The following is a 485,995-nucleotide window of genomic DNA, read 5'->3' on the forward strand; positions in this document are numbered from 1 at the left end:
CTTCTATTCATGTATGTTTAAATCTTTCCATCCACCAATGGGAAATTCTGGATTAAAGAAGGAAGAAAGGAAGAACGTGAAACTGTAAGTGCTGGTAAGCATGGAAGATTGGTTTACTTGTTATAAAGCTGCAATGAGGAAATTCTTCAGAAGGAAAATTAGTGCAAAGTTAATTAATGCAATGGAGTTGTAACCAAAGTATTAGTTACACATCATAAAAATACTGAATTATATAATAAGAACCCAATAACTTTCTAGGTCAATATCCTTGGAATTTAGCCAGCACAAAAGAAGTAGGAGGCCTGTTTTGCTGTTACCGGAATCTTTTAAAACTCTCTTTAAAATTTATTTCTACTTAAATATAGAATATGTTGCAGCAGTTTTCTCAGGAAGTCCCGCTCATCTTGTTACACTTCCAAGAGCCAAAGAAACAAGTCTATTTTGAATAATGGTTTGCATAAGTAGACACATACCAAGGCTTTTTAAACTACCACGTTCAGTTGGAATGAAAGGAACTTGACTTCACTTGGAGCTGTCACACTGTGATTTATTTCCCAATTTCCCTTCCCATCAGTGAACTGTAACAATGGGAGCACACTGTACACCTGTCCTGCGTGGCCCATGGGTCCTCTGATTCTAAGAAACACAGCGTCTTGTGATGCTGGGTGGAGAAAGGACACCGCATAACCACCCCAACCTGGCCCATAACAAATTATGAAGTAAATATTCCTGGTTTCCCTGTTTTATCAGCCACATCTCTTCTCTAGTCCACCAGAATGTCAAAAAGTCTAAGACCTTCCTCTTATCAGAAGGATCGCTTACCCTAGATTTCCATAAAAACGTACCAAGATGAAGAAGTTGTCTCAGAGTATGGGGCACCTTACCTTACCTGAGTAGCCTGCTCGATCCCCTAAATACTGAGTCGGCTGTTGTTTGTTTTTTTTTTTTTTTAATTTTAAGTCTCTTTCATTCACTTAAATTATTTCATTAAAGCTTCACAATGGTCCTTGGAGGTTACTATCAGTCCTCATCTAACAGGTGGAAATTAAGGTTAACAAATTTTAAGGTCACACCTCTGGGAAACTGGAGTGTGGGCCGATTCCAGGGTGGAAGGCCTTAAATCAAATACAAAGAGAAAATAGCAAAGGGCAGGCCAAGGGGACTCAGAAGGCAGCTCCCCTCAGGAAACAGAGCGTCCTGTGATTCTGTGTTTAGTTTGGCCAGCTGATCTGGGGTCAGGGAAGCAGTCTGCCGAGGTGGAGGGTGGGGCCGTGGAGGAGGACTAGGTCTGGGTTGCGGGGCACCTCGGTCTTCTCGGGTAGACCCTCCTCCCAGCCCCTCCAGAGTCGGGAAACGCGGCCCCGCCTGGCCCCGCGCGGCCTCCGTAGAGTCCCCGTTGCCATGGCTCCCAGGTTCGGACGCGCGGAGGAGAGATTGCAAGGAGGCCGGGGAGTCCTGGCGGGTCCTGGTGGAGTTTCCCGGGCCCGCGACCCTCGAAGGGCGACATGGGACGGAGTAAGCGCCCCCTCCCACCTTCTGCCCTCGATCGTACCCATTCTGGGCTTCGTTCCGGGCCTCTCGGGACCCTCGGCACCCCTTTTGCCCGCGGACCCCAGCCCTTCGGCCCTTGGCCCTCAGCAGACCGGGCTGGGGCAGGCCCAGCGCCGACTGGCTGGGCTGCTTGGCCCCGGCGAGGCCCAGGTTCCCGATCTGTAAAGTGGGGCAGGAGTGGGCCTGGGGGAGAAAGGCATGGGACTTGATGGAAGGGCTCGTGGAAAGTCTAAGCGTCTTGGCGTCAGACACGCCCGGTTCGAGCCCGCGCGTCCCCTTGCCTGCAGTCTCTGAGCCACATTGGGAGCAAAGTGTGGCCTCGTGGCTGAGGGACCCGGCCCCAGAGCCTTACCTCCTCCACCTTCCTGCCACCAGCTGTGAGACTTCTTCACCTCCAAAATGAAGGCAATAATAGTATCTGTTTACGGTCAGTCTTGTAAATATGATTATTAATATACCAAGAGACTGTGAAGTGTCAGGATTAGCAGTTAATTATATTTTAGATTGTACCAATTATTTCAGATTGAACTATTCCAATACACTATCTTTGACCTTTCCAAATTGCACTTTTATACAGTTACCCTGAATTTATCACTTACTGTAGGAGTGTCATAGTGAATACTTTTAAATCAAGAGACTGGGGTAGATGGTGGGTTATTTTCCCTGGAAGAGCTGACAGTCTGGTGGTGGAAAGGGGATGGTGATTTTAAATGTTCACACCGTCCCAAATCTTGAGAGTGTTATTTCCTCTCCCCTTATCCCCATCCCATGGTTTTCTTTTTTGCTTATCAACATTTTTTACTTTTCCATGGATTATCCTTTGCCTTCTGCCTTTGAATCCTGTCCACTTTCATTTGTTAAATTATTAACATATCAAACTCATATTGGAGTTCCTACCCTGTGGCTCAGATGGTAAAAAAATCTGCCTGCAATGTGGGAGACCTGAGTTTGATCCCTGGGTCAGGAAGATCCCCTGGAGTAAGGAAATGGCAACCCACTCCAGTATTCTTGCCAGGAGAATTCTATGGACAGAGGAGCCTGGCGGGCTGCAGTTCATGGGGTCGCAAAGAGTGGGACACGACTGAGCGACTAACACACACACACACTGTGTCAGATGTTAAGGTGCAGTGGTGAACAAACAGAGGCGGGCCAGCCCTCCTGGAGCTCCTCCCTTTGAGGAAGAAAGCCAACACTTATTTTATTTTATTTTTTCCATTTATTTTTATTAGTTGGAGGCTAATTACAATATTGTAGTGGTTTTTTCCATACATTGACGTGAATCAGCCATGGATTTACATGTGTTCCCCATCCTGAACCCCCCTCCCCCCTCCCTCCCCATCCCATCCCTCTGGGTCTTCCCAGTGCACCAGCCCCGAGCACTGGTCTCATGCACCAACCTGGGCTGGCGATCTGTTTCACACTTGATAATATACATGTTTTGATGCTATTCTCTCAGATCATCCCACCCTCACCTTCTCCCACAGAGTCCAAAAGTCTGTTCTATACATCTGTGTCTCTTTTTCTGTCTTGCATATAGGGTTATCGTTACCATGTTTCTAAATTCCATATATATGCGTTAGTATACTGTATTGGTGTTTATCTTTCTGGCTTACTTCACTCTGTATAATGGGCTCCAGTTTTATCCATCTCATTAGAATTAATTCAAATGTATTCTTTTTAATGGCTGAGTAATATTCCATGGTGTATATGTACCACAGCTTCCTTATCCATTCATCTGCTGATGGGCATCTAGGTTACTTCCATGTCCTGGCTATTATAAACAGTGCTGTGATGAACGTTGGGGTGCACGTGTCTCTTTCAGATCTGGTTTCCTCAGTGTGTATGCCCAGGAGTGGGATTGCTGGGTCATATGGCAGTTCTGTTTCCAGTTTTTTAAGGAATCTCCACACTGTTCTCCACAGTGGCTATACTAGTTTGCATTCTTACCAACAGCCAACACTTATTTTAAAATATCGGTCACAGTGGAATAAAAAACTAAGATACAAGATCCTTGGCTTTTACTGCTCTTTTCACAGTTCTGAACTCACTACATCAGAAGAAAAAACTTGAGCTTCCAAGAGAAGATGGTAATAAGGGCTTAGGATTGTCATGTTCTTGCTGCCTTCTAGGCACTGTTCTGAGCGGTATCTCAGTGTTAACTCCTTGAGTTCTCACAAAAATCTTGTGAGACAGACAACCTCCATTTTGCAGTTGAGGAATCTGAAGAACAGAGAGTTTAAGCAACCTGCCGATTGTCACACAGTCAGCAGTGTATCTGGGATGTGAACTTGAACAGAGCTGCCTTTCTTTAATCTGTTGCTACACTGTCTCCTAAGAGTAAGGGAAGGTCTGGTGAGGAAAAGAGAGGCCGTGGTGTAAGCTCTCATGTTGAAAGTCAAAGAAACTACTTTTAGTGTTGATGTCTGCCCAGAGAGAGCAAGGTCAAGCCTGGGAGCAGTGGGTAGGGGAAAATGAAAGAATTAGTGCCTCTCTGCACTTTTAATCTAGTACAGATTATGACTTAGAGGAAAAAAAGAGCTCCTTTCTTAAAATTAATATTGAATTCATTTTGTCCTGATACTACTGTGAGTATCAAATTAGGGTGGCTAGTCTCTAAGATGTGATCTGTGTATGCATTTGCCAGGGGAAGTTTAGTTCAGTTCAGTCGCTCAGTCATGTCTGACTCCTTGCGACCCCATGAATCACAGCACGCCGGGCCTCCCTGTCCATCACCAACTCCCGGAGCTTACTCAAACTCATGCCCATCGAGTCGGTGATGCCATCCAGCCATCTCATCCTCTGTCGTCCCCTTCTCCTCCTGCCCCCAAACCCTCCCAGCATCAGGGTCTTTTCCAATGAGTCAGCTCTTCACATGAGGTGGCTAAAGTACCAGGGGAAGTTAAGTACCCTCAAAGCCATAGGATGTTATTGCTGGAAGGATGCTCAGTGGTCTCTAGTTCACACCATCTTTAAAACTATATGGATGGACTCTGTTATGCAGAAGGTTTAAGCATCTGGTCTCAAATTTTATACTTCTTATGTGATAGGTTAGCATTCAATTTGAAGTCCAGCTCAGTGGCCTTTCATAGTGTCTGCATTTTCTTAAAGGCACATAGAGGAAAAAATCAGTTTTATATTAATTCCTCTGAGTTCACCTTGAATAGGAAACTCCAATTAGAATCATCCTCCTAATGCATTGCCTGTTATATTGTAGACTTCATCAGCTGCTTATAACAAATCCTTTAAATCGTGTTTCCTACTTTTAGTCCTACTTCATTTGGTGGACAGTATAGTTTACCATTAATTTCGAGCTCTATTTTTTCTTTCTTTTTTTTTTTTTTTGACCACACCTAGCAGCGTGTAGGATCTTATTTTCCCAAGCAGGGATTGAACCCAAGCCCCCAGCATTGGAAGCTCAGAGTCTTAAGCACTGGACTACCAGGGTAATCCCAGTTTGAAGCTGAGATACGTTGTTGATGTCATATGGATTGTTCATCACACACCTATGAATAATTGAGAAATACTTCTTGTAAACATTTTAGCTACACCAGAAGAAGTTTTTTCATGAAAGATGGGCTTCCAAGAAAAGCATCCTTTAAAGAAATTGTATAGATTTACATCAGTCAGTTCAGTTTAGTTGCTCAGACATGTCCAACTCTTTGTGAACCCATGGACTGCAGCATACCAAGCATCCCTTGTCCATCACAAACTCCTGGAGTTCACTCAAACTCATGTCCACTGAGTCGGTGATGCCATCCAACCATCTCATCCTCTGTCGTCCCCTTCTCTCGCCTTCAATCTTTCCCAGCATCAGGGTCTTTTCAAATGAGTCAATTCTTTGCATCAGGTGGCCAAAGTATTGGAGCTTCAACATCAGTCCTTCCAATGAATATTCAGGACTAATTTTCTGTAGAATGGACTGGTTGAATCTCCTTGCAGTCCAAGGGACTCTCAAGAGTCTTCTCCAACACCACAGTTCAAAAGCATCAATTCTTCGGCTTTACATACTAAGCACATAAACAAAGTTTCAGAAATAAGAAAAAAACAATTATGGATAAATGCAGGGTTTTTAGTTTGTTTTATTTTTTATGGAGTGAGTGAAAATCACTTACTCAAGTCTGACTCTTTGTGACCTCATGGACTATATAGTCCATGGAATTATCCAGGCCAGAATTCTGGAATGGGTAGCCTTTCCCTTCAGGAAATCTTACCAATGCAGGGATCAAACCCAGGTCTCCCACATTGCAGGCGGATTCTTTACCAGCTAAGCCACAAGGGAAGCCCAAGAATACTGGAGTGGGTAGCCTATCCCTTCTCCAGCAGATCTTCCCGCCCCAGGAATCAAATTGTGGTCTCGTGCATTGCAGGCAGGTTCTTTACCAATTGAGCTATCAGTATCAGTATCAGTTCAGTGGCTCAGTCGTGTCCAACTCTTTGTGAGCCCATGAACTGCAGCACGCCAGGCCTCCCTGTCCATCACCAACTGCCGGAGTCTAACCAAACCCATGTCCATTGAGTTGGTGATGCCATCCAACCATCTCATCCTCTGTCATCCCCTTTTCTTCCTGCCCTCAATCTTTCCCAGCATCAGGGTCTTTTCAGCTCTTCGCATCAGGTGGCCAAAGTATTGGAGTTTCAGCTTCAACATCAGTCCTTCCAGTGAACACCCAGGTCTGATGTCCTTTAGGATGGACTGGTTGGATCTCTCAATTCTCAAGAGTCTTCTCCAACACCACAATTCAAAAGCATCAATTCTTCTGCACTTAGTTTTCTTTATAGTCCAACTCTAAGTTGGTCATAACTTTCCTTCCAAGGAGTAAGCGTCTTTCAGTTTCATGGCTGCAGTCATCATCTGCAGTGATTTTGGAGCCCCAAAAAATAAAGTCAGCCACTGTTTCCACTGTTTCCCCATCTATTTCCCATGAAGTCATGGGACTAGATGCCATGATCTTAGTTTTCTGAATGTTGAGCTTTAAGCCAACTTTTTCACTCTCCTCTTTCACTTTCATCAAGAGGCTCTTTAGTTCTTCACTTTCTGCCTTAAGGGTGGTGTCATCGCATATTTGAGATTATTGATATTTCTCCCGGCAATCTTGATTCCAGCTTGTGCTTCCTCCAGCCCAGCATTTCTCATGATGTACTCTGCATATAAGTTAAATAAGCAGGGTGACAATATACAGCCTTGACGTACTCCTTTTCCTATTTGGAACCAGTCTGTTGTTCCATGTCCAGTTCTAACTGTTGCTTCCTGACCTGCATACAGGTTTCTCAAGAGGCAGGTCAGATGGTCTGGTATTCCCATCTCTTTCAGAATTTTCCACAGTTTATTGTGATCCACACAGTCAAAGGCTTTGGCATAGTCACTAAAGCAGAAACAGATGTTTTTCTGGAACTCTCTTGCTTTTTTGATGATCCAGCAGATGTTGGCAATTTGATCTCTGGTTCCTCTGCCTTTTCTAAAACCAGCTTGAACATCTGGAAGTTCACTGAAGCCTGGCTTGGAGAATTTTGAGCATTACTTTACTAGTGTGTGAGATGAGTGCAATTGTGCGGTAGTTTGAGCATTCTTTGGCATTGCCTTTCTTTGGGATTGTAATGAAAACTGACCTTTTCCAGTCCTGTGGCCACTGCTGAGTTTTCTAAATTTGCTGGCATATTGCGTGCAGCACTTTCACAGCATCATCTTTTAGGATTTGAAAAATTTCAACTGGAATTCCATCACCTCGATTAGCTTTGTTCATAGTGATGCTTCCTAAGGCCCACTTGACTTCATATTCCAGGATGTCTGGCTCTAGGTGAGTGTGAGTGATCACACCATCGTGATTATGTGGGTCGTGAAGATCTTTTTTGTACAGTTCTTCTGTGTATTCTTGCTATCAGGGAAGTCCTTATTTTTTATGGAAGGCCTAATTTAATTTTCAGACTGAACTTTGTACTAAAGACTGTGCTGATTTGCTTAACTTTGTTTTTAACTTAATTTATTTGACAATATATTGCTTTACAGCTGGAACAGCTATTTCCTTTCTGTAATTATTCATTAATGTAACTGAAAGAAGAATGGTTTGGCATGTGTTTTCTGCCTTAGAAAATTAAAATACTTTGACTATTATATTCATTTAAGTTTATATGAGTGGTCACAGTGAAATTGCTCAGACATCAGACAGCGCACTTGAACATTGAAGATTTAAATTTGTGCATAATTCATCTTTATCCAGTCCTCCTTGGAGAGTGTTCCATAACCCTGCTGAATGCTTTACATGCATAGGACACTTAATCCTCCCTGTAACAGTCTGAAATAAGTACTACAGAAGCTCTCTTGAGACAGGCCATTGGAAAAACTTGGTTGAAGTGCTTAGTCATAAAAATGAGGCGTTTTCGGGCTTCCTTCTGCAGCGCTGATAGAGTAACTGGTGTGGGAGTTAACCTTCCTCCGTAAACAACTGTGAAAGTGGGCCACATGAATAAGGTAGCTGTTCTCAGGAACAATCGGTGGGATATACTTGTGCTCCTTGTGAGAAGGGAAATGCAAAAGTTGTGCCTCACTGTTACCCCACTTTTCTGTCTAGAAAACTAGAAAACTAGTTTTTTTTCTAGAGGCACTTTCCTGCTACAGTAAAGGGAGATAGAATTCAAGCGAACTTCTTGAGCTGGGGAGGCAGAAACTTCTGAGCTGCTGAAGTTGCTGTAATCTGGGGGGCTTTCAGCTGAGAATCAGCAATAAAATGAGGAACTGAGTCCTGTTACTGTAAGGAACCAAATTCTGCCAACAACTCAAATAAGCAAGAAAACAGGTCCTCCCCTGAAACCTCCAGAAAGGAATGTAATCCCCCTGACACCCTGATATCAGGTAGGCGAGACCCATATCTGACTTCTGACCTGCGGAACTGTCAACAGCTAAGTTGGTGATAATTTGTTCCTGCAGCTGTAGGAAACCAGCAGAGCTGCCTGAAGGTTCTCGTGTGCTCATTCCAGCATCTCTGTCATCTTGGGATCTGTTTCTCAAAGAGGAGGTGGATATTTGGGACCTCTTTTCTTTCTTGCTATAGGCATTTAGTGCTCTAAATCTCTTCCAAGCTAGGTTTTAGCTGTACCCCACAGATTTTGATATACTGGTTATCTTTTTCACATTATATTCTGTTCAAAATACTTTTTTCCTTTTGACTTCTCAGTGACAAGTTTGAAAAAACAACATTATTTTCCTATATTTTGTCTTGGTTTTTAGTTATCATAGGCTGGAGGCTAAATCCTGTGCCTGTGACCCCAGCGTGTCTGGAACCTGAAGGCTCTGCTTCTGTAATGATTCAGTCCCCATCCTGGTTCTCAGCTCTCTCTGTTCTTCATTTTCAGGGAGAAAACCTCTTTATTTGCTACCAATATAGTAGTTTGGTGTTCACAATTAACTTTTAATGTTCCATTCACTCTCAGCCGTACCTCGTCAATTATGTTTTTAGTGGTAGCCACCTCAATACAATCTTCCTTTAAGTTACAATTTCCCCTGTATTTCTCTAATGCCTGATTGCACCAATCTTATCAGTACGTTCCCTTCCTCTAGTATCCATTTGCAGTAGACCAAATGTTTGTTTCCCACCGAAATTCGTAAGTTGAAACCTTGACCCTCACGGTGATGTTATTAGGAGATGAGGCCTTTGGGAAGTGTTTAGGTCACGAGCGCAGAACCCTCCTATTGGGCTGATGGTCCTTAGGAAAGGGACTGGCTCACACCTTCCACCGCGTGCGGTTACTGTCAGTGGGGAACAGGCGCTGAGTGCTCTGTGTAAGGAAGCGGCTGCTCCTGTGTACCACCTGGGGTGTCTGCTCTTCCCGATTGGGGTCCCCAGGAGACAGACTTCTCAATGGAGGCTAGTGTGCAGGAAGCGTTTGAGGAAGTGTCATTGGAGAAAATAACCAGGTCAGGCACAGAGGGAAATTGGGTTGGGGTGCATTTTAACAAAGGCCTTAGCTAACCAGCCTGGAGCTTATGAAAGGAGCTCTGAATTTGGACGGACCTCTGTTTTTCCCCAAGTTGGGGTGAGAGGGCTGGGCCTTTATAGCCCACACCAATCAGATCCTGGATGTGGGCCCTCCTGGGAAGGGGAGCATGATTTCGGTTGAGATGTCTCTGCAGCTGGGGTGACTTCAAAGAAGGTGGGCAGCTGAGGGCTGCCCTCCCAGCAGCAGGAAGTCATCTTCAGGCCGGAAGCGGGGAGCTGGCCTTCATAGCATCTGTCCCGGCCTGTGGTATGCTTTCCTTACTGGTACTTGTGTTTCAGGATTCAGCCCAGGCTTCTCCTCCATAATGCCCCATTTGACCTTCTTCTGTCACTCAGTCGCGTGGGTCACTCCCTCCTTGGAACTCACGGTACTTTCTGGATCCTTCTGTCCTTGCCCCGTACACTCTGTCCATGTTTGTAATTGAACACTCTGTGTCAGTGCCCCTAAAGGTATGGAGGGGGGTCACTGTGACCACCAGCACTCAGATAACCCGAGTCAGTAAGAAGAGGCAGGGCCAGTGACTGAGAAATCCTGTTTCTAAAAATTTCCATGGAAAACAAGGAAAGAGAAAAAGTTTAGATGCTGCAAGATGAAATCTTTACCTATTTGTAACCCCTTCTTCTGGGTTTCCCTGGTGGCCCAGTGGTAAAGAATCCGCCTGCTAATGCAGGAGACCTGGGTTTGGTCTTTAGGTCAGGAAGATCCCCTGGAGGAGGAAATGGCAACCCACTCCAGTATGCTTGCCTGGGAAATCCCATGGACAGAGGAGCCTGGTGGGCTACGTCCGTGGAGCTGCAAAGAGACGGGCACGACTGAGCGACTAAACAACAGCAACAACCGCTTTCTGTGTATTTATGTTAAGTCTCTGTTTCATGTTTGTATCCGCTGGTTTTTCAAGATGTTTAAAAATTCTGCAGAATCTGCCTTAAGCATACATTACCGATTTTACTCTACCCTGGCAAGAGAGGGTGAGTTGTTTACAAAACATGATACAAAGCCTGAAGGACAAACACTGCATTGTTGGCTTTGTGAGTTTCTGGAACCTTGTTCAATACACTGAAAAGCTCTGTCATAGCAAACACAGCCTGACAACCTCTGATATTCCTGAAAACCTCTCCTCCTGCCCTCTGCCCTGCCCCCACCCTGTAGGCTCTTTTCATGGATGCTCTCTCGAGATATCGAGAACCCAGTCATATTAAGGAATTGAAAAGAAGCCTCTGCATCAGTTTCCATTAAACCTTTTTCTTTTAGGGAAATGAGTATGAATCTGTGGTTATAACTGTCAGTATCCTTCATCAACCGCCCATTCAGATATTGGTTATGGCCTTCTCTAGGTGAGATACTTCTCCATGTCTATCTGAGTCCTGTATTTTACTGTTTGAATTTTCTCCAAAAAGGAAGTGAAAGCAATATGTTTTATATAGGAAGTGCCTTGGCATGTTCTCCTATACCATATGATCATTGTTGTTCAGGCACCAAGTCGTATCCGACTCTTTGTGACCCCATGGCCTTCCTGTCCATGGTGCAGGCTTCCCTGTCCTTCACTGTCTACTAGAGACAGGCATTGTATTACTATCTGTCTTGAGATAGTCTTATGGGGACACATTAATGCTTCCAAAGCCTTTTAAAGAGCCTCAAGTGATTTATCATAAATGCAGGGCTGTGTTATTTGGAGTAGGGCTTTCTAAAGGTGCACAGTACTGCTTGGGAGTAAAGAATGTTTGGTTTAAACTATACATAAAACTGCAAAATGTTTTCTCCTTTAAAAGTCTGAGGCACTATAATCTCCATGCACCAGGTGGATACTCTGACTCATTGCTTCTCAGGGACCCTGGTTTTTTCCCTGATGTTTACCATTGCAGGCGAGGCAGTATTGTGGGACAATTTCCTGAGGGCTATGAAACCATGTGCTGCCCGGCGGCTTGCTTAATACAGAGGAGTTCAAACAAGGGCCACTGGGAAACTCCTGACCTTCACAGTTCCACCTTCCTCTGTGATTCTCCATTTTCTTTTAATCTATCCTGCTGCTGCTGCTGCTGCTAAGTCGCTTCAGTCGTGTCCGACTCTGTGCGACCCCATAGACGGAAGCCCACCAGGCTCCCCCGTCCCTGGGATTCTCCAGGCAAGAACACTGGAGTGGGTTGCCACTGCTTTCTCCAATGCATGAAAGTGAAAAGTGAAAGGGAAGTCACTCAGTCGTGTCTGACTCTTAGCGACCCCATGGACTGCAGCCCACCAGGCTCCTCCGTCCATGGGATTTTCCAGGCAAGAGTACTGGAGTGGGGTGCCGTTGCCTTCTCCATTAATCTGTCCTAGTTGTGTATAATTGTTGCCGTTGGGCAAAACTACCCAGTTATGCTGAATGAACCTTAGCCCCTCCTCTCCCGTGTGTGTGTGTGTGTGTGTGTGTGTGTACAAATTTGTATTTATGCCAGCTCCTCCACCCCTCCACACCACTTTCAACTAGGAGTGATTTTTATCATCTTAATTCTCATGATTAGAAGATACGGATCAACATAATTCCTTACTAATGTCTACATGCCTCTGAAAGGGAAGATTTGATAATTGCATGCAAATGATCCCATTCACACACATAATAGCATAATAAAAAGGATCTCTTAGATTTTTAAGACACGGGCAGCAAGAGAACACAGGAAGAACATTTGACACCAGTGGGAACTCAGTCAGCAGCAGTTGGAGGGGCTGGCAAGTCTCCAGAGTTGGACAGATCAGAAAAGCCTGCACGACTGTACAGCATGAGGAACCTGTGACACCTTTTGTATCCCCAGGAGGCCCCACGTGGCCTGGGCAGATGCTGGTGTAGCTGCCTCAGGCCAGAGACCAGGTGAGGCTTCACAAGATGCAATCAGAATGCCCTGCACACGTTCACCTTAACCATATCCTCGGATGACAGCTCTTGCAGGGTTCGAGTTAGGCTGTGTCTTCAAGCTGGGCACCCAACCAAGCCTTCAGCCAGGGCAACTGGGGAACTGGGGCAGGAATATAAGTGGAGGCCCATGTATCAAGTTATACATCAAACTGCTAAATAAAATGCATCTCCTTTCCTTGATGAGTATATCTTCATAACAACCCAGAAGGCTACATTCAGTATAAGTTTCCCAAGCTCATTGGGTTCTGTGCCAGCTCCCTTGCCCACACCTCCCTCCTCTTCCCATCTCTGGCTCTAGCCTGGTCCTTCCTGCCGATGTATGAAGGCAGACACTTCAGCCAACACTTCCAAGCCATCCATGTCCCCAGAAAGCAGCCACTCCTTGGACACCTCTGGGTGAAGGAGTGCGTGCCCGATGGTGTGGCCTGCAGAAGCAGCCAGTGTAGGACTTGGAGGCAGAGGGTTTCCTCGCTTTGCCTGGGGGCAATGGTCTGCAGGGGAGGGCATGGGCTCTGGAAGGGCTTATCCTCCTGGCCCATTGACTCCAGGTCTAATAGCCGCAAAGCTTCTTCCCACCCCATGGATTTGTGTCATTTAAGTCACGTACACACTGTTAGTCATCGAGGGTCTGTCTGCATCATCACAGTACATCACGTCCGCATCTCATCAAGTTAGCTGACATAACATCGGTAGTGTCATCCCAACCCCTGAACCCATGTTGCATCCTTGGGAAGAGCATTCTGGGAGATCAACTGCAGAGGCAGGTGATACGGTTGACTTCACACAGCAGCTTTGATGTGTCCTCAACTTGGCTGTCCCCATTTGTGCCCAGTTGATTCAAGCTGTTAGAACCAGCTTTGGTAGTGGGAGGTGGGGAGAGTAGTTTTAACTCCCTTCTCTTAAAAATTTGGTTTTCAGAACATGTATTGTCTTTCTTTTCCTTGACTAGAGCGGTCTTTTTAAGCCAGTTTAATGACAGCAGTGGTGGCCAGAGACGGCAGAGTGCAGCCCGCAGTAGGGATCCCAGAGAGCGGGGCTGCAGAGGCTGCCCCATTAGCCTCCTACCTACCTCTCTGGCCTGCCCCCCACCAGCACCTAGCTCGCAGCCAGCTCTGCTGTCGCATGCTCAGTCGCTCAGTCGTGTCTGGACTGTAGCCCACCAGGCTCCTCTGTCCATGGGATTTCCCAGGCAAGAATACTGGAGTGGGTTGCCATTTCCTTCTCCAGGGGATCTTCCCAACCCAGGGATCGGACCTATGTCTCCTGCTTGGCAGACGAGTTCTTTACCACGGCACCACCTGGGAAACCCATCTCTGCTGTTAGTTGAGCCAAAAAGCTTAGAGCAGCAGGCACATCTCCCGGGTATGGTGTTTGAATCTCTCAGCCTCTGCATTGCCCTGGTCTTTCTTCCAAAGAACCGTTATTACATGCAACCCCGCCTCCCACCACTGGATGTAGCAGGGGGTTCAGCTAACTTCACGCAAATGAAGAAGTTCGTACACGTTTTCACATTGTTTAAAAAAGGCAGACTTCACTGGTAAGAATGTGGCGCAGTAGAGGGGCAGCTGGAGAGCTCTGTCTCCACTGGAGAAGCTTGTGTATTCAGGAAGCCTGAGACTTTTTGAGAGGCTCTTTTTTGCTCACACTTGGGGCAGTGGAGTGTGGTGGTTCAGAGCACACAGTCAGTTGGCTCAAGCACTTATTATAATAGCTGGACCCTGGGCAAGTTACCTAAACTCTCTGAGCCTCAAGTCATCATCTAACAAATGTAAATGACAATGGTCCCTACTCACATGTTCACACACGCGAAGCATTTAGGACAACTCTTAGCACCCTGTAAATGGCAAGAAGAGAATCTTTATTATTTTGTGGGATGAATGTGATAATTTCCACATTCCACCTAAAATGTGAGGATTCAAATGGATTCATAGTTTTTTAATTGCACTGGAAAATACAAGTATTCTCCATTGTGATTGCCTCCTTGTTTTTATTACCTAGTGGGTTGGCCAGGAAGTTCGTTTGGGTTTTCCATGTTTCAGAAAAAGCTGAACAAACTTTTTGGCCAACCCAAATACTTTAAAGAGGATTCGTATCCTGTTCTTGGCTCCCACTGTGGGCCCAAGTGTTGTCTGCAGTCCCTTGGTACCCCCATCATCATATGTTCCTGGCCTGTGGCATCAGGCCAGCCCAGTACAATGCATCACTCTTGTCAGGGGGGAGTGGGCCTCTTGTAACCCCTCCCTCTGCGATCAGCGTCTTTCATTCCTCCTGGAAACAGATCAAGTGGTGGTTGCTTTATAAGATTGCCGTGTAAAATCTGGGGTTATTCCTCTTCTGTCTCTTCCACTCTAGTTAAATAAATGCCAGGTGAACGAATGAATGAGTGGGTGACCCTTTCCTTACGGGATGGTTGCGGCTACTGAGTGGAGATGCTTTCCTGTTTTTGCCCTCTGTCAGCCACGCCATGCCTCTGTCTTGGCAGAGACATAACTTAGTGGGTCTTACCCAGTTTGATGTGATACCACCTCAGGATCCCAATCCTCATGGTCGTTACCAATCAACTTGATCTCCATCCATCCAGTGAAATGTAAGTAGACTCCAGCATAAGACAAAACGTATCATTGCCTCTCTGCCGAGTCATGCTAGTGTCATAAAAACTCCCAACAGGAGGCAGCACTTCTCTGATCTCTTTCCTTTAGAAAAATGACTTGGGCCTGGAGAATTCACATCTCACTGGGAGGAAAAACCAGTGCGTTAACAGCTTAATATTAATGGGGATGGAGATGTAATACATAATGCATTTTCTTTCAGTCACAGAAGATCTCATTAGACGGAATGCCGAGCACAATGACTGTGTAATTTTTTCCCTGGAGGAACTCTCCTTGCACCAGCAAGAAATAGAAAGACTGGAGCATATTGACAAGTGGTGCCGGGATTTAAAAATCCTCTATCTTCAAAATAACCTCATTGGAAAAATCGGTAAGTCTTCAGGACTCTGTTCTCATGGTTTCTTTAACATTTTGAATGGCAGAATGTTGGCAAATGCAGTGTTATTTCTTAGAGGAAGAAAGAGAGTTGCATGGAGGGATAGCTGCAACCATCTCTCAGTGGTTGTTTATGGAACTGTTTCCCTGAACCTTTCTGGGCCCGGTCCATCTCCTTTGCCCCGGAGATCTCCATCAAGGAGTCAGGAGGACCTGTTGATGGCTAGGAACACATTAGTTGACCTGTACCTTTAAAACCTGATTTTTTAAAAAGTGTCATAGAGAGGAATCCAGGCATTTGTCATGGACCTGAAAGGATTATGTGAGAGCTGACTAAGTCCTTGTCAGATCCCAGCCTGGGATAGCCAGGTCTATGTATCGAGAATGCACGTGTGCCAGACATCATGCTCAGGATTGGGTACTGAGAGGGGTTCACAATGACAGCTCTGTTTACTGTTCCAGCTTGGAATGAAATGAGAGGTAAAAATAAACCGGTAGGTGAAGAACCAAAAATCAGCAATATAACTAGTAAAAACTCTGGAGAGTATGGCTTACGCTTGCAGTGCCCCCAGAATTAAACGTACGCACCACCCAGCTGCATGCAGAACTCAACCACCGCAGGCTTCCCTACCGTGACTTGTGGCAGGAAGGGGTGGAGACCCCAGACCCAGGAGAGAGTGGGATGGGCATGCCCAGTTCCTTCTCCTAGTTCACTCGTCGGGTGAGTCGAGTGACTCAGCTCCCCATCCAATTGCCACCCCCACCCCTGGGAAGAATGAGTTAAGGGAACAGAGAGAAGCGAAGCCCGTGGAGTTACAATAACGGGGGGGTCCTGCCACATGGAAACAGCAGGAGCACCCCACCCCCAACTCTCAGAAAAGCCACAGAGAAGCTTAGTGGTGTGAGCATGTAGATCCAGGTTTGAACTCTGCCTCCGCCGCTAAAAAACCGTGCCATTAGGCAAGTCAGTTAACTGTTGATCTGTGTCTTAGTCTTGAATCTGTAAAACAAGTCAACAGCCTCTGACACACGGACGTGTGCGGTATCAGAGCTGCACGGAACAATGTGCTTAGCTCTCTGCCCGGACCCCCTCGCCACCTACAAGGAAGAAGTGTCTGGCCCCCAGTGGTAGCATCGCTGTGGTTAGAAGCTCTGGTGATGTAGTCAGTCGCCTGAAGCTTAGTAGATAACCAAAAATGGGCTCTAGGGAAACAAAAAGTCTAGAATTTGCATACTTTTTGAAGGTTTATTAAAATTCATTATATTCCTTCAGATACTTATTTTTGGCATCTTGTACTTTACCAGAAATTAGAAACTCTGGCATTGTCCCATTGAAAAGGCTGTTACAGAAAACCACCCGCTTTTATCACGAGGGCATTAGAGAGTTGTCCTCATTGTGCCTCTCCAAAAGAGTTCCCGAAATCTTCATCTCCACAGCTGGGTCCGTCACAATTACTAATTAGCAGCATAGTATTTCAGTCCTTTTCAGAGCTGTGAGAAAGCTTGAATTTTTGCTTCCAAAGTATTCTTAAATTAAACACGCTTTTAAATCCTAATAATGGGATTTTTCAGCACAACTCCACCCATAGGCGTTTAGGTGCTTATTTAGCAAGTAAAACTGTTTCTGGAGGATTCAGACATGCTCTTGGGCCCTAGAGGGAGCAGTTTGCAAAACACTTGCCTTTGCTGAAGCGCTGTTCTTCCCGGGGAGCTCCAGGCGGGCTGGCGGTGGGGTGGGGGGTAGGTTCTGCTTGATGTGGCTCCAGGGGTCACCTGAGGACTGTCCAGGGTCTGTTAAAATGGGGCCAGGGCCTCACCCCAGACTTACTGACTCAGAGCCTGAGAGGATGCGCTCCCAGAATCTCCATTGGTCACAGGTTCCCCATGAGCCTCAGCCCTGGCCAGAAGTTGACCTCAGGGCGGCCTGAAATGTGGGGTGGGTTTGTTCAGTTTAGTCGCTCAGTCGTGTCTGACTCTTTGTGACCCCATAGACCGCAGCACACCAGGCTTCCCTGTCCATCACCAACTCCTGGAGTTTGCTCAGACTCATGTCCATCGAGTAAGTGATGCCGTCCAACCATCTCATCCTCTGTCATCCCCTACTCCCCCTGCCTTCAGACTTTCCCAGAGTTAGGGTCTTTTCCAGTGAGTCAGTTCTTCGCATCTGGTGGCCAGAGTACTGGAGTTTCAGCTTCAGCATCAGTCCTTCCAATGAATATTCAGAACTGATTTCTTTTAGAATTGACTGTCTTGATCTCCTTGAAGTTCAAGGGACTCTTGAGAGTCTTCTCCAACACCACAGTTCAAAAGCATCAGTTCTTTGGCACTCAGCTTTCTTTATGGTCCAACTCTCACATCCATACATGACTACTGGAAAAACCATAGTTTTGACTACATGGATCTTTGTTGGTAAAGTATGTCCCTGCTTTTTACTATGCTATCTAGGTTTGTCATAACTTTACTTCCAAGGAGCAAGCTTCTTTTAATTTCATGGGTGCAGTCACCATTTGCAGTGATTTTGGACTCCAAGAAAATAAAATCTGCCACTGTTTCCATTGGTTCCCCATCTATTTGCCATGAAGTGATGGGACCAGATGCCATGATCTTAGTTTTTTGAATGTTGAGTTTTAAGTCAGCTTTTTCACTCTCGTCTTTCACTTTCATCACTTTCATCCTCCTTGCTTTCTTCCATAAGGGTGGCATCATCTGCTTATCTGAGGTTATTGATATTTCTCCTGGCAATCTTGATTCCAGCTTGTGCTTCATCCAGCCCGGCATTTCACATGATGTACTCTGCATATAAGTTAAATAAGCATTACTTTGCCAACAAAGGTCAGTCTAGTCAAGGCTATGGTTTTTCCAATAGTCGTGTATAGATGTGAGAGTTGGACTATAAAGAAAGCTGAGCACCAAAGAATTGATGCTTTTGAACTGTGGTGTTGGAGAAGACTCTTGAGAGTCCCTCGGACTACAAGGAGATCCAACCAGTCCATTCTAAAGGAGATCAATCCTGGGTGTTCATTGGAAGGACTGATGTTGAAGCTGAAACTCCCAATACTTTGGCCACCAGACATGAAGAGCTGACTCATTTGAAAAGACCCTGATGCTGGGAAAGATTAAAGATGGGAGAAAAGGGGACGACAAAGGATGAGATGGTTGGATGGCATCACTGACTCAATTGACTTGAGTTTGGATAAACTCCAGGAGTTGGTGATGGACAGGGAGGCCTAGCGTGCTGCAGCCCATGGGGTCACAAAGAGTCAGACATGACTGAGCAACTGAACTGAACTGAAATCTGCATGTAAGTTAAGTAAGCAAGGTGACAATATACAGCCTTGACATACTCCTTTCTCAATTTGGAACCAGTCTGTTGTTCCATGTCCAGTTCTAACTGTTACTTCTTGACCTGCATACATATTTCTCAGGAGGCAGATCAGGTGGTCTGGTATTCCCATCTCTTGAAGAATTTTACACAGTTTGTTGTGATCCACACACTCAAAGACTTTAGCATAGTCAATGAAACAGAAGTAGATCTTTTTCTGGAATTTTCTTGCCTTTTCTATGATCCAGTGGATGTTGGCAATTTGATCTCTGGTTCCTCTGACTTTTCTAAATCCAGCTTGAACATCTGGAAATTCTCAGTTCACGTACTGTTGAAGCCTCACTTGGAGAATTTTGAGCATTATTTTGCTAGCATGTGAGATGAGTGCAATTGTGCAGTATTTTGAACATTCTTTGGCATTGCATTTCTTTGGGACTGGAATAGGAAGTAACCTTTTGTAGTCCTGTAGCTACTGCTGAGTTTTCTGAATCTGCTGGCATATTGAGTGTAGCACTTTCACAGCATCATTTTTTAGGACTTGGAATGGCTCAGCTGGAATTCCATCACTCTACTAGCTTTGTTTGTAGTGATGCTTCTTAAGACCCACTTGATTTTGGATTCCAGGATGTCTAACTCTAGGTGAGTGATCACACCATCATGGTTATCTGGGTCGTGAAGATCTTTTTTGTATAATTCTTCTGTGTATTCTTGCCACCTCTTCTTAATATCTTCTGCTTCTGTTAAGTCCATTCTGTTTCTGTCCTTTATTGTGCCCATCTTTGCATGAAATGTTCCCTTGGTATCTCTGATTTATTTGAAGAGATGTCTAGTCTTTCCCATTCTATTGTTTTCCTCTATTTCTTTGCATTGATCACTGAGGAAGGCTTTCTTATCTCTCCTTGCTATTCTTTGGAACTCTTCATTCAAATGGGTATATCTTTCCTTTCCTCCTTTGCCTTTCACTTCTCTTCTTTTCTCAGCTATTTGTAAGGCTTCCTCAGACAACCATTTTGCCTTTTTGCATTTCTTCTTCTTGGGGATGGTTTTAATCACTACCTCCTGTGCATTCTTATGAACCTCTGTTCATAGTTCCTCAGGCTCTCTGTCAGATCTAATCCTTCGAATCTGTCACTTCCACTGTATGGTCATAAGGGATTTGATTTAGATTTTACATGAATGGTCTAGTGGTGGTTGTCCATACTTTCTTCAATTTAAATCTGAATTTTGCAATAAGGAGTTCATGATCTGAGCCACAGTCAGCTCCTGGGGATGGGTTTGTAGGTCTGGTTTTATATAGCCTTTGCGTGGGAACTGATCCCAGTGTGGTTTGGTCTAGAACACTAACCCCCTGTTCCAGGTACCCAGGAAGCTCTGTATATTTTTCGTTATAGAGATTTGTTTTGTTTTTTTTTTTCTGACCAATTTGGCCCATTGTCCTTGATTTAATTAGGAAACCCTTACAAAACAAATCTTAACTTTTCTTCTACCAGTTAGCATTTAGAGGTTATATAGTTTAGCATTTAGAGGGTTATACATATAACAAAAATGGAGAAGGAAAGGTATTTTATTGTGCAGTTTTAACAATGATAACTATATGTATTTCTGTTTGGGGTATGGACTAGACACTCTATTATAACCTTTGGCACCTAGAGCTCTACAAATCTCTGATGATCAAATACTCGGATATTGGTTTGGAACTCTTGTCAGCATCAGTATCGCTTAGAATGGTATAATTGCTGAGAGAAGCTTATTGTTCAAAAATCCTCATTTAAAAAGATGAGTAAACTGAGGCTCAGAGAGGTAAATTTTTATTCTCAGGTCTATGGAAGCAAATATATGACATTTATAAATTTTAGATGAATATTGATGATGATAAAGGTGCTGGTTATAAATCATCATATTTGACTGTCACAATATCCCTGGAAAATGGTGCAGAGGAAGTGTTAAGTGAGCCTGCCCTGATGCATGTTTCTTAGCAGGGTTTTCTGTATTCATGTTGTCTTAGAAAGGACTCTCCTTTAAAAGTGCAATGTAATGATTTAGTGCCAGACTCTGCAGTCAGATTTCCTGGCTTTGCCACTTAACCTTGAATAACTGGATTAATTTTCTGCACCTTGATGTTCTCATTTGTATAAGGGAGACAGCAGTAGTTTTTACTTCATAGGGTTATTAGGAAGATTAAATGAGATAATATGCAGAATGCTTAGAAAATTGTATGGCTTGTAATAAGCACTCAGCAATGTAAGCTATGGTATTATTTAAGCTGTTTTTAAAGGGCCCCATCCTAGAATGATCCCTTGACTTATTTATGCTTTTGCTTTGCCTATCTGGGCTTGCATATTTATTTAAAACCATAATCCTGTATCAGAATGATTTTGACTTCAAGCAAAGGGAAACACAACTCAAGATGACTTAGCAGTGAGGAAATCTGTCTTGTAACCCAACTATTAACTCTAGAGACAGGCCAGTCTCCAGGGTTGGTTGGTCGGTTCCTTCTCTCTGCTGCACCAGGCACTGTGGGCTTCATCCTACAGCTGATTCCTTCAGCTTTGCAAGATGACTGGGAGTCAGTAAAGATAGTGTTTCCATTCTCGCCTGGAAAATCCCATGGACAGAGGAGCCTGGCAGGCTGCAGTCCAAAGGGTTGCAAAGAGTCAGACAAGACTGAGCAACTGAGCACACACACAGGAAAAAGAGAAAGGAAATTCACAAGCATGAAACACAGGCCGTCGCCTCTCATCTGATCAGGAGCACAGGCTACGCACGCCCTGCCTTGTACCACAGTTGCCAGGAGACTGCCCTGGGCAGGACGACTCGGCCTGGGCTCCCGAGCTGTCACTACCAAGGAACATGGGATTGCCATGCACTGGGCCTGCGTGGTTAAGCCTAACCCCAGAGTTAGGGCTGAGCAGAGACATGAGCAGAACTGGGTTCCCTCGGGAAGAAGCAAGGGAGAAACGGACGCTGAGTAGACAACCAGCCATGTCTGATGTACAGGTACAGGTTTGGAAAAGCAACATGATTTTGGATAACCATAACGATTCTTAGACTCTTGTTGTCATTTTCATAACAGATTATGTAAAAATGTCTTTTATCTTGAAAGTTAACTAATTCCATTATTTGTATGTTTCAGAAAATGTTAGCAAACTCAAGAAACTTGAATATTTGAATTTGGCTTTAAACAACATTGAAAAAATTGAAAATCTAGAAGGTAAGAACTTTCTTCTAATAATTTATTTATTAATTAAAATTGATATTTAAGATTAGACTTAAACAGTATTGCTTAAACAATAGGTAGACTTTTCAAATTAACATTTTACCTCAGTCTTATATTTGTCATTCTCGTTGGAAAAAGTCAGATGATAGTAAGATACATAAATTCAATAGTGGAAGTCCCCTAGGCCCCTTCCTAACCCAGCTTCCTTCCCTGAGTCAGTGGTATTAACCCTCTGGTGTATAGAAGGTGGTATTACTACATTTTGCTTTGTATCAATGGGATCATACTATGAATATTGTTTTCAAAATGAATTTCTTCCATGAAATTGCCTTGTTTTTCTGATATCCAGGAAAGGTGGGGAGCCCTGGATGATGGGATGATTGTAGACTGTTATCCAACCATTGATCTGCAGATGGACACTTGGATGGTTCCAGCGTTTTGCTCTAACAGATTGGCTGCAATTAGCATCTTTCTATATTGCACTCTGTGTACATGTGTAAATTTTTTTCTAGGGTAGATTCTTAGAATTCCTTGGTTTTAACATACATAGTTTTGGAAAAAATTGTTCTCCAAGAAGGTTGCATTGATTTCCACTTGTATTGGTGGTCAATGTGAATACCCATTTTCCCCCCAGCTTCACTAATGCTTTTTATAAGCTATCTTTTCTTAGTGATCAGAAGACATTGTTTTCTAGCAAATTTTAAAATTTGTACTTCACATTATTATTGGTCTTCCATATAAGCTTTCAGATGTTTATTGAATATTTGTATTTTTTCTTATGTGAATAACTGTTTCATAACTTTTGGCTTTTTTTCCTACTGATTTTTCTTCATGTGCTCTTATACATTCCAGATATTAATACCTCGTTATATATGTTATAAATCTTTTCTCTTGAGCCTGCTATTTTGTTTCAATCAAGATGCTGGTATTGTTCAGAAGTCTTATTTTTGAAATGGGTATAGTCCAATTTATCAGTCTTTTTCTTCTTTATGATTTCTGAATACAGATATATTCCATCAAAGTTCTAAGTATAGTCATTTCATTCTTAACATTTAATCTCTCTAATGTACTTCAGATTTATCATGTAAATGTTTCCAAATGGAAATATTTGGACCATTTAGTACTTTGAAATTTGAGATATAATTTACGTAACAGTCTTTGGGGTCACAGAGGCAGACATGACTTAGCGGCTGAACAACAACATAAAATTCACTGTCTGAAAATACGTGATTCAGTGATTTTTAGTATATTTGCAAGGTTGTGGACCCATCATCACTATCTAATTCTGGAACATTTTCATCACCCCCAAAGAAATCCCCATATTCATTAGCATTCACTCCCCATTCACCTCCTATCCCAGCCTCTAACAACCCCTAATCTGCTTTCTGTCTCCATAGATTTTCCCATCCTGAACATGTCATGTAAGTGGAATCAAAGAATATATGGACAATATTTGGTCTTCTGACTTCTTAGCCTAATGTGTCCAAGGTCCATCCATATTGTAGGATGCATCAGTACTTAATCCTTTTAAGGGCTAAATAATATTCCAATAATGATAATAGTATTCCAAATAATAATAATAATGACATTCAATAATATTCCAATATGGATACACCTCATTTTGTTTACCTGTTCATTAGCCGATGCATGTTTGAGTTGTATCCACTTTTTGGTTATTGTGAGTATAGCCTCTGTGAACATTCATGTACAAGTTTTTGCATAAACTTATATTTTCTGTTAGTTTAGTATACCGAGGAATGTAATTCCTGGGTCACATGATGACTCTGTGCTTAATTCTATTTTCAGGAACTGCCAAATGTTTTCCAAAGCAGTCACACCATTTGCCACTCCCACTAGCAATTTATGAGGGCTCCATCCTGACAAACACTTGTCATTTTCTGTTTTTATTTATTTATTTTTGTAGTAGTCATCCTAGTGGGTGTGGAGTGGTATCTCATTGTTGTTCTGATTTGCATTCGCCTAATGGCTAATGAGTTTGGGCATTTTTAAAAATGTGCTTAGTGGCCATTTGTGTATCTTCTTTGGAGAAATCTTCTTTATTCAAAATCTTTGCCCATTTTCTAACCAGCTTATTTGTTGTTTGACTGTTGAATTGTAAGACTTATTTTTATGTTTTGAATGCTGGAGTCCAATCAAATAAATGATTTGTTGATATCTTCTCCCATTTTGTGGGTTTTCTTGTCAACTTCCTCATTGGTGTTCTTTGGAATCCAATGGGTTCTTTCTTCTTCAATAACTTTATTGAGGTTTAATCAATGTACAGAAACCTGCACATGTTTAATGTATACAGTTTGTTGAGTTTGGACCTATGCACACACACGTGAAACCATCACCACAACCGAGGTAACAGGCATGTCCATCCCCTGTTTTCTCTGATCTCCCCTAGAACTTCCTTTAATCTAATAGAACGTCCTACTAGGTTGATCTTCCATGTCGCTTCCCCTGTGTTCCTTATTTAAACCACGTTGTCGTATTGTTCTACGTTCTGGGAGGTTTCCTGTTTTACACTTTGCAGGCTTCTCTTTTGTGCTGTTATTTTTCCCCCTCAGCATCCAGTTCCACTCAGTGTCTGCTGAAGCCGCAAAGGCTTTGGTTGATTTAGGTGCCTGTGTGGGCTCACTCTGCAGTTGTGAGGCTGTGTTTACACATCCAGCCTCTTGCCTAGCTGGCAGCACCACGTGGACTCCGTGAGCGGGCAGGGGCGTGGAGCAGGCAAGCCGCTCTGCCCACCCCACTCCCACCTGCCAAGGGCTAAAATTAGGAGGACATTACTTAGGTTGTGCTGGACTTTAGCCTATTTGTCTCACAGTGTCGACATTGGTATTTCAGTGGCCATCGAGGTTGTATATCAATAAAGACATAAATATTTGTCATACATTTTTAATGTTCATCCTCAAAACCTGCAGCGTCATCACTAAGAAAGCCCCCAAACCATCATCAGTGCTGGAGCTGAGATGGTTCTTTCCATCACTGGCATCTTTCTGCCTTAGCTCCCTCTCAGATACCACTCTCCAGCCTGGTTACCGTAGTCTCATGTGAACGCATGAAATAACAAAATCTGCCTTATATCTATGTTCTGTAGTAGTGAAGTGTCAGTCTATGATGTCAGAGAAAGAATTTAAACTCTCCCTCTCAGTTGGCTTGTCCAGGGCTTATTCTTTTTTCCTTAGCAAGGAATCCAAAAGGTGTGGAGTTCTGGGTTTTGCGGTGTGTGTTGGCCACAGACCACTAGAGGGCAGCATTGTCACTGTTGTCTTTGAGCTTTGGGAGCTTGGTCTTCAGTGGACACGTCCTCATTTGGTGCTCTGCCTTCCAGCTCTAATGCAGATGCACTGGGCTCAGGATTGCCTGGGGAGCTGGGCAGTAGGGAGGGGTGGGTGCCTTGTCATTTGGCAAATGTGTACTTTTTGTTTGATTTAAATGTTTGATGTAGAGAGGAGGGTGTATATACTCAGCTCACCTACTTGAGTCAATCTCAGTGTAATCTTAAACGTAAGCTGGATTTTTGTTTGTTCGTTTTGCTGGATGGCAAACCATAACTGTATCCCTCTTTCTTTTTTTTCTTGTTGTGGATTCACCAGGATAGAATCAAGTAGGTATTTTTTTCCATCGCTCCTCCTTACCTACCCTAACCTGGGAAGACGGGAGGGGCTTCTGTGAGTGCCAGCTCTCCCCCTTCGGAAATCACCGTGTTGGTTTCAGTGACATTCAGACCCCTATGGGCCGCTAAACTGGATCTTCTCAGCACAGAGGATAAAGGGTGGGACACAGTTGAAGGCAGGGGTACCCTAACTCCAAAGAGGAGGTTTTCTCTGGCTGGCTAGTTCAGCAGGAATTGTTCTTTCAAATGGCAGATGTGGCTTAATTGCTTATGTGTAAGCCTAGCAGAAGAAAAATTAAGATTCATCACTTTGAAAAACATAATGAACATTTGGAGGGTTCTGCATCTACAAAATTACAGCAAAATCCAAAAATTATCTGAATCTTTTAGTTTGTTGGAGTCTTCCAAATGTCAGTCTTTTCTTATATGGAAGAAAATATAGTTAAAATATCTCTCAAGTGTCCCAAAGTAAACTTAAGAAATACCAGGCAACCTGTATCTTAAGTCAGACTCCCCCAGATATATCCTTTACACTTCACAAAATCCATCTAACATTTTTTTTTTGCTAATATAAAGAAACATACAGGCACAGAGATATAAACTTAATTATATTTATTTGTTTAGTTTCATATTTATTCTTCATATAGTGACTGAGTTCACATTATTATGATTTAATGACTGAATTATCAAGTATATTGATGTGTTTTAAATAACTGTTTATTGTTTGGCACTGGAGGTGTTTTTAATTATGTTTGCTCTTGTGAATAGAACTGTTCTGAACAGTTTTGTACAAATTACCTGTTCCCAGTTGATGTATTTGACCAGGACCTTTTCCTCCCCAATGAAATTCTGGATCAAGCGGAAAAAGAAACATTTAAGGGCCTGTTTTATGTATTGATAGGTAGAATGCTGAAAAAAAAAATTTTATATGATAACCTTGCCAATATATTAAAAATTCAGTTTTGAAGATAAGAAGTTACTGAGTTTCCTTCACCTATGTAGCTGAATCTCAAATATATAAAAGTGTTGAGTTGTTCTTGTGTATTTTAGGTATTCGTCTTTTTAATAATTCATATTTTACCTTAGTAATACAACACACAGTTTCAAAAGTCAAAGTGATACAGTCAGATACAAACGGAAACAAATCATGTCTGATACAAAATGTTGATGACATCAATAACGTCTAGACATAAAGAAGGCAGAAAAGCTGTTTTGAGGAGTTGAAAGTGAGAGAAAATGTGGAGAATTCAGTCTGGACGTGTTGAATGTGGAATGTTTTGCAGACATGTAGAAACAGGAGTGTGGTGTTCAGTTGGATGGTCAGATATGGGTTTCTTGTTTGGGAGTCATTGGAATCTGGGGTTAGTAAAACCAGTGAACATGACTATTGTCGTAAGGACCATAAGGAGAGGGGAGTATTGGGTCATTGATGGAAATCTGGGTTATATCACCACTGATGGGGTGGAAAAGCCTGTGAAAGATCAAGAGGAATAGATGGCATTATAAAGGAAAACACGGAGAGAGTAGTATCCCTGTTTCAAGACAGTTGGGGGATTTAAGGGACAGTCCATGGTCAATCCCACCACATGCAGCAGACTCTTCGAGTGACATAGTGTGTTGAAGACGGTCTATTAGATCTGTCAGCAGGACGGTCTCTGGTCACCTTTAGAGGAGCAAGTCTACTAGAAGAGTAGAGTGTTGGGGGTAGAGGCCAGCTACTATGGGTGGAGCCCATGGGGATTGAGATAGAAGAACAGTGAATGTAGAGTCAAGGTGACTTGTGATGTCTCAGTGGGCATTGCCTACCTCTGAGTTCTGCCTACCTCTCTAGATTCACTTCTTGGTGCCTTTGCATATTAAATTTTCTTTTCCTGCAATTCTCTTCTTTTTTTCCACACTGCACATAAGCTTAAAGTGAAATACCATGGGTATTTTTTATCACTTTATCCTGAAGACCTGGGTCAGCAACTTATACATAGGTACCCAGTAACTCCTGAATAGATGGATGGATGAATAGAGGGTAAGAACCTATATCTGGAAGCGCTAAGTTAGAACTAACTTATTTGGAAGAGACTGGCTTTGGGTATGACTAGAGAGGAGGGACACGTGGGATTCTAGACAGGGTGGAGACAGGTGCTAGGATCAGTAAGGGGGCGAGAACACTGTTATTCAGCGAGATTGGCTCCATCATCTAGCCTTTAGAAATGAGAAGCACCTTGCCATCGGCGACACGATTGCAGAGCTATGAACCAATCTGAATTCTGGTTGAGTTCAGAACCAATCTGGTTCATATTGGTGAAGTTAACATAAGATATCAGGAACCAAAGTTTGCCCTAAGTTATATAGCTGCAAAACAATGACAGAAAAGCAGTGTATAATCAGGAAGCCTATAGGAAAAGTGGAGCATGTAGAAGTTTGAAGAAATGAGCACAGAACAAGGTAGAACTGGGTTGTCAGCTGGCGATGGTTCTCTAGATACTGATGCCTACCACATCTGCCATATTAATCCAGCACCCGTGAGCCGGTCACGGGGGAGACAGCCTTATGTGAACCTCTCCCACAGGGCTGCCGTAGAAACAAGGTCAGCTCTTCTTTGGCTGGTAGTGAGAAATGGTAAACTCACTGCCCATGGAAACTAAGTGTCCCCGTTTCCCTGTAGGCACATGTGCTAAGAAGCCACGTGAGAACCAGACAGGTGCTCACTGGGCTGGTTCTCATCCTAGCTCATGGTTATCAAAGCTTCCTAAATGGCAGGCACTGTGCTAAGTACTTCACACGAATCATCTTTTATTGTCTTCACAAGCACCTCTGAGCCAGGTGCCAATACTATTATAACTGCAGATGAGAAGACTGAGGCTTGTGACTTTTGCAAAATCACACAGCAAGGACATGTCAGAGTTAGGACTTGAACTCAGGTCTGTCAAATTCCAAGGTCTACACTCCTAACTACCAAGTGCTCATGGAATTCAGGTGAGGGGAGTCAATTCAAACTTGGAATTGATTCAGATTTCTATATCATCTGGCTATCTCTGTAATAAAGTTGGGTGGGTCACATTTACTACAGAGTCTGCTCAGTGACTTGTCCTTTTTTCTGTCATCCCTCTGAGGACCGCACTCCTTTTTGTTGCATTTGTTGACATCTTCGGTTCAGTGCGTGGTGATCTTGGAGCCATTGTGTCTCTTTGGTGATTTTATAAAGATGAATTCTGAGGCTTGATTTTATGGAATGCCTTCTCTTTGGGGGAATTCCTGCCATCACCCTTTGCATTGAGATGAGTCCTAACCACTGTACCTGGTAAAATTCTCAGGACCACAGATTCCAGTGCCTTCCCTAAAGGGACCTTTGTTCTGATGCAGCATCCCCCACAGCAGCAGCTTATACCTGACCTTCTTCACCCCAGTTAGTAACTGAATCCAAATGTCAACAGCCCAGAGTTTGCAGATATGGGCACGAAGAGGATTTCCTTTGACCTGAGGGACTCAGGGATTGAAAGTAAAGGGAGACCCAGAAAAGTGAATCAAGACTAAGCCATTTTTTTTTTAACATTAAAAATTATTATTTGTTTTAATTGGAGGATAATTACAACTTTGTGATAGTTTTTGCCGTGCATCAACATGAATCGGCCACAGTCATGCATATGTCCCCTCCCTCCTGAACGCCCCCTGCCCTGCCTCCCCACCCCATCCTTGGTCGCAGTGCAGTTAGTGAACAGACTTCCAGGACCTGCAGATGTTTCTTCTGTGATGTTTCTTCTGTGCACGTTTTACTACCGGGGTGACTTTCTGGGCTTTGTTTTCTTTTCCTTTCTCCCACCAGGCTGTGAAGGGCTGACAAAGCTTGACCTGACGGTGAATTTCATCGGGGAGCTGAGCAGTGTTAAAACCCTTCAAGGCAACATCCACCTGAAGGAGCTGTTCCTCATGGGAAACCCCTGTGCTGACTTTGACGGCTACAGACAGTTCGTGGTGGCAACTCTTCAGCAGCTAAAGGTACGCTTTATCTCCATGATATGAAATTCTTGGAAAAAATGAAAAGAAGCAACTACACAGTGATTCCTGATATATTCCCAGCATTTCCAGAGAATGTGTTGTTTTAGAGAATGGAATAGTCCAGAAAAATCAAAACGAATTCCTTGGCTCACTGAACTTTCAAAATTTTTTAATAACTCTAATAAAGTTTGGAAAAATAAATGGGCATATTTTTCTCCTTTCTCATTCAGAACACACAGAGCTGAATTGAACTTTCTTGATGGGTTCAAGTCATTGTTATAGAGGGCGTCCTTTATTACTAAGAGCTCACCAAAAGCTTAGGGCTTTTGAGGTGGATACGTGGGCTCCATCCCTGGGTCAGGAAGATCCCCTGGAGGAGGAAATAGCAACCCACTCCATTATTCTTGCCTGGAGAATCCCATGGACAGAGGAGCCTGGGTGGGCCACGGTCCATGTGGTTGCACAGAACTGGACACATCTGAGTGAGTTCATACTCTTGAACTCCTGTGCCTTTTTTTTTTTAGACTATTGCTTTTTATTAACTCACTTGCTATGTTAATTCTCAGGCTCTCATATGCTTTGGAATGCTTAGAGAGGGTTCATGTTCACTGCCCCCTCTCCGCCGCCATCCCCCTGCCTGAGTACCCCACTCAGTAGGTCTGATGGGCATCCAAGAGTTTGCATTCGGAACAGGCTCTCGAGTGACTCTGATGCCACCTGTCCAGGGACCTCATTTGAGAACTGCAACTCTACGTTTTATTTTCTTCTGCCGCATCTCCCCATATCTGATATTTTTGCAAACCAGGAAACAACACACGGTTTCTAGAGAAATCCTACACCCGAGAATATTTAAATAGCACTATTAATGCTCATGTGTTAATAACTCCAAGAGCTCCTGACCTGCATGTGTTGGTCTGAAACCTCGAGACTTCTCTGGTGAAGTGTGGAACAGGCCTCCATACACAGAGGGCAAGGAGAGGCCAGAGAAAGGGGCGGCCTCTCTGGAGACAGACTGGCAGGCGGCGGGTCTCATAAGCAAGGAAGCTTCCTTACCGAGCTTGTTCTGGGCAATAAGATGAGTAGGGGTCTGCACCTGCCAGCTAGAATCTCACAGGTTTGTAGAGAGGCCTTAACTGGGTTCAGTCCAGAGGGTCTCAACAGAACCTTCCACTCTCAAGGCTGCACCCCGGAACAGCTCCTAGTGTGGGAACAATGGGCAGAGCGCACCTGCCAGGACAGGGGCGGGGTGAGGAGCCTGTGATCGCCCGGGTCCAGCTCTCAGTTGCATCCTCTCGGTGACCCGCGCCCCCAGCAGCGGGAGCAGCATTTTGCCTCTGCACAGAGAATGTGTGGAGGCCCTGGCTTTCTCCCAGGCCTTGTCCTCCATCCTCAGAGGGCATTTGTGTTTAGACTGCTGTCTTCTGTGTAGGCAAAATTGCTGGATTAATATAATACATTTTTTTCTAATGTAAAATGTCTTTGATTAAAAGAATGAACAACTCAGATAATTGAATATAGAACATATATTTAGAATGAGTGATATAGTAGCTCAGACATCGTCCAGGCCAGTCATCATTGTACGAGCACTTTCTGAAAAATGAACTGATAAGAAGCAGAATTTTAGAGACAGGGATGCTATGTGCCATGTCCCTGGAAGGGTGTGGGGTCGTCATCCCAGCTGGGCCTGGTCAGCCCGGCATTGCCGGGCTAGGGGCGTGTGGGCCCTCAGGCAGGAGCCTGAGTCACGGGTCAGGGCTGTTCCCGGGGTTTGGGACACAGCATCGCTGATGCTCCTGCACCCTTGAGGGAGGTGATTAGAGGCATCCTGAGATGAGGATGCTGGCCTTGGAAAGCTGGGGCTCCTTGTTTAAGGTGACACACCTGGCAAGTGGCCCCAGAGGGATTTGAACCTAAAAGCCCACCATTCTCACAATAACCACACTCCCTGCTTCCCTCTGGGGTAATGTCCAGGTCTCAGGTCAAGTCTTTCCTTTCAGAAAGACTGTTGTGATTCAGCTGCTACAACAGGCAACAGCCTCTCTGAAGAATGGTACTCATAAATGTGTTTACTAGTATTTAAAAACAGGCTGATAAACTTCAGAATCATTTTTTCTTTTAATTGGGGGGAAATTCCTTTACAACGTTGTGTTCCTTTCTGCCATACAAGCCCGTGAATCAGTCATATCCCCACCTTCGTGGGCCTCCCTGCCCCGGCCCTTCCCGCCCTCCTAGGTCATCACAGAGCTCTGAGCTGAGCTCCTGGTGCCCTTCAGCAGCTGCCCACTAGCTGCCTGTTTCACACGTGGTGTGTGTATACACACGGAAGTGTATAAGTGTCAATGCTACTCTCTCAGTCCATCCCACCCTTGCCTTCCCCCAGCGTGTCCGCAAGTACATTCTGTACATCTTTGCTGCAAATAGATTCTTCAGTACATACCATTTCACTGAAAGCTTGTTATCTACTTTGACCAGACTTGTCCTAACAGACGTCTTATTTCCTAGGGCTATGATAACAAAGTTCTGCAGACAGGGTAGCTTGAACATCAGGAATTTATCTCACTGTTCTGAAGGTGGCAAGTGGTAGATCAAGGTGTGGGTTGGTTCTGGGCCCATTTGCATTAGAGCTCAGTTTTGGGTAATACACAAGGCCCTTTCTCATAGAGAACATTTGGGACTTCACCTGAGATATTAAAATTCTTAACACAGTGAGCAGTTATAGAATTAATATACTTTGAGAGCTTGTCATCAATAATCAGTTTCCACAGAAGACCTATTTATTGTTATTACCAGTAAAGATGCTTTGTAAACTGTATTAATTGTGTGAAGTAAAACACTGATTTAGATCAAAGTTCATGATATTTCCCATTAATTACTTTGCTTTCAACTCCGTATCACTAAGGTGCATTATTTATTATTTTTAGTCTTGCAAGTAAAGTCCTCTTGGGGCTGATTCAAATTGCAACTTTGGGATAAATGCATTGGCTGGTTTTTTTTTGTTGTTGTTGTTCCAGTGGTTGGATGGTAAAGAAATCGAGCGTTCAGAAAGGATTCAGGCGTTGCAGAACTTCACAGCAGTTGAACAACGAATCAGAGAGCAGGAGAAAGCTTACTGTCTTAAGCGAGCCGAGGACAAGGACGAGGCTCGGAGGAAACTCCAGGAGGAGGAAAACAAAGGCGAGATGGAGAGAAGTCACACCGGCTCTGATGGACACTGGGACACGGACATCAGTGCTCCCCTGTAGGTAAACGGAGGGTACTCCCTGGTTAACTTATGTTAAAAGCAAAACTTTTAACATAAAAGTTAAAAAGTTTTCTTCCCAAGGTGTTTACAGTGCCACTTAGAGTCCAGATGATTGATTTGAAAAATAAATTACGATGTGAATTTTGGGGAAGACCATGTATGATCATCTCATTGTTTGTGACCATTCTGTGAGGCTTTCTTCCCTTTTGCGGGGGCGGGGGGGGGAACCTTTCTAAACTAGCAGCTTTAATTCTCATCTAAAATTATCCTCAGACAAATCTCCCTTGAAAGATGCACAGGAAAGCTGAATTAGCAGGTGTACTTTGATTTATAAAGTAGGAATATTTTAGAAAAGTTAAATGCAAATCACGTTATTATAAATTGAGCAATTTTGATTGCATAAGATGTTCTGTTTTGTGAATTATGTAATGAATGCATTTTTAATGTGATTAATACGCCCCTAATTGGTCGTTTTTACAAACATGAATTTTTCATGCTTGCTTATTTTAAGGGAATTGCAACTGTAGTCAGTTGATTTGATTCCATACAATGAAATCTTTCAATATTTTGATAACAGAATCTCTTAAACTTGGGAAAATAATAATTATGATGTATTTCAGATATACATAAGTGTTAAAAAAAATAAATAGGCAACTATAGCTATTGTGTGTGCCACCACCCACACATATTAAATGTCAATAGTTGGCATATGTTTACCTTTTTTTTTTTTAATAGAGTATCGGTAGAGAAGCTCCTTCAGTGTTTCTCCCCCATCCCTCTCCTCCTTTCATCCTGTGGTGTCCACCATTCTAAAGTCAGTACTTTAGTAGTGTTTGGTATCATGTCGATCCCACTGTATTGTCATATATTTACCACATAATTATGTAGTACTTAATACTGCTTAACCAGGAGTAGTTTTATGTTTTTTTCTTTTTTTTTTTTAGCATGAATGATATCTTTCTACAGCTTTGTTTTTCACTCAGTATTATGTTCTTGTGATTTACGCATATGAAGACATGTAAGACAAGTTCATTCATTTTAGCTGTGGAATAATATTCCATCGACTGAGTAAGTCACAGTTTATCCCAGAGCGGGCATTCAAAATATTTGTCAGTGAGTAATTCTTTGGCCCCGACAGATCAGAGTAAGCACCAGCTTCAGCGATCTGTGTGGCCCTAGTTTGAGAACATAGGAAGGAAGGAGGGAGGAAGTGGAGGAGAGGAGGGAGGCAGGAGGAGGGTCAGCTGGAGATCAGCCCTGATGCAGCTATTCCTCTCTGGGTGGCTGTGTAAGTGGTTTTCCATTTCTCGTTTTTTCACACAATGGTGCACACGTCTCCTTGTGCAAGTACGGAAGTTTCTGTAGTATATATTCAGCAGTGACATTGCTGCATATTAATTATAAACATCTTTTCAACTTTGTATGCATTGCCCAATTGTTTTTTAAAGTGTACTAACTTAAACTCCTATATCAGCAGTGTTGGAGTGTTCCTGATCTTTTGTCAACAGTAGATAATGTGGTTTTTAAAACATTGGCCAATCACGTTGGTTGTTAAATAGCATCTCATATTTTAATTTGCATTTCTAGAGTTAAAAGTAAGTTTCAGTATCTTAAATGTCTTCTTATGTTTATTAGCTATTTAGATTTCTTCTGTTCAAGACTTCCACCTATCTTAAATAAGTTGTAAGGTTTTTTCTTACTAATTTATAGCTCTTTTATATTCTAGATGCAGATTCTTTAGTGGTTATGAGGTTTGCAAATACCTTCTTGCAGTCTGTCTGTGACTTGTCTTTAATTTTGATAAGTGCTTTTGTTTTCTAGAATTTAGACATATTAATGTAGCTAAATTTATTTTATACATTTTGATCTTATTTATGAAAATTTTCAATACCCCAGTATCATATCTATCTATCCTGGGGTTAACTTTTGACAACAGTGTGGGGTAGGGTGCTAGTCATTCCCCCCACAGGATTGTCTGCTTCAGCCCCATTAATTAAAGTGCCATTCTTCTCCCATATTATATTCCCTCCTTTCGTGATTCATGGGCCCATTTCTGGGCTCCCTAGATTCTTCCATGGGAATACTACCACATGGTTTTAATTTCTATAAATCTTGATTTTTGCTGGGAGATACTTTCCTGTTTCAAAATCATCTCGATTCTTCTTGTCTCTTTTTACTCTTCTGTGAGAATTTGAGAGTCAGGCATTCAAACTTCCCCCATATTCCTAGTATAGTTTTGATTGAAATTGCATTGAATTTATATGTTCATAAGGGGAAAGTTGACATCTTCAGGACATTGATTCTTTCCTTGCTGAATTTTGGAATAGCTCTCTTTATTTAGACCTTCGGAGTCCTTCAGTAAGTTCTTATAATTTTCTCTATAAAGGTTTTACGCTATTTCTTATTAGATTTATTTATAAGTATCTTGTAGAATGGGATTTTAAAGATAGATTTGTTATTGGGTCTTTCTGATGGATATAGGGACAAATAGTATTAAGAAATCTTGGTGGCACTAGGGGTAAAGAATCCGCCTGCTAACACAGGAGGCATAAGAGGTGCAAATTCGGTCCCTGGGTCAGAAGATCCCCTGGAGAAGGGAACAGCTACCAACTCCAGTATTCTTGCCTGGAGAATCCCATGGACAGAGGAGCCTGAAAGGCTACAGTCTGCAGGGTCACACAGAGTTGGACACAACTGAATCAACTTAGCATGCATGCAATCTTGCTGAACTTTTTAAGAAGATGCAGTAGTTAGTCTGTAGATCATCCTGTATTTTCTATGTAGAAAAACACATTTTTAAAAAATAAATAGTAACTTGAAAAAAATTTCCAATCGTTCTACCTCTGCTTTTTTTTATTTATTTTTTTTATGGTACCTGCTAAGCCTCCAGTATGGAGTGGAATAGCAGCAGTAAGAATGGTTATCTGTATCTTGTTCCTGACTTTTAGAAGAATGTTCCCCATTCGTCATCATTAAGTATAGTGAGTCCTGTGAGGCTTTTGAAGAGTTGAGTTAGTTTCCTTTTATTCCAAGTTGATGAAAAGCTTTTATCATCATGGATACTAGATTTTTGTTAAATGCTTTTTCTGTGTCTATTGAGATAAGCATATTTTTCTGTTGATGTGTTGAATTAACATTGAGAGATTTTTTTAAAATTAAACCATCCTTGTATTTCTAGAATAAACTCACCTTGTCCATATTTTATTTTTGATTTTTTAATTGAAGTATAGCAGATTTACAATGTTGTGTTAGTTTTAGGTATACAGCAGAGTGATTCAATTTTATATATATATATATGTATATATATTCCTTTTCAGATTCTTTTCCATTAGAGGTTATTACCACATATTGAATATGGTTCCCTGTGCTACACAGTAGGTCCTTGTTGATCTGTGTTATATATAATAGTGTGTATATGTTAATCATGAACTCCTAATTTATCCCCTGCCCCACCTTTCCACTCTGGTTACCATAAGTTTGTTTTCTGTGTCTGTGAGTCTGTTTGCCAAACAAAATTTTTTAATGAGAATGAAAGTAATGATTTCAGTGATGGTTAACTAAAATCTTGTAGAATATTATAGATGCCCTTTTTTCTCAGTACCATAAAGAACCATGGCTATATGGCAAGCATTTATTTTCAGTAATTTGCACTATTTCGCTTATTAAACTGTCTGGCTGCATTTTATAATACATAGGGTGTTTCAGCAGAATTTTACTGTATATTCTGTTTGTACTCTTTAAATTTCATATTTTTGGTCTGTCCTTTTAAAAAGCATCTTATTTGAAGGTCAACTAAATGAGCGTTTTGTGTTATCTCATTTCAGTAACAAGAACAACAACAAAATCTAACAATTAATGAGTACTCACTATTTGCCATCCTGGTACTAAAGGCTTCCTGTCGATGTTTTCATTTGATATCATTTTGTAACAGTGCAAATTCTAGGGCGAGGTGAGGGGCGAGAGCCTATACCCGTTGTGTACTGCTCGAATGTCCTTTCTCTCTGCTAGAACAGTCTCCTGTCTCTTCTCTCTGCTGGAACGGTCTCCTATCTGGTGCCTGACACACAGAAAGACATTCAGTAAATATTAGCTGAATCCTTGCTGAATGAATGTTGACCGTCATAGAATAATTTATTTGATGCCCTATGGAGACTCATTTAATTCTCTGATAGTCCATAAAACATGAATGAAAAAAAGAGCATTCCCATATTGATGTTGTTTAGTCACTCAATTGCATCTGACTCTTTGAACCCCATGAACTGTAGCCCACCAGGCTCTTCTGTCCATGGGATTTCCCAGGCAAGAATACTGGAGTGAGTTGCCATTTCTTTCTCCAGGGGATCTTCCCAACCCAGGGATCAAACCTGTGTCTCCTGCATTGGCAGGCGGATTCTTTACCACTAAGACACCAAGGAAGCCCATACCATATAAAGCTACAAAACCCAAAGTCAGCCATGAAAAATGGAGTAAATAGAGTCCATACCATGGGCCCACTGAAGAATTTTAGAGATAGAGAATCATTAAAGAATCTGGAACATGCTTAGTCACTCAGTCATGTCTGACTCTTTGAGCCAGGCTCCTCTGTCCACGGGAATTCTCCAGGCAAGAATACTGGAGTGGGTTGCCATGCCCTCCTCCAGGGGATCTTCCCAACCCAGGGATCGAACCCAGGTCTCCCACATTGCAGGCAGATTCTATACTGTCTGAGCCACCAGGGAAACCCCTAAAGAACCCGGAAGACATGATCAAATTTTTTAGAAAGACTCCTCTGGCAGCAGTGTGAAGGATGGAATTGAAGGGTGCAGGACTGAGAGTGGGTTGGTTACCAAGGCCCACCGGTCTCTGACCATCAGAACCTCCCATGACATTGTAAAGCAATGGTCCTAGGCACCCCTCCAAACTGACTGGATAGACTGGTGGGAGCCTAGAGATCCGTACTGTGTGTGAAGCTCCCCAGATGACTCATATCATCCCAGTCTCTGAGCCGTTGAATCTGATCACTGCAGCATTCCTGGTGGTGGGTAAGGTGGGCCTATTCCAGTGCCGTGGCACTAATTTCTCCAACTTGGCTCAGATAGGCTTTCTCTCAGACACATTTTTTTATTCAAAGCTAAGAAAATAATATATTGAAAAAAAAAAAACACACAAGGTATTTCAGGGGCAGAGTTCAGGATGAGACTCAGATGTCCATTATTGGTCTTTATGTGTCCTGTGTTTGTCCCTAGCCCATCTTCTGAAGAGAGTAAAGACTATATCCAGGCACCAGAAATACAAGAAGGGCAATGTAAGGAAAAGAAATTAGATGACAGAGAAGATGACCTGGAATTCTGGAATAAGCCCTCTTTGTACACTCCTGAATCTAGATTGGAAACTCTGAGACATATGGAAAAACAACGGAGAGACCAAGAAAGATTAAGGTATTCCATTTTTTCCTATCATCAAGAGTGATAGAATATATTTTCGATTGCACATTGTTTTATCCATCATCTGTGTTAAATCTGTGCTAGCTGTCACACACAGACTTTGCTTTTCTTAATTTCAGCTTTTTGTTGACATGTATCTACTAACATTTATTAATAGTAGACTACCTAAAGAAGGTTGTTGTGAATCATGGCATTTTAGGTAGAGTTTTTTTTTTTTTTTTTCTGCTCAAACTTACTTTATTTATTTTTTTTTTATTAGTTGGAGGCTAATTACTTCACAACATTTCAGTGGGTTTTGTCATACATTGATATGAATCAGCCATAGATTTACATGTATTCCCCATCCCGATACCCCCTCCCACCTCCCTCTCCACCCGATTCCTCTGGGTCTTCCCAGTGCACCAGGCCCGAGCACTTGTCTCATGCATCCCACCTGGGCTGGTGATCTGTTTCACCATAGATAGTATACATGCTGTTCTTTTGAAATATCCCACCCTCACATTCTCCCACAGAGTTCAAAAGTCTGTTCTGTATTTCTGTGTCTCTTTTTCTGTTTTGCATATAGGGTTATCGTTACCATCTTTCTAAATTCCATATATATGTGTTAGTATGCTGTAATGTTCTTTATCTTTCTGGCTTACTTCACTCTGTATAAGGGGCTCCAGTTTCATCCATCTCATTAGGACTGATTCAAATGAATTCTTTTTAATGGCTGAGTAATATTCCATGGTGTATATGTACCACAGCTTCCTTATCCATTCATCTGCTGATGGGCATCTAGGTTACTTCCATGTCCTGGCTATTATAAACAGTGCTGTGATGAACATTGGGGTGCACATGTCTCTTTCAGATCTGGTTTCCTCAGTGTGTATGCCCAGAAGTGGGATTGCTGGGTCATATGGCAGTTCTGTTTGTATGTCCCTTGCTTTTTAACAACTTTAAACGTGTCAAATAGTATGGTCTGGTTTAGAGATACCAGTCCTCCAAGTCATTCAGTTCAGGTGCTGTGTCTACCCCATCTAATGACTTTCTGAGATGTTTGCCCTTAATAGTCGGAGAAGGCAATGGCACCCCACTCCAGTACTCTTGCCTGGAAAATCCCATGGACGGAGGAGCCTGGTGGGCTGCAGTCCATGGGGTCGCTAAGAGTCGGAGACGACGGAGCGACTTCCCTTTCACTTTTCACTTTCATGCATTGGAGAAAGAAATGGCAACCCACTCCAGTGTTCTTGCCTGGAGAATCCCAGGGACGGGGCAGCCTGGTGGGCTGCCGTCTATGGGGTCGCACAGAGTCGGACACGACTGAGGCAACTTAGCAGCAGCAGCAGCAGCAGCCCTTAATTGTCCCGGGTCATGGAGAACAAGGGCTTCCCTGATAGCTCAGTTGGTAAAGAATCCGCCTGCAATGCAGGAGACCTGGGTTCGATCCCTAGGTTGGGAAGATCTCCTGGAGAAGGGAAGGGCTACCCACTCCAGTATTCTGGCCTGGAGAATTCAATGGACTACATACAGTCCATGGGGTCACAAGGATTCACAGACATGACATGGGGTCACAGACACGACTGAGCAACTTTCACTTCACTATGGAGAACAATGTAGTTCATGTAAACATGAACTTAATTGGACCTGGCAACCCAGTTACAGATGCAGAAAAATGTGAATAAATTTCTATTACAAAATAAAGTTAACTGACACAAAATCTATATTAAAAGAACAATAGAAGTATAAGACAAAGAATTGCCTGTAGTTCTGTCATTTTAACACATCTGTCCATCTGATCTTCTAGAACTTGTCCATATATGCCTTTTTAAAGTTTTTATGTATTTTTTGCAAGTGTTTTAAATAAATATAATTTGCATCCTACATTTTCTTTCATGTTATTCCATGAGTTTTTCCTCTTTACTCCATTCACCTTCCTCCTGTCTCTACCCTTCATGGTAATGAGAGTTAGTTAGCAGGCTTGGGTCCAGCCCACCTCTACAATCATATGAATGATTTCTGCAAATGTGGGATTGGGGATCTTTTTTAAGAACAAAAATGGACTTATATTTTATATGTTTGTTCTCACTAAATCATCATCAACACTTTTCTGTAACTTTTTAGACTGGTAGTAAAGAGTGAACACATTTTTTTTTTTAATAGATGCAAAATGTCTCATAATGTGAATGTACCACAGTCAGTCCAATTATTCCTCCATTGATGGACATTCACAATGGTTCCAGCGTCTTGCCATTGCAGATGATGCTGTGATAGGCATCCTTTCACATAGATCTTTATGTACTGGTATTTTTATTTCTATAAAATAGATTCTGTTTGGCATTTTAAAAACTGTAATTTTAGCTAAAGTAGAAGCTGTATATACAAATGGAGAATTGATAGTTAGCTGAGTAAATCATGCATAAAATAGACTCATTTAAACATTCATGGCTATTTCATGAAAAGGAGTTTTCTCCCCCATTCGAATGATCTGGCAAATTGTCTTGGTCACATTTTCGCTTTACAGATATGGGTATAATCACACAGAAATCTGGCTCAATTGTCAGCTCCCAGCCATGGACCTCATCACAGTGAATTGATGTATTCACAAATACGCCATTAATTTTTCTGAAACTGTCTCACACATTAATTGCTTGTATATTATCTTTGTGTATTTTTTTTCCTCTCCTCTGCCCCTTGTTCCCACCCACCCCCAATACTAAGTGAAAAGAAGAAGAAAGTGAAGCCGCCAAGGATGTTGGTCACTGAGGACGGGAGAGCCCTGAACGTGAATGAACCCAAGTAAGTGGGATCAGGTGGAGACTTGAAGACTCAAAACGTGTGGCGTTGGTCATACCATGGCTTCAAGGACACGTTTGCCCAGATATCCGAACACTCTTAGCAAACCAGAAGGGCCTAATGAGAATGTCATTTTGTACGTATTTAAATGCAGAGCGTCGTTATGTTTTCAAGTACATAATGTTACGTTTCATTCTCTTGGCATACAAAAAGTGATCTAGACATAAGGAAATCTTAGTTATTTCTATATCCCCTGAAACTTTGGACCACATACAGTTTTTTTCCCCGAAAATTTCAAGTGCTCCATTGTTGTGTTTCTTAATTTTTTTTTTTTCTTAATTTTTAAAACTCTGCCATGAACAAGCTAGCTGAGAATATTGATCACCTGTATACCTACTTCATACTCTGGAACTCATCTCCAGAACTTTTTAGAGCTAAGACAAGAAATTAAATTGCTCAACAGAGTTGATGAGAGGGAAAAATATTTCAACTAGAAATCTTCATGTATAATAGCATCTTTTGTTGTTGTTTAGTCACTCAGTCATGTCCATGTCTTTGTGACCCCATAGACTATAGCCCGCCAAGCTCCTCTGTCCTCCACTGTCTCCCAGAGTTTGCTGAAATTCACCTCCCTTGCGTAGGTGATGCTGTCTAACCATCTCATCTTCTGCCGCCCCCTTCTCCTTTTGCCTTCAATCTTTCCCGGCATTAGGGTCTTTCCTAATGAGTGGACTCTTCGCGTCAGGTGGCCAAAATATTGGAGAAGCCCATAGCAGTATCTAACTATTTTAAAATTAAAACTAGAAAGCAGGCAGAGAAGGCCTTTTGTAGTCAAAATAGATCAACAAGCCTGTGAACTCAATCTTGCTGGCTTCATTTCATTACTCAAAATGTCTACTTTGACCATTTCATTGTTGTGCCATTACCATGATAGAGGTGGTACGGTCCTGATCACTCTTGGGTGTCGTTAACTCATCTTCACAGCAGTCATATGTGACAGGTGATATTTCTTCTTCATAGGTCCAAAAGCTGAACTGAGAGGTGGATGACTCACACAAGGTCACATAGCTCATTGGTGGTGTGTCTGACTTGCCTGTGCTTGCCTAATTCTAGTGGTGTTTATGATCAACTTTGTAATCTCACCCCAACCCCACCACACACACACACACACACACACACACACACACACACACACACACATCTTCTTTATCCAGCAGGCATGAATACATGATACTAAGCCCTGGGGATGCAGAAGTGAATATGACAGATTTCTGCCTACAAGGAACTTAAAAATCTAGTGGGGAGACGGTCCCTCTTCAACCTACAGCAGGGCTTGAAGGAAACCCTTTGGGCTCAGTGTGCCCCTCGTAAGACCACTGAAACTTCTTCAGTCCCATCATTTTTATATTCTGCATTTACAACATTTCTATATTCAGTCACATCTTTTCAAATCTCAGCCATGTGCTCGATGTAACACATTTGACCCAAGTGATCATTACTTTGCTTCTCGAAGCACCGTCTTCCCCTTGCTCCTGATTCTTTGACCCTCCTACCTTCTCATTGTCCTCTGCTTTGCGGGCTCCTTTCTGTCTTGTCTCCTAAATGCTCTGGGGTCAACTCCTCAGCTGTCTTCTCTTTCCACATCCACCCTCTAGAGATCTCACCAAACTCCATGGCTGGAAAGACTTTTTCCTTCCTCACAAGCAGAGCTGATCTCTTTCCTGAGCTCGGGACTTGTGTATTCAGTTCGATGCTTGAGACCCTGTGTGGACGTGAGCTGGTCCTGACTAGAGCAGACGTCCTCGCTTCCACGCCCACGACCACTTCCCATCAGCCTGCAAGCCCGTCGGCGTCCTCTGACTTAGGAGTGAGCATCCACTGGGTGTCAAGAGCAATACCTCAGGTTCATCCTCCATCCTTTCTCCCTCATGTTATCAGGGAGCCCACGCGCTCTTCCTCCAGAATTGCCAGGATCCCACCCCTTCTCATTCACCCCCTCGCCGCCTGCTTGGAGGACATCAGCCTCCTCTTCCCTGGACAGTTGCAGTATGTCGTTGAGTGCTCTCCATGGTCATCTCTTGGCCACCTCCCACCTCTTCTACTCAGCGGAAGAGAGCGGGGAAAAGCGGGGATAGGGCACTCAGTGCCCCTCTTAAGGAAAGCTCCTAGAAAGATGAACGTTTTCCTTCAGAACTGAAGCACATGCTCTCACCCAGCAGCCAGGGAGGCTGGAGAATGTGGTCTTCACCCTGCAGAGGCGTATTCATCACTCAAATCAGGGGTCCTGTTACCATGAGTAAAGTGGGAGCAGACAGTGGGGAGTGTGTATACAGTTTCTGCCGTAGAAAAAGTGAAAGTCGCTCAGTCGTGTCTGACTCTGTGACTGACCCCATGGGCTATACAGAAAACCTCTCTGAAATTACCTTCCGAGAGATACATGAAGGGAGAGTTTAAGTTGGCGGCTGGAAAATGGAGCAATAAGCAATCAAGGCAGACGGGAAAACACCTATAATAAAAGTCCCAGAGAGAAGTTCAGAAATGCATGGGTCATCTGTGCACCGAAGGAGTCCCGCCCCCGTCAGGGCTGCTGGAAGTAGTGAGAGCGACCGCCAGGAGCAGACCCCTGCCGGCAGCAAGTCTAGGGCTAGTGGTACATCTTCCCAAACAATTTACCTTGCATTCTTTAACATCGGTGAGTTATGTACTTTAGAGAATATTACGATAAGTGGATAAGTGCAGTACTCAGAATGAAATTGACCAGGTAGTTCTGAACAGTGCATTGGCGGTATGGAAATTACACCTAGGACTCAACCTTGTGTCCAGCTAAAAGACTTGGGGCTTTGAGATCCTGCCTCCCAGACTCATGTGACCTCTTTCCCGGTTATGTCAGCCCTCGCTGAGCCTTTGTTTCTTCTTCTATAAAATGGAGGTGATGGGTCACAGGCAGCATTTCTGGGGCAATGGAAGGGTCGCCGATGAAAGAAGAAAAAAGAAGACAAGATTGTTTAAAAACGGAGGAATCATGTGCTGGATAATGGCAAGCAAATGCAACATGTGGTCCTCCAGCAATAATTCTGCATTTCAGTTTGCTTCTAGCAAACCCGAATGAAGAGGGGAAAAGAAAACTTTAACCACCAGATGTCTCTGTCTCTGCACTGATGCTAATTTTTTGTATCTAGTTTAAGATTCTCATATGGAAACCATGTAAACAGAAATAATTTTTAAATATGTTGTAGGTTTCTATTGAAATTGCTAAACTCTCAGATGTTTTATTGACCAGTCACCAAAATAAGTGTGTCATTGAAGATGAGGATATAGTTATTAGTAAATTTCTTTTTAATATTGGGATGGGGTTATCTATCAAGTATTGCTAAAGACATCCTTTTTTTCCCCCTAAATGGATTGTTCCTTAGACTTGACTTCACTTTGAAAGACGATGAAAAGCGTAACCAGATCATCCTGGACTTGGCCGTGTATAGGTAAAGACATTTTATCATGTGTTTATTGGATGGCGTTTCTTTCTGTTTTCCTTCTCAGTCACAGGCTCTTGAATTCTGAAACGTGAACAGCAGCCTCTTTATCGCGTCCTGAGTCCTGGCTGGTTTCACCCACCCCACTCCCTTCCCGCCCCTCGTCCCTGCATCCTGACTGCTGCTGTCCCCCCGCCCACCCCACCCCAGCTCTCCCTGGCTGTGACACTCGCTCCACCAGCGCGGGTCACCTTCCACCCCTCCTTGCTACAGTCACTTAAAGACGTGTGCCTCAGTCCTCGAAGACGCCAGGAGGTTCTGGCTCACTCCCTCTATCCAGCTGCTTATTTCAGGATCCACACGCGTGGTGTTTCTGCTTCTCCAGCCCTTTAGACCCATTGACGCCCCAGGACCTTTGCCCAGACGCCTGCCTCTGTCTTTGTTACTCTCACCCCAGGTCTGACAGCCCAGGACCTTTGCCCACACACCTCTCTCCCACTGCTTATATCACTGTCACCTTAGGTGTCCTCATGCCTTCAGACCTCCTTTCAGATGTCACCTTATCAGAGGCCTTTCTGTGTACGCCGACCATCCAGTCTAGACCAGCATCTGCCCTGTCCCAGCACTTCCTTCCACCTTGTCCTGCTTCTTGATTTCCACCTGACAAGCTCTAAATTTCCTTATATTTTAAAAAATGTGCAGTTGAGGCAGCAACTTGTGTTTGTTCCTCCGTGTTTATATCTCCAGCACCTAAAACAGTGCCTGACACCTGTTAGGAGCTCAGTAATAACAGAACTGAATGAATGAATGATTGCTGATGATGCAGTCAGTGAACGTTTACACTGTAATAAAGGCACTTCCCTTTTTGAGGGATTTTTCTACATGCTCTGTCTTATTTAACCTCTCAGTAATCCAGTGACCTGGGAGGGATTGTTATCCTGGAATTACCCAAGGTGGGTTGGGGGGTGAGTCTTGTCAAAGTGGACACAGTAATTGCAGAAGTCAGAATGTGACCCCTTAGGCCCAGGCCCAACATTGCATTTTTTAACTGTGATAAAATACACGTAGCAATCTTAGGAAACAGGTGCTATTTGTATCCTCATTTTACAGGTGAGACTACAGAGGCTTAGAAAGATTAAGGCATGTGCTCCAAGATAGTCTAGCAGGAGGAGGAAGGGGTGTCAGACCTCACAAGTCTGTGTGGTCAGAGTCTGAGCCTGTCACCCTGTATTTGTCCTACCTGCCTTACTTAACGTTTGTGATTTTTGAGTTATTGCCATGTTATCAAACATTCACAATCAGTATTTTGACTTGTATAAAAGTAATCATTTGGCCAGACTTCTCATTTGAATGAGCGGTGTGGAATCTAAACCTTTCCCCGGCTTGTGGAGTCGAAAACGATGGCCCCTCGATCCTGGGGTCACTGTCATGGTTGGGGGGAGGTGGGGTGCTGGGCTTTCTGGGAAGGACACAGCTCACGGGGGAGAAGGTGAACCGGCCTTCCAGGATGGTTGTACAAGGGCAGCGGCACAACTGCTGGGGAAACAGAACAGAACAGAGCCCCGAGGAACAGGAGCTTAGCGGATTCAGCATCCCTGGCTATTCACATCAGTCTTAGGGGCTTAAAATAAAATATTCATGAAAGAGCATGGCAAGCCATTTTCTGCGAACCTCTGGTATTTCAGGCCACAGATATTTTGGGGTGAGGGCAATCAATGCCAAGTGTACTTGTGGGTCTAAAAATGAAATTGCTGATATATTGGATTTCCCATGAGATTTGGGGATTGATTTAAGATGGATATTCTAAGACCTGTGTATCATGGAAACTGTGAACTTTCTTCAGTTAAAATGGCCCCATAAGTGCAACTTTGTATTTGCTGTTCTTTAAACTTAATGTCTTTGAAAAATTACAAGACTTGGTTGTTGAATTTTGAAGGTATATGGACACCTCTTTAATCGATGTTGACGTACAGCCAACTTACGTGCGAGTGATGGTCAAGGGAAAGGTAAGTGTGACCCTATAGGCTGTTACTATTGCAGAACTCAGCCTGAGACCAAACTAACTTGCCTCAAAAAAAATTTTTAAGCCGTTTTAAAATAGAAAAAGAGAAACTCAGTCAGTGCTATTTTTTTTTTAGACACACGATTTTACAACAGGAGGGTATTTAGCAGAAACGGTTGCTGACCATGGTGTACCTTGATAAAATTAGTATTTTTAACCTGTATCTATTTAGTTAGAGTTTTCCCAGACCTGATAAGATGGTCTATATGGGTAGCCTGTGCTTAAAATTATATTTCAATATTATATGCATTTAAAATTGTTAATGATTTCATTCATGAAAGTGAAAGTCACTCAGTCGTGTCCAGCTCTTTGCAACCCCACGGACTATACAGTTCATGGAATTCTCCAGGCCACAATACTGAAGTGGGTAGCCTTTCCTACTGTAATTTTATCATTTTTGAAATAGTATGTTTTGCTGATTCTAAGTATTCATGTGAGTTAGCCTAAAGACTTTAAAAATGGAAATATGTTGATATTTTATGATAGGAAGTTTTATCTATAAATGCTTTATCAGCCATGTTATCATAATTGGACCAATCATGATTTGTGACTGATAATTGTTCTTTAGACCTCTCATTAAAATTGATAAAATAATTTGTGCCTATGGAGTATAGCCCCATATATTATTTTTTTCCTAATAAGTCTAATCAGATTTTTTTTTAACGATTGGTGAATTTTAAGTCTGTAACAAAAACGCCTCTTAAAGGAACTCCCTGATGTAACATGCACTCACTGCCCACGCCTCCTGTCTACTCCCAGCCGTTTCAGCTCGTCCTCCCTGCAGAAGTCAAACCTGACAGCAGTTTTGCTAAAAGGTCTCAGACCACAGGGCACCTGGTCGTCTGCATGCCCAAGGTAGGCAGCATCATATTGATCCATCTCACGTCTGGAGATGTTTGTCCCTGAAGGAACCTGACCTACTAGGGCTCCTGATGACTTCTGCTCAAGGTCCTTTTGGCTGAGATAGCCAGAAAATCTTCTCACTCCAGGTCAGGTAGGAGAACAAAGGTCTGTGAGAACAAAGAGCTGAAACCGGCTGACTCCTCCTGCCAGCGGTTCTTATCTCTGCAGCCTTCAGTCTAGAATGGGGATAGAGTTGGGGGGTGTAAATCACAGGAGCCACTGACCATGTCTGTCACACGGTACTTTCCTTACAAATAAGTAAGGATCAGTACTTTCCTTACAAATAACTTTGAGAGGATATGTATTGGCCTACCTGACATAGGCCTTGGGTCCCTAAAAATTAAAAAAAAAAAGTGACCGAATTCCAGATATTGAGCTTACTGGTTTTGTGACTTTGGGCCACTTAGTAACCTAACTCTGGGCCTCTATTTCCTAACATTGCTCTTAAGAAAGATAATGATGCTAGGAAAGATTGAAGGCAAAAGGAGAAGGGGGCGTCAGAGAATGAGATGGTTAGAGAGCATCACTAACTCAATGGACATGAATTTGTGCAAACTCTGGGAGACAGTGGAGGACAGAGGAGCCTGGCATGCTGCAGTCATTGTATCACAAAGAGTCAGACATGCCTTAGTGACTGAATAACAACAACAAAGAAAGATAACACACATAAAATTCATAGCACTGTGAGCACTCAGGGAATATTAGTGTCATCATTATTATTTTTTTGTATTATTTTTATGAAACAGACTAGATAGTGTTTTAACTAAAACTCTTTTTTTTGTCTTTTGTTTGAAAGGAGAAGTGTTGTATATGTGTTTTTTCCAATTTTTTTAATTTGAAGTATAGTTGATTTATAATATTGCACTAGTTTCAGGTATAGAGCATTGATTCAGGTTTTTTCTTTTTTTTGAAAATTACTTTCTATTATAGGTTTTACAAAATGCTGAATATGACTCTCTGCTTTATAGTAAATCCCTGTTGCTTGTCTATTTTATGTATAGTAGTTTGTATCTGTTAATGATATCCTCCTAATTTGTCCCTCCTCCTCCCTCTTCTGCTAAATGGCAGTTAGAGAGAAACAAACACTATATGATATCACTTACATATATAGAGTCTTGAAAAAAAACACAAAGGAATCTATATACAAAACAGGAACAGACTCACAGACATAGAGAACAGAAGTATGTGTCCTTTAGATATGGCTGACTTCTGAAGACTGACAGCTTCCCCTCACCTGGCTTTCAGACTCCTTAACCTTGATCTCAGAGCTGAATATCTGAGACAGAAGCTCTTTAGAAGCTAGAACAGGTTCAACAGGGACAGATGACAACCCTGAAAGAACTTAAGGAAATTAAACTTAAAATCATTTGTCTGTACAGAAAATTTTGATTCCTCAATACAGACTCTGTGAATGAGTTAGGATGTTTCATGCTGCAAGCTGCAGGAAACCCCAAACAAAACTGGCTTTCATCATAAAGAAGCATTCCTACATATGGAAGATAGAGAGGGTTCAGGCAAGGGAAGGTTAAGACCGTTTCTGATGTAGCTTTGTCCTCAAGCCAGCTTCCTTCCTGACCTAAGCACTAGCAGTAACTAAGGTGACTTGATTTCTTGTTCTTACCTTGCCTGAAGATAGAGAATCAGAGAAAGACACAGAGAAAGGCCCTCTCCTATCACCATGGAATAAAAACTCCACTGATTTGGTCAACTTAGCTGAAGAGTCCAACAAATCTTGATGAGCTTGACTGTGGACAGTGGAACATCTCTGGTCAAAGAGATGGTCATCCTTTCTTCATTCCTATTATTTTATGTTTGGTTACTATTATCTCATGCCATGGGCTTCCCTGGTGGCTCAGTGGTAAAGAATCCACCTGCCAACGCAGGAGACATGGGTTTGATCCCTGGGTCGGGAAGATCCCCTGGAAAAAAAATGGCAGCCCACTCCAATATTCTTGCTTGGGAAACCCCATGGACAGAGGAGCCTGGCAGGCTACAGTCCATGGGGTCACAAAAGGGTTAGACACTACTTAGCTACTTAACAACAAAGACAGTCTCCTGCCTTGAGCTGAGGGTGGGGACAGCTTTGCTCCAGTCACTCAAGTTTCACAGGGGGAAGAGGAGGTTCTTTTGAGGAAGAAAAGGGACCTGGGGGGCACGGAGATTATAAACTTGATTAATCAATAAGGTTTCTATAATGATTTACTAATCCTTCATTATCCCAAAGCCAGTTTTGTAACAGATTGATCCTGAGTAATCAATTACATATTTTTACTCTGAGGCCATAAAACAGCAAATACAATTTGTTGTCAAGCAATAAGACAACAAACACGACTGTAAGAATCTCATTGTCCTTGTTGACAACAACAAATGAAGGAAACGCTTCTGTGCTGATTAGAATATCCTGTAGGGAAATCTAAGAGATAACTCAATTACTTTGGTGTTTCGACAGAGACATTTGAATGACACTGTGATCAGCACTGTTCTTTCTTTTTTGTTTTTTTTTTTTTTGGAAATTTCCATTGTGAGGAGCCACAGATTAAAAGGTAATCGTTGGTTTCCTAAAAGGAAATCAAGATGTGCAATTTGTGTACCTTTTACAGGGTGCCAGGCCATTGATCAGAAGACCTCTGCTCTCTTTTCCCATCAATCTTTTAAATAAATACAGCATTCTATTTCCATTATCCTTTCTGTTTTTATATCTGTTTAAAATTTTCAGGTTAAATATGTATGCAAAGCATAAAAAATGGCTTATTAGAGAAAAGCATTTTAGAAGTGCTTAGTTGAAGATGGATAATTTACACAGAAAGAATCAGAAGGCTTCTTTTTTTCTCAGTGATAAACTGAGTAGCATTTTTTCCTTTGAGATATATACTTTTTAAGATTTTAGGAACTTCCCCAGTGGTCTAGTTGTTGAGACTTGGCCTTCCAATGCGGGGAGTGTGGGTATGATCCCTGGTTGGGGAGCTAAGATCTCACATGCCTCTTGGCCAAAAATTCAAAACAAAAAAAGAAAAAAGAAAACAAACAAAAAACAGAAGCAGTGTTGTAACAAATTCAGTAAAGACTTTTAAAAAAAAATTTTAGACTACTGTGTTAAAGTAACATTGATGTCAAGCTGTCCCTATCGTTCAGTTCAGTTCAGTCGCTCAGTCGTGTCCGACTCTTTGCGACCCATGAATTGCAGCACACCAGGCCTCCCTGTCCATCGCCAACTCTCGGAGTTTACTCAAACTCATGTCCATCTAGTTGGTGATGCCATCCAGCCGCCTCATCCTCTGTCATCCCGTTCTCCTCCTGCCCCCAATCCCTCCCAGCATCAGGGTCTTCTCCATGAGTCAGCTCTTCACATGAGGTGGCCAAAATATTGGAGTTTCAGCTTCAGCATCAGTCCTTCCAACGAACACCCAGAACTGATCTCCTTTAGAATGGACTGGTTGGATCTCCTTGCAGTCCAAGGGACTCTCAAGAGTCTTCTCCAACACCACAGTTCAAAAACATCAATTTTTCAGCGCTCAGCTTTCTTCACAGTCCAACTCTCACATCCATACATGACCACTGGAAAAACCATAGCCTTGACTAGATGGACCTTTGTTGGCAAAGTAATGTCTCTGCTTTTTAATATACTGTCTGGGTTGGTCATAACTTTCCTTCCAAGGAGCAAGCGTCTTTTAATTTCATGGCTGCAATCACCATCTGCAGTGATTTGGGACCCCAAAAAAATAAAGTCTGACACTGTTTCCCCATCTATTTGCATTGAAGTGATGGGACCAGATGCCATGATCTTAGTTTTCTGAATGTTGAGCTTTAAGCCAACTTTTTCACATTAGTCCTCTGAAATTGTTATTAAATTATTAACTAATAATTATTACCTTTTATAATTTATTTTATATACTTCTGTCATTATTCCTCCTAAAAGGTAGCTAGTCAAAAATCAACCTTTGGAGAATACTTACTTGCCCAGAATTAGTTGTTTTTCATTTATGAGTTCGGCATTTGCAAGGGCTATAAAACTCAAAGAATGAAAGCTTTTTTCTTAAAAAATCATCAAAATTTAAAAATAAAAATTCTAACTTCACTTGTGGTTACTATTGAAAATAAGTATTACTAAAAATTAGCATCTTTATAGTTCCTGTTGATTTAAACAGTTGATGTACTGAAGTTTGTGTGTCTAGGCTTACTGTGGAATTGTCGGTCTGACCCACATTACAATGACTGAGGCATCTTCTTAGAGTTTTAAAGCATAAAACTCAAGTAGACAATTAGGTATACTTTTGATTCATTCATAGGAAACAGTGTTGTCAATATGTTAAGTGATAAGTCAGTGCTTTAGGAAATATCTAAAATTGTCCTTGGTAGTTTATAATACTTGGATACTGTAAATTGATGAAAAGAAGATCAAATTTGCTGTTTAGTCATTCCTTCTTTGTGATAGTATTTGTAAAGATTATTTGTGAAGAGCTAATCTATTTGATGATATCTGTGCTGTGATGACTCCAACTGTGTTTGTGGAAATTCAGCGACAAACTTTGTATACACTTTTTCCAAGATGCAAAATTTTTAATGGAACCCACAAACTGTTCAACTATTTCTTATTAGCCACTTCACTCATCATTTTGTCATAGATGTCAAATGGATCTTTTTCCCTTTCCTGCTCCTGAATGAGGCTGGGTCTGTACAGACTGGGTGCTGATAAGCAGACAAGTTTCACGTCTGTTCTTTGTCACAGGGGTCGTGGCTGAATATTCCCTTGCTAACCTGCTGGTGGGTTGTCCCAGCTCAGCTCCACACCCAAATGTTCTTATCTCACGCTAGCTCCACCATACGAGATGCTTCCCAACATCTGGGAACATCTGTATCTGTGGGTTGGTATAATACCCAGACATCACAATCCCTACCATTCCCTGTCGAATTCCCGTCTCCACTGGCCATCATTGTAACTTAACTTGTGGGTCCTGCGTCTCCCAGAAGGCCATCTCCTCCACTATGATTTCAAGGGTTGATGCCTCAGCTGGAAGAGCTGGGTAGGGTTGTGGATGGAAAAGTACTCTGGCTTTCTCAGAAAGTGACATTAGGTGACTTCCCTGGTGGTCCAATGGTTAGGAATCTGCCTGCCAGGACAAGAGACATGGCTCCGATCCCTGGTCAGGGAAGATTCCACATGCTGCGGGGCCGCTAAACCCGTGGGCCACAGCTGAACCCATACTCTCCAGCCCAAGAGCTACAACTACTGAAGCCTGATTACCTAGAGCCCATGCTCCAAAACAAGAGAAGCCGCCGCGATGAGAAGCGCACGCACCGCAACAAAGAGTAGCCCCCGCTCACCGCAACTAGAGAGAGCCTGGGCCGCAGTGAAGACCCAGCACAGCCAAAGATGAGTAAAATTTAAACAAAAAAAAAGAAGGAAAGTGACTTTAGGGAGTGGTAGGTCAACTGCCCAGGTAATAGGGCGGAGGAAACACTCTGCGCCTCGTGAGGTTTCTCTCAGTCCTGCTCCACACGCCAGTGGCATTTCCCACTCGTTTCCAGAACTGTTTTACTCCTTAGTCTTAGTTTTGGGTTCCATGTAGAGTCTCCATCTCCAGTGCCTGTTGCCGTTTATGCCATTAGGCATATCCATTCAGGAAACGTGGACCCACGGTGTCATCCGTCTACCAGAAATTCACTCTTCTTCTTTGGGGAAGAGTCGTTAATCCTTTTCTCAACACAGCAGCCAAATGATCATTTTACAGTGTGTGTAAATCAGACCAAGTCATGTTTTCTAGTCAGAGTTAAAAGCAAGCTCCCCGCAAGAATCTTCTCCTGCCACGATCCCTCTGACGTTATCTTCTGTCACTTTACCCTCTCATCATTCCAGCCACCTTGGCTTCCTTGCCACTTCACAAATATGACAAGCATCCTCCTGCCCCGGTCCTTAGTACTTGCTGTCCTCTCTGCTAGAATGCCATTCTCCCAGGTATCCTCATGGTCTGCTCTCCCCCTTCTTTTGGGTTTTGTTTTTTTTTTTTCAAGTGTTATTTCACCATGAGTTCTTTCCTGATCCCAAGATTTAGAAAGCTTACCCTTCCCTACTTCTATTTCTGCTGTATTTTTCTTCAGAAGAATGTATCACCACTGGACAGTCATGAATTTAATTGTTTCTTTCTTTGTCTGTCTCCATCAACAAAAATTTAAGCTTCATGAGAATAGGGACTTTGGTCTGCTCTTATTACTACTATGTCACTGGTACCTAGAACTGAGCCAGACAAAGAGTAGGTGGTCAATAAACTTTTGTTGGGCAAGTAAATACATTAAATGCAACTTTAAAATACATTTTAATATTTACAACAAGAATCTCCCGTAATTACTCTTCTCCCTCCACAGTCATTTCCGCATCATTTTTCCATGCATGTTATTCCAGGTTAACTTTCAAATAATTTCATCCAATTCTGCCTCCAGGAATGCCATTTGAATTTTTATTGCTGTTACCATTTAGAGACAGTGAAAAGAGATGGTCTCTGGAGCTACAGAACCTGGGTTAAATCTTGATACTTCTACTCAACAGCTGCATGACCTTGAGCAAATTATTCATCCCTCTGTGCCTTAGACTCCTTGTCCATACAGTGATATTAATGATCAGTCACACCTCAAAAAGTTGTATTGAGGATTATATAAATGAATATGTAAAGCATCTAGGTGACCACTTGGGGCATAATACACTCTTGCGCTCATGTTACTGTTAATTAATATTATCCATTACCATGATAGCTCAGCTGGTGAAGAATCTGCCTGCAACGCAGGAGATCCCATTCGATTCCTGGGTCGGGAAGATCCGCTGGAGAAGGGATAGGCTACCCACTCCAGTATTCTTTGGCTTCCCTGATGGCTCAGCTGGTAAAGAATCTGCCTGCAATGCGGGAGACCTGGGTTCGATCTCTGAGTGGGGAAGATCCCCTGGAAAAGGGAAAGGCTACCCACTCCAGTATTCCGGCCTGGAGAGTTCCATGAACTGTATAGTCCATGGGGTGGCAAAGAGTTGGACATGACTGAGTAACTTTCATTTTCACTGTGTGTATGATTTTAGTCCCTATTCTGAGTAGAATTACTCCCCGTCAGATTTTCTGAGAGCTTATGCTTGTCCTTCAATATATTTTCTTAAATGTGTGGTCAGACTCACTGGTATGTCCATGAACAGTCTTATCATCATCAGCCTGGGAGTATCTGGCACATGATCTCATCACAGTCCAACTTAACAAGATTTAGCTGAGACTTTGCATTCACAGGGAAACTTGCATCGTCATTCAATTAAACTCCCGTCTAGATTCTCGACTGACAAGTTCCAGGAGCACTCCAAGAATATGCTTCCTGATTTCCTTTGGGTGTTCTTTCAGAATAATTAACTGAGATTAAAGAAGGTGCCATTCGAACTGAACAGCAAGATATATTTACAGCTTCACTCAGTGAATATCCTGCTTGATTTTGCTTTATTGAGCACAGGAGACGAAGGTCACATATTAAAGGTCAATATTACAGACCATGATTCTAGAAAACAGTCTCAGATGCCCTTTCCCTTATTATTTTAACACATTTCTCAGTGCTTTATCTCTACTCAAATGTGCTTATGATATGCCCAACATAAACTCAGTTTTACTCTCTGAATGTTAATTTCAAGATGGTCTAGAGTTAGGGCCACCTGGTCATCTTGCTGGGTTTTTCTGTTCCACTCATACTTCTCTTATAGGACATTCTCTCTCTTCCTCAGCTCATTCCTAAAAGCTTGCAGTGCTGAAAAAATAGAAGCATCAAAGGATGATTTCCACATACCCCAAATATCATATCTTTTCCCACTTGGCCTCCCTGGCCATCCTTATCCTATGAATGAACTGTCTGTGATCTCTCTGAACTCTCCAGATATGTGTTAGCTCCTATTTCCACTTGCCTATGAAAGGCTATTTTCCCCCTCTTACAATTCTCTCTTCTACATCTTCACTGAATTTTCTCCACACACAACTTATATTAGGAAAACATGCTAAAACGTCTCCCTTCTCCAAAATAAAACAATACAAAATAAAAACATTCCCCTCTACTTAACTGATCTGACTTGCTTCACAGCAAAACTCTGAATGCAGACATCTATATTTTCTGTTCCAATTCTTTTTTCACAATTTCTAGAACTAACCCCAATGAGGTATTCATCTCTTCTCCAGTGTCCCCACCCATATCCATGAAACATCTCTTTTTGAGGTCTCCAGTCCTCTCAATGTGACTAGATCCAGCAGTCAGCCCCCTTCCTCCTCTTCTCTGACCTTTCAAGAGGTTTTTATGCCACTAATCAACCCCTCCATTTTAAACAGCTGTCACTTGGCCTTAGACACACCACTTTGATTTGCTTCTTTTCTTACATCCTGCTCACTCGATGGTCTGCCACTGGATGCTTCTTTGCTGCTTCTTTCTCCTGCCCAGGCCTCTGAAAGTTGGCATGTCCATCCTTCAATCCTGGAATCTCGTTTCTCTTCTCTACACTCACTCTCTACATAGGCTCATGACTTTCAGTAACATCTCTAGAGCTCCACCATCAGCTAGTTGCCAAGTAGGTCATTAAGAGTGACAGTCACATGAAGAAAATTTAGGAATATGGACTACATATTTTAAAAACATCTTGACAGTGATGAGATGATGAGCAATTACTGCCTGCTGATCAAGGAAAGACTGAGAGAATAAACCATGCTTTCAGTGACCACACAGGGGTGAGAGGAAAAAAGCCAAAGTCCAGAGCCTAGCATGGAAGCCACTCTCAGTGGGCTCTAGGAAGCCATGCCCACTTTGAGATGTGACTCCAAAGGACTGTAACCCAGAGGAACGTGAGTGAGAAGACAGCCAGGCCTGAGAAAGTCTCATCGCCTGTCTAAACGGCTATCAGCATGGCCCCCAAACTGGGCCGTGAACTTGAGTGAAAGTAGTGAATACCATCCACACATGCCTGGCAAAACCCAGGCATCTAGACATTAACATCATCTGTGGACTCAAATTATAGGTAGATAGGTAGTAGGTAGGTAGATTTTTTTTTTCAAGTAAGTATTCAGCCCACAGTGAAAATTACATGAGGTGTCCACAGAGACTTGAGTGGGATCCCAGTAGTAAGTTAGTCGGTGTTTTGGAATCTGACTACACCGGTTTGCTACTCTTCCTCCTTAAGGGAAACCTTAAGAGTTTGGGAGTCCTTTGAGAGTCCCAGAGTTAATTGTTGTTGCTGTTCAGTCGCTCAGTCGTGTCCACTCGTTGCAGCCCCGTGGACTGCAGCACACCAGGCTTCCCTGTCCTTCACCATCTCCCGGAGTTTGCTCAGACCCTTGTCCATTGAGTCGGTGATGCCATCCTACCATCTCATCCTCTGTCATCCCCTTCTCCTCCTGCCTTCAATCTTTCCCAGCATCAGGGTCTTTCCCAATGAGACAGCTGTTCGCATCAGGTGGCCAAAGTATTGGAGCTTCAGTTTCAGCCATCAGTTCTTCCAGTGAATATTCAGGGTTGATATCAGGATTGACTGATTTGATCTCCTTGCTGTCTATTAAATTGAGGGACACAGATTCACATCTGACCTGTAAAACACTTTTTAAATTTGTGGCCTCCCTGGAAGTGGAAGGTGAGAAGGTACAGCGGTTTATTTGAGAAGTTAGAGGGTGCTGATCAGAGAGTAGGGGAGGGAGGCAACCAGGAGAAGTGCCACAACCCCAGCGGGGAAGCTCGGGGAGACTGTGCAGAACACATCGCTCTTGATGAGTCTCTTGAGCTGTGTCCGACTCTTTGCAGCCCTGTGTCCTGTAGCCCACCATGCTCCTCTGTCCTTGGGACTTCCCAGGCAAGAATTCTGGAGTGGGTTGCCGTTTCCTTTTCCAAAAGATCTTCCTAACCCGGGGAGTGAACCCTTGTCTCCTGCGTCTCCTGCATTGGCAGGGGGATTCTTTACCACTGAGCCACCAAGGAAGCCCATCTGCTCTGTGAAAGTGTAAGTGTTAGGTGCTCAGTCATGTCTGACTCTTTATGACCCCATGGACTGTAACCCACCAGGCTCCTCTTTCCGTGAATTTCCCAGGCAAGAAAGCTGGAGTGAGTTGCCATTTCCTTCTCCAGGGGATCTTCCCGACCCAGGGATCGAACCTGAATCTCCTGTGTTGGCAGGTGGGTTCTTTCACCACTGAGCCCCCCGGGAAGACCGAGAAACACATACTTCAGAATAACTCTACCTAAGGGGTGATGGAACTGGGACAGTAGTAACCAACCCCTGAGAATATTTGGTTGATGACTGTTCCCTGTTGTGGGAGGTGGGGAGTGGGATGATGTAAACTTGCCAGCACTTCTGAACTATCACTGGCCCAGAACAAACAAGAATAATCGTGAACTTGTCCAAGTAAATGTAGGATATTTCCCACTGAGACGATGTCTAGTAACATTACAAAAGGATATTTTCTTTTCTTTTAAAACATCGTTATCATTCTTGATGTTTGTCCTAACCTAATAAAATACCATTTTCAATTTTAGGTTGTGTGTGTGGATGATCCTCCATGGGGAACTGTCAGATAAGATTGCACTTTTCAAGTATGAAAGAATTTTGAAGGAACTGTTTGATATTTAGATTTGTTCACCTTTTATTTCAAAGCCATGAAACTGTGTGCAACTGTCAGTATTGATTGTACATATAAATATCAGTAATTACACCTTTAAAATTTTTCCTCAGATAGCTTGGGTATTTTTGGAATCAAAGTCAATATTCTTATTCTTCCTATTTTTCTGATCAGTTTTTCAAAAATCTAAATTTTCTTTGCTGCCAGTTGTTTTTATTTGAGATAGAAGGTACTTCAAAATATCTGACTTATACAGGTATTTTTATCTGTTCAAAGATTTTTAAATAATGTACCAATGGTAATTTATATATTTTCTAATTAGAATTAATGACCTTTTTAAAGAGAAAAAAAAAGTAGCTTGTTTTCTTTAAAGGAATCTTTTTTTAACAGGCTCAGTGAATTATGTGCCTTTCTTAGTGAAGTCAATCAGAACACAGTTAACAAATCATGAAGTTGTTAAAATGTCAACAATAAATCTGGGTACATATATTATCTTCCTCTAATGCCAGAGGAGAATAAAAAAGTCTTATTGATCCTGAAGTATTAAGAATATTCCTTGCTAGGAATTTGAACTTTGCATATTTAAATGTTCAACGCCAATATTATGGATAATTGATTAACATAAATGCCAGAAATATGTAAGAAAATGAACAATATACAAGCATCCATTTCTTCTAAAGTTGAGATAAGCTTTGCTAGATAATAATCTGTTTCAGTTGTGAGGGACCTCACCCAGTAACTGGCTCAACCCCCCAAATCAAACAACTGGCTTATGTCAAGGCAGGTTGGTATCTAATGGGCTTAGACGGTTTGGAAGTTTTATAAAGAAAAAAAAGTAGAGACATTTTTAGAAACTACTTATGTGGCATGGGTGAAGATGTTAAATGTGTGTACTGAAGCAAAATGATAGTGGAGGAAAAACATACTGCACCCATAAATAAATTATATGGAAGTTATTAATATCAGATGAGGGAATTATTTAGCATGTTTGGCTTGCCACAATGTGGAAATAAGGTGCTAGAACTCAGAAATGGAAAACGTTCTGCAAAATTCTGAAAAACTTTAGACAATGAATTTTTAATGAATCAATTAAAATATTTATTCAATGTATCAAAGATTTATTAAGCACTTAGTATGAAGCCAGGCCACCAGGCTCCTCTGTCCGTAGGATTTCCCAGGCAAGGATACTGGAGTGGGTTGCTATTTCTTTCTCCAAGGGATCTTCCCGACCCAAGGATCAAAGTCCATGGGGTCACAAAGAGTCGGACACAACTTAGTGACTAAAAAACAGCAAGATGAATCAAGTACGGTGTAAATTACTGTGGAGCAAAAAATAGATGAGAGGGCCTTCTTCCAGTCTCCTCCTTGTTGAAGCCACTGACCCAGACCGGCCCTTTGCCTCAGTTTCTAAGTCCCAGTTGCAAACAAGCTCAGATACTTGTTAAGTAACTTAGCTTCTCATTCTTCTGCTTAAACTTGAAATGATGTTACTAACTCAGAGACGACTGTCATAGTCATAACTCTTGGGGTCTTCTACGGTTCCATGAATCTCTCCTTCCCTTTTGGACCCAGCGCAACAGGAGCCAGCATGCAAGAAGCTGCAGCCCATGACACCCCTGCCTCTTCCTCATCTGTAGACGGAATAGGCAGGAATAAGCAGCTCCAGGGGTCTTTGCTCTTAGTTCTAACCTGTTGCCATTCGTTCATTCACTTATTCAAATATTCTGTACATGTTAATGAGTACCTACAGGTGGCCCAGTGGTAAAGAATCTGCCTGCCAATGCAGGAGACGCAGGGGACATTGTTTCGATCCCGGTTCGGGAGGATCCCCTGGAGAAGGAAATGGCAACCCACTCCAGTATTCTTGCCTGGAGAGTCCCACGGACAGAGGAGCATGACAGGCTAGAGCCCATGGAGTCGCAAAGAGCTGGACAAAACTGAGTGACCACACATGCACTGTGCGCTAGGCACCTAGGGTAGAGTCTTGGAAATGCAAAGAAGGGAGACGTGTGCTGAGTTAGATATGTCAGGGATATCTGGCGGAGTGAGGACCGGGGCTAGGGTATCTTCCTGCTGCGTCACGCTGAGCTGAGGACGTAGTGAGGGCACAGCGGAACCCGTTCCCCTGTACCCGTTACCTTCCCTCACCCACGGGTCAGTCCTGAGACACAGCCGTCTCTCTAAAGTATTATTCTCAAAGTCCATAATCTTATAGAAATAGCTTTAATTATTTTGAGTAATGTTTCAGAAGGATTCAAAAAGTCATTATTACCTTGAAAGAAGTGGTGTAGGTGATACAAAAAGGACAATTATTTGATTTATAAAGATTAGACTAAAACAAGAAAAGAGGAAAAGTGTGAGTGGGGAGAACCTACTAATAAATACTTTTTATTTCACAACCCCCAAATATATATATATATGTTAGTTTATTCATGTTGATATTTAATATAAAATGTTTTTAGGGAAGTTGAGTAGAATTAAATAAAATTATGTAAGTTACAAAGCATTGCGGAAGTTAAGTGCAAACAAAAGTCAATACAGTTACATGGAATCAGAAAGCATGAGGAAGGAAACATTAAATGCAGAAAATCTGTAGGGAAGTTAATGGTTGTAAAGTTGGTTCTTCTATCTTGTTTATAAGACTCTAAAAGACAGGAAATATAAAGAAAAGATTGAGTAAAGCTGTGTTAGCTGAATGTTAGCAAAATTAGAGTAGTTATGACAAAATTAATATTGGATATGAGAAAATTTAAAGCACAAAAGCATTTAATGGAACAAAGATTATTCTGTAGTAACAAAAAATAGTATAAAATAAAGATTTAACTATATTTATTAGACTATACATTATATAAAATACAAATTCTCCCTGGTGACTCAGTGGTAAAGAATTCACCTGCAATGCAGGAGATACAGTTTTGATCCCTAGGTTGGGAAGATCCCCTAGAGAAGAAAATGGCAACCCACTCCAGTATTCCTGCCTGTGAAATCCCATGGACAGAGGAGCCTGGCGGGCTACAGTCCATGGGGTCACAAAGAGTTGGATATGACTGAAGTGACTTAGCATGCACGCATGAGTTAAAATAGTATAACACTATTGGGACTTCCCTGTCCAGTGGTTAAGACTTTGCCTTCCAATGCAGGGGGTGAAAGTTTGATCCCTGGTTGGGAAGCTACGATGCCACATGCCTGGCAGCCAAAAAACCAAGACATTAAACAGAAGAAGTACTGTAACAAATTCATAAAGACTTTAAAAAATGGTCCATATCAAAAATCATTTTTTAAAAAAATATGTAACACTATTAAAATGTTAATCTGTACCTTTGTGCGTGTCCCACAATTGAATTTTCAAGCTGTTGATTACATTTCCCTCTGTGGATTCAGGAAGCCAGTTGGCCCACATTATGTAATTTATTAGACATATTTTGGTTCTTACAGCTTTTCCATTAGTCATCCCTAAACACACTTTGTACAAATGAGTAAGAAGCTTGAAGTTAATGAGCATCATTTTCTAGAGAAGAAGTAGCACTAGGGCTGCAGATGGAGAAACCACACAGCACTATTTCAGTACCTTGGACCTCTGAACCTATGGTCCTCTGCCGGGAAAAACTAGATCTCTTATCAGAAGAGTTTTTCCTGCATTCATATGAATATTGATGTTAAGATGAATGTTGGTATTAATATGAGTGTTGGTGTTGATATTTTTCTCACTGCTGATTTCTTAATTCCCCCTAATTTTTAAACTTAAAAGAACCTCTGAAACTAAATGAGCTGAAAATATCTTTTAAAAATAAGCAACACATTGAGATTCCTGTACACAGCAAACTCCCGTGAAGAAAAGTTCCAAATTTGTGATGCTATTTGCATTTCCATAAACACAGAGAATCTCTGTCTGAGCTTATTATTATGGGACAAATAACAGTGTTAGAAATGGGGTGCTTTAAGACTCTAATTATGCATATGCTCCCATTTTGATTAGTGCGTTTACAGCACAAAGCAATACAAAACCTGTGCTTTTGGCTCCAAAGCTTTTATTCTTAAAGTTGACATTTTCATGAATTTTAACTAACACTGGTTTCATTTGATGTAATTGAAAAAAAAAAAAGTTTTTTTAAGTGCTCAGATAGCACTGCTCCACAGGAAGCAGACCCTGAGACAGAGATTCTCATGCTAAATGTTTGTTAGGGAGCAGCCTAGGGATCCACACCTGTGGGAAGGGAGGAACCAGGATTGGGAAGAGGGAGAAGCTGAGGGGTGATGCTGGCCTGCCAGAGGCCCCAGCCGATGCCACAGTGAGCTCCGGGGCTCACGTGGTCCTTTGGAGTCGTCCTGAGTCAGGCTAAGGGAGCCACATTATACCCCACGTTGACCAGAGAGACTGAAACACAGGCTCCAGGCTCTCACACCCAGTGCCAGGAATGTCAAGGAAGGAGCAGGGAGTTCCAGAACTGAAAAGGCCATGTGGTCAAGGCCCGCAGATAAATGAGGGGTAACTGGTATGGGTGGATGCCCTTCACTCCTATAGAAGAGTCGAGCAGCCCACAGTTGGGTTTGGGGCTCACTCTGGTCACTTCCCTTCTCTCTGGCTTGGTCAGTAGAAATTAAACTTACTCTAAAGATGAAATAAAGTGAACACTTTAATGTCTCGGTTACACTCATCATATCTCAAGTACTCAAGCACTCCAGGGTCAGCCTGGAACATCCCCATTATTACAGGACGTTCTCCTGGGGAGCACTGCTCCCCCACACGCTTCCACCCTGCCTCTCAGAGGGAGGGTCTGCTGCACCCCCATCCCCAGGAAGAAGGTGCCGGTTCTCGTTACCCCAGCACCTACAGCCTCTCCTGTTCCCCTCAACTGGGAAGCATCTCTATTTAGTCTCCTCAACTCTTTCTTTGCCCTCTTACGTGACATTAATGTGACTCAATAAACCAGTGTATGTATGCTCAGTTGCCTCAGTCGTGTCCGACTCTTTACGACCCCATGGACTGTAGCCCACCAGGCTCCTCTGTCCATGGAGTTTTCCCAGGAGAGAACACTGAAGTGGGTTGCCATTTCCTTCTCCAGGGGCTCTTCCTGACCCAGGGGTTGCACTGCGAGTCTCCTGCATTGGCAGGTGGATTCCTTACCACAGGGCCACCTGGGAAGCCCCTTAATAAACCAGAACTGGCATCAATAGAAACTGAAAAGTATTTCCATTTCTTTAAGGATCGGCCAGGAACACAGGGGAAATGTTTGTATCCATTACACTAATTCAATCAGAGAAAAGGAAAAAAAAGTTTTCACATTAAGATAGTGTAAACATGTCTACTCTGCCACATGAACATCTGAAAATATATCATGGGCCAGCAAGAAATGAATGGAAAACAATGAAATTGGCATGAAATAGACTTTAAAACATAACAAACACACCATTTTAAGATTAGCTTCCTCCAAAACAAATCTCATTTGATGATAATAAAAACCTGCTGCATTGGGCAAACCTTTGCATGAGTCACCTCCTCTAATTATTCAGTGAACATTGCACTGGTGGCTTTTGTTGCTGGTTCTTCCATGGTTTTCTTCTACAGGTTTTTGCTATGCAGAATATACCTTTTTAAAAAAATCTTTCTGAACAAACTCTTCCAGCCTTGTAATTTCCTGTGTTTGGAACATGCAGCTCTTGTTATTGTTGTTCTTTTCCTCTCTTTTGAAGTCTCAGCAAAAGTCTGCCCATCACACAAACCATCGGTGATGCTTGAAGGTATATTTTCCCTAGTGGGATGTGCAATACATGTAATGAAAAGGTGGGGTTTAAGCAGATCTTTTATTTCTGCATTGCACATATGCCCTTCCATGAGGTCTATGGGAAGGGGGCCGAACTAAATCACACATACACAAATTGAGTTTTTATAAAATATGATAGAAAAATATACAACTGCACTATCAAAAAAAGACTGGTCTATATACCACCATGAAATTAAAAGACACTTGATCCTTGGAAGAAAAACTATGACCAACCTAGACAGCATATTAAAAAGCAGAAATACTACTTTGCCAACAAAGGTCCTTCTAGTCAAACCTATGGTTTTTCCAGTTGTTATGTATGGGTGTGAGAGTTGGACCATAAGCTGAGCACCGAAGAATTGATGCTTTTGAACATCAAAAAAAAAAAGAAGTGTTGGATAATACTCTTGAGAGTCCCTTGGACTGCAAGGAGATCAAACCAGTCCATCCTAAAGGAAATAAGTCCTGAATATTCATTGGAAGGACTGATGCTGAAGCTGAAACTCCAATACTTTGGTCACCTGATGCAAAGAGCCAACTCATTGGAAAAGACCCTGATGCTGGGCAAGATTGAAGGCAGGAGGAGAAGGGGACGGCAGAGGATGAGATGGTTGGGCGGCATCACCAACTCAATGGACATGAATTTGAGCAAGCTCTGGGAGTTAGCGATGGACAGGGAGGCCTGGAGTGCTGCAGTTCATGGGGTCGCAAAGAGTCGGACACGACTGAGAGATTGAACTGAACTGAACCGTTATGCCACCACAAGGAGACGGATTGCCATCAAGGACAATAAGAACACTCACCTCCCTGAGCTTGATGCTACAGCCCCCAGACTGGGACGCATTGCTTCATTTGTTCTTTCATCATCCATATATTGAAGCATACATATGATGAACAATGGGCTGGGCTTTCTGGGGTTCTGACCAATGGCTCATGCAGCCAAGAATCACTAGTCAGATGGGAAACACACGACCCTATCTGTCAGTTCGTTTCAGTGCTCAGCACACCAGTGCAAAGGTCTAGTAAGGATTGGATTGGAGAATCTGGTTGAGGGTTGAGGCTAACCCTGGGCTGCTAACTTCCTCCCCAAATACAGATAATTAGTCCAGCATGCCTGCCTGGCCAACAGATGGGGGCGGAGCTGGATCCTCAGAGTCCAAGCCTAGTGTTTTTCCTTCATCATCAGTTGCACGGATCTGATCACTGCTGTGTGGCAGGAAGTCTCAGGCAGGATGGAGAAAGGGTGGCTGGTGGCGCTCATCTTTCAGAGGAGTGACCCTGCCTGCCAGTGAGATGTGGCCAGTAAATGAAGCATCCCGTCATCTGAGAGAAGGAGCTGGTGAGGGTGGAGGAGAGAGGAATGTACACCCACTCCAGATCTCTCTATTCCTTGAAAAGAAAGAGCGGAAGTCCCCCACCTTGGTCAGTGGACCAAGGAGAGGAGTTTTGACTTGTTTCTTTTTTCCCTCTCTGCCTACCAGTAATCCCTGTCTCATAGGAAGATTGGCAGGTGGGGGCTAAATAAAACACATGCACACCCAGCTCAGGTGGGCATGGGCCCAGCAGGTAGCCTCCTCCTCTTCCCACCATCCCCCTACAACACTCTTCTGTCTCTGAGCTTCCTAAGGGAAGGTGCTGGGTCTGAATGCTCTCTGCTGGAAGTTTGTTGAATTAAGTCACTCAGTCATATTTATTGAGACCTTAACATGCTTAGCACTGAGCTTATTCAGTTTAAAAGATAATGGAACTACAGAATTTTTCAGATTGAGAAGAGGCCCTTGCGACTGATTTTAGCTAATCCCCTCACTTTACAGTGGAAGGAGGCGGGGTCCAGTGAGCTGGCAGTTTAGGGGCTTGAGCTTCCAGCTCAGACCATTTCCCCCTGCAGCACATTCACTGGGAACTCCTCAAAGGCAGTGTCTCTGTCACCCCTGTGTCCTCAACACCCCCAAAAGTGTCTGGCAGGTATCAGGTTCACTCTCAGAAAACATTTGTTAAGTGAATGAATTCACTCTGTCCCCCTGCTTGGCCTTGGACAAATGAAGTGTAGCCTGTAGCTTTGCAAGACTAACATGAATAGTTACAATTTGTGGTCTAAGTAATTCCCCCCTTTTCCAAGGTTTCCCTGTCCTTGGTTTCAGTTATGCGCGGTCAACCATCTGAAAATATTAAATGGAAAATTCCATAAATAAACAATTTATAAGTTTAAAATTGTGGGCCATTCTGAGCAGCATGATGAAATCTTGCACCTTCCTGCTCCGTCCCGCCCAGGATGTCAAAAATAATCCCACTCATTCCTGAGTCAGTATATGCCTTGGTTATCAGATCAGCTGTGCTTGGGGTCAGGCCACCCCTATTTTATGTAATAACGGTCTCAGAGTGCAAGACTAGTGAAGCTGGCAGCTCAGATATGCCAAAAGAAGCTTTCAAGTGCTTCCTTTAAGTGAAAAGGTAAAAGTTCCCGACTTAATAAGGAAAGGAAAAAAAGCCATATGCTGAGATTGCTAAGATGTAGGGTAAGAACGAGTCTTCTATCCATGAAATTGTGAAGAAGGAAGAAGAACTCTGTGCTAGTTTTGCTGTTGTACCTCAAACTGCAAAAAGTATGGCCACCATGCATGAGAGGTGCTTAGTTAAGATGGAAAAGGTGTTAAATTTCTACAATTGTGTAACATACAATATATCATTATAATTGTTCGATTTTATTACTGGTTATTGTTTTTAATATCTCACTGTGCCTAATTTATAAATTAAACTTCACCACAAGTATATCCATAAAGAAAGAAAAGAAGCATACTCTATGTAGGGTTCGGTGTGTGAGTATGTACGGGTGCATGCATGCTCTATCGTGTCTGACCCTTTGTGGACTGTAGCCCACCAGGCTCCTCCGTCCGTGGAATTCTCCAGGCAAGAATACTAGAGTGTGCTAGAGAGCGTTGCCATTTCCTCCGGCAGGGGATCTTACTATCTGTGCTCTCCGGCCTGCCCTGGGAGTCTTGTGATGTATCCCCAGGGGTGGGGGCACTAACGTACCTTTCTCATCCGCATGGAGGGGCTTAAAGTCAGACTCTTTCATGGGATCTGTAGTGAAAGTTAAAGTGTTTTAGCATTTGGGAAACATATAGTGTATACTTTTGAAGCTCTATCAGAAAGAATGTATCACGGACTGTGCTGTGCTTCTATTTTCAGGTGGGCGAAGTAATCATAGGCTGTCAACGAACGTCGAAGCCTGTGAAAAGCACGCCGGACAGCAGCAGAGGGCAGACAAGCCAGAGGTAGCATCCCCGCCCGCCCCCACCGCCCATCCTTAGCTTTGTTTAGAGTTCTCTCCATCATCTTTTGGTGGCTGGAATTCACCTGCCCACCTGGTACGGTGACTGAACCTTTAGAAAGGATTCATACCCTGAATATGTATTCCCCAAACTTCAACTCTTGATTTGTAGGGCTCAGACACAGATCTGTGCATGTCTAGGCCCCCATTTCCCAAGATACTAATAGAAGCGGCAACATCTACACCGCTGACAGCTACACTGACCAGGCACTTGCCTCCTATCAGGCCAGTCTGTGTGCTTTACCCATAGCAACACATTTAATCCTCACAAGTTTTATCCTCAGTTAAGCAGACAAGGAATATGAGGGAGGGGGGCAGTGGACTGTCGGGAGGCCATGCAGCTGTGATTTTTCTCGAGGACTCTGCTGAGCTCTGGTCAGCACTCTGCTCATGTCGCCTCTCTTTTATGACCCCCGTGTCCCATCATAGCGTCCAAAACTCTCAGGGCTGCAAAGACTTAGAGACCCCGTGTGTGCCCTCCTGTCAATCATAGACCATCTTCCTGCCTTGGCTTAAGCTTCCTTCCCTACAGGACCCCTCACCCTCTCAGGAGAATTTCTAGTAGTCAGGTGAGAGTTGGACCATAAAGAAGGTTGGGTGGCCAAGAACTGATGCTTTCGAACTGCCGTGTTGGAGAGTCCCTTGGAGAGCCAGGAGATCAAACCAGTCAGTCCTAAAGGAAATCAACCCTGAATATTCATTGGAAGGACTGATGCTGAAGCTGAAACTCCAAGGCTTGGGCCACCTGATGAGAAGAGCCAACTCATTGGAAAAGACCCTGATGCCAGGAACGATTGAGGTCAGGAGGAGAAGGGGATGACAGAGGATGAGATGGTTGGACAGCATTATCAACTCAATGGACATGAGTTTGAGCAAGCTCCAAGAGATGGTGAAGGACAGGGAAGCCTGGCGTGCTACAGTCCATGGGGTCTGTTCTAGCTCTGCCCCTAGAGACCCTCAGAACAATGCCCACCCCCCACAAGCGGTGACAATCCTTAGAGCATTTCGAACAAAGCTCTCATTCCTTCTCAATTCATCCTTGGAATGAACATCTCAGCTCTTTCAACTTTCCTTCTCCTTTTCAAGATTTCCAGACTTGTACCATCCAGATGGCAAAGTCTATTTTGGACCCAGGCAAACTATCTTTGTGATACAAATGTATATGCCAGAATTATCACTATAAAAATACCTGAGCAGGAGCTGTATTTATGCCTTGCATAATACAAGCAGTCAGGCATTCTTATATTCAAAGACAACTGTCAAAGTTTTGTAGAGGTTTTCAAACATGCGGTTTGTTTAAACAACAGGTATGGAGCTGAATTCCTTCTGAAAAGCGGGTTGCTGTTTTTAACCTTGGGAAGCCACTCTCATGTTTCCCGGCTTATTAATTTCTGTTTCAGATCGTTGTTGTTCAGTTGCTAAGTCATGTCTGACTCTTTGTGACCCCATGGACTGCAGCACTCCAGGTTCCACTGTCCTCCACCGTCTCCCGGAGTTTGCTCAAATTCATTTTGAATCAGTGATGCTCTCTAACCATCTCATCACTTAAAGAGATTCAAGGGTATTAGGACTCCTGTGAATCTTCATGGTCATAATTAAGCCCCAGCAGCATCCATACTTGTAAAAAATCTGAATCTAATTTGTGAGGAATCGCAGGGATTGGAAACCAAGTCATTGTCAGCAGTTTGGAGCTGGTTTTCAAGACTCCAGGCTAACTGTCATCACCGTGATTATACTTGATGATTAGAGACATCTTAGCACAATTATTTATAGAGGGAACCCCTGCAGTGTTTTCACAAAGCCTTTCTTTTTCATTGCTGTCACTGAGAAAGGATCACCTCATGTCTGCTCAGGATACATCTATGGGAAGGTTGTTTGTGGTGCTCTTGAATCATTGACAGAATTCATTATTCCCATTATATCAGCTTCTGACTAGGCAATCCATGACCCAAACAGCCGCCTATAAAGGCTGCATGTGGGCATGAGGTCAGACAGCTTGTTGGTTTGGGGGAAAGGCCTACAAAGGGCAGGACACTGGGGGCCGGGGGTCAGAACAGGCCCCTCAATCCCCTCTCAGCCTGGGTGGTCCCTTCCTCATGCGGTGGAGACAGAGTGAGTGGAGGGAGTAGATCAAGGGGAGGAGGGTTTTGTTCATTGGACCGGATAGGATCATGTCTGAGGAGAAGGTCACAGACTCAGTGAACCCTTGTGGTCCTGTGACAACTTCCTCAAAGATGGGTTTATTGAGTACTGAGCGCCTGCCTGTGCTATATGATGCTGAGCGTTATCTTTAATCTCCAAAATATAAATAAATCCTTCTATTCCCAACATACCGAGGTTCATAGAGATGGGGTCATTTGCCCAAGATCGCAAAATTGGTAAGTGACTGGTGGATCTAGGATTATAAAATGTGGCCCATTCTCGGGCTTGCCTTCTTACTCTCCTCATGGTGTCTTTTTTTTTTTTTAATGGACTTTTAGCCCAGTCATAGATTCACAGCAAAATCGAGTAAAAGGCACAGAGATTTCCCAAATACCCCCTTCCCCTACAGGTGCATAGCCTCCTTCATTATCCACACCCTCTGCCAGAGGAGGTTTGTTACAATTGATGAAGCTGCCTTCCTGCATCATTATCACCCACATCCAGAATTTGCATAGGAGCTCAGTCTTGGTGCTGTGTGTTCTTTGGATTTCGACAAATGTGTAACAGCTTTCCAGGTGGCTCAGCAGTAGAGAATCCACCTGCCAGAGCAAGAGACACAGGAGACGTGGGCTCAGCCCGTGGGCTGAGGCGCTCCCCTGGAGAAGGAAGTAGCATCCCACTCCAGTGTTCCTGCCTGGGAAATGCCATGGACAGAGGAGCCTGGAGGGCTGCAGTCTAGAGGGTCACAAAGAGTCAAACACGACTGAGCAACTGAACAACCACAGCAAATAATGACAGGCATCCGCTACTATAGTGTCACGCAGAGGAGTTTCACTGCCCTGAAAATCCTTTGTATTCTTTAATAGAGGAATCAATCTTCGATATATTTTACGCCTACTGATTTTAGACATTTTCTTTTTTTCTTGCATTCTCCCATAATTATAAATTTACTCATGCCGTCTTCCACCTGTTCTTATTAGGTGCCAGAGGTTCTGGTCTGACAGCCAGGTGACGGGTAAAACCTGCAGCGGGCATCTGTCTCTTCAGGCCTCGGATGTGAGGCAGGAAGCAGCAGGGGAAAAAAACTCCCTCTCCTCTTTATTTTGGGGATGAATGTGGTCCTCGAGTGCCCCAGGCCTAGCTGTTCACTGCTTATTACCCTCAGGGATTCGTGACTAATTAAAACCCTGCACACAAACTGTTCCTCAGAACATCTGAAGTTGGGGCGCTGCAGATAACTGAATACTGAGTTCACTGTTTATTACTGAGATCCAGAAACTATAGCCCAAGAGATATGCCCTGAATAGAGATGGGCTGCTTTTCTTCAAAGTCAAGGACACATAATTATCATAGATGAATTTAGATATTTACTTAATTAAGCCATAGATATCACAGCCTGTTAAGTAAGAACAGAATAATTAAGAAGTAGAGCTATAGTTAATAACGACTGTGATGTAAGTTTTTGAAAACTGAAACTCCCTGCATAGTTTATAGTGTATATTCTGGGACTTCAGAAAGTGCCATTTTTAAATCCAAATTTGTGTTTTTCTTCAGCAGGTCCAGGTATATTAGTCAAAATATTTCTGACCCAGGGATTAAACCCAGGTCTCCTGCATTGCAGGCAGATTCTTTACTGTCTGAGCTACCAGGGAAGCCCAGTCAAAATACAAAGGAATCAAAAAGTCAGATCCTTTCAAGGGCTGAGCAGACTATAGACATGAGGGGGAATGGTTGCAAGAGCAAAAGAATTTACACTTTCCAAAGAAAATGGAACCTCCCTTCTCCACCAGATTGTGTCTGCTGCAGGAATTTGGCCGGAGGACATGGGTTTGGAACTCCTGGAGTAGATCGTGATTTTCCTTAACTGAAAGGGTTAGTTGCTCAGTCACGTCTGACTCTTCACAACCTCATGGACTGTAGTTGCCAGGCTCCTCTGTCCATGGAATTTTCTAGGCAAGAATACTGGAATGGGTAGTCATTCCCTTCCTCCAGGGGATCTTCCTGACCCAGGGATCAAACCTGGGTCTCCTGCATTGCAGACAGATTCTTTACAGTCTGAACCACATAGATCAGAGCTAATTGCCTATTTAATTTCAGTATTGCACAGTAGTGAACTTTTTCTATTTATTCAACAGCAATTTATTCAGTGAAGCTGTATGCCAAAGATATAAGGTGAAAGAGACAGAATCTTTGCTTCGAAGATGCCAGTCTGACGGGGGAACAGATGGACAGTGAGACAGTTACATGATGGCGAGATAATTTTTCTATTGAGCACTCCCCTGTGCCCCGAGATGGGCCCAGGAACCTTGTCTGTCTGCACAGACCATGGTATTGCTAGTGTCTAGCACAGCTAGGGTGCAGTAGGCTCTTAATGTGTATCTGTCAAATAACTGAGTGAATGAATGATTGGTACTGTGATTCCAAAATTATTTCAAAATCATCCACATCCTGGGGAAAACTTTACATAACTACAGCTTACTGGGTCCAACTCCAAGTCTATGGAATGGAAATGGCCAGAAAAACAGCCCGGGGACTGTATCATTTAGAGTTTTCTATGTGACTGTGATCACGGGATTCCTTGGCCGGCAGAGGGGCTTCCTGGTTCCGTTTCACCCCAGCTATTGCCGCGAGCACTGGGTGCGGTTTCCCACAGGAGGGAAGGAACCGTGGGCTAAGCTTGGCATGCACCTGAACTTGTAGCATGAGTGTCCCTGCCGAACCACGGGCTTCCCCGACGGCTCAGCAGTAAAGAACCCGCCTGCACCCAAAGCTGCTGCGCTGGGGCAACCCTGAGGGGTGGGGCGGGGAGGAAGGTGGGAGGGCAGTTCAGGACAGGGGACACATGTACTCTCATGGCTGGGTCATGTCAGTGTATAGCAAAAACCACTACAGTATTGTAATTAGCCTTCAATTAAATTGAAAAAAAAAAAAAAAAAAAAGAACCACCTGAAATGCAGGAGATGTGGGAGACATGGGTTCAATCGCTGGATCCGGAAGATCCCCTGGAGGAGGAAATGGCAATCTACTCCAGTATTCTTGCCTGAAAAATCCCATGGACAGAGGAGCCTGGTGGGCTACAGTCCAAAGGGTTGCAAAGAGTCGGACACGACTGAGCACGCCAACCTCAGCAGGCTGGATTATCTCAAGCAGCAGGGTCTTAGGCGCCTGATTAGCTCCATTCAGGAGTGAAACCTGCCGGGTGTGATTCTATTATTGCTCCTGGCTGTGGGACTTGACCTGCTGTATCATTTCAGTTATCAAAAAAAGTCTTAGGTAAGCAGAGTCTGCCGACTGTCCTGTCCTCTGCCTGCCTGTGTGTTAGCATGGCCCTGCAGCACCCTTTAACTCTTTATTTCTCCGAAGGTCGACTCCTGCTTCTACAAGGCTCTAAGCCACTTGAATCCAGGACAGTCTCCTTTTTCTGCCCCCATGCTCCAGGGATGGTACTTGCCAATGTTTGCCAAACAAACGAATGAATGAATGGAATCTGCTTGAAATTTACTTCAAGATGATATCTCCATTTCCTTTGCCTTTTTTGTTGTTCTAGAAGCCAGCAAATGGAAAGACTAGAAGTGGATCCCAGCAAGCGTTCCATCCCTGATGTGGCCAACATAGTTCAGGAGAGAAAACACACGCCCAGAAGAGTGCGCGCTGAGCCCAAAATTATACCAAGTGAGGAAGAGCCCGACTTTGAAGATAATCCTGAAGTGCCTCCTTTGATTTGAAATCTCAGGCCACACTGCCTGTGACCTGCCAGACCCAGATTTGCTCCATACAGAGAGTGTATTATTTACGGGGTAGACACAGTTATTTTCAGTATTACTACTCCAGTGCGTTAGCTTCTACTTTGTACATTAATATTCTCAAACCAGTTTAAAATTAAAGCGTGTACCTTCAAAATGCTGTATCATTTGTTTGTAATAAAGCATTGGTTAGTTAAAATGTTTAGTAAATCGTAGAACGATTACAGAAACACGCTGATTGTAAATCCCAGAACCACCTGCTTGTGCAGATAGATGAAATCATGGATTAAAGCACTCATCATTAAACCACTACCTCTGGTTTATCTAGAACATTATTAACTCAGTATTCCAGATACAGTATAGGAAAACTATCATTACTCTGATCATGACTTACTAGCATTTAAACCAGACTCCTCCCCCAACCCCTCCCCCACATGCACGCACACACAAATCAACAAATACATAAGCAGCTACTGAGTCCCAGACCTGCTCTGTTCCTCATGGAGTCAGTGGTAACAAGGCAGTAAAATATGCACACATGGACCATGTCAGGTGGTGACAGAGCCCGCAGTCAAAAAGCACGTCTGTTTGTTCTCCAGTGGAAGTGCTCTTGCCTCCAGAACCAGTGCCTCTAGTTGCAGAAACAGGAGTAAAACTGGCCTGTTAATCATTAGGGGTGTTAGTGAAAGGAACCTCTCCCATTTCAATCCCTTGATCCCAGATCCATGCTCCTTGGCCCTGGGAGAAACAGCACCACATGTTGGATAGGAATTCAGAGTCTATACTTCATCCTTGGGAACATTATCTCACCCACACAAAGTGTTATCACCCGGTTGGCACTGTAGGGGAGTCTGCAAAAGGCCCCTTCAGTGTTCTAGCAGGCCAGCTGCTCCAGAGTGATGATGAACATGGTGAGTCCAGTCAGTTCCATAGACACGGCTCCGTGGGCATGGTTCATTGGCTGTAATGAGCCCCCTGGTCAGAGGCGGTGCTCCATGAAGTACTGCGGCAGCGAATATGGCTGCCATTACGTAAACCCACAGATGGTGGTTTTGGCAGAAGCACTATAGGGAAGGAAGGCAGATTCATATTCAGAGTAAGTGTATATTCCGGTGAGAACAAGGTACCGCTTCTTCCACGATGGATGGAAATGTTCCAGTGTAATCAACCTGCCAGCCAGCAGGTGATGGACGGTCCCCTGGGGTATAGTGCCATACATGGAGTTCGCTGTTGGTTTCTGCTACTGTCGGATTGGCCGCTGTGGATGTCTGCAAATTATATGACACTCCTCCCATCAAGAGGTGGGTTCTCTGATCTCTCGTCTTGAATATGGGCCAAGCTTAGTGACTTGCTTGCGACCTGTAGCATAATAATAAAATGATGTTACATGGTTGTCAAGGGTCTCCCAGGAGGCTCAGTGATAAAGAATCCACCTGCAAGGCAGGAGACATGGGTTTGATCCCTAGGTTGGGAAGATCCCCTGGAGAAGGAGATGGCAACCCACTCCAGTGTTCTTGCCTGGGAAATCCCATGGACAGAGGATTCTGGTGGGCTACAGTCCATGGGGTCACAAAGAGTTGGACACGACTTAGCGGCTAAACAATAGCAACGTGATTGTCAGGGCTGAATCAGAAAAGGCCATATCACTGCCGTTTGATTCTCGGGACATTCCCTCTGGGGGAATCCAGATGCCATGTAAGAAGTCCAACTTCCCTGAAGCTGCCATGCTGGAGATGCCACAGTAGGCGTTCCTGCCCACAGCCCGAGAAGCACTCTCAGCTGATGGCGTCATCTACGAGACCTGTGAGTGCGCCATCTTTGACGTCCAGTCCTGGCCACCGTCTGGCTGTAACTGTGTGAGTCAAGCCAAAATAAGAACGGCCCAGATGTGCCTTCTTAATCTCTGACCCACAGCACTGTGAGCAAAATAAAATGGTTTTTGTCATCCTATAGACATAGGGAGAGTTTGTCCTGCAGCAATAGCTACCAGAACCAGATTTGGCACCTAGAAGTGTCGCGTTACTAACCAAAACCAAAGACGTGCAGTCATTGCTTGGGGCGGTCAGAAGCTAGAAGGGCCCTGAGGAGGTTTGTGACAGTTGGCTCCCTCCAGGAAGCAGACAGGAGAGAGTTAGAAGTGCGAGAGATTTATTGGGGGTAATGGCTTAGAATGATGAAGAGAGGGAGCTGGAGTAGGAGAGGCATTAGACTTTAGGTTTCAGATACAGGCTTGACATCCATAAAACGAGGAAGGATGAGGATGGAGGAGGATTGGCTAAACGGAGCCTCGGACTGCAGTGCAGCACTGAGAACGTCTCAGCCAACCCAGCTGGCAGCTCCAGGACAAGAGGGCCCGTGGAAGGAAGACAGGCATGTTGGACAGAAATGGCTGTGCCCAGCAGCCCCTGCCAAGTTTGGTGCTTGCAGGGAAGCCAGGGAGAGGGAGAGGGCCAGAGCTGGAGAACTGGAGTGGGTCCCGAAGGTGCTGCAGCTGGAGGCTGCAAGCTCTTCCGCTCCCTGCGTCTGGTTCTCTCTAGGAAGAGCTGAGCAGCGCCCCTCTGTGGCCGATGACAGAAACTCACCTCCAGGTGGCTGTCAGTGGAAACAGGAAAATGCGCTTTAGTGCTGGAACAAAGACCTTCCTTCCGTAGAAAAAGTTTAGCAAAACTGTTGCCTGGGGGTAACATGGAAAAATGTCCCTGATGACTTATTGGGGTTAGTGAAAGATTTCCAAGTAGAATGCCGGAAGTATCATCAACTCGTACCTGTTAGCTGCAAAAGCTAAAGTCATACAAAGTCCGTTTTCAAGCAGAATTTAGAGGAAATATGAAGGAACTATACAGGCTTTGTTCAAAAATAACGAAACCTCGTATAAACCAAAGTGGTGTAAGGCGAAGAAGCAATGGCCTGACGTCGAGATAAAGCACAGATGCTCGCAGACCCGGTTCACAGCCCTGGCGGCTGGATGCAGAGATGCTGAGTGTGGGAAGAAGCTTGGCAGAGCTCCTCTCACTGCCACTCTATACGGCAGATCTCTGGAAAAGAAACGCTGAACAGAGTGGTTGCTCTTCGCCTTTTCTCGTAAAAGCCAAAATCATCCTGATTTCTCTCATTTAGAGAGAACATACTACCATAGGGCTTTCATAAAAGCAAACTGGCGTAAAAGCGAGGGACATCTGTGTACTAGGAGACTGAATGAACACCTCGGCACTCACTCTCACGTTTTACAGTATTTTTAATTAATTAATTTATTTATTTTGGTTGCACTGGATCTTTGTTGCTGTGTGCAGGCTTCCTCTAGTTGCAGAGAGTGGGGGCTACTCCTGGTTGCAGTACGTGGGCTTCTAGGGGGTGACTTCTCACGGGTGGCTTCTCTTGTTGTGGGGCACAGGCTCTCGGGCGCATGGACTTCAGTAGTCATGGCCCATAGAGCTGGGGCTTGGAGTTATGGTGCATCGGCTTCGCTGCTTCCCAGCATGTGGAATCTTCCCAGACCAGGAATCGAACCTGTGTCTCCTGCAATGGCAGGCAGACTCTCACCCACTGCGCCACCAGGGAAGTCCCCATTTTACAGTTTTAACAACTGAGACTCCCAAAGGTCAAGGCCCTAAAACAGTGTAGCAAGTTGTTAAAATATGATTTTTTAAAAATCATTTTTGACCAAATTTCCAATATGAGTTTGTTTTTTTTTTTTCCCTACCAAAGTGAATGAAACAATTCACATGACAATATTTTCCAAGGAAATAGTCACAAACCTACTTTCTCCAGTCTTAAAACTGGTCCCTCCCTTTGGGAATGTTGAAAAGGGATCTCAGACTAGAGGGGGTTTGTGGAGGGTTAAAGCTTTGGGGATAAAGCTGGAAGGTTCTTGGGGTGGTGGTGTGTTCTCACTTCAGTCCTCCTGGGTGGGGGACTTTCAAGGGACTTCGAAGGTGATGGTAGATGAACACATGTCTTTGGAGAGCGCCGTTACCTCTTACATCCACTTTAGGGTCCTTTCTTGTAGTCCAGGCTCAGTGAGAAGTTCTCCAGGGAACCTCACTGGAGAGCTCCCAGGAGGGTTTCCCGAAGTTGGGGGCACACGGTTGCTACCTGACTCATGACTGAGAAACCCGAGGTTGGGGGCGGTGCTGTGGGAGACTTTCCTAAGGACCTGAGGTGGGAGATAACGGCAGCTCAGACTGCTGTCCGTCGGGGCTCCCTGGAGGGGTGAGAAGCCCCACGGCAGAGGCTCAGGCTATGCTGTTGCGTGCCGGGGGCTGAGGAGGAGGACCCCAAGGCCAGGGCTGGGCATGCAGGGGATGGACGAACTGGGAACCTCTCCGGAGTCGATGAAAAGGCCTCCAGGGGTAGAAAAGTCAGTTTCAACCCTCCGCCCGGCCGACAGAGCAGGAAGCCTGATGGAGCTGTAAGGACTTATCTTATCCGCAGCCGTCAAGGTCCTGGCCACTTGGAGTTTGGGGCTCGAGTGGGAAGAGGAGGGAATGGTCACCAGGACCAGAGAGGGTGGCAGACAAGTGACAGGAGCCCCACCTTCTTCCCAGGATGCCCCACCTCCCTTCCCAGGGAGGGAGCAGGGAGTAAACATCTGGACCTTCCTTACTCCCCGGCTACAACTCCCCAGCGGCCAAGCTCAACTGAGGGCCAGGGCTCGGGGAGCCCGCTGGTGGATACACAGCGCGGTGGAGGGGCCGCGCTCCCCTCTGCCTGTCGTCCCTCACCCTGCCCCCCCAACCCCTCCAGGATGGGGCTAGAGCTCCTGGTGTCTGGGGTCGGGTCGGGGCGGGAGCCGGGGAGCAGGATGAGAGCACAGCCTTCCTGCCAGCTGCTGGTCTCCACCCTGATCAGCCTGAGAAGGCGGCAGGGGCGGGGTGGGGTGGGGGGAGAAGAGCTGATGTCATACTAGCATTTGGACCTTGATGGGGACAATCTCATTACTGAATGGAGACTGAAGATAAGATTCAAATGGCTGAAGGGTCACCTAGAAATACAAGGAAATATCACTCAGTTCAGTTCAGTTCAGTTCAGTCGCTCAATCGTGTCTGACTCTCTGCGACCCCATGAATCGCAGCACACCAGGCCTCCCTGTCCATCACAAACTCCTGGAGTCTACTCAAACTCATGCCCATCGAGTCGGTGATGCCATCCAGCCATCTCATCCTCTGTCATCCCCTTCTCCTCCTGCCCCCAATCCCTCCCAGCATCAGGGTCTTTTCTAACGAGTCAACTCTTTGCATGAGATGGCCAAAGTATTGTAGTTTCAGCTTCAGCATCAGTCCTTCCAATGAACACCCAGGACTTATCTCCTTCAGGTTGGACTGGTTGGATCTCCTTGCAGTCCACGGGACTCTCAAGAGTCTTCTCCACACCACAATTCAAAAGCATCAATTTTTCAGCACTCAGCTTTCTTCACAGTCCAACTCTCACATCCATACATGACCACTGGAAAAACCATAGCCTTGACCAGATGGACATTTGTTGGCAAAGTAATGTCTCTGCTTTTTAATATGCTGTCTAGGTTGGTCATAACTTTCCTTCCAAGGAGTAAGCGTCTTTTAATTTCATGGCTGCAGTCACCATCTGCAGTGATTAGTCACTGGGTCCGCTTAAATTTTCATCCAGAGGCAGGGAAAAACCACCCACATTGAGGAAAGGAGAACCTATAGCATGTATTAATCACAGCTGCAAGGTGAGCACTCAGTGTTAAGTGTATACTAATTGGGGACTTCCTTGGTGGTCCAGTGGTCAAGAATCCACCTTCCAATGCATAGGAACTAAGATCCCACATGCCCCAGCGTAGCTAAACCCTCATGCCATAACCAAGACCCAGTATACTCCCAAAAAAAAAGTGTATACTGACAGTAACCCGTAATGCCAGAATCGCTGCCCTGGCCATTTTTCCAAATTCCCTTTTCATCACCCTCCTCGCCCTCTGCCTTGGCTCATCTCTCTCTTCGAGAAGGCTCACTGCTTCAGCCTTGCATCAGCTCCCCCAGGGACAGCAGAGGCTGGCTGTTTTTCCTCCTCAGTCCCCAGGAGAAAGGACACTGCATGGCATGTAATGTCATCTTCTGTCCCCAGGACCCAAACACACCAGTCCCTGCATTTTTTTTCTCCCACTTTTTTTTCTCTTGAGCAGCACAAACCAGCCCTTCTGTATCCCTGGCCGTGACGTCCCACCGGCGCCAGCGCAGCGCAGTGATGTCTCTGCATCCCGCGCCCAGCTACCATGACAAGCGCTGAGGCAGGAGCCCCCTGCATGTGAAAAGCCTGCCAACGTCAAGAGGAGGCCAGCAACCGTGACTCTGATGGGAGGTGTGTGAGCCGTGCAAGGCCCAGGTATGGTGCCCTGGTGCTCGCCCCTTCCCGGAAGCCTGCCCTCTGCCTGGCAGCTGGGGCTCCACACACAGCGAGCACCGGCCACCTTTCACGGTCTGTCGCAGCTTGCCTGACACATCGGAGGGAAAGTGTCACTGCGTCTCCTGTTGACACACATCAGGCTGACGTGTCTACGCTCTCACAGCCGACCTCGGCTCAACGACACGCCTGTTTCCTGTTGTTGCTCCTTCCCTTGGGTCTGGTGCCTTTTTTGAGCCTCAGTTGGATATGCTCATGGGTCTCTTCATGTACGCACGTTTCCTGAGCACCTACTAAGTGCAGGGAACACATCAGGTGCCAGAGAAGGTTCTCCCGGTTCTCGCTCCCCTCCTGCTAGTGACCCCTCGCTCCCCCTGCTTCATCGCGTCAGGCCGGTACCCATGTGACCCCTTGGAAGGTCATCTCCACGAGCACACCCTGCCTCTCCAGGACACGTGGGCACATCCCTGTGGCTTGTGCTGCCAGTGCTCTGCCCCTGGCATCCCCATCTCAGGCCTCAGGTACAGTCCTCAAATTCAGCGACTCGTCTGGGCTAGCCAGAGTCTTCTCTCTCATCGTCTCCTCTCATCTTTCCTGCCACTTTACTCATTCTGCTTCTTGTCTTCTGGCTTTTGTTTCATGGATTTACTCTCCAATCACCCAGCTGAGAAAACACCATCGCTGCTTCCTATGTTCAACCTTCTTGAGAGTCCCTTGGACTGCAAGGAGATCCAACCAGTCCATCCTCAAGGAAATCAGTCCTGATTCTTCATTGGAAGGACTGATGCTGAAGCTGAAACTCCAATACTTTGGCCACGTGATGTGAAGAACTGACTCACTGGAAAGACCCTGATGATGGAAAAGATTGAAGGCAGGAGGAGAAGGGGATGACAGAGGATGAGATAGTTGGATGGCATCACCGACTCAATGGACATGAGTCTGAGCAAGCTCTGGGAGTTGGTGATGGACAGGGAAGCCTGGCGTGCTGCAGTCCATGGGGTCACAAAGAGTTGGACACAACTGAATAACTGAATGGAACTGATGTTCAACCTTCAGTTGGTAACTCAATCCCATCAATTCTCCTTCAAAAAGAGCTCCTCTAGTCTCCAAAACCACTGTCAGCATCTGTATGCCATCTCTCGTCATCTACTGTGTTGGTGTGACCACCACCCACCACCCCCACCCCCACCCCCGCCAACCGCCCGTAACTGTTGCCTAGAGAACAAGTCTGAGCCCATCAGATGCAGGCCCCCACCTGCTACCCACATCTCCCACCACGTCCCCCCAGGCATCCAATCTGCCCTCCACACTGAAGTTGTCACCATTCCTGAGAGTTACATGCATGCTAAATCCCTTCAGTCCTGTCTAACTCTGCAACCTCAGAACTGTAGCCCACCAGGCTCCTCTGTCCATGGGATTCTCCAGGCAAGAATACTGGAGTGGGTTGCCATGACGTCTCCAGGGAATCTTTCCAACCCAAGGATCGAACCTGTATCTCCGGTGACTCCTGCATTGGCAGGCAGGTTCTCTACCACTAGCGCCACCTGGGAAGCCTCCTGAGAGTCACATGGGGCTTATATGCACACTGACCATCTGCCCGTGTCATCCCTGACCTGAGGTGGTGGGTGATGCGCTGGGTCCCAGGGCCCAGGTGAGCCCTCTCAGGGTTGGATGGGAGCAGGGTGGTGTTACCAAGGCCCAGAGACAGAGTGGAGGCCCTCCTGTGAAGGAGGAAGCAGGATCGAGTGCACAAGGCCCCTATTCCTGGCTAAGGCCATCAGGTGTTGGGATCATTATAAGCACATAGAGACTCTTCAGAGGGAAGTTAAATCCAACATGAAGGGCCATCATTTTGCATCATCTGTGCTGGGAAAGTGGATCAGTCCATGGTCCTGCAGGGACCACTGACCGCGGTGAGCGGCTCAGCTCTCTGGGTGGTGGAACACTGTTACTGAGTCTGCTGACTTCCACCATCAAAGGGAAAAAGAATGCCCGCTCTAGTTACCCTACACAATATAACCAATCATGCTTGGTGCCGTGGGACAACCATTTTAGCGTGCTCACAGTTTCTGTAGGTCAGAAATACACACCAACACGTTGGGCACAGCGTGTCTTTACTCCTTTGTGTCTGGAGCCTCAACTTAAACCCCAAAACTGTGGATAACTTGAGATCCAGAGGCTGGATGAACCCGGAGATGACTTCACTCACATCTTTGGCAGCTGAGGCTGGCTCTTGGCCAGGACCTGAGCTGGCTGAAAGCCAGCCCCCCCACCCCCGCGTGGGTCTATGAGGTCTCTGGCTTCCTCAGAGCATGGCTGTGAGGGTCCAAGATTGAGCTTCTAGGGATAAGGGTAACAAAGAGCCTGGTATTTCCATGGCCTAGTTTCAGAAGTGACTCAGCTCTCTTCTGCCACATGCTACTACTGATCAGGGCCATCCCAGAGGCCTGGCTAAGTCCAAGAAGAGAGGATTTGGTCTCACCATCTCATTGGAGGAGTCGCTGGCTTCTACACGAGTGTGTGAAATGACACATCTTGTTAGGAGACCTTGGGAAAATACGGTCTACCAACTGCCCTTCCTCCTCCATGAAACTCAAGTTCTTTTAGGCAACATTTCCTGCCCCTGAAGGAAAGAGGAGGTGATTCTCCTCCTGTTGTATGAATAAAAGATGTGGGCAATGGTGGGGGGCAGAGAGGCATACTTAATTTTACCTCAGGATCATTTTTATAACATATACCACTGCCTGCCTCTTCTCCTCTCCTTTTCTTGGAGGTTTCTATAAATAAAAATATTTACAAATCGATACAAGGCCAAATAAAGATCGTTGGAGGTGATCTAAGAGGCCTGTTCAGAGTTATGAATTGAATTCTACTTAATGTTCCTTAGGTTATGCAGATAAAAATAGAAGAGAATATTTTTTTAATTTCCTTTGGCCGTATTTTTTTGAGACCAGCACTGACATTGTACTTGCCTATCCACGAGTTAATGTTTTTTCTGGTGTTATCTCTGCATTCTATCTCATGTTGCCCAGGTTTCCCTGGGTCTCAGTAGGTGGGTTCACGGGCTGAAATCGCTGGCTATTGCTCCACCTACTGAGGACGGAGCTGCAGCTTTTGTTCCAGGCATTTCTGGGAATCATTCATGGTGCCAGGGCTCCTTTTCCCAGTGAGATAGAACCTTCTGGGGACCTCCTCTCTGCTGAGCTCCCATCTCTGCTGCTTTCCTGGGGTCACCACCCATGCCCCAGGGCCCTGACTCCACCAGCACCCCCAATAGCTGCATGTGACCCTTTACTAGAAGGGGACCCAGAGCCCTTCCTACTGGACTCCAGGACTGTACAGTCTTTTATTTTATTTTTCATTGGAGGATAATTACTTTGCAGTGTTGTGTTAGTTTCTGCCATACATCAACATGAATCAACCATAGGTATACATAGATCCCCTCCCTCTTAAAACTCCCTCCCATCCCCCCCACCCCACCCATCTAGGTTGTCACAGAACACCGGCTTTGGCTGAACCCCAAGACTTTAGATAATAAACTCTAGGCACTTTCTGTCTTATTGTACTTTATTTTATTGTACTTTGCAGATATTGCCTTTCTTTCTTTTTTTATTTTTATTTTTTTTACAAATTCAGGTTGGTGACAACTCTGCATCAAGAACGCTCATTTATCAGCAGCATTTTTCCAACCGCATTTGCTCATTTAGTGTCCCTCTGTCACATTTTAGTGATTCTTGCACTATTTCAAGTGTTTTCATTACTGTCATGTTTGTTACAGTGATCTGTGATCAGTGATCTTTGATGTTGCTATTGTGATTGTTGTGGGATACCATGGACTGTGCCCATATAAACAACCTTAATTGGTAAATAGTGCATGTTCTGATTGTGCCCTTTCCCTCTCTTCAGGCCTCCCTATTCCCTAAGACACATGATATTGAAATTAGGCCAGTTAATAACCCGACAGTGGCCTCTAAGTATTTAAGTGAAAGGGAGCATCTTCTATCTCTTTCTTTAAATCAAAAGCTAAAAGTGATTAAGTTTAGTGAGGAAGGCATGTTGAAAGTCAGGGTGGGTTGAAGACCAGATGTCTTGAGCCAATCAACCAAGTTATGAATGCAAAGGTACAGTTCATGAAGGTCATTCAAAGAGCTGCTCCAGTGAACACAGGAATGACAAGAAAGCAAAACCACCTTATTGCTGGTCCGTGTGTGCTAAGTCGCTTCAGTCATGTCCAACTCTGTGTGACCCTATGGACTGCAGCCCGCCAGACTCCTCTGTCCATGGGATTCTCCAGGCAAGAATGCTGGAGTGGGTTGCCATGTCTTCTTCCAGGGGATCTTCCCTACCCAGGGATCGGACGCAAATCTCTTAAGTCTCCTTAATTGGTGGGCAGGTTCTTTACCTCTAGCGCCACCTGGGAAGCCTTTATTGCTGATAAGAAGATTTGAGTGTCTGTAGATAGAACACCATGGGCTTCCCTGATGCCTCAGAGGTTAAAGTGTCTGCCTGCAGTGCAGGAGACCCAGGTTCGATCCCTGAGTTGGGAAGATCCCCTGGAGAAGGAAATAGCAACCCACTCCAGTATTCTTGCCTGGAGAATCTCATGGAGGGAGGAGACTGGTAGGCTACAGTCCATGGGGTCGCAAAGAGTCGGACACGACCAAAGCAGTCACAACATTCCCCTAAGCCAAAGTCTAAGCCAGAGCAAGCCTTTCACTCGCTTCAGTTCTCTGAGAGAGGTGAGGAAGTGGCTGAAGAAATGTTTGAAATCAGAAGGGACTCGTTCCTGAAGTTGAAAGGAAGAAGCCATTTCTGTAAGGTAAAAGTACAAGGTGAAGCAGCAAGTGCTTTCACAGAAGCTGCAGAAAATTATCCAGGAAGTCTGGTATAAGGTAAATAATGAAGGTGGTTATGCCAAACAACAGAGTTTTCAACGTAGACAAAAGGGCCTTCTATTGGAAGAAAATATCATCTAGGACTTCCATAGCTAGAGAAAAGAAGTCAATGCCTGACTTCAAAGCTTCAAAGGACAAGCTGACTTTCTTGTTATGGGCTAATGCAGCTGGCGACTTTAAGTTGCAGCAAATGCTCACTGACCACTCTGAAATCCTAGGGCCCTTCAGAGTTACGCTACAGCTACTCTGCTTGAGCTCTATAAATGGAACAACACAGCTGGATGGCAGCACATCTGTTTACAACATGGTCCAGTGAATGTATTATGTTGAGACTCACTGCTCAGACAAAGGGCTTTCCAGGTGGCGCTAGTGGTAAAGAACCCACCTGCCAATGCAGGAGACACAAGAGACTCAGTTTCAACCCCTGGGTCAGGAAGATCCCCTGGAGGAGGGCACAACAACCCACTCCAGCATCCTTGCCTGGGAAATCCCATGTGATAGGGCCCACATGGGGTCTCATTGATAAGATGGCTCATTATGTCAACCTCGCAAATAAAGAATAAATCACAGTGATCTGTGAGACTGACCAAATTGCCCAAATGGCATCCTGTTATCTCACTGGTGCCTATCTTCTCAAAGCTGTGAGACCACCAGATTCCAGACCTCCGGCTACATGACCATCCCTTCAGAGAATTTTTCATTGGTGGGGTATAAGAAGGACTCTGTCAGAAAGGGAGGACGCTGGTTCTCCTTAAGAGCATCACCCTCTCTTTTCCCTCTAATAAATTTCCTTTATCTTGCCTGACTGCCCGGCCTGCTCTCTTTTTCTCTGCACTCGCCTCACACCATGTACAGAGGAGCCTGGCGGGCTCCAGTCCACAGGGTCACAAAGAGTCGGACACAGCTGAGGCGACTTAGCACAGCATAGAAAGTCAAATGTTTCTCTGAGTTCTGTAAGCTGCTCTAGCAAATTTATTGAACCTAAGGCGGGGACCATTGGAAATTCCAGTTTATAGCCAGTTGGAAGTGGAGTGGCAGAGTTGAGAAGGTAGGCATTGTTGCAAGACTGAGCCCTTAACTTATGGAATATGACGCTCTCTCCAGGTAGACAGTATCAGAAGTGGGTTGATGTGAAGGCCACCCAGCTGGTGCCAGAGAACTGCTTGGTCATGTGGGGACAAACCTCTCCACATGTTGTCAGTGCTGGCCAGAACCATTTTATCCAGCATGGCCCCAACTGCCCATTTCCTTAGAAGTACCAGACCTCTCTCTATTGAAATGATCAAATTCCAAACCTCTTCTATCTTAATTGTGTTACCTCCACTGACCAGGGAGCCTTGGAGGAAAGGGCAAGCTCCGTATCACTGTAAAATGATTCTGTGAGGCTTGATTGGCGATCCCTAAGAGGAAGCTCCACCTCTTAGGCCAAGGCAGGGGGTCGTCTTCCACTTCCACTTCCACTTGTCCACTCAGACATGCAAAACGAAACTCACCATGAGAAGTCTTCCCCCAAACCCTCATTTGGACTCCTTTCGATGATCATACTCTTTCTGGTAACATAACTCTGGCCTCATTTCTTGTAAACAACTCTGGTCTTCTTTTGTTTAAAGATTATTGACTGAAAAGAAAATGCACAACCTAAATGTTGAGAATCATGCTTTGTTTTATTTAGCTGACTTTCTGAGGACCTCAAGCCTGGAAGATAGCTTCTCATTTAGCTCTGGGAGACTACTCTGAAGAGGTCGGGGTGGAGCCAGGATAGATAAGGTGTTTTGCAACAAAAACCAGGTAGTCGGAACATCAAAAGACTACCATTAAAGAAAAGTAGCAATCTCTAGTTAATGGGAATATGTAAGAGCCTGGGCTCATTGAAACCATTCCTTTGATGTGTGTCTTAGCTGTCTGGGGCCAGTACCCTGTTCTTTTCCATCCTGAGTCCCCTCAGGGTGCCTTGTTGGCATGGCTGCAGTGACTGAGGGTTTTAGCAGTCTCAGGGGCGGCTGTAGTGGCCTGACGGCCATAGCATCCTTGTTTACGGATATGGCAGCAACATTTTTCATTCATAAGACTGTTCACATAATCTTGCCTCTGGTAACCAACAGAGCTGCCCGCCCTCATCAGGCAACACTCTGCCCAAACCTCTTCTGAATTCCCGCTGCTGCTGCTAAGTCGCTTCAGTCATTTCCGATTCTGTGCGACCCCATAGACAGCAGCCCACCAGGCTCCTCTGTCCCTGGGATTCTCCAGGCAAGTACTGGAGTGGGTTGCCATTTCCTTCTCCAATGCATGCATGCATGCTAAATCACTTCAGTTCAGTACAGTTCAGTCACTCAGTCGTGTCCGACTCTTTGTGACCCCATGAATCGCAGCATGCCAGGCCTCCCTGTCCATCACCAACTCCCGGAGTCCACTCAAACTCATGCCCATTGAGTCGGTGATGCCATCGAGCCATCTCACCCTCTGTTGTCCCCTTCTCCTCCTGCCCCCAATCCCTCCCAGCATCAGGGTCTTTTCCAATGAGTCAACTCTTTGCATGAGGTGGCCAAAGGACTGGAGTTTCAACTTCAGCATCAGTCCTTCCAGTGAACACCCAGGACTGATCTCCTTTAGAATGGGCTGGTTGGATCTCCTTGCAGTCCATGGGACTCTCAAGAGTCTTCTCCAACACCACAGTTCAAAAGCATCAATTCTTTGGCTCTCAGCTTTCTTCACAGTCCAACTCTCACACCCATACATGACCACTGGAAAAACCATATCCTTGACTAGATGGACCTTTGTTGGCAAAGTGATGTCTCTGCTTTTTAATATGCTATTAAGTTTGGTCATAACTTTCCTTCCAAGGAGTAAGCGTCTTTTAATTTCATGGCTGCAGTCACCATCTGCAGTGATTTTGGAGCCCCAAAAAATAAAGTCTGACACTGTTTCCACTGTCTCCCCATCTATTTCCCATGAGGTGATGGGACCAGATGCCATGATCTTAGTTCCAGAAATCACTTCAGTTGTGTCGTACTCTGTGAGACCCTGTGGACAGCAACCCACCAGGCTCCTCTGTCCGTGGGATTCTCTAGGCAAGAATCCTGGAGTGGGCTGCCATTTCCTTCTCCCCTGAATTCCTAGGCTTTTTATTTAAGTAGGCTGCCTTGTATAAAGCCCTCTCTCTCCTTAGAACTATTCTGGTTTCCCCAGGCTCTGCTAAAGACAGAATTGGCAATAGTCACCATGCTAGACTCTGAACCCACCCTCCCTCCTCGAAAGGTTAGTCTATTTCTGGGACAGCCCATCAAGCAAATCCCTCCTACTATAAGGCCAAGTTCCCTCCCAAGAGGCTCCTTGTGAGAGAAGAGTTAACACAGCAGACCTGAGACTGCCATCCCTAGATTATAAGATTGGCTGTTGCCTGGCGTCTGGGTCCTTGGATTTTCAGAGGGTTCCCACCATCCCCTAACTGATAAGAGAGCTCCTGGAGCTTAAATGGTTCATGCAGACCATGTGGTGGGTACTGAATACTGCTTTCCTTCAGGGAGTCTGGAATTTTTGTATATGCCAGGCAGAGACAGACGAGAAAACCTTGAGTCCCGTCTCTAATGAACATCCCTGGTGGACAACATTGCATAACCTGTCACAGCTTGCTGCTGGGGAGTTAAGTGTATCCTGTGTGGTCCCACTGGGAGAGGTTCTGGAGCTGCAGCTGATCTCCTCCAGGCTCTGCCCCATGTGCCTTTTCCCTTTGCTAACTTTGTTTTCTATCCTTTGGCTGTAATAAATCACAGCCGTGACTGTGACCATATGCCAAGTCTTGCAAGACTTCCAAAGTGTGTTACTCTTTGCAACCCCATGAACTGTAGCTCCCAGGCTCCTCTGTCCATGGGATTCTCCAGGAAAGAATAGTGAAGAGGGTTGTCATTCCCTTCTCCAGGGGATCTTCCCAACTCAGAGATTGAACCTGGGTCCCCTGCATTGCAGGCAGTTTCTTTATTGATCTGAGCCACAAGCAAGTTGCCAAACTTGGTGGCTTATAGGGATGGCCGACATACTGCTCCATTCTCTTTTCTTCCCCACCCCATGATAAGGCCTTTTTAAACCCCTAACCACATTCCTAAACATGCCCAGATATGTTGGGACCACAGAGACAAATATAGCTGCAGTGCATTCATCTAAATACAAACCTAAATATACACCAAGACCTGTTTTATAATGTGTTTTCCCATAATCTAAGTCTCCATTTACATATTTATATTGTATTATACTTCATATGCCCTTATACTGTTTAATTTTATATAAATATAATAAAATTACATATGTACAATAAAATTCTCTCAAATTCAGCAATGTTGAATTTTACAAATGTTGACCGAGCCCCTGTGAAACTAAACTAGGTCCTTCCACACTGAGCATCTGTTTATTCCTCATAACAGCATTTAATGAGGTAGAAATAATATACAATCTCTGTTCCACAGATGAATGAACTGAGGCTCAGGGCGGGTGGGACGCTCGCACAAAGCCACGTAGCTAACATGAGCTCGGCCAGCCGCGGGATTCAGGTTTGACTCCCAGACAGGGCTTCCCCCGTGGCTCAGTGAGTAGAGAACCTTCTTACAGTGCCAGAGACACAGGAGACGTGAGTTCAATCTCTGGGTCAGGGAGATCCCCTGGAGAAGGAAATAGCAACTCACTCCAGTATTCTTGCCTGAAAAATCCCACAGACAGAGGATCCTGGGGGGCTACAGTCCATGGCGTCGCAGAGTCAGACAAGACTGAGCAAATAAGTGTGCACACACAGTGCCTGATAAGGATTCTGGAGCTCCAGCCATTACATCCATGGTCTAGCTGGACAAAGGAAAAAAGTACGTTGTCATAATTAGCTGTCTTTCAGAAACATTCTTGGAGTTCCTACCTGCACCAACTTCTCATTGGCCAAGACTTAGTTAATGGTGGCTCTGAGATCCAAGGCAGACTGGAAATGGAGTCTTTGTTCTGCATGACAATATGCCAGATAAATCAGAGTCCTGCTATAAAATAAAGACTAGCTGTCTCCACCAAATCTGGGAGATGGCACCAATCCCTAGGAGACCAAGCTGAGCCACAACTGGCTAGCTTTTTCCACAGCCGTAGTCCAGCCGCTTGAACTCAGGTCAGTTATTAGGGACTCTGAACCCTGGTTTCCTTCTTTAAAAAATGCAGATAACTCCATCTTTTTCATTCAGGCGTCCTGAGGGTAAAATGAGTTAATAGCCACAAAGGGTCATCTTTGTTCAGCCACATTCTTGGGCAAGCTGCCCCATCTTGCTGTACAGACGTGGTCTGCCCAGGTCCAGGGGGCACGTCACATGTGGAATTTTCCTCTGCCAGGTTAGCTCTCTTTAAGGAGCCTTGTAGGTTTGTAGGAGTTCCTATATACTTCTACTTACTTCGTGGCCCCATTTTACAGAGAAAGAAATTGAGTCTGGGTTGGTTAAAGAATGCACTCAAGGACATGACAGTAAGTGACATAGCTTGGGTTTGAATCACTACATTCTGTCCTTCACATTCCTCAAAGGATTGAATGTGTTCAAAGGTTTTCATTCTTTCAGATTCCATGAAGTCTCAAATACTCTCTCTTCCAGTCAGGTCATCTGTCCAAACTTGTGTCCCCACCTGTGTTTTGAAAATGGTCATTGCCTCTGAGTCCCTTTTGGAACTCAGATCTAACTTATTTCAAACCCATGCACTTGTCACTACACATGTTCCTTTTATACTATGCCACACTGATTTATAATGAAAATAGATGAAATTCTGTGTGCGTATAATGACAAGCTCATAGCTTTACTTCCATTGACATAAAAACAATCCCAAACCCTCTCCTTGTATCAAAACATTTGCAGTGAGCACTGTTTCATTACCATGTCTCTTTAAATCATCCCCTTATGCTTTTTTTTCCCTGTTAATTAGCCAGGTTGCTAAGCTGGCACAATGAAATGGTGTGAAAGTGTCCCCAAATTAATAGTGCCTCATCAGCGCCCAGGCAGGGCGTGAAATTACCTTCGGAAGTGTTACCTGAATGCAGTTAGCACCCCCTTGGCTCCTGACTTCAGACAAGAATGGGAACTCAGCAGAAATACCAGCAGGGCTGCATTAGGCATCAGCAGAATCCGGGGGTCGGGGAAGGTGAAGTCCCCCTGGCCCCCAGTGCCCTTCCGTCACTCTGCTCCTCTCAGCTCTCAGGGATCCAGGCTTCCGGAGCCAGTTGGTCCTAACTGGAATTGCTCTGTCTCCAGGTCTCCCCTTACACAGAGCACGTGGCATCTCTAGGAACTGAATAGATCAACTGTGAGTTCTGCTAATGGGATAGGATCGAGGTAACTCCCTGGCATCATGGAAACACTGCCCTGTGTAAAATGTTGAGTCTAACCTGCCAGAAACCCACCCCATCCCCCATGTTGGATGGGAGAGGAACAGGGGGTGGGGCAGAAAACAGGGAAGCTCAGTGAGAACCTCTATATGGAGCTTCTATATAGGTCTTCAAGCAGCTCAATCATTGGTTATCCTCACCTGGATTGTGAACTCCTTCCCCAGGCCAATCTGTCTTTGGAAAGGCATGACAAACCTAGACAGTGTATTAAAAATCAAAGACATCACTTGGCCAACAAAGGTTCAAAGAGTCAAAGGTATGGTTTTTCCAGTAGTCATGTACAGATGTGAGAGTTGGACCATAAATAAGGCTGAGCATGGAAAAACAGGTGCTTTTGAATTGTGGTGTTGGAGAAGACTCTTGAGAGTTCCTTGGACAGCAAGGAGATCAAACCAGTCAGTCCTAAAGGAGATCAACCCTCAATATTCATTGGAAGACCTGAGGCTGAAGCTCCAATATTTTGGCCATCTAATGCAAAGAGCCAACTCATTGGAAAAAACACTGGTGGGTGCTGGGAAAGATGGAAGGCAAAAGGAGAAGGGGACGACAGAGGATGAGATGGTTGGATAGTGTCACCAACTCAATGGATATGAATTTGAGCCAGCTCCAGGAGATAATGGAGGACAGAGGAGTCTGGCATTCTGCAGTCCATGGGGTTGCTAAGAGCTGGACATGACTTAGAGGCTGAACAACAAAAATTCTGTAAGAGTTTAAAACCCCATTTGAGATGAAATTGACTTATTCAGCTGTTAATCAATTGGAGCAAACTCAGGTCAGTTCCATCTGTCCCATGACCTGAAACAGCCATCTATAGGCTACAGAGGAGGCATATAATTGCTAGAAAGATTGTATCAATAGCTGAGGGAAGCACTCTGGGGAAATAGAGAGCCCTGGTAGACCAGGGTTCCCATGAAGATGGGACCAATTCTTGCTCAGAGACTTACTAGACCTGAGATGTTGGGAATGGTACCCACCCATTTCAAACCTCCATTTCTTCATCTGTAAAATAAGGTTTATAATCATGCAGATCACATAGAGCTGGTGTGAGGATTAAATGCATGTGAAGCTATGGCACGTAGTAAGCATTCCAGTAACGTTAGTGATCAAGATGATGAAAATGATGATGATGGCAATGGTAATTGTGTTGATGATGTTAATGATGATGGTGATGTTGGTGGTGGGATAATGGAGGTGGTGATTATCTTGATGACAGAGAAGAGCAATGTATGTGAAATATTTAATAATTAAAACAGTGCAGTATTGGAACTGAATAGAGTCCAGGGACAGGGCCACCCCATATGGACACTTGATCTACAACAAAAGAAGAGACTAAGAGAGCAATAGAAAAGGGATGGCTTCTTCAATAAATGGTGCTGGATCAAGCAGACATCTGTATGGAAAAAAGTGAGACGGACTCCCACTTCACACAAAACTCAACACCTAAGGTTATTTTTATATCAAAATGTGAAAAGTAATAGAAAAAGTCTTCTAAAACCGTGTCACCTTGCTTGGAACTTCCTGACTGATTAATCAATCAGGCTGAGCAGGCCATTCACTGAGACACATTTTAATAGTGAACCAGCTAGTTCTTCCCCTTTTATTTCCCTCAATCCATGCAGCAGAAACCTGCTTTTCTGTTGTCACAGACAGGAGTTGGCCTGAGCAAAGTTTGGGATGAGTCTGGACAGGAAAACCTTTCTCTCTGTCCCATCTGTGGCCAGGTCTGCTCGGCAGGCCTGTGATCTGAGTCCTTGCCTCCAGGAGGGTGAAGAGTTTTTAATCTGTCCTTCAGGACCATTCACATCCCTCCAGACACCACCAACATCCCGGTCTCAGAGTCTAGATTCCCAGCACAGTCCTTTTCGAGATGGTCCTGCTTTGAGAGACGAGAAATTTGCAGACAGAGATGGAGCTGATTCTTATCTCCTATATGGTGCCATCCACCCCTCGTAGCACAGAGGATGAATGAGGGACTCTGGTGGTCCAAAAGTCTGTTTGAGTTGTTGTTTAGTTCCTAAGTCGTGTCTGATTCTTTGTGACCCCATGGACGGTAGCCCACCAGGCTACTCTGTCCATGGAATTTCCCAGGCCAGAATATAGGAGTGGGTTTCCATTTCCTTCTCCAGGGGATCTTCCCAGATCAGGGATGGAACCCACGTCTCCTGCTTTGCAGGTGGATTCTTTACTACTGAGACTCTTGGGAAGCCCCCCAAAAGCTTGTGGCTAACAATCTCCCAAGGGCCAGCTACCCACTAGGCATTGGCAAGGAGTATTCAAATCTCGCCTTTAATCTGTGGATCGATTCTATGAGGTCCTTATTCTACAGATAAACAAACTGGGCATAGAGTCACGTTACATAACCAGGATCCCACAGCTAATGGGCAGAAGAGCCAGAATTCAGACTCAGGCCTGGACACCTCCTCAGTACACAGGCTGCGTCATGAACACAGTTAGAGAGAAGGTCAACCATCACAGCACAGACAGGAACACTGCCAGCTCCTGCCTGTTTCGAAAGGGAGAAATGAGACTTTTCAAAGGTCAGTGAGCAGTGCTCTCTCAACTTGTCTTCCTCATTATTCTGTCCCTCCATAAGATTTTGCTGGAACTCCAGAGAGGAGAGAGACAGAGTTATGCTTGTGGACAGGGTTGCCCCTGTTTGTTCATCAGAACTGATGGAGGCCATCTATCAGTTATGGGTGGGTTTTTTTTTAATTTTTTGAAAACTTTTATACTTTGTGTTGGGGTATAGCTGATTAACAAACAAGTGTTAGGATAGTTTCAGGTGAACAAAGGGACTCAACCTGACATATACATGTATCCATAATCTTTTTATTTTGTATTATAATATGGCTGATTAACAAGGTTGTGGTAGTTTCAGGCATGGCAGTGATTCAGTTCTACGTATACATGTGTTTACTCTTTTTCAAATTCTTTTTCCATGTAAGTCACTACAGAATGCGGAGTAGAGTTCCCTGTGCTATACAACAGGTTTTGGTTGGTTACTTATTTTATGCATAGTAGTATGTATATGTTAATCCTCAGCCTCCTAATTTATCCCTTCCCTCCCCCCCAATTTGTCCCCTTTGGTAATGATAAATATATTGTCTATGTCTGTGAGTCTGTTTCTGTTTTGTAAATAAGTTCATCTGTATCACTTTTTTTAGATTCCACATATAAGTGATATCATATATTTGTCTTTGTCTGACTTCATTTAGTCAGACAAATTAGGATGGACCTAATCAGAGATTAGGATGGACCTAATCTCTAGATGCATCCATGTTTCTGCAAATAGCATTGTTTCATTCTTCTCTATGGCAGAGTAAAGCTTTGAGTGTTAAGTAAGCAAGTAAGAGCCATTTTAATCAATCCTTGCTTTTAGGAAAAGATTATTCTTAAAAATGCAATGTAAAATGTACTGTTTCATCAAAAATGACTTAATTCACAATAAACCAGAAAATAAGCTCACCAGCACATCCTTTTCAAGACATATTTGGCTAAGTGAGGCTAACCTGATACGGTAAAGATGAAAATAATAATAAATAACATTTATGAATCATCTTCTATGCCTTTCATTTTATTGTAGCAAATATCAGTTGAGCACTTGCTACATTCCAGGTTGAGGATACAGTAATAAACAAAAGGGACAGAAATTTCCATCCTTATAGAGTTTACATTCTACTGAAGGGAAATAGAAAAAAATTAACAAGCAAACAAATAAGTGAGGAGGCCAAAAATATGGTATAAGAGGCATGGAGAAAAACAAACGAGAGAGAAGGACAGAGAACCGCACGGACTGTGATGTTAAATGATGAGATCATTTAAGCAAATCGCTCACTGAGTTGTCAGACTCAGAATGGACTTCCTGAGTCCATAGGGGAAGAGGATATCAAGCCGATTTAGCAAAAAACATGGAGGCCCCATGGTGGGAATGAGCTGCGCTCCTTGGAAGGATGGCCTGGAGGTGTCTGGAAAGAGTGATGGACACGCAGGCAGGGGTCAGTGGAACCGGATGACAGAGCAGCCCCGGGGCTCCGTCCACTCTGTTTTCGTCCCCGGTGAGACCAGGGTGGGTGGCAAGAACACAGAACGGTGGGTGCTCTGTGTCAGATCTTCCAGAGCCCCACTCTGGCTGCTTGTCAGGGCAACAGGTAAAGCCAGGGACCTGCTGGAAGCGGTGACAAGGCTGAGAGAGACCGTGCCGGCTGGGATTAGGGGCTGGTGTGAAAGCTGGGAGAAGGCAATGGGCGCAGCATCTCTGTCGAGGAGGAACACAGCAGGGCTTGAAGGAGTGTGTGCTTTTTGAAAGAGAGGAGAGTCAAGGGTGGTTCTGAAGCGTTTGAGAAATTGCAAGGACGAGTGGACTTACACAGAGGTCTGGCAGAGTGGGAGGAAGTTGTCCTCATCTGGGGGCGGTGCAGGGCGGGGAGTCAGCCTTGAATGTGCTAAGCTGCAAACGCCTATTGGATACCCAAGGCAGGGGTGTTGCGTAGGCAGATGGGGTCTGGAACTTGGGGAGGGGGGGAAGAATTGGGTAGAAAATATTGTTACTAAAGTTTTGGCAACACCTAGAGGTGGGTGCTATTTACCTCACTGTACAAGGAAGGAAGGGGCTTCCCAGGTGGCCCAGTGGTAAAAATTTGCCTGCCAACACAGGAGACATAAGACACTTGGGTTTGATCCCTGGGTCGGGAAGATCCCCAGAGGAGAGCATGACAACTCTCTCCAGTATTCTTGCCTGGAAAACTCCATGGACAGAGGACCCTGGTGGGCTATAGTCCATGGGATTGCAAACAGTTGGACACGACTGAGTGACTGAACACACACACACACAGACACACGCACACACAGACACACACACACACACAAGGAAGGAAACAATCACAGAAGTGAAATAACATTCTGGATCATCCAGCTAACGAGTCAGGATATGAATTCAGTTCAGAAACCACTCTTAGTGCTATTAATAAATGCATTCCTGGTTTGATTGAAGATTTTAGATGTAAAGAGAAAACCCTCTTGTGTCTCTCTCATTTCTTTTTTTTTAAATTTTTTGTAGCTTTGTAGCTCAGCACAAGCTTTCCTCCATCTAAGCTCAGATCCAGAGCCAGCTGGCCTCCCACTCACTTGAAAAAAATGTAAAATCCCACTTTCGGAGAGCTTTTTGTTGGCTTAGAAAGCAGTCACGATTCACAGTCCATCCAACAGTGGCTTGTTTTTGGCAGAGACCCGGAGGGATGATGTCATTCTCCCAGGACAGGGAAAGCCCGGCACGCCTTTGATTTCCCCTTCAAAACCCATCACTGCACTGCTTCCCTGCTGCCAGCAGCCGTGTAAACATGTTTGGAGGGGACATTTTCAAGATGTGCAAGAATATGAATGTGTTTCTGCCCTATGACCTCAAGGTTCTAATTCTGACCATTTAATCACCCTAGGAAATAATCAGAAGTACATAAAGACATCTCAGACAGCACATAAAGATGTCCATCACAGCCCTATTTATAACACTGGCATTTTTTTTAAGGCATCTCACATCCAAGGGAGAAATGATAATAAATTATAGATGTCAAACTTAGTTTTAGAAAGAATTTGAAAAGTCATGGAAAATATTCTGTTTAAACGTTAGGGTTTAAAGGCAGGATGCAACACTGTACAGTCTTCATCTATATTGAAGTGATTTTTAAAAAGCAATGGATGGGGTCTTCCCTGGTGGTCCAGTGGCTATGACTCCATGCTCCCAATGCCGGGGGTCCAAGTTCGATCCCTGGTTGGGGAAGTAAGTCCCATAGTGCCCAAGTGCTCAGCTGTGTCAGGCTCTTGGCAGCCCCATGGACTCTAGTTCAGCAGGCTCCTCTGTCTATTGGATTTTCCAGGCAAGAATACTAGAGAGGATTGTGATTTCCTGCTCCAGAAGATCCTTCCAACCCAGGGTTTGAACCAGCATCTCCTGGGTCTCCTATATTGGCAAGGGGATTCTTTACACCTAGCGCCACCTGGGAAGCCTGATGAAAGACATTAAACTAGAGATTTAAGAATCCTTACAAACCTCAAGCAGGATAAATAAAAGGAAAATTACACCTAAGCACATCACAGTAAAACTACCAAAAACCAAAGAGAAAAAAACAACCCTCTTAAAAACAAGTAGAGGAGGGATTCTGTGGCTGCCCAGCTGTTAAGACTTTGCCTTCCAGCATAGGGGTGTAAGTTTAATCCCTGTTCAGGGAGCTAAAATCCTACGTACCTGGTGGCCAAAAAATCAAAACATAAAAACAGAAGCGATATTTTTAAAAATTTGATAAAGACGTAAAAATGATCCATATAAAAAAATCTTTTAAAAAAAGTAGAAACAACAGATAGGAAGGGGAGTTACTCTAAGAAGGGCAAAGAGTCAGGGAAGAATTTGATTTCACCTAGGTGATGATCCTGAAGTTGAACCCTGAAAAATGGTATCATTTTAGGGACAGCATCTTCAAGATAGAGGGAATGATCAACAAGGCTCAGGCACTTGAAAGTTTAGGACGTGCTGTTTTGTATAGAGGTAGTGTGTTTGATCCTGTATAGAGGTAGTGCATTTGATCCTGGGATAGTAGCTTGGGAGCAGATCAGAAATCACCGTAAATTCCTCCTCAGAGTTTGAACTCCTCCTGAAGACAGTGGGGGCCATTGACAGTTGAAAATCAGGACACTGACTACAGAAGCCACATCTTTTCCAAAGTAAGAGGTAGACACTGGGGAAAAGAGAGCCAGGTCGCCTTACACAACAAGTATATAGAGAATGTAAAAATATTCCTCATCTTTGACCTAAAAAAATAGCATAGGGTTGCACATGGGAAGAGACACATGGGAACAATCATTTGTCTGCACTTGCTTTGTGCCATCAATAAAAAAATAAGTGCTTCTAATAAGACATCACAGTGCTATCTTTCACCCTCATCTCTTGGGGAGGCCATTTGTTTACTCCATCTCTTTGTCATTTTAAGCTTTTATCCTGCTTCCTAACCTTTCACATGCTCCTCCAAACAGTCTACTCCTATTTTTTAGCCTGGATTATATTTATTCATCCTTCCAGTATCAGTTTAAATGTAACTTTTCCCGTGAACTTTTCAGACAAATGTAGGGTCTTAGTCCCACCTACTTACATTCGTTTTAAAATATTTTCATGATGGAGATGGTTTCATTTTTGTCATAGTAACCTATATCCTAGTCCTACTAATGCGCTAACACCAGCACTAGTAATTTTGCACTAGCCCATTAGTATTGCAGTATTTTCAGAGGGATTCCCAGGTGGCTTTAGTGATTAAACAGCCCACCTGCCAATTCAGGAGACATAAGAGATGCAGATTTGATCCCTCAGTCGGGAAGATCCTCTGGAGGAGAGCATGGCAACCCACTCCAATTTTCTTGTCTGGAGAATCCCATGGACAGAGGAGCCTGGCGGGCTACAGTCCATGGGATTGCAAAGAGTCGGACACGACTGAAGTGACTTAACACACACTAGTATCAGGAAGGCTGAACCAACTCTTACCAGTCTTGTAGCATCAACACCTAGCAGGGAATCCAGGTTTTATGGGACTTCCCTGGTGGTCCAGTGGTTAAGACTCTGTGCTCCGCAGGGGGTAAGAGTTCATTACATCCTGAATGCCACTCAGTGTGGCCAAATAAATAAATAAGTCCTAGGCTGTTAGAGTAGCTACAACTTCAAATATCATCATTTGTTACAGTAAAGAGAAAAAGAGTGTGGCAAGCTGAATCCTGGTTTTTCAAGCTTTAGCTCAGAAATCACGTCTCAGTTTTGCTTTCTTGGCCATAGCAAGTCACATGGTTGCACTGAACGCCACAAGGGCAGGGAAGTCCAGCGATATTATGGCCAAGAGGAGAAGTGGGAGTTTTGAAAGGATAATACTCGTGACTGTCACTGTGAATAAGTCTTGCAACAACTAATAAAATAATGTCATAAGCTGTAAGGATTAAATAATGTGTGTGTAAAGTGCTTACAAAACTGTGAAATCCTGCACAAATATTATTTCTTAGTTACTATAGATGCCTAATGTTATGGATGTCATTTAAAGGAACTACTTAACCCCAACATGGGAGACAGGTGAAGACTTCATGGGGATAACAACAGTCATAATTAGAGTTAGACCTAGGGCTTCCCAGGTGGCACAGTGGTAAAGAATCCACCTGACAATGCAGGAGACGCAAGAGACCTGGTTTCGATCTCTATGTTGGGAAGATCCCCTGGAGAAGGAAATAGCAACCGACTCAAGTATTCTTGATTGGGAAATCCCATGGACAGAGGAACCTGGTGGGCTACAGTCCATGGGGCTGCAAAGAGTCGGACACGACTGAGTACACACATAGAATTTGCATATGTAGAAATGGGCATTCCAGGTGAAGGGAAGAGTTAAAAGTCTAAGGGACAGTGGAGTGAAGGGCACATTTGAGGGATGACAGATCTAGTGGAGCTTAAGACGAAGGCATCTACTCAAATAGCTTACCACAGGGAGGAGCTTCTAATGGCCAGCTGGAAAATAAAATGCCAGTTGTGCCATTTTCAGAAGCAAAGGTGTCCGTATGCAAGAACCCAGATGCTGTGGAGACACAGAAGGTAGCCCAAGCCCAAGACCCCAGTCATGCTAGCAATCTGATGAGCTCATCGTCCTCTTGAGAGCTCATTACACATCCTGGCATGGGCAACATCTCTGCCACTCATACCCACCCAGACAGAACCACCACGATGAGATCATCATCTTTTTTTTTTTTTTTAAATCACCATTTTAACAGCAGACATGCTTGGCCTCATGCTGTCAGGAAAGCTGTCACCATGGAAAAGAAAAAGAGAAAGTCCCCAAATTAGTGTTGAATCTCTTCCAAGAACTGTCAATATTTTTGGAAGCCCCCGGAGAACAAATGCTTTCTGGAGGCTGGCAGAATCTGCAGTGTTGAAAAGAGAGTGACTCCAGGCTGACTGATGGTGGCCGGTCGGTGCCACGTTCAGTGGATGACATCTAAGACAGGCAGTCAGCAGCTTGGAGTGAGAACAAAATGCCCCATCTATGGGCTGATGAAGACATGCAAAAATCCCCCAGAAAACTCCAAGCAGGATCCATATTACGTGTCTGTGTTTGTGTTTGTAATCTGAGTATTACTGGTTTTACACTGACTTGTTAAATAGGGCAGAACCTTCAAATGTGCCTGCTGCCCCCAAATGGTTTGTTTAGGGGTGTCTCCAGGGGTATGGGCTTCCCAGGTGGTGCAGTGGTGAAGAATCTGTCTGCCGATGCAAGAGATGCAAGAGACGCGGGTTCGATCCTTGTATCGGGAAGAACCCCTGGCATAAGAATGGCAACCTGCTCCAGTATTTTTGCCTGGGAGATCCCATGGACAGAGGAGCCTGGCGGGCTACAGTCCATGGGTTCACAAACAGTCTGACACAATTGGGCACACACACATGCCAGGGGTGGTCCCGTGTTGTTGATCACTGGGCAAGTAGAGTCAAGTCTCAGCTTAAGATAATACAAGGAGGTTTTCTTAAGGGGACTGTGAAGGTGTGGGGAAGCTTTAGAGGAATCACAAGGACTGGTAATAGTGGGATTGGTTCCTTCACACTTGGTCACTACCTGCCCCAGGAAAAGTGAGACATCTCAGTCAAATATTGTGTGCTAAGTCATTTCAGTCATGTCCAACTCTTTGCTACCTTATGGACTGTAGCCCGCCAGGCTCTTCTGTCCATGGGATTTCCCAGGCAAGAACACTGGAATGGGTTGCCATGCCTCCTCCAGGGGATCTTCCCGACTCAGATCTCTTATGTCTCCTGCACTGGCAGGTGGGTTCTTTACCACTAGAGCCACCTGTGAATACTACAGGAGCAAATACTGGGGTTGTATGCTAGCCACACTCCCCGTAACTGACAGCAAGTTCCTCCCGGGAAAGGCACCTGGGCACCGTGTCTGCGTGTCTACTGCAGCCCCTCCTTGCCCTGTTCAGATCCACTTCTCCATGTGTGTTTGGGGAAATCGATCCTCCAGGATCCTGGTGGGCTTCTCATCCTTGAGGGCCACCAGAAGGAGGAAGTCAGTAGGACAAACTCCCCATCCTCAGGCACCATGATGGTGGTCACTCATCCTTGATTTCTTCTGCTGGTACCAGCTGAGTATCACCCTCATCCCCTACTCATCTGCTTTGCCTGTAAGGATGCTGTGTTGAATTAAGCATCTCCATAGTTCCCTGTGTGTCAGCCTGACAGCCATAGTACTTGCAACCCCCTGGTTTCTGGCAGTTAAGTTCTTCCCCCTGTTTCCATTGGTGTAGGGTCCTACAACCCCCATTGCTATACCTGCAAGCCAAGCTCTTTCTTTGCCTCTTCTGCATGAGCCCTGGCCCACAGGGGAGATCCAACGCTTTACATGGTGCTGCTGCTGACTCAACAGAGCATCCCTTATGTCTGCAGTAAATGGTTTGTCCTCTGAGCCTTCCTGAGAATCGTTTGATGGCTCTGCTCCTGTGTAGAAATGGTAAATCAGTTGTAGCCCGCCCACTTCCCTGAACCTTTCTCTCCCTCCTTTTACCACCTGTCAAGGCAAGTGTAGTATTTCAACTCCGCTCACATTGGGTGCCTGTGTGCTAAGTCACTTCAGCCACGTTCACCTCTGTGTGACCCCATGGACTGCAGCTTGCTAGGCTCCTCTGTCCATGGGATTCTCTAGGCCAGAATGCTGGAGTGGGTTGCCACGCCCACCTCTGGGGGATCTTCCTGACCCGGAGATGGAATCCATATCTCTTTTGTCTCCTGCATTGGCAGGCAGGTTCTTTACCACTAGCGCCACCTGGGAAGGCCCCTGCTCAGCTTAAGACACTGCTTTTCCTATGCTTCCAGGATCACAAAATCACACCATCTCCTTGAATCTATGGCGGAATGTTAACTTCTGTAGCTCAAGGGAGTGAATCAGAGTCATTCAACCCTATCCGGTTTTATGTATTGTCCCCCTTGAAACACTCTTACATTCAAGCACCCTTAGAATCTGCTTTCATGTGTCCACCTGAGCTTCAGGAGGGAAATAATGGCTCCGTGTACACCCTGTCTTCAAATCGTACGGGAACCCGTCAAGGTCTCTAGTCATATTTTGTTATACTGACTGTTACAAAGCTATTAATATTATTGCTACTAATAAAATAAATGATCTTAGGATAAGACAGGATTTTGTATGATATTAGAGATTTCTCTTTCCTGAGAAGCAGAAAAGGTCCAAGGGACCCTTACCTGTGGGCATGATCACAGGAGGGTAATTCAGGGAGAACCTATAGGACAGAGAGCAGGGTGGGGCTTAAACCAGGGAACACTGAAGAAAGACCAGCTTCCTGCAGAAGGTGACCAATCACTTGAAAGTGACCGCGTAGATGAGAATCAGGAAAGGCTCAGGGGTGGGGCAGGGAGGAGGTTGGTGGTAGCCTGAACAAGAGCTGATGGAACAAGCAGGACAGTGGGGACAGCTTGAGGTCTTCCTACTGGTAAACCTGTGTTTTTCTCCTTCTTGTTCCATTGGAACTGAGCACAGTTGGGGTTAATGTCGGTCAAAGATGATTAGGACAATTGGGTGATGACCTGGAAGCAATCTCTCCCTTTCTCTGAACACCATGTGCCTTTTTTCTATCTCTCTGGATCATTTTCAATATTAGATTGTGGCTGTTTGCCTACAGGTTATAATTTCTCTCCTTTCCTAAAGTGTAAGCTTCATTAAAATGCAATCTTTTATTTAGCCTAAGAGCCCAGCGCAGAGTCTCCCTGTGTTCTATCAGTTCATTTCAGCTCAGTTCAGTCACTCAGTCATGTCCAACTCCTTGCGACCCCATGCAGCATGCCAGGCCTCCCTGTCCATCACCAACTCCTGGAGTTTACCCAAACCCATGCCCATCTAGTCGGTTATGCCATCCAGCCATCTCATCCTCTGTCGTCCCCTTCTCCTCCTGCCCCCAAGCCCTCCCAGCATCAGGGTCTTTTCCAATGAGTCAACTCTTTGCATGAGGTGGCCAAAGGACTGGAGTTTCAGCTTCAGTGTCAGTCCTTCCAATGAACACCCAGGACTGATCTCCTATAGGATGGACTGATTAATCTTCTTGCAGTCCAAGGGACTCTCAAGAGTCTTCTCCAACACCACAGTTCAAAAACATCAATTTTTCTGTGCTCAGCTTTCTTCACAGTCCAACTCTCACATCCATACATGACCACTGGAAAAACCATAGCCTTGACTAGATGGACCTTTGTTGGCAAAGTAATGTCTCTGCTTTTTAATATGCTATCTGGATTAGTCATAATTTTCTTTCTGAGAACTAAGTGTCTTTTAATTTCATGGCTGCAGTCACCATCTGCAATGATTTTGGAGCCCAAAAAAAATAAAGTCTGACACTGTTTCCACTGTTTCCCCATCTATTTCCCATGAGGTGATGGGACCAGATGCCATGATCTTAGTTTTCTGAATGTTAAGCTTTAAGCCAACTTTTTCACTCTCCTCTTTCACTGTCATCAAGAGGCTTTTTAGTTCCTCTTCACTTTCTGCCATAAGGGTGGTGTCATCTGCATATCTGAGGTTATTGATATTTCTCCCAGCAATCTTGATTCCAGCTGTGCTTCTTCCAGCCCAGCGTTTCTCATGATGTACTCTACATATAAGTTAAATAAGCAGGGTGACAATATACAGCCTTGATGTACTCCTTTTTCTATTTGGAACCAGTCTGTTGTTCCATGTCCAGTTCTAACTGTTGCTTCCTGACCTGCATACAGGTTTCTCAAGAGGCAGGTCAGGTGGTCTGGTATTCCCACCTCTTTCAGAATTTTCCACAGCTTATTGTGATCCACACAGTCGAAGGCTTTGGCATAGCCAATAAAGCAGAAATAGATGTTTTTCTGGAACTCTCTTGCTTTTTCGATGATCCAGCAGATGTTGGAAATTTGATCTCTGGTTCCTCTGCCTTTTCTAAAACCAGCTTGAACATCTGGAAGTTCACAGTTCACGTATTGCTGAAGCCTGGCTTGGAGAATTTTGAGCATTACTTTACTAGCGTGTGAGATGAGTGCAATTGTGCGGTAGTTTGAGCATGCTTTGGGATTGCCTTTCTTAGGGACTGGAATGAAAACGGACCTTTTCCAGTCCTGTGGCCACTGCTGAGTTTTCCAAATTTGCTGGCATATTGAGTGCAGCACTTTCACAGCATCATCTTTCAGGATTTGAAATAGCTCAACTGGAATTCCATCACATCCACTAGCTTTGTTCGTAGTGATGCTTTCTAAGGCCCACTTGACTTCACTTTCCAGGATGTCTGGCTCTAGGTGAGTGATCACACCATAGTGATTATCTGGGTCATGAAGATCTTTTTTGTACAGTTCTTCTGTGTATTCTTGCCACCTCTTCTTAAAATCTTCTGCTTCTGTTAGGTCCATACAATTCCTGTCCCTTATCAAACCCATCTTTTCGTGAAATGTTCCCTTGATGTCTCTAATTTTCTTGAAGAGATCTCTAGTCTTTCCCATTCTGTTGTTTTCCTTTATTTATTTGCATTGATTGCTGAGGAAGGCTTTCTTATCTCTCCTGGCTATTCTTTGGAACTCTGCATTCAAATGGGAATATCTTTCCTTTTTTCCTTCGCTTTTTGCTTCTCTTCTTTTCACAGCTATTTGTAAGGCCTCCTCAGACAACCATTTTGCCTTTTTGCTTTTCTTATCCATGGGGATGGTCTTGATCCCTGTCTCCTGTACAATGTCACGAACCTCCGTCCATAGTTCATCAGGTTCTCTGTCTATCAGATCTATTCCCTTAAACCTATTTCTCACTTCCACTGTGTAGTCATAAGGGATTTGATTTAGGTCATACTTGAATGGTCTAGTGGTTTTCCCTACTTTCTTCAGTTTAAGTCTGAATTTGGCAATAAGGAGTTCATGATCTGAGCCACAGTCAGCTCCAGGTCTTGTTTTTGCTGACTGTATAGAGCTTCTCCATCTTTGGCTGCAAAGAATATAATCAATCTGATTTCAGTGTTGACCATCTGGTGATGTCCATCTGTAGAGTCTTCTCTTGTGTTGTTGGAAGAGGGTGTTTGCTATGACCAGTGCATTCTCTTGGCAAAACTCTATTAACCTTTGCCCTGCTTCATTCTGTACTCCAAGGCCAAATGTGCCTGTTACTCCAGATGTTTCTTGACTTCCTACTTTTGCATTCCAGTCCCCTATAATGAAAAGGACATCTTTTTTGGGTGTTAGTTCTAAAAGGTCTTGTAAGTCTTCATAGAACTTTTCAACTTCAGCTTCTTAGCATTTGTTTAATGAATGAATGAACTAGAGTAAATGAATGAATGAAAGGTCAATGATATTTCTTTATCTGATAGGCTTTTGTTTTAAGTATTTTTCTTTATGTGGATCATTTTTAAAATCTTTATTGAGTTTGTCACAATGTTGTTTTGGTTTTATGTTTTTGGTTTTCTGGCTGTGAGACATGTGGGATATTAATCATCTGATCAGGGATCGAACCCATGCTCCCTGCTGTAGAAGGTGTAGTCTTAACCGCGGACTGCCAGGGAAGTCCCTGATAGGCTCTTTACTAAATATGCTTTATTGAATATATATTTACATCAACATGAATGTATGTAGGGAGTTAAAAGGACATTCTTCATATTAAATATCAAGAACAAGCTCTGCAAATGGATTTCTTAAGAAATGGATTTTTTTTATGGTGGTAGCCTGAGAAAGATTGGAAAAGGAAGCCCAGAAAAGGAAAACTTCTTTTCCACCTCTATTTCTCATTTATTCATTAATTACCCCAAATTTCTGTTTAAATGCTATTAATGTGTCTGCCAAAATTATCTAGTGATTGACATAATAAGGTAACATCTCAGACCTCATGCTGCCAAACCAGCAAGTGAGCTTCTTTCACACTTCACAGCTAATTTCAGAGGTGAGACTAAGTACCCAGGCCTGTGAATGTTTGAGGTTTTAAAATTATCCCCGATTCTCAGACAGCATTCACCCAGTAGTTCACACAGAATCCACGTGGATATGGGCTTAGGTGGCGTATCTTGTATCCACGTGGCGTGGTCTTCCCAAGACCTGATGAGCTACTCTTTCTGTTTTTTCTTGGACATCCAAGCCCTTACTATTTCACTTTGTTAAATAAGGAATATTCGTTATATCCGAGAAATTCTGGAGCCACTAGATCAACCAACACAGCTTTTGTCCTGTGACGATACTAGAAGGAAAATGGTGCTCACTTGCAGAATGGTTGTGAATATGGGAAGTACTCAAAAAATATTAGTTATCCTTTTTCTTTAAAACTGGAAATTTTTCTCCAGTGGTATTTTTGGTGCTCCCCTCAGATACCCTGGGAAGCCCCATCCTATTACTAGGAGCGCACCCCTTGATTCCTGCTTGCATTTTGCTTTTGCTTCTGGTGGCCTGCACCCACAGCTCACTGCCCTGGGGCTGCTGGAGCTCTTTGCCTGCAGGTATAGACCTGAGAATTGCATCTCCCTGGGGTGGGTGTTAGCCCAGGACTGACTGATACAAGACATCGAAGCCCGCTCCTTTAGTTGAGTTGGGACAAGCCTTATACTCCAGACTCCTGCAAGATCAGGTTGAAAACTTGGCCTGACTTGCACCCCTCTTGGCTTCTTTCCTGCTGCTCTTCTGTTTCCCTGGTTCCTTTACCAGTTTCTCCTGGGAACGCGTTCTTATAAGTTAATCTGCATGGGAATCCTCCTGTCAGTGTCTGCTTCTGGGGAAACCAATCTAAGTGGATTTCATCAGATGGAAGATGCGTTTAACAAAACAAAAGGGTTGGTCATTAAATAGCCCCTCCCTGGATACGACGAGGCCAGGGATGGTGCTGCCAAGGGCTGACGGAAGCCATGTGGACCTGAGCGAGAAGAGTACCAGAGGAGTAGCGGGGAGGGGCCGGGCCCAGAGAGGGACGCATTGTGGAATCCACAGAATCGGGGGGCTGCAGGCCACGCAGAAGGGAACCGGCAGGTAGGATCCAAGGATCGCCACACAGCCAGAGCTCGAGAAATTGGATGGACGATGAGCTTTGGGAAGCAAGTAGCAGGAGATGGAGAGGCAGGCGAGCTCGGGTGTGAGTTTGTCATGCTTGTGGGACATCCAGGTGGAAATCCTTGTCACGGACACGGAGCAGGGAAGCTCCAGGCAGAGGCAGTGTGTGAAGCTCAGGGTGCTAAGTATATGTATCTGGGCTACGGAACTGTTAAAGCAGCAAATATAAAACTCCAAGGGAAAGGAAACACAAGAACAGCAACATAAGACAAAAACTAGTCGTAACCAAAATAGAACTCTGGATCCCACAAACTAAATGTCCTTCTCAGTAATTTCTGATCCCCTCTACTCCACTCGTTAATTCGAAGTATGTTTCCCTAGTTCATCTGATGGTCTCTTTAACCTTATCATTATTTTCATTGTTCTATTTGCCTGGTGTTGTTGTTCAGTCTATACATAGTGGTGGACTCTTTGTGACCCTATGGGCTGCAGCCCACCCGGCTTCCTTGTCCAACATGATCTCCCAGAGTTTGTTCAGGCTCATGTCCACTGAGTCAGTGATGCCATCCAACCATCTCATCCTCTCGCCCCCTTCTCCTGCTCCTCAAACTTTCCCAGCATCAGGGTCTTTTCCAACGAGTCAGCTGTTCGCAACAGATGGCCAAAGTATTTAAGCTTTGGTTTCAGCATCAGTCCTTCCAGTGAATATTCAGGGTTGATCTCCTTGCAGTCCAAGGGACTCTCAAGAGTCTTTTCCAACACCGCAGATCAAAACTATCAATTCTGGTACGTACATTTTTCTTATTGCCATTTCACCTCTCTGAACCTCATTTCTCACATCTCCAAAATTAGGGAGCTACCTTATAGGGTTACTATGAGGATCCGTGCAATCCATCTTTTGAGTTTACTAGCATATCTGTACACAATACAAGCCCAGAAAATGTCGCTGGCTCATCTTCCCATCCACTGGTGCACTTGCTGTCACGTACTCACATACATACATGCTTTGTAATGAAAAAATATATACAGGACTTTTAGAGAAAAAAAAAACAAGGGTTATAACCATGATTCAAGTCTGAAAATTTAATTTAATCAAGCTGATTTTCACCCCACATGACTTTGCTGATGAAATATGGGATTGGCAAAGGATCAGGTGACTGGAGGAAGTAAAAGGAATTTCAGAAGATAGATCACCCCTCAGAAAGGGACACTGAAACACAATTAGACTATGAGGTTTTGTAAAAAGATGCTGAAAAGAAGGAGGGCCAGGAAGAAGCCACACATCACTTTTTCATAATTTTTAAACAGAAGGTCAAGACATTTTTTTTCACTTTCTATACACGTGAGACCATTTGTGTGGTTATTCTTTTAGGACAAGTTGACAATTACAACAATTTTTTTTTGGGGTTCCACTCTCTCCCTCTCCCCTTCCCTTCCATGTTTGTTGAAAGGAATAGTTCCCTGGCCTACATGTGGAAATCACGTGGTGGGGTTGGGGCGCCCTATTTATCTTTGCATCCTTGGTGCTTAGAAAGTGCCTGGTAAACAGACATTTTGAGTCAATAAATGTCTGTTGAATGGTTGGATGATTGATTGAATGAATGAATGAATAGACAATAGCATTCATTATCCTCCAGAAGATTACAATACATTGCATAGAAAAGAGTGCATCCTGGAGGGAGAGTTAGACAGACCAGGCAGATAGAGGACACAGGTTTTAGAAGAGCAACCTGTACTTCACGTGGGAATGATGCTGAGGTGGATTGTTAGTCTGCCAGGGCTTCACATACTGTGCTAAAAATGACATCTGCATTTCATATTTATTCTGGGGTGTGTTTTGCTTCCTAGACAATGCTGGCAATATCTGGAAAATTCTTAATATTAAAGTTGGACTCCAGCATGTTTGAGCTGGAAAGCACTGCATTTCTTGAAGATGTTGCAAATAGTCTCAGAAAGCACTTTCATCAAAGTGAATAACTTTGCAATTGAAGGGAATTTAGAGAGCTTTTCACTGATCCTCTGTATGAAAGATGAGGAAACTGAATCCCAGAAAGAGGAAATGATTTGTTCAAGGCCTGAGTGTATAGTCCTATACATGCAATCTAGACTTAGTTTTGAAGCCTCAGCTAGAGGCTGGTTAATTCTGCATCCTGAGCAATGAGTGGGTTAAGTCCATACCCCCAACCATCTTCTTTACAGGCATCCCACACTCTCCATCACTATATCCATCCTAATCGCCCCAGGGTCTGTTCCAACAATCAGGGACAGCCCCAATGCCCAAGAACCCACTGAAATGATTCAAATGAGCCAGTCCTAACCACATTCCCCCTGCCTCACCTGTTCTTTCCCAAGGAACTTACAGTCAAGGTTCTTGCCCACAGATCCCTCCATCTCTCTGGTGACTGACTCTACCTACAAGGATAATGCATTTATTATTATTGTGATAATGGAGGTGTTGCGTCTAGATGGGGAAGTCACAGGAAGCAGAGGGGAGCAACAGGGAAAGCTACACAAAGGAGGGTGCATGTCATCCGGAACAAAGGACTGACAAGTGAGAGAAAATGAGACAGAAAAGAAACCCTCCCTGTTGGGGGTAGGTTATGTGCTCCACATTACAAATTCAAGTCAAGCCCCACCAACTTTGCAACTGCAGACGTTTTCTTCCCTTTCTTTCCAGGGAGAAAAATAGCCCTTCTATTTTCATCTTTGGAATCGCCATTTATCATTCTCAAGGTGCCTCGGTGCCTTTGTCTCTGGCGTCAGTTGGCAGCAGTGTTGCTAAAAATAGCTGGCGGAGGGAACCGCTCTACACACTGAACATTAAAAATAGAAAGGGAAGCACTGGTGTGAATAATGCATGAGAGAGAATCCCGCTCGTGCTGGCCTCCAGGGTCTCCAGGGGACTGGTTGCTGGGCAGGGCACCATCCTGCAGGGGGGATCAAGGCATTTGTTTTGCTCCTGCTTCAGAGAACAGGCTGCCTGCAAATTACAGGTCGCCCCTCAGGCTGCCTAGGGGCAGGGAGGGATGAAAAGAGATGAAGGCTTGGACCAGCGTTCTGGAATGCAAATCTGGTGTCTAATTGGTAAGCACAAACTCAAATGCCATCCACAGCCAGGACAAAGGAGGGACGGGGGTCTGTGAGTGGCAGAGAGGGCATGCCCTATCTAAAGCCATGGAGTTCCTTTTAAAAATTCACCTCTAGGGACTTCCCTGGTGGTCCAGTTGTTAAGACTCTGCTCTCCCAGTGAAGGGGGCCTGGGTTTGATCCCTGGCGAGGAAGCTAGATTTCACATGCCACAATTAAGATCCAGTGCAGACAAATAAATTGAAAACATATACTGCTAGCCAACCAGAATTGGTCTGCAAGGGGAGTTTGTTTCTGAAATCCCCAGATTAGAATTTCTGCAAAAATCTAACAGCTGCTCAAAGTCAAGACCCTATTGTATCAGCCAGAAGGGAGCTCTCCCCACCCCCAAGAACATGGTAAATTCCTCATCAATATTGATGAATAACCAAATGCTCTTAGAACCACACGCAAAACCTCCCTTTCCTCCCTTTGCAGTGACTCATTTGCCACCACCAGATACTGGTTTTATTTCTGGCAGTCCCAGGTTGTCGGCGCGGAAATAACTCAGAGACTGGTCAGTCTAGGGCAGGCTGCTGAAGTCCAGAGACGAGAAGAGGGTATCTCAGGTCAGCTCAGGCTGACTTGTCCCCTAACCGCCTCTGATCTGCCATCCCCAGCAGCTTCCTGCAGGGTCTTTGGGGTCTTCAGATCCTTCTGCAATAGGAATTTTGTTCCCAAATGCCAAACAAGCTTTGATGCACGTAGCATTCATTGTGTCTGACCCAGCATATACCATGGGATGGTGAGCAGTCCCTTTGTGGCCCTGAGCTGTTGGGCAAGAGCAACCTGTGGACCCCCAGGGTAAAGGGTCTCTGTTGCATTGGTCCAGGAAGCTGGGTTTTGATTTGATCCAATGGAGTCTTCTTAGCTTTCCTAAAGAAAGGTCACCCTGCTATTAGAGAGATCACCTCTCCTTTCTCAGGACAGGGCCCTCATTCTCAAACCAGCATCCTCACTGAATGGGGAAGAACACAACGTTGGAACCAGCTTGGGCTCAGATCCGGTCTGCCCTTGATTGTCTGGTGTATCTAATATCTCTGGGCTCCTGTTTCCTGCTCCTGAAGTGGAACCAACAACACTGCTTGACCAGGGCTGTTAGAAAGACCAGACCACGAATGAGAAATGTTGACCACAGTGACCACACACAACTGGCGCTGTGCAGAAGTGCCTCCCTTCTCAGAGCTCCGCCTTCCCCTTTGCGAGGTAAGCCTCCCTGCCTCTGAGCTGAGAGCAGGCTTTGAATCCCAAGTCTGTGACGCACTGTCTCAGTGGCCCTGGGTACTGGGCATCCATTCACTCGTAAGTGAAGACGGTCAAAGCTCCCTTGGGAGTGGTGGAGCAGGTCAGTGAGATAACGGGATCAAGGACAGCTGTGGTTTCACTGATCCCTCAGGCCTCCAGGATGGGAAAACTGTTCTCCTTGTAGGGGACAGAGAACTGGCATGCAATATGCTAAATTTGGTGGCAAGTCATCTTTTATTGTCCTGTCCCTTCCCCACTGTTCACTTATTCAGGTGTTCTTTTACTCACTCACTCGTTCATTCTTGGATTTATTTATTAATTCATTTTCAAAGCCCGAAACTGATACCCTAGGCTGGTCCTGTGTAGCGCAGTGTATCACCAGAGTGGAATGGGACACACTCCTGACTTTGATGGGGACCCCTAGGAAGTAATGCCATGCTGGCAAGTGTTCATCAAGAACCTAGAAGATTCCATGGATGTCCCCTGTCCTTTTCCTGTTTAGATTTTCCCCCCACCATCCAGTAAAGTGACTGCAATAGATGGAATACTGCTTGCAAAGATGTGTGTGCATGCTCGCTCAGTTGTGTCCGACTCTTTGGAACACTATGGGCTGTAACCCACCAGGCTCCTCTGTCCATGGGATTCTCCAGGCAAGAATACTGGAGTGGGATGCCATGCCCTTCTCCAGGGGATCTTTCTGACCCAGGGATAGAACCCTGGTCTCCTGCATTGCGGGCAGATTTTTTTTTTACTGCTGAGCCACCAGAGAAATCCACTTGCAAAGATGACTGTGACCTGATCCTTGGAATATGTGGATGTCACCTTCTATAGCAAGAGGGGCTCTGTGGGTGAGATTAAGTTAAGCATCTCGATATAGGGAGATAACCCTGAATAATTGGGGTGGGCCTTCAGTGTAAGGACGAGAATGTTTATAAGAAGTCAGAGAAGGAGAAGGTGACATTGGAAGGCAGAGGTTGGAACAGATTGGAGCCATATGGCCAAGGAACGCTGGCAGCCTTAGAAACATGGAAGCATGTTTGTGTTGACTAAAACATGTAGTCACAACCTGAAAGTAGAGTTATTTTACTTGGTGGGAATATTTAAGACCTTGAGCCGAGGAGACAGCATCTCAGGAGCCCCGAGAAAACTCCTCTAAGGAGGCAGGGGGGGAAGTCAGGCTGTGTACAAGTTTGCAGCAAAGGGAGCGGGCAGTCTGAACATTGAAGAGCAGGTATCAGGGTAAGGAATTTCGCATTCTATGTGTGGGAAGCTGCAAGCCTCTGGGCTCACTGCATTCATTCCTTTCACACGCACTTCAGCTCTCTGGGGCCAATCCTGTTTCCTGTCCACCTTAAGGAGTGGCAGAGGGCGGCTTCTTGCCTTCTTCCTGTGCCTCAGTAATCACCATGGGGTTGGTGGGTGGTAACATCCACTGGATCTCAGTTTTGGGAGTCTTTACATTTGGAGGCCAGAAATTGTGGCTGGCTGTGATTTTTGTTTATTGGTGTGGCAGGAGATATTTTCATTTCACATTTGAAAGCAGAGAGAGGACACCAAACACCCCTTCCTTACTCTCACTGCACCTTAGAAGAAAAATTAACTGGATTCCGATACAGTGAGAAGAAACTCAGTGAGTCAGCCCCATAGGACTGGAGCAAATAGAACAACTGCCTGGAGCTACCTAGGCAGGGACCCGATGGAAATAAATGACACAGGATCTCGGATGGACTTAGCCTGCAACAGGTGGCGGGGCTTCGGTTCCCAGCCACAGACGGGCTGAGTGTAGGCTGTGAGAGCCCCAGATCCTAGCCACTAGACCAGCCGTCAGTGACAAGGGCCCTGGCCCTTTGGCTTTGCAGAAAAGAATTTCCACAAAGACAGAAACTAGTAAAGCAAGTAGAGTATTTATTAAGAGGAAAAAGAGTACAGTGGAAATACACACGGGTGAACTCAGGGAGACAGAGAGTCGCTGAGTCTCGCTAAGTTTGAATTACTTTTATGGGACATTCTTCCCGGTTCCCTTTGGCCAATCCTTTTGAATTGCCTGGTTCACAGTCCATGTTTGGTATATCTCAGGATCCTCCAATGTGTGCACATGCATGCCTCTCTTAGCCAAGATGGATTCTACCGCAAAGGCCTGTGGGTAGGCTGGCATTAGTTCGCATCACTCCCCTTTGACATCCAGGGAGCTTTTCCTGGAGGAAAAGCTTGTGGGGTCAGGGAGGTCTCCTGACTTCAGGAATGAGAGGTCTGTGGTCTGGGCAGGGCCCAGCCCCCTTCCTTAATTGTCCTGCTATTCTCATCTTGGAGTTTTGGTTCATAGGGAATGAATCTCCAGTCATTTTACCCTGATGGGCCTCACCCACCACCTGCCTCACAATGACTAAGCACAGTATAGAAGAGAAAAATACACTCATGAAACGAACACAGCATGCAGAATCAAAGAGCTTGACCTATGAGAAAACATAACTCAGAAAAGGGAAGGGAATGGGTCATCAGTGTTTCATGCTATAGAATTACTTGATAAGAACATGAATTTAAAATGTGAAAGTTCAAACAAAAAATAATAAAACAACAGCAGGAGATGAACAAAGAAAATTTAGACATAGGGTCCCAGTAGGAAACAGAAGCACTCTGATGGGATTTTGAAGAAAATTTAATCTAGGGTTCAATTACAGGGTGAGGGGTGTCACCCAAATGCTGGTGACGGTAGGGAGCTGTCCCCAGCCCCAGGCCCAAGAGGGCAGGGGGAAGAGCCGGTGTCATCAGGAGCATGAAGGAAGGCCCCCCCGGCTGCAGAGGACGCTGAGAAAGATGGATTGTGAGCTGGGTGCTGGTTGCATTGAATGAAACTGAGGTTTCACAGCTGAGAGTGAAGAGGAGGATGTGAATTGGATAAACACAATAATCTCTGCCACAAATAGACAACCTTTCTTCACTCTGCAAGTGCTGGGCACATTGTGAAGGATGAGGGGAAGGAGAAGAAAAGAAAGACAAAAGTGACGTAGATGCCAATATTCAAAGACTTGCAGTGTGACTTGGAGACAAATATGTAATCGATGGGTTTCTTAGGGTCTCTGCTGCCCTCAATTAAAGTGTGTCTAAGGATTGATGTACACACACTACTGAATTTACAGCAGATAACCAACAAAGACCTGCTGTAGAGCACAGGGAACTCTGCTCAATATTCTGTAATAACCTAAAGGGGAAAAGAATGCGAAAAAGAATAGATATATGTATATATAGATATGGATAGATATATGTATATATAGACATATATCTATATATAGATATATGTATGTGTGTATATATATATATATATATATATATAAAGACTGAATCACTTTACTGTACATCTGAAACTAACGCAACATTGTAAATCAACTATGCTCCAATATAAAATAAAAGTTGAGGAAGAAAATTATTTTGAGGTTAGTAAGCATAAAGAAAATGAATGATTGATAACTGGATATATATCAAGTTGTCTTGAAACCAAATATTGAATCCATTTTTAAATCAGGATAGGATACAATTTGGGGGGTATTTTTCACATGTTTTTATAGCCATTCTAGTCAATCATGTTGTATCTTTTTGCCTTTTCATGCTGTTCATGGGGTTCTCAAAGCAAGAATACTGAAGTGGTTTGCCATTCCCTTTGCCAGGGATTTTGATGCTTTTGACTGTGGTGTTGGAGAAGACTCTTGAGAGTCCCTTGGACTGCAAGATCAAACCAGTCAATCCTAAAGGAAATCAGTCCTGAATATTCACTGAAAGGACTGATGCTGAAACGCTAATACTTTGGTCACTGGATGCGAAGAACTGACTCATCTGAAAAGACCCTGATGCTGGGAAAGATTGAAGGCAGGAGGAGAAGGGGACGACAGAGGATGAGATGGTTGGATGGCACCACGGACTTGATGGACATGAGTTTGAGCAAGTTCCAAGAGTTGGTGATGGACAAGGAAGCCTGGCATGCAGCAGTCCATGGGGTCGGAAAAGTTGGACACAGCTGAGCAACTGAACTGAACTGAGTCAATCGCATACAAGTACATCTTATTAAACACAAACTGATTTAAGATTTTTAAAAAAAGCATGTCTAAGAAGACAGGGCTTGACAAAGAGGGCCATTGTCTGCTGAGCCTGGGGTTGGTGGACACACATGTGTTGAGGGGAGTGGCCTTGTAAACACAGATTTTCTCCAGGAAGCCTGGGGTGGTAGAGGGAATAATCAAGAAGGGGAGAGATGGTGTGCCATGTCTGAGCGGTGGCAGGTCTGGAGTTTGGCAGGAATAGAGGAGGGGAGATGGGATAGCAGAGGTGGGCGTGAAATGCCCATGAAGGGCTTGCAGGCTGCACTTTCGTTAAAGTCTCTAATAGATGGAAGGGGCCAGAGGAGCTGAGGCACTGTGGTCAGCCACTGTCACCTCCTGACCAGCAGGCACCCTCCTTCTCTCTAGAAATAGCACCAGGATTCCCCTTTAGGAAACACCTTTTGTTCTGTTTAAGTGGGTTAGGAGCCACGGCCTATCCCGTGGCTCGCCGGCAGTCACAAGGTTCAGGCCTGTTCGGCCAATATAGCCGTCTTTCCCCTGGTCACAGGGATGTGAGCTAAGTCAGCCCAACAGGATTCATTCTTCCAGCTTTATTGGGACTCAGTGTCGAGGGGGTGGGGGGATGACCTCTGCAGGGGTCGCCAGGCTGGGGGGAATAGAAGCCTGGCCAAGCTCAAGTGAAAGTCATCTCGAAAAAAGCTGAGGCGAGAGGAAGGAGGAGCCAGTGCTTGTTAACTCCTTGTGAGCCCTGGGTGCCGCTGGACCGGCACCCCTGAACTTGACAACCTTATGAACCCAGGACTCCTGAACTTGGCAGCCTTATGAACCCATAAAGCATTCTCTGCTTAAGACAGTTGAGGTGCAGTTTCTGTACTTGCCACAAGAGTTTTGATTGATATGGTTGTTGTGTAGAACAAGCCTTGTAGAGGAAAAAAATGAACAAAAGCAATCTATGCATCAGACAGCAGTATTAGGGACTTCCCTGGTGGTCCAGTGGTTGAGAACCCACCCTGCAATGCAGGGGATGCAGGTTCAATCCCTGGTTGGGGAACTAAGATCCTACAACTACTGAGCTCGTGCATTTTGGATCATGTACACCGCATCTAGAGAGCCTGCACGCCGCAAGGAAAGATTCTCTATGTGATGCAGTGAAGACCCTGCATGCCGCAACTAAGACACGACACAGTCAAATAAAGAAAGAAATTTTTTAAAAAAGAGAGAAAGAGCACTTTTAGCAAGCTCTGGGAAGTACGGTGTTCACACCAGTGTACCTGCTTTGCTTCGGTCTTAGCATCAAGAGTCCTATCTCCCAGGAGCCCCTCTGTCCCTGGCAAATCCAGGTGGTTAGTTTCCATGAGGTGGTAAGCTATCCATGTTTACTGTGGAAAAGGGACCTATTTCCAAATATCTGAAGGATTCTCACATGGGAGAGAAGAATAAATGGCTCTGTGTGGCTCCAAAGAGTGGAGACAGAACAACTTGGTAGAGGCGAGAACAGTAAAAGGCAGATTGCAGATTCTTTACCATCTGAGCCACCAGGGAAGCCCATTATAAAGACCACTGTTTCTAAATATCCAGATGGTCCTAGGGTGGAATGAGCTTGCCTTGGAAGGGGAATCCAGCGGAGCAGTCATGAGGTCTGGCCCTTCATGGGTCAAGCTGGGTGTGAACCTTGGCTCTGACCCTCAGCCACGGCGTGGTTTGGGGCAAGTTGGTTAATCTCTAAATCTGCTTCTGCAAATTGGTGGTAACCATAGTTTCTTTCCAGGTGATTCCCCTGGTGGTGCAGTGATAAAGAATCTGCCCGCCAATGCAGGAGACTCAAGAGACGAGGGTTCAATCCCTGGGTCAGGCAGATCCCCTGGAGGAGGAAATGGCAACCTGTTCCAGTATTCTTGCCTGGAAAATTCCATGGACAGAGGAGCCCAGTGGGCTGCAGTCCACCGGGTGGCAAAGAGTGAGACACCACGGAGCACGGCTGATTCTAATAGTGTCTGCTTCACTGGGCTGTTGCGAGGAGTCAGTGGTTTGAAGCCAAATGAGTCCCAGCAAGTTCTAGTTTTAAATACTGAGAAGTTAGGAGGACTCTTACCATTAACAAAGTCTGGACCACCCCTCAGTGGGGTGACCCAGGGCGAGTCAAGGACAACAGATGCCTGCAAATGAGAGGGTCTTTTAGGACTTCCTTGAAATTTTCTTTCTAGGCAGAAATTTTGTTTTGATTTGATTTCGTGTAAAAGATGTTGCTGATACGGCCACTTCAGAGATGGATGCTTGTGATAATTTTTGACAGACTTTCCTTGTAAGGCTCTTGAGGGCTTCCTTAAAATACATTTTGCTGAGATTGAAAATGAGTAGCATCTATCTGCTCCCAGCTGTCTGGACCTGGGGTTGTTTCTGCCTCAGTCTCTTTTATGAAATGACTGTTGGAGGGACAAAGTGTGTCGCTTACTGGCCGTGGCTTTGGAGGGGGAGGCTTGGGTCGGGGAGCCACTCCTCAGCAGGCAGTGGGGGCGTCCGGCTCCTTCACCTCCCACGGGAAGCAGCTCCTGGGTGGGGGTTGGAGGCAGTTCAGTTATCATAGTGTTTCAGGCCAACACCATGGCTGAGAAGATAAAGAACCATCCCTTCGTTTCTTTTCAAAGTTTGGTGTTTTAAAAAATTAGGTGTCAATTTCATACAGAAATGTGAGCACACCATTAATGTCCATCTTGATTTTTATAGATGGATGCCCCTGTGTAACCACTACTAAGATCAAGATGTAGACATTTCCATCACCTCAGAGATCCCCTCATCCTCTTCCCCAGTCCTGACATCCACCCAGCAGTTGTTGTTATTTAGTCGCTAAGTTGTATTCGACTCTTTGTGACCCCAAGGACTGTAGCCTGCTAGGCTCCTCTGTCCATGGGATTTCCCAGGCAAGAATACTGGAATCAGCTTCCGTCTGCTTCTCCAGGGGATATTCCCAACCCAGGGATCAAGCCCACATCTCCTGCATTGGCAGGTGGATTCTTTGCCCGGGGAAGCCCACCCTCCAGAGGTAAACACTATTCTGACCTCTGAAACCATCCATTAATTTTACCCATCGGTGTTCCCTGTATCAATGGATTTGTACCGTGTGTGGTCTTTTGCATTTGATTCTTCTAATGCACCTAAACAAATGGGATTCCCCTGTGTTTAATGTATATCTGTTGTTTGTTCTTTTACATCACTGTGTAATAGCCAACTCTACATCTGGACGATCATTTTCCAAGATTAAAATCTTAACTCTTACACAAATGTAAATTTGCCATTTATTCATTCAACTCATGAATTAATGAGCAAATCAGTACAACATTAAAAACATGTCCCAACGAGGATTTGATTTTCGGACATTTATATTCAATACCAGATAGAATTTGTTGGTATTGCTGTGAACAGGAATCATTTTAATTTCTATCAACAGGAAGCATTTGTATTGTCATCTGTTTTCCATAATCACTATCCTTTCAGAGTTGTCGAGTCACAGAGTTAATAGAAAAAAGTTACTAATATATTCCCTATACACTCAGAAAGCCTCTGGACCACATGCAGCACTGAGCCCGAAGGTTACCCAGGGCTCTCTTTGGCTCTTTTCCAAGTCTAAGAAAATATTTCCTGACAGTATGAACAGACTTTAGTATATTTATCCGTTTGCTCTTTGATGAGCATTTGAGTTATTTGCAGTTTGGCATTGTTATGAATAAAGCCACCATAAGCATTTTTTGAATGTGCTTTTTTTGTGGCCATATGCGTCACTTCTCTTGAGTACACCTAGGGGAGGAATTGCTGGTTCATAGGAAAATTGCACATTTATCTTTTCCAGATACTCTCAGTCTTCCAAACTCATTGTACTGTTTTAAACTCTCGCCTGCCTCCCAGATGTGTCTGATAATTCCTGTTGCTCTGCTTCCTTGACAGCCTTTGGTGGTGTCAGTATTTTTCATTTGAGCCATTCACGGGTTGTACAGACACCATGAGTTTTTACCACTTAAGTCAGGAGTTTTTCTACTTCCATGAGTATGAGAATCATGTGGTTGAAGGGAGAATGGATCCATGTATACGCGTGGCTAAATCCCTTCCCTGCTCACCTGAAATTATCACTCATTGTTAAATGGCTATACTCCAATACAAAGTGAAAAGTTTTTTAAAAAAGAGTTACCTGGGCTGTTCATTTAAAATGTAGATGCAGAGGTCCCAGCCCCTGTACACAAGTTTCAATCTAGTAGTTCTGGGTGTAGCTCGGAAATGTGCATTATTAATAAGTACTTTATTACTAAGGATATATTATGAGAAATACTGACTGTAGTGACGCGTTCCTGTTTAATTTGTGAGCTGCTGTTATTGTTTAGCATCTTTCAGAGTTCATCCTGCTGGGAGAGGGGCTGAGAACACAGGTTAGCTCACGGAGTTTTGAACGTGAAATAACGATAGCCACTACCATTTATCTCACTTTTCAAAACAATCTTCCAAAATGAAGCTCAGTTTTTCCATCTTGCAAATGGGAACACTGACATTTGAGGATGACTAAGGAAAGAGAGGTAAGGAAATTTGCCTAAGAATTCAACATAGAGAATCAAGGATTAGATTCAAGGATTGCCCTATCCCTTATCAGTAAATTTTCTAATTCTAATGATTTTGGCACCTTTTTGTTTATTTTTGCTAGCAGAGGATCTTTTTCTACAAGATAAAGTCTCTTTTTAAATTTTTTAAAATTTATTTAAAATTTTTATTTATATACCTATTGCATTCAAAAATTGTAGTTGATTATAGCATAGTGTTTCAGGTGTATAGAAAAGTGCTTTAGTTTAGTTAGAATTTAGTTAGTGCTTTAGTTAGTAAGAATACACATACATGTATTCTTTTTCAGAGTCTTTTCCATTATAAGCTATTATAAGATGTTGAACATAGGTCCCTGTGTTACACAGTAGGTCCTTGTTGTTTATCTATCTTACATGTAGTAGTGTATATCTGTTAATCTCAAATTCCTAATTTATCCCTCCCTCTCCACTCTTTCCCCTTTGATAGCCTTAAGATTGTTTTCTACGCCTGTGAGTCTATTTCTATTTTGCAAACAGTTTCATTCATATCATTTTTCTATATTCCACATATAAGTGATACAGTATGAGTCAAGAAAATGTCTGAAGCAAAATCCCAAAGTTTGAAACAGATCATAGTTCAGCTCCAAGAGTAGAAGCGAGGGCTAAGAGCTCAGCACTCTGCCTGTGTGTGACCTCTCTGAGCCCTGGTTTCTTATTTCTACCTGCTGTTGGTCTTCAACCTCCCCTGGGTCCCAGGAGAAGGGCTTGTGAACCACAGGCCCCCAGCACTGTCCCAAAGAGGCCTTGAGCACAGACATATCATTTATACAAGATTCCATTTTTATTTGTTTAAGAAAATATCCACCCCTGAAATCTGGATTTGCTTTTCCTTAAATGTAAATATAACCTGAGAGTAAAATGTAACTTGGGGGTGGGGTGAGGGAGGGCAAGTAGATGACCCAGGAGGTAGGAACTGGGAGTCACAGTGATAGTGAACCGAGGGCAGAAAAAGCAGCTGGCAAAGTGCAAAAGTATCCAGCAGGGTGTTACCTCCAAAGCCCAAATAAACCGATTTTGCATGCTGGTGTTGTCTTCCTCAGATGACAAGCTGAGTCAAGTCAGAGAACACTTTTAGCATCCTTCACCAGGCTCATGGCCGTTCACTGTCCAGCCATGAGAGCTTAGGCCCATCACGTCATCTCTCTCACCCTTGGTTTTAACATCTGTGCCACTGAATCAAGAGCGCCGATCCCAGCTGGAAGAACGAGGATCAGGGGTGGTGCACGGCACCCGTGAGTATTCTTGACCATGGGGGATGCCCAGTCCAAAACGTCTCCTGCCCGGGACCCCCACCACCCGCTGGGTCAGGTGAACGCCCTGCAGACCCACCAGCCCTTTCAAAGCTGTTCTGGTGACAGTGACCTTCGTCTCTGCTCTCCCACCGGGAGCGTGATGCGCCATCCCAGGCTCTGCACGGGCAGAGGGAGGGAGGGGGCAGGATGACATCAGTAGGAGGGCCTGGAGAGAAACACATGAGTGCGTGCAGCAAATTCTATAAACACGGGAGGATGAGATCATCGTAGCTTCTATTTCAGGAGCATAAGCGGCACTCCAGCCAGACACAGGGCAGGTACGTGGAAGGCTGCAGTTTCAGCCGACTTGTCACAAGGATGATCACTCAAATGCACTGATCTCTTAGTGAGTGTGAGCCAAGCACTGGGATAAGCAGCGTACACACATGGTCTCATTTATCCCCATGACAACCCTACAGTGTAGGTGTGTGCCCTGGTTATCTTCCAGGTGAGGGAATTGAGGCACCTGGGGCTTATGGACCTTCTCCAAGGTTACTCAGTTACCAAACAACGTGGTCGTACTCACCTGGCTTCACACGGCAATACCAGCTAGGGCGTAGGCTTGGATGTCACAGAGGTTCACAGGCAGTGGCCTAAACCAGTCAGAAGGGAATTTTTCACAGCCCTCTCTAGGGGTGTGGCCCCATGTGTGTGGTCCCTGAAAACTCACCATCACTCTTCCTCCCAGGTAACAGGAAAGGAGCAACGGGAGAGGCACTTTGCCTCCATCTCCTCTACCCTCACATCACTGGCCTATACCGGCCCAAGAGGTCTGATTGAGCACCGAGAGGGGCATGTGAATGTCTGTCTTAAGTTGAAATTGACTGTTGCTATTATTCATCTACCAGTAAAGCAGAATGCATTAACCCATGGCCACTCTGCTCCTCTCATATTCAGAGGTACTGGGCAGAATATGACCAGGACTTTCACATCTGGGACAGAACATAAGCTGCAGCATAAACATTTTGCAGGCAAACTAGAGAATTCCATGGACAGAGGAGCCTGGTAGGCTGCAGTCTATGGGGTTGCAAAGAGTCGGACACGACTGAGTGACTTCACTTTCACTTTTCACTTTCATGCATTGGAGAAGGAAATGGCAACCCAATCCAGCATTCTTGCCTGGAGAATCCCAGGGATAGGGAAGCCTGGTGGGCTGCCGTCTATGGGGTCGCACAGAGTCGGACACGACTGAAGTGACTTAGCGGCAGCAGCAGCAACCATGTACAAGAAAACATATGTCAAGCCCTGAATACAAGACTTAACAGCTGTAACCCTGCAGACAAGAGGACAGTGTTCATCGAGTACCTTCTGAGTACCTGGAACCAGTCTGGTCCAGGATGTCATGTCCTACAATTGTCTCAACGCAGCAGTTGTCAAGTGAGAGTCTTGAGGCTCAAAGAGAGAAAATGACTTGCTGAAGTTCATGAGTCTAGCAAGCAGTCAAGGTTCAAAATTCCACTGTTACCCTGGGCAGGTTACTTAACTTCTCTGTGCTTATGACTTCCTCATCTCTAAAGTGGAAAAAATGGTACCCACCCACAGGATTGCTACAGGTGGTGAATGCTCTAGTGTACTTCAGATGCTGGGTGGGAGGTATGGCTGGTTGCAAACTGTAGGCAAACAGTTAGATGATACTGTTGTTGTTATTAACATTATGGTTAATATTGTGCCTGCTGAGTTGCTTCAGTCCTGTTTGACCCTTTGTGACCATATGGACTGTAGCCAGCCAGGCTCCTCTGTCCATGGGATTCTCCAGGCAAGAATACTGGAGTGGGTTGCCATGTCCTCTTCCAGGGGGATCTTCCTGACCCAGGGATCAAACCCATGTTTCTTTTGTCTCCTGCATTGGCAGGCAGGCTCTTTACCACTAGTGCCACCTGGGAAGCCCATTGTTAATATTAGTACTAGTGTTAACTTTCCATTCTGCCCGGCCTGCATCCAGTCCTAATCCAAGTATGATAAATGCAATACTAGGCTGAGTATATCTACAATGATGGTAGAATTCTTTTGACTCTAAAACATGAAAAAGATTTATAAAGGAAAAAGAATTTGCGGGACTTTGAAAGAAGGGTAGGATTTTAACAAGCAGAGATGAAGAAGGCATTCCAGAGAAGGAGGTGAGCTTGGGGAAAGGCATTTAGAAAGGCATTGGCGAGGATGTCCCGGGATAGTGAAGCGGGATAGGTGAGACAGACGGGTGGGAGACAAGGCAGGATGGGGAGTGATGCTGAGGAATCACGGAGCTAATTTAAGGAGGTTGGCCTTTTACCTGAAGGCAGTGGGGAGCCCCAGAGGGTTTTGATCAGCTCCAGGCCAGAGGAAGATTGTCATGGCAACAGCTCTGGGGGAAGACGAGCGGGTGGAGAGGCCAGCTCAGTAACCAGCGCCATGGTTTAGGTAAGAGGTAATGAGGATCTGAGTTAGATCTACAGCTTTGGGAAAGACTAGGAGGGAACCAAATGAGGACAGTGCGTGGAGGGGGAGTTAAAGGATCACAGTGACTTTGTGTGTAGACGGTGAGGCCAGCGGAGCAGTGAAGCTGGAATGCCTAAGCCCACTATCTGAAGCACAGGGTCCAAATAACTTAAGCCTCATAGCATACGATGTGATCTGCCTTCTGGGACAAATGATAAAATTACTTCTTTTTATTTTTTTCTAGCTGCTTCTGGTTAGACCTGAAACTATTCATTCAACTTGTTCACTTGTTCATTGGTTAAGTCATGTGCTCAGGGTTTCTGTTAAGCAAATTCAATCAGTAAAGAGATCAAATGTGCTTTGGACAATGATTTCTATGAGCAAGGTGCAGGGTAGGCTCCTGTAACAAAAAAGTCCTGTTGGAAACCGGACATTGATGTTCCCCCCAAAGTCATATGTTGAAGTCTCTTCCCCCAATGGGATGGTATTAGGGGTGGGGCCATGATGTGGTTTAGGTCATGAGGGTGGAGCCCTCATGAATGAGATTTTCTGTTCAGTCGTTCAGAAAAAGGGAGGCCTCCTTTTCCCTTAAAGATCACGAGTCAGAGGGTGAACACGTCACTTACATTCACACCCCATAGCTGGAACTGTTCCCGTGACCACATAACTGGAAGGGAGGCCGACAAACGTGCTCTTGAGTTGGGTGTCCATGTACAGAGATACAAAACCTACCAGCATGGAAGAAGGGGAAGCTGGCAAACAGATACAGTCTCTGCTACTCTCCTATATCCTAAACGTAGGGAACTTAGAAGGGCTTAACCATTGGTATTGTAAGTTAATGAAAAGATCATGATAGATTCTGGGAATATCGAGATGAAATAATATACTTTCTGTTTTGAAGGTGTTGTTGGTCTATAGAGGGGGCCAGACAAATAAAGAAATAAAGACACTGAATTGTTGTATTGAGGGAGATTGCCACCTACTTGGGGCCTGGTTTAAAGAGTCACAAAGGAGAAAGACACATTCATTTGGGACAAGAGAGGTCAGAAGAGACTCCACAGAGAAGGTGATGCTCAGCTGAGTCTGGAAAGATGAGTCGATGTTTGTCTAGGGAGCCAGGTGAGAAGAGCTGTTCAAGGACACAAAAGTAGAACCTCAGCAAAGACAAAAGGATTTAGAAACAACCTGGTTTGTTCAGTGATGAGCAAGAAGGATGGGACGGAAATGGCAAGAGAAGAGGCTGGAGGAGGCAGGGAGAGGCCAGCTCTGGGAACCCTAGTCTTTATTCCATGGGAAAAAGTGGCCCATTGAAGAGTTTTAGGCACAGATGTTTAAGGTGTCAGGGTTGTGTGCATGTGTGTGTGTGTGCATGTGCACAATTACATTTACATTTTTGGAAAATTGTTTTGGATACACTTTGTGGGGGACGGACAAACAGTGAGGACAAGACTGGCAGAAGGGAGGAAAATTATTGCAGAAGCTTTGTTTTTCTCGGTAAACCTTAAAGCTTCATGCAAATCCAACCTTCAATAGTCTAATATACCTCATAATACTTTGTAAATAAAGCTATAAATATTTATTTGAAATCAATTAAAGTTGCAATTGACTATTTTAATACCAAGTCTAATTGATATATATATTTTTTCCTGTCATCAGTTTTGTTTCCAGGGCTCAAATTTTCACTTCATTTGTTTGTGTCTTCAGCACCTCCTTGCTGAAGACTGTAAAGATGATGAAGACATTTAGAGAGGAGTTGTATACCCTTGGGGAGGTCTCCTGCCTTCCACACATTAGCTGAACTAGAAGTGGGCTGGAAGAAAGGGATGAACCCCAAGGCTCCTTCTGTGCTCTAGGAAGAGCCTGTAGCATTCCAATCATGGAATCCCTGAGAAGCAAGGGATCCAAGGGATCATCCACCATCTCATTTAACTATGAAGAAGCCGAGCTCAGAGAGGTTCAGTGATATGTCCAACGTCACCCAGCTAATTGGCAGCCACAGAACCAGGGGCCAGGATGTGGGTCCTTCTCAAGTCTTTGCCCATGAGTGAGGATCAAAATACACAGCCTAGACAAGGACCTCCCTGGCACCAGCTGAAATCATGCCACCGCCACCAGCAAGGTTTCTTCCCTTCTAAATTTCCGTGAGTTACGGAGTTTACCGTGAGAGCATTTTGCGGATATTCTTCTACTAGTGCTTATCACACCATGCAGTAAATGCTCACCCGGTTATTCATGTGTTTATTTAACGAGAATTTTCTGGTCTCATTATAATCTTCACAAGGAGCACTTTCAAGGATAACACTAGACACTACGGTGCTCTCCAGTTTTTGACTTACAAATAACGCAGTGAAAAAGTTCACTGAATCTAGGTAGGCATATCTGGTCATTTCCTTAGAATAGATCCTAGATGGAAATTCTATACCTGGATGTCTGATATATGTTTCACAATTAACAGGGTCAAGCTGTAATCTTGACTTACTGCCCTTGCTCTGATGCCACATACACACACACATGTGCGCACACGCACACACTCCTTCTGCTTCTTCCATAATCTTACTCATCAGTAAATGACACCACATTGTACTCAACTACTTAAACCAAAAACCAACTAGTTATCTTCAGTATCTTTCCTCCAGTTAGCCTCTTATTCAGCCCATCACCACATCCTGTCAGTTCTGCCTGCCATGTACATCCTAAATCTATCTCACATCATCCCCCCATCACCACCTTGGTCCAAGACTTCAGCATCACTCCTGACATCTGACAGAGCTCCTAACCCATCTCCTTCCATCTAACCCAGACTTCTTATATTCCATCTTCCATATGGCAGCCAGAGCAATATAAAAATGTAAAGCAGTTCATGTCATACATCATCACAAAATTCTACAATGTTTAGCATAGAGATTTAAGGGAAAAAAATACAAACTCTTAACTGCAGCTCACAAAGCCCCCTGCCCACACTGCTAATCCCATCTCCTTCTATGCCCTCTCCCAAAACATCCATTTATTCCATTACATGAAAGTTATCCTTGCAAGAAGGGCAAAAAACATAACACATGGAGATGTTACAGACAGTGGTAGAGGTGCTAAGTGCAATGAGAAAAAGAAAGATAAAACAGAATAAGAGGGAAAGATAGGGGTTTCAGAAAGATTATAGAACACAAGTTCAAGTAGGAAACAACATTTCAGCAGCTCTTCTAATAGGTGGAGTTAGCCACCTAGATATGAGGGGGAGAACTTTTTAAGCAGAGAGTATCCATTTCCTATACAGTAGCCATAATAAAAAATTGCATCTTACATTCCAGTTTCTTAAGTTCAGACATTAAGCAAGAAAACACACAAGGAAACTGGGGAAAGTTCAGAGAATGAGCTATGGCTTTTATAGACTAAAATAGGATCATATGGAAAGATGTCTGAAGACTACTTTGGGCTACTTACTGCATCTAATGCTTTTATCACCCCTATGAGTTAGGTCCTGGTAGCCTCACTGTACGAAGGAAGAAACTAAGAGCAGAAAGACTTTAAATAACATGACCACACTGACCCAGCTAGTCTTTCCTTCTGTATATCTCCCTAGCACTCTGTAGCTCTCATCACGGAACTTGGTCAAATGGTCTTAATGATGGCTCGTTCAGTCCCCTGACTTTCCTGCAAGGCTGTGAGCCCTCAGAGGGGAAAGCTGAATCTTTCCCACTTAGCCCAGAGCTGGAAGCATCTAGCACGGCAGCTCACACCCCTCAGAATCCAATAACACGTGCTAAATGAATGCATACATGGCTGACTCCAAGTTCAGATCCTGCTCTGATCGGCCCTAAGTCTGAAGTCCTGCACCATGAATTATAGTATGGGCCCCATCGGAGTGAGTTGATTTGAAAAACAGTCATAAATTCTATGACACTCTTTCCATTGGGTCAGTGTCCAAATCTGAGGGGCTTTTAACTCCTCCAGCCAATGGAGTTTGTCGTGACGCTGTGTGACCTTGAGGTTGGGTCACAAAAGGCCATAAAACTTCCACCTCACTCTGGAACACTTGCTGCCTGTTGTCCCAAGGGGACCACATGAAGGCACCCTGGCCAGCAGCCCTACCGGGGTCCCCAGTGAAGAGGCTGTCCTGGAAGTGGATCCTCTCACCCCAGATGACCCAAACCCACTCATCGAGTCTTCCCAGCTGAGGCTCAAACATGGCGCAGTAACGGGTCAGCAGAGTCGTGTTGGTTCCATAGCCATAGATGGAACATGAAGGAAAACCTTACGCTCACGTTGACCTAAGTGCTGTGTTGACAGCTTATCTGCCTTACCGGAATGTAAGCTTTCTGAGTGCAGGAATTTTTGCCTCCTTTGTTCAAAGCTGTATTTCCGGCACCTAGGAGAGGACATGACATGTAGTAGCTGCTCAAATGAAATAGCTGCTCATATGAAATGAATGAAGTTTTAAACACAGAAATAGAGAAGCAGGAGAAAAACAAACAAACAAACAAAAAACAGCTCTTAGCTTCTGGCCAAAGCTAGGAGGGAAGCATGAAGCTTGTAAGATCCCCAACGATAGCATGATAAAACCATACTGATGCTTCAGGAAAGCCTGGATCTTTCTGAAACAGTTGATTGCAATCATTGTCTTACCCTTCTCCATCATCTTCCTAGAGAGTTAGAGATTTTTCCGTGATTTGGTTTATGTCTTACCTTATTCTTTGCCAAGCCTGGAAGATCCTAGAAACTCTTCGTTGCTCCAGAAATATTTAGTGAATGAGATCTCATGCATCCCAAACCACAGAGCCAAGTTTTATATCCGTGAGTGTAATACAAAACTGAGCTCTTAATTTGGAAAGGAAAGAATCAGCTACTTAATATGCAACGTCAGCAGCCTTGCAGATTTTATGGTTCCAAACAGAACTGCGTGTCCCCAAGCCCAGTCGATTTCCTGTTTGTTATCACATTAGACCTATTTCAAGGCAGATGGAAAATTTGAAGGACATCTCCAGCTATTAAGACAGGCATAAATCTTTCAGGACTGCATATAAATACATAATACTTCCCATTAGCATTTTTTTGAAATTAGGGTCCCCGTAATTTCTTGATTAAGCAGGAGCTCTTTTCTCATATAATTCTGCTCCTTTCAGTTGATAATTGGGCTCCCAAAATCTATAGGGCTTGGTAGGAACCCCTGTTGATGTCAATCCTGCTTTTAAGACAGGCTTTATTTAAAATTCCATACAAAGATCTTTGTTGGTCCCCTCTTTGACCTTCACTCTGTGTGCATGTTTTTTTTTTTTAAACATTCTTCTTCTATTTTTTAAGTTTATTTTTCCTTCTGGCTGAGCTTGTAGCATGCAGGATCTTAGTTCCTTGACTGCGTGCGAACTCATGCTCCCCGCATTGAAAATGGGGAATCCTCACCCCTGGGCTCCCAGGGAGGCCCCTGCCTGAATTTTTTTAACGTTTTATTTTGTATTAGGGTGTAACTGATTAACAATGTTGTCATACTTGCAGTATGTCATACATACTTTCAGAATGTATCCACCCTCCCCCAAACTCCCCTCCCATCCTGGCTGCCACATAACATTGAGCAGAGTTCCCTGTGCTATACAGCAGGTCTTTGTTGGTTATCTATTTTAAATATAGCAACGGGTACCTGTCCATCCCAAACTCCCTGACCATCCCTTTCTCCCACTTCCAACCCCCCAACTCGCAACCACTAAGTTTGGAGAACTATTTTGAATTAAAAGAAGATAACAGCTATAGTATAAGTATACAACAAGCCAACAACGAAAGGTATATGACATTCGATGGCCTGTTTCCATATATTTTTTTAAGAAGGAGAGTTAACCACTCTGGTTGTCAGTCACAGAGAAAGCTTGAGGCCAGGGAGGGAAGTACAGAGATCCTCCCACTAGAGTAGGGCTGTGTCCAACTGTGGCCCTGTATGAGGTCTAGGGTGGAAAACAGACTGGGGGAGCACTGATCCCCCAGAAGTGGGAGCCCAAGAGTCTCTTCCCCATTCTCTCAGAGCTTTTTGTCCTTCCTCTCCTTTTATCCATCACCATTATCGCAATCCGACTTGCCACTACCATTATGAACTGCGCCCTCTTGTGATAGGTGCCACGCACTACACCTCACATAAGCTCCACAGCTTTCTGTGACCTGCCTGGTCCCCCCAACACAGGGAACTTTTGCAAACCCGGTCAGGACTTCCACTGACAAAGCCTGTTGGTGTGGTCTCAGAAAATTTACAAATTAGCACCCATTTAAAAGGGAGTCTGAAGTCAAGATTTTTTAAACAGTGGCTGTTCTTCCGTTGAGGAAGAAAGATAAAGTATTCTTTTCATATTTTTTTCCTAAATTGACTTTTCAAAAGAAAAATCAAGACACCACTGAGTTCTCTTAATAAATAATACAATATCTTACTTGTGTTAGATTATTTAGTCTTTCGGTATTCTTCTTAGGGAGCTTTTAGTACGGATATAATATTTCATATAAAATATGGGAATGATAATAAAATTAGGCTCAAAGAAATTAATAATGAGTCAAATAGCAATAAGAATGTGGCCCAAAAACCACCTTCAAGGGAACAATAATTTCTTTGGGTCTCTGTATTTAACCTTGAACTTCATCACAACTACATGAGATAGACGTTATTAACAGCTCCATTTTCCTAAAGAGGCAAATGAACATGCGGGAATGTTCATAGCCTCACCAAGTCCACTTAGGCAGAAAGTGCCGAGGTTGGGATTGAAGCCTACGTCTTCAAACACTGAAACTTCAAACACTGCCCTCCTAGGAAACACCTGAGTTTTAGCAGCCATGTTATAGTCACATCACCTGGGGAACACATTCTCTCATCGTGAAGAAGAAATTTCTGGTTACGGAAACTCCATCTTCTGAGATCTGGAGAAAAATCTGAACCTTTGCTCAGCCATTGTTCTCTGCCTTTGGGCAACCCATCTATATCTGTGTAAAGCTGACCTCAGTGGGCAGTGGTGAGAATTAAATGAGGTGCAGAAGGAACCGTACCTGATTGCAGAGGGCTTCCCAAAGAGTATGCCCTGATTATTCAGCATTCAGATTCCTTAGAAGGCTACGGGCTGGAGATATTCAAGTAGAGACCAAAGGACTTGGCTACTGATTGAACTGGATTCACAATTTATTAGCTAGGTTCATGACCTTTTAGTGGAAGGTAGAATATCTGTAGTGGGCTCATGTTATGAGCTGAATTGTACCCCCAGCCCCGGAATTCGAATGTTGGTACCCTAACCTGTAGGACCTCGTGTGTGACTGCATCAGGAGACAGGGCCTTTAAAGAGGTGATTAAGTTAAATGAAGCTGTTAGGATGGGCCCTAATCCAATATGACCAATGTCCTCATAAAAAGAGGAAATTTGGACACATAAAGAGACACCAGGAGTTGGCACACACAGGCAAGAGAATGTGTGAAGCTACAGAGAGTGGCACCAGAAGAAATCAACCTTTCCAACAAGTTGGTCTTGGACTTCTGGCTCCAGGACTATGAAAAAACAAATTTCTGTCCTTTAAGACAGCCAATCTGTGGCATTTTGTTTTGGCACTGCTGGCAGACAAATACAGCTTGCAATCAGCATTTTTATAAGCTATAGAATAGCAGATATCAGAAGGTATATTCAGTCAGACTAGCACTGTTTCAAGAACTGTTCATTTCAGTGGATTCTGTGTATATTACCTAGTTGTAATGTAATGTTAGTCACTAGGTAGTGTCCAACTCTTTGCAACCCCATAGACTGTAGCCTGCCAGGCTCTCCTCTGACCATGGCATTCTCCAGGCAAGAACACTGGCGTGGGTTGCCATTTCCTCGCTCCAGGGGATCTTCCCGACTCAGGGATCAAACTTGGATCTCCTGCATTGCAGGCAGACTCTTTACTGTCTGAGCCACCAGAGACATAGTATATTACGTGGTCTGGGTGGTAATATAAACGTGGGTCACTATCACAAAGATGGAGTAACACTGAACTTAACACCCAGGAGTTCTCTTCTAATTCAGATATCACGACTCGATGGGCATGAGTTTGAGTAAACTCCGGGAGTTTGTGATGGACAGGGAGGCCTGGCGTGCTGCGATTCATGGGGTCGCAAAGAGTCTGACACGACTGAGCGACTGAACTGAACTGAATAATTAGTATTATCATAATTAACATGTTAATATTCATAGTGTATCAGTTAATATGGATTAATTGCCTCTAAGTACCAAAGGTTTGCAAACGTTAACTCCCTTACTCCTAAAACATCCCTTTAAGATAATCATTATTCCTATTTTACAGATGAAGTTGAGACATTGAATATTTAACCAATCCAGGATCAAACACTTAGCATTTTTCAGAGAAAGGATTCCTGCCCAGAGAAGCCTGTTTCAAAAGCCTGCATTCACTGTAGTCAGCATCACCGGGCAGCTGCCCATAATCTTCTGTCCAGTTACTTAGCACCCAGGCATCAGCTTCCCCTCTGCAAAGTGTTCAGTGATGGAAACTCAGAAGACCTTGGACTTCACAGGCTCCGCGCACGTGACTGAGGGTACGATGGACCTGTTATGACGACAGTAAGAACCGGGAGCGCTCCTCCAGTTGGCATGGAGCTTTTGTCACTGTCAACTAGGTAAACGGAGTCTCGTGATGTCTGTGGGGGCGGATAATGAAGCACAACCGTCTACTCCATCAGGAGCGGGAGGAGGTGAGGAAAGGGCCCCAGAACACCTCCTCTGAAGGCCCTGTGAACAGCGCGCTGCCCTCCTGCGCCAACAGGCTCCAGGCCAGACACTCTTGAACGCAGGTACACGGGCTCATTAGCAGGGAAATGGCAGCGGGTAATTGGAATATGTAAATGGCATGGGCAAACAGGGTGCTTTAACAATCAAGATCCGAAGAGAAAGAGCTTAATTTGATGGAGAGGAAGGAACAGACTGCCCAGGGAGCCAATTACTGGAGCCAGAGGATGGATGCTTAGCTTAGCAGGGGCCCGGCAGTCAGGAGGGAGGGAGGCTGGGACATTGGGTGGGTGTGCTTCTGCCTCTAAAATGCCAAGTGACCTGGTGACGCAGCCCTGCCTTTTTCCAGATGCCAATTCTTGAGAACTCTTTTTGCTAAATACCTCTTGCTGCCATCCCCCCTCCTCTCCGGGGCCTCCACCTCTTTCCTGCTGGACCTCAGCATCTCTCAGATGGGCTCCACCAACAGTCTTCTTACTGCTCCTGGAGAATTAATTCCTCCCACTCCCAACCTTTCTTCCACAGAGTCCTTACAAAGCCTTTTGTGCAATCACCTGGGATCACGTGAGCCTATGCTTAAAGCACCTCTTGGTCCCCAGGTTTATAAGCCTGGTGCACAGGCGAGCCTGCCCTGCAGAGACCCTGCTCCATTTATGCTCACTTCCAGCCATCTGAACCTCTTGCCCTAGAAACTCCACACCATGCCTTGACAGAGCCTTGGCATATACTGGGCCTTCCTTCTGGCACAGAATTCTCAGCGAGTAATACAACTTAGGGGTTGAAAGTATAAACTCTAGATAACCTGAACTTGAATTTTGGGACCAACATTTTTTGCTGTGTAACTTTGAACCGAGTACTTAACTTCTCTGTCATTTCATCCTAGTTAATAGAGAGCAATAACCAGTAAGTCTCTCTCATAACTTTGTTGCTGGGATTAAATAAGATAAACCCAGTGCCAGGCATACAGCAAGCACTCAATAAATGTAAATAATGATGATGATGGCAACGATTGTCTATCGTGAACCAGGTTATTGAAAAGCCATGATGATATAGAGATGAGTGAATTGTTTTGCATAGCTTGTCTTATCTTTTCATCTAAACATGGAATTCATTCCTCAACTTTCTTTTCTTTTTTCCTCCTGTTTCCCACAGGTAGAGAGCAATACATGAAACAGGCAATCAATAAATGTTCACTGGAAAGATAAATGAATGAGTCCATTAGATGGATGAATTGACCATTTTACCCAATATAATTCAGTTCAGTTCAGTCGCTCAGTCGTGTCCAACTCTTTGCGACCCCATGGACTGCAGCATGCCAGGCTTCCCTGTCCATTACCAACTCCCAGAGCTTACTCAAACTCATGTCCATTGAGTCAGTCATGCCATCCAACCATCTCATCCTCTGTTGTCCCCTTCTCCTCCTGCCCTCAATCTTTCCCAGCATCAGGGTCTTTTCCAATGAGTCTGTTCTTCGCATCAGGTGGCCAAAGTATGGGAGTTTCAGCTTCAGCATTAGTTCTTCCAATGAATATTCAGGACTGATCTCCTTTGGGATGGACTGGTTGGATCTCCTTGCAGTCCAAGGGCTCTCAAGAGTCTTCTCCAACACCACAGTTCTAAGCATCAATTCTTAAGCACTCAGCTTTCTTTATAGTCCAACTTTCACATCCATACATGACTAAAGGAAAATTATATACAATTATCTAAAAGAAAAAGTCAAAATGACATGCAGAAACATGCAAGGTAAGTTTAAAGGTTAATGTAAGAATGGCAAAGGCAAGACAGGAAAGAGAAATATGCTTTCTCCCTGAGAACCACCAAAACTAAACCCTTTGGTTCTTGCCATCTGGGTTGAAGCTGAATACCTTTTGGCTCAAAGCTCAAATCATCCCTCCTGATTTGAGTTGCCTTCTACAGACATGTGTCCAAATACCTTTAAGTAATGTGAACAGTTACTCAAACTGGCTTCCCTGATAGCTGAGTTGGTAAAGAATCCATATGCAATGCAGGAGATCCTGGTTTGATTCCTGGCTCAGGATGATTCGCTGGAGAAGAGATAGACTACCCACTCCATATTCTTGGGCTTCCCTTGTTGCTCAGCTGGTAAAGAATTCACCTGCAATGTGGAAGACCTGGGTTCAATCCCTGGAATGGGAAGATCCCCTGGAGAAGGGAAAGGCTACCCACTCCAGTATTCTGGCCTGGAGAATTCCATGGACTACAGTCCGTGGGATCGAAAAGAGTCCGACACGACTGAGCACCTTTCACTTTCACTTTGAACGTGAGCAGTACATCACAGGCTACAAAGTTCTGCCTTATCATGGGTCCCTGAATGGTATTCAGACCATTTTGCAGATGAGGAAACTGAGGCCTGATGAGCTCAGCAGCTAGCCCAAGGTCACTAAGCTCAGAGTCAGAGTTGGGACTGGAATTTGAGTCAAGGTCTAAGCTCCGCACTTTAAGCTGCCCTCAGCCTCTGGGTGAAGGTGCAGTGGTGTCCTGTCGCCACTCTCACCTTATTCATTCCCAGGAAGTCTCCTCACTTGCAAGGAAGCCCTCATGTAGAGTGGCCTGAAGTTTGGGAGAAGGAAAACAAAGGCATGGAGGAAGGGAAGAGGGCAGCACATCTGAGGATTTGCTGTAGCTGGGTTTTCAAGAACAAAAATACATATAGGGAAGGCGTGGGATCCTTCCTTTTCAAACACATTTCCTCTTGGCCTGAGGATGTTACAAGACCTAAAATTGGAGCTTGTCCTGTCTCTTCCAAAAAAAGCAGTGTCTCCTTAGCTGCAAAGACCTGTCTCACTGGCTCCTCCCAGAGGTAGAGTTGTAACAGGCAAGGGGGGCATGCAGGATCTGATTAGAAGCAGCTTTATGAGGGAATCTGTGAGAGTGAATAATATGTGTTCAGTCCATGGAAGGTAATGTCGACAGAAACATAATCGGTATGGGAGGCAATTCCGTATCCAGGAGATGTGTCTGTTCCAGTGAGGTTACATCATCCCACCCACAATTAGAAGGTCCAGTGCAATCGACCTGCCATCAGGTGGCTGGCTGGGGGAGGGGGGAAGGGGAGGGGGAAGGTGCCCTACTGGGGGCTGTTAGGGGCTGAGCGTTGGTCTTCACTGCAGTAGTGTTAGCCACCGCCAGAATATTAACATAGGCTACTTTCGGGTACAAGATGACAAATTATTATCATTGCCTTTTTGTTGACCTATATTTAATAACTTATGTACAACTATATGTACTTCTTGTGCAATAAAGAAAACTAGTAATATAAATAAAAGCAATAAAAATAAAGTAAATTCTAACATGGTCTAAAACACAAGGTGTTTTGGGAGCTGGGTGAGAAGGGAGGCAGGGGCTCCCACTCGCCTGTTCCTGTGACCCTGAGATCCTGCCCTGCTCCTTGGATCACAGTCATGGGCTTCCCTGGTGGCTCAGTCAGTAAAAACAATCTGCCTGCAATGCAGAAGATTGCCTACAATGCAGGAGATCAGGGTTCGATCCCTGGGTCAGCCAGATTCCCTGGAGAAGGAAATGGCAACCCTTGCCTGGGAAATCCCATGGACAGAGGGGCCTGGCAGGTGACAGTCCGTGCGGTCGCAAGAGTCACTCACACAAAACTTAGCAATAAACCACCACCACCACGATGGTAGCCATCGCAGGAAGTGCTGTCATCTCCTGCAAGCACACTTCTGTTCATTTTGTTACTGCATGCCTAGCCCTGGGAAGAAGGATTTACAGAGGCAGAAACTGAGGTTTGGAGAAGGTCTCTCCCCCTCTCTCCTTATTTATTCTCAGCAAGGCTCCCTGTCTGCAAAGGGGAAAGAATTCACTGGCCCTACAGAACAGTGACATGAAGACCAGGAGAGGTGAAAACAAAAGCAAAGCAATGGAGTGGGGATACAGAGAGGAAAACGTAAGAACTAGGAAGTGACTGGGTTTTCAAGGTGACAAATCATGCAAAGCCAGGAGGGGGTGCCCTACTTGCACCACGGACCCCTGTCCAACCCTTGAGGATACTCTATCACTGAACTACCAGCATCCGGTTGATACCTGAGGCTCTTGGGACTTCAGGGTTCAAAAACAATCCCTTCCAGTGGGATGTAGGATGCTTGATTTCCATTAGTTGGAATCTGTGCTATTGAGGGTTGAGATTACACACTTTCCCAAATAGCACTCAGAGCGCACCCAGATTTTTTGTGATATTTCCAAACTCCCGATCTGAACAACACTCTTCATTGAATTAGAAAACCGTTGAAGCAAATCAATTTCCAAACTCCCTTGCAATTTCCCTATCGTTAGATTTAATTGGATCAAAATTATGCATTTAATATTGAGTTTACTTCATCCTTTTGGGGCAGCACGAAGGTAGTCCTTGCCCTTGATCTTAAAGCATTAATATTTGACAGTCTGCAGCTCTTATCAAAATAGGAGTCTTTTCAAGTGCCTGAGGTTCAAGCTGTCATTTTGGAAATCTGAGCTTTTGATTAATTGTACAGTAATGAATTCTGGCATCTTTTTCCTATGTGGTTCTTGACTACCTTTTCATGCTTATCTAGGGAGGCTTTTTAAGTGTTGACAAATTTTTTTTTTTTTGTCACTATGTTACTAAAGTTGCAAGAGAACTAACATTTCCTAAGATTAAAGACTTCCATAATGGTAAAAGACAAAAACAAAAATCTCAGACCCGGACATACAGTTCAGTTCAGTTCAGTCGCTCAGTCGTGTCCAACTCTTTGTGATCCCCTGAACTGCAGCATGCCAGGCCTCCCTGTCCATCACCAACTCTCAGAGTCTACCCAAACCCATGTCCATTGAGTTGGTGATGCCATCCAACCATCTCATCTTTTGTCTTCCCCTTCTTCTCCTGCCCTCAATTTTTCCTAGCATCAGGGTCTCAGACATACAGTGAATGCTTCATTAGGTGTCAGCCATTGTTCTGGGGTCTTTGCATTCTGCATTCATTTATTCATCATTATCTCACGCTGGCAATAATATTGAGAGGTTACTATTATAAATAACAGGCATCCTTCTAGGATGCTGACCACTTGCATTTGTTTAGAGACAGAATAGTAAACAAAATGCAAATGTGACCATTTCAGGCAGTGATAAATGTAAAGAGTAAGTAAAACAGAAAGGGATTGGGAGAGAAGGGTAACTTTATAAAAGGTGCTTAAATACAGAGGGCAGAATTTTTCTAGGTAGTTGGGATTGGGCTGGGGCAGACAGTACAGGTATGTGTTGGTATTTGGGGGGTGGAGGGTAACAGATGTCAGGGAGCCCAGTTCAGGTGTCCCCCCTTCTGTGTGGGACTTTTCTCACCGGAGGCGATTCCCTTTCTCCATACTTCTCCTCCTTCCCAGGGTTTGCACTGACTGGTTACTTACATGTTCCAACTCATTGTTGAGCATCCATCTATTCGTAAACTTTCATGGGGGCTTTGCCACTCATGGAGTCCTGTTTCCATCTACCAGTTCATGCAGTCCTTACAAAGCTCACCCCATAGCCCACTGACCAAGGTACAGTTTTTCTTCACTGGGTTTTCATGACTTATTTTATATAAAATTCTCATATGAGAGACACTTTCTGGACAAACTATTCTGTTGCACCAAGCAGTTTATTTTTGTGCTGGTACAATACCATTTTAAGGACTTCAGCCTTGCTGTATAGTTTAACTCCCCTTTTTCTAAACTCCCTTCTTGAAACTCCAGCCTTCTTGGTTCTGAGAATTCTGAGGCTCTTCCCTCTGACAGTCATTCACACAGGTCCCCCCGGCCCCTTCCTCACCCAACACGTCTACTCCGTTTTCTTGCTGCCCCTCCCCCAACTCTTCTCTCCTCCCCCATCCCTTCACCCTTACCTCATCCTTTCTCCTTTTCCCCATTTTCTCTCTCCCCTAGGCTCCTGCCCTTCTCTCTCTTTCACTCTCCTTTGCTCCAAGTGAATCCAGAGCCACAATCCACCTGCAGGCCTTCTGATCACTCCATTCTTTTTTGTTTGTTTGTTGTTTTTTTAAAAATTCCATTATTTATTTATTTTTTCACCAATTATTTTTATTAGTTGGAGGCTAATTGCTTTACAATATTACAATGGTTTTTGCCATATATTGACACGAATCAGCCATGGATTTACATGTGTTCCCCATCCTGAACCCTCCTCCCCCCTCCCTCCCCATCCCATCCCTCTGGGTCTTCCCAGTGCACCAGTCCAGAGCACTGGTCTCATGCATCCAACCTGGACCAGTGAGCTGTTTCACACTTGATAATATACATGTTTTGATGCTGTTCTCTCAGATCATACCACCCTCGGCTTCTCCCATAGAGTCCAAAAGTCTGTTCTATACATCTGTGTCTCTTTTTCTGTCTTGTATATAGGGTTACCGTTACATCTGATCACTCCATTCTATACCCTAGGGGTAGATCCTAGGCTTGACCTTGCTCACAGCCCCTCCCCTCCACCCAGGCGAGCTTACGAGAGGGAAAGAGTGAAAAGCAAAGGAGGCACCAGGTACTTCCAGGGGGCGCTAGTGGGAAAGAACTCGCCTGCCAATGCAGGAGTCTCAGGAGAGACTGGTTGGATCCCTGGGTCAGGAAGATCCCGTGGAGGAGGGCACGGCAACCCACTCCAGTATTCTTGCCTGGAGAATCCCATGGACAGAGGAGCCTGGTGGGCTCCAGTCCATGGGGTCACAGAGTCGGACACGACTGAAATGGCCTAGCACTCAGCACAAGATAGCAGGACAGCAGGAATGAAGGGTTTTCTTAACGGTGGTGGGCATGGTGGAAGGGAGGGAGGGAGTCAGGTTCAAAGGGCAAGACCCTAGTGAATTAACAAGATCTAGTCCGCCCCCCACCCCTCCCCAACTGAGGCCTCACCTTCCTCTTCTCTCCCTGGAGCTCAAGAAGTTCAAGCCGCCCTTTACCTTTGCACTTACTGTTCTGCTGCCTGGAAGGCGCTTCTGGACATTAACGTAGTTGCTCCAGCTTGCTATTTCATCTCGCCTCCGAAACATCACCTCCACGGTGAGGCCTCCCAGGGACAGACAATTTAAAGAAGCTCCCCGCTTCTAGCCCTGCATGCCTATTTTCTTTCCTCCTTGAATTACCAGCAGAGGAAATTATGCAGTTCCCGTGTGTTTCGCCGTTATTGTTTTCCACCTTTCGAGAAGGCAAGCTCTCTGAGCACAAGGACCTCACGTGGGTTTAGTCACTGAATGAATGAGCAGAAACTCAGACAAGAGAGGGAAGGACCTGCCAAGAGCGCAAGTTAGGAGCGAAACCGATTCCCCGCGTCCTATTTCTTCGCCCTCTGCTCACGCTAGCTGGTGGAGGTGCCACTCAAGGGCCAGGGGCGTGAGGGCGGAACGAACCACGAATGGAGAGCCACGAGCATCGCTGCCCCCAGCAGCGATGGGTCCCTGGTGCGCTCCGCCGTGGCCAACCCAGCAACTTGGATTTTACTTCCCAAGCCAAGAAGCCGGGTTGGGAGGTGACTAGAAAAATCTGAAGATGCCAGAACCGGAAAAAAAAGACCAAGACCCCCTCCCACCCACCCAGTGCCTCCTCCTCTTTTCGTCTTTTCCCCCCCACGCCCAGCTCGGGGAAAGCCCCAACGCCCACGGGAGCGCGGGGAGTCCCGCACCGCGGCCGCAGCCGCGCGCACGGGCGATCCCGGGCCGCGGGGCGCCCAGGGTAGGGGCGCGGGGAGGGGCGGGGCGCCGCCGTGGGCCTCCGGCCGCGACGGGGCGGGACAATGGGGCCCCACCCCGGCGAGGGCGGGAGGGAGGCGGCGTGCGCTCGGCCCACCGCGCGCTCGCTCGCCGCTCTGCCGCCGCCGGAGCGAGGCTGAGGCTGGAGCGGGCGGGGAGGGGCGCGGGGGGGAGCGCGGAGGCGGGAGGAGGCGGCGGCGGCGGCGCGTGTGGCGGGCGGGAGGGAGGGAGGGCGGCTGGCCCCGGGCTTGTAAATAAACTGCGATGCTGTCTCGGGCTCGCCGGCCCGGGTGCCGCCGCCGCCGCCGCCGCCCGGGAGCGCCGGTGCCGGGCCCCCGCCGCCGCGCACCCTAGCGCCTCCGCGCCAGCCTCGCGCGCCCTCGCCCGCTTCCCGCAGCCCCCGACCCGCGCCCCTCGGGGTCCCGCGGCGGAACCGCGCGGGATGTGACCCTTTCCCCCTGCCCCCCGGGGCCCCGCCTTAGCCAGCTTTTGGGAGGGGGGGCGGGTGGGGAGGGGCGCGCGGATCATGGCATTGGAGTTCCCGGGCTTGCAGCCGCCGCCGCCGCCTCTTCCACGCAGCCCGAGCGCCCCTTCTTCCCGGAGCAGCAGCGGAGAAGGCGAAGCGGCCGGCGGGGGCGAGGCAGATGGGGCTCAAGGCGCGCAGGCCGGCGGGGGCGGCTGGCGGCGGCGGCGACGGGGGCGGCGGAGGCGGCGGGGCCGCTAACCCGGCCGGAGGGGACGCGGCGGCGGCCGGCGACGAGGAGCGGAAAGTGGGGCTAGCGCCGGGCGACGTGGAGCAAGTCACCTTGGCGCTGGGAGCCGGAGCTGACAAAGACGGGACCCTGCTGCTGGAGGGCGGCGGCCGCGACGAGGGGCAGCGGAGGACCCCGCAGGGCATCGGGCTCCTGGCCAAGACGCCCCTGAGCCGCCCCGTCAAGAGGAACAACGCCAAGTACAGACGCATCCAAACTTTGATCTACGACGCCCTCGAGAGACCGCGGGGCTGGGCGCTGCTCTACCACGCGCTTGTGTGAGTACCGGCCCTCTCCGGGAGCCCCTCGGAGGCGGTGCGTGAGGTGGGGCGGGCGTTCGGGGTGCGGGCTGGAGCTGAGGATGGCTCTGGGGCTTCCTAGTCCAGGGGCGCCCGTCCGCCCAACTGGAGAGCAGCCTGCCCTCTGCTGTGTGTGCCTGTGTCTGTGGACCACTATCAGGGTGTTGGACACCTGGGAGTTGAACCCCAGGGCTTAAAAAAAATCCAAGCGTGGCTCCTCAGCTGATTTGGAGATCGAATTGGCACCTCTGTGTGCGAGCGCGGGTGCGCGTTTGTGGCACCATCTCCGGATGTTGGTAGCCAAGCTTAAAAGAATTCGGTGGTTTTTCCAATTAACGAGGAGGTTGAACGGGATAAAGCGGATCCTCCCATGCGCGCTGTGTTTCTGCTTGGGGTGGGTCCCTTCTACTTGGGATCGCTGCTGAGTTTAGGTGATAAATCCTGCAGTTGGGAATGGGAGTGGTACACTGCCCACAGTGGGGGGTGTGTGTGTGTGTGTGTGTGTGTGTGTGTGTGTGTGTGTGTGTGTGTGTGTGTGTGTGTGTGTGTGTGTGTGTGTGTGTGTGTGTGTGTGTGCGGCTATCGATTGCTTGCTTGTGCTACCCTTTTTCGGGCTCCATTCTGGTGTGGAAAGGAACGTGGTTTGCTCCATTTGGGGACTGGGGCTAGCAAAAACGCATCTTTTGGGGTTCTCTTTAGGGAAGTGAATGAGAGAGAGGGATGAGGGGAAACTGACTAGGATTCTCCGGTTGTAAGCCTGGAATGAGGGGTGGGGGCTTCACCTTGCCGGTAGATGAGGGCCAGGGATCATTTTGGCTGAAACATCTCCATAATTTGGTCTTATCATCCCCTCCACCTCAGCTCCTTCCCTGTCTCTTGCTGCGGCCGGGCCAGGGCAGAGGGAGAGTGAAGGGGCCTGGGCTGAAGCTTTGCCGCCAGGTCCCCCTCCCCTGGAAAGAGTCTGGGTCTGGCCAGGATGTAAATGCGTGGTGGGCAGGAAGATGGAACTTCTTTTGCGCCCAATGCTCTGGATGGAAAATCCTGCTGTGTTTGGGGAGGGGAGGATGATAGTGGTGGCTTCTTTCCCAGGAGGGGAAGCCAGGGTTGTCAACATGCACCCCCAGCCCGCCCCATCCCCCGCCGGGCTGGCAGGGCACTTCCAGGTACCCCTTGCTTCCTGTCTGTGGCTTAGTCATTCTGATGCCTGCTCCTCAGGAAGCTGTACCATTACCAGGGTTTTGGCGGGGAAATGACCAAGACCTTGACCCTTCTGCCTGTGCTTTTAGCAGTGAATATTCCTCCCTGGTCTTCTCCAATTGACCGACGACTAATGGGTGGAAAGGGAGCCTTGGAGTTAAACACTACCTGCCAATCTTCCTTGGCTGGAAAGGCAGTTCCAGATTTGGCCACCAGGTGGGGGCCTCTGCACAGGACCTCAGGCTTGGCAACAGGTTTCATCTGAGAGGTTCCTGAAGCCTTGCAATGGTGCCTGCCTGAAACTGAGGCCCCAAAGGCATCCAACCAGGAATATGGGTTGTTGTTTTTTTGGGGGAGGGGCGGGGGAATCTAGCCTATGGCATCCAGGTCTGCGTGTATTTGCAGGTGTTAGTGGCTGGAGAGAAGGGTTAGCAATTGCTCTTCTGTTTGTTTTCGTCAGTTGATAAAAAGGGATTAAAATATATTCTTCTCTGTCTCTAGTGCTGTATTTAGTCAAATTGAACTGATGGTAATACTGGAATATGCGATAATAAGGCATACAGATTACTTGAGTGCACACAAGCATACACGGCCTCACACATCCTTTTGACATCAATGGCATCCTGTACATATTGGCCGACTTCTGAACCTGGGGTCCCACTGGAGTTTGTGGGCTCCCTCTTCCTTCAGCTTTCCCAGCCAGCACTCTTACCCCATCTGGGACATTCTGGGGAGGGGATAGCAGAGGCCCGATTTTATCCTTCTCTACAATTATTCCATCACTTGGAAGCAGGTTTGGGAATGCCTGTATGTAACCTCAGTTTCCCAGAGAGGATCTAGGAAAATTTTACATTATGGAAGAAAGAAGAATTGCGTACCTAGCGAGGTACTTTTGCACATGCAAATTATTTATTTCATTTAATTCTTGCTGCAGTTTCATGACGTGGGAATTGTTACCTGTATTTGATGGATGAGAATATGGAAACCAAAACAGAGAGAACCACTTGTCCAGGGTCATGTGGTTGAGTTTCTGGAGCTCACATTTGAATGCTGGGGGTCATCTCTTGTTTCTAAGCTGGGATCCCAGTTATGACCCTCTGCCAACAATTTTGGGACTCTGGGTATTTCACAAGGCATCCCTGGGTGTTCCTTGCCCCCCCGTAACAGAGGACTCTGTCATTTCTCTGCCTCCCCTTCCTAGCTCACGGTTGGCAAATGGCTGGAAATGGATCTGGAATCAAAGCAGGGGCTGCTCAAAACCCAGGGAACCGCAGTGTTGGGGAGACAGAATGTGGCCTGTGTCGTGCCAGGGTTGGGATTCTGATTAATCGGGCATTCCACAGGAAAACCCTGTCAGATTGGGTTTAGGCTTCTGACACTTGAATTTCAGCTCATTAGCGGAGGCACTGTACATCCTTCCTCCTGCTAGGAGCAAGCCCAGTCAAGTGAACAAAACCGAACCTTTCATTGATGATTCAGGATTTTGCAAGGTACTGAAATGCATGCTTTAAAGCAGCCATTATCTTATTCTGGGCTGTGGTTAATGGCTCAAGAGAGCCAGGAAATTGGGCTGATCGTGGTCTCACAGGTTAGTGCATGCTTTAAAAAAAAAAAAAACCAAAAAAAAACACAAAAACCCCAAATGAACCAGACTCATGAGATGTGATTTCTTGCTTCTTTCCTAAAGGCAAAATATAGCAAATGTGAACATCGAAGACCCCCCACCCCCACCCCACTGCCCCTCTTCCCTTGTCTTAAATGCCCATCCCTTGCTCTCTCCTGGCTACTTGCTTTCACCCTGGCTGAGTTCTTGGATCACCTCCTCTGGAAAGTTTCTCCCTGACCCTCCAGCTGGTTAGAATGGCCCATCCTTGGCAGCATCCTCAAGCAGAGGATTCTGCACACTGGACTGATCTGCTTGCTCATCTCCCCACCTTGGACTGAGAGTTCCTTCGAGGAGGAACTGCATTGTTCCTTAGCAACCTCAGGCCCCAGCAGGCTTACTGGGCTCCTGGTGGATACCCAGTAAGCATTTGCTGAATGGATGAGTGAAAGAATACTCTCAGGTTCACCAAGACTTTGTTCTGCATGGTGTGTGTTCCTGTCTTCACAACAGTAATAAGTGGTCAGCGTCGTGGAAGGTTAGTGATGAGAATAGCTCTCAGAAGTTCTAAGATGGACAAGGGGTAAGGGAAAAGGTCAGAGACTACACTCTGAGCTCAGCAAGGCTGATCTCTTTTCTGTATCTTAAGCTGCATGGCTGAAAAGGATTCCAATATTGTAGAAAATGGGCTGGACCTGAAGTTCATCTCTGGACTCTGCCTTGGGTCTCTGACTTTGCATGAGCCAGGTTGGGCAAGACCCGTAAACTGGGGATGATCACGCTGCCCCATCACCAGGTGGGTTTTTAGGCTAAAGAAAGTAGGGTCTGTGAATGAAATGAACCTAATAGTAGGCATGAAGCATTTACTAGTTGATTCTGAAAGAGTCTCCTTACAAGTCATACCCTTCTGCCACTGTGGCTGTCTGGGGACTCCCGCTTCCGGGTCTGTTGGTGGGAAGTTGCTGGCTTCATCTTGGCATATTCCTGGATTGGCACCGTACAGCCATCCTACTGTCCCGACTGCCTCTCCAGGACCAGTGGGGGTGATCAGTCGCTCACCTGGTGACAGACCAAGGGGAAGTGCTCGCAAGAGAGGCACCCTGATTGCATTTTGAGATGGATTGGCGCCAAGGCTGAGAGGTGGGGCTCATGGACCCAGCAGCTGCTCTGGAAGGTAAAGAAGGGCCTGGCCGGTGGACTTAGTGTATTGACTAAAGGGCCTGCAGTCCTCAAGGTGGAGGAGAGATGCTGGCCTCTCACCAAGACCCCTCATTAGTAAGACAGAGTCTTCACAAGTCTGAAGTAAGAGAAACTTAATTTCCCAAACTTGCTTTGCCTCTTATAGCTGGTATGGTCTTGGGAAAGTTGCTGGATCTCTGAGTTTCAGTTTCTTCATCTAAAAAATGTGATCAGTACAGACTCTTATGGAGCTAAGAGCACCTTACATAGAAGAAATGCTCAATAATAGATAGTCATTTGTGTTATTAATGTTACTCAGTCAATAATATAATATATAAATGCCTTCTATATAATATAAATGCCTTCTCTGTGCCTGGCGCTCTTCTAGACATTGGGATTATAACAGTAAACAAAATCCAGTAAAACAAAACAGTCTAGTTTCTGCTCCTATAGAACATACAGTCTAATAATATGTTTGTAATATTTTAATATAATTTGGTAATAATATTAGTATTAGCAGCTGTCTCACAGCTTGGCCATCTGGTCAACCTCCCATCCCAGACAGAAGGAATCCCTTCAACAGCATCTCCACCAATGCTACAACTTATTAATTCATTACTGACGGGACATTGTTTTTCTTTTCTAGATAATGCTGGATTCAGTTCTCTCAACTATTCTGTTTCTCTGGCTCTGTTCATCCCATTCTCCTCTTTTTCTGCCTCCATGTATCTCATTCTTTCTCATTTCCCACAAGGTGTTGGTCTTCTTAACCACCTCAGTTCATCCTCACTTTTTTCCTTACCCTACTAATGTCCTCTCTGCATTTTCTGCTTCAGCTTTGTCAGTTTCCTTCTGACAAAGAACCAAGGATTTTGAGTTCTCATTCTTTCTTAAAAATTTTTTATTTTATTGTGATAAGAACACTTAACACGAAATCTACCTTCTTAACAAATGTGTAAGTGTGCAACACGTTGTTGTTGACTGTAGGTGCAGCGTTGTGCAGCTGATCTCTCCTCTTGCTTAACTGACCCTTAATGCCTGTTGGCTGGTCACCCTCTGTTCCCCGCTCCCTCCGGCTCCTTGTAGCCACCATACCACCCTTTCACTCCATGAATTTGACTATTTTAGATCCTCATATAAGCAGGCTCATGCAGTGCTTGTCTTTCTGTGAATGTCTTATTTCACTTAGCATAATGCCCTCAAGGTCCATCTGTGTTATTACATACTGCAGAATTCCTTAAGACTGAATGGTATTCCATTTTATTTATCCCTTCATCTGTGGATGGACATTTAGGATGTTTCCACATCTTGGCTAATGTGAATAGTATTTCAATAAGCATAGAAGTGCTAACAGCTCTTTGAGATCCTGATAATAATATTTTGAGTAAATATTCAGAACTGGGGTTGCTGAATCACATGGTAGTTCTATTTTTAATTTTTGAGAAACTTCCATATTGCTTTCCAGCTGCACCATTTTGCTTTTCCACCAACAATGTTTGTTGTTGTTCTGTCGCTAAGTCATGTTCAACTCTTTGTGATCCCATGGACCCCATGGACTGTAGCAATCTAGTCTTCCCTGTCCTTCACTATCTCCAGGGGTTTGCTCACACTCATGACCCTGAGTTTGCTCAAGCTCACGCTTCCCTGATGGCTCAGATGGCAAAGAATCTGCCTGCAATGCAGGAGACCCGAGTTTGATCTCCTGGGTCAGGAAGATCCTCAGAGAAGGGAATGGCTACCCACTCCAGTATTCTTTCCTGGAGAATTCTATAGACAGAGGAGCCTGTCACAAAGAGTCAGACACAACTGAGTGACTAACACTTTCACTTTCCAACAATATGTAAGGCTTGCTATTTCTCCACATCCTCACTAACACTTGCTGTGTCTTGTTTTTTGTGATAATAGGTTTGACATGATCTATATTGCATCATTCTTTCTCATTGGTAAGAGCATGGTCTTTGGAGTCAGATGTGGGTTTGCTATTTCCTTGCTTTGTGACCTAGAGCAATTTGCTCATCTTGCTTGGCTGTCAGTTTCTTTATTTCTGATATGTAGATAATAATGCCTGCCCCTCAGGGTTGCTGTGAAATTTAATCAAGGTGTTGATATTGAACCCCTAAACATTGCATTGTGTTGATTTGCAACCTTGGGAGTTCCCCAGGTGAAATCTGAAATTGGTCAACTACATGGAGGGCAAGGGGAGACCCAAGAAAGAAGCAGGCCACTCTGGGTGAGTAGGTGTTGGGCTTAAGAATCGGAGAACTTATATATGAGGCTTGTCATGGGCAGCAAGACAGGTTGACATTTACACAGCCTTCCAGCATCTTAAAGATTTATATTGAGGCCTTCATGGGATACAGTAACATACACCATCCAGATGGTTTCAACAACACATTCTCACTCAAGACTGCACCCTTGAACATGGTTCCCACTGTGGGAACAGTGGGCAGAGGATAGATTCCCAGCACTGGAGGGATAAGGAGCCAGTTCATGGGTCACATCCTCTCCATGACCCCCACCAGCACCATGGTAGATTTCAGTGAATGTTGTTTCTTTCTTGCTTCCCCTCTCAGCCATATTTAATCTGCCTTCTTCTTGCTCCCTCCTCATAAAGTCCATGGCCCCTTTCCCTTTCTAAGAACCTCATTTGATTTTTCATTTTATGAACTCCTTTATTTCTTCCTGACTCTCTTTTTTATGACATTGTCAAACTGTTCAAACAGAATGAAGAAGCCGAGGGGTGGACACAGCAACCCACAGCATCAGATCTCTGGGAATCCATGAGACTGTATGCTGGGAGCAAAAAGGACCACAGGTACACCAGGTTCACTTTCTAGGAAACAGGCTAACATCAAGTGGGCGTTCGTGGTTGAAGAGAAGGTGCCCAGTATCTCCCTTTCATAAATGAATGACAGATGCTGAAAAGTTATGTGACTTACCCAGGATCTTGAAACTACTAAGGTGGAGGAGCTGGGATCACACAGGAGTCCTCCACCCACTAGGTGGTGCTCTCTTCGCCATGTTACGATTCTCCTCTGTGGAAGGAAGGCGGTGCCCCAGAAGAGTAATAGAAAGGGATTGACACTCTCGCTTTCAGAGTGAGGCACTTTAGAGCTGCATTTCTGGAAAGTTCCCAGGGGAAACCGGTGCAGCTGGTCTGTAGCCCACACTTTGAGTAACACAGCATCTCAGACTTTGATGTAAGTGTGCATCAACTAGGCATGAAGGTGGGTGGTGGTGGTTTAGTCTCAAAGTTGTGTCCGATTCTTGTGACCCCATGGACTGTAGCCCATCAGGCTCCTCTGTCCATGGAATTTCCCAGGCAAGATTACTGGAGTGGGTTGCCATTTCCTTCTACAGGGGTCCTTAAGAGAAATCAGGCAGATTCTACCTGAACCAAAACCATCCAACTTGTATGTAATGAGGGCCACTGACCCTACCCTTCTCCTGAATAATTCAGTGGAAATTTACAACATACCTGCATTCATGCCTAAACTGACCTGAAACTAATCATGAAGAAACAACAGACAAAGTCAAATGGTGGGACATCTTGCAAGTTATCTGGCATGGTCTCTTCCAAAGGGTCTGTGTCATGAGAACACACAAAAATGAGGATAACTTTCTGTTTGGGGAGACTGAATGCACATGATAACCAGGTGCAATGCTTGAAAATCAAGTGGACTACATCAAACTTCAGCACCACGAAAGAAGAGATCAACCAAATGAAAAGGCAGCTATGATAAGGGAGAAAATATTTGCAACCATGTATTTGATAAGAGGATAAAATCCAAAATATATAAAGAATTCGTACAACTCTGTAGCAAGAAAGCAAATACTCTGATTTTAAAAATGGGCAGAGAATCTGAATAGATATTTTCCCAAGAAGATATACAGATGGCACATGAAAAGGTGCTCAGCATCACTGATCATCAGGGGAATGCAAATTAAAAATGCAGTGAGATATCACCTCACACCTGTCAGAATGGTTATTATCAAAAAGACAAGAAATAGAAAGTGTTGGTGAGGATGTGTAAAACAGGGATCCCTTGTGCACTGTTGGTGGGAATGTAAACTGGTGCAGCCACTATGGAGAACAGCATGGAGATTCCTCAAAAACTTAAAAATAGAGCTACCATATGGTCCAGCAGTCCCACTTCTGGATATATATATCCAAAGGAGATGAAATCAGTATTTTGAAGAGCTATTTGCAGTCCCATGTTCATTGCAGTATTATTTACAATAGGCAAGATATGGAAACAATTTGAGTGCCCACTGATGGATGAATGGATAAAGAAAATATGATATATACATGAGATGGGATATTTTCCAGCCATAAGAAGAAGGAAATCTTGCTATTTGCAGCAACATAGATGGGCGTTATGCTAAGAGACATATGTTAGAGACAAGTACTGTATTATCTCACTTATAAATACAATCTAAAAAAATTGAACTGAGCACTGGAGATCAGATTGGTGGTTGCCAGTGGCAACCAGTTGGTGGTGGTACAGGAAATGGGTTAAGATGGTTAAGGGGTAAAGACTTTTACTTATAAGATGATAGGTTCCGGGTTCTAATGTACAGGATGGTGACTGTATTTAAAAATAACTCTGTTGTATAGTTGAAAGTTACTTAAGAGAGCAAATCCTAACACTTCTCACCAAAAAATAATGAATAAATAAACTATGTAAGGTGTTGGTTGTGTTTATGTGTTTATTGTAGTTATCATTTCATAAGGTATATGTGTATTTAATCATCATATTGTGTACCTTAAATGTACACAATGTTACATGTCCATTGTATGTGCATAAAGCTGGAAAAAACACAAGCCAATGCAATTCATGATTCTTGATTGGACCCTGAATTTAAAAAATAAATAACAATGAAATATTATAGGGACAATTAAGAAGATTTGAACATGGAGTCCGTATTAGATAACATATCAGTTCAGTTCAGTTGCTCAGTCGTGTCTGACTCTTTGTGACCCCATGGACTGCAGCATGCCAGGCTTCCCTCTCTATCACCAACTTCTGGAGCTTGCTCAAACTCATGTCCATCAAGTTGGTGATGCCATCCAACTATCTCATCCTCTGTCATCCCTTTCTCTTCCTCCCTTCAATCTTTCCCAGCATCAGGGTCTTTTCCAATGAGTCAGTTCTTTGCATCAGGTGGCCAAAGTATTGGAGCTTCAGCTTCAGCATCAGTCCTTCCAGTGAAGAATCAGAGTTGATTTCCTTTAGGATTGCCTGGTTGGATCTTCTTGCAGTCCAAAGGACTCTCAAGAGTCTTCTCCAACACCACAGTTCAGAAGCATCAATTCTTCGGTGCTCAGCTTTCTTTATAGTCCAACTCTCACATCCATACATGACCACTGGAAAAACCATAGCCTTGACTAGATGGACCTTTGTTAGCAAAGTAATGTCTCTGCTTTTTAATATGCTGTCTAGGTTGGTCTTAGCTTTCCTTCCAAGGAGCAAGTGTCTTTTAATTTCATGGCTGCTGTCACCATCTGTAATGATTTTGGAGCTCCAAAAAATAAAGTCTCTCACTATTTCTATTGTTTCTCCATCTGTTTGCGATGAAGTGATGGGACTGGATGCCATGATCTTCATTTTTTGAATGTTGAGTTTTAAGCCAACTTTTCACTCTCCTTTTTCACCCTCATCAAGAGACTCTTTAGTTCTTCTTCCCTTTCTGCCATAAGGGTGGTGTCATCTGCATATCTGAGGTTATTGATATTTCTCCCGGCAATCTTGATTCCAGCTTGTGCCTCATGCAGCTTGGCATTTCGCATGATGTACTCTGCATATAAGTTAAATTAGCAGGGTGACAAAATACAGCCTTGATGTACTCCTTTCCTAATTTGGAACCAGTCTGTTTTTCCATGTCTGGTTCTAACTGTTGCTTCTTGACCTGCATACAGATTTCTCAGGAAGCAGGTCATGTGGTCTAGTATTCCTATCTCTTTAAGAATTTTCCAGTTTGTTGTGATCTGCAGAGTTAAAGGCTTTGGCATAGTCAATAAAGCAGACTTAGATGTTTTTCTGGAGCTCTCTTGCTTTTTCAATGATCCAACAGATGTTGGCAATTTGATCTCTGGTTCCTCTGCCTTTTCTAAATCCAGTTTGGAAGTTCTTGGTTCATGTATTGTTGAAGTCTCACTTGGAGAATTTTGAGCATTACTTTGCTAGCATGTGAGATAAGTGCAATCGTGTGGTGGTTTGAACATTCTTTGGGACTGCCTTTCTTAGGGATTGGAATGAAAACTGACCTTTTCCAGTCCTGTGACCACTGCTGAGTTTTCCAAATTTTCTGGCATATTGAGTGCAGAACTTTCACAGCATCATCTTTTAGGATTTGAAACGGCTCAACTGGCATTCCATCACCTCCACTGGCTTTGTTTGTACTGATGCTTCCTAAGGCCCACTTGATTTTAAATTTCAGGATGTCTGGCTCTAGGTGAGTGATCACACCGTCGTGGTTATCTGGGTCATGAAGATCTTTTTTGTCTAGTTCTTCTGTGTATTCTTGGCACCTGTTTTCGGTATCTTCTGCTTCTGTTAGGTCCATACCATTTCTGTCCTTTAATGTGCCCATCTTTGCTTGAAATGCTCCTTTGGTATCTCTAATTTTCTTGAAGCGATCTCTAGTCTTTCCCATTCTGTTGTTTCCCTCTATTTCTTTGCACTGATCACTGAGAAGGGCTTTCTTGTCTCTCCTTGTGATTCTTTGGAACTCTGCATTAAAATGGGTATATCTTTCCTTTTCTCCTGTGCCTTTAGCTTTTCTTTTCTCAGCTATTTGTAAGGCATCCTCAGACAACCATTTTGCCTTTCTGCAGTTCTTTTTCTTGGGGATGGTCTTGACCCCTGCCTCCTGTACAATGTCACGAACCTCCGTCCATAGTTCTTCAGGTACTGTCTATCAGATCTGATCCCTTGAATGTATTTGTCACTTCCACTGTATAATCATAAGGGATTTGATTTAGGTCATACCTGAATAGTCTAGTGGTTTTCCCTACTTTCTTTAAGTTCAGTCTGAATTTGGCAATAAGGAGTTCATGATCTGAGCCACAGTCAGCTCCTGGTTTTGTTTTTGCCGAATGTGTACAGCTTCTCCATCTTTGGCTGCAAATAATATAATCAGTCTGATTTTGGTAGTGATCATCTGGTGATGTCCATGTGTAGAGTCTTCTCTTGTGTTGGGAGAGGGTGTTTGCTATGACCAGTGCATTCTCTTGTCAAAACTCTGTTAGCCTTTGCCCTGCTTCATTTTGTACTCCAAGGCCACATTTGCTTGTTACTCCAGGTATCTCATGATGTCCTACTTTTGCATTCCAGTCCCCTATGATGAAAAGGACATCTTTTTTGCGTGTTAGTTTTAGAAGATCTTGTAGGTCTTCATAGAACCATTTATTTCAGCTTCTTCAGCATTACTGCATACGGCATAGCCTTGGATCACTGTGATACTGAATAGTTTGCCTTGGAAATGAACTGAGATCATTCTGTCATTTTTGAGATTGCACCCAAGTACTGCATTTTGGACTCTTTTGTTGACTATGAGGGCTACTCCATTTCTTCTAAGGGATTCTTGCCCACAGTAGTGATATAATAGTCATCTGAATTAAATTTGCCCATTCTAGTCCATTTTAGTCCACTGATTCCTAAAACGTCAATGTTCATTCTTGCCATCTCCAGTTTGGCCACTTCCAGTTTACCTTGCTTCATGGATGTTAGATTCCAGGACATCAAATTTGGACATTATATATCCAAATTTAATTTCTTGAGTATGATAATTTCTTTGTGGTTATGCAGATGAATGTTTTTTTAAAGAGGTGCATGCTGTAATATTTAGTGGTGAAGTGTCATGATATCTGCAACTTACTTTCCGCTGGTTCAGCACACATGCAGACTATGCAAATGTGTGTGTATGTGCACGTACTTCATGTGCATACAGGGGAAGAGCGAGAAGGAGGCCAACAGGATGAAGATAATTAACTAGGAAATATGTATATATGTGTGGATTGTATTTCCTTCCTAATTAAAAATTTTTGATAAAAAGTTAAAAATACTTTTTTTTAAATTTTTAAAACAAAAGAAGACCAAGCACCCACAGACTGCACAAAGCACATGCATGAATCCAGATGAAGGTTCCAGCCCAGAAATCGATACCATTGTTCTGAAGGCGTCAGACATCATTGTAAAGTGATTCTATTATGGAGTCAGACCTGAAAACCTTTAACTGAGCTGAGCAGGCTTTCCCAGATTCATAGATTCTGTGTAGACAGTTCCTCAAATTTCCTTTCCACTTTGGGCTTTCTTTTTAATAATAATTTTTTAAATTAAAACAATGTTTATTGGATACAGTTGACTTACAGTGTTGTGTTAGCTTCAGATGTGCAGCTGATTATGCATACATGCTGTGCTGCGCTTAGTCACTCAGTCATGTCCAACTATGCAACCCTGTCAAGTGCCTCTGTCCATGAGGATTCTCCAGGCAAGAATACTGGAATGGGTTGCCATACCCTCCTCCAGGGGATCTTCACCACACAGGGATCGAACCCAGGTCTCCTGCATTGTAGGTAGATTCTTTACCATCTGAGCCACCAGGGAAGCCCAGGAATATTGGAGTGGGTAGTCTATCCCTTCTCCAGTGGATCTTCCTGACCCAGGAATTGAACTGGGATCTCCTGCATTGCAGGCAGATTCTTTACCAACTGAGCTACCAGGGAAGCCCTTATACATACATACTCAGATTCTTCTCCCTTATAGGTTATTACAAAATATTGAGTATAGTTCCATGTCTTTGTCAAGGTTATGGGAAGCATCCAGTAGAAAGGAGCAGATTAGCATGCTATGGTCATTCATTTCAAGGCCACACATAGTGACTGAAGTGCCAAGCTTTGGAAAAGCCAGAACACTGTGGAAGATGAGCAATGTATGATTCTTTCCCTCTGGAGATAGAGACTGGAAACAACTCAGTGTACATAGTCCAGCAAATGCAGGAATGGAATGCAGATGAGGAATCCAGGCATGCAGATTGGGGAAGGCACTGTGGTCTCCTGTGTTAAGGGAGACTTCTCCAAAGGAGGTATAAACAGGAGGGAGAAGATGAAATAACCTACTGAGAGTCCTGTTGACTCATCTCCCCCTCCTGCTTGGAGGACAGAAGGCTACCTTCAGTTAAATCAAATACTGAATTACTATTTTTGCATTATTTGGAGGCTCCCTCTTTCATCTGTATTCAATAAAAATATTCCATTGATGTCTAAAATGTTCATAAATCAAGTGTGACCCTATGGTATTTTGCCGAGAATCAAGGTCCTGCTCTCTTTCTCTTTTTAGCATGGGTTTTGAAGTTTTGACAGAATGAAAGCAAAATTTGTCACATCTTTGGACCACAGAGCAGTGTGAAGGAAAGCAAGGAAAATATCTTCAAAGGTGGATTGAATAAAAACCTATTTTAGACACTGTGACATGCAGTTTTGGTTTGGGGTGGCCGGAGACAACTGTGAGTTTGTTAGAAATGTGTTGGACATGTTGTTTGAAGAGCTGCATTAACTGTGTGATTCAGATACCTCCCTTATCTCGTAATCTGAAGATACTTTCTGTATAGGATTGATGAAGACTCCCATGAGGCAGTGTATGAGGAAGCACTTTGGAAAGTACAGAGGGTATGGCATTCTGAGGTAGCATCCTCCTAAAGCTGCATGTGGAGCAGACAGGTCCTACAGTTGGGTTTTGAGCATTTGCCCCGGGATAGATTTGCCACATTTCTGTCTGTGTTGCATCACCTGAACATTGCTGCATATTTTAATCAGGAACCCATCAGTGGTATGACTTAGCATGTGTTCTGTAGGGATGTTGGCTTCCCTAGGATGACCACCTTTTAGGAGAATGAAGAGGAAGCAGTTTGGAGATGACAAGACTTAGGTTGAAAATGACAAGACAGCAGTCAGTACCAATTTGGCAGGTGTCATAGGATATAAAACAGACCCAATCCAGTTGTACCCTGTTGGGTGGGACTTTTCATTTGGCCACAGGAGGGATTTGTCCACAGGAGAAGTTTGTCTGGAGTGTTTTCTTGAGAGAATAAAATGGGTTGTAACTTGGGAACAAGGTTGCTTCTTGCATATAGTTCATGAAAAATGAGAGTCAGGACCGACGGAGCTGGCTTGCAGGACTTCCTGTACAGAAGCCCACTTGGCTTCCTCCTGACGTGGGCTTCTGTCAGTGCTGATGTCCTCGGGGAGGGGATCTCCTTTTCCTCCTCTCCGCCTTCCTCTCCTTCTAAAGACATAGCATCGTCTGGACCCTGTAAGAGTATAACAGTCCAGTTTGTTATTGTTGTTCAGTCACTCTGTGTGTGTGTGTGTGTGTATGTGTGTGTGTATAAAAGTCACTCAGTTGTGTCCAACTCTTTGCAATCCCATGGACTATACACTTCATGGAATTCTCCAGGCCAGAATACTGCAGTGGGTAGCCTTTCCCTTCTCCAGGGGATCTTCCCAACCCAGGGATCGAACCCAGTTCTCCCGCTGCAGGTAGATTCTTTACCAGCTGAGTCACACTAAGTCATGTCTGACTCTTCACCATCCCATGGACCGCAGCACGCCAGGCTCCCCTGTCCTTCAGTATCTCCCAGAGTTTGCTCAGGTTCATGTCCTTTGAGTTGGTGATGCTGTCTAACCGTCTCATCCTCTGCTGCCCTCTTCTCCTTTTGCCTTCAGTCTTTCGCAGCATCAGAGTCTTTTTCACTGAGCTTTTCACAACAGTTGGCCAAAGTACTGGAGCTTCAGCAACACTCCTTACAATGAACACTCAGGGTTGATTTCCTTGGGGCATATTAAACTAACTTATTGATAATAAGCATCTATGTCATGTAGTTTATCATATTCCCTCTTGGACCATCCTACCAGGACACTTGCTTCAGAAGTGGCTGTTAGCAGGGCCCTTCTTACAAATTTGCCAAATCTGCTTTTCCTAAGTCAGTGTCATATCTGGAGTTTCTTTTTTCTTTGGAAAAAAAAATTTTTTTTTATGTGGACCATCTTTAAAGTTTTTTTAAAAAAATTTGTTGCAATATTGTTTCTGTTTTCTGTTTTGGTTTTTCCGCGGTGAGGCATAAGTGGGATCTTAGCTTCCCAACCGGGACTCGAACCCACATCCTCTGCATTGGAAGGGGAGGTCTTAACCACTGGAGCGCCAGGGAAGACCCCCTGGAGTTTCTTTGCCATTAGATTCTGTGTAAACCTACCATAGCAGTTCAAGTCCAATTCTGTCTTTATGGATGTCTTTTGTGGGGGATGGGGTGAAATATTATCTAACATGACTTGAAAATATTGAGCCATTCCCAGGCCCTCTCTACTAATGGAAAATCACTCAGCGCTATCACTCTATATATCTCCCTACTCCTTCCCGTTCCTAAAACCCCAGCTTCCACTTTATCCCACCCCATGTGTATCAGTTTCAGATGCTTCTCCACCTATAGTGAGGTCAGTCCAGGAAAGGAAACCTTAGAAGTCAGCAAGTCTAATCAAGTTAGTCAGTAGGTAGTTACTTAAGGGAAATTTGTGAGATGTTTGAACCTGGAGACAGGCACTTGGCAGATGACAAAAATCAGAGGCGATCAGAATTGTAGAGAGGAAACTGAGGTGCAGCGCAGTGGGAAACTTGCCTAAGGTCACTTTGACGTCAGAGGGAGAACTTGAACTCAGATCTTCTTTCGAGGCTGGCTTCCACTCAGCCGCATCAGTTTCCTTCGTGGTCCTCCAGTGGCTGTGTAGTGATGGAGAAGTATTACCCACAGTGTGATTTCTTTCAGTTGCACTGTCTTGTCATCTGGATCAAATACAGTAAGTTCCCTACATACCGGTTCCATTCTGAGAGTGTGTTTGTAAGTCCAGTTTCTTTATAAGTCCAACTAAGTTGGTCTAGGTACCTGTATAGTTACCTAATTACCTAATTAGCCTATATGGCCAACTAACACAATTGGCTATATAGTACTGTATTGTAATAGATGTATAATACTTTTCACCCAAGTAATACATAAAAAATAAACACTTTTAATCTTACAGTGCAGTATCTTGAAAAGTACCGTAGTACAACACAATAGCTGGCATACAGGGGCATGTTTGCATCTTTGAAAGATCGCAACTTGAAGGTTTATATGTAGGGGACTTACTGTGAACAGGAGAAAGAATAAAGTCAAGTGCAGACTAATCAGGAGGCTCTCATTCACAGTCCTCTTGCCAAGGGAGGCTTCTCTTCCTGTTGAAATTCCCAATGCCTCCCTCCCCTTTACTCCACCCTGCACCCGCCGCCCCCAAATCCAGCCGTTTCCCAAAAGTCATAGAAAATACCCTCTGATCTCCCTTGAGCCCAGCATTGAATTGGGGCATTCAAAACCCATCATATCAATGGTAACTAATGTTTTTAACCACCTGGGTTGTTATACTGTCACCTGTGGGGCAGCACCATCGTCTGGTTCATTCATAGAAACCTGATCTGTTGTCATTAATAACAGTCACTGACGTTTATAGACTTATTTCCCTGTGTCCTGTCGGGCTAAGCGCTCTTGATGGCTTTTCTGAGGTGTGCCTGAGAGCCCAATCCCCAAGAGACCAAAGCTCTCACCCTGAGCCCTGGGTTAATTTGCTTTGTGGTCTCCAACAAGTCATTGTACTTCTAATAGCCTCAGTGATTCATCTGATGAATGGCCCTCAAGTTCCCAGCTCTACACATGATTTAAAGGATTAAATGAATGAGTTCATGGATGTACTCAGCATGACACTGCTAACACTGCGTCTTACTTTGTATCCTTCCAGAAACTCCCTGAGGCAAGGTGCTCAGTACAAGTGGTTTATTTAACATAAGGTTGTGCTGCCTTGTTTTCATTATCTCCCCTTTGAGGAGTCTTCTTGGACATTTTTTCCCCTGATTGCCCCACCCATGATGTTTTAATTACAGTACACTGTGTATCTCTTTATGTACTGTATGAATTTCTGGGCTCCATCTATTAAAAGTGTATGATTTTCTTCCCCAACCCCACTTTCTAAGAATCAATTTTGTCCCCTTAGAGGCACTACCTCCTCTATTGAGAATGCATGCTTTAGGAGATAATTCCAAGAAAAACTGGAAAAATATTGGGCTGGCCAAGAAGTTTGTTTGGGCTTTTCTGTAAGATGAGACAGAATAAACTTAGAATGAACTTTTTGGGCAGCCCACTAAGTAAAATTGGAGCACATGGGGGAAATAAGACAGGAAAGAGAAAGGAGACTATAAAGATGCATTTATCATCAAGCAGGTTACCATGGGGGTTAATTAAAGCTGGTCCTCCCAGGAAACTTTGGAATGCAGCATAGAACAGTGCAGAATTATCAGCAGACTCCATCCATCATTGACTCAGGGCTTATCCCAGGGGTATTACCTCTCAGAAAAAGCCCTGAAACAAAAATGGGAGTGTTTGCCAAAGGTATTTGTTTGCAGAAGGTCACCTTTGGCAGGTGCTGGGAGTGGGTACAGAGGTAGGGGTGGGAGGGGCATTGACAGTAATTACTGTACACTGTCTAGTTCCCAAGTGAAGAAAATATTGGAACTCGAGGTTCACAAATGTTTCTGTGTTTTTTTGCATTGGTTCTTAAGTAAAGGAAGTCTTGTGGCCTAAGGGTCATGGTAATTCTGTAGTGTTTTTCCCCCTCATTAATTTTTCATTTAAGAAAGTCAGGGGAAAAAAATGGGAATTGAAAGTATTTGTAAATGTGTTGATTCATGTGTGCTCAGTCGTGTCTGACTCTTTGCAACCCCATGGACTGTAGCCCGCCAGGCTCCTCTGTCCTTGGATGTTTCCAGGCAAGAAAACTAGAGAGGGTTACCATTTCCTTTTCCAGGAGACCTTCCCCACCCAGGGATAGAACCTGTGTCTCCTGCATAAAGCAGATTCTTTATTGCGGAATCACCTGGGGAACCCACACTGATTCAGTGCCTGGTATCTAATGATAGCCAAGCTTTTTGACCTCTTACTGTATGTAGGATTGTAGAGTTCTCACCATGAAACCTGATTTCCCAGGTGGCACAATGGTGAAGAGTCCGCCTGCGCATGCAGCAGACACAGGTTCTATCCTTGGGTGGGGAAGATCCCCCGGAGAAGGAAATGGCAACCCAGTCCAGTATTACTGCCTGGAGAACTCCATGGACAGAGGAGCCTGGCAGGCTACAGTCCATGGGGTTGCAAAGAGTCAGACACGACTGAGTGACTAAGCGCACACCATGAAACCAGGTCATTATCCTTTGGGGGTGGGACTGCATCCTTGTTGAAATTCTAGTGTGTTCACATCTTAGTAATTCTCCCCAAATATAGCGGAGAGTTATTTTAAATAAGCACAGAGAACTTTAGTCCTGCTGACACTATCGTTTGGAGTGACTTTTTGATACTTTCAAAGAATTAAGAGTTTTACTAATATATAACGTGAGAAACATTAGCACTTTCAAAATAAGATTAAAATAGGTATTCTGGTTGCTCTTGCAGACACATCTTTTGCTGAGAAAATGGCAGGTCTTGGTTGTGAAGGGCGGTACTGTGACTTCCACCGTTTGCCTCAGTTCTGGTTTCCTGGTAAAGAAATTAGCATCCACCTTCAGGATTCCAGAATGTTAATAGGAATGTTGAGATTTCTTCTTGAATTCCTCTGGGAATTAGGTACCATGGTTTCAATACCTTATTTGATTGGGAAGAAATCTCATTGGCATTTTTTTGTTTGTTTGTTTAACATGTTGTTCCTCAGTTTTGTCTGACTCTTTTGTGACCCCATGAACTGCAGCCCACCAGGCTCCTTTGTCCATGGAATTTCCCAGGCAAGCATATTGGAGTGGGTTGCCATTTTCTTCTCCAGGAGATCTTGCTGACCCAGGGATTGAACCTGAGTCTCCTACATTGCAGGTGGATTTTTTACCATGAGCCACAAGGGAAGCCCTTTTTTGAACATATTTGCCTCCAAATATCCATCTGCTCAGCAAATTCAAGGTATTCTTTTTTATTTAATATGTATTTGGCTTCACCAGGTCTTGGTTGCAGCAGGCAGGATCTTCAGTGGTGGCATGTGAACTCTCAGTTGCAGCATGTGGGATCTAGTTTCCCGATCAGGGATCAAACCCAGGCCTCTGCATTGAGAATGCAGAGTCTTAGCCACTGGACCACTAGGGAAGTCCCTAACTCAAGGTATTCCAACTCATCATTCAGCTGACATTGACTTCAGACCTAGAAGATGCCAGCCCTTGGACTAAGAATAGGGGATACAGGGATGAATAAATTAGTTTCTGTCCTTTCTGTCCATGGTCAAGTAGGTGTAAATAACTGCAGAGTGGTGTAATACTTTAATATATGCATATGCCGAGTCTATGTGAGGCTCAAGTAAAATTGTCAGCCTTGTTTAAATGAGTCAGGGCAAATTTCCGTCAACAAGAAGGAGATTTCATCATACATATAGGGTTGAAGATGGTGTTTTCCTTTTCTGATGTGCAACCCTGATTATAACTGTGTCACATGTTTAGAAATCAGAGGTCTGATTTATTCTCACAATAAAAGAAAGATAGCCTCCTAGGTGGCTCAGTGGTAAAGAATCTGCCTGCCAGTACAGGAGACGTGGGTTTGATTCCTAGGTTGGAAAGATCCCCTAGAGAGGGAAATGGCAACCCACTCCAGTATTCTTATGTGGGAAATCCCGTGGACAGGGGAGCCTGCCGAGCTACAGGCCTTGGGGTTGCAAGAATCGGATGCAGCTGAGCGACTGAGCACCCACTGCAGCCTGTGCTAAAGGAAAGGTGTTGAAATTGATCAAGAGCGAGTGGGATCGTAGGGCCTAGCACTGAATGAACCTTGAGTTGAGCCATTTAAAGAGGCTGGAGACTTGTTTTCTAGCTGTACTTTTCCCATGTACAAATACTGATTCTTTGCAGCCCAGCGCCTCATACAACACCTGGCCCACCAGATACTCAGTTTTGGGTAAATGCACACAGTGCTAATCCTAAGAGGTATACAGGTGAAATAAGTGTACAGGTGAAGTAAGAGAAGCAGAAGTGGATACAAGGAAGACCTGATTTTGAATCCTGGCCATGATGTGCTTTAGCCAAGTAACCTTGAGTGAACCACTTAATCAACCTAAACCTGTTTCCTCAGCTGTAATATAGAACTTGCTTATTCACATGGTTGTTTTAAAGATTCAATAAAACATCTGTAATAGAGTCCAGAGCCTTGGTTTGGGCTTATGGTTGGCATTAGATAAATGGCTGTTCCCTCTTCATTCTTTCAAAATCCTGTTAAGATTAAAATGATGTCAGCCAATGAAAGTGACGTCGAAGTTAATATAATTTCTACCTTAAAGTTAGGCTCTGGACATGGTTAACTTCTGTTACCATGTGTGAGTTCTGCCTGTGATCATGGTGAAAGGAAGGAATTTACATGAAAGCAGAAAAAGAAGTATATGAAGACAAGAGTAACTCTGCCTGGCTCAAGTTTGCTGAGGAAGCAGAGACGTTGAAAAAAACACGGCCTAGCTAAAAAAGGCCTGACCAGTATGCCTCCAAACCTGTCAAGGTCATCTAAAACAAGGAAAGCTTGAGAAACTATCACAGCCAAGAGGAGCTTCTGGAGATGTGACAACTGAATGAGATAAGGTGTCCTGAATGGTGTCCTGGAACAGAAAAGGGGCAGTCAGGTAAAAACTAAGGAAATCTAAATACATTATGTGTGTTAGTGTTAGTCGCTCAGTCGTGTCCCAACTCTTTGCGACTCCATGGACTATAGCTCATCAAGCTCCTCTGTCCATGGGGATTCTCCAGGCAAGAATACTGGAGTGGTTGCCTTCTCCAGGGGATCTTCCTGACCCAGGGATCAAACCTGCATCTCCTGCATTGCAGGCAGATTCTTTGCCGTCCGAACCACCAGGGAAGCCCCCAAATATGTTATCAGTTCAGGTCAGTTGCTCAGTCCTGTCCAACTCTTGCAACTGCATGGGCTGTAGCACGCCAGGCTTCCCTGTCCATCACCAACTCCCAGAGCTTACTCAAACTCATCTTCATCCAGTCGGTGATGCCATCCAACTATTTCATCCTCTGTCATCCCCTTCTCCTCCTGCCTTCAATTTTTCCCAGCACCAGAGTCTTTTCCAGTGAGTCAGTTCTTCGCATCAGGTGGCCAGAGTATTGGAGTTTCAGCTTCAGTATTAGTCCTTCCAAAGAGTATTCAGGACTGATTTCCTCTTGGATTGACTGGTTTGATCTCCTTGCAGTCCAGGGAACTCTCAAGAGTCTTCTCCAACACCACAGTTCAAAAGCTTCAATTCTTCCGCCCTCAGCTTTCTTTATGGTCCAATTCTCAATTTATGGTCCAGTCCATAAATACATTATGGGTTTTAGTTAATAGTAATGTATCAATATCATTTCATTAATTATAATAAATACATCATACTAGTCGAAGATGTTAGGTTACACTGAGTGCAGATTATGTGGAAGTTCCCTGTACTGTCCTCTCAATTTTTCTGTAAATTGAAAACTGTTCTAAAAGGTAAAATCTATTTTTAAAATATCAGTTGCTGGGACTCTGTGCACTGAGATACTGCATTTACAGAAGTCCTCCAACCTGTTACATAGACATGGAAACTCAGCCTCAGGCAGTGAAGTCATGTCCGCCATGTCTCACAGTTAAGAGCTGAGATTTGGACTCAGGGAGCCCAGTTTGGAGTTTAGTCTGGCTTCTCTATTACTCTTTCATCTGCCTTTATTGTAGTAAGTGATGCCCTTGAAATTATGATTTCCTCAACAGGTGATGTTCAGATTACATCAGGTGTTCAGGGCCATCATCTGCATGGGACAACTGAGCCAATTCTGACCACTTCCTGGGTCACAATTCAGGGAGCAGTACATTTTTACCTACGTATCATTGACCTGCTCCGCCTACTTTGGGCCAATGAATTGAAGGCCAGGGGACTGCTGTGAGTGACTTAGACCCATTGTGATCCACTTCCTGGAATCTGGTACCTTTCCTGCCAGACAGATGAGATTCTGTTGGGAGGGGAAAGGTGGAGGACTGACTTCTGGGCAGACGTCCAACCCGCCTGCCACGCCGTGGTCACCAGGAGCCCGTAGCAGAGGCTGGACTGATGGCTGACATCATCCTCATGGTTTTCTCTCCCCATCATGTCAGCCCCCAGGTCCTGCTGGACTATCTGCCGGCCTGGCCTTCTGCAGAGGGGGCTTCTGGGTTGTCCACTCACTTCCTTTCCCACCCTGAGTTGTTGAGGGTATGAAAGGTGGTTCTAGAGACTCGGGACACCCTACCCATCGCAGTATCTCAGGTAGCCTACTGAGCCAGAAAAAAGGACTGGAAGTTTTTATTGTGTCCGATCGAAGTTACTGTGGTTACTGTAGCTGGTTGTTGGGGGCCGGGTGGAAGGCGGGGAATCCCAGGAGCCTTCTCGCTCTGTGGTCTTGCTCCTGACTCGCCACGTAACTCGAGTGAGGTTGTGTTGGGTCAGAGGTGGTTTGAGGGAATGAGAGGGTCCGGGACCAGGAGATGGGATGGGGGCTCTTGTCCTGGGCTCTTTGACATCATTTTGGAGGCTGGGCCATAAGCTAAGAGTGGATGGATTGATGTGGTTCCCACCTTCAAAGACGTTACAGGAGGTGGGCCTGCTCATGACCACACAGGAAGGCTGGGTGACCTCGTAGCCACAACGTGGGCTCTGTGGTGTGGCAGCAGGTCCTCTTTGCCAACTGTGTGACCTCCAGCAAGTTGCTTAATCTTCCTGAGCTTCAAATTCTTCATCGGTAAAAATGGGATAACCAGACCTGCCCTGCCAGACAGCTGTCACCCATAGGGTGGCATAATGGTTGTGAAACAGCTGGTTCTAGCCTGTTGATGGTGAAGAAAGTGTGAAAGTGAAAGTCACTCAGTCTTGTCCAACTCTTTGCAACCCCATGAACTATACAGTCCATGGAATTCTCCAGGCCCAAATACTACAGTGGGTAGCCTTTCCCTTCTCTAGGGATCCTCCCAACCCAGGGCTCAAACTCAGGTCTTTCGCATTGTAGGCGGATTATTTACCAGCTGAGCCACCAGGGAAGCCCAAGAATACTGGAGTGGGCAGCCTGTCCCTTCTCCAGGGAACCTTCCCGACCCGGGAATGGAACCAGGGTCTCCTGCATTGCAGGTGGATTCTTTACCAGCTGAGCTATCAGGAAAGCAACAAACAATTCTTGTAGGAAGGCTGGTGGGCACACAGGCTAAAAGTCAGATTACAGATTGCTGTGAGTTGGTTCTGAGATAGGACTCTGGTAGGCTTCCTGGAGGAGGCAGCCTTTGATCCAGGCATAGGAGGATGCAGTGGTGTCAGGGTCAAGGTTAGGGCTGAAGATAGAAGGAACAATTTAGGCAAAATCCTGGAAATGAAAAATGCTGCTGAGTAAGGTGTGAGTATTTCCTAGTGGTTGTACCTGGGGGCGCTTTTGTGGGGGTGGGGGGAAGGGTTGCATAGCTCAGTGGTGAGAAGATGAAGCAGGAAATGTAATAGGAGGGGTCAGATTATTTCTAATCTGTGAAATTGCTATGCTGTTGAGGATAAGAAACTCCCATGTCTCAGTGCTTTTCTTCTTCCCGGAAAAATTAGGTAGTTGGATACATTTTAGGATTTCTCAATGGAGAAGCTGTTAACCTTATGGGTGACACTGTCTCTCTGGGCAGCGAAGTCCCAATTTTGCAGAATTTTCAGCACTCTGGAACCTGCCCACAAGACTCTAGTAGAGCTCCCAGAGGTGGAATAACCTGGCCGCTCCCAGGCTTTTCCAGACGTGCCCGTGGACGTGCTGCACCCTCGGTTGAGCACTTGCCTCCAAAGGCCACACCTCTGGCTGATGCTTTGGTCTCAGACCCCCAGTGTTTTACACCATCAGTGACAAGTCAAAGCAAAACCACAGAGGTAGGAGGCTGGACTGCTGCTGCCCGTGGCCCTGTCCTCTCAGCAGGCCGTTGCTGACCCGTGCCTCCACAGAAGACCCTCAAACACTCACAGGCAGGTCTGGCTCAGTCTCTCGTGGGGGTCACTGTACCTTTCCCTGGGTCCTGGTGCCCACAGGTTTTGTTTGTGCCCTCCAAGAATCTCTGGTGGGCATGAGGTTTGATTCTAATGTGAGAGCCCCTCTCCTGCTGTCTTGTTTCGGCTTCTCCTTTGTCCTCGGACGTGGGGCATCTTTTTCTGGTGGGTCCCACATCCTCCTGTCGATGGTGGTTCAGCAGCTAGTTGTGCTTTTGGTGTTCTCGCAGGAGACGGTGAGCGCACATCCTTCTACCCCACCATCCTACACGTGTGGGGTTAGTACAGGGTTTTTTATGACTTCAAGAAAGCCTAAATGACTTTTGGGGCTGAAACAGTTTGGCTCAGGTGAAATACCCACGTACATCATTTCAAAAGTTGGGGAAAATGAAAGTTACATAAAGTACACACACACATGCTCACACCCCTCAGTCCCCATGTCCCAGAGTTTGGAACATTAATTAGTGTCACCACATGGAATAAATTAAGCTGGGGACCTTGTGGCTTCCATCTGGGGAAAAATCGTGCTAGGAAATGCTGACTTCGGCAATGGCAGAGCAGTGTGCCTGTTACAGGGATCTCACCAGACACAGACCCTCTCTAGGCCGGGAGCTTGCCCTTCCAGGAGCCCAGGTGCTCTGGCTGGATGGGGAGCTAGGCTGTGGGTGACAGCCTGCCTTGTGTTTCAGATGCGGAAGCTGTGTTGGAGCAGGGGGTCTCAGCCAGCCCACTGGGGTCTGAACCCCAGCTGTGTGACCTCAGGCAGATTACACTTGACTTTTTTGGATCTCAGTTTTCTCATCTGTAAAGTGGGCATATTAATAATACCTACCTCAGAGCATGGTTGGGAGGATCTCATGAGTTAATAAAGGTAAAACATGAGAAGTACCGGGTACAAAACACGAGTGGTATGTGTCTGGTAACGTGATGATGATCTGTTAAGGCCTCTAGAATTCTTGCTGTAGGTGCTCGAAAACTCAAACAGAACAAATGAATCAATCCAAGTAAGAGCGCAGGGAGTCAGAGTGGGCCACTAAAGTGGGAAAAGTGCAGCCTCTTTTTTACATATTATTTTTTTAAATTGTGGTAAAAATATGAAACTTAAAATGTACCATTTTGGCCATAGGCTATAGTTTGATGGTTTGATGTGCAACCATCAGCATCGTCTCTCCACAGAATTTTTTATCTGACACAGCTGAGACTTTGCACCCATTTGTCCAAATCCATTATGGCTGCTGTCACAGAAACACCATAAATTGAAAGGTTTAAACAAAAAGACGTCTGTTTCTCACAGTGGTGGAGGCTGGGATGTGCAGGATGAAGGCTCTGGCAGACTTGGTGTCTGGTGACGGTGCATGACAGCTGGCTGTCGCTGTGTCTTCAGCAAGAGGCAGGGAGCCCTCTGCAGTCTCCTTTTTAAGGGCACTGATTCCTTTCATGAAGGCTGCACCCTTATGACCTCACCACCTCCCAAAGGCCCTACCTCACCTTAGGGTTAGAATTTCAGCATAGGAATTTGGAGGGAGCACATTCAATCTGTAGCACCATTAAACACCAACCCCCATCCACTCCTCCCCCCACCCAGTCCCTAGCAGTTAACCATTTTACTTTCTGTCTCTATGAATCTAATTACTCTAGTACCTCATATGGAGAAGGCAATGGCAACCCACTCCAGTACTCTTGCCTGGAAAATCCCATGGACGGAGGAGCCTCGTAGGCTGCAGTCCATGGGGTCACTGAGAGTCGGACACGACTGAGCGACTTCCCTTTCACTTTTCACTTTCATGCATTGGAGAAAGAAATGGCAACCCACTCCAGTGTTCTTGCCTGGAGAATCCCAGGGACGGGGGAGCCTGGTGGGCTGCCGTCTATGGGGTCGCACAGAGTTAGACACGACTGAAGCGACTTAGCAGCAGCAGCAGCAGTACCTCATATAAGTGGAATCACGTACTATTTGTTATTTGGCTTATTTTATTTAGTAGAATGTCCTCAAGGTTCATCCATGTTGTAGTATATGCGAAAATTTCCCTTTTACTTTTATTTTTTAAATGTAAATGCATACTGTACATGTTTTTAATATATTTATTTTAAATTTTTATTTATTTATTTATTTATAGCTGCCCTGGATCTTAATTACTCTGCACGGGCTTTAGTTGCAGCAAACGGGGGCTTCTCTTCTTTGTGGACTGCAGGCCCAATAGTTTGGTGCATGGGCTTGGTTGCCTTGCAGCAAGTGGCATCTTCCCAGACCAGGAATAGAACCCATGTCCCCTGCATTGGTAGTGGATTCTTAACCACTGGGACTGCCTGGGAAGTCCTGTTTATTTCTGTTTATTTGGCTTTGCTGAGTCTTTGGTGTGGCACACAGAATCTTTAGTTGCGGCATGTGAACTCTTAGTTGTGGCATTCTCTGGTCAGGGATCGAACCCATGCCCCCTGCTTTGGGAGCGCAGAGTCTTAGCCATTGGACCATGAGGGAAGTTCTTCCTTTTTAACGGCTGACTGGTATTCCATTGCGTGTATATTCCACATTCTTTGTGTTCATCTATCAATGTGCCCTTGGGTTCATCTCCTGGCTCTTGTGAATGATGCCGCTGTGAACATGGGTGCACAAAGCCACATTAATGCTCTTAACCATAACCCAGCAATGTCTGAGTGTCTCTGGCACCTCAAGTCAATTTCATCCATTGCTCCTTGGAGTGGAGAGGAAGGACCGTGTGAATACTGGGCACTAAGATGACCACTGGCCAGCTGAATCACGTTGGGCAGTTCCCTCATCCCTTTGGGCCTCCATTTATTCATCTGCAAAATGGGGATGCTCACATTTCCTTCCTTAGTGTTGAGAGACTAAATGAGTCAACATCTATAAAGCACTTGGAGCGGCACTGATATATAGTAAGCCTTGTAAAATGGAAACTCCTATTATTTATACAGCATCCTAGCCACCTTCTCATGATTTTAATTTCACTGTGACCTGGTGTTAGTTGCTCAGTCATGTCTGACTCTTTGTGACCCCATGGACTGTAGCCCACCAGGCTCCTCAATTCAGGGGATTCTCCAGGCAAGAATATTGGAGTGGGTAGCCATTCCCTAACTCCAGGTGATTTCTCAACCTAGGGCTCGAACCTGGGTCTCCTGCACTGCAGGCAGATTCTTTACCGTCTGAGCCACCAGGGAAACCCTTAGGGTGAGAATGAAGGAGACGCAGGAGACTCCGGCTCAATTCCTGGGTCAGGAAGATCCCCTGGAGGAGGACTTGGCAACCCATTCCAGTATTCTTGCTTAGAGAATCCCCTGAACTGAGGAGCCTGGTGGGCTGCAGTCCCCTGGGGTAGCAAAGAGTTGGACATGACTGAGTGGCTAAGCATGCTTGTGTGACCTGGTTTGGATGTTAGGAAGCAGAGTCTCAGAGAGGCTAGGTCACTTGCCCAGTGGCACACAGCTAGTATACCCTAAAGCTGCATGGGAACTTGCATGGGCCTGAGTACAAGCCATGTTTTCCTTACCAGTTTTTCCTTGAGCCTTTCTTCTTGAGCTGTAGAGGACCTGGCACCCGCTCATCCTGCCTTAAGCTCTGCTTTGAAAGGGTTTGCCATGAATACCCCAACCAAACTGGGGCTGCATTGCAGGCAGGAGCCAGGCGTGATATGGTCTCTTTCAACAGGCAGTGCCAGGTTTGCTGCTGGCCACGAGGTCCGTGTTTAACAAACACTGTTGACTAATCCCCTTGGCCTCACAGCGTCCAAGCTGAGTTCCAAACAAAACCCAGATCTAAACACGGGCATGGAATGTGGCTGTTGGAAAGCTGAGCACTGCTGACTTCTGTGGGGAATCCACACGCACGCCAGGAGCTTGGCCTGTGGTGAGGGTTCTGCGGACTTCCCAAATGGCTCAGTGGGTAAAGAATCCACCTGCAGTTCAGGAGACGCAGGGCACCTGGGTTGTCCCTGGGTCAGAAAGATCCCCTGGAGGAGGGCATGACAACCAGCTCCAGTATGTGTGCCTGGAGAATCCCATGGACAGAGGAGCCTGGAGGGCTACAGCCCGTGGGGTTGCAAAGAGTCGGACATGACTGAAGCAATGCATGCACGAAGGTTCTGTGCTCCAGTTCAGTTCAGTTCAGTTCAGTCGCTCTGTCATGTCTGACTCTTTGCAACCCCATGGACCACAGCACGCCCGGCCTCCCTGTCCATCACCAACTCCCAGAGTCTGCTCAGACTCATCTTCATTGAGTCGGTGATCCCATCCAACCATCTCATCCTTTGTCATCCCCTTCTCCTCCTGCCTTCAATCTTTCCCAGCCTCAGGGTCTTTTCCAATGAATCATCTCTTCGCATCAGGTGGCCAAAGTATTGGAGTCCTCTAGTTGGACCAGGTCAACTGACTGCCATTTATTTACAACCCTCCCAGCCTGTTAGCAGAATTTAGCCAGAATCTGTTGTGTGTGGATGCTAGTCCAGGTTTTAAGTCAGTGGTTGTCTCTGCTCAGAGATGGCAATAAACAGATCAATAAGAATTGACCTGTTATGGTCCAGCCTTGAGGAGGGGTTGAATTCCATCCCTTTCGGAGAGAATCTCTATCCTCTGTACCCTCCTGAAACTCTGCTTTTCTTCTTCCACCTCCTTCCCTGTTCCCGTTGCCCGTGGAGGGGCAGAGATAAGAGGAAGGTGAATAGGTGTGGGGTGAAAGTCAGGTTGTGAGATAAGTCCTTTCTCTTGGAGGAGAAAGACCATGCAAGGTCCTTCTGCCTCTTCAGCTTCCAGCCTGTCACCTGTTCTGCACCTGCTTTGCAGGCCTTTCCCTGGGGATATGGAGTGAAGAGCTCACCTCTGAGCCTAGGGTCCTCAGACTTTATATTCACAAACCATTCCTTGCATTGTGTTATGAAGTCTGAGGCTGGCACTGCTAAACATAAGTGGATTGAATAACACCCCCCATTTTCCAGGGGGTCAGGGGAGCTCTGTTATAATTCAGTAGGCAGAGCACTGGGGTGGGATCTGGACACTTGGCAGTAGCCCTGATATGAACTAGGACAGGTCTTGGGCCCATGTGGGACCTTCATTTTCCTGTCTGTGAAACTTTAGGCCTCTACAGGCTCTGACCTTCCATGATGCTAGCTCTGCCTCTCACTTTAATTGAGAATTGGTGTTGATCATTTGCCTCTCATGTGTAGCACTGTTTCTCCCACCATTCCCTGATTTCACTTCGGGAACTTTATTCCACCCTGTTCTTAGCCATGTTGTTTGGTTAAGAGTGACTTCATGCCCCACTCCAGAATCATCCAGTCAATCTGCCTTCTCTGGCCCCTGTGGTAGATATAGGAAAATGCTTGCCACCCACTCAGAGCCAGTGGGAGGAGAAGGTGGATCTGAGGACTTGGGGAAATTCCCAGAAGAGGTGTCTTCTCCTGTGGCATGAAGGTGTGAACTCTGGAGCATCTGCAGTCATTTTGTTAACATGAGTAAGAGGTCTGGAGAAGTTTGGGAGGGGAAGGAAGTGGCCACTTTGCAAAGCCCCAGATTGAAGGCTAAGACATGTGAGGTGGAGTGGGAATCCCTGCTTGCAGGCTGAAAGACAGCTGGTTGGAAGGGCTGGTGTGGTGGGGGTGGGGAATTGGAGGTGGCTATATAGCCCACAGGAAACAGTTTAGATTGTTCTCAAGGCTGCTGGGTTTCCCAGAAGGGTGTGAGATGATCAGATGTGTGTTTTGTAAGGATGACTTTGTTGCCGGCTGGAGAAGGGTTAGCGTTTAGGGATGCAGGTGGCCCTTAGCTGTCCCAGGATGGCAGCTACAATTCAGAATGGGGCCACCGACCTTGGCCTTGGAGGTGCACATGGCATTCTGACTCATCGAATCTCTGCAGCATCTCTGATAGACTGAATTGCATTGTCCCCATTCTGTAGTTTAAAAAAGCACTTGCAGAGAAGTCCAGTATCTTGCTGAGTGTCACACAGCCAGGGGTCAGCTCCAAAGCCAACACTCTCCCCAACTGTCAGTGTCTCACCGCTGGGCCCTTCTTTCTCTCACCCTGTCTCTGAAGCCTTCAGCATCCTCCAGGACCAAGCTTGACATTTGTGTTCAACATGATTTCCTTCCTGCTCACAATAAATGTCAGACTGAATGATGGAAGTGATTCAGCAAGAAATAGAATTTGAGGGGGGAAAAAAGGAGCTGTGTAAAAACATTTGCAAACGGATTAAAAATTGGAGTCCACCAGCTCATGCCAACCGTACTTGGAAGTTGGGGAGATATTTTTAGACCATGGAATCCAAATGGCACAGATCGTGGGCTGGAAGGATGGAAATGCGAAGTATACTTTGCATCTAGCTGTGACCAGAGTTTGCTGCTGACTTTCTTCTTAGCTATAAAATAGCAGCATTCCAAATGCAGAATCCCCTGAATACACAGTATTTCTATTTATTTATTCTTTCCCCCTAAATGTACTGTCTTCCTCTTTTTATTGCCTCTTTCTCCTTTCACATCAGGAGTCCTGGGGCTCAGCCACCTGTTCTTGGAGGCCTCTGGAGAGATCTACATGTTGTTGACTTTTGAATCGTCTTCACATTTTTGGAGGCTAGTGAAAGCAGCCCCTTTTGAGCCAGCTGAGGAGTCCCAGGGAGCTTGTTGGCTCATGGATCCCAAAGGAGGTCAGGAGCAGGACCACATCAGGAGATGGGCTTTACCTGGGCCCAAGAACACCTGGGTCAGGGGCTGGAGGACTGCCCTGATACCAGCTGTCTCTGTGCAGTCTCTGTGCAGACTCTCCCCATTTGGTGGGACCATGGTCACCGCCAGCATCTGAGCTTTATATCTCTCAGTCCCTAGAGACGGACTGCCCTTGCTTCTTTAGTTCTCAAGTTAGGAACACAGGCACCCGCTGCTGGATCCCTCTTCTCAACCTGTGTCCTGGGGGTTGGATCACAGGAGAGCAATGACAAATGCTGCAAAACAGGGACCAGAGACGTTCCCAAGAAAAGGGAGGCGGGCCTGTCAGAAGCCTGACGATAGATTTCACCAGATGTCATCTCCGGCTCAGCAGGCACTTTTCCAGATGCTTTACCTGTGTTAGTCCCTTTTAATCCTCACAACCACCCCATGATGTGGGTGCAGTTACATGGAAAATAAAAGGAGGGTTTGATTGCCCTGCAGGGTTCCTGGGATGCCGAACGAGATAGCATTTTTCAGTTGCCGAGGACAGTGTCCAGCATGTACTTCCTTTCCCTTCCTTTAGAAAGGTCTTCAGTTATTTTTATTTTGATCAGTGGAGTGCATGCATGTAACCCCAGCCCCGAATGGTACTCATAGGTTTAAAATGCAGAGCCACAGCCCAGCCTCGTCCTACCCCATTCCTAGCCCACTTCCAGAGGCAAAGCCCTCTCTTTCTGCCTCTTCTCGGACCTCCTGGTGGTTCTCGCCACATCTTTCAGCCACGGGCTTGGGCTGCCGTCTTTTGATGAATCAACTTTAGACATTTTTATTGATTTCCTGTTCTAGCTCAGATCCCTTCTGGTTTATGCGTTCTTTTCTTCTCTTTTCTCCCCCTGTCCACGCCCTCTGTCCCTCTGGTTTGTTACCTCTCTCCTCCTCTTCCATTGCATTCTCTTCTGCCCTCCAGTCATGCGGTCCTTCCTCCTCCCCCACCTTCTTTCTCCTGTCTTCTTTTCCTGTGTGCCAAGCATGTCTTCTCCATCTCTCTCCCAGAAATCTTTCTTGAAAAGTATCTTTATTATTATCCTTTCCTTCTCATCCTGCCCTGTATGAGGGTTATTAATTATAGTCACATTGTCACTGATTTTAAAAACTGTTCTCTTGGGCTTCCCTGGCGGCTCAGTGGTAAAGAACCCACCTGCCACTGCAGAGGACACAGGTCTGGTCCCTGGTCTGGGAAGATTCCACATGCCACGGAGCAGCTGAGCCTGTGTGCTGCAGTATTGAACCAGTGCTTTAGAGGCTGCAAACTGCAGCTCCGGAAACCCACGTGCCCTAGAGCCTGTGCTCTGCAACAAGAGAAGCCCCCGCAGCAGAAAGCTCATGCACTGCACCCAGAGAATAGACCCTGCTCGCTGCAGCCAGAGGAAAGCCCACACAGCACCGAAGACCCAGCACAGCCAAAAAAAAAAAAATAAATAAAAAATAAAAGCCCTGGGCTTTAACCTCTGCTGTGTTGTACCTCCCTCTTCTTTTTAAAGCTCTTTTTATGTATTTGTTTTTGGCTGTGCTGGGTCTTCTTTGCTCCTCGAGGGCTTTCTCTGGTTTCAGCGAGTAGGGGCTCCTCTTCGTTGCGGCGCAGAGGCTGCTCACCGCGGTGGCTTCTCTTGCTGTAGGGCACAGGCTCCAGGCACACAGGCTTCAGTAGTTGTGGTGCACTGGCTTCGTTGCTCCATCATGTGGAATCTTCTCAGACTTCCAGGGATGGAACCCGTGTCCCCTGGATTGACTGGCAGGTGGATTCTTATCCACTGTGTCCCCAGAGAAGTCCTGTTGTAGCTTCTTACCCACAAAAAAAAAAAAAAAAAATTCTTTTTCTGCTATACATTACCTTACAGAGCCTTCAGGCCACCCCAAAGCATAGTTTTTGCTTCTCATTTTGTGAAGGAGGGCACTGAGCATCCTTGGACTCCAGGATGGACTCATTGTCACAAAAGAGAGTGAGAACCATGTGTGGAAGTTTGTTCAGGACCAGGGCCCATCGGACTCCCTCCCATTTCCCTCCAGAGGGGAGCCTGATCCTAGGAAGGGATCAGAAAATGTGTGTTGAATGGAATTGGACAAAAAGTCACATCCCTGGTGATCAGATACATGGATATTCCTCTCCAACTTTTCTGCTCTGATTCCTTGAGGCCACGTACATACACATGTCGTCCCACATGTACCACTCACATGCTCTGGCTTGAAATTCATCTCCTATGTGTTTTTTATAGCTTTCTATAAATTCCAAATGCTGTTTGGGAGGCAGCCCACTTGTAACAAGCCCTTGGAGGTTTTTGTCCTCCTGATGCCCTGCATGATTCATGGGCTTGGAGAAAGAGAATCTGCCTCTTGTACTGTCAGTATTGAATATATGTGTGTGCGTGCATGCTCAGTCGTGTCCGACCCCACAGACTGTAACCTCCCAGGCTCATCTGTCCATGGGATTTCCCAGGCAAGAATACTGCAGTGGGTTGCCATTTCTTCCTTCCGGGAATCTTCCCGACCCAGAGATCGAACCCACGTCTCTTGTGTCTCCTGCGTTGGCAGGTGGGTTCTTTACCACTGGTGCCACCTGCGAAGCCCAAAATAGCTTCTTTGGAAAGTAGCTTTCAGAGTGGCAGTAAATCCTCTGGAAATTACCTGGAGTTAACTGTGGGCTGGTTAAGTGTCAGTAATTTCATGTTCCCTGGGCGTTTCTGCTGACACGTGAACATATGGCTTTAATGGTGTCCCATAGCTCTGGCAGCTCAGATGGTAAAGAATCTGCCTGTAATGCAGGAGACCCAGGTTTGATCTCTGGGTTTGGAATATCCCCTGGAGAAGGGAATGTCAGCCCATTCCAGTATTCTTGCCTGGAGAATTCCATGGACAGAGGAGCCTGACTGGCTACTGTCCATGCAGTTGCAAAGAGTCAGACAAAACTATGAAACTAACGCACACAGATGTATAGAACTTTGGAGCCGGAAGAGACCTTTGGGATGAAGAATCTGAGCCCAGAGAGGGGAGAGGGTGTGCCTAAGGACACACAGCTTGTTGGTGGCAAAGGACCCCTGGGTCTCTTGAGCTGTCTTTTCAGCCCCGTTGCTCTGCCTGTTTCCAGGCAGGGTCCCTGAGGTCAAGGTAATACATGTGCTGATGCAGCTGCCACGCCGTTTAGAGTGAGTGCCCTTCCTAGTTAGTTACTAATTGGACACCAGTCTCATTCAGTTCAGTTCAGTCGCTCAGTCGTGTCTGACTCTTTGCGACCCCATGGACTGCAGCTCACCAGGCCTCCCTGTCCATCGCGAACTCCCGGAGTTTACACAAACGCATGTCCATTGAGTCGGTGATGCCATCTAACCATCTCATTCTCTGTCGTCCCCTTCTCTTGCCTTCAATCCCTCCCAGCATCAGGGTCTTTTCAAATGAGTCAGCTCTTCGCATCAGGTGGCCAAAGTATTGGAGCTTCAGCTTCAGCATCAGTCCTTCCAATGAATATTCAGGACTGATTTCCTTTAGGATGGACTGGTTGGTTCTCCTTGCAGTCCAAGGGACTTTCAAGAGTCTTCTCCAACACCACAGTTCAAAAACATCAATTCTTTGGCGCTCAGCTTTCTTATAGTTCAACTCTTATATCCATACATGACTACTGGAAAAACCATAGCTTTGACTAGATGGACCTTTGTTGGCAAAGTAATGTCTCTGCTTTTTAATATGCTGTCTAGGTTGGTCATAACTTTCCTTCTAAGGAGCAAGCGACTTTTAATTTCATTGCTACAATCACCATCTGCAGTGATTTTGGAGCCCCCAAAAATAAAATCTGTCACTGTTTCCCCATCTATTTGCCATGAAGTGATGGGACCAGATGCCATGATCTTAGTTTTCTGAATGTTGAGTTTTAAGCCAATCTTTTCACTCTCCTCTTTCACTTTCATCAAGGGGCGCTTTAGTTCTTCCCTTTCTGCCATGAGAGTGGTGTCATCTGCATATCTGAGGTATTGATATTTCTCCTGGAAATCTTGATTCCAGTTTGTGCTTCATCTAGCCCAGCATTTCTCATGATGTACTCTGCATATAAGTTAATTAAGCAGGGTGACAATATACAACCTTGACATACTCCTTTCCCTATTTGGAACCAGTCGGTTGTTCCATGTCCAGTTCTAACTTTTGCTTCCTGACCTGCAAACAGATTTCTCAAGAGGCAGATCAGGTGGTCTGGTATTCATATCTCTTTAAGAATTTTCCAGAATTTGTTGTGATCCACACAAAGGCTTTGGTATAGTCAATAAAGCAGAAGTAGATGTTTTTCTCAAACTCTCTTGCTTTTTCGATGATCCAGTGGATGTTGGCAATTCGATCTCTTGTTCCTCTGCCTTTTCTATATCTAGCTTGAACTTCTGGAAGTTCATGGTTCACGTACTGTTGAAGCCTGGCTTGGAGAATTTTGAGCATTACTTTACTAGCATGTGAGATGAGTGCAATTGTGTGGTAGTTTGAGCATTCTTTGGGATTGCCTTTCTTTGGGATTGGAATGAAAACTGACCTTTTCCAGTCCTGTGGCCACTATTGAGTTTTCCAAATTTGCTGGCATATTGAGTGTAGCACTTTCACAGCATCATCTTTTAGGATTTGAAATAACTCAACTGGAATTCCATCACCTCCACTAACTTTGTTCATAGTGATGCTTCCTAAGACTCACTTGACTTTGTATTCCAGGATGTCTGGCTCTAGGTGAGTGAGCACACCATCATGATTATCTGGGTCATGAAGATCTTTTTTGTATAGTTCTTCTGTGTATTCTTGCCACCTCTTCTTAATATCTTCTGCTTTTGTTAGGTCCATACCATTTCCATCCTTTATTGTGCCCATCTTTGCATGAAATGTTCCCTTGGTATCTCTAGTTTTCTTGATGAGATCTCTAGACTTTTCCATTCGTTGTTTTCCTCTATTTCTTTACATTGACCGCTGAAGAAGGCTTTTTTATCTCTCCTTGTCTCATTGGCCACCACTAAAGCATTGCCTTGACCAACACTTAAGATTGGTAGATCAATGCTGAGACTGGGAATGGGGAAACTGCTCCGGAGCCTTTAGGAATAAACATGTACCAGAAGATCACCTGGTGCTTTCTTTTCTTGCTTTGAGAGTAAAACAGTAACCTGCTTGTCCCTTCCATGCCCTCAGCCTGTAAAGAGCTCGACATTGGCACAGTTGGCTGATTAGGTAGAGTTCAACTCTGTAGATGCTGGTGAAGTGCACTGTTGTGCCCACAACATCATGCAGAGTACCTGGATGACAGACTTCTTCCCTGGAAAACTGTGGAATGTTTTCCAGGCAAATGGAGAGGGCATGGAGAAAAATAGCCAAGTTCTAACCTCTTAAACAGAACCCTGGGATTAAATCAAGCTTTCTGAATGACTCTGGACCAGTTAGGTAACTCTTCTGGGTCTCTGTTTTCTCATCAGTGAAATGGGGTCATTGCAAGGTTTAAATAGGATTCTGTGTGTGAAATGCCAGACACGTGGTCATTAATTCATTTGGTTCGGAGGACTAGGGAAGATGTATTCACGGCTTTACTGCGTATTGGGGAATTTTTCTTATTTCTTCTGATCATGGTCACCGTGCTCCAGTTAACTCATTCAGTCATTTTCACTCAAGAGTATTTATGGTGGGCACTGTGCTTAGCGTGTGGGGTGGGCCTGGAAGGTAATATGTCTCTGCCCACAGTGGACTCGGCATCATGGGGGAGCCAGGTAGGGCAGGCAGTGGGGTGCAGAGAGAAGGATGCCTCCTGGCTAGGGCTCACCCCTGCCATTTCCCATGGTGTCCCCTCCTCCGGGTCTTGCTTCCGGGCTTGATCCTCTGTCTCATGCTCCCGACTACAGCCTGACTCTTCCTTTCTGAAAAGCCAGATCTTCACTTCTCCATGAGGTGACAGTGACGTGAATGTGATGCTGTAATGCCCTGATTCACAACCTTTGGGACTGGGGTCTACTCCCCGTCCTCTCACCTTCCCGAGCCTTGGTTTGCTAGCCTGTACAATGGGCCTGGGGTCATGAGAATTACAGGAGGACGTTAACTGAACACTGAGCCTGTTATCTGAAACCTTCCCAAGGTTTTAGCCCATGTCGTTACTCAGAAGCCCAAGGCCCCTTCTCACCAATTCAGTTGTTCTGAGAGTAAAACTCACTGTTTTTTAGGCTCCTTGGTCATCTCCAAAGTGCTGTCACTCACAGTGTTCCATTGAATGCTCACAGCCGGATGAAAGGGGCAGGAATTGTTATTTCCTCCACTTACATAAAAGAAACAAGCTTGGAGATGCTGAGTGATGTGAACAAGGTGCCCTGTCTGATTGGGTGTGAGCCGGGTGTTACCATTTGCCACGCTCTTCACCGTCTGCCGTCCTAAAGCCCGTGTTTCCCCAACAGTGATTGTGCTCCCAGCACCTGGCATCTGTCTGACGCTCACCGTGGGGGCCGTGGCTTTCTGTGGAGCCTTATTTCTTTTAGCGCTCAGTTTGCACAACCTGACAAAGCGGGTTTTATTCTCTGATTTCTTTATTTTCACAAGTAAGGAAACCAAGGAAGAGAAAAGTGACATGACTTGCCCAAGTTAAACCCACGCTGTTGGCCGGCATGCGGTGCTGTCTTTTTATGAGGAATCTATGCCTCACTGTTTTCAGTAACATGAATGATGCTGTTATATCCGGCATGGAGGCTCTCCACCAGGGACAGGACGCACGACCCAGACTGTAGCATGAAGACATGTATCGGAAGTCCCAGAGTTCATGTACAGAGTCTGAACGCAGAGCTTAATGTAGGAATGAGTCGTGGCCGGATGAGAGTGGGAGAGAAAACACAGGAGACAGATGAGAAAGTTCTGGAAAGAGCCTGGGTTAAACGAAGGGGAGAAACACTGAATCATCTCCATGTTATCATCAGAGCGTGAGCTCTGGAGCCAGACTGCCTGAGTGCAAAGCCCAGCCCTGAAACTCTTCCCAGCGATGTCACTTTGGACAAGTTACTAAGCTTCTCTGCGCCTGTCAGGTGTCTGGTCGGAAGAAAGGGGTCACAAGCGGAGCTTGTCTCCCAGGCTTGCTATGAGCATTAAATGACTTGGTATTTATAAATATCCAGCTGAGAATATTGTCTGGCACCAAGCTATGGATGTCGTGGTTAGGTAAACAAGGAGAACACATAGGTGGGGAGAAGAGTCTTAGGCGATGGGTGACCTCACTAGGGTCCTGACAGGTACAGGAGGAGAACCTGAGTCCAGGACCCCTTGGACCTTCCCAGGTAAGTCCATGCTGCTTCCCTTACAGGGCACTGCAAGGGAACTGCTGCAAAACTGAGGAAGCAAAACAATAAGACACCCATCTTCCTCTTGGTTTTCCTTCCTCTTGGTTCTCTCCTTTGAGACGAGCATCCCAGTGAGGGATGTGTGTCTGTGTCTGGGGTGAGGGGTTTGGGGTGCTCAGTGGGGAAGTGGAGGTAGTGAGGGGTGATGATGGTAGATTTTAGGCCAAGCCCCTTTTCTCCCCGCCTTCCGAGAACCCAGGCTCTCAGTCATCTCTGACCTGTGGGCATCTGTGTCCCGGCCCCTTTTCAGGTCCCTTTGATGCTCACTAATGCTGTTTTTCAATTAAATTATTCTTAGCTCCGGAATCTACCCAATTAAAGAAGCAATTTTCTGTACTTTCCCTGGAAGCGATGGCTTACCTGGTTTGGTGGTGCCTTTAGCAGTGAACAAAGCAGAATGAATACTCCTGGGCCACCTGCTCTAATTGGTAGTGCTGCCGAGGGAGGGCGGGTGTGATTTCTGTCGTGGGGTGGATTGCTACAAAAGCTGACAGTGAAACAGACTAGTCAAATGTCAGGTCTCCCCCCACCTCCTTCCCACCTTTATTTCCAAAGGTTATGCCCAAGCAGGGCTCAGCGATAGCTTTGCGATTTGTGATTCTAATTTCCTTGGAAATAGGGCTAAATAGAGCTTTGTCATTCCTCTCCGTGTGGATTATCAGCCACAGATGAGGATTTATGGCTTGAGCCTCTCCTGCCTCCAGAGACCCGTCTCCGGGGCAGAGATGTGATGTCTGAGCAGATGAGGGAGAGGGTGTTGGGGGTGGGGGTGGGGACTGGGTGTTCTCGGTTAAAAATACCTCAAATATATTTTTCTTTCTAAATCTGGAGGAGAGAGAAACATACGCTGCTAGAGCTTCAGGTTGCCTGGTTATGAATAAAATTCAAAGCAAGATGTTGAAAGGAGCAAAATGCTCTCCGCACCAGGGGAGGGATCTTCTGCCCTGGATATTTATTTGGGGAAGGAAAATGAGAAAGCTTTGCCTTCACGGGATCAGTTGAAGACCAGCACGTGGGGCTCCCCAGGCTGAGAGATAGAGCAGGTTTCCCAGGGAGCTTGTGGGAACAGAGAGAGGACCTGACCCATGGTGGTTGAAGCCAGCATTTGAGTTTAGTGTGGGACATTAGAGCCTGGTCCTCCAGCCTTTTATTCATTCTACAAATAGTTTTAGCTCCTACTGCATGCCAGGCTCTGTGCCGGCATGAGGGGAGCCGACATGGAGTGCCACCTGCAGTTACAATTTATCGTTTATTCCCTGGTGGCTCAGATGGTAGAAATCCACCTGTAGCGTGGGAGACCCAGGCTTGATCTCTGGGTCGGGAAGATCCCCTGGAGGAGGGCATGGCAACCCACTCCCATGGGAGAATCCCACGGACAGAGGAGCCTCATCCATGGGGTTGCAAAGAGTCAGATATGACTGAGCAACTAACACTGTTACCCCTTATGGGCTTCCCAGGTGGCACCCGTGGCAAAGAGCCCAGCTGCCAATGCAGGAGACGTAAGAGACTCGAGTTATATCCCTGGGTCAGGAAGATCTCCTGGGGGAGGACATGGCAACACACTCAGTTTTCTCGCCTGGAGAATCCCATAGACAGAGGAGCCTGGTGGGCTACAGTCCACAGACTCGCAAAGTCAGACACGACCAAAGTGATTTAGCACGCACACACAAAGGTCCTTATAGTGTTTGAATGTGGTGATGTGAAAGTCAGGACTCATTTCCACGTCTAAGTATTACCTTAAGAATTTTGTTGATAATTCCACTTGTTATTGCCTCAGCAGGGCGAAGCTTCTCCAAATTAAAGTTAATTAAAAACTATCTAAGAACTACACGGACTCAAGAAAGTTTGTCTTACTAGACATTTTGTCAATAGAGTGCATATTATTTGAAAATCTTAATTATAGAATATAATGCATTTTCTGGAATGAAGGCAAAGAAATTCTATGGCGTAAATACATAATTATTATGAATTGTTTTTTTTAAAGCCATTTAATAAATTGGCTCTGCTCTTCTTTCACGGGCCAGCTCTTGCAGAGCTGGGGCAGGGGTGTGGAAGCTGGTGGAGGTGGTAGAGACTTGACTCACGCAGAGTGACGAGGAAAAGCTTGGAGGGTACCAAGTTTAAGGAGCCATCTTTCTGCATCTGGGTTCTTGAAAAAATGATCTATGCTTATTTTCCTTGGGCTTCTGTTTGTTACTCAGTTTGGGTTTGGATCCAGTTTGATTTTGGGCAGATTGCTCTCAGTTTCTTTATGTGTAAAGCAGGGATGACAAAGACATACTTCCAAGATGCTGGGAGATGAAATGGAGGTAGCCTGCGGTGGCTAAGTTCAGGTTGCCGTGGGCTGATATCCTGGTTTCTGTACTTGCTCGTGGTTACCTATGTTCTCTGAGCTCTCGTTCCCCAGCTGTAAGGAGAGTCATCACTGCCTCTGCCTTTTTTGTGAGGATCAGAGTCAACTGACATGGGAACGCTGAGCTTCTTTTGTTCCCTTGACTAAATACCGCCACACTCATTTGTTCATTCACTATTTTATCCCACAGAATTGTCTTCTTGACTGAACGGCCTGTGGGATTTTAGTTCCCTGTCCAGGGGTCGAACCTGTGTGCCCTGCAGTGGAAGTGCAGAGTCTTCACCACTGAACCGTCGGTCCAAACCTTTGCCTTTGTGGAATGAGCATTCTAGTTGGGGAGGCCAATGATAAATACACCAAATGTGAAAATTTTACAGTCTGTTACACAGTGATAACTGTAGAAGAAAATAGAGGGTGATGGAAAGATTTGGCAACTTTAAAATACCATGGAAAATAGTATATTTTTCTTCCCTTGTGGCTCAGCTGGTTAAACAATCTGCTTGCAATGCAGGAGACTGGGGTTCAATCCCTGGGTTGGGAAGATCCCCTGAAAAAGGAACTGGCAACCCACTCCAGTATTCTTGCCTGGAGAATTCCATGGATCATATAGCTCAGGGGGTGGCAAAGAGTTGGACATGACTGAGCAACTTTCACTTTCAAGTATATATGTTAAAAAATAAGACAATCAATTCAACATACTCTAATCACAACCTTCTTTCAACTTCCAGAAAGCAATGCCCAGCCTTTACACATGCATTGGTTGAGTTCCCCAGGTGATTTTTGGAAAATTAGAATACTGTGTTGGGGAGCAGAAATGAAACCATCCTTGTTGACTTGAAAAGACAGCTGACCCAAAAGGCAATGTCGAAGCCATAGGCTGTACACATCCCTTCTCTCTTGAGTCAGAACTAGCTCACACATCAATGGGTGGTTTTCCACAAGCAGATGGCCTGTGGGAGCTCTTCATGGAATTGGGGAACGGTAGGGGCTGAGGATCCAGAGAAATGGCAGCCCTGACTTTTACAATATCCTGGTCCCGACTCTTAAGTGAAAGGATGAAATGAACACTTGGAGAGTTCGGGATGCCTGCTTAAATTCTCCTCCTACAGCATAAGACTCTTTGACCCCATGGCCTTTGGGCATTGAAACAGCCAATCATTCTAGTAACCCACATGGGGATTCTTCATCCACCATGGAGAGATAGTACTGTTCTGTTTCACCTAGAATCTGGGGTCTGGCATTGCTATACCTGCTGGTGTATTCTTTCTTTTCAAGTGCTGACAGTCAGCATCAACTGGACCATTAGTTCAGCAAATACTCCGTGAGCACCTTATCTGTACCCGGCACCATGACAGCCACTGGGGATGCAAGCAAAAGAGACAAAAATTCTTACCCACATGGAGATTTCGGTCTAGCGGAGAAAGTGAAGTGAAGTCGCTCAGTTGTGTCCGACTCTTTGTGACCCCATGGACTGTAGCCCACCAGGCTCCTCTGTCCATGGGACTTTCCAGGCAAGAATGCTGGAGTGGGTTGCCATTTCCTTCTCCAGGGGATTTTCCCAGCCCAGGGATTGAACCTGGGTCTCCTGCATTGCAGACAGACGCTTTACCATCTGAGCCACCAGGGAAACCCTTAGCGGAGAAAATAGATGTTTAAATGAGAAAGAGTCACCCTGGCTACACTTTTCTTTGTGGAACAGAGGGGCAAGTCTCTGAAGGAAGGAGACCAACCAGAAGGTTGGTAAGGACGTTGCTGGAATAACGTTACAGTGTAAGAAATTCAGCATGCCGTTTAACCTAGTTGAAGTGTTCAGCTTTAATGTATTTAAATAAATTCTTGATTGATTTAAACCCTGGACTTCAAAACAACCTCCAATATTTTGACAGATTGCAGTTTGGATTGGTCTTGGGTTTTTGCCATGTTCATTCATTTTCTGCCTTAGGCCCTTGGTGTCTCAGCTGGTCACATCTCTACCACCAGGAAGCTGGGTTGCCATGGATTCTTACCCTAACCCTGATTAATTCGATTCTGATTCACTCTCCGAACATGCGCTGAGGGCCTGCCATGCGCCCCATCCCATGCCAGGTGCTGCAATGTAGTGATAAACAGAATGGGGTCCCTTGGGAACATGAATTTCCGTGTTGAGTCAATAGAGAATCAGCGTGCAAATTTGGGCTGTGAATTGAGCTAAGTTAAATGAAATCAGTGAGAGCTTTTACCAGTGGTTCTCAGTGAGCAACTCCATGAAGTAGATTTTATTAAAATCACTTTAGAGAAAGTGAGACTGATGCCTAGCAAGTAAAGTTACTGGTTCAAGGTTGTACAGTTGGTTGTTGTAGTCGCTAAGTCATGTCTGACTCTTTGTGACCCCATGGACTGCAGCACGCCGGGCTCCCCCGTCCTCCAGTCTCCCGGAGTTTGCTCATATTCATGTCCATTGAGTTGGTGATTCTATCTAACCATCTCAAATCCTCTGCCACCTCCTTCTTCTTTTGCCTTCAGTCTTTTCCAACATCAGGGTCTTTTCCAATGAGTCAGCTCTTTGCATGGGGTGGCCAAAGTGTTGGAGCTTCAGCATCAGTCCTTCCAATGAATATTCAGAGTTAATTTCCTTCAGGATTGACTAGTTTGATCTCCTTGCACGCCAAGGGACTCTCAGAAGTTCTTCTCCAGCACTACTGTGGGGAAAATAAATGTGATGTGACTCCAGGGTCCCTGGACCTGCCTAAAGGGCCCCGGCAGGAAGGATGTCTTCAGTAGAGCCGTAGAAATGAGGCCTCCCTAGATGTGCTCTCAGAACGACACTTACTCTTCTTTCCTTCCAGTCTGGGGACTCTGGGTCCACCTGCTAAGGAGGACAACCAGCGTGCCTCAATCTGTATATCCAATTACGTGAGGATACCCAGGAGCCTGGATAATGGAAGGGGTCAGATCCTGGGGAGAACTTCTGGCTTTGTTGGACATGCCCACAGTGAGCTCTGAGGCACTGGGACCAGGAGACACAGGAATGACTGAGGACTCCCTGGAGATCACATCTGGACAGCCAGGGCATTGTGCCCCCTGATAGAGAAGGCAGAACCAGGAGGGGTGCTCAGCCAGAACATAGTAGCAAGAGCACAACCCTGCAAGTAGGTGCCTGACTCCTCCCATCTCCAGTCTCACTGGGCTCTGGGAGAATAGGATTCTGGTGTGAGTACCGGCAGGTGCGGGAGCCTCTCCTGGTCTAGTGATGCCTAAAAATGGTCCATGACCGTGATGAGGACACACTCTCTTAGGGGACATAGGAGGGAAGAACCCCAGAGTGTGGGGTTTCATGGAATATGGGTGGCCCCTGAAGGGAGGCTGGGCTGAACTGGATCTGGTGCTACCTGGAGACAGTGTGAGGAAGGAAGATTCTAGGACCTAATCCCATCAGGTGGAGCATGAGGAGTTATCATCAGGCACACAGGCAGGGCCTCAGCCCTGTATGTACAGTATGCACTGTGTTCGTGGAGTGAGGGGAGAGTGGGCGGGGTGAGGGGGACCCCAAAGTATGCAGCCAGGAGAGTATGTGACTCGTGAGGAGTAGACAGACGGTCCAAGCCACCCCCACTGAGCCGCCATATTGATGCTTGGAGGAGAGTGGCATCGGGCACTTTGGGATGGAAAGGGGCTACAGGGGGGAGGGTAATTGAGCTCTTTTGAGGTGTATTCTTTGATCAGCCTTTGAGAGTGTAAAGGGGAAAATCTTCCCACTGATGCCCTGTGGGGAGAGGCCCACTGCAATGAGTGAATACTTCCTCTCGCCAAAGCCAGCTGTTCTGAACGCACGGGGAGGAGCTTGTGGCAATGGTTGATTTCTCCACCGCTTGCCTGGCTTCTGTAGGTGTCTGTCTTCTGGAATGGGGTGGTTCTCAGTGACTCAGGACTTCTGTCGAAACTGACCGTGACAACTGGAAAGGCTCTGGCAGACCCCCTTGTTCATTCAGCTCCTTGACTGCAGACAGGAGAAAACCAATCAAGCCCAGGGAAGGGAAGGGACTTGCCCGAAGTCACACGGTTGAAGACCCAAGACCGGCGCTTCAGGCCTTTTGGCTCAATTCAGTGACGTTTCCTTGCTGAATTGAGGGGGTGCTTGGAAGCACTCGGTTCAGCAAGTTTCTTATGAGTCTTCCCACTAGAATTGCTGGGGCGCTTTTCGAATTTCTGATGGCTGTGTCTTGCTCCACCTTAGAAATTTTGATTTATTTAGTCTGGAATAGATACTGAGATTATGTTTGTTTTTGAATCTTTTGGGGGTGATTCTGATGTGTAGCCAGGGCTGAGAACCCTTGACTCAGACTAGTTCCAAATGATGCTTATAAGGGAAGGTCTGGGTGGGGATCTAACCAAAGCACACACCGAAGATGACTTCTAAGCAGAAATAGCTCATGAAAGAAGCAGGAAGTCTCTCTGTTTGAAGTAGCCTCTGAATGACAGTCAACTACTGAGGCCAAGGTTAAGTCCCTTACATTTTATGCCCAGTTCTTGGCACAGGGCATGGCAGGGAGTTGGTGTTTGAGTGTTAAGAGCTGCTTGTTGAATGAATGAATGAATGAATGGGAGCACTTGATTCTGGAAGCAGTCTAAGGCAGTGAGCAGAGTGATTGGAAAACTCCCATTCTTTAGATACTTTCTCCTTGGATTTGATGATACAACACTGTGATAAACTTTGAGAGTGGATCTAGACATACTCTTTGGAATAAGAAAAAAAATCAGTGTTTAAGAGGATAGGGCATGTAGTGAGTGGTTGGAATCTTAAAGTCAAGATTACTCTTCTGTTTTCAGTAGTTCTAGTTAGCTGGATGACCATGGCCTTGGGATCACATTTTCTGTGTTAGTTTCATCATCTATCAAATAAGGATATGGTGCCTCTACTTCCTGCCTCCTTCAGCTATTCATTCAGTACACATGGATGGGGCATCTGCTGGGAGCCAGCTGTGGGCTAGGTGCTGAGGCTGCAGATGCCTACTTGCCCAGAGCTCTTCATGCCATCAACTCCTTCATTCCTTGCTGACGAGCACATGTCGAGTGCCCATGGTGTACCTGGCACTGTGCTTGGGGGATCAAAACTGATGGATCTGGGGCAAGTGCTTTCAGATAGTGTTTTGAAAAATACAAAGCATTGATCCAAACAGGGTCACCCCTGTGGAACGGCATGAAATGGCTAACCCATCCTTCAAAAACTAAGCTTGAAAATCCCATGGAGGTCTTCCTGACCTCCCTCGGGGGTACCGCTTTTATCATATCATAGACTGATGTTCCGTTTGGATGTCTGTTCCTTCCATCATTGTGTAAGCATGTCTTCTATTCAGTGTCAGCCCCAGGAACCCAATGGGTGCTTAATATCTGCTTATTTAACTGAGTATTTGAATATACTAGTTTTGTGCCAGTGGTATTCTAAAATACATTTATGTAGTATTGTTGGTGAGGCATGTAGTTTTACAAAAGGTAATTTACATATACAATTTAAGCTGGGTATACCTTGCTGTGTCTTCCACTTTCAAGATGTGATAAAGGAAATCTAGCTTTTTAAGGGTCAATCATTTTTTAGTGATCTTTAGAAAGCTTGTGTGTGTGTGTGTGTGTGTGTGTGTGTGTGTGTGTGTGTTTTCTCTAGGATGGTGGATGAGAAGGGAATGCTGACTAATTTCTGTGTGCTGGTTTCCAGGGACCAGAGGCTGTGGTTGCTATTTCAAAGTGTTTGCGTTAATTATGGTAATAATGTTTTGTAAATAAGTTGCCTTCTGCAAAAGTGGCTTAGGTGTGCTTCCAAGGAATTTTGGACTAGCTGTGGCAGCCATTCCCAGTTGGAAGCGACTTCTCTGGCGGCAGGAAAGAATGAAGAGAGAGAGCACAGCCAGCAGAAGGACTGTGCTTTACAGAAAGGATCAGAGAAAGGAGTGGGAGGTGGAAGGGGAAATGCTACATGGAGAGAGACACAGAGCAAGGCAGATGGAGTGAGGGAGGTGGGAAGCGTTGGGGCGGAGGGGGACCTTGAGAGCCGAGATGCACAGACAGATGGAGGGGGAGACCACGCTGCAGAGGGACAGACAGAGGGGGACACACACATGCTGGGATCAGAGGCATGGAGGCAGACACCCTGGGAGAGACCAGGGAGAAAGAGAAGGAAAGAGAGACACACAGAGAGAACCCAGGGAGCATCCTCAGGCTGAGGCATGATTGCTAGCTAGATCGTAGCCAGGAAGCCTTGCCTAGAATTAGTCCATGGGGGATTTTTAATAAAATCTTTAAAGTGATTAAAAGCCATTTTATTGAAAAGAGATCTGGGCCTGTTTGGTGTAAAGAGACCAGCCTGGGCCACTTTCTCCTTTGTGCTGAGCTGCTGTTTCGGTTGGTCGTGTGTGTGTGTGTGTGTGTGTGTGTGAGAGAGAGAGAGAGAGAGAGGGTGGGGTCGGGGAGTGTTGTGGATTCCTCCTCTCTTTTCCTCCTGTCTGTGACTGGCCAGGGAGCATCCCCTCCCCATGTAATTTGGGAGGGAATGTGTTCAGAGCCCAGCAACAGCCTTTGGTTTCTTCGGCGTTGCTGCTCAGACCCCAAGTCTTGCTGGCATCAGGGACTTATTTTTACACTTTAAATCACTGTTGCTGAGAACAGAGGCAGCTTGAGGCCATTTGTTCGCTCCTGGGACATCTATGGGAATCAGATCGGGTAGGAATTTAAGGCTTAATCAGGAGATCGTACAGTTATCCAAGAGGGTGGTCAGAATGGTGTCTTGCTGTCTTGTCCTGGAGTCAGTGGCCCCAGCCTGGCCCCTCACCATGATGCCATTAGTTAGACTAAAGGAGACAGAGCAAGGAAGACGAGGTGGGGCCTCCAAAGTCACTAGTTCAGTCTTTTCATTTTGCAGATAAAGAGACGAAGGCACTGCGGGGGACAGACGAGAAGCTCAAGGTTCTGTGTGTGAGGCTGGTGTTCTTTTCCAGTTGAGGGAAGAAGGACTTGTTGTTCAGTTGATAAGTCATGTCTGACTCTTAGCAACAGCATGGACTCTAGCACCCCAGGCTCTTCTGTCCTCCACTGTTTCCCAGAGTTTGCTCAGATTCATATCCATTGAGTCAGTGATGCCATCCAACCATCTCATCCTCTGCCGTCTCCTTCTGTTTTTGCCTTCAGTCTTTCCCAGTATTAGGATCTTTTCCAGTGAGTCCGCTGTTCGCATCAGGTGGCCAAAGTATTGGAGCTTCGGCATCAGTCCTTGCAATGATTTTTCAGGGTTGATTTCCTTTCGGATTGACTGGTTTGATTTCCTTGCTGTCCATGGGAGGGATGGCACTTAAGCCATGAACCTGCAGAATGACCCACTGCCTTTCCTGTGGCAGGCATCACTAGTCAGTCTCAGGCATTGCTAGTCAGTCTCAGGCATCACTAATCAATCCTGATCTGCTCCTGCCAGAGCCTTCTCAAGCAGTGTTTGGGGAAACACCTGTCATCATTTAGATTCTGCACGCAGGACAAGTCCTCTTTCCCCTCCTTGTACCACAGAGTGCTCCCCTGCTGACCTGTGTTTGTCTTTCTTATGTGGGTAGTTTTATAGTAATAATCTGTGGCCCACTATCCATTGACTGATAATAACACATGTAATGTCGTTACAGGGAATCTAATCCATCCATTCTAGGAGTCCAAGTGCTGTTTGTGTGTGAGTGTGAGGAAGCAGGAAGGGATGTAGAGTCCTGTCTCAGTGGTTATTGATGTCTTTGCTTTTCTATTTCTTTCCTTGAGGGCAAGAGAGCTTAGGACAGGCAGAGCTAGAATTTGAACCCAGAGCCAATGACTCCAAAGCCTGCGATCTTTCCCAGCCCAGGATGTGGGCTCCTGCCAAAAGCTTGCTGCAGAATCTGATTTTGAGTAAACGGCTCTGCTCATGTGCTCATCTTGCCAGTCACTCTCGGTGCCGCGTCTGTGTTTGCGTTCTAGCACACCTGGGCGTTGTTTAATGAGAGAACTCGTTTCCTTCCCGGTTTCTCTTCGTGTTGTCCCATTGTGGTGGCTGAGAGAACCAAAGCCGTCTAAATGAATTCAGGCATTGTCTGAGAATCGGAGAACAAGGGAAGCAGTCAGTGAGCTGAATACGGCCGAGGATGGAAAACACAGCTTCATCAAGCTGACAGGAGTTGTGGCCCACTTCAATCACAGGAACATGACCACGCATGCAAATGTGCGGGACAGACACCTTCCCAGATTCATATTCATGCCGTGGAGGATATTCAGCCATTACAGAGGAGTCCCCCAGAGGTTCCTCTAGAGAACACACTTCTTAGTGCATTTAAAATAACTCTCCAGGTACACAACTACTGTCTACACAGAGGAGGTTTTTGGGGTCATGGCTGTTAGGAAGGGATACATAACACTGATTATAAAAAAACTATATGTAGATATTGAAGAAAGAGACGAGTAATGAACAGATACCATAGTAACATCTGCTAGTGGGTGTGCCTCTGTGCTATGCATTTCCCTTACAATTTCTCCTTTACCTTCCTAAAGACCTCTCAAAGCAGCTATTATTATTGTCATCATTAATTTTTTTTTTCATTTATTTATTCAGTTTTGATCGTACTGGGTTTCCATTGCTGTGCCCGGGCATTCTCTCATTGCAGTGAGCAAGGACTGCTCTTCGCTGTGGTGCATGGGCTTATTGCAGTGGCTTCTCTTGTGCATCACGGGCTCCAGCCCTTGTGGTGCATGGGTTTAGCTGCTCTGCAGCGTGTGGGATCTTTCTGGATCAGGGATCAAACCCATGTCCCCTGCATTGGCAGGCGGAATCTTAAACACTGGACCACCAGGGAAGTCCTATTATCATTTCTAAGGTGAGGAAGTTAAGGCCCAGTACATTTTTTTGTCTGAAGTCACCCAGCTAGCAAGTGATGGAGTTTACATCTTACTTCTCTTATCGGGTGGTTACAGGAGAAAAGAGAATATGTATGATGATTTAGAATGGAGCCTGGTATGCAGTAAGCCTTCTGTGCAGTAAGCTGATCTCTTTATCCTGGGATGGTGTATTACATGTCTGTCTTATGAGTGCATGGCATGTGGCTGTTATCTAGTGGAGGGCAGGTCTCTGCTGAAGACCCACATGCTGCTCTGATTTGTGGGCAGATGAAACATGGATTGGAGGGTCCTTCTTCACCCACAGCTGTGCTCACAATTTCTGATCTCCAAAGGTGTCTGGAATCCCTAAAGTAGTAGGATCTCGAGATGAGATCATCCTGTATTACCTGCATCTTGCATGCATGCTCAGTCGCATCCGACTCTGCAACCCCATGAACTGTAACCTGCCAGCCTCCTCTGTCCATGGGATTCTGTCCATGGGATTCTCCTCTGTCCATGGGATCCAGGACAGATTCTGTCCTGGGATTCTACAGGCAAGAATACTGGAGTGGGTTGTGATTTCCTCCTCCAGGGGATCTTTCCAACCCAGGAATCAAACCCATGTCTCCCTCATTGGCAGGTGGATTCTTTACCACTGAGCCACTTGGGAAGCCCAGGGTGGGCTCTAAATCCAGTGACAAGTGTCCTCGTAAGAGATACTCAGAGGAGAGACACATGGAGGGTAGAGGAGAAAGCCTTGTGAGAGTCAAGGCAGAGACTGGAGTGATGTTGCCACAACTTGAGAAACGCCTGGAGTCACCAGAAGCTAGAAGAAGCAAAGATTCTCTCAGAAGTCCAAAATCAAGGTGTGGGTAGGGCCGCCTCTCCTGAAAGAGCCTTCAGACTATGTGTCTGTTGTGTTAACCCTCCATGTTCATGATCCGTCATTATGGCAGCCCTAGGAAGCTAAATGTTGAAAGGACTGATGTTGAAGCTGAAACTGCAATACTTTGGCCACGTGATGCAAAGAGCTGACTCATTTGAAAAGACCCTGATGCTGGGAAAGATTGAAGGTGGGGGGAGAAGGGGACGACAGAGGATGAGATGGTTGGATGGCATCACCAACTCAATGGATATGAGTTTGGGTAAACTCCAGGAGTTGGTGATGGACAGGGAGGCCTGCAGGCTGCAGTCCGTGGAGTCGCAAAGAGTCGGACACAACTGAGCGACTGAACTGAACTGAACTGAGAAGCTAAAATGCTCGTGGTATCTATATAGCCTTTCTACCGGTGGGGCATAAAGATGACAAGCACGAGCGCCAGAAGCTCTGGGCTTTGCCCTGGCCTGCCACTAATTGGCTGTGGCCTTGGAGCAATCTGTTTTGCTTTCTGGACCTCAGTCTTCTTGTCTCCAAAATGAAGAGTGAGGCTGAAATCCTGGAGGATGCTGGGACTGAGTGGTCAACCTTCGGAAGGGAATGGAGGCTGAGGTGCAAGGGGACACGTGAGGAAGGAAGCAGGGTCCAGGACGTGTCACGTGGGCCGGGGAGTCTGCACCCACCCGCGTCAGCCATGGATCCTGCCCTCTCCCCCTTAGCTGGGCCTGGCGCTGGGGTAAGGATGGGGGCTGCTGGTGGAAACTGGTTGATTCCAGGCTGAAACAGGATTGTGACATGACAGAAAAGAAAAAGACGAATAACAAGCCCTCCATTTGAGATCATTTGGCTGCAAATGATGGGAGACACATTTAGGATATTCCTGCTGTGGGTTTTTTTTTTTTTTTTTTTTTGAAATCCCAGAAATAATTCTTTTGGCCTAGTTTTGGTCGTGCTCAGGATGTGGTTATAGTTAACGCAGCTGAAGTACAGTGTGCGCTCTCAGTGTCCCTAAGTCACCTTCAGGCCTGCGTGTCTGCTTGGGGCTCGGTGTCTAGATGGGAGCGGGGTGGGGTCAGGGTGGGCAAGGGGTGTCAGGGCTGCTGGACCCCCTGAAACCTGAGAGGTCGGTGCGGCTCAGGGGTCAGGGATGTGGACTCTGGAGTGAATCTGCAGCTCTGCCGCTTGTGGCTGTGTGGCTTTAGGTAAGTTACCCACCTCTCTGAACCCCAGTTTACTCACCTGCAGAATGGGGTGACTTTACCCTCCTGAAAGGATTCCCTTGTTCCAGCGCCACAACAGCTCTGCGAGGCCAGAGCCGCTAGTGACCTCATGTTACGGATGAGGTCTCAGGTCCCTGGGACCACAGAGAGGTTGGATGAGTGTCTTATAGTCACATCTCATGGCCATGAGAATTTCCAAGCCAGGACCCTGGCCAGAGTCCACACTCTCTATCTGCCTCTTCCTGCCTTTCCTGAGGGGTGTTCTGTAGTGACTGTTGCCTTTGGTGGAAGAAGCTAAACCTTGCACGATCGGGGGGCCCAGGTTTCTGGAAAGTGGCCCCGATTCAGTGGAATGTGGACCAAGTCCTGGAATGCCGATGTATGTCAAGTGGGCAGCTTTACCATCTGTTCCCGGGAATGCTTCCTTTTGGTCCCTGCTGGTGGTGGTGGTCTGGCCTGGCAGCCTGTGTTGTCCAGAGGGCGTGTCCACTATGTCCTCCCCTTCCACACAGCAGCAGAGGGAGGGGCACGTGGTAATACCTCCATTTTGTCAGATGACATTGAACAAAGAGTTGTGGCCTCTCCCTGCCCTTGGAGAAGGACCTGGCGTCTTCACAGCGGGGTGATTAGGATGTGAGAGTCCTGGAAAGGGGCTCCCAGTTGGACGAGGCGAGGCCTCCTGGCCCCCTGCCACGTATCCGGTCTCAGCTCCCTTCCACCCTCCTCCAGGGCCTATTCCCCTCACTGACCCAGGTCTCACACCACTGCGTGCTGGTTCATGACTCTGTGCTTTCGCTCATGCTGTTCCTTCTACCAGAAATGCTTTTCCCTCTCATTCTCCACCATCTGCTCCACAAAGGTTCCTTTGATTCCTCAGACCTTGGCTTAAAGATCTATCCCTTCTTCTCCCAGGCAGCTGAGATTCTAGTTGCAGAGACAGACAGACAGATGAGTAAACGGACACATAATTGTACATTATGACTTGGAAACAAAGACGTTGGTGAAACGGAGGGCTGTGGCCTCCCACGCATCTCCGAGGTGCAGCTGTCGGGTGAGGGGCCGGTTATGCCCGGGGATGCTGTGTGGGCAGAGTGGCTGGTGAAGGAGAACCATGTTCCGAGGTGGGAAAGCGTCTGTGTTCCGAGAACTAAGGGCCAGTGGAGCAGAAGTGTCCTGCAGGACAGGGAGAGTGGGAGGCAGTGAGTTTGCAGAGGTCCCCCTGCAGGATTGGGAGTTAGATTTACACGGAAACGCAGTGTGTGCTGCGGGGCCAGCCCTCTGGCTGTTGCATTTCTTCTGGAAGAGGATGTGAAGATGAAGGGAAAGGGAAGGGTCCGAGGTGCCTGGTGGGTCTCTGGTTGGAGTAGCTGGGTCAGATGGTGGTGCCATTTCCCGAGAAGAGACCAGTTTGGAGGCGAAATCCAGCGGTGTGTTTGGGACTCTTCAGGCACTCATGGTGGGTGACAGCTGGCGGAGGCCCAGAAGAGGCAGTGGGTGGAGGGGCAGAAGCTCGGCATGGAGGTTCCCGACCTTTCTGTCTTCCTGGTGGTGGTGGTGCAGCCCCAGGGCTCCGGGGCTTATGATGCTGTTGGCAGACAGACGGGGAGAGGCAGAGATGGGGCAGGGGCACCAGTCTGGTGGTTTGAACCTGGGTCACTCCCGGCTCCCCTTAAGGAACCAGGGTCACGTTTTCCCGTCTTCGGGATCCAGGTGTCTCCCTCATTCCCTGTTTGAAAAAGCACGTTTCATCTGTGATTCTGCTGTCAGATCCAGGGCCTATGACTCATGTCACGGGATTATCTTCCCTGTGTTTCCATTTGTTCCTGCTTTATTTAGGCTTATTCCTCATCTTCCGGTTTTGGAAGACATTTTTTTCTTTTTCTTTTTTTTTTGCGGCAGACAGAATCGCCCATCGAGATGGAAAAGACCACTTCTGCCTTTCATCTGTTGCTCATCCACCATCTGTCCCAAACCATCCCCATCTTGTTTTCCTTCCTCCTCCAGAAGATTGCGCAGCACAAGTTTGGTCATTCCTGGTGTTTTTCTTCTACACCTTCTGGGTTTGCATCTTCCTCATGCTTTTCTACAGATTTGCAACACTTAAAAAAAAATACTTTTATTTATTTTTGGCTGCGCTAGGTCTTCGTGGCCGCGTGAGCTTTTCTCTAGTTGCGTTGAGCGGGGTCGACTCTAGTTGCAGTGCACAGACTTCTCCTTGCAGTGATGTCTCTTCTTGTGGAGCGTGGACTTTAGGGCGGGAAGCATTCAGTAGCTGCGGCTCGTGGGCTCCGGGGCACAGGTTCAGTAGTTGTGGTGCAGAGGCTTTGTTGCCCCGAGCATGTGGGATCTTCCCGCACCAGGGATCAAACCCGTGTCTCCTGCTTTGGCAGGCGGATGGTTTACCGCTGAGTCACCAGGGAAGCCCAGATTTGGAACACTTTGTAAAATGTCTCCTGCGTCGTTTAGCTCCTGCTCCTTCTACTCATCTGCCTTTTTGTAACTGAGGCTTATGGGAGAGCCTTTCCCAGGTCCCAACACTGGTCTCTTGAGACTTCTGATCAAACGACTAGTGATGAAATTGTTAGAATTTCATTTTTTAGAGCTTTTCTTGGGCCAGGGTGCATTCCCATTTTACTGAGACCGTCTGTGCACCAGTTGCATGCCTGGATAGATTTAGTCATCAAATATCTTAAAATATATGACTGTTCATATCCACAGATACTGTATATTCTATCCACGCATATACATATATCTCAGCAGGAAACTTTGAAAATATAGCGAAGCACTTCTCAATATGCACATTGACTGCATAAACCTTTGAAACACTCACCTTTGTCACTTTCTGCTCATATGTCCCATTTGAGCAGTCCTGCATTCTAACTTATCTTTCAAACATCATATTTATCATTTGAATTAAAATGCAAATGTATTCCATGTTAGGGCTTCCCTGATGGCTCAGTGGTAAAAAATCCGCCTGCCAATGCAGGAGACACAGATTTGATCCCCTGGAGAAGGAAATGGCAACCCACTCCAGTATTCTTGCCTGGAAAATCCCATGGACAAAGGAGCCTGGCAGGCTACAGTCTATGGGGTCGCAAGAGTTGGACAAGTCTTAGCAACTAAACAACAATGATTTCATGTTAACCCAGGAAACTTTTTTTTTTGAGGACCTACTATGTGCTAAGCTGGAGGCTAGAGTCCCACGGGGAGATGAGGCCTTTTCTTGAGAAATGAGGGGCCTTCTTGCTGTGTTTGCAAGTGTCTGAAGCCTCCGTCTGGGAAGCAGTTCTCTTTGTAGCCTTGAGGAATGCAAAACACACTGGGAGTCCAGAAACATGAGGTTTCTGCAGCCTCATTTATCAACACGTCTCGAGTACACTGTGGTTTGGTACAAATTAGTTATTCATCAAGGCAGAAAGCAGTTAAATAAACACAAGTGTGCTTGCCCAGAGAGTCTTTCCTCCCTGAGTCTGTTCTGACCATGATGACCTCTTTGATGTGCTGTCTAGATTCTGCTTAATCTCTCTCTTCTTTTGAGTGAAAAACACAGCCCACGCTCTTCCGAATGTCAGCCCGGGAGACATCCATCCTGGCGCTGGATGCTTGCTTCCCGCTTGCAGAAAAGAGACAAGCTGCAGATGAGGCCACGTTGGTCTCCTGACTGTGACGGCCCAGAGGCTGATGGGCCACCATCATCCGTGCCCGTGACACTGTGGTGACAAGAAGGATGCTTTCTGAGACACTTCAGAATTTACCCAACCAAGCGTTCATCCCCTTGGGCGGGTGCCCATGTATTTCAGCAGGCAGCTCTGTTTGCGTTTTTCCTTTGAAGAGAGAATGGCATGTTTGGAAGAACACAAACTCTGTAGTCAGATAGTCCAGAGATCAAATGCAGCCTTGTCAGTTGTTGTTACTAGTGCTACATTGTTTTGGGCAGACAGTTTTGAGCCTCAGTTTGTATCATTTGTGTAATGGGCTAATAATACCGACCATCGTATCATAGGCTTGTTTGGAGGATTATAAATAAAGCTGGTGTGTGTTACTTAGTGTGTTTGACTCTTCGAGACCACGTGGACTGTCACCCTCCAGGCTCCTCTGTCCATGAAATTCTCCAGGCAGGAGTACCGTAGTGGGTTGCCACTTCCTTTTCCAAGGGATCTTCCAGACTCAGGGATCAAATCCACGTCTCCTGCATTGCAGGCTGCATCTTTACTGTCTGAGCCACCAAGGAAGTCCATCTAATGCTGGTACAATGTCTAGAAGAATCCCCTGCATGTATTAACCACTTGGAAGACAGGTCTCCTCCTCCTTATCAGCAGGGGTCACACAGCTGGCTTCACTAGTGGAGGTGGCTGTGGTTATGTGGCTGGCCTTTTCTCCAGTCTTCTTGATGGTTTTCTTGGCAACAACTTTAAGAAGGACCTTCTGTCTGGTTCCAAAAGGCAGAATCTCAAGGTGCTTTTCAAATTTTACTAAGGTAGCTCTAGCTTCCACTACAGCTGTGACCAGTCAATTCAGAAATCAAGACAAAATTTCTAATAAAATGTTTAGGGTGTTTTAAGAGCTGAAAGAGGAGAGTGAAAAAGTTGGCTTAAAGCTCAACATTCAGAAAACTAAGACCATGGCATCCGGTCCCATCACTTCATGGCAAATAGATGGGGAAACAGTGGAAACAGTGGCTGACTTTATTTTTCTGGGCTCCAAAATTACTGCAGATGGTGATTGCAGCAATGAAATTAAAAGGAAATTTTAATTTCCTTACTCCTTGAAAGGAAAGTTATGACCAACCTGGACAGCATATTAAAAAGCAGAGACATTACTTTGCTAACAAAGGTTTGTCTAGTCAAGGCTATGGTTTTTCCAGTGGTCATGTGTGGATGTGAGAGTTGGACTATAAAGAAGGCTGAGTGCCAAAGAATTGATGCTTTTGAACTGTGGTGCTGGAGAAGACTCTTGAGAGTTCCTTGGACTGCAAGGAGATCCAACCAGTCCATCACAAAGGAGATCAGTCCTGGGTGTTCACTGGAGGGACTGATGTTGAAGCTGAAACTCCAATACTTCAGCCACCTGATGTGAAGAGCTGACTCATTTGAAAAGACCCTGATGCTGGGAAAGATTGAGGGCAGGTGGAGAAGGGGACGACAGAGGATGAGGTGGTTGGATGGCATCACCGAATCAATGGACGTAGGTTTGAGTGGACTCCGGGAGTTGGTGATGGACAGGGAGGCCTGGCGTGCTGTGATTCATGGGGTTGCAAAGAGTCGGACACGACTAAGCGACTGAACTGAACTGAAGAGCTGAAAATGGAGGTTTGAAAAGTGCCTTGTGGAGGCTTGGATGAGAGAGCTGAGTTACTTGGCAGGGAGTTTGGTAGGAGAGGGGGGAAGAAACGTCATCCTTATGCAAAGAGTGCCCCCATGCCATAGCTCCCAAAGCGTTTGGCTTGGGGACCAGGCAGCATCTTTTCCAGACCTTTCTAGACCAGTCCCTTCTCAGTTATCCTGACTCCCCTTCTCATTTTCTGCTGTGATGCTGGGCTTGATTTCTTTCTTAATCCTCACAAAGATGCTGTAAGGCCAGGGGCTGCCACGTGCATTTTACATATGAGAAAACCACACCCTCCGGTCTGACTTGCTTTATGCCCCCTGGCTTTTAAAGGTTGAATTTGGACTCGAGCTGAGTCCGACCCCAAACGCTCCCCTTATCCATGGCGCTGCTGCTTCCCTCACCTTCCCTGCTTACATCTCTTTTCTTTTTATATTTAGAAATGAGGAGGCTAAAGCTCAGGGTAGGGAGTAAAGGACTTCTTATAAATTCACAGCCAGTTAAGACGCTGAACCAGATTAGGACCAGAGCTCCTGAGTCCTGCACCTGCTTTTTTTTTTTCCTGCTCCCGATGGTGTCTCCCCCAAGTGCACCTCATTAAACCCACACAGGAGCCCGAGACGTCTCCTCAGCTCTATCACAGATCCCTTCTCTCTGGTTGCCAGGGAATACTGGTCTCCTTCAGCAAGCCTATGATCTGAGCTTTTATGTGTCTTGTCCTCGGGCATCAAAGGAATTGTTTCCTCCTCCTCTTTCTGTGGGACATTCAGTGTGTGTGAATCATGCTCTTACTCAGAGAAAACCCCACATCAGCTTTGTGATTCCAAGCCACCAGTTGCCAGAGATGCTCAGTGTCTCTGTGTCCTTGGCAGTCCTTAAGATCAGGATTCCTGCCTCTCATCCTGGGTGACTGTGGGTCGTCTTCCCTGGGAGACGAGGCAGGATGGCTCAGTGGGGAAACAATCCCTTAGACCATGACCCAGCAGTGTTTTGATATCAGGGACCTTGGGTGGGTCAGGGCCCTCCCCTGGGCCTCCAGCCCTCACTCTGCTTCCCTCCCAGGTGGCTGATGGCTCTCCAGAGCTCCTTCCATCCTCTCAAGTCCAAGGGAGCAGAAAGAGAATGTCTCTTGCTCACTGTGGTCCGGAGTTTCCAGAACTGAGTTTCCGAACGGCCTGGCTTAGCCTGCATGCTCTGAGTGCTTTGTGCTAAGTCGCTTCGGTTGTGTCTGACTGTGACACTATGAGCCATAGTCCACCAGGCTCCTCTGTCTGCAATTCTCCAGGCAAGAATACTAGAGTCGGTTGCCATGTCCTCCTCCAGGGGATCTTCCCTACCCAGGGATTGAACCTGTGTCTCTTACATCTCCCTGCAATGGCAGGCGGGTTCTTTACCACTAGTGTTACCTGGGAAGCCCAGCCTTCATGCTAGGAGGATTCCTATTGCTTGGATCCCACTAGGAAGCAAGGTGGTTTTGTTCAGATGTATCCTTACTCAGCACTGAATGAATGAATGAGTGGGTGCCTGGAATGGATGAATGAATAAATGGGTGAATGAATGGACTGAGTCACGTGACCACTGCTTCGGGGCAAATTCACCTCCTGCCCAACCACATGGAGGTATGTGTTTGTCATCAGAACAGGGGCCCTATGTAGCCTGGTCCAGAAAGTGCAGATGCTGTCTATGTGCTGAGTATTTTGTTTGTCTCTCCAAATCTATTCTGAACCTGCTTGGAATGCACAGGGACTGACCTTGTGAATTTCTTCAGTGGCTCCCTTGCCTGAACTTCGGCTTGGGTGCAGACAGTGGAGGCCGCAGTGGGAGATCAGAGGGTGAGAGCTGGGGCGAGAAGACTTGGTTCCCTCCTGTGGGATGGTTGTGGGCCACAGTTCCTGCTGGGAGCCGTCTCCCAGTTACAGCTTCCCTGGTTGCTTTCCTTTGCCTTTGAGGCCCAGGGTGATAACTGTTCTCTATTAATTCCTGGGAGCTGGAATTTGAGGCCCAGGGTGATAACAGTTCTCTGTTAATTCCAGGTCAATTCCAGGGAGCTTTGCCCTCCCATATAGATCTCCCTAAGCCCTGCCCCCTGTTGTAAATAGTCCCTTATTGGTCTGCAGAGAGCACCCAGGGTGCCCATGCCCTGTCTCTATTGGGACAGGAGGCTGGAGGCTGCTGCTGTTGACTTAGCAGCTGGGAATCAGGTCCCACAAATGCAGAGGAGGGTAGGACTCAGTCCCTGCAGGAAAGGAGCTCTCAGATTCATGGGGGAAGCCGAGGGACCAGCGGCAGGGATCAGCGTACACCTTAGGGGGTGACGGCCATGTTTCTCTGGGGCAGACCTCATGCTCACTGCGTTGGGCCAGGCTGCAGTGGAGGCGCAGAAATCCCACCAGACTCAGGCCAGCAAAGAGATCAGGCTGGGGAGTGGGGCTGGGGGGAGACTCAGGTTCGAGGACAGAAATGAAGGTCCAGGGGCAGCCACCTGGAGTCGAGGTCCAGGCAGCATGTGGCTCCGGAGAAGGCTGAGCGTCCATCCGAGAGGCCCCCACCCATGACCTTCTGCAGCTGCTCTAGCTTTGGGGGCCTTGAGCGAAGTTCATCTGGCCTGATGAGGTGATGAGACCCACCCAGAGCACCCCGCAGGCCCTGTGGTTCTGCCTAGTGACTGCTGCTACAGAAGTGGCTGCAGCCTCTCTCAGGCGGTGGTTTGGGGCATGAAGCCCCAGCGTGGTCCGCAGCGTGGTGGTCCATCCCTGCCTCCCCCAGACTTCCTGTTCTTCCTTCCAGATTCCTCATACCTCTCGTTTCTCATTTGCATATTTTGGCTTAACCATTATCAGTGGAATCTTGCAAGTGATTCCAAATCCTTTGTGAAACAAGGAGGATCATAAATTTCCGACAAGCAAAATGTCTGTCTGTTCCCGCCATGTAGTCTTTCGCTTCACACCCACTTTGGTTTTTATTTCCCTCCTGAAAGGATGCTGCCCATTGCTCCTCCTCCTTTCCCGGGAGTGGTCCACGGTGCAGGACATGAATAACTGCATTGGGGTGGGGGCTGAGCTCCTAAGGAGTCCCTTTCTCTCCTTCCTCAGTTCTGCCGCACCTGACTATACATCCTCCGGCATCATCGATTCAGCCATATCAAATGCGACAGGGCTTCTCTGGTAGAGAAGCTGCTGGAAATAGCTGCATTTGACACGCTGGGGCTGGTGAGAGCTGTCATCCCAAGCCTGCCTGCCTGTGCTGCTCTGAATGTTAAATCAGTGGGGGAGGGGAGGCCCGGCATTTCCCAGCTCAGCCTGAGGGTTCCCTCCCCTCCCCGGGCTTGCCGGGGCTTCCCTGCTTTCTCCCTGACGCTCCTCCCTCTTGCAGTGGAAAGCTTACCTTCTGGGGAACTGGTGGACTGCAGCATCCTGGGAGACTGGTGGATCTGGGCTGGTTACCTTACCCCCTGCACTGCAGATTCCCCATCTGTAAATGGGGATGGTGCTAGCTCATGCCCCCCGAGGCCATGGTGAAAATTAAATAATGGAGGCTAAGCTCTTAACAGGGCATGTTGTAGGAACTCGGTCCAAGGTAGATGCCGCTGTTGTTACTAATAATTATTATTTTGTGTCTTGGGACCTGAGCCTGGTAGTTGCAGGGGGTGCCTTAGCAGGCTGTACCCAAGAGGCTGGGACAGGCATCTCCTCGGGATGAATAATTCATCACCAGTCTCCTTTGCTCCCAAAGCAGCAGCTCCTGGCACATGCTGCAGACGGATTCATTTGTCACGGGTGGGCGTGCGCTGGAGAACAGATGGGATTCCCCAGTCACGTGGCCCTGCAGACGGCGTGACACCCCGTCGTGCTGAGGAAGCCCTGCTTCTTGGAGGAGGAACTTCTCCAGCTTCTGAAAATGGATGCGGCGAATCCGCTGCCCATGCAGAATGTGGGAAAAGCTTTGTTCTGTTCTGGAAGAAATTGGGTATTTTCCATCCTGCTGCGTCCTTGACGAAGTCTGACAGTGTTTGTTAACCGTTGGGATACACTCGTCTCCTGGGAATTATAAGATCAATTTATATAATTATTCACCTTATTCCCCCTGGGTTCCAGGCCTGTGTTAGGCATGAGAGAACAGGTAAATGGAGATCCACACAGAATGTTACAGAAACCCAAAGAAGGGGGTTGCAGACATAGTCTACTGAATAAATGACAGCTGACTGTAAGGTACTTTAACCCCGCCTGTGGCAGTCAGGGAAGGCTTCCTGGAGGAGGTGACGATTCAGCTGAACTTGCAGGATAAGCTGGAGTTTCTAAATGTAGGAGGATTTTGAGGCACACATGAGATAGCATGGTTTTTTCAGGAAACTCTAAACACGTGAATGTCTGAAGGATAGGCGTGAACTCAGTAGAGGTCCTGGCATACCTCTCTTGGTCTGCACATAATCCATCCGGTAGGAGCCAATAATGGGTGTTGGGTAGGAGGGGAACTTAGTTTTATTTGTATTGTGGCGAGAGTACTCTGACTTCATGGGGCAGAATGAACTGAGGAAAGGAGATCAGTTTGTGCATTCATTCATTCACTCGTGGTTCATCCACTTATCCTTTTATTTTGTACAGCGACTGTTTCTCAAGTGCCCAGTGTCTGTGACACTGAGAGATGTCCGTGGGGAGGGGAACCCAGCTGACGTGCTGAGAGGCGAGGGGCGGGGGCGCCAGCACCACCCATTGGGTCAGATCAGTGTCACTTTGCTTCAAGTACACGGAGTCAACAGGACAGAGCCCTTGGTCAGTCAGAACCTGCAGCAGGGCTTTGCTGAACACTTGGTGTCCATCCATAGATGCTCTGTGCATCCCCGGGGGTGCTGCTGGACAGCGACAGGTGGCCCTCGGTGGTGTCCGGAGGCTGGGGAGGTGGCCGTGTGTCCTCTCTTTGCTCCCAGAACCCCCTTGGGGCCTCTTGTGCTTGTTCTGTGCGTTTGCTAGGTTTCTTCCATGGTGCCACTGTCAAGATGCATAAATGCACGCGTGCACACACCTCTTTTACCTTTGGAGAGCTTGAGTGGTCAGTGACACTTGCAAGGACAGTTTCTATTTGATGCCTAAAACATTTCTGGAAGCCACGGGTCCCAGTGGAACCCTGCTGGAGATGCCTCAGTAGTTCAGTGAGGCACAAATGTCCAGTCCACTCCCCTGCCCGCCCCCAGCATCTTTGCCACAAAAAGTTGTGCTTTGTGGATCATCTGAATCAGGATCATCAGGGATGAGGGTTAAAAGGCTGGTTCCTGAGACCCAGGCAGACTAAACTGAGTTAGAATTTCCTGGGGCTGGGGAGCCAGGGAGCTGGCATTTTTAAGCAGCACCTCTGGTGATTCTGAAGCTCTTTCTGGTCTGAGAAGCACCATTTTAAAGCACAAGATGAGTTTTGGAGCCAGGGAAGGGCTATTCCTGAGTGCCTGTCATGCTGTGCGGGTTTCATTCTCAGTCCTTCCCCTGAGGGTAGTGGAGGGGGTCCTCTACAGTGCGCAGTGAAGCTGGGGTTCAGATCTCAGTTGCCTAAGGCCAGTAGATGTCTTCATCTGAAGCAGTCACGGAATCACTCCTCAGAAGCGGGTGATGATGTGGTTGATGGAACAGGATGGAAGCTTGAGGCGTAAGCAAGAGCTCTACCATCTTCCATTTGTCCATTTCAACGCACTCTTGGGAGCTGGGGCTCCGTCCCTCATGGAACCTCGGCAGGCCCATGGCTTATCTGTGCACTTTGTTGCTGCTAGTTAGTCACTAAGTTCTGTCTGACTCTCTAGAGACCCCATGGACTGTAGCCCACCAGGCTCCTCTGTGCTTGGGATTTCCCAGGCAAGAACACTGAAGTGGCTTGCCATTTCGTTCTCCAGGGCATCTTCCCAACCCAAGGATCAAACCCATATCTCCTGTGTCTCCTGCATTGGCTGGTGGGTTCTTTACCACTGAGCCACCAGGGAAGCCCATCTGTGCATTTAGAGACCCAAAAGCCCTGCCGTCTCTTAAAGTCTTGGGAATGATGTCACTTCAGGAAGCAATGTGCCTGGTCCGGGGCTGCTGCTGTGAGTGTGAACATGGAGAGGAAGGGAGGTGGGGAGCAGAAGGCCTCTTCTCTGTGGCCCTGACGTTTCTGTGTCTTTTTCTCTACTGGTGGCAGAGTTGCTCTAACCTTGGAAACACAGGAACTCCTGCTCATGTCCTTCATTCCTAGGTATCTCTGAGCTCCCTGGGGGAAGGGCTTCTCTGAAGTTTTTTGTGAAATATTATCAGAAATTTTGGAGAAGGAAATGACAACCCACTCCAGTGTTCTTGCCTGGGAAATCCCATGGACAAAGGAGCCTGTTGGGCTACAGTCCATGGGGTCACAGAGTTGAACACTGACTCGGTGACTAAGCAACAATGTTGCAGATTTAGCAGCTTAAAGCATTCGTGACCTCACAGATACCATGCGTCTGAGTCCTGGCGTCCTGTGGCTGTGTTTTCTGCTCAGAATCTCAAGGCAGAATCGAGCTGTCACCCAGTGGTTCGTTCTCATCTGAGACTCTGTTCTCTTCCAAGCTCACTCACTGTTGGCGAATCCAGGTCCTTGAGGTTGTAGGACTGAGGCTCTGCTCTCTTCCTGGTGGTCAACCAGGGTCCATTGTCAGCTCCTAGAAGCCATCTGCTTCCCTCCCCCTGAGCCTGCTCCATCACATCACACCTTGTTCCTCTCTCACCTCTTTTACGGGCTCACCAGGTCAGGGCAGGCCCACCCAGGATAATCTCCCTTTTGAGTAACTTAAAGTCAACTGGGACCTTCTGCTGTGTAAGGTGAAATAACCATAGGAGTGCCATTCCCTCCTATTCATAGGCTGCTGACACTCCCGAGAAGGGGATTCTAAAGGAGATATACCTGGGGCCATCCTGGAAGTCTTCCCCCTGCAGGGCCCATGTTTAATTTCATCCCTGAGTCCCCAGTGCTGGGCACGGGTCCGGGTCCAGGGCCAGGTATCTGCTTTACTGAAGGTAAGGGAGCTGCCTGCAGGATGGCAGCATGCAGAGAGCAGTCATGCACCCAGAAACATACCCCAGCTGGCAGAAGCAGAAAACTCAGACTCCCTGCACCAGTATCTGACAAGAAGCCTTCAGACACTGTTGGATTCTTGCAGATATCTCCATAGAGTATTATGCTGACACTTTCCTAGGGAGAATTTTATGAAAACCAGTCCACATTGAGCATTTGAGAAGCTGGTTGCTGAATTTAGTCCATAATGATTTAAAAAGTAAAAAAAGATTCTAACCTGCCATTTGTTGTTCTTCAGTCACTAATAGTGTCTGACTCTTTGCAGCCCCATGGACTGCAGCACACCAGCCTTCCCTGTCCTTCACTATCTCCCTGAGTTTGCTCAAACTCATGTCCATCGAGTCGATGGTGCCATCCAATCATCTCATCCTCCATACCCACTTCTCATCCTGCCTTCAGTCTTTACCAGCATCAGGGTCTTTTCCAATGAGTCAGCTCTTTGCATCAGATGGCTAGAGTATTGGAGCTTCAGCTTCAGCATCAGTCCTTCCAATGAATATTCAGGATTGATTTCCTTTAGGATTGACTGGCTTGACTCTCTTGCTGTCCAAGGGGCTCTCAAGGGTCTTCTCCAGCACCACAGTTTGAAAGCCTCAGTTCTGCAGCGCTCAGCCTTCTTTATGGTCCAACTCTCACATTCATACATGACTACCGGAAAAACCATAGCTTTGACTATACGGACCTGGTTTAGTCTGTATAATATCTTTTTCTAGCCATTTGGTCCAGAGCTTCATTAAGTGGACGGGTGGGTGAGCAAGTACATGAATAAGTTCATTATCACTAAATTAACTTATTTACGCACTCATTTCTTCACCTGCCCACAAAGCAACTTCCCATAGCCAGTAGCCAACATCTCTTTTGCACGCCCACTCCCCCTGCTGTGATGGGCACTGGTGCTAAGAAGCCAGACAGTCCCTGGCTGTACTTGGGCTCACGGTTCCATTGGGTTTGCTCCTTGGGGGAGTGCTTGAGCTTGAGTTAGCTGGGGCGCATGTGAAAAGGGCAGGTTTCTTCACTCTGCTGAAGACTCACTGAACTAGACCTCCTGGAGGTGACCCTAGGAATATGCACGCTTCTTGGATAGTTAAGGGCAGTGGAAGTTTGAGACTCGCCAGCCCAGGAGTGCTGGGGAGACAGAGCGACCAGCAGATACTTCCATTCTGTGCGTCAGTTGCTGTGACGGAGGAAGGTGGTGGGGCAGGATCTGTAAGAAGGATTAGCGTCAGAGGAGGCCAGCAGAGAGAGAGAAAATGAAAACAGCCAGGAACTGAGAGTACTGTGTTGCCTGGGCTCTCGGATTGAAGTGAAGCTGGTCCGAGGCACCACCCAGCTGTTTCTTTTTTTTTTTAAGTTTTTTAATTTTCCTTTTCTTGTTTCCAGTTTTTATTCATCATATTTTTTATTTTTTTTTTTTTTTACTGCATTGCATGGCATATGGGATCCTAGATCCCTGACCAGGGATTGAACCCAGGCCCCCACGCATTGGCAGCGCGGAGTCTTTTGTTCTCTTTTTTAATTGAAGGCTAATTGCTTTACAGTATTGTGTTGCTTTCTGCATACATCACATGCATCAGCCATAAGTATACGCGTGTCCCCTCCCTCTGAACCTTCTTCCCACCCCCTCTCCATCGCACCCCTCTAGGTTGTCACGGAGCCCCGGCTTCAGTTCCCTGCATCACACAGCAAATTCCCACCAGCTATCTGTTTTACGTGTGGTCGTGTATGGATGTTTCCATGCTACTCTCTCCATTTGTCTCACCCTTTCCTCCCCCGGCCCCACCCCATGTGCCCAAGCCTGTTCTCTACTTCTGCATCTCCACTGGGCAGCGTGGAGTCTTAACCACCGGACCCCAGGCAAGTCCCACACCTCACAGTTCTTCAGTAGAAGAAGTGCTTCACACATTGACTTGTTCTGAATTCATTTTAACCTGCCTGACTCTGGGTGAATCTAGCTGTAAACCTCTGCTTTCCAAGGTGGAGAGGAAAATCAATCCCTGATTGCGTTTGGAGAGCCGTTCTCCTTCTCTGTCAGAGAGAGTTCAGGGCCCCTCGTGTGCAGGAAGGGACTCCCCCTGCCCCCAAGAGGCCGAGAGAGTGGGGACCACTTTGAGAGGGCAAATCTGAAGAGCTGGGGGCAGGGCCATTTGCTCCCTCGCAGGGCTTGTTGCCTCCGGATCTGAGGGGTCCCTGCCTCCCATGGAACCAGCCCTGCCCTCGCCCACCCCTTCCTCCCGCAGTCGGCGCCTCCTCCGAGAAAAGGGTGAGGACACAGCTGGGGTGGAGGCGTTGACGGCTGGCCTACACCTGGGCGGCGGAGCAGAGGGGCCCAGCCTGGTTTGGTTTATAAAAAAGGGAGGAAAAAGAACCCCTCATTTTCTTCCTCCTTCAGAAGTTATTAAATTCTCTTCCCACACATGAGATTGTCTCTTCCCCTTTCTCTCATCACATGCGCATGGTTTTTTCACTAGAAGCCTACGGAGGTGGAGAAGCATTGCCCTGATTTCTGGATCCAAGTTGACTCCTGAGATCAGTTTGTGTATTTAATGGTTATTATCTCCTGCCCTACCCTCCTGAGTTCTGACCCACTGTTTAATGCATGGTGCTTCTTATTCTTCTGGAGTCCTGAACAGAAGAAATACACTAATTTAGTACTGGTGTGTGTGTGTGTGCACAAGCGCATGTGTTTCTGTGTGTGTGTGTGTGTTGCGCATTGAGCAAGTGGGGCTCAGGAACAGAGTTGTGAAGGAGATGGTGCCTGCAAAGTAGGCAGGCCAGATTTTAAATTAATGTTTGTTTTCTTCTTCCTTACAATGAGGGGAAGCCTTTGGAACAGAGCTGGTAATGAGTGGGCGACCCTGGTTGTTAACATACTGAAGTTCTTCTGTGCGGGTTTGGGGAGTAGCTGCCACCCCAGGCTCTCGAGTCCCTAACCCCCTCTCTCACCCCTACTCCTCTGTTCCAAACTCCACATCAGTCCAGAAAGCAAAGTGTTAACCGCTGGCCCCCAAGATGCTCCCCACCATGGCTGCCATCTGTTCTGATTAGTCAGTATCCAGACAAGACCCGGGGTTAAATATTCAGCAACAGCACCCTTTCTTCAATTAGAAGGTTTTAATCCCTACCATAACTGTGTGAAATTGGAAAATTTGGCATTATGACTCCCAATTCTCAAGTGATAAAACTGTTGCACAGAGAACTGAAATCACCCACGCCTGGCCAGCCATCCGGGACAGTTCTGCCTGGTGTCGTGTTCTCTGAGGGTGAATGGCGCCTCCAGCGTTGCTTCTCCTGACCTGGAGTCTGTTTGAGAGTAAAGTTTTCAGAGGAAGAGGTTTTATTTCTGGGAGGGGCTGTCCCCTGAGGACCCCCTCCCCCTGCGGTGCCTTTCCAGAGTCCCCTCCTCCATCCTTGTTGCCGTGTCCTATCCCTGCCACGTGATGGAGTCTTTCCAAACCTCAATCTGTATGTTTGCTGCATGAACAAATGTTGGTTGAACCTGGCTGCCGCCTTGATCTTGCCTTGAAACAACCGGGGTTGATTTTGAACTTCTCAGTCTCCACCCTAAATGCCACTGGAAGGCAAGACCTCTGTCTGCTCATCAGCCCACCCCTCTTGTTGTCCCCTGGCCCTGCACAGAGTTGGTGCTTAGCCACCCCTGTCTGGTGGGAGGTTAATCCCCAGTCAACCAGGTCTTAAAGTTCATCTTCCAGATGGCAGGAAAAGGACCCTTAATAGGTCTCTTAACAGTTTTCTGAAGCTAAATGCCAGTGGGGCTCTTTCAGAAGCAACCTGTATTTTTCGGGCCATGGGGAGACTAGATGGGGCTTCCCTGATGGCTCAGAGGTAAAGAACATGCCTTCCAATGCAGGAGACATGGGTTTGATCCCTGGGTCAGGAAGATCCCCTGGAGGAGAAAATGGCAACCCACTCCAGTATTCTGGCCTGGGAAATCCCATGGACAGAGGAGCCTGGTGGGTTACAGTCCGTGGGGTTGCAAAGAGTCAGACTCGACTGAGCACGCACACACGGAGGCTGGGTGATAGAAGGAAGGTTGAGTTGGGGGACTGCAGGACTTGGGGAATTCTCAGAGCTGTGCGCTGTGGGAATGGTGGTTTCAGGCACCTGGACAAGCTTACCCTGCGCTTTGTGAACTGATGGCTGTGGGTGGGGTCTGTGTGTGTTCAGAAGTAGCGGATGTCTGGTCTCTGGCCACCTCCTGAACTTTTTGCCCAGTGGCAGCTCCGTGGCAGACTGTTGAAGAATGGGAAGTTAACCAAGGACATGTGTCATTTTACAGAGTGTGGGAGAGCCCTTCCATGCCCCCCGCTCACGTTGCCCAGTCTCCCTGACCCCACCCTGCCCTTGATGTGGCAGGAGAATACAGGCCATGCCGTCATAGAGATGTGCATTCAAACCCTTGTCCCTCTGTAACTGAGTCACATAGGAGCCGTCTCATTTCCTCATCTGGAAAATCGGGACAGTGGGGTTATGGTGAAAACTAAGATAAATAATTGTCATGTACAAAGTACTTGGCCTTTATATAAACTGGTGAATATGAAGTCTCTCCTTGCCTCATCCACCAAGAATGTCCCATACAGTGACTACACAAGAGTTTCAGTTCTCATCTCAGGAGGGTTGAACCAGAGAAGCAGAACCAGTAGGAGATAGATATAGAAAGATTTATTGCAGGGAATTTATTAGGTGAGTGTGGGGGCTGGCAGGGCAACTCTGGAATCCCAGAAGAGTTGTCAGGATGGGCAGGCTGGAGCTCGCTGCACTGCTGGAATTTCCTCTTTATTAGGGACATCTTACCTCTGCTTATAAGGCTTTCCAGCTGGTAGAATCAGACCCCCAGATCATCTATAGAATGTGTACATTTGTGCTCAGTCGTGTCCAATTCTTTGTGACCTCATGGACCTGCCAGGCTCCTCTGTCCATGGGATGTTCCAGGCAAGAATACTGGAGTGGGTTTCCATTTCCTACTCCAAATTATCTAGAATAAGCTCCTCTATTTATAATCAACTGATTAGGGATGTTAATCACATCTATAAAATACCATCAAGGAAGCACTTTGTGTTTGATTGAATAACTGGAGACCATACCTGGCCAAGCTAACCACCCCAGTTCGTAACCTGGGGGCAGCAGAGTCAGGGCATGGGGGAACTTTCTCAAATGACAGAGCTTTCATGTTTCCCCTCGAGCTTCTGATACGTGACCTTTCTACTCATCCACACCACTGGTCAGCAGAGCAGCCCTTTGTCCTGCTTTCCTCCTCCCTAAACGAAACTCCCCTGTCAAAGTCTTTCTATTTGCTGTGAATTTTGTGGAAGAGAAGGGGAAGTGGGGTGAGTCTGAGCCTTGCTGGCCAACTTGCAGGTGACCTGAGGAGTTTCTGGTGGTGTTTGGCTGCAGGTTCTGGGAGGGAAGTGATTTCGCAGGTTTTGGGGAGAAGTGATTCAGGAACCAGGCCAGGAGGAGAGGACAGTGTCCTACTCACCCTTCCATCCCAACCCCTCATGGTCAGACCCTATGGTGAGGCCTTTGTAGCTGAAAACTAAGCTACTGACATCCAACTGAAGGATGTTCCCCGAGGTGTCTAAAAGTAAAAATGAGGTAGGAGGAGACAGACATGGGAATGGCTACCCCAGAGTCATAAAGATGGGGTGCTTTGGGAGCAAAGCAGGAGAAGATTATGAGCCCCAAGGTTTGGGTCTAGAAGCTTCCAGGAGAAAAGACAGCCCAAACTGAGTCCTGAAGGGTTTATAGATATTGGCCAGTAGAAAAGCAATTATGATAATTTTTTCACTTAAGGCTCTGAAAGGGTGACATATACATGGTTTGGGGTGCATCACTGGGGTTCCTCATAAGGTAGCGTTTCTGAGGCTTGGGAGGCAGGCAGGATTCACACTTGCAGCCCCTGCCTTCATGCTGTTTAAACACCCAACTGCTAATTAATGAACCCAAAGCCCTGGCTGCTTGAATGTGCCAGACTTGGCATTTGGAGCAAGCTGCTCCCCAGAGAGCAGGGGTGGACTGCGGGTCTGTACGGAGAAGGCTCCGGCTGGAGCGGGCCTGGGTCCCACTATGGGGCTGGGGCACTCAGAGCAGCCACCTCCCAGGTCAGGACCCAGGAGCTCCCAGGACCTGCGTGAGAGCCCCAGGTCATGGCTCTCTCTGAGACAGATCCTCCTGTGGACATTTTCTTGCTTTATTTTTTTCCTTTTCTATTTTTTTCCATTGGTTTGTATTGGACTTTCAATGCTGTGTTAGTTCGGGTGTGATTTAGTTATACAGATACACGTATCTGGGCTTCCCAGGTGGTACTAGTGGTAAAGAACCTGCCTGCCAAAGCAGGAGACTCAAGAGATGTGGGTTCGATCCCTGGGTCAGGAAGATCCCTTGGAGGAGGGCATGGCAACTCTCTCTAGTATCCCTAGCAGGAGAATCCCATGGACAGAAGAGCCTGGCAGGCTACAGTCCACAGGGTTGCACATGACTGAAGTGACTTAGCATGCAGGCACGCACACATACGTGTATTAGGACCTGCTCTTTCTCAGAGTCGTTTCCCATGTAGGTTTATTACAGAGTATAGAGTAGTGTCCTATGCTGTACATTAGGGTCCTTGTTTACCTGTTTTATGTATAGTGGTGTGTACATGTCAATTTTAATCTCCTAATTTATCACTCTTATCCCCCCCCACCCCTAACCTTTCCCCTTTGGTAACCATAAATTTCTTTTCTGAGCTTGAGTCAGTTTCTGTTTTATAAATAAATTCATTTGTATCACTTTTTTAGATTGCACGTGTAAATGATAACATGTGGTATTTGTCTTTGTCAGATTTACTTCACTAAGTATAATATTCTCTAGATCCATCCATGTTACTGCAGATGGCATTATTTCGTTCATTTTTATGGCCGAGTAATATTCCATTGTATATTGGACTTCTTATTTCATTTAAAAATATTTTTTAGTTAACAGTCTTTGTTTCTAATGCAGTTTTAGGTTTACTGAAAAATTGAGCAGAGAATGCAAAGAGTTCCAATAGGTCCCAGGCCACACACATTTTCTCCTCTTTTTAACATCTTGTGTTAGTTGATACATTTATTACAATTGATGAACTAGTAGTGATACATTGTCATTCACTAAAAAGTGAAAGTGAAAGTCGCTCAGTCATGTCTGACTCTTAGCGACCCCAGGGACTATACAGTCCATGGAATTCTCCAGGCCAGAATACTGGAGTGGGTAGCCTTTCCCTTCTCCAGGAGATCTTCCCAACCCAGAGATCGAACCCATGTCTCCCGCATTGCAGGCGGATTCTTTACCAACTGAGTCACAAGGGAAGCCCAAGAATACTGGAGTGGGTAGCCTATCCCTTCTCCAGCAGATCTACGCGACCCAGGAATGGGACCGGAGTCTCCTGTGTTGCAGGCAGATTCTTTACCAACTGAGCTATGAAGGAAGTACTAAAGCCTGTGGTTTACATCATGGTTCACTCGTGGTGTTTAGTCCTGTGGATTTTGCCAAATGCACTGTGATGTCCTGTATCCATCATGACAGCGTCATACACAATCGGTTCACTGTCCCCGTCCCCCTGGTCCCCTGTCCCCACCTGCCAGAAGTCAGGTGGCGCTTGCATGAAAGAGGATGCCGGGCTTTTCCCCGAGCCCAGGAAGGCATTCGTCATCAACCTCTCAGGTCATTCTGGGCTCTGCTTGGAGACCTGTGAAAGACCAGACCACGTAATAACAGCCTTTGTTGTTTTTCTGAATTAAATGTTCTGGTTGTTGGTGTTCAGCTGTGGTTTATCTTGTTTAAGAAAGAATTACTAGTAAGAGGATGCTGTCTAAGTGCTCACCAAGCAGAGCCGTTGTTTGCCCCCAGACCTGATGCCGAGAGGGATGGCCCACAGTCCTGCTGCCCTCCCCTGCCCTGGCCCCGGCCCCAACCTTCCTGTGTTAATTTTATGAAGCTGAGTTAGGGTTTCCAGTTCCCCTGTCTTCTGCATTGGTATCAGAGGCCTGGGCAAGCCCCACTCGGAGCCTCAGTGCTGATAATGAAACTAACACCACCACCTGCCTCTGCAGGTCTTGGTGAAAGAGCACGTGAGACTGTGTAGGGAAGAGGGAGGGAGAGGGGCTAGAATTGCTTGCCATCACATCCAGGCACAGTGAGGCTCTGGATACTAACACACCAGCCAGAGCCCTGGAGAGCCTTGCTGGTCCGTTTCTCCAAGCCCTGCTGCTCGTGGACTGTCTCTCCCCACGCGCGTGACTGTGATTGATTTCCTGACGATCGTGCTGCAGGAGGGCAGATCCTGGCAGGAGGGCGCATCTGCTGCCTCCCTGAGCCCATGGGCTTCCTCGGCAGCCAGAGTCAGGACTGGCGTGGTGTCGCCGCGCAGGGACCCTCCGTGGCGTCACCAGGATGCTGCGGAGATGGGGTGGCTCATCGCCCATGCAGCCTCTGCCATGTGAGGCCACCCTGGGAGAGCCTGTTGTTCCAAGTTGATCAGGTCTCTCTTTTTATCTGGGTTATGACACAGGCTGTGTCCTTGAACACAAGGCCGTGTGGAAAGCCAGACTCTGTACCTGGAAATCAGACCCGGATTATACATGAGCCGTGAACCTGGCCCTGAGCCATGAAGCAAATGGGTAACGTTGGAGGTGGAAGGGAGTGGAGCTGATTCTCAAGTTCAACCCCCTCATTTCACAAAGAAGAAGGCAGATTCCATAGAAGAGGCGCACGGTTGACTGCCAAGTGTTAATAAATGGCTGCCGTATTAATAAATTCTCGGTTGAGTAGCGTAAATATGTTTGCCTCTTGCCCTGCACACAAATCCCCTTCACCTGAACAATTCCAACTCACTGTTTAGCTCTCAGTGCAGCTGCTTCCAGGAAGCCCTCCCTGACTGCCAGGTCTGGTTCTCCTGAGTGTGCCTCTTCCTTAGCATTTATCTTTCCATATTGTCTTTGCCTGTTTACACGGTTGTCTCCTCCACTAGACTATGAGTGCCTGGAGGGCAGGGCCATGTCTTGTTCTGTCTCCAGCAGTGCCTGACTCGTAGTGTAGACAATAGACTGCTTGCCAAGGGAATGAATAAATGAATGAACAAATGAATGATTGGGTGGTGGTGGTGTTCAGTCATCCAGTCACGTCCGACTATTTGTGACCCCATGGACTGCAGTACGCCAGGCCTCCCTGTCTCTCACCATCTCCTGGAGTTTGCCCAAGTTCATGTTCATTGCATCAGTGATTCCGTCCAGCCATCACATGATGATTGGGTAGTTGAAGCCAAACTGGGCCCAAACAACAAAAGCTCTTGAGGCTAGTATAATTGTTTTCAATGAACCCAAGAGAGATGGAAGACATGATTTGGTTGTGGATCCAGGATGACTTACTAAGAAGTAGTAGGAACAATACAAAGAATGGGATCAAGTGCTAAATAATACCGTGAAGTCCAGAAGGCGTGCTGCCTTCTGCTCTCTTCTGCTGAAATTGGGATATTTATTCATTTGTTCTTTAGCAAATATTTATGGAGTTCCTATGAGATACTAGGCTGGAAACTCAACACCAGGCAAGAGAGAATGTTCTGCCCTAATGGAGCTGGAATCCAGAGTGGGGCAATTGCTGGTTGAGTTAATATAATAACTATTGAAAGGAAACAAGTAGAGTATTTAAGCCCTAGTCCCTGAGCTGAGCAGCTTTGTAAATATGACAGTCAGAAAGGGTTTTCTGAGGAGTTGATCTTGAGATCTTACACCAGGAAGTTAGTAATCTTTGTGTGTGGAGTGCAAAGGTCCTGAGGCAGGAAGGACTTGGCCTATTAGAGAAACTTGTTAAAAGGTACTGGGTCTAGGGATTTCCTTGGTGGCCCAGTGGTAAAGAATCCCCCTTGCAATGCAGGGGACCCAAGTTCGATCCTTGGTCAGGGAACTAAGATCTCACATGCCGCAGAGCAACTAAGCCCATGCGGCAGAACTACTGAAGTCGTATGCCACAACTAGAGAGCCTGAGCACTGCATAGAAAAGACGCTGCTTGACACAGCCAAGGTCCTGCATGCCACAACTAAGACCCGATGCTGTCAAATAAATACATAATCTTTTTAAAGGCCCTGGTTCTACGGCCAGGTGGGTAAGGAGAAGGGTGCCGGGGAATGAGGTTGGACAACCTGCGGACTATGCAGGAAGAGCCTTGGATTTTATTCCACGTGGATCAGGAAGACGTGGGGGTAGTTGGCTCGTTTTTCATTTCCTTTGGATTTCTCAACGCTAAGGACTGTGGGAAGACAGGTGAAGAATGGGTTGCAGAGGGACCAAGACTGAAGCTGGGGTACCACTGCACAGTTCCAGATGAGACGTGATGGGCTTGGATGGGTCGTCACGTTCCTGGTCATAATATCTAATATTTATTGACCAGATATTGTTTAGTAACTCATGTCATGCTGCGAGGAGCTTTATTCCATTGGTTCCATTACTGTTCCCGAGTCACGGTGAGACCTCGAGAACAGTAGGCTTGGAGAAATCACTTGCTCAAGGACACAGAGCTGGGAAATGCAGGAGCCAGGACGCTCTTCTCGGAAGCTGAGTTGCCAAGCCTGTGCTCCTTCTCGCCTTCCATATGGGATCCGGATGGGATGTGTTTGGAAGTGGGTTTGATGAGGCTTACTGCTGGGCTGGATGCGTGGAGGGGTGGGAGGAGGATGCCTTCAGCATCTGGGAGAGAGGGAGGTCTAAAGGAAGACCAGGATTCCTTTCTGGATTTTTTGTTTTGCCGTCTCAGCTCAGGCCCTTGTTCCCTCTCCCTGGGCCTTTGAACTCGTCTCCTGCCCCATCTGCCGCCTCTGCAGACCCTTGCACTCGCTCACCCCACTGTCCAGACACTGACGTTGCCATCTCCATTCTGCCTACAGCCCGTGTTGTGCCTTTCCTTAGCGCTTCCATCAGCTACTCCATCACCCGACATGAGTACCATGCCAATGGGGTCCTAAAATGATCTTTCCTACTCTTCCTTCCTTGTTGCAGCCACAAACCATGTGATGCCTTTTTTTTGTTACATATGGTAAATCCTTGTTGCTTATCGATTTTATCTTTTGACCTTACCACGAAACATGTAGGATCCCAGTTCCTTGACTAGGGAATCCCCCCTGCATTGGAAGCACAGAGTCTTAACCCCTGGACCACCAGGGAATACCCATCATGTGATGCTCTTAACCAGACTCTGTTTCCAGAGTCCATCCAGCTCAGCACGGGACAGATGGTCAATGCAGGGGCTTGAACAGGTCAGCAAAGGCACTCTGCCCTCCTGTGTCAACACCTTTGTACATGTTGCTTTGAGCCAGAATACCCTTCCTTGACCTTTCTGTTCATTGCCGACCCACACAGCCTCTAAAGCCCGTCATGCGTTCTTGCTGCTCTGGGAGGCTTTCTCTGATGACCAGAACTAGGTATTTATATCATCCTCGTTATAAGGTTGCCAAGTGTAGAGACTGTTCCAGCATCAGTGATTGTCTCCACTAGGAGACAGGCTGACTGTCGTGTGGGAGAGAGGGCGTCTGGAACACCCCTTTCATCAGCCATCCTGAGCATGTGCAAAATCAAGAAGGAAGCAGAAAGGGCCCCCTGAGAAGTCAGGGCTTGTCCCCTGCTCTCTGCGGTCACGTTGATGGACCACGCTCACACTCCATGTAGGGCTTGCTGACTGTCGTTTGAAATAAACTTGCCTTCAGCACAGTAATTGCGTACGTGGTATGTGCCAGGCACTGTCCTTGGGACCGGGGATACAGCCATCAGCAAAGCTAATTAACATCCCCAGCCTCACAGAGTTCGGGTTTCAGTTAGGGTTGGGGGGAGAAAAGCAAATGGTAAATAAACGAAACAGACGGGCTGGCTGGTCCTGTCAGTAGGGATGAAAACAAGCTGGGTTCAAGTGCAGGGATGGGACGTTGCTCTTGGGCTCTGGGTGACGATGAGGCCTTATCTGAAGGGCCTGGAAAACAGAGCTTGTGGAAAGGAGGTGGGGCAGTGAGGAGAAGGACACGGAGCCCGTCGTGCTGATGGAGGAAGGGGCCTCGCGTGTTCCTGGAGCAGCCAGGAGACCCGCGTGGTCCAGGTGGTGAGAGCATGAAGCAGACATGCGGTCAGAGAGATGAGAGGATGCTGAGGTCGCCAGGACCTTGGAGGCCTGGACCTTCACTCTTGGGAATTCGAGATGCTACTGGGGGGTTCTGAGGAGTGATACAAGCTGACTTTAAGTTTTAGTAGCATCTCTGACTCGTAGGCTGAAGGCAACCTGTCCAAAGGAATGTTTCCATTTTACAGAAGAGAAAACTGAGACTCAGAGAGACAGTTTATCTGAAGTCCAGTAGTTGGTGAAGGGAGAGACCCCGGGGACCTAGAGATGGATAGGGTCACCCTGTCTTGAGGTGTCTTAGCATCTCGTGTGCACACAGATAGAGATGTCATAATGGCCCTGCTGGAGGGGCCCCTGAGGTTGTTCCATCTTTAGGGATGCTTGCTTTTGGGGCAGTCTGAGGGGTTATGAAATCTTAGGACTGTTTTGGTCCCCCTTCTCTCCCTTCTCCTAGCTCTGTGAGCCTCAGATGTAAAACGGATCCTGAAGGCCAGGACAGCAAGAATGGCATAAGAGAAAGCAGACACCAGGTATTTTAGGTGAGTCATCTTCAGAGGGCCGCCAGCTTATTGCTTTCTGCTAATAGAATAGCTTCCTGTGAGAGCTGCAAAAATGTTCAAATGCACTGGGAAAAAAAATGACAAAAAAAAAAAGTCTGAGGCTTAGGCTGCTCCGTGGTACCCAGAGGTGAGAGCTATTTCTGTAACTCATTACAAGAGTTTTTACTGCAGCATTGTTAATAAAACTTGCGAAGCAGGTTGATTCTACTGCGCATACAGAGACAAAGCCAATGAATAAACGTGTAAACCTTCTATGCAGGGCACATCGTTGGTACTCGCTCCAGCACCTTTGGGAACCTCCCATTGTTTGGACAGAGGTCTGGAGAAGCCTTCTGTCTTTTTCTGTGGAGGCCTTCTTGTTTTGTTGGTGATTTCCAAGATGGCTTGGCTCAAAGGGAACTTGAAGGTTTACGGCTGCACTGAACGCATCTTCAGGTGTGTGCAGGCAGATGTGTGTAGGTGGCTTCACTCTGTGGTCAGAGGAGGTGTGAGCCAGAGCTCACTGTTGCAGCCCGTCACTCACCATCTGGGGAGTGTGGCCTGAGGTTCAGCTCCTTCCTTTTGGGGCTGATGCCAGCATCTCCTGGGCTTCTGAGGAAGCCCATTCAGCTCATCGGACACGCTCTGTGGTTTGTTTGCTCTCTTCTTTCACTCTTGGCTCATCCTCCCCGCCTCTCTTTGTCCCTTCCTCTGTTCTCTGTCCTGTCTCTCCCACCTCTGCATTTTTAGCATCATTCAGTCTCTTCCTGTATCCAACCGCTTAACCTGTACTATTTATACTGTTTGTATAAATAGCGAAATTAAAATAGCATTTTAATAGAGAAAAGGCTTATGCAAGTAACCTTTAGTTACTTGCATGTTGAGTTGAGTTCTTGGGGCACCCCAAATAAGATGCTGACATTTGAGGTTTTTTTTGTAGCAGAGGAAAGTACATATAGAGCACTGAGGAAACAGAAATAATGGGCACATTATTTTAAGAATGATATTTTAAAAAATAAAAACCACTATAACTTGATTTCTTCCATTCTATTCAATTCTAATACATTTTCCAAAAATGCATAAAAATTCAAAGGCAACATCAAGAAGCTACAAAATTGAGAGAGGCCATATTGCACCCAAAAAATGAAAATAAAAAATGAACTGAAGAGACAAATAATGGCAGAGACCTGAAGCTATTTGCTCTTGTGCTTTGGTTCAGCAGAAACTGTCTGCAGAGAATAAAGACTGGATTCTGGACTTGTGTTCGATTTGAAGACAGAATAATTTCTTGCAAAACAGTGATTTTTCAAAACTGATGTGGAATTAGTGTCACTCTAGAGTTTGATCCTAAGTGTTTGCCCCGACTCCATCTGTTGCCCCCTGCTACCCCTGAGCACCCATTGATTGAATATTTACCATAAGGCAGATATTATGTCCTGGGCTTTTTAAGTGTTATCTAATTTAGTTACTATACCAATCTATTTTACAAAGAAGAAACAGGAATTTTACTGTCTTGTTGGATATCTTATCCTAAAACTTGGGCTGGGCATGAGATCACAGTACCTTAGGCTGGAGGATAGATAGAAGTGAATGCCTGGGAAGGTATGTAAGTGATGCTTCCAAGGACTTTGAACACAAGTTAGTTGTGACAGCAAATGCAGGGAGGAATGAAGAACGATGCCCTGGGTTCCAACTGTAACAACAGTGACAGAGCTGGTGCTTCTTCCCGAGATGGAAGACTGGGGATCAAAAGCTTCGGAAGGAAAATTGAGAGTTTTGATTCGAACTTCTCAGAGATGCCATTGAAACATCCAGGCGATGTCAGGTAGGTGCTGTGAGCCCTGCCCTCGGAGGAGTGAGCGAGCTGAGGACGTGAACGTGGCAGCCATCTGCAAATGGGACCTCTGGGCGTGGATGTGCTCGCCCAGCTGAAACCACAGAGAAAGAGAAAGGCCTCAGACCTGAGGAAGTAACGCAGCTGTTTAGAGGTTGAGTAGAGGAGAATAAGGGTTTCCCAGATGGCCCAGTGGTGCAGAACCTGCCTGCAATGCAGGAGACGCAAGAAACATGGGTTTCATCCCTGGGTCAGAAAGATCCGCAGGAGAGGGACATGGCAACCTGCTCCGGTATTCTTGCCTGGAAGATCCTATGGACAGAAGAGCCTGGCAGGCTACAGTCCATGGGTTCACAAGAGTCAGACATGACTTAGTGGCTAAACAGCAACAGCAAAGAGGAAAATGAGCCCACAGATTTAGGATCTTAGAAAGATGTAGGGAGAAAATTAGGATAGCTAAGTGTCATAAAAACTGGAAAGAAGAAAGTGTTTTTGGAGACAGAGTGATCAGTCTGTCAAATGCTACTGAGAAAGTCTGATGTGAAGAAAGAGATATGTCTGTTGGACTAAGAAGCATGGAAGAGACTTGTGACTTGAGTAGTTGGTTGAAGGCTGAATGAGAATTACCATATCTTCCATGAGACAGTCTTACCAAAGAGTCTTAACCTGCTTCTGATTGGAAGTAAGCCACCAGTCAAACTGAGAAGGTGGGTTGCTCTGTGTGACAACTGACCTGACTCTTTAAAAATGTCAGCAACATGAAAAACACTCCCCAAACCCAAGAAACTATTGTTGATTAAAAGAGAATAAAGGAACATAGCCAAATTCAATCATGCACCTTGATTAGATCCCAGAGTTAAAAAAAAAAATGACTTGAAACAGTTTTGAGACAATTAGAGAAATATTAACGTGGATTTCAGGTTAGATGATATTATGGAATTTTTGTTAATTTTCTTGGATGTGATAATGACATTGTGGTTATATATGTAAATCTCCTGTTATTAGGAAATGCTGAAGAATTTAGAGGAGCAGTTATTATATTAGTGTCCTATTGCTCCTGTAACAAATTACCACACATTTCATGACTTAAAGTAATACAAACTTATTAGCTTATCATTCTGAAAATTAGAAATCTGCAATGGGTCTCATGGAGCTAGAGTCTAGATATTATCAATGATACCAGGGTAATCGCTCCATCTTAAGGTCAGCTCATTAGCAATCTAATTCCGTCTGCAATCTTAATTCCCCTTTGCCGTGTAACCTAAAATGTTCACAGGCTCTTAGAAATAAATGAAGACCTCTTGGGGGGCTGTTATTCTGCCCCCCACAGTCATGATATATCCAACATTTTCCAGTGGATCATAATTTAAAAATTGTACAGAGAGCAAAAGTGGCCAAAATGTTAACATTGGATAAATGTTCTAGGGGAGGGCACGTACATGTTTGATGTTTTCTTTCAACTTTTTTATAAGTTTGAAAATTTTCAAGATAAAAAGTTAGAGGAAAAAAAAAAAAAAAAGAATGGACAGTGAAGATGGAAGGGATCCTGTGTAGACCAGTTGGTCGAGAAGTTGGGCTGAAGTGAGGCTACAGGTGCAGAGATGTGGAGGAAGTGAAGGGGTTGCTTTTGTTATGTTGTTTGTTTATTTAGGGCTGCCCTGGGTCTTCACTGCTGCGTGTGAGCTTTCTCTAGTTGAGAGGAGCGGAAGCTACTCCCTAGTTGTGGTGTGTGGAGCTTCTCATTTCAGTGGCTTCCCTTGTTGTGAAGCTGGGCTCTGGGGTCGTGGGCTCAGCAGTGTGGCTCCCGGGATCTGAAGCTCAGGCTCAATAGTTGCGGCACACGAGCTTAGTTGCTCCGTGGCGTGTGGGATCTTCCTGGATCAGGGATCAAACCCATGTCTCCTGCACTGGCAGGCAGATCCTTTACTGCTGAGCCACCAGAGAAGCCCCATATTTTAGAGACATTGTCTCAAAGTTTAAAAAATCACTACAGCCACCCTATGGGAAAATTTAAGACTTCCTTCTCTAAAATGTAGACTTGGACTCCAAGACTCCTCTTGAAGCACCTTGGAAAGGATGAACATGGTAACATCAGAGACACACCAGGACTGGAAGAGGTTTGCAAAAAAGTTTTCCAAGTTCTCAGAATGAAGTTGGGTCTTTTTTGTTGTTGCAAGATCACTTTTGACAGCTTTGCACTCCCTCAGCTGGCTGCAGCCTCCAGGTCCCGGTGCTGCTGTGAGTGCCCCCAGGAGCCAAGAACCGTGTGCGCTGTCAGAATTGTGACTCCGACGGTGATTGGCGTCTCTTTGGGAGTTTCCCAAGGTTTTTGGTACCCAGGCTTTTGCAGGACAGATCTGAGAGCAAACTTGAAAAGCCACAGGAAGAAATTTCTCCCTCTTGGCAGTGTGATACGTGAAGTTACTGCCTTGCCAGGTTTCCATTTGACCATCGCTGTGTCTCTAAGGAGATCGGGGTTTTTTTTTTTTTTTTTTTTCTTTCCAGTGTAAGTGGTGTGCTTTTCTTCCCTGTAAATTCAGCTTTGGTAAAGGTCGGTTCTGGGTTGCAGAGTCCCACTGCTCCACGTAGGTAGTGGCTAGAGAATTGATTGTCATGGAAACTGAACCTGGAGTCTGAAGGGTTTGTTATCATCATCTGTAAAATGGGGCCAATCGTGGGCCGCTGTGAAGATGAAATGAGACAACGTGTATAGCACAGGGAGCAGAGTACCTGGGTCAGAGATGGAGGTCACGGCCACAGCCTCTGCCAAGGGTCTCTCACACTATTTCATTTAATCCTCCCCACAATCCCAGGAATAGATACTAGACTTAGCTCCATTTAGCAGATAGAGAACGTGAAGTTGCCCAGATGAGGTCATGTGCTGAAGTCCAAACAGATCATATTGGCAAATCTGGGGCTGACCTCAGGTCTCTGACCATAGCCTGGGGCTGGCATCTGTGAAACCAGCCTGCTACCTTAGGGCATCACTGAATGTCAGTCCTTGTCTCACACGTCCCATGAGTATTCCTGGTCTCTGGTGAGATGTGTCCTTCCCCTAGGAGAGGCCACTGATGCCTTTGTTGACTTTGAAGGCCCTGAGTGTCAGCCTCTGTAGGGATGGACCCAGTGCTGACCTGAAAGTTATTGGGAGGAAGCACTTGAGAGAACACTTGTGAAAGCCCCTGACACACCATAGAAGTTCCAGAATCCCTGATGCGTTGGCAGTTTCCTTAGGATGAGATGCTGGATAAACCCTTTGTTGTGTTGTTGCTAAGTCTTGTCCAAATCTTTGTGACCCCATGTACTGTAGCCCGCCGGGCTCCTCTGTCCAAGGGATTTCCCAGGCGAGAATACTGGAGTGACTTGCTACTTCCTTTTCCGGGGCATCTTCCCTAACCAGGGATAAACCCTAGGTTGTTACCATGTGATGAAAAGCCTCTCCATTTTCCTGGGTTTGTTTTTTTGTTTCTGAATTGCCTTCAGCGAAGATGCTTGTGTGTGTGAGTCACTCAGTTGTGTCTGACATTTTGCAACCCCATGGACTGCAGCCTTCCAGGTTCCTCTTTCCATGGAATTCTCCCGGCAAGAATACTGGAGCGGATTGCCATTCCCTTCTCCAGGGGATCTTCTGGGCCCTGGGATCAAACCCAGGTCTCCTGTATCTCCTGCATTGCAGGCAGATTCTTTACCACCTGCCCTACCAGGAAGCCCCTGAGCTAAGGTGCTTGGGCAAGTTAAAAAAGAGCTATCATCAGATCCAAAAGATACGTTGAATGGGGCAGGGGATCGCCTTGATTTGAGCTGCATTATTTGAAAGCAGATTCGAAGCTACCTCTTTGCTCTCGAGTTAGACAGCTCCACGCCCCGCCCCCGCCCCGGGCGTCTCTCAGGCCTGGTGTGGGTGGGGAGTTACAGGAAAGTCAGTGGGGACCAGGAGGGGTGTTCACGGGGCCCCAGTCAGGCCTCACGCCCCTCCGTGAGCTCTGAATGGGCGATGCTTGGCCTGGCTGGCTGAGTTCGGATTGGTTGCCGGGGAAGCAGGCCCCGGTACCAGCAGCAGGAGATCAGTGTCCACATCCTGTGACACTGAGCTGCTCCTTGGTTGTGCTCAGCGCTGCGTCTCTGGGCAGAAGCACAGTTTGTCTTCCCGGAGCATCCAGGCAGCCCCGGCCAGGGTGCGCTCCACCGCATCTCAGCAACAGATGGAACCCCTCCGTGGTGCTTGATGCTGGTTAAACAAGCAGATGATCCGATTTGGGGACCTTTCTCACTTTGGGTCGTTTAATTAACAGAGGCCTCTTGGGTTGCACCAGCCCCTGAGTTGCTCCCCCCACCCCATGGTCATCACACTTTCAAGGACCCCATCAAATCATGACAAGGAGGGTGGACAGTTGTGGCCATGTTTTAAGTATTTAATGCATACTCTGGATCAGGCCGTCAATTTACATATATTAGCTCTTTTAATTTTGTAAAACAAGAATTCTTTGGTGATGGGGCTTTGTACTATTTTTATCACTGTTTTCTGGGACAGGGAGAAACTGAGTCATACGCCCAGGGCCTCCAGGGCTATAAGTGGCTGTAAGTGGCAGGAATGGAAATTGGTTCCAGATCTGGCTCCCCCAAACCCATGACTCAACAGTGACGTTCTGCTAAAGCCTTTCCTGAGTCCCAGGGTCAAAGTCCATGCTCTCTTCTCAGGGCTCGCCTGATTGGCGCCTGAATCTTCTCGTGGCACCTGCCACCTTCTTCCAGTCCAGCAGGGAAGGATGCCGCACAATGGCTGGCACAGGCAAGGCCCTCAGAGCACTCACACGTCTCTTCCTTCCATTGGAAGGCAGACCCTGAGTCAGGATCAGGGTTTTTAATGCCCACAGCCTGGTGCCTGCCACGTGGTCCATATTTGCTGTGTGGTTGTGGCACCTTTAGGGCTTCCCGGGTGGCTCAGTGGTAAAGAATCCACCTGCCAATGCAGGAGCTGCTGGAGACGTGGGTTCAATCCCTGGGTCAGGAAGATCCCCTGGAGAAGGAAATGGCAACCCACTCCGGTATTCTTGCCTGTGAAATCCCATGGACAGAGGAGCCTGGTGGGCTACAGTCCATGAGGTTGCAAAGAGTCAAGACACAACTGAACCCTGAGGCAGGCTCCTTTGCCTGAACATGGACTGAAGTCTGACTGGAGGTTGTATCACACTGGGCCGATCAAGGGGCAAATGGGTAATTGGTGCACCCTGGCTGGACAGATGAGTGAAAGAATATGCACACCACGCGTGAGGGGGGAGTTGCAGCCAGCATCCTCATCATGACTTAGCATTTTTACAGAATGTCTAACAAGAATGAAGACCTCAGTGGTGGAATGATCAAGAGCCGGGAAGACCTGGATTGCGGTCCCCACATTGGCACTTAAACATGATGGCCTGGGAAAGTATCCCAGGGCCTCCTTTAACCTCTGTCCTTTGATCTCTAAATTGAGGATTACTGTCCTGAATTTAATAGGTGTTTCTGTGGCTAAGATGAAATGTTTGAAAGGAAGCCCGAGCGTGGTGCCTGACACAGGGTAGGCATTTGGTAAATTATTCAGGTCATTCTTGTTTTCAGCACGTGCTTACTGGACATCTGCTGCGTGCCAGACATTGTTCTAGATCAGAGGTCAGCAAACCAGGGGCTGTCGGCCAGATCTGGCCCACAAGATGTTCTGGTTTTGGTTTTTTATTGCCAGATTCTTAAATGTCCGGTGGTCTCAGTAAAGGTAAATTCTTCTAATTTATCCATATTCTTTCCAAACTAAACATGATCCTAAAGCATCCAGTATTGAGGCTCTTTAAACATACTTGTTCTCAGCAAATGCCATGGTGTGACAGCAGCCAGTCCCTGCCCGCAGGTCGGGTCCACCGTGCCTCTCTTGTTCTCTCGGTTTTACATTCTGTGGCAATTTGGCTCCCACATCATGAGCACACTGTCAGATGCAGTGACCTCATCTTTCATCCACGACAGCCTTAATGACACTCAAATCAATCACCACAAACCCTGGTTTTGTAAATAAAGTTTTATTGGAACACAGTCATGCTTGTTTGCTCACGTGCTGTTGTCTGTGGCAGCTTTTGCATTTCAAGGCAGAGTTGAGTAATTGAAAGAGAGACATCATGGTTTGTAAAACCTAAGATATTTCCTCTCTGGTGGTAGTGGTGGTTTAGTCGCTAAATTGTGTCCACCTCTTTTGTGACCCCATGGATTGTAGCCCACCAGGCTCCTCTGTCCTTGGGATTTCCCAGATAAGAATACTGGAGTGGATTTCTATTCCCTTCTCCAGGGGATCTTCCTGACCCAGGACTCGAACCCTCATCTCCTGCATTGCAGGCAGATTCTTTACCACTGAGCCACCAGGGAAGCCCATTTACTCTCTAGCCTTTTCCTATAAAGAAAAAAAATTTGCTGAACTCTCTTCTGGAGGTTTGGGATACAGTCACAAACAGTGACAAAGACGACACTCTGTGCTTCTTACATTTGGTAATGTCAGGGGTGAAAAGTTCAAGAAGAGAATAAAGTGATGATGGAAGATGGGGAATCAGAGAGGACAGTTATTCATTTGTTTGTGTATGTATTTATTTATTTTTACTTTTTGGCCATGCCATGAGGTATGTGGGATCTTCATTCTCCCATCAGGGATGGCACCTGTGCTCCCTGCAGTGGAAGCTGGAGTCTTAACTGCTGGACTGCCAGGGAGGTCCCAAGAGAAAAGTTATTTAGATAGAGTGTCCTCTCTCTTGAGGTGACACTTAGGAAACCCTTCACTTCTTCACAGATAGAAAACTTCAGCAGAGGAGAAGTGAGATAGCAATAAAAACTCCAGAAGCACTTATTATGTACCTCCTATGGGCTTCATGTTGTGGACCTAGAATGGAACAAAACTGGAAAATACCCTAGTGTCATGAAATTTACGTTCTAGAGTATGTGGGACACAAAGGTAATAGAGAACTACCAAAAGTTTTGTAAAAGATGATTAAATTAGAAGACAAAAAGTACTGTGGGATAAAACAGACTTGAGTATCTGGGTGGTAAAAATGGGGTTGGGACATTGTCATAGTTTTAAAGGGAGGAATCAGTGTACGTACCATTGGGAAGGTGATATCTGAAGAAACCACTGAGGGAGATGAAGGGGTGAGCCAAGCAAGGTATGTGCAGTAGGAACCTTTAGGGCAAAGGAACAGTGGGTGCAAAGGCCCTGGGGTAGAAATGTGCCTGGCATCTCTGTGGAACAGTGAGGAGGCAGATATGGCTGGGTCAGAGCTAGGAAGATGCTAAGGGCTAGCAGGTGAGATCAGACAGATAATGGGCCTCGGGCAGGGCTTGGGAGGGGCAGCATCATGCCTCTGTTTTAAACGTCAGAGCAAAAATGGTGAATCCTCTCTGGAAAATTTTAACCCAACGCAGGAACAGAAGATGAGTTCCAGAGAGTTCCTGTTGGAGACAAGTCAATAAAATTGACCCAAGAGCTAAAGAGCCACTGTTCTTGCAGAGAAGTGACTCAATGGAGGTCTGAGGAATTATGCTGTAACCAGATCTGTTTCTCTGGGGAAGCTTGGGGGGAAGCTGGACGCTGAAGGCATGACAAGGCCCTGGCTTGGAACTTGGGTGATCCAGGTCCACAGTGGTCTATGACAGGCGGCAGACTGCACGCACAAAAGCACACCCCGCCCCCAGTGTGACTTGGCACATACACACCTTGCTGCTCATGTGTCAGTGTTGGACTGCATGTTTGGTGGGAGCTTTAAAGTGGATCTTTCTTTTTCTGGCTCAAGAAAACACACCCCACTCTCCTAGGATGGGAAGCAGTTGCCAAGACAGCAGCTCCCCAGGCACCGTGAGCATCTGTTTCGGAAGCAGTAAATGTCCCCTGCAAGACAGCTGACTCCGGAGCACTGTTCCCCACGTAGAATCTGCTGCAGGAGGCAGGAGGCTGAGAATAAGTCCCTAGGGGCTTGGAATGAAGAGACATGGGTAGCTGTTTTTGAGTCTCCTGCCGCGGAAGTGGGAAAGATGTTTTCTCTCTTCTGGTTGCTGTAGACGGGCAGGGAAGGATGCCTCTGACTCTGTTTGCCTGTAGTTGCGCTGTGTACCCAACATCAGCTGCAATAAAGCAGCTGGGTGGTGCTTTAGCATCACCAGCTCCTGAAATCCGGATCAGTCTATGGAATCGGTTTTATCAGCGTCTTTCCCCAGCACCTGCTGGATGTGGGGGCGTGAAGTGCTTTTGAGCTGAGCGCACAGGGTGAGTTTGTGGCTTTGGTATCCCTTGGCTCAGCGCAGCCTCACCATAACGTCTGGGACAAGCAGAGAGCTGCCTTTGTCCTCCTCTCCGTCTTTTAGGCTTGTGGAGGTTATGTGCCTGCCCCAGTGTCTCCTAGCTGGTGAAAGGTGGAGGGAATGTTCCAGATCTTGCCTCTTGATAAGGTCATCTTCAGGGCTGGCGTCTGAGCTGCGAAACAAATGAACCTCTGTCCAGACAAGCATCCAGGCCATTACCACTCCCAGGGTGTGCTGTGTCCACTGTCAGCCGAATCCAGAAAAGGAGGATCTGGGCTTTGCCTCTGGGGAATTACAGCCTATAATAGAAAAGAATCTGAAAAAGAAGCTGTTATGGCCATCAAAACGTTCGTTCAGGTTTTTCCATGACAAAATATGTGTGTATACGCAGACACACCCATATACACATATATATCGCTGATTCAGTTTGCTGTACGCCTGAAGCTGAGAGCAACATTGTAAATGAACTGTCTTTCAATAAAAACATTATCAAAACCTAAAAAAGATAAGATCAACTTACAAAACCAGAGCTTGTGCCCCAAGTGGAAATACCCACTTACTCCCCCCAGTGACTTCATCACCCTGCGTTCTGAATGACATTGCTCTTTTCTGAAATTGTATCCACCTTCCCAGTCCCAAAGGATAAAGGTATCCCACCCTGGAGGATGATGCTAGTGGGTCCTGATATTGTGGAAATGAAATATTTAATAGTAATGACATTTCAGGAGCCTACTAAATATTTGGAATTATGTTGATCCCTATACTCGTATTATCTCATTAAAAATAATATATATTCATACTTTATTATTGTAAAGATACCAACCTAATGTATATTAGTATTAGTCACTCAGTCATGTCAGACTCTTTGCAACTCCATGGACTATAACCTGCCAGTTTCCTCTGTCCATAGGATTTTCCAGGCAAGAACACTGGAGTGGGTTGCCATTTCCTTCCCCATAATGTTTATTGAACACTGGAGTGGGTTGCCATTTCCTTCTCCATAATGTTTATTGAGCACTTAAAATGTGCCAGGCAACACTCTAGACCCTTCGTGGGTGTTGGCCCTTGTAATCCTCAGAGGTTATTTAGAAGTAAAATTATTGTGCCCATTTTATGGAAGAGGAAACTGAGGTAGAGAGAAGTGCTCAGAGTCACAGAGATAAGGTGAAATGGAAGTGGCCTTTAAATTTGGGCTTGTAGACTGAAGAGCTTGTGCTGCCTTTTCCCTTTGTACCAATGCTTCTCAGAGCTCACCTGAGTGTTTGAAAACACCTGGGGAGTGTTTTACAAATTCAAATGCCATTCTCCTCTCAGAGATTCTGTTTCATTGAACTGGGGAGGGGAGAGCCCAGGCATCAGTAATTTTGTTGTTCTAGCTTTAATAGCTTTTCTATTGTGATTATAACATGCATGAAAAAAAGGCATAAGACAAATAATGCAGCTTACAAAGCTAGTGTGAAGGCAACAACTGTCCCACCACCCAGATAAGGGCATTGTTTATCAAAGCTCCTGCACCGTCCCTTTTCACTGGCACCCAGACTGTCCCCCAAAATAATCATTACTGTGACTTTGGCAGTAATCACTTTGTCTTTCTTTAGTCTTTTAATACTTAAGCATTCATCCCTAAACACTATGGTTTCTCTTTACTGCTTTAGATTTTGTCACTGGAACTGTAGAGAAGGTGTTATTTTGCATCTAGGTTCTTTCCTTCAGCTGTATGTTTGTGAGATTCAGCCATGTCATTAGTTGTCACTTGAGCTCATTCATTTTCATCGTTGTGTGGTATTCCGTGACTGTAGCATCAGCCACCATTGTTAGACGTTTGGGTTGGTTTCGATACTGGATTATTACAAGCAATGTCGTTAGGAATTTTCTTGTATGTGTTTTTTTGGTGCATATATGTACATGTTTGCAAGGTCTGTAGCAAGGAGTACAATTTTGGGCTCCAGGGTCTTTGTCTTCAAATGTAACCTCTAATGTCTTCTTCCCAATGCAGTTGTACCAGTTTGTACTCCTGGCAATAGATCTATTATCACCCATTTTTAATTGTAGCCGTTCTGATGGGAGTGTGGCTCCAGCTTGCATTTCTCTGATGGCATCTGCGGTTGTTCCCTTTTCACTAGGCTAATTGCTGCTTGGACATCTTCTTTGAGGCATAGGTACTCCAGTTTCTACATCACTTTCCCATTAAGATGCCTACTTTAAAAAAATATTCTGGATAAAAGCCTTGTATTAATTATATGTGTAGCAAATATCTCTCTCTTAATGGTTTTGTTGCTATTGTTTTCTTTTGTGAACAAAGATTCTTAATTTTAATGCAGTGAAATTGATAAATTATTTCCTTTATGAAAACGCCATGAAGACTGCTCCATTATTTTCTTCTCTAAGTTTTATTGGTTTACCTTTCATTCCAAGGTCTCTGATCAACATGGAATTAATTTTTGTGTATAGTGTGAAGTAGAGATCAAGTTTCATTTTCTTTTTAATTGACACCAGATTTTTTTAAGGAACATATCTCAAAAAATCTGTTTTTATCACCTTAGGTATTAGTATTTATTTAAATTTCCCAGCAGAGTCTAAATTATAGCCTAGAATGAGAACTACTGCACTGTGCTTAAAATCATGTTTCTTGTGGGACATTTGGAAAAAAGCATAGCATCTCAAAGAAGAACATGAAAATCTCTACCTAATCTCAGAAGAAGCCAAATGCATTAATTTCATGAAGACAGGTCTCCTGTCTATTTTATTTGACAATACCTGGAATCAAGCCAGATACTTAATAGATACTTCATCAATATTTTTTGAAAGAAATAAAGAATAAATGAACGAGTGAAAGCTTTTTTTAAATCTCCTTTCATCTTTTTCGGTCTTTGCATGTTTATACAAATTTGGGTCATGCTGTACATGCTATTGACAATATGATTTGTCACTGAACAGTAGGTCTTGCTTATTTTCTAATATTAATTTGTTTTCTAATCAATGATTTTTAATGGCTATCTGGTATTTCATTATATATGGAATGTTTTAAGTCAGTGTCCTGTTGTTGAACTTGTACATTGCTTCCAATTTTTAATTAGTACAAATAACATCCTTCATCCTGAAATCCTCATGTGCTTTTCAGTTATTATCTTCAGAATGCAACCCTAGAAGTAGATCACAGTGTGAATATTTACAAGTGTTTTTAAACTTATTATCAAATTGCTTTAACATTTTTTAAAATTAATTTAAATTACTCCAAGCAAATGATGGCAATGACATTCTCAGAATCTTCAAAAATACTGTTTCCCAGAATCTTCAAATAGACTTGTACCATAGTTTTTTTCAATCTGGGCTAATTTGAAGGATAAATATCCTATCCCATATTTACTTTAATTTTCAATTTATTTTGAGCGAATTTGAAAATGCTATCTGTATAATTCTTTATGGTTTTTTCTTTTTTTAGCTTACTAATACAAGAGTTTTTTTTTTTTTTTAATTAAGGGCAGTGTGCAGCTTTTGGTTATCAGATATATTGCAAATATATTTATCAAATGGTAACTTTTCTTTAACATTTACTGTTTTTTTCTTCTTTAAAAGTTTCACATTGTTAAGTATAGAGTCTGTCTTATCAAGCATTTGTGTATATGTGTGTGTGATTTGATCTTTAAATGTCTATCTCCTAAAGCCTTACCTATGTTGTCTTAGTGGGACTGTCTTTAGGTTTGCGATATTAAGTAAGATGTTTCCTATTAATTTCAAATTCCTTTACTGCCTTGACAAATTCTTTCAATGCTACTAATTAAAGATAACAACCAGAACAGATATAAAACTTGATCAGTTGCTGTTGGTCCTCTGTGAAGATGATTATATGGATTTTTCCCTTTGACTTATTAATGATGACTCCCATTAATAACTTTTCTAATGGCAGACTATCTCTTATGTTCCTGGCACAAAGGCTGTACTATTTTGGGGTGTACTGAACATAATGTCCAATTAGGACATAGTTTTGTTCTTTTAATGTGCTGCTTGAGTCTGCTACTAGGATTTTATTTAGGATTTTTGCTTCTGTAAGTATTTGCAAGAATGCTCTTTATTTTATTTTTGTTTGTTTTCAACATGATGCTGTGCTTCCTGAAATGGATTGGGAGAACTTTCATTTTTTCCTGAGAGCTGAGGAATGAATCACAAGGCATTCCTTAATGGTTTAAAGGAGCTTGTAACTTTTTATTGTAATCTCTGCTGTGATGAGTTTTTAAATATCTTCAACTAATTTTGGTAATTCATATTTTTCCTTTAAAATCACCATCTATTTCATCAACTTTAAAAAAGTTAATAGCACAGAAAGAACTATATATAAAACATATTTCTGTGATTTAAAAATGTTTTCTGTGCTCATAAATGCTTTCTATTAAAAGTTTTGTCTATGTTTCACCAGCTTTTCAGTTTTTGTTTTTCCATTTTACTCTTAATTTATGCATTTATATTTTTAATTCCGTTAAGCTGTTCCATATAGTTTAAAAAATTTTAGTTGCAAGCTCGTTCCGTTCATTTTAATCTAGGCTCCTCCAGTATTAACAGCATTTAAGGCTATACATTTTCCTCTGAGAGCAGCTTTGGCTGCTACCCTTATATTCTGATATGAGGTGTGCTCATTACCATTTTATTTTCAATCAGACTGTATGCTTCCCTAAGAATATATCTATTAAAGTCACCTAATGGATATTTTTAGATAATATAAGCAATCCAATAGCTTCCCCTCCCACCGCCCAGCCCCATCCCAGAGTTCTGTATTTTTCCTTTCACTTTGTCACATTTTTAAAGGTATACTTCTGATAGGTAGCAAATGGCTAGATTTGGGATTTTTCTTTTACCCTCAGAGTATTTTAAAGATATTTAAATCTGTTTGCATTTACCAGTATTATGTATTGGATTGTCAGTCATCATTACCATCTTGTTCTATTTTTGCTTTCTGTACATTGTATTTCCTTGCTGTTTCCCTGGTATTCTAATTTTTGTTGTTGGCCTACCTCTGCACTTCTTTTACTCTAAGGTGGGTCCCTTGGTCTGACATGATGTTATGTGGGATCGGGTGCTGGTCCATCAGACGTGCTGTAAGTTCTTAAATAATGAGGCTGAGGCCCTGAAGGCAGGATAGATATACACATGCTCAGAGTATGTATCTATTCCTGCTAAATGCAATGGCTGTCCATTCTGAGTAGATGGCTACCATGTATCCACCTTGCCTCCTAGTGGCTGATGGATCTTCTCAAACAGTGGTGGTGTATGAGGGTCTCTGTGTTAGTTTCTTCCTTGGCAGGGTGCATCCCTGGGAAGCATACTCTGAGAAGGATATTAGCCTGCAGAATGTCTATAAGGGAATCCTCTTGAAATTAGCATCTGTGGAAAGAAAATGAAAGAAGTGGCCTTGAGCAGGTGGAGAAGTAGAGACCATAGAGATGCAGTCCCTACAGAGGCCTCTGCCAGCTTCCTTGGGATCCTTGAAGCTGGGATGGATGGTCTTTCTGAATTGTGCTCTCTACCCTGTGTTGGTCAGTGGTTGGCTGTGGACATGATCTTGGGAGAGGAGTTCTCTTCAGCCAAGGCAGTCTTCTAAAGGCTGTTCTACTATCATTCCAGCACCTGGAAGGGGAGGAAGGGAGTCCTTTGCTCCTGAATAAGCATCTCAGTAGTACATCACCACGTCCACAGCAGCTTAACCAGTGCTAATCACTGGACCAAACACCATATATGGATTGTTAGGTTCAACTTTCACAAAATCCCTCTGAAGCAGACACCATCAGCATTCCCACTGTACAGATGGGAAGGTGAGGTATCAAGAGTTTAAAGAGCTTGCCCCTAATGAAGGAGCAGAGGAACTGGTCCTCACACCCAGGCAGTGTGACTTGAATATGCAGCCTCTATTGATTTGGAGTATATAAATCCTGCTTGGGATTTCCCCAGCAGTCACTGTAAGTATTAGGAGGTTCGTGACATTGTACAGGAGACAGGGATCAAGACCATCCCCATGGAAAGGAAATGCAAAAAGGCAAAATGACTGTCTGAGGAGGCCTTACAAATAGCTGTGAAAAGAAGAGAAGCGAAAAGCAAAGGAGAAAAGGAAAGATATTCCCATTTGAATGCAGAGTTCCAAAGAATAGCAAGGAGAGATAAGAAAGCCTTCCTCAGTGATCAGTGCAAAGAAATAGAGGAAAACAACAGAATGGGAAAGACTAGAGATCTCTTCAAGAAAATTAGAGACATCAAGGGAACATTTCAGGCAAAGATGGGTTCGATAAGGGACAGAAATGGTATGGACCTAACAGAAGCAGAAGATATTAAGAAGAGGTGGCAAGAATACACAGAAGAACTATACAAAAAAGATCTTCACGAGCCAGATAATCACAATGGTGTGATCACTCACCTAGAGCCAGACATCTTGGAATGCGAAGTCAAGTGGGCCTTAGAAAGCATCACTACGAACAAAGCTAGTGGATGTGATAGAATTCCAGTTGAGCTATTTCAAATCCTGAAAGATGATGCTATGAAAGTGCTGCACTCAATATGCCAGCAAATTTGGAAAACTCAACAGTGGCCACAGGACTGGAAAAGGTCAGTTTTCATTCCAATTCCTAAGAAAGGCAATCCCAAAGAATGCTCAAACTACCGCACAATTGTACTCACCTCACACGCTAGTAAAGTAATGCTCAAAATTCTCCAAGCCAGGTTTCAGCAATATGTGAACTGCGAACTTCCAGATGTTCAAGCTGGTTTTAGAAAAGGCAGAGGAACAAGAGATCAAATTGCCAATATCCACTGGATCATCGAAAAAGCAAAAGAGCTCCAGAAAAACATCTATTTCTGCTTTATTGACTACTCCAAAGCCTTCGACTGTGTGGATCACAATAAACTGGAAAATTCTGAAAGAGGTGGGCATACCAGACCACCTGACCTGCCTCTTGAGAAACCTGTATGCAGGTCAGGAAGCAACAGTTAGAACTGGACATGGAACAACAGACTGGTTCCAAATAGGAAAAGGAGTATCTCAAGGCTGTATATTGTCACCCTGCTTATTTAACTTATATTCAGAGTACATCATGTGAAATGCTGGGCTGGAAGAAGCACAAGCTGGAATTAAGATTGCTGGGAGAAATATCAATAACCTCAGATATGCAGATGACACCACCCTTATGGCAGAAAGTGAAGAGGAACTAAAAAGCCTCTTGATGAAAGTGAAAGAGGAGAGTGAAAAAGTTGGCTTAAAGCTTAACATTCAGAAAACTAAGATCATGGCATCTGGTCCCATTACTTCATGGGAAATAGTCGGGGAGACAGTGGAAACAGTGTCAGACTTTATTTTGGGGGGCTCCAAAATCACTGGGGATGGTGACTGCAGCCATAAAATTAAAAGACGCTTACTCCTTGGAAGGAAAGTTATGACCAGCCTGGACAGCATATTAAAAAGCAGAGACATTATTTTGCCAACAAAGATCCATCTGCTCAAGGCTATGGTTTTTCCAGTGGTCATGTATGCATGTGAGAGTTGGACTGTGAAGAAAGCTGAGTGCCGAAGAATTGATGCTTTTGAACTGTGGTGTTGGAGAAGACTGTTTAGAGTCCCTTGCCCTGCAAGGAGATCCAACCAGTCCATCCTCAAGGAGATCAGTCCTGGGTGTTCATTGGAAGGACTGATGTTGAAGCTGAAACTCCAATACTTTGGCCACCTCATGCGAAGAGTTGACTCACTGGAAAAGACCCTGATGCTGGGAGGGATTGGGGGCAGGAGGAGAAGGGGACGACAGAGGATGAGATGACTGGATGGCATCACCGACTCGATGGACATGAGTTTGAGTAAACTCTGGGAGTTGGTGATGGACAGGGAGGCCTGGCGTGCTGCGATTCATGGGGTCACAAAGAGTCAGACACGACTGAGTGACTGAACTGAACTGTGTTTCTCCAGTGACCATCTGGTCCGGTCTCATGTTGCTGTTACATGTGAATAATCAGCTGATGGGGAGAGAATTCTTGGGTTGCAACCCTTCCCATTAAGCTTCTGTGTGGATGCTCCACTGCCCTTTGAGGTTTACCGCTCTCTGCCTCGCAGTCTTAGGGCCTCGATTCTTAAATCTTTCACCAAATACGGCCTCTTTGTGCTTATTGAGTTGTCTCCAACCTGGGATCTCAAAAATGCCATCACATGACTGCAAAGTGTTTACTTCCCTTCTGTCTGCTCTCCAGTTGGAATCACTCATTCATTCTTTTGTTCCTTCCTCTTTTGAAATGTGCTGTGTTCAGTCTCTGCTGGACACAGTGCTGGGTGATGCATGCACAGAGGTAAGCCCGCCACGGCAGCCCACATGGATGAGAAGACAGACATGGAAGTAGTTGCCTTGTGGTAGGCATGAGCTGGGGAGATGGATCCCTGAATTTGGGGAGCAGGCCTTAGGGAAGAAAAGCCTTGTAGGAGGTGAGCTCTGATTAGGGATTTGAAGGATGCATAGGAGTTTGTCAGGTGGCACATCAAAGCTCTTGTACTGATTCCAAGTCTCCCCAGTTGGGCTTTTTCCCTCACCAGGGAAGCTCAACAAAGTCCATCACAGGAACCATAGTTAATGTCTAATGCAGAAACACTGTAAATATTTTTCCTCTGCTCACTTATTTAATCCTTATCTTTCAGAAGAGAAATGAGGCCCAGAGAGGTTGCAAGGTTTGCCCAAAGTCACACAGCCAGGAATTGACTGAGGCACTGTTTAGTCCCATCTGGTGAGGCTGAGAGGGAAAGTTGGAACCAAGGCTTAGAGACCCATCTGGGTCATATTGGGAAACAGAAAAGAGCCGTCTCTGGGTTCTTCTTCCTCCAGGAGAAGCTCTTCCTTCCCCAGCCCACCCCCAGTCCTATCCACCAGAGCCTGTCTTTGTATCCCTGCATGTGCTGTCTGTCAGCTCCAGCGCAGATGCTGTGGGCAAGAGAGATGAACAAGGTGTGGTCCCTGCCAACACCTGTTGAAACAGGAAAACTTTATTCGTAGGGATTGCAGTAGGAAAGAGAGATGGGGCTAAGCTCTGAATGAATACAAGGGGAAGTGGAGGGAATTCCCGGCAGGCCAGTGGTTAGGACTCCACACTTTCACTGCCACACGCACAAGTTCCATTCCTAGTCAGGGAACTCAGATTCCACAAGCTATGCAGTGCAGCCAAAAGCAAAAAAGAGAAGGGGGGCTTTGTAGCCAGAGGAGGGGCTGGGATGGAAAATTACTAGAAGGAGATGGCATCAGAGATAGGGAGATTCTTGCTAAACCAACCCAACAAGATTCTTACCAAAGGCAGACTGAGAACTTAGACATCAAAGATGCAGGATGAGGAACTTGATCAGGTATCAAGAATGGGGGGCCCTTGCTAAACAGACTCAGCAAGTTTCTTTACTAACACTGGCTGGGCAGCCCAAAGGCTGGACAGAGGTCAAGGTCCAGCCAGACTCAAGTCTGGTCAAGGGGAGTCTTTGTCACTAGTGGGTGTCATATGACAAGTGGCTCAGTAGGTTCACTGAATGCATGAATGCAAGGATGCTATACCGTCTCAGTCCTGAGTGAGTGGACGTGAGTGTAGCCTCCACCCTCCTTCTCCTCGCCTCATGGCCCCTCCTGAGCCTCAGGCCCTCTCTGACCTCTGCTGTCCACTCTGTCCCCCCCCGGCTTCCTGCAGGCTATCAGTGTCCGCATCTCCCTCCCCACCCTGGCCCTGTCTCCATGACAGTCCTGCAGTCTGCAAATACAACACGGTGCGCAAGACAGTTTTTTTTTTTTTTTGCTAGAAAATGTATGTGGTTCCCCAGCCCCTGCGTGCCGTGTTGCCTCCGCAGCAGCTGGAGTCGTTACCCCATAACGTCACCTCCGTTCTGTCTCCACCCCCACCTGCCTTGTATCCTCAGAGACCAGGTCAGCACCTGGTCTTCAAAGAAAAGTTGCTGGATATCTGGGCAAAGAGGTCAAGGATGGTTTGGGGATGGGGTGTATTTAGCTGTGCACTCTCAGAAGACAAGGGGTTAGATTTTTGTCTGTTTGGAAGGAGGGAGCTATAGGAAGAACTCAATGCTCCTCATGAGGATGCTCTGGGCATGGAACCAGACTTGGTACTTTAGAGCCCCTGAGTCATTTAATCTTCCCAACAGCCTTCCAAGGCAGGTACTTGATGTAGCTCCATTTCATAGATAGGAACACTGAGGTTCAGAGACGGTAAGTAACTTACCCAAGGGGGCCAAGCTGAGAAGTGGTAGAGGCAGGATCTGTGTGCAGCCCATGGGACCCCCTGGGCCTAGCTGTTCTGCAGCATCATGGTACCAAGGATGGCATGATGGCCTGTCCCCTGCCACCCCCCTCCTATCTTTGCCCCCAGCTCCTCAGTGGCATGTCTTTCCTCTGAAGCCTGGTCAGCTTCCTATCTCATTTCAAAAGGCTCACGATGAGGTGGTTCAAAACCCTGTAAGATGTTCTGGTATGTGAATTAGATCTCAGCTCTAAAGCTGTAATTTTTAAATCCTGCAAAGTTTCAAAACGATGCATTCCGGCACCCCCCACCCCTCCTCATGGCATTGGACATTATTGAATGTGACTGGTATGGGCTCCCTGCTGGCCGCTGCAACAGAGGCCCTGATGGGGGCAGGGGAATGATGTGCTGATGCATTAGGACTTGGCTGCCCAGCCCTGCAGGTGTCCACTCACCTGCCTGGATGTTCTTGCTGCAGTTCTGGCGTTCGGCTCAGCTTGATCACAGCCAGGGTGCACCTAGACCTTTCTGATCCTCCACTGTGAGTGGGGGATGGTGTCTGGCTCCTGGGCCCCAGGCCTGGGTTGAGGCTCACGGATGCTGGTGGCATCTGCACCTCCTACACCCACCACTAGGATGTCAGCACCGTGAAGCCAGCGTCTGCCGCTTTGCTCACTGATAGAGCCCACGCACCTGGATGCCCTGCACATAGTAGATGCTCCATAAACACTCGGTGGATGAGGGAACTCCAGCTGGAGGCTGATCATGATGTAAGTAGGAGGGAGCCCAACAGGGCATCTCCATCTATAGAAAAGGTCTCTCTTCTGCCAGCATAACTGCCCTGGCTCTCAGAACATTTTGGGGTCCTGTGGCCTGGGAGCCCTACCACCCTCTATAGGACAAGATAGCACATGTGATCACCTCTTTGGGAAGGCCTGTCACTTGCTGGTGGAAACCTGTGCCCCTGATGAATCCAAAATTGTGAGGCTCAGTGAGTGTGTGGATGTGTCTGGTATGGTTCATTGGCGAGGACTCAGATGGGGAGTTTCTATGCCCACTGGTCCGGGCCCGTGTGGGTGGCTGTCTGGCACAGGAGAGAGGTTTTAGTGTCAGATCCGTCTAGGCTTGACTCCAGGCAGTGCCGTCCCACAGCTGTGTGACCATCAGCAAATGACTTAACCTCTCTGAGACCCAGTTTCCACGTCTGTAAACTTAGCAGTCATAGACCGAGCTTGCAAGGGCATTGGGTGGATTAAACATAAGTAGGTGACTCGTGGGACTTCACTGCTGGTCTAGTAGCTAAGACTCCGCGTTCCCAATGCAAGGGGTCTGGGTTTGATCCCCCGTCGGGGAACTAGAGCCCACATGCCACAGCCAAGAGGTCCCACATGCGGCAACAAAGATGCTTCCATCAAAGATCTTCCAACAAAGATCCTTCGGGCTGCAGCTAAGACCTGCTGCAGCTGCTGCTACTAAGTCGCTTCAGTCATGTCCAACTCTGTGCGACCCCATAGACGGCAGCCCACCGGGCTAAATAAGTACAAATAAATAAAATATTTTTTTTAAAAAGTAGGTAACTTGCTCAGCACACTGAGACCCTCGAGAATTACTAATACTTCCTGGTTAGCGTGCTTCTTGACAGCTCTGAATGTCATCTTTCCTTTGCTCCGTTCTCCCTGCTTTACATCTCAGTCCTCAATGCAGGTGTGCGGGCACCTTCCCCCTTGGCCACGTCTTTCTGCTTCCCTTCTTTGTCCATAGCAAGAAGGCATTGCTCTTCTGCCCGTTTTTCCCTATAAAGCCAAGCTTTGGCTGTGTGTCGTGATGAGCCGGGACTCTCCCCCGAGGGCTGGGAGATCCAGGGCTGCTGGATGTGTGTCTGTCCCACCTCTGAGTGCACAGGGCCGGCCCGGAGGCAGGGTGGGCGTTCGGGGATGGTTCCTCTCTGGACGTGTGTCTCACTCAGCTGTCGGACTGAAGTCCCTGGGGGAAAAGGCCGGAAGTCTTAAGTCTGGTGAATGTGGCTGTAATTCCTGCAGCCATGGGTGTGTATGAGTATGTGTATGTGTGCATGTACTGGAGGGGAGATCCAGGGTGTGTGTGTGCAGAGGTCCCGTTGACGTGGGCAGCAGGGGAAGTGGGCCAGGCAGGGGCAGGCTCTTAGTCCTGGGGGATGTCTCGTGTGGGCCCCTTCTTCATGTGGCCTCTGATGCTGAATTTGATCCACCAAAGTCAGGAAGATCACTTCCTGCCTGAGAAGGTGACCACATGTGTCATGAGATACTTGTCTTGTTCTCATGGAGTGAGTTGCGAGTCTAGAAGGGACCTCTTCCCTGTGGTAGCTGGACAAGAGCCCACGCTTTGGGCTCACTCTGCCCTGGCCTTGAAAGCCCCTCCGGATACCCGGCTTTGTGTGATGTAGGCAATCCTTTTCATTTCTCTGCTCTTCAATTCTCAACAGTAACAGCGGAGACCCTAGAATCTCTTGAGTAGTTCTTGAATGAAGAAGATGAAGGAGGCAATTTTTTTCTTAGGCCCAGCTCAACGCGTGGCACACAGGAGGTATTCAGTAATCACTGTCTGTATTCTTTTTTCTCTTTTATCACATAAAACATATGGCTGTACATCTTTACATTGGTTTAATTACTATTATCAGTGTCAGTAATAATACAACTCCAGGATTTGTTTGGCCTTTATGTAATCATAGGTGGGATAAGCCAAAAAGAACATTTCAAAAAAAAAAAAAAAGCCAAGATTTCTTGAGGAGTTCCTCAAAAGGAAACCAGGGGAGTGTAACAGAGCCCCAGTAGTAATAGGAACTAGCAAATACTTAATTTCGTGTGATATGCTCCTTGTCTTTGTCTCTGGAACAATTAGCTGGATGAAAAAAATAGCTGTCTGCCCTCAGAAAGGGAACATAATATGCAATTAAAATTAAGGACTTTCTATTTGAGGGGACCTGTTACATGAAATTATAGGAGGAAGCAATCGAGGAATATTATTGTTTCGCATATTTAGGAATCAGGGTAATTAGAAGATGCCAAACATGGAGGACCAGCTGGAAAATGGCCCAGGGAGGGGAGACGGCAGGAAGCGCCCCCCTCCCAACCTCATCAGGCATGGGACGTCCCTGGGGGGTATTTGTGCTGCATTCAGGAAATAGGATGCCTTGCAGCCTTCGTCCATGAGGGCCAGCATCTCGGGGGCTGTGGTTGTGGAGGAGGAACTTTTAGACTCTCCACAGAATGACCTGGTCTCACATTCTGGTACTTCTGTTGAATTGCTATGTTCTTTGTCCCTTCCAAGCTTTGGTTTCCTTCTCATCCAAAAAACAGGCCACTCTCTTTGAGCACACAGGCTTGTTGTGAGGTCACAAGTGAGATGATACTCATAACTATTGTTGTTGTTCAGTCACTAAGTCATGTCTGACTCTTTTCGACCCCATGGACTGCAGCACGCCAGGCTCCTCTGTCCTCCAGTAGCTCTAGAGTTTGCTCAAATTCATGTCCATTGAGTAGGTGATGCTATCTAACCGTCTCATCATCTGCTGCCCCATTCTCCTTCTCATACTCATAATAGATTTCCTAAAGTGCTTGCAAGGAATAAATCTTTAATAGATATTTTTATTATTCTGTTCATAGATGTGATGAGCTCCACGCATGACCAAGAAGGTGAAAAGAAACACACAAACCAGGTTGCAAACAGTACCTGTATCGGTAGGATGCTTCTGACTGCAAGGAAAAGATAGCTCAGTCAAGGGGATTTACACACGAGGGTATTTAGTCTCTCACAGAACACGAAGTCCTGGCTTAGTTAAGTCACCTGTTCAATGGCTTTATGGTTCCCGCTGTCAGGGGATAAGGAGGAGTTACTGGTCAGTGGGCACAGAGTTTCAGTGAAGCAAGAGGACCAAGCTCTGGATAGCTGCTTACAGCGTGGCGCCAACAGTCAGCCATGCTGTATGTCGTCGTGCTATGCTCAGCCTCTCAGTCGTGTCCGACTCTGCGACTCCGTGGACTGTGTCCGCCAGGCTCCTCTGTCCATGGGATTTCCCAGGCAAGAATCCTGGAGTGGGTTGCCACTTCCTACTCCAGGCAATCTTCCCAACCCAGGGATTGGACCTGCATCTCTTGCATCCCCTGCATTGGCAGGCAGATTCTTTATCACTAGCACCATCTGGGAAACCCCACTGTATGTATTCTAAACCTAAAATTTTAAGAAAGTAATGTCAGGGTAAGTGTTCTTACCACAATAAAATATGATTAAAATTAAATTTATGCCCCACAAAACCCCAAAACAAAATAATATCAGCCACAAAACTTGATGGGGTTAGAACCAACCTCTTTGGTGTCTGAAAAATCACATTTACAGAAACAATATGTTTTTCTAGATCAAGTAACTTAAAGAGGGATGGTCCCTTCTCTCTTTCTCAGTTCTCAGCATCTAAGCTTCATTGTCTGAAATTCTTCCCTTCCTTTCTTCTTGTCCCTCAAATCCCCGAGTTAATGAGACTGTACTTGGTGCGCGCAGGCCTGGGTGGATTATTGGGAGAACAACTGTGAATTACCAGCATTGTATTTGGAATAGGGCTTCCCTGGTAGCTCAGACGGTTAAGAGTCCACCTGTGATGCAGGAGACCTGGGTTGGGAAGAGCCCTTGGAGAAGGAAATGGCAACTCACTCCAGTGTTCTTGCCTGGAGAATCCCATGGACAGAGGAGCCTGGCGGGCTACAGTCCATGGGGTCGCAAAGAGTCGGACATGACAGAGACTTAGGACAGCATAGCACAACTATATTCAGTGTAAAGTGAAATGCTGCTGGTTGTAAGATAGACCCCCAATTTAGCCACACCTTCAAGAAGAGAAATTAGAAACGTTAAATGTACACATCAGTGTTAAGACATTCTGATTTCAGAAATATAGTAATGTGAGGAGAAAGGAGTGTGTCTCTCAGAAGGGAGGAATTAGACCTCTGGCTGTGGGAATGGGAATTTGGACGGATGAATTGGAGAGAAAGTTAATTTGGCACGCTGAGCAAGGTCAGTTAGGTTCAAAGGCGCTGATCGACGTGGCTGTTCCGTGCGGGCCCGCATGAGGTGGGCCCTGGGCTCCGCGATGCATCACGCCCCTGCCCTCAGTGAGCTCACGGTCAGTCCGTGAGGCTGAGGTCTAACCGGGGCGCCCGTCTCCAGGGTGGGGAGTGCCGGGACGAGGTGAGCTGGTGCTCGGTGAGCCCAGGTGCGCGCTTACCTGGCCCGGGGGTGGGGAGTCAGCAGAGAATTCCTCAGGGAAGCGGTACCTGTGGTGCGTCTCCAGTAGGGGTGGGCCAGCAGGAGAGTCTGCACAGGAATCCTGGGGAGAGAGGAGGGTGTGGCCAGGAGGGCCTGGGGGAGGGAGACGGCAGGCCAGGGGAGGTCACAGCATGCCTGGTGGGGAGGCTCAGGTCTCACCCAGGACGGAACAGATCATCAGGGAACTGAATCCCCCTGGCGGCCAGTGTGCAAAGAACGGGTTTCAAGTAGCAGTTCTTAAAGTGTGGCCTAGGAACCCCAGACGTCCCATTCCAGAGAATCCAGGAGACCAAACCATTTTCATGATCATCCTCAGGACAAATGTGCCTTCTTCAGTTCCGTTCTTTCGCAAGCATACAGTGGAGTTTCTGAGTGACTCCTGGCCGGTTCGATCGAGACAGAATGGATGCAAAAGCAGAGATGAGAGTCCAGCTGTTGTCTCTTAAGTCAAACATCAAAAAGAAATTTAGCAAAAAGACCAAAACAGTGCTGTTCTTCTATGTAGTGTAGTGACTATCTTGTAAAATACAAGTATTTTTCATACAAGATATTTATGCTAACATGTAATAGGTTTATTATTATTTTAAATTACTTAAATGTATGTTAAAATATCTCAGTTTTAATTTCAAGTAGGTGGCTCAGACGGTAAAGTGTCTGCCTACAGTGTGGGAGACCCGGGTTCAATCTCTGGGTCGGGAAGATTCCCCTGAAGAAGGAAATAGCAACCCACTCCAATACTCATGCCTGGAAAATCCCATGGACCGAGGAGCCTGGGGGCTACAGTCCATGGGGTCGCACAGAGTCAGACACGACTGAGCGACTTCACTTCCCTGCAGAGTGAAATATTGACAGATTTGATCCACGTGAACAGAAGCTCTTTGGGCTCCTCTATAACATTGTTGTTCGGGTGCTCGGTTGTGTCCAACTCTTTTTGGCCCCATGGGCTGCACCACGCCAGGCTTCCCTGTCCTCCACTATCTCCCAGAGTTTGCTCAGATTCATGTCCATTGAGTCCGTGATGCCATCCAACCATCTCATCCTCTGTCGTCCCCTTCTCCCGCCCTCAATCTTTCCCAGCATCAGGGTCTTTTCGAATGAGTCGGCTCTTCACAGCAGGTGGCCACAGTATTGGAGCTTGAGTTTCAGCATCAGTCCTTCCAGTACTGAAGAACAGGAAACTGAATTGATAAGTTAGTTCGCTTTCTGGGAGGGTCTGTGCCAGGAAATGCCAGCAGGGACAGTATTGCGTCAAGGCTCCTCTGGGCCCAGAGTAGGAGAAAATGGGGGCAGGAGGGAGTGGAGGGTGGAGATAACTTGCAGCCCAAGGGGAATCGCCCTTTAGCCAGGATTCTCCGTGGTCACTTCCAAATGTCGTGTGGTGCCGCTTCCTGAAGCCCCTGCCCCGGCCTCTGACACTCGTGTCTTTGATCTCAACTTTGCCCTGTCACTGCGAGACATGCTGGCAGGCGGAAAGCGGCTTCCCCCGAAACACACAGCAAGCTGGGCAGTCAGGATTCAAACCCAGGACTTTGCGACTCTCCAGGGAGGTGCAGGTCTCATCCATAACAGGCCACGTTCACTGATGAGAGGTGTTTAAGGCCCCAGCCCCTGACGGCCTCTCAGAGCTATGGGCCCCGCTGCCCGTGGCTGCCCTGCAGGTGGTCCCCGATGGTGTCCAGAGGGCAGGCTGACCGTGGTTGGTAACACGCGCCGGACACTGGATCTGGCCAAGCGATCTCAGCTGGAGAGGTCACTGCAGCCTGGAGGGGCTTCCGGAAGGAATAGAACAGCCAGTGATGCGCTCATCCTTGGGGTCTTCCTTGGGCATAACCAGTCCAGGGAGTGGAGGAGGGGAGGATTCATCTTCATGGCAGGCTGTGTTCTCTCCATCATTCAGCAGAGATCACTGGGTACTGTTTATGTGTCGGGAGCCAAGCTTGGTCCATCGGAGGAGCCCAGAGAGGAGAGAGAGGAGAAGAAATATTTGTTAACTTCTTACCATGCAGTCAGCAAGCAAAGGTTAGATCTGTATGGAGTCCCTGGGGGATCTCAGCCAAGAAGGCTCATCCTGCCACTTGCTGGCTCTGTTCCCTTGAGCGTGTGACCGGACTTCTCTGTACCTCCCAGTTTCCTGGGAGTAAAATGGAGATGGTACTGAAGTACTCACCTCACAGGGTTGGCTTGAGAATCAGATGAATCAGTATATAAAAGCACTTAGGTCTGGCCTGGCAGCTAGAAAGCCCTTGACACATGTCACTCCTGACATTTTATTGTATTGCTCTAAACACGTTAAGATGACCCGCCCTGTTAACTTGTGTTAGCCACATAGCACATCTTATCACGTCATTCTCACCGCGACCCTGCATGTCAGGTATTTAGTTATTGTCCCAGTGATCTTGATAAAGACACAGAGGCTCAGAGACCTGACTTGCCCAGGTGTAGGTCTCTGGGACCACCTCTATCCTATTTATTCAGACAGTAGTGGCTGACTTTTCATGTCACTTCTGATGCTGCAGGCCTGGCTGTCTACATGCCTTTGAACTCAGCCTCCTATCTGCATTACAAGGAGCCTCTCTTCTTAACGGGAGAGGCCTGCACCGGAGCTGGGAGACCATGGGAAAGTAGACATTTGCTGAGCTCATCTTTGGGAACGGGAAAGGAAATGTGCGGGTCCTTTCTCCACCTGGAAGGAAGATTCAGGACCCCAGCCCGAGGCTGTGGCCATGGCAGCATTGGGAGATTCTACATCTCTGCTCATCTTCCTGTGCTTTCTTTCATTTTCTCTCTCTCTTCTTGTCTTCCTGGTCCATTAAAGAAACTGACCTTCATGGAGCACTTTCACCAGGAGCAGGACCTCTCAGTTTGCATGCCTTTCCCCTTGCTTCCTGGGGCTTCCCAGGTGGCTCAGTGGTAAAGAATCCGCCTGCCAATGCAGGAGATAGAGGAGGCAGGGTTCCACCCCTGGGTTGGGGAGATCCCCTGGGAGAGGAAATGGCAACCCACTCCAGTGTTCTTGCCTGAAAAATTCCATGGACAGAGGAGCCTGCGGGCTACAGTCCATGGGGCTGCAAAGAGTCAGACACGCAACTGAGCAACTGAGCACACACGCATGCATCCCTTGCTTCACAAGGAGCCCAGGACTCGTACCAAGGAGAGTGATCCATGCTCCCCTGAGTGCTCCCCGCCAGGCTCTGTCCTGAGTGCTTTTATGTCTTCACCCACTCCAACCTCAGCACAACCTTGTGGGAGCAGGCACAGTCAGGGTGCCCATTTTACAGATGAGCCGCTCGGGGCTTGGAGAAGTTCAGGAGGGTGCCCAGGAGCACTTGCTAGTGAGTGTCAGCGGCGAGCCAGTGTCAGAGGCAGAATCTGATTCTGGAGCCCAGTGCTAAGCCATGGTCTTGGACAGAAAAGACCTGACTCAGGGAAGCAATAAGGGGCTTCCTAGATGTCCCTAGTAGTAAAGAACCCAACTGTCAATGCAGGGGACATAAGTGACGGAGGTTCTATCCTTGGGTCAGGAATATCCCCTGGAGGAGGGCATGGCAACCCACTCAAGCATTCTTGCCTGGAGAACCCCGTGGACAGAGGAGCCTGGTGCTACAGTCCATGGGGTCACAGAGAGTCGGACACGACTGGAGTGACTTAGCACTCACACACAGGGAAGTCACAAAGGGCACTCTGCATGTGGGATGGAACCTCTAAGACACGGATGGGATGGGGATGATGGCAGCTCAGACCGAGCCTCTCCGAGGCTAGAGATGCACCTGCTGTTTGATGCCGGGCTGCACGGTGAAGCGAGGAGACTCCAGTGCTGGGGACCCCGTGGGCTGGGGCAGGAGCCCTAGCAGCGGGCAGGCCTGGGGATCTCTTTCCTCCAAGCTTGGCCTTGGCTTTGTGTCTACCCTGTGCAGAACAACGACCTCTTAAGTGGCTGCAGGTGCCCCTGGAACAGCTATCAAGTCTGGATATCACACTGGGGCTGAAGGCGGATGCTAACCGCAGCGCAGGGCGTGATGTGATGGCCGTGCGCAGGGGGAGACTGAAGAACTAGGAGACCTCTTCTGCTGAAATTTACTCGGAACTTACTGACTCTGCACCTTGGAGCCACTGCTTGGGAGGATCCAGCCTATGCTTCTTGAGCCTTAAAGAACAGGGCTTTATTTTTTGGGGTGTGGTTGGGTTTTGCCTGGTTGTTCTGATTTGGCAGACTTTTCCAGAGGAATGCCACCTTCCATGCCTCTGGAAATGCTGCTTCCTGCTTTAAGCAGGGCAAGCTGCAGAGCCACATCTAGTCTTTAACAACTCCTGTTCTTCTGTGGGGACCAGTGTGCTGAAGGTGGCAATAAAGACACTTGCATCTGTGTCAGCCATTTCCACCTCATCCCTTATGACTCAGCGGAGGCCTCTCCTCCCCCAGCAAGTCTTCTCTGATTGCCTGGGCTAGTTTTAGTTTCGTGTCTCCTTCCTGCTTTTCGTTGCACCCTAAGTGCCCAGATTCTCGCCATCACTGTACTTTACTGAAGCCGTTGGCCTGCACGCCTTCCTTCATACTCTAGGCTGCAGGCTCCTCAGACTGTGGCCTCAGCACTCAGGAAATATTTGTGGTATCAGTTGGACAACCCTAGCAGATAGACTGTTAGTCCCATTGAGAGCCTTGATAAAATTTCCGAGAGAATAAGCCACTTATCCAAATTATTAAGTGCCCGCTTTGGGGTTGAGTATCATTTCCAGTAGATCATATGACAGTTCCACACAGCAGCCAAAGACTCCAGAGGAACACGGCAGCCTGGGGATGGCAAAGCCCAGTGAAGCAGCCAGTCCGTTAATGGGCATTTAGATGCCTACTGAGTGCCTTCTTCACGCGGACGAAGAAAGAAACTTCAAGTTCTCCCTTCAAGGAGAGTTGGGTTGAAGATGGAAGAGCTAATAAGTAAAGCATGGATATGAGAAAATTGGGCTTCCCAGGTGGCTCAGTGGTAAAGAACCTGCCTGCCAATGCAGGAGACATAAGAGACATGGGTTCGATCCCTGGGTTGGGAAGATCCCTTGAAGGAGGGCATGGCAACCCACTCCAGTATTCTTGCCTGGAGAATCTCACGGACAGGGGAGCCTGGCAGGCTGCAGTCCATGTGGTTGCAATAAATGGGACACGACTGAAATAGCATGCACACGCACACACACACACGAGAAGATTACCAAAGGTACAAATGTTTCTGTGGCCGAAAGTCAGTGACACGCAGCTGGACACTACTGGACACTTTCCCAGGACAGACTCTGGGAAACGAGGGGTCTCACCAAGGGTCTACAAAGTGGGAAAAGCAGAGAAACCTACAGGAGTGGTTGAAAAGCTTGAACTCGGGAGCTTATTTCCCTTCTCAGTCAGCCGTGGGCTCTGTAATCTTGGAGAATTTCGCTGACTTCTCTATGTCTCAGTTTCCTGGTCTGGTGACCTTGACCTCCTTGTTGGGAAATGGTGAGAAGTTAGTGGGACCAGGCTTGAAGAGCACTTTGCATGGCGTCTGACATGTAGAATGGTTCAGAAAAGCTGCCTCTTGTTAATAGAAGTTAGTTACCGCATTAAGATCTACACATCTCACATGCGATGGTACAGGCACATCTCAAAATCAACAAGTAAAAAGTGCAAGCTCAAGGGCACAAGGATTCCAGGATTTGATCTGAGGCTGTGTGTGTGTGTGTGTGTGTGTGTGTGTGTGTGTGCACGCGCGCGCATGCCCGCTCAGTCTGACTCTTTGCAACTCCATGGACTGTAGCCCGCCAGGCTCCTCTGTCCATGGAATTTCCCAGGCAACAATACTGGAGTGAGTTGCCATTTCCTTCTCCAGGGGATCTTCCCAATCCAGGGATCGAACTCATATCTCTTGTATCACCTGTATAGGCATGCAGGTTCTTTACCAGCTGAGCCATCGGGGGAAACCATCTTGTTAATAACACAGTGTTTATTTCCAGCAGTACCAGTAAGAAGGCCATTCCCGGCAGTGGGCTCAGCTCTTTGGCATCCAGTCTTGGATTGGGTCTTCCCAACCTTGCCACCAACTGTGTAACTGACTCCCCTGATGCTTCATGGCTGAATTCGGCCAAGCACCCTGCTCCCCTTTTCCTATTGATCGGGGCTGTTTGAGGCCACAAAACAGGCCGCTCTAATGGCACAGAGAGCTTGCCAGAGGGGGCAGGCTAGAGGCTTATAAATGCCCCTCCCAGCCACTGACCCACCAGGGGACTCACTTTCCAAGTAGGCGTCAGGAGAGCATCACAGGACACAGTTGATGTTGCCTGTTTCTTCCACGGGGTCAAGTTTCTGCAAGAAGAGTCATTCATTCGTTCACTCATCCACCCACCCATCCCCCTTCCATCCATCCATCCATCTATCCTTCCATCCATTCATTTGGCAGACATGCATTAAGTGTTTGCTGTTGCTCAAACCCTGTTCTGAGCATGCATGCAACAGATATTTTTAAAGCACTTAATTGTGTGTGGCGCATTGTTCTTGCCTTCCTGCAGCTGGGCACACTGTGAGGTCTGAGCCACTGGAGACCATGAGTAGGTGGAGGAGGCGCCCAGGTGAGTGCAGACAGAGTCCTGATGACAGAGGCAGCCTGGCCGGGCGTCAGAAGAGGCTTCAGCCCAGCCTTAAAACACAAGTGGGATTCAGAGGCTTCAGCCCGGCCTTAAAACACAAGTGGGATTCAAATGAGAAGTCGGAGAGAATGAGCCGTGCTTGCAGAGGGAGCCGGCAGCACGGGGAAGGCCTGGAGCTGGGAAATAATAGTAACTGTGGTCACTACAGCCGCAGACATTTATTGAGAGCCAGGCCACACTTCCTGCCTCCCTAAGCCCTGTGCGCGCCGTATCTCAGAGCGTTGAATGCTGTTTGTGGCACACACTTCTAAGAACGTGCTTCTGAAACCAGAGTGTCTGGGTTTAAGTCCTGGCCCCACCTCCATTTGCTGTGTGATCATGGACAAGTTATGAACCTGCCCTCATCTTTTAAAACTGGTAATATAATCATTTTTATGTGTCAGTATGGGGCTTGTAGATGTTTATTTGTTGCTTTGGGTTATAGTTTTATTCTACATTATTTGTTACTCAAATTGTTTCAGCTTCAGCCATTGAGAACTCTCTCAACTGGCTCCTATGTCTTTTTGACATATGTCGGTTGGTATGGGCGTGGACGTGTGTGTGTGTGTGTGCGCGCGCGCGCGTATTTAAGCACTATTTAGTACTCCAGACTCATCTTGTATAGTCTGTGCCCCAGCCCTGGAATCAGCCCTTTCTCTGAAATTCCCAGTTCCTTTTACTGAACAGTGGTGTTAGAAATCAATATCTGGACGGTGGGTGTGCTCATCGCTATTGGGGTATCATTGCTTCCAGACAAATTTCCAGTGCAGAAAATTCCAAATGATTTATGTAGAGAATCCCCTCAAGGAGCTGGAGCATAGTTCCCCATCCCCTAATTGTGGGCTCCACATAATGATTTCCTTCCCCAAAGAGGAGTCGTTTTTTAGTGGACAAATCTGATGAACATGACCTCAGCCAGCTGATCAAGGTCAATACCAACAGTGCTGTAATGTTGATAACGTGCACCCTTGATGTGCTGTGATGAGCATGGCACTTTACCTCCCCAAACCCCAGTCTAAACATGAGTCTAAAGCACCACTCAAACCTCAGCTGAGAGACACTCGACAAAATGCCTGACTAGTTCCCATCAAAACTGTTAAAAGATGGTCAAAAATGAGTGAAGTTTGAGAAGCTCTCACAGTCTAGAGAAGCCTAAGAAACATTAATAAATGTGCTGTGGGATTCTGGATGACATTCTGTGGGAAGAACAAAGGACAAAGTAATGGGAAAAATGACGAACTCTGAATAAAGTATGACTTCAGTTAATAATGATGTATTGATATTAATTCATTACCGGGGATAAATGTGCCATAGATGTCAACAGTAAGGAAACTCGGTTTTAGGTAGATATATGAGAGTGGTGATGGACAGGGAGGCCTGGCGTGCTGCGGTTCATGGGGTCGCAAAGAGTCGGACACGACTGAGCGACTGAACTGAGCTGAACTGATGAGAGCAGTCTGCATCTGTACCAGTTTTCTGTAAATCTGTAGCTATTGTAAACTAAAAGGCTTATTGTAAAATGTAGGCAATACTATTATTACCAAATGAGGTTCTTGTAAAAAAGAAATAAGATGTTATGTACCAAACACCGCATGTGTGTGGAGTAAGTCCTCAATTCACGGTGATTCTTACTGTCATTATTGTTCGTTTCCCAAAATCGCTATGAAGGGGGGCTGTTGCTCCAGGGTGTCCCTTTGAAGGAGGTGGAGTTGTCTTACATTTTAGGCCCTGCAGTATATACCTTGTACAAACTCAAGGTTCATGTAGCTGAATGTCAGACTCTGAGCCTGTGAGTAATCTCTTACTGTTCACCTCTGTGTACCCAGTGTGTGTGTGTGTGTGTGTGTGTGTGTGTGAGTGTGTGTGTGTGTGAGTTGCTTAGTCACGTCCGGCTCTTTGCAACCCCATAGCCACAGCCCCACCAGGCTCCTCCATCCCAGTGGTATGTTCTGTTTCCCTGGGAACTGCACATTTTGATCCTCAGTTATGTCTGGGAGGGGCAGAGCTGCTGGGAGCCATGCTGTTCTAATGAGCACAGTGACACATGAGTATATTTCATTCCGACAAGTGACTCGCGAAAAGGCATACAAGGTACAAGATGACCCCACAGCAATAGGTCTGCCAGAGTGGTTGTGAAACTCCGAGATCGCTACTGCCTCCAACTAATCTGGGTGATGCTTCTTTTGGTTTGATACGATCTTCGAATTTGAACTGGCCAGCACTCAAAGTTTAAGACAAATCTGTGGGGAAAATTGTTTATTAGTGGACGAAAATCTACCCGGTAACTTGGTTTGTCATGCATGTTAGGACTGTGTATATGCGTGCTCAGGCATTCAGTCGTGTCTGACTCCTTGTGATCCTATGGACTGTAGCCCGCCAGGCTCCTCTGTCCATGGAACTTTCCAGGCAAGAGTACTGGAGTGTGTTGCCTTTTCCTCCCCCAGGTGGTCTTCTGACCCAAGGATCGAACCCACGTTTCCTGCATCTCCTGCATTGGCAGGCAGATCCTATACCACCAAGCCAACTGGGAAGCCAGACCACTGTTATTTCTTTATTTTAGACTCTGAGATCTTGAGCAGGGTGATATCTTGTTTTTCCAGATCTTGCCAACAGGCTTAATGAATGTTGGGTAAATGAGTGACTGAATAAATATGTGAGTGACTTTATTACTGATATACCTTAGTCCAGTTTTTTAGATAGCAGTGTGTTGCTGGAATTTCATTTAAGAACTTTTTTTTCTGCTTCTCTGCAGTGAACAAAGGGTCTCATGATTTTGCTAAAGAAGGAAAAAAACACTAATATAGGAAATATCATGATCAATGTGAAGGAGAAAACCATTGTATTCAGCAGTCTCTGAGAAGGCACTGGGGGTTGACTGGGAGGAGAAGATGGCAGACACTCAGTAAATCTCACATACCAATGTGTGTTTCTTATATTTGTGCCTTTGCTATAATGCATCTTTCTTTTATCCCCACAGTGTCTTCCTGTTGGGTAATTCCTACACATCTTTTAAGATATGCAACTCAGAAAGAAAAAGAAGGAAAACTTCCAAATTCTTTTTATAAAGCAATCATAACAGTGATGCCAAAACTGAATGAAGACTGTACAGAAATAGAAAACTACAGTCCAATTTCACTTATGAACATCAAAGCAAACATCCTAAATAAAACATTAGCAGAATTCAGCAGTGCATTAAAAAAATATTCCATGATCAAATGGAATTTGTTCTGGAATTACGGCATTAGGAGATCTGTAACATTTTTCATCTTAGTAAATTGACCTAAGGAGAACAAGCAGATGACCATCTTGATAGATGCTGAAAAGGCATATGACAAAATTTAGCATTTAGTTCTTGAAATCTTTCTTAGTAAAATTGGAAGGCTCACAGAAGTTGGGTAATACACTCAAAGTCACACGTAGTTGCAAAATGGCAGAGGCAGCCTGGAAACCCAGGGAATTAATCTCCAGAGCCCTTCCTCCCTTCAACTATGGTGCTTCGTTTTGAGGTAATAGGAAACAGATATTGTGATAGGAAAGACATGAATAGCACCCAACTCTCAGATTTCTTTGTGGGTGAAATTTTAGGAAAAAATGGATGCCTCAGATTATTGTAGGAATGAAATGATTTCACACATGTAATGCCTTGAGTGTAGTGCCTAGTGCAGAGTCTTCGCCCAATAAATGTTTGCCCCTTTGCGCCTAGGCGGGAACCCGATAGAAAATGGTTTTAGCTTTCACCTATTAATGTACTCTACGTGGATTATTATGCACTTGCTGTGTACAGTCTTTATGCTCAACTCTGGGTGGGTGGCAAAGAGTCGCAAAGAGTCAGACTGAGTGACTATATCTGGGTATACAAAGGAATGCCTGCTTCCCTGGAGGCTCAGCTGGTAAAGAATCCACCTGCAATGGGGGATCCATATTCCATTCCTGACAATCCTTCAGGTCTGCCATCTCCCACCGCCCCTCCCTCCCTGCAGTCAGTAACTGTCCGTGCCTGTTCACTCCATGCCAGCCCTTGTATGCCAGCTGTTTTACTGTACTACTGTACTTTTCATGGTGCTCTTCTTTAAGATGTAAAATGCTTTATTTATCTTTTGTGTTTGTTTTTTATGTATTATTTGTGTGAAAAGTATTATAAGCCTATTACTGTACAGTACTGTACAGCCGATCGTGTTAGTTGGACACCTCGGCTAACTTTGTTGGATTTATGAATGCACTGTCAGAACGGAACTTGTTTGCATGTAGTAGACTTATTGTATTAAGTATCTAGTATGTACCAGGCTTGTGCTAGGTCCTAGACATACAGTGATAAGCCACATACACGTGTATCTTCCCTTCTGGAATTGACAGTCAAGCAACAGTGACACTCATTCCAGTCCAGGCTCTCATCACTTTACTTCCCTGAGCCCTCCTTGAATAATAAATAAGACCGTCTCCCCCTGGGATGATAGGGAACTTTTTCCTAGTGAAAAGGCAGCTTCAGTGGAGAAGCCTTAGGGAATTCACTGTAGCTACATAGTGTGAAGTCATCAGCCCAGAACAGAAAGCTATCTGCTGTATAGGTGTGCTGCCAACACTTAGAGAGACCTACACTGGGCTGTTTTTCCTTTTCCTCCTAAAGTAATTTCCTCTTTAAGTGTTTTCAAATGATATCGTCTCAAATGTCACCTTTCACAATGTTAACCACATCCTGTGTCATAATCTGTATTCCTCCTGCTCTGAAATGTTTTAATTCAATTTTTGCATTATGTCCGATGTGATGAATTAGAGCCAGAGAAGCATCGACGAAGTGTCAGGAAAGACAGATTGAGGAGTTGAAACTAATGGCATTTGGGGACAATATTTTTCCACAAATATCAGAGTCACAAATGAAGCAGTGAATTATGTTGCAACCAAGAGCAGTACACAAACTTCAATGATACATGTGACTTTAAAAAAAAAAAGAGAGAATTGCACCTGAGTTTAGATTCTTTGAGAGATTCTGGCTTTAAATATAGGGTCAACTGAGGATAGACTAGAACAGTCCAGCATGAAATCCACCAGTCCTTGGCACTCAGAAAGTGCAGATGGGGTTGGGGGGAGAAAGGAAGGCAAATAGAAGAAGCGCAAGCAAGTGGGATGTGGCAGTGGAGATGGGTCAGGCGTGGAGCATGGTTTGGAAGAAGCAAGCGTGAATGATCTAAGCACACAGGAGCCATTCTCTGTGGGGTCGCTGTTCAGCCCTGGACTAAGACTCCTGGCTAAAAGAAGCTATCCAGACCAGGTAGATGGTGGTGGATTGCCATTGAAACAGAAGGTCACCCTGGGGCAGCTATTTTTGAGAGATGGCTCAAAGGAACACAGGGGCTTCCAGCACTGATGAATCCTCTTTGAGGGTTACATCATTACAAATGCTCGAGAGTCTTATGGGAATATTTATCTGTATCAGAACTGTATCCTATGAGGACTTCCCTGATGGCCCATTGGCTAAGACTCTACACTCACAAGGCAGGGGGCCTGGTCAGGGAACTAGACTCCATGTGCCACAGCTAAAGATTCCATGTTCCACAACTGAGACCCGGCGCATCCAAATAAATAAACATTAAAAAAAGAAAAGAAGGATAGGTAGAATTAAAAAAAAAAAAGAACTGCATCCTATGTGCCGTACACACACACTCACACATATACACACATACAGCATGGTCTGGTAGCCTCTTCCAAAGTGTGTTCCCAAGGACACTAATCATTTAGGGAAAGAAGGGTTCGCTGGCACACTGATTTGGGAAGCAGCCATCATTTGGAGAGTCACAGTGCTCATTAGCTTATTACTGGCTCTGAGAAGCCCAGCAGGTCCAATTTCACTTAGCATTTCCCAAACTCGATTGCCACATGGAACCCTTTCTCATTTGGGGCTTTTTAGCTACAAATATCCTCCAGAATTAGTGATCCACTTGGCATCCTCTGAAAGATTTGGATCAGAGATGTTTGGCGTATCTTGTTAGCTCTCCTGCAAGCGGCCAGGTTCTGCTGAATGAAAGGCTTGCTTCTGAACGCAGCATCTCACTTGTGCACTGCTTTTGCCTGACCTATTCCTAGTGCTTCGTGAGGGTCTGACAGAGGTCATGTATCCGCTTGTGAAGTTCATGTTTCCTGTATTTGCAGCTTCCCCTCCATGCTTCAGTCTTTGCCTCTGATGGGATTCCCTGCCTCTCGCCACGCACCCCACCCCCGCATTCTAGCTTCTAAAACCCAAAGCTGCCCAGCATCTGCCACGCTTGCACACTCATTTCAAGTCTCCTTAGCAAGATCATAAGCCCCCAGCCTTCACTTGACATTGCCCAGCTCAGTATCTGCCCTCCCGCCAGCTGTGGAGCTGCAGACCACATGCCCTTCAAGCCTGCTTGTCTTTACACTTCCTTAGTATCTTCTTTGTCAGGCACACTTCTCTTTGCCTGGCTCCTCTGGCGTCTCCGACTTTCTGGCATCAGGGTGCCTTGGTGACTGTTCCCATTTGGCAGTGCTTCCCAGGGCTTTCTCAGAAATAAACTCCAGGTACAGACCGCAGGTAGAGCATTTGCCCCTGCGAGTCCTCTTCTCTTGTTTGTTTGAGCACTGACATCCCCCAGTGGAGCTGGACTTCTCAAGGGCACAGCTTTTGTTTATTTCTTTCTGTTTGCACAGGAGCTGATAGGTGCTGAGTAGATGTTTGCAAATGACTTGGTAAAGAGGAATTTTGGTGGGTCCTTCAAGCATGATTTGAATTTGAATAGGTGGTAGGAATTAGGGACTTCCCTTGTGGTCCAATGGTTAAGAATCCACCTTCTAATGCAGGGGACACAGCTTCCATCCCTGATCTGGGAACTAAGATCCCACATGCCCGGGGACAACTAAGCCTTCATACCGCAACTGAGACCAAACACAGCCTATATATATATATATTTTAGGTAATAGTAGAAAAGTTTCCCCAGGTGAAAATGTGACATTCTTAAAAAACAGCAGATCCTGTGTTTGAGAATCTTTTGGTAGACCTGAACCAGGATGTAGAAGTATCTTATTGTATGGTTTGCAAATACATTTTGAAGGTTCTTAAAATTATACTTGTTTCCAGTATGAAATTAACAGTGCTCTCCTTTGAAATATTGGAAAATACCTAGTAGAAAACAGATTGATAAAGAAAAATCACCCATGAAAGAAAAAGCGCTCTTATTATTTTAGAGTCTCTTGAAGATATTTTCCTTGTTCAAGGTTTCATCACATAATTCAAAACCCTGCTTTTTTCATTTACATTTAACATTAGTATTTTACAATGCTACTATTTTAATATTTGCTAATGTAATTTTGTTAATGTAATTAACAGCTGCATAGTATTCTTTCTCCTGTGTTTAGTATAGAGATTACTGTGTTATACACTTATATTATTATAAATAATTCTGATGGACTTTACTGGGCTTATATTTCTGACTTAGTTTTAGACATATAAATAAACAACTTAAAGGTATTAATTTGCCTAAATTAATTTACAGAATATTATCACCAAAGTACTCTTCCTTGGACTGCAATGAGATCAAACCAGTCAATTCTAAAGGAAATCAACCCTGAGTTCATTGAAAAGACTGATGCTGAAACTCCAATACTTTGGCCACCTGATGATTCATTAGAAAAGACCCTGATGCTGGGAAAGATTGAAGGCAAAAGGAGAAGGGGGCAACAGAGGATGAAATGGTTAGATAGCATCACCGACTCAATGGAGATGAGTTTGAGCAAACTCCAGGGGATAGTGGAGAACAGAGGTGCCTAGCATGCTGCAGTCCATGGAGTGGCAGGGTCAGACGTGACTTAGCAACTGAACAACAATAACACATCTCCTTAATCAATAACTAGTATATTGTTTTACTGCCCTCTTGACTTTTCTACTTTTATAGGTGAAAAATAAAGTTTATCTTTTTTATTTCTTTGATTACTATTAATATTGACTATTTTAGACATTTTGTATTCTGTTCAGGTCTCTTTACATATATACGTTTTAGTGAGAGTTCCCACAAATTTCACAGTCTAAGAAACAATTGATATTCTAAGACACTCTTAAAACATTAAAATAATAATCAATGTTTGTTACATCAGTGGCATCATTACTTGTTTCTCTAAGGACCCCTGATATGATTAGGAATCACTGTGGACTCTTTCACCTTATTACGCAAGGCATGACTGGATTTGTCTCAAGGACTCTGAGGTATGTTATCAGATTCAGTTGGTAGCCCTGCCACCACGCCTAGACCTCCAACCCACCAACCTGTCCAAAGACCCCAGTGTCCAAGGGCCATCGTAAACCCACCACAGTGAAGGTATCATTGATGGCTTAACTGAAGCAAAGGGGGCTGAAGGGATAGCAGACCCTTTTCCCCAGAGCTCCCAGCAGGATGCGCCTGAAAAAACAAGAGTAACAAGTCCATCCAAGAAAAGGCAATGAGCAATACATCAAGGTGAAAGCAATTCTGAAGACTAGAAAGTAGCATAAGTAAAGTAGATGACCAGTGCAAGTTTGATGCATGAAGCAGGGCACCCAAAGCCGGTGCTCTGGGACAACCCAGAGGGGTAGGGTGGAGAGGGAGTTGGGAGGGAGTTTCAGGATGGGGGGACACATGTATACCTGTGACTTATTCATGTTAATGTATGGCAAAAACCCCCAAACCATCACAATATTGTAAAGTCATTATTCTCCAATTAAAATAAATTAATTATTTTTTTAAAAAAGACTAGAAAGTGTCATGTGTGTGCTGAGTCATGTCCAACTCTTTGTGACCCCGTGGACTGTAGCCCGCCAGTCTCCTCTGTCTGTGGAATTTACCAGAAAGAATACTGGAGTGGGTGGCCACTTCCTCCTCCATGGGAGAAAGTGTTTAGTTGTCAAATATTAGGTATGAATTGCCTAGCAAGATCTCAATCAGAGATGAAACATTTCTCCCTCTTAACTTTCAACCAAGAGGCAAAGAGTTTTCTGTTGTTTTTTTAATATTTATTTAGTTGCTGGGTCTTCGTTGCTGTGCGGGCTTTCTCTAGTTGCAGCAAGCGAGGAATACTCTCTAGCTCCGGTTTGCGGGCTTCTCCTTGTGGCTTGTGGGATCCAGATTGCGGGCTCAGTGGTTGTGGTTCGTGGGCTTAGTAGCTCCTCCGCAGGTAAGGTCTTCCCCGATCACTGATCAAATCCGTGCATTGGCAGGTGGATTCTTAACCACTGGATAAGCAGGGAAGTCTCGCCTGCTTTTGAAAGGGTGGGTAACTTGATTGAATGCACCACTGCTATTAAACTGGCCTGTTTGTGATGCTTCATCATCCTCTTTGACCCTTATAATGATACCGGGCTGTTCCCACTGACAGATAAACCAGGGCACAGAGAGGTGAAGTATGAAAATCAGAGAGACAACAAATGTGACGGGAGTTAGTGCAGAGAGTCCGTTACCTAGTATGCTGGAGGCAGAATTCCAGCAAGGAGCAGGGACGGTCCAGACCTGTCCTCCCCCTACAGCTGACCGTGTCTGGCTGCGCGTGTCCCGTGGAGGGTGAGGACTGCCTGTCTGTGCCATCTTGGTGTCGGGGCGGGGCGGGGGGCTTAGACTTTGGGAACTCACCGACCCCTTTATGAGTCTCTTGAAAGTGCTGAGTCCTTATCCAGGAAAAATATGCATTCACTATACTATTCACTATATACTATACTATTCACTATATGCCTTCACTATATAGTGAAATATACTAATTCACGAATTAGTATACAATACCAAGGGTTCACACTGACCACACAAGCACAAACGTGGATCCCAAGTGAAGACGGTCTGCTGTTGTCCGATTCCCGTATTTGAATTCCATGTCAGTATTGCCTGCGCTGTTGATAAGTTGGCTTTTCCCGCATGGCTCAGTGAGTAAAGAATCCGTCTGCAATACAGGAGACTCAGGGTTCGATCCCTGGGTCAGGAAGATTCCCTGGAGAAGGAAATGGTAATCCACTCCAGTATTCTCGCCTGAAAGTTCCCATGGACAGAGAAGCCTGGTGGGCTACCGTCCATGGGGTTGCAAACAGTCGGATGCAACTGAGCACATACACAAACCAAAAAAAAGCACAAATGGGCTAGGCTCATCCATTCTCTTGGAACACCTCCAGTCATGGTTGCAGGCTCCTCGCCTCCTCACCTTTGGGAGCAATGGGATAGCATTTTTTCCTGAATCAAGTAAGTCTGTCATGCTCAGTTTAGTCAGAAGTTCACAGTGATTATAGAATTCTTGCACTGAAAGGAACCAGAAGCTTCTCTTGGCATATGTCACCCAACATGCCTTCTTGGGTATTCCACTTCCTCTCAACACTGCTGGGTTTTATAATGGAAGCTTTCTGTGGCCAGATTACTCTGGATTTGGCTGACCAAAAGCATGCTGACTGGGATTCTCAGTGGAATCACAGTGATGCCCAAAGATGGGTCTTAGGATGGAGCATCTCTCCAATCCATGCAACCTCAGAATGCGCTCTCTTAAGCATCCTTCCGGTGTGATACTTCTCAGAGAACTCTGATTCAGCTCAGCTCCCTTCCTCATTCTGAAGTGGAAGCAACTTAGAGGCACTGAGGACAGGTGTTCACCAGAATCATCCTTTCCTCCTGCAAGAATCACTGTCTCCTTCTTACCAGACCCCCCGACAGGGGATGAGAACTTGTCTCTAACCTCACGAGGCTCCTTTGTTGTGGGGGCACTGTTGTTATTCAGCTGCTAAGTCATGTCCAACTCTTTGTGACCCCATGGACTGCAGCATGCCGGGCTTCCCTGTCCTTCACCATCTCCCAGAGTTTGCTCAAATTCATAACCACTGAATCAGTGATGTCATCCATTCATCTCATCCTCTGTTGCCCACTTCTTCTTCTGCCCTAGTCTTTCTCAGAATCAGGGTCTTTTCCAGTGAGTCAACTCTTTTTACATCAGGTGGCCAAAGCATTGGAGCTTCAGCATCAGCCACAAGCCTTCCAATGAATATTCAGGGTTGATTTCCTTTAGGATTGACTGGTTTGATTTCCTTGCAGTCCAGGAGACCTCAAGAGTCTTCTCCAGCACCACACTGACACATATACAAATTATGATTGGACCTAGCCAGTATGCAGGGCCGTGGTTTGGAGCACTGGAGACTGGTGAGAGGCTGGACACAGCGCAGTGCGTTGGGGCCTGCTGCTGCTTCCCGTGTCCCAGGACCTGTCCCCTTGCCTCACATTTCATTTCAGTTGCGGCTGCTGGGGCAGCCCAATGTGAGCGCAGAGTTGCAGGCAGACCTGACCTGGTCCACAGTGCAGGGCAATGAATGATCCTCGTGCCAGCCCAGGAGACATCGGTAAGGGCTCCTGCTTCCTGCCCATCATGCACAGAATTCTGGGAAATTCTGTAGGCATCTCAGGTGGTCTCAGAGACCCGAGCCACTGATGCTCACAGCACATGATCGCGGTGGTTGTGCTTCCTACCTCCCCTCCTTGCTCCCTCACTCTTGCTTCCTGGGGTTGCCTCCAGATGAACCACCCCTCTCACATCCTTTTCTCAGGCTCTTCTTTTGGGGAAACCCAAACTGAGAGAGGACATAAAAGCAAATGGGTGATGTTTTTGTTTTAAGTCGAGTGACTCTTAATGCCAGATGGTCTGGCTGGGTGAGTAACACAGTATTCTCTGGCTCATTTAAAAAGGGATGGTTTTCAAGATGTTCTTGGTGTTCCCTTGGGTAAGTGACTCAACTCCCAGAATTTCAGGGCCTTTTATTACTATTATTATTTAGTTATTTTGGATTTACTTCATTTTCTCCCAAGCTACAGTACTGTAGAACCTCAAACCTGGCACTTATTTTTAAAGATACCTAATCCAATTTGAAACTCGTATTTAAACTTGCCTCCAGATCATTTCTCTTGTGTGGCCATCACTCTCCGTTTTTCCTCTTGTGATGGGGAAACCACTCCCTCACAGACCATCCCATTCCTGGGCTATCCCTGAAGAAATCAAGTCAACAAATGTTTCTGTAGCATCTGCTAAGTGCTAGGTTTTGGAGTTTTTGAAAGGAGCCTTAGTCACCACCCTGGTTCCTCTAGATTGTAAAGCATTTGAGAAATTGCGCAGAAATCAGATGGGGGTGTGGCTTAGCTTTGGTTTAGTCACTAAGTCGTGTCCAACTCTTGTGACCCCATGGGCTGTAGCCCACCAGGCTTCTCTGTCCATGGGATTCTCCAGGCAAGAATACTGGAGTGGGTTGCCATTTTCTTCTCCAGGGGATTTTCCCAACCCAGGAATCAAATCCGGGTCTCCTGCATTGCAGGCAGATTCTTTACTGACTGAGCTATGAGGGAAGCCCTGTGCTTCAGCTTGTTTGAGAATAAAAATTCATTTGGAAGTGGAGGTTTGTCCTGAGCCAAAAGAGCTTCCGAATATTTCGTTTTCCAGATATAGACTATGGGACATTCCTAAAGGGAGAAGCACGTCTGCAGACTGAGCATGCATCTGACCAAGTCTGTGAAGAATTGGGGTCTACCTGGCTGCTCTCATGTACAAGGACCCAGATCCCCTAAGTGGGGGGATGCTCTTGTGTGTGGTCTTTAAAGCATCATTCCTGCTTTGTCGAGAACCGGGGACCAATGCCTTTCAGATTGTGACCCTCTCACCCATTCAGTCCATCACTCCTTCCCAGAGGGGAGAGAGCAAGTCAGGGACCGGGAGAGACCAAGAAACATTTCTTCAGTGTTGACGTGTCCTGGGGACCATGTGGAAATACTGTTAACTTTTGGGGGACTATAAGGAGAGAGCTGATGAAAGGTCCCACCCCAATCTCAGAGACTGTATTGACGAAGGCACAGAGCAAAGAGCATGACAGACACTTGTCTGTGACCTGCCCCCACGCCCGGCATCTGGAGGGACGGGAGGCAGGCACAGGATGGTGTGAGACGTCGGAGAGAGAGGAGACCGTAACGGTGCTGCTGAGCCCTAAACGTTAGCTCCTTGGGCATCATTTCACCTAGCGGTGCTCGGCCTGAGGCAGTTCTGCCCCCACGGCACATTTGACTCTGTGTGTGTGTGTGTGTGTGTGTGTGTTTGTGGAGACAGTTGTGATTTAACTGGGAGAGGGTGCTACTGGTGTCTCGTGAGCAGAGGCTGGAGCGCTGCTCAGCACTCTCCAATGCCAAGGACAGCCCCCACAGCAAGGGAATCTGTTGTTGTTTCAGTCGCTAAGTCCTGTCCAACTCTTGCGATCCCACGGACTGTAGCCTGCCAGGCTCCTCTGTTCGCTGGAGTGGGTTGCCATCTTCCCCGTCCAGGGGATCTTCCCAGTGCGGGATCAAACCCATGTCCAGAGTCTTCGGCATCAGCAGGCAGATGCTTTACCACCTGGGGAGCCTACAATAAGGAATTACTCGGCCCCAAATGTCAGGAAAGCTGAGGGAGGTTCATGAAACCCTGCTTGAGCCCAGCCTCCTGCCCTCATTTCACAGATGTGGAAACAGACCCTGGAGTGTGACGTGGTAGCCTGAGGCTGAAGGGGAGACAGAGGAGCCAGAGTCTAGGTGCCCGGCCTCCCGAGCCCGCGCTCTCCCCTGAGCACCATGCCCCCTCCGAGGACAGTCCCCCAGAGACGGCTGCTTGGGGAGCAGACAAAGGAAAAAAAAAAACCAGGAAAACAACACTTAAGCCATCTGGTGCCACCCCCGTGTGGCCAGAGAACAGGCCGGCCTTGCGGGCGGGGCTCCTCCATCCCCAGGCTGGCGGGGCCAGGCAGGAGGGGCCGTGAAGGAAGGTGGGATCCGGCAGGAGCCTTGGCCGGCCAGCCCAGGGGGGCGGGGGGCTGGGGAGGCTGTCCAGTGACCCTCACGCCGCTGCCCTGGACCACCTCAGGTGAGTAGCAGGGCTGGCTGCCTGGGCATCAGCACACGGATGCCCGCACGCGCCGTCGCTCAGTCGTGTCCGACTCTTCGCGACCCCATGGACTGTAGCCCGCCAGGCCCCTCTGTTCACAGAATTTCCCAGGCAAGAATACTGGAGTGAGTTGTCATTTCCTCCTCCAAGGGATCTTCCTCTTGCAGGGATCGAACTCGCGTCTCTCGCATCTCCTGCATTGGCAGGCATTTTCTTTACCTCTTGGCCGTACAGAGGGAGAAAGTGTGTGTGTGTGTGTGTGTGTGTGTGTGTGTGTGCGCGTGCATTATCATTGCAGTGGTTAAACTGCAGGTTCTGGGGTCAGATTGGCAAAGAATCTTGGCTCTACTGCTTTCTTCCTGCTCAAACTTAAAGAAGCCACTTAACCTCTCTTTGCCTCAGTTTACCTGTCTGTGAAGTGGGGAAAAACAAGTCCCTTCTTCCTGTGACTGTGATGAGGATTAAAAAGTGCTTAGTTCTTCACAGACTCTCAGTAGCTGCTAGCAGTTATTATGTCACTTGCCCTGAGAATTATAGCATTTGGGGGCCAAAGGGGCCTCAAAGGTATTCCGCATCCTTCATCAATATACAGGAAGTGAGGTTGGATTTCACAGCACAGGACTCACTCTGTCAAGCTCAGGAGCAGACCTTCTGCCTCAACCTAGCATTCTTCCTAGTGTGTTTTTCTTGTAGAAATGTGGCTTTGAAGGGCCACTTACGTTTTCTCCATGATGCCAGCCTGCTGACTGGTGGGGAGCAGCCTCAAAGCGGGCGTCTCTCCTGCTGCTTTTCGAACAGCAAGGAACTAGTGTTGGGGCACCCCCACCCAGTGCCTGGCGCTGTGCTGAGGGTCACAAGACCCACCGACAACCCTGGGGTGTCACCATGTTACAGATGAAGAAACCAAGGCTCAAGGAGTGATCGCCCTCATAAAGGGATGCACTCTCATCCTGAGTCAGCCTGCCCTCAAAGCCCTGCTCACCTGGCTTCCTGGGCCTGGATGATCACTGCCTTTTGCTGTTCCACTCCACTCCTCCCGCCGCCCCCCACCCCACCAGGACCCAAGAGGACCATCGGAGAATTCATGAAGTCGTTGGTTCCTGAAGGCAAATTGAGGACCAGGGTGGTTAAGGAACTTGGCTCAAACATTTCTGGCGGTGAATGTGCCTCAGAAGTCAGTGAGCCCAGACTCCGGCTGCAAGTGAGTATCGTCACTGACACCAGCTTATAAGCACCAAAGGGATTGTGTTAGCTCATGTCAACAGACCATGTGACAGGCAGGCTCAGCTGAAAGCACTCAGAATTCATCAATATTCCCTTTCACTTTCCCACTTTTTTCTGCTTGCCAGCTTCACTCTTACAGCCCAGCTTTCCCACAGGAGTGGAAACATGCTTGCTACCAGCTCAGAAATTCTTCTAATTGCTTTGGTCTCTTCCTCTTCAACTGTTCATCGAAAATTCCCAGGGAAGAGTTCTCATTGTCAGGCTTGTGGTCACATGCCAGTCTTTGGACCTATCATTGTGGTGGAGAGGCGGGGCTTTATGGTTGGCCCTCCCTGGGTATCAGGGGCATCTCCCTGGACAGGTAAGTCTGGAGGGGCGTGGCCAGCTCCATCAGGCTGGTGGTTCTCCAAACAAACCTGTGATGGTGTGGGGTGGTGGGAGGCACTGGGTGTCCAGTTGGCATCCCAGCCCCTACCAGAGATAAGGAGAGAGAGCGCTTACTGTGCTCACCACAAGTAGCAAAGAGCCTTGAGGTCTTTTAAGAGCATCATTTATGCTCACCGTGCCCACAGCTCTGCAGTTAGGTAAAGGGAAGCATTCTAAATCCTGACCTCCGTCTGGTTTCTAGAGGCACTTTGTGACATTTCCACAAATAGATCAGTTCTTAATTAAGTAAAGAACAGGGTACAGTGTATCTTCACCACGAGTTTTTGTCACCCTGAGGACCGTTTTAGAACTGGCGCTGTCCCTGGTTTCCCTCGGGTGGTATCCTGGGGACAGTGGTGGAGACAATGTCAGGGTGACACTCCATGCAGGCTGTATGGGTGCTGAACCCCGACACCCCAACCCACCCCTGTGTCAACAGGCCATCAGCTGAGAAATGTAAAGAGTAGAGGCTACCAGAAATTATTGGGGATGCCCCACGCACTCCACAAGCCAGTGATCAAGGAAGCAGTGAGGAATTAGGAAGAAATTCAGCCTATAGTCGGGAACATCCAGGGTCTGTAGGGCAGGATGGTTCTCCCTCCAGAGCGAGACCAGGCTGCCATCTCACAGAAGCTAGGAACATCTTTGAAGACAGGATTTTCTAATCACAGTGGAGTTGGCTCACCACGGAAGTGTGCATATGGAGAGTCTGGGGAGCTTTGTCTAGGGAAGAGAGTGTGCTGACCCAAGAACATGATCTGGTTTTAGTGAATGTGTATCCTTGTGATAGAGGTGGAAATGTCAGGCTTGGTAGAAGCTCAGTGCCAGGAAACACTCAGTGTAACTAGCATCTTCTGTTTTGACTCCTGTCTCACCAAGCCAGCTTCTGGTTTACAGCTGGTCCTGACCTAAGGAATATTTGTCTGGTATCTTTGCCGATTGTTTTCCCCATAATTATTTGATATGCTGGTTTGTACATCAGCCTCTTTGAGTCTGGTTAATATGAGTCTGTGTAAGGGATGGAGAAGGCCTAGAAAATGGCAAGTACACTAATGCTAAATTTCATCCTGTGAGGTAGCATGGCAGCCAGTTACCTCTCCCATAGAAATCCTTCCTAGCTTTTCTTTGACATGGACAGTGGAAGTTTATAGTTCTCAGCACAAGTTGGGCACTAAAAGGAAAAGCAGATAAGCTTTTGTATCTCACAGAACATACACATTTCAGGCCCTCTCCTGTTCAAAGCCCTGAGCTACGTGCTTTAGGGAATACAAGACAAGGAGAAGACGGTCACAGCCCCAGGGAGCTGGTAGACAGATAAGGGACATACACTCACAAGCACAGGGCAGTGATAACCTCCACCTGTTGCCCTTTTAGAGCTTGCTGTGTTATCTCTTGCCTATGATCTCACCTTCTTGCTATAAAAATCCAAGGTTTGTCAAGGCAGGTATTGTGAAATCAAAGTACACATGAAGAAATGAGACTAGAAGAGATGACCAGGTCTGCCCAAGGTCCCTTGTCAGTGAAAGAGCCAAGATTTGAACACATATGTGTCCACCTTCCCAGTTTTAACCCTTTCCAGGTGCCAGTAGCTGTCCCTTGTTGTCTATCACTTTTTTTTTCTTACAGTTCTTCTGCCTGAAAAACCTTCCCTTCCCTTCCCTTCTTTCTGCCCTCCGCATTCTCCCAGATCTGCCAGTCAGGATGCTGCTTTCTGCATTCAGCTCTCACGCTGTCCCCCATGAATTCAGACTAGCATTTATCGGACATCATGTTAAGTGCGAAACGGGTCAGGACAGTGGGAAGTGAGCACAGATCCCCAAACTCCCCAAGGAGAAAATCATCCTTAACTCTAGGAACTGTGATAGAGCTGTCAAAAGCTCACAAAATCCACTATGCAAATTTTGACACATGAGTCACTGAGTATTTTTGCCCTAACAGGTTAAAATAGCATAATCTCCATTGAAATGAAAAAATGACATCAAAGAAATAAAGAGGTAACCATCACCACTCACTGGCGCCATCTTGTGGTAGATCGTCACTCCCAAAGCTGAAGTTTCAACCCAATCCCTGCTTTTCTCTTGTCGTTCAGTTGCTATATTGTGTCCGACTGTTTGTGACCCCACAGACTGTAGCCTGCAGGGCTCCTCTGTCCATGTTTCTTTCTAAACACTATGCTGCCCTTGTGCCCATGGGCAGTACCTGCCTTAATCCTCATAGTAGCTCTGGGCAGTGACTTTCCTATGTGAGTCTTGCTTTATGTTTCTTAAATGGCCAGGGTTTCTCAACATTAGCATATACTGATATTTTGAGTTTAATAATTCTTTGAAGCGGGCTGTCCTATGCAATTATAGGATCTTTAGCAGCATCTCTGGACTCTCCTCACTTGTTGCTAGTAGCATCCCCACCCACTTGTGCCAACCAAAAATGTTTCCAGACATTGCTAAATGTCCTTTTCAGGGAGAGAATTATCCCTTCGTCCCCTTTGCCCACTCCCATCGCTGCCACCACTGGTGAGAACAACTGCCTTTCAGCTCAGCTTGGGAGTGAATCCTAGATCAGTTGCTTCTTTTCTCTGTGACTTTAGGCAAGCCACTTCATTTAAAACTGAGTTAATAGCAGAGCCACCCTCATAGTGCATGGGATTTTTATTAGGATTCAATGACTTAATTCATACAATGCACCTAAACCATTTCATGGCCAGGGCTCGCAATACCCATGCAAGTTTGGACATGTCCTCTTCCGCGTCTGCCATGTCCCCAAAAGAACATGCTCTGATTTAATGGGTTGTCTCGTTTGGAATGCCTCTGATTAGATGCCAATTTGTCTTCACAATCTCTCCCATTAAAGTGAATTGAGAACCAGGCAGTTTCACCTCACGTGCCACCCAAGTCACCAACTTGCTGACCCTGAGTAGGGTCACCTCTCGGGGCATCAGCTTACAGATTAAGTGGTCTAGTTGAGTCTCTTCCGGCTTCCTAGGTGAGAGGATGGGAGAGCTCCTTGGGACCAACTAATTCAACCTGCTGCTTGTACAGATGAGAGAGCCAGCCCTGTCAGGCGCTTCTGCAAGTGTCAGGTTCCTTGGGTGAATGCAAATAGTTTCTTGTGGGTAGCGATTGGTGGGACCTGGGAAGGGAAGGTGCTACACATCCCCTCCCTACAGCCTCACGGACACAGTTAACAGTGAAAGCAAGTCTAGGACTGAATTCCACCAGCATGGGCACATTGCCTGTCACACATATAAAAAGTAAATAAAAGAGTTGCAAGCTATTTGGTAGCCTGGAAAGTCAAGACACGGTCACTTTGAGGTGGACATGAGGGTATTTTGAAATAAGACCTGCCAGCCTTGTGGTCTAATCAGATGGCAAGGTGAGAGAGGCAGGGAGATAGATAAGGCAGGCTCTGGACCTGTGATGTCCAGAAGGGAAGCCCCACTGTTGGGGCCGAGTCAGGGTTAGAATCCATACCTGTTAATTTGTAGGTGCTTGTTTCTGAGAACCATAGACTCTAGAGACAGGAGGGATCCTTGAGATCACCCAGCCTAGGGGCTCCCTCCCAACACAGATGTCTCCAGAGGCCTGGCAAATGGCAGGCATGTGTGAACCAGCCAGCTTAGGGCAATAGAGAGTGATGGCGAAACTGCCAGCCTCTCTGCCCAGAGGGGCTTCAATTCATCTCTGTAAAAACCAGACTGGGCGATTGACCCGGGCGGCTGCGCTCCTCTTTGACCCATCCTATCCAGTCCTGAATTCCCCCTCCTCAGCATCTCCATGAGGGTTGCCAGCTTCCCTTCCCCAAGAAGCAGCTGTTTGGCAGAAAGAGACTCGCTGACTTAGAGGACATACTTGTGATTACCGAGGGGAAGGATGGAGGAAATGGAGAGTTAGGGGGTTTGGGGTGAGCATGTGCACACTGCTGTATTTAAAATGGATCACCAACAAGGACCTATTGTGCAGCACAGGGAAATCTGCCCAACGTTATGTGGGAGCCTGGTTGGGAGGGGAGTTTGGGGGAGAGTGGGTCCATGTGTATGTATGGCTGAGTGCCTTCACCTGAAACTATGAGAACATTGTTTGTCAACCAGCCTTGTTGTTGTTTAATCGCTAAGTCCTGTCCCACTCTTTGCGACCCCATGGGCTGCAGGCCACCAGGCTCCTCTGTCTATGGAATTTCCCAGGCAAGAATCCTGGAGTGGGGTGCCATTTCCTCCCCTGGGGGATCTTCCCACATCTCCAGGGATCAAACCTATGTCTTCTGCATTGGCAGGTGGATTCTTTACCACTGAGCCACTGATACCCCAATACAAAACAAAAAGTTTAGGAAAAAAAAAAAGAAGCAGCAGCTGTTTTGTCCTTGAGACAGGTTGACCCTCAGCTCATCCCCCTACAGAGCACAGGCTGGAAGGAGTAGCTTCCTGTTCCTCTCTCCTAGGTTCTGGGCCTGTAGGTTGAGCAAGAGTGGTTTCTGGGAGCCCTGCAGCCCTCTCAAGCACTGGTTTGCCTTCCCGCCTGGGCCCCTGGGAGATTTTCCCCAGCAGACATGGAGGAATTTGCTCCGTGGTTTTGGAGTTGTACCATTAGGGGCAACTCCCTACATCTCCTAGGTTCCCTCATTAGACTTGCAGAAGAGGTGAAAGCAGTGGTGAGTCAGGCTTCTTCACTGTGATGGAGAGCTTGGTGGAGAGGGCCCTAGCCTTTCCTGACAGCATCACCCTCCCCTGTCGCCGGAGGCTTCTCAGAAGACGGCTGAGTCATCCTGACCTTTGGAGATGCTCCCGCCTCCGCCTCCCTAGGCTCCAGCTCACCTCGAAGAGGCTGGCATTTTCTCAGAGTGAGGTGATGCTTGCGTGAGCAGAGGCCAGAAGCGGAAAAGAAGCTGGGAAAACCAGTGTGGAAATGCCAGTCTGCTCTTTTTGGAACCTGATGGCCACAGCAGAGTCCCCACTTGGCTTCAGGTTCCAAACCAACTTGTTGAGTAGTAGCCCTATGGGGTCCTCAGAGGTGGGGAGAGTGGGACCAGCTGAGGTGATGCCATGCGATCAGCATCACCACCATCCTCACTGTTACTGTCACCGGCATTGTGACGTCACCGTGATTACCACACCTTCGTCACCAGCATCGCCATCACCACCATCCTCACTGTTACTGTCACCAGCATTGTGACGTCACCGTGATTACCACGCCATCATCACTAGCATTGCCATCACCACCATCACCTTCACCACCATCCTCACTGTTACTCTCACCGGCATTGTGACGTCACTGTGATTACCACACCATCGTCACCAGCATCGCCATCACCACCATCCTCACTGTTACTGTCACCGGCATTGTGACGTCACCGTGATTACCACACCATCGTCACCAGCATCGCCATCACCACCATCCTCACTGTTACTGTCACCGGCATTGTGACGTCACCGTGATTACCACACCATCGTCACCAGCATCGCCATCACCACCATCCTCACTGTTACTGTCACCGGCATTGTGACGTCACCGTGATTACCACACCATCATCACCAGCATCGCCATCACCACCATCCTCACTGTTACTCTCACCGGCATTGTGACGTCACTGTGATTACCACACCATCGTCACCAGCATCGCCATCACCACCATCCTCACTGTTACTGTCACCGGCATTGTGACGTCACCGTGATTACCACACCATCGTCACCAGCATCGCCATCACCACCATCCTCACTGTTACTGTCAACGGCATTGTGACGTCACCGTGATTACCACACCATCGTCACCAGCATCGCCATCACCACCATCCTCACTGTTACTGTCACCGGCATTGTGACGTCACTGTGATTACCACACCATCATCACCAGCATCGCCATCACCAGTCACCTTCACCACCATCCTCACTGTTACTCTCACCGGCATTGTGACGTCACTGTGATTACCACACCATCGTCACCAGCATCGCCATCACCACCATCCTCACTGTTACTGTCACCGGCATTGTGACGTCACTGTGATTACCACACCATCATCACCAGCATCGCCATCACCAGTCACCATCACCACCATCCTCACTGTTACTGTCACCGGCATTGTGACGTCACCGTGATTACCACACCATCGTCACCAGCATCGCCATCACCACCATCCTCACTGTTACTGTCACCGGCATTGTGACGTCACTGTGATTACCACACCATCGTCACCAGCATCGCCATCACCACCATCCTCACTGTTACTCTCACCGGCATTGTGACGTCACTGTGATTACCACACCATCGTCACCAGCATCGCCATCACCACCATCCTCACTGTTACTGTCACCGGCATTGTGATGTCACCGTGATTACCACACCATCGTCACCAGCATCGCCATCACCACCATCCTCACTGTTACTGTCACCGGCATTGTGATGTCACCGTGATTACCACACCATCGTCACCAGCATCGCCATCACCACCATCCTCACTGTTACTCTCACCGGCATTGTGACGTCACCGTGATTACCACACCATCATCACCAGCATCGCCATCACCACCATCCTCACTGTTACTGTCACCGGCATTGTGACGTCACCGTGATTACCACACCATCGTCACCAGCATCGCCATCACCACCATCCTCACTGTTACTGTCACCGGCATTGTGACGACACCGTGATTACCACACCATCATCACCAGCATCGCCATCACCACCATCCTCACTGTTACTCTCACCGGCATTGTGACGTCGCTGTGATTACCACACCATCGTCACCAGCATCGCCATCACCACCATCCTCACTGTTACTGTCACCGGCATTGTGACGTCACTGTGATTACCACACCATCATCACCAGCATCGCCATCACCAGTCACCATCACCACCATCCTCACTGTTACTGTCACCGGCATTGTGACGTCACCGTGATTACCACACCATCGTCACCAGCATCGCCATCACCACCATCCTCACTGTTACTGTCACCGGCATTGTGATGTCACCGTGATTACCACACCATCATCACTAGCATCGCCATCACCACCATCCTCACTGTTACTGTCACCGGCATTGTGACGTCGCTGTGATTACCACACCATCGTCACCAGCATCGCCATCACCACCATCCTCACTGTTACTGTCACCGGCATTGTGACGTCACTGTGATTACCACACCATCGTCACCAGCATCGCCATCACCACCATCCTCACTGTTACTGTCACCGGCATTGTGACGTCACTGTGATTACCACACCATCATCACCAGCATCGCCATCACCAGTCACCATCACCACCATCCTCACTGTTACTGTCACCGGCATTGTGACGTCACCGTGATTACCACACCATCGTCACCAGCATCGCCATCACCACCATCCTCACTGTTACTGTCACCGGCATTGTGATGTCACCGTGATTACCACACCATCGTCACCAGCATCGCCATCACCACCATCCTCACTGTTACTGTCACCGGCATTGTGACGTCACCGTGATTACCACACCATCGTCACCAGCATCGCCATCACCACCATCCTCACTGTTACTGTCACCGGCATTGTGACATCACTGTGATTACCACACCATCATCACCAGCATCGCCATCACCACCATCCTCACTGTTACTGTCACCGGCATTGTGATGTCACCGTGATTACCACACCATCATCACTAGCATTGCCATCACCACCATCACCTTCACCACCATCCTCACTGTTACTCTCACCGGCATTGTGACGTCACTGTGATTACCACACCATCGTCACCAGCATCACCATCACCACCATCCTCACTGTTACTGTCACCGGCATTGTGACGTCACTGTGATTACCACACCATCATCACCAGCATCGCCATCACCAGTCACCATCACCACCATCCTCACTGTTACTGTCACCGGCATTGTGACGTCACTGTGATTACCACACCATCGTCACCAGCATCGCCATCACCACCATCCTCACTGTTACTCTCACCGGCATTGTGACGTCACTGTGATTACCACACCATCATCACCAGCATCGCCATCACCAGTCACCATCACCACCATCCTCACTGTTACTGTCACCGGCATTGTGATGTCACCGTGATTACCACACCATCGTCACCAGCATCGCCATCACCACCATCCTCACTGTTACTGTCACCGGCATTGTGATGTCACCGTGATTACCACACCATCGTCACCAGCATCGCCATCACCACCATCCTCACTGTTACTGTCACCGGCATTGTGACGTCACCGTGATTACCACACCATCATCACTAGCATTGCCATCACCACCATCACCTTCACCACCATCCTCACTGTTACTGTCACCGGCATTGTGACGTCACCGTGATTACCACACCATCGTCACCAGCATCGCCATCACCACCATCCTCACTGTTACTGTCACCGGCATTGTGACGTCACTGTGATTACCACACCATCGTCACCAGCATCGCCATCACCACCATCCTCACTGTTACTCTCACCGGCATTGTGACGTCACCGTGATTACCACACCATCGTCACCAGCATCACCATCACCACCATCCTCACTGTTACTCTCACCGGCATTGTGACGTCACCGTGATTACCACACCATCGTCACCAGCATCACCATCACCACCATCCTCACTGTTACTGTCACCGGCATTGTGATGTCACTGTGATTACCACACCATCGTCACCAACATCGCCATCACCACCATCACCTTCACCACCATCCTCACTGTTACTCTCACCAGCATTGTGACGTCACTGTGATTACCACACCATCGTCACCAGCATCACCATCACCACCATCCTCACTGTTACTGTCACCGGCATTGTGACGTCACTGTGATTACCACACCATCATCACCAGCATCACCTTCACCACCATCCTCACTGTTACTGTCACCGGCATTGTGACGTCACTGTGATTACCACACCATCATCACCAGCATCGCCATCACCAGTCACCATCACCACCATCCTCACTGTTACTGTCACCGGCATTGTGACGTCACCGTGATTACCACACCATCGTCACCAGCATCGCCATCACCACCATCCTCACTGTTACTGTCACCGGCATTGTGACGTCACTGTGATTACCACACCATCGTCACCAGCATCGCCATCACCACCATCCTCACTGTTACTGTCACCGGCATTGTGACGTCACTGTGATTACCACACCATCGTCACCAGCATCGCCATCACCACCATCCTCACTGTTACTCTCACCGGCATTGTGACGTCACTGTGATTACCACACCATCGTCACCAGCATCACCATCACCACCATCCTCACTGTTACTCTCACCGGCATTGTGACGTCACCGTGATTACCACACCATCGTCACCAGCATCACCATCACCACCATCCTCACTGTTACTGTCACCGGCATTGTGATGTCACTGTGATTACCACACCATCGTCACCAGCATCGCCATCACCACCATCCTCACTGTTACTCTCAACGGCATTGTGACGTCACCGTGATTACCACACCATCGTCACCAGCATCGCCATCACCAGTCACCATCACCACCATCCTCACTGTTACTGTCACCGGCATTGTGACGTCACCGTGATTACCACACCATCGTCACCAGCATCGCCATCACCACCATCCTCACTGTTACTGTCACCGGCATTGTGACATCACCGTGATTACCACACCATCGTCACCAGCATCGCCATCACCAGTCACCATCACCACCATCCTCACTGTTACTGTCACCGGCATTGTGACGTCACCGTGATTACCACACCATCGTCACCAGCATCGCCATCACCACCATCCTCACTGTTACTGTCACCGGCATTGTGACGTCACCGTGATTACCACACCATCATCACTAGCATCGCCATCACCAGTCACCTTCACCACCATCCTCACTGTTACTCTCACCGGCATTGTGACGTCACCGTGATTACCACACCATCGTCACCAGCATCGCCATCACCACCATCCTCACTGTTACTGTCACCGGCATTGTGATGTCACCGTGATTACCACACCATCATCACTAGCATGGCCATCACCACCATCCCCTTCACCACCATCCTCACTGTTACTCTCACCGGCATTGTGACGTCACTGTGATTACCACACCATCGTCACCAGCATCACCATCACCACCATCCTCACTGTTACTGTCACCGGCATTGTGACGTCACCGTGATTACCACACCATCATCACTAGCATTGCCATCACCACCATCACCTTCACCACCATCCTCGCTGTTACTCTCACTGGCATTGTGACGTCACCGTGATTACCACACCATCGCCACCAGCATCACCATCACCACCATCCTCACTGTTGTTGTCCCCATCACCACTCTTATCACATCGTCACCACCATTACCACCACTCTCACTGTCAGCATCATCAGTCGTCAGCATCGTCAGTTATCATCACCATCTTTGTCACTGTCATGTTATCACTGTCACCATCATCATCACTTTCAATGTTGTTATCGCGTTTAGTGATAACAAATAATGATTTATTGAGCTATTATTCTTGTCATGCATGCATGCTAAGTTGCTTTAGTCATGTCAGACTCTTTGTGACCCCAAGGACTATATAGCCCTCCAGGGTCCCCTGTTCATGGGATTCTCCAGGCAAGAATACTGGAGTGGGTTGCCATTTCCTTCTCTATATTAGTGTCAGTTTCTGGGCAGATGGTGACTGCAGCCATGAAATTAAAAGATGCTTACTCCTCGGAAAAAAAGTTATGACCAACCTAGACAGCGTATTAAAAAGCAAAGACATTACTTTGCCAACAAAGGTCCATCTGGTCAAAGCTCTGGTTTTTCCAGTAGTCATGTATGGATATGAGAGTTGGACTATAAAGAAGGCTGAGCGCTGATGAATTGATGCTTTTGAACTGTGGTGTTGGAAAAGACTCTTGAGAGTCTTGGAGTCCCTTGGACTGCAAGGAGATATAACCAGTCAGTCCTAAAGGAAATCACCCCTGAATATTCATTGGAAGGACTGATGCTGAAGCTGAAACTCCAATACTTTGGCTACCTGATGCAAAGAACCGACTATTGGAAAAGACCCTGTTGATGGGAAAGATTGAAGGCAGGAGGAGAAGGGGATGACAGGGGAATGAGATGGTTGGATGACATCACTGACTCTATGGACATGAGTTTGAGTAAGCTCTGGGAGTTGGTGACGGACAGGGAGGCCTGGCGTGCTGCAGTCCATGGGGTCACAGAGAGTCGGACACAATTGAGCGACTGAACTGAATTGGGCTTATCATCTCATTCTCCCACCACTCTCCAAATCTTTGGCATTATAGAGATAAGGCCACTGAGATTCAGTGATTTATATAATGAGCCCCCATAAAAGAAAGACAAAAGCTTCTCAGTTGGAAAGTATCAAAATAGGAGTCAACTCAGACTGTGACTTGCTCCAAAGGGTGCTCTCACTGTCTGTGGGACATTTTCATCAGTGTTTATCCCAACTGTACTCTGACGATTATCCCTGTAGTAGCAGTCTTCTGGGTCTGATGTGACTTTCCCGAATGAGCATCACCTTGTTCACGGCTGTATCCCCTGTGCCTATGGAGACCTGAATCAGTGCTCAGTACCGGCTAACTCCTGAACAACTTCCTGTAGCTCTACACTGGCTTCTCCTGAGTGTTGCAAAGCTGGCCTCCCTGGTGCTTTAGATAAGCTCTATTTGGAGAAAGCTTACTGAGGAGGATGAGGGTGGCCTTGGAGTCAGATCTCTGTAAGATCTCTAAAACAATCCGCCTATCTTGGACCATCACTCACCCCAGGAGCCAGTTTCTTTCTGGCTGTTTCCTGCCAGAAACAGCTTGATTTTTTTTTTTTTCTGTGTCAACATCCCCTCCCCAGGAAAGAGCACTTGCTGACAAACCACCAGCGTGATCTGAGAGCACAGATGGAAATTGTGGACGGGCAGGGCTGAGGCTAGCAAGCGTTCCCCCCACCCTCAGTTTCCCTCCACACACCAGTCAGCCGCCAGCTTTCAAAGAGCAGTGATCAAAATAACAGCCTTGATAGTGAAATGAACAGTATGTAGGTGTCAGGCACTCATCTAAATGTTATCAGAGGTTAATTAATCATCCAGTCAACCTCTGAGGTAGGTGCTACAATTATCCCCATTTTATTACCCTCAAAGGCTGCATGGGGTTGTCCAAATTCACACAGTTAGGATATGGCAGAGCTTGAATTCAAACCCAGATGGTCTGGCTCCCAGATCTGTGTACTTGGTTGTGCAGGAGGCATAGTGGGGGAGCCAGGAGTCCAGATGCACAATTTCGTTCTGCCTTACAGGTTGGTGTTGACCTAGGGGTCTTGCCTAACCCCATCCTCAGGGTCTCCTAGGCATAATCATACCCCCTGTCACAGGGTCATTGTGAGAATTACTAGGGGTGCCATTTGCAAAGTGCAGAGGATGAGATGGTTGGATGGCATCACCCACTCGATGGACATGAGTTTGAGCAAGCTCCGGGAGCTGGTGACGGACAGGGAGGCCTGGCGTGCTGCAGTCCATGGGGTCGCAAAGAGTCAGACACGACTGAGCGACTGAGCTGAGCCGAGACTCCGTATACTCTCACCAGCACCCTAAATGTGTACCCCCAAAGTCCTCAATAAATTTGGAAAGAAAGACAATTACAGAAGATTAGGATCCATCCATATGACCTCATTTTAATTTAATTTCCTCTGTGAAGACCTTATCTCCTAATAAGGTCACGGTCTGAGGACTATGGGTTAGGACTCGATACGAAATTGTGGGGGACACCATTTAGCTCATGACACCAGCCACCACCTGCTTTGCAGGACGGGGAAACTGAGGCCAAAGTTAAGGAAGGGTCTTGACCAAAGTTCCAGCTCTGTATTGGACCTTAGAAGGGACCTTGTGTTTTCACCCTCAGCACGCTGTTCCCCGCCTCCATCCCAAATAACAGCGTTTTCTGAAACCCATCTGCTGCTCACCCTTGGCCGATTTCTCTCTTTACTGGGCGAGTCCTCGTCTTCCCCCATCCGTCCCTCCAGGGCCTCAGGAAAAGGCTGCAGCGAGCAGGCCTGTGCTGTGTGGGCGTCGCCTCTGCCCACTCCCTGCTCCTCCCGGGCTGTGGTGTGCGGTGATCCTAGAAACAGTGGATGGAGGCCAGGGAACACGCTGCCCTGATTTATTAGTTTTTTTTAATTAACTAGGACACACACTATTATTCTCAGTTTATTCAGTCTGGGAGGCCTCTAACTTTGCTGCTCAAATCAGTGAAATAACAGGGGAGCACAATCACAGGATGGGGGCGGTGGGGGGGGGTGCGTTACCATGACAACAGCTGGAGAGCTGGGCCCCACCCCCTGGGCCGTCACTCTCCAGCTGGGAGACCCTGGGAAGGTGGCTATCTAGCTTCAGTTTCCCCATGAGATGGTGCAGAGCAGGGAAGCCTGATGTGCAACAGTCCATGGGGTTTGCAAAGAGTCGGACATGATTTAGCAACTGGACGACAACAGGATGGAGAACCCAGGAGAAAGATAAGAGTGTGGATCAGATGTGGTGAGTTCAGGCATATACATAATCAGATGTGGCAACAGCAGAATATATAAATGAGAGAGTCCAGTAGACAGTTGGTTAAAGGAATCTGGAGCTCAGCACAGTGATCAAAGCTAACAAGAGAGACTGGAGGTCATCAATACCAGGATTTCGGGGAAAAAAAGATGGAGATAATGGAGACTGAATGTTCCAGAAACCCACTGCTTATAAAGTATTGAAAGCAAGACACATCTGGTCTTGGGGGTGTTTATGTCCCAGGAAGTCCATTCTGAGGGTAGGAGACGCTACGGGGCCCAAGTCAGGGTGGTACATACTGGGCACTGTAGTTGCAGGCAGCCGGTTCCTCAAGTGTAAGACCCTGTGGGAGTGTGCTTTAGAGAGATATATGCTCACCCTGGGGAGAGCCTGGTTCAGAGTATTGTGTCAGATCTGCCACGTGGGGTCATAGCAGAGAGGCTGATGATGACTAGAGGGTTAAGTCAATCCTTGATATAGTAGCCCCACCATAGAGTCAGAAACTTCACTGCTAATGGGACAGGCCAAAGTTCATCTCAGTCTTTTTCTATAAAGGGCTAAATAATAAAGTAAATACTTTAGACCTTGGGGACCATGATCACTGTCACAGCTACTCAACCCTGCCATTGTAGCATGAAAGTAGCTGTAGATAATCCATAAAGGAACAGGCATGGCTGTCTCCAGTACAGTTTTATTTACAAAAACATGTTACAGGCTGGACTTTCTTGGTTTGGCCCATGGGCCTGACTTGGATCAGTCGATCTCATGTCTTCTCTTTCCTAAGGCCATGAGATTTCTTCTCTATCTTCCTTCTGTCTCTGAGTTTGGGTGGGTTTGGTTTGGGAGGAAGAAGGCAGGTGTCTGAGTAGTCAATCATGAGTGTGTGCCTCTGTATGGAGCATAGTTTTGTTGTTGTTTAGCTGCTACATCGTGTCCAACTCTTTTGTGACCCCATGGACTGTAGCCCACCAGGCTCTTCTGTCCATGGGATTTCCCAGGAAAGAATACTGGAGTGGGTTGCCCTGTCCTTTTCCAGGGGATCTTCCTGACCCAGGGATCGAACCTGTGTCTCCTGCATTTCCGGTGGCTCCTTTTACCACTGAGTCACCAGGGAAGCCCGTGGAGCACAGGGGCTGATACAAGTGGAAACTGCCTTCCTGGGGGCAGGTGAAGCCTCACCAGCCTGTGATGGGCGGGGAAGGTACATGCAGGAGAGGCGTGCTGGGAGCTCTGAGTGTCCTGCAAACACACTCACTGATCTCTGAAGCAAAGGGTCCGGGGTGCTCCATTCTGAGCCAGTCTAATCACCTTGCAAGTGGCCCCATCTGCACTTATCTGTGGGCTGCATGGAGCAATGTAATTATTTGGGGAATTTCCATTCCCAGAGATGGGTCATCACCGACTGTGGCCAAAAGCCTTCACAGCAGGGCTGTTTTTAATTGGTTGCATGGAGGTGGCCTGCTCAGTTCAGAACCAGCATCTAGGGATAAAGATGACATCTTCTGCTCCAAGATTCCTATGCAGATGCATCTGAGCTGAGCAAGTGACCAGAGAAACACATTTGGTCTGTCGGTCCGGTCTCCGCCGTCTGAAGGCCTGGCCTGTGTGGCAGTTGTGCTTTGGCACATCATGATGTGGGTTTGATCTCTGGGTCGGGAAGATCCCCTGGAGCAGAAAATGGCAACCCGCTCCAGTATTCTCGCTTGGAAAGTCTCATGGATGGTAGCCCTTCAGGCTCCTCCATCCATGGGATCTCAAAGAGTCAGACACGACTGAGCAACTGGGCATGCACCCAGGTACCTTTGAGATTTAAATAAAGGAGAGTGCCTACTTATCTTTATTTCACGTATACTGGGAAACCCAGTGAGTTCTTTTCTGTTCTCCCAACACCCCTGCTGTTTGTCAGGGGAAGGGGTGGCAACAGGCAGATGTCTGTGTCCGTCACCTGGCTCTGAGTTACCTGCTCCAGTGGACTGTCCATCTCAGTCCTGCCTTCCCTCAATGCCTGCTCACCTCTCTGCTCTGAGCCAACAGAGATGTCCCACTAAGCCTCTTGCCTTGATTTCTTTCCAGATCCCTCCCTGAGAGCATGGATGAGGAGAGTTGAATGTATAGAGAATAAGGATATTATCAGAGATGCAGAAGTGAATCATGTACTAAGCAGCACACCATTAAAACTGTTGTTGGACATCTCTGCTGTTCGATGGGGCTTCCCAGGCGGCTCAGTGGTAAAGAATCCGCTTGCCAATGCAGGAGACACAAGAGATGCTAGTTCTATCCCTGGTTTTGGAAGATCCCCTGGAGAAATAAATGACAACCCACTCTAGTATTCATGCCTGGAAAATTCCATGGACAGAGGAGCCTGGTGGGCTACAGTCCATAGAGTCATAAAGAGTAGGACGTGACTGAATGATTTAGCACACATGTTTTTTGATGAATGTGGCCCTGAGAACTGCTCACTGGCCAGATGTCTAGTGAGTTCTTCCCTCCCCAGGCACATTTCTGCCTCTCTGTCCTTCTGCTCTGACTCCCTTCTCTGCTCACTCACTGCTACCAACTCATGCCCTGAAGCTGTATCCAAGCCATTATCCAGAAAATGTGCTAGAGGAGCCCTTTTTGTGCCTGTGTTTTCACCTGTAAGGTAGACATAATAATAACATGTTGGGACTTCCCTGGTGGTTCAGTGGCTAAGACTCCACGCTCCTAATGCAAGGGGGCCTGGGTTGGATCCCTGGTCGGGAAACTAGATCCCACATGCCACAACTGGAAGATCCTGCATGCTGCAACTAAAGACCCACAGCAGCAAATAAGTAAAGTAAATGAATATTAAAAAGTGATAGTGACACTTTCCCTGTAGGGCTGTAGTGGGAATTTTAAGCAATGATGTTGGGGAGGCAGGTCCTGCTGGGGACCACCTGCCTAGGATGCTGCCTGTGATGCTAGATTCTTTGTCCCTGTATAATAGACCTTAAAGAGCAAGTAGCATTACACCTCATACACTGGTGTGCTGGTGTTCTTGGCGAAAAGAACAGCCTGGATGAAAGCACAGAGGTACGCTGGACGGAGTGTTCTAGAAATGAATATGGATGAGTTTGGCTTGGGTGGAAATAATGCAAAGTCACAAAAAAGGAGGGGAAATTTTGAAGGCCTTGCTGAGGTTGTGGGCGTGCTGAGAAGCGTGCATTTTATCCTGTTGGAGTCAGCGTCCGGCCTGAAAGTGACATCGGATCGTCTGCTGAGATGCACCCTTCTCTGTCTGTGTGGAGCTAGAGCAGATGGAAACAGGGAGACCCACAGTGGCCCAGGGAAGGGGTGGCCGGGACCTCAAGGGGAGGAGGGGGTAGCAGAGGGAGAAGACAGTACTCATGGCAAACCTGAGGCTCCTACAAGACAGCAGTACCAGGCCCAGATCTTAGCAGAGTGAGATGGCGGTGCCAGGGGGCAAAGTTTTAACTGGGCAAGATGGTGGTGGCAGTGCTAGGTGTTTGCAGGACAAGATGGCAGGGGTCCATGGCCAGGGCTTCAGCGGGGTGAGATGGTGATGCCTAGGCAGCTTTAGCAGAGTGAGATAGTGATGCCAAAGCCAGGTTCTAGCAGGGCAAAGAGGAGCCCTCTTCCAGATTTTGGTAAGGTAGTAAGAACCTGGAAGGACCTGGGAGGTGTGGGGTCCAGCTGGGGAGATGATGCACTGCGTATCAGGTATTATGAGTTTCTATGACTCCTGAGCACGTCTGCGCTCTACACAGCGGGACGGCTTTATGTCTCCATCCAACCAGCCATTCAATAACTGCTACCTACCCCAGCGGCTCTCAACTCTGCCTGCACATTTAAGTCACCTAGAGCTTTTGAAAAGCAAAGACTAGGTCCCACCTTAGACCTTTTGAATCTGGCCTCTCTGTGGGCAGCTCTCACATACTTCTGCTCATTTATTTATTTTTCAAATGGTGCCCAGGTAATTCTGACGTGCAGCCTTTGTTGAGAACCACTTATGAAAGGGAATGTGGGTGAAGAGGAAGTTCCTACAGTTGCAAATGGGTGAAGGGTCTTCAGCCAGTGTGGATGGAGGCACCCGGAGCCCGTGAGCATTTTGAAGCTTCTTCAGACACCAGCATCAACTGGTTTTCTCATTTGCTGTAAATAACAGCAGCTCGTAGATTCATTAAGATTTCCGTCTTCTGCTTGGTGCTGAATGTAATTTCAGAGGCTCTGGCTCTGAGCAGGCGGGGCTGTCAGGATGTGTTAGCTTTCCTTCTGGAAGATCAAGTCCCAGCTACTCCTTTGAATGTGAGCTGCTTTATCCCCTCAGATTTAGGTGGGGTAAAAGGGCCAGGCAGAACTACCTGGATTGTGAACCATCTGGGTAAATTTCAGACTGGAAAGTGAGTGACTCTGGCTGGTGGGCAGTGGGGAGCTGGATGTCCTGGGTTTTGATGACACTGGGACCTTGGGCAAATCAGGTCATCTTCCTGAGCCTCAGTTGCTTTATCTGTAAACAGGCAGGTAATGCCATTCTCATAAGACAAGGCTGGTGTTCACATGAGGCCGTGATGCTCTTGGCCTGTGTTTAACTCAGTTGCTCCTTGCATCAGGCCGGTGCCGGTAAGCATCATCATCTCCATTTAAGCAGATGAACAAATGGAGTTTTGAGAGTTTGGGAACTTGTCTGAGGTCGCAGCTGGTAAGTGATAGAACCAGGAATATAACCTTGGTATTCGGATTCCAGAGCCCACTATCTTGATCACCAGCTAAGGTGATGTGTGAGTGTCCTGGAAATCTGGAAACTGTACAAATCCAACTATATGTTAAAAATTCTAAGGAGAGTGTACTTTCAAAACTGACAACTTTATTATTTGTTGGAAAGAAGATCTTGTGTGTTCACTGGGAATCTTAGCAGGCATCTATTCATTTTATTCTGTTTATTCGTTCACCTTGTAGTTCAAGAAGGGAGCTAAACTTGTCCAAGTCTGGCCACCATCAGGCCTGTGGGTGGATTTCCCTAGCAATCCAGTGGTTAAGAATCTGCACTTCCATTGCAGGGGGCTCAGGTTTGATCTCTGGTCGGGGAATTAAGATCCCGTATTGCCATGCAGCCAAAAAAGGGGAGGGGCTATGGGGATGGCAAGGAGGTGGGAGGGATCGTTTCTGATGAATTGAGAGGATAAGACTGAGGTTGGCCTAAGTAAACTCTTCGTTTTGCTTCAAGTCTTCCATCAGAGTCCTAGGCAGCCTTCACACCCCTGTGTCCCTGTGTATGTTGCGATAAATCCACCCTGACTGGCCAGACCGTTAGAGCAATGGAAAATCCATTACATCATGCTGCGTCAGTGATCCAAGGATTATACATGGGCATGAGAGGAGGACGCGGGGTCCAGAGGGACTGTAGCCGTCATCTGTCACCCCCAGGCAGTACAGCTGCTTCACGGTCAGGCGCTCAGCAGCTCCTGAATTCACGGACCATCAGACCCGGGTCAGGCCAACCGCGGAGACCTGCGGAGTCCTGGGCAGCCTGTCTCAGATCAGCACGGAGCCCGCCTCTGTTCTCTCTTCTCATCTCAGGCATGTTTTTCCAGGCGCCTGTGTGTTGATTTATTCTTTCAGGTCACTCAACAAATAAGTCCTGAGCCTGCTGGGCGCTAGGAGACGAGATGAGTGAGACCCTGCTCTCAGGGCAGAGTGCGGGATGCGGGATGAAAAACGAGCCCATAGATAGATGGTCGTCACTGTGCCCACTGTGGCTTTGCAGTTAGGGCGATGGGAAAGGGGAGGCTCCCCACTCGGCTCAAGTTCTGGGATGTCGGAGAGCCACCCCAGTGAGGGGACCCAAACTGTGGTTTCATATTTTTAGTTGCCCGGGACTGAGAAGAAGGTTTCTAATAGAAAGTGATGGCAGACTTTTGCATCAGCTGTGCCATCTCAGGCTTGAATGCAGTACCCCAACTCTAGGAGCCTGAGTTTCCCCAGCAATCTGTAATCTCTCCATCCTGTGAGCAGAAGCGACTCTGGCTTCTGTGGCATCTCCTGACACTGGGTTACATGGCAAAATATTGTTGTTCAGTCACTAAATGGTGGGCTTCCTTGGTGGCTCAGTTGGTAAAGAATCTGCCTGCAATGTGTGAGACTCAGGTTCAATCCCTGAGTTGGGAAGATCCCCTGGAGGAGGGCATGGCAACCCACTCCAGTATTCTTGCCTGCAGAATCTCCACGGACAGAGGAGCCTGGCGGGCTACAGTCCATGGGGTCGCAAAGAGTCTGACATGACTGAGTAATGCACTAAATGATGTCCGACTCTTTGCGACCCCATGGACTACAACACGCTGGGCTTCGCTATCCTTCACCATCTCCTGGAATTTGCTCAAACTCATATTGAAATATTATCATCTCCTTAACGTGTCTTCGCCTCCCAATCTGCCTGTTCACTTAGTTTCCCTGGTACTGATTGTCTTGGTTCACCCCATCCTTTGACTTCTCAGGGGCATTTGGGGAACATAGTTCTATCTTGTTATAATTCAGTCTCCCTGAAACCTTCCTTTCTGGTCTTTAGCATTCATCTCTTATTGCATATCCAACCCTTAGCTGATTCCCGCACTCATGGCCTAATGTTTCTCCTGCCAATCCGAGGCACTTCCCCAAGGACATGGGATCCTTAAAGAGCAGGATCCAGGGTTTCTGAGGGCTGTGGATTCAGGGTCAAATGATGCTTCTGCGTCTCACATAGATTAGGCACTCAGCAGAATGGTTCCATGACTGTGTGAGTCACATCCCTTTCCCTCATTTTGTTGTGGTGGCATTGTGTTGTTGTGAGATTCAGAGAGGGTGGGTGACTTAGCCACGGTCACACAGCTAGATGGCAGCGGTACTTGGTCCCAGGCTGCATGATATGATATGTGGTGCGTATGTGCGTGGGATTGAATACTTCCTCTGGGCTGGATGCTGTACCAATGCTCCCCTGGGGTCACATACGGAACCTCCCAATGGCCTGAATGACCTGTCTAGAAGGAACCTCTCTTTCCGCCCTTTGCAAATGAGGAATCAGAGTCTTGGGACATCAGGAGCTTGCCCCCAAGTCACAGAGCTGAGGAACTGGCAGAAGCAAGATTCTAACCAAGTCTGTCTGACCTTAGAGACTTTTTTCTTAACCATTGCTTCTCATCTCCTTGCTAACACCCGACTCTGTGAGGTGGTGAGTAATCTGTGCCAGTCAGAGTGATTGCAAAGAAGATTCATGGCAGACAGGGTGAGCTGACTAAGTACAGACTTTCAGGACAGGATGGGGCCAGAATGAGCTGCCGAAATTGGAAAGTTTGGATAAAACGGGCCTATTTCATCACTGCACCTCATCTGAGGATCAGTGTGGTCTTCTAAAATACCACTGCATTCAGGAAAAGAAAATAAAGAAAGAAACAAACAGTAACTCACATGTGTAAAGCCTGAAGCAGGTTCCCTGTTCCAGGGTCATTGTTAGTAAGAATATTTCAATAACAATTTCCAAAATTACAGACTTCCTAAAAGTATTCATTGAGCTACAATGCAGGCTCCTTTAAGACAGATCCTCCGCTGCCTCCCAAAGATGGGAAACCATTCAGAAGCATGAATCACAGGCCAATAACGTGGGATACATGAGAGGAACTATTGCTAGTTTATAATTCAATTTCAGCCTGAGATGAAGTTTAATAATACATAGAGTGGCCTCATTTTCCTCTTATTAAAGTGAAGGATATGACTTCAGGGAGAAATTAGCTAATCGAATAGAAATATTTCAGATATAAGAAAAATAAAGGGCATGGCTTGCCCTTGTAAAAGGAAAAACAAACAGGAGCTGAGCTGTTAAGGAGAAATGTCATCTTCCAACTTGAAGAAAGTACTTTCAGAAGAGAGAGGAAGCTGTATCACAACCCTGAAGACCCCAAAGAAGGAGGAGCCAGGGAAAAGCAACTTTTATTTTAAGGTGAATACTGGACAAGTCAAACCCTCGGAGTATGAACTTTTACCTTTCTATCCCCCTGGAGTCACAGCCCAAGTCCTTTTAGCCACGTGTCACATAAATGTTCTCTAACCTTTATCCCTTCTGCCTCCTGAATTCCTTACCTCCATCAGTGTTCCTGGAGTCACCAACCAGAAACCACGACCTCACCTTCCTCTCCCAGGTAACCGTTTGTCTAGTTGATTCTACTATCTAAGCATCTCTCGATTCTGTACCAAACCACTGTTCTGTCTGCATCCTCCCTGCCCTATTCCATACCTTCATCGTATTTCACCTGGGCTCTTGTGACAGCCTCCTAATTATATTCAATTTCCTAGGTCTCTGGTTTCGCCTTCATATAGCCAACTAAGCGAATTTCTTAAAATCCTAACCTGACTCTGTCTTTTGTCTTCTTAAAATTAGATTCTATAGTGGGTTTTTCATCACTTCTAGGATAGCCTAAACTCCCTAAGTGGAGAAGGAAATGGCAACCCACTCCAGTGTTCTCGCCTGGAGAATCCCAGGGATGGCAGAACCTGGTGGGCTGCCGTCTATGGGGTTGCCCAGAGTCAGACACGACTGAACCGACTTAGCAGCAGCAGCAAACTCCCTAAGAAATCCAATTTACCTTCATGGTCTTCTTCCCTATTCTGGAACTCTGTCTCCAACCTAAATAATTTCCTGCAAATGTCTGGACACATTTTGCTCTGCCACACCTGCATTGAACATTAATCTTCTCGCCTGCTATGATGGTCATTACCTTACTTGTTCATCTGACTGCTCTTGTTTAAAGACTTTTTCTCACATCACACCTGCTTAGGACTCCCAGCATTATTTTGGTGTTTGAATTAGAGTAGAGAAAATATTTAATTTTGCTAATTGTTTTGAAAAAAATTTACAGAGTTATTCTTTCTCTCACTTGTTCCTGATGCTACCTTCCCATAAATGAAGTGCCACGTTATTGGGGCCTCTTTTCATTTCTTTTGCTGTTATCTTTACCCAACGACCCTTGTAATGCAAGCCATAATTCTTATACCTTATTTTTATTATTAAAGGTTCTTAACTATTTTTCCAGTTTTATTGAATTGTAATTGACATTTATCACTGTATCAGCTTTGTGTGTACAGCGTAATGGGTTGACTTACATATATTACAAAATGATGACCATCATAAGTTTGATGACCATCTGTCATCTTATTTAGATACCAACAGAAGAGAGGACAAAAAAAGAAAAAAAATGTTTTTATTATCATGAGAACTCATAGTTTTTCTCTCTTAACAATTTTCACTCACATTTTCTTTTAGGGAAAGGCCTGTCTCATTACTCTATTTTTCCAAACATTCTGGGATATTATCCCAGGTTTACTTTAGAATCTATCAGTTTAATCAGGCTTCTCCACCACAATCTTTGGGTTTTCATAAGAACTATAATGCACTTAAAATTAATCAGGAAATGACCAAGATCTTCCTAGTTAGTCTTTTCTTCCAGAAACATGTTTTTTTCCTTTGCTTGCCTTCCTACAGGTCTGAATAATTCATGTAAGAATTTTCTGTCCCTCGTTGTTTGGTTGCCAGAGTTATTATTGGTTTTGCTAATTTCCCAGAAATTATTTTTTCCATTTTTATCTTTCCTGTATATGTACTGTTTGGGGCACATGTATTTATTTTTATATTCAGCCATTTTACAGCCTGGCCTCTTATTCATGTATTCGTTGTAATGCTTGGTTTGATTGGTCTGGTTGCTGTTTGTTTTTAGCTGATTTGCTTGGGAGTTCTCATCCGGATGTGGGTTTCAGAGCCAGTGTGTCTGGCTCCCAACTTACCGTTAGGTGATCTGGAGCAAACCGACCTCTTCCTTTTTCATTTTCCTTATTTGTTCATTGAGTATAATGATTGCACCTGCCTCATCAGGGTTATTGTGAATATTCAACTAGCAACTTTATGTAAAGTGTTCTCCAACGTTTAGCCCTTTTGAGGCTTCATTGGATATTCCTCTTGCTATTACTGGAGGTAGATGGTTGTGTTAGTAAAAAAAAAAAAAAATGGGACATGCAAAAGCACGAACTATTTCTGGTTTCAAATTCCCCTCACTACTCCTTTTAAAGGGATAATATTAAATTCCTTTGATGATGCTGTGGGTCCTTGTCCATGCCATTAGTTGAATCCCCATGTCATAGCTCACCATTCAGACTGTTTCTCAGGTCAACAAAATCCTCTTCCATTTTTGGTTTACTAGATTTTTTTTTTCTCAAGAATGGACAGTAAATTTGATCAAATAATTTACTGATTCAAATAATGAAATGATTTGCTGATTTTGAATCCTGCTATAAACCCAATTTAGTCCTTGTAGGTTATTCCTTTGACATCTTCTTCTGCAATCCACGTGCTTCCATTTTTCTGAAGGATTTTTTCAGCCCTCTTCTTCGTGGAGATATTTACTTTTGGACATTCTCAGTTCTCCTTTCATTGCAAATGATCTTGTAATTTCCTGTTCCTGTTTTCATAGAAGCTGGGTTCTCTGACATCCTATTGCAAAAGCCCTTTCTACTTTTCTAAAATACCACTTAGTCGCCCTTTTGCCAGAGGCACCCTCTTCTTGGACACTCCGGATGACATTCTCTTCCGCTCTGGGCATGCTGCTCTTTCCGTGGGCTTTGCTTCTGCTGTTTCCTCCTCTTTATTCCTGTCCAGACAAGGGGTGTCTCTCCAGGCTGGGGTTTGGCAACAGGCAGACTTCCGAGGACTGCCTTTGGCCTTGCCCACTGCCGCGTGAGTGATGGCCACAGCCTTCCCCAGGGGTGCACCTGGGAGTCTGGCGTGCACGGCCCTCTCTGGCCCCTGTGCTGGTCTTACAGGCATCCGCTGTGTGCAGTGTTGATGAACTGGGAGCTTCCATTCCCAGACAGTCTAAGCTTTCTGTCCATCTGCAGTGGTGCAGCCCATGAAGAGTCCCAAGACCCAGGAACAAAGCCCCCAAACTCTTCCTATCTTCATCCCCAGTGGAGTGTTTTTCCTGCGGTAACCACGTCCCCTAGGATTCTCTCTGCTTTGTCTTTTCCCTGGAGATGAAAAGACCAGGTGAAGACAGTGATAATGCAGCGTCGGCTGAGTCATAAAACAGCGCATCCAGGAGGACAGGTGACTGCCCACTCACCTGGGAGATGCAGAGCCTGCTTCTCTGCCAGCAGAGAGAGGGGTTCAGTGTCTCCTCTAGTTTCCTGGGGTGCAGTAGGAAAGTGCCGCAAACCAGGTGGCTGAAAACAACAGACATTTATTATCTCATGGTTTTGGAGGCTGGAAGTCTGAAATCAAGGTGTGGGCAGGGCCATGCTCCTTCTGAAGGCTCCAGGGACGAATCCTGCCTTGCCTCTTGCTGCTTCCGGTAGCTGCCAGAGTTTCTCGGGTTCCTTGGCTGGTAGATACATCACCCCCAGTCTCTGCCTCGATCTTCACATGGCCTCTTGCCGTCTGTGTTTGTTGTTTCTCTCCTCACTCTAGAAGGACACCAGTCATTGAATTTTTTGCCTATGCACTCAGTCATTTCCAACTCTCTGCAACCCCATGGACTGTAGCCCTCCAGGCTTCTCTGTCCATGGAATTTTCCAGGCAGGAATACTGGAGTAGGGTGCCATTTCCTACTCTAGGGCATCTCCCCGACCCAGGGATCGAACCTGCATCTCCTGCATCTCCTGCATTGGCAGGCAGATTACCACTAGTGCCACCTGGGAAGCCAGTCACTGAATTGAGGGCCCAGCCTATTCCAGTGTGAACTCATCTTTTTTTAAATCCATCCTGTGTTTTGTAGTTTAGACAGCTCTTCTTTGTATAGATTTTTATTTATTTATTTCGCTGTCGGGTCTCAGTTGCGGCACGTGGGATCTTCCTTGTAGTGCGTGGACGCTCTAGTTGTGGTGTGTGGGCTCTGGAGAGCATGGCTCAGTAGTTGTGACTCTTGGGTTTAGTTGCTCTGGGACACGTGGGTTCTAAGTTCCTTGACCATGGGTCAAACCCACATCCCCTACATGGCAAGGCAGATTCTTAACCTCTGGACCACCAGGGGAGTGCCAAGCTCGTCTTAACATGCCACATCTTCAGATTCTGAAGTCCTGGGTGGACATGAATTGTGAAGGACACTGTTCAACCCATTGCTCCTCCCTTGCACCTTTCAGCCTGGCCGGGCCTCTCTCTTTGCTAAGACAGTGTCTGCCAAGGTCACCGGTATGGTTTCTCAGTCCAGCGCCTTCAACTTTCAATGAATAACAGTGAATGATTAGTGTTTCTATGTGTCAGGCGCTTTACACGTTTGAATTCACTAAACATTGTTAATGAAGAGTCTCTACTAATTCTGGCAAAGTCAACTTACCCTTTTTGGTTTTTAGTGTGGTTATGAGGTAGGAAATTTTGCCTGTTTTCTGGGTCCTTATTTGTATTTTAATGAGGAGTGAAGTGAAGTGAAAGTCATTCAGTCATAGAAGAAGACTATAGGTGTTCCATAAAGGTTTGTTGACTAAATAGATAAGTTTAATCTACTAAGTTAGATGTCTTATTAAATATAGACGTAAGTGACTCTGATGCAGTTTGTTCATAGTGAATCTTTGCTACTTCCCATGATCAGAAGTGATCACCATTTGTCCTCCCTTAAAAATCCATTACTTTAATAAACCCTGAAGAATTTTTCAAAAAATCAATTCCAAGATTTATTCAGATGAAGGTTTCCAAATTCACTTTTAACCCTTTATAAAAAAATAGAGACTATTCAGCTCATATTCTGCTTTTGTGAGAATGACGCCAAGTCATCCAGTGGTTGGAGCAATGAGTCACACATGTTTAGATGAGTTTCAGGCACCCGGGGGTCCTGCTAATCTCAGCCTTTATTTTCCGTCATCAGGCTCTCTGTAGGACGTGGGATCAGAAACCTCATCCCTGGATCTTACCTTTGGATGGGCTTTTGGGACTCACCTTCCGTAGCCCCACCCCAAGCCCATGATACAAAACTGGGGAAACGGCCCCCACCTAATCAGCACGCGAAGCTGTGTGTCTGTGATGCAGTCCTGCCTCGACAGGCGCCTGTGAAGTCTGACCCCTCACTTAATGGGGATGGGAGCTGAGGGACATGCCCAGCTTCGTGTCTGTTAGTTATGTGAGCAGACAGCCAACGCAGGCAGTGGGGTTCACCTCCTGGCACCCCATCACGCCTGCTCCTCCTATAGATAGATAACCTTGCCTGGACCCTCACCATGGTGACCCCAGTAGAGTATGATGTCCCTCACCTTCATGGAGAATGGAGTGAAAGAGACATGGACCAAAGATCCATGCTGAGACACAAGGAAGTCTGCAGTGGAAATGGCTGCTGGGGGATTTTAGGGTGGAGGAGACGAGCCCGGGGTGCCCAGCTCTTCAGACAGGCTTGCAGCTAGTAAATGAGAAAAGGCAGTCATCAAACAGCGGGGTGGCCGTGGAAGAATTCCCGGGTGAGGACGTGGAAGCTGCATGGCCAGTCCCAGCTGGGCAGCGGCCACTCGGGGGGACCGGGCAGGGGGCCTCCCCACCCTGCTGCTCGTTGCCCTCCCCACGGAACGTGGGCGACACACAGACTTATTACCTTTGTTTTCTGATTGCTTTGAACTTAATGACATCCTGGGGCCAGCACATTTATTCTAATAGTAACTCATTTACGTGAGGGAATCTGACTTCCCTATTAGAGGTTATGATATAAAGTTTCCCTTTCTAATGTTGTAATTGGATTTAAGTGGAAAGGAAAGCTGATTCTAAAAGTATAAAGAAATTATGGTGTGAGTAGTACCTGCTGGATGAGGCAGAGATGGTGATCAGTTGTCTGACCCACCAGCATTTGGGAAGGCCTAGAAGGTTCTGAGGTCCTTCCGAGTTTACAGTTTCACAGCCCCGAGTTCTCTATGAGACAGCTGGGATTCAGATGCCAGGGACGGACCTGTTTTCCAGGACTTGGTGATCAAAAGGATGTGAAATTTTCCTGCCTACTTGTACCCCTTCAGTTCATTTTTCTGTTTGCAAAATTCTTATCATTCGACTACCAGTTCATTCCTTTAACTGGAATGCAGTGAGGTCACCAGGTCTCTGACTTGTGATCCTTGCTGTTGGGGGTTGCAGTTTGCTTGGCAATGATGCTGGAAGCTGGCTTCATCCTCTGAGGCACACCTGTCAATGCAGGCCAGTCATTTTGGGGCGCCAGAGGGGAGACAAATTGTTCCTTAGCTCACAGACCTCTTCCGATGTGCACATGGCTCCACAAGGTCACTGTGCCCCTGGAAATGTGCCTCTAAATCAGATACCAGGAATCAACATAAGAAAATATAAAGTAGTGCCTGGAATACAGTAGGGCTTAATAAATATTTGTGGAATGAATGAATGAACAGTGGGAGATGATAATAGTTAACAGTTCAGAATCTGGAGTCGGACAGATCTGGTCTAGAATCCTGTTTCTGCCACTTAACTAGCTGTGGAATCTTGAGCAATTCACTTAACCTCCCTGAGACTCAGTTCCTCTGTCTGCAAAATGGGAGTGATACCATTGTTATGTCACAGGGTTATTGTGAGACATACAGCTTATATGAGCAAGCAAACTGTATTGATCACTGTACCTGGCCCTTTGCAAGCCTTCAGTAAATGTTACCTGTTGCAGTTATTATTGCTTTCATTGTGATAATAATGACTATAAAAATAAATACAGGCAGTTCTTGAATTACATGAGTTACATTTTGCACACCTGCCCCCCATATGAATCCTTAATAGTAGATTTCCCATTTATCCTTGTTAATTATCAATATATTCTTCCCGGAAATGCCTCCGCAGCTTGTCCATGTCTATTTTCCCTCCATAGCCAGGCCCCTCATCCCTGCCCTCTTCCAGCAGGCTGAGTCCATCATCCCATCTCTGTGCTCTGGCAGTCTCTCTCCAATCACAGTATCATCACGGATACTGAGACATCTTTTCATCTGTTCTCCTCCTCACTGGACCACTTCTTTTTTAAAGAAGAAAGCCCAGGGACCCTGGAGACCATGGAGAAAGAAAGGGACCCAGACTCAAAGCCAAGTGGAGCCACAGAGTCCAGCTTGCTGTTTTTTTCAGCCAAAATCCTAGGACTGCTCTGAGTTCCCTGGAAATGTCCTGCCTTTCTTTATTCACTTGCCTTCCTGCCTGTGGCTCCTTGCAGGCCTGACACTGAAAGACCTCAGGAAGCCCTGGGAAGCCTTAGAGTTTGTTTCTGGGACAGGAGGCAAGTGTTGATATCCTCAGGGGGCCAAAGGAGGAGACAGGCACTCATGGGAGGAACCAGCTGGCCTGGGGAGAAAAGAAGCTGGTGGAGACATTTTTGTCACCAGGAAGCGTAAAGACAACCCTACGGGAATCTTGGAGACATGTGTGATTCTGCAAGAGTCATGTAACTTCTCTGATCTTCTATTTCCTCAGCTGTGAAACTTAAGGCTTGAATTAGAACAGCAGTTTTCCAGCTGTGTTCTACAGACTTCAAAGCATTCTCCAAGCAGGTTCGGCCCCTGGGATGGAGAGAAGGGAGCAGACCCATGGCCAAAGCACTTGCCCTTCTTACCCTGCCAGTCATGGAAGCCCCACCCCTTCTGACCCTGTCAGTGATGGAAGCCCCACCCCTTCTGACCCTGCCAATCACAGAGGCTTCTGCTTTCTTACACAGCCAATTAGATTAGCTCTGACTAAAAGTGTTTTACATATTGTACTTTCCTCTAGGCTTTTCCTTTTAACAAAATAGGACTTTTGGGCTTAAAAAAGAAATTAAATGCCTCTGAACAAGATCATTTATATTTCTCTCTTCATGCTCAGTAATGTATGACACTAAAAATTGCATTAACAGTTACGAAGACACGAAGCAGAAGGGACAGATAAAGAGACGGGCATTTATCAGCATCTTCCATGTATTCAGCACCACTATAAAACTGCAAGTGACCAATATCTTGGTCCAAAGCTGATTTTTCTTTTACATTTGCCTCAAGGCTAACCTCACTGAGGGACAGATCATACTGCAGTCTCAAGGCTAACCACACTGAGGGACAGATCCTACTGAGATCATTAACCTTGTTGTTAAATGAGCACTTATAAGTGAGTGCACTGTGTCATCCATTGGGCTCTGGGAACTCTGCGATGAGCAAAACATTGGCCCTGTTGTTATGGGGCTTGCAGTCTTTTGATGAGTCTTAGATCTGGAAAAGATGTTTAAAACATGAGATGACTAAGCCCAGAAAAGCAAGGTGATTTGGTCCAAGTTACAGGCAGCAGGTAACACCCCTAGAATTAAGCTCTGAGTTTCCCAAAGTGATTGTTACAACCTACTTCACTTATACCTTCCCAATTTATTATTTACTACCAAGAAGACCAGTAAGTCTATCTTGAGTTAGTCATAATCTCAAAGGGTTTATGTAGCTCAAAAAGGAGCCAGTGGAACACTTAATATTGCCTTTGGGGGAAGAAATTGAAACGGCTTCTGGGTCCATACTTGCTGTAACTCCTCGCTGCCACATGGTGTCGCTGTTAAACACAAGTCCTGTACTGTCCAGTGGCTGCTTGTTTACACTGCATAGGTGCTATTGCTGGCCCAAATCCTAGGCTCACTTTCAAGATGTTGTAAACTTGTCTTCCAAGATTGCACCTCTTTAATTACATGCCTATGTTCTCACTCATTGATTGGTGAAGAATAAATCTATGACTGGATTAGGTTTTTCTTATTTTGTCATTGTTTAATCACTAAGTCACGTCTGGCTCTGCAACTCCATGGACTGTAACCCACAAAGCTCCTCTCTCCATGGGATTTCCCAGCCAAGGATACTGGAATGAGTTGCCATTTCCTTCTCCAGAGGCTCTTTCTGAGCCAGGGACCAAACCTGTGTCTCCTGCATTGGTGGGCAGATTCTTTACCACTGAGCTACCAACGAGCTGCATGTAATACTGGTACCAACCTTCCCCCACAAATCCTGTGGTTCATATATTAAATGAGTGTCACTGACCAAGACTCCCCCCAACCTCTGAGCCACTTTGTGTCTTGTCTTGGATCATTCCCATCTAGAATCCCAGAGACTCTTCATGCAGATTATGTCATCACTTCCCAGCTCAAGATATAAAGGGTTGTTGTCAAGGGCCTACCTTTGCTAAGTCAGGTAATATTCCATTGTCTTCTTCCCCGAGAGCAATGTGTGTGTCTGCAAGACCTAAGGGATATCATTCACGAGACTCTCCCCCTAAATATCAGTCTTTCTGAGATTACCAGTTCCATCTCTCCAGAAAGATTTTGTTACCCTTTACATTCATCTGTGCATGTGGTTGTTCACTTCAGTCGTGTCTGACTTTGCAATCCAATGGACTGTAGCCTCCCAGGCTCCTTTGTCCATGGGATTCTCCAGGCAAGAATACTGGAGTGGGTTGCCATGCCCTCCTCCAGGGGATCTTCCTGACCCAGGGACTGAACCTCTGTCTCTTATGTCTCTTGCATTGGCAAGCAGGTCTTCACCACTAGTGCCACCTGGGAAGCCCAACACTGACTTCTGCTTCACACTAACTCTTCCAAGTTTGTCTGATGCCTATATAATTCCTCCCTGGTTTGAATTCAGAATGTGCATACATTGGTATTATTTGCCTCTGTCACACCTTTGCATATGCAATTGGAAACAGATTTGTGTGTTGGATAGAAAGGCCTCTCTGAGGCTCTGGGGTGGCACCCCGCCCCCCTTGAAAGTCATCAGGTGGCCTCTGTGTCTCTGGGCTCCTGGCCTCTGCCAGTGTTGAAGCCAGTCTGAGATGGACAGTCAGAGAGCTGCCAGGAGAGTGAATGATTTCTTTGGCCAGCTGCTTCTTAGAGGAAGTAAAAGAAATGTGTCAGTTTCTGAAGAGAAGCTGTGAAAGCTTAATGGAAAGTATTACCAGGACTGGGAGAGAGCACAAAAAAACAAAAACACAGACAGGCTGGGAACAACTTCCAGAAGCCAACAGAACATTCGTTTGAGGGGAAGAGAGAACCATTTCTTTCAAATACCCACACTTGGGTTCCATGCAGAATGTCAGAAAGAACACAGACATCAGAATTGGAATGGTGTGTGTTCCCACGCTGCACTCTGATTGACGTGGCCTTGAGTGAGTCACTCAATCTCTTGACTCAATTTTCTCATCTGTAAAATGAGGTTGATAGCCTATTGTGCAGATGTAAAGAGACAACCCAGGGAGGTCAGCTTAGCACATTGCTTGGCAGTAAATAGAGATTTGGGTTTCCCTGGTGGCTCAGTGGTAAAGAATCTGCCTGCAAATGCAGGAGACAGGGGTTCAATCCATGGGAGGGGGGGATCCCTTGAAGAAGGAAATGGCAACCCACTTCTGTATTCTTGCCTGGAAAATCCCGTGGATGGAGGAGACTGGTGGACTACAGTCCAGGGGGTCACAAAAGAGTTGGAGTTGGACATAATTCAATGACTAAACAACAACAGCAAATAGTATTTTGCACTGTCCAATGTCAAGAAACTCCATTAGCCCACAAATAAAGACCACTGAATGAAGGGTTATTATGTTGACCACGGGCAGAGTGAAAGGAACAAAGGAGGAATAGTGAGGCACCTAGAGGTTGGCAACTGCAGAAACTACAACCACCCCCAGGATGAGGGGACACGAGGAGGAAAGCGTGTTGCTGAACTTGATTAAGCATAGCCCTGAAATAGAATGTCAAGACCATCAGAGGAGAGGCATTAGGGAAGGTCCTTGTCTGGTTGTGGGGCTGGAGTGAGCCATAGGAGAGTTTCAGGGCAGATGGCAGTCAGCATGCTCTGGAAAGAGACTGACCAGAATTTATGAACTTGGTAGGTTCCTGGGACAGTCAGTGGTCTTATCTCTAGAACTGAGTTTAGTGTTGTATCAGTTTGCGGTCATATCTTAGAATGTATGGGACTGAATGACTTGATTTTAAAATGCATTGAGGTTAATTTGTGTTGCATGTCAGGTCTGGTTCAGTTTATCCTTTCTTCGGGTCATCGTTCATTTTGCTAATTGGTTTCTGTTTTATTTCTCACTCCCATTAGCCAAATAGTACCAGAAGGCAGCAGCAAGGGAGCCCTGACGTGGTGGTCTGCAGAGATCAGCCTCCCAGGCACTGGGCAGGACGGGGAAGAGAGGAACAGTTCCGGGGCAAATGTAGGGAAACCAGCATCCTTACCTGCATGCCTGCCCCCTTCCTTTCTTCATCCCTTCCCTCATTTCTCCATTTCCCAACTGACGTTAATTCCTCTCCATCTGTGTCCCCAGAATCTACCACTCTTTCCTCAGATCATTTTACACTTTGGGATTAACTGCCCTAGGCCTTTGCAAATGATAATTGTATAAAGTGTGAAAGTGTTAGTCGCTAAGTCTTGTCCGACTCTTTGTGACCTGTGGTCTGTAACCCACCAGGTTCCTCTGTCCATGGTATTCTCAGGCAAGAATACTGGAGTGGGTTGCCATTCCCTTCTCCAGGGGACCTTCCCGACCCAGGGATTGAACCTGGGTCTCCTTCTCTTCAGGCAGACCCTTTACCATCTGGGCCACCAGAGAAGCCCATAATTGTATATGTATTGTATAAATATAACATATATTATATAAATAAAAATTTATAATGTATAAATAATACATTATTATGTATTATGTAATTGAACACTTGTATATCTTAAAAAACTTTTTTTAATTGAAGTACAGTTGATTTACAGTGTTGAGTTAGTTTCAGGTTACAACAAAGTGAGTCAAACACACACGCATACATGTATCTTTTTCAGATTCTTTTCCACTATAGGTTATTACAAGATATGGAATATAGTTCCCTGTGCTATACAGTCAGTCTTTGTTGTTGCACACCCCTGTTTTGTTTTTTTGTTTGTTTGGTTTAAAGCTTTTTATTTTGTAGTGGAGTATAACTGATTAACAACGTTGTCATGGTTTCAGGTGGACCGCAAAGGGACTCGGCCGTACACATGCATGTATCCATTCTCCTCCAAATTCCCTGCCCATCCAGGCATGATACTGAACAGAGTTCCCTGTGATATACAGTAGGAACTTATATCTTTTATACTCAGAAGTTTCAGCCTCTAAATCACCACCATCCCACAGAACTTTATTCTGCATGGTCCAGGATGGTAGCCATTACCACATCAAGCTTGGCTATCAAGCTGTGACTATTCTGAATAATGGGTTGGATTTTTAATCTTTGTTAATTTTATTTAATTTGCACTTGAATTAGAGGCTAAGATTAGTCTATTAAATAAATAGCCCTAAAAGAAGTCCTCTCTATTATCTGCATTTTAGAAATGAGAAAACTGAGCCTTTTGATTTGGCTGGTAAATGATGGAGTCAGGACGGGAAATGTTCTCACTGGCCCCAAAGACACTCAGCTTTATACCACAACTGCTCCCCCTGCCTGAATACCCTTCTTCTCAGCCTCTCAGCCAGCTCCTAGTCATCCTTCAAAATCCAGTTCAACTTGTCTCCTCCACGAAGTCTGAAAAATCCCCAAGCAAAGTTTTAAAGGCATGTCACAATTATACTTAGTCAATATCTTAGCCAGTGTACCTTTCACATCATATAGCAGTTATCTGTATAGTTGCTTACATTTCTTATATATAGAGAGAGAGTTACTTATTTATTTGGCTGCGTTGGGTGTTAGTCGTGTGTGGCATGGGAGATCTTCACTGTGTGCACGGACTCTCTAGTTCTATGGCACGTGGGAGGCATGTGGGATCTTAGTTCCCTGACTAAGGCATTGAACCCTCATCTACTGCATTGCAAGGCAGATTCTTAACCACTGGACCTCCAGGGAAGTCACTCCATTTCTTAGTAGAGTGTGAGGTCTTTGAGGCTGAGCTCATAGTAGGTGTGATGCATAGTAGGTATAAAGAATAAATTTAGCCCATGAGTGCTTGGTCGTCAGTGGTGCCTCCGTGAGTTTCATAAGCACTGAAATGGTAAGCCTGTAGCCTGGGCTTATTGATGCTCATCTCACCTGTTTCCTTCATAGGTTTAAATGCTATGGATCAACAGGATCTCTGCTGAGAGAAAATTCAGGCCTGCCCGCCTCCCTCGGGGGCGATTGATAGCTCTGGCTGGGAGTATTTTAAGCCTGCTGCTCTCTTGACTTGAGTCTTTCTTTCCCAAGCCATCACACGCTGCCCTGCATGCCTGCCCAGCAGGGTGGTGGGTCCGTGGTGCCTGAAGACGTGATATGATTCAGTAGGTTCTCCCGAGCAGCATGTGGAAATGGCCAGCTGCCTTCAGGACAGACACAGACATCTCTGGGTGGCCAGGGAAACCGAGAGCCAAAGGACTGCCAAGCTGAGGGGCTCTGGGGTGGAAGAATCCCCTGGTAAAACTGGATAGAGGCATTTCGACTCACTTCCCAGGACAGCATTGTTACAGATGGGTTTGAGAACTGGAAGGGCAGGAGGGGAGGGAAAGCTGAGTTTTAGGAAACTGACTCCAAAGACCAGAGAACATTTTGACGGTGTCTGTTCATAACTAGTTTGTGAATTCCCCTCTCCAGAGAGGAGACTCAAAGGAAATGACCTGGGTCTTCATGACTTTGTCCCCTGTGACCAGGTCTGCCTTGCCCCCAGAAGTAGGGCCAAACTCCTTAGCACTGTTTTCCAGGGGCAGCAGTGGTTCAAGCATCCAATGCCAGTAAGGGCCAGGTAGATGATACCAAGCGTAAAGTAGCAGTTTAGAGAATCTGGCCAACTGGAAAGTCCATGTCTGTTCAAAGGGAACAGCCACTGCTGCACCTGACTGTTGTCATATGAGAGGATAAGAGTCCTGGCTTTCCCTTTTCTGTTAATAGCAAAGGGTAATCATGGATTTTGGTGTAAAATCTAGTTTCTCAGTTTGTGGACCAAGGAAAGCTTACCTCCGGGTCAGCTTTGGTTCAAGGGCTGTAATTTCGTGACCCCGTCACCTGCTCCACGACCCTGGATTCCTTCACATGCTCAGCTCTTTCGCCGTTTTGACCGGCGTGTGACTTCTGGAACATTCCATCCTCATTCCGCCTCGGTGCCCCTGCATATGCTGTTCTTCCCTCCCCGGATTCCTTTCCCTCCATTCAGACATTAAGCCTGAACTGGTCCTTGAAGGACCAGCTCAAGAGTCACCTTGTCCAGAAGTCTCCCAACACCCCAGGCATCGGTTGCTTTCTCTGGCTCTCTGAGCTCTCTGAGCTCCGGTTCCACCTTATCTATGTTTTTTCTAATTATACTCATATTATTTTTGGCCGTGCTGGGTCTTCATCACTACACAGACTTTTCTCTAGCTGCAGCGAGCAGAGGCTAATCTCTAGCTGGGGCACGTGGGGTTCTTATTGCGGTGGTTTCTCTTGATGCTGAGCATGGCGTTAGAGCATGCACGCTGTAGTAATTGGTGTTCCTGGGCTCTAGGGCTTAGCTGCTCTGCAGCATGTGGGATCTTCCAAGACCAGGGATTGAACCAATGCCTCCTACACTGGCAGGCGATTTCTTTACCATTGAGCCACCAGGGAAGATCCCCACTTTATCTATAACATTTGCTTCTCTATATTCTAATTTGTGGGTTGCCTCTTGAGTTCTGGGGCTAGACATTCCACATAGCCTGCTATCTGCTGGACCCCATTCCTCAAGTGCTTCACAGCAGGTAAGACACCAGGTGTCCTGATTGGGACTGATTTGTAGCCTCCCTTGAGCTTCATCCCATTGATATGTCTCCATCTCAGTGAAGGGCAGCACCCTGATTCAATTATCAGGCTAGAAATTAGAGGGTCATCTTAGATTCCTAATAGATTCATTTCCCTCACTTTCCTAGTCCTGTCAGTCACCAACAAAGACCTCCTTTCAATATTTCCATTTATTCACCATCCCTGTGACTTTCCTGGTGGTTCAGTGGCTAAGACTCTGTTATTCCCAATGCAGGGGGTCTGGGTTCGATCCCTGGTCAAGGAACTAAGATCCCACATGCCACAAGGCTACTAAGCCCTTGTGACATGATGAAGACCCAGCAAAGCCAAAGAAAAAAGAAAAAAATGAGAGACAAGCAAGGGGTGATGATGGTAAAGGCTCAAAGCATGAGCTGTGGGCTTGGAATCCATTGGAAGCTGGGGCAGCCACAAGGCATGTGAATTCCAGGCTATATCTGTGCAGAGACAGTGTTTAGAGGGAGAGTTTGGGTATCAGAAGGGCATGGCATGCATAGAAGAAGGAAAGAGACCAAGAGAGCCCATCACCTTTTAGTCTGACTTGCTCAGCATGAGCTGACAACAAGCCTACTCATGAGCAAAGTGGAAAGGAAAAAAAAATGGCTCAGCTAGCAACATTCTCATTCTTCTTTGTCTGGCTTAATCCTTTGCTACAACAGCAAATGGGTAAAAATAATTAGCAGCATCCTGAGGCTGGCGTGTCCTTGCTCATGCTTCCAGATGATAAAGTGCTTGTTCACCGTCTTCTCTGATCTCCAGAGATCAGATGCCTGCCAGGGCATCAGCGGCACCATTCCTGATCCCCTACAGATGAGGCCACTAGGGTCCTGGAGGGGAATTAATATACCCGAGGCTAGGCAGGGGGAACCATTACCTGAGATTCCATTTAAAACCTAGTTTCTCGGGTGGAGGTCCCCCGAGCTACTGTTTCTGTGTGTGATGGGTAGGGCCGTCACCCCAGGTAGTCTTGGAAACCGACGCTTCACCGCCCTGCCTGGGCCTGAGACCCAGCCTGGCTCAGAGGTCACAATCATGGGGTCCCAGGGTCACGGTACCAGGTGTGGATGGGTCCAGATCTGGACTTTGCTCTGCCATCTCAGGTGCCTGAAAGGTCTCCGGGGCACCTCTCAGCAGGTATTCGGCTTTCAAACCTGCCACTTACTCACAGCCTGTGAGCGCAGCAGTGTGCCTTTCTTCCACAGCCCTGCAAAGACGAGACAGAAATAGCCCTTCCTACCAGGAACGAAAACAGAAATGGTGAAGCAAATCCATGTATTCTTATCTCTGTGCGGGCCACTCCTGTCATATGGACAGAAGTTGCTTCCAACATTCTGCCATGTGAAATGGCAACAAAGGACTTTCCCAGTCCAGAAGAAAAAATGTGAAACAAAAAGCTCACTTCCCATGATGGATGATCTGTGGTCTATTCTTGTCTTTTATTTTCTCTCCCTTTTGTTTTCTTTCTGTCCATTAGTAGATGCACTTTTCAATTCATCCCCATGGCGATAGGACCCAGGTTATTGTGTGTGTTAGTATGTCACTGGAATGTTAGAGGAGACAGGCTTTCCTGCCTGCAGATGGCTTCCTGTTAATTGGAGAGACAGACGTATAAACAGTTATTGACAAGCAGGGCTCACAGGTGCTGGGACAGAAGGATGCCAGAGAGTCCTGAGAGAGCAAAGAGAAAGGGTCCATGGTACCTTTATAAGCTGGTATCCCCTCTGCCAACAGGCAAAGTGATTCCATCATTGCCTGGCTTTGGGCTCAATTCTTTGACCTTATAAACAGAATTTAAATTGCTTCATTTTTCAGAGTGGCAGGAAAGGACTGCTTGATTGACACTTTTTAAAAAGTTGTGCACCCAATTCTGGAAGAGGCAATGGGACCTATGGGCCAAAAGCCAGGGGCACCTCCCTAATTATATTCCATTTTCCAAAACGAGGACATGCCGTTTCTCAGATATCAGAGCAAGATGCCTCCAAGGGATTAAATATTAATAGGAGCCTTCCTTCCTTTTTTTCCATCCTTATCTCATTTAAAAATGCATTTTCCCTTCTCCCACTTCATTTATTTATTCATTTGTTCTCTTGATCCATCCAATCAGAATTTGCCTTGAACACTGCTGGAAGAGGGGGCTCACAGATAAAATAGCAAATTTCCCCAAGGGTCTTAACCCTGGATATCCATGAGAATCTCTCAATGATCTAGCTTCCTGACAAATACAAATACTCTGGAACCACCTCCAGGTTAGATTTTTAAGTGATGCAAGCAACATGCAGAGAAGTGTGTCGTCTGGTAACGTTTGTGTGGGAAACAATTTGGGGAGGAAAACAATATGCATGTATTTTTTTTGTGTCTGCACAGAATGTGTCTGGAAGAATATATAAGAAGCTAGAAGCCTTGGTTGCCTGTGGAAATGGAAACGATTGTCTAAATAGCAGGGTAGGAGGCAGACTTTCTTCTATATACTGTTCAATTCTGTGCCATATGAACGTATTTCCATTTCAAAATAATTTTAATTAAAGATTAAAAATAAACAAGTGAATGAAATAATCGGCAGACCTTTCTCCCAGTATATTAAGGTACCCCCTGACCTCAAATTCTCTGCACTAGCCGTCCTCGACTGTTTGCAGTTCTCTGTAAATGAGATGTGTTCTCTGTGGTCTCTGTGCATTTTCTGGAGCAGATTCCATTGCCTGGTACAGAAACCTTCCGTGCCCACATCCGGATTTCGGTACCCACCATCACCACCTTTTTCAGTTAGGTCCAGCCCCACCTCTTTGTTTCCCAAACCTCCCATGCTCTCCCCATCATAATCCTCTCATCAGGACTACAGTGTCTGTTCACTTGTAGAGGGCGCCCATCAAACCTCATACTCCAGTGAAAAGAGATCACTCCTGAAGTGTTACCTGTTCAGTTCAGTTCAGTCGCTCAATAGTGTTTGACTCTTTGCGACCCTATGGACTGCAGCACGCCAGGCTTCCCTGTCCATCACCCAACTCCCAGAGCTTACTCAAACTCATGTCCACCAAGTCGGTGATGCCATCCAACCATCTCATCCTCTGTCGTCCCCTTCTCCTCCTGCCTTCAATCTTTCCCAACTTCAGGGTCTTTTCCAATGAGTCAGTTCTTCCCAGCAGGTAGCCAAAGTATTGGAGCTTCAGCTTCAGCATCAGTCCTTCCAATGAATATTCAGGACTGATTTCCTTTAGGATGGACTGGTTGGATCTCCTTGCATTCTGAGGGAGATCTCTTGCAGTCCAAGAGTCTTCTCCAACACTACAGTTTAAAAACATCAATTCTTCAGCACTCAGCCTTTTTTATAGTCCAGCTCTCACATTCATAGGTGACTCCTGAAAAAACCATAGCTTTGACTAGACAGACCTTTGTTGGCAAAGTAATGTCTCTGGTTTTTGATATGCTGTCTAGGTTGGTTATAGCTTTTCTTCCAAGGAGTAAGTGTCTTTTCATTTCATGGCTGTAGTCACCATCTGCAGTGATTTTTGGAGACCCTCAAAATAAAAGTCTCTCACTCTTTCTATCGTTTCCCCATCTATTTGCCATGAAGTGATGGGACTGGATGCCATGATATTTGTTTTCTGAATGTTGTGTTTTAAGCCAACTTCTTCACTCTCCTCTTTCACTTTCATCAATAGGCTCTTTAGCTCTTCTTCACTTTCTGCCATAAGGGTGGAGTCATCTGCATATCTGAGGTTTTTGATATTTCTCCTGGCAATCTTGATTCCAGCTTGTGCTTCATCCAGCCTGGCATTTCTCATGATGTACTCTGCATATAAGTTAAATAAGCAGGGTGACCATATACAGCCTTGACGTACTCCTTTCCCTATTTGGTACCAGTTACCTATAGTGTCCCAAAGACCTGGCACCTTCAGTGATATCAGTTCTTAGTAGATGAAGATTGGATAGTGACAGACTGCTGAGCACTAGAAAGTACCTGCTGATCGCAGTCACCAACTACTGAATCACACCTTATGATTAAGAGTTTGAGGCAGAGGTCCTCGAACCCTAGCCCGAGGGCTATCCCCTGTCTTTGTAAGACAAGTTTCACTGCCACACAGCCACACGCTTTTGTTTACAGGTTGTCTGTGTCAGCCTGCATGTTACAGTGGGATTTGAGTGGTGGCAACAGAGACTGTGACCTTCTCAGACGGCTCAGTGGTGAAGAACCCACCTGCCAAGGCAGGAGGCACAGGCTCAATCCCTGGGTTCGGAAGGTCATCTGGAGTAGGAAGTAGCACCCACTCTGGTATTCTTGCCTGGAAAATTCCATGGACAGAGGAGCCTGGCAGGCTATAATCTGTGGGGTCACAAAGAATCAGACATGACTGAGCACGCACGCACGCACGCCAGAGACGACAGCCCACACAGCCTGAGATATTTACTCTCTGGACCTTTGCAGAAAAAGTTCCCCTTGCTGATCCGAGGCTTCACTGACTCCTGCTACGAGACTGCAGTCCCACCTAGCTTTGCCCTGGGGTTGTTCTCCCCCTAGTTTGGCCGGATCATCATAGTTTGCAGAGGGCTGTCCTACTTTTAACACTTGGAGTCTCATGTCTTGGGAAACTCCTTCATCCTGGGCCAACTGTGATGGTTGGTCTCCCTACGCATCCCCTACTAACCAGAGGCTCCCCTAACATGATCCTCCCATAACACAGAGCCAAATACACAGGCTCCAATATAATCTCTTGAGAGCAGACTTGTGATGTCAGAATCAGAGCTCACGTAACTTAAGATACACTCTTAGGAGAAAATCAAATACCAAGATAATAAGTTGCTTGTAGAAGTCATGGGTGCTGTCACTGCTTCTTCCACCCACACCCCTTCGAGGGGATCTGCACCACCTCATCAGTCCTGGTTGGTGGCTTTAGAGCCAGGGTGTCAGGGTGGCTGCCAAAGGTCAGAAGACATTGTAACCTCTCTCACCATAACCTCTGCCCAGACCCACACAGGACTTGGAATATAAGAGAGACTTTTATCACACTGAGCTACAGAACTATGGAGATTATATGCTATAGTAGCATAAATTATCCTATGTGACTGATCCGCTGATATATAATTTGGAATATATTTATGATATAGTTTGTTAGTGTTGTTGTTTAGTTGCGACTGAGCAAGTCGTGTTGGACTCTTTTGTGACCCCATAGACTGTAGCCTGCAAGGCTCCTCTGTCCATGGGGATTCTCCAGGCAAGAATACTGGAGTGGGTTGCCATTTGCTTCTCCAGGGGATCTTCCCAACCCAGTGATTAAACCCTCATCTCCTGCATTGGCAGGTGGGTTCATTACCGCTGAGCCACCAGGGAAGCTGATATCTAGTTAGCTATTGTTATCACTCACCCACTGCAAATCCCGGAGAAACCAAAACGCACAAGGTCCAGCCATCAACCAGGAGCTCTTTACCCCAGTGAGACTCAGATTATTTCAACATTTTATCACTTCAAGTAGCAACAGATCAGTCAAGTGTACCATTTAGGAATTTAAATATGTGAAAACTCTCGAACTCTTCACTGTGAAAGCAATGAACAGTTTCAGATGTTTGGGCAGGACTTGGGTAGGGTGGGGCTGTTTGGGGACATGAGGTCTTAAAATCTTCTTATGGAGCAGCCCCTCCTCTGTCTGTGTCAGCTGGGCCCAGACTGTCTGCACAGGATATTTTCGTCGTTATCTCTCTTCTGTTGTCTGCAGCCCATGGAGACCAAGTCATCTTTTTAAATTTTATCTTCCAGGACAGGTTTAATATTGTTGGATTTTTTTAAATTAATTTTGTCCTTAAGGTCCTCGTCTGACCTCTGCTACCCAGTTACACATGGGACGAGTGAATGGATAATCCCAACAATTGGGAGGTCCTAGCTCTGGGGTCCTCTCTTTAGGATCTCTGCATCCAGTTATGTATAGATGGCATTTTTCATACCTTTTGTTCAAGTAGTGAATGCCTTTATTTTCCCCAAGTGAAGTCTCAAAGTCTCATGTGAATTTTCTTCTTTTTTTTTTTTTTTTTACAATGTTTCTTTTTCTGTGGGGGGTGGGGGTGGGGGAAGGGCTATGCAGCATGTGGAATCTTAGTTCCCCAGCCAGGGATTGAACCTATGCCTCCTGCACTGGGGCAATGGAGTCTTAACCACTGGACCACCAGGGAAATCCCTCACTTAGATTTTTTAAATTTTGTGTTGGGGTATAGCCAATTAACAAGCAATATCGTGATAGTTTTAGATAAACAGCAAAGAGACTCAGCCATTCATATACATGTATCTATTCCCGCCAAACTGCCCTCCATCCAGGCTATTGCATAACCTTGAGCAGAATTCCATGTGCTATCCGGGGTAGGTCTTTATTGGTTACCCATTTTAAATGTAGCAGTGTGTACATGTCCATCTCAAACTCCCTAACTAACCTTTCCCCCTCATGTGGATTTTTAATAAGTAAAATAGATACACAGTCCATGGAATCCTCCCGGCCAGAATACTGGAATGGGTAGATTTTCCCTTCTCCAGGGGAGCTTCCCAACTCAGCGATCAAACCCAGGTCTCCCGCATTGCAGGCAGATTCTTTACCAGCTGAGCCACAGGGAAACCCTTAATAAGTAAAATAGATAGCATGAATCTTGTATACAATGATAGATAAACACATTGGGGACAATATTATCTGAACTAAGTGTTGGTTGGATATGATGTGAGAAACAAGTCTGAAAACTGTAACAGAGGTATAAAAATGAATTCAGCTTAATTAGCAAATGACCTTTCTTATGATGTAGATTTAGATGACCTGACATAGGGATTATACTGAAAAATAGCAGCAGCAACAATAATAAACGGTCCTATGTAGATATTTCACATCCACAAGCTAAATTTTGGTGATGGAGAATGGTCTTTGTTCGTCCTTTCCCAAGCTTTGCTCATCTCTCTCAGAATCCAAAAGGCTATTTGTTTTCAAGATGAGGAAGACCAAGGAATTAACATTTATTGTGCACTTCCTAGGTGCTTGCACTGTACTGAGTGCCTTGTGTACACTACCAGCTCCCATGAATCTTCAACATTGTCATCTGAATTTGCTGTCTGTGTTTCCTCCCCTCCCACCCACTTCAGTCTGGCTTCTTTTTACCACCAACCATCCTCCGAAATAGTTCTTGCCAAGGTCTCATGACACTGAATCCAGTGGACATTTTCCAGTCTTCACCCTACTTGACACCTCAGCAGCATTCAGCACTGCTGGAAATCTTCTCTTCCTTAATCTTCCCGACCTAGGTGTCCTGGTTTTCCTCGCCCTTCTCTCTCTGACTATTGGCTCCTTTTATCTTGGAGGGTACCCGTCTTTCCCAGGAAGAACTTGGTCCCTAAGAAATCAGGACTTCAACTCTTTTCCATGCACGTATCGCTCACGATTGTGTGCCTGTGTGTCTGCTCTCACTCTAGAGGTCCACTTGCCTTCTTGCTATTGGTATTTAGATAAATTCATCTTTTCTCTAAAACTTGGTTCTTTTCCAGTATTTTCTAACCCAGTGGGAGGCAATTCCAACTGTTCTCCACCAGCAACTTACAAAACATCCTTAACTCCTCCCTCTTTGTCATCCTCTGTATGCAGTCGCCCATCGAGCCCTCTTGTCTCTAAATCCAAACATCTCTTGAAGTCTTGATCTTCTCCATCTCTAAGGACACCCTGGGTTCAAACCATAACCTCAAGTCTGGATGGTTTCAGAATGGGCCCCCAGACAACCATTCTTGCTCCATCTATTTGAATCTCTACCCAATAGCCAGAAGGATCCATGTTAAAATGCAGATTGGGTTGTGTCTCACCCCTCCCCTCTATCCCACCTCCAAATGAAACACATCAGTGCCTTTCATCGTTCTTGGGAAAAGCACAGCACCCTTACCAAGACCTGCACGGAGGTTCTGCCTGGAATGGCCTCCTCCTTCCTCTGGTGCCTCATCCCCCAAGACCCTCCCCGCCAGCCAGGTATCAGTCCTTGGCTGAGGATACCAAGATGAGTAATTTGCTTTAATTTTTTAGCTTAATGATTAATCAGAGTCGTGGGCAGGTTTTCTGTATCAGGGGTGTGGATTGTGATTTTCTACCTCTTACTAGGATTTGACATCCCTTATATGCAGAATCTAAAAAGAAATGATACAAATGAACTTATTTACAAAATAGAAATAACTCACAGACTTAGAGAAGGAATTTATGGTTTCCAGTTGGGAAGAATAGGGGGAACGAAGAGATGGGGAGTTTGGCATGCACATGTACACACTGCTGTATTTAAAATGGATAACCAGCAAGTTCCTACTATATCACACGGAACTCTGCTCAATGTTACTTGACAGCCTGGATGGAAGGGAAGTTCCGGGGAGAATGGATACACGTGTGTGCATGACTGAGTCTCTTTGCTCTTCACCTGAAACTATCACAATATTGTTAATCAGCTATACTCCAATACAAAATAAAAGGTTAAGTCTTCCAGAAACACTGAAAAATAGTCCTGTAGCTCTGGTATGAAACAGCATGGACTAACTTTCTTTCTTTTTTTTTTTAATCAACATTTATTTATTTATTTATTTCTGGGGGCTCTGGGTCTTCATTGCTTTCGGGGGACTTTCTTTAGTTGTGGTGAGTAGGAGGCTACTCTTCATCATGGTGCACAGGCTTCTCATTGTGGAGGCTTCCCTTGTTCCAGAGCACAGGCTCCAGGCATGTGCCTTCAGCAGTCGCAACACACAGGCTCAGTCGGTGGTTCTGACTTAGTTGTTCTGAGGCGCATGGAATCTTCCGGGACCAGGGATCAAACCCTTGTCCCCTGTATTGGCAGGCAGACTCTTATCCACTGCATCATCAGGGAAGGCCTGGACTTTCATAGATGACTTTGAGGCTTTGACATTTTCTGAGTGTTTTAAAGTCTACTTTAATGTACTACAGTCTACTTTATACAAAATCATTTCTGCACAGATGTGAAAACTGAGGCTGCTTCTAAACAAGCAAGGAAGAGTCTGTACAAGAGACCCAGAATAGAGCCCTGTTACTGCCACCTAGCTCTACTGGAAGATGTTGGGATTTTCCTGCTTGCTCCCGAGGATGTAATCACAGATTGAATAAGAAACTTGAGAGGTCGAATATCTGTTTTGGAGAAGTCTGCAATTTAACAAGGAGGAAAAAGAGAGAGAGATTAATATGTAAAGAATTGGAAAAAAAAAAAAACCCACTTTGCAGATGTGATTAAGTTAGGGTCTTTTTGGATCTTCTGTCTGCATCAGGCTTAAATGCCCCCACAGCATGTGGGATCCTAGTTCCCCAACCTGGGATTGAACCCACGTCCCCTGCATTGGAAGGCAGATTCTTAGCTGCTGGACCAGCAGGGAAGTCCCTAAATTTGGGTCTTGAGATACAGAGACTATCTCAGACTATCCTGATGGGCCCTCAGTGCAGTCACAGGGACCCTTATAATAAGAGGGAGGCACAGTGGTGTGACACATGGAAGAGAAGAAAACCGTGGGACAGGGTGGGGAGATGACTGATGTGGCCAGAAGCTGAGACATGCCGGCAGCCGCCAGAATCTGAATGATGCAGGCGACAGGTTCTCTCCTGGAGCCTCCAGAGGGAGCGGGGGCCCCTGACACCTCCACTGCAGGTCAGTGATGCTGATTTTAGACAGCTGGCCTCCAGAACTCGGACAGAATTCATTTCTCTTGTTTTCAGCTGCCAAGCTGGTGATGCTTCGTGACAGCAGCTGCAGGAAACTCCATGCCCAAATGCCAGTAATATAAATCATGATGTGTGAGAAGGGCTCACCCTTAGAATCTTTGCATTTTTAATTAGCCCCCCTGCATCATGATGCTCCCAGCTATTGTCTCTCTCTCTCCAGCCTTCTCGATGCATATTCTTGCTAAAGGAGGACTTAGTCAGATATCCTTCCTATAACCTTGAATGAGAACATAGCTGGAGTGATTTGTTTTCCAACCCACCTCTTTATAGCCAGTCTCTCTGTAGCTCGGTCAACATTTTCACTTTTCGGAATCCTATTGAAATCCACTTCTGTTGCTTGAAAATTAACTATTGTTCTGCCACATTGAACCTCTGCCTTTTGCATTATGTTGCGAGTCCTATAATCACGTCCCATGCTCAAGGCCTTCCCACCCAGTGTTATGAAGTATACCACTCCTTTGTGAATAGCTCTTAAGCATTCCAACTGTGTCGCCACACTCTTGAGGTGGGTCCATCCACAGACTGATAAATTGTGTGGCAGAGTGGGTCAGGGACTGTGCTAGCTAGTTCAACTCAGAAATCTGTAAGTATTAGTTCCAAATGGAAGGATCTCAAAATCCAGAGAGCACAATTGATGCATCAGACCAGAACTCTCATACAATATGCTGCCTTGAGAAACAGGTAGAAACAAAGTACTTTGCAAATAGAGATGCATGAACAATTGATACAGAGAGCTTCAGAGGAGCAAGGGCCATCTGGGAATTTGTGGGTATCAGGCAATAGAACCAGCACGGACAGAGATGATGAGAGTCACTTACAGAGTGAGGGAAAAACAGACAGTCCAGAAGCTGGAGAGTGTTATTGAATGGGAGAACTACCTACAGGAAGTTGATGGAAGAGAAGTGATTTTTACAAAACAGAAAGCCTCATCCCCTGTATCACATGTGTGTGCTAAGTTGCTTCAGTCATGTTTGACTTTTTGCGACCCTGTGGACCATAGCCCACCAGATTCCTCTGTTCGTGAGATTCTACAGGCAAGAATGCTGGAGTGGGTCGCCATGCCCTCCTTGAGGGGATCTTCCTGACCCAGGGATCCAATCTTATGTCTCCTGCATTGGCAGGTGGATTCTTTACCACTAGTGCCACCTGGGAAGCCCATCCTGTATCATACAAGCAATTTTTTAAAAATGGTAAGTAACATGGGAATGTCAGTGAGGATGAGGTGATAAGATGTCTCACATACTGTTTGCAGGATGCTGAGTCAGTCCAGTTTTATTAGAGAACAACTTTGCAAATATGTTGTTAAAACCATAAAAAAATCCACATATTTTACCCCAAGAATGCTGCCTCCAAGAGTCTGTTCTAAAGGATTAAGTTGAAATATGGAAACATGCATAGAGATGTTTATTACAGCAGTATTTATAATGTGAAAATCACAAAATAACTTATCTGTCCAAGAAGAAGGGAAAGCAAAATAAATTGTTGTTTCCAGAACTTACAAGGTGGCAGCCAGGGAAATTCTTGTAAGATTAACCATTCTGAAGTGTATCATTCAGTGGTATTTAGTACATGTAGAATGTTGTTAGACCATCACTTTGTCTAATTCCAAAACATTTTTATTACCCTGAACGGAAATCACTTCCTACTCCCTTTTCCCCCCAGTCCCTGGAAGCTACTATTCAGCTTTCTGTCTTTATGGATTTACCTATTCTGTGTATTTCATATAAATGGAAATATACAACCTATGACCTTTTATACCTGGCTTCTTTCACTTAGCATATGGTTTTCAAGGTTCACGATGTTGTAGCTTATACCAGTGCTTCATTCCTTTTCATGGCTGGATAATATAGATATACCATTTTTGTTTATCAGTTCATCCATTGATGGGTGTTTGAGTTGTTTCCACCTTTTGGCTGTTGTGAATATTGCTGCTATGAATACTTGTATGCAAATTTTTATTTGAATACTTATTTTCAACTCTTTGGAGACATACCGAGAAGTGGAATTGCTCAGTGTCCTTTTTTTTTTTTTTTTGGTTGAACTTGTATGTCTTTGGTCAGGTCTGTTTGTCTCAACTTGGCTTCAGTTCCAACTACTAACTTTGGTTTTACAAAAACCCCTTTAATGCCCACATTAAGCTCTTCCTGCCCCTCAAAGGCATTCCTTTTGGGTGTGTGATCACTTGCCCAGTCTGTGGACTGTTTCAGTGGCCATGGGAGATGACTCTACAGAAATTTTAATACCATGGGAAATAATTCTGTCATAAAGTTAGGAAGGGAAAGATCAGGTTATCATATCTGTAATACTTTTTCATCAAAATTAAGTGTCTAATTTAAGCCTGATCAATACAACTTGAACTATTTTTCCATGGGAAGATATTCATAAAAACTGCAGAAAATTCTCCATACACAGGCTGACACTTGCTCATCTCCATGGGGTTTTCAACAGGGAACACAAGGAAATCCATAGAGCCTCGACAGAAGACCCAAGTTCAAACACCAGGTTGGCCACTCCCTATCTGTGTCACCTCGGACAGGTACACCGAATAGGTGTTAATAAATGGTCGTTATTATTGAGTTATGGCAGACGTGGCCTTTTCTTGATTTTATTGGATTGTCCAAGATATTCCATTTGACTTTTTCTGTATGCTATTATGGAAAAACCCAAACAGACTTTTTGGCCAACCCAATATTATTTTTGAGGTGTAACTTATGTCCAAGGTTACCTCCTCATCACTGGACCAGGAATGCCTTCCTAACCCCCAGAGTCACTTCCTTCAAGAGAGACTCCCTGCCCTCAGCATCAGAAGGACAGATTCCTTACCTCTTTGCTTTACTTATTTTCTAAGATCTATTGGTGGCTTAGGTGGTAAAGAAACCACCTGCAACGTGCGAGATGTGGGTTCGATCCCTGGATTGGGAAGATCCCCTGCAGGAGGGCATGGCAACCCACTCCAGTATTCTTGCCTGGAGAATCCCATGGACAGAGGAGCCTGGAGGGCTTCAGTCCATGGGCCGCAAAGAGTCAGACATGACTGAGCGACTAAGCACACAAGATCTATTTATTTATTTATTTTCTTTCAGCCGTGGTGGGTCTTTGTCGCTGCATGCGGGCTTTCTCTAGTTTGGCGAGCGGGGGGCAACCCTTGAGCTGTGATGCACGGGCTTAGTTGCCCTGCGGGATGTGGGATCTTCCCGCACCAGGGATCAAACCCGTACTCCCTGCACTGGCAGGCGGATTCTCAACCACTGGACATGCCAGGGAAGCCCTCACCTCTTTTCTTCATGGCACATGGTCCAATTTGTAACTCTTCTCCTGTCCTCTTATTTAATGTACGTCTCCTCTGACTCTGGGCTCTGTGAACGCAGGGGCCCCTTTCGCATTCCTAGTGTCGGGCACAAAAGAGGATGCCAGGCAAATACTTATTTGAATAATGATTAAGAATCAAGAGATTGAGGTTCCAGCCCTGTGCTTTCTAGTCTTATGATCCTGTACTCACCTTATCGTAATGATTCAAGGAACCGGTTTGTGAAGGATGACGTCAGGGATGCACCAGCCCCCGTCTTGTAGAATGAAGCGCGTCACCTTCCACATGTGCATGTGTCTCTGTTTCCAGAGCACTTTCAAACCCAGGATGATGTCTCCCTGATGACTTCCCCATCCTGACCTGGCATGGGGCACAGATGACAAGGAGGTGACAGGGACCTCTGGAGGAGTCTTGGGGGTCAGCAGCCCACCAACCATGCTACTTGATAACTCATGTGAGACCAGAAAGATCTCCCACCCAGCACTGGGGTCCCTGCCAGCAAAATGCTGGAGAACATACAGAAAATAGCAAATCACTTTATTTGCTTGATTATGCTGTTCTTCCCTCCATGTGTGTGTTACTTATTGGGAGATATGCAGGAAAATATCATAGTAAAAGGACAGGATTTGAAGTCAGAAATACTGAATCCGTTTGTGTCTTCATTTTTTCCATGCAGTAAACATTTTGCTAGCTAGAACCTGCTTTGTACCCTGACACTGGACTGTATGCTGGCAAGTCAAAGATAAATATTGGTCTTTTTTACCTCTCCAAGCTTCTGTTTCCTCCTCTGAGCTAGAGAAAGGCCCTGGGCAAATAATTAAAAGCAGTGGAGCAGATGTTCAATAGGAATTTCTGTAGTATCTTCCACCAAGAAAAACACAATTTCAGAGAGCTGTCGTGTGTCCTTTCTCCTGATTTCTTCCTTCTGTTTTATTTCCCATCTGGGACTCCTTCCCAATTGTTGCCTTCCTCTCTCCTTTCTCTTCCTGGGTTGCTTTCCACATCCCCCTTCCCTCTCTCCCAGCCCGACTCCCTCCTGCCAACGTCGCTTCCACCCACACTCTGCTGGGACCCTGAGTCCTTTGCATAGCCTTGTGGTCATCGGGCCAGGCTGCCGGCATGCATCAGGTCAGCTCTGCCCATCAGTAGGGCAACCTGCTAAGTGGAGGTCACGGGCACAGTTCTATTTTGGAAGCTTCAGACCCGCAGAGCCCTCGTCAGCCTGTGTTGAGGGGAGGGAGGGCTGGTAGCGCCCGCCTCGGTGCCTGTGGTGGCCTGACAGGCATCGGGGGGAGGGGGGGAGGCAGCCCAGTGCCAAGCAGCCCTGGCAGAGCATGAATCTTAGAAATGGAATTTTTCTCATGGATGGGAACAGGGGGAATGCAAACAGCAGAGGATGGTTGGCAAGGGAGTTGAGCGCTGGGGGACTGGAAAGGGGAGAAATACCCTAGAGCTATACTACTGAGAAGGGGCGGGAGATGCTGCAAGTGTGCCGGGGGCAAAACTGTATCCAGTCTCAGGTGGCACTAGTGGTAAAAAAAAACCCTCCTGCCAATGCCAGCGATAAAAGAGACGCGGGTTCGATCCCTGGGTCAGGAAGATTCCGCTGGAGGAGGGCATGGCAACCCACTCCAGTATCTTTGCCTGGAGAATCCCATGGACAGAGGAGCCTGGCGGGCTACAGTCCACAGGGTCCCAAAGAGTTGGACACAACTGAAGCGACCTAGCATCCATGCATGTTCAAAACTAGGCAGGGGACTGACGGGGCTGGACACGGGAGGGTGGTGGCCTGGTCTCTCCTGAGTGCAGACTAAAGGCTCCTATCCTGTTACAATTCAGAAGCAGAATATGGCCCTGCTTAACTTGCCCGAGGATGGAATAAAACAGGGGTCCCCAAGCTCTGGGACCTAATGCCTGAGGATCTGAGGTGGAGCTGATATGATAATAATAATAAAGTGTACAATAAATGTAATGCCCTTGAATCATCCTGAAACCATCTCCACCCACCCATAATGTGGAAAAACTGTCTTCCGTGAAACCGGTCCCTGGTGCCAAAAAGGTTGGGGACTGATGGAAAAGACCAGAAGGCAAACCTTCAGGGGGTGCCTGCTATTTAGGAAAATCACAGATAAATTAATTCACTTGCTTTGCATATGTGTGCTCATTTCCTCAGTCATGTCGACTCTTTTGTGACCCCATAGACTATATCCCACCAGGCTCTTCTGTCCATGGAATTTTGCAAGCACGAATACTGGAGGGGGTTACCACTTCCTTCTCCAGGGGGTCTTCTCCACCCAGGGACTGAACTCGCGTCTCCTGCCTTTCCTGCATCGGCAGGCAAGGTCTTTAGCGCTGAGCCACCAGGGAAGGCCGTGTCTATCATTCAGTTCAGTTCAGTTCAGTCGCTCAGTCTCTCAGTCGTGTCCGACTCTTTGCGACCCCATGAATCGCAGCCCGCCAGGCCTCCCTGTCCATCGCCAACTCCTGGAGTCTACCCAATTACCTTTATCCTAATTGTTAATTGCTTATGGCTTCCCTGATAGCTCAGTTGGTAAAGAATCTGCCTGCAATGCAGGAGACCCTGGTTCAATTCCTGGTTAGGAAGATCCGCTGGGGAAGGGATAGGCTACCTACTCCTGTATTCTAGCCTGGAGAATTTCATGGACTATATACTCCATGGGGTCACAAAGAGTCAGACACGACTGAGTGACTTTCACTTTCACTTTCTTTATGGAATTTGTTAAAACTTGTCTGATCCATGATCTCCATTGACAATCATATATGTGTATACATGTACAGATGTGTATATTATATATATTCACACACTCATGTATACATACATGTCCACGTGTAATCATATATACATGTGTATAAATGTATATGCTGAATCACGTGCATGCATGTATGGGTATACACTCACATGCATGTGTTTGTGTGTGTTTATTTATGTGTCTTATCATCAACACACCAGGTAATATTATATCTACTTTGCAGATGTAATAACTAGGCTTGGATAGGAGTCTCCCTTACTTGGTCTGGAGTTGAATGGGAATCAGATCATAATCACTCTTATGCCCAGACTTGGGTGTGTTTCTTGTCCTCTGAGTTATTGAAAAGAAATAGAGAAAGAAGATCAGCAGACAGGTCTGCCTGCTCTTACAGTAAAATCCATACCTGAAGACCGGCCTCTATGCTGCTTCAGCCAGGGCCCCTGTTGACCAGACATGACCAAGGGCCGAGAATAGCCTGGGCGACCCCTGTCCTCATCTGTAACATCACATCCCTGACGATGTGATGCTGAGAGGGACGGTCAGAACATGGTTGTGATGTTGATCGCATGAGAACAATGCTTGCTTCCCATCCAAATGGAAATTGGCAGTGCTGGGTCCTATTTTGGATTTGGCACCTCTCTTATCTGTCTCCCCAGGGCTTGGGAAAGTGAAGAAATACTCAAGGAAATCACAGATTCCCAAGTGCGATCTTAGGAAGCCAGTGTCTGTGGCTCAGCATTCTTTGCTGTCTGTGCGACAGACCCTTTTGGCAGTCAGCCTGTGGTATCCTCAGCAAAATGTGTTTTAAATGCATAACATAAAATTAATAGGATTACAAAAGAAGCCAATTAGACTGAAATGCAGTTATCAAAATTCAAAACAAACCATTTTTGAAACAGTAAGATATGTGCATCTTTAGTAATACATTAATTAACAAGATCCAGCAAGAAGCCTAATAAGTACCATAATTGCAAAGTAGTGAAAAGAGCGAATGTTATTTTGAGATCTCTGCTACACTTAACGGTGTGATATCAGAACGTCTGGGATTTCTATTAATGACAAAGCCATGGGCACTATTAATACGCCTGTGGTCTGCCTGCTTTTATAATTGAAGGACATCTCATGGTCTTGGAGGACAGAAGGGTTTTGGTGTGATTCAATTCTTCTGATTCATTTGAATCCCCACTCATTGCATCCCAGTCTGAGTAAGCCCCGCCCTGTTTCAGAGGGATGTCACCCCTCACCCACCATCAGAGATGAAGCATCCAGTGGAAAATGGAGAGAGGAGGACTGGTAGGAGCTGAAGGCAGGGGAAGGAGTCTCATTTTCAGAAACCAGAAGATCTTTGTCCGCCTTGGTTCCCAGAGAACAGGATCATGGGGCTTCCAGGATGGTGTTTAACCCAGCCAGGCTCACAGCGGGGGTGGGTTGGCGGGGGTTTCTGGGCTTGTCCTTTGGAGGCTGTCAGCAGGGACTTTTCCAACTTCAGCGTCTGCGAGTCTGCGAACTCTACCCATCTGCTCGTTTGGGCTCCTTCTCAGCGGGGCGTTCTCGCATGTGTTGACAAAAAAATCTTTTGACATGTAGAAGGTTAGTAATTTTTAGATTTCGTGAAAAGACGCTCAAAAATCTGTCTCCCCAGCCGGTCTTCCCCTCCCCTCCTTCTCTATTGAGTCCTCCTTCAGATTAATTTGGCAGCCTTGCAGTTTCTTCTCTTAATTCTTTTTAGGATTTACTTTGCAAACTTGAGTGTCTGGCTCCCCATGTATCTGCAGTGCTTAGCATGACCTGTGTCTATTCAGGGTTGAGCAAACACTGACAATAACTATGGCTTGGACAGATGTTCAGGTGGAAGGAGGACTGGATTGAGGTCAAGAGTCCCGAGTTTGAATCTGTTCCTCAAAAGCTGTGTGACGATGGGCAAGTTGCTCAACATCTCTGAGTCCTAGTCTTTTTCACCTGTGGAAAGTCAGTAACATCTGCTTTAGAGGTCATGAACCTAGGAAACACAAAAGTGATGAGCATATTGCCTAGCACGTAGTAAGTTTCAGTAAAGTCTCTTCCTTTAAAAAAAATATTGTTTATTCCTTTTTTGCCATCTTTAAGCCAATTCTCTTGTATTTTCCTTCAGTCATAATTGTTGTCTCTCATTGGTATGGCATGTTCGTTCTGTGCTAAGAAGATCAGGAAACTGAAGGATCATTAATTAGGTCCCCGCCCTGTTTCAAGCACTGTGTACTTTACTACATTACGGCATCTTGGTCTCACAGCAGTACTGAGCCAGGCACTACCATCCGCTGTATTTTCCTTGTCCAGACTCAACGGAGTTGAGTGATTTCACAGAGTCATATGGCTCTGCATGGCAGAATGGGATCCATCCTGATCCTGTCTGATTTTCTTTAACATTTTTCTTCTCTGTTTTTTTTTTTTTTTTGTGTGTGTGTGTGTGTGTATGTGGAGGGTTGTGTGATGTTTCAAGAGAAGGCAGGTGTGACCTCAACACCGAGTAGGCTAAAAATGCTTGGTGGAAGTGAGACAAGACACTCATTTTGAATCAATATGAGGAAATAGTTTTAAATGTCCATTGTGCCTTTAACCAGAACAAACTGCCTTGTTGGGGGTGGAGGCTTCCCACCTTTGAAGGTGCTAAAGGGGCAGCCTGCAGGGGACTGGACAAGGTGCTGGCTTAAAAAAAACTGAAAATGCACAATTGAAAGTTGCCAGTTATGTTTTATTTGGGGCCCAGGAGACAGCATTTCAGTTAGCTCTGAGAAAGTGCTCCAGAGAGGTAGGGGAAGGTCTATATATATGTAATTTTGGTGAAGGGGAAGTACATGCAATCAAGCACATATTTTTGCAGAAGGTTTCTGCTCGTCATGAGGAACACACATCACCATGAAGGAATGTAGTGCTTTTCTAGCTATGAGGAGATGCAAGAATTGGGCTTGTAAAATCAGCTCCTGAAAATACTTAGCTATATTAAGAGCTACCTGTTCTGCAGGTAGCTGGACTGGCAGACTTAATTTTTTGGACTCCAGAATCACTGCAGATGGTGACTGCAGCCATGAAATAAAAAGATGATTACTCCTTGGAAGAAAAGTTATGACCAACCTAGACAGCATGTTAAAAAGCAGAGACATTACTTTGTCAACAAAGTCTGTCTAGTCAAGGTTATGGTTTTTCCAGTGGTCATGTATGGATGTGAGAGTTGGACTGTGAAGAAAGCTGAGCACCAAAGAATTGATGCTTTTGAACTGTGGTGTTGGAGAAGACTCTTTAGAGTCCCTTGGACTGCAAGGAGATCCAACCAGTCCATCCTAAAGGAAATCAGTCCTGGGTGTTCATTGGAAGGACTGACGCTGAAGCTGAAACTCCAATACTTGGGTCACCTGATGCGAAGAACTGACTCACTGGAACAGATCCCGATGCTGGGAAAGATTGAAGGCAGGAGGAGAAGGGGATGACAGAGGATGGGATGTTTGGATGGCACCACCGACTCAATGGACATGGGTATGAGTAAGCTCCGGGAGTTGGTGATGGACAGGGAGGCCTTGCGTGCTGCAATCCATTGGGTCGCAAAGAGTTGGACATAACTGAGCAACTGAACTGAACTGAACTGAACCTGTTCTGCCAGGTTTTCCAGAGCACAGAGTCTCTGGTTTCTGCTCTCCATGCCTGAACTCCCCTACAGAGCAAAGTAGGGGTTGCTGAGGGTCAATAGCTACAGCAGCTCATAATTTCATCCTTGTAGAGGTAGATGGAGCGTGCCCATGGCCAGTGCCAGTTTGTGGTTGACAGGGGCACCCAGATGCCCACTTGGCTCCCAGGTAAGGAGAGTCCACAACTGGGCGCTCCGGAGCTTCTGTCCATGGCTCGGCAAACCACCACCACCCACGCCTCCCCCCCTGCCAAGTGACCTTTGCCGAGCCCCTTCCACCTTAGGGCCTCTGCTTCCTCTTCTGTCAAATGGGCAAAGGGCACCCGCCTGGTGCAGTGGCCGTAAGAGTCCCATGAGCTAGTCCAGGGCAGGTGCCCAGACAATTTCTGACCTGTGGGGAAGACCCAGTCGATGTAGCTTCGAACATTATTTTCCCCCCTGCGCATAAATTAGGAAAAAAAAGAGATGGGCTTCTCTTACAGTTTGCCTGAAGAGCAGCCTGAAATGCCAGGCCTTCTGTGGGGTGCCATCACTCGGGCTGTTGTGTGGATGAGATGGGGTCCATGGAATGGCCACACCTGGTCAGTGCATTTTCACCTTATTATCTGGGTTCCGTAGGTGGCTCCAAAAGGGATTCCAGTTGTCACCAGTGAGACCGGGTGCACACAGCGAATGTCCCAGCCATCCTCACAGGGACCCTGGACCCTGTGGGGCAAGTGCTGAGCCTGTAGGGTGGAGTCAGTGACCTTCCTGGTCTCTTCTAGGTTCCCAAGGATGCTCCCCAAAAACCAACGGTGCCTGGAACTCCTCGGTGTCCTCGGCTAGCTTTTCCTTCCTGTCCCTCTCTCTGCCCCCACCCCCTCTCCCCCCTCCCCCCCACACCTTCCCCCTCCAAGGGATAATGCAGTGAATCCATTGTCTGCTTTTATTTGAATTGAAAGGGCATGTAAATAATCTGTCAATAGTAGGATCATCCATTCACATTTGTCATGCTTTGTAGTTTAGGAAGCATTTTTCCATACACCCTTTTGTCTTTTCACTGGTTCACTCAATCCACAGATGTTTATTCAGTGACTACTACGTGTTAGGAATTGTGCAGGCCCTGGGGAGGCAAAGATAAATTGGATCCCGCCCCTGCCCTCAACAAATGCCATTTCAAAGTGGGCTCATTAAAATGAAATGACTAGGACTTCCCTGGTGTTCCAGTGGTTAAGAATCTGCCTGCCAATGCAGGGGACACAGGTTTGATTCCTGGTCTAGGAAGATTCCACATGCTGCAGGGCTACTAAGCCCATGTGCCAACAACTACTGAGCCTGAGCTCTGGGCCTGGAGCCCAGGAGTCACAAATACTGAAGCCCGCGTGCTCTAGAGCCCACACCCTGCAACAAGAGAAGCCACTGCAATGAGAAACCCTCACACCGCAAATGAGTAAGTCTTATATTTAATTTAAAAAATAAAATGAAATGACACATGTCCTGACTCTACTTAAATGCCTTCAGCGATGCCCCCCATTCCGCTCCAATTAAAGCTACACCTCTTTGGGACTTCCATAACAGTCAGCTTTGCCTTTGGTTCATTCAACAAACCAAATCTTTTCTGTAGAGAAATATCCAGTAAAAATATGCCATGAAAAAACGCTCTGGGAAATATTTCTATAAAAACATAAATACGTTTTTCAGACGAGGAGGCAACTACTCAACTCTGCTGTCACATCATGAAAGCAGCTGTATGCAATTCTTAAAGGAATGGGTGTGGCTGTGTTCCAATAAAACTTTATAAAAGCAGACAATAAGTGGGTTTGACCCACAGGCTGCAGGTGCCAGCCTCTGAGTCCTGACCTCCTTGTTTTACAGATGAGGAGACTGAGGCTCAGAGAGGCACAATGTCTTGCCCATGGTCAGAGTTAAAAGGGAAGTGGTACAAACTTTGTCTTTGGTTGCCCACAGCTCTTGGAAGGGTGGTCCTAGATGAGTGTGTTTGGAAAACAAAATGTCCCCGTTTCTGTGATGAAATGCCTGTGACCAGGACTCCCTGCATATGGAGATTCTCTTTCAAGCAGTTTGGAAACTGGAAAATTCTTAACTTGGTATTTTTAGAAAAATGGCCCTTTCCCAACCATACGTTTTCAATCTGGCAGTGTCAATATCCATTGCCAGAGTTTTAATTGAAACATCGAGTTAAAGTTTTCTCTGATAACTTTGGCAAAGCTGCATAATAAAGTCTGCTTAATTTTTTTCCCTGAAAAATCACAGAGCTCAGAAATCTTAGGGAAACTGCAAGTGTTCAATCAGAAGTTGGGAAGTTTAGAGAAAGTGGTTCCTTAGATAATGGGTCACTTGGAGACAGCTTGACAAAATTACCCACTTCAGAGAAGGTGATGAGTTGTAAATTCTCTTGGGATAGGTGTAAACTATAGAGGGAGCCCATTCTTTTGCTTTGCCTACCCCTACCCAGCCTTGCTTTGACCGAATGCGCAAAATCAGAGATCTCATTTTGACAAATACTTACTGAGTCCCAGCTCTGGGTCAGGATTTGCATTAGGTGGGGCTGTGATGGAGAGGGGGCAGGGGTCAGGAAGAGGAGAGAAATATGCAAAGGGCACCCCACTCCAGCATTCTTGCCTGTGAAAACTCATGGACTGAGGAGCCCGTTGGGCTGCAGTCCATGTGTTTGCAGAGAGTCAGACACGACTTAGCGATTAAACAACAATAAACTCAAGAGGCTCAGAGTCTAATGGGGAAGACAAAATTTCTGCAAAATTTCTAGCTGCTGTAACAGGGCTTTAACCTAAGAGGTAATTTCTCTTTGATATGAAGTGCAACATGCCAGGCTTCCCTGTCCATTACAACTCCCGGAGCTTATTCAAACTCATGTCCATCAAGTTAGTGATGGCATCCAACCATTTCATCCTCTGTCATCCCCTTCTCCTCCTGACTTCAATCTTTCCCAACATCAGGGTCTTTTCAAATGAGTCAGTTCTTCTCATCAGGTGGCCAAAGGATTGGAGTTTCAGCTTCAGCATCAGCCCTTCCAATAAATACTCAGGATTGATCTCCTTTAGGATGTACTGGTTGAATCTCCTTACAATCCAAGGGACTCTCAGGAGTCTTCTCCAACACCAACAGTTCAAAAGCAACAGTTCTTTGGCGCTCAGCTTTCTTTTCATTAAAGAGGGCCAATAATCTTCCCAAGAATTCTGGCATACACTAACATTTAGGAGTTACTGATGCAGATTGTTAAAAGGGTTTAGGATTGACAAGCAGCAATGCTTGAGATTTCGGAGAGGATTTAAGGTTATGCTGAGGAGTTTAGACTTTGCTCTGTAGGGAGGCCCTGGAGGTTTTGATCAGGGGAGTGACATGTTGAGTGCATTGCTTTGAGAAGGTTAATCCTCCAGCTGTGAGTGAGAAAGCCTTGCACACGTCCAGGAAAGGCACGCTAGGATTCAGTGTGATAACACATGCAAAGAACTTACATGGTGCCTGGCAGGGAGGGAGTGTACAGCACATTTCGCTTGGGCTGTTTTCTCCTGAGCTGAGATGATGCCCATAGGAAACAAAGGGAAGGAGTGTGGCGGAACTCCAGCAACAAAGACTGAACGTGGTCTGAGACCCTGAGTTGAGTAGGTGGTTTTGTTTCTTTACATGTATCCTTGATTGTGGATTACAACCACTTCTTCACATTCAGTGGAATTTGAAGGTGGTCCTTAATATCAGGACCACAGTCCAGTCTGCAGAAAGTGCCTTGGAGTTTTCTGATGGATCTGAGGTCCTGGTATGAAATCTGGGTTCCTTATTTCCTACCCAGTAGCTTTTGTTTGATCTCCTTGCAGTCCAAGGAACTCTCCAGAGTCTTCTCCAGCACCGCAGTTTGAAAGCATCAATTTTTCAATGCTCAGCCTTCTTCATGGTCCACCTCTCACATCTATACATGACTACTAGAAAAACCATAGCTTTGAGTATATGGATCTTTGTTGGCAAAGTGATGTCTCTGCTTTTTTAATATGCTCTCTAGGTTTGTCATAGCTTTCCTTCCAAGAAGCAAGTGTCTTTTAATTTCATTTCAACTCTGATGCTAGGAAAAATTGAAGTCAAAAGGAGAAGCAGGCAACAGAAGATGAGATGGTTAGATAGCATCACCGCCTCAGTGGACATGAATCTGAGCAAACTCTGGGAGATAGTGAAGGACAGAAGAGCCCGGCATGCTGAAGTCTATGGGGTCACAAAGAGTCGGACATAACTTAATTACTGAACAACAATAACAAGCTTTTGTTTTTTTCAAATCATCCATTTCCACATGGAGAAAACATTTTCCTTAGCCTTCATTTTCAGTGTCCTTCTAACAGTGTTAACAAATAAACCCTCACATTTCAGCCACAGAACACAAGATGTCAATTCAAATATTAACTACAGAAGATGCTTTCCTCCATATGATGATCCAGGGACCCTGGCAGTTTGCATCTTGTAGCCCTGCCTGTCATCCTCTTGAACACGGGTTCCCAAAATGTGTTCTTGGACCAGTAGCATCACCTGGGAGCTTATTAGAAAGGCAAATTCTCAGGCTTCTTGCCAGACCTGCTGAGTCACAATCTTAGCTGGGGCCTAGAAATCTGGACTTTAGCACACTCTGAGGGATTCCAAAGCAACTCAAGTCTGAGAACCACCCCTGCTCCAGGCCTCTGGAGCCCTCTGTTTCTCACCTGAAGTGGGAGACTGGGGAGGTGTGGGTTGTTATTGTTGTTGTTTAGCCAATTGGTCCTGTCCGACTCTTTGAAAGCTTATGGACTGTAACCCGCCAGGCTCCTCTGTCCATGGGATTCTCCAGGCAAGAATACTGGAGTGGGTTGCCATTTCCTCCTCCAGGGGATCTTCCCAACCTGAGGATCGAACCCAGGTCTCGTTGGCAGGCACATTCTTTACCACTGAACCATCTGGGAAGCCTGGAGATGTGGGGAGCGTGTTTTTGCACCAGGTTTTGATGGGTAAGTCAGAACTATCAAGTTATGCTTTCTCTCAGTCCTACTAGAGAACACCTCCTGCAAAGCGGGCCTGGGTTTATAATCTGAACATCCCAGAAGAATAAAAAACAGGTTGTGGTGAAGAGCTTGCAACATGCTGCCTGTCTTCCCGTCAATAAAACAGACACAGTAATGCTATGTCACTGAGTGACTGTGAGAATTCTTTAATCAAATGTAATCTCGATTCCTGGCTCAGGAAATTTTCGTCCCCTACCCATCCCAACCCTGAGGGATCCCCAAGAGGATCGGGAGACATTAATCTTCCATCATTTATGCTACTTGGGAACATGTTTGTTCTGCAAAGAACACATCCAGAGAGATCCATCTGCCAATCAGCTCAACCAACAAAGGCTTTGACCCTGTACATAATGATTTGAAGGTAGCACTGAGTCCTTATTATCTGGAAGCCACTTTAGATAAATGGTGTCATTCATTCCTAACCTCACTTTGAGACGGATGACATCTAACTCCCTTTTTTGACAAAGGCAAAACCCAGGGCTCTGAGATGTAAATTGCTGGCGAAGGTGCCCAGCTGGTACGTGACAGCTGAGATGGGCCGCCTGACTTCTGCTCGACCTGCTTGCCGCCTTCGGGCTGTAGGAGAGACAGGAAATTAAAAGGTGATGCTTCAAACCCCAAAGAGCTCCCAGTCTAGATGATGACATCAGACAGACAGAAAAAGACACTGACATTAAATGTGCCAGTGTTTCATTCCTCACCTTGTTCTAGGGAGGTGAAAAAAAAACACAGAGATTTAAGGCAAACTGACTCATAGGACGCCATGAAAAAGCCAGATGAGCTAAGCAGATGAGCGGGAGACACAGAGGCCTTGGTGTGCTCTGACGTCAGTTCGAACCATTTGCGTGTGTCACAGCTGAAATCTGCTATACTGACGCACGGGTGCGACACGCAAGCCCGTGGGAAACGCCCCTGTCTCCATGGTGACTGACTGTGTGTCTCAGACATTGTCTAGGGGTTAGGAAGACATTGGAGACAGCAAACCCTGTTGGAACAGTGGGATCTGTTAGGAATGCTATGCTTTCTTGCTCTTGCCTTGAAATTCAGCCTCCCAGGAGAGCTAGAAATAATGGATGGACTCTTTGCCAAGGAATTAAAGTTGTGTCATTAACACGCCTCTCCTGAGGTCCTAAGCATGCTGGTTGACACAGGGTGGCCTTGCTATTAGGAACAACTACAAATTTCCTGTTTGGAAATGCAGAGCATCTATTTCATCCAGAGAAAGAGGATAAAAAATAATGGCCACTCACATCCTAAAACCACCAAATTCAGTGGAAATTAGCTAAGCTCTCTAATTCCAGAATAGCTTAACAACATCAATAGCTGTGGCTTGTTGAGCATCTACTTTGTGCTGGGCACTATGCCAGGCCCCTGTGCCTTAATTATTACCAGTCCTTTCTACAGCCCTGCATGATAGCTATTCCCACTTTGTAAATGAGACCATTATGGCTCAGAGAGGTTAAGTGTCTTACCCAAGGTCACACAGCTCACAGCTCTGTCTAAGCCTAAACCTGAGTTCTGTCCACAAGAAGAAGAAGGAACCCTTTTTTTCCCTTTTGCCATGGTTCTCAACTGTAACCTTAGCAGCTTTTTAAATTTCTAGCTAATAAAGGATTATGACAACTCATCCTTACTGAAGAATTGATGCTTTCGAACTGTGATGCTGGAGAAGACTCTTGAGAGTCCCTTGGACAGCAAAGAGATGAAACCAGTCAATCCTAAAGGAAATCACCCCTGAATATTCATTGGAAGGACTGGTGCTGAACTGGAAGCTCCAATACTTTGGCTACCTGATGGAAAAAACCCTGATGCTGGGAAAGATTGAAGGCAGGAGGAGGAGGAGGAGGAGGAGGCCACAGAGGATGAGATGGTTGGATGGCATCCCTGACTCAGTGGACATGAGTTTGAGCAAACTCTAGGAGATAGTGAAGAGTAAGAAAGCCTGGTGTGCTGCAGTCCTTAGGGTCTCAAAGAGTTAGACACGACGAGGCGATTGAACAACAACTGAAGTTCGGGCTATATTCTAAGGTGACCCCAAACATTCAAGATCTCCCTTCTGGAGGGAACACACACTGTCCGAGGGATGAGGTTGGCTCTTGGCATGGGCACTGGGAGTAGTCGGCAGTGGGAGCCCATGGCAAAATCATGGATGTTTCTGGAGGCGAGCTGAGCACTGAGACCGCTGCTCTAACCTGGGCCATTAAAGGAGACAGAGGCCATCACAGCCTCAGTCTCCAATAAAAGGAAGATCCCCACCCTGCTCCTTGCAGAAGTCCTAGGACCTCTTTCCTCCTCCCTGACATCATTTCTCGCTCTATTCTTGGTCTCTGTAGTCACTTATCTCTTTCAGTCTCATCAACAAGATTTTCTTTGGACCCGATGATGGCTTTAACATTTACAGTCTGCGTAGGGGGACTTCGGGCTCCATCTGCCTCTGGCCACTTGAAGTAATCAGTCAGCAAACCAGCCTCAGCCCCAGGAGACCGCCTTAGCAGCAACCTGCTGGGCCATGCCCTTGAGCACAGAACTGGAGAGTGTGGTGAGTCAGGGTAAAGCAGTCAAGTCAATCTCTCTATGGGAATTGGAGACCTCGGTCCGAAGGTAGGGTTCAAGCCCTGCAGAACACGCGGAGATCTGAGATCTCAGAGTGGACGGGTTACCAGGCAATATTCGAGGATTAGGACCAAGTGTGAGAGCTGGAGCAACCAGAGTGAGTGGTCTTCTGTCACCATCTAAACTAGCAGGGAGGTTAACACCAGAGGGCGTGATGCCAGCTCAGTTCTGACTCAGTGGGAGACCAGAATAATGCTAGGAGCATTAGCTAGGGGCCAGGGAGATTAATTCCAGCTCCTCTTTGTATAAGTATGGAATCTTTGGCAAGTTCCCCAGCATCTCAGGACCCTGTTAAAATGAGGACAATGACTGTTATTATTTAGTCTGTAAGTCATGTCCAAGTCTTTGCAACCCGTGGGCTGTAGTCCACCAGGCTCCTCCGTCCATGGGATTCTCCAGGCAAGAACACTGCAGTGGGTTGCCATTTCCTCCTCCAGGGGATCTTCCCGACCCAGGGATCAAACCCGAGTGTCCTGCATTGGTAGGCGGGTTCCTTACCACTGAGCCACCAGGGAAGCCTGGGGACAATGATTGCACCCATTCAAAGATTTGATGGCCAGATTAAATATGTCAGTGCCCCCGAAAGACTTAGGTCTTCCGTCGTAAGAACTGAATGAATGGTGTTGGTATTTCAGTTCGGGTTAGGCTCTGATGTGTAAAACCTAAGTAATGGAATGGTGAGATGTTTCTTTTTCCTCCGTTTTAATGAAGTCTGGGTATAGCCTCTCCTACGTTGGTGTGGCAACTCCAAGGAATTAAAGGAAACCCGAGGCACCTTCTGTCTCGACCCTCCTTAGCATGTGCCTCCATCCTCAAGAGCACATGGTGATACAGGATGGCTGGTAGAGGACCCATCCCCTGATGGCAGCCTGATGGTTTCTGCCTCTTTAACTCTGTAGGCATCATCCTCCCTGCCTGCAAGGCCCTTTCCCCACCTACTTATCCTGGACCTTTCAGCGCAGAGGTGACTTCCCCACAGAAGCCTTTGTTGATACCGCTATCAACAGCCTGTCGTAACAGCCTATATCGATCTGTCCCCTGTCTGTCCCTCTGCTGGCATAGCCTGACAATGAGATCCCTGAATCCTGGAGCCTTGCCAACTCCTTCCTGAGTCCACAGTCCCTAGCACAAGGCCTGGAATAGCGAAGCTGCTCAATAAATATGGATGAATGGAAGTTTGAATGAGAGGTGGGTCTTGACCACCCTGTACCTTTCCCCAGCATAAGCATTCTTGAGAAGCATGCCTGTGTGAGACACTGAATTATCCTTGCATTCCTGATGCCCCAGAGGAGAATTTAAAGGGTGGTGATTGCTTTGTTTTGTTGATTATTTATGCTTTATTTTTTTTAAATGGCCATGCAAAGTTTGTTTCCTTTAAATAAATATCATTGAGGATAAATCTTTTAAATTTTTAATGAATTCACAGTTGTCCCTAATATTCAAAGAAAGTGAAAAGAGTAATTCAATAAACACTTAGGGATCCACTATCCAACTTGAGAAATAAATTAATATGAATGTGGAAGTAGAAGCCCCTTGGGTACCCCCTCCCCCTAATCCCTCTGCAGAAGTAACTATTATTCTAAATATAGGGTTTATCACACTTATGCATTTGCTGGGACAAACAGGAGGTGAGTGAGGATAATCAAACAGGGTTGATCCTGTCATTTAAAAAATCTTTGATTCTTTATTCATCATGGATTTTTTTGCATTTATTTTGATTTTTTAAATATCTTGATTGCTGAGATCTTTGACATTCCCTTACATTTTTATTGATAACAACTTTACTGAGATATTCACATAACCATATAGTTTACCCGCATAAAGTGTATAATTCAAAGTATTTTTAAAATGGTCATAGAGTTATGGAACCATCACCAAAATCAAATTTAGGGCATTTTAATCACCTCAAAGGAAATCTTATAACCATTAGCAGTCACTCTGTTCTCTCCTCTCTCCAGGCCCTGGTAACCATGTATCTATTCGCTTTCTCTATGGATTTGCCCATTTTGGACATTTCACATAAATGGACATTTCATGTATCCTGGGCATAGAAACGTGTCCAGCTTCTGTCATTTATCATGGTAATTTCAGTATTCATCCATAGCATAGCATGTGTCAGTACTTCATTCCTTTTCATTGCTGAATAAGATTTCCTTGCGTTCATCCACCCCATTTTGTTCATCCATTCAGCAGTTGGGTTGTACCCACTTTTTGGCCGTTGTGAATAATGCCACTATGAGCATATGTTTGCAAGCACCCCCTTAAATTCTGTATACCAGGTAACTGTCATATTACCTGCGCACTGCACCCCCATCCCCTAGTCCCAGCCCTGTTACTATGTGTGAAGTTTTATTCTGTGGCTGAAGTGAAAACCAAGAGACCAGCCTAATTCCCAGGCAGGGTGTCAACACTGGCGTCCAGGGCTGTGCAAGTGATGGCTGGAAACAGGAAGCTGTACCTGGGAGGCAGCAGAATCAGCTTTGATCCCCACTCCCCGTACCCCGCCCCGGCAAGACCCCCACTGCAGTCTTTCCTGTGCTCCCAGTCACATCTGCTGCTGCCAGTTGGGTCCCGGCTCTGCTTGCCACCCACACATCCTGCCACTTGCCTCTTTTCTGCAGAAAGCAGAGGGAAGACTGCATGCTGCCTCTCTTCCAAGCTTCAAAACATCCTCCACCATTTGGGAAGTCTGCTGCAGAGCAGGGGGGATGAGGATGCTGGCAAGTCAGAGAACAAAGGAGGCCTGCAGGGCTGGGGGCACAACAGGCACAGCGAGAATGGGACAGCGGGTCATTTGGCGCAGGTCCATTGAGCAGAGAGGAGCCCTGCTGGGCAAGGGAGAGCAGACTTGATGAGGCAGAGTCAGCATGGGTGAAAGTGGCTACACTAGGTAGCTTGAGATTAAAACGAGACCCCTCAGCCTTCAGGGAGAAAACTCAGACATCAACAAGGATCCATGGCTTCAGACCATCACACCCCACTCCTGATACAGAGCTGAATTGCTGACCTCCTTAGAAGAGATTTAAATTTTAAGATTGTTGGGAATAGTGACTTTATATGGGGTTTCTATTTGGAATGACAAAGTATTCTGGAAATAGATAGTGGTGTTGGTTGCCCAACTTTGCAAATATGCTTAAGATCAACAAATTTTACACTTTAAAAACATGACTTCTGTTGTATGGGAATTATGTTTCAATATTAAAAGAATGAAAGAAAGTGTAAATGAGAGGATGAATATGTGATTAGATGGATACATGGATGGATGGTTGGGAGGGTCAAAGGAGAAATGGATAAGCAAAGAACTATGGAAGCTTCAAGCAGATAACATTTTTATTTTAGCTGTTGGTTTTCCAATGGTGGGAGTAGGTTGGGGAACATTCCATGGTGAAAAGCAAGAAAATATCATGGATTAAAATAATTTCCTTCTCTTATTGACTATTAATGTATTATTTATTTTTATTCCATTATAGTCAAATATATTTTGTATGATTTCAACCCTTTTGAATTTTAAAACTTATTTTATGGCCTAGCAAATAGTGATCATGGAGAATGTTCCATGTGCACGTGAGAAGAATTTGCATTCTGCTTTTGTTGGAAAAAATGTTCTATAGATGTCTGTTGGGTCTGGTTGGTTTATGCTGTTGTTGACCTCCTGTATAATTGTTCCATGAGATCTTTGTACATAATTAACATAATAGACTTAACATCTTTGTCTAGTAAGTCTTACACCTAGGCTTCCTCAGGGACTGTTTCTACTGACTTGTTTTTCTGTACATGGGCAATACTTTTCTTATCTCTTTGCATGGCTTATTTTTTAGTGGAAACTAGACACTTTAAATAATAAAATTTGGCAGCTCTAAAAGTCAGATACCCTCTCAGTTTCTTGATGCAGCTGTTTATTTTTGTTGTTGGTATTTGTTTAGTGAGCTTCCTGAATTAATTCCATAAAATTTATGTTCTTTTTCATGTGCCACCATTTAAGTCTTCAGTGAGCTTAGGGATCAGCTAATGATTAGGCAAGGATTTTCCCAAGTTCTTGGAACCAGTCAGCTTCCCTGCGTCTGCTGAGGGACTCTGATGTGTGTTAGGGAGTGGCTTCAATATTCAGGCAGGCAGATTATAACTCCATCTTGGCTTCACTTTCTGCTTGTGCATTCTCAAAATCAGCCAGAAGTGAGGACTGAGAGCTGCCTCAGACCTTTGCGGGGTGTGGACTAGCCTGGGGCATATGTACATCCCTATGCATGCGCTTAGTCTGCTGGGTTCCCAGAAGGTTCAGGAAACCTTGTGACCCACATTTTCCCTTTAAGCTTTATTGGTTGCGTGCTAAGTCACTCAGTCATGTGCAACTCTTTGCAACCCCATGGACTGTAGCCCACCAAGCTCGTCTGTCCATGGGATGTTCCTCGCAAGAATACTGGAGTGGGTTGCCATCTCCTCCTCCAGGGGATCTTCCTGAATCCAGGGATCAAACCTGCATCTTCTGTGTCTCCTGCATTGCAGGTGAATTCTTTACCACCGAGCCCCTGGAGAAGCCCCAAGGTTTTCGGTTAGCTTGTTTGCCCCAACTCCTACTACTATCTAGGTTAGCTGCAGTGTTGGACAATTTCCACTGATTGTTTTTAACAAAGCACTCTCAGAAAAAGGAAAATAAAAAAACTCTTGCTGGGCGAGTTCTGAGTTAGATCCAATAAAGACAGCCCTGCAATGGGATTTTTCAGGGAACTGCCAGACAGCTCATGTAAAGACTGTTGTCTGGGAACCGGGCTTTGAAGGCCCTGCAGACCCATTCTGTCCCCTCCAGAGGCTACCATACTGATGGTTTTCACTGTGATTTGTGGGCTTATTGGTTTTCAAGGCTATCATGGGGCTGGAGAGGAAGAAACGGGACTAAGGCACATTAAAATGCAATGAAGCTTGCTCTTCATACTGAGATTCAGCCGGTTTTCTTGAATAAATACTTCCAGATTGCTCTAAGCCTGTGGTTAATTTCCTGAGGTCTGAAAAGTACATTTTGGTTTTCATTGGTTGTATGGAGGAAAGGACTTGAAGTGGTCCTCATTTTGCCATTACCTGAATAGTATTTTCCATTCATTTGTGCTTAAAGCCTTTATTATCAGCCTTTTGGGAATGCAAAAAGAAACAATATGCACGCCTTGCCCTCAAACTGTTACGCCTCATTGTCTGTATTCCTAGTTTGTCTGTGCAAGTGGTTTTTTAAATTGTTTCTTTGTTCCTTAAAGACCCCTGTAAATTCTTTATTACTTGCTTACCCATCACTCATTTGCTTAAAGTGGAATGCATCTACTCTCTGTCACCAGGCAGTGGAGAGGCCATCCCTTCTCCGGTTTATTCCATGCATCCCTCTCTCCTCCCTCTAAAACTGTATCCTCACTTGTCAATGGGTACTTGAATCTGAGTAAAACACAGATTCTAATTCAGTAGATCTGGACTGAGTCCTGAGACTGTGTTTTCACAAGTTCCCCGGTGATGTTAGTCCCTGGACCACACTTTGAGGAGCAAGGCCCTAAATGTTTCGCCACATTGACCACCAGAGCCCGCTCTGTACCTCTCCTTGATAGAACATTGTGCCCACCTGCTTTCTTCACCTGACCTATCTATGCACTTGAACTTTCATGTGGAGTCACAGTGAAGTCCTGTGAGGTTTCCTTTGGGGCTTTCCCAGTGGAGGAGATGCTCATCTTCTACAGCGAATACTTGTGAGGTTGTGCCTGAAGGCCAGGAATAGATGGAGGGAATTTCCAGGTCACTGTAAAAATCAATCATGGTTGGATTCTCTGAGTGATGTACATTGGTAGAATGGGTGAAGCGGAAGCCAGGAGAAATCTGAATGATCCCAGATATGCCTGGTATCTCCTATATACCTTTTCTGAGAGAAGAAGGAGGTGGAGAGAGAGAGAGTGCACAGCAGAGGAAAGGCAGGCAGAGGAAAAGGGCAAACCCAGGTGCGGGAGACTGTGTGTTTCAGGAGGTATAGGAGAGCATCTTGCTCCCAGTTTCTGGCCTGTTTCCTCTGTGCCTCAGTGTCTTCTTTTGCAGAATGGAGATGTCATTACCACCTGCATACGACCACCTGTCCCACTGTGGGTGCTGAGCTATGTTAGTTCTTGTTTATTTATTCATTTTCTTCTTTTTTGGCCACACCCCATGGCATGCAGGATCTTAGTTCCCCAACCAGGGATCGAACCCACACCTCCTGCAGTAGAAGCGTGAAATCTTAACCACTGGGCCACCCAGGAAATCCCGGTTAGTTCTTGTTTTTATCACTAGGCTCTTTGCTAGGTCCTTGCCACTCCTTACGCCATTTAATTCTCATAACTCTCCAAGGGAGGCGTTGTGACTGCAGTTTATAGACTTGGTCACCAAAGCCCAGAGACAATGACCCATCCAAAGTCAACAGCTGAGATTGGAGCCAGGAGTGGGGCCCACGTCTTCCACAACTTCCAAGTCTTGCTGTTTTTGCTGCTTGGGAGTGAACCCCACATTCTGCTAGGATGCAAACCTCTGAGGAGACCTTATCACCCAACACAGTGTCTGGCACACAGGCACTGTTTCTGCTTGAACAGATGAGCAAGTCAGTCCCGGAAAGGGAAGTGTAAGAGCCTTCATGAAATCTTTCTTTGAAGAATGAAAAGGCACTTTTCCAGCGATGATTTATTCTACTGGTGAGGATGGCAGAATGGAGTGGCGGACCTCTTAGAGGCCAGGGACGAAGGCAAAGGGGAGAGGGCAGTGTTTTACCTGGGGCAGTGTCACCCCTTAAGCCATGATTAAAAGAGGGCCATTGGGATCCCTCAGATCAGACAGCACTAAGGAGTGTTCCCAGGGACCTCGACACAGAGATGAGAGATGGAGCGAGCTGGGATCCCACGAGCCTCCATGGTCCTCCCCATCAGGAGAAAAGCCACGTGCGCTTCTTGCCTCCTCTCCATTCAGTGAAAGCAAGTTTGGGGAGAGCGGTACAAATTCACATCTTTCTACTGATCTTATCTGGCCTAGAGGTTGATTTAGAAATATCTGGGGCAGTTGCTGAATAACAGTTCACAAGATCTCCCCTGATAAAGCTTTCCTCTGCCAAAATTTTGGGAGATAGTGGGTGGCCATGTGTTTGAGGTCACTCTCCCTGAATATCCTAAGGGCAGCTATTGCGTTTTTCCAGGTAGGAGTGATCTGTGGGCAGAACACACTGATCTTGGTACCCTTTTGTGAGATAACAGGTGTCTCAAAGAGCCTGAGCCCAATTCCAAGTCTCCCCACTCCTCTTGGAGATGGTGAAACAGCCCACAGATGGGCCAGATGTCTTGATAAGATATTGTCTTTATAATCTGTTCATATTCATGTATGATTTAGCTGTTCATGCCCTCAAACCTCCACTCCATAATTTAGGCAGGTCTAACCCTATTTAAGGGCTTCCCAGGTGGCTCAGTGGTAAAGAATCCACCTGCCAGTGCAGCAGACGCAGGAGACTTGGGTTCGATCCCCGGGTCAGGAAGAACCCCAGGAGGAGGAAATGGCAACCCACTCTAGTATTCTCGCCTGGAAAATCCCATGGACAGAGGAGTCTGGTGGGCTACAGTTCATGGGGTCGCAAAGAGTCAGACACGACTGAGCACACACACACAGCCCTGTATGTGCCCACTTGAGAAACTTAAGACTCTATGAAATATTTTAAAAATATATGATGTCCCCACCATATGAAATGATAACCACAGACTACTACATAGTTAACAAGCCTAAACACATCACATTCATAGAAGATATCCCATGGGGTCATCCTTTCTGTTTCTCTTTATTAAAGAATTGCTGAAGATCCAGCCAGGCTGGGTCTAGGGGCTCAGATTGTGCTGTCAGGAATCCTTTTGTTTCCCTATCTCTCAGCTCTGCTTTTCTCTCTTGGAGATTTCATTCTCTGCTGGACTCTCCCTAAGATGATATCCTAGCAATGAGACGTCCCAGTGAAGAAAGATACCAGTGGTTTCAGCAAGCATCGTCCCTCCATTGCCTCTCATTGGGCTAACTTGCCATCACAGTGGCAAGATGGAGAAGGAATCAGTTGATTGCCTGGATCTAGAGTCTGTGCCCACGTCTTTTGAGGGTGAGGAGGGTCCATCCCACCTGAATCACAGGGACTGACTGTATAGGAATGGAAGGATAAGTAAAGAATGCTGGGGTGCCACCATTAGACGAAAGGTCCCCACAGGTCTTGTTAGACTCTGAGCTGTCTCTTCACTTTGCCCTTGGTGATGGATGGAGTTCAGAGAGGGGCAGAGGTGGTACTGAGGTCTCCATAGAGGCCAGTTCAAAGGAATCTTTTCTCTAGTGACTTTGTTTTTATTTGGGGTAGTGGTGTTGGTGAACTAACACAAATAGGATTGATAGTCTCTCTTTTCCCAAGTAAACACATAAATAAGCATATGAGAATCTACATGGCTTATACATACACGAATATATAAGCATATTCATATTCTTATTTAAGTGCTTACTTGGAAAAAGATCACACTGTCAATCATGTGCTATGTCTATATCTAATATGTAAATTTACAGACTGGAAGAGGTCTGCGGATCAGTCTTGGGAGCTACTAACCTGGGGTCTGACATCAGAAGAGTAGGAAAATTCTGCTGTGTAGTCTTCCATAAATTGTTTAACATCTCAGTTTCCATCACTGTAATGTAAGGATACTAATAATACCTACTTCTGCAGTTTGTGATGCAATGAGTTAATATTTGTGAAGCACCTAGTACGTGGTGTATAAGTGTTTGTTATTTTCATTTCTCCCTCCTTGTTCCAAACCATCATGTTGAACAGAACACTCTCGGCCTTTTATAAGCATTTCTCTTACCCTTTAAGCAAACAAAAGTGAGGGTGGTAGTGTGAATTAGCAAATAATGACAAGGTTGTGTTGGATTTGGACTATATCTTACCTGGGGGAGCCTGGTGACAGCACTCAGTCACCTTTGAACCTCACTTTCTCTCCTGTCCAAAGAAAATATAAAATGTGCCCAGTTTAATGTCTAGCTTTATTGTCAGGTGAAACTGAATAAAGGAGAGAAAATGCGTGCATGCTGGCAAAAATCAGAATTTTGTTGGAGTTTCATGCAGAATTTGAGTTCTCCGAAATCACAGCTAGGAAAAAAGGCAAGTAAATATATGACTATACAACAGTGTGGCAAGAGCTACACCAGGTGATACAGAGTCTAATGACAGTCATCATCACAGTGACTCTGATTTCTTAGGCAATGGCCATTGGCACATAGTTTATGGACTTTATGAAGTAGGCACCAATATTCTCCTTCTTTCATAAATGACAAAAGTGAGACTCAGAGTTTAAAGCAGGTGCACAGATTTGCATGCATCCATAGGCTGGTGCTTATCACGCCATCATGTCCTTCTCCAAGGTGCTGAATACCCCCTGGAGGCGGGGATATTGGGCTGAAACCTGAGGGGTCTGCGAGTTGGCTAGGAAAGACAGAGGTGAAGGAAAGCATGCCAGGTGAAAGGGGCAGTGTGAATAAAGGCAGGCAAGGGAGAGAGAACTTGCTGTCTCAACCCTGAAACGGAACACTCCGTTAAATAATCTGATGTAATGCCTGTCATGGCAAATGCACAGACTGGAACAATCACTCCCATATCTCCAGCCTCTTGGAGGGAGAGAACAAATGAACAAGGGCCGTTATCACGGCTGTGATCAGCTTTGCCTCAACAAAGAAATTGCCCCCCTCTTGCTAAATAATGATTTAAAGTGTTGTTTATATCTCCAGCTTCACGATGGCCTCATAAAAGAACCCAACACCCCAGCAGTACCCAGAAATTGGGACGTGAAAACCGCACACTTCTCTGCAGACCTCTGATTTCTCTTAACTTTATAGCTTCTTCATCAATTTGCTACTTTGGACATAATTCTTCTCCACGTTCCTTCTCTCCTGGAAAGGAGTGGTTTATTGGAAATATCCCATTTGGCTATTTTGAAGCAATGATTTATTTATTTCCTGGCTTTGTTTAAATCCCCGTTTGCCTCTGCCCAAAGGACTCTGAGCATTTGTGCAAAAATTGGAAAATGGGACAGGCAGCCTGTTTACGATAAGCAGCTGGGCTCCTCTAAAATAACCAAGGGCCCCTGGCCATGTCTCCTGTGGAAAACTGCCCAGGGCCTGGATGCTCAAGGTCAGCAGATAAGGAAAGATGCAGAGATCTTCTTGTTTCTATGCCTACATTCTGGAGGGATCCTGAGTTTCTCTTCATTCATTCATTCATTTGTTTGTTCCTTCCTTCATTCACCAACTGCTCACTGAGCACTTTGTGTATAACACTCTGCTAAGTTAAGTGACTACTGAGATGAATAAAATTTAGACCCTATTCTTTCACAGGCTACCAGCTTCTCTCACAAGAAACTCACAGGCTGCCAGCAAGCAAGCAATGTTAACTGCCCAGAAAAGGTAGTTCAGGATTGCAACACCATGTATGTTGGGGAACAGCTAAATAAATTGCAATAGGCTTATCCCATGGAATCTAGGCAGAAGTTAGAAAGAATCAGGTAATCTGTCCTAATATGCTTAAGTATCTGAGACATGTTGAGGAGGAAAATAATACATCAAGTATAATACAGGCATGTGAAAGACATATAAACCCATGCCACTTTGATGATTAATTTGGAAGACCAGTAGTAGAAGCAACTCAGTTATTTTCTTGGTGGTTAAAAACTCCAGAAGTTTTTGAACTTATCTGCAACTTTTTTAATCAGTCAGTGTTCATATAACACTTATATTTAGAGTCCATTTGCTAAACACAGCATTAAATGCAGGTATAGGCTGCAGACATAATTCTCACAATTCCCTCCTTTTAGGAGAGAATTTCAGGGAAGTTTCCCTATAGGCAAGCACAGAATAGGGCTTTGACGAATGAATAGTAGCTTTCCAGAATGATGAATGAAACAACATGCTGACAACCGGGAACAAACAGCAGGAGATGGCATGAGAAAGGTGGGCATAAATTGGACCCTCAAGGACCCAGGGTGCTGGCTGAAGTTCTTTGAGGGAGAACTGAATTCATCTCAACTTTCAAACATCAGCCCTAGGTCCTTGCAGACAACTCCTGAGACCTGGCTAGTTCCAGCTTTGGCCCAGGTAATGTAAACTAGGTACAAATAATATGGGAGAAACTTAAGTATAGCTCCTTTTACAAGTAAGCCCCTGTTCTGGATGTTTTACATATGTCATCTCATTGAATTCTCACAACTGCCGTGTGAATAAATACGCTAGAATTACCCCCACTTTTGCAAGTGAAGAAACTGAAGGATAGAGGACTTGAAATTAATCACAGAGGAAACACATCTTTCCCAAGGCATTTTATGGACACCACACCAATTATATAGCTTGAGGTGACAGTTTACATCCTTCGGGAGAAAAAAACACTCAAGGCCAATTGGGGGGAGTATGCATATTGTGATTGTAATTATGTAAATAAACGCATAAAAGAAATACTGACGAAGAGATACCAAAGTGATAGGGTAGTGGTGCGGAACTTTTTCATCTTTTCATTGGTTACATTCAGTGCTGTGGTTATGTTACTTTTATAATAAAAGTCATGCATCTATAAATAATGAAAAGACTTTCACCTCCAGGCTCCAGAGATGCCAATAAATGATTGTGGGATGACACAGGCAGAAATGAGGGAAGCACCATATCTGAGCTTCAGGGCAGGCTGGAGAAGCGAGCAGAGAGGATACCGGTCTCATGTCGTGCAGGGACTCGAGTTGAGGGTGCTCAGATCAGACCTCAGTCTCTCACGTGCATGGTGAGGGGCTGGATCTGCATTTTCCCCAACACAGATCTTGTCTATAAGATGTTTCTTAAAGTAAATGGAGATATAGGACCCTAGAGAACATCGAATCACATAGTTAAGTTTTTCCCTCATTTTTTTCAGTCTTTCTGATAAAAAGGAGGGAGTCTCATTTTGATGGAGGTATATTTTCAACACCACTCTATCCCTTACTAGTTACCTTTATTTCCTTCCTTCAATGCTTCCTCTCTTCCTCCATCCTCCCTTCTTCCTTTCTTTCCTTCCTCTTTCTCTCTTTCCTTTCTTAAACAAACAACAACAACAACAAAAAAAGAGGAAGCCCTGGGCTCAGAATGTTAGCCAGGAAACAGTATCTGGTTCTAATTTAGTCCCAGTCTTTTTGTTTATTTCATTGTACTTCTTTTTGTAGGTTCCTTCTAATTATTGCAGGTAGTAATATACTTTCTTTTTAAAAATAAATATGAAAATATCTTGTATGTGAAAAATTCAAGCTCAAGAGAAGAAGTGATTGATGGTACAGGTGGTGAGTAAATATGGAGAAATCATGACTGAAGCTTCAGAACCTTGCAGTATCTGCCATCTCTGGTCGTGTTCCGTTCTGAGACTCGGTGTTGGAGGAAGACCAAGAACCTCTGTCCTTCATCAGTCACTCATCCATGTTTGAATCTGCACGATGAAATTCAGGACAATCATCTTCTCCCTTTAGCTATTGCTTTCTTTCAGCAGCTGGCATCTGAAGGTTCAGTTGATGCTTTTGATGAGCAGCATCTGATGAGTTGATGTCACTCATGTTCCTCAGATTTTCAGTGAAGGGTGAGCACATGAACCCAGTGCAGCAGTGATGATAGCTCGATTGTAAAGGGCTTCCCTGGTAGCTCAGCGGTAAAGAATCCTCCTGCCAATGCAGGAGGCTTGGGTTCAATCTCTGGGTCAGGAATATCCCCTGGAGAAGAGAATGATAACCCACTCTTGTATTCTTGCCTGAAGAATCTCATGAACAGAGGAGCTTGGCAGGCTCCGGTCCACAAGGTCACAAAGAGTCAGACACGACTGAGTGACTAAACAACCACAACAGATTGTGAAATCGACTTATTTTCCTAAAAGCTTAGAATCTGGATACAAGGGGAAATGCTAGATGTTTCTACCCCTTACAGGTTCAGTAGTGAAGGGGAGGAATAAACGGAAATGAAACATTATTGAGCACTTACTGTGTACATTGAAACACTGGTGACTTTATCTTGCTGTGATCCTGAGGCTCATGGAGGTTAAGTAATTTACCGAGGGACACACAGCTATGACGCTGGGAATCAGGCTCTGACACCAAATCTCTGACTCCAAAGCTATTGCCCTTTCCATGAAGCAGCTCTTGGTCTTATCTGATGAAGCTTCTGATGCAATTTTTATATATTAAAATGAAGGATTTACTTTCTATTTACTACTTTTTATACTGCTTCCTTCCTTCTGCTTCCTTCTGAAACCCCTCAGAGCCCCATATGTGTTTGCTTTGGGTCCTTAAACCTTTGCCTGGAATTCCTTCCCTGTTTCACTTTCCAAACCAAAGTCAACTGCCACCTCCTCCAGGAAGCCATTAGGAACAATTCCAGATCACATTGTTCTTTCCCCCTTTCGAGACTGCCTGTGCGAGACTAGAGACTTACCAGACTCATGAGGCTGTTTCTTGTCCAGCACGTGGGAGTTCAGATCCCGGCTTTGTAAGTTTGGGCAAGTCACTCACCCTTCCCGAGCCTTAGGTTGTTAATCTATAGAATGGGCTCCATAATCTAAAGGTAAACCTCATGGCCCATTCTCAGAACGTAACTGACATTAATCAGATAGTTGGTTCTTCTCTTTCTCCTGCCTGGTATCTTCCTATCCTGATACCTTTTATCCACTACTGCCAGGGTTCCTTCTAAGAATTTGATTGTTTTATTCCTCTTCAAAAATATTCAAAGACTGCCACTGTTTCCTAATGTAAAACATCACAATAGAAAGGAGGTGATATTCCAGACTTGCTTTCAAAAAGCTGTTTGTCCCAGGGACTTCCCTGGTGATCCAGTGGCTAAGACTCCACACTCTCAGTGGAGGGGGCGCAAGTTCAATCCCTGGCCAGGGAACTAGATCCCACATGCCGAAACTAAGAGCCAGTGCAGCCAAATAAATAAATATTTAAGTCATTTGTCCCAAGGCAAGTGCCTTTTCTCTCTGAGATTTATATTCTCATCTATAAAACTAGGAAAGTGAGGTCTATTCTACAGGAGTTGAGTAAATGGACTGCCTATAAATGAATGCAAACATTGTTTTTGCTCCCCATAAAATACAGTGTCAGGTGTTATGATAAGCCCTGGCGATTCTAATACAAAAAAAATTGCTCAATTATTCTTTCATTCTAAATGTTCATTTTGTACGTGTACCTTTGCATGGCACTGTCCTAAGTGCTGGAGATCCGGCAGTGAATGAAAAACATACAGAATTTACATTTTTAGTGTGTCTATCTGTTTGAATTTCCTGTGGTAACCCACTCCAGTATTCTTGCCTGGGAAATCCCATGGACAGAAAGGAGTCTGGGGGCTATAATCCACAGGGTCACAAATGAGTTGAGCATGACTGAGCAATAAACAACAATCATTTATTTAGTCAAAAAAACAAAGAAATAGATCCTTATAAAACTATTCACTGTGCTGTTGGAAGTGGTGTAGTACAGAGGTTAAACTTGCTACTCTGAAATCAGAGCGATCTAGTTTCAAATCCCAGTTCTTCCATTTACAAACTGTGTGGCTTTAGATAAGTCTCTTGACATCTCTAAGCAGAAATAGGACCTGTGTCATGAGGTTGTTTTGGTGATAAGAGGAGACAGGGTATGCAAGTTGCCAACACTTTGTAGATGGTCCATGGATGTCTGTGTCCCTCCCAGTTCCTCATCAGAGTGGGACTGCCTTCCATCCACCTCCCCCCATAAGTCCCTGCACAGTGTCTTACGCATAGTAAGGGTTCAGTAAATGCCCATTGATTGACTACTAAAAAGTTATTATATAGGACGGCAGGTGCATTAACCAGCACTCAGGTCAGCATCTCCAATGTACTCAGATATGGGGTATTTGCCATTCTTCATGACTCAAGTATAGATATTTCTTTCCCACTAATGCATGAAAAAAGTGAGGTGAGTTTACTTCCTGTCTCGGAAGAAATTTGGTGCTTTTGTAAGTGGTTGTGCAAAGAGGGATAAGTTCTAAGCAAATTAAAATGTCCTTGATCTGTTTGGATGCCCTTGACTGTATAAGGCTTGTGATAGTCCTGAGTAAAGTTAGTTCAGTTCCCTCTTCAGTTTCCACTTCTGTGAAACATGGAAATAATCCTTTTTCCTTCTACCACTCAGTGTTTTTCTAAAGACAGAGGGAGGTGATGGATAACAATAACTAAAATAACAAAATGAAATTTAAGATAATATCATTGCATAGCATCTTGGTAAAGCAATAAGAATGTTACATTGTACTTAGAAGCAGAAGATGTGAGTTCTGGCAGCTTTCCAGTTGTGACCTTGGGCGACTTATTTAACATCACTAAGTCTATTTGCTCATCTCTGAAATGGTTAGAATTATTATAGCAATTTCGTAGGGTTGTTGTAAGAGCTAAAGAAGTTAATAGATGGAAAATCCCTGATACAGTGCCTGGCATATAGTAGAGTCTTGTTCACTGATTCATTTATCTTTTCATTTGATCAACAAATATTTATGGAGAGCTTTCTGTGTGCCAGTGCCGTGTGCCAGGCACAACGGTAAATGCTTGGGGTACATCAGTGAAGAAAACCAACAGATGTCTCTGTGCTCTTGTGGCAGGGTGGGGGGCACTGGGGCACTATTGCCTGTCAAGGGCTGTGGCCTCCTATGATGCCCTGGCAAACAGGTAGGTATTTGATGCCTGTTTGGAGGCAAGTCTGCCTTACTTTCTGGGATCAGTACACAGAGGATGTGAGCCTAGTCAAAGAAGGAGATGCGTGTGTGTGCATGCTCAGTCGCGTCCAGCTTTGTGACCCCATGGACTGTAGCCTGCCAGGCTCCTCTGCCCATGGAATTTTCCAGGCAAGAACACTGGAGTGAGTTGCCTTTTCCTCCTCCAGGGGAAATGCCAACATCCGCTGGATCATCAAAAAAGCAAGAGAGTTCCGGAAAAACATCTATTTCTGCTTTATTGATTATGCCAAAGCCTTTGACTGTGTGGATCACAATAAACTGTGGAAAATTCTGAAAGAGATGGGCATACCAGACTACCTGACCTGCCTCTTGAGAAACCGGTATGCAGGTCAGGAAGCAACAGTTAGAACTGGACGTGGACCAACAGACTGGTTCCAAATGGGAAAAGGAGTACGTCAAGGCTGTATATTGTCACCCTGCTTATTTAACTTATATGCAGAATACATCATGAGAAATGCTGGGCTGGATGAAGCACAAGCTGGAATCAAGATTGCCGGCAGAAATATCAATAACCTCAGATATGCAGATGACACCACCCTTATGGCAGAAAGTGAAGAAGAACTAAAGAGCCTCTTGATGAAAGTGAAAGAGGAGAGTGAAAAAGTTGGCTTAAAGCTCAACATTCAGAAAACTAAGATCATGGCATCCGGTCCCATCACTTCATGGCAAATAGATGAGGAAACAGTAGCTGACTTTATTTTTCTGGGCTCCAAAATCACTGCAGATGGTGATTGCAGCCATGAAATTAAAAGACGCTTACTCCTTGGAAGGAAAGTTATGACCAACCTAGATAGCATATTAAAAAGCAGAGACATTACTTTGCCAACAAAGGTCCATCTAGTCAAGGCTATGGTTTTTCCAGTGGTCATGTATGGATGTGAGAGTTGGACTATAAAGAAAGCTGAGCGCTGAAGAATTGATGCTTTTGAACTGTGGTGTTGGAGAAGACTCTTGGGAGTCCCTTGGACTGCAAGGAGATCCAACCAGTCCATCCTAAAGATGAGTGCTGGGTGTTCGTTGGAAGGACTGATGTTGAAGCTGAAACTCCAATCCTTTGGCCACCTCATGCGAAGGGTTGACTCACTGGAAATGACCCTGATGCTGGTAAAGATTGAGGGCAGGAGGAGAAGGGGACGACAGAGGATGAGATGGTTGGATGACATCACCGACTCGATGGACATGGGTTTGGGTGGACTCCAGGAGTTGGTGATGGACAGGGAGGCCTGGCGTGCTGCAGTCCATGGGGTCACAAAGAGTCGGACACGACTGAGTGACTGAACTGAACTGAACTGAACCTCCAGGGGATCTTCCTGACCCAGGATTTAAACCTGAGTCTCCTGCATCTCCTGCATTGGCAAGCCAATTCTTTACCACTGGCACCGCCCAGGAAGCCCCCAGAAGAGGACGAAGATCGGAATGAAAAAGGATGGGATACTGGTTTCCTTCTCTCAGTCTGTGTGTCTACATTAAGACAGTCTTCCTGGGTGTTTCCCAGCCCACCTGGATTTGGTGCCTTAGACTCAAGCTGAAAAATTTCCTTTAGACTTGTCATTTCCAGGGTGATAAAACAAGTGAGAGAATCGGTATTTAAATGCCGGTCTGAGAGACTCAAAGGCCTGATTTGAAAGGAAATGGAAGGTGAGAAAGCTGGCATCTATTTGATGACCTACTTCGTGTCAAAGGTTATTCTTTGTCTTATGATATCGGACCTTTAAATATTCACAACACCTCAGGTGTTATCTTCTCAACCTAGAAAGTGAAGCTCAGAATGTTTACACGACTTGGCTCAGATCGCTCATCGATTACAGTGTGGAGCTAAGATTCAAATTCATGAACTGCCATCTTATCTTTAACAGAGAGTTTCCTATAATCAGTTATAACTGGTATAACAGCCACGTATAGGGTCCAGGGCAGTCATTTGAGCCTGTCTTAAATGTCACATTTCACTGGAAGCCATTGTAAGGGTCACCCATGGCTCTGGCACATCGCAGCCCTGGGCATGGTCCTCCCGGTTTTGCAATCTGTCAGTTTCATGCTAATATCCAAGGCTTCCTGGAGAACTAACAATCTCCCTCCAGCCTCCTCCTTTCTGAAATGACATTTGAGTCTCATTTCGTCATCCCCGACAGCATCAGCTTCCTAAATCAGTGGCTTTCATGAAATGTGCTTTAATACTCCAACCAATAACCTTAGAGGTACTTACAGAGGTGTTAAATTCCCTCAGTCTCTCACAAGGCTCTTTATTTATTCATGGGTTAGAGTGTCGTTGATTATATCTTCTTGGATTTAGCAACTTGCCAAGAGAGGGTGTCTTTGTGGGAGTTATCAGTCGACGGAATCAAACGAAGTGTCAGGGAGGGTTGGACCGGGGCAGCCTTCTGTGTTCACGCTGCCAGGTGGCTGGACCATCCTCCTCCTGAACCAAGCCCCTCCCTACTCGGTGATGCCCTTGCCTGTTGCCTAGTCCAGGCTCTGGAAGATGATGCTGTGTACCGTGTACATGCCCAGAGCTGGGGCCAGGCAGACCCTGAGTCAGAATCCTGCTCTAAGGATAGAATCTTGGGCCATATTTCAAGTAAATATTCCTAACTTTCCTCAGCTGCAAATAGAGTTGAAAATACTAATTCCTGTCTTCTAAAGGTTGGTGTGAATGTCTGCTGAGATCATGTCTGCTTGGCGCTAAGCACATAGTGAGTCCTCGGTAGAGGTTAGTTATGCCATTGTCATCATCATCACTAGCATCCGCTCCCCATTGCATCATCTGGTTGAATGTAATTTGTAGAGTTACTGTCAGTGTATTATTATATACTATGTTATATTATATATGTACTTTGCCATTGTTGTGTGACTAATTACCACAAACTTGGTGGCTTAAATGAGACACATTTATTAGTTCACAGGTCTCTGCTTAGAGCATCACAGGGCTGAAATCCAGGGGCTGATCAGCTGCATCCTCACCTGGGTCTTGGGCTCCTCTTCTGAGGCCATTTCAATTTGCTGGCAGATTTCAGCTCCTATTTCAGTCCTACAGATTTCAGCTGTAGGACTGAGGTCCCTGTTGCCTTGCTGGCTGGCGGCCAGGGGCCATTCTCAGCTTTCAGGGACCACCCACATTCCTTGCCATGTGCCCCTCTTCATCTTCAAAGCCAGCAAGGGAGAATCTCACTTGTGCCGAATCCTTTGCAGGCTTCAAATCTCCCACTTCCTCTGACCTCTGTCCCCAGATTTAAAGGTAATCAGGAGGTCAGGTCCACGCAGATAATCTGCCTTTCTTAAAATCGAGTGTGCCATATAAGATAACCCAAGCCATCACATTCACAGTCCCTAAGACGAAGCCAGGGCCAGGGAATCGTGGGGTCACCTTGATTCTGTGTGCCAGCACAGTTTATACAGGGGTGTTGTGAACAGACTTCCTCTCATGCTGCTTAGTACTGAACAGGTGCTTATTTTCTTGTTTTCATTTTCAGTGTTAATCTTGTTCTCAATCAGGCTTCTGTTTTCTCAGTATCAACTCTGCTTTCTCACTCTTTTAAGTTACAAGAAAAGGCACTTGAATCTCTGCAAACATCAAAGATTTATCGGTTCTTTTGTATGTTTGGATTGAATAACCCGATGGAGGTCGTGGTTAAGCCGGAACCATTTGGGAAACAGTGGTCCCATTGGAAAGATTTTCAAAATGTTCACCTCAGGCAGAATCAAATATTTTTCCAGATGAAAATAGTTTGCCCTTTGCAATTGTGATTCTGAAACTGGGCTCAGAAAACTCTTCCCAGTAGGAATGGAGGTAAAGAGCTGGAGATAAATCTACATTCTTTCTAGTTTGGCCACGTTAGTGTTGGTGCATGGTGCATGGAGAAGAATTGGGCTTTTCTGATGGATTCATCCAGAGAAGAATCTCATTCGTGCACTGTTTCCCATCAGACCTTGTGCTGGACCACAGGGGTACAGCTGTGAGGAGCCCAGAATGGACCTCACTCTGAAGAGCAGCTGCCAAGAGGAGAGGCTGACAATGGCACGTAGACCCATATATCAGATGATTTCAGACAGGGGTAAATGCCATCAGGAAACGAACAGGGTGCGAACTTGAATAGAATTTGTATCCTACTGTTGTGTGAAAAATTGAATAAATTCTAATTATGTTGAATTGGTTCATGGTGTTTTTCAGGTCTCCTATATCCTTTTGCTTTTCTGTATTCATTCTATTAAGTTTTCAGAGTTTGGCATTGAAACTCCAACTAAAGATCTTAATTTATCTACTTAAGAAATAATTGTAATATATCATGGAACTATATGTAACTTTGTTCTGTATTTTCCAAGTCTCCTGTAAATGTGTTATCATGCCTTCATAATTTAAAAAAAAAATAAAAAAGAAAAGAAAAAGAAATGGACAGGGTGGTGTGTTTGGAAGTGGCTTAGCAAGGTGCTAACTATTTGAGTTGGGGGCACAAGGAGGCCAGTGTGAGGAATGGCATTTTGGCTGAGATCCGAGTGATGTCCAGGAGCCAGCACACAGAGCCCAGCAGAGCCTTCCAGGCAGGTGTAGGGAACATGCAAACATCCTGAACCCGGATGAAGACAGTGTTCAGGGAGTGAGTAGTAGAGTAAGTGAAGGGCAGCAGGCTGGTCAGGGTGCTGGACGACTGGGCTGAGCCCCATCACTTAGGGCTTCACAGGACATCCAGGCGCTGCCTGTTTCTCCAGGGCAGTGTGATGGGCAGACGCTGGAGGGTTAAGGAGGAGAGTCTGGGTCTGACTTACTTTTCCTCTTTTTTAGCATGTTGTTTTGCTGGCTCTCCAGCATCCTTACTTATTTGTTTTTTAGATACAGTTTGCATACCACAACTGTTCCATACTCCCCAGGTGGCACTAGTGGTCACCGGCCAATGCAGGGGACACAAGAGACGCAGGTTCGATCCTGGGTCGGGGAGATCCCCTGGAGAAGGGCTGACAACCCACTCAAGGATCCTTGCCTGGAGAATCCCATGAACAGAGGAGCCTGGCGGGCTACAGTCCATGCGATCACAAAGAGTCAGACACAGCTGTAGCGACTGAGCACACACGCACCCCAGCGTTTACCTTTTTAAGGTGCACAATTGAACAATCTGTAGTATTTTCACAAGAGTGTGTGACCATCACTGCTTGGCCTGTTTACTTTCTTAAATGATAGCTCTGGCCATTGTGTGGATGGTATGGAATGAGGTGAGGAAGCTCCTTTGGCAAAACCGGGTGGTGGCTGGACCAGGACAGCAGTGGTGATGGAGGAACACAGACGTTTCTGAGGCTTCCAGTTTTCCAAATTGGACAACCTGGCTTTGGATCTGCCCCTTTCCACTTACCCTCACCGTGGACAAATCACTTAATGGAGCTGAGCCTCAGCTTCCCAATCTGAAAAATGGGAACATGAATAACCACCTCATGTGTTTACTCTGAAAACCAAAGAAGATAAAATACATACATGTCCAAGCACAGCGCCCAGGAAATGGTGTGTTCTGTAAGTGTCAGTTTTCTTTTGTTTTGAGATCTCTCTGTCCCACCCTCAGAGGGCAGCCCCACTTGAAGGGCAGGTCTCAAGAACCCTGTTCAGGCATTCCCTGTCATTACACAGAGCTAATTTCCTAAGCCTGGAATGGGAGAACTTCTGGGGTTTCATCCACCAAGGGAAAACCATTTTTCATAGAGAATTGTCACTGTTCTGACTCCTTTGCCACCAAGCTGTGTGGTCTTGGACAAGTCACAGCTCTTCTGAGACTGTTTTCACATTTACAAAAGGAAGTCTCTGTCAGCTGTGTATGTGTATTCAGTTGTGTATGCCTGGGGGGAAAACTAAAGGTGACAGTCCTTACTTATAAGGTGACCACATGGCCTGGTTTGTCCAGGTCTGCTCCAGTTTTCTCTTGCTGTCCCAGCATAATTATTAATAGCTCTGTCTTTCACTGTCAGAAGTGGGCGGGTTTGGACAATAAACTATTTGGTCAATCAGTTCATCCACATCATCACTTTTCCCGCAGGTCAAGTTAGACCTTTTCCTTTATTGCTTCAGCTGAAATATTGGAACTGCCAGCTTCTGACAATTTAAGAGCAATTTTGGAGGTCTTCCGGGTGTTTTTTAATTATTAAAAGAATATTTGCTTCTCTGCCTTTAAAATCTAGTCAGCATAAGATGTGATTCCATTGTCTATGTATAACTATCTAACTTATGTTATATATCTGTATTACATTTCTATACATTATTAATAATAGCAAACTTTTCTCTGTGTCCTCAGGCTGAAGCTAAAGGAAATGGGTATAGGGGGTGGGGAGCAGGGTAAATTGGTATCTCTCTTAAGCAGTGAGTAAGGGTGATGTCTTCATGTGTGAGATGATTGGGAGGAAACACGATGGAGGTCTCTGCTTTTTTTTCCTATCAGAAGTCTAAATGGGGAGGGACTTCCCTGGCCATCCAGTAGGTTAAGACTGTGTTTCCACTGCATTGGGTATGGACTTGATCCCTGGCCAGGGAACTAAGATCCCACATCCTTCATGGTGTGGCCAAAATATGAAAATAATTAATTTTATAAACATCTCCAGTTGACTTTTTAAAAAAAGTCTAAGGGCGGAAACCAAAATTCCATTGATGTTTTTAGAGTAGGGTGTCCAGGTGATTTATTAGTTCAGGTTTGACATTTATAGGGCTTCCCTGGTGGCTCAGATGGTAGTGAATCTGCCTGCAATGCAGGAGAGCTGGTTTTGATCCGTGAGTTGGGAAGATCCCTGGAGAAGGGAATGGCTACCCACTTCAGTATTCTTGCCTGGAGAATCCCATGGACAGAGCAGCCTGCCTAGCTATAGTCCATGGGGTGACAAAGAGTGGTACAAGACTAAACCACTGACACTTTCACTTGTTTGATGCCGATGCTCAGAGATAACCCAAAATGTATCCTAGATGCTCTGGGCTAGCTCACACGCCCTAGCAGAATATTGAGGTTGACCTGGCAACTCTCGGATAAACCTAAGATTTAGTGTTTTCCATGCCAGCATCTGAGTAGAAATAACTTATGAAATGGACTTGTGGAATCCGGATTAAATAGCAAGGGAAAATGAAAACAGGAAAGAAGATTTGCTTCTGAGCACATTCAAACCCAGTCATGGAATATGCTTCTGGTTGCTATTTGGCGGAAACTGATTCTGAAAACATGAGTGGTTTTTTTTTTTTTTTATGTAATTTTGCTTCTCTTTAAAAAAATTTTTTTAATAATTTTATTTCTTTGTATTTGGCAGTGCTGGGTCTGCCTTGCTGTTCAGGCTTTGGTCTAGTTGCGATGAGCGGAGGCTACCCTAGTTGCAGCGTGCGGGCTTCTCATTGCCGTGGCTTCTCTTGTTGCAGTCGTGGGTCCTGGGCGGGCTCTAGGCACAGGCTCAGAAGTTGTGGTGCGGGGGGTTAGTTCTTCCCTGACAGGGATCGAACCCAGGTCTCCTGCGCTGGCAGGCAGATTCCTTACCACTGAGCCGCCTGCGCAGTCCCTGCTTCTCACTGTTGGACAGACTACTGTTTCCTCAGCTGGTGCTGTGACTGTGTTCCCACCTGGGTATGGGTAGTATCAATTGGGAACACTCCGGGTCATCGGTAAAATTGGCTTAGAGGAGGAGATTTTATTTTTCTCACCTAAAAAGATACATGAGGCAAACAGCTGCTGACATTTGTTCAACAGCTTAGCAATGGCAGAACCAGTGTCTGAATGATTGTCTTGGCTTTTACCTCATGTTGGTTATGAAATCGTCCTAAAACACGGCGCATACAAGTGTTAAACCCTTGTTACGGGACAGAAGGAAGATACAGAAAGCCTTTCATAAGGAAAAGCCAAAAGCCTTCCTGCCTCATCTCATTGGCCACAACTATGTCACATGACCACCCAATCTACAGGGATGCTGTAGAATTAATAGAATTAATGTTTGAGGCTGTTCTTAATGGAATTGGGTGTCCATTAGTAATGAAGAGAAGAGAATAAAGGCTAGTAGTTGACTCAGAACATCTGCTACAAGGGTACATTGTCATGATGATATTGTTACTTGTTGTTCAGTTGCTGAGTTGTGTCTGACTCTTCGTCACTCCATGGACTGCAGCACACCAGGCTTCCTTGTCCTTCACCATCTCCCAGAGTTTGCTCAAACTCACATCCATCACATCAGTGATGCCATCCAAACATCTCATCTCCTGTTGCTGCCTTCTCTTCCTGCCCTCAATCTTTCCAAGCATCGGAGTCTTTTCCAATGAGCTTTTCGCATCTGGTGGCCAAAGTATTATTACTTAAGGACTGTATTTTAGAAGCTGGGGATGTAAACATGTTCTGACCAAGTGCTTGCTCAAGTCAAAATAGTAGTCAATGCTCTTAAAGAGTTTAAAATTAAGTTCTTAGTTCTTATTGTGTCCATATGACCTAGCCCAGTTCTAGAAGCATAGTAGACCCTGAAGACGTGTGATGCAGAGTTTATTTGTGGGACAGTTAGCAATGAAAGCATGGAACTATTGACTGTTGAGTCTGTGGTGCATAGGACAGCATCCCCTGGGGGCTTGTCAGAAATTCGGTCTCTCAGGCTCCACCCCAGACCCACAGAATTAGAATGTGCCATTTAACAAAATCCCCAGGGATTCCTGTGCTCATTAACTACTGAGATGCTCTGGGGTTACAGTAATACTCCAAGTATTGATAGCTTGATCACATTTGCGGAAACAGGAATACAGATGGACAACTGCACAGGTAGGTTTTCCTGTGTTTCAGGGAGGCAGCAGTCACCAACTTTTTTGGCATCAGGGACCATTTTCTCAGAAGACAATTTTTCCATGGACCAAGGAGGGGTCAGGGATGGTTTCTGGATGATTCAAGCGCATTACATTTATTGTGCACTTTATTGCTATTCTAATGACTCCACTGATCTGACAGGAAGTACCAGTTCAAGGCCCGGAGTTTGGGAACCCCTTCAGGGAGGAATGTGTATGTGCCAAGAATTCATTTGTCTATGCTTTAGACCCATACCTTTCCACATCCTGGTTTGAAGACCTTCACTGACTTCCTAGTGTCTGAAACTTCGTCTCTTCTGCTGGAAATTATTGGAATGGTCATTATTTCCCACAAGGAGGTTGTAAGGGATGGGACATCCAAAGTATTGAGCACCGTGTTCTATATGTTATGGGAGCCCAGCCAATGCAAATTTCCTTTTGAAAAATGTTCAAAGTTAGAACTGTCATGCGACCCTCAGGATCACTGCAGCTGAGTACTGAGGGGAGGACCTGAGGACCACTGTGGCTTCAAACCATCAGGCAGAGTGTGATGGAACAATGGAAGGTGCCCAGAAATATGGGAGAGAGTCGGAGAGGACATCACACGTCAAAGGAAAGGTTTAAACGCATCTGCAGAGGGACCCAGCGGTCTAAGTGCACTAGTTTCCCAGGGCAGCCATAGCAAAGCACCATGAACTTTATGGAGAGCAGCACATATCCACTCCCTCACAGGTCTGGAGACCAAAGGTCCAAAGTCCAGGTCTCGGCAGTGTCATGCTTTCTTGGAAGGCTCGAAGGAGGAAACTGCCTTGCTGCTTCCAGCTCCTGGGGTTTCCTGGCCATTCCTGGAGTTCCTCCCATGGCTTGTAGATTCGTCACCCTGGTGCCCCGGCCATCTGCTCCCTGCATGTCTTCACCTCTTCTTTCTTCTGGGCACGTCTGTCTCTGTGTCCAGATTCTCCCTTTTTATAATGAAACCAGTCCTATTGGATTAGGGCCCACTCTAATGACTTCATTTTAACTTTATCTCCAGGAAGACCCCATTTCCAGATAAGGTCACATATCGGGGTAGTGGGGATTGGGACCCCAACATATCTTTTATTGTTGTTGTTCAGTCGCTAAGTCACGTCTGACTCTCCACAACCACGTGGACTGCAGCACGCCAGGATTCCCTGTCCTTCACTGTCTCCTGGAGTTTGCTCAAATTCACGTTCATCTTTTAATGGGGGACAAAATTGAACCCATAATACTAAACAAGGATTCTTGGTGAGAAGTGGATGCAATTCTAGAGGGGATAAGGGTGCTTGATGCTGTACAACCTCATATTGTCTATAGGACCACAGCATAATATTAAAAAAGAACATGAAGGGGATTTCCCTGACAATCTGCTGGTTAAGACTCCATGCTTCCAATGCAGGGAGTGAGATTGATCCCCAGTGGGGGAACTAAGATCCCATATGCTACATGGCACACCCCACTTAAACATTTATAAGAGTATCAATAAATAATCAAAGAAAACTAGATTTGAAAACCGCCAGTAAAATGTAGTGCTTTTTTTTGTACCAGAGACCAGCGAGGCTGTGATTTTTAGGAATCGTGTCTTCCCATTGCTTTGGTGCCCGGTGTGCATACCTGTGCGCTCAGTCGTGTCCGACTCCTTGCGACCCCCTGGACTGTGGGCTCCTCTGTCCATGGGATTTCCCAGGCAAGAATACTGGAGTGGGTGGCCGTTTCCTCCTCCAGGGGACCTTTCCCACCCAGGGATGGAACCTGTGTCTCTTGCATCGCCTACGTTGGCAGGCAGCTTCTTTACCACTGCGCCACCCGGGGAGCCCCGGGTGCCTGAGGCTTGAGATGAATTCTCATCTCTGCTTTCAAAATAAAGTCCGAGGGGCCTCCCTGAGTGAGTGGCAGGAAGACGTGTTGTAAGAAGATCTCCTGTGACTTGATATGGAGAGATTGGAGGGTTGTTGTGTTTTGCTTGTCTCTGTGTGTGTGTGTCTCTCTGTTCTGACTGTGGTGGCAGCAGCAGCTGTATCTTTCTCAGCGGTGACAGGCTGAGAAATTGGAAGAGGAATTTCGGCTGAGCGCGTGGGTGTGATTTCTCTTTTCTCTGGGGGGCGGGGGGTGCTTCATCCTGGAAGGTATGGAGCTGTTTTTATCCTGGCCTGGGAAATTGAAGAAGCAACTGCCAGTGTGCAAATGAGTGCTTTGCAGCAGCCTGCAGGGGTCCTTCCTGCTGGGAGCCCTGGGGAGGTGCCAATTTCAGTACTGATTGGATCCCCTGCCCCCGAGGGAGGCGGCCTTGGGGGGAAGTGGGGAGGGGCCTTTGGTCCTGTCACCTGTAAACAGGTGAGACAGATCCATCATGGCCCTGAGGCAGAGAAACAAACAAGTTTGTTGTTGACAAACTTGGCTTCCCAGGTGGAAAGTGAGTGATCAGACCCCATCCTGCCCTTCCCAGAGCCTGCAGCTCTTCTGCATTGGAGTGTTCTGTGAAAGATGCCAATTATGTGCATTGGGATATTTACCAGCGCCCTCCCTGGAAGTCTCCTTGTGGGAGATGGTGGCATATCCTTAGCCTTATTGCAGTCAGCCTAAGGCTTCTGTCTACCCTGCCATGTTTTGTCCTGAGGCAATGCCGTATTTCCTTCCTTATGCAATATATTTAGTGACAAGAACATGCCTCTTGGAAGGTCTAGGTGTGTCCCGCCCCCCATCACCACCCTCTGCTCTTCCTGAATGCTGCTTCCAGTCCTGTTCTTTCCCATGACTGAACTGACCTCCGGCTAGCTCTCGACTTTCAAATTTCTAGCTCCAAACCAGATTCCTTTGGAAATTCCAGCATGTGTTTGCCGACTAACCCACACCCCTGGAAGCTGCCTCACAGGCACCCCCGGCACAGTCTTCAAAATTAGTCTCATTATCTTTGTTCCAAAGTTGCTTCTGTCCCAAAACCCTGCAGTAAAAAGCACTGCCATCTTATCCATGCTGTCCTCCACACCCTGTGGCCTCTGTGGCTCCATGCTCTTTACTGAAGTTGTGAAGTCCTGTTAGCTTTAAGTCTTCGATGTATTTTGAGTTGGCCTCTTCTTCCTGCCATTGCTGCTGGCTTGGTTGAGTCCTTCATCAGTATTCTCCTGGGAAAATCTGTACCAGCAGCACCATTCACGCTGTTCTTCACCCCACATTGAGAAAGATCTTTATGAAACAGGAATGTAATCATAATTGCATGTAAAATGCTTCATCAGGGAGGAGAAACTTTTCCCATATCCTCTCAGTTTCTGTACTTAGGACCTGCAAATTAAACTGACAGATGACAGATTAGCAGGAAAAAAGGCAAACTTCATTAACATAAGATCACAGGAGCTTGCAGAAGATGTGGCTCAAAGAAGTGATTAAAATGGAGGACTTATACACCAAGTTAAAAGGAAAAGGATAAGGGGAGAAAATGGGTTTCCCTAGTAGCTCAGATGGTAAAGAATCCGTCTGCAATGCAGGAGACCCAGGTTCAATCCCTGGGTCAGGAAGATCCCCTGGAGAAGGTAATGGCTACCCACTCCTGTATTCTTGCCTGGAGAATTCCATAGACAGACCATGGGGTTGCAAAGAGTCGGACATGACTGAGCAACTAACACATTACACAAAGGGAAGAAAGGATGCTTACTCTAAAAAGTGTGACTTTGGAGAAAGAAGAATGGGTCTTAGGAGAATAGATGGGAGTTGTGATAGTTTTGTTGTTGTTGTTGGGAGTTGTGATAGTTCTGTGACAATGTTTGTTTATGCAGTTTCTCATCCCAATACTGATTTCTAGTCTCTAGGAATCAATCTTCCCCCAGTATAGGAAACCTCCTTTGAAAAGGGGAACTTAGGGCAGCTGTATTCTCTTGGAAGACTCTGCTTTTAGGTAGATGAGGGTGGGGAGTTCAGACAAAGCCCTTTTCTGCATCTTTTGATTCTCAAATGTCTTCAGCCTAAAATAATTTTGAATGCCTCCGTGGTACATTCTGGGCACTTTCATTGTCAATGGCTCTCTATTATCTGCAAGATAAATGCTCAGCTCCCTAACAGGATGTATCAAGCTGGCTAGGATTTGACCTCCATTCCTGTGGTTTCATTTCACAGAATTCCTTTCCTGACTTCTCTGCCTGCCTCTCTTTCTTTCAAGAATCAGCTGAGGGTTATCTGTGGAAAGACCCTTCCAGACCTTCTCAGGCTGGGGTAGGTACCTCCCCCGAGCTGTACCCTAAGGTTCTCTCATCCTCAACTTTGACCACAGTGGGCCAAAAATATGTTTTCTTGTCTCTTTTTCAGATAACAATAAAAATAAGAGCTACACTTTTTGCGTGTTCACTACGTCTATACATTTTTTTTTTAGTGTTTCCATAAAGTAATTAATTTAAAATTCACAACAGCTCTCTGACACAGGTACTAGGTTGTGAGCTTCTTGAAAGAAAGGACTGTTGCTTTTGCAATTATGTATCCTCTGTGACCAGTTGTATACCAGACACATAATAGGTGCTCAGTAAACATTTTCTTTAGTAAATGAGTGAACAGATGGGTGGATAAGTGAATTATTCTGTGTTACATGGTGTCTTTTTGTCCATATTCTTTAATAAAACTCATCATTTGTCACTCTGAGGCCTGAGTAGTTTGAGCTCTTGAGGAAAAAGCCCACTAGGTTAGAAATCACGTGAACTTGATTTGTGTAAATCAAATCAGTTTCCCCAGAGGCAAAACTGCCTGGATTTTAACTAAACGTATGACAACTTAATGGAAGCTCCCTCTGACTAATTGCCATAGCTTTGATTTTTTTCAACACTATTTTATTCCAGTGGAGATTTCATCAAAATTAGCTTACTCACTGTTGGAGGAACTAAACAGAGTCTTATTAGGTTTAGTACTTTTGTTGTTGTTTTTGTTAACTTCTGTGTGAACTCAGTCCTGCTTCCTAATTTCTCACCTTCTCCAACTCTGAGCAATGTCTACAGTTTATGAGACAAGGAAGCCTGATAGACCGAGGGTGATGGGAGGTGCGTCTGTAGTCTTCTTACGGGCTAATGAATAAACTGGAATGCCCGTGTAATCTGCTATCCATAATATAGAGTCTCCCACAAAACCATGGATAATGGGGGTTGGGAGGAGAGGAATTCCCCTCTATTATCATGGAAGGCCAAAGTTTCAAAACCTTTTGTAAATGAAGGTTTGTAGAAAGTCAGTGATTTTGATCACTCCGAGCGTGTTGCCAAATGTGGACCCAGAATTATATCCTCCTTATGGAGTTCACTTTCACTGACTTGATCTTGTCCAGATCGACAGTGAAATCTGTTTTCCTCTGTTTGGTCATAGACTCAGCTCCAGGAGAGCATTCATACTTGATACCCCTCTGTATTTCTCAGGTGATCTCTCACCAGCCTCAGCCGACATCTGTAGACCTTTCTGCAAAATGGTACTGTCTGCAATAGCTACCACTATCGTTAACTTTTAAGAACACCATGCCTAAGTGTGTAAAATTGCAGCATTCTGGCTCTGTGCTTCTTGGAAGTTACTCTAATTTGGGCCTTGACCACTTGTCAATTTACTACTTTAATATTGATTTATTTGTTCTTGGCTGCACTGGGTCTTCCTTGCTGCACGCAAGCTACTCTCTAGTTATGCAGGCTTCTCATTGTGATGTTTCTCTTGTTGGGGAGCATGGGCTTTAGGGTCTGCAGGCTCACTGGTTGTTGCACACAGGCTTATTGCTCTGTGGCATGTGGGATCTTCTCAGACCGGGGATGGAACCCGTGTTCCCTGCATTGGCAGGTGGATTCTGAACCACTGGACCACCAGGGAAAATTCTAGTTTAATATTACCACTAAGCCATGATTTCCTAACCTGCCTCTGCACTTGTAGACACACCCATACACATTCTTGTCCACCAGCAATGGATGAAAACACCCCATAGTATGGTATTTAACTCACCACTGCATTCTTAAGAAATCCTCTATGACTACGTCTAGCATAGGAAAGCAGACTCTTAGTGTAGGAAGAAGCCTCAACATCAGTTGTTCTAGGCCCCCACGTGCCAGCTGAATCTCCTTGCTGATGATGTCCGTGGAGGGGAACACCTTACTTCCAAGGCAGCCAATGCTCCCTGAGGTCAGCTCCAGCTCTAAATTCCTGGTTTCATGCAGATCCCTTCAGCTCTTTGCCTGTACTTAGGCTCATAACTAGTGGCCTGCTGGTAAATATTTCATAGGTTCTCTTAAAGAAAAACACTGGTTTGTAGCATTTGCCTTTTTTGATGGTATTGATACTCCCACTGTGGCCAGGTTCAGGCAACCAATGTAAAGTATCTGAAATTAGAGTTGAGAAGTGAAGTGAAAGTCATTCAGTTGTGTTCAGCTCTTGGCAACCCCACGGACTGTAGCCCACCAGGCTCCTCTGTTCACGGAATCCTCCAGGCAAGAATACTGCAGGCAAGAATGGGTAGTCATTCTCTTCTCCAGGGAGTCTTCCCAATCTAAGGATCACACCCAAATCTCCTGCATTTCTTTACCACTAAGCCACCAGGGGAGTTGGGAAGGAGTGCGCATAATTGGCTCTTGCAAAGCAGTGTGAAGAGGTCCCAGGACAACGCTGCTATCCAGTTGGCATCACATATAAGCAGAGTAAATATCTGCCATAGCATCCCAGGTCTCCGATGTGAAACCCATGCATTCACCCTCCCTGTCTTCTCTGTATCCTAAATTGCACCCGATCCTACTTGCTCCTGATGAGTTTTTAGCAGCACTTAAGGCTCTGAATTGCCTTCCCAGCCACCAGTTCCCTTTTGTTCCCAGAATATGAGTCCAGTGATCTTTCTAGACTGACCACCTGACTTTGTCGGGCATGTTTCCATTCTGGCTCCAGTTCATGGAGGGACTCAGCACTAGTTACTTCTATCTTTATCTCATTCCATTAGAGATGTGAAGATATTTTAAAAGTTCTTTTCATTTGGACACAATATTCCTGACTGTGACTTCTACCAACAGAGTGTATTTATTTTTTCCTCCTGGGCACTCACACAGAACAAGCCCTGCTGCGGCTCATCGCTTCCTGATTTGCAGACGGGACAACCTGGAGGATCTATTCTGCCTTAACTTTAGCATGCATACTTTATTAATGCAGCCTCCTCTTTTCAATTGTAAGCCCAGAGAGGACCCATGTCCACTCTGTTTATCATCATATTAGTGCCTGGCATAATGCTAGAAATATTGTAGATACTCAATAATGAGAACTGCCTGTTCCTTCAGGCCTTCATTCATTCATTCATTCTTGCAGTTGATGGAATTACCATTATGCACAGTAGGTGACCATAAGCAGAATGGAAAGTTAAGACAGAGCATTGCTGAAAACTCAAAAAATATCTGCATCCACTTGATATCGACATGTACACACTGCTGTATTTAAAATGGACAACCAACAAGGACACCTTGTACAATGCATGGGACTCTGCTCAGTGTTATGTGGCAGCCTGGATGGGAGGGGGGTTTGAGGGAGACTGAATACATGTGGACGTATGGCTCAGTCCCTTTGCTGTCCACCTGAGGCTACCACAACATTGTTAATCAGCTATACCCCAATACAAAAATACAGCTATACCCCAATACAAAATTAAAAATTTTTTTTGTTTTTGTTTTAGAAAAAAGTATCTGACTCAAGGTATTTGAGTGGTGCATGGACCAGGAAATGGCTCATTTTTCAGCTACTTAGAGAAAGGATTGTTCTGTTCCCTTTGGATCAATTAGCCATAATGAATCTAATTTTAACACTTTCAGAGCTAGAGAAAATGGCAAAATGAGAAGTTTTACCTTGAGTTTGGTTCTTGAGGGTACGTCATGTTCCTGCTAATTGACAAACTGGTGCATCGGACTCCATTAATTGAGACCGATTAGTTGGTGGTTGGGGCACAGGTGACAATCAGAGAGCAACAAGGAAGAATGCTCTTCAGACAGATGTATCCTCCCTCATGTTCAAGGGCAACCAGACTCTCAGAGTCTCCACCACCCAAAGGGAGGCCCAACAGCCACCAGCCTGAGCCTGGGCTAATCAGTCCATCAGATTATATTTTAAAAGGCAGTTAATCCTGTTTATATATGTGTGTGTCTGAAATTTAATTATAGGCCATCTCCATGACTTTCTGGAAGGGTACAAGTGTAAATTTTGAGTCTATAAGTTAAATCTTTTAGAAAATGAAATATTATTCTGGAGCTCAGATTTGTTATTAGATTTTAATAATTTATTTTGTATGTGTGTGTTTACCAGACATGTATTCAAGGCTTGCTGTATGCCAGGCATTGTGCTCAATACTAAGGTGTCAAAAGTAAATAAGTTTCCTGCCCTCTGTAATTAGCCTCTCAAGCATATACTGACTACATCCACACCTCCCAGGCCTTATTAAAATTTCAGATTAACCCAGTCACATTCCACACATACTAATACCAGAACCTATTTGAGGAGTCCCAAAATATGCATTTTAAAATATGTTCTGCAGGTCATTCTCATGCATTCTAAAGTTTGATGTCATTCATTACAGTAAATGAGGGCTGGTGGTTCAGAAGGTAAAGAATCTGCCTGAAATGCAGGAGACCAGGGTTTGATCCCTGGGTCGGGAAGAGCCCCTGGAGACAGGAATGGCTAGCCACTCCAGTATTCTTGCCTGGGAAATCCCATGGACAGAGCGGCCTGGTGGGCTACAGTCCATGGGGTCCCAAAGAGTCAAACACTGAGACTGAGCCATGTCTGTAAACACGATGGTAATAGCTCACGTTTATGCTTTTTTGTTTTTTTTTAATGATTGCAGTATCTTGGGATTCCTACAGTAAAACTCCAACACCTTAATTTTAAGTAACAGAAGAGAGAGCGCATCTGGCCAAGGTGCTGAACTCCTCTCCCACCAGCTCTGTTTGCTGCCCCGGCTGTAAGGGCTCCTACACGTTCTTCTACTTTGTACTTGTCTCTGTGAAAGGGCTTCTCACGTGAGATTATGTAGTCGCCTGCCTCCCTGCTGGACAACGAATAGCATCCTGTTTCTGAAATCTGAATCCCCAGGCCTCCCACATTGTTTGGTTCTTCAGTTCAGTTTAGGCCCTCAATTGTGTCCGACTCTTTGCGACCCCATAGACTGCAGCACGCTAGGCCTCCCTGTCCATCACCACCTCCTGGAGTTTACTTGTTAGGTAGTTAGAATAGGAAAAAGGAGTCCAGAATGGGGGTGGCTAAGAGACAAAGGAAAAGTCCACAGCACCATAGGTGTCAGGGGAGTGTGATCGCTTCGGTTCTGTCTTGTCACAGCAAAGATTTCAAGCGACAGACGTTAAAGCCCTCGGCGAGTACAGCTCTCGGACAGCCCGTGTTATAGTTCTCGGACAGATCAGTTTTATTTAGAAAATGAAGGAAAATACATCCTCGAGGCGTGGGGACATGCCGACCCAGAAGATGCGAAGAGAAGAGAGAGAGAAAAGGAGAGAACACGCGCGTGCATGGGGAGAGAGAGAGAGACCCCTGGCCCTTTGGCTCCTCTTTTTATATGTTTTTTCCTTCCCCTGGGCCTGCCCTATGTAAATTGGGCCAGCCAGGAGTGCTATTTATTCTACCTGAGGTCCTCACTCCAGTCTTAGGACCTTCCTTTGTTCTACTTTCGCAGGCTTTTCCCTTGTCTCTTAGCCACCGCCATTCTGGACTTCTTTTTCCTATTCTAACTACCTAACATTCTCAAACTCATGTCCATTGAGTCGGTGGTGCCAGCAGGTCTTTAAAAGTACTATCCCCTTTCCTTCCTTCCTGTCTGAGAAGTGTTTGTCATCATTGTCTGTAGTATCTCGTGTAATGCGTTTTGTTGAATGTGTGGATTTTCACGTTTGGGAATGAACAAAATCCACAAAGCACGATCACACACAGTATGCCCTTTGATGAGACAGCAGTCATGATCACTGGTATCAATACGTGGCTTTCACCAAGTGTTTGCCAATTGCCAATCACTCCTGTTCACGTTCATGATTTTTGTCACATCCAAGCTGTTATTCATTTAATATTTTCCTCTTGAGGTAAACTCATTGGCTCTTGCTCCCATGGGCTTAGCCTGGTCCTAAGCAGTAGTGTCTGTGAAGTTATGTACCTGATGTGCTCACTTATGTTCTTTTCAGATCCACATTAAGTACATAACTCAACTGACATCGCAGAAAGGCCCCTTGTATGCCACCCACAGGTACATTCCACACCGTACAGAAGCCTTCCTGTGGCTGACTGACAGAGTTCCTGGTTCAGATTTTAAGCCATCCTACGTGTGACTCTGATCTCAGGTGGCCTTGGCCTGAATGGCTTGGAGCGGGGCTTGGGTTCCCAGCCAGATCCTGGGCTGGGTCACGGCGGTGAGAGCACCGGATCCTAGCCAGCAGACCGGTGGTCAGTGACAAGGGCCCTGGCCTTTGACTTTGCAGAAAAGAATTTCTGCAAAGACAGAGAGCGGTGAAGCAAGTAAACTGTTTACTAGGAGGAAAAAGAGTATGGTATGTGTGGATAGACACACGGGCAGACTCAGGGTGGGGAGAGAGTAACTGAGTCATGCCCTTGTGGCAATTTGGATTACTTTTGTGGGACATTTCTTCCTGGTGGATCATGCTGATTTGCCTGGTTCACAGCCCTTATTTGGTATATCTAGGATCCTCCTGTGTGTGCGCACGCATCTCTTAGCCAAGATGGATCTTACTGAAAAGGCTTGTGGGAGGGAACATCCCTTGACATGACTCCACTCCATGGAGCCTTTTCAGTGCATGTGTGATCGAAGAGTTCTCCCGACTTCGAGAAAAGAAATATGTGGTCTGGGCAGGGGCCCCCCCCCTCCCTTAATTGTCCTGCTATTCTCATCTTGGAGTTTCGATCCATGGGGAATGAATCCCGGATTGTTTTACCCTGGGCGGAGATGGGTTGGGGCGGAGATGGGTTGGGGTGGGGGTGGGGGGATCTGCCTCCTGGCTCAGGGCTTCCTTTCTCCTCCACTGTATCCAGCAAACAAGACACATCTCCCCACCTCCAGATTTAGCTTCTCTCGGAGTGCTCCTGAGTGTTCTCTCCCCCAGCCCAAAGCCCACTCAAAGTACTTTCCCTTGCTCTTAGCCCACCCTGACCTCTCCCATCTTTGAATCTAACAAGACCTTTCAACTTAGCAAGCAGTGATATAGCAAGTATTTATTTCCCCTGCAAACAGTAGGCTTCATCACATGCTTATTCACCCAAGGAATATTTGGGTTTTTTTAATATTTATATTTTGCTTATTTATTTGGCTGTGCAGGGTCTTAGTTGTGGCACACGGGATCTTTGTGATCTTTTTGGTTGAGGCATGTGGGATCTAGTTCCCCACTCAGAGATCAAACCCAGGCCCCCTGCTTTGGGAGCACAGAGTCTTAGCCACTGGACCACCAGGGAAGTTTCCACAAGGAATATTTATTAACTTGCTGTCAATATGCTGTCCTGGAGAAATTAATTAATTTTAGGAAGCATTGTTTGCTTGTATGGATTTGGTGATCAGGGGCTTTTTTGGGCGGACTTTTTGACCAAAGGAGGAATTTCCTTCATCATAAAATATCCTTGATATTTTTTAAAAGAGTAATACTTTAGGAAAGAAAAGTCCATCAGCTCAGGTCCCAGAGTACTTATTTCAGCCTGCTTTTGCGTTCACTTTTTCATGTCTCGAGAATCAGCTTACCTTGGCCATGATATTTTATGAAGGCCTTGAAGATTCCTTCCTTCAGGTTTGAGCAGGAGGTGGTGGCTCTGGTCATTGTTGCTTATTTATCCCTGTCCCCAGACTTAGGATCTCATGACCAACCAGTCAGTCTAGGCTGCACAGGGCTGCTTATGAAAATAAATTCAGGGTCTTCCCGTCTTTCTGTTTTTCCTCAGGCTTTGAATAGCAGGGGGCAGGTTTGGAGAAGGCATTGCAGACCTGACTGTTTTGCTGTCAGTCAATAAACGAACTCATCAAGTGGATCTTAGGAAAACAGTATCTGGTGAAAAACAGAAATTTATTTGTGAGGGGGAGCATGGTGCAATGGAAAGAACCGGAAAACCAAAGAAAGCACCATCAGTGTCTTGATACTTAGGACAGCTCCCCAGGTCTCCTCCTGGGCGACTTCAGGCAAAGGGTTGGACCTCTCTGGGACTGATTCTCCTCATCTATAAAATGCAAGAAATAGATTGGATCGGTCAGGGAGATTCTTGCTTTTCTTTAGCAGCAAAATCCTTCATTCTGTTTTTAATTACATTTCGTGTTGAACCACAGTATCCACAAGCAGATAAAAAGTAAGATGCTCTGGTTAAAGAGAATTTAGGCCAGAGCAGGGAGTTGGTGGCTTCCCCTTTCTCGAGGGAATCCAAGAACCAGAATGATGTCATCCGATTTACATTTACGTAGCTCACAATGATTATTTTATGGGGAACAGTTTCAGGGCGCCAAGACTGCAGGCTCAGGGACCATTTATATGAGGCAGTTGTCGTGTGCAGGCAAAGAGGGAAGAGACGGGAAGTTATGTGGCTCCAGCGTAAACAGCACCATTGCCCAGAGATGGAATGGATGTAAGCGAAGGAAGCCACCCAGGCTCCCTGGGGAACAGACTGCTGCGCCCCCAACCCTGTGGCGGACGAGCCAAAACTTCACCAAGACGAGAGGAAGGACTGAGAACCAGCCCAAATCAACAGGATAGGGCTTCCCTTGTGGCTCAGCTGGTAAAGAATCCGCTGCAATGCGCGAGACCTGGGTTCAATCCCTGGGTTGGGAAGATCCCCTGGAGGAGGGAAAGGTTACCCTCTCCAGTATTCCAGCCTGGAGAATTCCATGGACTGTATAGTCCATGGGGTCACAGAGAGTCAGACTGGACTGAGCGACTTGAAATGTAAAAAACAAAAACCAGGATAAGTTGGTAATTGACTGAACAGTTGCCCTGCGACCCTTCTCATCAGATGCGGCCTGAGATTTTGGCATCACCTGAGAGCTTGTCAGGCCCCACCCTAGACCTGCTGGATCAAAATACTTAGTCAGGTCCTCAAGTAATTGCTTTGCACTCTAGAGTCTGAGAAAACTGTTAGTGGAAAACCACTTCCGGGACAGATGAGCCTGCGCTATCTTGCCAGATGTTCCATTTGCTGGTGTTGACTTCAGGCAAATTGGCCGTTTCTGAATTGTCTCATCCACATCATGGAGGTGATGATATACCCTTCACAGAGAGTTTTGTCGGACAGAGACTCTGTAAAGTAGAGTTTAGTCCCCAGCTTACTACTGGAGCAAAAGTTGATGGTCTAGAAAATAAAGGAAAACAATAATCACACACACACACACACACACACACGCACACGTTCCTCTATGGTCCAGGACAGAAGAAAAGATTTGAGAAAGAGATGCTGGGCTACCATATTGTCTCTGGTGTGAGTTTTCTGTGTTCTCTCTTCTCCAGTGAGGGGAATTCATCATACTTTCTGAGGACAAGGGAAATATTTTAAAAAAATTATTTCCAGGAAATTTGTCACCATTTCATAATACATAGAACAAGCATGGATTTTTAATTGAAGCATTTTGATTTTGACCTCCCTCTGTGTTTCCTGCCTGTGAGGAAGGAAGGACATGCACTGATTCACCTAGTTATTCTCATCTGTAAAATGGGAAGAATAAAACCTTTCAAGGAGTAAATGAGATAGGATGTGAAAGGAGTCTAACTCTTTATAAATAGCCCTTTCTCCCTCCTTTTTTTCTGTGATTTTCTTCTGTCTACCATTACTAGAGGACCCATTTAATAAAAACTGTGGTTACAATTGTGGCATGGGAGCTTTCATTCATTTAACAAAAATTTACTGGATGTTTTCCATGTGCCAGGTGCTATTATAGATGCTGCGAATGCAACGCAGCTAGGTTTGTCCTTCTTTCTAGTGTATGCCTGGGGTTTACACCTGTGCTGGGCACTATCCTGGGTGCTAGGCATGCAGCGTGCCTGGAGTTTATTCATTTTTCTGTTTCCTTCCCCATCCTGTAGATTACACCAGGGCTATCTGAATGGCACAGAGATTTATTCCCTCCAGGAAGGAGGCAAAAGTCTGTGGTCATTTTGATGGCATTCACAAAACCTCCCTCATGTAGGTTTCAAGGATAAGATTCATTTAGCAAGGTCTTTGCATCCTCTATTGAAAATGCACCCACAACCACACACTTGGCTAGGCAAATTAATAACACAAACTAGACTGAAAATATTTAACCTCCTTAGGAGAGCAAGCTGTTTTTCAAGGAGACTGACAGGTCCATTTGCATGCAAACATTTAATGGGCTGCTTTTAAATGATCCTTATCTATTTATTGAAGCAGGTCTGGCCAGACCTCTCCTTGGCATCTCCTTGTTAGCTGTGAGTTGGAGCCTCCACCGCACATGATCTGGAAATCATCAAAATGCACTTAGATGGAAGATGCTCGATACTTGGAATTTCAATGTTTTTACTTGGACCTTTGCCCCAAATTGCTCAGTCAGTCAGCTTTGACTGAGCTCACCGTTACAGCCAACCATAAAGAAATTGTAATTATGTGTACGTTGCACATAGTAGGCGATTAGTAAGCAGCGTTGGATGAATGAATGCAGGCATTAGGTTTATTTCCTCTTCACCCTGTCTGAACACTCTCAGGATTCCTCTCCAGTGGTATGATGCTAAACATACCAACCCCAAGCAGGGGCCCCATTTTTCATTTTTTGCTGGTTTCTGTGGTGGAAATAATCCCACTCTGATACATTTCAGACTACCAGCATGACATCCCTGAACACAGAGAGGCGATGGGCACCGTTATGGAATAGTGCTACCAGACAGAAAACAAAAGATGTAAATAACCTCAAGGGCATAGGTAGTGAGTGAAATATAAAATAATTTGCTAGTGATGAGTTTTGAGCACTCATTACCTTTTTAGTACAGTTTGTTTCACTGTAAGCTGATAGAGTTTTTAATAACAGCTGAATTAACCATGGCTTGAAAAATGACTGAGAATTTGACCATCAGCTCTCAGGAGTCTCATGAAGTGGGTCAAGCGCACCCCTGTTTCTTACACATTCCACGTGTGCAAGCTCTGGAGTGACAGCTCCTGTTCCATCTCCATGCTGCCTGGGAGGACCGGGAATGAGTAAGTGCTTCGTAAGATGCAAATAACCAGGTGATGGGTGTGCCCTCTCTCTGCTGAAGCTCCAAGAGCAATCTGCTTGCACCCCATTGGAGGCGTTTTTCACCCTCTTCTGTTTGGGTTAGGAGCTTTTTGTGTACTTATCCCTTTCACTGAGGTCTATGCAATCAACAGTGTGTGAAACCTAGACATCAACTGAAGTTCCCTGTCCTTTGGGATCCAGGTGGAACTGATTCTAACACTCTCACACCCAGGTGGGAGCCTGCTTCCCTCCACCAGGTTTCGTTAAGCACTGAGCTGTGTGCATGTTTGCCTGTGGTCCTCTGGCTTAGAAATCTGCATGTGTACATGTGTGCTAAGTCGCTGTACTCGTGTCCAACTCTGTGTAACCCTTTGGGCTGCAGCCTGCCAGGCTCCTCTGTCCATGGGATTCTCCAGGCAAGAATACTGGAGTGGGTTGCCATGGCCTCTTACAGGGGATATTCCCGACCCAGAGATAGAACCCACATGTCCCGCATTGGCAGGCAGGTTCTTTTACCACTAGCACCACCAGGGAAGCCCTCAAAATCTGCACAGATACCATTCTGTGAAGGGGCTCAGTACTTCCTCATCGACACATGTGGTGTCTCAACGACCTGGAGCACAGCCCCTTTCCCTTGATGTCCTTCAGAATACTCTGCGCATGAGGCAGTTGTGCACATAGCAGACCCTCTCCAAACTTCTGGGCTGTTGCCGAGTTGTGTTTTGTTATTGCCAATGTTGTTGTTGTCATTGTTGTACATTTTCATGTGGCTTGGCCCTCTAGCCCTTGGCCCTCTTCCGCTTAAAGCTTCCCATCTTCCCCTTCTCTATCTGACAACTCTTCCTTCAAATGCTACCCCTCTCCACGGATCATGTAAGGAGTTTATTATATGGAGAAATGTGGCTATGTATACTTTTTTTGCATATCTTCAGACTCACGTTTACTGAGAATCATGGACCCTCTTTTACAAGCCTCCCCTTTGTCTCACACTGGGTTCTCTAGAACCTGACTCTAAGCTGTAGAATACAAGCAAAGAGGTGCTTTCAGCAAAGTCCCAAGGAGGGCAGCTTCAACCTGATCCCACAGTGAGTCCAGGGATGTGAGTGCAGCTCAACATTGTCCTGACCCAGGACCCGTCAGTCATTGGTTAAGCCCCGCCCCACCTGGACAGTACATTCTGCTTTCTGCTCCTGGCCACAGGTAAAGCATTTCCAGCAGCCCATGGGCAACTTCCTCCAAAACAAATAGCAGATAAGACTTGCTGGATGCAGAAAACTGAGGAACAGTAGGAGGTCCTTGGTTAGAGGATCTGGGTATGGACAATGTCTGCTACAATCTTTTAGGGCAAAACAGAACTGCCCAAGCTTTAGGATTCCTGTCTTGATTTCTTTTCCCTTAATCATCCCTATGAAGAAGAGAAGAAGAGAGAAGGCAGACTAGAGATTTATTTCCCTCAGCTATGAATCATGGACAATCCTTGGATATTATGTTGCTATTGTTCTTTGGGAAGTGTGGGGGAGATAGGCATGTCCAACCAAAAATTTTAATTCACAGGGTGATGTTTGCAACTGATCATATGTTTCCAAGAAAGGAACCTCAGTGCCTGTGAACCAGAAGAGGTCAAAAGGGCTTGGAGCCCTGGTTTTGGAAGGGATTCATTGATGAGGGTCAGCAAGTGGTACTCCCATTCATTCAACAGCTTTTCCCAGAGGGAATTTCCTGGTGGTCCACTGGTGATTAAAAATTCATCTGCCGGGCTTCCTTGGTGGCTCAGTGGTGAAAAAATTTGCCTGCCAATGCAGGACACACCAGTTTGAGATTCGATCCCTGATGGGGGACGATTCCACATTCCGCAGAGCAACTAAGCCCATGTGCCACAACGATGAACCTGTGCACTAGAGCCCGGGAACTGCAGCTACTGAGTCTAGAGCCACAACTACTGAGCCTGCACACCTAGAGCCAGTACTCTGTAACAGGAGAAGCCACACGATGAGAAGCCCACGCACCGCAAATGAAGGGTAGCCCCCACCCCCCACAACTAGAGAAAGCTCGTGAAGCAGCGAAGACCCAGCACAGCCAAAAGTAAATGATAAATAAAATTAATTGTTAAAAAAAAAGGAACTGTTCCCAGAGGACCAGCTGTGCCCCAGGTACCACCCCCCCAGGTGTTTGGGGTACAGTACAGTTCCGTTCCGTTCAGTCGCTCAGTCATGTCTGTCTCTTTGTGACCCTATGGACTGCAGCAAGCCAGGCCTCCCTGTCCATCCCGGAGTTTACTGAAACTCATGTGCATTGAGTCGGTGATGCCATCCAACCATCTCATCCTCTGTTGCCCCCTTCTCCTCCCAACTTCAATCTTTCCCAGCATCAAGGTCTTTTCAAATGAGTCAGCTCTTCGCATCAGGGCACCAGGAGATGACCAAGAATGACACGTCCCACCTCTTGTCCATCTCAGCTCGGTCTTCTCTCCTGTGGCATGGGGTAAATCACCCAGCCTGGCAGATTTGCAGGGAAGAGCGATGAAGTAAGGACAGGAAAGTGCTTTGGTAACCCAATGTGGCTGAGTCATTTTTGCTTTCCCAGGTTGAGCATTCATCAAAACAAGGACTCTTTCCAGTAAGGTGATAGTTTAATTCAGTGCATCACAGATGGTGCCGATCACATGTGTTCAGAGGGAGGGAAGTGAGGGGAGGGGAGGGGATACTGCCAAGGCTGGACAAACATCCCTCCCCATAAAGCCACGCTTGCTTTTGCAGTTACAGTTGTTTGACTTGTGCATGAGATTTTTTTTGTTTTTTTTACTTAAGTATAGCCTAGGGCTTCCCAGGTAGCTCAGATGATAAAGAATATGCCCTCAGTGCAGGAGACCCGGGTTCGATCCCTAGGTCAGGAAGATCCCCTGGAGAAGGGAATAGTACCTTCCAGGCAAGGGTATTCTTGCCTGGAGAATTCCATGGACAGAGGAGCCTGATGGGCTACAGTCCATGGGGTCCCAAAGGGTTGGACATGACTGAGTGACTAACACACACACACAGTTGACTTACCGTATTGTGTTAGTTTCATTTGTATAGCAAGATGATTCAGTTCTGTATATTTATGTATATATATATAGTATGTTGGAGAAGGAAATGGCAACCCACTCCAGTACTCTTGCCTGGAGAATCCCAGGGACAGAGGAGCCTGGTGGGCTGCTGTCTATGGGGTCCCACAGAGTCGGACACTCCTGAAGCGACTTAGCAGCAGCAGCAACATAGTACATGTGCAATATATATACACACATGTATTTTCAGATTCTTTTCCATTATAGGCTATTACGAAATACTGAATATAGTTCCCTTGCTTATAGTAGAACCTTGTTGCTTATCTATTTTATATACAGCAGTGTGTATCTGTTAATCCCAAATTCTGAATTTATCCCTCCCCACCTTTCTCCTTTGGTAACCACATGTTTGCCTCTATGTCTGTGAGTCTGCTTCTTTTTTGTCAATAAATTAATTTGTATTGTTTTCTAGATTCTACATATAAGTGACATCACATATGATATTTGTCTTTCTTTGTCTGACGTACTTCACTTAGTATGATAATCTCTAGGCACATTCACGTTGCTGCAAGTGGCATTATTTCATTCTTTTTATGGCCGAGTCATATTCCATTGTATGTATGTACCATGTCTTCTTTGTCTATCATTTATTCATGGACACTTAGGTTGCTTCCATGTCTTGGCTATTGTACATAGTGCTTCTGTGAAACTTGGGTTGCATGTGTCTTTTCGAATTAGAGTTTTGTCTTTTCTGGCTATGTGTCCAGGAGTGGGATTGCTGGATCATGTGGCAGCTCCATTTTTCATTCTTTAAGGAACAGCCACACTGTTCTCCATAGTGACTGCACCAATTTGAATGCCCACCAATAGTGTAGGAAGGTTCTGTTTTCTCCACACCCTCTCCAGCATTTATTCTTTGTAGACATTTTGAGGGCAGCCATTCTGACCAATGTGAAGTGATAACCTCATTGTAATTTTGAAAACTTGTTTTTAAATAAAAAATTCCACTCCTAAGGGAAGAAAAGATAAGAAGGAGGGAGGGAGTGAAGGAGGAGAGAGGAAAATAGAGATACTGACCTGTTTTATTTAAAGTCTCTTACAATTGGGTGGCACAAAAGTCTACCATATATTTTTAGGAGCACACACGTGGTAAGTGGCTTTATTCATGTCTGACTCTTGCAAACCTATGTACTGTAACCCTCCAGGCCCCTCTGTCCATGAGAGTCTCCAGGCAAGAATACTGGAGTGGGTTGCCATGCCTTCCTCCAAGGAATCTTCCCAACCCAGGGATCGAACCCAGATTTCTTATGTCTCCTGCACTGGCAGATTCTTTACCACTGCGCCACTTGGAAAGCCCTTCAGGGGGCACATCTATTGCTTAAATGATGGTCTCTGTCTTAGTGTTAGAACAGGAAACGATCCGCAGAAATTCTCTAGTTTCTAGGAGGATGTTGTCACTCGGGAAATGTGACTTGCCCCAGGTCACCCAAGTGGTTGGGGTAGAGCCAAGACCGGAACCCAGGCTCTTGACTCCAGTGTGCGGTCTTTCCACCACCCCTTCCCTCCATGCCTTGCTTTATCTTTAGTGAGGACAGCTCCACAGTCTTGCAGTGCATTAGCAAGGTACCTCGGTTCGGAATCATTCTGCATATCTTTCCTTCTCTCTGTGTATTTTTTTTTCTTGCTCTCGTTTCAAGGAGAAAACTTGGTGTCCTCATCTCTAAAAAGAGAGAGAAAAAAGAATCCCATTTGAAGTGTCACACACATGACACGTTTCCCATGTCATCCCATAACTCGGTCTCCAAGAGCGTTGATTACTCAGTCCCCATTAGAGCCCCGTGAGGTCACGGGGACCTTGATAAATGCATCTGGGGTCCTCGTTACTGTGGCCAGGATGGTTTTGGAAACCAGAACTCTCAACGGCCTACCAAGGAGGTGGCTGGCCTTCAGACCAGCCCACGAAGGACACCAGGTCTCCACATCCTCTGAGTCGGCGGCCTGTGCATAAGAGAGGGATACACCGAGGACGAGCTTTGCCAGCATCTCACGGTTGGAGGGGATGATGTGTGCCTGGCAGGAACTGAGTGTACCAGGTGTGGGTTTGGGTCTTTGAGTCCTGATGTTGGCATGATAGCAGCAGCTGTTCTCAGATACGGAAAGATGAAAAGGCAAAATTGGCATGCTCTCCCCAGGAGATGGGCTCCTGGGGGCAGGGGAGTAGGAACCCTAAGCCAGAATTCCTTATTGTCCCCCAGAGAGTGGTGGAGTCGGTGGGGGGGATGTTGTGGAAGGAAGAGTGGCTCCTCCATCAGTGAAGCCCATGTGCCACAGGTAGGACTATCAGACATTCAGATGGCAAACCTGGAAGGGATAGTTAATGCTCCAGCAGTGGAACTCAGTTTCCAAGATGATCACAGCAGCTCGAGATACAGGCTGAGTCTCAAAAGATGACATTGAACAAAGACAAATGTAAAGCCTGTACTTAGGTCTGAGGTCAATTACACAAGCATGGATAAATGATCTTCTGTTGTTGTTCAGTTGCTCAATCATGTCTAACTCTTTGCAACCCCATGGACTGCAGCATGCCAGACTTCCCTGTCCATCACGATCTCCAATGTTTGCTCAAACTCATGTCGGTGATGCCATCCAACCACCTCATCCTCTTTCACCCCCTTCTCCTCCAACCCTCAATCTTTCCCAGCATCAGGGTCATTTCCAGTGAGTCAGTTCTTCACATCAGGTGGCCAAAGTATTGGAACTTCAGCTTCAGCATCAGTCCTTCCAATGAATATTCAGGATTGATTTCCTTTAGGATAGACTGGTTGGATCTCCTTGCAGTCCAAGGGACTCTCAAGAGTCTTCTTCAGCACCACAGTGCAAAAGTATCAATTCTTCAGTGCTCAGTCTTCTTTATGGTCCAACTCTCACATCCATACATGACCACAGGAAAAACCATAGCTTTGACTATGCAGTCTTTTGTCAGCAAAGTGTTGTCCCTGTCTTTTATTTCTCTGTCTAGGTTTGTCATATGATCTATGATTTTATAATAAAGGTGCAAAAGTTCTTAAAATGAGATTTCCTACCTTAGTTTTTCTTCTGCACATCCAAGTACATGCAATGTGTGTCTCCCTTTCTCAGCCTTCCCCCCCAGATAAATGTTATGCCTTTACTTGCAAAGCTTTATGCTAGCTCTAGAAGTTGGGCACAGTAGAGACAGTGAGCCCAAGCTTGAGGTTACTCCTAACTCTCATGGCTAGTGAATGGTTTTGCATCTTTCCCTTCAATGACTGACCTTAGAAATAAGTGAGAGGAAGGTGGTCTCAAAGCCCTAGGATGCTGTTGAGTGTAAAATTTGCAGCTAATAAGCTGAAGCCCCTGAAAACTTATTAGGGTGCCCTTGACCATGAAAGTGAAAGAGGAGAGTGAAAAAGTTAGCTTAAAGCTCAACATTCAGAAAACTAAGATCATGGCATCTGGTCCCATCACTTCATGGGAAATAGATGGGGAAACAGTGGAAGCAGTGTCAGACTTTACTTTTTGGGCTCCAAAATCACTGCAGATGGTGACTGCAGCCATGAAATTAAAAGACGCTTACTCCTTGGAAGGAAAGTTATGACCAACCTAGATAGCATATTAAAAAGCAGAGACATTACTTTGCCAACAAAGGTCCGTCTAGTAAAGGCTATGGTTTTTCCAGTGGTCATATATGGATGTGAGAGTTGGACTGTGAAGAAAGCTGAGCACCGAAAAATTGATGCTTTTGAACTGTGGTGTTGGAGAAGACTCTTGGGAGTCCCTTGGACTGCAAGGAGATCCAACCGGTCCATCCTGAAGGAGATGAGTCCTGGGTGTTCATTGGAAGGACTGATGTTGACGCTGAAACTCCAATACTTTGGTCACCTCATGTGAAGAGTTGACTCATTGGAAAAGACCCTGATGCTGGGAGGGATTGGGGGCAGGAGGAGAAGGGGACGACAGAGGATGAGATGGCTGGATGGCATCACCGACTCGATGGACATGAGTTTGAGTAAACTCTGGGATTTGGTGATGGACAGGGAGGCCTGGCGTGCTGCGATTCATGGGGTCGCAAAGAGTTGGACACGACTGAGCAACTGAACTGACTGAACTGACTGCCCTCAGTCACTGCAGAGTGGTGCATGCACTTGTCCAACTCAGTGCTCATCATGGTCCACTGGAATAATTGGTTTCCTGATGATGCTTTAAGTATCTTAGGGGCAGACCTGACTCTTGGGCCACCTCTGTACCTTGACACGAGACTCAGCACAGAGTAATTGCTCAGTAAACATGTATTGGATGAAAGAACGAGTGAGTGAATATAAAATCCAGGAGCATTTAAGGATGAACATGAAGCCCAGGGAAGGAAGGAAATTGCTCAAACAATCAGCCGTGATGGCTGTTGTTTCTACACGCGCAGCTGGGCAAACAGATGCGTCTCCCCATGCTAACGCCAGCATGGGCACTCTCTCTGTCTCTTTTTTTTAAAATCTCTCTCCTTTTGGAAACTTGAAGCCACTAAATGTTTCCATTCTAATGAGATTTTCAAAAAGAGAGAGGAAGAAATTGTCTAGAATAATCAGGGCTTGTGGCATGCTGGGGGGGAAACAGCAGGGGGCCCAGATCTTGCTTTGTGTCTCAGTGTTTGGCGCTCAAAAGAAACACTGGAGCCATTTGTAGGAAGGTGCTAATGGAATAAGAAAATATGAGTTGTTTACACCTTTTGGTTTGGGTTTGAGAGGACCAATTTTTATCTGTCAATGAGAAAGTTTTCCAGGGCATGGTTAGAAAAGTAAGTAATATGCTAGTGACACGTTGGCATTCTTCCCACTATCTTCAGCCTGAAGGCGGTTGAAAGGTTGGCTTGGCCACCATCTAGGTGAGGAAGGTGAAAGCGTTAGTCACATAACTTCTTTGTACCCCATAGACTGTAGCCCGCCAGGCTCCTCTGTCCATGGAATTTCCCAGATAAGAACATTTGAGCAGGTTGCCATTCTCTTCTCCAGGGGATCTTCCTGACCCAGGGATTGAACCCATGTCTCCTACATCACAGGCAGATTCTTTACCAGCTGAGCCACCAGGAAAGCCTTTGTAGGTGGGGAAAGTGAATGCCTCCTTGGGATGATTTCACAGCTGCTGGGAAGACTTGCTCCCTTTTCTCCTAGAACCTCCAGCTGGAGGTCCCACAAGAAGTAACTTAATCCTCAGGTGCTGCATGCAAGTCTCTTCAGTTGTGCCCAACTCTTTGTGACACTGGACCGTAGCCCACCACTCCTTGGTGCATGGGATTCTCCAGGCAAGAATACTGGAGTGGGTTGCCATTTCCTTCTCTAGGGGATCTTCCCAACCCAGGGATCAAACCTGAGTCCCTGAAGTCTCGGGTTTGGTAGCTGAGTTCTTGACCACTAATGCCACCTGTACAAGCCTTTATCCCCTTTTCAAATGCAAATTTTAGATGCCATTTTATACCTGTTAAATTAGCAGGTCAACCAACAAACTGTAATAAATAGCCAATGCTGGCAAAAGTAGGTAAAAATGGATGCTTGTATGTTCCTGGGGACAAAGTGTGCGACCCTTCAGAAAAGTAGTCCAGCAGAATATATCAAGAATCAGTTCAGATATTTGAAGCCCAGATAGTCTAGAGATTATTATGAGGAATTGATTCTAAAGAAGTGAAAGCTTTATGTGTAAAAATATATACCATCATATGACTTATAACAACATAGAATTGGTAGCAACCTAAATCTGAATATCCAGCAATAAGAGAATGGTTGTATATATTTCAGTGCACTGATGTCACAGAAAGTGCCTCTTCCATTAAACTTGATTGTTTGAATATTTTGTAGCCAAGTGGAAGAATATTTATGCATTAATAAGATAAAAATGTAGACTATACTGTTGAGACAAAGCAAATATTGAAAATTGTGTATGCCTATGTCCTTGGGCTGCAAAAGGGACAGGAGAAAATGAAAACAGCTGATTTATTAGGCTTAGAAGTGAATACAGTGATTCTTTTATTTTGGTTTCCATTGTGTGCTTTAGACTGTCTTCTATGAAATGGGTCTTTTTAGCCAGGAAGACAGGAGATGCACAGGTGAAGGTATATGATGGTAGGCACACGCAGTGACCAAGAATCAGGGAGGAGATGGAATGTGTTGGACCTGCAGTGAGAAAAGCAGAGGGAGAGATTGACAGGGCAGCGGTGGAGGCTGGAAGACCACGGGAACAGGGGTGACTTGGAGGGGAAGGAAAGGACTGCCCCAGAGCACGGGCTTAGCTGCAAGGCTCTGGGATTCAAGCCCCAACCAAGTCCTCACCAGGATTCCTTATGCCCAGACCAAAGAGAGGTGAGGAGGGTCTGGACAGAAAATGCATCCATCCACTGTGAGCCTTTGAAGACATGCCCCTCTCATCCTGGAAGGTGGGAGGGGTGAAGGAAAACTGTGGAGCCTGTTTGCCACTTGTTCCATCACCTTCTCACCTTCTACCCTCATGTACCACGGGGCCCCTCCATGAAGGCGTAGGGAGGGACAGCTGAGGAGCCTCTGCTGGCCCTTCCCATCCCTCTGGATGAGAGAGATCTCACCCTCCACCTCCTGACAGCTACGAACACGGCGATTCTACGCAGCTCCTGCTCTGGCCTTCCTGGAAGCAGATGCTGTGTCTGGTCCCTGCAGTCTCGGCAACATTGCCATGAACCACGTGGACTCTCTGCCACAGCCTCCAAAGGTGGAGTTTGCTGTTACTGATGCACAAGGATGGAAATTAAGAGAAATTAAACAGCCCTGCCTGGGTCATGAGGAGGGCATGGCAACCCACTCCAGAATTCTTGCCTGGAGAATCCCCATGGACAGAAGAGCCGGGCAGGCTACTGTCCATGGGGTCACAAAGAGTTGGACATGACTGAGCGACTGAGCAGGGGACGACAGAGGGTGAGATGGCTGGATGGCATCACCGACTCGATGGGCGTGAGTTAGAGTAAACTCTGGGAGTTGGTGATGGACAGGGAGGCCTGGCGTGCTGCAGTCCATGGGGTCACAAAGAGTCAGACATGACTGAGCGACTGAACTGAACTGAGTGACTAAGCCCAGCACCGCACAGCCTGGGTCATGAACACATGAAGAGGAGCGGCTGGGGGTGAAGTGCCGTGTCTGATTCTGAAATGCACGCTCTTCGCGCTCCTGCATACCACCTGTAGATCAGCGCTTTGTACACAGTTGTTGTTTAGTCGCTAAGTCGTGTCTGACTCTTTGCGGCCCCGTGGACTATAGCCCACCCGGCTCCTCCGTCCATGGGATTTCCCAGGCAAGAATACTGGAGCAGGTTGCCATTTCCTTCTCCAGGGGATCTTGCTGATCCAGGGATGGGACCTGAGTCTCTTGCAGTGGCAGGTGGATTCTTTGCCATTGAACTACCTGGGAAACTCATTGTAGACAGTAGGTGCTTTCAAAATGTTCATGTAAGAGTTATGCACCCCCCTCCCCCCCCCCCCCCGCCAAGTCCGACTTGGGGCGGGGGACAGTTTCCCCACAGCAAACAATTCTCTGACATCAACTGAATGTCCTATAATTTAACTCAGTTCTGACACTGTCTACCTGGAGAGAAATCAGAGTTCACAAGTTAAGGGCTCATCCCGACAAGACTGCTCCCACCCCTCGGCCCCACTTCAGATGCCAGTGGCAAGTTCGGTTGCCACCTGTGCTTCTAGCTGATGGGCTATAGACTGGAGATTCCCACGACCTGCTCCTTGGGTTTGATTCACTGACTGGAGTGACTCACAGAACTCAGAGAAGCATTTGACTTATTTTAAGATCATCTGTTTATTATAAAAGGATTTAAGTTAGGCACAGCGCGAGGAGGATGCTGAGGGCAATGTGTGGGGTAAGGGCTTCCCTGGTAGCTCCAATGATAAAGAACATGTCTGCAATGTGGAAGACCCAGGTTGGATCCCAGGGTAGGGAAGATCTCCTGAAGGAGGGAACGCAACCCACTCCAGTATTCTTGCCTGGAGAATTCCATGGACAGAGGAGCTGGGTGGGCTACTGACCATGCGATCGCAAAACGGCAGACTCGACTGAGTGAATAACACTCAGTTTATATATATATATATAAAATAACATACATACATGCACAGGGTAAGGTCGTGGAGCTTCCATGGATCTCCAGGAACACGACTCTCTCCACATCTCCACGTGTTCCAACCCTGAAGCTCTTTCAACCCAGTGCTTTTGCGTTTTTATAGAGTCTTCACTACATAGACATGAACTGATTAAATCAGTGGCCATTGGTGATGGAACTCAAGCTCCAGGCCCTCTGCCCTCCCCAGAAGTTGGGTAATTGGGGCTGGAAGTTCCCACCCTCTAATCACTTGATTTCTTCTCCTGGCAACAACTCCCATCCTGAGGTGCTTCCCAACAGTCATCTCACTAAGGTCACAAAAGACATCCTGATTCTGCTCCCCACTAAGGAAATTCCAAGGGTTTTATGAACTCAATACCAGAAACTGGGATATGACCACATACATATTTCTCATAAATCACAGTCTCACAGCATAGTAGGTGCTCTGCAGGGGTTTGATAAATCAAGCAGCCCTTTAAGGCTTAGCATCATTTCAGTGGCCAAGCAGGGGTCTATGGAAGGATGGATTCAGACCTTAAAAATACCACCCTGAGTGTGAAACAAGGAAGATTTTGTTCACAAAGCTGACTGGACTTTTAGTTGAGGTTTATCCATTTTTAATTATGCCTCTGTTTTTCTGAACCCTGTAATATCACGCCAAGGGCTTTGCAGTGGCTCAGTGGTAAAGAATCCGCCTGCCAGTGCAGGAGACATGGGTTCAGTCCCTGGTCAGGGAAGATCCCACATTCCTCAGAGCAACTAAGCCCATGAGCCCAGCTGCTGGAGCCCATGCACCCTAGAGCCCGCGCTCTGCGGCAAGAGACGCCTGGGCAATGGGAAGCCCGCACACCGCAGCTGGAGAGGAGCCTCCGCTCGATGCAACCAGGGAGAAGGCCACAAAGCAAAGAGGACCCAGCACAGCCAAAAGTAAATAAAACCATATTTTTAAAAAAGACATTAATGGGCAGACAAGACACGTAAGCAGAAACTTACTGGTAACATACCAAGAAACTTAAATAGATGTTTCCAGAGACAGATTCACCACCAGAAACTAATGGAATTTAAGCTGTAAGTCCGGTACTTATTTTTTTAATCATAATTTGTCTCCTTATCCCTAAACTTTTATTTATTTTCTTCCACAAATCTGGATATAACCCTATTTTATTCCTTTATTAAATATTGTGACATCTATCTCAACAGCAATGAGATAAAGTCCCTTCTTTTTAAGTTTTAAATATTTTTTTCTGCACTGCATTAGACACGTCAGATATCTTCAGGTGGTACCAACTGAGTTCCATTGCCCTGGGCACTTAGTTTAAATCAAAAGTTGGGAAACTTTTTCTTTAAAAGCCAAATAGTAAATATTTTAGGCCTTTGTGTCAGATAGACTCTGCTGTAGTTACTCAGCTCTCCTGTTGCCTCACTAAAGCAGCCATGGACCATATATAAACACAGAAATGTGGCTTTGGTATAAAAAGTTATTTATAAAAATAGCAGCTGCCTAGAGTTGGCCCAAGGGCCACAGTTTACTAACCCCTAGTTTGAATGGTCAAAATCTGCATCTGCGTTACACATCTGTGGATCCAAAGGTTGATCAGTTCAGTTCAGTCGCTCAGTCGTGTCCGACTCTTTGTGACCCCATGGACTGCAGCACGCCAGGCCTCCCTGTCCATCACCAACTCCCGGAGTTTACTCAAACTCATGTCCATTGAGTCGGTGATGCCATCCAACCATCTCATCTTCTGTCGTCCCCTTCTCCTCCTGCCTTCAATCTTTCCCAGCATCAGGGTCTTTTCCAATGAGTTGGAAACTTATCCAGAGGTTGATAGGGACAGGATATAGATAGATCAAGATATAGATATCAGTTTCTGTGGTTCTTTGTGATGATGATATTCTTGCTTAATTTCAAGGACAAGGAAGGTTGTTAAACACAAAATTATTTTTTCTATATTCCAGTAAATCATTTTTTTGACCCTATGAACATAAGACTAGAGGGAAAGAGGTAAAAAGCTTGCATCTGAATGCCTGCTATTTGCCTGGATTCATTGCAGTTTATATACATAGTCCTCTTTTTATTTACATGACCATCCCATGAGGTAGGTTTAGAGGGTCCCTAATTCCACAGTTAATAGTAATCAGTGAATCTCTACTTAAAGGGTATCTGCTGAAAATGGGTACCAAACTTCATGCTAAACAGTGAAGAAAATTTCTCATTGTACGTGATCACAAAAATATAACTAAAATACAAAAATGTGTTTACAGCATCTCACAAGTCACAAAATTTAAGTTATAATTGCAGCTATGCTCTAATTTATACAATGCACAAAGACTCAATTGAGTGTTTTTTGAGGTTATATTTTCTTTGCCAAAACTTGATGATAATACAACATGACTTCACATTTTATTCCCTCAACATTTGGGGGGAAGGATTGTATGGTATTTTTCACCCTTTGAAATATCTTTTGATTTGTCCTTAATTGTTCCAGTAAGATTGTTGCTTGTTAATGGTTTTGCTGTACTTAGAACAGCTCTTCATCATCATATCCATCAACTTCATGAAATCCTGCATCCTTTGTAAGCTTTGCCTTTCTCTTTGCAAATGGTCCATATTGGACATTGGATGCTGTCCTTGTCGGAGAGGCTGAGACTGAGCTGCAAGGCCGTGATGTGCAGGATACAGGCTGCTGTTAAACCGTCAAGGATGTTTGCGCGGAGACTTCCTTAGAGAGGTGGTTTTTAGTTATGAGGGTTTTTGCTACTCTGTGCAATCTCTGAGCGACAAAGACTGGGATAAGGGATAAGATAAAGAAAATCCCTCGATTTGTCACTTGTGTGTTGTAAGTGAGAAACTGAGGTTCAGAAAAATAAACCTGCCCTGGGTCATCTGATTTCTAGGTGGTGAGCCAAGAATCAGATCCCATGGAGCCTGATTACAAGCGTGCGCGTTTAATGGCAGACAGATGGGGACTGAAAGGAGAAGAGTCCATGCTTTCCTCCCTCAACCTAGGACCTTGGTGAGCTTCCTGGCTCTTGAAATATGCCTATGGGGAGCAGGGGCCATTGGGCATCTCGGGGAACTGCCTAGAGATGGAACCAAGCTTTTCTCCCCCAAACTGGAGACGAGAGGACAGGGAAGCTGAACTCTCAGCGTGCCCCCCAACCCCACCCCACCCCGGCTCTCCAGCTGGCCCTGCCCTGGCCCCATTCCCTGCAGAACCTCACTGCAGGTCATTCTCAGAACAGGGTCCGGACCCAGCATCTCTGCCCCTCCTCCTGTGGTGACCCCACTGCCTGAGCCTGAAGGCAGTGGTCCTCATCTGTAAAACGGGGGCACGGATATAACGGTGACAAGTGTCCCCACCTGGCACTGGTGCTGTCCAGAGAACAAGAGAAAATGACATGCCAAAAACTTACCAGGGAAAGCCTAGAGTTTCCATTCTCTTGGGTTCCCCTTGAAGAAGTCCTTGAGGGGATATGTGTCGTGATTTCCGGTGGGTCCGGCTTTGTTCCTATGAAGGGAGGCCAGGCTCACGTGGGAAGAGGCGGATGGGAGACGGTGTCTGGTTTGAGGGTATGTCAAGACCCTTGACCTCAACTGGTTTTATTTGGAAAGATGGTCGGGACACTGCAGACAGAAGGGTAGCTGTTGACTCTCCCCAAGCCTCCAGCAAGTCCCAGGGAGGAAGGCGAAGTGCTGGGTGAGGGGCAGAGAAGGGGGGCAGAGGAAGAGAGTTCAGGGAGGTGAAGAGAGAGAAAAGTGGGGTGAAGGATGTTATTCAGTCACTCAGTCATGTCCAGCTCTTTGCGACCCCATGGACTGCATCACACCAGGCCTACCTGTCCTTCACCATCTCTCAGAGCTTGCTCAAACTCAAGTCCATTGTGTCAGTGATGCCATCCAATCATCTCATCCTCTGTCGCCCCCTTCTCCTCCTGCCTTCAATCTTTCCCAGCATCAGGATCTTTTGCAATGAGTAGGTTCTTCACATCAGGTGGTCAAAGTGTTGGAGCTTCAGCTTCAGCATCAGTCCTTCCCGTGAATATTCAGGGTTGATTTCCTTTAGGATAGACTGGTTTGTTCTCCTTGCTGTCCAGTTCAGTTCAGTTCCGTTGCTCAGTTGTGTCCAGCTCTTTGCAACCCCACAGACTGCAGCAAGCCAGGCTTCCCTTTCTATTACCAACTCCCAGAGCTTACTCAAACTCATGTCCTTCAAGTCGGTGATGCCATCCAACCATCTCATCCTCTGTCGCCCCCTTCTCCTCCTGCCTTCAATCTTTCCCGGCATCACGGTCTTTTCCAATGAGTCAGCTCTTCACATCAGGTGGCCAAAGTATTGGAGCTTCAGCTTCAGCATCAGTCCTTCTAATGAATATTCAGGAATGATTTCCTTTAGGATAGATTGACTTGACTGGTTTGATTGCTGTCCAAGGGACTCTCAAGAGTCTTCAGCACCACAGTTCGAAAGCATCAATTCTCAGCACTCAGCCTTCTTTATGGGCCAACTCTCACATCTGTATATGACTACTGGAAAAATCATGGCTTTGACTTTGTGGACCTTTGTCAGCAAACTGATGTCTCTGATACAGAGAAGAAACTCACATGGCGGAAGAAGTAAAAGAATAATTGGTCTCCTGAGATGGCTGGAAGGGAGGTTGGTATGCTGAGCCATTGGCATTAGAATAACAGATAGAATGATTCCAGGATATTTCCTTCAGATGCTCCTCAACTGCAGCCCCTCCCCCAATTGCACACACAGCCTCTACATATATTTATATGATGATTCTGACTGTTCTACTCTGTGTTATGATTTGTCTGTGTTAGTCACAGGTACATAGCAATATGTGCCCTGTGTGGAGTATATGTTAAGAATACTTGTTGAGTGAATAAATTAATTTTGAAATACTTAAAAAAAAAATCTGTGAGGTGTGGAGAGAGAGGAGAGACAAACAGGAAGAGAAGGGAAGACCCCATCTAGCCACACCTCTCTGTCTTCCATCCGTGAGACTGATAATTCCATCGTGAGTCTGAAATCAAGTTCCTATCTTCAGCATAAAGTGAAATGTGCAGGAGACCAAAGAGTGCTTCCCCTTCTCAGGTGAAGGAGGGCTCCCTTGATGCTTTCCGCTTTATAAATTAATGATTGTTTTCAAATCTCAGCAAGTAAATTCCCCAGGTTGTCGGTACTTTTTAATTCCTGGAGATGGAAGAAAATATCAAGTTCTGACGAGTGTTTGCTGCCCCCTTCTGGCTAAATCCTGGCTCTGCACAAGCCCCCTGAGAATGGGAACCAGGCTGAAACTGCGTATTGGAGACTGGTTAAGGTCGAGTTATCCCCTCACCTGGCTCTGAAATCACAATTAGAGCTGAAAGGGACTTAAGTACCTAGCTGCGACCTCTCTTCTAAGCTTTAGGCTTGAATTTCCATCAGCTTTCTGGATATTCCCACTTGGACCTCAAACAGTAGGTCCACAGCATGATTTATCTCTGCTGGCTTGTTGGCTTCTGCATCTGTACTCCTGAAGCCTTGAATAGCACGTTTCCACCCTGTCACCTCCCTCCCCCACATTGATTCTCCTCTAACTTGGCCTCCCTGTCCCATTGGTGGAGATGCAAGGCCACAAACTTATCATTTTAGCCAGGCTTGTTCTTAACAACCCCTTAGCATGTGGCCGTTTCTCCCCCTCTTTGTCATTCTCAGCCCTCCAGACCCACCCCCATCTCCAACTTCTGGCTTCTTTCTATTCCTGGGAAGTTTACCAGTCTCATGCCTTGAGGGTTGCAGTTTCCACCTCAACTGGATTTGTAAGATATTTCACTAGACACAGGCAGTGCCTGCCTTGGGACGAGTTCTCATGCTGGGTATTAAGATGGTGCACTGTATTTATGACACGGTGCAAGTAGTGATTACAGAATGATAATGGGCTGCGATCAGTACTGGAACAGAAATGCCTCTGGGTGTTCTGTGATCCCAAGGGAGGGATCACATGAGGAATTGGGTAGGCGGTAGCCGGGAGGCTCTAGATGCAGGGTATGCCCAGTACTGTCAAGGTGTTAACAGGAGGTGAAGGGGCACGCGGGGGGAGTGGGCAGGGAAGAGGAGCATTGAGAAGAGGGCTTGAGGAAACGCTGTGATTCAGTACAGCTGGTGTGGGAGGTGGGGAAGCAAGAGGGGATGAGGAAGGTCAGATCATAAAAGGCTCGCACGGCTTGCTGAAGAAGATTGAATGGGGTTTAGTATGCTTGAACTCTTGAACTCTCTGCACATGCACATGTTGTTCACTATGCCTAGGGGTCCGTGCTCCAGGTCAACACACATAAAATGGGGAATGTCCTGGATAAACTGGGACATATGGTCCACGCTAGCTAAGACTCAGATAGCCTTCCAGCCCACTGACCACAGCTTCTGGGATGCTTCCTGTGTTGTTTTCCCAAAGCCTGTGGTGGACACTCAGATGATAACCTCAGCCAGACTCTCATATGGTTATTTGTCCTGTTTCCCCCACTGGCTTAGGAAGTCCTTGAAAATGAGGGCTAGGTTTTTTTATTCATATTTGTATAAAATGCTCCTGCAGTGCAGAAGTGGCAGAAGACGCATGTTCAATCCCTGGGTTGAGAAGATCTCTGTAGTCTTTTTACTGACGACACAGTTATCCTGCTGGTAATGATTCTATCTGATGAATCTCTTTATCACTAAAATGGGAATGATCATGTCTACCTTGGGAGAAGATTGTGAGGATAAATGAGCTGATAGGTGTAAGGTGGCAGGTGGCAAGTGCTCACTAAAGAGCGGTGTTGGGTGTTGAGATTGTTACCATCATCGTCATCATCATCATCACCAGAGACTCAGATGAAGAGTAAGCAGGTTCTGCACGTGTCATGAATTTAAAATAAAATGGCCAAACAGGAGGGAGTTGAAAATCTTATTTGGGTTCCTAGACAGGGTTGGAGACAGAGTCAGATCTGCAGGTCACCAGGACTATTGATCAGAAAATGCAATCAGGATCACCAAGGGGTGGGACCAGGACTCCAGTCCAAGCCAGCTCCAGGAGCAGACATCTCCAAACCTCCTTGCATCATGGTCCTTACCATCACACCATGAGTTGGTTTTTTGTTTGTCAGGACCATGAGCTCAGAAGGACAGATCCAGCTTGTTCATCATTGAATTCCAGCTCTGCCTCCCCCAGTGCCTACCGTATAAATATTCAATGGATGGATGAATGAATGAATCCACGAGTGGGTACCCACTTACATAAACAAACTGAAAAGGCAATGGATGGGAGCCTAGCAGGACACAGCACCAGATTACATAGAGCAGGAGAACTTGGAGTATGTGGTACCAAGACTCCCGCGTGGACACTGACTTTTAGTTTCCCTCTTAGACACCAGGGTTTCCCCAGTGGCTCAGATGGTAAAAAATCTGCCTGCAGTGCTGGAGACCTATGTTCGATCACTGGGTCAGGAAGATCCCCTGGAGAAGGGAATGGTTACCCACTCCAGTATTCATGCCTGGAGAATTCCAGGGACAGAGAAACCTGGCGGGCTACATACAGTCCATGGGGTCACAAAAAGCAGGGTCACGATGGAGCAGCTAACAGTTTCACTTAGACACCCAGAGAACCTGATGCTGACCATTGAACCAAAGACTCCCCACCAAGAGGGAGGGAGAACCTGTTTTCTTTGCTGAAATGATGAAGCGCAGGCACACACTGTCTCTCCACCACCCTCACTCTCTCACACACAGGGAGTTTATAAATACAATCATCTCAGAGGATTGTTTGCAGTTAGCTTCTGCCTGAGGCAGGGGCATGAACCAGATGAGCTCTCAGTGACTTTTCAATGAGCAGCTTCTGCATCACGGTGGCTTGGATTCTTTCTAGCATGAAACACACTTGGTAATTTCAGAAACAATTCTGAAGATCCCCCAATTGAAAGAGATTATTTCCTTTAGTAACTACTGACTGTAAAAAATAATAATAGTAATATGATGATAATGGTAACAGAGACTTTCATTGAATTTATCAATCTTCGGGTGAATTTGTTTTTATTCTAAGAATATTTTCATATGTTTGAAGCTCATAGTCGTGTATGTGCAGCACCCATTATTAACATATTCCAGTTGATTGACCAAAGCTTGTGTAACTTTGGTTTGTCAGGCAATCTGCAGTCCTCTAGGGCTGGGACCAGATGCTCTAAAATTCTCACTGTTTCCACTAACTAGCTGGTAAAGTTATGCATGTTGCTCTCTCAAACCTGGTTTCCTTAATTACAGCTAGCTGCCTAGCTGCCTCACAGCTGTGCTATGAGGTTAAACGGGATAACGTTTTTGGGATAATGTATAAAGCCCACTCCTATGTCTAATGGATGCTGTAGCTTCATCCTGGCTGTTACTCTTCTGCCTAGCCTCGGCACAATCCAGAACAAGGCACTTCCTTAGTTTCTTTCTTCCGTCCCCTCTAGGTTCCTGATTGTCCTGGGGTGCTTGATCCTGGCCGTCCTGACCACCTTCAGGGAGTACGAGACGGTTTCGGGAGACTGGCTTCTGCTGCTGGTGAGATGTGTGCCCGGCGTGGCACTGTGCTTCTGGGGCACACGCTCTGGTGGGCCCTCCAGCGGTGAGGACAAGGAGGCCCTTGGGCGCGGTTTCCCCACAACTGCTGTTGGTTTCCTGGAGTCTCCAGCCAAGTTCAGAAGTAAGAGAAAGCAGTGGCAAACCGGTTGATGAGGTCTTCTGGGTACACAGGTGGAGCAGGGAGCGAATGGCCTGTGTTTTTCCAGATTAGAGAAAAGGGGACGCGACCAAAGTCAAAGCAGAAGCCAAGACCCATTGGCTAAACAATAAAACCTTCTGATAGGTAATGCAAAGGCACATCTGGTTCCAAACCCTGCCTCTGCTTTTCCTCCCTAAACACTGAAGACCTCTTCCTTCAAGGCCAAGTACCAAATCCCATTTCTACATGAAAACTCCAAGTCCTTCTTCCTGGGCCCCTGTCCGTTTTCACTGTCCGGTCTGTATCCCACATGTGGGCAAATTACCTAACTCCCCTGACTCAGCTTCCTCCCATCCTCACCTACGATATGCAGAGATGTAAGGCGAGGAGCACAGACTGATGGGCTGAGTGCAGCATCCATGCCCAGCCAGGAGGTGGCTTCCAGGAAGAAGTTCCTGCTACGACCCCGGACAGCACTGGCCAACTGGCCCTTTGAATGACCGTACCTTGGTTAGGATCAGCCCACCTGTTTAGGGTGAGGCCCTGCCCTCTGCACAAGGGAAGGATGCCAAGCCCCCACCCCCAATTAGGGGGGCTTGCTGTTTCATAAACCCTAATTTGATGAGCTAAGCGTGATGCTCTTGGGGTCCGAACCAGCAGGTTCCTTTTCAGGGCAGGTCTGGAGCTAAGACCTGAGCAGGTGACTCCTGGGAAGCCACCCAGTTCCAGGAACTAAGTTTCAAGGATTGTTGCAACTCCCCAAGAGCCCCAGGGAAGTCGCCAAACAGAAGGAGCAGAGTGTCTCTGTCTGATCAGCAAGGGAGGCCTGGGAGGAAGGGAGCAGGCTCTGTGTCCTGGGGGAGGAGAGTAGCACAGTTTGACCCTGAGGGACCTGAGCTCTGAGCCTGATGACCTGCCTGGAATTCCTTCTTGGCCACTTTTGGCCTTGAAACATTTGTTCAGCCACTCCTTCCCTGGCCTTGGTTTCTCAAAATATAAGATGAGGGTAATATTATAAAATACCTCTGGTGATTCCTGGCCCAGGAGCTGTGCTCAATAACCATTGGCCACACTTAGCAATACCAGGGGCCAGACAACTTGTGGACAATTCCATCAATTCCTCTCCTTTCAACTCAACTGAACTTCTTAGGGGCTTTTTAGTACATTAAAGGAATTTGTAAGAAAAGATCCATTAGGAAAAAAAAAAGTGTAGAAAAAAAGGCTTAATGTTCGGGACAGCTAGCACATCAGAGTGAAGACAGGAGTTGCCCCGCCCTGAATGGAGGTGATCAGCTTGTCCTAACCCCTCCGCCCATCAAACCGGCAACCACAGAAATCCAACTCTTCAGAAGTTCAGAACAGAAATCGCTGGTTCCGGACAACTGGGTCCCGGCTAATCAGCGTCTCTCCATATGTTCTTCCTCGCAGGAAACATTTGCTATTTTCATCTTCGGAGCCGAGTTTGCTTTGAGGATCTGGGCTGCCGGCTGTTGCTGCCGATACAAAGGCTGGCGGGGACGACTGAAGTTTGCCAGGAAGCCCTTGTGCATGTTGGGTGAGCCCTGACCCCGAGCCCAGGGCCTCCTCGGTCCCTTCTTTGGGTGCATTGTTTCTCGGAGGCAATTTTAAGCAGACACAATTCGTCTGGGAAACCCTGAGCCTGGTGGGGGCCGGCCTCACCTCTCACTCTCCCTTCAGCCCTCCAGCAGGTACTGAATTCCTGCCCCAGTGGCTTCTTTTTAGAATGAGTCCACAGGGCAGCGATTCTTCACGGGGGTGGGGGTGGGGGGTACTCTCGGCACTTGGAATGCAAAGGTGCCAGCCATTGGAGGACACTGAATATCCCCAGTCCCTGTGAAGCCACAATTGCCAATTGCATTCCAATTGGCTGCAGTGGAGCTAGAAAGTGTGACACCATTGCTGATTGAGAATTACTTCTGTAGGATCACATGATGCCCATTTTACAGAGGTGGAAACTGAGGCTCACGGTTCTGAGTCCTTCTCCAGTCACACAGGGAGTAAGCAGCAGATTCCATCCTAACACCCAGGTTTGCAAGAATGTAGCACTTTGCGCTTCTGAGAGAGGGCAACCCCGCATTGCTGTGTCCTGACCCAAAAGTTGCTTTGGGGATGTGTCACGGTTACCCCTCCATCTGGATGCAGGCATTTTCATAGCAGAGATGGTGGAAGGTCTTGCACACCCCTATTGGTGCAGGATAGAACCCACCTCCACCCCTAATCCACCTAGGGGGAACCCCTAGGTTCCCATCTGAAGATCCTACTAAAATCATACAGAGACAGGATGAAGTCTGCCTGCAGTGATGCTTAGGACTCTTGGATCTTCAAATTCCAAGAAATAGTTAAAGTTAGAGGATCATAGAGTATCAGGGCTGGAAGGAACCTTCAGGAGCATTTGGCTGAACGTGCCTTCCCGTCTGCTGCTCCAGTTCCTTTCACAGCAGCCTTTACGTGGTACCCCAGATTTTACTTGCATACCTCCAGTCACAGGGCACTCTCAAGGTTATTCATTCCATCTTAACTCCTCTGGCTCTCTTCAGATATTTGAGTTCAGCCATTCTGTTCCTCCTCTCCACTCCAGCAGAGTCTCCTTTCCTCAGGAAAGATGTGCTTCGTGGCTTCAACCCCATCTTACATCCCATCTTGTTAGCATCACAGAGCCTCCCCTCTGAGCTGCAGCTTCTTCCTCACTGCCCTGTTGAAAACTGACCCCCAGGACTGAATACAGCCCTGTTTGGTGTGAATGGCCAGCCCAGGGAGGAAGAGCTAGACCCTTGCTCTATCCTAGCTGCCAGTTTCCCTCTGTATCGCCTGGGACGAAGTTGCCAGGTTTGCAGGCTCCCTCACACCGAGGACAGTACCACCCTCACTGTCAGCTGAAGCCCTTTTTCTTCTTCCCATCTGCTGCTGAGGCTGGAAATCTGAGGGTTTTGTCTAGTGCTCAGAATTTTGAATGCAGGTAGGGGTCTGTGTATGTGTATGCACACGTGCAATTTTGGAGAACTTTTCAGTTACTTAATTTTTTCCACATTTTTTTCTCTCTTCCTCTGCCCTCCTTCCCTGACTCTCTACCTGTGTCTTAGTCTGTTCAAGCTGCTGTAACAGAATACCACAGACAGAGTAGCTTATAAATAACAGAAATTTATTTCTCACAGTTCTGGAGGCTGAAAGTCTGAGATTGGGGTGCCAGCAGGGTCAGTTTCTGTTGAGAGTTCTCTTCCTGGTTCATAGACACTGTCTTCTTGCTGTGTCCTCACAAGGAGGAAGGGGAAAGGGAGCTCTCTGGAGTCTCTTTCTTTCTTAAGGGTGCTAATCCCTTTCATGAGGGCTCCACCCCCAAGACCGATTCACCTCCCAGAGGCCCCACTCCCAACACCATCACACCAAGAGACAGGACTCAATATATGAATTTGAAAGGAAACAAACATTCAGTCTATCAAACCCCCAACTTTCCTTTGCCTTCCTTTTTCCTTGTCTATCCTTCACATCTTAACTCATTATTGACCAGGGGATTTTTGCAGAAACTAGTGCCTATGGCTGGTGATTTTTATTCTGGCCAGCCAAAATTAATTCTGTTATTTCACTAACACTTTGTGCATCATTATACTCAATAGTTACCCTTGACACACCTGTAAAGTCTTCTAAGGTTTGTGAAGTGTTGTCTTCAGTCTACTCTTATGTACAGAAGCAAAGGAGCATTCTCCAGCACTGTGTTTCATTTTTGCTTCCTGTATCAGAATCAGTCACTGAGATTTTTTTGTCTTTTTGTTGGTCTACTATTCACATCATCTGAATCAGAGCTATATTCTGAAGAACTATCATCTTCTGAGACACTGGTATATATGTCGCTCAGATAGTCAGAGAAAGTATCTGCATAAAACTCACCAAAAAATTCTTCTTCACCCAAAACTTCATGATGCATCATTTTTGAAAATTTTATGGTAATAAATTTGCATTTATAATATACACAGGGTTGGAACAAAAACCTAACATAGCAAAATGTGAATGATAATGACAATATAAGTTGTATAATGAACCCTTGTTCAATTTTAAGCTCTAACAACTTCACACGGTGATGTTAATTGTATCACTCTCTAAAAGCATATTGATAACATCTCTGATCAATAATGTTCAGATAACAAAAGATGTGTTAATACGTCTCTGGTCAATAATGTGTTAAGCTGACTTCTTTTTCGTCTTTGGGGTAACCTATCCAGTGCTGACCAGAAGTCTGTGTGTGTGTGTGTGTGTGTGTGTGTGTGTGTGTGGTGTGTGTGTGTGTGTGTGTGTGTGTGTGTGTGTGTTGGCAGGGCATGAGGGAGGTCACTTTGAGATTGACAGTGTTCAAATTCTGAGGTCCCTGCCAACTTAGAGCGATCCTAGTATATGGAGCCCAGGCCCCACCAGAACAGGAGTGTTTCCTATGGAACAGTCTCATGATTCTAGGATCGTGAGAGAGCTCCAGGTTTCGTTCCCCTCCTGTCCCTTCTGGAGAGATGAGACTGGCCCTCAGCTTCCACCATCCTGGCTGGCTTCTTTCCTGATGTTGCTGCATTTTCTATTCTGCTCATCTAACGTCTCCCGTAACATGGCCCTCATGGGAAGAGTTGCTTTCCTCTGTTTGACCAGAGGTGGTTATCCTGTGCACGTATATCGTGTCCTCCTTATTTGAAACAGCCTCAGACCCTGCTATGACACTTGTGGATGAGTCTGTCTGGGCTGAAATTTGCTGTCTCAGTGTCAGAGTGTCATAGACTTACGTCACATTTACCCTGTGTCTCGGTTTTGTTTTATTTTCTGCAAACCTGAAACGTGGCTATGTTTGCACAGCTAGACAGAGAAGCCTGGCCAAAGATATAGATATACTGGTACCCAGATGTCTGACCCCTAGTTTTTCCCAGAGTTTAGGCACAACTGGGAGACACTTTGACACGGTCAAAAGGATGCCAGCTTTTTTGGGCAGACATACTTGGTGTGGATTTAGGAGCCTAATCCGAGCAAGGTGGCTGGCACAAACAAAGGTATGGAGATGTGAGAGTCCACCGTGAACCCAGAAAACCACACGTGCTTCTAGAAGGTTCTCTAGGGCTGGGTCACAGAGGGTTTTCAGAAGCTTGGACTTGGCCCATTGGATAAACATTCCAGGTGTCTTCCTTGTACCCTGATGCCCTTGCAAAAATAAACGAACCAACTAAACAGTTCTGTGGTTGAAATCTTTCGAGAAAGGCTGGACTTCACTGGTAAAAGTGAGAGACCCACAGGACATATTAGTACATTACAGGCCCTGAGAAGTCCTGCAGTAGTAAAACCTGTTTAATTGATTTTTTTTCTAATTTATTGGATCACGGGATCCTTTGTGCTTGCTAGTCCCCTGCAGTGCAGTGGGGACATAATAGATCCTGGAGTTGGGGGGAGGAGCATTGAAGGGAATGAGAAAGAGACCAGGGCCCTCTTCCTTCCATCTTTGACCGTTTAACTTCAGCAGCCAGCTTGGCCCTTTGAGAACTGCCTCACCCCCTTGGCCTCTGCTTGCAGCTCTGGTGGACGTTTCCGGGTCACCTCCTGACAGCAGCCCCCCATTTCTGGGGCGGGTCCCATGCTTTCCTGCACCCTGCCCCGGGGCCTTCTCTGAAACTGAGGGAGGTCACTGGGCAGTGCAGCTCAGAAGCGTGGGATGTTGATGACCCCCTCGGCCAGCAGGGGGCAGGAGCCTGTGGACAGAGACCCCAGCTCCTGTCTTTCAGAGGGATGATGGTGGGCGGTGTCCTGCCTACAGCTCTGAGGTTCCAGCAGCAGCAGCCCCCACAAGACCCCTGCCCTGGCCTTTCCCCTGCCTCCCTCTCCCCTCCCTCCTGCTTCCTGAGTTCATCTCCCTTTCAGTCACCCACAGCCGCGTCCCTCTCAGGGTTTGCTTGCAGGGGCAAGTGAAAGTGAAGTGAATGAAGTCGCTCAGTCATGTCCGACTCTTTGCAACCCCATGGACTGTAGCCTACCAGGCTCCTCTGTCCATGGGATTTTTCCAGGTAAGAATACTGGAGGAGGTTGCCATGCCCTCCTCCAGAGGATCTTCCCAACCCAGGGATCGAACACGGGTCCCCGGCATTGCTGGCAGACGCTTTACCGTCTCAGCCACCAGGGAAGGGGAAACCCACAGTCAAACAGCCTCTGAGCTTCAGACCTCCCCTCCTCCACCTGGGCAGCCCCGATCCCCTCTCAGCCAGAGAGGGACCCCCCAAGGACCGCCCCTGGAGGGTCTTGGAGCATCACTTCCCTGGGATTGGAGTGAGCACTGGAGTTCTGCATTCAATCCCAACTTGGCCACATCCGGCTACATGGCCCTGGAAAGGGGTTCACGCTCAGAGCTCCTGTTTCCTCACCTGTCTCAGAAGAACACGTATCCTCAGAAGAACACGTGATACCTGTTCAGTGTCATGGTTTAAACACGGCACCTGCCCATCTGTGGCCAACAGTGCCCGTGACGGCTCCCGCGCCCTGGCTGGACCTCCTTCCCCCTCTCACCTGCCACCCTCCGCCCTCTTTCCAGACATCTTCGTGCTGATCGCTTCAGTACCGGTGGTTGCCGTGGGAAACCAGGGCAACGTCCTGGCCACGTCCCTGCGGAGCCTGCGCTTCCTGCAGATCCTTCGGATGCTGCGAATGGACCGGAGGGGCGGCACCTGGAAGCTCCTGGGCTCGGCCATCTGCGCCCACAGCAAAGTAAGTGCCACTGAGAAGCCCCTGGACCACCCGGCTTGCTTCCTTCCTACCCGCATCCGGTCCACGGCATCCCCTCCCAGACGGTGTCCCCAGAGGGTCCTGCCACCACTGATGGTGGTGGGGCAGTGGAGCATGCAGGCACAGGTAGACCAGATGCAAACAACACCGGCCACATCACTCAACCCTCTTTAAATTCAGTTTTCCTCTTTCCAACACAGGGATGATAATGCCGCTGCCTCTAATGCAAAGCAGCGTGGGGTGGAAGGAAGTCACCCAGGCTGGTTGGAATCCAAACTCTACTGGTGTGACTCTGGAGACTTCCTGTAACCCTTCTAGGCTTCCCTGGTGGCTCAGATGGTAAAGAATCTGCCTGCAGTGCAGGAGATCCGGGTTCGATTCCTCGGACAGGAAGATCCCCTGGAGAAGGAAAATGGCAACCCATTCCAGTATTCTTGCCTGGAGAATCCCCTGACAGAGGAGCCTGGCGGGCTACAGTCCATGGGGTCACAAAGAGTCGGACACGACTGAGTGACTGACACCTCTGGGTCTTCTCTCCTCCATTCATAAAACGGGAATAATGTGCACTCACCTCATAGGGTAAAAAGACTTAGAACACACTCAGCGCCTAGCTGTGGTGGCTCAGTCGCTATTGTTTTCATGTAGCCAGAAGCACAGTGCCTGAACCTGGTGTTTGATACAGATTAACTCACCCCAGGATCTGCGCTGTTCTTACCCCAGTTCAGGAATAAGGAAGCAGGTACGGAAAGAGGAAGGGAGCTGCCCAGGCTGTCTGGCTTCAGAGCCCATGTTCAGTGGCTTGCTACCTGTTGTGGGGGCTCTTGCCTCTACAAGGCAGATGAGAAGCTCAGGCCAAGTGGGGCTTGGCCCAGACTTCCACGCGCTTGAGCAGGAGTGGAAACCTAGGGCGAGGCCAGTGTGTCCGGAGCAGCCCTGCGCTGTGTGTCTCTCCTGTGGTTAGCCCAAACTTTTGGTACCACTTTGTTTCAATATCCCTGCCTTGGCTGGACCCTGGAGAAATGAAGGAAAACTTCTGAGTAGCAGGAAAAAAAAAAACAGAGGCCAGTTCAAGAGAAATCAGAGCAAAGGGCTTCTGAGATGTGTGTTCCTTAGAGCAGCAGTCTCCAGCTTTTTCGGCACCAAGGACCAGTTTTGTGGAAGACTGTTTTTCTGCGGACCGGGGATGGGGGTGGTTTCGGGAGGATTCAACTGCATTACCGTTTATCCTGCGCTTTATTTCTATTATTATTAAATCATCAGCTCCACGTCAGATCATCAGGCATTAGATCCTGGAGGTCGGGGACCCCTGCTTTAGGGGATAAAGCGAAAGCTGCCTTCATCCCTGAGTGAGCATCTTCTTGTGCCAGCCCTGGTGGGTACGGTGTACACGGTTGGCACCTGGAGCAGGCCCCCATTCCTGGGAGGATGTACTCAGCCCTTTAACTGCTCTGAGAGTTGGCTGCTAATGTTCCCAGCTGTCCCTTCCCTGGAGAAGCACAGGAGAGCTGCCCGGCCCAGGGGCTTATACTGTTCCCAGCTTCCGTCTCGCCCATCAGGGAGGCCCGCAGCTGGTGACTCAGTGACACCAGGACCTGTCTGGTGACGGGACCAGCCCTGTGGGGCGGCTCAAGCTCCAGAGCTTCCGGTGGAATCAGGCTGAGGGGGGCTCCAGCGCAGAGCACACCCTTGCCGAGCTCCTTCTTCCGTCCTGTCCGCTTCCCTCATTCCCTCTGTCCCCAGACCCACCCTCAGTCACCACGGTTGTGGTTTAGTCACTCATTCATGTCTGACTTTTGTGACCTCTTGGACTGTAGCCTGCCAGACTCCTCTGTCCATGGGATTCTCCAGACAAGAACACTGGAGTGGGTTGCCATTTCCTTCTCCAAGGAATCCTCCTAACCCAGGGATCAAACCTGCATCTCCTGGCAGGTGGATTCTTTACCATCTGAACCACCAGGGAAGCCCTCACACCCTCCTAAATCTCTGTCTCAAACTTTGCTTCTGGGGAACCACACTGAAAGCAGAGAGCCCGGGTTGAGTTGCCACTGAGGAGCTCAGATTTCTCCTTATAAGTCTTAACATCACCTGCCCCCCAACCTGGGCAAGCCCAGAATGCCCCTGCAAAGCTCCTGGATTCCTCCAGTTCAGGGACACACCCAGATATGTCAGCATCTCATGGCAGAATGAATGGAAGCTTAAGTCAGACAGAAGCTCGGTGCAAATGGCAGCCCTGCCGCCTTCGAGCCGTAAGACTTTAAGAATGCTGCTCTCTTTCCATGAGAGCTTCCTCAGTGGTTAAAATGTGAATACTTCTGGCTGCTCACATGAGCCAAGTTACGTGTCAGGACCTGGCAAATAATCAGTGCTCATTAGTAGTAGCATGTATTATCCGAAACAGTACAAATAAATACAGAAAGAAAATGAAATACAAATTTAAAACACTTAGAGTCTCACATCTAAAAATGCAATTTCTTCCCATACATGTTTTATTCCCTGTCTGTTCCACTTCTGGCCACAGGCTCAGGGAGACAGGGCTTTTTTTTTTTTTGAGAGTTCTTTCTTCACCTGAACTATTTTATTATTTTATTGTTATTATTACTATTTGGCCATGCCGTCTGGTATATGGGACCCTAGTTCCCCAACCAGGGATCCACCAGATGCCCCTGGCATTGGAAACGCAGAGTCTCAATCACTAGACCACCAGGGAAGTCCCTATCTTATCTTTTATCAGAGGACATGTTAGCAACACCTAAGCTTGTATCCATGCAGGTGAGCTGATTCACAGCTTTGGTGGAAATCAAGACTAAAAATGGCTGGGCAAGGTCCTCGTCCTATGTTCCCTCAGATTAGAATATATGACAGTTGCATGTTTGCCATGTAATTCCTGGGAAAAGATGGTCCATGCCACCGCCGGACCCCACAACTGCGGCTGAGGGGTGGAACTTCAGGACAGAATCACAGGTCTGCAGTAGGAGACCAAAGGCAGACAGAGCGACTGCGTGGCCAGCTCCATGCCCCGTCTTTCCCCCCAGCAGTCCCCACTGGACGAGCCTCAGCCTTTCACTGCCCCTGAGCCCCAGCGTGGCTCCAGGGCTGGCCTTCACTTCCTGGGCAGGCAGTGTGTTCAGAAAGTATAAGCGCTTGCCTGGGTTTGAGTCCAGCATTTACCAAGCAGGAGCTTAGACCTGTTCCTTCTCTGAACCTGGTGAACAAACACCGATTCATTTCTTCATTCATTCATTCAAAATATGTGTTCTCTGGGCCAAGTTCCATGCTTAACTCTCCCAGAAACTCAGAGATGAAGAGTGAGGGGCCCACACAGTGTAAGACTTTAATGCTCTTACTAAAGTTGGGATTGGTCAGACTCTGCTCCCAGAACAAATGAGCCCTGGAGTCTCTGGCCTTAGCACAAAAATGTGGGCGTCTTCTCCTGCACACGTGTCTGATGTGGGTCGAGAGGTCCTGGTTTGTCTTGGAAACGAGCCTTGATTCACCGAGGCAAGGAAAGTGGGCCTGCGAGCATCCTCTAGAATGGACCTAACAGGAAGTAGCCCCCATCACTCCCATGGGCTGGACCCCAGACCATCGGCTGCCACGTGACTGCTGGGGGGCTCAGGCATGTGCAGGAGCCTGTGGACGTCGGGGAGCAGCCACTGCCATGGAGCAGCTGGCGAACGTTGCATCAAGTCAGAACTACCTTGAGTGGCCTTTGAGTGACTGCAAGGCACAGAATGGGGACTCATTTCCCTCCCCAGTGACCACTGTGCCAGCTCTTCATCCCACACAGCCGGGAATTCCATACGCACACAGACAGCTGTTTCTCTGGTTCAGCATTTGGAGGCGGAGCGTATGAAAGAACGTAGTCACGCTGGAATCACACTCAACAGGGTGAAAGGCTCGTGACTGGGGAAGGACCATCCACTTCATCCTTTCCTTCTCAAACCCCGGTGGAGTGGACGCTCACGGAGGGGAAGGGCTGCTGGATTGCCTACAGCATCTCAACTAACCTCTGTCTGCTGTGAACTCACACAAGTGCGCCGGGCACGTGATGCTGTGGCAAAGGTCAGACCTGTGAATGAATGAGCACAATAGAGACTTAACATCTGTTTAGAAAATGGTGAAGACATAGGAGGAAAAAAAAGCTAGAAATGAAAGCTCGCTCTAGTTGGGGGAGCAAACATCCAGAAAGCTCTCGTAATAGAGATGACATGAGTCTTAGGTGACTCAGGGCTTTCTGGCTGGCCCCCCAGGGAGGGGCCGGGAAGACAGAAGACCAATGTGAGCAAAGGCCCAGAGGGATGCTGGAAGCAACTGTGTCAGCGAGATGCGATGGACCCAGAGGCCAGCTGATTGGCCGAGGACAATCGGAGAGATGAACTCTGTCGATATGAATGGCTTCATTCTCCGTGATGACTTAGCAGGAATGTCAGGCCTAATCTCCAGACTGTGTTTGCCCATGACCTTGACTTTCTTCTGCCCAACCTACCAGGGTAACCCTTGGAGTTGGAATAGAAGGCGAGACATAGAAAGTGCCTCAGGGATTGTCATGGTCAGGGTGTTTGAAACTTCAGCGGCTTGCCCATCTTTGGCATGTGTCTGTACCACCCTTACCATTACCACCCTTAACATTTTTCCTTTAAATCAGCTCACTCTTGTTTTCGGGGATATCCCAGTCTATCATGTGATCATATCCATGAAATAATGGTTTTATGTTTAATTTATGCTAATATGGTTTAAATCGGTATGTGACTACTTTGTATAAAAATTGTCTATCTGCATTTGAAGTATCTGTGGCACTTTTTGAAACTCTGTGGTTCAGGCCCTTCATTTATAAAATGAAAAAACTGAGGCTGGGGAGGAGAGGTCATCTGCCCAGAGTCACATAGTTAGTGGCCGTGCTGGGTCCCCGTCCACAGCTCTGTCCCCTCTGCCAGGATAATTCCCTCTCACTGTCTGTCACCTTCCCAGTGGAAAGAGCTTTATCGTTGTTCTGCCCAATCCCGCGTAACATAGGGTCTCCTGAGTCCCGAGCCTTGTCTCCGAGGCAGCGGCCCATCCCTCCTGCCTTCTCCCCTCCCCGTGAAGCCTCTTGAGCTGTGATACAGTGACCATAGGGCTCTCCCTCTCCTTCTAGAGCCATCCCCTCATTCTGCTAGTGATGAAACAATGACCACAGCACTGACCCCCATCTTCCAGTGATGGGAGGTGAGGATCAGCGAAGGTGAGTCACTTGCCCGTGTCCCAGAGCTGGGAAACCTGCACTCCAGCTCCGGGGTGTCTGCCTGCAACCTCCTCCCAGCCTCCACCAGTGACCCCTTCCCTGTCCACTGCTTGCTGTCGCAGGAGCTCATCACCGCCTGGTACATCGGGTTCCTGACTCTCATCCTTTCTTCATTTCTCGTCTACCTGGTTGAGAAAGATGTGCCCGAGGTGGATGCCCAAGGAGAAGAGATGAAAGAGGAATTTGAGACCTACGCAGATGCCCTGTGGTGGGGCCTGGTGAGTCACCACTTTGAAGGCTGCCCCGTGGGGGTCAGCTGGAGGGACGGAAGGATATGGAGGACGTGATGTGGACGCACGGGGCTGGGCAGCTGTGTTCTTCAGCACGGGGGAGAGGAGAGCACCTCCATTTATGAACCTCCCCCTGGGAGACACACCCTGCAGGGTGGGCCCTTGGAAGGGGGGCTTTTCCCTAGAAGTCAGGGCTCTGATCAGTCGCATCCCACGGTCACTCAGGGACCTTACCTGTCATTAGCCAGGCTGTGCTGTGCAGACTCAGTGGCAGATGCAGACGTGTATATACCCAGACCCTCAAACACACCTAGAGACACATGGCCCCAGCCCCATCGGGCATGTGGTATTAAAGCACTGCTTAAGCACTTTACATTTATAAGCACATTTTAAGTGCAAACAACTCCTATTATTAGCTCCCTGGTGGTTCAGACAGTAAAGAATCCACCTGCAGTGAAGGAGACCTGAGTTTGATCCCTGGGCTGGGAAGATCCCCTGGAGAAGGGAATGGCTACCCACTCCAGTATTCTTGCCTGGAGAATCCCATGGACAGAGGAGCCTGGCAGGCTACAATCTATTGGGTCGCAGAGAGTCAGGCACGACTGAGCGACTAACACTTTTGCTTTCAAATTGGAGAACCTGAGGCTTGAAGAGGTTGAGTCACTAATTCAAAGACCTCGGAGCCAACTTAGTGCTTCACCTGGGATTTGAACTCAAGCATTTGGGTTCCAGAGGCCACACTTAACTACTCCAGTAGCCTGCCTTCCATGTTCATAAGTGCACGTGTGCTGATAACCTGCAAGGGTAAATGCACAGAGGAGTATTCAGAGTACACCTGGACAGACACGGGCCCAGACTTTAGACACGCACACCTATACACACAATACATGTAAATAAATGCACGGGAGCACATACATTCAGAGTCATGGCCATACACAAAATCACGCATTTGCAAACATATGCATGTATGTATATGCAGATACACATGTTTGCAATGTTTGAAATATCTGTTGACTGACTGACTATAGGGAAGAAATCCTTAGCTTAGAAGCAGATGTGGTCTCAAGGCTCCTATATAAGATTGCTGGTCTTTAGTACCTTCTCTCCCACGGGAGTCTTATTCTAAACGGGACAGTGCCTCAGTCGGTATAAAGGCTTATGGGTAAAGTCGGCTGATACATCACTGACTTCCTCCCCCAGGGAAGCCCCGTGTCTGAACGCCTCTCTTTTCAGATTACACTGGCCACCATTGGCTACGGAGACAAGACGCCCAAAACATGGGAAGGCCGTCTGATCGCAGCCACCTTTTCGTTAATCGGCGTCTCCTTTTTTGCCCTGCCAGCCGTGAGTGCCCTCACTGTTCTCTCTCGATGATGGATCCCAGGCAGGATCCATCACTGCCTGGCCCCAACTCAGCTGTCCAGCCTCATCTTCCACCTTCTCGTATCCTGATTTCCAGCCCCGTCAACTCCATAGCTGTCCCCGTGTCATGCTTTCCTGTCTCTCTGCCACAGGCTGTGTGGCTCTTTGCCAGGAGTGATCCCCCAAACACCAACTCCTCTTTCAAGACTGAGTTTCTTTTTTAAAAAAATTTTTTATTGAACTATAGTTGATTTACAATGTTGTAAACATCTGCTTTACAGCAAAGTGACACATCTACATATAGGCATTCTTTTTTTAAAAATTGGGGTATAATTGCTTTACAATGTTGTGTTACTTTCTGCTATACAACTGAGTGAATCAGCCATATGTTTACATATATCCCTTCCTTCTTGGACCTCCCTCCCATCCCACCCTTCTAGGCCATCACAGAGCACCAAGCTGAGCTCATATTCTTTTTTTAAATATTCTTTTCTATTATGTTTTATCACAGGATATTAGATGTAGTTCCCTGTGTTATACAGAGACCTGTTGTTTATCCTCCAGACCAAGTTCAGCGCTGCCTTCTTTAGGCTGCATCACTCCATCCTCTGGGTATCGCTCTGAAAAGGCATTTCTGAGCCCACCTGGGATTTCAGATTCCAAATCTGCTTCCCCGGGAGACTGTGAGCCCCTTGGGGGCTGAGATTATGTCTTTCATCCCCATATTCTGTGCACATAATGAGTCCTTCATATTTGTGAGTTCCCTTCTCTGCCCTGTCATCTTCTAGTTTGTGTAAAAAGTGCATTTCCCTCAAATTCTTGATCCCTGGTAGAGTAACTTCCCTAAAGCCCAGTGCCCATCGGTGTCATAACAACAATAATAATATACAGCATTTGCTGAACTTACTGTGGACTAGATTCATGCCACATGCTTTCCCTACACTGTCTCATTTAATCTCTGTAAAAACATTTGAAGTTTGGTGTGCATTTCTCCCCATTTTCCAGATGAGGAAACTGAGGCTTTATTGGGTTAGTTAAGCTTCCATAGTCACAGGGCTATTGGGTTGTAGAGCCAGGGACCCAGGCCTGCTCCTTCAAGCCTGGCTCTTAATCACAAAGCTTGAAAAGAACCTCCCGGTATAACAACCCCTCTTCCCCGCCCTTCACCTCCTATCCTTTTGATACTGAGGCTCTTCGTTCATTGCAGCCCTCCCTTCGTCCATCGCAGCCGTCCAGTGTTTTTCCCTAAGTTGTTTGACCTTGGGAAGATGACCTTTCTGACTCTCAGTTTCTTTATCCATAACAGATGAGGGGCTGTGAGCATGGGCCATGGTCTCTAAATTCTCTCTCAACTTGAAAGGGGTGTGCCCCCCCACCCCCACCATGCACTCCATGTGAGAGTTTGACCTAAAAATCAAAACAGATCACAATTCGGAGAAATGCCAGGCAGAGTAAAAGTCTCACATGACAATTCAAGCGACTGAAATATTTTTAAAATTCCATTAATATTAACTGGGAACCCATTGCGCCTCCTACTCCTTACTAGGCAGTCCCTGTTACGTTATCTCATTTTTTTCCTCACAGAATTGTGAGGTGGGCGCTGCTATCTGACTTCCCTGTGGAAAAAACTGAGATGCAGCAGAGAGGAGGCCGGCCAGGGTCTCCCTGCTGGAAGTGGCAGAGTCCGGAACTGAACCCTGACTGCCAGGCCCCGCTTAACCCGGCCCCCACTCCCTGGAAGACAAAGAAGGGATTTCTCCTTCTCCCCTTCGCTCGGCGTCATCACTGGGGCCTGAGAGTCGGGGTGGGGCTCCAGAGGAGCCTTGGGGAGCTGACCTCAGGGCCTGACCTCTCCCTTCAGGGCATCCTGGGGTCCGGGCTAGCGCTCAAGGTGCAGGAGCAGCACCGTCAGAAGCACTTTGAGAAAAGGAGGAAGCCCGCCGCTGAGCTCATCCAGGTCTGTCTGCCTGGGGCTGAACTGGACGGGGCCACGCGTCTGTGCCTCTGTGTGTGTGTGTGTCTACGTCTGTGTGTGTGTGTGTCTATGTGTATATGTGTGTCTCTGTGTGTGTTGTGTGTATGTGTGTGTGTTTATGTGTGTGTGTCTATGTTATGTGTGTGCGTCTGTGTGTGTGTGTTGTGTGTCTGTGTGTGTGTCTGTGTGTATGTCTATGTGTATATGTGTGTCTGTCTGTGTGTGTGTTTATGTGTGTGTGTCTGTGTATATGTGTGTGTGTCTCTCTGTGTGTGTGTTTGTGTGTGTGTGTTGTGTGTATATGTGTGTGTGTCTGTGTGTGTTGTGTGTATGTGTGTGTGTTTATGTGTGTGTTGTGTGTATGTGTGTGTGTTTATGTGTGTGTGTCTATGTGTATATGTGTGTGTCGATGTGTGTGTGTGTCGATGTGTATATGTGTGTGTTTATGTGTGTGTGTCTGTGTGTTGTGTGTATGTGTGTATGTCTATGTGTGTGTGTCTGTGTGTATGTGTGTGTTTATGTGTGTGTGTCTATGTGTGTGTGTGTCTATGTGTATATATGTGTGTCTGTGTGTGTGTTTGTGTGTGTGTTGTGTGTATATGTGTGTGTCTCTGTGTGTGTTGCATGTATGTGTGTGTGTCTATGTCTGTGTGCATGTGTGTGCATGTGTCTGTGTGTGTGTGTTTGTGTGTGTCTCTGTGTATGTGTATGCATGTGTCTCTGTGTGAGAGTGTGTGTGTGTGTGTGTCCGTATGCTTCTACAAGAGTGGGCACGCCGTGACCTGGGATGGACCCAGGACCGAGCCTGCTTGCCACGACTCTGGGTGTTGCTATGGTTTGTCTCTCTGACTAGCATCAGAAATTGTGTCCTGAAATTGACCATCCCATCACTCTCCCATCCAAGTTCTAAGCCAGGCCAAACCTAGACACGGGACTCAGACAGGAGCCCACCCATCAGCTGTTTTACCCCTGATGGAGTGGAGAGCTTGGCCTGGACTTGGGTCCACACTAGGTTTTCTCTCCTACTTCTCACCAGTCTTGAACGGGGAACCCACAATGAAGAGTCAGCCTAGAGCACAGGTGCGTAGCCAACCAGCTGCAAGGAGGTGTGGGCCCTTACGTCTGCTCGTGATAGAGAGCTCGTAAGTCCAGAGAGGGAGAGATGCCCACGTGTGCAAAATGCTTACTGATTCACCGTTCATCCCACTCAGTAGACAACCGTGCAGCAGTGGGTGCTGGTCTCCCCAGCGGTTCCTCCCTCTCGCTTCCCCGACCCTGGGCTGGGAGTTGGGAACAATAGTGAGAGATGGCGGGAGGGGCAGTGTTCCCTCTTCTCCTTCAGAGAGAGTTCTTGCTTCGTGGTTTTATGGGCTGTTGGGAGCAGAGAGAATAGGAAGGTAGAGTGTTCTGGCTCTGGCCGGCTGCCTGGGACAGACCGTCTGCATGACCTCCCACTCATGAAATTGCTTCCCGTTGTAGTGAGTGTCGCTGGGGGGCTGAGACAGGATGGTGCCCGGTGTTATCTTGCACCGTGTAGTTTCTGAGTCAGTTCTGGTCTCTAAGAGTCTGCCCTGTTATCCTCCCCAACCCCCAAACCATCACAGTATACCGAAGATCTAGTGGTGTTCGAGTCAAAACCTTACCTGCCAGACTGTCTTTTGCACCCAGAAGTGGCACAAAAGACTGTTTGTCTTCGCACCTACTTGAGAAATCTCAAGGAATCATGCAGCAAGAGGAATCCCTGCTCCTTTCAGGGCTCTGATACCCAGATTCCCCTCTCCACGGTAATTCACTTCTCCACCCCACCCTCTACTATGCCTGTTTTCTCCATCTGAGATGATAAGGTCAAGGAGGTTTTTCCTCCCATAGGAGCTACAAAAGGCCAAGAATCTGGCTACTCTGGGTATGACCTCAGTGCACACTGAACCCATAGGTGTCCGGGGCTTACTGTTTCAATGTTGTGGGATTCCGTGTGACCTTCTGGGTGACATCAGCTCACTCCCACCCCTCGTCTCTCCTCCCCAGGCCGCCTGGAGGTACTATGCTACCAACCCCAACAGGATTGATCTCGTGGCGACGTGGCGGTTCTATGAATCAGTCGTCTCTTTTCCATTCTTCAGGCAAGTGGCCGCTCAGCTGACTGCTCAGGGCATGGCTCACCACCCCCTCCGCGGGCCTGTGTGTGTGCCCGTGGCCTTCACGGTTCCTGGAGGATGTCCTGGAGGTGGTGGTTCTCGGTCTGGGCCTCGTGTTAGACTCAATAGAGCTTAAAATATCCCAATGCCCAGACCATCCCCAGACTGATTAAATCATAATCCCAGGGGGAGGAGGCAGGTACGGGGGTGCAGCCCAGTATTTTTTGAAGTTCCCCAGATGATCTCAGGATGTCACCCAGCGTTTCTAGCTAGACAGTGTGGAGTGGCTGAAAGAGAAGGTCCAGTCAATGTTGAAGCAGGGTCAGAGGCTGAGGAAGTGAGGAGTGAGTGCAATGGGCTAGCCTGGCCATCCTGGAGGCCAGGATAGTCATGCCTTTCACCCCCAGACCACTTTGGACGGTAGGAAAGGGCAGGTGAAGAAGCAGCTGGTGGAGTCCTCTGGGGGACCAGAGATGTTTCGTGTTCCCAGAAGTGAGAAATTAAATGAGAGTCTTCAGGGAAAAAAATTACATTCCATTTCCAATGGCCAGCACCTATGAAAAGGGAGAGGGAAATGAATATTTATGGGACATCCAATATGCTCCTGGAATATGAGCTGATGTTTGATTTAATACTCACAGGCACCCCTTGAAATAAGTCAGAGGTTCTCAGATGTTAAGACGGGTTGTAATCAGTGGGGGATGTGGACATGCAGGTCCTGCATCCTTCATCTGTTTCGTGCTGCATGCTCGGTTGCTCAGTCGTGTCTGACTCTTTGTGATCCCATGGACTGTAGCCCACCAGGCTCCTCTGTCCTTGGGATTTTCCTGGCAAGAATACTAGAGTGGGTTGCCACTTCCTTCTCCAGGGGGTCCTCCCGACCCAGGGATCGAACCCACATCTCCTGTGTTCTCCCACATTGCAAGCAGGTTTTTTTTACCGCTGAGCCACCAGGGAAACCCTCAACAATTTTAATGGCGTTGGAATAGTTGAAGCATCTCGAACAGGCATCCCTGGTGATTTTAACACAGAAGCCCTTGGAGACAGGCTGGGTGGTTGGTGTCACCAGGCTCCTTTTGCAAATGAGCTAACTGAGGCTTAGAAACTTTGGTCATGTGGCCAATGTCAGCCACATCTAGGGTCCTCCAAGCCTGTGGTCGCTACTTGGGTTTCTGAAACAGACTGCACCTTGCCAGGTTTTCAATCCTGAGCTCGGATTCTTAAATGTGTGAATGGAAGGCTGGACCGCTAGGACCCTTGAGCTGGTAGGAGAAGTAGAGGGATGCTCAGACTCATACCTGGAGTGGGGACCCACCCACTCTGCAGCATGTTTCTGCCACATGTCTGGGTTCACAGATCATGACATGACCCAGCGCTGGACTAGTGACTCCCTCCCACCTCCTTTTATTCTCATCATGGGACTTGTGATCAGTCTCTGAACTCGGCCTCAATATTCCCACCACCTCCATCACCTGATTGTGGTGAAGATTTAAGGACACTGAGGACATGGAGGTCTACTGACTCATTTCCCCTGCATAAAACCTTCCAATGGGTAACCATGACAAAGAGAAGTGAAGTGAAGTGAAGTCGCTCAGTCGTGTCTGACTCTTTGTGACCCCATGGACTGTAGCCCAGGCTCCTCCATCCATGGAATTTTCCAGGCAAGAGTACTGGAGTGGGTTGCCATTTCCTTCTCCAATGACAAAGAGAACAGGATCCAAAACCTGACCATGACCCACAGGGCCCCAAAACCTCAGGGCCATGCTTCCCTCTCCCAGCTCAGGAGCTGTGGTGCTATCCCAAGAGGGTCCAATGGCACATGGCACCTTCTAGTCCAGGCATTCAGTCCATCAGTATTTTTGAGCTCCTTGTATATGCTAAGGTTGGGCCAGGCCATGAAGGTCACACATGACTCATGAAGGACTCTCACCTTGATCCCGAAAGGGAAGAGAAGCCATTGAAGGCAGAGAATGACACTTTCAGATATGTGTTTCAGGGAAGAGATGGGAAGGGGTGTGGAGGACAGATTGGACAGGCCCAGGATCAGGAGATCAGCTAACAAATGATTCCAGGATTCCAGGGAAGAGGAAATGAGGGCTTACGGGAAGGTAACAGAAGCAAGAGGGGACAATGGAGGGAGGACCTGAAAGGGAATGAGCAGAGGCACAGAAATTCAGGGAGTGATGACTTGTGGAAGAGCTAAGGAGATGAGGGGAAACAAGACTTCCATAATGGAATGGTAGAGTTGGGTTTACTGACTGCATCTTCTTACTCGAAATTAGATTTACTTACCCCGAAGATGAGCTTCCCAGGTGGCGCTAGTGGTAGAGAACCTGCCTGCCAATACAGGGGACATAAAAGAGACAGATTCGATCCCTGGGCCGGGAAGGTCCCTTAGAGAAGGGCATGGCAACCCGCTCCAGTATTCTTGCTGGGAGAATCCCATGGACAGAGAGGCCTGGCAGGCTATAGTTCACAGGGCTGCAAAGGGTCGGACACAACTGAAGAGACTTAGCATGCACGCACGCACCCTGAAGACACTTTCTATGATTCCTTCTGATTCTAGAATTCTATTCTGTGTGTGTGTGAATTGCTCAGTCGTGTCCGGCTCTTTGCGACCCCATGGACTATAGCCCACCTGGCTCCTCTGTCCAGGGAATTGTCCAGGCAAGAATACTGGAGTGGGTAGCCATTCCCTTCTCCAGGGGATCTTCCTGACCCAGGGATAGAATCTGGGTCTCTGGCATTGCAGGCAGATTCCTATTGCAGCTATAATCATTATGAGTTTGGGGTAGTATCAAAATCCCTTAGGAGAGCAAGATTCTTAGAATGGACCGGTTGCCTCTCCTGAAGAGAACAGATTGACCTTGAACTCCAAAACCAGAGCTTGTGCAACCACACTGAACGCTGAATCAAGATGATTTCTGTTTGTTTTGCATCCCAAGGTCTTGGCAATAGGCCCATTCTTTTGGGTTGATTTATTATAAATAAGGCATTGTCCTAGCTGTCAGAGACTCGGAGGAATACAATGTGCTGCAGACAGCTGCTGTGATATGGGAACTGCTTTTAGACTAGGAGGGAACATTTCTTTCTTTTTTTCAAGGACAAAAGTTTAAAGCCACTAGAGAATTCACTTGGCAACCATTCTGAAACAAGGCAGTCCCTTGAGAAAAGAATGTTCCCCATATTCCAACCCATTCCATAGGTTTCACAGCAAAATAAAAAGTAGCTGATAGTACATTGGTATGTCTTCACCTGCTTCCTAAAGGTTTTTTATTTGATTTATTTTTAAAAAGACTTTATTGAAATATACTTCGTATACTACAAAAGGATTTCACATACCATAAAAGATACCCATTTAAAGTAACAGTTTGGTGGGTTTCAACATATTCACAAAGTTGGGTATTCATCACCATTGTCTAATTCCTGGGCATTTTCATTATCCCCCAAAGAAACCCAGTGCCCTTTAGCACTTACCCCTGGTTCCCTCTTTTCCTGCAGCCCTTGCAACCACACATTTATTTTATCACTCTATTCTGCCTATTCTGGGTATTTCATATATAAAATAAAATCTTGGGACTTCTCTGATGGTCCAGTGGCTAGACTCTGTGCTCCTAATGCAGAGGGCCTGAGTTCGATCCCTGGTCAGGGAACTAGAGCCCACATGCCACAGCCAAATAAATAAATACAGTAAATAAATAAAATGTTATGATTTCTTTTACCTAGCACAATATTTTCAAGTTTCATGTATGTTGTCTTGTGTATCAGAACTTTATTGCTTTTATGGCAGAATAATATTTCACGATATTGACCCCATTTTATTTATCCATTCATCAGCTGATACACACTTGTATTGTTTCTACTTTTGGGCTATTATACGCCCATGAACATTCAGGTACCTATTTGTGGATACTTATTTCAGTTCTCTTGGATATATACCTAGGAGTGGAATACATAACTCTATATTAACTTTTTGAGAAGCTGTCAGACTGTTTTCCATGGTGGCTGCATGATTTTGTAATCCTCCAAAAGATCTTGAAGGATGCAGTTATGTAGCCCATTTCTAAAAGTAGTGCCATATCCATTTCCAGCAAGTGTGGTTCTTTGTTACTTTGCAAGAATATGTGTGTATGTATACACACGTGTACATATTGAAATGTGTATGTTTATATTTGTATGTTTTGGGCTACCAGTGATGAGGTATGGTATTGCCTTTTTTGTTTTGTTTTTATGATTACTTAGAATTGTATACTCATTACTTTTTAATTTCAAAGAACCTTAAAGACTTTCAAGTCCAACCCCAATTTTAGGTAAGAAGAAACAGGCCTCCAGCTCAGGAACTTGCTCAAGGCCACACACGATGCTGGGCACAGGAGAGACCAAACCCAGGTCTTCTGATTTGCTGGTCTATGGAGACTGAGGCTTCCCTGGTGGCGCTACGGGTAAAGAGCCCACCTGCCAAAGCAGGAGACGTAAGAGACACAAGTTCAATCTCTGGGTCAGGAAGATCCCCTGGAGGAGGGCATGGCAGCCCACTCCAGTATTTTTGCCTGGAGAATCCCATGGACAGAGGATCCTGGAGGGTACAGTCCATAGGGTCGCAAAGAGTCAGACACAACTGAAGCAGCTTAGCACGGAGACTGTGTAGACCTAGTGGAAGTAGGTGGTAGGAGGCTGAGAAGCTACAGGAAGACTCTGGGGCATGTGGGTGGCAGATAATAAGTTACACATTCTCATGCACAAGCAGAAAAGTGGGCAGATGTTAAAAATCGGATGTTGTTTACCATCAACAATAACAAAAAAATTCATGCACACTGATCAGTTCCCTGAAAGTGATATCAATAGCAGAATTGTCTGTAGCTGCACTGCCCTATGTGGTAACCACCTGTCACAGGTGGCTGTTGAGTATCTAATTGCCAGTGCAACTGAGAAACAGAATTTTTTATTTTCTTTCATTTTAATTTCAATGACCATCTGTGATTAGTGTCTGTCATTGCAGCTCTGGAATCATTAGATTTATGGAGATGAGACTAAGGCCCAAGAAACAGAAGTTACCTGACCAAAAAGACTCAGTTAATTTACTGTGTAAGCAGAATTTGTTCTTTTTATGAGCAGGGTCAAGATTATTGGAGTTCTTAGAAATGGAGAAGAAGGACAATATGCGGTAATATTTCTCTAGGGCTGAATAACATTAGACCTGTTTTCATAAGTGCTGTGTGCATGCATGCACATGCTAAGTCGCTTCAGTCGTGTCCAACTCTTTGAGACCCCATGGACCGTAGCCCGCCAGGCTCCTCTGTCCATGGGATTCTCCAGGCAAGAATACTAGAGTGGGTTGCCATGCCCTCCTCCAGGGGATCTTCCCTACACAGGGATTGAGCCCGTGTCTCTTACATCTCCTTCATTGGCAGGCAGGTTCTTTACCACTAGCACCATCTGGGAAGCCCTTTATATGTGCTATCTCATTTAATTCCTGGTTCCCTGGTCTGTCCCCACCACTTAATAGGTCACCTAAACCCAGTACACGGTATGGGACAGAGTAGGTGCTCAGGAACCATTTTTTTGGATGAATAAATCAGCAGTTCCCCATCCTTTTGGGCACCAGGGACAGGTTTCGTGGAAGACAATTTTTCCCCAGACTGGGTGGTGGGGTCGGGGTAGTTTCAGGATGATTTAAGCACATTACATTTATTGCGCACTGTATTTTTAACCTAATGCCACTGCTTATCTGACAGGAGGTACCAGTCTGTGGCCCCGAGGTTGGGGACCCCTGGAATAAACGAATGAATGGCTGAGAGGGATCTTGGAGTTCAGAACCAGGCATGTTAGGTTGCAGGAGGGGTCTAGGGTCTGCCTGGGGAAGCCCCATTCATTCTTGGGTCCCCCTCTACATGTACCGTTTTGCCTTGCTCCTGCATCTTCAGCAAAGGAAGCTTGAGAAAAGATACTGGGGAGAGGAGAAGCAGTTGCATGTAATTTATGCTTTGTTTTTTTCTCCTTGTAGGAAAGAACAGCTGGATCCAGCAGCCAGGTACGTTTGTGATCATGAATCCTCTTCTTCCCACCACTGTGTCGGGACAGAGGGTCCAGCTGTGTATGACCTGGGGCCCCTGGGCAGTCGTGCTGGTCATGAGATAGAGTTTTGGGGCTCACTGTGGTTGCTGGATGCCATTTTCCTCTGCCAATTTCATGTTAATTTGCTCAAGAACAACTTAATTGTGATCACAGTGGCAGCCACCTTTTGGGTGTTTCTCGTCTGGGCAGGATTTTGTGCCTGGAATCTTGCATGTGTGGTCTCACATGGTCCTCACGTCACCAATGAAAAATCGACTCTCATGCTCTCATTTATGGGTTGAGGAAGTTGGGTCTCAGAGAGGTTGAGTTACTCATCTCCTGAGTCACACAGCTACTGAGTAGTAAGACCAAAATTCGAACCCAAGTCTGAATATTCAGACCATATTATTTCCACTATATTTTGCTTCATTTGCTTCTTGGGCTAACAGGTGTTTCCTCAAAAAGTGTGAAAGTGTTAGTCTTTCAGTTGTGTCCGACTCGTGACCCCATGAATTGTAGCCCCCCGGGCTCCTCTGTCCTGGAATTCTTCAGGGATGGAGTGGGTAGCCATTCCCTTCTCCAGGGGATCTCCCTGACCCAGGAATCAAACCTGAGTCTCATCCATTGCAGGCAGATTCTTTACCATCTGATGTCACGGTATTTGCATGTAACCTTTACATGCAACCCACTCCAATAGTCTTGCCTGGAGAATCCCATGGACAGAGGAGCTTGGCGGGCTACAGTCCATGGGGTTGCAAAGAGTTGGACACGACTGAGCGACTAACACTTTACATGCATCCTCCTGTGTATTTAAGTCATCTCTTGATTAGTTAGTGCAAGCGCTCTATCAATAGTTGTAAAAACAATGTAAATGCTATGTAAAGAGTTGCCCAAGTGTGGCAAATTCAACTTTTGCACTTTGAAACTTTCTGGAATTTTTTCCCAAGTGTTCTTGAGCCATACTTGGTTGAATCTGTGAATGCAGAACCTGCAGCTATGGAAAGGTGTATGGGATATAGCTATTCTGTATTTATAAAACAGAAATAATTATAAATGTAAATATACATAGTATATTTTAAAAATATGTATTGAAACTATTATTGTGGCAAGCTACTTGTAAGGCCTCTCAGTCCATCTCCTGGACACCAGCTCAACAATGGGCCCTCTAGAGCTAACAGAATTTGGGCAGAATCGGTGATGGGACCCTGGACCATCTTGTATGGGAGCCACTTGAGGACAGTGACCCTTAGGAGTCTGGGTCAGGTGCTCTTGAATGGGGCCCACGATGCCTTATCACACACATAATCCCACCTGAAAGAAATGATTACAGACAGCGCCAGCTCACTCACAGAGACAGACACAGCTCGGACTCTCCGCCTCCTTCATGCAGGTTTTCAAATGGAAGGAGTATTTCTTGGCTGGAACCAGTCTGGACTGTAGTGGGTTTGAGGGTGTAGAGGAGGAGGGGGCCTGGATAGCTGACAGAGTCAGGGTGCATTTGCTAGAGAACCTGCAGCGGTTTTGTGTCTCAGAGGCAGAGCAGGAAGATATCTAAGCGATCCTCTTCTAGATACCTTTTCAAAAGGACAGGCTCACCGCAAGTTCCAAAACTCATGAGCAACCAGGAGTTACACAACCTTAGGTCTCTTCGACAGGGCTCCCTGCTCCCTCCCGTCTTGTGACCAACAGGGTTTCAGATCATGCAGGTGAATTATTCACTACAAGTGAATTATTCAATCTACTGTTACTGCCTTTCCTATGCAGACACAAATAGAATTCAGCCAGACTGGAACATACATGCAGAATATTGCTGCGCCCTGGACTAGGCACTTCGGTTTAGTTGGGGCTTAGAGAGATGCTTTTTGCCACATTGCTGGGCATGCTTCTCCCACGATTGAAAATCTGAAATCATAATGCCATTTGTAGAAGGCCCATCAAGTTCCAGGCCACTCCACTTTCATTGTCATCTAATTCCCAATTAAGGCTTCTCATTTTTATGAAAAAAGAGCATGGGTGAGAGAGCAACTTTCATTCAGTCTTTATCCCCCTCAGAGAGAAAACAAGGCACCGAAGGCGCAAAGGTTTGGCACATGAATGGTAACAGCTGTTTATAGAATTGACAGTTGCCTTCTCTGCCTTTCTCAGGATAGACCATAGAGCCAGAGGCACCTTCTAAAGGGGGGCCACTGCCCTTGCGTAGGGCGCCATTCTCCCATGTCTAAAGATGGAAGGAAGAAATAATGAAAAAATAAGAGACAAAATAAAGGTTTTAAGCCCTTGTGGGTGGGATTGACTTGCTCTATGCAGGTTACAAGTCTGTGTTCACTGAGCTCACAACAAACAGAACAAAACAGATTGACCACTTCTTCAAAAGACTTTTATCTTGCCTGCAATGACACTGTACTCTTGGTTTATCCATCACTCATCTGTCCATCATCCATCCATTCATCATCTGTCCATCTGTCCATCCACCCATCTATCATTCATAATCCATCATGCATCTATCCATCATCTATCATCCATCAACCATCCATCCACCCATCCATCATCCACCCATCTGTTCACCCATCCATCTGCTTATTCAATGAATATTTATTAAGACCTCCTGTGTACCAGAAATCCTTGTAGGGAATATAGCTATAAACAAGAAAGACAAGGTCCCAATTATTTACTTGACAGGGTGCCTCTCCATTTTCCTGAAAGTGACATGTCCCAAACTCAACTTCTGTTCTTTTGTTTTTTTAATTTTTGTTAGTTTATCGAGGACACACATGCCCAACAAAGATGGCATGAGGAAGCTAGAGAATGTAGTCAAGTTGGTCCCAAGCAAAGCTGTTTACAAAGTACTGCTTGCCTTTGGCATTCTTTAACCTCACCTACTGGGTTGTCTATCTTCAAGTTCTCTGTGGTATCACAGCTTCCCTGACACCACATCCCCACGACCTCATCTTATTTTTGTACCCCTGATGGGAGGGGCAGGATTTGCATTTAAAAGTACCACTTCTAGGATTCTGTTTGTTTTTTTGTTCATATGAACACTTTTATGAGTTTTAATGTGCAAAAGTGAACCCAGAGCTGAGCTTGAAAGTAGGGACAAAAGAGATTTGAATTGAATTGAAAATGAGAAGAATATAGATTGGAGCAGAAAAGGACCCAACTCTGGAGGGAGTATATAAGAATGAGAAAGGGGAAGAGAGAGGAGGATTCAGAACCTAGCCAGATGGTATAACCACTGAGAATTTTTCCTGATGGAGAGAGTCTAAATGACTTTTTAATTTTAATTTTTAAATTTTAGTTTTCTTTAAAAAACATGTACATGGTTCGTAAGTCAAAGTATTGTAGAAGTAGGGACTTCCCTGGCAGTCCAGTGATTAAGGCTCCATGCTTCCAATGGCTTCCCATGTAGCTCAGTTGGTAAAGAATCCACCTGCAATGCAGGAAACCCCAGTTTGATTCCTGGGTCGGGAAGATCCCCTGGAGAAGGGATAGGCTACCCACTCCAATATTCTTGGGCTTCCCTTGTGGCTCAGCTGGTGAAGAATCTGCCTGCAATGTGGGAGACCTGGGTTCAATCCCTGGGTTAGGAAGATCCCCTGGAGAAGGGAAAGGCTACCCACTCCAGTATTCTGGCCTGGAGAATTCCACAGGGTCTCAAAGAGTCGGACACGACTGAGCGACTTTCACTTTCACTTCCAATGCATGGGACCTGGGTTCCATCCTTAGTTGGGGAACTAATATCACACATGCCATGCAGCATGACCAAAGTAAAATGAAATAAACAGTTTAATAAATAATAATATAGAGACAAACCGTGAAATGTCTTAGTACAACTTCTGTCTCTCTCTACCCCATTCCACTGTCCCACTCCCCATAAATAATTTCTTTTTCATTTTTGGGTATCTTTCCAGTGTATCTTCAGCAAACACAAACCAAAATTTATTTATATTCCAACTTCCAAAAGTACTTTAATAGTGATATTCAATTTAGGTTATTTGAGCTGTGAGGCAAATCCTCACCATTTACTAAAATCCACTTCATGCCATAGTCTTGTATGAAGTGTGTGTGTCTGTGTGTGTTTATCAAGGAAAGGGACTGCCAAACTCAGCTTCTGATTTCTTCTCCAAACCTGTCTTGTCCCATTTTCTCAGCTGAAAGTAAATGGCATCCCCATAAAAATAAACGGCATCCCTACCCACCCGTTCTGTATACAGCCAGAAACTTTCTTTTTCCCTCATGGCCACATAGAACCCATCGAGGAAGACGAGCATGGTTCTTCTCCAAAATAAATGTCCAAGTTCTGGTCTCCTCTTGCTCCTCACTGCAGTCACCCTGGTCCAGACCCACCAGCATCTCTTGCCTGGAAAACATCAGTGGCTTCTTTATTGGTCTTTCATTTTTTCCTTACTCCCCTCTAGTCCATTCTCCATGGAGAGGGCACTGTGTTTCCCTTTGGAAAAAAAATAATGTTTTTTTATTGTGGTAACATACACATAACATAAAATTTACTATCTTAACATACATTTTTAAATGTACATTTAAGGAGCGTCCAATATATTCATGTTGTTGTGCAACCAGTCTCGGGACTTCTCAGTCTTATAAAACTGAGCCTTTGTGCCTGTTAAACACCAGCTCCTCATTTTCCCCTCCCTTCAGCCCCTGACAATCACCATTCTCTTATACTTTCTGGAAGTATCCAGAAAGTAGAAAGTATTCTACTTTAGAATCCTCATGGGAGTGAAATCATATAGTGTTTGTCCCTCTGTGATGGGCTTACTTCCCTTGTGGCATAATGTCCTCAAGGTTCATCCATGCTGTAGCTGGTGTCAGAGTTTCCTTCCTTTAAGGCTCCAGTGAATGTCTATACTGCATTTTATCGACCCATTTATCCATCCATGGACATTTGGGTGCTTCCCACCCTCTGGCAATTGTGAATAATGCTGCTATGAAATGCACATGTATATTTTTAATGAAAAGTTGATATACTCCTTCCTTCTTACAACATTTTTGGTGTCTCCAGGTAGACTTAGAATGACAGAAATTCCTATTTTCTCTTTCTATTTTAGAATCTTTTTTCTTTGGGCACCCTGTGACTTGCAAGATCTTAGTTTTCTGACCAGGGATCAAACCCGTGGCCCTTGCAGTAGAAGGGCAGAGTCCCAACCACGGGACTACCAGAACTGTCCCCTGCAGTGCCTGATCCTGATGTTTCTATCCTAAGTTCCCTCAGGGCTCACCATCTGGGGTGGCTATAATGTGATGGTTTGATGGCTGCAGCATCCTTTGTTAACTGATAGAGCAGGTAGCATTTTTTTTTTTCCATTGATGCTGGTCAGATTTCTAGCAATATATGTATCTGTTTGCCTGTCACTTGACTTCTTGACCTTATTGTAAGCTAACTGGAGGCTGAAAACCATACCTGCTTTGGTCACCACTGTATCCTCAGCAAGTTACCAAGAGTCTAGCATTTTCAAGGTGCAGAACATATTTTGTTGAGTAAATAAGTGACATTAGCTCTGTTTTACAGGTGAAGATAAAACTGAGTCAGAGCTAATGTCTCACCCAAGTTGAAATATTAACCACAGAGCAGCTATTTGAACTCAGTTCTTCCTCCAGAGGCAGCACTCTTTCCACTATACAGCAGTTCCTTTCTCAGCTGAGGTTGGATGCATCTTGTTAATCAGAAGCTCGAGTGTTGTTATTTCTTCCTTCCTTCACTCAACATCATAATGATGCTGTAAGGGCTTAGTATGTGCCAGGCACTGTGTTCGGTGCTGGATAACTAGACAAAGGGCAGTTTCTGAACAAACAGCTTACCCCTTTCATGTCTTAATGGCAGCTCTATTGACTTTTGGGTGGGATAAGCCTTTGTTGTGGGGGCTGCCCTGGGTGCATTATAGGAAGTTTAGCAACAACCCTGGCCTTAACCCAGTAGAAGCCAGGAGCAACCCCCCCCCCCCGCCCCCGCCAAGTTATGTCAATCAAATGTGATTCCAGACTTCACCAAGTGTCCCCTAGGGGCAAAATCACCGCTGGTTGAGAACCACTGCTATAGTGAGAGAGTCCCTCGTAAGGTGAAGATTTCATTACGATGGCCAAGTGCCGTGGTTGAGAAAAGCCTCAAGAAAATGCACAATGAATGGTTATCTCATTGACCCAAAAGTGGAAGTGTGCCTGGGGAATGCTGCTTGGACCAAGTTTCAAACAAAATCAGTTATTTGGATAAAAGATAGGATGAAGGTTTTCCTAGGCACAGGTCACGGCTTGTGCTGAGGCTGGGAAGCATGAAATAGGAGAATGTACAGAGTTTAACACAACTTAAAATCCGTGTAGTCAAAGCTATCGTTTCTCCAGTAGTCATGTGCGGATGTGTGAGTTGGACCATAAAGAGTGCTGGGCACTGAAGAATTGATGCTTTTGAATTGTGCTGCTGGAGAAGACTCTTGAAAGTCCCTTGGACAGAAAGGAGATCAAACCAGTCAATCCTAAAGGAAATCAACCCTGAATACTTACTGGAAGAACTGATGCTGAAGCTGAAGCTCCAATAGTTTGGCCAAATAATGTGAAGAGCCTGGATGCTGGGAAAGACCCTGATACTGGGAAAGATTGAAGGCAGGAGCAGAAGAGGATGACAGAGAACAAGATGGTTGGATGGCATCATCAAACTCAATGGACATGAGTTTGAGCAAGCTCTGGGAGATGGTGAAGGACAGGGAAGCCTGGTGTGCTGCAGTCCATGGGGTTGAAAACAGTCAGACATGACTTAGCAACTTAATAACAAAGAGTTTCCGGATCAAGAGCCCAGGACAAGGACTGCATAATCTTGCCAGGAAAAAAAAAACCTTGATGTTATTTTTCCCGTCTCTAGTCTGTATTTCCAGTTTTCCCAACTCATGTTTGGAAATTGTTTGTCTGCCCTTAACAAATCAGAGACCTTAGCTTTCCAAGGAAATCTGATGTCAGCTTCATGGAGAGCTTTTCTTACAAGATCTGCAAGCCTTCAAATACAAGGCCTGAAATATGCACTAGAAATCCATACAGAGAAGGGCTGAGATGGGTTTTGAGTTTCAGGGATGAACTTGGCCTTGCATTTGATTATCCTTTAGGGTCTTGGGTTTCAGGCAACACAATTAAGAAGTAAGCTGATCACCCACTTTGCTGGAGGAAGAATTCCATAAGCCGCTTAGGTGTTATGGCTGTGAGTAACTCAGAGCCGAGATTTCTGACCTGTGCCCAACGCATCTGGATTCCTAATGCTGTTGGAATTCATCGCATAAACTGACCTCTGTGACCAGTGGGGTATTAAGTGAACATGGCCAAAGCAACTCAGACTGTTAGAGATAGAAGTGAAGCATTTAAATGCCAGATAAGTGAATTCTCAGTCCTCGCAGAGACAGAATCAAGCAATCTCTTTCATTATCTAATAGTCAGCACCTACGCTGAGATTTCAAATCAGGACAGAGTGATGGCCATTACTTGTGTCTCGCTTAGTTTTTCTGGAATTAAACTCCTCATATATTGATACTTATCTCCTGCTGCGGTCAAACTCAGTGATGGTGGTGAGTGTTTCAGGCTACCATTAAGAAGTACCGTAAAATTATATATATATATATATATATAATCCTGAGAACTCACCTCAGTTCGTTTAAAAAAGAAAGAACACTTTTTTTTTTGTGGCTTAGGAAATATTATCCATCCTTTTCACACATGTCATTAGCCCTCTGCTGCTTCTGTGGGAAGAGGATTATTTACCAAGATAATGATGACAGCCAGCATTTATTGAAAGCGTCTCGCTACTGCTTCCCAGACAGTCGGCTAAGCACTTACGTGTGTTCCCTCATTTAACCCTCACGCAACTGTGTGTAATGAGGGCTGATTCCCATTCTTGTACACATGAGGAAGCTGGGACCCAGACACATGAGTTCTGTGTCCTAGGTCACCAATTTTTTCAAGACGCTCCCCCCCAGGTCAGTTTTTCCCCAAAGCCCTGAACATCAGGATGTACTGAGCAGGGGTGTAGGGTGGGTTCAGGGATAAGCAGGCAGAATCCTTGCTTTGCCAGGACTGCACAAGCCAGTGGGGCAGGCGGGCATGGGTGCGGAGAGCCTTGACACTGTATTAAACCCAGAGACACACACAGCCTGTCTTGGAAGCATATGGGGAGTAGTTTCCAAGAAGGGACACTTGGGCAGTTTTAAAGGGCAGATGGGAACGAGGTCGGCTGAGAAGGGAAGAAAGGGCACGGCTGAGTGCAAAAAGGCGTGCAGGAGGGGACTTGGGGATGGGCAAGGGGTTTGTGGATGGAATGATGGATCTGCTTGGTATAGCAAAGACAGGTAGGCAGGGGCCAGGAAGCAGGGGCCTGAGCAATGACCATTCTAACCTCCCTCTTCTTCTTAGTTCATGTCTGGGAAAGCCTTCTGGGTGTCTTCAGCGATTTCCTACCTTGTCCTGTGTTTTTAGCCTCTGGATGCTGATTTCTTCTCCATTAGTCATTCACCTAGTGCTGGTCAGGAAAGCCACTCTGAAAAATCTGGACCAGCTCAGGAAAGATGGAGCCATCTGAATTTATCCTGATGGGTGGGTTATTAATGTAACAGTGTTGGCGGACAAAGAACAGTCAGAAGGAGTCAGGAGTAACAATGACTCATCCATATATTCATTCATTCTTTCATGAATCAAATATTTCTTAGTGCCTTCTCTGTGCCAAGCTGAAGGCAAGAAGCATCATGGACAGTATCACGTGCAGTGGTCCCCGGATCTTTCCTAAGCAAAGTGTGGTTAGGCTCACTTAACCATTGAGGACCAGGTGTTCAGAGAGCATAGGGCACCCACTCAACAAGAGATGTTCCCACCTCTGCAGTCCCAGGGCCAGGACCGCCTCACTACATCAAACCGCAAAGACAGCAGCAGCTTCTGGTGTGAGGCGCGTGACTGTCATAACCAGACATCGACATTAGAAATACTCGGTGTCTCAGGCTGATGAAAAGCTGATTTGACAATCCACATTCATATTCATTTGTTCACTCACTTCTCCCACAAGTATAGGCACACTTGCTGGGTGCCAAGTCCCGTGCGGGTGATGAGGAGAAAGTGGCTGAGCTGAGTGTGTATCGATGTGCGACACACACACTAGGCACTTTCTGATCTGTGCCGCACAAAAGGACATCATTCCTGTGTCCACTCGGGTGAGAGGCAGAGGTTAAGAAACGGAGAAATTGCTGTTTATAGAGCGCCTGTGTGCTGGGCTCTATGCCAAGTCCTTGACAAACAGCACCCCATAGCAACCAGTCAAGTGGGACATGCTTATCCCTATTTTAAAGATGAGGTAACTGAGGTTTGAGAAGGTCACAGATTTGCCCAAGGACACCGAGATGGTTTTTGCACCAGGGCAACTTCCTGTTGGATTTATTAGCTTTTTTCTTGTGCCTAGAAGACTTTCAGCAGTATGCTAAAGTTCCCTGACCCTTTCTCAGAATAACAACTTTGCATCCACAACTAAAATGCAGACAGTTACAAAAGAAGCTGATTATGTTGAAATATAATTATCAAAATATTTAAACTTTTGAGATGCAGTCAATACGTGTGCTTCTTTGTGACGAATCTAGTGATGTGATATAGTGGCAGGTAGAATAATTCTGAAATTTTGAAGCAGTGATGAGCATAGCAATACATGAAGGTAATAGGATATAAGATGATTCGTGATTTCTGTTATAGAAAGTCCCAGGATACAGCTGGGGCATTGAGGGTATTACTGGGGTTCATTCATTCATTCATAATTGAAAGACATGCTAAATTTCAGTTTGAGATTTGTGAATGAAAATCTAATTATTAAATTTAAAATGCAGTGCTTTTCCCATCCAAGCTCATGGACCCCCCCCCCGCCCCCCACCCCCCGCAAAAAAGAGCTCTGTCCATGGTGGGGGGGGAGGTGTCTGTGGACACCAGGTTAGGGTACCTGCTTTTTGTAATTTATGTCATTCAGCTCTGCTTAAGGAACAGTTGATAAGGCTTTGCCTCTGTGGGTCACCATCTGGGCACCACGGCGATACTGAGGAAGTTACTGACGTGGAGGAGGGCCAAAGCTTTGCTGCCTGCTACCAGGAGCTGGCATTTTATGTCCTGGATCGCATTTAAGCTGCACTTAAGCATATGAGGAAACTGAAAGTCAGAGAAACACGCCCGAGATGTACTAGCTAGTCAGCTGCCGAGCTATCATCTGAAGCAAGCTGTGTCCCTTTCCAAGCAGCTCAATCAGATTGAGCATCGGAGGCGCAGGTCCTATTCCCGCGCGGAGGAGGATGTATACATCTTGATGAAGAGGGACGGGAGATTACGAAAGCCTGCACTCAAGGAGGAAAATTGTTCACTTTTGCTTATTTTGTAGCCAAAAGCTGGGTCTCTTGGATCGGGTTCGCCTTTCTAATCCTCGTGGTAGCAATACTAAAGGAAAGCTATTTACCCCTCTGAATGTAGATGCCATAGAAGAAAGTCCTTCTAAAGAACCAAAGCCTGTTGGCTCAAACAATAAAGAGCGTTTCCGCACCGCCTTCCGCATGAAAGCATACGCTTTCTGGCAGAGCTCTGAAGGTAACCCCTTCCTCTTCCTCACCCTGTCTCCTCCACCTCTCCTCCCCCCCACCCCCGCGAAGAATCCTGCAGTCTACGTAATAGCCCATTCCCGCTGCCCTGAACCAGCTTCTGGCTTGTTTTATCTCCGCCCCTGTGATAGGTTCCCGCCCTCACTCTGGGCGCAGAGGGCCCGTGTTAGCTGTTCTCTTGGGCCGGGGTCACCACGTGTGCCTGCCAACCCCTCCAGGGAGCCTTGAGACACACCGCATGGTTCCTAAGGGTGGCCCCATGATGAGCACATTGCCAAGAAGGTCACCTTGAAGGATGGAGGGAGCCAGGGGCAGAGTGGTCTGGGCAGCTGGGGACCTCCACATCCCAAGGGGGTGGGGAGAGATATGGGAAAAGTGTCTTGTGGGGGCAGTCAGAGTGGGTGCCCTGTTCACTTACAAAAAGGGAGGATGAACAGGGCTCAGAAAGTGACCTCCCAGCCCACAGTCACAAAGTCTGACAGAGCCAGAGTCTGAACTCAGGTGTGTGACAAATACCTACGTGCATGCCCTTGGCTGCCTCCAAAGGGGCCACTTGGGAACCCTGGAACACACATCACTCTCCCCACCTTCTCCCCCAAGCAACCGTCCAACTCTGCAGGCACTTACCAGACTTCTGGATCATGGGAGGGAGATGCTGAGAAAGTCTGAATGATGTCACCCCTGGAGAACACATCGGGGTTTCTGAAATGGAAATGGAGACTTGGGGGCTGAGTTTGAAGGGCTCTGATGAAGTGGTGGCCTGCCATTGATATGGGTGTCTCCCTTTCAGATGCTGGGACAGGGGACCCCACAGCGGAAGACAGGGGCTACGGAAATGAGTTCCTCATCGAAGACATGATCCCCACCCTGAAGGCCGCCATCCGAGCCGTCAGGTAAGTGCCTTCTCCCACTTTAGGCCTCTTAGGCCCCAGCTCAGCTCCTCCAGGTCATGGCTTTGTAAAGTGGTCTTGGGCTTCGGGAAGGTGGGCAGGAAATTCCTCAAGTAACCCCTGAGTCAAGTTCAGAGAGTATGTCAATACTCTAAGTGTGGGGGGGGGGGGGTGCTACCTAAAAAAAAATGGTGACTGCATTAGCAGATCATTAGTAGGTTGGAGACACTGGTCATCCTCTTGTCTGTCCTTGCTACTACTTATTTTATTTTTTAAACATTTTTATGGGAGTATGGTTACTCTGGGCTTCCCTAGTGGCTCAGCAGTAAAGAACCTGCCTGCCAGTGCAGGAGCCACAGGAGATGGGGGTTCGATCCCTGGGTGGGGAAGATCCCCTGGAGGCGGGCATGACAACCCACTCCAGTAATCTTGTCTGGAGAATCCCATGGACAGAGGAGTCTGGTGGGCTGCAGTCCATGGGGTCACAAAGAGTCAGACATGACTGAAAACTTAACACACACGTGGTTGCTTTACAGTGTTGTGTTAATTTATTTTAAATGCTGTTGGTGAGGGAGGGTGTGTTGACATGAAGTTTTCTTCTCTTATGGGCTTCTGACTCAAAATAGCTTTTCTCCCATCTGTCTTCATTCATTTAGTTCTTTTTAATTAGCATTTTCAACATGGTAATCAATTATAGGATTTTTTTGGTCTGTTTCAGACGAGACTTATAACTCACCCTGGCTATTTCTATTTTGCTTGAAATGCCATAAGAAAATTAAGAAAATATGCTACTACTTCAAGATAACTCCAGAATGTGAGTTTATAAGCACTGCACCATGATGGTAGTGAATTCTAGACTGAGTCAGGGTCACTAAGAACTAGTCACGGCATTTTCAGATTTTCAGTCCAATAGAGCAGGAAGCACACGAGTTTATAATATGTGGCCCTCAGCAAAGCTGTTGACATGGTTCTTCATGACGTCACTCTGTACAATGTGCCAGAAATATGGCTGGATAAAAAACACAACTTCCTGGATTCTCAACTAGTTGAATGATCTTATTCAAAGAAAACCAATGAATGAATCTGTGTCAGGCTCGAAGGAGGTCTCTGCTGAGATGCTTCCTGGTCTGGCTTCTACCCCATCCTTTGGAGTACTGTCACTGATGCTTTAGTTGAGAGGTTGGCAGACATTTTTTTGTGAAGAGTCATATATGTAGTAAATATGTCAGCCTTTATGATCCATAGGTCTCTGTCGTATTTAACTTTGATCCTGAAGTGCAAAGGCAGCCATAGACAGTATATAAATGAATGACTTGAGGCTGTGTTCCAACACAACTCTATTTTCAAACACAGGCAGTGGACCAGATTTGGCTGCAAGCCATAGTTCCTGACACCCACCTTAGATAGAACTGTGTAACGGGCAGGCTTAGAAAGTGACACAGAATTGGAAAGGAGAGCTTGAATGGTACAATTGATAGACCAAAATAGTGTTTAGAGGCTGAAGTCATGGACTGTGACAAACAAAATGAGTCTTGAATGCACCGTTAAAAAAAAGCCTATACAAGTATGAGATGGGAGGACCTGGGTAGCTGTGTTCCTTATCACTGGGTTGTGATTCGGTGTTTTAAATTGACACTGTGTTCAGCAAGAGTTGACCTCATGAGGGAAGTTTCAAGAAGATTAATCACCTAAGACGACTTTATTGATTCCCAGGAAGACGGAGGTGAGGATTCCAAGTTCTGGGTGCCCCACTTTATTAAAAGCCTGAAAAAATTTGAGGAACCAAAGCTAGCTTTTCTCTTCCAGAAGCTCATAAGCCAAAGGATTAAGGAGGCTATTGAGGAGAGATATGTCAGCTGTCCTCAAATAGGAAGCAGTGTGACGCAGCTGTTAGGACTGTGAGCCTTGTCCCCATACAACCCTGGTTTCAGGAAAACTCTGACATTATCAGCAAGATGGCCCTGGGAAGAGGCTGAAGCTCCCTTGGCCACAGTTCCATCATCTGTGAATCGATTTATTAGCAAATTGTTAAAAATGAACTCAGCCCGTGTCTGGCATGTAGTGAAAAGTGAAAGTGTTAGTTGCTCAGTTGTGTCAGACTCTTTGTGACTCTGTGGACTGTAGCCCACTAGGCTCCTCTGTCCATGGGATTCTCTAGGCAAGAATACTGGAGTGGGGTGCCATTCCTTTCTCCAGGGGATCTTCCCGACCCAAGAATCAAATCCAGGTCTCATGTACTGCAGGCAGATTATTTATCTTCTGAGCCACCAGGGAAGCCCAATGTGTAATAAATGTTCGCTTTTACTGTCACTATGAATTTCTTACTATTCATATGAGTGAAAAGAGATAGGCATGAAGAAGAGACAACAGCCAGCCTAACTCAGTGTGGTTCCAAGAGGTGGAACCAGGACCAGGAGCTGGGACTTCTTAGCAAGTCGTGTCTTTTTGGTTCTTTTATTCCAACCACCCCCCACCCCACCCCAGAGTTTGTTCATCTTGTATAAGTTACCTCACTCTCCACTCCTGATGCACAAATGTCTCTACTTTGCCTGCCAGAATTCTACAATTCCGTCTCTATAAAAAAAAATTCAAGGAGACTTTGAGGCCTTATGACGTGAAGGATGTGATTGAACAATATTCTGCTGGACATCTCGACATGCTTTCCCGAATCAAGTACCTTCAGACAAGGTAAGAGGCACATCTGGAAGGATGGTGCCCTCCTGGCTGCTGAGGAATCGGCCAGGGAGGCCTCAGAGCTGAGAGTGAAAGGCATCTACTAATCCGCAATGAGGGAAAAAATGTTAAGAACAAAAATATTCATCAAACAGAGACATCAAGGCCAACCAATGTGAGATCGAATGAACTGGGGAGAATTTCTATGAAATTGACATGGCCAAGATTAATAGTCTGATCAGGCCTCAGGGAGAGAAATAACATGTGTTTTAATCATGTCTGATCATGTCTTAAAAAATCATGTCTGATCCTTTGTATATGCCAACAATATTCGGATTATCTAAAATGAGTCCAGTTGGCTAGTTCCAAATATAAATTTTTACTCAATTAAAAGTTCATCAAGTGTTAGTTGTAACAGGGAACATGTCAGGCAAGTGTATGCTCCTTGGTTTTTGTCTCGTCACAACAAAGATTTGGAGTGACGGACATTAAAGCCCCCTCGGCATGTCACAGCTCTCGGGTCTTGGACAGACCGTGTTATAGCTCTCAGGTCTCGAACGGACTGTGTTATAGCTCTTAGACAAATCAGTGTTACAGCTCAATGTTATGGCTCTATTTTATTTAGAGGATAGCAGGAAAATCCATCTTCAAGGCGTGAGGGCACGTTGATCCAAAGACACAAAGAGAAGAGTGTCCCAGCGTGCAGGAGAGAGAGAGATCGAGCTAGCTTTGGCTCCTCTTTTTATATGTTTCTCTCTCTCTGGGCCTGTCCTATGAAAATTGGGCCAGCCAGGAGTGCTGTTTGTTTTACCTGAGGTTCTCATTCCGGTCCTCAGACCTTCCTTTGTTCTATTTTCCCAGGCTTTTCCCTTCCAGGTCTTCTAGCCACCGCCATTCTGGACTCCTTTTCCCTATTCTAACTACCTAACGAACATTTGTAAACAGCATTGATTCCTAGCTAATAATTACCACCGTTTTTGCTGATCACCTGGGCACTTCACGTATGTGTCTCCAATCCCTTATAACCCCCTACAGTTTTACATTAGAGCTGCCATATACCAATGAGAAGGCCAGGGTTTACAGGACAATGATCTTGCCCCAAACTATCCAGCTAGTAGGTGGCAGAGCTGAAAGTGAAACCAGATCCATCTGGGTACAAAACTCCTGTCCTCTGTAACACACCACACTGCCTCCATTATATAAATAGTGATTAAGAGAAGAATGGTACCTGGTCTCATTTAAAAGTTACGCCACCATCAAATGACATTTTTACAATCTATGTAGTAAGATAAAAAGTTATGTGATCTGTAGTGGATATATATGCATAATATGATTACTAATAGCACACTCAGAAATATATACATACTTGTACATATTTATATACTTGCATGCGTGTGTATCCTGGAGGAGGGCATGACAACCCACTCCAGTGTTCTTGCCTGGAGAATCTAATGGACAAGGGAGCCAGGCAAGCTACAGTCCACAGGGCTGCAAACAGTCAGACACGACTGAAGTGACGGCATGCACGCGTGCTTGGAGTCACTGGAGGAGCAGCTGGGTTTGCAAGACAGAGAGAAGCATGGCTCCCCCTGGCTGCCCGGTCCTGGGCCTGTGATAAGCCTCCCGGGCTGTTTCCATGCCCTGCCCCCACCCCAGTCCTGCAGATCAGGGCTGGGTGGGCGGATGGCATTTGTCTTCTGTTGTGCTCAGGGTGACATTGATGGGGGGCTATAGGAGCTACTATTGAATTCATCCCTCTAGTAGCTGGAGGAGCCTGCCAAGCTGCAGGGAAAAGAGAGCACAGCTGAAAACAGAGCCTAGGATTTAGCAGGAAGACCTCCCTAACTAGAGGTTTTGGGTGGAATGAAAGAGCTGGGGGACCAGACCTGCTGCAGCACACTTGACATTTGCTGTAAGAAGGAACAGAACGCGGCTGCCATCCTGTCTCAGTGGTTCGGTTGCCTCTCCTCTGGGATGGAGAGATGCTCTCCGTACCACTGGGCCAAAAAAAAAAAAAAATGATGATGCGTTAAGATTAGAAATTCCTTCTCCTTTCCTCTGTCTTTCTCTCTTTCTCTTTCTCCTCGTCACCTCCTCCTCTCCCCCTTTCTCTCTCTTTACGCTCTTCTCTTTTATATTCCAAACTCGCAGCTGACAACAGAACAGAATACATTGCTCTCCTCTCTCTTCACACAAACTCTCCATCATTTAATCCCCCCTTTGTGTGCTCTCTTTCAGAATAGATATGATTTTCACCCCTGGACCTCCGTCTACTCCAAAACATAAGAAGTCTCAGAAAGGAGCCGCCTTCACCTACCCATCCCAGCAGTCTCCCAGGTGGGGCCCGGGGCCATTGACTGATGGGCTGTCAAAGCCCGCACCGCATCCCCATGCCCAAATCCCCATGCCCAAGTCTCAGCTGGGCTCCTTTACCATGGAGGTGAGGTTGCCATTCCCCCAGATAAGATGAAGAGAAAGAGCCTGCAGCCTATTCCAGCCTGTGGCTGTTTGAGAAGTTTCTGTATGAAAGCCTTGCAGCCACACTCCTTTGTATGGCTACTGAAAATGCAACTGACGGTTTCCTAGTTAGAAAATAAAAGGAGACTTGTGAGGGGTTTTTTTTGGAACCTAAAGAATACTTCATGTTAGCAGATCCCAAGGCATTCCTCCTGGCCAGCTGTTTTGGCCTTTTTTTTCTTATCAGCCCCAGAGACTAAGAAGGAAGTCCAATGTCGGGCCCCAGAGCAGCTCTGCTCTCCCTGAAAAACTGTCTGAAAATTGTCCTTTTATAGGTGATGAGCAAGGATCCTTTAGAAAGCCCGCTGTCTGCATTTACACTTCTTTATTCCCCAGTATCTTCAAGGCAAGTATCAATAACATAAATGAGTGAAGGGAGGTAGGCATAAGAAATATCATGCAGTGTATAATAATAAGGCTCTTTATCATTAAGGAAGGAAGAGTGTAAGGAGGTGATACAGAGCATATAATCTTGACTTCAGTTCTGGGGCTAGACTAGCAAGGGGTGAACCACAGGGCCCTGAAGAACCTCAGTTCTGCTCTTGCTAATTTCAAGAAAGGAGGTCCTCTGTTTCCAGATAGACTAGTTTCTCAAGAAAAGCTGAATATTCAGATCTGATGTGCAATTCTCCACTTTTGAATGGCTCCAATGTTTAAAACCCTGTGCAAGCCAAGGAAAGCACTGGGGAGCTGGATTCAGCACACAGGCTGCTGGTTTTTGATCTGATTTAATTCAAGACTGCTCCAGGACTTCCCTGGTGGTCCAGTAGTTAACACTCCAGACTTCAAATGCAGAGGGGGCAGGTTCGATCCCTGGTCAGGGAACTAAGATCCCACATGCCGTGCAACACAGCCAAAGATTGAAAAAAAAAGAAACACTGCTTAACTCAAACCTGGCCAGTAACCTAGAAGGAGTAAGCAGCCTAGAGAAAAAACAACTGCCTAGAAATTGCCAGGCATGAATGGTTTCAAGCGGTAGCTAGGCTCCCTGAAAGTTCTCTTCTACATGGGACAGTATTGAAACTAACTGGAATTTAGGCAGATGTGAACTGTGGTTGGCCAAGGAGCAAATGCAGCACATGTTTCAGTCCTGTTCCCTGTGAATATCATCTTTGGCACCATTTTCCAGATTTTGCATCTGTTTTCCAGTCTTAGCTAAACGGAACAGATGAAATATTGACTCCCGAGATGAGACAACCATGCTCCATCCTCAACCAGTGTCTGAGACGGAAAGGCCAAGGAAAATAATTTAAAGCAATCAAGCACTCTGGGCACAGTTAAGTGGTGTATTAACCTTAACACAAAGCTTCCTGAGAACAGCATAATAGCTTCACATTTTCCTACAGTCAACATGGTAAGCATGAGACATCCCTGGTGAAGGCAGGAAATGCTGGCCTTTCCCAGTGCCTGTGGGCTGCAGAGTCCCATGGGTTCTTCCAGACTCTGTAAGCCTGAGCACGAGCAGGATAGTTCCAGGGACCACGGCCCACCTAGCTGAAGTGACCTTGCAGAGCAAAAATAGGTATCACGATCTTACAGCATTATGGGCTCTTTCCTAGGAATGAACCCTATGTAGCCAGACCATCCACATCAGAAACTGAAGACCAAAGCATGATGGGGAAGTTTATGAAAGTCGAAAGGCAGGTAGGTCCTTCCTTTCTCGCACCAAAAACAAGTATGTGGGATTTATTTTCACATGTCATTTTTTTTCATAGGGAGATAACAAACTTGAGTATCTACCATTCATCAAGGGATCTGGAAATGAAATCCCTGATTTAACACTTTACTGGCTGGGCAATCACTTGCAAGTGAATGAATTGTTCTGAGTCTCAGTTTCTTCATCTGTATAATGGGGATGTTAACACCTCATGAGGTTGCTTTGAGGATTAAATCATTGATACCTGTAAATTACCTAGAATAGTAGCTGGCACACAGTAAATGCTCAACCTATGGTAGCTACTATGATCATGAACTTCATGGTGTTTAAGGAACCTTAGTGCCCTTCTCCACATTTTCTGTAATTTTCTGTATTCATAATCCTCCTTCCCTGAAAATCTGGGTCAGTGAGTGGCCTGTATGAAGGGGCCTGGAGGAGGGCCGGCTATGGGTGGGGTTCATTCAGGGCAGAAAGAAACCCATTCAGTCACAGCACCCCAGGAAGTCCACCTCTCATTTCTTCAGTAAAGTGGCTTGTATTTTAGCCTTGTTTGCCCAACTTTACCTGGGAAGCCCACCTTCCCGGTAAAAAAATCTGCTTGTAATGCTGGAGGCCCAGGTTTAATCCCTGGGGCAGGAAGTTCCCCTGGAGAAGAAAATGGCAACCCAGTCCAGTATTCTTGCCTATGAAATCCCATCGCAAGGCAGGCTACAGTCCATGGGGTCACAAAGAGTTGGACATGACTTAGTGACTAAACACACAATACACCCAACTATGCTAAATAAATAGCACTGTCAATTTCCTTTAAGATTCCTATCAATCCTTTTATTTTATTCATAACCCAAAATTGGATCTGTGCAGAAAAGATAAGAGAAAATTTGAATAATTATCCCTTTTTAGTATGTCAAGAATATCCTTTTCTATTGTTAAATTTTAATTTGTCATCTCAGCTCTTCCATTTACCTACTTTGTGATGTTTGATGAGTTATTTCATCTCTCTGTGCCTCTATTTCCTCAACTGAAAAATAGAATAATAGTATCCACTTCATAGGACTGTTATGAAAATTAAATAAGTTAAATAAGAAAATTAATATGAAAAATTAAATAACTTTAAAGTGCATAGTAACTGCTAGAGAAGGATTAGTTGTTATTTAGACTTGGGTACCAACTCAGCCATGATCTTGCTTTATGCCTTGTGTTGTCAACTATAAGAGGGAATGGTAGACCTGCCTTCAGTCCTTCCTGGTGAGTTGTGAACTGTCGGAGAAGAACATCCCATGCACACATGCACGTACACTTGTGTCTGTGTACGCACGATGATTTCGATATGTTCTCAATTTTGTAGGTAGGAGCGGGTAGATGCAGCTGATCTCAGCGTACCTTCCACTGGTCTCCAAGGCCCCTAGGGAGCATCTCTAGTTCTGAGAAGCACAGTTCTTGCTAACCACTGCCCTTGTACCCATGGGGTTTACGTCCCCAGGTAAGGGGAATGTGCACAGACAATATAGATGCTTCTTTAAGGGAATGTTTACAAATCAAGAACTCCTCCTCCTGGATCCAAACAGGAGCAGCAAGACCACCTTCTCCTTGGGTAAAACTTATCCTTACACCATGTCTCTGCTTCCAGGTTTCTGGAAAGCCCTTACCCTGTTTTTTCAGATTAGCAGATATCCATGCAGGCTTCCCAGGTGGCACAGTGGTAAAGAATCCGCCTGCCGATGCAAGAGACACAGGAGACATGGGTTCAGTCCCTGGGCCAGGAAGATCCCCTGGAGAAGGAAATGGCAACCCACTCCAGTATTCTTGCCTGGAGAATCCCTTGGACAGAAGAGCCTGGTGCAGAGTTGGACATGACTAAACGAGTGAGCACGCGTGCACGCATCCATGCACAAAGCTCAAAATCGAGAGACACAAAACAGTTAACTGCTATGATGATTATGACTTATGGCAAGTTCTTATGGCAAGAACCCTCTTCCCTGCTAGAAAGTAAATGCTCTGGTTTTTCCTTACCGCCAATGACAAGTGCCCGCAGGCCCGGAGAAAGCAGTAATCCCCAATTCCTCGTATTTTCCAGGTTCACGACATGGGGAAGAAACTGGATTTCCTGGTGGACATGCACTTGCAGCACATGGAACGGCTCCAGGTGCGTGTCACCGACTTCTCCCCGAGCAAGGGGGCCTGCTCGCCAGCCGAGGCCGAGCGGAAAGAGGACCACAGGGACTCGGATTTGAAAACCATCATGTGCAACTATTCCGAAACGGGCACCCCTGATGCCCCCTACAGCTTCCACCAGGTGCCCGTCGACAAAGTCGGCCCCTATGGGTTTTTTGCCCAGGACCCCGTGAACCTGCCCCTAGGGGGACCCAGTTCTGGAAAGGGTCATGCGGAAAGGGTCGCCTATGCGGAAAGGCCCACCGTCCTGCCTATCTTGACGCTTCTCGACTCCCGGGGGAGCTACCGCTCCCAGGCGGAACTGCACGGCCCCTGCTCGGACCGAGTCTCTCCCCGGCAGAGGTGCAGCCTCACCCGGGACAGCGACACGCCCCTGTCCCTGATGTCGGTCAACCACGAGGAGCTGGAACGCTCGCCCAGTGGCTTCAGCATCTCCCAGGACAGAGACGATTATGCGTTTGGCCCGAGTGGGGGATCAAGCTGGATGAGGGAGAAACGGTACCTGGCCGAGGGTGAGACGGACACGGACACCGACCCCTTCACACCCAGTGGCTCCATGCCTCTGTCATCCACAGGGGACGGCATTTCTGATTCGATATGGACCCCTTCCGGCAAGCCCACTTAAAAAAGGGGTCGTGGGCTGACTCCTCCTTGTAATGTAGACAGACTTTGTATAGCTCACTTGCTTTCACACCCGCCACGTCCCCGTGAGATCACCGGGGGCTGCATCAAACGCATGCATGTGCGTGGTGGCCCCACCTGGGCGGGGGCTTGTCGTGGCCTTTTACCTCCCCCGGTCACCACAATGAAGCCGCTTCCTTTCAAGCATGGTTTGCATGACTTTACACTATATAAAATGGTACCGCTAACCTCTTTAGGATACACATTTATCCGCTGTTCTTACTTTGAATCATGACTGGACCAGTACAGGGAGAAATTACGGATGAGCCGTGCTATGTCTGTGTGGTTGGCTGCTTTGGGTTTTGGTTTGGTAAGCAGAGAAAGTCGTTTCCGTTGCTTCTCGCATCACTGCCCCTTTGTGTAAAACACTCCAATGATTAGTTGTTTTCTACAGCAAGCAAATAGTTCCCTCAACAAAAAAGCATCATGTACCAAGGAGGTTGCCTCTTGAGCTAAAATGTGAGGGCAGGAATGAGTTAGCATCATATCTGCCAAACTAAGAATTACAAAATTATTTTATTAAGGAAAAGCTGGGAAAACCTTCCGAAAGCTCTCAGAGGGACCTCACTTGGTCTGTCGTTGTCAACTCTCACGCCCCAGTTTCTTCATCTCTCCAAGGTGGTGGCAAGTGTAACATTTCGGATGAGTTGTGAATAGGCAGGGAGAAAGCACACACACGCACATTAAAATAGTTCCCAACTTCTGCAGCCAAAGATAACAAAATTTATCAGCTTCGGGGTGCCCCTTGGGGCAGGAGTGAAGTTCAGTGCCTTCAAGACGAGGTTCCAATTCACATTCCTCCCTGTGATACTCAAACAATATGTCCAAGTCAAATAGGAACTGGAGTCAAGAGGGCACACAGAAATTGCCTGGTCCAGGAACTTCCCTGTAAAAATGAGAAACCGTAGGCCAGGTAAGGAGAGATGACTGGGATGCCCCCATCACCCCCCAGGAGAGCTGGGACTCAGATCTGTCAGCTGACTGTCTGCAGGCCCTGGTCTCCTCCCAACACTGCTCTGCAGTTTCCACAATGGGACCAAGTACCTGTATTCTGTGTTGTGTAGAAAGCACTCATGAGGCTGTTTGTCCAAGTGGGAGGGGGATGTCTGCTTTTATTGCAAAATGTGCTTGTCTGATGCTTTGCATTCTGGATCCAGAAAAAAAATCAATACAATGAAGCTACAACATTTTAGGCAAAATTTTCAGAACCACCTAATTTTACCCCTGTAGATATTTGAAACCACATGTAGCCATAAGACTAGCTAACGTGTAAGCGGACAAGCTGGAGTGCACTGACCTGTGTAAGTATCAATATGAAGCAGAAGCCATCCTGTTAGGAGAAGTTGCTGCTTCTCTGAAACACACTGATGGGCAAGATTTCTGTTAGGCTTGGAATAATTAGCTAAATGACTCCACCACAGTGTTATTGTCTCACTCTCTTCACACGTCTAAGGGCCGTTGTAGATGGTTGCCGTGGTGACCATCAAACTGATTGACATGAGTGTCTGCATCCCCCCAGTATTCTCCCTCGAATTGTTGCCAAGAGCCAGAATGGCTGTGGCAGACACGAGGTTGACAGCTTCATCGTTACCTAATGCGAGGATTTTGCACTATGTTGGGAGAGAGGAGCTTCTTCCTCAGAGGTGGGTTTCTTTCAACCACATGTCAACAGGTATCTCGTAAAAGGCTCAGAGTACAGTGATAATGAAGGGTCAGCCCCTGACTTTAGGGACCTACAGCCAAAGCCTGAAGTCCTTGGTATTGTGAATGGGAGAAAGGAAGTTGTACGTGGGGAGTCCCATGAATGGATGGGTGTTGACCTTGAAGTCCCAGGTAGGAAATACAGAAGAATGAGCACATACATCAGACGTGAAACCCCCTCTCCGATGGTTGGCTACTGGACTTTCTGGCCATTTGAAGGGCAAAAGGCGTGGATCATTTGATTCTTCCCCTGGCCCCCTATAATATGGCTGCAAGTGCCATTGGGGTTGTTGACCCAAGAAGCCTTATGTTCCTTCCTTAGGGCTTGGTTCATGATTCTGATCTTCCTGGAATCTTTCATCAAAAATGACTGAGCCATCTAACATGCCAATTATTTTTCTAACTTATTAATACCCCTGCAGAACGTACTGCTCTCAGTATCTTACAAGTAGAGGCATTTTCCAAGAACTCAGTGGAGTTCCCAACTGGAAAAATGAGACTTTCTCATCCTCATATTAAAAATAGTCATCATGGATCCAAAGTTAGATGATTTCCTCAGGTTCTTTTAGTAACTGACAAATGACTGGAATTTGTATTTTGTTCCAAACCGTAAGAAGGCACGTTAGCTTCCCTGCTGAGTCATAAGGCCAGGATGGCAGGGATTGGATCTGTGTTGATTATATAGCCCCAATGCAGTATCAGGGTAGACAAAGGCAAATTAATCTTCATGAATGAATAAATGATAAGGATCTTAAGAACCATTCTTTCCCATCTAAGAAAACAAAAAAGAACACATTTACTTTCTGGAATATTCTGCTTTGCTATTCCCTTTAAAAAAAAAAAAAATTCCTGAAATGCAAACCAAACCCTATTCAAGTTGCCTGCCCACAGACAACATCATCAACATGGCTGTCATTGATGAAGTAGAAATTCAGGGTCTAGGACTGAACATAGGTTATAGGGAGAAACAGTATGTGCTTCCACAAACATCTTTTTGTCAAACCAAGAAATAGCATGCTGGAATAATCCAACAGAATTGGTAAATAACCATTTACCAAGATTACTGGTAAATTGAGATTATTTTACCAAGATTATTCTGCTTCAGCTATACCAGTGGTTTATCTGAGACTATTCTACCTCAGATATACCAGTGGTTCTGAAGTTTGCCCCAGAAGCTACAATAGTTTCAGCTGAACTTCATGAAATAATGAAAAATTAATTCCATTACAAGAACTAAGTATGACTTTCTCAAGGGAAACTGTGACTTCATCTTATGCATTTGATCTCTGTATGTCACAACATGATATATGCAAAATTTAAGAGGTCCTCTTTTAGTAGTATCAAAATTAATTAGATAAATCCACTTTCCAAATGTTAGGTTAAAGGTAATGCTATTGGCTAAGAAGAAAGTACTTGAGATCACTTTTGAGTTTGGACTATCAAAGACTAGCACACAAGCAAATTCTGGAAGTATTTTTTTTCTAACTGTGAGAGGAAAAGGGGGGAAAAAATCAAACTGAGGAAGTTCTATTTATTAAGTGTGTTTGTTCTGGAAGCTGAGAGATCAGATTTATTAGACATAGCATTGATGTTATAAAGCTCTAATTGTCATGAAAACAAAGCCAGACAATCCCAAGGTATACTATAGGTCAAATGAATTCATTAGTCAACAATATGCATTGAATGCCTATTTTGTGCAAGGCAGTTAGTTCCTAAGACACTGTGAGTTGAAAGAATAATTACTTATAGACATTATTAATTGTTAATGCTAATATAACAGGAGCTGCTCATAACTGGCCAAGATCATTGTCATAATTCTATGCCACTCAAATAAGTGTGATAAAAACACTCATTTGTTTATTCATTGCCAAGATTTATTAAGCACCACTGTCTTCTAGGCACTGCACAAAACACCAGAAATTCAGAGATAAGAAAAATACCAAAATCTAGGACTCTAGTGGCCTTGAATTATTAAAGGTCCCTTCAAACTGTGCCTACCAAAAGTGGAAAGAACCTCATCTCATCCCTGCAGACAATTCTATATAGACAAGAATGCTTCCAAGGTTGGAATCAATGAGAGATTGAACATGGAAGAACATGAAAGTAGAAACTCTGCATTGAAGTGGTCATGACCCCATCAGCTCAGGAAAGGCCAGATGGGTCCTACGGGGACTTTAATTTCCATGCTTTGGACTTTATGGCTCCAGATAAGCTGTGGAAGAAGAGTTTTTAGAGCATCTGAGAAGGTTCTTGGAGAAACGCTTTCTCTTCCTCACCAGATTGCTGCCATAATGGACACCAGGCAAGGAACTGAAACAGTTCCATTTTGTGTGTTGACCAAGAGATGCTTATAGTAAGGACCAATATACAGCATCTATTTCAAGAGAAAAGCTTCTAGAAACCTACAGACCAGGTTCTTCTGGGGCAAGAGAAGAACTGTGTCCAATGTCCTTAGATGTCAACTGAATTTTGAACAGTCTGCCAAGCACAGCCCAGGCTTCCTCCAGAAAATGCCAAGTAACTGCTCTTGGTTTTCCTAGAATCCACACACAAGGCACTTAGAACCACAAGGATTGTCTTTGCTCTCTGAACCCCAGGCACTCTGAGGAATCTGCCCCCTTGTCCTCACTTGTCTTTGAAGGCTTGTTTGTTTCAGGATGAACTTTTGAACAGACTGTAAGTCCTTTCTTTGTATTGAAATCAACCCAAAATTCTTGTGTTACTGATATTACACTATTTAAAACTGAGCCTAAATCAGGTAGCAGGTAGAACAATGCCCAGGTCAGAAGCAGATACTGTCTGTATAGATTTAGTGCTTTAGGAAACCAGGAGTGGAAAATGCCTAAGAACTTGGGAGGATATAACGATGCCCTGGATGAAAATTTGAGTTATATTCAAACATGTTTGGCTTTTCTGGCAAATTTTTATTTTCAAAAGAGCTAATTCATATAGATAAAACCCCTAGTACAGAGACTGCCACATCCGAGTGACTACCATTCATGTTCATTTTTTTTACAGTATATGTGGATTCCATTGCCTGAATCTTTGGTGTAACTCATGAACTCTAAATTTATGCTAGAAGATCTTTTTCCAAAAAAGAGTGGTGAAGATACAATATCAATTTTTACACAACAGAATCAGGCACTTTCACAATTGCCATTTAAATAAGGACATCTCTAGGAATGAAAAGCCTTCCTTTTTCCATCAAAATAAGGAAGAGCAGAATGTCGGAAGGAGGAGACCAGGACTGTTGGATCCCAGTGTTCGGGTCGTGGAAGTTCCCTGGAACACAGTTGGTAGGTGGTAAAGTCAAATAGGAATAATTGAATATAAACAGATGAGTGGTTTCAACAGGAAAAGTCAATTGTGCCATGATGTCTGAGAGACAAATGCTAGAAATGAGTGGAGAACTTCCACGAAAGAGTTTAAGTTTGCTGAGACCCTCCCCAGGGGGCTTTGTTCTCAGCTTTGAACAGTCTCAGCTCCAGCGTGCCTGCAGGGAAACTGTGACTAGTATTCTCCTCTATCATCATAGATGCAGGAAAGTAGAATTTCATAGACTTTTAGATGCTCAGAATGAGAAGAGACCTCAATAACCCAGAAAAACCACTTCTCTTTTTATATCAGGAGCCAAGAAAATCACATTTACGTGATCAGTGACTAAATGAGTGATTGTGTCACAGAATCTGGAATTCAGATCTAACTCCTAGACCAGATGTTAGAGATCAAAAACTGAAACACCCAGTGAGAATAGAGCATTGCTCTTGAACCCAGGAGATGAGAGAAAACTTCCCAGTCCACTGGAGCAACTGCAAAAGCAGACACATGTTCGAAACATCTTCCTGGCTGGAATATGATTGAGGATCCCATGCCTTGAAAGATGACATCATTCCTTCTTCCAAAACCCTGCTGTCTTCAAAGGCATAGTAATACCACTGCTGCTGTGAGCAGTTGAGAAAAGGAAGGAAGAGCCCTCCTCCCCTCCCCTCTGCTGACCGCTCCCACTTTGTCCCCTCTGTGCCCTGCCACGCATAGACTGGTTCATCTCTTTGGTGCATCGCTTAGACCCACTCAGCTTCAGACTCATGTCTCAGACTACATCCTTATCTATAAGCCCATTTACTAGGATTTCTCTTTGAAAAAAAGAATTATGGACTTGAGTTTAAGAAATGGGATGTGATTTCTTTGGGCCCCAAGTTACCAGGTCTACTAAAGTTGACCCTTTGTGTGGGGCTCTCTGGGTCTCTCCTGGGCACAGCCTGTTTCCTCTTGCTTTGTCCCGAACGTATGTCTTGTTTATGTCACAGCCTAGTATTCTGGTGTCTTCACCAAAACTACAAAGAAGCAAACAGGATTTAATTGCAGATATTTTATGTTCCTGTAACTAGAAAATTGTTTTAGGAAGTGAACAAGCCTCTGTCGGCTCAAAGGAGGATTTCCATAGTTGGTTTCCACTCATGCTGTGCTTGGGATAGATTTTCCAGAATTCAGCAGGGCTACCCCACAGCCCTTGTTAAACCCAGTAGCAGGATATTCATTTCTCCTGAATCAGGCAGAACCAGGAGCTCCTAAGAGATAGAAAGAAAGATGGTCAAGCTCTTGGATGGCGATAGGTGACCCAGGGTTTTTAAAGACTGTCTGGGGTTGAAATAAGTTTCAGAGAGAAATAAATCAAAAATGGGCTCTATGTAAGAATAACCTAAGTGTGACTTATAATTGAGCAGTCAAAATTCTTTCCCACAGATTAGGAATATATCTGTAATTCCTCTTAGACTTGTCAAATGGACTATACAATTTGCCATCCCAGAGTAAGATAAAATGAGAACATTTTTCTTTCCATGTTCTATTCTCTTCCTCTGCCCACAAGACTGTGGTCAGGGACGGGGGAGAGGGGAACGTGCCCTGATTTCTCACTTGGAGTGGTATGGGACATCCCAGTTCTCTCTCTTGAGTTCATGCAATCCTCATCACAATCCCACCGGAAAAGTGTTACCATTTCCACCTTGTAGAGGAGCAAGCTGAAGCTGAGAATGAGAAGCCCTCAACAAAAACCCGTGTACCTCCAAAGTCCATTGTTTCTCCCCATCCCAAGTCTCCCAGGTCAATGGAAATGCTCCCAGACAGGCCCTGGGATCTTCCACAAAGCCTTGCCCTCCTCCACCCTGTCTTCCAGTAGAATGATTGCAGACCCATTGGATCTCTAGAGAGAGGAGTGATTCTTGCCTTGCTATTTGGTGGTCCCGCCTATTCTTTTGAGTGGTTTCACATTCCAGCTGTCGGCGGGAGAAAATAATGCCACATAAATTGTCAGTTTAGTTCATGTTGGAATCCACTGGCTCTGGGAGTTTGGTATGGCTGCAGATAATCCCACAAGTGCCCCTTGTTCTTTATCCCCAAGGATCTCCTTTCATTGTTTTAACCAAACAAGTTCAAATGTCCCTCCCTCCTGACTCTGGTCTTTTGTCTCTAGACTGCCCCTTTATTCCAGGGCTTTGAAATCCTGCAGAAACAGTTGGGTCTTCAAAAACACTCCCTGGGAGGTCAAACGTTCAGAACAGTTTGTGTTTTTCTTTCTCGTTATGAAAAGATCAAGGTTCCCAGCGGAAGCCAACCTGATCTGATAATTGGGCTCTTATTTTCCCTCTGAATCCTGTTCTAAGGGAGGGGAGGATAGCTTCACCCTCCGAAGTTCCTCTGCGGGCTCAGAGTCCGGGTGGGAGGACAAGTTCCCAGCTTGGGTGCTGCTGTCTTTTCAGGTGTCAGAGGCTTTGCTTTAGAGATGGGAGGTAGGCTCTGACCCATCTTGAAAATCACCTTAGAAAGACGGGCCAGCTTCAACAGACTTGTCAGTCCTTCCCTGTTTTAAAGGAAAATGCTTTCCACATTGCTTCCAGGGGGATATGGCTCTTCTTGTACTTTTTCCTCTTCGTAATGCAGCAGTGATGGAAAATACCAGTCTTTGAAGAGCACGTGGAGGTTTCCAGCGACATGAATCCATTGTATCTGATTTTGGGTTGTATTTTCTTTAACCCCCTTTTACGGCATAGAATTCTGGTGCCTTGCTCCCTGAATTTGTCTCCATGCTAACAAGTAGGCTTTCTTCACATTCTGGCTTACACGGGAACACAACTCTTCCACAAGTGGCCTTTAGTGCTCTTTATAATATGATTTCCTGTAATTTTTAAACTGTATGTGTAATTTATATTCTGGCTGTGTCCAATCTTTGAACAACTTTACTAGGTTGATTTCCATATATATTATGCAAACAATTCTTACCTGATTTTTTATGTTCTATCTTAAATAAATACTGCACCACTTATTAATAAATAGACATTTCAATGACTGTGTGGCATAATGTTCTTTGCTTCATGAATGACACAGAGTGACAAGTAAGGACAGTTCTTTGTTTTAATATTTATTTGGCTGTGCCAGGTCTTAGCTGTGGCACACAGGATCTTCAATTTTCCTTGCAGTACTCGGGTTATTTAGTTGCAACATGAGAACTATTGCAGCTTGTAGGATCTAGTTCCTTGACCAGGGATGGAACCTGGGCCCCTTACATGGAGAGTGTAGAGTCTTAGCCACTGGACCACCAGGGAAGTCTCAAGACAGTTCTCCTTTGGAGAAGTTTCACCTCCTAGACCATATGGAAGGAAGACCATGCAGGTGACTCAGAGAACCTGGGCCCCTTACATGGAGAGTGTAGAGTCTTAGCCACTGGACCACCAGGGAAGTCTCAAGACAGTTCTCCTTTGGAGAAGTTTCACCTCCTAGACCATATGGAAGGAAGACCATGCAGGTGACTCAGAGAGACTGTAAGTCAACAGAGGGGAAATGAGTGAAGTTCATGTCAGATAGTCTCCCTGTATTGTCAGTACAGCTGGAAGGGATGATTTCTCTTGAGAGACAAGGTGTTGGAGCAGGGAACTCTGGGAGCATTACTTAACGTTTTCCTGTCTTGGTTTGTCATCTGTAAAGTGAGGAGGAAAATGTGTGCCTCGAGGAGTCATTATCCTCCTGAAGGATCTAGCACTCAGCACGTCTTCAGTGAGCAAAAGGTTTTGACTCTATCTTATACTTGCATCCTTGGCTGCCTTAATTGGGTTTCCATAATAGAGACAGGATATTGGGTGCAAGTAGTTTATTTGGAAAAAGTGGAGAGACCGGAATAGGGAGGGAGAATAGTCAGTAAAGAATGAACTGTTCCTTGTGGGTAACTGGGCTCATTTCCACCAGGAACTCCCTGCGAACCTATGCGAAATGTCCCAAAGAACTGTTCCACCTGGAGACAGGCGTGTGCGCATTCATCCCCTGAGCCCTGTTCTCCCCTGGTGGAGGTTGCCCCGGGGTGTTAAATTCCCTCCTCTATCAGTTTCCTGGGCTATAGCTGAGCCAGCGGAGGTGATGAGCTGTCTGAGTGCTGTGACCACAGGGCAGGAAACGGGCAGGGCAACATCAGCATGTGGCACAGAAGTCTGCTTGAAAACCCTCCATACACACACAGAAGCAAAAACCCAGCCAGGTTGCCACAAGTCACTCTAAGTCAGAGGACAATGTTGGTGAACACTGGGCAAGCTGGTCATGGTGGCCACGAACTTATTCATTATTAAAACAATGCCTGTAACCTCTAGGAAGCAGGGTATAAGTTCTGCTAGAAGGTCATCCTTCAGTTCCAGGGTCCACTTTTGTTATCGTGAAGGCCTGAGACTGACCTTGCAGTTGAGAAGAACATCCAGTCTGCAACCATGTGTCTCTCCCCCAGTGAAACATACCCACCTCCCGTCTCAGGTGACTATATGACAGACAGAGAAAGAGCCTAAAAATTATATCCCTGAGAAAATCCCTTTCCATCTGCACAAATGGAGCAAAAGCCCATTCACAGCCTTGCATCCCAGGTCCTCCCGGGAGCTAGTTATTGTTCCTAACAATGTGGGCTTCCAACAATGAGCTCAGGCAAGCAGCTGACCTGGGACCCAGTGGCCTCCCCACACTGAAGATGTGTAAGGGGTCTCCCCTGAGAAAAGTCCACTTGTCCTTGTATCCTGCCTCCACATCCAGTATGAAAACATCCCCAGCAATTTATCTTCTGGTTCCAGGCAGGTCAGCCTCAGGCCAGAGGAGGGCAAGGGGGGTTAGCAGAGGGAAATAGAGATGAAATAGAGAAATAATAGAGATCAAATCATGGACAGCCTCCTGGGTCATTATAAGGACACCTGCTTTTACCCTGAAAGTAAAAGACAGGAAGTTAGTGCAGGACTTTGAGTAGAGGGGTGACAAGATTTGATGGGTGCTAAGTAGGGCTTCTTTAGCTGCTGTATTGAGAATACACTGGATGAGGCAGGGGCAGAGGCAAGGAGCTTAATCAAGAGCAATACTACCTTAGCAATAATCCAGGCGAGAGCCAAGAGTGGCTTGGACCAGAGTGATGGAGGTGGTAAGAATGTGTTTTAATGTAGAAATGACAGTATTTGCTGATAGATTGAATGTAAGGTGTGGAAGAAGGAGAAGAAGCCAGGGAAATTATATAGATTTTATCTGAGTGCCTGGAAGAATGAAGATATCATTAATTGAGATGGGAGTAAATTAGAGAAGAGGCTAGTTTTTGCATATGGCCTTTTGCATATTAAATCTGAGATGCATACAAGGCATCTAGTGATATGTTCTGTAGATAGTTGAACATGTAGTTAAGGGAGTTATTTAGGGTTGAAGGTTATCAATCTATCTATCTATCAACTTGACAACTTACATATAACATTTGAAACCATGAAACAAGGTGCTATCTCTTTGTGAACAAGTATAGAGACGAGCAGACTGTACCTACAACATCAAGAGGTCAGGGAGATGAGGAGAAACCAGCAGGAAAGGCTGAGCAGAAGCAGATGACGAAACAGAAGACGGGAGAGTGTGGTGTTGGGATGCCAAGGGCAGACTCATCTCAAGGAGACAATGACCTACTGCTGCCACCAAGTGCCCCTGAGAGGAAGAGTGAGCGGAGGGCTCAGCCATGCAGGAGTCATGGGACCTTGACAAAGGCAGTTTGGGTGGGGTGCTGGTGTGATGTCTGATTGACAGGGTGTTGAGAGAGAGGGGAGGAGAGGCGATGGGGGTTGAATAGGGTCAGCTCATAGTGACCACTGTGAGCATACACTTCCGTGGTATTAAATGAATTCATAATGGCATGCAACTATCACCACCTTCCATCTCCATAATTCTTTCCGTCTTATAAAACTGAAACTCTACACCCATTCAAGAGTAACTCCCCTTTCTCCTTCCCTCCAGTCCCTGGCAACCACCATTCTACTCTCTATCTCTCTGATTTTGACTATTAGTACCTCATATAACTGGAAGCCTACAGCAATTGTCTATTTGTGCCTGCATTAAGTCTGGGGAAAATGAGGATCAGAGACTTCAAGCAGTTTGCCCAAGGCCACACAGCTAGTTAGTCACTGAAGCAGAATCAAGGTTGTAGGGTTTGTTCCTGTTGCCTCAGCCAGAAATGTTACTGTTAGCAATGTAGGTATGTTTCACAGGAATCAACCCAAAGTTCAGAAATACAAGCTTTCTAGCCAGATAATGGTAACAATTCTCAAAGGTCTACCAAGAACCAGAGGCTGTGAGCACCTTTCTATTCAGTCCTTCTGACTGCTGTCTGCAGTGGCTACTGTTGTGATCCTCATTTCATAGATAAGAAACCTAACTTTGAGTTAACTGATCTCCCTGAACTGAAATGTAACAGTCCAGGAGGGCAGAGATCCCAACCAGCTTATTTGGAGCTCTCTCCCCAACACCCTGAAAGCCTTGACACATAAATGGCGCTCTCGCACTATTCTGTAGACATCATTTGTCCCCCAGCCAGCCTGAGCAATTGTGGGTGCTGGGTTGCAGGATGCTCTAGGTACACAGTGAAAGTGAAGTCGCTCAGTCCTGTCCGACTCTTTGTGACCTATGGACTGTAGCCTACCAGGCTCCTCCGTCCATGGGATTCTCCAGGCAAGAATACTGGAGTGGGTTGCCATTTCCTTGTCCAGGAGATCTTCCCAACCCAGGGATCAAACCCGGGTCTCCCGCATTGCAGGCAGATGCTTTACCCTCTGAGCCACCAGGGAAGCTCAGGCACACAGTCCTGCTCTGCAGATACAAAAGACTAATTCAAGAACTCTCCTAAAGGAAAGAGAGGGTATCAGGGAGGGCTTTCTGGTGATGGGGGTGTTTGAAGTGAGATTAAAAGGATCAAGTAGGGACTTCCCTACTCCTACTCCCTGGAGTAACAGGCAAGGACTGATGCTGAAGCTGAAGCTCCAATGCTTTGGCCACCTGATGCAAAGAGCTGACTCACTGGAAAACACCCTGATGCCAGGAGAGATTGTGGGCAGAGGAGAAGAGGGTGACAGAGGTGAAATGGTTGGATGGCATCATTGACTCAATGGACATGAATCTGAGCAAACTCTGGGAGATGGTGAAGGACAGGGAAGCCTGGCGTGCTGCAGTCCATGGGATCACAAAGAGTTGGATGTGACTGAGCAACAGCAAGGGCCTTCCCTGGTGGTCCAGTGGCTAAGACTCCATGCTCCCAATGCAGGGGCCCTGGGTTCAATCTCTGGTCAGGGAACTAGATTCCACATGCCCCAACTAAAAGATCCCGCAGTCCTCAACGAAGATCGAGAGCAACTAATATGTGATGCAGCCAAATAAATAAAATATTTTTTAAAAAGGATCAGGTAAAGTTTGGGGTGTGGGTAGGTGAAAGGAGTTTATAACAATCAAAGAGCTCTTCACCTGTGGAAGCTGAAATTTGAATTTATATCATTTTTACACATGATGGAGTATGCTCCTTCTTTTGCTTGTTTTCAACCATTTGAAAAACGTAAAATAATTTTTTGTTGTTGTTCAGTCACTCAGTCACATCCGACACTTTGTGACCCCATGAACTGCAGCATGCCAGGCTTCCTTATTCAAGCTGGATTTAGATGTTCAAGCTCGCTTCAGAAAAGGCAGAGAAACCAGAGATCAAGTTGCTGACATCCACTGGATCACTGAAAAAAGCTAGAGAGTCCCAGAAAAACATCTATTTCTGCTTTATTGACTATGACAAAGCCTTTGACTGTGTGGATCACAACAAACTGTGGAAAATTCTGAAAGAGATGGGAATACCAGACCACCTAACCTGCCTCTTGAGAAATCTCTATGCAGGTCAGGAAGCAACAGTTAGAACTGGATATGGAACAACAGACTGATTCCAAATAGGAAAAGGAGTACGTCAAGGCTGTATATTGTCACCCTGCTTATTTAACTTATATGCAGAGTACATCATGAGACATGCTGGGCTGGAGGAAGCACAAGCTGGAATCAAGATTGCCAGGAGAAGTATCAATAACCTCAGATATGCAGATGACACCACCCTTATGGCAGAAAGTGAAGAAGAATTAAAGAGGCTCCTGATGAAAGTGAAAGAGGAGAGTGAAAAAGTTGTCTTAAAACTCAACATTCAGAAAACTAAGATCATGGCATCCGGTTCCATCACTTCATGGCAAATAGATGGGGAAACTGTCAGACTTTATTTTTTTGGGCTCCAAAATCACTGCAGATGGTGACTGCAGCCATGAAATTAAAAGACGCTTACTCCTTGGAAGGAAAGTTATGACCAACCTAGACAGCATATGAAAAAACAGAGACATTACTTTGCCAACAAAGGTCCATTTAGTCAAGGCTATGGTTTTTCCACTAGTCATGTATGGATGTGAGAGTTGGACTATAAAGAAATCTGAGCGCTGAAGAACTGATGCTTTTGAACTGTGGTGTTGAGGAAGACTCTTGAGAGTCCCTTGGACAGCAAGGAGATCCAACCAGTCCATCCTAAAGGAAATCAGTCCTGAATATTCATTGGAAGGACTGATGTTGAAGCTGAAAAATCCAATACTTTGGCCACCTGATTTAGAGAACTGACTCATTTGACAAGACCCTGACGCTGGGAAAGATTGAAGGTGGGAGGAGAAGGGGACGACAGAGGATGAGATGGTTGGATGGCATCACCGACTCAATGCACATGAGTCTGAGTAAACTCCAGGAGTTGGTGATGGACAGGGAGGCCTGGTGTGCTGCAGTCCATGGGATCGCAAAGAGTCAGACACGACTGAGCGACTGAACTGAACTGAACTGAAACTTCCCTGTCTTTCGCTATCTCCCGGAGTTTGCTCAAACTCACGTCCAAAACTATTTTAGGCTTTGTAAAAATAAGCAGAGGGGCCAGGGTTGCCCCACAAAATTCACAAGCAACATCTAGCTGTTTCCTTAAAAGTCTTCCGCTGGCCCACAAGACAGGGGATGTTTGACTCGCAGACCTTGATGGCAGGAAGGGGGAGTCATCTCCTGTTCTGCCCCTTCAATGCACGTAATTACTGTCAGAAGAGCTTTCCTATCCGACCCTGAATCAGTGCTTTGTTATCCCCCTCACGGGGTCTATTCAGCCCATAGCACGGGTATTTTTCTCCAATGGAGCTGATCCTGTTTCACCATCCTGACTTTTTGGTAGGATTTTTATTCTTTTTTTTCCCTTCCCCTGGAGAATTTAAAGCAAAGTTATCAAGCCTTTCCCCACCCCGACCCTCTGTATCTTTCACTAAGAATTCATATAAATCCCACTGGTCTGACTTAGCTGTTAATCTTGCAAGCTGCTTAATGTCTCTGAAGTCATTTATCCTGTTCGGGAGACAGGTAAGTCATCTACAGTAGAGATTTGAAAACCCTTCGGTTCCCTCTGCTCCCCAAAGCACGAAGCCAGATAAGAAATGCGTCTGCTCTAATTCCTTGGCTTCGGGCTCCTGGTGCCTGAATGATAGGCGAGTAGTTTCTATGACCCAGCCCCTATGCTGCCCTTAAACTAAGACTCACCGCTGATCACAGTCAGTTTCTTTCTATTTTTTCCCTTAAGCTAGTGATTAGCATCTTAATGCAGTCACCAGCCTGGAAGATGGCTTGTTCTCACATCCGTGATAAAGGAAAGGTGATCTTTAATCCAAAGAATTGGAAGGAGAAGAAAAGAATGCCCTGGAAAATGGCTGATGGCAGCGAGGCCGCAGATCAGAAACTGTTTTTTTATGTGTGTTAGTCACTCAGTCGCGTCCAGCTCTTTGCAATCCCGTGGACTGTAGCACACCAGGCTTCTCTGTCGAAAGGACTTCCCAGGCAAGAATAGTGGAGTGGGTTGCCATTTCCTCCTCCAGAGGATCTTCCCGACCCAGGGATCAAACCTAGGTGTCTTATGTGTCCTGCAGTGGCAGGTGGGTTCTTTACCGCTAGTGCCACCTGGGAAGTCCCAGGAATTGTACACGGAAAAGATTATCCCTTCCACTAGGCTCTCAAGCAAGCAAAACTTTTTATTAAAAGAGAGCTTGTGCACAGGGAGAAGGTGGGGGCTGGTGGTGGCAAGGAAGTGTCAGCTCCCAGAGAAGGGGCAAGCTGCTTTCATAACTATAGGGAGGGCAGTCTCACGGTCACTGGTAATTTCCAGAAATCCCCAAACTTCTTTGGTCATCAGTAGGTGGTTCCATGGTAGCTGTCAGGAATTGAGAGTGTTTGGGTGAGGGAAAAAGAATGTAGGAGAATTTTCTGCAAGAAAGCCCCCAGAATAGATGAAGTTAAAATTGGTATTTGAGCTTCGTGTGTTGTGGCAACTTCTTGTGAGTGTTAACGGAGATAAAGTTAATATTTTATTCCTGTGAGCCTGGTTTTGGTCTCTCAAGCCTTGGTTCTTTAGCTTCCAAGGGCTGTTTGCTCAAGGGTGTTCTTGGCCCTTTTCCAAAATGGCTGTACTCCCATCTTGCTGTATCAACTGGACTGTCCTAATGTATTGAGAACATGCTGCTCCCCGTGTGGCCAGTCCAAATGAGATGGACCATGAGTTTTCACCTTGACACTGACATTGTCATCATTCCATATCTGACTGGGCATCTTTTGGCTGTAAAGTCCAGTGAGAAAGGTCGGTTTCCTTGGCAGGCTGAACTAACCTAGGTTGATTGGTGATCCTTGCTAAGCGGAAGTAATGCAGTATTTAATTAAGATTCCAGCAGTTTTATTCTTAGCCCTTTCATTTCCAGTTCCAGGGCTACAGCCAATAAAACAAACAACTTGAATTCATTTCACAGCTGTTTTGGGCAGATTCACGGACCATGGATCCCAAAAACTCTTCTCAGTGCTTCTCCCAGGAGTGTGGCTGGACTTACTATGCTTCTGCCCGCCAGAATGCTCTGACATAATCAGCAATTCTGTTTGTTTCCAACCTCAGTCCCTTTTCTGGCACTCTGGGCTGGCATTTTGAAGGGCGGGGGAAGAGGGCAGAATGTGGTGAAAAATGACACAAACGTAAACCCCAGTTTTCTCGCTTTGAGCCACGGGACCATGAGTAGGGAGCTCCCCCTCTGATCCCTGGGCCTTCTCTTGTTTAACTGGAGTATCAGTGTTTCCCTCAAGGGAGGTTTGAGAAGGCAAAATAGCGGAGAAGAGAGTCAAAAGTGGAGACTCAGTAAATTATACTGTTGGAAAGGAAAAGAAAGAAAAACTGTCTTCTTTACCATCCTAGTTCCTAATCTGGGACCCTGCAAATTAAAATGACAGAAAAAAAAAATTAACAAGAGGAAAGGTCTATTTCATATACACATTGCAGGGGGTGGGGGTGGGCTCATAGAAATAAATGAAAACCTTAAAGAGGCAGTCAGACCCCAAGGCTTCGATATCTTTTTAACAGAAGGAAGTTAAGTTACTGGGGAAGTGACAAGAAAAGGAAAAGGGTTTTGAGTTTCGAGGGTGCTAAATTGTAGGAAGGTAAATACACGCTGAAACTAGTGGAAGATATGGGTTATTTTAGTAAGATTTCTGCAGATCCACCTTTTAAAAAAATATTTATTTATGTATTTGGCTGCACCGGGTCTCAGTTGCAGCATGTGGGACCTTTGATCGTCATTGGGTCATGCAGGATCTTTTGTTGTGGCATGTGGGATCTCATTCCCTGACCAAGGATTGAACCCAGGCCCCCTGCTTTGGAAGCATATAATCTTAGCCACTGGACCACTAGGGAAGTCCCTCTGCAGGCCTGTCTTGATGGTAACTTTCCATTCTCTTCATGGCCATCCAACTCCCCCAGCAGAGGGAATTTATGGCAGACCTTCTGCCTTTAGTCAGAGAGCGGAGACTCAAAAAGGCTTCTTTCTGCACCTGTTGATTCTCCATGGCCTTTAGCTCAAGATAATCCATATGCCCAAGTGACTTATTTTGAGGTCACATATTCTGACCCTCTTCAGGACATTACTATTGTTGTCATAGCATTACATGACTAGCTCTTAGGCCAGTGCTGCTGAGGAAATATTGATTATTCAAAACTAGCCTGGGGAAACAACAAAGTCCTACTGCACAGCCCAAGAAACTATATTCAATATTCCGTGATAAAACATGATGGAAAAGAATATAAAAAGGAATGTATATATGTATAATTAAATCACTTTACTGTACATCAGAAATTAACACAATACTGCAATCAAGTATTTTTATTTGATAAATCTGACCACCCTACTCCAAATGTGTAATTTGGTCAATGACAAAGAATAAAAAACCAGACAGAAGAAAATAATGCATTTTTCTCACAGTAGGATCAATAGAAATTGTCATCTTAAAGTTATAAATGTTACGACAAATAAACGGAAAAGAGCAGGTCACACAATGAAACAGGAGTCAACCAAAAAGCGAAACAGAAGTGTTTATTATACAGAGGTGGATAATTATTTTTCTATTATTAGTTTATGTCCATTCACTCTGTATGTTTCTGGTATGATATGGGGACCTGGGATGGACAAGGAGGAGGAAGCAGGAAAGGAGCAGAAAAGAGAATAAGAGAAGAGAATGAGAAAGGAGTTACGTTTCCAAAGTTTTCTCTATGTGTCAGAGGTTGCACTTGATCCCATATTTCATGATCTGATTTAACCTTCACAAAGTATCTCCAAGGTTGCTACGACTCTATTTTACACACGAGGCTCAGAGGGGTGAAGCCCTACTTTCGCAGCAGCTGAAGCACCCGAGAAAAGACTCTCCCTCTAGTTTGCCATATCGTCCACCCACCCCATCTTCAGAACCCCTTTAATGGAGAGAATTCTATGTCCTGGACTCACTAGTCTCTCTCTCTCACCCCTTTGTCAATTTGTCTATGCAGAATGTACCACAGTTGAGTGTGAATAGGGTGAATTAGTTACTCGTGTGCCCTTCTCCGCCAAGTTACTGAACAGCTTTAGGCAAGGGGCATGTCTGATCTGTTCCTGCGTCACCAGCCTGCCCAAGATGATTGGCATATGTATAGAGTGCCTATATGTGCCAGACACTGGGTCAAATACTTGAGATTCGTATCTTAAATCGTCAAAAAGACCTCCTGAGCTAGGCTCTCTTATCCACATTTTGCAGATGAGGAAAACTGAGCTTCAAAGAACAGACAGATTTAATAGACTAAAAGGACTCTAAGAAAGTCCCAGTCTCTTGCTCCCTTTAAGGCCTGTCTCTGTCCAGGCTGACATCCAAAAGGACTACCACTAAAATACCTACCAATAATTAGAAAGCAATTTAGAGGACTTCCCTCTAAATTGGTGGTCCAGTGGTTAAGAAGCTGTACTTCCACCTCAGGGGGAGTGAGTTTCATCCCTGGGCAGAGAACTAAGATCCCACAATCCGTGTGGCCAAAATGTAACATAAAATAATTAATTTAATTAAATAAAAAACAAGGTTCCCAGGTGCTGTTTTCTCTTTAAAAAGAAAAAAAAGCAATTTAAAAGTTTACAAGAATCTTTCAAGAAAATTCCAAAGAAGGTGCTTCCATCAATAGACAGCTAAACTTCTTAAAACAGAATTTGCCATGAAGATTCTCAATTCCTGAGGCAATTTCCCCAAGCCTAGTGCACTTTCTCTTGACTTTTCTCTCCTTCCCCAATTCACCTACCAGCTCTGTTCCATTCTTCACCTCTGGCAAATCGCTTCTCTTTTCAAATCAAGTCTGTGCAGCCCATATTAAAGGGTAATACATTCATACCTACACATGGAGATTGTGTAGTCATGAAGTGATAACGTACGTCAAGCAGCATTCTGTGTGGTGTCTGGCACAAAGAAAGCACTCAATAAATTTTCACCATCCTTCCTATTAGTCTCAGCTTTGCAGCTTTAACTGTCATATGATTCTGCATAGCAAATTCCCTGATGAATGGCTGGCACACAGTGCTACAGAAAAAGAAAGAGAGTGTGAACACTCATATGGACATGTGTATTAATACAATTTTCCTATTTATAAGCAGCAGTGATGCTGTATTTGAAGGGTATTTCCCATCTATGTGCTACGTGCTGAGTCGTTTCAGTCATGTCCGACTGTTTGCGACCCTATGAACTGTAGCCCTGCAGGCTCCTCCATCTGTGGGGATTCTCCAGGCAAGAATACCAGAGTGGGTTGCCATGCCTTCCTCCAGAGGATCTTCCTAATCCCAGAACTGAACCCACATCTCTTATGTCTCCTGCTTTGGCGGGCAGGTTCTTTACCACTAGCACAACCTGGCAAGCTCATTTCCCATCTAAACAGTCAGAGAACCCAAGGAAGAGACACTGATTCTCCCTAAATATGCATTTATTTAGAGAATCTCCCACTCCGTGTTCCCAGACTTTCTGCAGTTATGCAGGACCCCATGAGCAATTCTGGTGGAAAGCTGTCAATAAAAGTGAGCATGTCACTTCCTGCCAGAGCATTTAGGAGTTGGTGTATCATCCTCCGACTCTCTCTTCCACTGCCACCGTGAGTCAATGACTAAGGAGGCCACAGGGATGGAGAACATTAAGAAGGTGAAGCCTCCACTATCTGGGGTACCTGAGTGACCCTGCAGAACCAAGTTCCCCACCTATGTGCAGCAAGTATAGACTATAAACAAGAAATGAACTTTTGTGGTTGATTTCAGCCAGTGAGGTTGTGGAGTTAATGTGTTACCTCTGCATAACCTCACCTATCAGAACCACAAGTGCCTTTTATAGATTGTTGTTTCTAATGATGCCCCATGCGGTGTTCTCAATATTACTTCCCTGGTGGATATTCTGCATCAACATGGTTAGTAATTCAGCTGATTTCCTCCAAAAGTGCTTGTGTTGCTTGCTTCCAGGTGGGCCAGAGTATGGCAAACATGCCAGGCTTCCTGCTTCCTGGTCCTCTGGTGAGGCTGTGCCTGGACCTCACATGTGCCCTGTCCCTTTTCAACTCAGGTGGGTCTGGTCAAAGTCCAAGTGTCTTGGTCTATAAACTCTGTTTAGATATTCATTGTTCTTTAGAGAACTGTAGCATCCAGTGTTTCAGCCCAGAATCTTAAATGATCAAATTAATTAAAATGGCAGTAGTAAATTCCCCATTTCTGATTTTGTCCCTCGTCCCATTTATTCTGTTGCACTCGAGTCCCATTCATGCAACAGAATGCTCTTCCCCTCCACAGTGACCATCCTTGTCCAAAGTATCACCTTCCCTTTGCTGGACCACCAGGAGAGCTTCCAAAACCAGCTCCCTGCTTCTTCTCTTTCTCTGGTCTCTCCATGTTCCATTCTCCACTCACCAGCCTAAGGCATTCTCTTGGACATTTCATTACGCCACTTCCCCAGTTCCTCCTTCATTTCTTTCTCCTCCTCCCAAAAAGTAATCAATGACTTTCTACTGCTTCTCTTTGGGTAGCATCCTAAGTCCTTCCACACTCTACGTGATCCAGTCCACTTCCCCAGCTCCAGTTCCTACAATCCCTTGTCTCCATCCTTTCTGCTGTCTCATGTTGGCCTTCTTCCAGTCTGTAAAATAATACTCACGCCCATCTCAGACCCTGGGCTCAGGCTGTCATCTATACACTTAATACCCTCCGAGCCAGCTTTGTCTCTGCTCAAATATTCTCATCTTTCAGATTTCAGTGGATAATCATCTCCCAGGGATGGCTTTCAGATCACTGAGATTAGATCAGGCTCCCTGTTCCATGCACTCCAAATGCCCTTCAACATAACTAACGTTGTTTGAAATAATGTCCATGGGTCTTCATTTCTTTCATGTCTGCCCTCCCTACTAAACTCTAAGTTCCTTAAGGATGGACTCTGTATCTATCTGTTCTATCATACTCTCCCAGTATCTAATACACACAATGCCTATTAAAATCTAGATGCTTAATGGCGTGATTAACTATTAGAATTGCTATAGTTAATCCATAAATATTTAATGACTAAATTAGTGAATGAATGAGCCAGGTACATGTTGGATATTAAGCAAATCCACATTGTAATTTTATCATCTTTAAAAGGCTTATTTTGGATTAAATTTTCTCTGACATTATGTCTGTGTTATAATTTCTCTGAAACCTTTTTTTTTTTTTTTAACTTTAGTGTCTTCCTTTAGAGGAGAAGCTGAGAAGGAAAATGTCATGATTTTCCTACCTACAACAGGTAAATGGGCAGGTGGTCCTTCCTAGGGCAAATACAGCATGATGCTGCTCCTACAAGGGATCTAAAATCATCAGACTTTAAGAAGCAGAGATGAGAAAGGTGGTTGACAGAATCTGGGGCGGGGAGGGGAGATGGAAATAGGGTGACTGGCCAGATGTGGGATTTAGGCACATCACTTAACATTTCTGGACTTCAATTCCTCCTCCTTCAAAGGGAATGATGGATAAGATGACTTTTAAGGATGTTACAAATTTCTGGGGCTGTGCTTCCACGATACCACTTTACTCATGAAAACTTTTATTCCAGCATTTGGAAATAAACAAGTAAAGAAGGAAAAGGATGGGACTTGGCTTGGTGCAACAGGTAACTAGACCAGTCCTAAAGCCTGACTCACGCTGTAACACGATGACCCATTTTCCAGTCTCTCTGTGCCTTGGTTTTTCCATCTATAAAATGGGTACAAAGCACCTGTCCATTGGAATGTGACAGGAAAAGTCATCATTGCAACAATGGTAGTAAATGATGCAGCATGATTAAGAGGCATCTAATCCAAAACAGCTGACCTTTCAGGTCTAGGCTTTGCAGGGATGTCTCCTCCATCCTCTAGAACACCTAGAGGTGTTCCCAGCATCTTGATATTCCCTGTTTGACTCTCCTCACGTGGGATGACACGTGCGTGTCTCTTCTCCATCTAAACCACAGACAACAGGCTCTGCAGACATGGAGACAGGGTCCTTTCCCATTGACTTACTGATACCAAACACCTAACGTACTGCTTGGCCCTAGGTGAATATTTATTGAAAGAATAAGGAATGAATGAACGCCTTTGGTATTTCAAGATTTCCTTTGACATTCTCTTCTTTGGCAGCATGAAATTTGCTGAGTGGGCAAGTGACTCCCTCTTCTGGAAGTATGTTCTGACTCTTTATTACCAGGGCTCAGTAGAGCAAATTTAAGCAAGTTTCTTCTGCTCTCTGAGCCTCGGTTTCCCAACCTGGTAAAGAGAAGGGGTGGATTAGATGCCCTGCATGGGAATCAGCTTGTCTATTGATTAAAATGTGCATTTCTAGAGAACGTCCAGTTCAAGGAGACTAGAACCCCAGGGCTGGGGGAGGTATTGCCGTGCATCCAGCAATGCTGACCTTCATGAAGTCAGAGGGCAGTTGTAGTATAGACCTCCGAGGCCTCTCCAGCAGCATGGGGTTGGGGTTGAAGGCTCCATTTTTCTCCTGAAGGCTTTTCTCTTCCCAGCGTCCGGCCTCAGAGAAGAAGACAGGAGAGAAAAGGAGATCGCTTTTCTTGACACTACAGGTGAGTACCACACTCACACACACCCCTCAGTGCTCCATGGGGGCCTGGACCACTGAGATCACTTCTCCTACCACTGGACCTCCCCATTCCCAACCCCCAACACCAGGGATTCCCTGGTGGCTCAGACGGTAAAGAATCCGCCTGCAATGCAGGAGACCCAGGTTCAGTCCCTGGGTTGGGAAGATCCACTGGAGAGGGAAATGGCATTGTGCTCCAGTATACTGGCCTGGAGAATTCCGTGGACAGAGGAGCCAGGTGGGCTACAGTCCATGGGGTTGCAAAGAGTCAGAGACGATTCTAGTGAGCAACTAACACTTTCACTTTCACTTCCCAATCCCCACAGCAGGGCTGCAACTTCTCTCCAGTCCTCAGATCGCTTTAGCACAATTATTTGAACATTAAGTAAGAGTTGAAAAAGACACTGTTTGCAAAAACATAAAAAGCAGCATTGAACACTGTTTCTACCTTGTCACATCTCTCCACCTGGCTGCACGTTACTAACATATGGGCAACTGGTGGATGGATGGATGAATGGATTTAGGTACTGATGTCCACGCTGTGTACAGTGCAAAGTTGCTTTCAGTCATGTCCGACTCTTTGTGACCCTATGGACAGTAGCCCGCCAGGTTCCTCTGTTAATGGGACTCTCCTGGCAAGAATACTGGAGTGGGTTGCCTTTGCCTTCTCCAGGGGATCTTCCCATCCTAGGGATCGAACCCAGGTTTCTTAGTCTCCTGTATTGGCAGGCAGATTCTTTACCACTAGCGCCACCTGGGAAGCCACTGATGTCTGGACACTATTAAGTCTGAATTTCTGAGGATGGAATTCAAGCATCAGAATTCTGGAATTGAAAACAAAGTCTTTCTGGCGAGGCAAACGGTCAGCCAGGATCTGAGCCTCTCTGTTAGACAATGTCATTATTTGTATTATATAGAACTTTGAGAACTCCTGGAATTTCCTGGAGCTGATACATTACATACAAGCATCCCCTGCCAATCTCTACTCTTTCCACTTGCAGAGGTACACTATTCCCTAAAATAAGTGTTCCTTGTGTTTCACCCAAACTTCTCCTTTCTACTCTTGCTTGTCACTATGTATGTCATTAGCTGTCACCTCCTGAGGACAGGAACTGCCTTTTACCTTTCAAATCCTTGTGCCCAACACAGAGTGTGAGTTCATGTCCAAACAGGAGGCGCATCTGCCTGAATGCTGGAAATGAGGAACTTTTTCTGTTGCCAAGAAAGGCCTGCTGGTGACATTATCTTTGAATCTCTTTCAGAACTGCCTGCAAGGTCGGTCGATCTGTCTGCACTTAACCTCACAGAGCTGGTGAATGGGATGCTGAATAGAGCTTTAAAAGGTAACCATTTTTTTTCTTTTTAAAGCACAATCCAGGTTCATTTTTGTCTTGTTCCTGCTTTACTTCTGGACTCTCCATGACCCGGGCAAGACCCACCCTGTTTCTGCGTATCTCAACTCCCTTGTGTTCTGAGTGGAGGATGTGTGTCCTACTTAACTCATGATGAGATTGAAGCCATCCAAATGAAGTAGGAGGCCTGCCAGCATTTTGAGAGCAAGATGAGTTCCAAACACAGCACCCGTGTAGTCATCTCTAATCATAGCTATACTGTGAGAGAATTGCCAGTTTAAAGATCCATCAAGAAATATAGTCAAGGGACATGTATTTTTGCATTTGGAGGTTTGCTTTGCTTTGATTTTTATTATTTTCCATGTTTATCATTTTATTTTTATTTGTTCATTGTGTTATTAACCTCTATGATTGGTTTAGTAATTTCTACTACTGTTCAATATTGTTGGTGGGCATTTGCTCTTTCTTTATCTCGGTATCTTTCGCAGATAGCAAGAACTTCTTCTCCTTGTTGAGTGTCACTTCCTACAGTTCATTTGCCTTCCACAAGTTTTCTGTGGCCATTTATAACAGTAAGTACTGCCAGCTCTTCTTTTATTTTTAATTTATTTTATTGAAGTATAATTGATTTACAGTGTTGTGTTAATTTCTGCTATATAGCTAAATGATTCAGAGATATATGCATATGTGTATATATACATTCTTTTTCATATTCTTTTCCAATTATAATTTATCACAGGATATTGAATATAGTTCCTTGTGCTGTACAGTAAGATCTTGTTGTTTATCCATTCCATATTAATGGTTTGCATCTGCCAATCCCAAGTCCCGATTCATCCTTCCCTTCTGCCCTCCCCAAACTCTCTCTGGTGGTGAGAGTGGTAAGTGATGGACAGACAGGGCCAGGCTATGGGTCAGGGCTGCTGTGTACTGCGTGTCTCTTCACAGTTTCCAACCTGAAGACTGTGGATCCAGCCAACTTCCCCACGCGGTACTGCTACTGCTTAAACAATCGAACCAACGATTTGTCAGGTTGGTACAACTCACCATGAGGCTTGCAACTGATTTTGCTTGTGCCCTTTTAGATAAGGAGAATTTTTTTTTCTCCTCAGACTAAAATAAGAAAATGCAATGATATCTATTATGCTTAAATACGTGCACATTCATTATCCCAGAAATTTCTTTTCTTGGTTTTCTACCAAGAAATAGTTCTATCTGTGCAGAGGGGCAAGAACAAATGTATCATTGTTTAAGAGCAAAATCTGAGAATGATCTAAACACCCATCATCAGGAAAATGGTGGAATAGTCTGCTGTGTAATTAGATCTTGGAAAGCAGCCATAGACAGTACATAAATATGTACATGTGACCAGATTTGGTCTGTGTATGGAAATATTTTCATGACATTTTCAATTAGAAGAAGGAACTTGCAAAATAAATAACTTGAGTAAAATAGCACTGATGAAAAAATATATGCCTATCTGAACACCGGGTGGGTGATTACCTCCAAAAAGAAGATTAGAGTCTGGGTATGAAATAGAAGAGTGTTGATTAAGGGAACCTGATATTGTCTGATTTTTTTTTTTTTCAAAGACAGTATATTCATGTATCTGCCATGTTTTCTATGATGTTTTATAATCTTATTTAAACTAATCAGCAGGTCTTAAAAAACATTCCATTCCAATGAATATAAATATGCATTATCCTTCATATGAATTCATAATGTTCATTGAAAAAATATACTGTAATTTATTTAATTTATCTCCTCCTGATGTGAACCTTTTTTTTGCCGTTCTCAACAGTGCTGTGATGAGTACCTGAGTACTATCACTTGGACTATTTGTCCAATTACCCCTATAGGATAAAGTCTTCAAGATAGAATTGTTGTCTGACAGGAAGGGGGACTTGTGATGGTTCACATCACTAAACATTCCTCTAGAAATCTTGCATAAGTTTACACTCTTACCAATAGTGTTTGAAAGTGTGAGCTTTTCCTCACCCTGGTCAACACTGAGTACTGAGACGTTCGTAAGTCATTACCAATTAGATAGACAGAAAGGAACTTTCCTCTACTTCCTATTATATATGAAAGTAGTTGAAATCATTCATCTACGTGTTGTTAATCAATTAGATAATGCACATTTTCACCAAAACAAAGAATGTCTTCAAGGCAGTGATAACTGATTTTCTTCCAAGCTGAGGACCCGACTTGGGAGCAGCTCTAAAGGGAGAGTTAACAAATACATTGAGTAAGCAATGTGTATGAGCAGTGGTAGAAATCTTCAGAACTGGGGCTTTAGCACAAGGCAGCCCTCAGCTCGAATTCAAGCCCTGCCACATACTCTAAGACCTTGGGAAATTTCCTCATCTCTCTGAAGCTTGCACAGAACTTGAACTCCATCCTTGGTGTCTGGGCTCCAAAGCCATGCTCATAGCTTCTATGTGATATTAATGTTGTTGTTCAGTCACCAAGTGGTGTCTGACTCTCATGACCCAACGGACTGTAGCATGCCGGGCTTCCCTGTCTTTCACCATCTCCTGGAATTTGCCCAAGTTCATGTCCATTGGTGATGCCAACCAACCTTCTCATTCTCTATTGCCCTCTTCTCCTTCTGCCTTCAATCTTCGCCAGCATCAGGGGCTTTTCCAATGAGTCAGCTGTTTGCATCAGGTGGCCAAAGTATCAGAGCTTTTCAGCATCAGTCCTTCCAAAGAGTACTCAGGTCGATTTCCTTTAAGATTGACTGGTTTGAGCTCCTTGCTTTCCAAGGGACTCTTGTTATGTGATGTATGTGATATTAATAGTGGACTGCAATTATGGATTGCAGTTTCTTGGTCTGTTTATGAGTCCGTCTCTCCCACTAATCTCAGCTCCTGATGGGCAGAGATGGGGTCTTACACAGTCCTCCAGTGCCTCAGTGATGTCTGCCATATGGTAGACACTCAATGAATGTTTGTTAGATGAATGAATTAATAACAATGGAGACTTGAGAAATAGAAAGAAAATAGATGGCATGAGAAATAAAATACTTCCGCTCTTCAGTTTTTACATTTACCAGTGTGACTAGGGACAGACTGGTCTAAACAGACATAAAGAAGGATGCCTACCTTCTTCAGGGCCAAGTGTCCATACTGTGTAGATGCACCACCACAACACGCTCCAGGACTAACCGTGAACCCATGCGGGTGTGGTAATGACATGGCACCGAGACTCCAGCTCAGATGGGGTAGCGCCCACCTCCCGTTGGCCTCACATGCTATATACATTTCACCAGTTGTCACATTACCTTTTCATACCTCTCTGAGCTCCATATTTTCAATGCTCTGGGTTCTATATTTTCAACTCAGCTTGCCTCCAACCCCAGCTCATTACCCTATTACTGAAAACAATCATTTATACAAGGCATGATGGGAAACTATCCACGGGACCTCAGAAGTTTCTTTAAAAATTCACTGTTTGGGGCTCCTAGAATAAATACTCCTTGTTGTAGAAGCAAAACCTTGCTGGGTCCTGGAAAACGATAAATGGACAGCAGAGGAGGAGGCAGCTGTGTGCGTAGGAAGTGTATTAGGAACTTTAATTGGTCAGTGGCTCCTGCCATGTTAAGACTTGTTCAGAATGCACTCAGAGAGAGAAGATTTCATAGCTTGAAATGTGGTAAGATTGTCTCAGGCTCCTCCCATCAGACTTCTTAACATGGAGGGCAGAAGAGCTTCCTTGTTCTATTTTGTGTAGAGTTCTTGTCTCCTTTGGTAGTCTGTCATTTATAATCCACCACTAGATTTGATACCATTTTGAAAATCCGAAGTTACTTAAAATTTACACCCCATGTCTGCAGAACTGCTTCCTATCCAGTGAGTTTGGTGTTCTAAATCAATGAGATGAAATAGTGAGGTGTAAGGGAAACAAATCAGAAAAATTACTGATTTTTTTATTACTCAATACTCCGGTCTTACACAGCTCTTTGGTACTGGCAGAGAAGGGTTTGGGTGGTGGGGGGCAGGGGGAACAGGGGTGTGGTGCAGACATGGAGGGAAATGGGAGAAGAAACGAGACTATAGTGGTAGATCCAAAGGTTTTCTGCCTGCCTAAAATTAAGACTTAAAAAGAAACTGGTAATACTAAAAATGGTTGTTAGTTTCCCTCAATACACTGAACTAAATTAAACTTGTTAAATTTACTTTGAAAAATCCACATACAATCTACTTTTCCCCTCACGGCTCTGAAACTTAAACCAAGTTTCAGAAATGTAACCTCCCTCAATCTGTCTTACAGATTTCACTGCCCTCCTGGTGGACATCATTGGAAATTCTAGCAGCTACCTCACAGAGATTTTTAAGTCAACTTCCATCCTGTCAGGTGTGCTCATCTTGAAAATGCTTGGCAAATATTGAGATTTGGCACTCACCATGGAATATGAAAAAGCAGGGCCCCTCAATAAGGAGTTAGCCTTATTTTCCTATAACAACTGGAGCTAGAAATTTCCAACTTAATTTTCATTTCAACCAAGACTTAACAGCTTGAGACCCATTGCTAAGTCCCGCTGTGTCCTGGTCTGTCTTGCAGTGAGTCAAACGAACGAATCCGACTGCATCTTCATCTGTGTGATGACAGGAAAGTCAGGTGAGCCATCAGTCATTCTTTGACCAGCTCTCTGAGCTGAGAATTACACACAAACTCTCCAACAGGTAAGCCCAAGATTTGACCCTGTTGGTGTGGTTTCTGCAGGACGGAATCTTTCTGACTTCTGGGAGCTGGCGGAAAAGTCCCCTGTTATCAATTACACATTTACTAGCAACATATCTGGTGTTCTGGGTGAGTGCAACCCTTATAAATAAACTCCTACAATAGAGTCTCCAGACCAGGGTCCCAGCTAGCAAGCTGAAGACTGAACGCTACCCTCACTTCATTTAGCTGTATAGTGTTAAAACCAGAGGATTTTGTCATTCAAATTTTTTTGGATTTCTTGATTTTTTTTTTTTTGCAAAGAGCTGACAGCCCTGGATCCGCCCTCTCACCCCTGGCGACAAGCAAATGGAGTTGAGCTGCCACCCTTCCCCTGTTAGGAGAGACCCCTTCTCCTCTTTTCCATCGCTCTCACGTCTCCTTGTGGCCTTGCACTTCTTTTCTCATATAAATGACCTGACTTTTGTAGGTATTTGAATTTGTGACCCTATTATAAACATTGCCAATCTGTAATACCCAGACGCCATCCAACCATCTTCTGCCCCTCCATACTCACACCTACCCATCTTCCTGCATCTTCTCTGGCACCAGGTGGCATTTTGGGTCACCTTAAAGCTTTCTCTTCTACACTTAGCTGTCATTTCTAGCAGAATAAAGTTTCTGCAATGTGGCTGATCTTCCAAGACCATTTGCGACTACTGTGATGGTCTTAGTTCAAGTTCTCATCATCTACCTTTACTACAGCAGCCTCTGAACCAGTCTCCTTTGACCCAGTCTCTTATTTCTCTGAAATGTCTATCCATTCCCAAAAGAGTGACAATATGATCGGGTTATATCTTTTTACTGCTCAGAACTCCTAGTTCAGCAGCAGAGGGTCCTAAGTCCTTAGCAAGGAGTATACATTTCTCTATCATCAAGCCCACACTCATCTACTCTCTTTACATAAATCTCTTGCTAAAACTCTATTGAAACCCCTGCTTCTTCTTGCAGATGGCATACGTCTCCACACTTTTGGGATTTTGCTGTTATCCCGGAATGGAACTTCCCTACTTTTCCATATTTCAGAATCCAATTTGTTTGTCAATTGTTAACTCAGCTACTGACTCCTCTTTCCAACAAAATCACCTAACCAAAATTAGTCTTCTGTCCTCTGTAATCCTACAGCACTCATTTGGACTCTCTGTTACTCCAGGTTGAATCACAGATGACTTTATCTGTGTGCCTCCTCAAGGAATCACTTGAAGGCAGAGGCTGAGCCTCCTTTAGCTCCACGGTCTGCCTTCATCTTGATGCCTCGCACTGTTCTTTGTGCACAGTAGGTTCTTCATCAGTGTTCCTTGGAGTGAAATGAAGTTTGCAATCAACTCCAATTCCACTTCACAAGGCTGCCTTGATTGGTATTTATTGTAGATAGGGTGTGAGGGTGTGCTAAGTTGCTTCTGTCATGTCCAACTCTTTTATGACCCCATGCACTATAGCCCACCAGGCTCCTCTGTCCCTGGGATTCTCCAGGCAAGAATACTTGAGTGGGTTGCCATGCCCTCCTCCAGGGGCTCTTCCTGATTCAGGGATCAAACCCCATGTCTCTTATGTCTCCTGCATTAGCAGGCGGGTTCTCTACCACTAGTGCAACCTGGGAAGCCCCTTATTGAAAGGCATCTCTTAGCTATGGAAGTTATCAACTTGTGCTTAATAAAGAGATGCAATGGGCCATTGGTGGGTTCCTTTCAATTCTGAGGACAAATCTGAGGGTTAAGCCAATCTCACTTCTTCAGAGAGTCCTTCCAGGATTTTCCACTCCCAGTCTCAATTAAGTCTCCCCTTTTGTGCTCTTTCTGTAAAATTTTCCAAACAACAGCTGCTTGGGAAGAGAGAAAGTGTGGACATGTTGACCCAAGGTTGATGTGCTTGACGGCAGTCACCTGTCTGAGTGATGGTTTGATTGGCAGGCACTCAGCCCCATGTCCCTTCATCTGGGAGCAAGAAGCAGGCTTCTGGTGCATGTGGGGGTGATGCTGAGTCCAGAAGTAAGGCAAGAGAGAAGAAACGAGGCTGCAGGGCTGCCTTCTGAAATTGCACTGCTTGTGCCCAACACATAGTTACCTGTCAAACAGGCAACTAGGGGTGAAACCCACCTGTCTGCAGGTCAGCCTTTGTCTCTCCAGAGGATTGGACCTTATGGGCTACTGGGAGCCTGTCCTAGTCTGACATGGGGCCCCATGCCCTAAGCCACCCTTCCCCCGAGGTAGGCTTAGTGAACACTTGAGTCTCTTCCTCCTTCTCTTCACGGAGCATCCAAGGGCACTGGGGGGATCTTCCTCTGAATGAAGCCTTCCTGCTGTCTTTGTAGGGGGCTTCCCAGGTGGCTCAGTGAGTGAAGAATCCACCTGCCAATGCAGGAGATGCAGGTTTGATCTCTGGGTTGGGAAGATCCCCTGGAGGAGAGTATGGCAACCTACTCCAGTATTCTTGCCTGGAAAATCCCATGGACAGAAGAACCTGGGGGGCTACAGTCTATGGGGTCACAAAGAATCGGACACGACTGAACTGGCATGCACACACATGCTGTCTTTGCGGGAACCTAGCTTTCAAGTGGTTTCTGCCTGAGAACCCCTAGTTCCCAGGTTTCACCTCTGGCCCCTAGTCATACCCCCAGGGCACTTGAGCAAACCTAAGCACTCTTCCAGGGATCAGAGCCATGGAGGGGCAAAGGGCTGCGAGGTGGGCGAGGACACTGCGGGAGTCAGGTTCTGTTCAGGAGACACGTCACGCATCTGATGCTTTCGGTCTGACGGCTTGGCATTCTCTGCACGGGGCTTTTTCCTGCAGTGTTTTCAGAGCTTGATGTTTCAGCTTAGTTTCAGCTCATTCAAGGGGAAACCTCCTCTTGGTGATGTCAGGTACTGTTCCGAGTGATTTTGAACCTCTGTATGCTGTATATTTGCCGTCCAATGATCTTCCAGTGTCAACAATTCTGTGTCCAAAATATTAGCATAGTAAAGCTGCTGTTGACTGTCTCCTTAAATGTGCAGCTACCAGGGCGTCGGCCCTGACTTCACAGCTCACACCCACAAGCCAGCAAACACTACCTAGGACAAGCCCCCTACGTGGACCCCAGAGGCCTGGAGTCTCCACTCTGGGAACCTCTTCTGGGACAGACACAACGCCTCCTTCAGAGGAAGAGCAGACCTTGAACACAGACACGCTTCCTGAGCTTCGCAGCAGAGCCACAACCAAGGCCATGGCCAGAACCACGGCCACCCTGGACACGGCCTCTCCCACCCTCCCAGCCTCCGGTAAGATTTCTCACTCTTTCCTCTCCTGTCTTGTTTGCCCCCCCACCCCAGTTCCCTCTGGGCTCAGATAAATAAGTGAAATGCTTCCTTTATCCCTTCTCCACCAACCCCTTTCTTCAGCATCCCCTAAATAAGAGATGTGAACCAGTCTGGATCTAATACATATAAGCAAAGGTGACAAATATCACTGGTATAATGTCTTTCTAATGTTTATTTTTATAACATTTTTATTTTGAAATAGTTCAACATTCACAGTTGCAAAAATAGTACAGAAGCTTCCTGGTGCACTTCATGCAAGCATCCCCCAATAATAATATCTTACATAATTGTATTATATTGTAACATCAGGTATTTTTATTTCAGCAAAGCAGTTGGGAATATCTCTCCTGAAATTCACACACTAATGAAATGAAATGAACTCAATATTTTATGGCAGGCAGGGTTAGGTTAATGTGTAGCTGGCTGGATAATGATGCCAAGAATATGTTAATGACTTGATATCAGTGTAAAAAGCTGCTGCCAATGACCTGCTGAGAAGTTTCTTCCTTTCCTATCATGTTTGTGGACACTGATCAATGGTATTACCACTAAAAATGTAAAAGGCATGCTAATCTTATTTGGAATAAGATACAACTGAAATAACTCTTTCGTTAAAAGACAGTTATGTCTCAATGAGCTCCAACAATGGACCAGAGTCACCAGAATTCATTCATTCATTTACTTGTCAATGCGTGTATTTAATATCAGACCCCAGGCTAGCTGTTAAAAAAAACCCCACAGCTCTATCAATGTTCTCTTTCCTTCCTGAGCTCTCAGACCTGGGAGAGAGGCATAGGCAAGCAAACTGATTAGTTGTTATTCAGCTTACAAAGGGCTATTATTCTAGAGAACCCAGAGAGAGGCTCCCCTGAGAAGGATGAGAATTGATAAAAGTCAGGCAGGCAGGGAAACAAAAATGAGGAAAAGGAATCAGCTTCACCAACTAGAAAAGCTTGTAGTAATATATCTGCACCTAGACAGTTATACAAAAGAAGAAAACTTTCTGGTATAACATGAAAAAAGATGTGATTGCAGGTGGCAAGGGAAATCATAAAATACCTAGCTATCACCCTAACAGGGAAAGTGCTTAGTCTTATGTAAGAAAAACTACCTAAAACTTTAACAAGAGTAATAAAAGCATGTTTAAATAAAGTGATATATCATGTTCTGGGTGAGAAATCTGAACATTTTTAAAATGGCAACTGTTCCCAACTTAACTTTTGTGTTAAAATCCTCCCAGGAGTTTAGTTTTGTAAAAACTTGAAAAAAAATTTTTTTTTGATTCCTACCATGGGAATGAGCAAGTGAAAACCATCTGACGATTTTTGTTTAAAAGATCAGCAAGAAAAGACTTCTCTTAATGACTCTTCTGTGATATTGTCAGGCTGGTGTCATCATCACCATCACCTCCATTTTAATGGTAAAGCTAAAAAGAGTTTGGTGACTTGCCCCAAAGTTCACAGCACAGAGGAGTTGGGGGCAGAATTTACATCTCCAGGTCTCCTCACCTTAAATCTTGTAACCGTTCCACTATGCCACATAATTAGAAATGTATTTCTTAAATTTCACAGGGTCCATCATCCCCCAAACACACACTCTAGCTGACTGTTTAGTGGCCTAGGAATCTGGAGAATTTTTTTCTTAATTGGTAGTTAGGAAAACTACGTTTAGTTTGGTCCCCTTATTCCAGTTCAGGATAGAGCTGAAATCCCTGGATTATCTATATTATGTGTGCACATTGTATGTACCCTTTGATTATATGTCAGTGTCTTGTCAATTTTACATCTGAATCAAGGCAATCAAGCATGTACATGCCCTATTATTGTGCAGCTACTAGGAAGGTGGCCAGAACTCCATGGGTGACGGCCCACAGACAGGCACAGGCTTCCACTCTACCCACGCCCTGGGCTCAGGTCACCAGTGTGAAAACTTCTGGAGGGCCTCCCTGGGAGACCCCTCCCTCCTTGCCTACATCTCCTAAGGCCGAGGAGACTGTGAACACAAGGAGCCTTTCCCAGCCTCCTACCGGGACAGTTGGCACCCCATCCCAGACCAGCCCAACCTCAGGTAAGAGAGAATGCTCACTCCTACCTCCACTGTTGTTGTTTAGTTGCTGAGTCATGTCTGACTCTTTTGTGACCCCATAGACCATAGCTCGCTAGTCTCTGTCAAACTCCTCTGTCCACCTGTCCATGGGATTTCCCAGGCAAGAATACTGGAGTGGGTTGCCATTTCTTTCTCCAGGGGATCTTCTCAACCCAGGGATCAAACCTGCATCTCCTTTATTGGCAGGTGGATTCTTTACCACTGAGCCACCAGGGAAGCCCCTTACCTCTATTAATTACATATAAATGTAATGATATGTACATTAAAATGTAGTCACAATATGTGGATGGCCTGAGCTCTGAAAATTTGTTGTCTGATTCCAATTATGTGTTTGTTTATGTATTTATGTGTGTATGTGTGTGTGTGTAATAAATATACACAGAAAACAAAAAATATACCAAAATAAGTCTGAAAAGAAATCCACAACACGTTAACCTTGACTGTATCTGGGAAGCAGAGAGGATTTTGATTTTTCATCACTGCAGTGTCATGAATTTTCCATAATTTCTACTCCTGTAACCAGACAAAAGTGGTTTCTGTGCTTTGTAAAATTCTGTTTATTTATCTTTGGCTGTACTGGATCCTTGCTGCTGCTTGGGCTTTTCTCTAGTTGCATGCAGTAAGCAGGTTCATTGCAGTGGCTTCTCTTTCGTGGAGCACAGGCTCTAGGGTGTGCTCAGGCCTCAGTAGTTGCAGCTCCCGGGCTCCAGAGCTCAGGATGAGTAGTTTTGGCTCATGGGCTTGGTTGCTCTTGGCATGTGGGATCTTCCAGGATCAGGGATTGAATTCATGTCTCCTGCATTGGCAGGCAGGTTCTTTACCACTGAGCCACCAGGGAAGCCTGGTTTGTGTGTTTTTAAAATGATTTCCTCTGATCCCTGTAGCCAGAGGCCCTTCTTCTAGGCTACTGTGTTCAGTGGATTGTAGCATTCTTCACTGCTGTGCTATTTCTATTTCTTCACTGATTTCTGCATCCTCAGCCTCCTACCAGGTACCTGACTTGATAGGCAGCCGGGGATGAGCAGGGCAGGGCGGGTGGCAGGGCACCACTTCTGCTCACACAACTTAGGAAGACATTCAAGCTCACCTCTGTCTCCTCTCATCCCAGGTCCATCCACCCCTGGCACACAGACTCCAAGTCCTACCAAGGCTCCAGCCCCCAAATATCCACAGGCAGGTAAGAACATGGCCTTGCAAAGAGAAACGCTATACCCTGGGTGGGAAGCGTAGTTTAGGGGCAGTGGCATGAGGCGATGGGGGTGTCTGCAGGCAGAGCAAGCTTGCTATTGTACTTTACTGATTCTAGCAGGAAGAGAGGCAGGAGAACTAAGTCTTGCTGTGCTGTGCTATTAAATCACCCTGTAATCTTGCATAAATAACTTCCTCTTTCTTGACTACAATTTCTCTATAGATTTGAGAGTTCTTTAAGATGCCATGATTCTCTGGTTGTATGTATAACCCAAGACCATTTCATTTTGACCTTTGTGAGGCCATTGTCACCTATGCAGGTGACCTCCCAGCCATGTGGCCCTTTATACCTGGAGAAGAGTCAGCCTTGATCCCAGGAACCCACCAATTTTCAAGTACGTACCAGCGCCCTGTCGCTCCTATAGCTTTTGTTTGTTTTGGATGAAGTTGTGTAGTGTAATAAAAAGAGGTTTGTTTGATGAATTCAGCTTTAGACTGCTGGGATTAAATCCTAGCTCTGCTATTTACTGGTGAGGCACCCTGCACTCAAATTCCAGAATTCAGTTTCCTCTGCTGTAAAACAAGAGTGATAATAATTGTTGTGGGCACTAAAAATGTCTTTCCTCTGCAGGGTTTTGTATTGAGTAAGGTAATGTGTGTGGAAGTGATTTGGAACTGGAGAGCACCATATAACTTAATTCAAACAACTTTTATTGAATGAACGCTCATTGAGAAAGTGCTGTACGCTTTGCAAATGGAAGCCATTCTTACACTGAACATAATGTTAGCAGAAAGAGGGGAAGGAGAAAAGGATGACTCCAAATTTCAACCCCTGGGGCTTCCCTGACAGTCCACTGGTTAAGACTATGCTTTTCCAAAGCAAGGATGCAAGGGGTATGGGTTCGATCCCTGGTCAGGGAACTAAGATCCCACATGCTCCATGGTGCTGCCCCCCCCAAAAAAAGTTATATTACTATGATCATACAATATGTAACCATTAAGGCAATTATACTTCAGTTAAAAAGAAAGAAAGAAAGAACTGGGATAACTTTAACAATAAAAAGAAAAAAGAGGGACTTGCCTAGTTGTCCAGTGGCTAAGACTCCTTGTTCCCAATGCAGGTAGCTTGTGTTTGATCCTTGGTCAGGGAACTAGATCCCACATGCTGAAACTAAGGCCTGGTGCAACCAAGTAAATAAATAATTTGTTTAAAAAGACAGTTACAGTTACTTAAAGAAATTGACAATCATTATTATCAAATAAAACAACTCAAGGATTTTCATCTGAAAAAATAAAACAAAATGACCCTTAGAAGTTCTTCTGCAGCCCATGCAAACTAGAAAAACTTATATTGGTGTCATCAAGCCCTATTTTCTTTTTTTTAATTTTTAATGTTTTAATCTTATTTTTATTTCTTTTAAAACATGTTTTTTTTTAAATGTAGGCAATGCATACACATAGAATAAAACTTTTAAAATTTTTAATTGGAGTATAGTTGGTTTGCAATGTCATGTTAATCACTGCTACAAGGCAAAGTGGTTCAGTTACATACGTATATGCAATATATATATTTTGTAATATTCCTTTCCATTATGATTATCATAAGATATCAAATACAGTTGTCTATGCTATATAGTAGGTCCTTATTGTTTATCCATTTTATATATAAAAACTTACATCTGTCAAGCCCTTAAAAAAAAGAAAAATTTCTTTCTCCCAGCTGTTGAGTGCCATTAACTTCTGTTCTGTTTGAAAGGCCACCCCCGTAGGTACACTTTGTTCTTTTTTTTTTTTTTTTAACTTTGGAGTATAGCAGATTAACAATATTGTCACAGTTTCAGGTGAACCGTGAAGACTCAGCCGTACATACACATGTGTCCGTTCTCCCCTAAACTCCCCTCCCACCCAGGCTGCCTCACAACACCGGGCAGTTTTCTGTACTCTACAGTAGGACCTTGTTGTTGTGTACTCCATTCTTATGGAATTCAAGAGGAAAACCTGTTCTGACCTTGCATGTGGGTTTTCAGGACTCCTGACAGAGGTTCAGAACTTGGGGTTTCTGTGGTCTAAGCTGCATTTTCCCAACTTTTGAAGGTCTGGCTCTCTCCTCTGTTTCTCTGGAGCCAGTTTGCAGAAGATAGAAATGGATATAATGTGAGTCTTTCAAAGGTGGTTGAGTTCTCAGGTCCCTCTCACTCCTGGATGCCTTTCAAGATTAGTTTCCTGAATGTTCCCGCAACATCCAGTCACATGTCAACACGGCATTATTAAATTGCTGGACGCTGCATCGTCTCCTTTTTCATATCACCTAAGATCTGCCTTGGCCCTGCTCTAAACCTGCAGTGAATGGTGAATGGGCCTTTCAGACACAAAGATTTGATTATGCTACCGTAGGAAATTACAGCCCTTTTTTCTCCAGGTTCTAAAGAAACACATGAGAGGTGCAGATGGGGGCAGTGGTCGGACTGAATTTTAGAAAACATGTTGGCTGTACCTCTCTGGATCTATCCCTGGAGAAGGAAATGGCAACCCACTCCAGTATCCTTGCCTGGAGAATTCCAAGGACAGAGGAGCCTGGCAGACTACAGTCCATGGGGTCGCAAAGAGTCGGACGTGACTTAGTGACTAAACAATAACACTCTGGGTTTATATCTGTGTCTATTGTTGTTCTTTAGTCACTAAGTCATGTCCGACTCTTTTGCAACTGCATGGACTGTAGCCCACCAGGCTCCTCTGTCCATGGGATTTCCCAGGCAAGGTTACCGGAGTGGGTTGCCATTTCATTCTCTAGGTGATCTTTCCAAACCAGGGATTGAGCCCATGTCTCCTGAATTGGCAGGTGGATTCTTTACCACTGAGCCACCTAGAAAGCCCATCTCTACCCATATTATCTACCTCTATCTAGCTCTAGCTATCCATCATCCCATCCATCTAAAGAGGAATGTAAAGTTTCTCTAGGAATTTTCAGAGACCATCAGAGACCATCTCTGATTTCCTCCAGGAATTGGTCCTTCACCTTTCTTCCTCTCTCTCCAGGATCTCTCACAGCAACTTTGATAGTCATGGTGAAGCAAGGCCATGTTTACCTGTTGGTCCAGAGCTACCTGAGACCGTGGGCAAGACAATATTCACCCAGCACAGTCCCTAACAAAGGGAAGTGAAATGAAGTGAAAGTTGCTCAGTCGTGTCCGACTCTTTGCGACACCGTGGACTGTAGTCCGTGGAATTCTCCAGGCCAGAATAGTGGAGTGGGTAGCCTTTCCCTTCTCCAGGGGATCTCCCCAATCCAGGGATCAAACCCAGGCCTCCCACATTGCAGGCAGATTCTTTACCAGCTGAGCCACCAGGGAAACCCAAGAATACTGGAGTGGGTAACCTATCCCTTCTCCAGGGGATCTTTCCAACCCAGGAATCGAACTGGGGTCTCCTGCATTGCAGGGAAGATGCTTGCTAAATGCTTGTTGATGTGACTAGTCTGGGATTGCATCTTCCAGGGTGTCCTGAGCCGCTCCCTAAGGAGGGGGCTAGGACCGCTGCTCCCCTTGCACTGACAGTGCAGAAGCTCAACCCTTGTCTGATGGAGCTGTGCCGATTCTTCCAGCAATGCCTCTGCACAAGCCAGAAGAGAGAGCCTGGGATGGAGGCCAGGAGGTAACCTGAGCCACTCACTACTCTTTGCATCCAGTATTTACAGGCTTCTGACTCTGCTCGGCTTCTCTGCAGGCTCCTAGGCGGCCAGGTGTTAAGTAACTAATATACAGGTGACAGAGGTACCTTGAGGAATGCCCTCCCCAGTAGGTCTTCTGCTGCACTGTCACCTCCTTGAGAGCCAGGATGGAACCCCATTCATTTCTGGGTCCCCAGAGCCAAGGGGGGTGGCCATGCCACAGTGCAGTCAAGTGTTGTCAAGTTGACTTGCTGCATCTGCTGTTACAAATCTGCTGGAATTGTGTTGCATTGTGTTACATCTGCTGGAATAATTACAGAGGACTTTGAGTGGCCCTGAGCCCCAATGCCCTCAGTTCAGTTCAGTTCAGTCACTCAGTCATGTCTGACTCTGCAACCCCATGAACCACAGCACGCCAGGCCTCCCTGTCCATCACCAACTCCTGGAGTTTACTCAAACTCATGTCCATTGCATCAGTGATGCCATCCAACCATCTCATCTTCTGTCGTCCCCTTCTCCTCCCACCTTCAATCTTTCCCAGCATCAGGGTCTTTTCAAATGAGTCAGCCCTTCACATCAGGTGGCCAAAGTATTGGAGTTTCAGCTTCAACATCAGTCCTTCCAATGAATATTCAGAACTGATTTCCATTAGGATGGACTGGTTGGATCTCCTTGCTGTCCAAGGGACTCTCAAGAGTCTTCTCCAACACCACAGTTCAAAAACATCAATTCTTTGGTGCTCAGCTTTCTTTATAGTCCAACTCTCACATCCATACATGACCACTGGAAAAACCACAGCCTTGAGTAGACGGACCTTTGTTGACAAAGTAATGTCTCTGGTTTTTAATATGCTGTTTAGGTTGGTCATAACTTTCCTTCCAAGGAGTAAGCGTCTTTTAATTTCATGTCTGCAATCACTATCTGCAGTGATTTTGGAGCCTTAAAAAATAAAGTCAGCCACTGTTTCCACTGTTTCCCCATCTATTTCTCATGAAGTGATGGGACCAGATGCCATGATCTTAGTTTTCTGAATGTTGAGCTTTAAGCCAATGCCCTCAGCCTGGTATGATTTATTAGAAGAGAATAATTTTGTCTATTGTTTAGTCACTAAGTCGTGTCTGGCTCTTTTGCACCCCATAGACTATAGCTCACCAGGCTCTTCTGTCCAGGGATTTTCCTTCTCCAGGTAAATTGAAGGTGATAGAACCTGGGAAACCTTTACTGCCAAGCTCTACATGAGCAATAGGCTGCTCCCCAGAAGCTTCCCAGATGGCACTAGTGGTAAAGAGCCCCCCATCCCAGTTCAGGAGACATAAGAGATGCGAGTTCAACCCCTGGGTCAGGAAGATTCCCTGGAGGAGGGCATGACATCCCACTCCAGTGTTCTTGCCTGGAGAATCCCGTGGACAGAGGAGCCTGGTGGGCTACAGTCCATAGGGATGCAAAGAGTCAGACATGACTGCGGCGACTTAGCGGAGCACAGAAGGTCCTAGAATCACAGAATGACAGAGATGGAAGCGATTAGAGAATGTTCAGCCCAGCCTTCTTGTATATCAGGTGAAGGATTGACGAGGAAGCGGATTCCCAGAGTCCGGCATCGAGCCAGTGATACAACTTGCACAGAAAACGCTTCTTCCTAATGATATGTGTGACCTTTTCACTGAAGCCCTTTGAAGCAATCTCCACAGTCACCAGCCAAGAGCAGGATGTTTTCTTGCTAGGTATTGGCTGCATGGTTAACTCTAACAGCCCTGTACTCTGACCACCTCACATAAAAATAGATGAATATCACCACTGATTGATCTCTTAGGATAAATCTGGCACCGCTGGGGAACTTTGCAAACAGTATCTCCTGTCATCCGCAGGATACCCTATGAGTGAAGATTCTATTATTGTCTTTTGTTTATATATGAAAAAACTAAGGCTCGAAGAATTAAGTAATCAGCCTGAAGTCACATGTCCTGGCAAGTCCTGATGGTAGAACTAAGAATAAGTCTTTCTGACTCTAAAGTCTGAACTTTTTCCTATGAAGACTCATTCTCTACCTTTCCTCCCACAGCCTATAAGATGGAGAGAGAGAATTCTTTGTTGTGAATAATTAGCCATTATGACTTTCTTTTTTAGATGGTTCTCTTCTAATAGCCACAAAGGATAATAATTACTCTCAACTGTGATTTCAATCTTTAGGTATTGTCTTGACTACTATTCCTGGTTTCTGAAGAATGCAACATACATCTGTCAGAGGGTGAAAAGGGTGTTCCATTCACACAGTAAGTACACAACCAGACTATTTTACAAAAAATGTCTAGAACTCTGCTTAAGCACGGATCAGTAGGACGAGGTGTAACTCATCTAGCGATCATGAATCCTAGACAAAAAGACTAGAGTATTTCTGAGTTCCCTTTGCCTAACAATTTGGAAACAAAAAAAGTAGGAGTCAGCCCAGCAAAGCATTGTTTCTTTCTGTGTGATCTTGGGCAAGCTTGTTCCCCTCTCTGAGTCTCCCTGTAAGCTCTAAAGACAAAGACAAATGAAACAGGAGATAATCACCATGTAAGCACTCAAATACCTGAGCAGAACAAAGTGTGTACACATAATTCAAGAAAAAGAAGGCAGCCTGACCTGCTACAAGTGGGAGGTAGGGTACCTCTGTCCTTGTCCTCAGACATCCTCCGAGGCCAGACATCTTCGTTTTAATTTTCACTCCTGCTGACAAAAATTGTTGATGTAGTTTGTTCTCAAAAGCAACAGTTTGGCCATTTTATTGTTCCATCTTCCTGAACTGTCTGGCCAAGGAAATCTGGCTTTCTAAAAATCATGGAACCAAGTTGAACTCTGAAAAACTTTGAAATGTAACTCAAATACAAGCTGCGTGGTCATATGGCCGTGCATTATATTACAACAGTCAAACAAAAAGCAATGCAGTCCTCCAGTCCTTCCTTGTGGCATTTATGTAACTAATTAATTAATTTATATTTGGCTGTGCGGGGTCTTCATTGCTGTGCGGGCTCTTCCCTAGTTGCAGAGAACAGGGCTACTCTCTAGGTGCGCAGGCTTCTCATTGCGGTGGCTTCTCTTGTGGATCTCGGGCTCCAGGGCATGTGGGCTTCTGCAGTTGTGGTTCTGGGTTCTAAGAACACAGGCTCAATAGCTGCTGCTCACGGGCTTAGTTGCTCTGTGGCACATGGAATCCGCCCAGACCAGGGATCGAACCCGTGTCTCCTGCATTGCCAGGCGGATTCTTTACCACTGAGCCACCAGGGAAGCCTGGAAAGCAGAGTCTTGCCTACCGGACCACCAGGGAAGTCCTTGCACGAGCTCCTTCATTCTCTGACATTGACTCTGAGCGACACCCTGTCCAGTGCACTGCCGCACCCCTCTAGGAGGAGCCTGAGCCAGAATTTATTTCTCTGTAGCATTCCCTTCTCTCTCTTCTTTTTTTTTTCCAGCCTTAAAACAAAAGTGCCTTGAGAACATCTGCATGTCTGTTTGAGTCTTGAAAAAACAACAGGGCCTCACAACACCCTGGGCGACCTCTGTTCACCCAGGCCCCTGGCCCATGTTGGCGGCATTTGCAGAATTCACCCAGGCTCCAGCTCCAGATCATCAATTAATTGAATGTGGGTCTTTTTGGAAGCAGAATCGCTTTCTCTCCTGTGTCACGTATTGAAGGTAGAAGAGCACGTGTTAGAGCTCTCGTAGTCAGGGAAGTGATGCCAGCTTCCTCGCCCGCCCTAGTAGCCGTGCTCAAGGAGCTCCCACGATGGCTGAGACTGAGGGGATGGCATGCAGGCTGTGACGCCAGCATGAACAAACCAGCCCAGGCACTGAGGCTCTCGGTACCCAGAGTGACTTAAACTTGGGCCTTCAGGAAGACGACACAAGCATAGATGAGGAAGACTGAACCCATCCTCTGGAGAGAGTCACATATGATTTCTCTGTGCTGTTTATCCAGACAATTTAATCAGACACTGTGCTATGAATCCAGATAATCCTCCAAACCCCCTAAGTGGGAGGTGACGAGAACCTTCCCTCAGGAGGAGCTGGAAAGAGTTGTTTTGTGGATGTCTTGTCTTGATTTCTCTTCTGTGCATCCCCAAGGCCACTCTCAGACTTGACGATACACTAATGGGACTCAGAGAAGTCAGAAAAGCTATTATAGTCACCTCTCCCACTGATGACAGCAAAAAGAGATTAAGGTCAGCAAAGGGAAAACGTACAGAGGGCGGAGTCCAGGCACAAGCTTCCGGCTCTCCTCTCCAAGTGGAGTCACACAGCACTGGATTCTTCCACCAACGACATATGGCAACGTGCATGGAATCTTGTCAACCAGGAAACTCACCCCAGCCACGGAATCCAGGGTTTTTACTGGGGTAACAGTCATGTGGGGACATGAGGAGCCCATATGACTGAGCTTAGGTGCTCAGGCACCAGCTCCTCCAGGGGTCAGGCTAACACTGTATGACCCAACGCCCCCGCGATAAATCACCTTGTTAGCGCAGACTACCTGGCGTGATCCAAAGTCCCAGGTATAAAAAGATACTCTTTTTAAAATCTTTTTAATTTTGTATTTGGGATATAGACGATCGACAATGTTGAGATAGTTTCAGGTGGACAATAAAGGGACTCAACCATACATATACATTGTCCACTCTCTCCCAAACTTCTCTCCCATCCAGGCTGCCACATAACATAGAGCAGAATTCCCTGTGCTACACAATAGGTCCTTGTTGGTCATCCATTTTAAATATAGCAGTGTGTACATGTCGATTCCAAACTCCCTAACTATCCATTCCCCCCATCTCCCCACCTGGTAACCATGAATTTGTTCTCTTGGTCTGTGAGTCCATTTGGAATATTACTCAGCCATTAAAAAGAAAGAGATAATGTCATTTGTGGCAACATGGATGGACCTAGAGATTCATATGGAGTGAAGAAAGTCAAATAGAGAAGGAGAAATATTGTATGACATCCTTTATATGCAGAATCTAAAAAGAAATGATACAAATATACAAAGATACTCTTATCAGGTGGTATATTTCAAAGATTTAGAGATTGTCTATTCAAGGACCAGATTTTCTTTGGAAGATGCTTGGTTTGAATGCCCTCTTGCATCAACCCTCTACTGCATACTCACACAATGAATCATCTCTCTCTTTGGATCAGATCCCCGTATACAATTTCCATGTCCATTATCCCAGTAAATGCCAAGTGTTTCTGCAGAACATTACTAAGCTCTCTCCAGTGGCCTTGCCTGGACCCCTCCATTCCTCACTGTGGAGATAGCTTCGCTCACCCGTTCACCCTGGATACTGCTGACCATCAGTTCTCCCTTCTTTATGATCTATGCCCGCCCTTCAGTGAGAAGTCACTTTTCATGTAGCATCCAAGTGGAGACAGTTCTCCCCCATCTGAAGACCCTCGAGTACTCTTGCATGACCAGTGAACAGTAGGTTCTTTAGGGATAAAAGCAGACAGATGCTTTCCTGTCTGGACAGACGCAGAAAGTTTTATTTTTAATCCTCAGGACACTTGAGGGATCCTCAAAGTCATTCAGATGTCAAACTCAGAAATGGCCTGGTCAGGACTTCTGGAGCCTAAAAGGGCCCTTTGTTTGCAAAGCTGATGAAGATGCAGTAAATGTGCTAAAACAAAGGTACATGTGCCTGGATAGGAATTAAAAAAACAACCAAACACAGCACCACTTATTCTGTGGGTGAATCTGATCTCTCCTCTCTGATGGATCAAGTTGATTTTAATTAGGGACCTTTGAGAAGAAAGGATCCCTGAGGTTCCCTACAGAGTTATTTACCATCAGGGAAAGGACCTGGACCAGAGGGCCAGGAGGAGCCAGGAGGGGCCAGGATGTCAGACACCACCCTGCCTCTGCCTCCCGCACAACCCCCAGGAGAGGAGGGTGAGGATGCCTGGGAATCCGAGTGGCTCGGTTCCTTCTCCCCTCACACCCTCGGCTGTATCATGCCCACAAACAGAACTGCGGGACAGGCTTCTCAGGGGAGGGGCATTGCGGAGGACTGTCTGGCTCTGTTTCCCGGACCTTCTTCCAGGAGCTGGGAGGATGCCTCCTGAGGGGACATGGGCGGGTCCTCTGCCCACCCACCCCCTTCACCAGTGTGCGCCCCTCTTCCCTAAAGAGACTTTGCAGTGAAATAGTACATGAGTCAGTAAAGTATGATGTAAGAACTGAAAGAAAAAATAAGAGGATGGAGCAATGAAGGACTTCGTCCCCACACCTGGGCTATCTGCTTGTGGGGAAAATCCGTGTGGAACCCCTTACCCCAACCTTGAGGGTTAGTGACCACACTTGACCTCAACTCTTAAATGTCCAAGCGTGGGGCACCTCTGAGGCCCATGCAGAGGGACAAAGCTCAGAGGACTAGTTAGCCAGGGTCATACCTTCTCACAACAGCAGCCGCAGCAGGAAGTAAAGGGGGCCCAAGGGACACTGACCAGAACCTAGAGTCCACGGTCTCCTGGAGGTTAAGGGGAGGTTCAGCCTCTCCCCGGCTGAATAAGCCCAGATGTGGGGGGTGCCTGGGGCAATGGGGGAGCCCCGAGGGGGGTGGGACTTCCATACTGACTGACTTGTGCATGTGCAGCTACCAGAGGTTTGAAAGTGAAAAGTCGCTCAGTTGTGTCCCGCTCTTTGCAACCCCATGGACTATACAGTCTACGGAATTCCCCAGGCCAGAATACTGGAGTGGGTAGCCTTTCCCTTCTCCAGGGGATCTTCCCAACTCAAGGATGGAACCTAGGTCTCCCGCGTTGCTGGTGGATTCTTTACCAGCTGAGCCACAAGAGGAGCCCAAGAATACTGGCACGGGTAGCCTATCCCTTCTCCAGCGGATCTTCCCAACCCAGGAATCTAACCAGGGGCTCCTGCATGGCAGGCGGGTTCTTTACCAACTGAGCTCTCAGGGAAACCAGTGGTTTACTGATGAGATAAAGGGATGGAGCAGTTACTGAAGGAGATGGTGAAGCTACACAAGGAATATTGCTAACCAGGATTCTTTTTTTTAGTACATTAAATTTACTCATAAAAACATTCTAAAAATGTATAATTTTTCCCTTTTTAAAGAAATATAATAAAATATTAAAAAATCCCAAAACAGAATACCCGACATATAAAATTCAAAATCAAATTAGCAGAATATTAAAAATTTACAAAAGGATATCTTTAAAAAATATTTATAAAGTTGCATGCAATTATGTAGAATTCACATTTTAAAAATGGTTCAAAAATGGAAGAATTTTCCTTCATTCCTGAAAAGAAAATATGTCCAAGAGAAGCTGTGAAAAGGCAAAGCACAAGTACATTTCCATGTATTCCATTCATGCCTGAAAGACTAGCAACAGAAAAAAAGAAAGGGGGAGGAAGGGGGATGAGTTTCCCTGGAGGTTCAGTGGTAAAGAACCCGCTTGCCAATGCAAGAGACACGGGGCTTGGTCCCTGGGTTGGGAAGATGCCCTGGGGAAGGAAAAGGCAACCCACTCCCAGTATTCTTGCCTGGAGAATCCCATGGACAGAGGAGCCTGGCAGGCTACAGTCCATGATGTTGCAGAGCCAGACAGGACTGAGCAATTAAACAGCAAAAACAACAAGGAGAGGGGGAGAGGAGTGTGTGTGCACGTGGCTTAGTCCACGCATTTCTGAACAGGTGCCCTCTACTGGGGGCTCATGTGAGTGAGGAAATTGGGTTCTATATTAATCTTTAAGCTCCCATTCACTTCAGTTCAGTCTCTTAGTCGTGTCCGACTCTTTGCAATCCCATGAACTGCAGCACATCAGGTTTCCCTGCCCTTCACCAACTCCCAGAGCTTGCTCAAACTTTTGTCCATCGAGTTGGTGATGCCATCCAACCATCTCATCGTCTGTCTTCCTCTTTTCCTCGGGCCTTGAATCTTTCCCAGCGTCAGGGTCTTTTCAAATGAGTCAGTTCTTCACATCAGGTGGCCAAAGTATTGGAGTTTCAGCTTCAACATCAGTCCTTCCATTGAATATTCGGAACTGATTTCCTTTAGGATGGACCGGTTGGATCTCCTTTGCAGTCCAAGGGACTCTCAACAGTCTTCTCCAACACCAAAGTTCAAAAGCATCAGTTCTTCGGTACTCAGCTTTCTTTATAGCCCAACTCTCACATCCATACATGACTACTGGAAAAAGCATAGCTTTGAGTAGACGGATCTTTGTTGGCAAAGTAATGTCTCTGCCTTTTAATATGCTGTCTCGGTTGGTCATAGCTTTTCTTCCAAGGAGCAAGCATCTTTAATTTCATGGCTGCAATCACCATCTGCAGTGATTTTGGAGCCCAGAAAAAGAAAGTCAACCACTGTTTCCCCATCTATTTCCCATGAAGTGATGGGACCAGATGCCATGATCTTAGTTTTCTGAATGTTGAGTCTTAAGCCAACTTCTTCACTCTCCTCTTTCACTTTCATCAAGAGGCTCTTTAGTTCTTCTTCATTTTCTGCCATAAGGGTGATGTCATCTGCATATCTGAGGTTATTGATACTTCTCCCATCAATCTTAATTCCAGCTTGTGCTTTATCCAGCCCGGCATTTCGCATGATGTCTTCTGCATATAAGTTATATAAGCAGAGTGGCAATATACAGCCTTGACGTACTCTTTTCCCAATTTGGAACCAGTTTGTTGTTCCATGTCCAGTTCTACTCTGTTGCTTCCTGACCTGCATACAGATTTCTCAACAGGCAGGCAGGTCAGATGGTCTAGTATTCCCATCTCTTGAAGAACTTTCCATGGTTTGTTGTGATCCACACAGTCAAAGGCTTTAGTGTAGTTGATAAAGCAAAATAGATGTTTTTTTGGAACTCTCTTGCTTTTTCAATGATCCAAAGGATGTTGGCAATTTGATCTCTGCTTCCTCTCCTTTTTCTAAATCCAGCTTGAACAACTGGAAGTTCACAGTTCACATACTGTTGAAGTCTGTCTTGGAGAATTTTGAGCATTACTTGGCTAGCTTGTGAGGTGAGTGCAGTTGTGCGGTAGTTTGAACATCCTTTGGCATTGCCTTTCTTTCTCCCATACAATAGCCTTTTCGCTCTTATGCCTGAGTTCTTGTGAAAACTGCTTCTCACTCTTTTCCACCAACAGAGAAGGGAAAGGCCAAGGATCCAGGGAAATTGTAGGTCAGTGAACCTTAATCAGGGGTGATTTGGACCCCCCAGGGAGATTTGTTTGGCAGTGTCTACAGACATTTTTGTTTGTGACAACTTGGGGAGGGGGACTGCTACTGGTATCTCATAGGTAGAGGTTCAGGGATGCAAGCAAGACACCGTATGATGCACAGAACACCCACACAACAGAAAATCATTTGATCCAAAATATCCATAGTGCTAAGATTGAGATACCCTGTTATTGGCTATGGGAAGAAAATGAGCTTCTCAAGTCCTAAGAAATGTCCGGAACAACACATCTATGCTGACTGTCATTATGCCTTGGCCCTAAGCAGCGGTTATGCTCTGGAGATGCTGAAAAGATGAATTTTCGCCACATTGATCCATCGACTCCCATTGTCTTATTCAAGAAGGCGTGTCTTCTGTGCTAGTAAGAAAGGATGGGCACCATGTAGCTTTTTTCCTCTGTGCACATGAGGCACTGAGCAATAATTAACAATCTATAAGGAAAAGCTTCAAGGCACAAGGACAACTGGTTATGTGAAGAAGCCCTTCAGTGAGTTTTGTAAAGGCTCAGTTCTTCCCAGATTTGACTGTTGGAAGGGCCCTGGTTCTCCAGAAAGCAGTGGTGGAGAGAACAGCTCACAGGGTTCACAGCCAGTCTCACCTGGACGCCAGGAATGGTCTCATCACACCTGAACTCAGACTAATGCATCAAACCTCAGCATTCACTGTTCATCTCACCTGTAAACTGAAGCTACTGCTGCATCCCAGGGCCATTGGGATGAAAAAGACAAAATCCTGTAAAAAATACTGTGGTATATAATAGGTGCTCAGTAAATGTTATTGCTCCTTGTTAAATCTGGAAAGGAAACAATTCCCAACGGGGCTATGAAGCAAAGAGGGGGAACTCGGATGTAATGGGCTCTGCTACCATCCACTCACTGTACCTGGCTCACCTCATCCTCATGGTCCTGGTAGGATTACTCCTCATGGATATAGAGCCAAGGCTGAGCAGTAACAAGCTCCATGACCCACTCCGAATGAGTAAGCAGAGAGGGCAGGGAACCTAGGATGTCTGATTACAAAGTCTCATCTTGCCCTACCCCACCGCTTGCGCAGAAAACCCCTAAAGGTATCAAATTCCCAGGCCCGAGGCCAGAAACATATAAGCAGAATCACTGCAGAGATCCACTCACTGGGAAATTAACTAGAGCAGACAAAGCCGGCCCTTCTCCTGAAGGAGGGCCCCTGTGAGTTTCATCGGAGCTCTCCTGATGACCCCAAGACATAATCTCTGGGCCTCCAAGCCTTTGAGGTGAGCTGGGGGGCATGGAACAGGGGAGCCATTGTTCTCTAATTAGAGCCTGGGTCTCCTGTGAGGCTCGGGGTGGGCCCCTTAATATGAAGCCTTCACCTGCTCGAAGCCAGAGCATTATAATTCCTCCTCCCCCACAGAGGTAGCCCACCTGCCAGGTTCATGAAAGGCTGTCCTCTTGATGCGAGGAAGGGGAGGAGGGTCACATGACGAAGGGTCTTTCCCTGGCGTATAAAGGACTCAGTCCCCATCCTGTTCAAAGCCAGGCATCATTCATTCAACGGCTTTCCAGTGGGACCTTCAAGGTAGGCAGCCCCTTCTCCTGATGGTGTAGTGGAGGGGGGTGAGGGAGGTAGGGAGGGATGGGGGAAGAGGGTTAGGGATGGAAGAAGAGAGGGAAGGATGTAGGGAGGGAGGAGGGTAAGGATGAAGGAAGAGAGGGAGGAGGGAGATGCTCTCAAGGGCTGTCTGAGACCTGAGACCTGGATGCTACTCCAAGATGTAGGTAGCAACTCCAAGGCACCCTGAACCCTTGTACAAAGAGATGCAATGCCAGAGAACAACATCTGGTGAATTCACCTGGGGGGAAAATTCAGCACAACACATCGGTGTTACAGTTACAGTTCAGTTAGAGTTCAGTTGCTCAGTCGGGTCCAACTCTTTGCGACCCCACGGACTGCAGCACGCCAGGCCTCCCTGTCCATCATCAGCTCCTGGAGTTTACTCAGACTCATGTCCACTGAGTCGGTGGTGCCATCCAACCATCTTATACTCTGTCATCCCTGTCTCCTCCCACCTTCAATCTTTCCCAGCATCAGGATCTTTTCAAATGAGTCAGCTCTTCGCATCAGGTGGCCAAAGTATTGGAGTTTCAGCTTAGCATCAGACCTTCCAATGAATATTCAGGCCTGATTTCCTTTAGGATGGACTGGTTGGATCTCCTTGCAGTCTAAGGGACTCTCAAGAGTCTTCTCCAACACCATCGGTGAGAGTCCAACAAATCTGTGTGGGCCAATGTCCCTCCCTAGGGCAGCTGATATGGAAATATAATAGGCATTAATCCCAGGCCAGCCTTACTGAGCACCCAGTTTGTGGCCAGGTATGTCCCTACTTGACAAGGGTGACTTCTTTCAGTCCTAACCACGCCGTGAGGAAGGTGAACGAGCATCTTAACTGCCCAGGAAGACGAGCACTAGGCAGCTTCGGGGTCCAGCTCAGGGCACTCATGCAGGGAGAGGCAGAGCTGGAGCCCCGACCAGGCAGCCCCACCCCGGGTCTGTCCCGCTAGAAAAGCTTTGCTCTTAGACCATCCCAGAATGGGTGGCGTCATTCTACAGGGGACCTTTTGGTGAGTCGGGCCTCCAGTGCATGCAGACCAACAGTCCCACAAGACAGTACTGCCCCGGGGTCACCGACAGCCCCAGAGGCTTTCTTGGGCAAATTAAGAAAAGGCAGTTCTCCTCCAGGTGAACTCAGTCCACCCCCAAGGGCACCTGCCTCTGCCAGCCAAAGGAGGCTGGATTCCAGGCGGAGGATGCTGGATCTCTGCAGCGGCCCTGAGCCATCCCACCCGCAGATCCTAATGTGCGTGTCCCCGCTGACCCCACATTTCAAGCCCCTCCCCTGTGCTCAGGGCTGAGAGCGTGCTTTCACCTCTGGGCACACCACGGCCAATTAGGGGCCGTCAGCTACAGTATCACACCGCACTCTGGCTAGTAGCTGCCACTCTGGGGGCCTCCCAGGCTAGTATTGTCAAAAAGTTCAACAGTTATACAGTAAACAGAATGACGAGGCTGCTTACTTGGGATTTAATGACCAGGATCGCAGTTTAGGGGAAAATACCTGGACCAAAGACTTAAGTCAAATTGGCTGACCTCAGTTTGATTCTTGCCTCTGGTGGGGCCCTACTGTCCCTGCAGGGGTGCCTTTTGGCAAAGGCGGCCCTGGCAAGTTCCCAGGCTTCTCTGAGCCTTGGTTCCCCACCTAGAAAGTTCTAGCATTGGGATGTTTTAGCTCTCTGGAAATCTGACTTCCAAAGGAATGAGAGATGGATGGTTGACTTATACGCATTCTGCATGTCATGTTTTTAGGACTGAGTTTGAATGATAATACAGAGTGGTCATGCTACCCCAGTGGCACACACAGGGCGGCCAAATACTGCTGCATGCGTTGTGCACTGTGCAAAGGTGTCGTGTGTGCCCAAGGGGCAAGTAGAGGCTGAAATGCAGCCAGGGCTCAACTCCCAGGCTTGCCCTCTGCAGCTCTGTGTTGATGGAGACCCAACATAAAGAATGACCTGGTCGATGAAAGGTAGCGTTTAAAGGGATGATGTGCTGGGGTTTATAACTTTGTTTTTAATTGTAGTAAAATATACGTAATATAGAATTTACCATTTTAACCATTTTTAAATGCATTCACATTGTTGTGCTAACATTACCTCCGTCATCTCCAGAATTTTCATCTTCCCCAACAGAAACTCTGTCCCATTAAATACCAACTCCCCGTTGCCCCAACCATAGCCTACTTTAAAAAACCTTAGAGCTGAGTCATGGTTATGTCTGTAACAAGGTCATTTCTGCTCATTTGCAGTCTAATAAAATATATGCTTGAAAACCCAATAAACACAGCTGCAGTGCCAATAAAGATCACCCTCCACCTGTTCTCTAAGTGTCAGGACTACTCAGGAGACTATCTCCCTGAAATGAGCATCACAGGAGAAGAAAAACAACATTCACGGTGCTAAGCGGACCCCCTCCTGCATTTCACCAAACAGGGGTTTCTACTCTAACAGGGAATCGGAACCTTCATTGTGATAGCTATTTCTTGAGCCTTTACTGGTGCTGGACGCCATCATTGTAATTACTGATGATTTGGGGCCATTTCTCTCCATCAGGCACTAGTAAGTGTCATGCATGGTCATGGATTAACTCACTCACTCAATCCTCACAACACCCCCTGAGTTATGTTAATATAATGAGCCCTGGATCTGGGAAGTGGGGCATTCTTACTATAAACGGCCAGTCTCTAAGTCTCACTGATCTCATCTATAAAAAGGAAGTTTGGACTAGATGATTCCACCGCCTCTTCTGAGCTCAAATCTTTGGCATCCTCTCGCTGGGTGATGGTAACAATCAAAAATCTGACTCAGTAAGTGCCTGGTAGTGTGACACCAACACCATCAGCCTCGGTCCTGTGGGTGTGACTTTATGGGTCCCAGAAATGCTTTTAGCTGCCACCCCCCAGAGTTCCCAGGGCATATCACTTTCTAGTGGAAAAGCCAGCGCAATCAGAGGATCTGTCCAACCTTGAAAGTTAACCTGCCGTAAGAACTTAACTGGTCAAAAAAGATTATAAGCAGAGAATTGTGTCTGACAGATAAGAAGCAGAATGTTAGAGAATGCTTCAGTTCAGCGTGAATCTCAAAGAACTCTCACCCTCTCCTACATTCATTCAGCAAACATTTATCTTACAGCCAGCAGAGGCCGTGCTGGGGGTCCTGGGAGCAAGTTCACAGAGTAGAGACCCTCTGGGCTACAAATGTCTTCTCCTTTGGGACACCTTCCCCAATACCAAGGCCTGCCCACAAGTAGGGTGACCCACCATGGCGCTAGGTACCTATG

At 46.0% G+C, this 485,995-nt stretch overlaps 3 protein-coding genes and 1 non-coding gene across 11 annotated transcripts; 3 read left to right on the forward strand and 1 right to left on the reverse strand.

The window, feature by feature from the left end:
* The first annotated feature begins 1,374 nt into the window (after positions 1 to 1,374).
* DNAAF11 (dynein axonemal assembly factor 11) lies at positions 1,375 to 73,217 on the forward strand. 7 transcript variants are annotated; one of them, XM_043880254.1, is made up of 12 exons: positions 1,375 to 1,515; positions 15,245 to 15,412; positions 21,873 to 21,950; positions 29,396 to 29,568; positions 32,580 to 32,806; positions 38,035 to 38,226; positions 40,933 to 41,010; positions 44,421 to 44,486; positions 46,414 to 46,483; positions 47,299 to 47,394; positions 66,992 to 67,077; positions 72,823 to 73,217. In XM_043880254.1, the coding sequence occupies exons 1-12, from the start codon at positions 1,506 to 1,508 to the stop codon at positions 72,998 to 73,000; spliced, it is 1,422 nt and encodes a 473-aa protein (XP_043736189.1). In that variant the 5' UTR covers positions 1,375 to 1,505; the 3' UTR covers positions 73,001 to 73,217. The 7 variants fall into 7 exon arrangements, with proteins under 7 accessions (XP_043736189.1, XP_043736190.1, XP_043736192.1 ...); XM_043880255.1 differs by having other exon boundaries at positions 72,826 to 73,217; XM_043880260.1 differs by lacking the exon at positions 1,375 to 1,515 and adding an exon at positions 12,150 to 12,388.
* A 66,881-nt stretch (positions 73,218 to 140,098) lies between these two features.
* Positions 140,099 to 441,111, forward strand: KCNQ3 (potassium voltage-gated channel subfamily Q member 3). Of its 2 annotated transcripts, XM_043880307.1 has the most exons (15): positions 140,104 to 140,906; positions 387,839 to 387,929; positions 389,518 to 389,644; positions 394,652 to 394,824; positions 400,186 to 400,341; positions 401,587 to 401,697; positions 403,577 to 403,672; positions 405,716 to 405,810; positions 411,830 to 411,856; positions 422,264 to 422,466; positions 423,268 to 423,370; positions 425,924 to 426,055; positions 428,279 to 428,377; positions 430,117 to 430,201; positions 432,289 to 441,111. In XM_043880307.1, exons 1-15 carry the CDS (start codon positions 140,521 to 140,523, stop codon positions 433,009 to 433,011), a joined length of 2,607 nt encoding a protein of 868 aa, XP_043736242.1. In that variant the 5' UTR covers positions 140,104 to 140,520; the 3' UTR covers positions 433,012 to 441,111. The 2 variants fall into 2 exon arrangements, with proteins under 2 accessions (XP_043736243.1, XP_043736242.1); XM_043880308.1 differs by lacking the exons at positions 430,117 to 430,201; positions 432,289 to 441,111 and adding an exon at positions 428,833 to 428,915 and having other exon boundaries at positions 140,099 to 140,906.
* On the reverse strand, positions 182,921 to 182,992 carry TRNAC-GCA. Its single transcript has one exon. It is a non-coding gene; the product is annotated as a tRNA-Cys (tRNA).
* An 11,842-nt stretch (positions 441,112 to 452,953) lies between the features above and the next one.
* Positions 452,954 to 475,393, forward strand: HHLA1 (HERV-H LTR-associating 1). The gene is made up of 16 exons (XM_043879212.1): positions 452,954 to 453,032; positions 454,179 to 454,238; positions 455,490 to 455,549; positions 456,829 to 456,909; positions 457,407 to 457,490; positions 457,867 to 457,950; positions 461,194 to 461,277; positions 461,485 to 461,541; positions 461,647 to 461,739; positions 464,637 to 464,900; positions 466,770 to 467,006; positions 468,154 to 468,222; positions 468,554 to 468,628; positions 471,728 to 471,884; positions 474,088 to 474,170; positions 475,350 to 475,393. Exons 1-16 carry the CDS (start codon positions 452,954 to 452,956, stop codon positions 475,391 to 475,393), a joined length of 1,611 nt encoding a protein of 536 aa, XP_043735147.1.
* The last annotated feature ends 10,602 nt before the right edge of the window (positions 475,394 to 485,995 follow it).

Source organism: Cervus elaphus, chromosome 21, assembly GCF_910594005.1.
Source record: "Cervus elaphus chromosome 21, mCerEla1.1, whole genome shotgun sequence".
In the NCBI taxonomy this organism is placed as follows: Eukaryota; Metazoa; Chordata; class Mammalia; order Artiodactyla; family Cervidae; genus Cervus; species Cervus elaphus.

Bases quoted from the DNA above. Each gene is read 5' to 3' on its own strand.
- DNAAF11 (XM_043880254.1), top strand. The intron at 29,569-32,579 runs GTACGCTTTATC...TTGTTGTTCCAG, and splicing joins CAACTCTTCAGCAGCTAAAG to TGGTTGGATGGTAAAGAAAT. The intron at 46,484-47,298 runs GTAAGTGTGACC...GTCTACTCCCAG, and splicing joins GAGTGATGGTCAAGGGAAAG to CCGTTTCAGCTCGTCCTCCC.
- KCNQ3 (XM_043880307.1), top strand. From the start codon at position 140,521: ATGGGGCTCAAGGCGCGCAGGCCGGCGGGGGCGGCTGGCGGCGGCGGC. The intron at 140,907-387,838 runs GTGAGTACCGGC...CGTCCCCTCTAG, and splicing joins CTGCTCTACCACGCGCTTGT to GTTCCTGATTGTCCTGGGGT. The intron at 430,202-432,288 runs GTAGGTCCTTCC...CGTATTTTCCAG, and splicing joins TTATGAAAGTCGAAAGGCAG to GTTCACGACATGGGGAAGAA.
- HHLA1 (XM_043879212.1), top strand. From the start codon at position 452,954: ATGCCAGGCTTCCTGCTTCCTGGTCCTCTGGTGAGGCTGTGCCTGGAC. The intron at 454,239-455,489 runs GTAAATGGGCAG...TTCTCTTCCCAG, and splicing joins GATTTTCCTACCTACAACAG to CGTCCGGCCTCAGAGAAGAA. The intron at 457,491-457,866 runs GTAAGTACTGCC...GTCTCTTCACAG, and splicing joins TTCTGTGGCCATTTATAACA to TTTCCAACCTGAAGACTGTG.